A 576,716-nucleotide genomic window follows, 5' to 3' on the forward strand; every position below is an offset into this window, starting at 1 on the left:
GCCGGCCTGGTGTCCCGATGCCATCTCCTTGGACTCCTGTCGACTCATTTTGTAGAGCCATTAGCCCTTCCCACCCGGCCGTAAACAAATGTCGCTTTAGGGGCAAGATTGATGGTGGCCATGTAGTAAAGCTGGCCAGGCGGGACAGCAGCCGATTCTGTGTGAGCGGTTCTTCAGCCGGGCAGGGAGCTGTGGGGGGGGGGTCGGGGAGAAAAGGGACCAAGAGACTGTCAGAGTGTTCACCCCAGGAGTTGTGCGAGCAGCGCAGCAGAGGGCCCGAGGCTCCAGGCGGCACGGCCTGCCTGACTCAGGCAGCGGCCACCGCGAAAGAGCCGCTGAAGTGTGCCAGGGGCCTAAACGCCAGTTTCAAACCCCCCGCTCTTCTGAAAGCTCCTATTTCAATTTAGAAGGAGGCCCAGAGGTTCCTGGCAAAGAGCTTTTCAGTAACGGCACTTCGGTGGCACCTAAACACAGTCTTCCTCTGCTGTTTGGGCCCCGTATCGGCAGCTGGAACTGGGTGGCCTGCTGCCCCTTTGCTCCACGTCTCCATTTTTGAGTGTAAATCGATCATCTGCACTAAGTGCTAAGTGTCTCTGCCCTCCGCCCCCCTTTCTGTCCTCTCCTTCTCCCACCCTCTTCCTCCCAGGCCCCCGCAGAAGGCCTTGCGGCCGAAGCCCCTCTAGGACGTCCCCGCGCCAGCCTGCACCGCCTCCCGAGGGGCGCATGCCCACCGTGCACAGGGCCCGGGCCGGACGCGGCAGCCGGAGCGCGCACTCAGGCCCCAGACAGACCAGGACAGACCGGGCCACACGGAGCAGTCCGGGTGGGAAAGGGGCAATCCTTAATCCAAGGAATTCCAGCTCCAAAATCCATTCAGGAGAATGAAAGCCGCTTCTCCACGATGTTCTCCACGGGATTAGGAGTGGAAAATTGAGCAAAATGGACCATGTCCGCCTTATTGGAAACCAAAGTATGGTGTAGGGAGCATAAGGGCAACTGAGGACCTTTGCTGGGCCCTTTCCTGTCTTACCCTGGCTCCAGAGAAGCGCTCTGCTTTACGTTATTTTGTTGTTATTGACTTTTTCCCTCACTGATTTCACATTTGCAGCATGTCGAGCATATCAGAAGGGACGCTGTACAATCTGGGATTTGCTTGCCTTGAGGCCCGGGTGTCTTCAGACAGGAGAGAAGGGTGGAGCTCCCAGAGGAGATACAGGACAGGGGAGGCCGGTCCGGCGGTCCTGAGAGGGCCTGGCATTCATACCTGCTCAGGAGCGGTCGGCGGCGACCCTGCAGGATTCGGGGTGCTTCCCCAGGCTGCTCAGGAGCGGTCGCCGGCGACCCTGCAGGATGCGGGTGCTGCCCCAGGCCTCTCATTTCTCCACGTGGCACCTCCCTCTCTTCTACCAAAGAGCATCTTCTCCCTCTGGTCTGCCTTTGGGTTCCTCCAAGTCGCTGCCTGTCCCCTTCCCCTCGCCATCCCTCACGTCGCTCCCAGGAAGGACCCTGGGTGGGCTGCTCCTTTGCCCCCGAAGTCAACACAGCTTGGTGCTACTTGGGTGGCCTGGGAGTGCCGTTTGCGAACCCAGGGAGTGAGCAGTGGGCAGGCGGCCAAAGCCAGGCGGTGGGGCGTCTCCAGTGACCTGGGTGGTGGGACCCCGGCGTGGCCTAGGAGCAGAGGAGGACCTCTCCAGGGGCTCCACCAGGACTCAGGAGTGGAGGTTGGGGAACGAAGGGGTTCGTTGTAGGGCTTTGGGGATGAGTTAGATCAGAGATGAGAGAGGGAGAGAGAGAGGAGACAGACACCTTCCCTCCTCCATTACCTTCCCCAGGGAAGAGGCAGGAAAACCAGCACATTTAGCGCCATTAACTCTTAAGGCCTCTGCATTTCCTTCAGTATAAAAGCAGGTCATTGGGCCCGGAGGCTGTGCTGGGTCTCCTTAATGGCTACAGATGTGCAAACCAGACAGGAGAGGGGACCATGTGCTTAGGCGGCAGCGATCGGATTCTTAAAAATCTGCGAGTGGAGGAAAAATGAGAACTCTGTCCTCTGAGTTGAGCGAGCTCGGCGTCCCCCGCGGCGCACCGGGTCCCTGACACCGCGGAGGCCACACCGGAGCCCGGTGCGCAGCGCCTGGGTCCAGGCCCGGTTGGAGCCGCCCCCGGGGACTTCCGTGCGGTCCCGAAGAGGATTTTTATCATTGTCACCCCGCAGGACACATGGGGACAGCGGCCGGGCCTCGCTGCTCGCCGATCGGGTCCCGGCGAGAGGAGGCGGAGGGGCCGTCGGGGAGAACACGGGAGGCCCCACCGCGGCTCCCACGGCCCGGGCTGACTGGGTGCCAGACATTCCCGGAGGGACCTCGGCCCCGGGGCCCCGCGGGGGCTTCCTGCGCGGAGCCTCGGGAAGTGCCAGGCAGTGGTTTCCAGTGTTTAGTGACCGAGAACCAACCCAACGCAGCTCGGCTTTGCGGGCCGGTCCCCGGGTGGGTCGATGGAGCCGGGGCCGCGGGGCCCCGTCGGGGAGAAGCGGCGCGACAGGAAGGCCTCGCCGGATGGCCCTTGCCTGGAGGCTTCTCGCCATTTAAAGCCAAACTCCGGCCACGGTCCTGCCCCCTTCCAAATAGACACTTCCGCGCCCGGGCCGCCGCTCCAGCTCCAGTCGGGTCTCACGGCCGGCCCGGGCCCAGCGCCTCCCGTCGGAGCGGCCGTCGCCAGAACCCCTTCTGCAGCCGCCTCCCCCGGTTCACCCACCCTCCTGTTGGGAGTCAGGCCTTCTGAGCGCTGTCTCCTCGCGTGCCCTGGGCGCACCTGGGAGGCGCCTGGGAGAGGCCGGGGCTGAGCCGTGTGGGACTTTCTGCTTCTTAACGGCAGCTCTCTGTCAAGTCTTAGACCGCGCTCGGGCTCAGGGCGCTGGGACACGTGCGCGGGGTCCCGCTGCCAGGGCTGGGGGAGGGGCGCGCGGCCGGCGCATGCGCGCGCTTGGTCTCCCTACGGTCCTTGTCCTGGGATCCGGGCCCCTCGGTGCGGCCGCGGCTCGGAGGCGGTGGGTGGCGGAGCCCGGGGCCCTGCATACGCGTCGGGGCTCCTCCTAGCAGTGGCTTCCGCGCCGGGAGCCCCAGTCCCCGAATCTAGAGATCAAAGGGGGCGTCCGCTGCGTGCGACCCCTGACCCTGGAGGCAGGGCGGGAACCAGGGTCTGGGGTCAGGCCGCGGTCGTCGGCCTCCCAGCTGGGACGCTCCAGCGGAGGAAAAGGGTGAGGGTGGGTGGTGCTCGGAACGGGGCCTGCGGATGGCCTCCTGCGGCCGGTGGGACAACCCGTCGCGGGCCTCGGGTGTGGGGCAGCGGTGGCCTCGCGGGCCGCGACCCGAAATGGCTGGAGAGGCACTCGCGGGCTAATCGCGGTGGCACAGCCCCCGGGTGTGCGCGGGCGGCCTGGCCTCGGGACAGCGGCGCCAGACCCTGGGGAAGGGGACACTGAACGGTGCGGTAGGGCCCAGAGCGGCTGTGTGGCCCGGCTGTCGCTGCTGTGCGTGAAAAATTAAAGCTCGCCATTTTTGGAGAGGTGTGGGGTGGCATGTTGGGACATGGAGAAGTTTGAAAGAGCCGTGTCCCCCCCCCCCCCACACACACACGATTTTTCGGTAAATCTCCCGGCTCCTCCACCCCCATCCCCCCAACGCCATCCACGGACCCGCCCGGCTGCGGGTTGTGAAAAACAGACGACTTGTGAACTTGGACTTACTGGCATACATCTTAAAACTGCGAATGCCCGGCTGGGATTCCCAGTACACACAGGTGCCCGGGGTGCTTTGAGGCTCATTTTCTTGGGGCTTCAGAAGTTTTTTGTAAACAGTGTATCTATGGCTATTTTGAAGCGAAATTTTGAGGTGTTGCCTCCTGCGATGAGCTTTAGTAACGAAGGTCTCATTCCCCAGCAGCCGACCAACCAACCAACCGGCGTTTCTGTGCATTTTGGGGGTTGGTGTTGGTACAGGCGATTAAGGGAGACTGAGAGGAACCTGCAGCAGTGTCTGTACTGGCTTCCTGGCGCAGTCACAGACCTGGAATCCAGTTTCCGAAGGCGCCGTCTTGCGTGGAGGTTAACCTCAAAGCACTTTGGCCCTTCCCTCAAAGGTCGGCAGCCTGTGCTGCCCATGTTCGCCCCTGCGAGCTGTAGAGGTGTGTCAGGTTTTCAGGGCTGGGCCCCAGTCTCGCGTCCAACAGAGGCAGCACACAGCCCACTGCCGCCCGCCAGGCAGGTGTGACACAGGCTGCGGCCCCTGCTGCCCAGGTACCCACGAGCCATGCTGCTCACGTAGGGCACGGGCGTGGGGCCTCACTGCTTTGCTCTCATATTTGAGTGTAAAGTTTCACTTTCTTAGCTTTTACTTAAAAAAAAATCAAGGTGGAAGATATTTTATCACATCTAAAATGAACAAAGCTGGCAGAGCAGGGAAAAAGGGCAAAATAAGTTCGCTGAAATTGAAGTGAGATTTGAGGTAGAAGAAACACTTTAGTAAGAATTGTCTTCAAGGATGGCCAAATGAAATTCACAGCCCAGAAAGCAAGCAGAGAAATAAGCAAATCTGTTCTCTTTTCCTCCTTTTCAGCACACACACAGGGAGGCCAGGAAGCCAAATTACCCCTCACCCCACCATCGGAGGTGCAGGAATAGAGAAGGCTGCAACCAAAAATACTTCTTGTGTCCTTCAGACCCGCTGCTCCAGGCCATTCTGAGAATAATTTAACACCAAGGCACCACTGGAGCCCCATTAACCCCCTGCCTGGACCCTCTCCAGTCCTCACTGAGGAGCCTTTGGGTGGCAAGCCACGGAGCACCGGAGCCCGGGTGTGGGACGAAGTTGGGGGCTCAGGGGGGTCAGAGGAAGAGGAGGAGGGGTGCCTTCCATCGGGTCAGGGCTAAGGGGAATGTGAGTGTGTTTATTTGTGAGCCTTGTGTGTTTGTGACGGCGGGCTTGCGTTGTGTCTCCAAGTGTCTGTGAGTGACGCTGTGTAAGATGGCATGCTTGTAGGTGTGTATTTGTATTTGTAAGTGTTTGCATGTATGTGAATCTGTGTGTGATTGTGTGTATGTGTGTGTGTGCCCACCAGCCCCCAGCCCTGGAGGCCCCGCCTTCCAGGGACCATCTGTTTCCAATTAGCAGCATCACCATTGGGAGAAGGCCTGTCCTGGGGCAGCTCCTGAGCCCCGGGTGGGCCAGCTCAGGCCCCCAGTTCTGCTCCATCGGAGCCCAGGCCGCCCCGGCCAGCGTGCTTGCACAGCAACTGGGGCAGCCACACACAGAGCCCTCTTTCCTGCCACCGGCCGCTGGAGCCTGGGTCCCCCCAGACCACAGACCTGCCCGCGAAGACGGTCAGAAATAGTTCAGCTGCACTCGCACAGGCATGTGCAAAGGCTGGAATTCCATTCGCTGTGGAGTTCTATTTTATTTTCCTTGGAGGGGGAGTGAGGGGGAGAGGAGTCCTGACCTAATTTGTTCTGGGGCGAAATATGGCATTTCACGCAGAGGTTTCCACCTGCACACAAACCCTTGCCTAATGCTGGTGGATTCCACACGCGTGTGTCCACCTGCCTGAACCTGCACAGATACGCCCTACACGGCTCGGGAGCACGCGCGGTTAAAGCCAGGCCCCCAAATGCTGCTCTCAATGAAACTGGATTTCTAATTAACCTGATGTAGTTCATGTGCACGCTATCTAGCATATATTAGGCACTTAATATAAACTGGTTGAACGACTAAATCAAAATTAGATTTAAAAAGTGATCTACTACTGAGAAGAGGTTGGAAATAAGTAGTGTGTGTAAGATTCTAGACCACAAGCAAAGGCATGGGCTCAGAGACCTCTGGGTGACCCAGGGGCCTGGCATGGAATGTTCCAGCAATATTTGCCCTCCTTCAAGTTTCTTCTTCTAACCACCTCTCCCTGTTTCTCAAGCCTTCTTTTGAGATGGTGGGAGCCCTCTGGGTTCTAATTATAGTCGCAGAGACCAGAGCTGGTGTGAACGCCGCCTTTCTGCAGGACCTGGGCTTCCAGATCGGCTGCATAGAGCGGCTTACCGTGACCAGGTGGGGAAAGCAAGGTCCGGGGCAGAGCCTCGGGAGGACGCGCCGGCCAGGCCGGGCTCAGGCCGGGCCGCAGCTCTCTCAGAAGGAAGCTATTTCGCTCCAGGCAGGGATTGGGGTATTTTGGTTCTGGGGTCCTTATAGAGCTGCTTTTGTAACTTGGAGACAATATGCACGAGGACTGTGTTGATGCAGGTTAAGAAAGGATATTTTTAATAAGAAAAGAAAAAAACCACCTGAAAGCCCCACAATTTCAGTTGTCCAGCGACATAATTTCAAGTCAAGTGAGTATGTGATTAAAACGTCTTGATTACCAAAACGGGTCAGAGGAGGCCTGGACAAAAGTCGAGTGGGCGCCTCCGGAGCCCATCCCGGCTGCTGCAAACTTCGGCGGCCCGGACGCGGGCGCGGGCACCGCTGGGCGCTCAGGCGTTGGGGTTGGTACTCATGAGCTCCACGTCGGCGTCCACCATCTCCCTCACCAGCTCCTGCGGGGAGGACGCGAGCGCTGGTGAGACGGGAGCGTCTGGTCCCCTCCCGGGGCGCCCCCTCCACCGCGGCGCCTGCAGCGGCCGGCGCCCCCTCCCCGGCCCTCCTCGCCCCCCTCCCCGGGGCGCTTCCCCACCGCGTCCCCTCCCCGGCCCGGCCCGGAGCGGCCGGGAGACGCACTCACATCAAAGGCGACCCGGGGCTTCCAGCTGAGCTTCTGCTTGGCTTTGGTGCAGTCTCCCTGCAGAAAGTCCTGCGGGCGGGGACGGAGCACACGGGCGGGCGGTCGGCGGCGGGGAACAGGCTCCCGGGTCCCCCGCGGCCCCGCGAGGGCGGCGTCTCGGGACGCGACGCTGGGCCCGGGGTCCCTGCCCACCGCCGCCACCGCGTCCCGCCGGCCTCAGTGACCTTCTTTTCCGCCTCGTGTTGTCAGGGACGCCGCCCCGAGAGCCGTGTCGGATTCGCGCTCGTCTCACGGGAGCGGAGAGGGGGATGCGCCCTCCGCCCCTCCCCTGCGGTGCGCCCCCCACCCCGCTCCCATCCTCCCCCCCCCCGTCTCTCCCCCTCCCCTCCCGGGCGCCCCTCTCTCGCTCCAGCGCAGCCCCGCGCCCTGCACACCCACGCGCGCGAGAAGAGGCGCGTCTCTCCGAGCTGCCCCTCCTTGCCGACCAGGCGCTGGCAGCCCTCGGCTGTCTGCTTCGTCCGTTCTCTCCCTTCCTCAGAAATGCTGATCTGGACCCCGTCACCCCACCCCCCGCGAAGGAGCGGCCCCCGCACTCGCACTCGGGGCTCCTCTGCCCCCGCAGCCCCTGCCCCGCCGGCCGCCCGGCTCCGACGGCGGGGCCCATGTGCTCTCACTCGTGAGTTTCTCATCCCAGCTGACAGGACCTTATCAAAATATAAAAACACATAAAAAAGGACGAGATGACTCAAGTAGTAGCCGCTAGGCCTCCCAGCGCAGGGAGGGAGCTGCAAACCGCCAAGGCCTCCCGGTTTCCCTCCATTGAAGAGACTTCCTGGGAAGGAAACCAGAAGAGCGTCAAGTATTGCCGCATCCCAGCCCTGCTGCTAGAACAGGTCCTGAGGACGCACGGATGCGAGCAAGAGGGATGAGAATTTCAAGACGATTCCAAACAGAAAGGGAGACGCGAAGGAGGAAGGAAAGAAAGAAGAGAAAGGAAAGCAAAAGACTTTGAAATAGACCACGTTGGGGCTAAGATGAACAGTTAGCCCCTCCAGATGCAAACGTGTTCCTCCAGCGGTACACGAGACAGGAGCCCTCAAACGGAGGCCAGTGAAGGCTGCCTGGACACAGGCAGGACCCTGCACACCACACATACCCCAGGAAGACGCTGTCTCAGCCCCACGGAATATTGAGAACAGCCTAAAAACCACGGCAACGAGGAAAGTAACACACTCAAGCTGTAACTGAAGGCTTCTGCCCCACGTCCTCCCCAGGCTCCCGGAAGGTGGACTGAGGTGGCAAGGGCGCAGGGGCGGGCAGGACCCGCTCTGCCCACCCGGCCCCGGCCCAGCCCCCGGCTCACGTCCGCTAAGGCGTCTGGATCCACTTCTGCACCGTTTGCCTGAAATCTGCTCCAACACGGCCCATCCAGCTGCTCTCCTCCACCACCCAGCCTCACATTTTAGGCTGGAGTAAATCAAGTTCCCAAAGGCACTGCGTTTCGCTGAAGGGCTGGCTTCCTCTCCAGCATTAATAATAGTCAAACAAGTTACTTCTGCTGGCCTTAGAAATCCACATGCAGAGTCTTCAGGAAAAGTAAGATGCAAATATTACTAATTAGCAGTTGAACACAGTGCTACATGGAGCTGGAAATACAAGTGGAAAAACAAATGAATTTAGTTCTCTCTCCTTTCCCTAAATAAACTTGTGCAGACTTCAAGGATACCTCTGTTCAACTCTGAGAGTCACACAAAGATATGCATTCTTTTTCCCCAGAGGGAGCTGTGAAACGTGGCACGAGGAAGCAACAGGGCCCCTCAGTTCCACAGCGGTCACGGTCACGGTCACGGCTGGAAGGAGCAGGGCCGCTGTTCCTTTCCCACACCTGCCGTGAGGTCACCGGTTCTGCAGAGGGTGTGAGCCGGGCTCTAAACTCCTGGTTAGCAGAACCCGAAGAACCGGTGCCGTTTCAAATGGCCTCAGCAGGCTTGGAAAGGGTGCTTTGCATTGTAACTTGGTTTCCTGTATTTTTCTACAAGCAGTTCTTAATCTAAAAACAAGTAGGGAACTATAATTAAGGAAGAAGAAAAATGGCTTTCAAAAGCTCAGAAACAGACGTTGCTACTGTGCAAGGATTTCACTGAAACCAGAGATGCACCAGTGAAACTTCCCAGTGAAGTTCTGAGCACAACTCCTATATTCCAGCTGAGCAGCTACCTTTCACCTTCTACCGAGGCTCTGTCTCCCTCAAATTTGATTACACCGAGAGATCTTGTGAAGGAAAAGGATGAGGTTCCATTAAAACGAAACGGTGGCTCTGGACGCCAGCTGCTCCAACCTGACATCCAGCCCAGCCCCTGGGCTTGTGCCCCGATCCACGTGTAGGAAAGATGAAGGACGTCCCAGCTTGTTTTACCCTTAACCCCTCCCGAAGGGCTTTCGTATTTCTCCCCAGTGTGTCCTTTAGGGAAACGGTTTGGGATGCAGCAGTGGAGGTGCACGTGGCTGGCCTGCGGGGGAAGGAGGCCAGGAGCTGTGCTTCCTGTCACTCTTCACAAACCCTCTCCACTAGGGTGTGATCAGCTCCAAGGACGGGCGAGGAAGACGTTCATCTGTTTTGTTTTTTTCTTCTCTTCTGACCGTTCAGTTCCTTCTTTATTTATAGGCTTAAAGCCTCGGTATGACAACAGGGGCCAAAGCTGAATGAAAGTGATGATTTTATGTACAGTTTCCCAAACGCACGTCGTGCACTGGGTGGTCTAGACCTTTCCTTTAAAAGAGAGACGAGAAAGCCCTGGGGCAAATATGAAGCATTTCTACGTGAAGGTGACGTTTCCCAGAGATGACTGGCTCCTGGTGTCCTCCCCGTTTCCACAGGTGTTCCTTAGGTGAGTTTCACCCTGTGATTTATTCTTGTCAGATTCGATTAGGGTTAGCTGAGCATTTTACAGCAGCAAAGCAGCACGAGCAGGGAAGGCGTGTGTGTCCAGACGCCCTGGCCCTTCATGGTCCGAGGGCTCCAGGGCGCCTGCGGACTCGGGTGGCCTTTAGGGCTTTGCCCAGCCAGGAGCCCTGAAGCCCGGGTGCCGGAGGTCAGGGTGGCAACCCCCGCAGGTAGGAAGGCGTGTTTTGCTGCAGTAATTTTTCCGGCTTTCCCGGCTTCTGTTCTTGTTATAGTGAAGTGATAAAGGGCCAGACCCGGTCCTGGAAAAGTCATTAGGCCAGTTCCTGCGCCCACAGTAGTTAACGCAAAACCCAGGGAAGCAGGGCCCATGCTGTGTCACCGTCTTACACGCTCACTACAGTCTTCTGGGCGCCGTTTCATCCTCATCAGGATAACAGCACACCTTTAACACACCGGCTTGGATCTCCTCCCCTCCCCCAATCTTACTTGCCTTTGGTCATTACTTAGCACATTAAATTCCCTTGATACTCAGCCACTTTCCTGAGAATCACTGTGGTGAAGCTGTCAAGCAGAGTCTATCATATTTCTTTTCAAAATTCATCGTCTCATTTCTTTTTCTCACTCTTTCACTGAGGTTACATTAGGAAATATTTAATTTTTTTTTTTTTTTTTTTTTTTTTGCCACGCAGCACGGCTTACAGAACCTTAGTTCCCTGACCAGGGATTGAACCCTCACCCTCGGCAATGAAAGTGCGGAGTCCTAACCACTGGACCGCCAGAGAATTCCCAGGAAAATGTTCATACTAATATTAACATTAATATTAATTTCAAGTGATGTGTACGTCTCGCAAAGGGCACCTGTTTAGGTGGAGAAACATTCTGGGAGCGTGAGCTCTTTTGGCAGGATGTTGTCACATTTCTAAGGTGCAGATCCTGAAGGATCTGGACTCGAGTGACGTCAGTAAGGAGAAGGGCACAGACACCAGGACGACAGAAGCCCTGCTTGATTCAAGGATTTAAGGCTCGGACTGTGAGCGCTGCTGCATGTTCATCGCTTTCCTCCCACTTTTCTTAAAAAAGCCAAATTGAGGAATAGCTGAGCTTCCAAGGGAATAAAAGAATGCCAGTGAATTTGGTTCCTGATGTCACTTGATGCTAATGCCTTCCTCTTGGGGGAAATGCTCCTTTTTAGAAAGACGAAACTGCTAACAACAGCAACACAGTCGATGGGAAAACCTGTAAAGCTGCACGACCGTCCCAGTCACGGGTGGGGATGCGCGGCTGACGGTCGGTAAGAACGGGAAAACACAAAGTCTGGATGTTCCCCCAGAAAGTCTGCAGTAGAGTCTGTCTCTGTCGGGCAGGTTAAACTCTTCATGTTCACATTGATGTCCTTTGACTGAAACCTTCCCAAAGAGGCCGCGAGCCCAGAGCAGTGCGCACCGCGGCAGCCTGAGTCAGGGCGCCCGGCACGGCCCCTCCCCTCGCCTGTGCACATCAGCACCAGGGAAGCTGAAGCCCGGCCTCTCGTCTAATGACAGGGGCGATAAGAGACAAGAAGAAAACGGCCGTCTGGTCTGCTCAGGAAGCGGCCTCAGAGGGGCTGTCTGTCAGCGGGGCTGCCGTCGGGGAGAACAATGCTGGGCTCTCCCTCGGGGAAATGCAGTCCGTCAGCACCGGCTCCACTGGCAGAGGGACCAGAGTAAGCAGCCCGTGCCAGGGGGCCGGGGTGCGGGCGCCTCTGCCAGTGGCCTCGCAGGTGAGCCTCGGGACGTGCTGTCCTGACCCCAGGGGGGTGGAGGTGCCCGAAGGGATCTCCAGGACGCTTCCCCGCCCCCGCCCCCGTCCCCACTGATCCCATGTTTCTGGGCTGGGGACCACTCATTTCCAACTGGTAGAACTTGTCATGTGGAACCAGCTGCTACTAAGAGCTACCAAACCAAGGGGGGAGAAACAATCCGCCTCTGGGCGTGCCCCAGACACGGATGAAGTCTGTCCGGCACAGCAGAGCTTTCTGAAAAAGGGAACGAGAACACTGTCTTCCTTAGGTGTCCACTTGGAAATCTGTAAATAAAGCCTGTGGTGGTTAAAAAAAAAAGGATTCACTTTATAAAGGGAGAACCCAATTAACGGCATTTACAGTGCAGCCTACATAGAGATGCATCTTTTTTCATTTGTATTTCGAAAATATGATTAGCAGAAAAGGACAAACGTAGTTAGGGAAAAGGGAAGAAATACAGACACACAATTATACAGGGAAATACAGGATGAAACACACCAAGTTCCTTTTAAGTAGAGCTTTAAAAATATCCTGGGAAAAGTCCTTTCAGGCAGACGTGCTCAGGAGGAGCGGAGATGAAGACGGCGCTCCCGCGTGGAGCGGGCACGTGCCCCACACCCAGCCCGGCTTCTGTCCCTGGCCGTCAGCCCCAGGCTCCCGTCCCCGTTCCCGGGACAGAGAAGCAGGCCCCGGGGGCGCCCCAGCCTCTGTACCGGCCAGCCCCTGGGCCTCCGGGGCCTGTCCGGCTCACCCAGGCTCAGCCTGAGTGGACTGGGCGGAGGAAGGTGTTTCTCGAAGCTGCCCAGGAGGTCTGGGGGCTGTGGAAGCACAGGTGGGTGCGTCATGGGTTGCGCTAAATAAAGTAAGCCAATAAGGTCTGGGGGTGCAGCCTCGCAGCACACGTACTTCCGAGGTTCCACCTTCCTGCATCTGGCCTGCATCTACAGCAACCGCAGCGCTCACTTCTCTGTTAGCGTCATTCCTTGATCTGCGGTGCTCATGGGAGCATCGGCCCAGGGGAAGCTCGATTAAGTCCTGTCACTGGAGCCTCCGGATTCTGATTCCTTCCCTGATGGTCACTCTGACCGGCTGATGCGGGGCTGACTTGCAGTGGCAATGCAGAGCCGGTTAATGAAAGGGAGATAAGATTGTTGGTGACCTCAGCATCCCAGGCTTCAAAGCCAGCACCATCTTCATCGGAAATTACTGCTTACTGTTAATAACTGGACCTAGGGTGTAAATATGACCCAGGCTAGTAGGAGGTGACACAAACCCCGCGGAAAGCAGATAAAGCTCCTTTAAGTGGACCGATTAAAGAGGGTTGTCACACAGCTGGCTGGTGGCCCTCTGGAGCACAAGGCCGGGCCGCTCTTCCTTTGCCACTTAGTACTTTCTACCCTCCAAGCACTGCACATACGTCAGCTCATGAAACCTCCAGACAATCAAAATGCAACTCAAGAGATCCTGTAACTGCTTCAGGTGGCCTCTTTCCTAGGGATGAAAGCACCTGCAAAGCACCTGCGAAGCACCTGTGGGGCGAAGGCGCGGCTCCGTGTTCACTCACCTATAGCCTGACGCCCCCTCACCCGGGGGGGCCGACTCAGGCCACCCGTGACCGCCACACGCACAAGGGGAAGGCGATTTCCTTTCTAGCTGTTAGATTACTCGGCCCCTTAGAAATCTGCCCGCACCCTCACCCCCGCCTTTGAACATTAGTACTAAAGAGTATTGTAAGTAATGTGGATGCTTCTACGACACGGATGGGATATTTTTTCCTTCGGGATTTTTCTCAGCTTGTATAGTACATCAGGTTACTCAAACTTAAGAAACCTCACTTCAATAATCAATCCATCCATCCATCCATCCAACCATCTTTCCTCCCTCCCTTCCTTTTCCCCAACCAAAGCAGAAATGACGTGACGGTCATTCAAACATACATTCCCTCAGTAACAACTTTTTTTTTTTTTTTTGCGGTACGCGGGCCTCTCACTGCTGTGGCCTCTCCCGTTGCGGAGCGCAGGCTCCGGACGTGCAGGCTCAGCGGCCATGGCTCACGGGCCCAGCCGCTCCGCGGCATGTGGGATCTTCCCGGACCGGGGCACGAACCCGTGTCCCCTGCATCGGCAGGCGGATTCCCAACCACTGCGCAACCAGGGAAGCCCCCTCAGTAACTTCTTAAGGCGTGCTAAGGCTGACCAGGCCACTGACAGCATCCAATTTCTTGCTTTTTGGTTGTTTCTCTGGGGAGTTTCGTATTTGAGGAAAAATTAAGACGACTGCTATGACGTTTGTTAGTAAGGTTTTTGAGAGACGTGGGGAAAGATGAGTATGAAGACGGATCTTTAGGTTTCCTACACTTCTATTTGTCCATTCATTTGGTTTCCTGTCAGTAGCGGGTTTACCAGGCTGTGGCGTAGCTCCACTGCCCGGTCACCGGGTGTGTTTGCTTTTCCATCTCTGTAAGAGAGACAGAATCCCATTCCCGAACACGGCTATAGAGATACTTAAATCAAGCCACTTGACGAACGTCACAAAGCCATCTAGTGGCCGCGCGCTGGACCAGAAGCCAGCACTCACAACGCCCAGTAGGACAAGCCCTCCCCAGAAAGCACTGTAACAACAAGCTTTGTGGACATTCATTTGAGTGGCAAAGAGGCCTCTGACGAATGAAGACTAAACCAAGTGGAAACATCAACGCATTCCAGCGCTGGGTGACAAGACGGGCAGAGCAGAGGGACACCTATGGTCCAGCGTGCGTCCCTCCAGCAGAGGGACACCTATGGTCCAGCACCTATGGTCTAGACCCGGTAAGCTAACTGAAGGTGGGGGAAACGAGATTGTTGGTTACAAGCAAAAGGGGTCGACAGGGAAGGTGCTGCAGGACCCTGGGGGGGGGGGGGCTTACACGGAGGGTGTGTCCGGTGCGTGAGGGTGTGCATTTGTCGAAGCGGGTTCAGATCTGCGCGTTTCACCACACACATTGTATCTCAATAACAGAAGCTCCTTAGACGCTGACAGCACAGACACCACTGGGAGACCTGGCTTCATCTGTGGCTCAAGCACTGAGCTGTGTGGCCTTGGGGGAGTTCTCGGTGCTTCTGAGCCTCAGGTGTTAAATCTGTGAAGTGGGGAAACACGGCCCTCCAGGCAAGCCTGCCGTGAGGATTCACGGTTACACGTGGAAAGCAGCCGCCACCATTTCTAGTTCATCGTGACAACAGGCTGGCTAGTGTTGCTTTTACCACCAAGGGGGAGGGAAAGCAATTCTCTTCATATCTTATAGTAACATCAAGGATGAAAATGTAATCTTCTGAAGTGGGTCGTCTTACAGTTTTCCTTTTACAGGTATGTCGCTTTTACCTTGCACCCTAACCTAACTTCTGTTTCTAGATCATCATTTTTTGAATAATGGTAACAGACTTGGTATTCTGTTTTTCCGCAATTACTGTAATCATTTCACATGCTCTTGACTGTTGTCAAAGCTTTACAGCCTTAGGCGCTGGGGAAGCAGCCCTGGACTAGACAAGGCCTTGTCATGAGCTTCTGTTTCAGCAGGAGGGACAGTGCAGAGGACAGGAGACGTGAACAAGCCCGCCTCAGCCACAGGGAGCTCAGGGCAGAAAGCTGACGGACAGGGAGCTTGAAAAACAGGGCCAGGCCCACCGTGAAGCGGTGACGTTTATTTGACGGATGAGAAAAAGCGTCCCGTGAAGCTTTGGGGTGGCAGGGTCTTTCAGGGATGGAGGGAAGGCCACTGAGTCTGGACAGGGTGACAAGGTGGTTGGAGCCCAGAGGAGCTTGGCGATCACACTGGCCCGCGGGGTAATTCCCATCACGAGACCCAGGACCTTCGCAGCAGAGCCATGTTGTCACACCTTAATTCTGTAGTCACTGATGGTCCCTTAGAGCACCTGCAGCCCGTGGGCCACAGCTATAAACTGGCCACCTCAGCCTGATGTAGTTTGAAAGTCTGATTTTTCTGACGCCAATGTAATTTTTGAAAGCAAGTGTGGGATTGACTTCTAGCTCCGTGTTTTACAAGGGTGGGTGAGTTATTTTTGCCCGGAATGCTCCAACTCTCACACACAATCCCCTTCCCTCCTAAAGATCTGCCACTTCGTTGTGCTTGGGTCACTCAGCCTGGAAACATCTGGCCGCTCTTGAAGGGATGAGGTCTGGGCACCCGCCCTTGAGAGGCAGGACCGTGCCCAGCGGGCCTGCAGGACACAGTGCCCACGGGGCCTCCCGGGGCGGAGGGCAGGGCCTGTTGCTGCACCAGCGCCTGCTGTGTGTGCAAGGAAGGGCTGACCCTCTTCTGGTGCAGCAAGAACACCGCGGACCTCCTGAGGGCTGCCTGCCCTTCGTCTCCTCCTGCAAGAGTGGGTCCCTGCCGGTGTTGGGCGCAGCTCGAGCTCCCCTGCGGCCACAGCCCCTCTTCTGCCCCATAAGGTCTCGAGAGGGTGGGACACAGCACCTAAACCTGCTTGAGTTTAATTTTTTTTTTTTTTTTTACGAAATCCTGTGTGTGCGTGTGTGTGCGTGCGTGTGTGTGCGTGCATGTGTGTGCGTGTGTGTGTGTGCGTACGTGTGCGTGTGTGTGTGACATCTGCCGAGAAAGAACCTGCTTTACTTTTAAGATTTGTGGACCTTATCAGCCCGACTGAGTCCAGAGTCTGGCTTTGCGTGGAGCCCCGCAAGGCTTTGAGCACGGGCTCGGCTGGGTGTCTCCGACCTCACTGTGGCCGCCGAGCGGGGTGAGAGCGGCTGGAGACCAGGGGAGGCCAGGGGATGGTGGCCACGCAGGTGGCGGGGAACGGTGGCGGCCGGGACCAGGCGTAGCGGTGAGGACGCAGGAAGCGGGGCCCACTTTGGAGGAGGCAGAGGACTGGCCAGGGGACAGAGCTGTGGGAGAGCATTCACGGAGAACGCCGGGACCGGTGCCCCAGTGAGAACCTCTTCGCGGCGTGCGGAGACCCGCGGGAACTGAGCGCTGCCAGCAAAGTGCGAGAGCCCCATTTTATCGCGACCCCTCGGCCGCGAGACGTTGTCCTCTTTTCAGGGAAACCTCTCGTGTTCATGATTATGAGACAGAGACCCTTCCAAAGGATTCCTTCTGTAGAATCACCTGCGGTCTCCTCTGTCATTCCGTGGACACTCTGTCTTGTTTTGAATCTTGATTTGATGCCAAGCCTCTCAGTGGAGGAAGTCTGGCGAAGCCCGTGTGGGAGGGAGGCCCCTCAGCTCCATCCACGCCCCCACAGCGGGCAGCCTGGCCGTGCCTGACCGAGCAGGGAAAGGGTTAAGCCAGCCGCGTCCACGGTGTCCTGCCGACACGACCCCTTCAGCCTGCGGCCGCTGCACAAGAAAGCACAGGGCCCTTTCACATGACATCAGAAAGGCCTGATTTATCGCCAGCCACCAAACAACTAGACAATCATAACATCCTTTCAGGAAGATGCAGTGGAAAATAATCAGGCTGACCTGATGGAAGCTTTGGAGGGGCTCCAAGTGCGACGGGCCGCCCAGCAGCCCTTGACAGGTGCTGCGCTTGTAGCCAGAGCGGCCGACGTCATGGAGGCTGGGGTCCGAGCTGTGCGCTGCCCATGACCGAGCGTGGCTTTCATGTCCACAGATACAACAAGAGCTTGGGTCACGCTCTGCCAACTCGGCTGAGATAACAGTCCAGTGCGTGTGAAAGTCTTCTGGAAATGACAGCTGTGCGCAGACACGAGGAGTCACTGGTCACAGAACTGTAGGCACCGCCCCGCGTCACGTGACCCCCACCGGCTCCTTCCCAGGACGCTGCCCTTCATTCCGTGTCATGTTTGCAGACTGTGTGCCCGTCTAAGATGCGTCTTCATCCTTAACAAACCAGGGGCCAAGAGACGACGCAGAGGAGACACTGGAAGCGCCCCGGGAAGTGCAGGGCTGGCCGCCTCCTGCCACCAGGAGTTGGTCCCAGGGACGTCGCGCCTCCGAGCGGTGCCTCGCGCTCAGTCATTGGATGAAAACACCGGGCAGGAGCGCGGCTCCCCCGACGGGCATGACGCGTCTGCGGACAAACACCGGAAAGGGGCGGAGGCCGACGAGAGCCTCAGGTGGTTCCAGGACGGCGGCCGCAGCGATTCCACACGGCCCACTGGCACCAACAGGGGCCCACCTCGGCCAGGAGACGCCAACTCTGAAGGCCCCGGGCCTCTGGGGTGAGGGGGAACCCACAAGGCCAGTCTGGGGAGGAAGCTGGGCCGGAGCGCAGCCCTGGACTCGGTTCAGAGCGACGCTCACTTGGTTTTGCTGCTTCCCCTCAGGTGTGCAGCGCCGACTCTTTGCAGGGTCACAGGCGCACTGAGCAGATGCCCAGAGAAGGAGGCTGGGGCTCTGTGCGGCCCCGCGAGGGGAGAGGCCCCGGGCGAGAGGTGCTCAGCCCGGCCCCAACCTGTCAGCCTGCAGAGGAGCCTCTGGGCACCTGGGGCCGCCCTGGCCCGACGGCCACCCACCCCGGCCCGAGCCCCCAGGGCCTGCGGCGAATAGGGATGCCGTGGAGGTGGACGGGGCAAAGGAAGGCCAGCCAAAGCCGGCCCTGCGCCCGGTTCTGGGACCGGAGCCCCCCTCTGTGAAGGAGGCGGTGGTGGGACAGGAGTCTCAAGGCCCCGTCCGAGCCCCTGCTCACGCCCCAGGGACGGCCGGCGCCCACCCGGTACTACGGGCCACCCTGCACCTCCTCGCTGCAGCTCTCCCTGTGAACGGTGGCCTCGGCGGAGCGCCGAGCTCTGCCCTGGAGTGGAGCCGCGCGAGGGGCAGGGGATGTGGCGTGAGGGCAGCGGCCCGGCCCCCGGCCCGGTGAGCTCCACGCAGGGGCCGCGCGCGCGGGCTGACCGCGCTGGGGCGGGAACCGGGCTCCAGACGGCCCCCAGGAGAGCACCCTGGACGCCAGGGAGCCCGTCCGGCACAGCTGGCTCGGCCCGGCGCCAGCTGCCCCGACTGCAGCGCGGGTACTCGGGGACCGCGTCGCGCCCGGCCGCTGCGGCCACACGTGGGCATTTACCCCAGGGCCCCCGCGCCCCCCTCCCGGAGCCCCCATCCACCACAGCACGACCTCTCGGGCTCAGCCTAGCAGAGTCCCGTTCCGCAGACCAGGAGACAGGCTTGGTCACAAAGTTAGTGGGTGGGGGTCGGGGGCGAGCTTCCGACTCTGACTGCTTTGCTCCCCAACCCTTGATCGCAACCCTCAATCGAGTGAAAGTCCCACGGGGTCAGGAACGGGATCTCGGCCACAGGCGGGACCGCGCAGCGCATGGCGGGGGCTTCCCGGACACGGGCCTCCCCACCCCGAGGTCTCCTGCGTGGCTCTGCGTTTCTCCGTCGGGGTCCCTGCAGCCAACCCGAAGTCTGTAAGGACTCTACCGTCCGCCCCCGGGGCGTGAGCGCCCAGACAGCCAGCACGCAGCAGGCACTCAGCAAGGATCTGTTTCATGGGTCAGGAATGCTTACAGCCAAGGTCAGTACTTTCCCCCATTTCCCCCAAGAAACACACCTGCCCCCCTCCCCACTGCGTTGTCACGATCACCCCTGCCGCCCCCGGGTTAAGGTCATGGCAACTGTGACTGCCTCTTCCGCCCACACGTTTCTTCCCCAAACCTCTCCCAGAACTTCGAGCTGAGCTCGGGTCCTCCTTTCTCAGCCCTCAGGCCACGCGCACTTGTGTGACGACTGCCCTCCAGGGACCCGCCCCACTCCAGGGCCTCCTCTCCCTGGGGTGCTGCCCCTCCCCCCAGCCGGAAATCTCCGTTGTTTGCCAAGCCATTCCTTCTCTGAAGGCCCGGCTCTCCACGTGGACCTGCCCCGACACCTGTCCCCCAAGGACACACACCCTCCCAGAGCCCCATCCAAAGTGCTGCATCCTGGGAGCACAGGGGTTGGGCACCTGTCGCGCCCCCCAGGGAAAGGAACTCTGTCTCGTCTCTTCCGACCCGATCACAGCCCGGTACGGGTGCTGCTCACAGCGGCTGCGCAGGACAGAGGCGCTGAGTGACTGGGCTCCGTGTTTTAAGCTCTCGCCCCGTTTGATGCGAACGGGCCTGGAGCTCCGTAATGTGGGCGATGCTTTAGCGTAGCCTCTCTTTTCAGGATTTCCCTGGACTGCTCTTTAGAAGCGAACGTAAGCAGTGTGGTTATTCCGGGGAGAAGAGGATCGGGGGAGCTGATTTAGGTGGAATTCCACGTCTCTGACGTGTCTGCACATTTCAGCGTCCACCCCGACCGGAAGAAAACCTTCCTCTGCAATGCGGTGCTTCTGAGTCGCTTACGTATTTCAAGCTGCCTACGGAGTGGCGTTCAGCAACGTGGGAGGTTCCGTGGGTTATTTTATGTCACTGTTGAGGGCTGCTCCATGATGTAGGGCTTACGTTCACAGCTGGCAACACAATGTTACTGATTTTATACGGCCAAAGCCTAGAACAAGCATCCGTGTGGCTAAACCCGTATTCCTTGCTATTCCAGCGAAGAGCAGCTTTGAACACATGCTACGCGTTTACAGTTGAATTCTCCTCTCTTCCTTTATCGCCTCCTAATGAAAAGGCAGAGTTGGTTTGCACGGAGAATCGTCAGGTCTTTCAGTTTCGCAATACCTTAATTCATGGGTAGTCGAGCTAATCACCACTCCCAAATGATGAAACATCGAAACCATGAACAAGTTGACACGAAAGCGTTTTCGTAAAATAGCTGCATTTTACGTGTCTACGCGTAGAGATACTGTGGAAACTGCTGGCTGTTGCCTGTGTGTTGAATTTTCCTGCTGGCCCTGATGGAGACCTTGCTGATAAAGGACCTGAAATATGAACAGTCTTCTCAGAGCTCTTCTCTGAATTTACTGCTCTAAATTTCCAGCTATGAGGGCTGTAAAGGCAACACTCTGCAAAATCAGAAATAAAGATGTCATACGCTTAATTTTAAGGCATCCTCTTAAGATGCAGAAATGTAGATACAATTCTTATTTTGCTTCAGTGTTGACTTATAATACTGTCTACGAAATACATTCATATGCCAGGTTTCAGGTTTTGCCACAGGGCTGAGCCTCCCGGTGTGGGAGGTGTGCACCCTTCAACCCTTGGGGTCCTGACCCGGAGTGGGCCTGTGACGGCCCCTCAGGAGTAGGTGTAGGAGGAAAGGCGTCTGCTGCTCCGTGGGGCTTGCACCGTCGTATGACTCACCTCAGCCCAGGTCCCAAGGATGCATCGTTGGCTTCTTAACAGACGGGAGAACTCAGTCTCGGAGGTCAGTTCAGGGGTCAGAATAGCTGATAATTCTGTCTCTAAATTTAACAATTACGCCCCCAACATGGAACCTGGTGGGACGCTGTGCACGCAGCCCCCCATGGAACATGGTCAATAACACTTTTCAGTTTTCCTAATAACACAGCCCTTCAGCTACGATTCCCAGAGGAATGAAATCCTGTCACTGCACCTTGTAACACGAAAGCGCGTTGCACAAGGTGCAGATGCAACCAACCCAGAAGTTCCTGCCTCAGTGACCACATTTCCCTGGTGCGCGGCCAAAGGGCATCTCTTCCTTTGGCCTCATCCCTGCCCGGTCTCAGACAAAGGCCACTTACCCGGGTGATTCTCCCCAACCACCTCTTCTTGAAAACTTTACCGCATCCTTCTCTATAAAGACATTTTCACGTTGTTTCAAAGATACCCCTTAGATACCATGGTTCTAACGGCCCTTTAAGAAAATAGTTCTAACGTGTCTTGTTTCTTTGCACGGGTGACTAACTTTCATAAGAGTTTTCCAAGCTCATCTTTCAGAGAGACCTAAAGCACAGAATGGCCTTTCCGGCCTGTCTCCTGGCCCGTGACCCTGACCCTCACCTTATGGAAAGGGCCCTGCTGTCTGGACCCTTCCCCGCCCCCTGCCCAGCAACGGCTCCCGTGGCCCCAGCGTCCACGGGGCTGCAGGGCAGCTCTGAGGCTGCAGCCTCTGCCCCACGGGCCGGCTCACTCTGCGGACACTGGTGTCACCCACATCGGGACCACACTCGCAGCACCGAGGGCGCTAACCGTGGCCGTGGCCCCTCACCCAGCACAGGCACGAAGGCCGGACCCCACTCTGGCTCCTCAGGTCTCCTCTGCGGCACTCAAGCGTCCCGCCCGTGCCGAGGACACCACCAGCGACACACGCTCGTCTCTCTGTAAACGGAAGAGGCTCCTTGAGGCGCTGGCCCTCCCGAGCGTCCGCCCAGTGGCGCCCAGGACACGGGCGACGTGACCCCGGCATCGTGACCAGGCGGAGCCAGGAATACTCAGGGGACTCTGGCCACTTTCTGTTGCATCTTAATTACCAAGTAGGATAAAATGTACATCCAGAGGGGAAAAGCCCTCAACTCATTGTCTCTTGACTGTTTTAAAGAACCGCGAGTCTTGTTACACTGGAAAAAAAAAAAAGGAACGCAGAACGGAACAGAAAAATGCCCCACGGCTGTGCCGTGCCCTCAGGGGCAGGCCCAGCTGCACCGCCTGGGCAGGGCCAGGTCAGCAGGCGGGGCTGGGAGCCACTTGCCTGGGCCCCTCGTGGATGCAATCCAGGCTTGGCCCGGCAGGGCACGGTCCCCTCAGAGCGGCATCTGAACACTTCTGGCCGTGCTGGTTTCCACCACCTTTCACAGCGCTCACGCCCCTAGATCTGGCCAGGCAGGGAGCCTGCCCCAGCACGTAGGCAGCGGCCCACACTCACCCCTGGCCTGGTCCCGCCACGTCTGAGCTCACACCTGTCCTGCAGGTCAGGGCGCTCGGTGACAGGTTCAGGAGGCCGGGCTGACGGAGGCCCCTGAGCACCGCGCGCCACCCTCACACCCACGCGGCCCCGGGGGGCGCTTCCAGTCCTTGCAGTGGAGGGACCAAAAAGGGAAAGAGATGTTCTCCTGAGATTCTCCGGGAGCTCAGTTCCTGGTTCCTGGGTCACCAAGGCTCTAACTAGGCCGTGTGCGAGGACCGACCTGGGCACCTGGGGCCACAGACTACGGCACACTGGGGTCTCACCCGAGGCCACCCATCCCCCATCTCTGACCTTGCAGAGCATGGACACAGACGTGGACCCTTAGTCAGGGTCACACGGGCGTGACTGTCAGCGTCCACATTTCCGGGGACTGGTTTTTAGCGGGCAGCCCTGCTCTGCCTCACGAAGCCGGGGCTGCAGGGGGCACTGAGTGAGATACGGTGTCAGGAAGTCTGCAGACCTGGCCGCCTGGTAACGACAGTGTCCATCCTTCTCCCCATCCTCCACACGTCACTGCACAAATGCCCTTCCTCCCAAGCACACATCAGTGAGACCCCGGGCTCTACCACCTCACGCTCACCTGCTGTCCTCCGCATGGGACTTGTTACGTTCTCCTTGCTGACGGCGTCCCAGAGCCCAGAAACATCTGTCAGCTCAGACACCATTGAGGACCTCCTTCCATCCACATTCCACTGCTTGTCCTTGCCCTGCATGTTGGATGTGCACAGGCTCTCTCTCACACACACACACACACACACACACACACACACACACGTGCGTGCATGTGCTGCCCTGGCCTTTTCCCCACACTTGGCCAGGTCACTGGTTCCGGCTAAGCATCCCCTCGACCTCTCGGGCTTGTGTGTCTTACCCTGCAGCCTTCCAGTCCATCTCTGGTCATCCAGGTCACAAACCCACTGAGTTCTTGGCTCCCCTGCCTCTCCTGTGCCTTCAGGTGGGTCTCCCGGGGGCCCTAGTGCTAGTCAGATGTGGTTTCCTCCTCTGACGCTCAAGGCATCACCCTGATGCCCTCAACTGGGGTCAGTTCTCATCTCTGTTCTGACTCATTCATATAATTTGTTTATCATTCAGGTTGGACTGTAGTCCACTCTAGGAAAAAAGATTAATTTTTCCTTTTCTCCATGATCAAAGATGGTGCTGTTTTTACAACGGGACTTCAAAAACAAGTGCAGGAATTCTGTGGTGGCACAGTAGTTAAGAATCCACCTGCCAATGCGGGGACACAGGTTCAAGCCCTGGTCTGGGAAGATCCCACATGCCGCGGAGCAACTAAGCCCGTGACTCAACACAACTACTGAACCTGAGCTCTAGAGCTCACGAGCCACAACTACTGAGCCCACGAGCCACAACACTGAAGCCCATGTGCCTGGAGCCTGTGCTCAACAAGAGAAGCCACCGCAATGAGAAGCCCGCGCACCGCAATGAAGACTAGCCCCCCCGCCACAACTAGAGAAAGCCCGCGCGCAGCAACGAAGACCCAACGCAGCCAAAAAAAATAAATAAATAAAAATTTAAAATATATTAAAAAAAAAACAAGTGCAAAATATACACATATATGGAAAGACATCCCATGTTCATGGATTGGAAGAGTTAATGTGCTAAGAGGACAATGCTACCCAAAGTCATCTACACACCCAGTGCAATCCCTATTAAAACTCCAGTAGATTTTTTTTTTCTTTGCAGAAATAAGAATCCATCTTAAAATTCATATGAAATCTCAAGGACCTGGGAATAGACGACAGAATCTTAAAAAAGAAAAAGTTGGAAAAAGTTTGAAATCACTTCCTGATTTCAAAACCTATTACTAAAGCTATGATAGTCAAAGCTGTGTGTTTCTGGCATAAAGACAGATGAATAAACCAATGGGATAGAACACAGATCCCAGAAATAAACCCTTGTATACATGGTCAAAAGATAAAATTGCTAGAAGAAAACATGAGGGAAAAGTTTTATGACATTGGATCTGGCAATAATTTCTTGATATGTCACCAGAAACACAAGCAATAAAATTAATAATAGATAAACTGGACTACATCAAAAACTAAAACTTCTGTATACCAAAGGACACATGAACAGGGTGAAAATACAACCTACTGAATGGGAGAAAATATGTGAAAACGATATATCTGATAAGGGATTAATATCCAGAATAAAGAACTCCCAAAACTTAATATCAACAAAACAAACATCCTGACTGAAAAATGGACAAAGGACTTGAATAGACGTTTCTTCAAAGAAGACATAAAAATAGGCAATAAGCAAAGGAAAAGATGCTCAACATTGCTAACAAATATGGAAACACAGATCAAAACCACAACAAGATACCACTTCACACCCATTCGGATGGTTACTTTAAAAAAAATAAACAGCAAACGACAAGAGTTGGCGAGGATGTGGGGAAACTGGAACCCTTGCACCCTGTGGGTGGCAACGTAAAACGGTGCAGTCAGTAAGGAGAACAGTATGGAGACTCCTTGAAAAACACAGAATTAATATATGATCCAGCAACTCTACTTCTGGGTACCTATCCAAAAGAATTGAAAGCCAGGTCTTGAACAGACATTTGGACACCCATGTTCTCAGCAGCATTATTCATAATAGGCAAAAGGTGGAAGCAACCCAAGTGTCCATCGACAGAGGATGGATGAACAAAACATGGTCCATACACAAAAGGAAAAATATTACATGCTCCCACCCACATGAGGTCCCTCAGGGAATCAGATTCATAGAGACAGAAAGTAGGAGGGTGGGCCCAGGGACTGGGGGAGGGGAGTGAGGAATTATTGTTTGATGGAGACAGGGTTTCGGTTTCGAGACAGTGAAGAGTTCTAGAGAGGATGGAGGGATGGTTGTACAACACTGTGAATGTAGTTAACGCCACTGACCTGCACGCTTGGAAATGGTTAACGCGGCCAATTTAATGTATATTTTACCACAATAAAAAACTCCATGAGAACTCAACTTGAAAATAAATACATCACTTCTATCCTGAACCACTAACTCTCCTTTACCTTTGGAAAGGTGCCACACCAGAGCCAGTTCTCTAGGTGGTATCTGAGCCTTAATTTCTGTGTGCTTAGCATCCAGTACGGTGCTGTTTACACCACAAGACTCAATACACTGGATTTAGAGAAAGCAGCAGGGATGAATACAAGGATTGCGCTTATTCTTTCAGATTTCTAAAGCTGTGACTCATCCAACTATTTCATGTTCAACTGACATATACAGGTCTCCTTTTCTCTTTTTTTTTTGTGTGTTATGCGGGCCTCTCACTGTTGTGGCCTCTCCCGTTGCGGAGCACAGGCTCCGGACGCGCAGGCTCAGTGGCCAGGGCTCACGGGCCCAGCCGCTCCGCGGTGCGTGGGATCTTCCCGGACCGGGGCACAAACCCACGTCCCCTGCATCGGCAGGCGGACTCTCAACCACTGCGCCACCAGGGAAGCCCTATAAGTATCCTTTTTAAGTGAAGAATTTTCCCATTTAAGTAAAATATTTACATTATTATTATTATTTAAGGTTGAAAGCCCTTAACATTTTAAATACAAAACTAGACAGAAGAGTAAAATGATATCCGTTTATATGGCCCGAGAGCTTTCTATCTGGCCATGTGTATAAGGTCTCGGTGAACTACAATTCTGGAGTCAGGGTCACATTTTCATGTCCAGCCACGGGTTCCCTGGTGAGGGAGCAATCTGTCCAATCACGGTCACAGCCACCAGGGCGGTTAGGAGTCTGTGCTGAGGCTCCTCAGGAGAAACAGGTATGGGGGTGCCGTGGAGGGACCATGTGACGGGGCACAGCACGTGCCTCCCTGAAGCCACACTGACATTCTGCACCAGGCCCATCACAGAGAAGGCTCTGGTTTCCGTGGGTGTGAGCATCTTCGATCTATGAGAGCCTCGGGTCACCCACCATGGGACTGCGGGAGACTGAATGTTTAAAAATGCAGAATTCATTCTTTCCTCCAATGGCAGCTGCCGTCATGTAAAGGTGGACAGGCTGGCATGGCCTCCCCCGCCATGGAGCGTGTGACAGCTGTCCCAGCCTGTGTGGACTTCCTGCATCACTGGTCCTCCTCAACCCCGTGTCAGACTTCCCGTTTGCCATGGTGAACTTGGGCCAGCTGAACACACCTCGGATAGTGTGTGTTTCTCCAGAAAAGCAGAGGACAGAGGGGTGACGAGGGGCACATCTGGCAGAAGAAAGGGGGGGTGAGAGAGACCAGTGGGAATCACCCCTTGGTAAGAGTTGCCGGCGGGGGGCGTGCAGAGGCTGGCCACGGACTCCTCCTGTTCTGGTTCTTGGCCACCAGCTGCCTGAGTTCCACCCACCTGTTGGTTTGGTCTGTGAGATGCAGGCAACACGACATCACAGAAGATGACGGCAAATCTAAAACCAAGAGCCGGCTGTGAAGTCTTTTTAAAACAGACACAACCACAAAAGACACAAAAGACGCACGTTCACGCGCAGTGCCCGCAGCTCTCAGCTGCCCGAGACACAGGTGTGAGGGGCACATCCTCTCCAGGCGGGTCCCAGGGGTTTGTGTGTGCTCAGCGCTGGTCACACCACATGGCCCCCTTTCTCCCATGCCGACCCTGAGCTACGGCCCGAGGAGACTGCAAGCCCAGCAGGCAGTTTTCAGTCGGCACCTGCAGCATCACCACACCAGAGGAGCAGGCGACCCCAACAGTACCCCGGCTTCTGGAAAAGTGCCCGGAGCACTGGGACGGCCAGCGCTCAGCACAGACCTCGTCAACATCCTTTAAACCTGTAAATCCACTGGGGGCTGTATCCTTAGACCCGAGTGGCCTGCACAGCGGGGGCTATTAGAACTGCTTGTCGCCAGGGAGCGACAGCCAGGAGGCCGGGAGGGTCCAATAATCTGCGAGGACCGTCATCAGGCACTTACACAGGTGCGCAGCTTCGCATCTTCAAAGTGCCGCACGAGCGTTCATTACTGAAGTTCACGACACCCTGCGGCGTGGGTCAGTGTTATCTCCACTGGACGTACAGGAGGAAACAGAACGGCTGACTGGCCACCCGGGGGCCACACGATAAGCCGGGAGTGGGTCTGGGACGTAAAGCAGAGGCACCTGATGCAAACGGCACAGGTGTGCTGGTGGCGCGGTCAGCGGCTCACCGCGCCTGGGCCCCTGCCGCCGGGCCGGGGGGATGTGCAGAGACGCGTCCCCTCCGCCCCCGGGGCCCGTGGCTGCAGCGGACGCTGACCAGCCAGGCGAGCCCCAGGCCGTCTGTCCTGTCGGGCCCTGGCCCGCTCCTCGGGGGACGCTGTTCTTTCATCACCCCCAACCCAGGACACTGGGTAAGAGTGACCGCGAAGCCAGCACGTGCTTGGCGCTCCAGCCGGTCCGGCTGCAGGGGCGGGGGAAGGATGGCCCCTGCCGCGCGTCCCTCACCGCCTGGGAAGTGGCCTGGCGTCCGGCTAGAGGCAGGTGGCCGGGGGAGCTGGGGTCACACCTACAGGCCGGGCGGTGGAGGGAGGAGAGACAGAGATGGAGGACACGAGGAAGGCCCAGGGCCATCAGAACTGCAGCCATACCCACGCTGGGGAAACGGAGGAGACGACGGCCGGGAACCAGTGACACGCGGGGGCTCGGGGCGCGGCGGGCGGCGAGAGGCCGGGGCCTGGGGGCTGCGGAAGGAGAGCAGAGCCGGGCTGCAGCCGTTCGGGGAGCACCTGGTGGGGAAGGGCTTCAGCTGAGCCCGTCACTCCCGGGAGGCCCAGGCGCAGGCTCTGTCCCGGGGAAGAGGGGCCGGGCCGGGAGAGGGAGGGCCTGGCCCTCGGGGATGCTGGTGGCATGTTCTCAGGCCACTTGCGGGAGGATTGGAAGATAAACATTCGCGTGGATCACAAATGTCACCTCCACAGCTAATGTTAACTTAGGTGCTGTCATGAAACCCAGGAAAATGCCTCGATTTAAGAAAAGATGAATTGACAAAAATAAAAAGGGAGTTCCCTGGCAGCCCAGTGGCTGGGACTCCGCGCTTTCACTGTGGGCCCCGGGTTCAGCCCCTGGTTGGGAACGAAGATCCTGCAAGCCTCTCGGGGCAGCAAAAAAAAAGAGGAACTGAAAGAAATCATCCCAGTATTTCCCCCGTTGACTGATGACAATGCAAGTTTGGGGATTACTCCCGACGAGCGTTTTGTGCCCTGAGCTGGCAAGATGAGGGGGGCTGCCAGCCGGGGGGAACGACGCTTGTTGAACAACTGACTGGTAACGAGGATTCAGAAGCACACCTTTCAGAGTTTACGAATCCTCGGGAGGGGATGGACAGAATGCGGGTGTAGATTTGCATCTGTTTATTTTACGACATCGTAAGAGGCACCACCGTGTCCCTTCATATGACGTTTCCTTCTAGGCCATGCTTTGGGGAGGTGTAGAACCTAAAGTAACATTTTTTATGCCACAGAACCCACTGCTCAGAGGTGGTTTTCAAGGCCAGATGGTAGCCTTTCTGGAGCGTGCCCTGGCGGGGGAGAGCGAGGGAAGCCCACGTGGGTGCCTCTGCAATCTGCTGGGAAGCCTGGGGAGCGAGGGGCTCGGGCGTGGAGGCATGCAGGTGGGGCACGGGGAAGCAGGGCGTCGGCCCAGAAACGGCGGCCCTTTAGGAACCCAGCCCGGTCTAAACTGGGGACCCCTCCTAGCACCCCGTCCTGTTTTGCCGCACCTGAAGCCCTCAGAGCTTCCTGGGGCAGCAGGAAGGCAAGCTGCTCTCTCTGCAGCCACACGGCCCCGCAGTCTGTCCAGCAGCCAGACGACGCCTCTGGGCGCGGTGGTTGCTGGGGCCCCTCCCCGTGGGAACCACCGGGAGCCCTCGGCTCCGACGACGGCCTGCAGGGCCGGAGGGGACCGCCGTGGCCTTGTCCCCACTCCCCCTGCGCCAGGCCACCAGCCCCCCGCTGCTCCCTCAGCTGGCCAAGCACACACCTGCCTCGGGGCCTGGGCCCCTGGGACGCCCTTCCTCCGAAGGTCACTTCCGCCACGGCCCGCGCAGACCCTCACTACTGCAGAGGCCTCCCGGCCGTATCTCCCACTTTATCCCTCACAGCACACGTGTCCCTGCCTGTCCTCCCTCAGGACGCAAGCGCCCCCGGGCCTAGGGCAGAGCTGCGCACACTGCCAGCACCCAGAGAGGATGTGGGGGATAAACGCTCAGTATCCGCACGTACCGCCTGGTATAGCTTCGCTGACAATAATAAGGCTAAATGCTGCTTAAACAAAAAAAAGGAACCCAGTGCAGTTTTTACTTTGGTGATTCTATCAAATTAACTCTGAAATGTTACCCATTCTTACTCCAAAAAAACAACTTTGGATCTTAACAATTTGTTTTTAAGATCAAGAATTTGCTCTTTGCTACTTGAATCTTCTATCAACCTTTGGTCAAAACCAAGAGAGCCTGGGCCGGCCTGTTGGCCACAGAGATTTCTGAGCCCTGTGTGCACCTCCTTTCTTCCCAGGCACCCCCCAAGCTCCCCCTGCCACCCTTCACTCACACAGAGCCTGGGGTCTTCTCCCCACTGGAAAGGGGTCATCTCCCCTGAGAAGAGCCTTAGATGAACAAGCGTCTCCTCCTCCCTAGGAGGCTCCATCCACCGCGTCTGGCCCAACCTCTGCATTTACGACCCGAACCGTCAGTGGTCGACAGTGATCCTCGCTTGAGTCTGCGCAGAAGGGCCAGAGGGGATGTGACGTGCGGCTCGTCCGGTGCTGAAGGTCTGAGCCTCACGTAGCTACTCCCCGGTCAGCTGCAGGCCTGGCCTAACTGTTAGGAGAACGTTGCTAATGTTTAGTGTGTAAGCATAATATTTAATTTGAAAAATCCGAGTGTAGCGTTAAAAAGGCTGCATGTACGGGTAGAGATGTCTTTACCTCACTGATATGGAAGGTATAGGGCAGTAAAAACACTTAGAAACTGAAGTTAAAATAGTCCTAACTTTAGCACTGACATTTCACTCCAGTGGGGTTCACCAGAATCGCTTACCCACGACACACGTGCTGCATAAATACATGTCTGTCCACGGACAGCTGGCGTTCCACGTCTGTAACTCGCAGAGTCCGTGGTTGGGACTTTACCTTTTCCCACGGTGTTCAAAGGTGGCTTATGCGTTTAAGGACGCACAGCGTATAATCACGATTACTTTAAAGGGTTTCAACTCCATGTGCAGCAGAAGTAATGGGCCAGCGTAGGAATTGAGGATGATAATGACAATTAATATAAAAGGGAAAGGGCCGCAGACCCTGGGCTTTTAGGGCAAGTGGAGAAAGGCTTATCTTAGGCTCACTTTACACACTTTCCCCCATTTTTCTTCTCGGGTCAGAAGGAGTCCCTGATGGGGATGATACGGGACAGTTTGCTGCTGTCCTGGGGTCCTGCCTGGTCTTCCTCTTTCCCTGGGACCAGAGCAGAGGGCCTCCTGTCCTCTCCTGGCCTTTGTGGATGGTCACTGGGTTGAGATGGGGCAGAGGGAAGCGACAGGTGATGAAGGGGGCGGAGTCTGTACCTGTGCCTGCCCCACCTGACGGCCGCCACCTGAGAAAAACAGAACTTTTGTACATGTAATCATGTCTTAAGTGTGATGAGGAAGTGTGCTGTCTGAAGAAGACCCCACTGAGCTAAAATAAGCTCATAAATGCCATCCTTATCCAGCTGTTTGGCATGTCTGGGTTTGTTATACCAAGTTGAGTTAGGTAATGGGTAGAACATTTCCTTCTGGGGAGCCTGTTTCGAATTTCAGTGACCTAGAGGATCTAAACTTGACCCCGTCACAATAACAGGTGTCGGCCAAATGGACCACAGACAGGGGTGACAGAGACCCTTCCATTCAGGCGGGCTTGGGTCCATGTGGATCCCTTCTGACCTCGTAGGATGCGGGGGTGACGATGGGGCAGGTAAGGGGGTTGGCACCTGCCCCACATGATGGCTGAAGAAACAAAGGCTCTGGGAGCCCGCGAAGGCCAGGCAGCTGAGAGGTCCTGGAACTGGGAGCCTCCACGCCTGCACCTCCTCCCGCAGCCCCTGTGTTTTGTGCTGTGCCGCTGCTGGGCTCCTCCCCTGTTGGTCCTGAGGCTGCGCCAAGACCAAGAACACTGTCCACAATTGTGGAGAAACAGGGCGCAAGTGAAGTGTCAGAGACCCGCCCCTTCTCCCGCTCTTCGGCCTGACTGCACTGGGAGGGGACCACCCGCCATCACTTACCTGAGTGTGGTCTACCCACCTGTCGAGGTTGAAAAGAGGTTCTTGCAAATTTAAGAAGTTATACAGACACTCAGAGACCCAAAGGCTAAGTGAAGAGGACTTTAAAAGACCCCGAGCGGCACGAGTTTATCCCCACACCACCAGCTTTTCCTGTGGGGCCGGGACCGCTGAGCAGCACAGAATGCCAGGACCCTGGGGCTGGGGTCCCATCTGAGTTGGACCCTCGCCGGAGGAGCGACCCCTCTAGCGTCTACAGCTCCCCGAGGTCACAGTGTCCTGGTACCTCGGCGCGAAGTGAGCTCCCTGGATGACGGTGGAATCAGGAACGAAGCTCACCTCTGACACCAGGAGCCTGGCCGGCGCACCGCCGTTCAGGGAGCACCCGGTGGCGAAGAGCTTCAGCTGAGCCCGTCGCCCACGGGGTCCAGCAGGTCAGAGCCCAGCCGGACGGGGATGCACCAGAGCCCGGGCGCGGCTGTGCCCGAAGGGGCCCTGCCCTTGGCTCGGCAAGGATGCTGGCCGTGGGGGGGGGGGTGGTCGGCGGCATGTGGGGGCAGAGCAGAGGAAGCTAGTCTGCTCCACAGACTCTGCTAGGTGGCCCGACCCAGAGCGCTCGCCTGCCACTCTGCCTAATCTATCTGGAACCATAATTCAAGAATGAGATTGCCCTGGGTTTTCTCCTCCCACCATTAAATTCCATTCAATCATAAGAGGCAAAATGCAGTCACGCTCAAGAGCCAGATGTTATCACTACAGACCTTCCTTTATAAACCGCCGTGAAACCTGAGCGCTTGACGAGCCCAGCTAAGCAGCTGCCCCTCTGACCCGACTGCATCACACTGGCCCCATCAATTCAGGCTTCAGCGTAAACACCGCTTCCCAGGGCCCCTCGAGAAGCTGGCGAGAAGCAGCTGACAGAGCCTAGACACTTTTTAACAGCAATCTTGTCCTACAACACCAAGGGGATTTGCCGGGCGTCTGGGGCTTTATAAAACCATATGAACATGCTGAAAGAATTAAAACCCTTTAAAGATGAAAAATTGATGGTGACAGTCCTTTCTGAAGACCAGTGGGTGTGACTGGGTAGGAGAGTTGTTCTGACACACTTTTGTAGTTTTCCGAGTGACACACTTGTATTACTTTTTTCTTCTTAGATATTTCCTCTAAGGTGGCCATTTCAATAAAAAATGACAAAATGCGTCCCAATATCAGTAGCTTGGACAGTTTAAGAGGATCGAACACACTCACTGTCCTGCTCAGGTTTCTCCTGATGAAGGCTGGGGTCCTCTCCCCATTCAGACCCCGAGGAAATGTTCCCGAATCTCCCCGACTCCGCTCGAGGCTGATGCTCTAGGGAAGCCGGGTCCCTGTGTGAGCCCCAGACAAACGAGGCAGTGACCACGACCCTGTCATCTATTTACTAACGTTACAAATGGACGAAACTTGGATTTCTGTAAGATGCAAGAATATGTTTATGATTCGTAAGTAAATATGCTTCCATGCAAGGTTATTTCAAAAGAGAAGACAACCTTGGAAACAGCTCATTTCTTTTCCACTTTGTATAAAAACAGGACTTCGTCACTTTGTGGCTTAACTTCCAAATAAGGAGACACTGTCACTGTTTGTTCAAATGCTAAAGTAGTATGTTGGTAAGCAAATAAATGCATGATTATAGGATTTCTAAGCCCTAATAGAGTACTTTGAAAATTATGTTATCAAAAAGATTGAACAACATCTTTAAAATCGTAAATTGGAAAAAAGAAATAGGCAGAAAATGTGAATATTTTCAGAGACGGGGGGGGGAAGAAAAGGGAACACAACGTCAGAACAGAGCATTTTCCACTAAGGTAGAAAATTACTGTCGACCTAGAAATAGGTGTTTGGAACATACGCTGCTTTTCACAACACATCACCTGAGGTTTGCCAAATCACAAGCACGGGGGTGTCTCTCAGGACAACAAAGCCAGAGAGGTAACAGGGGTTCTCACGCTGAACTTCACGTGCACCGGGATTAGCGACGGAGCACACGCGTGTCCACCTCTGTGAAGGAGACACTCCTCCTGAAAGCCCAGCGCCGAGGCCTAAGGAAACGTCCGGCGTGGAGGGTGGGCTGGCAGCTGCCCGAGCCTCTCCAGGGCGGCCCGCTCATCTCAGTGTCACCTTAGCGTCACCTCGGAGACGGCGGCCCAGGCCCTGCAGGCTCCAGGGGTCTGGTCCCGTGCTTGCCAGGCGCGGGCTCTCTCTGGGACAGAGTCTATGATCTTTAATGCTCTTCCCATCTTTCCCATCAGCATTTGTTTCGAGAGAAAAACGACTCTGTGAGTAGTACCTTAATAATAATACTTGAGGGACCTTCTGTCCCTTAAGTAAAAGGAAACAACGTGCGTCGTGTGTTTCGCTGTTTAAATGACCTCAACGAGCTCAGGAAGCCTCCGCACAGAAGGTCCGCCAGGGCCGTCACAGCCTGTCCAGCGACGGCAGGTGGTCGCCAGGAGGCTGGCCCCCGGGAGGCCCGGGGGCTCCTCAGGAGTGCCCGCCCAGCACTACACAGCCTCTTCAGACCCACCAAGCCCCCGGAGGATCACACGTCCACCCATTGGGGTCAGAGGTGCTGGGAGAGGGAGCGCAAGGCTGTCGTGAGGCCCAGAGGCAAGAAGCAGGCTCTGCGTTCAGCTCCCAGGATCACACTTTCCTCGCTTCGATTTGGAAAAGCTATTTCAGAAAGAAGGGCTTCCGTGGGCTCTTCCCACCCGAACTGGGGCTTTGGGAAACTTGCCGGTAGTCACAGGGACCTTTCCCCCCACTTCACGTAACACACACTGGAAGGCGGGATTTGTCAGTTTTCGAGGCATCACGGCTGGTAACTGATGGGGTGTTTCCCTTAGTTAACGAGCAGGTCAGTCATCTAAACGGAGCTGGTTTATCCAGAAAGAGAAAAAGTACATCGATATGAAACGCCAGAACGCTCTCCGAGTCGGTTTTATAATGCAAAGGACGTTTACAACGAGGAAAGCTAAGCAGACACAGGCTCTGGAAACATAATCTCCCACGTAACAACAGCTCAGTAGCAGTGCGGAGATCAGCATCTCCTGGCGTCTTCTGTCTTCAGCTGTATTTTTAGTTTTCACTCTGCATTCCATGGTTCCAAAAGCCGAAGTCATCTGCAGGTCAAACCATGGCCTGGGGCGAGTACCTCACACTCCTTAACAAAATGCATCTTCGTTCTGAAACAGAGAACTCCTGCTCGGAGGCTGGATTCAAGGAGCCACGCCTCTTACAGGCTCTCCGCCTCCCCTCCTCGGTGCCGGCGCTGGCGGCATGCTCTGCTCCGCTCGCCCTTCACGGTGTAGCCGCAGGGCTTTGCGAAATTCTAGACGACGAAGCTCATTTCCATGCTGCTCACCTCCCAGCAAGCGCGGGCCTCCGGGAGGCTGGAGTGCACACACAGGGCAAAGATCTGATGGCCGCACCCTGCAAACCACAGGCCGTGCTGTCACCAAAGCCCTGAACTGACCCCTTCCCAGCCCCCCAGGCCCTGTGGAGAGGCCAGGCCTGGCAGGGGCTCCCCCAGTCCTGCAGGAGAGGTGGCCACGCCGGTGCCTTGCGGGAGGCTACCCGGCCTCCGCGCCCGGTTCAGAGGAAGCCCAGCCGAAGGCAGCCTTCACGCCCACGGCTCTTCAGTGAAGCAACAGGGTGACCAGGAGGGATCAGGCCGAGGTCACCGCCAACAGCCCAAGCTCCCCGGAAGGCGGCTACGGGTGCTGGGCTCACAGTCACAGATGTAAGCCACTGAGAAGGTAAACAGAAACTCAGGATGAAGGGCATCGTCCCGATGATTTCAGAGGCGAGCCTTTCATGCCTTCCCACATACGTACAGATTAAAACTAGGCAAAATCACACATCCAGCACCAGCACACACTTCCTCTTTGTATTTCTTTTTGAAAATAAATTTATTTATTTACTTTTGGCTGCGTTGGGTCTTTGTTGTGGTGCGTGGGCTTCTCATTGCGGTGGCTTCTCTTGTTGTGGAGCACGGGCTCTAGGCACGAGGGCTTCAGTAGTTGTGGCTCGCGGGCTCTAGAGCGCAGGCTCAGTAGTTGTGGCGCGTGGGCTTAGTTGCTCCATGGCTCGTGGGATCTTCCCGGACTAGGGCTCGAACACGTGTCCCCTGCATTGGCAGGCAGATTCTTAACCACTGCGCCACCAGGGAAGCCCCCCTCTTTGTATTTCTCCAAAAGAGTGTTCTGTCCTGGGTTAGCCGACGCCCAGTCCCACCCAGTACCATCACACCCGGGTCTGGCTTCAGGAACGACGGGTGTCAGAGGTGCTGGCCCTCTGAAGCCATTGCTGTGTTACGTTTTCCGACGTGATAAAGCCGTGTGGTGCCCACGTGACACTGAATGGATGGGACAGCAGACGGGAAGGGCAGGGACTGGACAGGCCTGGGGACGGTGGGGGGAGGGGGCAGGGGTGGGGTCCCAGAGCACCGATGGGGGCCTGGGCATGTGTGCACGTCTGTGTGCCTGTGTGGGTCCACGCGTATGCACACGCGCAGACATAAAGAGACCTAGAGTTTTGCGGGATTCTTTCAGTAGGGAGATAATTCTCAGGAATGAACGTCTCTCTGAAATGGCCAGTTTCATGTCTAGTCTTCTCTGTCACTATTTCAGTCTTTAAGATTGACGTAAAATTAGACATTTCCCAACGACTGGTCTCCTCAGTCAGCAAAATCAGACGGGGAAAGAGAATTCAGAGATTGGTCTCGAGGGTCCCGGGACACAGCGGATGCAAAGGTTGCACCTGAGTGCAGAGAGAGGACCTATCTGGCCACCAGACCGAGCATCTCCCAGAGGGACCAGGCCCCTCACCGGGCGCGGAACGGTGGCTGGATTTCTTCACGGTCTCCACCCTGTCTCACGCACGTTCTTCGGCCCCACCTCCCATCCTGCCGGTGGGAAGCCGGGGGTCTCGGGCTGGCGTCCCACCTGGGCGTGTCGGGAAGGCAGCCGGGTGCTGGCTCTGCAGCCCCCACGCCCGGCCGGACACCTCAGCGGGATTCGGAACGCACCACCCCGTCCCTAATTCCCCTGCTTTAAACACAGCATGACACAGACCGTTGATCAGCCCACAGCAGCTGGCAGAGGATCAGGCAGGCCCAGGGTGGCGTGCGCTTTGGCAAGAACAGATGAGGTTTGGGATTCGGAGGGCCTCTCCGGTTTCAGGCCATGGCCAGCATCCTGGCATCGACGCTGGCCAGGCGTTTGGGCTGCTCCCCTTGGGGGGCGCACAGCTCCACAGCTCCCGAGACGGCAGGGCGGGTGCCAGGGCTGCGCCGGGTCCCCTCTCCCCGCCCCACCGCCTTCTCGGGTCGATAAGGATCCACGTTTCTTCCTCTGACTTCTCTTCAGCTGGGTGTCCAAGGGCCTTCCTTAAAGCAGGCTTTCTCTTTTTAGAGCCGTCTTATCTTCACAGGAAAATGACGCAGGAGGTAGAGGGAGCTCCCGTGAGCCCCACTCCCCAGGCCCTGTGCAACCCATCCCGCTAACATGAGATCAGAGCAGCATCCTTGCGGCAACAAATGGACCAAACCGACACACTGACTCAAGTCCACTTGACACTGGGGCCCACTCTGTTGTACCACGTTCTGGGTTCTGACAAAATGTCACACGTGCACCATCACAGGACTGTACAGAACAGTTCTGCTGCCTTGAAAACAACCTGTACTCCACCTGTTATAACCCCCTCTCTTCCCTTTAATCCCTGGGAACCACGGATCTTTTCACCGTCTCTGTAGTTTTTGCCTCTTCTAGGATGTCGTATAGTTGGAATGGTTCAGTGCGTAGCCTTTTCAGATTGGCTTCTTTCACTGCACATTATGCATTTAAGCTTCCTCCTTAATGGTGACTTGTGGCTTGAGAGCTCATTTCTTCTTGGCGCTAAATAATATTCCGTTGTCTGGGGGCCATGGTTTATCCACTCCCCTACTGGAGGGCGTCTTGCTTCCAGTTTTCGATGATGATTAATACATTTGCTAAGAACAGTCACATGCAGCTTTTATGTGGACCAAAGGTAAACACCTAGCAGTGGGACTGCTGGATTCTACGCTAAGATGATGTTTAGCTTTCTAAGAAGCTGCAAACATTCCTCCGAAGTGGCTGCACCACTTTGCTTTCCCAGCAGCAATGAAGGAGGGACCCTGTTGCTCCACATTCCTGTCAGCATTCGGTGTTCTGGGTTTTCAGTATTCTAACAGGTGTGCAGTGGTGCCTCATTATGGCTTTAACTTCCCTAATGACATAAGACATGGAGCATCTTTCCATGTGCTTACTGGCCATCTGTGTATCTTCTTTGGTAAGGTGTCTGTTTAGACCTTTTAACCATTTTTAAATTGGGTTGTTCATTTTCTTATTGTTGAATTTTCAGAGTTCTTTGTACATTTTGGATACCAGTCTTTTATCAGATATGAGTTTTGCAAACATTCTTCTCAAAGCTTGTGGCTTCTTTTTTCCTTCACAGTGTCTTTCACAAAGCAGAAGTTTTTAATCCTAATGATGTCTCACTTATGAACTGTTTTTCTCATGGGCTGTGCTTTTGGTGTTTTAACTAAAAACTCCAAAGTCACTAGATAATCTAGACTTTCTCCTATATTATCTTCCAAAAGTTTCTTAGTTTTCCATTTTCCATTTAGGTCTATGATCCGTTTTGACCTAATTTTTGTGAAAGGTGTAAGGTCTGTGTCTAGATTCTTTTTTTTTTTTTTTGCATGTGGACATCCAGTCGTTTCCATACCATTTGCTGAAAAGACTGTCCTTTCTCCACTGAAACGCCTTTGCTCCTTTGTCAAGGACTATCTGACCGTGTGTGGGAGGGTCTGTTCCACGGGGCTATTTGTTCTTTTGCTGACATCATGCTGTCTTGATCACTGAAGCAGTGGCAGCTCTCTGACTTTGTTCTTCTTCAGTGTCGTGGTAGCTTTTCTGGGGGCTTTGCCTTTCAATATAAACTTCAGAATCACTTTGTCAACATCCACAAATACATCCTATAATATTTTCCTTCTTTATGAAGAACTTGTTCTAACTTCAGTTTTTTACAAGGTAAGTCTACTGGTGATAAATTTCTTTAATTTCTATTTGTTTGAGAAAGTCTTTATTTCTCCTTTGCTTTTGAAGAATAATTTCACTACACACAAAATTCTGGGTTTTTTTTTTTTTTTCTTTCAACCCTTTAAAAATTTCACTTCACTCTCTTACTGCTTGTATGGTTGCCAAAGAGAAGTCTGATATAATTCTTATCCTTGTTCCTGTAGAGATATGGTGGGTCTTTTCCCTCTGGCTTCTTTCAAGACGTTTTCGTTGTCTTTTACTTTCTGTACTTTGAATATGACACACCCAACCATAAATGTTTTGGTATTTATTTTGCTTGGAGTTCTCTGAGCTTCCTGGATCAGTGGTTTGGTGTCTATCATTAATTGTGGAAACTTCTCAGCCATTTTTACTTCAAATATTTCTTCTATTCTTTTCTCTCTTCCTTCTCATCCTGGTATTTCCATGATGTGTATGTGACACCTTTTGTAATTGTCCCACAATTCTTAGATATTCTGTTCCAGTCTTTCTCATTCTTCTTTCTCGTTCTTTTCAGTTTTGGAAGTTTCTATTGACATACCTTCAGGCTCACTGATTCTTCCCTCAGGCGTGTCTAGTCTACTGATGAGCCCATCAAAGGCAATCTTCATTTCTGTTACAGAGTTTTTGATTTCTAGCATTTCCTTTTGATTCTTTCTTAGAATTCCCACCTCTCTGCTTGCATTACCCATCTGTTTTTGCATGGTGTCCACTTTTTCCATTAGAGCCCTTGGCATGTTAATCATAGCTATTTTAACTTAAAGTCTGGTAATTCCCAAATCTCTTCCATATCTGAGACTGGTCTGATGCTTGCTTTGTCTCTTCAGACTGTGTTTTTCACCTGTTAGCTCGTCTTGTAGCTGAAAGCTGGGCTTGATATATTGGATAAAAGGAACTAAGGTAAAAGGGTCTTCAGTGCGAGGTCTTGTGTTTACCTGGCTAGGAGAGAGGCTGTGTTCATTGTCTGATGTGGCTGTAGGTGCCAGAGGCCAAAATGTCCTCCAGGGTCCCTGTGCTTTTGTTTCCCCGCTTCTCTTTGGGTTTCCTGGGAGACTCCTTCTTAAATAGGGTCTGAACCTTGCAGTTTCCTGTGTAATTACACAGGAGGCTGCTGATGTGGTGTAAGTGTGAGAGAAGGGAAATACTGCATAATCCTACGATTACTTCTCCTTCTGTTTCTGGGTCTGTGTCCCTGGCTGTGACCTTCACAGCTGCTTCTCAGTTTTCTGCTCCATCTTCAGGGAGACGAGGGGGCTCAAGGGGATGGAGCTTTGCTTCCCCCACATCCGTCAGGCCTGGGGACAGAGCTTCCCTGGAGGGAAGGGACCGGAGGGCTCTGGACACATTCCAGACTGGTTACTTTCCTCATCCCCCAGCAAAGGCGTGGGGTGACTTCTCTCCTCCTTCACCCCAGGAACCAGCAGGGCTCCTGGAGATAGAAGTCATGGATGCGGGGCCCTGAATGCTGGGCCCTAAGAGTTTTGACCTCTCAAGAGTCCATGCTCAGCCTCTAGCAACCAGCCAATCACCCTCTGTGCGTGAGGCCAGCCCAGTGGGAGGTTCTACTCGTGCCAGCTCTGCATTCACCTCTCTCTGCAGTCTGGGGGCAGCGTTTTGCCCTCAGTGCTCTGACGGGTCTAAGAGGAGCTGGGGACTTTCAGCTGGTTCAGCTTGTTTTCTTCTTGTGAGGACACGTGTACACGTCGGAGGGAAACCAGAAGTGAGTTCAATGGACTTTCATTTTTCTCCCCAACTAAATGCAACTCAGATCAAACATGGGAAGGTAACACATAAGGCAGGGACAGTGGTAAAAACCAGACAGGGAGAACATTTTAACTGAAGACTCATTCAGAGGTGAGAAGATTAAAATAGATTTTATAATTATTTTCCCACATGACATATTTATAAATTCCGGTAAGGAGGGATTTCCCTGTGCCAAGATATATTTCCAGGCATTTCTTTTGGTTATTTAAACTTATCATAAAACATCACTTAAAATATTTTCATTTACACAAGCAGTGGAACACAGCCCAGTCGCCGTGTCACTAAACACTACGAGGGTTTCATTATTTGTTTAAAACAAGAATCCACTGCAGCCCTTTCTAACACCTGGAACATGGCGGCCAAGTAACACATTCTCTTAGTGAGAGCTGTTTACCACCCTAGACAAAACTGCTTTCCGAAAGATGTGCACAGCCCCAAGGTGTGCATGCACGCACACGCGCACACTCACTGCACGCTGGCGGGGCTCTCATGTCCGGAGCAGCCGGGCCTCTGTCCTGACGCCAGGACACGTGCATCTCAGAGGAGCCGCGCCGGAGCGAAGCACCCCTTCGCACTGGGTCCAAACCCGCAGGTGAGAGCCTGGGACGCCCTCCTCCACGGACGCTCACGGACCACTCCCAGCCATGGGTGGGTGGGAAAGAACTTTAAAGCATAAATAGAGCTCCAGACAATGCCTATATCACCTTAGAGGTGACAATAGCATGAAATAATTTAGGTCAGCTGACGCAAGAGCCGGGAGGCTGAACCCTGACACCGACGGTCACCAGGTCAGGCCAGGGTGCCCTCGGTATGCCTGCTGGTCTGTTCAGGTTTGCTCTTTGCTCCCCAGAGCAAATGGGCCTTGCTGATATGGGCCCTACAGGGCGTTTAAGGCCCATGAATGGCCCTCGGGGTAATGACGGACCCTATAGATGGACCCCCGTCTGCACGGGCCGTGCTCTCCAGGCCTGCAGGGCACCCGGGGGTGAGTCTGGCCGTTGCGTGTTGCTACAGTTCACTGTGTCCCATATTATGATAACGCACAGAGTGTTTTATTGCAGTCAAATAATATCTTGAGCTCTCACAACAGCAAACTGCAGGAACTTCAAAGGGATTCCAGTCCAACTGGAACCATCACTACAAAACAAATTTTAGCTTTATTGTTAGCCAGACCGCAAAGGGGCAGAGATGGCGCCAAAGTAAATGCTCTTGAAATCTCCTCTATATATTATCTTTGAACAATTAATTGGTCTCCTGGAGACAAGGGGAGAGAAAGGAAAGAAAACAAAGTAAAAGATTGACAATGGAATATATTGTTCTTGGATGTGTGGCGTGGCTAAACCGTAGTCGTGATGTACAAATACCTGTTGAACTGATCATTCACTTCAGCTAGTCTGTAACCGCACGCATGAGGCCGGTGCCGTGCACTGAGACCAGACTCACTTTGCAGTTTACACCTTCGGCGGGTTGCAGAGCAGAGGTCCTCCTGCCTATGAGACCCTAGTGTCCCTCACACGGGCTGTCCATCAGCCCACTGTCACCGTCCCCAGGTCACCGGAGGTGACCTTCGCTCATGAAGCGCTTCTCTTGGCGAATTCCCAACCTGTGGGCCCTCCCGAAGCCTCCACAGTGACAAGACGTGGCTCTGGGCGGCCGGCTGTGTGGGCAGGACAGGAAGGCACTGAGCTGCAGTGACCACACGGGGGCCTGGCCCGTATCAGGACTGAAGCGTTGGGGATCCCAACCCCAGATACTGGAGTCCCTTGGTCTGCAATAGGCGTCGTCTTCTTAAACCTTCTGTCTTCCGAGGTGCTGTATAGCCCGAGGCTGGGCAGATGCCAGCTCTGACTGTGACCGTGGCTCTGTTTCTTCCACTGGGAACGGCGCCTGTCTTCTGCCCCTATGTCCCCCGCCCCCCAGGAGCTGAGCTGGAACGAAATGTCACCTTGATAAGGTCCGCTGAGGTCGTCACATTAAAGGCACAGTGAATTCCAGGGGCAACGCCAGAGCCGCCGGAAGCACCGAATAGTCGCCCACAAGCGGCCTGTCTCGGGGAGCTCCTGTCCCCAGACTACGGAACTCGGGCTGCAAGGACGTCTGCTGCGGGGAGCCCAGGCACGCTTGTCACTCTGGCACCGATACAAGCGACCTGAAAGGCTGCTTCTCATGACAATCGCCCTGGGTGAGGTTTCCTGGAGAAAAGTCCCGCAAGTGCGCTGGACACCACTGAACGCTTGGTCTGTTCAATCTGACAGTTCACACTCACTGCTGCCTCCTGAGGGGGGCAGGGGGTTGAAAAGGAGAGAAGCAAAACACACACAGACACACACACGCACACACACACGGACACATACACATGCACACACGCAAACACACATGCACACACACATCCTGGGGAGGTGACGGGCCCAGGGCATGTGTCAACGCCGGCAGGAATGTGCGCGCGCTTGCCTCATGGCCGTGTCCTGCCACCCGGACAGGCCAGCACTTGTTGCAAAGTGACAAGGCTTCTGCTTGACAGACACGCATGACGGCACACTGCAGGGTCTGTCACGTTGTTGGAAGAATCCCTCAGTCTGCAGGCAGCTGTGTCGGAGCACGCAGGGCTCTGACGGGGCTGGGAGAAAGCAGCCCTGTGCGTGCGGAATCGAGGCTCCCAGGTCCCCACTCAGGACCAAGGCTATGGCTCTGAGGATGGCGGGAGGTGGCCTGTCCGGCTGGCAGGGCTTCCTGCAGCCCCGGGGAGCAGCCAGGCCCACCCACCTTCTTGGTCTTCCTGGACGTCTCAGTAAAGGGCTGAAGTTGAGTGAAGAATGCTACGCATCTGATTTTCCAGAACCCATTCAGCATATTCACGTGGAAATGTCTTCTTCTGATTTTAATGGAAAGATTGTGGGATTTAAACTTGGAAGAGCCGGCTCCACATCCTGGACCCTCACGTACAAGGGCCCAGCCTTCACTATTTGGTATGGGCTTCTGACAGTTCTGGGCTTATGAAATGTTCTCTTCTAAAACTGAGATGCTTTCTAAACACAGACAATTCACCTTCCCAAGCACGCGCAGTTGTGAGAAATTTGATGGGATTCATTTATTTATTTGCTAATTTATTCTAAGACAAATATAAAGAAAAGAGAAAAAGGAGTCGATGTCCAGAAAGCTCTTGGCGCACTTTGCAACGTTACCCACTTAGGAAAACACCAGCACTGTTTCAGGGCCCAGCAAGGTCTCCTCCCCTGTCCTCAAGGACGGGGGAAGCATATGAAAATGTCATGATAAGCTGGCTTTGGCGAATAAAAGCTTTAGACATGAGAGGTGTTTTCATCTCACCTGTGCTTTCCCTAAATCTGTTTTAATTAAAAAGTTCCTTTGCATATAGTCCAATTTGTATTCACGACCCAGTAGATGAAGTCCTAGGCTCTTGGCTTTTGGCCATATTTCTGTCCTAAAATCGCCTAGATTAGCAACACAAGTTCTTCTAGCTTTAGGAACAGTACCGTTAAGAACAGCTTCAGCAGACCTGGTTCCGTGTAAATGGAGTCCACCATCTCTTAGCTACATGCCTCACACGAGGCACGCGATCTCATCACGCCTCAGTTTCCTCATTTGTAAAATGAGAATAGTAACCATAACCCCTCATTTATAGTGTCGTTGAGGAGTGACTGAAACAACATACGAACGGCAGGGTGTGGAGCAACTGGAACTCTCGGACACCCTGCTGGGAAGGCAAAAGGGCAGAGCACCCTCGGAAAACAGTTCAGCAGTGTCTTCAAAAGCTAAAAATACACTTCCCATGTGAGCCAGCAACCCCACTCACGAGTATTTACCCGACAGAAATAAACATGTGTCCACACAGACCTTGTACGTGAGCGTCTGTGGCAGCAACATTCACATCTGTCCCAAAGGAAACATCCTGGTGACCTTCAGCTGCTGATGTGCCCACAGGACGGGGTGCGACCCAGTGACACACGGACCACAGACACGGAGAACGTGGTGGATCTCGGCCGCTGTCGAGTGAAAGAAGCCAAACACAAGACTCCAAATGAAAGACTCCCTTTCTATGACATTCAGAAAAGAAAAGGCTGCAAAGGGGCAGGAGAGAACCAGCTCTCCGGGGTGACAGAAACGCTCTTGGCGAAGGTGACACAGCTATGTCTGTCGCCAAAACTCATCGAATTGGAACTGAGAGAGAGTGATTTTTACTTCTAATGAAGTGCACCTCATTACAGCTGGGCGGAGGGCAAGTGTGGTACCTGGCCCCAAGCAAACTGTTATGTCTCCCCCTTTAGCTGTCACTTAGAATCACAACCCTGTCCTAGCTCTGCTAACGCTGCCGGGCACCCAAGCCACGCTGCCCTGACCTCAGGCTAAAGTGCTGCTTCTCCCCTTCAAGTCCTTCTGACACAAGAGTGCCCCTCTTTTACTGCTTACCTCCCCGCCCCCCGCCGAAAGGCAGTGAGATTTTAAATAGCACGCGGGAGTGCCAAGTGTTATTACTCTTGTTTTCAACTAGTACCGCGGCGCTGCAGGAGCACCCATGGCCTGCCGAGGTTCAATCGCGGATGCAGACCGTGGGTACGGGGACCGCGAAGATGGGGACGGACTCGTTATGCTCGATTCCGACTGCACAGGGGCTCGGCGCCCTTAGCCCCGGTGTTGTTCAAGGGTCAACTGTATAAAGATAGTACAGTTCTTTGTTTGCTAAGTGACTAGTAATAAAGTAAAAAAAAAAAACAAAAAAAAAAAAACGCCAGAAACCTATTTAATCTTAAAAAGTAGTTAAAAGGCCAGTGACACTATATCCCTCCCCTCTCCTTATGTTCACAGAGCACACAGATGCGCGCGTTTCCATGCTCAGGAGACAGGCTCCCTCCCCAGGGCCTCGGTCCTCCGCCAGTGGGACTCTCCCCAGTGCCTGGAGTGGGGCAGGTGCCGACACCTGCGTCCAACAGGAGGAACCAACCAAAGAAGGTGGAGAGCAGCAGAGGGCACACAAGTGGGGATCTGAGGCTCAGGGTGAAGAAAAATTGCGGTTGTTTCACTCAACATTTCTTGGGGTTACTAATTAATAATTTTTTTCTTTTTTTTTTTTTTGCAGTACACGGGCCTCTCACTGTTGTGGCCTCTCCCGCTGCGAAGCACAGGCTCCGGACGCGCAGGCTCAGCGGCCATGGCTCACGGGCCCAGCCGCTCCGCGGCATGTGGGATCTTCCCGGACCGGGGCACGAACCCGTGTCCCCTGCATCGGCAGGCGGACTCTCCGCCCCTGCGCCAGCAGGGAAGCCCATCAATAGCATTTTGTAGCGTCACATGCCAACGCCTTCTTTTGTAATTTCTCTTTCCCGCTCTGTGTGATGGAGCCATAGGCAGAGGGCAGAGTCAGGCTCTGAGACAAAGCACTGGCTGCACCCTGGGCATGCGGGCTGGTCAGTGGCGGCGGGAGGGGCCTGGTGGCAGAATGGGGGCCTGTCACTCTCATCCCAAGCCCGTCCTGGCTGGGGCCATGGCTCGCGGGGGGCAGCCGAGCCCAGCGACCTCGGGCCCCACGCTCTGAAACCTGAGATGAGGCCGTTCCTCCCTGCACAGCAGTGCGGAGCGTTCGGTGGGTGTTATGACTTGCCTGGTTCCCAGAGAAGGAGGAATCCTGCCAAATATCTGTAATCTATGCTGCTGTATGCAGTCAGGGAAGCCACACCCAGAAGCCAGTGCATGGCTGCAGAATGAAAGCGTTCCTGCTTGGAGGCCAGATGGAAACGTGGGTCCGGGGGAGGGAGCTGGGGAGCCTGGGCCTTGGTTCTCTGCGCGACGTCTTCTCCTTAGGCTCTAGTAGACGTGCACCTTCCTCCAGCCTCTCTGAATAATCACTGTATTCTTCTCTGTGAGTGTGGTCACTGCAGACGATATTTGCATCTCTTCAAAGCATCTAGGTAGATAGGTCCTGATTCATTTGTATTTATGTCAAGAGCCAAAATGGACGGCACTTATCTGCGAATACGGTCTTCTCTCTTCCTCTGAGTAAAGCACTTGGTGGCGTTTTCTAAGGCAGCGCTGGGTGAGCGCTGGGAGCTATGATCAGGGCCAGCCCTGGGCTGGGCTCCTCTGCATTTCAGCTGGCTTCACTATCCAGAAGGGTCAAAACCACTCACCATCTGAGGCGTCAGTCAGATGAGGACTAAACACGTGAATGGATCACATCCCAGGACGCAAGATAGATTTTTTAATGAGTCTTTTCTTAAGTTAGTAAAGCTGAAATTTATTTTTTTATAGTCAGATAATAGCTACCAGCAGCGCCATCTGTCGAAACACTGCAAAGCTCCATTTCCTCTGTCCCACTGAATATCTACTTTAAGTAAAGAATGAGAAAAATGTTTGGGATCAAGGGTGGAAATGGAAGTTTATGGGGTTTAGTCCATTTAGTCCCCAGTTTCAGGCAAAATCACAACTACGATTACTTCCGAGACGAGAGGAAAAGGCTGCATGGAAAGCCCTCACCTCACCAGCACCCTCCCTGCCTGCTTGAGGACATGGTCCCTCCCACCAGGGACAATCACAGGCTCAGGCCTCGCCCCCAGGCCTGCTCGGCTGGGGACGGCGGGAACGGGCAGACATGGTCTCTCGCTTCTGAGGACGACTGGGTGTCAGGGCTGGAGTGGCCCAGGCACCCACCCTGCAGGAAAGGGGACAGGGCCCGGGCTCCACGGCTGGACCTTGCCCAAGGTCAGACAGGCGGTGAGTATCAAGGTCACGACCGACCGGAATTCGGGCCCCAGGTGTTCTGAGTTTCAGCCCACACCTCCTTGCGTTGCGCTGCAGGCCTGTCCTTCCACGGTGAGCAGGGGCTGGAATCAATTCATCTGTCCGCCAGGCAGTCCAGGGGCAGCTGGGTCAGGTGCTGGCCAGGCGCTTGGGAGACAGAGGCAGTGGACGGGGCCGCAGTGAGGGCTGCTGCTTAGTCGAGGTTCCTGGGACAGAGCGACATGGACACGGGGACCGAGGGCGGGAGGGAGCCAGTCCCACTCTCCAGCCCCCTGGTGGCCTGGTCTGTGCGTCCCTGGGGCCTAGCTCAGTGAGGCGGGAGAGGGCAGATCACGGGGCGCCTTGGGGGCTATGGGCGGACTCAGGGCTCCCTTCTGAGCAGGTGGAGCCCCGGGGAGGGCTCGCCTCCTATCAAGTGTCACCTGGCTGTTGTCCTGAGATGAGCTGGAGTGGAGTGCCTGAGGGTGCCGCAGGGGTCCTGGCAGAGAGCACGCGCTCGGCAGGAGGAGATGTGGGGCCGATCCTGGGCGCATGCGTCCAAGGAAAAGAGAGTGAAGCCTTTGCTGATGGAGGAGAAGTGGGTGCGAGAGAAAGAGAGGCTCCAGCACAAACAACCATGTTTGCACACACCCACCACGTGTCAGCCGTACTACACCTCACTTCAGAGGTGTGCACAGATTTTGGGGGTAGTGTTTTTTCCAACTTCGGGTATCCACCCAAGGAACATGAATTTATTAAAAAAACTCAGCTCTCCATATACACACATGACGGGGCGTCATGATAGGACTTCGACAAGCTGTCACTTGCCCTGGAGGCCACCTACAGCCAACGCTGGAGAGCCCGTATTTTCACAGTTGCTGCGGTTAGATGACTTTCTTGCTCTGAGGGCTGCATGGAGAAACGAGGCTCCCTCATCAGCGCCAGGGGCCGTCACAGGCTGAGCAGCTCACGCCAGATACGCGTCTGGAACCACTGAGGACACCCAGGAGGAAAGGCTGGCGTGGCCCGCGTGTCACCTGGGCTGGGCTGGCTGCAAACACGGACAGGTGTGCCCCACGTCCCGCTCTCACGGGGCTGTGCCCTCCGCCCAGCCACTGCACACACGAGCGAGAGCCCGTAAAACCACCCAAGTGCAGGCCTCTGACACGACCCTGCGATGAGCTCTGGAAAGCTCTCACTGTGATGAGAAAGTGATTTCTACTGTCTGAAGGAACTGTCTCTTGACTAACATCACCCAGCAGTGGAGCAATCAGGGACGTGCCCCCTGAGTCATAGCTGGCGTGGAACGGAAGGGAAGTATGACTGAAAAACTACACCCACCACTCTGAATCAGAGACGTTAGCATCTTGTGATACGGACACTGGGTATTGGGAGTAAACATGTTTCTGGCAACCTGGGCAGGTGAACCTGTAAGTCCCGCATCCGGCCCAGCACCGCCGACATGCAAACTCCTTCCTTCTCCTCTTCTATTCCATCCCCAGGGTTTCTGTCCCTTGTGCCTTTCCACTGCCTACAAGCTACAGGAACACGGGATCTGTACGCTCCAGTGTCCTGCCGCTAGGGGCTTCCTAAATACCTTCTGAAAAAACTAATACAGTTAAATTAGAGCCAGGATCTCCTTAAGTCAGGTGGACCTTACCTGGCCTAATGAATGAATACTCAAGGCTGCAAACTGCACAGAGAGCAGAGGGAAAATGGGCAGGAATGAACAGAACAAGACCAGTGAGAAGACGGCTTTTGTTAAGCAGAGTGAAACAGCTGCACGTTTACATATACAAGCGTTTCTTCTACAGGAATCTCCTTGAAGCCTCCTGTTGCTCACGCAGGCCTTGGTTCAAAATGTTCCTGGGGCGTCTACCGGGCAGGTCAGGGGACCCGATTTACGTGCTTTGCTTTAACAACTTTCTGAGGCTGGTAATTCACATGCACAGAGACCTGCATCCCTATCTCTGTCCCACGTGTGTCCCGTGTCCTGTAACACGCCCTCCTTGTCCCTGGTTTGTGCTATATGATCATGAGGCCCCTCTGTGCTGTTTTCTCCGTTTCTTGCGCTTGGGGTTTGCTGAGCTTTTGGGATCTGTGTGTTTATAGTTTTCATGAAATTTGGAAAAATTTTATCCATCATCTCTTCACGCACCTCTTCTGTTCTCCCCTCTTTGCCGGGTCCCCGACTACGTGTACATTTGGGGACTTGAAGTTGTCCCACGGAACTGACACTCTGTTCATTTTCTGGAAAATTCTTTTTTGTGTGTCTCATCTCACATGGTCTCCAGGGGCACTGAGCTCTTCCTTCACAGTGCAGTCGACCCTTTATTCCATCCGATGTAATTTTCGCGTTGGACACGGCAGATTTCATCTCTACGAGTCCGTCTTCTTTATATCTTCCCTCTAACTTTTTTGACGTATGGAACAGTGTTCTAAAAATGGGCTTAATGCCCCCTGCTGCTAATTTCAACATCTGGGTCAGTCAAGGTTGGTTCTGATAGATTCTTTTCCTCTTCATTATGGGACATACTTTCCTGCTTCTTTGCAAACCTGGTGATTTTTGGTTGGATTCCATCCATTGTGAAATTCACCTTGCTGAGGCAGTTAATATTTCTGCATTGTTACAAATACTCTTGAACTTTATTCTGGGACACAGTTAACTTACCTGGAAACAGGGTGGTCGGTCCTTTCGGATCTTCCTTTTAAGATCTGTTAGGCAGGTCTGGAGCAGCGCCCAAGGCAGGGCCAACAAACCCCCACTACAGAGGCAAGACCGTCGGACACTCCGGCCAACAACTGTGGATAGTGCCCTATTCCAGCCCAGCTGGAGGCAGCAGCCTCTGTGCCTGGCCCCATGTCAACGCCTGGTGCGCCAACCCTTTTGGGTGGTTCTTCCCAGCCTTGGGTCGTTTCCTCACACGCGTGTGCTGGTCAGTTCTCCCCTGCACACGCCGGGGGCCGTCTGCGCAGCTCTGTCCTGAGTCCTCCTGCCGGCCGGCCTCCCTGAGTTCTTCTCTCTGTCCTCGAGACCCAGGGAGTCCGCTGGCCTCTACCGACCCTGTCCCATTGCTGTGTCTTGGAAGCCCTCGCAGGGCAGTGAGCCGGGCACCTAAGGGGCCCACTTTACTTGTTTCCCGCTCCTCGGGGCAGTGTCCTTGCTGCCTGACGTCCGGTGCCCCGAGAACCATTTTCCCATGTTTTGTGTTTTTGTTTTGCTTGTTCTGGACAGGAGGGAGAGTCTGGTCCCTGTTGCCCCATCTGGTCCGGATGTGGGCACCCCCAGGCCTAGTTTTCTTACCACTTGGCATGGCCACCAGCTGGACAAGGGTGGCTCTGGATGGCTTTAGACCGCTTCAGAGGAAATCACATAAAGTTGCGGTGGGTGAGGTCTGTCAGCAGCAAGCAGAGCCACGGCTGGCTTCCCGCTCATCATTAACTGAGCAGCTACTACGTGCCCCGCAAGCGGGCTGTGTTTACGTCCACGGTCTCAATTTAATCTTTGTAACAACTTTACACAGTAAATACTATGGTTCCCCTTTTAAGTATAAAGAAACCGAGACTCGCCCGACGCAATGTAGCTGGTTAGCGGACGGGGGAGAGCTGAAAGCCAGCTCGTCTGAAGCCCAAGCCTGTGCTCTACTCACTGCTCTCCCAAATGTACTAACAAGAAGGCCACGGGCCACCAGAAATGTCCGGGAACAAGGACGGGATCATGAAAATAAGTAAGTGTGTGTGACGGCCTGAAAATGCAGAATGACAACAGTTACCCTGTTTCACTGATTCTAAGGGGTCGCTGGCTGTAAGAGGCACCATTACATCCCCGAGAAAGAAAAAACCTGCCCATTAAACTATGACGTAGTGTTTTAAATGTTCAAATTAAATTTTAAATGTTAAAAAAATCATTTTAAGATTGTTAAAATTTTAACAAAAAATTAAATTTAAATAAAATTGAAAGATTTAATGTTCTTTAGGGTCATATACAGTCATCTGGATCTCAATATTAGAGTTGTTAAAGTTTTACAAAATGCGTGTTAAAATCACTTAGTTAGTGCAGTGTCAGTTACTGGTACCTACCACCTGCCATTGCTGCATTGACCCAGCACTAAGGGGGCGGCCTTACAGTCTGCACTGTGAGGAAACTGAGGCTCAGAGAGGTCAGTGGCACGTCCAAGGTCACACAGCTGGTAAACGGCGGTGCTGGGTTTTGTTATTTCTACCTGATATGCTTGTCTGAAATAAATCCATCTTACTACATTATGTGTTTTCCTGCTGGCACGTCAGCCCTGTGTACGTGTGCATGGGTGTGTCGGCACACAGGTGTCCCCAGGGGGCCGAGGGAGGGAGCCAGGGTCAGTGAGCGTGGGCAAGGTGAAATGTCTCATCCGCCCACAACCCAGTGAGTGAGCAACTCTGCCACAGATGTTACATACACTCAGAAAAAGCCTGAAGATTATTTACTGTGGCAGTAAACCAGCTTTTAAATTAGAACATACATCCGTTCAAATGAAAAACATCTATTGCCTCTGTAGATTCCCACTTAGTTTGAGTGTGTTAAAGACACACAAGGTGTGCTTGGGGAGCACAAGTGTTGAAGCTGCTGGGTTAGAGGACGCCCCTTTAACCATCTTGCAGGGAGGGTCCACTCCAGGGCACCACTTCTTTTGGTTCCCTTGTTACTTCTGTCCATAGAAAGATTCACACTTCTTTCTATGAATAAATTAAAAAACCCCAAACTGGACTTCCCTGGTGGCACAGTGGTTAAGAATCCACCTGCCAATGCAGGGGACACGGGTTCGAGCCCTGGTCTGGGAAGATCCCACATGCCGTGGAGCAACTAAGCCCGTGCGCCACAACTACTGAGCCTGTGCTCTAGAGCCTGCGCGCCACAACTACCGAGCCTGCGCTCTAGAGCCCGCGCTCTAGAGCCCGCGAGCCACAACTGCTGAGCCCACGTGCCACAACTACTGAAGCCCGCGCGCCTAGAGTCCATGCTCCGCAACAAGAGAAGCCACCGCAATGAGAAGCCTGCGCACTGCAACGAAGAGTAGCCCCCGCTCACTGCAACTAGAGAAAGCCCGTGCGCAGCAAAGAAGACCCAACACAGCCATAAACAAATAAATTTATTTAAAAAAACCCAAAACCCCCAAACTTTCCTGAAGGTAAAAGTGAGGAGTCGGTCACTCACTGTGAAGGACAGCGGTAGCGACCACGAAGCCTCCAGAGACTGCCAGTCCCTGGGAGAAGAGCAGGAAGGTGGGCTGCTGTGTGGCAGCCTCGCTTCTGCTACGGGCTACGACTTCCACAGGGAGTTACCCCCGACACCAACGGATCTCTGCACCTCGCGCAAAAATGCTGAAGGTTTTGAAATAGAACAGAACAGAACTCCCTTTGGGACCTCACATCAGTAATATTCTCCCCCAAATCACAGATGTGTTAATGCAGAAACTGCTAAAATCCCGGCCCAGCAGTGGGATGTTTTTAATACGAACGTCTCAATTATGTTTCCTATTTCAGAAGAATAAGAGGCTGAGCTTTGCAGGCAGGTATCACTCAAGTCCCAAGAGCCCCTGCTTCTCCCATGCGGCCCAGAAACATAGGGTAGCGCGTGCACAGCCCTTCCTCTGGAAGGACGTACCGGAGCCACTCTGGATGCGTCTGGGAAGCCGAGTCAATGTCCGAGGCGGCTAGGTCCCTCCAGTCTCCCCAGAATGTCCCCTGTTTCAGCATTACAAGAACCCCCTCAGTTCTGCACCAACTAGGATGGCTAGTCACCCTATCAATCAGACTCAACTAGGAATAAAACAGAAAACCTAAAACCAACTTCTTCTAAGTTATTCCCAAACACAAAACAGTGCAACAACCGGGACCTCTGAGCGCTGCACTCTAGCCAGTGGTTCTCAAAGTGTGGTCCCCAGACGAACTGCACCAGTCGCACCTACGAACATGTTAGAGAAACAAGGGTGGAGACCCCAGGCCGGAGCTGGTGCGTCACACTTTGGGGACGAGGCCCAGGAATCTGGGTTTAACAAGCCCTCTGTGTGCTTCTGATGTGCCGGCAAGTTTGAGGACCTCGGTCTAGACGGTGCGTAGGCGGCAGACGAGACGCCAAGTAAGACGGAAACGGGAAATCTCCCCAGAGAGAGCTCCTCTCTCGTAAGTTATCACTTACGTCCACTTCTGAGGACGCAAGGTGACCCCCCGTCTCCAAAAAGTAACACACTGAGAAGAAGGGCGTCTTCAGGGGCAGTTCACGTGTGTCACACCTTCCATGGCCACATGTGAAGCCTATTTACGCTCGGAAAAGGAAAGGGTGCAGGAGGGAGGCTCCTCCCGGGCCCAGTGCACCAGAGCCCAGCTCCCCCTCCCCGGCTGGTGCTCCGGGCATGGCTCCAGTCACGGCAGCCTCCCGGGACCTCAGAGCCCTGGCCGGCGCCTGGACCTAGGAAACCGCGTCCTGTAGCTCTGCGTCTGCGTGCGCGCGCGCACACACGTACGGGCACTGCAGGGTCTGCACCGGACACGCGTGTGCAGTCACTGGAGCAGGTGGGCAACCCCTGGGCAGTCAGAACTCAGATCGCCTCGTGCAAACTCGCTTCCCCAAGATGCCCCCCGCCTGTGCATGCGTCAGGAGGGGCCCCTCCCTGCAAGCACGTTCAGCAGACGCTCTCTGCGGTTTCCAGAAAGAGCTGAGTATTTTGTGGTGGCTTCTTTTACCTCTGGGACCTGGCTCATTAGAAAAGTGCACAAACTCACCAACCTCCTGATGGTCGGGAGGTGAGCAGACTCAGGACTGCTGCTCTGAGGCCAGCGGACAGCTCCAGATGGACGAGGAGGTGCCACCAGCGCGCACGCGCGGCGCCGGAAGGGAGGGGCTGCACTCCAGGCCCGCGACACGTGGGCGTGGCCTGGGGATGCGGGGAGGGGCCCCGGTTTCCTCCGCCGCAGGGGTGCCTATTTCCTCAGGAAGAGCTGGAGAGGTTACTCCTCAGGATGGTGAAAGCTGTCTTGTCACCTGGCCAAAGGGAAATTCCAAGAGCCACTGGGAATCGCGGGCACACACCCATCACAGCTGCGGACACGGAGGGTGACGACTCCCAACCTCCATTTTCACACAAAACCGCGTGTGCAGCTCAGCGGCAGGGCCTTTAAAACCGTTAATCCCATGTGCTCCCCAGGCTCCACCAACTCTAACTTCATCTCCACGTGTTACTAGAAAGCACACACCCAGGCTGTGTTGGTGAGAGAAGGATGGACACCTCCATCGAGGAATCAGCCGGGGAAGAAACGAACAGGAGACTGTGTATCAGGCTGGAAAAACGAGCTCGGGAGTTTATGTTTTAAGAATGGAAAGAAAAATAAAGGAAATGGGAGCAGGGGAAAGGACAGGACACCAGAGGCATGGGGTGAAAGGACCCAGGGAGGGCCCGGGGCAGCCGGGAGGGTCTCCGGGAAGGGCTGGAGCTGGGAGGTGGGCTGGAGAGGCCGCAGAACAACCCCCCCAGAGGCTGGGCTCCACGCAGCCCGCGGGCCCCCTCAGGGCTCCGGGGCGCGGGGCCGGCTGCTCCCGGAGCCCTCAGACGGCGTCCCCGCCGTTTCCAGCTTCTGGAGCCGCCCGCGTTCCCGGGTTGCTGGCCCTTCCTCACATCACGGGGACCCACCGCCTCCCTCTTCAGGTCCCTCGTGATGACAGTTGGGGCCCACCTGGAGGTCCAGGGGCACCTCCTGTCTCACAACCCTGAATTCGATCACCTTCAAAGTGCCTTTGCTGCCACAGGTCCCAGGACTGGTACAGGGATGTGTTCAGGAGACCCCATTCTGTCTGCTACACAGACTGGGGGCAACGCAGCTTCAGCACAGGGTCCTCTGCTGATGGGAAACCAACCCAAAGTTAGATCCTTCTGCGTGCTTTTCTACAAGGGAGGCCATCAAATGTATAAACTTCCCCCGAGACTGGATCTCCTGGTTTATCTATTTTGTCCATCTCTTCAAGACTCTTCCTTGGGAAGCTAGCGTTTAATTTGAAGTACTTCGTATTTGACAATGTGGCAGAAGTTTCACCATGTACAGAAGTGCAGGAAAGAGAGTCTTTCTTTAAGGGAACGTCTTCATGCTCCTACTGATTTATCTGAATATGACATTTCTTTCATTATGTAAGAAAACTTCTCACTTTTATTCTCAACTACTTTTTATTCTGAATTTAATTGCTCTGTTTGCTGGAAAAAATCAGCAATCCTTTCATTTCTTTTTCATATATTCCGAAAAGTCATCAGAAGAAAATTGAAAACTAAAAATTGGATGTTCAGAGCAAACGGAGCTCCCAGTGTCACTAACAGCTCCAGGGTTGGCAGGGGTAGGGGGCATGGAGGGGGGAGTCTGGAGCAAGCGTCATAAGCTACCAATTATTAGTTTGTGCCTCGGAGCGGGTGCAGGTCTACAATCGTCTGGCTCCTGCGCACCCTGAACAGAGTCAGAAGCTGCACAGGAAGGGCCCTGCGGCACATTTTTAATTCTCGTGTGTGGCTAGGAAAGGCTGAGTTAAAGACACCCTGTATCAGGGGCACTGATTCAAGGAGGAAGCCTGCAGCACCACAGGACAGCAGCAGCTCTGCTCGGTGCTCTGCACATCCGGGCTCCTCTGTGTGACGAACACTTGGCATGGCAGGCAGAGGTGCTGGCGGGAAACTCGCCGCGGCCCCTCCTGTCCACCTGTGGTCACTGGACTCCAGGCACCTACGTGTCCTGGACACAAAACTCCATCCCAGCCCTGTCTGAAATCTGAGACCATTTCTGTACTTTAAAAGATGACTGAGACGCAGTGACAGGAGGCAAGGAGAGGGGTCGGCCTCACCTTCTCCTGTCCAGAAGTCTGAACAGCCAAGTACACGCCAGGAAAACCAGCCGCGGCCCTGCACAGGTAGGGCGCACGCGGGAGGGGCCCGGGGGTGCCTGCCTCGGGAAACTCCGTGGCACCGACGGGGCAGCAACTGCGACACCCGTCCCCACGCTCACTGTCCCCTTCCTTGTCCCCCCACTCCCCCCTCTCCCCATCCTGGAGAGCAGGTCCATCGTTCTATCCAAAAGGGTGAACTGTGCCACGCTCCGGGTTAGAATTACCCAACGCACCCAGTTCTTCACATAGATTGTGTCTGTTATTCAAAAGCACAGGTGACCCTCCTTTCGTTTTGAATGTCTCGGCGTTTTCGTCCCACGGAGGATGACGTACACGGGAGGGCAGACCCGTCCTCTAGCCTCTCAGGCCCAAACAGCACTGCTGGCTGCAGCGTCCCCCGGCACTGAGGTGACTTCCAAACCTAAAGACAGGCTTGTGCAACTTAAGGAGAAATATTCAGATTTAGGAGAAATGAATCGTATGTCATTTTCTCATACGTTCTTTGTGATGAAAAAACTAAAAATAGAATAATTTATTCCATTCTATTTTCTTACATTAGGCCATCAAAGCTAAGGGGCTGGGCAGAAGTCTTCTCATTTTAAAATTATATATAAATACTAATTATAAGTAACGAATAAGTTTATTGATAAATAAATGTCTTCCTTTCCATATCGCTATAAATGTTTCTTCCTTTTCTGTAAGCTTAAAGTAAATTCCTCAAAGTGAATTACTTTCGCTTGCTGATGACGGGCGTGACAAATAACTGTATTTGCGGCAAAATGTGTTCCGATTCAAAGAGAAACAGCTCTTCCAAAGCGGCTAAAAGCTGATTCCCAACATAGGAGCTTGCCTTTTCGTGGGATGTGATGTTATGCGACCTCAGGTGTCCAGACGCTGAGATGGGGCGTGACAGGCCCTTCTTCCTGGACACGGCTCTCTGGGCGTCACGGGAACCGGACCCCACATGGGACCGGGGAGATTCTGGAGAAAGCTGCCACGGTCCGCGTGGTCACAGCCGTTTCTCAGCAGTGACCGACACAAGCCCAGATTCTGTCCACCAGAGGAGGCCGGCCTGACTCTCAGACAGCCGAGCGCCGGGGCCTCCCCACGGGCAGTGCTGTTGGGTCGGGTCTGCTCCGGAACTTGGTTTTCAGATCCACGTTAAGGAGTCGAAGTATCACAGCTCTCTCCTCCTTTTCTTCACCTTTGACACAGGCTTCTTGTACAAATGCGTTTAAGCCCACGGTCATCCCACACGAGAGATGGGTTTCTGGATGTCGCTGCGCCTGACTTCCTAAGGCCCCGTCGACCGCACTGATCACCTGTCATTCGTCTGCCACGGTGACAGGACTCGGCAGACACGACCGCAAGACCAAACACGGCTCTCGACTCTAACAAGGGGACACATTTGCCAAGGGGACAAGTTCAGCTCTGACACCCAGGCTTCCCACCCCTCGTTCCCACTGGAGGCCCCGTGGGAACACTGGCCTCTCTCCTCTGAGGTCTGTGGCAATCGTGCTCCTTTTTTCCCAGTTTCGGGTGAAGAATGCCCATCAGCGAACACTGGGGGAAGCCCCCCTGCAGGCCGACCATCAGAGCACAGCCGAGGTCAGCCTCTGGGCTGCACGAGCCTGGGACTTCCACCCGCTGCTCTCTCACCTGTGTGGCTGTGACCATCCTGCTTGTACATTTTTCAGTACTGCTTTTTCCACTCGGCATTTCAGCTCAAACTTTTTCCTTGGTTATTCCACGGTCTGGAGGAAGGCAGCCTTCAACGGCTCCATTGCGTTGTGGCCACTTGAAGCTTTGTGCACTATGATTCTGCATGATTGGACACTGGGGTCCACAGTCTCTGAACCCTGAGAACGTAACGTTAGAGGCAAACGCTCAGGTCCGCAGCTCAGGGAGGGCGAGAAGGCATTCAGCATCTCTTACTAGTTCCTGGCTCATAACCTTCCAAAGTCTCTTGCTGTCAACTGAACTGGGCATGGAAACATTTATAACTGGTGGTTTGTGGATAAGAGAGTAGTATTTTAGCAGTTAAGTGAATCTCAAGTTTCAGTACCTCTCAAATGTTGTTTACCCAAAATTTCAATATTATTATTGGTTGGGAAGAGAAGGAATTAAAAGTACATCCCCATGTGCCACCAGAACCACATGTCTGCTAGCCATGCTTTTACGTGACTTGAAGAAAGCAAAGCCCAGTCATAAGGTTTCGAGGCCAAAACAAGGGCTGAACAGACTGTGATCTTAAAAAGCACCTGTCTTCCTGCCCACCTGCTCCGTCAAGGATTCTGGGCCTCAAAAGCGGGAGAAGATGCTCGAGGACACGTAGCCGAGGGGAGTCAGGAGCGGACAGCTTCCTGGGGCCTCTCTTCCCGGCCTCACAGGAGGCACCGCACGCCGGCCACGCAAGGCTGCCTCTGTCCTTCCCCACTGCCCACTCGGAGCGCCCGGATCGGGGACTCAGAACGTGCACCTCCACCGAGAAACAACTCTACCTGCAGTCACGAGGTGTGGCTAAAGTATTTTGATTCGCATTTTAGATGTGTAACTGGGAAAACAGGCTTTGCTTGGTCACGGCTGGTCCCCCATATCACTTAAAACCTGCTTTCGGGGAGGAAAATCCGTTACTGCACTGAGGACATCGTAAGACAGGCCGCGCCCTCCCTACTCACACAGGTGAATAAACTTCTTAAACATTTCCTGGAATCAGGAAACGTATAAGCAATTGAAGTGAGAATAAACAAATCCATTCTCACCCGCTTTCAATGGCGCAGTGAGGAACTGTGCAGAAGCACCGAGGGGGAGGCCCGGTGCTCACCCGTCAGGCCTGCAGGCCACGGCCATGAGCCACTGGCCCACCAGGCCTGCACGCGTGGGAACAGAGGCGGCATCTCGTGAGCCTCCGGGCCGGGAAGCCTGTAGCTGCAGATGCCGGGTGTTCCCAGCGAGAGTCCAGGCTGCTCAGAGAAGGAAAGGCCGGTGAGAGGGGGAGTCTGAGCAGGGGGCCTGCAGTGGGGACCCCTGTGGTCCAAACAGTGACAGGGCGCAGGGTGGGCAGAGCCGAAGTGAAGTGTGGCATTAACAGCGAGGCAGCTTAGGTGTAAAGACCGTTCTCCATGGGGAGGAAGCCCCATGGCATCCGATAAGGGCGATAAAGTGGCTCCGACTGTGGGAAAAGCAGGCTTGGTTTTCCCTCAAACTATGCCTGCTGTAAACTCCGCTAGAATACTCCTTTTCAATTAAATCCAGTAACTACTCTAAGAATCCCGAGGGCACGCTGAAGAAGGACCGGACGGCCAGGTGGGCCCGTGGGGCCTTGAGAACATGCCTGGAGCCCAGGGAAGAGCCCGGGTGCCCGAGAAAGCAAGAGGCCACGACACTTTCCTCCTCCTGGGCTGCATCTCACAGCTGGGAGGACCAGCAGGTCTGCTCAGAAAGACTTGTCTACAAGGAAACTACAACGTGGGCCAGCCCCTCCCAGAAAGGACAGGTGACAGGGTGGGCGACGCGCTCCAGCAGGGCGACCCCTGGGCGGCCCGTACGCGGCTCACAGGCTCAGCCCTGCAGCGGATGGTTGGGTCTGTGTCCTCTGATCCCGCCCCCCCCCACCCGCCCCCATAAGCTGCCCTCGCAGAGGCTTGAGATGCTGCTTCCATCAGAGGAAGAGGGAGAAGGAGGGACTGATCAGGAATCTGTGCTGTAACCAGGCTTTAGAGCTGGGACAGAGGGTTTGGAGTCTGGGGGGAAGGAAAAGGTAGCTCCTCTCAGCGGAAGTGGTCTTTCGCTGAAAGCTGCCCAGCTCGACGGGGGCCAGGCCCTCCAGAGTGACAGGGCACATCACACAACAGCTTCCGGCTCCACCATGGAATTATCCCTGGAAATAGTCAGGAAACTTACCTGCGTACATAAAACGATAACCTAAAACCCATACAAGCTCGCAAGGTCAATGACTTCCGATCTTAAAAGATCGTTTTTATGTTGCCTGAGTCTCCAGAGTCTGGGCCCGTGGCCAGCGGCAGGTAGCCCAGGACCCACCGCCTGTCAACGCGTCCCTGCAGCGGCCGGGCTCTCACCTCCTCGCCTTCAAGTCGACTTTGTCTCTAAACCCTGCGGATACCCCGCCCCTCCCGCAAGGCAGGGAGACATCTGCGTGCACAGGCCTGACAAGCTGGTCCACATCACGCCTGAGACCACAGCAGACACATCACCAACCTGGGAGAGGCAGTCCATCAAACTGATGGATCCAATCCCTGAGGCGGCGAGCTGACGCTTGAATTTCTCCTCTGCACCTATCTGTGGGGTTCCCTTCCAATCCCTGAAGCGGCGAGCTGACGCCTGAGCTCCTCCTCTGCGTCTATCTGTGGGGTTCCCTTGCTCAGCCATCAGACGCTCCATGGCCACGTGCTCTGCACCCTGCACGGAATCCACGGGTCGTGGTCCCACAGACCTTCAGCCACCAGAGAGCTGAGCATCCACCACAAAGCATCCAGAACGCACGACGGCACAGACACGGCCCACGCTGACCCGCAGCTTCTGAAGAGGGGTCGGAAGGCCAAGGCCATCTGGGCACAGAACCTTGACTTTCAAACTTCCACTGTCAATTTAACTTTAACTGGTAAATGATCTTTTGAAGTTGCCGAGTTCAGCGTGTGGGTCCTACGAATCTCCTCCCTGGGGGGTGAGAGCTCTCCGTGGCCTGTGGGGTAGGGAAAGCCGTCTCGCTTTTCCAAAGCGCCCCCTGAATTTGTGGGGGGCTTAGCTACAGATGCGTGAGGGGCCGGCTACACATCATCAGTTTGTACAAAGTTCTAATCACTCAAAATGGGCGTTCGGAAAATAAAACCCCATAAAGAATACCGGAGCCAGGCGAACACTTGGGAGCAGAGAGGAAAGGGCAGACTGGGCCGTTCAGTTTGACTTTCTCAGCATGAAGACTGGAAAGGATCGATGCTTCCCTAAAAGTACATTAAAAAAATGATGGATTCGAGCATTTTTCCCCTGGGGAGGATCAGCTTCCATGTGCTTCTCCACGAGGCTGAAACCAAAAGTGGGCATGAAGGACACAGCCTCCGAGTGCAGACCAGGCACGCGGCTGCCCCGTCCCTGCAGGTCCAGAGCCCCCAGACCACTCGCAGCTGCTCTGAGATGAGCCCTCGCAGACAGTTAACTTCTGAGCAGCCTTCTGGAGACCACAGGGCACCCGGCCTGAGCCCTGCAGGCCAGGCGGCCCCCAGCGCGCACGCCTGCCACTCTTGCCTGAGCACAGACCTCACTGTTACGTGGTCTCCGGCCACTTCTCTAAGGACACACGGACACTCGCACACCCACGACGGCGCTGACCTTTATCCCGAAAGGAGCGCATCGCTGGGAAGTAAGTGGAGAAAACCACTCGGCCACTGCTTGCACTGAACCCGCCCCACACACAGCCTGCACGCTTGGGGGCATTCCTCGCAATTTTCACAAATTCAGTCCACCTCGCTTATCTCTGTGCATTGGGTCTGTCTTCACCCGAGACTTTGGCACCAACGCACCCCGGTCTCCACCCCTTAGGTGCCTTGGGGAAGTTGGAAAGTTCTTCAGCGGGACTCTGTGCAGTGTGCCGGCTGCACAGGACCAGCTGGGTGGAGGGGTTGCTAACAGGGCTTCACATACGCCATCGTGAGTGTCCAGGGTGATGGGATGTGCCAGCCGGCAGGCCTCCGTCACCCACAGCAGGTGCCCTGCAAACCTGCGCCTGTCCCTCCCCCACCTGAGTGCCGGCGGACACCTGACATGTGTCCTCTGCTTTAACTTCCAGGGCCGTGACCGACACCCAGAAACGGACTCTAGGACCGAGACAGGCACCTCCAAGAGGGGAGCGGCTCGGGGCTTCCGGCGGACGCAGGGGTTGCTGACTGACTAACGCAGGCAGGTGAATCCAGAGTCCGGTCTGAGGAGTTTCCTTTGATAAAAATTGCAGCACTTTACACTAATATGGTATCTTTGACCGTGAGATCTCGAGCTGCTTCACACACGCTAACTTCCCTTCCCGGTACTTTTGTGTAGTTTAGCACAGTCACCCTTCATTCAGAAGACGGGGAAACGGATGCCGAGTCAGGGGAACATGAAGATGAAGCCAAAGGCGCCACTTTCGAACGCCACCTTCTATCTTCACGCCTACGTACCCGACCCCAGTGTTCCCCCTCGCTGTTTCCTTTTGATGAATAAACTAAAACCACTGCCGGTGGTTTACGTGAACAATACCTGCGAAAACCACACCCTGACCTACTGTCTACGTGATGGTCAGGGCACAAAATGTCACACAGACAGAAGATGCTGGAGAAATAATGATGTCGTTGACTCACGTTTAAAATAAATACACACTTTTGAGCCTGGGATACAGGCCATAAAGCATAAGGGTATCAGAAATAAAGTCCAGCTGCCTGGAAAAAGTATAAAGATGAGGAAGGAAGACAGAAAAGAGGCTGAATTACTTAGAAATACAGAGCAACGTCACGGAAAGTGCAGACAAGGAAAGGGGAGCATTTCTGTAGGCCGTGGATGGTTCGCTTTGGATTTCAGCAGAGGTTGGGGACAGAACAACCTAAACGTTACTTAGCCAGGGTCCGGGAGGGCAGGCGAGGAGCGGGGCACCTGAGTCAGGAAGACTGACGTCAACCTAAGCAGGTGTGCAAAGCTGTCCCTGCTGAAGAAAGCCGAAAGCCACGGCCGTGGGGTCTGCATCTGCCCCAGAGCGATGCAGCTGTGAACACAGACTACGTAGGACCCAGACTCGGACGTGAGGCAGCTGGACGGGAAAAATGTGACCTCGGCGGACGCTGTCACTGGACAGGCAAAGGCTTTGTTTCATGTTTAACCAGACAAACACGATGTCAGGAGGGAAGTGCTGGCCTTTTGGTAAATATGTTAAAGAAACCAAGAGCTAGCCCCGTGGCCTTGGCCACCGCTGTCCTGATGGGACAAGCCGTCCTGGTTTCGCCCCAGTGGGTGCTGAGCTGTCCTCACTCCCTCGGGGCTGGGGTGTAGTCGCCCAGCACCACGCAGTGACCGGGCCAGGTTCTCGCTGCCCACCCCAGGGCTGCTTGTTTCTGTCCCCACCCCTGGCTGCTTGGCCGCCCTGAGCAGCCGGGGGAAGAGATGATGCCAAGGGAGCAGCAGCCACCCGACCTGTAGGGCAGCTGGGAGGGGCTGGTGCACGGAAAGAGTATGTCATATTCACCAACCCGAGGACGGACCACATCCATGGGCATGCACGCCACATCTACGGGCCCCAGAACAGGCCCCACATCCACAGGCGTGCACACCACGTCCACGGGCCCCAGAACGGGCCCCACGTCCACGGGCGTGCACGCCACGTCCACGGATGAGCCAGACTGTGAAAACGGCTCCTCTCTCACCTCAGCGGGCGGCACTCGGCACAAGGACCTCATAGGAAAATCACAACTGTTCTGACCCACATTCTCTCTCTTTTGTTTTTCCTATTGATCTGATCCACAAGCCGTTAGAATTCTGATTTCTTCACACTGTCACTGTAAGTTAACATTTTTAGCAAGAGAGCCACCCTCAGTCAGGTCAGTCCTGTTCATCTGGGAAATGTAAGAGTAATAAAAACTGTATTTGGGATACCTGTGTTGGACAGCATATCCAAAGCCCACTTCAATACACTTGACTGAAATTTTCACCAAAATAGCTGTGCAAAGAGGAAGACACTGCAAGCCTAAGCTTCCAAAGCTGAAACTAACTGGAATATTTCTCTTCAGCATCTTAACATGCCTTAGAGAAACCTCAACATATTCCCCCAAGTTCAACTGTGGCTTTAGAGGGTCACAGTTGCCTCATTTCCTCTGCTGACCTATTTTCCAAAAATAATAGAAACAATCTGAATTTAAAAGGTACCGTGCCTTTCTAATATCACTCTGCATAGAATTAACTTCATTCTCAACAAAAATCCCTGAGAAACAGGGAGACACTTCATTATACAGTTGCAGAATATGTAAAAAAAATGAATAAAAGCGTATTTAGATGAGTCTTCCTGGAACGGCTGCTAAGGACCCATGCTTATGAGATGAACAAGTCCCCGTCTTAGGAGACAAGGGTCCTGCCCCGTTCCCGACATGGCCCGTGAATCACAACAGCTGCGAGCTGTTTAGGAGTCAGTCTCCACCAAGAACCTTGTTTAACTAACTTAACGGAACTGGTTAGGGGGACGCCTCAGAATGTGACCAGTCAGTGGTCAGAAGGCACCTGTCAAAGGACAGGTGGGTGATCTCAGAGGCAGAGGGACTCTGTAGGGCTTAAGGATGACTCCTGGTTGGTTGTGTGACTCACAACAGCAAGAGCAGGAAGGAAGGAAAAGAGGTCAAAATGCAGGAAGAAGAAGAGAGTGAGAAGAGAGGGGAGGAGGGCCGAGCGCTGCCCAGGCAGCGGAGGACGCACCGCGCGGGAGCCTGGGAGGGGCCCTGGCGCCAGCATCCCCATGGGGCCGGCGTCTCCCCGGGAGACCATGTGGTCCCTGCACCGCGTCTCCGCGGTGCCACTGCTTCACTCCCAACCCAGAACGCTCCCTGGGTCTCTTTTTAAGCACAAATCTCCCTCAGATCCCACTGTTGTCGTGCCCTCGCCTGGTGCTGCCTCAGACGGATGTGCGGCTGGACCTTGTCTGCGGCGGCCCAGGCGCACGTTCACGGTGTTTTTCGAGGGCGTGTCTGAAGCTTTAAGCTGACAGTTAACTAGAATCTTCCAACTCTTGCTCCTCCTCAAGGTGATAATAATGTGTTTTCCACACAGCAAGAGACACTGGTCCAGCAACGGGTCGAAGTGATTAATCCAGTATTCTCTTCCAGCAGAGCCCTCTGCACGAGGAGCACAGCTCTGTCAGCGCCGCGAAACTCAGTTCAGCTTCCAACCTCTGCAACCGTAAGATGACGCCTTTGTGCAGTTTTCAGCCACTCTGTGATCGTTTGTTGCAGCAGCGATGGGAAACCAACACAGGTTTTCGGCTGTAAAAGTGATGCCCAGCTGCCTCTGAGAAGCAAGCGCAGAGACGGGTTTTCGCGGGAAGATTCCTGCCGGGGGAGGACGGTGAGGGGGCAGGGAGGTGCCGAGGGCGGCTGGTCTCCGGCCCGTCAGCGGTACCGAAGTTCCGGGGTTGCCCCGGAACGTGCTGGACCCCGGGGCCTGGGACAGCCTCTGGGAACAGACGTCCGCAGGACCTGAGGGGAAGCCCACCTCCTCACCTTCACCAGGACTGTCCGCTCCACCGTGTAGCATCAAGCAGAGCCGGCCGCGCTAAGAGCAAACGACCTTTCCTGCCCGACGCCGTCGGGGCCAAAACCAAAGACATACTGAAAACCACGAAAACATCAGGACCTGAAGAGCTCGAAGGAGGCTGGCAGACATCTTCTGAAAACCAATGACGTCACAGGCCTGTACGATGCTGCTGACGGCGACAATTACAATGATGACAGCAATAAAAGCCGCTTATACTCGGACGAGCCTCCATCCTTACGAACCAAAACGCTTCGCACCCCGCCTTCCGGGGCACGTCAGTTTGGAATTAGGTCTCTGCTTATCCCTGAAATGCAGTTTGCCTCAACGGAGGTAGGAATCACCTTCCAGCTCATGTCAACTCTCTGGCATCAGCCCTTGAAACCTCTGAGGAGCCTCGAAGGCAGGGGCTCACGATGGAAGGTGGGGAACACTTCAGTCCGGCCCCGAGGCTCTTGGACACAAATGCTTAATATGTGAATTCTTAACCAGTGTTCTCAGCCCGAGTTTCTGAGACTGACTTCCCGCACCCAAACCTGCCTGGCCGGGGACCAGTTCCTGCTCCAGACGCCCCGCCCCGAACGCCCCTCTCAGGGCCTCAACTCACCTCACGTACACGTAGCCCCAAACCCAACCGCCTTCCTCCGCACCAGGCCACCAGCGCCCCGAGGCCCTGAGGTCCCTGCCCCGCGAAGGGAGTCCTGTGCCCGGGTCCCGCCACCTGTGCGTCACCATCCGATCTGGCCCCTGACCCTGTGCTCTCCATCTCTGCAGCGTCCCGGCGCCCGTCACTGTTCTTCTGGCCGCCACCACCGGGTCCAGTGAGCGCCCCACTGTTCCTGCCTCGGCCCAGCCTGCGGCTGCCGAGCTGTCCCCTCACCTGGGGGAGACTCGCTGCCGGCTGAGGGCCTTCCCTCCCCCACCTGCTACGAGGACTCACTTCCACAGTCGGAATTCAATAAGCATTCCTTCTGAATTAAACCTCTAAGGCCTCAACCCTATAGGGATACTCTATATGTGCTGATACACCTTCTGAGAAGCTGAAGGTAAATAAGAATTATATTTTAAATGTATGTGATGAATGCACTAAAGGATTCCTGTAACGAATCCTAGAAACTGCAGAATCTTTTAGTGCCTGGGCACTGGCCCGTTTCTTGCTTTGGGACCGCATTACAAAATGCACGAACCAGATCTGGCTATGAAGTACAGCGCCTGCTCTGAACAGCGGCTGAGTGGAGCTGGGTGTTCGCCAGCAGGCCGAGCACATCAGGTGTGATTGTGCAGGAGGCCAAGCAGAGCTGCCGAGTTAGGGAGCAAGGCCATCAGCTGCGGGGAGCAGCTCGGAGGCTCCGACCACGGCAGTCAAGCGAGCGCTCAACTGTGCCAGCAGGTGTGACGGTGAGTGAAGAGACCGGTCTGCCCTGAGCCAGGGGTGTGGAAGCGAAGCCAGAGGAGGCCTCGAGGGAAGAGAAAGGCCGGTGCAGACAGACAGGGATGGAGCTCTGGGGGACCCAGAAGAGCTAGGGTCCACACGTGAACGCTGTGCTAGGAAAAACACTCAGACTTGCTAAGGGATTATGAGCCGAAGAAGTGGAAGAAGGACACACAGATAGTGTTATCTGTGGAATCTCCATGAAAAGGCTTCTGAATCACAGTTATTTCAGGAGATAATTACGGCTGGATAGAACGGAAACAGCACTGCTGATTTAAGAAACAAACAAACAGCAAATAGGGATTCCTGAAATTCTGGAGCACAGACGCCAGTGGCCGGAGATGAGAGTGAAGAGGGAGTGAAGGGGGAGTGGCTCCTGTGAGCGACCAGAGCCCTGCAGGTAGCAGCTGAGCTGGGGAACAGACTGCCCTTCCTCAAGAAAGGAGCTGCAGAGGCCACAGCACATTTCCAAGACGCTGGGATTTACGTTGTAGAGGTCAAGAGGTCATTGCTATGATTACAAATGAGGGTAGTCATGACCCGCTCAGCTTTTTTGGAACAAAGGTACAGATTTTACAGGAATTCCCGATTGGTACAAGGAATGAAAGCATCTGCATTAAGGCTACCAGGGAGATTTTTGGATGCAAACAAAAAGAATTAAAAAAATTTTTTTTTTAATAGAAGGGAAGGTATATAGTTACGTATATTCACCGAGGTATTTAAGTCTTTAATAGCATCATTCTAACCTGGATCTAATCATAAACCTTCAAGGAAAAACAGGAGGAAGTCGGGGGCATCATGGTCGGGACACAATTGTTCTTTCACTAGCCATAAACGCTCTTGAGGGGCCAGGAGCCGAGGGAAGAGCCCAGGCTTTAGGAGGAATGTCACCCACCCTGGGGGCTCTGCGCGGCGTCCTGTGAAGCACGGAGGCCACACTGTGGAATAGCTGAGACTCAACTGCAGAGACTGAAACTACAGTTCTCTCGGTTAAGTTCAAGGAAGGAAAAGGGCAGGAAAGGCCAGAGTGATTAAGGAGGGATGGAAAGGTTAGTATGAGGAACCGAAGAGGGAGGCTTACAACACATGAACAGTGACGCAGAGATAGAAACTATTTGTAAAATACGAGCAGTAAGAAGTTCAGAGAATAACTACAAAAGAGGAAGCATTGTGACAGCATTCCACGCCGTTGCGCTCGGGCAGTTATAAAAGCAGAGAACGCTGGGCCTGCACGTTGACGCTTACAGAATAAGGAGCCTGGCCTCTCCTCTTCCAGGTCCTGGAGCAGAGAGAGGGGCTCGCCCTTCACTGCTGTGTCTGCCCCCTCTCCGCCTGGCCCCCACCATCCAGACGGGGAACAAAGGAAAGCAGGGGCGTAGGGGTGGGATTAGAGCACTGGAGGGATGTGGACGGGAGAGATGGGTGCTTCTGGCAGAGCCGGAGGAGACAGGTCGCGGGCAAGGGAGGGCCCCGTTTCCTGCTAAGGGCAAGGACGTGTGCGAGTGGCTGAGAACAGCTAGGGGGGAAGAAGGGACCGTTTCAAGACCCCCAGTGTCCAGGGATGGCGCTGGGCGAAGCTCTAACTGGTATTTATACAAGTCCTCTGCTGACAGATCAGATTCCTGAGGTCTGGAAAGTGTTACCCAGCATTATTCTAAACAGGGCTATGAGATAGAACAAGCAATTACGGGCCATTTAACTTAACATCATTTACAGAAAAATATTAGGAGAAGTTTGCAGAGGGGACAACTCAGTGAGCATATGGTAATTTGATTAGAAACAGGCCACATGTTTTTACTGAAGGAAGGTGTTGCTTTAGCTAGCTTGTTGGCCTTCTTTGAAGTTACTGCTTTCCCAGCTCTAGATTTTAACTCAGGAATTTTTTCTAGTATCTATAAAGAATGCGAGTAAACATTAAGTATCCAAGCAAAGAGAGCAAAAACCAATCACAGCTGAGGACATCAGAAATACAGTGGCAAGAAAAGCGAACGTCAGAGGCAAATAATACAGCAAGGAAAAACTCAGCTCCATCACCCAGTAGAGTTTAAATCAAGACATGTTTCGTGGAAAATAGGTGATTTCAACTTCGGTCTGTTAATGTGTTTCCCATGCCATTTCCTAAAATGCTCTGCAGAAAAAAGGCAATTGTTTTGTTTGTTTCACTGAAAAGAAAAAACTCTTAGCTTTTTTTTTTTTTTAAGTGAACTGAACATTTGGTGTCATTAAAATTTGCCACATTAGGATGAATACTTCCTAATACAACCTTTGTGCATTTTCCGAGTTAAAAATTCTCAAACAAAAAGAAGACATCTTCGTTATTATTTTAAATTAAGTAATAGGTCAATGTTAATTTTCTCCTATTTACATGACAATTCCATACCACTGAATAGCTATTGAATCTTCAGAAAGAGGGTCAGAAAGGATAAAAATCAAGATAAAACAAGAATTTAAAAAATCAGAGTACCTATTAGCGTTTGCTAGAAGCCCTGATTATACCACGTTATTGACTTTTTAGTGGTTAATACGTACACTTCACCAGTGACGTCCTACTTTTCAAAAGGCACTCGACTCGAGTAACTGACCTATTCCTCTCTACACTCTCCACGACGGCCGGATCGGTCTGTCTCGTCCATGCTGAATTCTTAGGATCTAACACAGGGTTTGGTAAACATCTGTTGAACGAATGAATAACTAACAATAACAGCATTAATACTGGTATTTTACCATGTGCCGGACACGGCTCTAATGAGCACTTGTGTAAGTGACTCTCTTAATTCTCCAGCAAGTCTTTGAAAGAAGTTCGACTATGAATCCCATCTTTAAAGACAGCCAAACAGAGGCACTGAGAAGTAGCACGCCTGAGTTCACACATCTGGTAACTCAGGCCGTCTGGCCTTAAGCCCAACCCCGCTTCTTCCCCGCACACAAATGCACAATGCCACAGCTCTGCGTACACGTACAGGCAGAGGAAACGCCAGAGGGCACAGAGGTACAGGACCCAAGTATTCGTGTTGCCATCACCAATGCTGGGATTCAGGGGCTATGGGAAATGTAAAGTCCAATTTCCAGGATGAAGCTTCCCACAGCAGTAAAACTCCTCAACATGCAAGGGAAGCCCAGAGGTGTCCAGAGCGGGAACCAGAGAACAGGACTCCGCTCAGCTCAACTGGACACCAGAGTCCTAAGCTCAGAACAAAACCTTTCAGGACTTTCCACTCTGGAGCAGAAGCAGGACCAAAGATTTTGTGGTGACAAAATCAACGAGGGAGAGGTTTTCAGCTGGGAGGTCTGCTCTGTACAGAATCACTGGCGGCCTCTTCGGGGTCAGTGCTGGCCTGGGCTGCATAAACAGCCTGCCTTGCTTGGTCTGAATCTCACTCAGAAAACAATGTAAATCTTTATCTCCCTTTAGTCTTGCTTTAGGATACCGGTGTTCTATGACCTGCTTCTTCCCCCCAATTTTCTTTACGGCATTTTTTTCTTTCGATCATTCTGGCCCCACTGGGCTCTGAGAAGATCTAGTTTATGCGTTCGTCTCCGGGGTGTCCTAGGTGCTGAAGACACAGGATGAAAGCCGATCAGGAGAACAAGCTTTTCTAGAAAGCGAGGAAGGATGAGAGGGAGGCTGTGGTACCTGGAAGATGGACTTGACCTCAGAAAAGGGAAGGACACAGCGGGACACGGAGAATTACACGTCTCCCCACATCGAGTGCCTCTCAGGCCTCGCGCCAGCGACGCCCTGGGTGTGTTGTTTACGGCACAGACCCAAGCGCAAGCTCGCAGGCGGGCTCCAGTTCTCACCCCCTTTCACCTGGAGGAACACTGTCACCCCCGAGGCAACTCCACGTACGGCTGTCGAGCCGATCCAAGTTCTGGGAAAACTGCTGTGCTGAAGAACGAGGTGAAAAGTTTAGCCTCACCGCACAAGAAGGCTTGCCCGACAGAGCCTGTGCTGAGTGCAGTGGACAAAATCCAAGACCAGAGGCAGTAAAGGGGATCCGGGTGGTGGGGAGAGCTAGAGGGGTGAGAGGAGAGCCTAGGAAATAGGAGGGCACCCTCACGTTCAAACGCCTTTTGTGCAAACAGAGTTGCAGAACAGGTACGACAGGGACACTGGCCAGAACAAAAGGACGGACGTGGAGCCTCGGCAGGAAAGAGGGTCCACAGGGACTTCAAGAACCGTCTTGTGAGCCCAAGGGTCCTTATCAACCCCACACGGTGCCCAAGTAAGGTTGACAGACAAGCTGTTCTTAACGACTTCCTAGCTTTGGAAACGAGAAGGGCCACGGTGAAGTTGTTACAGGGGTTGAGGGTTGGCTCCGTCCGTTTTCCACTCTGAGATGACAGTTTTCATTCGCGAGCACGGAAAGAAAGCTGTCTGTTTATGTCCCAGAAAAACGAGAGCCCGTGGCCCATCTCTGGGCCCGGTGGGAGGCTCCACAGCCGGGTCTCCTTGCTGTGTCAGCAGGAGCACGCTGGTGTCCCCTCCCTGGGACCAGCACATCCTCTGCTGGCCACACCCAGCCCCATCAGCACGGGCACCATTGTTCACTGTGTGTCAAAGACCGGCCCCGCCCGGGCCAGGACAATGCGACTGCACAGCCCCAGTCGCCAAGCACTGCTGATTTCCTTTCCTTTTTGTTCGCTCCTGTGTGTACGAGTGCATGAAATGAAGTGTTTTCTTTTGTTTGAAACAAGACAGTTTGAAGGGTGATTACCGGTGACAGGTTCACTTTCGATCTTTCTTCACCGTGCCTTTCCTGATCTCGGAAAGTTGTAGAACAGATAGGAATTTGGTTCAAACACAGGTAAAACAGGTTCCAGGACTCTACTTTCACGGTTAATATACATTTCGTCCGGGAACCACCACGTCTGAACATTTCTCTCTGAAGCTGCTGCTTTCTATCACCCTTAGGTACCTTTAAAACATTGAGTTTTGTCACCACAGTGAACGTGGTCCACATTTAAGTGACAACACCAAGCTAGAAGTTCTTATAAATCTAGGAAAGGAGCATGTTATGCTCAAACAACCTGTAGGTCATTTCTTAATACAGGAACTTCTTTTTATTTTTTTGTATTTTAAAATTTCGTATTTGATAAAGTATTATTACAGATTGGGAGGGTATGAAACATTAGTAATTAGTGGCTAGTCATGTTTTTAAAAATACTAAAGTAAACGTCAGGTGGAGAAAGAACCATCAATAGAATTGAAAGACAAATGGCAAATTACGGGGTGAGGGTTAGAGAAACGCTTATGTAAACGAGGGGGATTCTTTCACCCATAAAATGAATAGACAATGTGTGTTCAGTCATTCAGTAAAAGTTTGAATCTATTCAGGAACTTCTGTATTCAGAAATTTATGCGTTTATCCACCCATCCACCAATAATCATTAAGCACTGAGTTTTTCATCTAAGATAGTAAAAAAAAGTCCTTCTCCTCAAAGACTTTGGAGGAACTCTTTGGAGAAAAACACGTGAACAAATGAGTAGAGTAAATTATAACAGGTGTTATAATATAGTTACGTATAGCATATAAGGCATCAACAGGTACAAAGGAGAAAGCAGTGAGTTCAGTGGTGGTAGCATATCGGCCAGAAAAGGGTTCACAGCCAGGACGGTGCTTGAGCTGCGGCTTCAAAAGCGCGCAGGGCTCACCACCACTCGGGTCTGTGCGCGTGCAGGTGAGTGCACGTGTGTGCATGTGTGAGTGCGCGCGAGTGTGTGTGTGAGTACATGTGAGAGTGTGCATGTGAGTGTATGTGAGCATGTGTGAGTGCACATGAGTGTGTTTATGTGGGTGTGTGTGAGTGCGTGCGTGTGTGTGTACATGAGCGTGTGCACCGGGATCTCCAGACCCTGAGGGCCACGGGGGGCCTTGGAAGGCAGACGTCCTGCAGGTACCGGGGCTCAGCCATCCATCAGGCCACTACCTTGCTGGGATCCACCTTTGATCTGAGCCTCCATTTCTGAAACCAGCTCTTTCCCTGGGTGTGTGTTACCCTGTTTTCCTTTACACAGCAATGCATTTTGTGGCGAGAGTAACACCCCAAATGCAATTCCCTGGGCTCTGGTTTGGGGAGCGCGCACTGAGGGACGACAGAGAGCCCAGGGCAGAGCTGGGAAGCCTGGCTGCAGCAACCAGTTAATATTTTCCCAGCCAGTGGCCGGGTGTGGCCCTGCCGCCAGGGCCGAGACACTTACCACTTCAGTTGGTCGGTAGTACTTGAGATCCACGGTCACGTGAACTTTGCCGGTCTCTTTGCACCTGCCCACTTCATTTTCATTCTCTCCTTCCCACCTGGAAAGGAGAAAAAGAGTTGATCAGTCCCAACCTGCTTGGGAGCATCAGACCAGGCTGCCGGGCAGCGCGGCTTCTCCCTGGAGGAGCCAGAAGCTCATCTACTCAGGAAACACAGGCAGGTGCTTAACCGTGTTATGAGGGCAACGGCGGTTCTAAAGCCTTTCCAGATCTATGTCAAAAGGGCAGGCCTTTTCCTTCCTCTTTAAGGAAGATCATGGTATGTTCAGAAGTGAGACCCCAGAAATGAACAGATTAGCCACAACGAGGAACTGGGCAACTTTCAGGATTTCAAGGATTCTGTACCTCTTTAGACTATTCTTGCTAAAGTCAATTATTATGAATTCATCTCTCCTGTCTCTCCTTTCCTTATTCTTTTTTATTTCTGTAGTTTTAGGAGTATTTATTGTAAACTGAATGCATTCCATTTTAGAATAAGTTTCATACCCTAATTAGCCACTCATTTCATCCCCGTATTCCATATAAGTGCCCTTGCTGTACCCAGGCAGCAGTTGGCCCCACTGATAGAGCCCGGACGATTAAACCTCCAAAAAGTGCGTAATGAATCGGTTGATTCCCTGCTAAGCGACGGTCTTTCAGCATCTCTTCTTTCTCTGATTCAGCTACGATGGTATTTGGACAAGTGTTCTTCCTTAAACACCCACAGTCGACAACAGTTCAGGATCCCAATGGCAGCCCCCTCTTCTCATAAGCTGAGGGGCAAGTTCACAAGTTTCAAGACCAGCTTCTTGCCGGAGTTCCATTTCATGTTCTCACTTTTACAGAAATGAAGCCACTGGCTAGAGCTGACCTCTGGATTTCTACGAACTAATATCCAAAGAACAAAACATACTACATAATTTGACTTGTTTCTACAAATGGAACTTTTCGGCAAAGAAAGAAAAGAAGTTACCAAGTAATGTCTGACTTCAATGCTTATCCTCAGACCTAGTTTGCTTTATCAGCTGGTGATGAATCCTGTGACAGGACAATTCTGTCACAGTGGAGATCAAAGGAAAGAATAGAGCATTAAGTTGGTTACTTGACTGTGTGAATTACAGGTGCCATTGAAGATGGCCATTAAATGTTGACTGTGGTTGTATTTTGGACATAGATTGGGTATCAGAGACTTCAACTGGCCTCACAAGCTTTCTCTCTGATCACCCCCTCAAATGTTCTATCCTCAATTTACTTTTTCATAGCATAAGGGTAATATTTCATCGTGGGAGGAATAATCAGTTCATGAGTATGCTGGATTTGCCAACGTACTAAAGGCAAATATGAAAAACATTCCACAACACAGAGAGAATTATAGCTCAATATGTTGAACAATAAAAAAAATGTACGACTGGCATTTTCCATGACTTTTATATTAATGACTCAAAAAAGGGTGTTTGGTAATTTACTAATTTGGTTTAATTTCTTTCCCTTGCCTAGACTTATTTGGCAGGATCAGAGCTAAGTTTCTGGAACACTCACCTGGATACGGTAGGTGGATGCTTTAGAGTATGCCGACTAAAACTGCTGTAAAATGGGAAAAGCTGAGGGGCTGGTGAGCCCTGTCGTCTCTGATAGATGAAGACCAAACCTTGGCCAATATCCACAGTAAGGGAGAATATTTGGTAAAGTCATGATTTAAAAAAATTACCTAATTCTAAAGTTGTTTTAGCGGAACCTCTCTCGGGTGACGCTTTCATCAACAGTAAATGAAAGGATATTTGTTTCTCAGGAGTGCGTTTTAGTTTTATTTCTGTTCACGTTTCACACTCACGAAGAGAAACAAGCTCTGCACACGCCTTCCTGATGGCATCTGCACGGAGCCAGAGGGTCCAGAGCACGTTTTGCTGTTTCTTCCAGCTGTGGCTCGGCACGTAATCTGCGATGGTCAGGCTGACGTGGGGACACAGACACGCGTGACACCGCCCGTCGTGGTGGTGAATCCGAACAGAGGCCACAAGCTGGAGGAATGGTGATTCAGACCCACGTATTTACAATGAATCCTTCTGAAACCACACACGTAGCCACATACATATTTAAGTCGACGAGGCCTCGGGAAAGGCGTCCCCTGACCGTGGTCACGTGTGGCCCAGGGAACTTGGCAAAGCTGGCCACGTCTCCAGAGCAGGGGCTGTGAACTGTTTCTGTGAAGAGCATCACACAAGAGGCTCTGTCACGTGTTCTTCCTCATTCCCTTCCTCCTTCTTCTCTTCCTCATTATCTTCTTTCTTTAAAATTTTTAACTACCCTTTAAAACAGTAAAAACATCCTTAGAGGACAGTAAAAAACGAGCCTTGGCTGGGGTCTGGCCTGCAGACCGTAGTTGCCCCCCTGCATCAGGGGATGAGTAACTGACACATCCTCACCCTTGACCCCAGGAAAGCATCCGGTTCCGGTCCACACCGGCAGGCTGATGGCCAGCTCAGCGGGACCTTCCCCGACCGCTATGGACTCTCCTGGGCTGCCCTGCAGCCTTGGGCCAACACTGGCATTTGTAACAGCAGCTGAAGTGGGAAAAGACGGGGAAGAACCTGCACATTAGAAGTGAGCTGACACCACGCAGGCACCTGCAGGGCGGCTGCCCACATGCAGGCCTCTCTGCCTCTGCCTGGTGCTGCTAGGTAGCTTCCACGTGTCCACGGCCACGGCCGTCTCTCAGGGCATGGCGTTGCCCTACGATGAATCTGGCTGTGCTGAACAGCCACCTGTCACCAAGGGAAGGACGCAGAGCAGAACCACTTTCTAACCTGCACTAGGTCTGCAAGAGGGCAATAAGCAAAAGTTTCGGCCAAGGACCAGAAAGCATTGTCACAACCACACACAGAACACTTGTGTTAACTTGTCCTAACAGGTGACGTTATGACTCAAGCAGAGCTGCAATGTTCATGAAATGACAGTGGCCTGACAGGGGTAGGGGATTCGGCTAATTAACAGGAGTTACTAGCCACTAATTTAGATCAGCAGCTCACTGAGCAGGGATCCTGTATAATCCAAATTTGAAAATAAAACGGTTGGCTCCTAATGAGCATTAAGCAGCAATAGAAAGCACTGAAGAATCCAGCACAGTAAGTCAAGATGAGGCGCTGTTAACCTCTCCCCAACAAGGAATCCCTCCAGGGAGCAGAGCAAACCAAGCGGGCAGCCGAAGGCAAGTCGGGGACATCACAGAAGCGCGCAGGGATTACTTTAAGGACCAAGACTTGACTAGGGTGCACATGTGGAGACAGGAGGTCACCAGCAGCCACGATTTACTGGTGAAGGGCATGGGGCGCCCTGGGAGTGTCAGCAGGTCCTGGGCGAGGACGGTGTTTGCACACACTTCTGTTCCTTCCCCGGAACCCCTGCAAAAACGAACATGCTGACAAGGGCTGAACAACAGGAGAGACGAGAAGACCCAAGTTCTGGGAGCTGGAGAGGAGACGGACGAGTGTTAAAGGACTGGGCAGAGGCCCCAAAAAACAGACCTGCAAGCTGGCAGCGGGGAAGCTGAGCATGGGCCCACTTGGCCCCGGGGAAGCCCAGATACTCCGGACAGGGGGTTGATTAAACTCCCCCGGAAGCAGCCCGATGTCCAATCCCCTCCCAGGGTTGGCATCACAGGGCAATGGCCTCACCCTCCGTCCTGAAGAAGGTGGCAGGATTGAAGGCCATTGGGCCCTGTGAGCGTGCGGCCACCACAGGGAGAAGAGGAAAGGTAAGTGGATTGTACGCAGAACGCCCAGCATCCTTTGCCCTGAGGGGGTGCTGGGGTCAGGCTGGTCCCCTTCCAGGGAGGAGGCTAGGAACTCTCCTCTGGGCTCAGATTCTCCAACTAAACGGCCTCCAGAGCCCCCAGAGCCCCCAGGCTCTATGTCCTCAAAAACCCCAATGAGCTTTTTAGGCCCCCACTTGTAAACATGAGCAGAAAACCGAGGATTACCAGACACACGTGAGGAAAACCACACATGCGAAGACAGAAATCACAGCAGACAAACTGAAAAGCAGCAACTTGGAGGAAACAGAACATACAGGGAAGGTCATTAAAAACAGAACACAACAACAAAAGACTCACACACATCACTGCTACTATCTTCAGAGAGACAAGGAAAGATATCAAAGAAACAAAAATAAGATACTACATAAAAAAGGACAACTTGAAAAAAAAGATTTAGAAATTGAAAAAATTCAGAAATCAAGAATTCAAGAGAAGATTTTGAAGACAGAAAAGTAGGGCAAAAAGATGTAGATATGAAAAAGGAAGATAAGGAAATCAGAAGATGGCCTCAAGAGGTCAGTATAATAGGATTTCCAGGAAGAGAGTAAAGAAAATAATTATCTTAACATATATAGAGAAAATTGATCAGAGCAGATGAACACGCATTTCCAGACTGAAAGCGTCCCACAGAGCACGCAGATACCACCTCACGGAGTTTCAGAACACGGGGACGAGGAGGAGGTCCCCGGGAGCTCAAGGGGATGGGAGCGGCCCAGAGTGGCCCCTGGGCTGCCATGGCAACACTCAAAGTAAAGGCAATGGAGCAACGCCTCCAAGGTTCTGAAGGAAAGTTATTTCCAACCAAGAAATGTACATTGGCCACCTTGTTAATTGAGGGCAGGATAGAGATATTTTCAGATAAGCTTGGTCAAAAACTATTTGCTTCCCATGCACCATTCTCAGGAAACTAATTACGGTTTGGCTTCACCAAACCACAGAATTTTAAAAAGATGTCAGAAAATAGGGGATGACTCTACCATCCAGCGGTCCAGGTGGGATCAGGTCGGAAGGATCTAGAGGGGGGCTGCGGGGGACGTGCCCGAGGGTAAGCCTCCGGCCTGAGCACCTTCAGGGCAGACTGAGGGGAAGTGAGTGACAAACACATGGAGAGTGAAGCAAACGGAGAAAGACAATTGTTAGGTCTATGGTAAGCAAGGGACATCTGCTCAGAAAGGAAGAAGGAAGTGTTGTTTCCCGGAGTGAACGCGTTGGTCAGTCCTGACGACGTAACACGGGAGGACAGCTCTGAGGTGGGGGGGAGACACGGGGTCACAAGGGACACAGCTCTCCTTTGGAATAAGAGGCGCCAGGAGAGAAGCCTCAAGGGGGAAGATCGAGGACCAGCAATCAAAGCACGTTGTTTAGTCACATGGATGCAAATGCCAGAGTGATGGGCTGAATGATACAGTGAACAGGACTTCCACAGAGACGCCAGAAAACCACGGGAGCAGAGCAGACCTGGAGGTGACCCAAGACGAGGTACCAGCGCGGGAGCGCACGCGTCTCTCGCGTCGCTGAAGGGCCGCAGGATGGCCAAAGAGTGGGCGGACCAGCTGGGAAAATGGGGGTGCAGGGCGGGAGGTCGCTGGGGGTGGGACACCGCCTACAGATGCTCAGACGTCACATGATGTGCCGGAGTAACTGGAAACGGACAAACAGCAACGAAGGAGAAAACCACCGTGAACGTGAGCTTCACGAACAGCGGGCCGACCGGCGAGGCCCCGGCCCCCTGGACGCGGAGCTGCGGACGCTTGCGGGGCCTCGGAAGAGCGGCTCCGATGGAGTGAAGGGCGGGGATGGAAGGGGGGCAGCCGACCGGGCACCTTCTGGAGGGAGGGGGGCCCTTCTTCAAGACTGGAGGACCTGGGGCCGGCAAGATGCTGACGGTGGAGCTGACGGCGGCGGACGGAGGGACGACGGGTTTCTGGAGAAGGCTGGCGGCTGAGGCCCAGGCCCGGGCGGGGGGGCACCTGCTCAGGGGCAGGAGGAGGGGGGGCTCCAGGGCCGCTGGTTTAATCACCAACCTGCTCTCGCTCCTGAAGGGCAGCACCAGGGAGGGGGGGCGTGGGCGCGTGGGCGCGTGGCGGGGCGCGGGCTCTGGGCGGGGGTTGGGTGCGTGCAGGGAGGGGGCTGTGGGCCGGGGGCGCGAGCGCTGACCCTGTGCGGGTCTGAAACGCAGACTGCAGGTCTCCAGGCGCTCAGTGTCCCACTTCGCTTCCTTTACTAAGGATCATCGTTACTAAACAAGCGGCTCCAGCTGTTAGGCCGAATGAATGAATAACCAATTACAGCAAAAGGTGAAATTTAAATCCCTGTTCCCGCGGTTCCAGAAGACGCTGTTCCCGTGACTCGCTGGAGGGCAGGCTTCCACACCAGGACCCCTCCTCGCGCGGTCCACCGATGCGGCACAGTCTGCGCCTTCATCGGGAAGCCGTCTGGGGGCTGAGCGGGTGGCAGAAGGCCACACGGGAAGGGCTCCACCCCACGCGGTCGAAGAGAGCAGACTGCGTCCTCTGACAAGGACACTGCTTCCCTATGGGGCCCCTCCCAAACGTGGCTTCAGCAAGAGTTGTCGATTGGTCAACATTTCCTCTGCTTCCTTCTTTTTCACCAGTATCACTGGAAACTACTAAATAGAGAAGTTCTCCTTTCAAACTGTCCTCTCTCACGCTTTATCTGTAGGAAATCCGACGGGTGTGATTAACTCGGTGCACACAGTCTTGTGGCGTCGAGCCTAATGAGGCCTAATGAGACTGGCTCAAGAGATCAAATGAAAGACCAGAGAGCACGGTCCTCAGCTGTGCAGCGACAGCGGCTTCTAAGTCAGCCTCCGCGTTCCTGCGCAGCCTTTACGCGGCTCTTATCTGCCTATTTGTATTTATTTTAACTCAGCTGGGGTGTCCTATCCGCCCCGAAGGAATGTGGGTGGAGTTTCTCCTGCTTTACAGCGTGAAGCAAACTGTACGGTGGCCTGACCGGGGGCCCGCGGTGGGGAGGTGGCGATTTCGGGACCAGAGCCCCACTCTGTCTGAGCCCCATCACAGTTCAGGGCTGTCTGACCCCTGCACCTCCCACAAATCCTCAGCTAGTGCCTAAAAGTGCCAGGCGCTGAGCTGAGCCAGGTGCTGAGGACGGGGGCCTCTGTCCTTAAAGGGCTCGAGGCCTGGCGGCCTCACAGGATGCATGTGAATGGCAGTAGAAGGCAGACAGGGGCTGGCAGAGGACCAGGTGGGCACCTGGCAGGGTGGTGGCCTCAGGGAGGCCTCCAAGCTGACACCCGATGGGTGTGCGGGCGGTAGGTGTGCGTGTCTCTCGCTGCGCCCGAGGTGGCCAGGCTGTCCCAGCCCAGCTTTCGGCCTGCCCACTGCCCACAGCCAGGTTACTAATGCTCCTCTGCGCCTGTTCTCATGCCTTTCCGCCCACTTGGAAGGCTCTCCCTCCCCTGAGCTCCCAGCCACAGCTCCCGCCTGGGCCCACTTAACTCCACCTTCCTGCCGACATCACCCCAAGCCTCCATCACAGGGCTGTTCTTTCAGAACTGATGTGATAAATTTGCACAATACCGTCATCTATTTGTATACATTTGTACATAATGAGTTCCTATTATCACCTAATTAGAACCTACACTTCTCAAGGGCAAGGAAGTGTCTTGGTTCTCTTAGACGATTTTGGCTCTGGGAAAAAAAGAGAAAGAAACTGTGCAGAGAGCACGTTTATGGAGCGTCTGCTCTGCCTTCAGTACAACGGCCCCGTTCCATTAGGTAACTTACAGAGGCAGCAGTTGTTCTCAGGATCTAATGGATCCTTAGTTAAAGAACTTAACTGACCTGCTACCCAGTGAATTGCATCAACCGTACATGAAATGGAACAAGGGTTGCCCCAGCCTCCAAGACACAAATAGCATCAGGGCTCACATCAGACCTACACACGCTGCTACACAAAAACCTGTCGCTTGAATTAAAGTTCACATCCCTTTAGGCTGTTATACTTTGGGTTTTTTTTTAATGGATTAAAACCCCAAGTATCTTAGAAGTTCATCAATATAACATGATAGTAGGGGGACTTCCCTGGTGGCACAGTGGTTAAGAACCCACCTGCCAATGCAGGGGACACGGGTTCGAGCCTTGTTCCGGGAAGATCCCACATGCCGCGGAGCAACTAAGCCCATGAGCCATGACTACTGAGCCTGCGCTCTAGAGCCCACGAGCCACAACTACTGAGCCTGCGAGCCACAACTACTGAGCCCACAAGCCACAATACTGAAGCCCGCGCGCCTAGAGCCCGTGCTCCACAACAAGAGAAGCCACCACAATGAGAGGCCCGTGTACCGCAACGAAGAGCAGCCCCTGCTCGCCACAACTAGGGAAAGCCTGCGCACAGCAACGAAGACCCAACACAGCCAAAAGTAAATAACTAAATACACAAACAAATAAATAAATTTATTTTTAAGAAATGATAGTAGGGTTTAGACTTCCCAGTGGTGGGAGAGATTCTGTCTCAGAGGTGAGTGGAAGCTGGTAGGGAGAGTCCAGTCTCTACGCAGACATTTCTGAAGGCCTGGGTCTGGTCAGAGCATCTCCACCAAGTTCTCACGGTGCTGACACCCAGCTTCTCAAGAGAACTGATTCTCCCAGCTCCATGGAAGATGCAAGTGATATTTCTACCCCTCCGTGTCAGAGGTTCCACTCAACTTGCTTAGACAGTATGGGCATTAGACAAGCAGTAAGCAAGCTGTCAGGTGGGGCTGCAGCTCCGGGGGCTCAGAGCGGGTGAGTCTGAAGAGACGCGGCCAAGGATAGCGCACCTGAACACGCGTAAACGCACAGAACCTTCCCGGAGGAAAACACGCAGAGCCACGGGGACGTTCCTTCTCCCAACTCCCGCCCAGCCCAGGCGGAGCTGCAAAGCACGTCCTGGGGAAACTCTGTTCGTCAAAAACGACTGACCAGAAGGATGTGCTTTTGTCCAAAAGCAACTGGACACAGTCAAGGCTCAGCACGTTCTCCAGGATGGCCTCACAGCAGACATGCCAGCCACGGGACACGGGCTCACACCCGGGGCCTCGACACCCAGCCACGGGACACGGGCTCATGACCTCATGACCAGGGAATAGACAGCCAGCCACGGGACACGGGCTCAGGCCCAGGGCATAGACACCCAACCATGGGACACGGGCTCACACCCAGACACAACCCCCCGTCCTTACGGTCCCCTCCGGGCATCCTCCAGGCCCAAGGGCCAGAAATCCCACCCACCAGGAAACAATCCCCAATTAGGGGAAGAATGTGCACAAACACAAAATGCTTGTTATCTCAGCCAGGAGGCGTTTAGAAATGAGTTTCTTTTTCAACATATAATAATGTTTGCCCTTGTTGTTTTGACTGAAAATGTAGATACGATACCACAAACTATGATAAATATTTCCATTGGCTAAACATCTCCCCAGCAGCAGACGGTGGTTCTCACATGGTTGCAGGCTATTTCTACAACTCTCTTCTCAAAATTTAACAAGATTAATGACAGAAAATTAGTCGAGACAAGTGTTGGCCTGCTTGGTTTATGCATCACTTCAACTATAGGAGAAAAGCACTTCCTTTTCACATTACTTAGCGATAAGTTGATGGGAAAGTGAAAAGCAAAGCCTCACACTGACAACAACCCTGACAACACAAACGCCTCCAAAAACACACACGCATACACACACAGATACACACACACAGATACACACACACACGTACACATACACACATGTACACAAACACACACACGTACACATAGATACACACACGCATACACACATACACATACACACATATACACATACACACAGATACACATACACACACATACATACACACATACACATATAGATACACATACACACATATACACACACACACACGTACACATAGATACACACACACAGACACACACACCGCGATGTTCTGGGAAGAAAATATGTGTTGTCACAAGGGTGCCTTCTCAATGTAAACAACCAAATGGGAACTTTGTTGCCAAACGTGACCCTAAATTGTACCAGGACCGCATGCGGTGCTGACCTGCTCCCCTGAGTATCTTCTACCGACCCAAAGTCACATGCATGTGCTGTCTTCCAACAAACTGAAAGCAAAAATTCACTCCGTGACGTCAGAAACTTCAAGAGCGACATTCGTGCCAAGTCTGAATGTGAAGATGGCAACCCATTTCCCAAGTCTTTTCAGTGAAAATTTCAACAGACATTTTCAAAACCAGTAGAAGAAATGGAAGGTGACAGCAGACTGGAAACAGCTAAAGTGAGACTCTTCCAGATGCTGGCTGGTGCGCCCTGTGACAGGAAAGCCACACGATAGGAGGCTCCAGAGACCATCCAGGAGCTCAGAGAAAATACCTACAGCCTTCCTCTGAGCTCACAAAGCAGGGCAGGCAGGAGCTCCCAGAGGGCAGAGGCCTCCCGTCCTACCCGACAGCGCTGCGGTCGCCGGCCCTGTGCACGTGCAGGTCCTCCCCAGGCCTCTCTGGCTCCCTGGGGTAGGAAGACGGTGGAGCCCCTTCAACTGTCACCACCCTGGGAGCATGGGCCCTGCTACCCCGACATGGGGGACTTAGGGCGACCAGGGCCCTTCCAGGGAGGACGCAGTGCACAGGCTGGCTATGGACACCCACTGGGTCTCAGTGATCAGGACTGAGGACCCCAGACTGCAGACCCCGAAGGACGGGGAGGGGGATTTGCTTCCAGTGACAGAGCGGAGGCCCGAACTGCACGGAGGGAAAATTATTCTGGAAGGATCCTCCCATCTCACTTTTTCATCACAACCTGGGCTCTCGAACACTCAAAAGCCAGGCCTTGGCTGCTCCTGTCTCTGTGTCCTGGTCGGGCTTCCTTCCACGGGCTCACCAGACCTCAGCCCAGCTCGGTAAGTTGTTTGCTTCTGACACACAACCGTCATGCCACGAAGAAAGGATACACGCGAACAAGATGGAAAATGTGGTATGAAGCTTAGACCTGGACCACCCCCCCCTTAGCAGGTGGCCGCCGAGGGTACGGGGGGACATGCGTCACGGTGCCTCCAGTGCTGGGATGAAGCTGAAGCGGGCACGGCCACAGCACCCTTCTGGGCTCGCACTAAACGATCATTCGAGCTACGTGAACATGCTTTTGTCGGCCTAGCCCACTTCTCACCTTTCTTCTAGAAGTAACATCCCGAGTGGGTGGAGGACCCGCCCACCCCCCCCACCCCCCCCACCCCCCCCACCCCCCCCACCCCGGCTCAAATCGCGGAATTCTGTGGGGTCGCCGAGCACAGAGGTCTCTTCCCCCAATGACAGGACCAGACCCAGGAGAAGCCTGGCCACACCGTGGCCTCAGTGTCTGCAGGTGGTCATGGGCCCAGCCGAACCGGCCAGGGTCCTTCGTGTCCCCCAGGCTACGCCAAGGTCGGTTGTCGTCCCTTAAAGACAAAAGAACTCTGACTACTAGAAATGCTCATTCACTTCTCTCCCCTTCCTAATGCAGACACTTTGATTATGTTTACACGGCTTCGTTTTATTAGCATGGATACCTCACACATCAAAAAAATAAGAATTTATATATATCATCCCTCACAACTTTTGGAGCTTAAGAGAATAACAAAATGTCATGCTTTATTCCTTAAGAAAACACAAACAAAACGTGTACTTATTTTCAGAAAATAAGATGTGAAATTGCCTCTACTATAGAGTGAAGGGTACTCATTCCCCTTCCCCTGTAGTCTTCATTCTAATAAAAATGTTGGGGGATTATTTAAAAGCAACATGAATTCTATATACAAAGATATTTATCTATATAAAAAAGATATTAAAAAAGAACTCAATCCCGACACAAGAAATCCACAATACATTTGTAAATCCACAAAAGAATATGAATAATTTTCTTGAAACATGAAATATCTTCTTAAAAATGAAATAAAGGGCATAGAGGTATTCTAGATGGCTAAATTGCCTTGCAAAGATTATTTTATATCCTCCTGGTTTTTGTTTTTACTTAATGTGCCAACTCCCAGCATTGCATTTAAAATGAAAATGCCTCCGTGTTTGCCTTCCTATTCTTTATCTTCTCTAATGAATATAATTAGTCTCCTTCACAATGTTTTTATGCAAAACAAATTTATAAGTCAGGTAGTTAAGTAAAGGAAGAAAATGCAGGTAAATGAAACATGACCCAGAAGGTGATTCTAATGGAAATCTTGCTCCTCGCGTTGCAATTTGGAAGCAAAATCACCTAAAGGCTACTACAAGCAAGGACGTTGGTCTTGGGTTTACGGACTTCCACCTTCTCTTGGGACTTAAGCATCGAATGTTTTAACATGCCACGTATTACAGGAAAGCATGTGAAATGTTTCCCAAACGATGAGCTCTTGGACCTTCTCCAATCTCCAGCGCTAGTTTTGACAGACTGCTATTATAATTTTTGAAGTAAACGAACTACTGTATAAATTAAGTTGTTGGAAGAACTTGACTCCTGCGGAACTGGTGGGACTGAGTCGCCATCGATTCTGGGATGACCCACGTGCTCCTGAGGCTCAGAGGGGACTGACGTCATTGAAGCCTGGGCTCTCACCTCATATGAGAGACCGGGGCTCCAGACACCCTAGCTGTGCACCTTGGAGATCCCCAACGTCTCCTGGTCGATCTCTTTCAGACCGCAGGGAAGAAGAACGGGAGGTACTCCTCCAGCTTTTCAGACCTCTACATCTCCCCGAGAGCATTCCCGGAGTCACTGATGGCAGGAGTGGGGCGTCCAGAGAACTCTTTTTATCTCAGTTTATCAGATGATAAATTAGGTCCAATTTCTATTAAATTCAACTAGCATTTAAGCAATTCCTGGAGGCGTGAGGGCAGAAGGAAAGAGGAGGGAAGGAACTAAATCAGCCGCGGGTGCTCACTGGATGACAGTTCTCATGGGAAAACCTGGAAATTTTAGGATTTTTCATTTTCCAGCAATCTGCCCCTACTCCCTTCCTGCATGACACACACACACACACACACACACACACACACACACACACACATCCTAAAATCAAACTCTCAACTTCTAAAATTTCGTTTTCCATTATTGATTCATGTAAATGTTGATTCATTTAGCAAATGTCTGCCACTGTGCTGGGCAGAACGCAAGGTTCAGAAAGGACCCAAAGCAGATTCTGCCTTAAGGAGAGAACTGTCCAGTCCACCACGGAGGGCAAAGTCACAGGTGACTACGATCAAGGTCCAAAGGGGGAAGGGCTTGGGCGTGTGACTGTCAGGCTCATTTGGAACTTGAGGTCCTGTGACTGTCCCAGGCTTTGCTACTCAGAGTGCGGTCCAGGCACCAGCAGCCCCTGCATCACTGGGTATCCTGTTAGAAATTCGGAGCCTCAGGCCCCGCCCAGACCTACTGATTCCAAATCTGCATTTTAACAAGATCCCCAAGTGATTCCCAGCACCTCAGCGTTTGAGAACTTCTGCTCAGCAGGAGACAGACGCAGCCAAAAGGCGTCGTAATTCTGACAAAACTGCGGATTACTTCCCGGAGAGGAGGAGAGGTCTCTATGCAACCAGAGCAGGGCACTTAGGCCGTTCCTCCCTCAACTACCTCTCTGCTAAGCGTCTCCCTTACATTCCTTCTGGGCACATAAGCACGAGGTGCTGGTGTGACTTTACGTTTTTGGGTCCCCAAACATACACGATCAGTTGCCCAATCTTATACTGTTTTCACATTTCATTTGTCCCTTGTATTCACTGTTGACAAATGTCATTTTCCATCAATTACCCATTTCATCATTAACAGCAAACGCACAGAGCTTCCGATGCACCAGCCCTGCGTTAGGCGCTTCACGAATGTTAACCCATTTAACCTTCACCCCAACCCTGCGTGGCAGGGACCCTTATTATCCCCCTTTTACAGATGAGAAAATGGAGGCGCTGAGGGTAACTAACTCCCCGGGAAAGCTGCAGAGCTGGGATTCAAACCCAGGGAATGTGGCACTGCGGCTGTGCTTTTATACTTCACACGATATTATGCCACACTGTGTGCAGAGAAGGACGTGACCGCGTCATGAAAGAGAGAAATTAAATCAGCATCCTTGGGGAAAGAGGTGTGTGCCCCGAAGGCCTAGAGGCTCAATACTATCCTTGGCCTTCCAGGCTCTGCTCCATCTCAGTGTGTTTTCTTTGCTCCTTTCTGCCTGGTGTCTGACTGTGCAGAAACCGTTCCCAAGAAGGACTCGCCGGCCCTGTCAAAAGTCACAGCTGCAACGGGGACGGCGGGGACGGGACCCGGGAGCAGCCGCGACTACCCTGCTTGTCCTCCAGCTGAGATCGGTATGCGGCTCATGGGGCCCGGAGAAGATCCAGGGGAAGGAAATTGGAAAAAAAACAAACAACAGAACATGACTTGCAGACAGCATTCATAAAGCCATCATGATTTCATTATCTGGCCCTGAGAAGGAATTCTGCATTTTCAGACACACTGTGAGGGACATGCAATGTAAGCATTCTGTTCCCACAGCCCAGCGACGCAGGTACGGGGCACGCAGGTGGGAGGTGCCACCAACGGAAGACTCAGACGAGAGGGGCGAAGCAAGACCTTTAGTCTGTCTGGGACCTGAGCACCTCACGCCCGTGTCTCTTTCTGGAAGAATTCAGGAAAAGGGTTCAATTTCACCCAAATTTTATATAGCACTTGAAGGCCATGTTTACTAGACCACCAAAAGCTTGACTTGCGGTTTAGCCTGTCATCTGAAACAAAATGAAGGTCACTGCCTGAAATGTGCAGTAGATTTTAGTGAAACTGACTCCAGGGCTTTATTGCGCCTTCCCTTCGGATGGAGACGTGGGAAGAGGGGAGGGCTCAGACCCGCCAGGAAGCTGCTACTCAGTTTTGAAGGACAGAACAACACTCCCAGCAGGTACTCCACACAACTCTGTTGTTTGTGTAGGATTCTAATATAAAGTAAGCTTGGAAAGTGCTGGGTTAAACAAAGTTAAACAGATTCCTTACTGGTGATTCTCTAAGAGGGGTTAAAATATTCAATATTCTCCAAATGAACTAGACATGGAATGCCTTTCTAAGACATTTCCTTTTTAAAGAATTCTCAGTTTGTGAAAGACTGTGCTAGGTATTAAAAAAAAAAAAAAAGGGTATTAGCCCATGGGACTACCTACGGACAGAAGGACAGAAGGATGACCTGGTGACTGAAAACGACACATGGTCTCCAAAGTGGGAGAATGACCAAGTTTCATGCATTTATCAAAACAGAGTCTTGTTTGGGAAGTCATTTGTAAGACTACCCCTAACTTCAAAAAACTGTAAGTTGATTTCTTACTACAAAAGCATGTCAGTTCATTATAGAACATTCGGATATAGAGAAATGTAGTCAGTAGAACACTAAAGGTCACACATGATTCTGCCATGTAGAAATTGCCATTTTAAAAATTTTGTGTGTTTTCTTCTAATTTTTTGTAGGCGTATTTTTAGGGACTTTAGATCAGCCAACAGATCCTGTTTTTTTTCACTTAATATTGTCATAATCATACTTCATGTTATTCAAATTCCTCTTCAGCATTATTTTTAATAGCTGAATGAAAACAGTTGATCAAACTCACTTGAATATCCTTGATGATGGGCACCTAAGTTCTTTTTTGATTCCTTTTATTGAAAAATCAACTATATTGAGGTATAATTTACAAACAAAATGTGTCACAAGTGCATAATTTGATGAGTGAAAGATGCATGCACTCATGCAGACACCACTGCGATCCAGATATCAGACATCCCCCCCACCCCCGCCACAGATTCCCTCTCCTTCTCCCAGTCGCTCTCCCGTCACGCTCAGATTCCTATCAGCACCACTCACCCTTTCCTAGAGCATCACATGCGCGGAATTACGCAGTCCGTGCTCTTCCTCCAAGTGTGCCAGGTGTCACCCTTTCCATGAGTGAGCAGTATTCCTCGTGCGGACACATCGTCTGCCAGCTGATTAGACACTGGGGGAGCTAAGGCTTTGTTAGAACTAAAGCTGTTATGCATATTCACGGATAAGTCTCTATGTGGACACACATCTTCATTTTTTTGGTAAATGTCTAGGAAAATCACTGGTCACATAGTAAATATAGGCTTGGTTTTATAAGAAAGCCAAAGTGTTTTCTGAACTATTCATACTTCCATTAATAATGCATGAGCGCTCCAGTTGTCCCAGCATCCTCAGGAATACTTGGCTCTGTTGACTTTTTCCATCGTGCCATTCCAAAGGGAGTGCAGTGGGATCACACTGTTGTTTTTTTTTACATCTTTATTAGAGTATAATTGCTTTACAGTGGTGTGTCAGTTTCTGCTTTATAACAAAGTGAATCAGTTATACATATACATATGTCCCCATATCCCCTCCCTCTTGCGTCTCCCTCCCACCCTCCCTATTCCGCCCCTCTAGGTGGTCACAGAGCACCGAGCTGATCTCCCTGTGCTATGCGGCTGCTTCCCACCATCACACTGTCCTTTTAACGTGCATTTCCTGGATGATGATCACACTGAGCATCTTTTCACGTGCTAAGTGGCCATTTGTGGAATTTCTTGTGTGAAGTATCTGTTCAGACATCTGGCCCATTTTTAAAATTGAATTATTTGTCTTCTTTCTTTTGAGTTACGGGAGATCTTTGTATGTTCTAGATATAAGTCCTTTGTCAGATGCAAATATTACATTCATTTTCTCCCAGACCAGTGTTTGCCTTTTCCTTTTCTTAGTGGTCACTTTCAAAGAATAGAGGTTTTTAATCATGACATTCATTTTGTCACTTTTTTCTTTTATGGTTCTTGCTTTTGGTGTCCTAAGAAATCCTTGCCTTTGCCCCCAATTGATCTAAATATTTAAGGCAAACACACACAAAACAAAAAAGCCATAGAGAATGATAAACTGAACTACAAGAAAATGTAAAACTTTGGTATTTGCAAGGCACTGTTAAGAAACTGAAAAGGCAAGTCATGGGCTGAGAGAGTATATCTGCAAAACATAAAAACTCTCGGGGCTTCCCTGGTGGCATAGCGGTTGAGAGTCTGCCTGCCAATGCAGGGGACACGGGTTCATGCCCCGGTCCAGGAAGATCCCACATGCCGTGGAGCAGCTGGGCCTGTAAGCCATGGCCGCTGAGCCTGCGCGTCCAGAGCCTGTGCTCTGCAACGGGAGAGGCCACAACAGTGAGAGGCCCGCGTACCGAAAAAAAAAAAAAACAAAAAACAAACAAACAAAAAAAACTCTCATAACTCAGGAACAGAAAACCACCTCAGATGTTTTTCCCTGCCCCAAGGTTTCAAAGCTTTTCTCCCATGTCTTCATCTAACAGTTTTCGATTTCCACTCTTGCATTTATACCTCTGCTCCATTTCAACTAATTTTGTGTGCGGTTTGACTCTTGGGCTGAGATTCACTTTTTTACCCCATATGGTTATTCCTGATTCCAGCACCATTTGTTGTAAAGACTATCCTTCTCCAATTAATTACCTTGACAAGTTTGTAAAAATTCAATTGTCTGTATAAGTGTGTGTCTATTTCTGGGCTTTATATTCTGTTCCCTGGATCTATAAATCTGTCCTTATGTCAATATCGTGCAGATTAAGCATTAAAAGAAATCTTAAAATCAGAGAGTAAGTGTTCTCCGGCTTTGATCTTCTTTTTCAAAATCATTCTAGATCCTTTTTAGAATCAGCCTGTCAATTTCTACCAAAAAAAAAAAAAGCTTGTGATTTTGTTCAGGAATGCACTGAACCTACAGATTAACTTGAAGAGAACTGGCACCCCATCAAGTCCTCCAATCCAAGAACATGGTGTATCTCTCCATTTATTTAGGACTTTTGTGATTTCTCTCATCTATGTCTTTTAGATTGTGGTGTACAGATCTTTTGTGTATTTTATTAAGTTCATCTCTATTTCATTTTTCTGATTCTATTTTAAGTGGTAATGTGCTTTTTTACAAATTTCAATTTCCAGCTGTTCCATGGCAGTACATAGAAATACAATTGACTTCTATATATAGACCTCGTATCATGTGACGTTGCTAAATGCACTTGTTAGTTTTAGTAGCTTTTTGGGTAGATTACTTAGGTTTTCTATGTACTATATCATGCTATCTGTGAATAAGACAGATATACATCTTCCTTTCATTTCTTTTTGTTTTTTTCTTTTGGCTAGGATCCAGGACAATGTTGAAAAGTTGGATAAAAGCAGATATCCTTGCCCTGAGCCTCATTTTTAGGAGAAAATTATTCAGTCTCTCAACATTAAGTATAATGTTAACTGTTGGTTTTTCTCAGAGGCCATTTATCAGCGTGAGGAAATTTCCTTCTATTCCTCGTGTGTTGAAAGTTTTATTTTATTTTATTTTATTTTTTAATAATAGTTGTTAAATTTTGTCAAATGCCTTTTTCTGCCTCTGTTGAAAAAAATCATATGGCTTCTCTTTTGTTTTCTTAATATGGTGAATTACATTGATTTTCAAATGTTAAACCAAGCTTGCATTTCTAGAATACATCCCACTTGGTCATGGAGTACCAACTTTTTATATATTGATAGATTCAATTTGCTAATATTTTGTTAGTCCTTTTATGTTTCTTTGCTCTCATGGAATACTAGTCAGTATCTTTCTTTTCATGTAACATTTTTATTTTTAGCATCAGGGTAATGCTGGCCTCATCAATGAGTTGGGAAGTGTTCTCTCTTCTGAGTGTGTACAGAAGGGGTATTACCTTCTTCCTTTCACAGACACAGAGCTACGAAGATTTATACATATTTTGAAGTCACTTTTGGCAATTTGTGTCTTTCATGAAAGTTGCCCATTTCCTCTAATTTGAAAAAGTCGTTGGCAGAAAGCTCTTCATAATATTTTCTTACTATTCTGTTCATGTCTGGAGGATCAGCAGTGATGTTCACTCTTATATTTCTACTACATATCATTTGTGTCTTCTCTTTTTTTCCTGGATAGAGGTTTATCCAGGTTTTGGTTGCACTGATTCTCTCCACTGTTTTTCTGTTTTCTACTTCATTGATCTCTGTTTTTATCTTTATTATTTCCTTCTTTCTGTTTGCACTGGGGTTAATTTGTTCTTCTTTGTCTAGCTTCTTAAGATGGAAGCTTGGATAACTGGTTTGGGCTCTTTCTTCTTTTTTAATGTTAGTATTCAAAGCCACAAATTTCTCTTCAAGCATTGCTTTGGCAGTATCCCACATATTTTGATATGCTGTTTTCATTTTCATTTAATTCAAAATATATTCTAATTTCCCTTGTGATTTCTTTTTAAACCTGTGAGTTATTTAGAAGTGTGTTGGGTGGTAAGCTCTAGAAATGTCAATTAGGTCAAGTAAGTTTACTATGTTGTTCAGGTCTTCTGTATCCACAGGTATTTTCTGTCTACTCGTTCTGTCAGTTACAAAGAAAGGAGTGTTGAAGTACACAAGCATAAAGTTCATTTGTCTTTTTTTCCTATCAGTTCTGTCACTATTTTGAAGTATCTATAACTGGGTGTAGATACGTTAAAAAGTATTATGTGTTCATGAAGAATCAACCCCTTTAAAATTATGAAATGACTCTTTATTCCTTCTAATTAAATGAAGTCTATTTTGTCCCATATAAATATAGCCACTCCAGTTTCCTTATGGTTAGTGTTTGGACGTTTTATTTTTTCATCTTTTTACTTTTAAACTATCTATGTGTTTATATATAAAGTGTGTCTCTTGTAGACAGCATATTGCTTTTTTTTTTAATCAAGTCCAACTATATCACCCTTTTAATTAGAGTATTTAGAGCACTTAGAATGGATATAATTATCAATATAGTTATGACTTGTTTTCTATCTGTCCCACCTGTTATTTGTTCACACTCCCCCTTCTCCCACTTTCTTTTAGGTGAGTATTTTTTAGGATTGCATTTTGACTCCACTATTGGCTTATGGCTACTTTTCATTTTGTTTTGTTTTAGTAGTTTCTCTAGAGTGTGCAGTACATACTTTAACTAATTGCAGTCTGTCTTCAAATAATATCACACCAATTCCCATCTGGTGTAAGAATCTTTGCAGTAATGATGCATTGCTTCCATCCTGTCCCCACTCTCTGTGCTACTGTTGTTATACAATTTATTTACATATGTAGTAGAAACCTCATAATGTATTTTCATTATTTTTACTTTCAACAGTCAATTACCTTCAAAGAAATTTTAAAACGAGGGGAAAACGTTTATATTTTCCCACATTTTGGCTATTTCTCTTGCGATTCATTCTTCCGTAGAGATTCAAGCTTCAAACTAGCATCGTTTTCCTTCCGCCTAAATGACTGCTGGCGATGAACCATCTCAGCCTTTGTTTGTCTGGAAAGTCTTTAATTCACCTCCATTTCTGGGATGGTTTCCTCAGGTACAGAACTCAAGGTTCAGGTTGCTTCCCGCAGTTTAAAGGCGTTGCTCCAGGGTCTTCTTGCCTTGCGTAGTTTCTGGCAACAAAACTTTCCTATATTTGTTCCTCTGCAAATAATTCTATTTTTTATCTGGCTGCTTTAAATTTTTTCTCTTTAGCATTTATTTTCAGTAATTTGAGAAATTTTTGGCTGTTACTTAATTCTTTTCCTGTGCCCTCCCCGCTTTTTCCCTGATACTCTGATTACACATATATTAGATTGCCTGATTTTCTCTCACAGGTTAATCAAATCAAACTCTGTTCCTCTTTTTTTTTTCCTCCAGTCTTTTTCTTCCTGTGCTTCATCTTGGGTCCTTTCTAGTATTATGTCTCTAAGTTTACTAGTTTTTCTTCTGTAGTATCTAATCTATTCTCAATGCCAACAGCGATACTTAATTTTTCATCTCTAAAAGTTCCATTTGGCTCTTTAAAAAACAAATATATTTCCTTATCTCTCCTCACTATACTCATGTTTTTTTTAAAATACTTGACATAGTTATAACAGCTATTTTACCTTCTTTATGCACTCATACCATCATCTTTTTTATTCCTCAGTCTGCTTTTATTGATGGATTTTCCCCTTGGTTTTTGGTCACATTTTCCTGCTTCATGACAGTCCTACTAATTTTTGGTTGAATGCTGAACATTAAAAACTAAGGAAACGATCCCGTTTACCATTGCAACAAAAAGAATAAAATACCTAGGAATAAACCTGCCTAAGGAGGCAAAAGACCTGTATGCAGAAAACTGTAAGAAAGTGATGAAAGAAATCAAAGGTGACACAACAGATGGAGAGATATACCATGTTCTTGGATTGTAAGAATCAATATTGTGAAAATGACAAAACTACCCAAAGCAATCTACAGATTCAATGCAATCTATCAAATTACCAAAGGCATTTTTCACAGAACTGGAACAAAAAATTTTACAATTTGTATGGAAACACAAAATACCTTGAATAGTAAAAGCAATCTTGAAAAGAAAAATGGAGCTGGAGGAATCAGGCTCCCCAACTTCAAACTACACTACAAAGCTACAGTAATCAAGACAGTGTGGTACTGACACAAAAAGAGAAATACAGATCAATGGAACAGGATAGAAAGCCCAGAGATAAGGTGACCATATGTGCCTGGGTTTATCTTTGACAAAGGAGGCAAGAATATACAATGGAGAACAGACAGCCTCTTCAATAAGTGGTGCTGGGAAAACTGGACAGCTACATGTAAAAGAATGAAATTAGAACACTCCCTAACATCATATACAAAAATAAACTCAAAATGGATTAAAGACTTAAATGTAAGGCGAGTCACTATCAAACTTTTAGAGGAAAACATAGGCAGAACACTCTTTGACATAAGTCACAGCAAAGCCTTTTTTGACCCACCGCCTAGAGTAATGAGAATAAAAACAAAAATAAACGATGGGAGCTAATTAAATTTAAAAGCTTTTGCACAGCAAAGTAAACCATAAACAAGAAGAAAAGACAACCCTCAGAATAGGAGAAAATATTTGCCAATGAAGCAACTGACAAAGGATTAATCTCCAAAATATACAAACAGCTCACGCAGCTCAATATCAAAAAAACAAACCATGCAATCAAAACATGGGCAGAAGACATAAATAGACATTTCTCCAAAGAAGACATACAGATGGCCAACAAACAGATGAAAAGACTCAACATCACTAATTATTAGAGAAATGCAAATCAAAACTACAATGAGGTATCACCTCACACCAGTCAGAATGACCATCATCAAAAAAATCCACAAACAGGACTTCCATGGTGGCGCAGTGGTTAAGAACCTGCCTGCCAATGCAGGGGACACGGGTTCAAGCCCTGGTCCGGGAAGATCCCACATGCTGTGGAGCAACTAAGTCCGTGCACCACAACTACTGAGCCTGCGCTCTAGAGCCCGTGAGCCATAACTACCGAGCCCGTATGCCACAATTACTGAAGCCCATGTGCCTAGAGCCTGTGCTCTGCAACAAGAGAAGCCACCGCAATGAGAAGCCCATGCACTGAAACGAAGAGTAGCCCCTGCTCACCACAACTAGAGAAAGCCCACGTGCAGCAGCGAAGACCCAGTGCAGCCAAAAATAAATAAATAAAAAACAAATAAATAAATAAATTCAGTTAAAAAAGTCCACAAACAAATGCTGGAGAGGGTGTGGAGAAAAGGGAACCCTCACGCATTGTTGGTGGCAATGTAAATTGATACAGCTGCTATGGAGAACAGTATGGAGGTTCCTTAAAAAACTAAAGATAGAACTACCATATGACCCAGCAATCCCACTACTGGGCATATACACTGAGAAAACCATGATTCAAAAAGAGTCATGTACCACAGTGTTCACTGCAGCTCTGTTTACAATAGCCAGGACATGGAAGCAACCTAAGTGTCCATCGACAGAGGATGGATAAAGAAGATGTGGCACATATATACAGTGGAATATTACTCAGCCATAAAAAGGAATGAAATTGGGTCATTTGTAGAGATGTGGATGGACCTAGAGACCGTCGTACAGAGTGAAGTAAGTCAGAAAGAGAAAAAGAAATACTGTATGTTAATGCAGGGGTCCCTAACCCCTGGGCTGTGGACTGCTACCAGTCTGTGGCCTGTCAGGAACTGGGCTGCGCAGCAGGAGGTGAGCGGTGGGCGAGCGAGCCAAGCTTCATCTGTAATTACAGCCGCTTCCCATCGCCCGCATTATGGCCTCAACCATCCCCCCCTCCCCCTGTGGAAAAACTGTCTTCCACAAAACCGGTCCCTGGTGCCAAAAAGGTCAGGGACTGCTGTATTGACACATATATGTGGAATCTGAAAAAACTGGTACAGACAATCTTACCTACAAAGCAGAAACGGAGACACAGACGTAGAGAACAAACGTATGGATATCAATGGGGAAGGGTGGGGTTAGGATGAACTGGAAGATTGGGATTGACAGATATACACTATTGATACTCTGTATAAAAGAGATAACTAATGAGAACCTGCCGTATAGCACAGGGTACTCTACTCAATGCTCTGTGGTGACCTAAAGGAGAAGGAAATCCAAAGAAAAGGGGACATATGTATACGTATGGCTGACGCACTTTGCTGCACAGCAGAAACTAACACAACATTGTAAAGCAACTCATACGCCAATAAAAATCAAAAGAAAAAGAAACGTTATGCTTTTGAGTCTAGATTTTACTGTATTCCTTTGAAGAACACTGGGCTTTGCAATGGTCGAAGGCTAAGTTATTTGTATCCAGTTTGATCCCTTTGAAGTTTGTGTTTAAGCTTTGTTAGCCTGGGTCTAGAGCAGCCTTTACTCTGGGAATCAGTCCCATCACTGAGGCATAGCTCTTCTGGAATCTTGCTTCATCCCCTGAGTGAGGATGGTCACTGGGTGAGAACGAGGTCTCTCCATTACAGCTGAAGCTCATGTGCCTCCCAAGCCTGGGAACGCTCTAAGAAACCTTCAATTCCACCTCCCAGGCAGTTCCTCATCCAAGCTCGTGGAATGTCTTCTTAATATTCAGCGAGGACTCAGTGGGATCCTTATGCACGCTTTGGGAACTCTTTTTCTTTGCGGATCACCATGCCACGGGCTCCTCATCGCACGGCCCCACAACATCCAGGTGCCTCAGACTCTGAATTCTGCCCTCCACCTCCTCGGCTCTCAGCAAACGGCTGTTCTCTGTTGAAGTTCCTCTTCCACGCTCCCTGGTGGAGACCATGTCCCCAGGAAACCCGGGTGATTGCAGGGCTCATCTCATCCGCTCCTTTTCTACCAGGGATCACGGTCCTGCACTGCCCGTCGCCCGAACGGTGTTTTATGTATTTCATATAGTTTCCTAGTTTTTCAAGATAGAAGGTTTACTCTGATTTCTGTTATTCCATCATAGCTAGAAATAGAAGTCCCTTCTTATATTTTAAAAGTGAATCTTGGAAAAATGTTTGAAAGATCTTCAAAGAGTTAAACACAGAATTACCGTACGACCCAGAAATTCCACTCCTAAGTTCATAAGCCAAAGAACTGAAAGCAGGGAGGGACTGAAACAGATATTTGTATACGCGTGTTCACAGCAGCAGCATTCACAACAGCCCAAAGGTGGGGGCCGCCCAGGGGTTAACAGATGATGGACAAGCAACACGTGGTCCATCCACACAATGGAATATTACTCAGCCTTAAACAGGAGTGAAGTGCTGACACAGGATGGAACCCGAGGACATCAGGCTCAGCGAGATAAGCCAGTCACAGAGGGACAGATACTGTGTGATTCCATTGATATGAGGTCCCTGGAGTCATCACACTCAGAGACAGAGAGTAGAATGGTGGCTGCCAGGGGCTGGGGGAGGGGGAGGGGAGTTAGGGTTTAATGGGAGCAGAGTTTCAGTTTGGGGAGAAGAAAGAGTTCTGTGGACGGATGGCGGTGATGGTTGCCCAACACTGTGAATATACGTAGTGCCACTGAACTGTATGCCTGAAAATTATTAAAATGGTAAATTTTATGTTACGTATATTTTATCTCAATAATACGATCACCAAAAAAGAACCTTCCATCTGTAGTGAAGGATTTCCCCCCAATCTTTCAAATATTCCAATGAAAATCTGACTTCAAAATTTGTGTAATGCAACAAGTAGCTGCAGCGCGTGGATCGCGTGGTATACAGTGGAGCACTGACCCAGCTGCAAGACTCGGGTGAGGCCTGCAGGTGAGACGGTGCTCACTCAGCAGCGCCACTTCCTGACCCTGACGGCTGCGCTGCATTCATGTTCGACAATGTCTCTGTTTATAGGAAACACACACAGAAGTCAGGGGGACGGGGCCTACTCTCAATGGTTCAGAGAAAAGAATTATGCTGGTCATGTATTTGAAACTTTTCTGTAAGTTTCTATGGTTTCAAAAACTTAAAATATAAATTCAAAGTACTGAAAAAAGTTTGTGTAACTTTTATGTTATCACATTGATCTGTTAAGAGCAATTAGCAACAGTAAAATCCTAGTAAACTGAGTATAAACCATGATACAAAATTTAAAGTTAAAAAAGTAAACACCTTAAAAACATATTTAAAAATTAAGAAGAGAAAAGAAATTTTTAAAAAACTGAGTTTAGATGGTGACAAACATCTGACTCTCACTATAACTGGGACCGAGTCCCTGCTTCATGCTTTACAAGAGCAAAGAGGGAAAAAGACAAAATGCAGGCAGAACAGCGAGCACACGTCTGACAAACGTCCATCAGTCATACTCACACGATGGTTTTTCCGATGTGCAGAAACGACTTCTCTACGAATTCCCGGACGCTGTGGACCTCCCCCGTGGCTATGACAAAGTCCTCGGGTTCATCGTTCTGTAGCATCAGCCACATGGCCTAGAAAGAGAGGCAGAGCCACGTGAAAGCTGGACCCAGCTGCCCCTCGGGAACTATCACGTCACCAACGCACATCACGGACAGGGACAGTGCTAACAGGTAAACCAAGGCACGCAAAAGCTCTCAGGAGTTTATATCTGAGCACACGTTGATTCCAAAGGTGTTCAGGAGGCTCCCCACGCAGGGACAGGGGGGCAAGGCTTTTACAGAGTAGAAGTGAAGCGAAACAGAGCAAAGCAATTATTTGATTATCTGGGAAGCCGGGTGAGCTACTGGTGAAGTTTCACTTCCTCGGATTCCGGTGTGGTGACCCTGGCTACCAAGGGCTAACAGCCTCCTTGTTTAGATGCTTTAACCTGTGTAGACAGACGGTGACGATGAGTCTAGTCCACTATCCTAACCGCGGCAGTCGTGGTTCTCAAACTCTAACGTGAGACAGAATCATCTGGGGACCTCTGGGTACATCCCAGGTGCACAGGCCGGGCAGCTGTTGCAGCACCTCTGTCTGCAGCAGGACCTTGGACTACAGTTCACACGTAGGAGATGCTGAAGAGCGTCTGCACTGAATAACCTTTTCAAAGGATATTTAAGAATCATGGAAGGAAGGCAAGAAAACATCATTTAAGGACAGGTGTTTATCCTCCAAAGTAGGACCAAATATCTTAACAGTGAAGTTGGAAATTTACCACTGCGGTGACACGGTAAAGCAAAATATTCAACAATCCTTAATGGAAAAACAATCACATAACGAACAGCACTTTTAACAAGTTATCTGGCAGTGAAGACGTCTGCGCGGAGTTAAGGTTTCAGTAGCTGTGTTTGAAGGTCAGGGGCTCGGTGGGCGCATCTCACAGACAGGCTTTTTCAAGGAGAGCCAGAAGTCTAGCTGCAGGTGAAAGACCCAGAACAGGGCTCCCAACTCAGCTCAGACGGCTCTCTCCGTAGCAGCCGGGCCCAGAGGTTCTATAGCTTGCAGCCACGCACTGATTTTAAAGGTTTGTTTACACAGACAGAAGATGAAGATTTTACAAAATTAAGTATAGCTGGTATCTGACAGCAGTCTCTTTAGGAAAAAAATCTAAGACAAAAAAAACCAAAAAACAACTCAATGCGATAACCTATAATGAAAAGGAATCTGAAAAAGAATATACATATGTATATACACATATATATGTATAACTGGATCACTTTGCTGTACATCTAAAACACATTATAAATCAACTATACTTCAACAAAAAATTTTTTAAAAAATCAATTTTTTTCATCACTCACACCCACTTTTCCAAATAAAATAGGTGAAAGCAATAGTCACCTCATTAGAACACAGAGTCCCCAATATTATGTGCATTGAACTCTTGTTGTAACATCTGTAGAAAACTATTGGTTGGTGTCTCCCCAGCTGCTGTGGGATAAGCTGAAAACTAGGTTTCTGAGATCAATGGAGCCGCTTATTTTCTTTTAGAAAACACAGTCAGCAAAGTTTTTGCTGATTTAGTTTAAGTAAAGTTCAATTCTTCTTTATTCATTTCAATTTATGGCAGCCTTCTAAAAAATAGAAACGCGCACATTTCTCCTGTACTCGAAGTTTTTTCTTGTGACTATTTCGGTCTATTTCCAGATTGTTTTAAATTGTATTTTTGTCCTGCAGAAGACAAGGCTTTCGGCAATTTCACACGCCTTGGAGAGGCGGCCCCCGGGTGGGACGCTGGAAGCAGACGCAGGTCAGGGACGTGCTGAGAAGCATCAGACGGAATCGTCCTGGCAGGAGAGGGGTTTGTTCACATTCATGAAAGATCTGCAGTTTTGTTTTGCACTGAGAGATTATAGTTGATGAATTTATTTATAACACTTTAAAAATTTTACATGAATTATATTAATAATAAAGCTTGGTCAGTTCTAAAAAGGCACAAAATGCAAGCTGTCCTCTTCATCGGGATGGTGCGTGCGGCCCCGAGGGTCAGACCCTGGGCCAGCGCCCTTGGCTGTTCAGCTCCTCGAAGGTGCCCTGGTCGTGGGCACCAGCAGAGGTGAGAGGTCCCTCTTGGTGTCCGCGTCTTGCAGGTGTCCACCCAGCCTGGAATACCCTCCTCCTCGGCCTGGGAACCCTCCATCCTGGGCCCTGGCATGGCCTGTGTCTCTCCAGGTTTCCCTGGGACGATGGCATAGCACACTGGCTATACTGGCCCGAGCTGCCCTTTGGGCACCTCCCCAACTAAGCTGACCCTCTCACGTGCTGTGTGCACGCACACACACACACACACACACACACACACACAGACGCACACACACAGACGCACGTTTTGGCTTTCTTCAAAATGCTTCCAAAGTTTTTAGGAAAAGTTAAATTATGCTTCTGGCTAGAATTTCTATCTGAACGTTTTTCTGAGGGATTAGTGTATGTGCTTAAGGGTGTTTTACTTGACTTTCCGTTCTAAAAATAACATTTCAAGTAGGTCTTTCAGGACTGCTCAGCTTATTTTATTTCTTTTAAACACTATGTTGGGCTGGAATGGTTTTGAAAAAATCATATTTTTAATCATGTGAAAGAAAGCAAGGGCTGCTAAAAATAAAGGGAGAAAAGACGATGACTGGTTGCGGGTGGATTACTTGAGACACCGGCACCAGCTCCCTGGTGCTCGTTCCATCCCCACCGGGAATCCGGGCACACAGGAGGCCCTCACTTTCACCACAGCTGAGTGCCAAGAATCTGCCCTTTTCTTTTCCAGCCGACCATCCGTGGCCTTTGACCTACCAATTTCTAGGCATTTCCTTTAAAGTTCATCCTGTCCCAGACTCCAGCCTGGGAATGGGCGGGAAAGGATGTACAGCTCCAGATTTATTTGTTATTACTGAATAGTTTACTGGTTTTAAAACGCAGAGGGAAAGGCTTTGTTTGAATTTCCACTGAGCATAATGAATCGTCTCTGACTGGTAAATGAAGGCCGGTGACACTCCAGACCAGATGAACAAGTTGGTGCTCTGCGGTGATCGTGGGTTAGGAATTTGCCACCGAGCCGGGGCCGCGCGGCCCGTCGCGATGCCCAGTCGTGTCCAGCACAGAGGCCCCTGTGTGGGAAGCGCCCCGGCCTGCACGTCCTCACGCAGCTGCACACGCTGATCTGGTCCATTTCTTCCCTGATGGATGGCACGGCCGAGGCGAAGGTTCACCTCTCCTCACCTTCCTGTTCACATGCGGGCCATGTGACCCACGACTCGGCCGGCCACCCCGTGCTCACGTCCCTACCCAGCTCCGGCTTCCGGTGCAGAAACGCTCCTGAGGTGACAGGTTTCAGGCGTCTGCACTCTGGGCCCGTCCCTCCCGGAATGAGGGGCCCCATAAGGATACGACTGACTTCCCCACCTCCTCACACACTTAATTACCTCTGCCCTGCCCTGATCACCAGTGCAAACGGAAACATCGCCTGCTTTTTATGTTTTAATCCATCCCACAGGGAGGAGTGCACCAAGGCTTGGGATTCTTCAACATCAAAATGTCTCCTGATGGCAAATGAACAGCGCAGTTCTCCAACCACGTCCCATATTCATCTTGCTTTTAAGGCATATAAAGTCCAGGGGGAACCCGACTCCACGTCACTGACGCTTGAAGGCCAAGTCTAGGTGGTTATAAGCATCCGCTCCATTTGGATACGTGCTCTCTTGTAACTATACAGCGAATCTATCTGTTTTACAAACCTAGTTTAGAGAAGTCAAAATAAAACTTTAAAAAATCCCCCCACCCCCGCCAAAAAAAAAAAATACTCCTCTCCCACACCTGCTCTTCGGCCGTACAGGTCACGACGTGGAAGTCACGGTGGAGGGGCCTCCTCCTTCCTGGACCCAGGAGCTTGCAGTGGCTCCCAGCGGGACCAGTGGTGGAGAACAGCCAAAGGGCATCACCACAGCCGACCAGCTAGCCTTGATTCCACGCGTGCCTTTCGGGCTGGGATGTGTGTTTGTCTTGAAAACCTGGATTCGACAATTGCTTCCACCTTGCCATTAACCTCCGGCTCAGTATCCAAGCCACGGACACTTATTAACTGAGCTGTCATCCATGAATAACGAGATTTGTTAATCAAGGTTATGTTTAACTATGTTCATCTGACTGCTGCCTTCTCAGTCCTGTGCTTTTGTGCTTTACGGGCTACTGTCATAAAAATAATCTAAACATATACACGTACATAAATATATATATACATATATGTAAATATATGTATAAAATAGGGGAGAAATTCTATGAAATGATTCTAATAAAAATCAGAGGCATGTGAACAAATGGAGATTAAAATTCCCCATAAAGGATTCTAAGTGTGGAACCGTTCACATACGTTTTCTTTCAGCTCTGTTCAGTAGCTGCTTTCATCATGATAGCCTGGTGTTTTCAGTTTGAATCAGGACTTCAAGGAGTCCCGGGCTAGGCTGGGTCCTATGCTTTGTGGGATGCACACAGTTCGGGTTAGCCCGGGGGGAGTACCCCTTACTCTGACATAGTTGGGAAACAGGTACTAAATGACTAACAAACACAACTGTATTGAGAAAATCATCTAGCATAAAATCAAAACCTCAGTCTATTAATTTCTTCATGGGTAAAAATACTGTTGTTTGTGGATTCCTTTGATTAAGGGTCTTTTAGACATTTGAAAAGTACAAAGTTACTGGACAGGAAAAAAACCATTAGGTGATACATTTTTAAAAACACCAAAAATAATAAAACAAATTTAGAAGGCTATCTAGCTCTTGCTATTAACATATCATTCAACATCGATACCAATGCACTGAAAGAGGCCAGACCAACACTTGCACTGCCCTGCCCTTCTGTTCCAGCCAGGTCCACCGAGCTACGAAGTCCGAGGCTGGGGGTCACAACATACAGCCTGAAAGCTCTAGTCCTCTGGGAATCACTCTGACCCAGTTTTCTGGAGCACCATCTGCTCTCTCTGTATGCAGAGTCAGGTAGCGTAGTTATTTATTGATCTCTGAGTACATTTTATCTCTTCCATGCTTCCACGCACTCCTTTTCTTTTCCAGGCACACCAATTATGCATGTGTTGGATCTCTTTTCTTCTGTGTTCAGGTCTGTTACTTGCTGCCCCATCATACTTATCCTTGTTCTCTTCCATATTATTATTATTATTATTATATTATTATTATTATTATTATTTATGTGATGTCCTCCTGCTTGTTCACCTGTTTCTAATAACACTTATTTAAAGGTTTCTTGCTAATGTGACTTCAACCTCTGGAATGATTTTCTCTCTCTTGTCCGTGCCTTTACTGACTACTTCTCGCTTAACTCCTTCATTTATTTCCTTTAAGTCCAGGGTCTGCAAACGTTTTCTGAAAGGGCCAGAGAGTAAACACTTTAGGCTTTCGAGCCACACGCTGTAACACAGCCGCTCAGCTCTGCCGCTGGAGCACAAGGCGGCCACACACAACACAGGAAGAGGTGGGTGCGGCCGTGCTATTTACACAACCCGTGACTGGCCCACGGGCTCTAATCTGCCCTCCTCGGCTTCTGGCAAATGGAACCAAACTGCGCTGCCTGTAAGCTTCTTTGAATCCGTGGTATTTGCCTTTGCTGCTACTCCTTATGGCCCGTATGTGCTTTTGGTCTGTCTCGTTTTGGTCCTTGTCCCCCCTTGCAGCCCCCTCCCCAGGCCCACTCAGCTTTCCCATTACTCTTCCTGTTTGAACAAGGCTGCATACTTGCTGTGGAACCGTGTGAGGAGAAGGAAAGTGCAGGGCGGGCCTGCAGCCCCACTTTAAAGTCCTCCCAAAACCCTCTCTCCAAAATCAGGGCACTCTCTGCCCCGGGACACGGCTGCCCTCACTTCCCGGCGCTGATCTGCTGAGTGTGGGCCCCAAGCAGCCCAACCCCGGTCAGTCTGCACTGCCCCTCAGCCAGGAGGCCAGGCCCCGACATGAACCCGGGTCCCTCCCGTCGTCCTGCAGGAAAGGCTGGGCATCGATAGAGACATTGTCCAGCCCTACGGAACGTCATTGTGTGGGACTTTTAGGACTGGGAATTAATTGGAGCGAATTCTACAGCCAGACATGTATGCCCAGCACAACGTGCCCTGAGTGAGCACATGAAGCATGGTATGTACCCAAGGTTATGGGACCACGTAAACAACGTAGGAAAGAACCATAAGAGAAAACGCACATACAGACAAAGGCTGCTGCTTAATCAGCCATCCCGAAACTCTGGCTTAAGCCTTTTTACTGCTCAGGACCCTGAGTTCAGAATCCGGGAGGGCGGCTCCTCCCTGCTTCCCGGGCTGCCGGCCGAGATGGCCTCCCGCACAGGCCTGGGTCCTCCGTGCTGGACCGCCCCCCAGCCCTCCTCCTTGTGTCCTGTCCCCGCAGCCTCTCACCCAGCCTGGCCCAGCTACCTAGAAAACAGAATCTGCAAGGCCTCCTAAAGCCTCGGGAGGCCCCGCCGTGCCCCTCCATGGACTACTGTGGCAGGCACAGCCCGAATCCAGACAAAGGGGAACGCCCCCCCACCCCCACCCCCGCCATGAGAAAAGCAGTAAAGTCACACTGTGACAGGGCGTTTAGGATGGGCGGGCAGTCCGGTGATGACTGTAATTTCAGCTGTTTCAATACAGCAATGAAATCCTTATGTTTGCCTTTCACATAAGCATTGTTGCCTCTGCTGTAGTGTCCCTGCACAGCTCTGCCTACCTTGCACCGTGCAGTGATGGTCAGGTTGACACTAGCTCAGGGACTCACACCTGGCATACGGGCCCCGACACCATGACTGTCACAACGCACTTCCCAGAAGTGCTGTTTCCTGGAGCCCAGCCGCCTACCCCTTCCAGGTGCTTCCAATACCTGCTCCCACTCACATGCCCGGCGAGCCACCCAGACTTCGCTCCTGGCTCAGCTGCACAGCAGGAAGTGACTCCACGCCCACGGCCGGCCACCTGCCCGCCACTCCCGGCTCGTGGCTCCCGGCCCAGGGCTGCCTCAACTCACCCTTGGGAAGCAGCTCTGACTTCGCTGTGACCTTCCCCTCAAAGCCGTCCTGAGCACCCAGTTCTGCCTCTCGTCTGACTCTGACCGGAGGCGCCCAGCTTCTGGGCTGGTCCTGGGCTCCCTTGAGTGACAGGCCCGAGCCTCGCCACGGACCTCTGGGTTCCAGTACTGACAGCCATCGTTACCGGTAACTAACCCTGATAAACACATCACATTATGTGCATTAAGGGAAACGCAGCGGGACTTTACAAGCTAAGGTTCCCTACAACGGTGCTGCCCCACAGAAATGCAACGCAAGCCACATGTATAACTTAACATTTTCTATCGGCCACGTTAACAAAGGAAAAGGAACGGGCAGAGCTAATTCTAATGCTTTATAAGCCAGTGTATGCAGTGCATCGTCGTTTCGATAGAGAATATTATCAAGGTATTTTACGCTGTTTTCCTATGCACTGAGCCTTGGAAGCCCCGTGCACGTTCTGTGTTCGCAGCACATCTCAGCTCCCCTGGGCACCCCTTGTATGCCCACGAACGTAGGAGGCTGGCAGGCACTCATGGGGCAGCCGGGCCACGGAGCCGCCCCGCAGAGGGAGAAGGGGCCCCCTCTCGTGTGTGTGCTGCCCTCACGCCGCCGCTCAACCTGCAGGGCTTCGTGGGGGCGGCCTGCTCACCCCGGGACACAGCTGGCGGATCATCCTCTCCCCTCCCTCCTTCCTCGTCTCCACCACCTGACTTTTCCTGCAGTGACTACATCGGTGATGCCAACTAGAAGACAGACCTTGAGAAGTGGGCTAACTAGCTCCCAGTTTATGACCGTCTGACTTTTGAATGCCTGTCTCATTCGTGTACCAATGGGCAGTGACACCACACCCCTGCCTCCCAGTGGGAACAGTGGGGAGCAAAGACCCAGAGAGACACTTACGGGCACGAGGACAGCCGGTGCTCAGGGAGCAGGCAGGGGTGCTGGAGTCTGTGTGCATCAGAGCCTCCTGGGAGCTTAACACACAGATCGCCGGCCTCCTCCAGCCCCAGCGAGGCCGACTCAGTAGGCCTGGGGGAGGCCTGACAATCTGCACTTCTAGCAGGTTCCAGGGCAAAGCTGATGCTGCTGGTCTGGGGACCACACCGAGAACCAGCGCGTGCCGTGGTCCTCAGACCTGGAGTCAGACCACCCGGGTTAAACCTCGGCTCCAGGAGTCACTGCATGACTTCTGGAAAGTTCCTAATCTTCCAGGGCCTCAGAAAAATGAGAATAATGGCACCAACCTCGTAGGGTCGCTTTTAGGATGAAATTAGCTAATATATGAACAGTGCCTGGAACAGTGCCTGGAACAGAGTAAGCGCTCAAGGACTATTATTTATCATGATGATGATGACGGTGGCTACGCAGCTGGAGAGGGTTCCTGGCACCTGGGAGAACCTAGTTCATCTCCAGGACCAAAGTCCTGTGTCCATACATGGCATGCAGAGTGAAAGGGTGGAGTGAATTTAATCCCCATTCTGTTCACAGCCACAGACTTTCATAGTTGGAAAGGACCTCAGAGATGCTGTCTTTCAATTCAACTCATAAAAAGGCGGGGAAGCAGCTGAAACCAGAGAGGTTATGTGATCTGGCTGAAGTCACACAGCTAGTTTGGCCGCAGGTGGGACGAGAGCCTCAATCCCCTGCTTCGTTTTCTTTTCACTGCATTACACTCCCATGCATTTTCCTGTGGAAATTCTGCTATTCTAAATGGTCGTTAGGAACAGCTGCGTGGACTTGTGCGGACCAGCCCGGGGACCGGACCTGTCGGTCAGCAAGTATTTACGGAAGCCTGCAAAGTGCCAGGCACTGGAGGATGCCGGGTGGGGGCAGACACGGGGGATGCAGAGCCTGGCTTAGGGCATCCACGCTTTACGCATGAAAAAGGCTCTAAGAGCCCAGCATTTGACTTAAGGGGGAACTTCTGAGACATGAACTCCAGCGAGCCTCCAGGAGACATCAGGCCTGGGAGCTCCGGACAACCTCCGTCCCAAGCAGGCCCCCCCCCACCCCCACCCCCGGCTTGAGCTGGAGGCGTGAGGCCAGAGCTACGCTCAGCCAGGGGCCCGTCCCAGTGCCTCCCCCACTCCCAGTCCCATATCAACGGTGGACACAGACATATTCTGGGCCAATCGGGGTCTCAAAAAAGCCTGTGATCAGAGGCCCAGAGACTGAATGCGCAGGATGGCACTGGGCACCGGAGATGCCTGACTCCGGAGTGGGGGTCAGCGCCCTGCTGAGGCCGGGGGGGAGGCCTGAGGCAGAAGGAGCACCTCAGAGCCCAGGGCAGGACGCCTGCTGGGCGAGAAGCAGGGAGGGCAGGACCCCAGGCATGGGGGGAGCGAGGGGCAGGCGTCCGGAGCACGGCAAGCGACTCCACCGCCCCGGCCTGGGACGTGCCCCAGCGCCCCCTGGGATGACTCCTTTTCCACCTGAATTTCTTCGAGCTGGTTTCTGCTCCCCGTGCCACGAGCTCGGAGGAAGATAGCTGGGGACCAGTCCCTGCATGGGGCGGGGGGCAGCCATGCATCAGTGCCGAGAAGGCAGGTCCAAGGGGTAAGGCAGCACCCGGGCCCCAGAATCCTCAGGGAGGAGGGAGGAACGCCACGTCCCCGAGCCACCGGGACCAAGGGGTGACCGCTGACCGCTGGCAGGAGCGGGCAGGCGGCGGGCACACCTCGCGGCGGGAGGGCTCTGAGAACCCTCATCCGTCTGCTCCTAGACCCACGAGCGCGGCGCCTGCCCGTCCAGCATCCCTGAGGACCTCGGCCCGGCACACGCAGCATCCTTGTCACCGGCGAGCTGGTGCCCATTCAACACATTCATTGAAACTCATTTCAAATGTGTTTCACCACAGCATCCTGATTCACAGAAATCAGGATTTCAATTTAAGAGTCACTCTACCCTCCATACTCTTAAAACTACGCTTGGATAGATTTAGACTTAATCATTCTGCCTTTAATTTCTGGTTGCTAAATACAAGAACACCCCAACAGAAACACCATGTAAGCTTTGACCTTCTGGGAGGTTAAGCTGCTCTTTTTAACCTGGTCTTGCCCATGACTGTAATGTTTCTGTTATCATAATTATTTCCTAGATGCTGACTCAGTAGTGTCCTTGATTGAGAGAGATGGGAAGGGAAGCTAGTTCTATTTAAGAAAAACATTTCTTGTAGCAGTAATATTTGAGCCTAGTGACACGGGAGGAGAGAAATTCCACTACATATAAAAAACCCAGTAATTTACAGACTACATCCCCTCCACACTGCTGAAAATTAAACCAAAAGCTCCTTTATGTTCTTCAAATTAAAAAAAAAAATCAAGAGAGCTCCTAAAAGTTTGATTATTTTAAAAACACATAGATAGTGACAGATTTTTTTTTTGAGTCTTTATAACTTTAGATGAAATTTAGAAAATCAGGCCTTTGATAAATTGAATTAATATTTTCAAAATAGTTAACATAACAAGTCTTTAAATATTCTAAAGTGGCCCCCCACCCCAAAAAAGAAAATAAAAACCAAACAAAAACTTGAGAGAAGCTTAACTCAAATTGCTAGACTATGGAGAATAAACCTGTATTTTTTGGTGACTAGAATTTTCTGTAGTCTGACAGTACCAATGACTGCTCAAGTCCCATGATTAAGAATAAAAAGCTGTCTAATCCCGTGAAGAACCAGAAGCGGTTCTCCCGGCAAACGCTGACGGTCAAGGGCTGAGGGGCATCTTTTCTGTTAACACAACACAACATTCTCACACGCATCTCATATGAACGGACAATGTCTTCACTGTCCTCCTGAACACTAATTCGGGGTTGTATTTTTCTGCTGTGTCAACGAGTGTCAAAATATTGTTCTTCCAATACATGAAAGTATCTGCGTGGAGCTTTATGACTGATCTTGAGATGTTAGCCAGAGGCAGAATAAAACAGAGCCGCTCCAGTTGGGAAATCTCCCTGCGACGAAAAGCAAGAGTCTTTAACATATTCTGCCTTTCTGCCAATTTTTTTTTTTCCAACTGCACAATGGTTTATTTACCCCGCAATTGGTGAAATTAAAAGTAATATCGGACACAACAAAACTATATTTCAACAGTAAGACCCAAAGGATTCCATTTCCCTGAAAATGAAACAGAAAGTTTTCAAGGAGGAAGACAGAAACTCCAAGAGGAAATTCTAAGAGCCTGACATGAATTAATATACAAACCATATCAACCGATTACAGGAAAGCCAAGAAACACTGTGCATCTCAACTATGAACGGAGAGACTTTTTCTAAGTCATGCATCTCTGCATCATCTCATCCTTAGATGTGCAGTGGCCTACCACTATCTGCATTTATCCCAGTTATTAAGAAAAGCAGGGCCACCACATTTTCTGTCTCTCCAGAATTGAAGAGCCCACAGCCAGGCATCTGATGGGTTTTCAATTCTGTTCTTTCCCTCCTTCCTACTAACTAACGGGCCACGGTGGTTCTGACGGAAAAGACACCGTGTCCTCTCACAGAGGCGCTGGTCCGGCTGATGGGTTACTCACTATGAAACTGAGGGATGGGCCCAGCTGCTGCCCGGGCAGAGCAGTCCCAGAGCTCGGTGCCAGGACAGGCCCAGCGAAGGCCACACTTGCACCACAGAAACCAGACCAGCCTTTTGAGTCAAGTGTCGGCTTGCAGACAAGTAACTACATCAGCTCTGAAACAACCACCACAATGTTCTCATTGATCACGAAGGCTCGTGACGCAAGGCTTGGCAGGGAGGGGATCTGCACTGGTTCCCTCGGCCCAACTTTCCGAGAAGCAGGGCGCTTGGGGTGGTGTTTACGGAAGACAGATGTTTCTCCGTGATTGACGCGAACCTTCCCGGGAAGGTGTGCAACGTGCCGGGTCTTCGGGATGAACTGAGTCTGCTGGACGTCCATGTATGTGCTAGCGTTTCCACTGCACTGCACTTACCAAGGGTAAAGGGTGCTTGGAAAGCTGGCGGCTGATAACATCTCAAAGCTAAATGTGAAGTGATCTGCTGGAGTTTTTCCTTTTCTGTGAGACACTAGGTAATGCTGATAATTTTGTTTTTAAATCAATGTTGTTGATTTAAGAACAGTTACTGAACATTTGCTCCAAAAATCATAAATCAAGAGGCTAGTAATTTTCAGGCAGGAACATGTGTGCAGGCAGAATATTTAGTGTCCTTTTACTGCTCTTGAAAATAAGCCAGTGTGACGATCACACTTTCTGCTCAATCCACACCGAATCTCCAGTTCCCATTTTTACGAAATTCCTTCTAAAATCACAGAGGGACAGATAAAGGGGACACACAGGGAGGTGCTGCTGGACCAAAGCCACCGGGCCGACCCCAGACCAGACAGCGGATAAGGAGCCCTTCCCACCCGGCCCTCCACTGTCAGCCAGAGCGAAGCCTCGTAAGAAGAATGAAGAAGAACAAATTCAATTCAGGGTCCAGTGAAAGGATCACACGAGTGGGCTGAAGCATCAGTGAACAAAGTCTCCAAGGAAGTCGGCTCTCCCCAGACACGGAGAGAAATCCCGTGCCCCCCACCACGGGTGGCCCCACAGGACTGGTGGGCGGGGCATGAGCCCGGGGCTGCCCCACTGCCCCTACCCCCGGCGCCTGTGCCTCTGCATGCCTGACTCCAGGACACAGAGGGCGGAAAGACAAGAGAGCTCATGCCTCTCGTGGAAGCTCTGGGCTGGGAACAGCCTGGCAGCCCAGCCGGGATGGCGCAGGGCCACCTCCCAGGCGACCAGAACGAGCATCTCAGTCCCACGAGTCACCTTGGTCTCTGACTCCGTGTTAGGTCAGGACCTCTGAGAAAAGAGATGGGTTTGGGGCGCTTGCCTCTAAGAGCGAGCGGTGTCCCCCAGTTGGGGAAACCACGTCACCTGCTGGGCCCCTGACCTGCTTTAGCAGAGACGCCCCTCTTGGCGGCCCGTCCGGAGGGTCCAGGGGGAGCAGGGACAGCACCCAGCTGATGCCAACTCGTCCTGCTGCTAGAAGTGGAGGCTGAGGACGAAGGAGCACAGGAAAAAGAGTGAAAACACTGACCCTGTTCCCAGCAGCACTGGGCGCTGGCAGGCGAGGGACCTTTCTGTGATCCGCTGTCACCTTTTTACAAGGTGGGGCAACTCCATAAGCTGAGCCTGTGGTGTGAGGCCCACACACCCAGCGCCCCCAGACAGCAGGGCCACAAGGCCTCGCACAGTGATGCGTCTTCCCAAGCCAAGTGTTCTATAGGAAAATGGGCCATCAAGGACAGTCTCAAGGTTACGTAGTGAAAAGAACGCGGACAGAAGCCCTCGGGCTCTGGGCCTATCACGCCAGGCAAGTCACTTACTTCACGTTTGGTTTTCTCGCGCGCCACGGGGTTTAGGGATCCTATCAGCGCATCTCTTGAAAGCGCTTTGTGATCTACAAAACGTTACTGCTATTACAAGGGATAATATCATCAGCGAAAACGCCTGGCTAATGCTGAGGAGATCACAGATCCATCACGATCACCGAGATACAACGTGATGATTCCACAGCCCGTTATCACTCTTAACACGAAAACACAGCATTTTTCAGAGCACTAATTCTTTTAAAAAAATGTGTTTTAGAATGGAAATCTGCAATTTCAACATTTCCATCCTTAAGAATTTCTGATTCCTTGCCCAAAGCAGGTCGGCTATATGCAAGTTTTGAAAGAGTATAAAAATCCTGGTAGGGATTTCCCTGGTGGCACAGTAGTTAAGAATCCGCCTGACAATGCAGGGGACAAGGGTTCAAGCCCTGGTCCAGGAAGATCCCACATGCCGCGGAGCAACTAAGCCCGTGCGCCACAACTACTGAGCCTGTGTGCCACAACTACTGAGCCTGCACTCTAGAGCCCGTGCTCCGCAACGAGAAGCCACCGCAACGAGAAGCCCGTGCACCGTAACGAAGAGTAGCCCCCTCTCACTGCAACTAGAGAAAGCCCATGTGCTATGAAGACCCAACGCAGCCCAAAATAAATAAATAAAATAAAACATTTTTTTAAATCCTGGTAATTTATATATTTGTCTTATGAGTGCGTTTCCGCTATTTCAGGAAAATAAATCCGTGCTATACAGGTAGATATTTCAGGGGAGCTTGAACTCATTTCTCCTAGATAGTTAGCTTCATTCACTATTGTTCGCGTTCCTTGGTGTTATACTGTTCCCAAATAGTCAACAGTTGTTGACAGAAAAACAGATGTTTTTCCAACATTTCTCAAGGAAGTAGAAAAGCCCATAAATAGAGCCTGAACTGAGGCGTGAGCAGAAGATTTCAACTAATGAAATCTTGAAACAAACAAACAAACCTTTTAAAACAAATCAGTTAACTGGAGAGTGTGCTGTTGGGGACCGGATTCCAACGTAAGTATAACAAGAAGTCTAATGCCATCTTTCATTCAACAGCATTGTCCTAATTATCTTGGTCTACATGTCTCCAAACTTTACTGTTTATTTCGGCGTAAGGAGCTCCCGCCTCCACCACCTCTCCTCCTGGGGGGCGGAGGTGTCACCAGGGTGGGAACAGAACCCATGGACAGGCAGCAGGAAGGCAGGGCTCTGAGAAACCCCTCCAACCAGAGACGAGGGCCCTGGACAGTGTGCCAGAGAGGGGGTCAAGGTGGGGGCCCAAGAAATGTTCATCGGCCATAGTTCTCATGAAAATAATCAGAAGGATTTCCCTAACGTTTCTTATAAAGCACATTAATTTCACCATCTTATTTTACGGATGGAGAAACTGAGAAGGGCTGGGGAATGACCTTCCAAAGGTCGTGGCTGCACAACAAGGAACAGAAGGCAGATTTCCTGACCCTGGGGCCGGTTTCCACCCGGTCCACCCCGTCTGCATGAAACGGCAGGAGCTGAGGCTTGATAAGCGGCTGCCTGAAGACACCCCCTGTACCAGCCTCTCCAGCCCCGTGACTGCACCCCCCAGGCACACGCCGGCCTAGGACACCGCCAGCACGCAAGGGGCTCGCGCAGTCACGTCCCAGGCTCAACGTGGGGCCCTCCTCCTTTCCCAGTTTCCAGCCTGAATGTCAAGGGGTCCTCCGAGATGCCCCCAGGGTCTCCTCTCTCCGGATGTCCAGCGCACACGTCCTCCGTCACAGCGGTCAGACCGGCCCACAGACTCGCTGCGCTTTATGAAGATGATGGAGATGGAGGCGGGGTGATTATCTGAAGGACCCTTGTCTTTACAAAGGGAACCTCTACACAGAACCTGAGGGTCTGTGACACACAGCCCCTCTGAGGGCAGCAACATGTTTGATTCCATGATTAATTCTGTTTGACAGAGACACTAGGTTAAGTTAGGAAACCTAAGCTACTATGTCTTGAATCATTGGAAACTGAAAAGTGGCAAAGATCACAGAACTTTCGAGAGTTGGGAAATTTGTTTCAGGTTTTGGAGGTAAGGAAACTGGGCTCCATCGAGACGTTCCAGACGGCGAGAGGCAGGCCTGGCGCTGGGGCCCGCGTCCACCTCCCAGGCCAGCCGCCTTTCCAGGCTGCCATGAGGAGACAAAGGGCCCTGAGAGTCACAGTGTAGGTCAATGAAGAAATGAGTGTAATATTTAAGTATCTGCTCTTACACAAAAAGCAGGAAGGACTTTCCGGTGAGCAAGGTACTTTACTTTGAAAAGTGATTTCTCTTTTTTAACACAGCACTGGAGAAAGAGTCCAAGACAGCTTCACAACTCCAGTGCCTTCAGGGGCCCCGGCTGGGTTCACCCCTGGTGGCTTGCAGAGGACATTCCCTTGCAGAAGGGTCTGTGAGCACTTGCGGGCAGAAGACGGTCCCCGTACGGGGATGTGGAAGGAGCCTCGCCGGGTCTTCTGGTTATATCAGAGAAGTCATACATCTGAAATGCTGAAAGCTGAGAGTTTTGTTTAAAAAAAAAAAAAAAAAACTCTCAAATTTTAACTGTTAGCTAAAAAAGAAAAGAAAATTTTAAATATTGCCTGGACTAAACAAAGCATAGCCGTGGCCCAGCTCTGATGCAGGCGGTAAGGACCCCAGTAGGAGGATCTGTTCTTGAGGGTCCCACTCGGGTGTCGGGTCGAGCAGGACCTTCAGACTCTCCTCACGTGGCCGCTGCCAGGCACGCCGAACTTCACTCACTTCACAGGAAAACAAGGGACGAGACAGGAAATGTGGCTTCTCGGTTTGTTTACAGTATAGGATACTCTCCTTTCCCACTTCTTCTGAAATCCTTCATATAGGAAACGTAAACCACAGAGAGGATATAATTTTAAAACCAGAAAGATATTTTCCAACGCCCCCTTGCCCCAAATTTCATTAAATGCACAAGAGAAAACATCCTTTGCACGATAGCTAATATCATCACAAAGTAATTAGTCGCAGAGGTCCTACAAAAAACCCACCACCTACCACCCTTCAATTTCGGTCACCGAAAATCAGGGAGTTCGTTATTTGGGGACTAGGAATACCAATTCACCTAATTTAAATTGGCGGCTAGGAAAGAAGAAAAATAGACAAGCCAAATCGGGCCCTGCTTCCCCGGGCTCTTCCCGCCTTCGTGGACGTACTTCAGACGGCAAACGACAAAGACGGACAGTCCTGTCCTGGGCCTCCCCCGGCCCCCGGACTGGCCTTCCCGTGCAGCCAGACAGGCTGACAGAGATGTCAGGCAAGTGCTGAAAGGGGACTCGAGCATCTGGCGGCGAGTCTGGAGCAAGTTTCGCTGCAAACTCTCTGGGGGCTGCCGCACTCCAGTTTCTCAGGAATGCTTCATGCCCCTCGTCCCTCTCGGAGAGGTCAGGGAAGCCTGTGACACCCCCGAGGGCACGGCCGGACTAAATTAGCATGAGATAACTTGGACTCTCTTCCAAACATGAAAATACAAGGGACGGAATTTCATTAAAAGCAGAAGACGACATGATCCAAGTTAATCCCGGCTCTAAGCTGCTGTAGAAACCGGTGTTTACGTTCCACGCTCCTCCCTGGGGCAGAGGTCACCGGCCACCACGCCGGCCACGCCAAGTGTCCAACGTGACCTCGGCCGATGGAACCTTCGTTTCACAATGATGCTAAAAAGTGGGTTTGGGGGCGTTAAAATGAGTATTCAGCCTATTTACGTGTGACTCTATGAAGCGGTAAGATCCCGAGGTCAAAAATAAACATTTCAGTACTTCAACCTTTCAATATCTTTTAAATCAGGAAACAGGAAACTTTAATAGGTAACATGAGCCATTAACCATATGTAAGTGTGTAAACATGGGAATATCTAGTGTCAATTTAGTAAGGCATATAATGTCAGAGACGTGCTTTCTATTATATCTACAAATATTTGAAAGAACACATTGTAAATATTTAGAATGATGGTATAATTAATGAGATATGTGCAAAAAGTGCAAGGATCACACTTCATCATTTGCTGCTAAAAAATTTAATTGGAAGGACAGCTCTTAAAAAAGTATCCATGCATCAGTGTATCCTGTCAATAGTATGTGACCAAAAAGTAGTAAAAAATTCAAACCTGGCTGCTTATTTTGGGGCCCTTCTACGTCAGCCAAGGAAGGGCAATGTTTGCTAATTCTTTGATGAATAAATGATTCTCATTAGCTACTATACCATAACGTAAGGTATTTGCTTTGACTTAAAAACACTTCTGCTTCTTTCAAATAGTCATAATTTGTGAAAACTGGCACTTTATTATCAACTATTATTCCTCTGCTGACATTTTGCAGACTAAAAGTTATGCTGCGCACTTCTAAACATTTTTGTGCACTTTTAGACATTTTTCACTTCGCACTCCTTCTGACATTACTTGACTTTATTGTAGAAGATGAGAGGTGTACAAGGATAAGCCCTGGATGAGGGACAGTGGCTTACTTTGTCCGATTCTACTACATGTTACGGCAAAGTACTCAGTGATAAAAATTATACTTTACATTAGCTTATGTACTGGTGTGAGTACGTCCTAGGAGAGTCCTCTGTTTTGACGTTGTGATTCTTTGTAACCTGCCCCCAATGACTTCACGACAGATGCTAACAGGACACACACAACAGTTACAGAGGCAGAGAGGAAGCAGCCAGTGTGGCAGCAGGTGGGGGTGTCACTTGTGAGAAAATAACACTCCTGGATGTAAAAGTTGGGTTGAGAAACTCTCTCCAAGCTGGAGGACACAAAATACTTTAACCTGTGAAGGAGGAGCTGTATTCAGACTGAAGTAGGAACAAACAGCACAGGGAACACAGTGATGGACCAAAGGACGCGCTAATTCCCTGCGGTTTTTCGCCCATCATGGGCCTTTTCAAGATGCCTGGTGGGGCTCAGCGAAATCCGCAGCCCCAGGACTGAGCTGTGATTTAGGAATCGGAAGACTGAAACCCAAGTGTCAAGCTCATTCGTTTTAAGCTCTAACAAACCAAATTTGATTAGCTCAGACCTGAAATGTTGATATCCTTCAGGTAACCGAGTTTGAGCCTAACTTTCTAAACGATTTCTACCTTCTGTTAAGAAGGCCAGATAAAAGCTTAAGATGTGGGGCTGTTTAATTTTTGAAGGCAGTGATTATTAACTTGATCGGGGTCATGAACCCCACCGAGGAGCTGATGAAAACTGAGGTGGACGCCTTCTCCCCTGAAAAGGACACACGCGTGAGCCTGCACATGGCATGCTTTGCCCAAGGTTTTAAGGGATCCACAGACGTCCTGAAAGGCTGTCTCTGGACACTGGGTTAGACATGTCTGATTCACGGAGGTAACACTGACATCCTCACTCGTCTCCCGCGCGCTCGTGCTTCTGTGCAGGCCCCGTTTGCGGAAGGCCAACTTAAGGCCTGCGCTAAAAGCCGAGCGGGACGCCAGGAAAGACAGGGCGCAGCCCCTGCAGCGGAGGCTCTGGTGCAAAGCGAAGCAGACCCAGGTGAGACCGCCCCGCTGTCAGCACGGCCACCCACAGCTCTCCCAGGACCGCAGCCTGCTTGTCTGGGGCTCGAGCCCTCAGACCGTGACCCCACTTCTGAGACAGAGACAATGGAGTGGACAGCGCTTTCTTTGTAAACGGCAAACACTGTACAAATGTTAGCTGTTCGTTTTATGAAGTCAAACTTGCCTTCCTGTTTTGAGAGGCAGCCACTGGGCAGGAAAGCACAAATTATTCCAGGAAAGTGAAAGTGCGGAGAAGACAATTAACCATAAGAAGCGTCCGTAATGGTCTTAATGAGAGGAGAGGGTCATTTAGCCAACAGCACCCAGTCAACGGTTTTGAAAAGTTTTTTAAATGATGATCCTTTAAAAAATAAAGCTGCCGGGCTTCCCTGGTGGCGCAGTGGTTGAGAGTCCGCCTGCCGATGCAGGGGACACGGGTTCGTGCCCCGGTCCGGGAAGATCCCACATGCCGCTGAGCGGCTGGGCCCGTGAGCCATGGCTGCTGAGCCTGCGCGTCCGGAGCCTGTGCTCCGCAACGGGAGAGGCCACAGCAGCGAGAGGCCCGCGTACCGCAAAAATAAATAAATAAATAAATAAAGCTGTCAAGATAATAGGAAGAAGTGCTGGCTAGAGCCTGTAGCATAGGCTTTTTTGACTTACTTAATGCATTCCTTATTGGTTCACAAGATACATAAATAAAATACACTGAAATTAAATAAATATACTAAATAAAAGGTTTATAAGATAGTTACTTTTGAAACTCACTGATTTCTTATACCTTACGCGCCAAAACACCTGCCCTCCCCTGGGACGCAAACACTCTATGCTTTTGGAGCTAAGATACCTAAGCTTGAAAATACGATTGCTCTAGAGCCCGTCACAGCTGCAAGACAGTCAGACCCCATATCCCACGGAGGACGGCGCCTCTTTCTCCCAACTTAGGATGGAGACACGGTAAGGAGAGCCTGGACATTGGACAGACCCGGGCTAGAATCCCAGCTCTGCTACCCAATGCCTGGGATCATGGGCAAGTCACTTCAACTGTAAAATGAGGGTAACAAGGCCTCTTTTGTAGGCTTTAAACAAATAAATGAGAAAATGAGTATAAAGTGCCTATAACAATGGCTGGCACAAAGGAGTAGGTCACTAAAATGGTAGCTGTCGTTAATTCGCACTAATGATGCCATTCACTAAGTAAATGAGGTGCGAATGTGCCCCAGTTACAGCACTACGTGCTTTGTAAACACCCTCACAATCTGTCACCTGATCCTCACGGTAAACCTGGAGTTAACCAGCGCGCACTACGGTTTCCCTTTCACCCACGAGAGCACAGGATGGAAGATGTTGACTGATTCGCCAGGCTTACAGTGGCAGACACGAAGTGGTCCAGTAGAGACTGTCCATCCTACAGCACCTGGTGTGTCCAGCCAGCAGGGCATCCTGTGTCACCAGCATCCACTGGTCCAGCACAAGCTATTAACACTGTAGATATTCAAGAAAGGAAAAAGAGAAGCGTTGTCTGGGGGGTGTGAACACATAATCAGGAGGCAACCAGTCTCAAGAGAAACTGGAGAGTGTAGGAAAGAAACGGGTGATAGGGTAAAGCCTGTGGTCCTCCTGAGGGTGGGTCACACGGACCAGAAGAGTGACGTCTGTGAAAACAGCACGACAGTGTGTCGAGGACACACAGTCCTTGGTAATCTCCAGCATCCCAGCTATTTTCAGTTACCGCTACAAAGAAAATGCAGTGGAAAATGACAACAAAGCAAAGACCACAACCAAAACCCATGCTCTTTTTTTTTTTTTTACTCCTGAGGGCGGGGCAAGGAAGGACTAGGCTAAGGAAAGAGTGAAACCTGTTCTTCACAAGTGGGAAGCACTTAGTGTATGCAGAGCAGTTCCGGTGGACACAACTGCCCCAGTCCTTTCGTTCCACCTCCAGCAAGAAAACAAGGCCTCCAAGTTGAACTTCTGACTCTGCGTGTCAATAAGAGAAGACGCCTTTCCAATATGAAGAGGTCTTCAAAGAATTTCAGTGCACGAGTATTGGGACTGCATCCTCCGAGGCAAACACTTTACAGATTACATTTAGCTCTTAAATGAAAGCGGCTCGAGCACAGACTCAGAGGACAGAGGCCTCACTGGGTGCAGGAGAACCTGCCAGCACGTGCACGGTCGCCCAGGCTGACTTCCCGAAGGACCGTCCCTCACTGGGACTTGTTTACAGCAACTTTGAATAGGGTGGTGACTGAGGGGAGAGGCTGATGGGGGAGAGTCGGCCGGGGATTATTATGCTGCCAGAGAGCAAACCGAAAAGGCAAAGACGCAAAGATCCTTCATTTCTTCTCAACTTCTCTGCAGGGGGCAGCTTGTTAGCAACTGGTTTCCGGAAGGAGGCTTTCCTGGAAACATTACCCCTATGTTCTGTTGGATATTCCTCCTGTTTAAGCTGGGATGTATGTTTCAGAGCAAAATATAAGGTAAAGAGGTCACACAGGGACGCTTGGATCATCACCACCTGGGGCTTCTTGGTGAATGGCAGTGACTGCAAGCACCTATCTGCAAGCGTGAGGCTCACGGGCAGGGTTAAAGAAGATGGCGGAGAGGATTTCGGCTGTCTCTCTGGGTGATGGAGAAATGCAGGGGAAGTTCAAGGGGAAAAACAGAGCATGGACTTGATAGTTTACATAGTCAGGGCAGTTAGAAAACACTGAGGGTCCACTCTTTCAGCTTCAAGATAAGTATCCTGTTGGAGAGAAAATCTAAGTTATTTGGGTTAACCAAGGACTTTCTCAACACTTACGGTGGTCCTTGGAAAGTAGTAGCGTCTACTGAACTAATAATTCCTCAGATGGAACGCTGTGCTTTTAACGAATGATGAAGACAGGCCTGTCCGCGGCTCAGAATGGTTAGGGCTCCGCTGAGTCAGACGTGGGACGTCAAATACCAGCTGGCGCTAAACCATCTCACAAAAGGGTTCCGGGTGCCTCAGGACCACACAGGTGAAGACGGGGCCGCCGCCTGGCTGAGTGTGTGACCGCAGAGGCAAGTCTGAGTTACCTGACGTGACAGTTTCACGGCTTCGCAGGCAGGAGGCAAGCACCGCTCTCAGGGGTGGCCAGCCGTGGACGGGGAACTTGTGGTCAGCAGGTGACGCTGCTGGGGGCTGGCCCAGGTCTCAGCTCCTGATGTCTGATGTGTGAATTCTAAGTGGCCAATTCCTCTTGAGAGAGTGTGGGAAAGAAACTCCATTGAGGTAGTCACAGATTGTTCCAAACATGTCAAGATTTTAGTCTCCTTGGAATGGATTCAGAAGATTTTAACGTGTAAGGGTGCAGCTTGTTCTTATGAAATATCAAACCCATTAATAGCTTATCTGTATCTTACAGTTCAAATGTTTATGATTAGGTCAAAAGTTCAAACCACTCTACTACATGACGCGTGTCTGAAAAATGGGAACTAGGCTGTGTTTTCGAATAGTAGCTTCGATTTAAAGCACAGAAATGCCCACTGTTCAAAAATCAACATCAGAATGACGTAAAAATAAATGAAAGGAAATCTTGAAAGAAGAAAGTCACGGCCATTGTTGTTTCTTGCAGAATTCCCAAGGGGCACTGGATGTATCGGAGGCAAGGCCTTATAAATGCATGAATCAAAAATGTAAGAATTGCACTTCCCTATCTCTCTCTGAGCTGCACTGTGAACACAGACATGGCTGCGGAATAAAGGACAGCGTATCATCTGGTGTGCAGAGATAGGCCGCCTCCTAACCGCCTTGTGCCTCACACTCCGATGTCACAGCGTGCACCTCCCTGTCTCGGGGAAATCGCATCCTTGCTGTACAGCATCTGTCACGAGGGCTTTCTGGGTACGGGGAGGATACAGAGTAATGAGTTGATGTGAGATACGGGGTAGATCCCACGAGCCAGACAGGCAGGCTCGCAGATGAATTATGAGGCCGATTCCTTCACAGCTGCAGAGAGTTTTCAGATTTTGTAAAACAAAACATGATGCAATCTCTCACTAGGCTATTAAAGTGGATTAGGGCCCATCGGCATCCCCACATGATGACTGTGTGTAAATGTGCAGACACAGAAAAACACGGGCATAAAAACACACACTCTGTCCTTCTGTCTCACCAAAAATCTAGGAAAGATGTCTCAAACTACGGCTCACATTGAAAACATATGTGCAGCAAGTTACAGTTCAGAAGAGCCTGGTAACTCACGTCAGGGTAGAAACCACTTGACCCAAACTAAGAAAAGAAAAGCTTCCGAAGTTTTCCTTTGTATAAAGGAAGCACATTTTCCTATTTAACTATTGTAGTTATATCTTTACCAGCCACTCTGACTGAATCACAGACGTACAGAATTTTAGAGCCGCACAAGACCCTCGACGGCCTTCAACGACGGAAAGGGAACCAAGTTTCAGAGTTGAAGTTAGAGCCGCGAGTCAGAGACAAAGTCAGGACTTACTAAGGAGGGATATCCGGAAGCCGGCAGGCGCCTGCCCATCCCTGGAGGCGGGAGCAGGGCCCTGGGGACGTCCACTCAGTGGCCTCTTGCCTTTGGCTTCTTTCCCAGGACACGTCCTGTGGAGACAGCTACTTAATTAAAACCCATAACACCTAATGTGATTATGAAAATAATAAGACAACTCAGGGACCCAAGCCTTCAAGAGACGAGGGGGAGAGTCTGCTCGCAGGCGGTGGGCGGGGGAGGGGTGTGCGGGCAGCCTTGGGAGGACCCCAGGGCCACGTTGGCGTCTGCATCTTCTCCTGTCACACAGGGGCCTCCTGCCCACCCAAGTTCACCTCTGGAGACCCTGGCAGGGCCGAGACTGTGTAAGTGTTGACAACGCAACACGAGAGTGACAGCACGACCTGGCCCTCTCCTGCCACCGCTAGATACCATCCTAACGCCTACGCGAATCAAAGCATCTATGAGCGCAGTGCCCACGCTGGACGGGAGGGACTCGAACCCGCCACGCTCCAAAGCCTCCTCCGTCTCCTGGCCCGCAGTCCCCAGACACACCCTTCTTTGAGGCCTGCAGCTACAGAGCCATTCACGGGCCAGCCCAACGCCCTGCCGGGAACCCAGGGACAGGAGAAGGGGGGCCTGGTCAGTAGTCTCCCTGTGGCCCAGGTCTCCTTCCTGTAGAAACGTGTGTCACTCTTCTCCAGGATACAGAGATGCTCTGATGCTTGTTTCTAAGTGTCGGGTATTTTTTTCTTCAAATTTTCTCAATTTTCTAAAGTGGATGTTTACTCTTTTCTGTCTTTACAGTAAAATAGAAGAGGGGACCTGGGAGACTGGAGCGGGGTTTACAGTGGTCTTACTGCACGATGCAGCGTGTGTTTCGCCACCTCCCTTGCCAGGCGTGTCAGGCCTTTGCGCTGCCACCGTCCTGGAACCACAGGGGCAGCCAGGAAAGCAAACAGCTGCACTCAGAGGCCAGAAGCTCCATCAGTCTGTGAACTGACAACCAGGCACAATCTGGACTTGGCCACACAGCACGTTCAAGAAGATACAGTCACGGAGGGCAGTGAAGAGCACCGTTTCTCTATTTCCCCTGAGTTTTAAAGTCACGGGGCAGCCACTGCCCTTCTTTAAGCCAATTTTGTTAAAACAGGTAAATTCCCATGGAAACCTGAGGCGCTCCTGCAGGTACGGGGGCCGAACACCCCACAAGGCGCTGAGCAGTCTCAGGTCCTGACGCTCCCGTGTGACCTGTGGCCACGGCATCACCTGGGAGTCACCTGGCTCTCAGGCTCCAGCTCAGACCCATGATCACAGGCTGCATTGACCCAAATCCCCAGAGTGCCTCTCTAGCTCTTTTCTACCTGGGCACTCAACGCCCACCTCCCCCCAGCCGCCACCCTGGAGCCCGTCATGACGGGAAACCGTCCAGGAGAGGGTGAGGACAGGCACTCTGCTCCGTCAGGGCTCCCGGGCTCGGGGGTTGCGGCTCGAGCTCATCAGCTGAGGAAGCAGCAACACCGAGCACGTGCAGGTGGCCACTGGCAGGTGCCAGACAACCACCAGTGTGAAGACAGCGGTTGAGACACAGGATCTGGTCACCCTCACCCAGGACGGCCTGACGACAGCAAAGCCCAGCACTGGTGAGCCCCCAGCAGGTGCCGGGCCCCGTGCGGTCCACAGCCGTCCCGGCCCGCACGGTGCTCTGCTCCTCTCTGACGGCAGGAGCGAGGTTGGACGCGCCCCTGTACCAGCACCGCACGACTCCCGAGGGCCCTGGGCGTCCGCCCGCGCTCCGCCCACCACTCCACACTGCCTCCTATGGCGCGGCGCATTCCTGTGGCGCAGAACGCTTTAGAAGCATCCCGATGCAGCAGTTCTAGGAAGAAAATCATCTGCGTGCTTTTCTAGTTTCTGTTATTTCTGTATTTCTTTGTGATGTAGTTCCAGACTTCCTGCTGAAGGCGGAGTCGCCTTGTTTGGGGAAATTTACACACACACACACACACACACACACCCCTACATACACACACACACACACACACCCCTACACACACACACACACATGCACACACACCTACACACACACACACATGCACACGTGCACACACACACATATGCACACGCACAAATACACACAGTAGCAACTCCACGTGGGAGACCTTCCTTCAGCAGCGGGTGTTACACCATCAGTCTTAGGGATTTTCTAAGATCGCAATAACATGAATATTTCTAGGAAAGGGGCACGTACAGCAAGTATGTGCTCCCTAAATGCAGTGGAAGCTCCAGCAGCCCTGTGGAGGGGCAGGACTGGAGCTGAATGAGGCGTTCCCTGGGTGAAGGTCACAGTGTAGCACATTCTCTCTTTTGGGGGGGCAGGGGCCGGTGGCACGGACAGCAAGAAGGTATAAAATGCCTTCCTCACTTAAAACACAAACTGGTCTCTTCAGGCAGCTCACCGTGAATAACGAACCAGGGAATTAAAAGCTTTAAACCTGTTAAAGAAGCAATATTAAGTTTGGTATAAATATAGCTGAAATAATCCAGACAGTTTTATGATCTTACACCCCAAATAAAGGTGAAATGCTGAATTCTTTCCCTGGAAATAGAGGTAAACACAGCTAACAGATGGAAGAGCTGAATGGAAATTTCAATAAAGAAGGCCACAAAGAAGCATTTGTAAGCTCGGGGGCGCACGCTTTAAAAAAAGCAGCTGAAAAATGGAACTTTGTTTTATTTTGATAGAGTGCCAACACAGTACTGCATTCCTTAAAGAGCGAATAAAGGCTTGAGTTAGGCTGGCCTTCTCAACACCTCTCGAAAGCCCCCCTGGGTCTCATTTTGCTGGGATGACTATTTACATGGCAGGTAAGGGAATAATTTTGCTGGATTCAGTTACACCCGGGCCTCTGTGACCCCCGGGTCAGAAGAGCAGAGGCAGAAGTGACAACGCAGATAATTGCCTGTTTAGGGTGATGGAGCAGTGACTGAAGCCCAGATTATAACACCTGAAAGATAAATGATCTGGCGTGAGGTGCAGGGGGGCAGAGGCGAGGGGCCGGGCAGCGCAGTGCCCAGTGGCTGGACTCTGGATTCCGTGGGGAGGGGCACGTTTCCTGATCTGGAACTCACTCCAGCCTGACCGTTCCAGCATCTCAAATAGGTTAGTTTGTAAAACATGCCATAAAACAGAAACTCAGCCCAACGTCCCAAACTGCAGGATTAGAGTAACATTAGTTAACGTGGCCCTCCATTAATTTTCACCGTAACCTCTGGAGGCCAAGACCTGCCCCAGATCCATTATTTTTGTCTGTCACTGGAGGGAACTTTCCCTTCCTGCCAGCCAGGAAAAAGCCTGCTGACGTCCGCAGTTCAGACCTCAGCGCGCGGACCGCGGCCTGACCGCTGTGGGCCAGGCCTGCACCAGCTCCTCCGACAGGACTTGGCACCGTAGATTTTCTCTATTTTTTTTTTTTTTCCTCTAAGGCAGAAAAATGCCTGGAAATGTTTTCCAAGCCCGACAGCCCCTGCCCTCCCGGTTCAGGTTGCTATTGCCGCGCCTGCCCCTTCCTTCTCGAGGGGTTGCGGAGGCCGCCCAGGCTACTCCCTGGACCAGGCCTGGCCACCCCGCTCACAGGCCGGGCCAGCCCTTCTCCGGCCGGTCTCCCCGGTGGCCACCGCCGGGAGCCTTTCTGCCCTGGTCCCACGATGCCACCTGACGGGAAACTTCAGGATGGGTGTCTCCTGTCCAGGGCTCCCCTCCGACCCGGGGCCCCACTCCTCAGCCCCGGGGACTGTCTCCTGACCAATGGACCCGTGCTCCAGAGCTGGACAGCTACCTCTAGGTGAATCCACGTGTCTGGTGGGCTAGGGCCTGGGACTCTCCCCAGACCTTCTCCCTCCAAATCCCTCCAAAATCGACCGAAGAGCCATGAGCGACTTGAGAAGATTATGACTTGGAAGGAAACTTGGTGACCCAGGCCACAATTTTCCAGGAGAGACGGTGCACTCGACGCTCGCCATGGGGGCACCGTGCGATGACGTGCACCGTCTTGTGAAGAGTGTCCTGTGATCCGTCTCCTGAGGACCCTTCCCTCCGAAGGGCCCCACTAGCCACACACAGACCCCCGCCCCTGCGGGACAGCTGGCGATGGGCTCTGAGGAGGGCGCGCTGAACACACCCCTCCACTTGCAGCCGACCGCTGACGTGGGGGAAAAGAGACATTCTCGGAACCGCACCTGAGGATAGAAGGCTTTGTTTTCTAAGCCATCACTTCCGACCCTCTGGGAAAGTGTGACACTGGGCGAATCCCTTCCTTCTCTGAGGCCCGGTTTCCTCGTCTGTCACATGAGGATGAGACGTGGGGTAGCACAGGGGTCTCATTAGGATTCAATGTCAGTACTCAGCCTGGCGGGACACACAGACTAGATCCCAACACCTGCTGCTCGTCGAATAGCTTCCACGGCGGGAAAGGTGGCCCCGCGGCTCCCTGGGGATGGTCGGCACTGGCCGGGCACGCGGCGCTCGAAGGCCTGTGCCCCTCTGCCTCCGAGCTCCTGTGACACTCAGCCCACCCACCTCCACCAGGCACCGGGAGCCTGATCCGTCACACAGACCGTCCTGCTTTCCTTCCTGTTCCCCAGTCTGTGGGCCGGGGGCCTCTCCACCCGCCTGCTTGGCAAGAGGGGGCACTGCTGGATGCCAGACCCAGGGAGTGGGCAGCCTCCCACCCCAGGAAGCTCTGCCCACTTCCTCTTCCGCGAGGATCAACACGCTCACCACCTCTCCCGGACACACGTCGCCCGTGTGTCACAACAGCTCCAGTGTGTGAGGGACGTCAGACCCAGAGAAGGACGTGCCTTTTCTTTCTGCCTTATTCTACACCAAGGGGACTTTCCTTTTAACTGGGGCGGCTGGAGTGCACCCCGAGATTTACAAGTCCAAGTCCACGCAGAGGCCGGACGTGGTACGGACGTGATGATGCAGCATCTTTTTTTTTATGTATAAATTTAATACCATGATATGAAGCAACCAAGATTTTTCTTCTTCTTCTTTCAGATCTCATTACGCACACAACTGGAGTCTGAAGAATTACCTGTGGGAAGTGGGTTTTTCTCTGAATGCTGCACTTGGACAAACCTGCCCTGTGCCGTCAGATCTCTGAGTCTATAAGCATGGACCCAGACCGGGAGGCCCCCGCTTCGTGAAGGTGGCACAGGACACCTTGCTGGTCGGAGTACGCTCTTGGCTGTGCTTAGGGGACGCCCCTCACAAAGGACTCCGCCTGCCAGGTCCCTCTGCCGGCGTCCAAGCCAGCTCCGCCCCTGCTGTTAGTGGCCCTGGCCCTCTGCTGTCCCCTGTCCCCCTCATCCCAGCCCAGGTCATCCCGTGTGAGACCCGGCTGCACCGTCGGTTCGGGGAACACAGCGTGCTGTGGACGTCCTCTGGAATGGACCCTGCTGGCCCTAACTGCCTTTCCTTTCAACTTAGCCCTGAAAGATGAGTCACTGGCTTCCAATACTCTTAATGGTTTATGGAGCCTTTTACAATTTTATAGTATTGTAGGAATAATAATTTAGGAGTAGCATGATCCTCTCAAACCAGCAATTTTTTTTTTTTTTTTTTGGCAAAAGTTGATTTTCAGAGAATCCCAGCTGTCCTGAAATACTGATGAGCAGGGTAGAAGGGGCCAACTTCAAACACGATCCCGTCCCCACCCCTTGCCGCCAAGGTCAACAGGCTGCACAGCACAGGCTGTTGTACTTGGATCAGAAGTCCCCAGAGCTGGAGGCCTGAAATGCAGCCGATTTTATTACAAGCAAAATTAATTCAATGGAATTCTATTGAAACTGCATGGGAGGGAAGGGAGTTTGGCCTGGTGTAGTCCAGACTCACAGAATTTGGTCCAACTCTCTAATTTATTTCCTTACTCCAGTCTAGCCCCAAAGAAATTTCTAGCAACAGACGTAGTTACATGTATTCAAACAGCAAGAAGGAAAAACAAAACACCCAAACCGAAGTCTGTTCTAAGGGTCACTGTTCCTCCACGCACAGAACCAGACTCAATCACCTCCAACTGAAGCTTCATTAACCTGAGTAAGGTCGACGAGATAACTTCTTCATCTCACTGGAGGTCACAAAATGCTCCCAAGCCTTAGTCTTCTAATGATCTCTTTCAAAGTCTTTCTTAGGACCAATAAAAATCTGAATCTAAAGCAAATGGGACTGTCATGAAACGCCAGCACGGTGCCGCCCACAGGAGGAAGTGCCTCGTGGCCAGATGCCTGACTCTCAAAGCTCCTGATTTTAACTCAGTCTTGGCGAAGAGAAGTATTAGGAATTGCTAGGAAGTCAGGAATACGGGCAGAATTGCCCTGTCGATCAAAATGAAATAAAATATTTACAAGACAATGTCGCTAAATGCTTACATCGTGCCAGGCGCCACGGACGCCCACCCGCTTGCCTGATTCCCAGAACCCTGTGGCCTGCCCCTCAGAAAGCCGAGGTCAGAGAGGTGACGAGGCTGGGTCACGCGGCTCAGTCTCCCCGACGGCCCCTCCTACTGGGAGGCTGGCCCGAGGCCAGACAGGCGCAGCCTCCCCAGACCCTGATGTTTTAAGTGGGGCCCGTGTGTGTCCCGAGGGCGAAGGGTGCCTCTCTCCCCACGCACCCCTGGGCTTGACTCCACTACACGCTGAGGTCAGGAACCACGCGTCTGAAATGACCCAGGAGAAGGGCACAAAATGAACACAAAATCCGAAGCCAGGTGTGAAATGGGAACAAGACGCGTGTTGCATAAAGCTAACGTGTCCTCCTTCCTTACAAAGCACCACGATGTTTCACGCTGGTGACGGCAACCCTGCTGGAAAATGCACAGCTTCGGCATCTTAAGAGGCAGCAGCTGTGTTACTACCGAAGATACGCAAAAGACACAGATGTGAAAACATCAGTACGAGTGACGTGACAGTGCAGCTCACTCATTCGTATTACTGAGCTTCAAACACACACACTAAAAGGACACCAGGCTCTTGGTACTTAGTGGCAGAAAAGATGTTAACATGTTAAGGTTAGCTTGCGTGACTTACAAAGTCCTGCCCCTTCCCCCTGGGTCTCTGGCCAGCCCTGGATTTGTGCTAGTCAGGTAGCTGGTCAGGCTGGATGGGCCAGTCTTTAAAAAACAAAAACCAAAAACACTTCTCAACCTTAGTCAGGGCCCTGACACCAGGAAAATATTCAGAGGTTCAATCAGCTGTGATAAAAGTTATATCTTGCATGCTGCAGGTGGGCTAGTTGTGATTTTGCCAATTTAAAAAAATTCTAAGCATAATGATATGAAACAGAGACCAGAAAAGTTCATTTGTAAGTTTTCACAAACCTCCTCCCCGTCCCGGGCCTGAGGATGTCCAGCATCTGTTTGACTTCAGGGCTGTCTGGTCCTGGAAGGAATACTGGCTACAGGAGATGGAGAGGCTGGGACAGAAGCAAAGGTGGGGGGCCAGAGGTGGTGGAAGTTTAGAGCAGAGTCTGGGGCCAAGAGGACGGAGACGTCAGAGGCCTTTGGGCAGAGGGGTACGAGGCACTTCCGGACGCACGGCTTCGCGTCATGTGACTGGTACCCTCTGCCACCTCTTCTAGAGGCTGCAGAGAAGAATAAAGCAACTTTTCAGTGCTTCTGTGGGGTTGGATTTTTCCTTCTTTTGGATGTAACTGACCATAGGGCAGCCTAGTTTCCTCCACATTACACGCAAAACAAACTGATTTCATTCTCCGGTCCATCACAGATATGGCTTTCAGATCTGAAAAACAGATCACGGCAACACGCAGATTAAAATGGTGCAACTCTATTTTAAACATCACTGCTCAGAAAACACGCAGAAAGAAAAAGACAGTTTTCCAGAGTAGTTTTTCTATAGACGTAATCTGTGTTACAGCATAAATTGTTTTTCTAATAAAGCATAAACAATGACTTTTTAGTGTAACAAGGCAAGGATAAAAAGGTGCCCCAAGAGTACCCCAAAGTCCTAAGAAGCTGACCCATTACCTTCTAGCAGAGACTTACGTTAGCCAAGCACGATTAGGAATGTAATTCACGAAGTCCTTTGGCCATAACAAATCCAGATGGTTTATAGTTGAAAAACAGGATTAGAAACATGTTTTTATTTGTACTCAATAAATCTTCAGCATGAAGTATAAAAGAATAAAAAAGCTATATATAGATGGATGCTATATATAGATGGTGGGTTAAGAAAAATTCTAACAAGTAGCAAGAAAAATTGTTTTATCCGATGAAAGTCATGATGCTATACAGTATACAATTGTAACAGGCTGCATCATTAGGCCTCATTTCCTGGAACGGAGTAATTTAACCATGACCATGGCAACTGAATGCCATGGTGGTATTTGGTAGACCTTTCTTATTTCTGAAGGACAGCACAGAAAAACTATACTATACTCAGAAACGCTTCATTTGAAGTTTTAACAATGTGGATAACACCTCATTCTGGAGACATCAATTTCTCAGAGAATGGCAGAGTACTACTGTAGGGACAGGGCCTGCGATGGGTCCGGAAGACCAGGCCACAGTGCCCAGTGATGGCTCCAGGGCCCGGGCTCAGGGGATGTACTGTAGACAAACGTGTGGTTGCAGTGTCTCAGGACAGCCCTGTGCGCCAAAGCAGCACACTGTCACCTCAAAGGTCCCCAAAAGCTTCTAGTAGCCGCAGTAAAAACAGAAGCAGGTGAAATGAACTTTAATAATATATTACTTAATCTAATACATCCAAAGTATTATTATCTTGACTTGTAATGTATATAAACAATTGTTGAGATATTTTACGTTCTGTTTTGTGCTCTTGGAAATCTCGCGTCCAGTTCACATCTACACCCACCTCGGGTCAGACCAGCCCTGCTCTGGGGGCTCAGCAGCCTCGGGTGGCGGGCGGCCGCAGCCCTGGAGGACAAAGTCCAGCACAGAAGAATCCCCTCTCATCCCTGCATTGATTCAGGGACCAAGACCCTTCCACCCCGCGGATCCTTCCATCCCAAGGGGCTCAGAGACCTTTGCTTCCAGTTGGCAGACAGGAAAGCCCGGAAGTGATGGGTCATTCTGCTCTGAAACAGGCTCCAGCCTCCTGGACGCACAGGGCACCCAGAGATGTCGTTTCGGCCCAAGCAGCCACCTCCGGGCAACAACTCAAGGAAGGACCTCAGATCTGCAGAAAGCTGGCAGGGTCTCCGCCCGCATTGTTTTCTCACAGACAAAGCAAACCCCGTGTTCCCAACATTCCAGGACTGACTGGGGTCACCAGAGAGGAGACAAAGCACTCCTTGGTTTGGGGTCAGCGGCCGGGCGTGAGTGGCTGCAAAGCCAGCACCTTCCCTGCTGGCAGGCGGCCACAGGCTCCCAGCCTGATGGCCCTGGACGCGTCCCGAGCGAGGTATGAACCCCAGCTGAGCTCCACGCGGCCGCTGTGTCTGACCTAGGCCTCCGGTGGATGTATGGTCACTGGCTGAGTAACACGGGCCCCCAAATCTTAGTGGCCTAAACCCGCCACCTCTTATGCTCATGAGTTCTCTGGGTCAGCCATGCGGACAGAGCTGCTGTCTGGGGCCTGCGCTAGACGACGCCCAGGCTGGGGCTGGACTCTGTGTCCAGGGCAGGTGCTGATTCATCCCTGCGAGCACTCAGGCCAACTCAGGCTTCCTCCTCGGCGGACAGCTGGACCCCAGGGACAAGCAGGTCAGCTGGGACCTGTGTTCCATCTCAGCCACTCTGCTCACCGAGCTCTCACGAAGCCCAGCTGGCTGGCGGGGAGGGTCTGGGGCAGCAAGCACGGCCCTGACCTGCCACCCGGGTGACCTGCTCAGCACTCTGAGCTCCAGAAGGGCTGCTGTCTGCTCAAGACCCAGTCACTCCCACCAAGAGGTAACAACTCCCTTTTGTAAAACACGTTCCTAGAAATAAAGCCCGGAAGGGTGCCGATGAAGGCGGTGAAGGGGCCCAGCAGAGACGGTTCTCAGCCAGGACGCTGAAATATCCGATAAAGAGGGAGATGTTAACACGACAGTGGTCAAGGGGTAAATGCACCCAAACGAGCCACAATTTCAGTGTGACGTTACAGTGTGTCCCAGAGGTCGGTCTAAGGATGTTCAAGGTCGCACTCTGTACCCCACACAGGAGGGTATTTTAATAACTCCACAGAAATGGTAAAATAGCGAAGCATCAGTACAGTTCAGCTCAGTTCACCAAAGTTCGTTAAATCAGAGCCCTCAACGAGGTTGGTAAGTACGATGCAGAAAGAGGGAAGTGGCGAGCACTTGGCCAAGAAGCGGGGTGAGGAGCAAGCGTGTGGGAAGGGGGGTCGGCTGGGGGAGGGGGGGCAGGGCTGGGCTCCAGGCCGGACTCTCAAGACAGCAGAGTCCAGAGGCTGAGGCTTCGGGGCAGGAGGTGAGCTCGGCACCCCAGGCTCGGGGTCCACGCACCAGGCTTCAGGCTACACAGCGAGCCCAGCCCTCGCTGGCAGGTGGGTGCACGAGGGCCCAGGTGCTGCCCACAGCCTGAGCCCGGGGGCCGAGAGCCCTCAGGGCAGTGCCACCCACCCTCCCAGGGGACTGGCTTTTGCTGTGAGTGCAGCAGGTCTGGCGCCTCCCAAACAAGCCAGCTGGAAATGACATGACTACAATTAAGGGAATCTGCCTGTAATTTGTGGCATTTTCGTCATTCCGAAAATCAGAATTCCTTCAGAAAGAAAGAACAAAAGAATGACTACCAATTACTCAAAAAAGAAGAAAAAAAAAGAAGAAAGAAAGAAATTGAGTAAATTGCGTGTCATGTAGGGTGACCAACTACAGGTGCCCTGAGATGTCACCAGCTCAGGGACCCACAGCCGTGGGCCCCAGCAAACACAATCCTGCAGTCGCTCAGGACTCTCCAAACTCATTTGTGTCAAAACAAAAGTTTCCCACTTAATAAAACGCAAGGCTGACAGCCTCAAGCATTTACGGCATGTTTCTCTGGGTACGCCTTAATCTCCCCCTTGGCTAAGTTGCCATCATATAAATCAGGCCCTTAAGTTATCATTGTTATAGTAGCAATAAAAATAATAATAAAAGTACTGTGAGGTCAGCAAATGTCAAGAACAGTCAGAAAACTGAGAGAGACATAAAACAAAGTACAAAAGACTACAGCTAGAATTCGAAAACGCAGGTGCCGTACCTCAAGCGCGCTCCAGCAGGAGGTGGCGGCCACTGCTGCTTTACTTAATGAGCCGCCACATAAACCCCAGCTGCTAACCATGTGATAAGCCCATCTCTGCGCACAACGGGCCCCATTCTCCCTCCGCGCTCAGGCCTGGCTGCCGCTAATGGGAATTTCACTTCCAATAAGGGGAAAAACAGAACTCGACATGTTCTTTGGATTTACGGTTTGGTTTTGTTTTTTTAATCTAAACATTAATTGGCTTAACTCTGTCTTGTACAACAAAATTAACATGTGAAGTCTCTAGGCCCGAATATATAAAAAAGGCAGGAGAGGAGGCCTCAGATGCCTGAAACACTTTTAATGTGGAGAAGGTAGAAAGATTTTCCTGAGTTACCAAAGAGAGAACTTCGACTCTAAGGTAGCAATAAAGCGTAAGTCCACTTCACAAGTTTGGAATATTTTCTGCAGGACACGCACTTCTGTAGACCTGGTGACTGAGGTTTCGGTGCTCATGCACTGCTGTAAAAGCGGGGTGTGCCCAGGGCCCCTGGGGAGTCCGGCCTGGCCGCGCTCGCCTGTGACCTTGGCGGGTCCTTACACTCTCCCAGGCTCAGCTGCCCAGATGTCAAACTGGAATATTAATGCCCAGAGGTTAGAACGGGCAACAAGAGAAGGCTGGGCCAGCCGGCCCAACACAGGCACAGAGGAACCATGAGTCACGAGGCAGGGGCCAGGTGGCCACCAGGGCCATGGTCCGGGGGAGGGGAGGCACACAGGTGCAGCGCGTGTCACTGTGGACACCCCCGGCCCTTCAAGGTCTTCACAACCAAAAAGCAGGGCGGGGGCGGGAGCACAGAAATGGGTTCCTTCCTGGGGCTTTTTTGTGGGTTCCTGAGAGGTGTGGGTCAGTTCATTCACAGACACGGGGTCAGCAGAAACGCCTAGAAAATCTGATGGACACGGTAGGAGAAGAAAGGCCGTTTCTGACACTCATCAGCAATGGCGAGGCCGGACAGCAGGGCTGCAGGGGACGGTACCACTTCTTCAGGGAGGGGGATTCCACAGACCCCTCCTCTCAGGCCACACGTCAGGGGTCTGGAAGCCCCACTTGGCTCCAAGCCTCCTGATGCAACTCAGCATCTGTATTTCAGGTCAAATCACGTTCAAAAACCATCTGCCTGGTTTAATTCCTGCCACATCCCTGGATTCTCTTTGCCTCCCTCCCCAGTCTGTCAGTGCAACGATATGACGTCATCCTGACACCACCCACCCGACTGCCCTCCCCTCGACACCAGCCACAGTGTGGGATCCCTCGGCCACTGTAATCCTGGCCAACCAGCTGCAAATTCAGGGGTTCCCATAACCCTCTCAGGTTTGATACTTCATTAGGATGACTCACAAAACTCAGGACAGCACCACAGTACGTGAAGGACACAAACCCGGACCAGGCAGGTGGGGGGACACATCAGGGGCCCCGGGAGGGTTCAAACAGGAAGCTTCCATGCCCTCAGGACACAAAAGCCTTCCGCACACGTGTACAGTCACCAACCAGGCATCTCCACTGAGCCTTGGTACCCAGAGTCATGACTAGGGGTTCGTTACGCACTTGATTAACTGAATTCTTGGCAGTGTGGTTGAACTTGATCCCTAGCCCCCTCCTCCCTGGAGGCCAGGATGTGGGCTGCCCTTGTGTGGCTCAGAGCTCCAGCTCTCTAACCCGGCGGGTGGCCAGCCCCACCCTACTAGCTAGTAGCCCACCACGAATAACCAAGATGCCCCTGCACTGAGGAAATTCCAAGGCTTTAGAGCCTGGGTTCCAGCAGTGAGGGACCAAGGGCAGCCAAATTCGCTATTACACAAGAGTCAAGTGTGACCGGGTAACACAATGTCCTTAATACAACTGCTGTCGGTCGCGCAGCTAAACCGTGCTTGCATGTGAGGGCGGCGCCCAGTCTCCCTGCCGTTCACATAGCAGCACGCTGTACACTTACGAGCTCCTACAATGAAAGGGACTCTTGATTCACTCTGATACCTTTTATTATTTTTCCCCTTCTTGTGTCCATAAAGATACATTGTTTTGTCCCTAAATACATGACATTGCATTTACTGCTGTTGAAGTTCTTACTGTTTTTCATGAAATGTCCCCCCCCCACTCTTTCCATGAACAACCTTACCAATCCTATTACTTGGTGACAAATCCAGACATAAACTGCATCACGACAGCACAACAGCTCAGGAATAACCTCTCAGGGCTTAGGGGATGTCAGACAAGCCCCTTCGTCAAGGAGATGAACCATCGATTAATAATAACAGTAAGAGCCCCCACTCACGGTGTCCTCAGTGTGTCAGGCACAGCCTGGCAACAACCCATGGGGTGGAGACGCCGGTTTCCTCTGTTGCACGAATGCGGGAATCGAGATTTAGAGAGATTCCGTGACTGGTCCAAACTCATGAGCAAAGAGGTGGAAGTGGGTTTTAAACTCAGTTGTTTGACACAAGCATCCAACTCTTAACTGCCATTGACTTATTTACCTGTTTTAATGGAGACAAGGCAAATTATCCATGAAATTTCCAAAGTTTTCAAAATATCAAGGTTTTCAGTAGTTATAGTTAGAACTGAAATTAGATTTGAGTTTTCTTCTATATCTGAATATAACCAGGAACACGTACATGGTTTTAAACAAATGTCAATTCGCTGACAACCGTCCTGATGCTTGGGGATTAAGCGTGAGGAAGGCTGTTTGCTCACACCTGCTGGCTCCCTCACCTCTAGTGGTTGCTGAATAACGTCCCCAAAGATGTCCACGCCCCGATCCCCTACCCTGTGAGCATGTGACCTGACACAGCTCAAGTGATGCAGATGTGCATAACGGTCCTGAGGAGGGGAGGCTGTGCTGGTTACCTGGGCAACCAGTGTGAGCGCCAGGTCCTCATAGGAAGCAGCGGGATCAGAGAAGGCACAGGATGCAGTGATGTGAGGTGACGTGGCAAAGGGGCACAAGGAATGCGGGGGCCTCCAGGAGCTGGAAAGGCAGGGCACAGCGCCTCCCAGAGCCCCCAGGAGGAACACTGCTCGGCGGGCTCCTTGATTTTAGCCTGTGAGACCCATCCAGACGCTTGACCTGAACTATCAGGTAAGTTTGTGCTTGTCTTAGTCTGCTTGGGCTGCCACGACAAAATAACGCAGACTCGGTGTTAAACAACAGACAGTGATTTTCGTACAGGTCTAGAGGCTAGAAGTCTGAGGTCAGAGCATGTTCAGCTCCTGGCCTGCAGACAGCCACCTTCTCACTTCTCATACTAACCCCATCATGAGGGGACCACCTCATGACCTTCTCTAAATCCAATTATCTCCCAAAGGCGCCACCTCTAAACGTCACTTTGCTGGCTGGGGGGGTGGGTCACAGTCCCGTCCAGAGCAGTGCCATTCTGAGCCCTGAAGTCTGGTAATTTTTATCAACAGCTGCAAGAAACTAATATACTTCTTTCCCTGATGAATGATACTGACATCTTACGGTACTAACTACAGTTAATAATACTGTATTGTCTATTTGAAAGTTAAGAGAGATCTTAAAAATTCTCATCGCAAGAAAAAAACTGTAACTATGTGTCATGATGGTCGCTAACTAGACTTAGTGTAATCATTCTGCAGTATATGCAAATATCCCATCATTATGTTGTACACCTGAAACGAATACAATGTTACATGTCGATCACATCGCAATTCAAAGCAAGAACAATGAAAGTCTTACTTCCTGTTTCTAGAACGCAGGGTGCAGTGGTATAGTTAGTAAAGATGAAAACTGAGTATGTTTTTTAACTTTAATGCTGTGTACGTCATATAATCAAATTATATTTATTTTAAAATTAGTTTTTAAACTAACCAAAATATTACATGTAGATAATATAAGAAATTAAAAAGTGCTAAAAGACTTATAATAAAAAACAGTGCCCTTGTTCCCTGCTCCTCCCAACTTGTCAGGCTCTAGGGCCCTTTTCAACACTTGTAACCATTTGGTAAATGATGTGTTTTATTCTTTTATCGCCTGATGAATCCATTTTAGGCCTTAACTATTGCCTAGTTTAGTAATAGGGGATGTTTAGTACATTTACACACTTGTTTACCCTAATTTCCATCTATAATTACTTCTCAATTTTTGGTTAAGTCTATATTCATAGTAGCCATTATTAATTTCTAAATGAATTTTTCACTTCTGAATCAACTGGTGGATCGTGATTTCAGTTTCTTAACAATCCCTTCCCTCCCTCTACCAGACTTAATAACTGCTGGGGTTTTTCATTTGATTAGTTTTCCTTATATATCTGAGTTCTCTCACACCCTTCAACTCTCTGTAAAAATGTAATTCTCCACACCCTCAAACCTGTCAGAGTACTTACTGGTCCCTTTTCATTTTCCTCCTGGAGACGCACCTCCTGAAACCTCCACCTTCAATCACTGACTGTTTGCTCTCGACCTTCCTCTGCTGTCACCCTGAGAACGTCCTTCTCCTCTCTTTGTGTTGCATCCCCTACCTCCTGAATCCTATGCCTTCCTCTTTCTTGGTTTACCCCCTTGTTTTGGTAGAGAATGTTCTCCAGTAGCTTTCTCAGGGCAGTACGTGGAAGATAATTTCTTTTAAAATGATGCATGTTTGAAAATGTCTATAATATTTTGTATAGGTTTAGAATTCCAGATTAAAAATCATTTCCACAATTTAGAAGGCATTGCTCCCTTGGCTTCTCATTTCTGTGCTGGAACATAATTCAGTGGCACATTTTCTCCTGCTTTCACTCTGGATCATTTGTAAGAAACCTGTTTGTGCTCCTAGAAATTTTAGGATCTCCTCTTTAATCCCAATGTTGAAATTTCACAGTAATGGTCTTTGGTGTGGGTCTTTGTTCATTCACTGAGCTGGACACTCATAAAGCTTTTGCAATTTCAAGATTCATATGCTTCAGTTCTGGGAAATTTTCTTCAAATAGTCCTCTGATAATTTCCCTCTACTCCCATAATGAAATTCTTATTAGAGGGTTTCACTTCTCAGTGCCTTCTCTAGTGCTCGTGTATTTCATCTTCAGGTGGCTCCAGGGCTAAGTTCTTGATCCCCTTTCCCTGTCTACAATTACCCACCAACAGTGATCTTTTCCAGACTCAACAAATGACTTCCTAAGGTTTCCTCGGGGGGGCGGGGCACATTTTCCGGGGTCATTTTAAATTCCCTGACGTCCCACGGTTCAATGGTAGTCTCAGAACCCATGATAACATGACTTTGCATTTGGGATGCACTTCTCTACTCTAGAACAGTTTTAGGAATTTATGAGGCTGTCCCAGGTGTATGGATATGGGTTAAGGAGAGCCTAAGAGTTCCAGCTGCCTTCAGAACAGTTACAAGAAATTCAGATACACATAAATTACTATGCTCCTTTAAAGTAGGTCTGAATCAGCATGGGCAATTATGAATGACCTCTTCCCAGAAGTTCATGAAATGAAAACTTGATGTATGCCCTTAAGACGTCCCAGAACTTGGAGTCTGCTCTTGTGTTAACAAGTGAATGGAGGCAAGTCCAGGAGACCTGGCTACTCCTGAACTAACCTAGGTGAAGGCTGCAGATGCGTCACATGCACAGGTGATAGACGGAGAATATCGTGAAGGCAGCTCATCTCACTTTAAAATGCCAAAGGGAGTTCAAAGACCCCTGGGGGATAATTACTATCCTTTCCCTTCCCGCTCTGCAGTTACACCGTCACCTGGAACTCTGGGTCTCTCATTCGGCTTAGTGTTCCTAAATGCACACAAACTCTCTGCCTCAAGTCTCAGCACTTCTCCCAGATACTCCAGACTTAAAAGAACAGAAAATGTGACAGTTCAGGGCCACAGATGAAGAAACGTCTGTACCCAGCGTGAGGTATAACATGCTCGGGTCTGGCAGGACGAGGGATCCCCAAGGACAGCAGGAGTGAGATGATGGAAAGTGCTTGACTGCCTATGTGGGAGTGACCTTGTTTTAAATGGACAGGAGGTGGAAACGGACCCTTCGAAATAAAGGGTGGGCAAGTGAACGGTTATCCCAGGTGGACATGTTTTAATGGGAAGGAAAATGAAAGAAAACAACAAAACCAACAAAATACGGCATTTAGATCTTTATGAGAAATTTATCGACACCTTTTGAAGTGAATTTACAAAGCCACTTTTTCAATACCATAACCAACACCTAGTGAGTTCTTTCTTCTTTTACGATAAACCCATGGAGATTCCCACAGTTCAATAATTACATTCCAAATCCTTTTTCTTCATATTTATTTCAACTCTACCTCGAACACTTCTCCACCTAAGATATTCCCTAAAATATCAGCTCACTGAGACAAAACTTGGGAAAGTGCAACATCGTGTAAACTGCTGGGGTCGTGCGACACCCTGTAAACCGCTGAGGTCGTGCGACACCGTGTAAACCGCTGAGGCCGTGCGACGCCGTGCAAACCGCTGAGGCCGTGCGACGCCGTGTAAACCGCTGAGGCCGTGCGACGCCGTGTAAACCGCTGAGGCCGTGCGGCGCCGTGCAAACCGCTGAGGCCGTGCGGCGCCGTGCAAACCGCTGAGGCCGTGTGGCGCCGTGCAAACCGCTGAGGCCGTGCGAGCACAGGGGGAACAGACACCCAGCTATCGCAAAACTCACGGAGACGGAATCGTGGTGTTTTGTGGAGGCACACTGTGCGACGTGAGCGCTCGGAGCCTGCTGGTTGAAAGCCTGGGGGCAGCTGTGGTGCCGAGGGCAGAAGCAGAGTCAGCTGCTGGGAGCACGGCAGCCCCGGCAGAGTGTGGCCTCGGCCTGGCCTCAGAAAGAACAGGGTCGATACGCTGTCTGAAGATGATGGAATGAGTGATGTCGCCTTCCAAAGTCTATCACCTCTGAATACTAATAGTGGTGCCCAAATCACTTTATAGATTGATCAAAAGCTACATGTATGTAGTGAAAGGACCCTCGTATGTGCAGATACTGGACATACCTGTTATTCTCACCCCAAGGACATAAAATTCATTTGGAACCTCTGAAAAGGAGAGAGACATGTCCTATTCCAGACTAAATGTAGTTAGATGTTAATAATATCCTAAATGTTCTAAATGAATGCATTTTTATATGCTGCTGAAGACTCCGAGGTAGTGACTTCTTTGTTTTTTAGGGAACTCTCAGTTACACCGAAAACCCGTGGGCTCCAAGTTACACAAATGCACACAATGCTGGTCTCACTGCTTTCATGACTGTGTGGAATCTACCCTTCCAAATGGCCCAATCTCTTTCTTCTGTATTTATCTTTTAAGTCAGCTATTAGAGAGAGGATCTGTATTTCCTCACTGGAGAACAGTTAATAACTGCAGAAAACTTTCAGCCTTAAAAATAATAACCATGAAGTAACAAATGGGAAAATTACTAGGAACCAAGCCTTGAATTCAAATAAGAGTTGAAGATGATTACATGCAGACGTGAAGTCCACGTGGACTCCTTCAAGAACAGAATGAGCCTTGCAATACAAGGACCCTGTAAACAGATGTTCATCCACGTTAACAGTCGCTCACAGTGTATTACACCCAACTGAAACAGCTCTTTGCTCTAAAGATATGTAGGACACACTTGCAATGTGACCCTAAAGAAACACTCAGATGAGTGTTGATAATTCATCATAAGTACATCACGTGCATTTACGGTGGCCAGTGAAGCCAGGACAGGAGGAAGCCAGGGCCCGGCCAGGTCCCTTCTTTCCACCAGAAGTTAGCAGGAAGTCTACAGGCGAAGAGAAAGTGTAACCAGTGCTGTGACCTCAGGTGGGAGGTGTTCTTCCAGTGCAAGCACAGGGTGTGTGCGCACGTCTCCTAGAGAGGGCTCGGCGGCCGTGCATGGGGGGCCCCTGCCACGTGGGGGCGGGAAGTCCACCCAGCCTCAAAACTTCTCCCTGAGGCTTACAGAGAACTGGGGTCCCTGGTCATTTTATCTCAAGTATAACATTTGTTATTTTTCATTAAGATAGTGCCCCAAAAAAGAGGACGAAAAAATGAGGATGGTCCAGGTTAGAAACTATACTTTTTTTTTTATCATGTGTATTTTGAATCACTTGGGGTGCTTTAAAAAAGTACAAATTCTCAAGCCTGACTTCTACAGATTGCAATTAGGTAAGCTGGTGAGGGGCCTGGGAGCTTCTAATTTTATGAAGCTCCCTGAGTGCCCTTAACGATCAAGCCATGTTTAGGATTTCAGATTTGATGCTATTTTGGAAGGTTTCCTTGGGATACTAACTTCTCAAATCATAACATTCAAATTTCATGTAAATCTGGAATACTGAACTATGTGTATTTGCTCTTTCAGCAACATAAAAACCCACCGATCTGCATCCTCATTTCAATTAAAGATAACAAACACAAAATATTAATTTGCTGCATTTTCCATCCAAACACTTACTTTGTTTTAGTAGCAAAAAACTCGAGGAAGCAGAGAGTAAGGCTTTCCCTTCCTTGGCACTGAGTGAAACTCTCATTCCTCAAACCACAGTGATTTTCACTCATGTGATATGTTTGCAGGGGTCCTTTTCCCATTCACTAATAAGAAGTCGGGGAAATGTTATTTCACTTTCGATGAGAAATGTTTACTCAAAAGGCTCAAGAAAGCAGGAAGAATGGTGTCACTATACCCACATCAAATGGTCTAAGATTTTAAATCTTAGAGCTGACAGGATAAAAGTACAGGTGGACCTGGTAAAAAGAATCCTCTCACATCTCTCTTTAGTTTAGGTAATGGATGTCGTAATAGACTTGTTTCTATCTATGCGACTTTCTATCAGATTCTTTTGCGATGTTCCGATTTGGGTGATGACGCAAAGCAGGCTGGCAAGTACCTGTCAACACCATCACCACCACCGTCGTCATCAGAGTTGCCAACATCTAAACATATTCACAGTCTGGAGAACTGTAGGTACACTGTGTTTAACCCCCCGCTGGAGTCCTATGAGGTAAGTACTATCACGACGTTCACTTCACAACTGGAGATACTGCAGCACAAAGGAGCTGAGACGGTCCCAGGAAGTGGCAGAGCCAGGATCTGAACCCAGGGCTCTGGCTCCCGTGCTGATGCCCTGACACCACGTGTGCATCGTGGACACGGCTCCCGTGGACCACAAGGAAAGCTGTGCCCCAAGCCTCCGTGTGATGAGGACAGGCTTGGTCACGTGTCAGACCCCTGCTCTTTGATGACAGGCAGGGCACTCTAGCTTTGTTCCAACTCTGTTTCTGACTCATTGCGGGGTATTAACGCTATGAATGTCACAGAGTTATTTCCTGGTTTTACACACATTCAGCAGCACTCCTGGAAAACGCCCTCTTGCAATTCTTTTACAAAGAAGTCAAAGGACATGAGGTTTTCACACTTTCCCAGTTTTGGTTTCGATCCATTTGTACCAGCTTCAGAAGAACACTCATCCTGTAATTCTAGAAATTTCAACTGTGGCTGTATACGGAAGGGGCCAATCATGCCCAAATTCTGATTTGAGTTTACTTCTAATTATACAGCCATCAGGCACACACACACACACACACACGCCTTAAGAAAAAAATTTTAAGGTTTTAGAAGCTATTATTGAAAAATGCAACCCCACACCACTGTGTTATCATTTTCAAATAAGTGACTGTAATGGGCAACTCTGAAAGAAACCAGATTTTTAAGGATGTATTAAGTCAACTTTCCTGTACTCAGTTCTTCTCAGGAAAGAGCAGAACCTGTAGAACCACTGGGCCTTGTGCAAGTCCATGTGGGAGATTCTGGAACGACGCCGGCTTTCTGGAAGCTGCTCTGTGCGGGAGGAGCGGGGCTGGGGGAGCGCGAGTCTCCTTCTGATCAGAAGGGCCTCAGGCTCTCCCCGCAGCCAAGCAGCCCATTGATTCCCCAGGAGCAAGCAGCCCTCCTGGCGGGTACGTGTCTGGGAGCCGTCCAAGCGCCGGTCCCCGAGACGCCAAACAGAGCCAACACTCTGAGCCCCAGCGCCCGCCTTGCCATCAGGTCCCCTTTCTGGTCGGGCCCTGCACTGCTTAGAGAGTAAGAGCTGGCCCTGCTGACACCCACGATGGGGTGTGAGCTGCAGGCCGCAACACAGACCTGCTGGCTTGAAGACAGGCTCCTGGCTCTTGGGAAGCAGTCTCAGGAATCCAGCGAGGCAGCAGCTGGACGTAAACAGCTCAGAAAGCCCCGATCTGACTTCTGTCCCATGGATGGTGTGCTGGACCTAGTGAGCACTTCCCAAGCCAGTAAAGAGGCATTTCAATCACCACTGCTTATTTTTATTTTTTTACTTTTATTTTTTTCTTTGCGGTATGTGGGCCCCTCACTGTTGTGGCCTCTCCCGCTGCGGAGCACAGGCTCTGGACGTGCAGGCTTAGCGGCCATGGCTCACGGGCCCAGCCGCTCTGCGGCATGTGGGATCCTCCCGGACCGGGGCACGAACCCGTGTCCCCTGCATCGGCAGGCGGACTCTCAACCACTGCGCCACCAGGGAAGCCCCCCACTGCCTATTTTTAAATATGAACTTTCAAAACCTTTACTCCCAACAATTCCTAGGACATTGTTTAGTTCAAAGATGAGCAAGGGAAGGAGCCTGGAGCCAGAGGACGAGGGAGAGGGAGAGGGGAGGGGAGGGGAGGGGAGGGGAGGGGAGGGGGAGGGGAGGCGGAAGGGGAGGGGAGGGGAGGGGAGGGGGAAGGGGAGGGGAGGGGAGGGAGGGGAAGGGGAGGGGAGGGAGGGGAGGGGAGGGGAGGGGGAGGGGAGGGGAGGGGGGGGAGGGAGGGGAGGGAGAGGGGAGGGGAGGGAGAGGGGAGGGAGGGGAGGGGAGGGGGAGGGGAGGGAGGGGAGGGAGAGGGGAGGGGAGGGAGAGGGGAGGGAGGGGAGGGGAGGGAGGGAGAGGGGAGGGAGGGGAGGGGAAGGGGGAGGGAGAGGGGAAGGGAGGGGAGGGGGAGACGGAGTGGGGGAGGAGGGGGAGACGGAGTGGGAAACAGAGAGTGGGGAGGGAGGGGTACCCCTCACCGGGTCCAGGCCCAGAGCCTCCTGGCAGGAGAGTCGAGTCGCTTCCTTCTTGCCCTCAATGTTCAGATAATAAAACAGAGGTTCCCTTTCAAGTGCTGAGTTTCCCAGGATTTAATCCCCAGTGATGACAGTGTGTGGCCCTGTTGTTCGGGTCAGACTGCACGTGCTGACCAGACCCTGAGCTCCAGCCGGGCAGGGTCTTCACCCAGGATGGGCCTTGACGCGTGACTCCAAGGTGCTTACACTAAGCTCCTTCCCTCCAGTTTTCATTTTCAAATCTGAGAACTCTGATGGGTGTATTTTTAAACAGGAAAACAATAATCAACATATACCCTTATTTTAAGTCTGAAGGTCTTCATTATTGTCCAAGGGGGCAAAGGCAGGCAGGAAAAGAAGACCCTGGCTCTCCTTCCTTCCTTGGTCACGTTCCAGAGCAGAGGGGTGTCACGGAGCCTCACATGGAGAGGAAAAGAACGCAAAGGGGGTCAAGAGAAATGGGGGCACGGGAGACTGGAAAAGGCAAGTCTCGAATATGTGTGTGTGCTCTTCATTTAATGCTGTTAGTGTCATTAATGCACGACATATCTGAAACGGCTGACTTCAGAGTGACATCCCACTAAACTAGACAAACCGTCTGGGGGCTCCCTCCTGAACAGAGAAGACAGCTCACCCCCTGCTGCACACACCTCCCACATGCTTACGTCAGAGAAAGAGTGATTTAACGAACTCTCCAAGGGTTAAAGCTAGTAGGTCATTCACACCTTGGTGTCCCTTTTTCTTTAATAATTAAAATCACTACTATTCAGGGCTTGTCTTTGGGAAGTAATTAAAATCACTACTATTCAGAGCAGGAGGTGGGGATGCATCACCTGCTCAGGGCCAGCCTTGGCCTCTCCCTGTGGCCGCCTGCCTGCCCTCCACCCACCCTGACCGGGCTGCTGGACGACGCCCACATGGGGCCGCCGTCTGAAAACCATTCATGCTGAACACACCAGGTTTTCAAAGTAAAGAAGGTCCAGCTCACGTATATGTGGTACAGGGGGCTAAAAAGGCTTCAGATTCCCAGAGCCTTGCGTGTGAATCCCAGCAGCTCCACACACCAGGTGTACGGATGCTGGTGGTGAATTCCTCACAGGCGCTAAGCTTCTGTGCGCTCATCTGTAAAAGCGGATGATAACACAGCCCGTCTCGGGAGGGCCACTGCGAGGCTTCGAGCAGGCGACACCACGATGGGCGGGCTGGTGCGCTGACGGGCCTGCTCACACCCCCCTCATCACAGGACCGCCCGGCAAGCACCGGCCCCGGGACACGGCTGCCGCGAGGCATGCACTTCTGCACCTGCATGCACAGGGGCGGCTTGAGCCTCCAGGAACAGTCACCAGAAGATGTGGAAGCACCAGAGCAAACCTCCAGGTATTACTTCTGCAGGACAGAGCTCTGGGATTCCTGAAAGGGGCTGTCCAGTTCAGGGCTGTGGGTGCCACAGATTGTGGCCACGGGCAGCCACCTCATCCCTGCTTGGAGGCCAGTCCACTTCCAGGCACTCTTTGGGACACTCAACCCTGAACCTGGGACCCAGCAATCAGCACAGCCTGCCTGAGGCCAGAGTTCTCTGTATAATGCCCCCATTCTTGGAGACCATGTTGGGATGACCTTTCAGGAAGGGAGAAATACACTTTCTGGGAGGACGCTAAGCCCAGTGGCCTTGGTGGGGGATGCAGGTATGCATTTCTAGTTTGCTGCTTCGAGTTTGAAAAATGCAAGCCATGCTATTTATACGAACAAGAATGTTCCCTTGTTGGAGAACACGACATTCCTGGATTACTGCTGTTCAAGCCGCCAGCCCTGGTAGCTATTCAGTAGATAAGTAATTAGTAACAGTTCTGTTGGACCACGAACATCAGAGATTCATTCCCTTTGAATAGAACCTTAACACAGCAGTAAAGGTTTATAGCTACATAAAGCTGTCCAGCTGGAGTGGACGCAACCCGCAACATTTTCCATGCAAACCCACACCCACGATGTGTTTATTCCCCACCCCACCTTGCTCCCGTGGCAGAGGCAGGGAGAACGAAACAGATGTTTGCACGAGAATTTTCCCAGGCTCAATTCAAGAAGCTGAACCAGTGCACCCACCGAGCGGATGGGGCGGCCCACTCTCCCCCAGAACGATGGTTTAGGGACCCAGGGAGCCTCAGAGAGACCTTTAAAGCTGGGATGCTACCCGTCTGCGACACTAACACTGACCGTCACCAGCTTTCAAGAAGGGACAGGGCAGAGCGATCATATTTTTAACTCGTTGACGTTTTCAGTGTGTTTATATATGTCTCGGAGAAAATACCTCACCCAAGGACGCTACCCATCCCCACAAATAAACGACACTGGATGCTATCGGGCTGAAACAGGCACTGACCTTAAAGAGCAATGTCGCAGTCACTGATAGTAACAAACTTTGAATTTGGATATTTAAGCAAACTCTGTTAAACAAAGACCCATATTCGCTTCAATAGAAAAACTGAGACGCAGTAGCACATAAGGAAAGTGAAAACAAAAATGCTGCAACCGTTTCAGTTGATTATTACAACGTAAAACAAGATCTACTCCCTAAGATATTTTAACAAAGTAGCACAAGTCCTCACTGAGAGTTTGCAGGATACATATGCTAAGATCATCTCAGTGCACATACACATGCCAGTCTCCAGTTAGCCTGGGGGCCTTGTACACAGTCCGCACTCAATCCCTGTGACTTGACCTGAACTGGAGGATGAGACAGAATTCTGTGAGATTCAAAAGAAGAAAGAAGGTTTCTACAAAGCCAGCATTTTCTAAAATAGGCATATCTCAAACTAATAGGCAGGAAGCGTATTTAAAAAAATGTTTTTGCTTTAGGTCTGAAAGATTTTCCTTTCCAACTATAAAACAGCTGAAATCCTGTATCCTCAGCCCAACGTAATTTCACGCCTAATTTATGGAAATGGAAAACCAAAGGACTCTGGGAGGGCGAGGACAGGCAGGAGGGACGGATGGTGTGACATGAGCGGGAGGGCAAGGGGTGGGCTGGGGACGACCCTTGCAGGGGCAGGCACAGTGAGGGTCCGGCAGAAACACGTGTTAGGAGGGGAACGGGGGCTCGGCTGAATGAACTCACTGTTACCCTTTTCCCCTCCCCTAAGTCTTCTTTTCCCCGATACTGTCTGAATTTGAAACATCTAATTGAATCCGCGGAGGGCCAGTGTTCCTTTTATTTCCTGTCTGTGCTGAAGCAGTCGCCTGTTTCAATTACGACTTTCCCCGCTCCTCTGTCTTCCGTGCTCCAGCTGGCTCAAGTGCACTTCCTTGGAAGGTAAAATGCACTAACTGTGCTGATCACAGACTGATAGCCTGAGAGCCACAATATTTAATAGCTGCACTGATAAGTAGGTTTAAAAAAATCCATTTTTGAGCCTAAACAAAAGGATATTATGTAGCTGTGTGTTCAATTACGGTCCAGTTAAATTCTTGCTCCCATTAGGTGGAACTTCACGCCGGCAGCCGACATAATTCAGTGTTAAAGCAAATGTCACCAGCACTGTAGGCTTGAGAAATGCTCCCTCCTGCCTCTCCGTTAGTGCTGCTGACTTGGGACCAGCTCGGTGCAATTATTTCAGAGAACAGCACTGTGGGACTGATAGGCCTTCTTGCAAAACCTCGGCTGGCTAAAAATAGGACTGTTTTGTAGTCGAGATGGCAAAAAAACATCTCTGGGCTGTAAACACCACTCAATGTATTTCTTCTCTGCCTTATGAAACCACATTTTTTTTCCCTTCTGTTTTCCGTCCCCCCTTACTCACAGTGGAGTTTAATTACAGTTTAATCTCTTTCAGGGAGCAGTCCTGGGGCCCTTACTGTTCAACCACAGTATTATCAAGGCCACAGCTACCATTTATGGCAGAAGGTAGAGGCTCCCCTTAGAAAACCCCCGATTCCCCCACCCCCCGAATACATACATACATACATACATACATAAATACGTAAATAAACACGCAGTGACTTTACTACCGACTCACACTGCACGTTTTTATGAGGCCCTAGAGATGCCAGCCCAATAATTAAAGAAATACCTGCGAGGCGCAGATCAACACTCACCCTGTTCAACTCTGCTGGGTCAATAAATCTGAAGGAAAACTTTTAAGTTAACAAGACTGTTTGGGCCTCCAGTTGCCGAAGTGTTGGGTTACACTGAGGGGAAATGAGAGGGGGGAGAGAGGGGGCGAGGTTCTCGGGAGAGAGCCAGCTCTGCACCCCGAGGTGCAGGCAACGCGGTGGGAACTCCACTGTAAGGCCAGGATGCACACGGTCGGACTTGATTTTTGCTGCTTGAAGCTCACAGGTGTCTGATTTTGCGTGCATATCTTGAGAGAGTTGCTGCAATGCCAGGGCTCCCAGAAAAGAAAAGGATACTGACATGACCATTCACCAGGAGAAGAAAGCCGACGACAAGATAAAGCCAGGACTCAAGGGGGAGATGGAACGGTCACCAGCACTTGGTTTCCTTTGCTGTCTTCGTTCTGTAACTGCCTTATGGCCAGTGGACTGATCAGCTCATTTTCTCTGAGGAAGCAGGAACAATGAGAGCCTTTTATTCAGCTCACAGAGCAAAGCTGGCTACCTGGAGGGTTTGCTTTCGCGCATGAGCGTGGCTCTAATGGAAGCCTTTCCAACCTCACGTCCTTCTCTCCAGTCTTTTAAATCGCACCCAGCGGGGCCACGGAGTCCTCTGGGGCTGCACCCAGACCCCCTCAACCATCCCAGAGGCTGGTCCCCAAAACAGCAACCGTGCCTCGGCCACCTGCATTACTGGGGCCATTCTGCTTTTCTGTCACTTCAGGGATTTGGGGTAAAAGGCGCTGCTTTGTGCTAACCCTGCCAGTGAATCGGAACTTCAGGGCCAGCTGGTCCCCTCAGCTGATCACACCACCCTGAGTCACTAGCTCCCCCACTACCAGAGGACAGCTATGTCTCTTATTTATCACGAACTGTATACACTTTCACTGGAAATTATAGAAGGTCAAAATGTGCTAAAGTAAAACACAAAGCCAATACACAGAAAGTTCTAGAAACTTACTAGAGATTCACTTCTAAGCCTTATCAATGCACATTTTTACATGACGGTAATGTGTTTATTCTATTTCGTGCTTCCCCCAAGCTCTTTACTATCATACGCTCACTTCCATTGGCAGCTGAAATGCATTGCTCTTGATAGTTTCTAGGCTAAGGTCATCTCTGCAAATTCAAAGGCAGAGAACTCCAGGACCTCAGTGGAATATTTTTCCAAGTGCTTCAACAAAATTAAAACTTTTGTTTGAGAAAAAAATGGTCGCCAAGTATCCTGCAGCCAACGTTCTAAAGAAGTTGAGTGGCTTTCTATTCCAAAGAGAAATTAAAACAGGCATCTTACTGTCTGTATTAGATTATCAACTTTCCGCCTTTTTTATCTTATTTTAGGAACTGATGGGTCCCTTTCCTGTCACATAGAACTTATAGCTCCATCTTTACATTCTTAGATTTCCATAAGGTAGCTTATTGGTTTAGCCCTTTAAGATGGTTCAATGTCATGCTGTTTGATTTTATGAAGTACTGATATAGGAAGTGGTCTGAAATGTATGCTTTATCTTTCTTTTTTCTGTCATGTTCAATATGCACTTAAGTATTCTAAGATATACTGTTTGTTTTCTAAGTAGGGGGAGCATGTATTATTAAACATATGTTCCTGTGCATTGAAAGGGTACACATCCATGCCATTTTGTAAGGCTGTATGGTGGTGTGCTGTAGGGCTCTGATGTAGCCCATAAGCATTCCAGAGCCGCAGTTCTCAAAGTGTGATCCAGGGTCCCTGGAGGTCCCTGCCTGAGACCCTGTAACTCGGTCTCCAGGGCAAAATTATTTTCTAATAACACGAGGAGGTGTGTCTTTGCCATTACCCTTCTCTCGTGAGTGTGCAGGGGTCCTCCAGAGGCCACCTGAGTTGTGACACTGCAAGACTGTCAGAGCAGATTAGAGAATCCAACTGGCTTCTATTCATCCAGGCATTAATGAGATTTTTTTCAAATGTGAAATAATGCTACTCTTCTTACTAATATTTTGTTTTTAAAAACAGTTATTCTTCATAAAATATTTCTACCATGTTATTTTTTTAAAGAATTAATAAATATCTCTTAAATATCACTGTTTTATTTTCTAATATGGTAAATATTGGTAGATACAAGCCACAAAAGCAAAAGTAGCTTGAGATCCTCAATAATTTTTAGGAGGGTGTTAAGGGGAGGGGATGGGGCTCTGAGATGAAAACGGTTCGCAGAACTCTGGTCCAGGGCACTCAGGCGGCTTCCAGTTTGGGGCTCCTCTACTGCACGGTTTCAGTTTATATGAAAATGTGGGTATTTGTAATTGTGATCTGTGTGTGAAAATGTACCTAGATGACCAACTTTGTTCCAAGTCCAAATTAGCCCCTTACTTTGGAGGAAGCATAAGCCATTCAAACATCAGCGTTAGGGCCTGGAGGAGAGCGATCCCCACGAGTACAACAGGCCTTAGCGTTTGCTCATTGGGCTTACTTAAAGTACTGAATACCACACTAACAGTTCTTATAAACTGAGATCTTAGTTTGGATTCAAGAAGCGGATTCTCTTGGATCAGCGCTCATACTGTCAAAGCAATTCAAGTCATTAAAAGTCTCTGAATGCGGGCACGGGCGCCCCATCCATTGTCAAAGGAAACTGTGTGGGCACCACCGTCGTCAGAGACCCTGGTCTGTGGGCCCATTTGTAACTTAAATAGGGCTGTGGAAACACCTTTTCAACTTGATCCATTTTGGATTTTGGTACAAAAGCCTTCTGTTATTACAGCCATTAGTATGTGTCAGTGACATATAATGGATTTGAATTTGCCCAGGTTAGAATTTAGGATTCTTCCATTTCAAAACAGGAAAAAGGCTCTGTTGATATTTTCACACACTAATACCTATAATCGAAACCTAAGGTTTTATTTAAGCAATAGTTATCTTTCAAAAATAGGAGCATAACAGATACAAATTCACAGATCAGCTCATGTTTCCCTCAGAGCTGAAAGCCACAGTTCACTCGGCGTGTCTGTCACTGTGCGGCCGTCAGGCCTCTTCAAGTGCTGACATGTCCAGTCCTAATGACAAATGTCATCTGCATACATGGTCTCCACTTAGACCCGAGAATCTCAGTATTGGGGGGCGGGGGCAGAGGTAGTCTGCGTGCTTTGGAAAAGCACGTTCAGCATTTCAGCTGTGTGTGGTTTTTGGTTTTTTTTTTTTAGTTATAATATTTATTTTTATAATTCAAAGAACAGATTAGAGAAAGTGAGATTTATTGACAGGGATCTTGTACTTACAATGACAGATTTTTACTCTCTTATAAAATCCCTTCCTTGCTTCAATCTAAACCGAAGGGTAGAACCATGGACTGTAAACCCCACCAGAGCAGGAACATGTGTGTGTTTCATGCTGTTTGGGCAAATGACCATAATGTGAACCCAGTTAAAATTCACTGGAATAATTATGGATGAAAGAATGAATTTCAAAAACTGAAATATTGTTCTAATTTTTAACAAAGATACCAAAACAATTCAATGGGGGAAAAGGAAGGTGTTTTCAAGAAAGCTCTAGAACAACTGGGTATCGCCCAGAAAAGGATGCATCTCCACCCCTGCCTCACACCACACACAAAAGCAGCTGTAGGTGGATCACAGATCTTGAGATAAAAGCTAACACTACAAAGCTCCCTGAAGAAACATGACCACAGAGACGAGCAGATTCTGGAGGAAGACACAGTAACACTAACCTTGAAGGGAAAATGATAAACCAAACCTGACGACGATCAAAGACTGCACATCAGAGGAAACCACAAAGAAAGTGAAAAGGCAACAGAGACCGGGAGAAAATACTCCCATTGCACACGGCTGACGGAGGACTTGATTCTACACAATATAAAGAACTCCGACAAATTAGCGCAGGAAAGCCAGGAGCCCGAGCATTTTCAGACTGAGCGCACCATCATCTGCCCAGGGAAGCAGAGTCAGAGCAGCCAGCAGGGAGGAGGCCTGGGCTCATCCAAGCAGCCCTGCTACCTGGCCCCCCACAGGAGTGGTGCACAGTTGGTAAAGGAAATGGCAAGAGGCTTCCAGTTTAACCAGGGAGGCAGAAAAGTGAGTGGGAAATTATAACGGAGCGCGAGACGGCGCAGTGAGAACCTCGAGGGGGCGTGCCTGAGCACAAGGGCAGCCCTCAAGGTCACATCCCTGGTTTCACCTCCTTCCAGTCTTATCTGCATTAGTGCCCCTTCCACATACACACTTGGGTCTCACTTGCCCATCTCTGTTCTATGCAGAGATACATAGCAACGACCACGGCGAGGTTCTAGTTAATTCTGTGTAGAATGGACAGGTAGGCGTAACGCCCAGAACTTACTTTCAAATGGAAGGAACGTTCTTGGAATTTTCTTGTTGATCAGTATTTGGAGTTTGGCTTTTGAAACAAGTTCTTGAGAGTGTTTCATGCTGTTAAGTAGTAACTGAGTTTCTCTAGCCCTGGAATTTGTCAGACACACACATATAACAATTGCAACAAAGGAAGCACATTTCCAGCTTAAAAAGAAAACAACAAAAAGTAAGTCCTGCCTGATGTAGCAATTCTGAAAAAGATCCGTTTCCTCTGTTGAGAATTTCAAGATCACCTTTTCCTCCAAACATATTAAAAGGTGAGGACGGTTGGAATTAAATCGAAGTCAACATTACAAAATACTACTGATATAAATGGAGACTTGAAAAAAAAGAAATCCTAAGCTCTCACTGACACCACTTGCACTAGCATATGCTGTGCGTGTGTGTGTGTGTGTGTGTGTCTGTGTCTGTGTGTGTGGTGTGCACGCATATACAGACCTACCTACCTCTGTGTCCACTTCTGTATCCCTCCCTCGGATATACGTAATTAAGTTGAAGGTCCTTGTCTTTTTCTTTTTCAAAGATGATTTTACATCAGTTATTTTCCATGAACACATCTGGTGTTTCTTTAAAGCCTGAATTTACTAATGAAAGAAGGATTTGTGCTTTTTCAACATAAATCCATTTTATTTTCTCCAGGCTCTTCCTTCTCTACTCAAAGCTGATGACTTCTTAAACCAAAATGGTTGGTCAGAATCCAATCAAGAATATAAAGGCAACTGAACAAATAAAACCATGAAGTAAGTGTAAAATATTAGTGTCCAGACATCCAAGATGTATGCGGCTACTATGAAACTTCCACAGCTGTACCGGCCTGGAGCCCATGTGGTCCCCCAGATTTAACAGGACCCATTACCAGTAAGAGTTTTATTTGCTTAATAAATTACATTCTAAAGCACAATAGCCTAGGTTCATAGCTGTAAAATTGCCGAATATTGTCAATGACCACTCTCTGGTCATAAATAACAAAATAATCTATGACTCATTGGATTTTTGATTCCCAGGGCAATTCTTTCTCACCATTACTCAAAAATGTAAAAAAGTGCCTCTACGTGGCATTTTATGGAGGTTATAAATTACTCAGAGGAGACGACACAGGACAGATTTGTTGGCCAAGTAACAGGAACCAGCCAACCGAGTGTGTAAATTAAAGAGCCAGTGACAAAGAAGAGGGCTAGTGAAAGCATTCTGCAATCTAGGAATAGATGAGGATTAACTACGAAAAGAGAGGAGGGGGTGGAAGGACAGGGGTGCACAAACCCTCCCGGAGCAGTTACGCGACCGCTAGGGGCGACGTATGAAAATGGTCGGACCGTGGCCTCAAAGAACAAAGCTCAGTTACCCTGAAATACAGTTTATGTTCACAGCCTTAGGGTGGACACTGACATCTAACAGGTGCCACAGAGATAAATCTGGGATGGTTATTTTTTTTTAACTAATATCAATGTTCAAACTGATTCAGTTGATTAATAGTTCTTCCATTTATTCAAAGAACAGATACTGAGCAGGTGCTGTGTGCCCACCCTGAGGCCAGGGGCTGGGGCGCGGACAGCAATCAGGCACAGCCCTGCCGTCCTGGAGGCTGGGATGCGGGGCGGCCCTGGCCTGGGATGGTACAGTCTGAAGGCTCCTAAGCTGACCCAGCCGGGGTGGGAAGGCCAGCTCAGGGGCGGCTGTGCTCGGAGGACCGGTGAGAGGACAGCGGGGAGGCAGGATGGAGACAGTTTTCGGGCAGATGGACCAGAGTAAATAAAGGCGGCCTGGAGAGCCTGGTCTGTCCCGGGAACAGACAGGGAGATGAGGGGGAGGGAAGGGGGGCCATCGCAGGGGTCTCCTCGGCCCAAGGGGGTGAGGACAAGGTCACACCGGCTTTAGGAAGGTTACCTGCCTTCAGCGCCGTGGCTCAGGGCATCTGATGCTGAGGACCAGTCAAGCGTGTTTCAACAGAACCATCTTGGAAACTAAAAATTTACCTTGGTGGTGGCAGTTAATTATGAAAACTAGAACAGACCTGGCTGCCTTCTTTTCACACGCACTGAACACGTGAGGGCCCGGCGCTTTGCCTGGGAATCGGCGGTGGCGGCCGCAGCAGGGTGCCTCGGGCGGCGCTGAGATGGGCTGCCCTGTGCCGGGCTCACCGGCCCCTCCTCTCTTCGTGGGGCTCTTTCTCCTCGTTGTTCTCAGGACAACTGGCAATGGCTTAGGACGGTTCTGACAACGGGAAGTAGAATCTTGTTGATTAGTCTGTCCCACGCAACGAGGACAGAGTCTAAAAGCTTCTTTTAGTCTCTTATGACTTAGAGGGACTGCTGTGCTGGGTAAATTCTCAGGCCCACCGAGGCTGAAAGGATGAAATAATCCTTTAAAAACTTCCACCTTGTCCGTGGAAATATGTCCTGTTTCATAGGAGTCAACCAAGAACCGAGTCCTGAGGCTTTTCTGGGATTCGCTGTGCAGCGACGAAGTTTGAACTGCTCTGAACAGACATTTGGACCAACAAGTGATGCACGTTTACTAGCAGCTAAGTTTCATTCGTCTTCATGTCCCGACAACTCCCACTGGTATTCTGCACTTGGTAGGTGATTAAATGCATCTCGCATAAATGAAAGAATGCGTGCTGCTTTTAATTATTAGTAGACGATTACATTTTACTATATCTTCAACATATAAAATTTTATATGTATGATCACTACCAGTATTTTGATTGTACACAGTTTTTTTTTAAACTAGAGACCTCCATAATGCTTTGGGGGACTTAATGGCAAAGGAGGTATCTTGCCTCTTGCATGGGAACAGCCACAGGCATGACCTCTGTGCCTTGCTGAAGGGTGCAATACTGCCCATCCCCCATCGCCCGTGGACAGCAGGAACTCCACCTGCGATAACAGTGACTGCTGGTTTGTAGCCCCACTTTGCTCTCCACCGTTCTCCGAATAAGTTGGATGGTCCGTTTTCTTTCTTTTTTTTCCGTCCACCTATTTCCACTTTAAGAGTTTGCAGAAGAACAGTTTAAGACCACTCAGTGGCTGTTCCTACCGCTCAGCGGCCTGAGCAGTGGCAGCTGCAGACCAGTCTTCAGTGGCAGGCTGAGCACTGCAGTCTTCAGCGGGGAACCGCTGAACAGGCACAGGGGCACCTGCACACCTTCGCACCAGTCCGCCACCTCCGGCTGAGCAGCAGGGAACTCAGGAGGTGGCGTGGTCCATCCACCCTGAAATTCCTCCTTGGCCACAGCCTTCTCAGCTGCCGCCTACTCGTCCTTTTCAATCTCTTCAGGGTCTCTGCAGAAGTAGAGGTCAGGCATGACCTCCCAGGGGTGTTCACGGGAGATGGTGCCACGCATGCGCAGAACTTCCCGGGCGAGGCATCCACCACATCAGACCCCCTGAGTGAGCTCCCCTGTTGTTGCATGGGATGGCAATGTCCACCCATCACAGAGGAGAGAGTGTGTCGCACAGAGCAACGGCAGGCAGGTTAGCATAAGAGGCCTCTGTGAGAGGCAGGTGGGCAGCCCTGGGCTCAGTAGCCACTGGAAGACTTGGCTCCCGGAAGGCGGCCTGGATCTGGTTAGTGAAGGTCCCAGGAGTGAAGCGGCCAGAGACAGAAGCGGCTCCAGTGGCAGCAGCAAACTTCAGCCCAGCTCGCTGGCCAGTGTTCCTGGAGGATACGACGCTGACATCAGCTGGGTTTTCAATGGCAACCATGGCACGAGCTGCCAACAGAAGCTTCTCCCAGGTTCTCTTCAGATTTATGATGTAGATGCCATCACTTCTGTAGATGTGCTGCTCCATTTGCAAGTCAAGGCTGGTGCCAACTAAGTGGGTTCCTGCTGCAAGGAATTTGAGGACATCCTCCTCCTTCATTTGCAGGACATCAAGGGCTCCGGACATTGTGAGAGCTTCCCTTTAAGTTACGATGGGAATCCAGAACAACGCCGTATGGACCCCTGCCTGACTGGCGCGGAAAGAAGCTTGATGGTCCTTTAAAGCAAGGACTATGTTCACATAATCCTCTTTCAACACCTAACACACATCCACTGAGATTAAGTCCCTAATTTTAAAATGCTTTGCATCCATAATTTTAGAATTAGAAGCTCTGGTGTTCATTCATCTTATTCATCTAACTAATGTTTACTGAGCACCTACTATGCTCCTGGTACAGCGCTGGATATATAAAAATAACGACACCTTCTTACTGTCACGGAAATCACAGTCGAGGAGGAGAAGAGAATTAGGGTTAAGATATGGGAAATGCTAAAATACAGCTCTATACACAATGCCACAGAAGCACAGTGGAGGGAGGAGCTGTTCTGAATGGGACGAAAGCTGGGCTGGAGCAACGCTTACAGAGGTCAGATCTCAGATGAGGACCTAGTAAGATGCAGGGAGCTCACAGCCCAAGAGAGGCTGTGTAGCCTGGGCCAGGTGACGGGAAGAGCAGGGTCACAGGCCTGGCCGCGCAGGGTGGGCTGCGGGATGCCTGGCTCTCCCGGCCACTCATGTGAAGAGCTCATGAAAGGGAGGCTGAAGGCAGCAAACGGGGACCAGGTGAATCTTACTGAGGACTTTAGACTTTCGGTAGCTCAGGTTGCGTTGAGAGACGCAGAGAGAACCAGAGGTCCCCAGTGGAGCAGCTGTAGAATCTTCCAAGAAATTCAGGAGGAGGATGTGAGGGAGGCAAAGAAGAAAGGGAAGGGAAGGGTGAGAGGGAAAGGAGGATGAGGAGTGAGGGGAGGACACAGAGGGGAAGGAAGGGGGAGAGGGAGGGGGAGGGGAGAGGGAGGGGGAGGGGAGAGGGAGGAGGAGGGGAGAGGGAGGAGGAGGGGAGAGGGAGGGGGAGGGGAGAGGGAGGGGGAGGGGAGAGGGAGGGGGAGGGGAGAGGGAGGGGAGGGGAGAGGGAGGGGGAGGGGAGAGGGAGGGAGGGGAGAGGGAGGGAGGGGAGAGGGAGGGAGGGGAGAGGGAGGGGAGGGGAGAGGGAGGGAGGGGGAGGGGCGGGCGGGGCGGGGCGGGGAGGGGCGGGGAGGGGAGGGGCGGGGAGGGGAATGAAATTATTTTAGGAACAACTATTCCTAAGTCATTCCCATTTTCATCTGATTTACGAAAAAGAAGGAATTCTTCTGGGCTTCCTTTTTCATCTGAAAACTCTACATGATGTCCCAGGAGACAGGGAGAATCATAAAATCCCTGAAGAGGTGCCTTGGGAGTAATTGGTTCTAGATAGCTAATGACGGATGGCTGAGAAAACAGAGAAAGCGCCAGAGCTCTTAATAAGAGCATCTTTCCAAGGATTACGACATCCCCATGAGACCCTTAAGAGCTTCAAGTGTAAGAGAAAAAGCAATTCACTGGCCTTCCTTTAGAAAAGAAGTCTCTACTAACTTACACTCTTCAAATATGATTTAAAGCAAAAACTTCTTAAAAATGTTTCTTAGCACAGTCAACTAAACATAGAATTGTCCCATCCTGGTGTTCTCTAGGTGGAAAGTGAAATATTGGGGGAAAGTCGCAGAATGAACTCCATTCATTGTTTAATACAATTAGTAATACTTGGTTTCGTATAAAGAAACGTAGGGACTGGATTATAAATCACACCTGCTTCTTGAGAGCACACTTTGAAAATCTGGCATCACAAACGTGGTGCATTGGTGCAGCTCCTGGCTCCGCGGCGACCTGAAGCCTGTCCCCCTTCTCGTGTTTCCATTTTCATGTCAGCAGATCTCACCTGTTGATAAGAACTAATACTGACCACAGAATTTTAAACCCAATCAGAATATCAGTTCCGGGGTAAGAGTCTGACTAAATCTACCTTGGCTGCCAAGAGTTTCCAGCTCCCCAGGCCGGGAGGTTTCATTCCCTTCCTCACAGAGACAGGAATCTTCTCACAAAGGAGAAGCACCCACTTCCAAAGGACCATGGCTAGAAGGGCTTTTTCTTCCTTCTAAAAGAAGAGTAACTTTTGGGACCAGAAAGACTGTCAGAACTTTATGACAAGTCTTGCAATGTTTTCAACATTAAGACCCAAGATAAGGGTACCCGGGAAAAAAAAGTGCAGCTGCCTTTGGAACATTCAGGGACCACCCAGGCTGCTCTCTCAAAGTCTGTCCATGTGCCACAGGGCTATTATGAAGACTTAAATGGTGTAAGACTCAACAATATAAAAGCTACTTAATGTCTATAGTTTTAAAGAACTCTCAAGTGGAAGATGAGCAGATTTAATTTGAAGGTATTTAATGTTTTTACCAAAAAATCTGTGTGTGTGTGTGTGTGTGTGTATTTCAAAGCTCACATATTGAAACAGTTCTGCTTTATAATTATAAATTCTAAATTTCATTATACAGAACCAATTAAACAACTGGCATTTATTTTATGATTTTGTAAAATTTCTTGACATTTCAGTTTCTGGATATTTCAGTTTCCAATGAAAAATGATAGGATGAACAGTTCATCCTATTTATTTTGTTTATTTTAAATCAAATGTGAAAAAGCGAGTCACATTTGGGGACAATAGGACACATTCAATAAAACATCATAAATTCTAAGACCAAACATACGTGATCATGCTACGAAATAACCGTCTGTAAGACGAAATGAATTCTGCTGTGGGTTAGACCCCCCAAGTGCGTACTACGTCTCTTTCAACATAAAAAGCTGGGACTTGCTCTGTCTTGAAATGCTTTAGGGTCATTTGAGACACTTTTCCCCAGTGCATACACTGCCCGCAGCAGCAAAGCCATTCATCCAGTTGAACATTTCCACAATCCACCCCAGGTCTGAGGCAAGTTCAGAGCGTCAGTCCACCCCATAAATAACATGTTTAACCCACCAAGTGACCATGTGCAAATATATACAGAAAAAGTGATACTTCCACAAAGTAAACATTAGGTAACTATTTTTGGAAAAAAAAGTTATGGTGGAAAATCTCAGTGCCTTTGTTTTTGCTATTAAATTCTCAAAGGAGGCTACTTGTGGTCTGCACTTACTGATCACACATGAAAAGGTACCTGGACAGAGGTGGCAGCCCTGCCCATGGGCTCAAAAGGAGACATTCACTCCACTTGATGAGTAACACCATGGAATAATCCATTTCTTGGAAAACGAGGAGAAAATTAGCCTGAATTTTTGTTTGTTTTTCTCCTTTGTGGTGACTCACACGCTTTGAACCCCACTTTATTAAAAAGAGTCAGTTGCTCAGGTGAGATTTAAAAATATAAACCCCCTCCCATTCGTACGAGGCAAGGAGCAAGCCTTTCGATCCCTTCCTTCCTTCCTTTCCTCCTTTCGATCCCTTCCTTCCTTCCTTTCCTCCTTTCGATCCCTTCCTTCCTTCCTTTCCTCCTTTCGATCCCTTCCTTCCTTCCTTTCCTCCTTCCTTTCCCCTTCCTTCCTTTCCTCCTTCCTTCCTTCCTTTTTCCTTCCTTCTTTCTTCCCCCTTTCTTTCTTTTCCTTCTTTCTTTCTTTCCTTTTCTTTCTTCCTTCCTTCCTTTCCTCCTTCCTTTCCCCTTTCTTTCTTTCCTCCTTCCTTCCTTCCTTTTTCCTTCCTTCTTTCTTCCCCCTTTCTTTCTTTTCCTTCTTTCTTTCTTTCCTTTTCTTTCTTCCTTTCTTTCTTTCCTCCTTCCTTTCCCCTTTCTTTCTTTCCTCCTTCCTTCCTTCCTTTTTCCTTCCTTCTTTCTTCCCCCTTTCTTTCTTTTCCTTCTTTCTTTCTTTCCTTTTCTTTCTTCCTTCCTTCCTTTCCTCCTTCCTTTCCCCTTTCTTTCTTTCCTCCTTCCTTCCTTCCTTTTTCCTTCCTTCTTTCTTCCCCCTTTCTTTCTTTTCCTTCTTTCTTTCTTTCCTTTTCTTTCTTCCTTCCTTCCTTTCCTCCTTCCTTTCCCCTTTCTTTCTTTCCTCCTTCCTTCCTTCCTTTTTCCTTCCTCCTTTCTTCCCCCTTTCTTTCTTTTCCTTCTTTCTTTTTTTCCTTTTCTTTCTTCCTTTCTTTCTTTCCTCCTTCCTTTCCCCTTTCTTTCTTTCCTCCTTCCTTCCTTCCTTTTTCCTTCCTTCTTTCTTCCCCCTTTCTTTCCCTTCTTTCTTTCCTTTTCTTTCTTCCTTCCTTTCTTTCCTCCTTCCTTTCCCCTTTCTTTCTTTCCTCCTTCCTTCCTTCCTTTTTCCTTCCTTCTTTCTTCTCCCTTTCTTTCTTTTCCTTCTTTCTTTCTTTCCTTTTCTTTCTTTCTTTCTTTCTTTCCTTCCTTCCTTCTTTCTTTCCTCCCTTCCTCCCTTCCTCCCTTCTCTCCTTCTTTCTTCCTTTCCTTTTTTCTTTCTAATGAAAAGGAACAGGAGCAGTAAAAGGCCAGGATGAGTGTGCAGATAACTTCCTATTTAATTATTCAGCTCTTTGGATGGCCCCGTATTCTGATGTCCTCTCTCATTTTTATTCTTGCAAATTTCACTCACGAGAAAACCCAGACTGGTAGAATATTGCAAAGCAGAGAGAAAAAGGAAGCACTTCAATTGGTAAAAGCAGTCTGTGTATGACACAATACGTTTCTGATCTCTGATACGTGGTGTCTGCTAGTAGCACCGCTGTCTGCAAAGGAGAAGTCGCTGAGCAGAGGGCCTGCTGTCCCACGGGTACGGGCGCTGAGCTGAGCGGAGGCCTGGCCTCCATATGACTCTGACCCTGACCTGACCGGTGAGGTGGCCGGGCAGGGCCGGCACTGGCAGAGAAGTAATCACTTACTCCCTGACCCTAACCCATCCCATAGTTCCGAGCACCTACTGTGTGCTCAGCTATGTTCTCGGCGGCATTTACGGGAATTCTGCCACACATACTAGCAGCTTTAATCATCTCCACTCATCGCTACCATCTTAACAGAAATGGTATTTTTATGACGTCCTTCTAGACGAGGAAAGTGAGGTCCAAAGAGCTTATTTAGCTGTCCTAAATCACATCAACTAAGGACCAGGCTAGGGCTGCGTCCCAGTGCTGTCTCATTTCAAAGCTCAGGAACTCCTGATGGCAATATTACAGGGATTCCACAAAGTACCACTGTTAGATTTATTCAGGTACATTAACCCTCTTCCAAAATACAGGTATCTGGGACTTCTCTGGTGGTGCAGTGGTTAAGAATCCACCAGCCAATGCAGGGGACACGGGTTCAAGCCCTGCTCCGGGAAGATCCCACATGCCACAGAGCAACTAAGCCCGTGCGCCACAACTACTGAGCCTGCGCTCTAGAGCCTGCGAGCCACAACTACTGAGCCCACGTGCCACAACTCTGAGCCCGTGCACCTAGAGCCCGTGCTCCACAACAAGAGAAGCCACTGCAATGAAGAGTAGCCTCTGCTCGCCGCAACTAGAGAAAGCCTGTGCGCAGCAACGAAGACCCAACGCAGTCAAAAAAAATTAATTAATTAATTAAAAAAATAAAAGACCTCCCTCCCGAAAATACAGGTATCCATAGAGGGAAGATGTCAGACTGCTATTGGTAATTCAAAACATTTGGCCGTGTTTTCTATTTTTTTATAACTTTAAAAGTAATACATTCTCATTGTAACAAATCAAAGAACACAGAAGTACATAAAGACTTTCTCCACCTCTTTCAAACAAAGTTGAATTCAACCCACTGACCAAGTCCCAATTTGGCATTTTTCTTTTCATACTGTTTTCTCTGCTCATGCTAACTGCAGCAAATAGATACACACAGACACTTTTCTTTTTTTTAAGTTGCGGAAGCTTTTCTTTTTGTCTTTTGACCACAGGACGCTGCTTCCATGGGAGTTTCAATGGAGGAGTGGCAACAGGCTCTCGGGAGAGCAGGGAAACTGCCCGAGGAAAGCAGGTCTGGTAAGATTATCAGAGTTACCATGTCATTAAGAAAACATCCTTCTCCTTCCTTCTGGAGCAGGATCTAGAAAGCCAGTCACTAATGAATTAGCCATGACCGCACTTAGGAGCAGCGGCAGGGCTATATACACGCTGGTGTCCACACACACCTATGTCATCCACTGCTGCCCTGCACACACACACACACACACACACACACACACCACACACACACACGATGCTGCTGACGGCCTGCGACCTGCAACATGCCTTCCTGTTCCAGCACCAATGGGTCTGCATTTTCTTTCAACTTGGCAAGGTTAAAAAACAGACTCGTCATAAGTGTGTAATGTCTTGAACCAAAATAGACTTCCTTAATGATTTGTTTTCTCCAATTTCACCACAAAATGTAATGCAGCCAACAAAAGAACTATTCTTCCCTGCGTATAATAACATGTTATTCAACAATCATGTAAGAGAGCCTATACGTGAGACTGCCAAGGGTCTGAAATGGAGTTTCTAACTGCAATGTTTGCGAAGAAACCTTTTTTTTTATTTTTCAAGTTTCACTCCAAGGCTTTGAGTGAAGTGATATAAATATCTAGGAATATACAGTTTTGCTTTACTACTGTAACGTGTTTACAGAAGTAGTTACGGCTTACTTTGTAACACGGGCCACTGAAAACATCAACCATAAAAACATATACAAATACAAACGAGTTCTCAGCAGGTCATTTACTCTGTAGCAGAACCAAGCCCATTAACTGCTTCTGTCCCTGTGAGGGCAAACGGCTCCCCGTGAGGCCGCCTCGGGAGCACCGCTCGGCTTTCTGGGGAGCTCACAGCAGGCCATTCGCTGGGCGAAGAGAAGGGGGCGGGGAAAGGCCTGCTGGAGCCTAAAGGAGGTTATAATAAAATGAAGTCATGAGCTTCTTCCTTTTTTAAGGAGAATGCAAAAGAAAGAAAAATTATAATGCCGTAAAGAGCTAAGAAAAAGGGGAAAAAGTGAAATCACTTTATTAAGTTTCCTGAAATATACAGTTGGTCTTAAAATATGCCTCCTAGTCACTAGCCCAACAGAAAACTACAGAAGACGGGAAAACGTAAAATCCCCATCCGAATGCATGTTGCAAATTCATGGTATAAATATGACAATGGATGACAATATTACCAGAAATGTTCCGGATCTATTACATTCCTGGGCAACTTAACTGAGTATATGAAAATGTATTAGCCAAGAGAAAGTAGAGCTAATGAATTTAAAAACTAGAATATGAAAGACAGATTATTGTAATGACTTAACTTTGAAATGACTCCAACTTAGGGTTTCTCGAAGTGAAAGTTTTCTCCCAAGTGAGAGAAGAAATGCTACCTGGGTGGTGGTGGTGGAAACAGGACAAGTACACACATGCATACACACACACATATACCAACAGACACACACAGGTACACATACACACATATACACATACATATATACACACACATATACCCACACACACACACACACACACACACATATACACACATATACCCATAGACACACATAGATACACACACATATACACATACATACATACACGCACACATATACCCAGACACACAGATACACGCACACACATATATACATACACACACACACACATATAACCACAGACACACACACATGCACACACATATACACATACATATATACACACATATACCCATAGACACACACAGATACACACCCATACACACACATATATATACCCACATATATAAACACATGCATACACTCTATACACACATATACACACACAGATATACTCACACATATAAACACATGCACACACACTCTATACACACATATGCATGTGCACACGCACACATACATACATATATACATACACACATACCAACAGACACACACACATATACCCACATATACAAACACATGCATACACACACTCTATACACACATATACAACGCAATACACACATGAACACACACACACACACACATATACCAATAGACACACAGATACACACACATATACACACATAGATATACCCACATGAACACATGCACACACTCTATACACACATATGCACATGCACATATACACATGCACACACATATACCAAGACACACATAGATACACACACATAGATACACCCACATATAAGCGCACATGCATACCCACACTCTAGACACATACATATACACATGCATAGACACACATATACACACACACATATATAAACATGCATATACACACACGCGCACAATATACACATGCATATAGACAAATGTATACACACATATACCTACACACGTATTGTATATATACATGTAATACACAGGTGTATATGCACACATATGCCCGCACACCTATATATACACACACATTCACATCACGTATGTAGCACACACATATACATAAACACTAGATTATAAAAATCAGTGCACTCTGCATTTTAGATTTCGGTGGGGAGCCTGGGTTTAAATCCCAGATCTACTGTGTGCCCCCCTTGTGATCCTGGGTAAGCCATTTCACCCTCCTTTGCCTCAGACTAAGGAGAGCACCACTCACCTACAGGGCTACTGAGACATAAAAAGTTAACACAGGCAAGGCCCAGGTGTCCTACCTCATCCGTAGCAGGTGCTGACGCTAGTAAACTCAAGAGAGAGCTAAACTCAATGGGCTTCAGCATTTCTTGTGGAAACTACTGGCTGTAACTTGTCACATCAGGAAAGCTTCATGGAAGAGGCCTGTTCCTTGAAGGATACTTCTTTCTAGCCGCTTAAAAATCGGCATGTTGGGTCAGGTTTCTCCACCAAGACAAGAAGATGACAGGCAGAAGCTGCGGGGGTCATGCTAACCTCACTGCTCCCTTGATCATGAAAACATACAATAAAGTAATATGGTGCATGCAGGCAACCTTCATGCTAAGCAGAAGCTACTCCTGCAATTTAGAGTGTTTCCCTTGGCGACCTGCACAACAATAACTACGTACATCAGACAAAAACTTCCGTCTGGTACTAATATAAAAGCCCTCTGACAATATAAGCATTATTTAACGAAACTGTGCATTTCCTAATCTGTTGTTATCGTTTATAAGCTATCTATCTTGACTCAGCAGTAGTGAAATGAGACTCACATGCTTGAAAACATATTTAGCACAAATTTTAAGTGGGGAGAAAGAACTCAGGGTGATATTTGCTATTCATGCATTACTGAAAGATGTATGAACTTTATTATGAAAAAACAGAAGGTGGATAAAGAATCCCTTGGTAATAAAAATGTACACATAAAAAGTATTGGATATCAAAATCCAATGAAAAATTTTCCCCCTTTGGCAGTCAAACAAAACTTCCAGGAAAATAGTTTAACCTCCCTTCACAAAGTTCAAATGTAGCTATTGGTTATTAACTTGCTAATGTAAGAGATAATATTTTGGTACAGATATCTGACCAATAATTGCTTCTATGCCCTATAAAGTTTAGAATTTTTTTTGCATTAAATATATTTAATATGCAATTATTATAACAGTCCAACAGCTATTTACTGTACCTAATTCTATTCAGATGTATTATAATCTCCTAGAATTCTGCATATTTAAATTTTAATGTAAACCATTCACCTAGAGGGATAAGAGGTGCTCGTTATTATTTATTTTTAAGAGAGAAGAATGTTTTAAAGAAGCGGAAAACACGTATACATTGAAGAATAGGTTCATTTAGTTTCTAAAATTCTGACAAGCACTGTAATTGACACGATGCTCTGTAACATAAAGTCTCAGCTTTAAAAAACTATCACGCATGCGCCTAAATTCATCTTTTACAGATTCCAAGTATCAAGGAGGATTTCATGCCTGTAAGCCTGAAGAACACTCTGGCTGGTCACTAAGCTGCTCGGCACACGTGGATGAGGGCCTCAGCTGGGGACCTGGCCCTGGGATCCTACCTCAGACCCCATGGTCATTAAGCTGCTTTGTGATTTCAGTGAAGTCCCAGAGCCTTAGGTTCCAAATAGGAATTTACCAAAACAGTCATGGAAAGTACTGGCAGAATGGTCCTCCTGTGTCTTCTGGTACGTGGGCTCTGCACATGGACACACATATTACACCCAATTACAGCATCCCAGAGTGAGGGGGAGTCTAGAGAGAGGCAATTACTACAGCAAACGAGACAGGAAACATCCTCTTTCATCGCTCAAGGAAACAGAAATTGTTCCTTGTCTCCCAGCAAACATGGGAAAACTCTCTAGCATTTCAGCAGTTAGTGGGTCTCCCCGGAGGTGTGGAGAAGAAGTCCACGTTAAATCCTGCTGAGCTGGCAGCCCTCAGGGCTCCTTCTTAGCAGGGCTGCCAGGAGCCGCTGCTGGGGGACGGGCCAGGGACAGGATGGGACAGTGGCCGGGGGCGGGCCCTTCCCGGAGCGTGCCCGGCAAGGGCAGGATGGGTGGGGGAGAACGGGGGGCGGGGGGGGGGGGGGAGACTGACGTTTCTTTGGTAATAAAAATGCAATTTATATAAACTATAGGAGACTTGGTGGGAAAGTAAAAGAGGTAATTGTTCGCATTCCAAACGTTTTAATATATAAACTGTGTAACCATCACTCATGAGTAGCGCAGCTGCTAACAATTTCTTTTTTTTTTTTTTTTCCCCCAGGATAGAATTCATGCTGAAGCCAAGAGATGTTTCTCTAGTGAATGATATTTTGAAACTCGGGTCAAAACAGAACTGTGACATAATAAATTTTTAAGAAGTCAGGAAAGCTTGTAGTCTGAAATGTGAAGGAAGCCCCAGTTTTTACCCCAATTAGGAAGGACCTTGTCTGTTTCAGCGCCCAGGACAGCCCGGGCTCAGTCCGGAGGGAGGGGCTGCTCCCTGCACACATCTGTTTCCAGCGTGAGGCTGGTATGCAAACTATTGTCCATTGGAAGTGTGTGGGGTAACGTCTGCCAGGGTTAAAGGCTGGGTCAATCTGATCAAGAAGCTAAAATTAGCTTCTGTGTGTTTTCCTGAAAAGAAAAAAAAATACTGTAAAGCTCTTTGTTTTCGTCAAGGGCTGTTCTCAGATTTCAGTTTCTGGTGTGTAAACTACCAGGAAACAGACGGCTCTGACAAGTGACTTCTTGTTTGCTGCCTTATGCGTTATGAAACCGCGTACCTGAGCTGAAGGACGCTTGCAAAAAGTAAGCCTTCCGACCCAATTCACATTTTCCCATTTAAAAGTATTAGTGTTATGAAATTATTCAGAGTGAACGCATTTGGAAATTCAAAACCAGAACTATATTTTAAAATATGTGATGGTTTGGCAAAGCCCAAACATATTAAGAAACTCATCATTCTGAGAAGTATTGGGGTGAGTCCTAGGTCACAGATTACTGGTAGTCTTGACAGGCTCTGATTATTTTCATAGGAAGTGAGTTCCTTAAGACAAAAAAGAGGGGGAAACATTCACATCAGAACTCCACGCCAGTAATAAGTGGACAAACTCAAAGAGCAGAAGGGAATCATAGAGACAAAACAGGCAGTCATGAGATAATTCAGGACAAATATCAATATGCTTTCAGGCTGAATAGTTAATGTTCACATACACGGGAGACAGGAAAAAAGGAGAAAGAATTCTTGGTTACGTTTCAGACTCTGTGATCAAGGCAGAAACAAACCCAAAGCAGAAGCACGTCTGAGATTTATTTACGCCCTCAGAGATCTGCTTTTTCTTATAATGGGTAAGTCAGATTACAATGATCTATTTTTGCTTCAGCAAAATACCTCTTTAATATTTTAACTACTTAAATATTATTAATTAAAAATAATACAATGAAATGTGATTTTAAAAAGAGCTATAATGTAACAAGCATTTTTGGGTGTATGTGTTTTACTACAGTTAAATACTTTCCTGTTAAAGCGACGTCTGAGAGAAGACATAAACAGCTTTTCCCCCAAACACAAATGTTATAAAAAATACCTCAACCAACATGAAAATACTGTGTGTTTGGGTCATTTGCACACAGGATTTCCTTTTTCCGAAACATCCTCCCAACTTCAGTGGCTCTTTCAATTCAGAGCTCATTAAAAGGATTTGGATCGCAAACCAGAACTATGTAAAACATTTGGCAAAACTCACTTATATATAAAATTTACTTATTTGTAAAATATATATAAAATTACCTAATTTTTATATTTAAATGCCCTCTAGAACTCTACGTAGAATGACAGGTACCCACTAAATGTTTTATTATTTTTCTTGGGTCACAAATTACTGGGGAAAACACCCATTATACATTTTGACATTAATAAAATTCTATATCATCCCTATTTTCTCAGTACCCACACTTCAGTCTAAAATCAACCCTCTTTTCACCGTTCTTTTTTTTAAACGGGAATCGTAATATTAAACTGTATACAATAGCTGTCTGTCGATCCATCAAACCTTGAAGTTTCTGAATAAGCCTTCCTAACTGTATCATCTTAAGCATAGCTGATGCCACCTGGTCTTCAGGGTCCCTAAGTCGTCTCGGGGCCTCGCTTCCCGTCTGCTCCACCCCCTGGGGATTCCCCTCCCTCCCCCCCCACCCCGCCCCCAGATTTGGCATCTCCTTAAGATGACCTGATCTTCCTTCCTTTCCTTTTCCATATACTGCTTTTCAGGAAACTCATCACAGATATGGCTTCAGACAGCCCTGTTTTAGCACAGGTGCGTGGATGGCCATCGGGGGTGCGGTAGCCTCCGTGATCAGGTTAGGATGTATGATACAGCGACCCCACGCTGAGGCAAACCCAAGCGCCGCTTCCACGCCAGCACGGCCATGCCCAGCAGCATCACCAGCGCCTCAAACCCAAGCCCACCTGGTCACCTGCCGTCTCCTGGAAAGCTGCTTCTCCTACGTGCCTCACGCGCTGATGATGCTACCAAACCCCGCGCCTCTGAGACCCCCTCCTTCGAAAGGTGTCATAGCTGCCCATCCAAGGCGGCCTGTCGCACGAGCCCGGGGGCTGCCGCCCCATCCTCTTCCACTCAAAGGCAGCAACATGCAGGAGGCCCCGGGGCTGCGCCCGCGGCCGAGAGAACCCAGGTACCCGCCTGTGCGGCGCCCACGGCATCTTTCCGAGTCACTCCTGCCCCTGTCAGGCCCAGCCCAGCACGGGCTCCCCGGTACCCGTGTTCAGTAGCTGAACGCGCCACCTGACAGCCTCGTTCTCAAGTGGGGATGAGTTCAACAGCCAGGATGTGAGGATTAAATGGAATAACGTACGTCACACGCCTGGTACATTGTAATGCTCAGTCTTTGCAGCTATTGTGTGAACATCCTCGCACTGACGTAGTGCTTCTGTTCTCCTCCACCTTCCGCCTTGACCTCTGGGGCTGTGCATTTGCTGCCTTCCCACCTCCTGAACGAGATTTCAGAAGGAGGGGGCAGTCATTATTGCATTAAGTCACTTCCAGCACCTAGCACAGTGCCTTACACATCCTAGGTGTTTACTAAATACTTGGTCTTTCTGAAGTCACTTTTTCTTGGGCCAGAAATTACGGAGGTGGAGGAGGGAGGGAGGGGAACCACACAGGGCTTTTTTAAACTTGTTTTAAACATCTAAATCCTTTACAGTAAGTCCCCTACATATGAACAAGTTCCATTCCAAGAGCACGTTCGTTAAGTCCAATTTGTTCGTAAGTCCAACAAAGTTAGCCTAGGTGCCCAACTAACAGAACTGGCTATATGGTACCGTGCTATAATAGGCTTATAATACCTTTCACACAAATAATATGTACATAAAAAACAAACACAAAAACTTAAAAAAGCATTTAAAATCTTACAGTACAGCACCTTGAAAAGTACACCAGTACAGTACAACAGCTGGCGTCCAGGGGCTGGCACGCACGTTTGCATCTTTGAAAGTTCGCAACTAACTGGAAGGTTCGTATGTAGGGGACGTACTGGGCTTGCAAAGAAATCAATCCCCTGTAGGAGTCAGTTGCATTCAGGCTGCACTGGGGCACAGTGCCTGAGGACGCAAGACCCACAGCTAAGAACGTTCCCGACGAAGTTTAACGTACAGAGTGTCCTTCAAAATATCAGACTCCGTGAGACTGTAGCAGACACAGCAAACCTAAACATGTCACAAAACATAACTTTAAAAAATGTACTAGACCAAATGTATTACAAAACTTAAGGTTCGCAAAATAGCAGACAAATAAATTAAAAGTTGCCTTAATTAAGCTGTGTTGAATAAGTACAGCCAGTCTAGTTTGGAGAACTAGTTCAAATATCTGTAGTCAGAGGACTGTGGGGTATTTCTCAGTAGAAAGCCTCAGGGGTCTGATGTATACATAGATACAACATTTGAATCAGCAAATTGTTTTTGTACAAGTGGAGGCTCCTAAAATTATGTTAAATGCTTAGAAGTTTGGTGTAGGTAGCATCATTTTCACTTTGCTTAAACTGTTAATATGCTAAGCAAATCCTTTCTACAGGTATTGTAAAGGTATAGTTATGAATCCAAATTAATGAGGCAAGTTAAAATAACCTGACTTTAATTCAACACACCTGGTTACTTTTCAATTCTGAAATCTTATCAAGAATGACCTAAGCCCCCTTATAAGCTTCAAATTGCTACCTGAAATTATTTCACATTAGTAACCCTTGAACAGCGCTGGAGTTAGGGGCACTGTGCAGTCAGAAATGCACGTATAACTTTACAGTTGGCCCTCTGTACCCACAGGTACTTTGTACAGGCGGTTCCTCGTCTGCGGATTCAATCATCCTTGGATGGGGTAGCACTGTAGTATTTACTAAGAAATCCTTACAATAAGTGGCCGTGTGGTTCAAGGGTCAATTGCATGTATAAAATGAAGAATTTGTACAGTGATTATTTCTTATAATTTAACAAATAGCTACTGAATACACATTAACTTCAAGGCACTACATCATATGTTTGGAAAAGAGTCCTAAGGCAGAATCTCTGACTTCAGCAATCTGTAAATCAGTTTTATTAAAAGATAAGGATTTGTTCCATTGCTTCAACCCCCACTGGCTGAAATGGCTTCCAGGGGAGCCAAAGGAACTGCCTCTGTAGTTTCTGATATTCAGAGACAACCACATGTTCAGGAACTGAGAAAGCCACTGTGCTTGCTCAGGCTAAGACACAGGCTCAGGAAAGACCTGAGAAGACCTTAATCTTTTTCACCTTAGGATGATCCCTGGCACAGACGCACCCAACAACAATAAAAACGAAACAAAACAAAAGCAAACCCTGGGAAGCAGGAGAATCTGATTTCCAGAGTTAACTTTTATCCAATTCGAATGTCAAGTTTTCGACCACAAAAAAGAAATAGGAAAGTATGACCTGCTCAAAGGAATAAAATAAATCCAGAGAAAACATACCTGAGGAGGCTTAGACTTTGGACTTACTAAACAACTGTACAAAAACCATGTTCAAAGGGCTACACAACAAAGTCAGGAAAATGACAGAGGATCGATAAAGAGACAGAAATTATAAGAAGGAACTATAAAGAAATTTGGGAGCTGAGAAGTAAATAAAATGAAAAATACAATAAAAGGGTTCAAAAGCAGATTCGGGCAAGCAGAAGAATCAGCAAACTTGAAGATAAGGAATGTGAAATTATTGAGTCTAAGGAACAGAAAGGAAAAAAATGAAGAAAAGTGAACAGGGCCTAAGGGACAAGTGGGACAACATTAAGCAGATCAACATACACACTGTGCAAGTTCCAGGAGGAGCAGAGCGAGGAAAGGGCAGAGAGAGTACTTGAAGAACTGACGGCTGACAACGTCCAAATGTGATAAAAGACAGGATTCTACAAATCAAAGAAGCTAGACAAACAAGTGGGAAAAACCCAAAGAGATCTACACTAAGACCATGTAATCAAACTGTCAAAAAATTAAGACAAAGAGAGAATCTTTGAGAGATAAATTAGCTTAGGATTAATATATACACACTACTATATATAAAACAGGTAAACAACAGTACCTGCTGTACAGCACAGGGAACCATATTCAGTATCTTGTAATAATCTGCAATGGAAAAGAACCTGAAAAGGAGTGTATATATATGTGTGTGATTTTATATTTTTTTTATATATATATATATACACACACACACACATCACTTTGCTGTACACTTGAAACTAACACAACATTGTAAATTAACTATACTTCAATTTAAAAAATTGAACAGATGAAAATAGCAATACAATTGCAAATTATTAAAATCTATCAGCTTTCAAATCATTAAAAAGAGAGAGAGAGAGAAAAAAAAAAAAAGAGAAAAAAAAAAAGAGAAAAAAAAAAAAAAAAAAAAAAAAAAAAGAGAGAGAGAGAGTCTTGAAAGCAGCCAGAGAGAAGAATCTCATCAGACACAGGGGGTCCTCAAAGAAGATGTCAGCCAATTTCCCAACAGAAATCTTAGAGGCCAGAAGAGCCACTGGTTGATACATTCAAAGTGCTGAAAGAAAAACACTGTCAAATGAGAATTCTATATCCAGCAAAACTGTCCTTCAAAAATGAGGAAGAAATTAAGACTCCCCAGATAAAAGCTAAGAAGGTAAAGGAAGCTAGACAGTAACTCAAAGCCATATGAAGGCATGATGAGCCCCAGTAAAGGTGGCCACGGAGACGTTACAAAGCTAGTGTTACCGTAATTTTGCCTGGTAACTCTGCCTTTCATTTTCTACATTATTTAAAAGGCAAGTGTATGAAAAACTACTTAGTAATCTATGGTACTGGGCACACAGAGTATAAAGATGTAATCCGTGACATCAATAACAGCAAGAGCTGTAGTAAAGTTAAGTTGGTATACGTTCAATCAGATTATTGTAACTTCAGGATTTTAAGTGTAATCCACATGGTAACTACGAAGAGAGTATCTATAGAATGTACACAAAAGGCATGAGAAGGGAAAAGGCGAGGATCTGGCTCCAGTTCTGCCATTTACTAACCACGCAGCCCTCGGCTGCCCACTTAACCTTTTGGAATCTTAGTTTCGTTATTTATAATTAGGGCTAATACCACGTGCCCTGACTATTTCAGAGTCAGAGTGAGGAACAAATGATCTAATATAAGTAAAACACTTGAGTAAACAAACTTTCCATAAAGAATCTGGGTGACTGATGAGAACATACACTTTATGTGAACTGACACTGTCCTGCCTGAACCTGCATTTCTGACGTCTATAATGTCTATGGTCCTGTCCCCACACTGTCTTTATATATAAAAGAGGATGATGTGGGCCCCTGGCCATTTTCCGCTCCATCTACAAATAACACTATTTCATGAGTGGAAGGATATTCTCATGTTCTAATTAGTAATGACACATCAATTTTTAGTTATGTGGACCTCATGGTAGTAGCTCGGGAATCTCCACATACCATTTGAATGTACATCTCAAAAGAAGATAAAGTATTAATTCACCTCCTTGGTCCAGCCTTTGGCGCAGCTGTGTAATAATGAGGTACCCCATCAGAAGGACCACTTTCGACCAAGGAGTTACATACCTCCAGTGGGATGCAATTAGTTCTTAGACGACCCACAAGAAATTGGTTACCATTAATACCACTAAAGTTTACATATGATTAAAAACCCAAACCTGAACATATTCGGGGCCACCCACACACACGGATACAGTCTCTTGAGCCCAGGAGGAAGCAGATGCCCCCTAACCTTGCCTGTAGGGGTGCCCTTCCTGAGATGCCTTTAGAGATCTACACAGGACCCCACATCACAACCACCAGGTGAATAAAGGGGCCAAATGACTGACAGCCTCCAGTATAATGAAAACAGCTGCAAGTGAGTCAGGGATCTGCAGCAAAATTAAAGACATTTTAGCGAAACCAACGTAATGATACAAATAACTAAGCTTTTTTTCTCTCTTCCAGATGAGTACCAAACACCAAGGTCCCGGGTAGGAGAGATGGGGACCAAAACCTCCAGCGCAGGTGAGCACTGCTTTCAGCACATCTAACAACAGACGCCATGCTCTCCTTCTGTCCACTCGTACCTGCGAGTTCTCACCATCAAGGCAGGAACATCTGTTCCCGTTCCACCCTCACAAATGAGTCACCCGTGGTTTGTCACAGCGTCACCCTAAACACTGGCAGCCATACATCCAGCTTGCATCGTAACAGCCGTGCGGACAGCGGTGCTCTGTGCAGAGCCAGGGATGTGCCCTGAGTACGCCTCCTCCGCTAAGTCTCCAGGGCGGCACATGAGGCCTGAGCCTCTCAAGACGAGCCGTGCTAGCATTAAGGCCGAAGGGAGTATCATGCCTGGAGTTTGCTTCCGAATAAGACGGGCTGAGAGCAGGGGGTCAGAGTACAGAGCCCGACTTGACAAACGGTGGCGGCTGGCTGAGGGGTACTTATGTCATACTGCCTAATGTTACACGTTTAAAATTGTCTCAGATGAAAAGTTTTAAAAAGTGAATTCTCTTTTAGTCTGGTACATATTTGGACCACGGCTGTCTCAGCTTTCTGTTTTTCCAACAGGTTTTATTTAGAAAGTCATAACCCTTATATCCTCCGTCGTCTTACTCCTTTTATCTGTTGTTTGAAGGATTCTTCTTACAACCGACCGAGTCTGTTCTCGTCTGTACCGGTCACGGCTAAGACCAGGCCTCTCTCCACTGGATGCCTGTGTTGGGTCTACCGCTTACTGAATCACAGTTTCTCTCTGGGGCTCTCTCTCATCTCACAGGAGTTGCAGGAGAGGGATGTCTCAGAATGGACCTCAGTCTTACTAATGATGGACACCGTGTCTGGGTAAGAAAGCCTCGATTAGGAAGAATTGTCCTCAGAGTTCTGAAGGTCTCGCTCATCTCTGCTTCAGTGCCCGCTGTTGCTGACAGGACATCCAATGTGACTGATTCTCGTTAGGTTGTGGGTGTCCCGTATTTATTTCTCTAGAAGCGTCTTAGATCTTCTCTTCATTCTTGGTCTTCTGGAACTTGACAACAGTGAGTGTGTGTGACAGTCCTTCTTCCTGGTCATCCTTCTACGGGCCTCTCAACCCAAAGCCTCCTTAAAGTTCTGGGAACTTTTCTCTATTGACGTTTGCTCGGAAGCTGGACCTCCCAGAATCATCCCTCAGGCCTTTGGCTTGTTTTCCCATATTTTCTGTTTCTTCATCTTTTTGTATTATACCCTGGAATAGTTTTAGTTTTCTCTACCCACCTTTTATTGAAAACATTCTTCTAGCAATTGTATTTTTAATACCCAAGCCCTCTCTCGTCCTCTGATTGCTGCTTTTTTTGTAGATTCAGTCTCATTTTGCGAAGGTGGCGTCTTCCTGAGTCTCTGTGGCTACTAAGTGGAAATGAAGAAAGGGGAAAGCCAGAAGTTAGGTCTGTAAATGAAGCCGGGCCTACTGACTGGTGAACTCTTCCTCGAGGGGAGTCAGCTATTCTACTGAGGGTCCCCAAAGACCAGAAACAAGGCTTAGGGAACCCAGACTACCTCAGCTGTGCTGGTTCTGCCCAGAGAGCTTGTTCAGGTCCCGTAGAGAAAAGTGTTCTGGTTTTACAGGGCACAGGCAGGCACGCCCAGGCGTTGCACATATGGACCCTCAGTTAATTCCCAGGCCCGTCAGTGTCTGAGACGCGTGTCCACTCTACCGCAGAGGCTCCCCGGTTGCTGGGCAGACAGGCTACCCCCACGGTCTTCGAGGCCCTTGATCCTCGACCTGTGGTCCTCAGATCAGCACCGTCTGTGTCACCTGTGCACCTTGTCAGAAATGCAGACTCTCAGCCCCACCTGAGAGCAGGCGCAGGACAGAGCTCAGAGGACACACGCAGGTCAGAGTCCAGAAGTGCTGTTTAAACCGCAGTCTCTTCCATTCCACTTGGTTCTCGGTCTGGTCTGCATTCCGAAATCAGGTCAAACCCCTCATCTGCTCTTCCTTTTGCTGTTACAAGTATGTAAATCTTTCCTCCTTTTACCATCTTTCCAATGGGGCCTAAGCTGGTGGCAGAAACAAGCCCACACGTTCACCTCACTTTCAGAAATGTAATAAATTTGTGAAAACTAACGTGTTGCAGGGTTTTGCTGGAGCTGAGTGAAGACGGGGTGCGTAACACAGAAACTCCTTAGAGGGTACTTTTTATCTGCAGCATTTTGCCCCTAGGGTTGAAGTGATGACCTTTTCGTCCTGAAGGACACGCAAATGCTACCAGGCCTGTGCACAGAAGACCAGCACCACCTGCCAGGCCTCACTGGCTGCAGGGGATGGAGACCTTGGGGTGGGAAAGGAAGGCAGTGAGGGGGCCCAAGACCCGCTGCCCTTAAAGCCAGCTGGCCACGCGGACGTCAGCTTGACTGTGAACACCCAGTAGGAAGCCTAACAAAGGGGCTCTGCGGAGAAAGGGCACTTACAACCCCGCTAAGGCCAAGTTCACCTTTCATTTCTCCCTTTAAGCTGCATTTACTTGAATGTGGGTCGAAGCAGGCGTGGCCGCGTGAAGCCCGCGGTGCCCCTTGCTGAGCTGGGCCCCCGCGGCCACTGCCAAGTCCCACGTTCACCCGCAGGATGCGTGGCCACTCGAGGAAGGAAGTCTTGGGTTCCTGAAGACCAGCAGCCCCAAGTGAAGCACTGTCGGCCCTGGGCCTCTGCTCACCCACACGAAGGGTGGACAACTGCCGGCCCGCTGGCCCTCTGTCCAGCTCGGCCGCACTGCAGCCCGCGGAGGCCCCCTTCTCTGCAGCTGGCGCCCTGAGGGGCAGGGGTGGCAGGGAGCTTCAGGCACCTTAATCAGCGGGGCAGTCGGCCCAGGGTCGCCTCCCTCGGGCTTCCTGGCCCGAACTGCACGTGTCAGCGACCCCAGAGAAGGGGAGACCCCGGATCCCACCGCAGGCATCAGGCCTCCTCCGCCTTCGCAAGGAAAGCTCATCTCGGGGGTGTCAGGATAAAACACGACGAGCGCCAGGGAACCCCGCCTCACGGCACAGTGAGAGGGGGGACGCCATCGTAGGGACTCTATAAGGCGAAACCTGCATCCCGAAGGCCGCGCTGAAACCACTTGCTTTGTGAGTCTCTTCCTCTCCCTCTCCTCGCCTTCCTGAGGGAACGTAACGCAATGTAATTCAACGTAAATTACTTGAGAGAGAAATGTTTAGGCTCATGACAAATCTGGGCCGAAAGCAAACTTCACACCCCACACATATTTTGGATGACCTCGTTCTGGCAGCAAAAGGAGAAAACTGTAACCAAGGTTGTTTACAGTTTTCAGATGCAAGGGCAGTGGGCTGAAGACTCTTCATTATTCAAGAGTAAGGTCATTTATGGAGGCAGAAGTTAGCACCAGCCCAAGTTGCTCATTAAATAAACAGAGTGAATTAAGAGGTAGTTGCTTAGCTTTTCTGTATTCCTAGTCAACGCGCACGTGGGAAATACGCTCTCCTTCAAATCATCCTGTGTCCATTGCTGCAGAACCCCAGTAATCCTGCCGGTCAGAAAGCAGAGACCTGTGCATACACGCACGATGGGAGCATCAGGCCGGGCTTAGGTTTCAGAGAAAATTTATTACAAATTTAAAGACATTATTAAGGGTTAATATTTTAAAATCTAGTAGTTAAAGTTGAAAAGGGAAAAGTTACTGATTTGCAGGTTAAAATGTTTGGCATGCTTTGAAATGCAACCAACTGCTACCTAATTTCATCACATAGCAAGAAAATGAAAGATACTGAATAAGGTTTCATTAGGCGTCCACTGAAGGTTTAAAAACATGTAAACCTAAGGTTTAAAAGGTTTAAAAACCTAAAAGAGAGTCCATTTAAAATGTCTGCGTTTGTGGGAAAAAATTGGGTGATTTCAAGACACTAATTTCCATCAGCAGAAGGGCCAGGACCCAGGGTGCTGCACTGCCCCGAGCGGTGGGTGTCCAGGGCACCACCATCTGTCCCCTGCCCATGGCCCAGTTGGAACCCATCTCTTCCTGGAGCGTGACATCTGTGTGGATAGTCAGTGACTCCCTCTTTCGTTAAGCACTAAAATACAACAAACCCTTTACGCACAGGGCTTTTGGGAGATTTGGTTTAGACACTGGCCTGCATTCCGTTTTTAATACGCTTGTAATTTGAATACAAGATTCCACTACCCCTACAGAGAATGACTGAAAGGCAACTTCCTGTTAAGCTGTCTCATCCGCAGTAATCCCAGAATGACTCATTTATTTTTGGCAGATACCGCATTCCTACGGTGAGGATCTCAGGCTTAACGAGGCGTATCCCGAGCTGCCCTCGTCCAGCCCTGACCCTCCCCAACCCGTCCCCACCTCCCCCAAGCGGGCAGCCATGGGGACATTCTCCTGCCCTCACCTGCCTGATCAACACTACACTGTGCACGCCGCTATGACCTTGCTCTTTCATCTGAACACATCTTAAGAGGTGTTGTCACTTCGTGGAGACCGTTCTTATTCTCTGCTACAGCTGCAAGCCAACCACACTGTAGATTTATCGTAATTCGTTTAACTGTTTTAAGTTAGGTATTAATTAGTTCTCTACGGATGGGCCTAGGCTTCCCCGCACGCCCGCTCCTTAAAAGACAACTGTTTTTGGATTTTAAAATCTTGCCTTGATGCTTTTCCACGGCTCTAACGAGGTGTAGCGGATCACTTGAGTCATTTTTTGGTCCTCGAGTTTGATCCAAAATCAACGTCTGTCGTCTATCTATTGTCAACAATGCTGTGTTCTATTTTTAATTTTTATATTTTCAGCATGCATTTACTGAACATCTACTACTCTACGTCTAGCCCTTGGTATCCACTAGGTATCAAGTGGGGGGGGGGTGAGGGTGAGAGGAGGTGATTTTAAAACATCACCAGAGGGCTTCCCTGGTGGCACAGTGGTGGAGAGTCCGCCTGCCGATGCAGGGGACACGGGTTCGTGCCCCGGTCCGGGAAGATCCCACATGCCGCGGAGCGGCTGGGCCCATCAGCCATGGCCGCTGAGCCTGCGCGTCCGGAGCCTGTGCTCCACAACGGGAGAGGCCACAGCAGTGAGAGGCCCGCGTACCGCAAAAAAAAAAAAAAAAAACCCAACAACATCACCAGTGTGCCTTAGGGGCTTATAATGCCGTTACTGAGACAAGCCACAGAGACAGCTGAGAAAGGGCACAAAGCAGTGTATGCCCAGGTGTCAGAAGAGCAGTTGCGTGAGCTTAGATGCTTCTATAGGTGAGTCAGTAAAAGAACCTTTTAAATTATTTAAGATAGCAGGTGTTTCAGCCAGAAATATCTGCGTTCCCATGTAGACTCTGTCACTAGACTGCATGGCCCAGGGCAGCTGCTCCGAGCCTGTTTCTTTGCCTACACGGAGAGGTCTTCCTCCTGCTTCATGGGACGGCTAAGAAGGGTGAACGAGACCACGCACGTCAGAGCCCCAGAGATGATGCCCCGGGCGGGGTGGGGGGAGGACAGAGCCCTTCCTGGCCTCTGGCAGAAGGACGGCCTACTGCCCAGAAGGAGAGAGGAGGTGGTGATCCGGGGGTGAGCAGGCAGAGCCCAGAACTGGTGCCGGGTCGGGGAGACTCTGGCAGAGAAGGTCTCCTTGGGGACGGGACGCTTGGAGCCAGCCTGGTGGACAGCACACGGGGACAGGCCTGTCTGAGTCCAGAGCAGCGGCAGAGGGAAACTGTGGAGGGGAATTACGGTTGCGTCCTCTGGGGGAGGCGGAGTGGGGTTGTTATGTCAAACTCTGGGAATCTTTACCCTGCTTTACAGAAAATTACGTGAAACATAGGTGAAATCAAAGGAGATATGTTCCTATGAAATAATCATAGGTTTGATGAATCAACTATTTGATAAGTTCTTAGACTCTTTGTATTTCTAATTCAAATAGTAAGTGCAGGTAAATATTAACTGAATCATTAATTGTATTAAGCCGTGAATAAAATTACACGTAGCAGGTGCTTTTTGATTACAATTCCCTTCTTTTTTTTGGCCACGCCGTACGGCATGTGGGATCTTAGTTCTCTGACCAGGGATCAAACCCGTGCCCCCTGTACTGGAAGCACCGAGTCTTAACCACTGGACTGCCAGGGAAGACACAACAATTCTTAAAGATACCAATTTGGTAAGAGTAAAAAATAACTGTCAATTTAATGTTCCAGAGGGTCACTAGGGATTTTTTTTTCATTTGCTTTATTTTTTTGTACATATCTCTTGATTCCCTAGTGTCTTATCACCTCTAACAGATGCACATCTCTTTTCCAAGTGGTTCTGTCGTATCACTGAAAGAAGAACGCCTAACCCTGGGCTCAGATTTTGACATATGAAATCCAGCAGGGACCAGACTGAAGGCTCACAGATCGGTGAGTGTAAGTAACCACAACTCCACCAACTTCACAACGGTTACACTGTTTCACTAAACTCAGAGGGGCATCTGCATTGCTGCTTCCAATTTGCATTTATCGGTAGATGTCTGTCAGTATTTTCTATGATGCTACTCAGTAAAGACAGTTTGTTTCACTGAATCTGAAAGCATTTGAAGAGCGCTGCTGGGTATTTCATGATGAAGTAGCTAATGGCCTGCGTTAGTAAAATAAAACTTACTATTTCAGTTTTCAGGAAAATACTCTTAATATGAAAAGAACCTATAAAAGGGAGATCGGTAAAAGTGGTCAGTACAGAGGTCACGTTAACCTGTGTCTCCTTGAGAATTTTGTGAAGTTCTGCCTCTTCTTATAAAATTCTGTGGATGCTTGCAAATCCCTTTCTTCTGCAGCCAAGGGCTCATTCAGCAGAGAGGACACCTGAATTACATAAATCTCATGACAAAGTTACATTTCTGTGCAGAGCGAGGCCTGTCAGGAAAAAGGTAATGAAGAAGAATAGCTGAGACGGAGGGATTTAATGATATCCAGCTGCTACTCTATGTTGCTTGCTGATAAGACTTTGTTTTAAGTTTACAATAGAGAAAGTTTGGGAAAAGGCTAAAACTTCATCTACAGGAAGTGCAGGTCTTTATATTTCGCTTGTTCAATTTCCCCTAACCCTTGCAGTTATGTTCATACAAGGTTTAATTTTCAGAATGTTCAAATGTGTCACCCAAGGCTTTACAAATAAAATTTAAATTGCATCTAAAAGTGTAGAATACTGCACCTTAGGGAAAAGACACTTAACCTATCTGGGCTCACCACATGTTCAGATGATAAGATAAACCTGAGAAAGCACAGATTGTTAAATGTTTACTACAATTGTCCGTCACGATTGTGCTGATTTTTCTGCACTTACACAAGGGCAGGGGGTGGGTGAAGAGGGATTGCTCTTTCCCAAGGTGGGGGGGGGGATGCAGCCATTTCTTCATAACATAGAGTAAGTTACCATACAATTTGACAAATGCAAACTCTGAAGAATGTTAAAACCTAAGCCAACTGCACTATACTGAGGATTCAAATTCCAACACGATGTGACAACCTGGCTTCCTGATCTGTTATCACGAGTGCCGACCGGTGTGCTGGTCACCCGGCTCCTGAAGCCTGAACTTTCTCTGAGCAGGAATGCATTAGGATGAACCCTCGCCTGGTAATGGAAGTTAGCAGGAAAATTCTCTGTGGGAGCAGAGCAATTACGACTCTCCAAAGAAAGAGCTTCGTATCTTAAGTGTGAGTGCTACCCTCCTGGATTTACTGCTGCAGGAGCCGCAGAGGGGAAGGAAGGCGGGATGTTCTTTTAGGCTAATGAGACCTTCCTGCCTGCCGGGAGTTCCTTCCCCAGCGGGTGGGAGGGGCGGTGGGAAGAGCGGGCTCTGGGCGCTTTCCCACAGGTCTGGACAGGATCTCCTGCCCGGGTCCAGCGCTGAGAGGAAGCCGTGCGTGGAGGGCACCCGGGGACCAGCCCCCAGGGCGGAGCAGAAGGGAGGAGGAGAGACCCCACAAAGAACAGCACTGCTGTTTTTTAAAGGGCAAAGGTACCCGAAGGTCAGCAGCAGGTACCTGTCTGGAGGCATTTGATGCTATTGGGGCAAACCTCCCACGAGCTGAACTCCCAGGAATGCTCCATCCTTGCAGGAAGCCTCCAGATACAGGAAAAGCTAATAAAATGAAAAGGGAGGGGCTCTGCTTTCCTTCCCGAACTCAGCTCCCACAACGTCCGTCTCACATTACCGATTTGCAAACTAATTACTTCGAGCCAGACATATTAAAAAATTTCCCTTTACAACTAAGTGAACACAGGGAGAGTCAAAATAGAGAACTTGGCTGCAGACTGAGATAGGGCTCTGAATTTAAAAGTCTAATTAAGGCGAATCCTGTTTGCCATGTAGTTCTCTCAAACACTAGCATTATTGAAATTACTCCTAACGACTTAATTGATTTAAGCAATACCTCACAAAAAGATTAGGGAGTAATTAGTTCAGCCTGCAGAAGCTGGAGTATTAAGACTAATGAGGTTTTCTGTAACGGGTTTGGCTATTTTTTTCTACATAAATTTATCTCTGTGAAATTTTGGGTTAGACAATTTTACTTTAAACAGACATATGAATGTCAGTCAATATCGAAAACAGCTAAATGGAATGATTTCTCGAGTAGCATTAAGGGGAGTGTGGGCAGTGGAGGGCTTCCTTTTCTTTCCCTTTGAGCTCCCTTTTGAAAGGAGAAAGGGAATGGCCATACTCTGTGACTCATCCGTCGGAGTAGCATTCCAAGTGTGACTTACTTAATATAGCCTATAAATCACCCACGGCAGAAATAATCTCAAGATCTGCATGTCAACAAAGCTATGAAAATATTACAATCGCTCGTTTGCTTAGTGCTCAAACGGCCTATCTCATCTCAAGGTAAACAGCTTTTTCCTGAGGTGAGGCATCTAAAATAGTGTCCAAATTACCTGCCCATCGAAGAATGCTGCACTTAGGTAACATATCGTATCATCTAAGTACCACAAGTGTGTGACTAGGAGAGAGACGATTACACCCTAGCTGACAGTTTTCTGCTTTCAATTTGCTGTCCTAGTTTGTAAATCAAAGCCCTCTCATTTCATAGTTGGCCATGACACTCGCTGGTAACTATTAATCGCAGAAGAAAAATTTCAGCTCAGGAAAAAATAGCGAGCGTGTTCTCTGACTACATTTGTTTCAGGGATTTGCTCTGCAGCAGTCACAGGGCATTCGTTTTTAAACAAAAAGTGAGTCGGGGACCCAGATGGATATGCCTTTTGGTAACACTTCCGACTCACAGGACTCTGCTCCGTGCGGTGATCTGTAACTGTAAGCACGCATCCTCTGATGACTACTGCGTACAAAACTGTAAACCATCTGAGATTACTAGCGTGATCCCTAACCTCTGTAAGGTGGTAATCCAGCATTGGTTGTTAGCTGTCAAATTTATTTCCCTTTGGTGAAATACACCCTGGATTTAATTAGCAGTCATTCTTGATACTTTATGGAGCTGAGCCCAAGTGCTGTGGCTTTGACATTTAACCCCTGACCCTTAAATATTTACCAGCTTTTAAACTGGTTGTGTACAATTATCCCTTCAAGTATATCTCAGATCCATCATCCTGCCCACTCCAGTCAATTCCAAGTCGGATGTGCTGTTCCAAATGATGCTGTGATTTCACCCTGAAACTGGAAACGAAACCCCGCTGCTCCACCACGAGCCCTGCCAGGCGCGGCGGAAAGCTCTCCTGCTAGAAGCTTCCCACAGAAGAGCGGATGGGCTCCCGCTACCAGTCCCACCACAACTGGGACCAGCGGGCAGCAGGCTGAGGGGCCGGGGGCCGCCCTGGGCCCCGAGCCTGGGTGAGGATGTTTGAGAACCGTTCACCTTTAGCTCACAGTCAGGAAGGGAATACTCTGGGAACCACTTCCGTTTGTTCGTTTGTTTGAAATCAACATTACGGAGGCATGATGTGGGAAGTGTGTGTTTTAAACCCCTCCCAAGTTTCCGGGGCAGCAGCTGCCTGGACGGAGGCCCTGTGCGGCAGGGGCCCCGCGCTTTCCCTGCCCTCCTGTGAGATGCCCGCAGCATCCCATACACGAAACAAGCATGCTTCAGAGGCTAGGATTTTAGAAACACAGGTTGATCCCAAAGACCGGGGAAGAAAAGGCCCTCAGCGGGCAACAGCAAGTGTCATAAGACAGACGCATGCTCTTGTACCGTGACATCTCAAGACCTCGCTGCCGGAAGGCGCACCCAGGCAGGCCCCGCAAGAAGGACGAGCTCGCCGGCTCTCCCTGCCCCGGCCGAGCCCAGCTCACAGCAGGTTCTCAGTTCTCTCCTGATTGGGCAGGAAACACACAACAGCAGCTTCGCGCAGGCGAGCACGCCGACCAGAGATGCCAACGAGGTCTGCGCGAGTATTCAGTAGAAAGAATGCTGCTGGGAGTGAGAGTCAGAGCCGGAAAAACAGGGGCTCGAGGTGGGAGCCCCCAACCCCACGCCCCCCTGAGCCAGAGGAGTGGGCACAGCTCGGGGGGCCCCGCATGCTGAGTCTAAGTTAGGGCCGGACGCTGGGTTCTCGCCACTTTAAGAAACCAACGTCTGGGCCACCTCCACAGAGGGCTCTGCGTGGAGACCACCAGTGCTGCAGCGTCCAGCCCATGGCGGGCTGGGGGCGGACCAGGCATGTGACAGCCCTAGTGTGCGGTCATCAGGGCGGGGGGATGCCTCGGTGACACGCTGGTGCTCACGGGCCGGGCAGCCACCTCCGTGGGCGGGGGGGGCTCACTGCTGCAGGATCAAGCCCCACCGGACTCATCGCCCAAACTAACATAAACACGCGGCCTGGGATTTAAGCGTCACGCGGCTCCGCATCTCCCCGAGGCCACACGTGGATGACGGCACACAGCGTTCCAGGCGTCAGACACTGAACAAGCTCTACATTTTCAATTCTCTGGAATTTTCCCCAAGTTTTGTTAACTAGTGTTTCAGCGATGCAAGAAGATCCTAAGTAGGAAAAGAAGCAGGCCGGTAAGTCTCGAGCACTCATCCATCCTCAAGGAGCACCGCAGAGCGGGGCCCCTCTCCGCCAGCCCAGCCTTCAGAACGCCCCCCGCCCCGGGCACTCCTTGTCCGCACTTAGTTCAAAGGTGAACTCCATGCGGGGAGGAGGTTGACGCACCATATTTCAGTCATTGGTAAGAAACAGGACACTGGAAAATCGGAGGTTTCCTTCCAAACACTCGCTGCAAAATGAAATGTACATGGAACCCAACAATTCACAAGGAGCTGATACCCACGCAGCTGAGGCTTTTGAAATGAATGACTCCTTCTAAAGACCCACGTCACAGCTTATTAGAAGTCACCAAATCTTTTTTAAAAGAGTCACTTTTTTGCATCCTCAAACAAGTAAAATTGTTCATTTAAAATATTTTGGAAAATTGGGAAGGGGGAAGCTGTTAATATTAGAATGAGGAAGAGAACAAATGAAAACTTAGTATTTTGCACACACGTCACTGCTTTTGTTGCAATGTCAGTGCCACAGAAGTGTGTGTGTGTGTGTGTGTGTGTGTGTGTGTGTGTGTGAGAGAGAGAGAGAGAGAGAGAGAGAGAGAGAGAGAGAGAGAGAGAGAGAGAGAGAGAGAGAGACGCACATTGTGAGGAGCGACGCTGACGCAGGGTCCAGAGGCTGGAGGGCCCAGGGCTTGCCCCGTCTGCTCTCTCCTCATTCCCCACTGTCCAGGAAGCCCTGCAGCCCTACCTCCGAAGGATCCTCTAAGGTCACTTCCTCCCCGTCCTCCCCACGTGGTCCTGGTCCAGAGCCCTCCTCGGGTCTGGTCGGGACACCCCTGAAGTTCCGAGTGGCCGTGACACCACGCCCTCCTCCTGGGGCCAACCCATTACGCTCATCCTCTGCGCTCACGCACGTCGGGTTCCCTCCACGAGATCCTGCTATTTCAGACTTCAGAACTTTCTGTACAAGCCATTCCCTCTACTTAAAATCTCCTCTGTAACTTCTAACTCTACTTTTTTTTTCCAGGACTCAGCACAAAGGTCCTCTCCTCCAGGAAGTCTTCCATGGTGTGATTTCCTACCTGCTCTCCTCCTGAGCGAAGCCCAGTACACACTGAGTGGTCACCGCACCCTTGAGCCTCAGGGAGGCTGACCGACCACAGCACTCGTCTGGGACAGTCAGAGCTGTCCCCTCGCCAGACCAGCAAGGGGTCCAGGAGGGGCCGGCCTGTGGCTCTACCCGTGGGACCTCCAGGAAAGCTGTGGGAGTCATTGCTCTTTTCCTGATGGAGGAGAAGCAGCCTGACTGCTCTTGGCAGCTGGTCTACAGCCTCTCGAGGACTGGCCTGGGGGGGCGTGTGGACACGGGGACAGCAGAGAGGGGCAGCTGGGCCCTGGACGCCGCTGGAGCAGCCGGGTGAAGCCCGCCCACCTCTGGATGTCAGGTCATCTGCGACAACATATTTTTTTTATAGTTAAGGCCAATTTGATTCAAACTATCTGTTACCTGAAGATAAAAATACCCTAATTTGGGGACGGGGGAGGGAGGGAGGACATAAGCTGCCTGACGGGCCTTGCCTTCCAAGGCTGCCTTGAGACAGAGGCTCAGATTGTGTATTTGTCGTAAGAAAGTACCCAGGCTCTGCATGGCTGGGCTCTGCCTGGTGGTAGCCATGGGCGGCGCAGATTATGAGCCACATGCCACTGTGACAGCACCGCTGCCCACACCCAAGTGGGTGGCCCTCTGAGCGGCAGGGGCTGTGGCCTCGGGCAGGCAGGTCCCTTCACGCCCTGGGCAGGCCGTGGCCCCATGGGGCAGAGGAGACGAATACCGGCCCTCCTGGGTCTCCCGACTCCTGGGTTAGAAGCAAAGAGCCCACATCAACGTACGGTGAAAATCGCAATGACCAGGACCCTCTGTCACAGGACCAGGCTGTGGAGCCAGCAAGCACGGGCCTCCCACGGGCCCCCTGAAGACAGGGGGTGGGACGGGGCGCCAGGGTCACAACCGTCTGAGGCGCTGGCTGGCGGTGATGCCAGCTTCCTGTCCAGACTCGCTCACGCAGCAGCGTCCTCACCCTCACCGTCAAGGCCATCTCAGCAGGGACCGTGGCTGCAGGGGCACCCACCGCGGCTGGGCAGCGAGGCCACCGCTGGTGGGCCCAGAGCTGGGGTCCGCATGCAAGTTCCTCTCTAAACCTTGTATGTCTCCACGTGTGGTGTGTGGCCAAAATAAAAGGTCAAAAGAAAACAAGTGCAGCAGAACGAGCTGTTCTCTAGCCAGAGGCCGAGGCGGCGGTGCTGAGCGGATGCTGCATTTGGCGCGCCGCCACGGGCCTCGAGACGCTTCACGCTACGGCAGACCGCCCCGAGCGGCTTCTGCCCGCTTCAGGACTCAACATGAAATTCTTGCCATACCACACTTTCTGCATTTACCTTGAATTTTAAACTCAAAAATACTCGGCATACTTTTTAATGTTTAGTTTAAATTTCCCCAGATCGCTGACAGATAAGCTTCATTATCAGAGGCAATCCTTCAAAACTTTGCACCAAGAAATAGAACGACCTACACCTTCTCTTATTTATTTATTTATTTTTCCTGGAGGGAACTGAAAAAATCAGATTTCAGTAGCATTGTTTTGTTTGTTTGTTTGTTTTGTTTAGAATATTTTGGCTGGCAATTATGGCAAAGACAATGAATGTACAAGCTGTCCCAACTGTGTCTATCCAGCAAATTTTAGTAGCATTACTACACGAAAGTACATTTCAAAATAACTTTTGGCCGAAGACCAAACACATACTTTTTTTTATAAGGAGGCTAACTTCTCTCTTAGATAATTTCATGCAAGTAAAAGACCTTAATAACAGAATTACTAAGTTATTTGTAATCTTAAGGTGACATTTCTTAATATGAACTGATGATGATTAACTTACGTGGCCTCTTTAAACAAAACGGAAAGTGGGCCTCAGAAGAGAACTTTGGGCTGCATTGTCCTAGTCAGTAAATGCTGCTAAACCTCGACGCTTAAATCACATTTTCCTAGAACCTTCCTCACGTTCCAACTGAGCACGAAATGAGACTCTGGTTATCGATGAAAGTGGGAACACTTGAAGTGATGGCAGACAAATAGTTTTCACATCGCGCGGCATTTTACATCTGAGATGGGGTCATCTGTCAGTGCCACCATCTGACTCTGATGACCTCGCTGTACCTCACAGACAGACCTCGGTTCACCATGCCTGGCTTTACTGCAGTTCACAGATACTGTGTTTTTTACAAATTGAAGGTCCGTGGCAACCCTGCATTGTCGGATAATGGTTAGCACTTTTTAGCAATAAAGTGTGCTTTAATTAAGGTCTGTACATTTTTTGGATGTAATGCCAATGCACGTGTGATAGACTACAGGGTCGTGTAAACTTCACATGTCCTGATAACCCAAAATAGCCCCCACATTCAAGATGGTATTTATGCTTTTAGTGGAAAAAAGTGTGTCAGGAATCCCTCGGCAGCACTTCCTGATGATGAACACAGATGCACACACATACACACGCAGCACGTGTACACGTGTAAACACAGGTCTCACAGAAAAGGCACACTGATTACAGCAGAATGACACACCAGTCCATAACCTTATTTATTAGCCAGCCGCTTCACTGCTCACAGATACTGAGTGGATATTCTAAGTGAGACCTTCTCCAGTGGCTCCTGGCGATGCTGGTCTGTTCACAGGGCGCCCTTCGAAGTCCTCACGGGATATTCGTGCAGGACGCACTGCGGGCAGGCGTGAAGCCCAGGCCTGCCGGTGAGCCCGGGAAGGCGCTCCCCGGGCCCCCTGGATAATATGAAGAGGGGAGGGGAAGGAGGGACCTAGAAACCACGGCTTCTAATGGCTTTTTCTCTCTCAAATTCTCAAAACCAAGAAAAGGAAACACAACTACTCCAACATAAAGTGAACCATAATTTAAAAAAATAATAATAATGAAGTTTCTCTCCAGAGAGAGTAGGAAAGATGGGAAAACTGAGTCTGGAAGGAGAAACAGAGTCTGGAAGGCACGGGACACAGAGCAGGAAGGCTGTCTCACACCTCCTGACATCCTGAATTACAAACCTCGATTTCCTCCACTGAACTCCTGAACTTGTAATCTGTATTCTGGAAAACTCGGGCCAGGCAGAGCAAGACGTGAAGGCTGCAGAGGTGACCAGAGCCGAGGTGGCCCAGCTGTGGAGCACAGCCCAGGGGGGCGTCTGGACAGGTCTCTAAATTCAGTATTTACAACCTCTATTTTTTAGGAGGTAGCAGCCCTTGCTGTGATCCAAGAAGGCAGAAAGTCTGGCAAAAGAAATGATTACGGCGGAAGAGACTCTTGGGGAAGAAAAGCAGCTGACATCATTCCTGACTCTTCAGATGTGTTTAAGAAGCATCACTGGGTGCCTTTCATTGGAGAGGGGAAAATGTTCCAAAGAATCTAGAAGATGGCTAGAAGGATGACAGCGGCAGCAGGACACTCCCCCTCGGCCAGTGCGGGAGACTGAAACAGAGACGCCTGTCCAGGCTGTCTTGTGGTTGAAGTCCCACGCGTGCACATGGCTCTCGCACCTAGGTCCAGACGCACCCCTGGTTCTCTGCCCCGTCTCCCAGCCCTGAGCAATCTCTCCGCCCTGAACTAACCAGCGCTCCGATCCCAGCTTTCCCTCTGCTGAATGTGCATCAACCCACGCTTCTGCCCCATCGCAGCATCACACGCCCCCGGAGGGAGGGCTACAGCCCTGGAGTCGGCTGGATTCCTTTCCTCCCCCCTGCCCCGATGTTAATCAGTTGGTAGACTGTACGTATCTGCCCGGGCAGCATCTCTGTCAGCCAGGGCTGGAGTTCCGATTTGTGCTGGCCTGAGCCGTTACAGACAGTAAGACAGACGTGGCCCCTGACTTGAGAGTTTACAGTCGAAGGGGAGCTAAGCCCTGTGGGCAGAGGGAAGTGCACAAGATACACGGCAGCGAAGTTCAGGGTACTGGGGGAGTCCACGGCCAGGGCATCGAGCCAGGCGTTGGGAGCTGGGGAGGGTTCTGGGGAAGGGACATTGAAACGGACACTCGGAGGATGCGAAGTGAAGGCGGCAGGAGGTCCCGGCACTGCTGTTGCTTACTCTGCCTGAAATCCACCTCAAATCCCAGCCCCTCCAATCCGCCCGGCTCCCCACTGCCGATGGAACGAAGCGCAGACCCCTCAGCTTTGCCTTTGGATTCTCCACGGCCCGGCACCAAGCCATCTTCCCTGAAGCAGGCACCCCAGCACGTGCGCCCCGGTCACAGTCCAGCTCCCAGCCTCTGGACCTGTGCCTGCGTCCCCTCCACCCAGAATCCCGGGCCTCCAGATGCAACGAAGCTTTCGATGTCCAGCGCCAGAGGCACCCTCCCCATGAAACGTCCGGGGGCCCCTGAGCTACCCAGCCCAGGCCAGGCCCTCCCTGCCCTCAAAGCAGAAGCGCTTGACATTTGCTACTTTCTGCCTTGGGTCACTAAACGCGCTTTCCTTCCCGAGTGCCAGCCGTGTGCCTACCAGAGGAGGAAAGACAGCGAGTTCCCTCTGGGAGGCTGTGCTTGGGCCAGCCTCTGAGACACCAGGGAGGGGACGTCTACAGGGCAGGCTGTCCCGGGCCGGGAGCAGGGAGAGGGCTGCACTGGAGACAACTGCGGACTGAGAGTGCACGTGGCCGCAGGGCCGGGAGCCAAGGAGTCACCGGGCAGGGCGGGCAGAGCACCAACCCTCCGGCTGGAGAGTCCCTTGTGGGGGGCTGTCCTGAGCACAGGTGCTGGGAGTACCGTGCCCAGCCACAACAATCCAGACTGTCCCCAGACATTGTGACATGTCCCCTGCGGGGGGCACAGCCACCACCGCCCGAGAGCCACTGGCCTAGACCTGTGAGCACAGGTCCCAAGTATGTTTCTTTCTTCCCGTGATTTAGTCACTCGCTGATTAAATTAACTGTAAAGCAAGCACTTGGTGAGCGGCTGTGACGTATAAGGCACTCATGCCAGCACTGGAGGCTGTGCCACATGCTGAACACCTCTTTACAGAATATCTGGAAAAAGGCTACATTTCAGGGGGAAACCCGGTAACAGCTGTTCATAAAGGGACACGAGCACTGGAAGCACACAGATCAGAGGCTCCGCATTCAGGCGCCCACAGGCTACACGCACAGCGAGGGGCCCGACGTGTCTGCCCACCTTCCCTGAAGCAGACAACGCAGGTGAAGACGCACATGACGCTGTTGTTTCCTGTCCTCGCCAGATGCAGAAGTGCTCGCTGACTTGCGAATAAGCGCGCAACGTGAAGCCTTCTGATTCGTAACTTGTGAACACACGGTAAACGTCCTCAGCTGCCATGGAGTGAGACAGTTTTGTCACTGAAAAAACAAATCCTAGAATTGCTGTGGCTGCAGCTTTTCCCTGAATTTGACTTTCTTAAACCCTTGTTATAACCTCCTCACTCTAAAGAGACTAAATGGTAAGAAGGACCCTGTTACGCCCCAAGCCAGCACTCCAGATGGACGCTCTTCACGGTGGTGCCTAAAACAGCAACACTGTCGGAACGACGACGGCAGAGCTGTGCAGTCCCTTCTCTCTAACAAAGAACTTTTCAAAATCCTTTTCATGGAGCCAGAATGGCTCAGAAAAAGTAGGTGTTCTTTGCAAAATGTGAGGTTTACTTTTCACAATAAGGAAGTTAGGCCGTAAACAGCTTTTGTACCTGAAGACACATGTACGTAAAATTCCATTTGTTTCCCTGTAAACGGTCCTTCTGTTCCCATGGAGGACACCAGACACATCCTACTTCTTCCTAATTCTCCCCATTCACACACACGTAGGCTCCTGGGCCTTCCGCTCCAAATAAAGGCACAAACTGGCAGCAAACAGATGGCAAACCTCTGAACAGTTTCTTCCTCGTGCCAGGCTGCTCTCAGATGTAAATACATTCCCAGACTGTGTTAAAAATGGGGCCCTTTCTGGTTCCGATTCGGTTTCTGTCACCCAAGTTCTGTTCCCGAGAAAGTCCTTGCTGTGGACACGGGCATGGAGGCCCCTCCACAGGGACGCAGTGAAGCCTCATCCAGGGCCCTGAGCTACGCCTGTTGCCTGGTCGGTTTTCAGTGAACCGACAACGCCGGCCTGTTTATCGGAACTGCAACCGGGCTGGCCTCCGCGGGGTGGGCCAGGCTCGCAACAACCCTGAATGCACCTGTTAATTTTGCCTCTGGGTAAACAGTTGAAAACTCCTCAGCTATTTCCTCAAATTGGGTGGAAACAAAGAAACATGAGATTAAAAAAAAATGTCTAGATTAGGGAATTGGAGATGCATTAATTTAAAAAGGGAACAGGGTCAAACTAGGGGCTGGGAGGCTAATAAGTACAGAGCACACAGCAGGGTAAGAGTTCACTTAATTTACCCCGAGATCTATTCCAGACGCGGCCAATGAGAGATTATTGGATCCAGACCTGCGACTGCTTCCTAAGGCCAACCTCACTTAAGTGTCACCGCCTGCCCATCAGAAATATTGCTAGTACCCCAACCTGTTCACAGGAGGGGGGCTTACTCAGCTGGCAGCCCCCTAACTTTTGTTCTCTGTGCTGCTCCCCCTAATTCCCTCCTCTGCTGTGGGAATCGGGCAGAACAGCTGCCATGCAAACCGCAGGACACCCAAGTTGATCCTACTCAATGAGATTTTTAGTGCTTTATTACACGGAAAGCCAACCCCAAGGATAACAGACTACAGACAACAGCAAACGCTCTATCAGGCCGGCGGTATGCGGTTGAGGGCTGCCCATCAATCAAGCGCGCTTTCTTACACATCAGATTTAGAAAGAAGGAGAAGAGGATGGAGCCTAAGACAGTTTAGTTAAGATGTTCAGAATGCATGTGTTTGCTCCAAACCAGAGGGGAGAGCTGAGGGACCAGCTGTAATTAAGACTGTCTTCTAACCTTTTAATTATTATTAATGTGGACACTTACAAGACTGAGAAAATGTATATATTTTACTGCAAAAGGAAGTCAGTTCTAGGTGTTTGCTGATGTCACTTAAATATTTAAGTGCATTTGGTGAGCAATGATATATACTATACTCACATTCAAGGGGTTTACTGGAAATAACAGACTTTGTTAAGGATAGGAGCTTCAGGGCAGGAATGCGCTTCTTGCCTGTGCAATCTCGACTGTCTGAAAACACACAGCTGTGCGGCAGGACACAGGCACCTCATGGGAAAGGCTTTTTTGGGGCCGTGATCCAGGCAAACCAGTAAGGAAGTGATCACCAACACTAAACCACCGGGAGCTTTCCCTCACCGGGTGTTTACACCACTAAACACCACGTTAAAAAAAATAAGAATGAAAAACAAGAAACGCTGGACTGGAGAACTACCCACAGAACATGAAATAAATGCTCTAATGGGGCTTCCCTGGTGGCGTAGCGGCTGAGAGCCCGCCTGCCGATGCAGGGGTCACGAGTTCGTGCCCCGGTCTGGGAACAACCCACATGCCGCGGAGCGGCTGGGCCTGTGAGCCATGGCTGCTGAGCCTGTGCGTCCGGAGCCTGTGCTCCGCAACAGGAGAGGCCACAACAGTGAGAGGCCCACGTACCGCAAAAAAAGAAAAAAAAAAAAAGTGCTCTAATGAAAATCCGAGGTGACTGGACTGTCTGTAATGCGAGCATCTCCCAACCTCACACCCCTCTTCTGTTTCTTATTCAGAACAATCACCTTTTATTTGCAAAGATGCACTCTTTCAAATAAGAAAAAAGTGGCAGGCCACTGGCAGACACCGCCGAGCAGTGGCCACACGCGTGCGCGGTCCCCGCCCGTGTGTGTCTGAAACTGACCACCACGCTGGGTCCTGGCCCCGCGGGCAGCGGACAGGAAGGAGGCCGTGCAGGGCCCCTGCCTGTACCACACGGGGCCCCTGGGACCACTGCTCTCCCATGATTGTCCCTCCAACCACTGGGTCGCAGTGGCAGCAGCTGATGAAGACTCAGGGCACCTGCTCGCCCTGGGATCAAGCCAGGGACCACGCATGCAGGGGGTGTGCCCAGAACTGAACGTCAAATGACAGGTTCGATTTGCTGGTGCTTCCTTTGGGTCAAATCTTCCAAGTACATTTTCTATAACAAGGAAAGATTTTGCCTAATGAGTTGACTCAGAAATGAAGTCAAGACGTCCATTCTAGACGCAGAGATACATCTGCTGCTTCGTGCTGCACAGCAGTGTTTCACTATTTATCTTCCACAAGCCTGACCCTTCCTGAAAGGATGCTTTTCCTCGTCATTCACGCTTTGATGATTTTGCACTTGATCTTTCCCATTCTCACTTTTTCCTCTGGACTTCCATTGCTAACAACCCTCGCCTACTTTTCTTTTTTTTTTTTAAACATCTTTATTGGAGTATAATTGCTTTACAATGGTGTGTTAGTTTCTGCTTTATAACACAGTGAATCAGTTATACATATACATATGTTCCCATATCTCTTCCCTCTTCCGTCTCCCTCCCTCCCACCCTCCCTATCCCACCCCTCCAGGCGGTCACAGAGCACCGAGCTGATCTCCCTGTGCCATGCGGCTGCTTCCCACTAGCTATCTATTTTACGTTTGGTAGTGTATATATGTCCATGCCTCTCTCCCGCTTTGTCACAGCTTACCCTTCCCGCTCCCCGTATCCTCAAGTCCATTCTCTAGTAGGTCTGTGTCTTTATTTCCGTCTTACCCCTAGGTTCTTCATGACCTTTTGTTTTTTTTTTTTCTTTTTCTTAGATTCCATATGTATGTGTTAGCGAAAGAGAAAAATATCGACTACTTTTCTGTTCCTGGGGGTGGCAGAAGGAGGCAGGTCTGCTCACCACTTAGTGTCCTCACTTCTGTCCTTGTCGGAAGAGGGGAAATGCAGGCGGGCCGTGACAGAGTTTCTTCCACTTCCTTTCTTTCCTCCTCACCAAGTGCACACAGGAAACTTCTGAAAACGGCCCGAGACACGCAACACTGCCACATGGAGCACAAAGCATCGGGCCTTTCGGTAAAAGGTTGTCTCAAGGTTACACGGGAGATAACAGGGCGTGTGTGTGCACACGCGGACAGCCATGGACGTGGGGCTGGACAAGCTGTCCAGATCTGCACAGAGCAGGAGGCTGCCAGGACACCAACATGTGGAGTAATGAGTTCACTAAAGAGACACTCATAATTGGGCAATCGTTCCGGCAGTTCAAGGCTCGGTTAAGATGGCCTGGGAGAGGTAACCGCTTACTGTGGGTGGTGAAACACGCAAATCCTACATGGATCAGACCGAGTTATTCATTTTAGAAATCCCCTGAGTCGAATGAATGAGTCATGCACGTAAGGTGTATTTTGTGTTTTATTTCCTCCACTCCGATACCAGTGCCAAATCCCCCCACTCCCCTGCCCCACCCCGGCCTCTAGCACCGTTCGGAGGCAGACAATGCCACCACTGTTTCCAGAACACAGACATGGTCAAGAGTGGAATAACATCATGATGCCCCGGGGGACAGGGCAGCTGAGGCTGTGTCAGCATTTCCATTATAAAAATCTCTTTTCAAGGACTAATAGCTCAGTTGTAAAAATTCACACCCACACCCAGGTAAAATTTGTTAGCAGAAACTAATCCGTTCTGTAAAACGGGAAAATGTACGCGTTCAAAAAGTCATACTTTGAACGCACACCAATTTCTCCTACACAGACATGGGGCAAGAGGCCTCGGGGAAAGGTGAGTCCCCGTCTGTGGTGGGGGGCGTGGCCTCGGGCAACGACAGGCACCTCGGTGGCTTCATTTTACCGAAATCAAGGGCAAAGAGACCACATGCTGAATTGGGATTTCAGTTTTCAAAACTCAGATTTTGTCCTTGTCAAAACCAAGAGACAGTAAGACTCATGACCACCTTCTCTCCTCCGACACCATCCATCCTTATACAACAGTGGTTCTCAGCCACTGGGGGGAGGTTCTCCCCCAGGGGGCCATGGCCTCGTCTGGGATGCCTGTGGTTGACACCCCAGCTGGGGTTGCGCTACCGGGGCCGAAGCCGGGGGGCTGCTCCCAGGGTCCCGGACGGCAGGGGTGGCGAGGTCGGGACTGCTGGTTAGTTACCCGGAGCCCCGCAGGCCGCCCCCCACCCCGGGGGAGACCCGCACGAGGCAGGCCTTGCGCACAGACCCTCTCCCTGGGGCCTGAAAGGGTCGTGTGTGTTTTCTTTATGCATCTACTGGAAAGGAGGCACGTCAACATCCCACATCCACTATTCGGCCTCTTCCCCTGGTCATACTTTCCTGCTAAGGGTGACTTTTTCTAAAGCACAGAGACAACCAGAAAAAAGAAAGAAAAGGAAGATGAGAAATAAGTGGCCCTGTGCGAGGCCCCGATGCCTCTTTTCTGTTTGCATTAGAGGGAGGCGGCCGCGCTGCGGGGCCACAGCGTGTAATCTGGGCTCACAGGCACCAAAAACCTTCCGCTCGCCTTGTTCATCCATGACGAACGCATCGCCAATGCCCGCATTTTATCTCCTATCCATCAATCATCTCCACACCGCGGGTCAGAGAAGACACGAGGGGCTGTGTGTGCCCTGATGACCCGCGATGGGAAACGGGCGAGGAAGGTACAGACGAGACTCTAAGAACAAGGTCCCAGGCCCGACCTCAGCACGAGCGTCAGCGTATTCTCCAGGTGCCACCTGTTTGCTAAAGCCATCAAAGTAACGTATTCTGGTCATTCAAACGTCAAGTCCGTTTCTTCCTTATTTCTCCCATCGAAAGAGAACAAGGGCAAGAGGCGGAAGGTAGAGTCCCATCGAGAGGAGAGACACAGCCCTGCAGAGTGTGGTCGCCCCAAGCTCGGGGACGGCCGACAGCACCCCGCAAAATGCCACTGCCCGGAGAGGGTGTGCCCTTCCTCATCGGCTGTCTTGGTAGCTGTCACAGGGGCGAGGCAGATGACGTCTAACAGCAGAGGAGAAAGAACGCAAGGATAGCACGTTAAGCAAAGTAGTCAACTGGACGAAGCAATGAAAGTCTTACTTTTGTTACCAAAATATAGCATATGAGCAACTAGTAGAGTGACAGGGAAATAATATTCACCAGGTAAAAGTATACATAAAACTCAACCTTCCAGAATTTGAAACATTTCCAATGGAATTTAAAGTTACTCTGCCAACAAATTATAGGCATCGTATCATATCCTTTCTCTCCACTGCTACTACTGTTACTGCTACAACACACACACACACCCCCCACACGTGTATAAAGAGGCATATATGCACTTTCTGGGGAGATTCTGGCATTGTGAGGTTGGATTTATAAACGTTCATATACACTGTGTGTCTGTGTATCCATCTCTCAACCCCCAAACCTCCCACAAGAGTCCCACATCCTCCGGAATCCGAAGGGCCGCGCAATGAACACTCACCAAGGTGCAGGCGGAGGAGAGGCAAACCTCCCTATGGGTGCACAGGCAGCCTCGAGGGGCAGGTCCTGCATTTCGGGGTGTGGCCAGCGAGGGCAAATGTGTTAGCTGTTGGAGGTGACAGTGATAACAATGGTGTCTGAGTGTTTAAAATGCCTCAACCGTTTTCATCTCCTGATTCTGGTGAGTAAAGTCACTGAACATGAGAACCGTCTCTGTACTAAGCCTGGCCCTGGCGCTTCCTCACAGAAAGCTGTGCTCTAACCCACCTGCGGGCACGGGCTGCATCCACTCCTAGTTACAACTCGGGACCTACACTCTCTCCCTTTACTTCCTTAAGTCAGAGAAGTCCTCCTGGCCCTGAAAACATCCCTGGCTACCGTATGGTGCCAGACTTCCCCACCGATTAGACAGGCGCTCTCCCCGCGGCTGGGAGCTAACGTGCTTCCACTCTTCGCGTTTCACAGTCCGCGGCTGCACAGACTCCCTCGCTGGGATGCGGACACCCCAGCTTTGCTCAGGATAGGTGACACTAGCAGCTGCCCATCTGGACAAAACGCAACAGAGCAGAGTGAGCCCCTTACCCCAATGGGGTTCAACACGCAGGGCCGCTCCGCCCGGGCTGCAACGTGCAGCTTCAAGAGGCAGACTCAGAGGGGCCCCCGTTCTGCTGTGTGCTTCTGACACCTCGGCCCTGGGACCAACCACTCTACTGCCAACAGGGCCTCGGGGAAGTGACCACTCATTCCCTAAGTCTGTCTTGAGCTGAAGGACAGCAGTTCGTCAATGCGATGGAGCGAGAGCGCAAAAATATTAAAGACCACTCGCGAGCTTCTAATCACGCTCAGAGTCTAAGGAATCAAACAGATGAAGCCGGTCCCAGGATGCAGACAGCTGCACCACACACTAAGGGAACGAACAGGCCCCTCCACAGGGCAACACACGCACCCAGCGGTGAATCCAACCTCTGCAGACACAGCCGAGGCTTCACCAAGTGACGAAGCAAGAGGAGGGCCAGGCCTTAGACGGACGGAGGGAACCGCCCCAGGACGTTCACTGCGGGGAACCGGGCGGGGCCTTGCTGCTGGCCCCTCTCAGGAGATGGCCAGCCGTCAGGAGCACAGGGCTCCTGGAGTTCCTCTCAGGAGATAAGGCCTGTGGACACATGGGGGCCGTAGGTCTGGGGCAGCTCACGCTGACCCGGGCTGGAGAGGGATGTCCGGTCCACGATCTCAGCTCCTTACACTTTGGAAACTGCAGTTCGGCTCCAGCTAAGGGCTGGTTGATGCAGGGTCACCGTAGGGCTCATTTGGAAAGTGTTCCTAAACTTCCTTTTATCAGGAATGGCCTCTTAAAATGGAACATACACTGGCCTCCCGTTTGTGGGCCTGAGAGCCACCAGCAGAATGCAGATGCCCAAAGCCTGAGAAGAGGGGCGGCCCTGTCTGTTTGGCATCATCAGAAAGATAATGAAATGCATCTGTATTATTCTTTACGTTTTGTAGCAGGACTGATCCATGGACCGTCTGCAGACTTGGGTTTGTTTACGAATTAAGTTGAAATATTCTGACAGTCTAGCAGTTGCCACTGTTAGAAATTGCATTTCCGTGATTATAAGCAAAGGACACCAAGGTCGGCGTCCTGGAAAATTCACCAGATTGATTTTAGGATAAATTCTGCCATGTCCACCCCCAGCCTGCATTACACGTATGAACACGTGTCTCACTGTATCAGAGCCCCGTGTGTATTACGTTCATGAAGATCTACGCCCTTGACGTACGAGAAAAGTCACAGAGCTGAGAGCCGGGAGCCTTACGTCTCATTAGTCTGTGACTCCAAACATCTCAGCACATTGAATAAAACATATAAAATCAGACTAAAAGGATCCATAATGTTAAATCTTCAAACAAGAATGAAGCCTGGAGAAAACTGCTTAGACGTTCCCCCTCATTTCTTGCAAAGTAAGCTCATATTTAAGTTCAGATGGACCGGGTTAACAATGACTATTTTTACTGTTAAAATGCCCCAGGGAAGTTATAAACGCACCAAATATGCTATTAACCTTCCTTTATATTGTGTGCAGCTGTATGGCTTTGTACCAGGGACCAAACTTCCCAACCAGGCCAGCAACGTGAAAGAGGCTTTTTTTCCAAAACCTTTCGATAACAATGCTTTGCTTGTCACTGGATTTCCATTTCTTTTTTCCTACTACTTCACACTACTATTCGGTTTGGGTTTTCCTTATTGCAATTACTTTTTGCTGAGGAGTGCATTATGCATTACCGAACAGGAGTAAAAACAGGCGAAGAAATGTCACGAACAGAGGTGAGTAAATTCAGATGTTTATTTCTGATGCCCAGAGTCAACACTTTCTTAACTCTCAAAATCCTTCTCCCTGACCAGTTTAAAGAGGCGTTTTTAAACGTTTCTGTAGGGCCTTCCTCAGCTTCAGTAATATTAGGGATGGTCAATCGATCTTATGAGAATTCAACAAAGATGATGATGTTTAGTCTCTTTTTCTTACTGTCTACATGGGAGGCTAAAATCTCTTCAGCTTCTAAAAGGGAATTTTAATGGCTTTCGATCGTTTACGAGCGCTGGCAGGCTCCATTAAAGGAGAAGTGTCAGCCACATTTCTGGGCCTTTCTCTTTTCACAGGACTGAGATGGAAGCAGAGGCCCTGAGGTCGGCTTCTCAGGTCTGAGGGGACACGCCCTGTCCTCTGTCCTACTGTTTACACTTTATGAACTTTGTACTCAGACCTGCACAAAATGACGATTCAGCCGAGGCCCTCACAGCTGTTACCTGCCCAGTGTACTGTCGCACGATTTCTTTTTGACATCCAACCACAGCACCTACGCAGGAGACAAACAGTGGACACGGCAGAAGTCCCACTAGGACCCTCGTGCCGTGTCTGCTCTGCTGACGGAAGTGCTTTCCTCAAATGCTGCCGCTCACAGAAAGGCCGTCGACAAAGTAATCACTGAGATGGTTCTCATGAGAGAGACGAGAACAAAAACTTCCTCAGGCAGAAGGTGAGACTAGGCTAAACTGCAGGGCCCTGGGTGAGACTTCAACACAAAAAGTCAGCTCCATTTGGTGTAAAGTTGCGAACTTTTAGCGGTACCGGCCACCAAGAGCGCAGTGAGACAAGTGTAACTGCCTTAACGAGTCCCCTCCTCCTGAGACTGGAGTCCAACCTCTGCCCCTCCTCATGGGGCTGAACTTCCCATCTGGCTTCTGCTTTTGCTTTATGAGTCAGGAAAACGACACGAAAGCCCTTGCTTCTGAGCGATCTGTCCAGAGGCCCCAGGCCGTGGATGGGCGGCTGAAGGGTCTGGGGTCGGGCAGCCCCGCCCTCAATGGCACGGACGGACGGCTCGTAAGCCCAGCGCCCTCTGAGGTTCCCTGTGCACAGTCGGGGGCCGCACAGATGAGGCCACAGCCCTTGTGACAGTCACATTCAAATCGTGACACTTGACTGCATCCAAAGAACAATATCATAATTTACTTATTAAATGCCTTCAAATATATTCATCCTTATTTTAAGAAAACGGTACTAAGTCCAAACTTGACGAAACTAGAGAATCTTGCTTAATGATCGGACTAGAACAGAAGCCGACAACACACACTGCCCTTCTCCTCACTGGTCTTCCAGACCTCAGATTCTAGTGAGGAAGACAGACTAAGCAAATAACCAGTTACAACCTCACAAAACATCTACATCATAATTTGTTTTTTAAAAAAAAGGAAGAGATGATATCCTGTAATGACCTATAGTGGAAAAGAATCTAAAAAAGTATATATAACTGAATCGCTTTTCTGTACACCTGAAACACAACACTAAATTAACCATACTTCAATTTTTTAAAAAAAGATAATCAATGAGGAAAAAAAGGAAGGGAGAAATTCAAAATAAATCAATGACCTGACTTTAACAATACATATTTTTAAATACTGGGAGTACACAAATTAGATATTCAGTTAAAACATTATGATAAATTCTGTAATTTCTTTCAGTTTAAAGAAGTTGCTTCGTATAATGGGCTACTGCTCAACAATAAAAAATACACAACAACTGGGGTGAATCTCAGACGCATATGCTAAGTGAAAGAAGCCAGACTTTCAAATGCTACTGCTGTCGAATTACATTTATATGTTACTCTGTAAAAGGGGGAACTATGGGGTAGAACACTCCGTGACTCCGAGGGGTGAGACATGGGAGGAGAAGAGGAAGCTGTGGGGTAGGGGCAATTTGCTGAGGGATGGGCTGTCCCTCATAAATCTTGACTATGGTGGAGGTTACAGGACTACACGCAGTTACAAAACCCGCAGAACTACAGACCAAAAAGGATGAACTTCACAGTGTGTAAGTTACACCTCAGTAAACCTGACTCAACACCAAACAGCTGATATTTTTCACTAAAATACGGAGAGTTGCCCCAAATCAGACGAAAAGAGTCTTAAGAGCGTATGTTGCCGCCATGAAAGGGAGCCGGGTCCACAGGTTTGGGTTTTTAGGAACTTGGTTCAGAAGGTAAAGGCATGCGTTTAGAAGCTTCAATAAGTCAAGTTCTCCAACTCACTGAGTCGCATACGACCAAATGCTGATGCGAGGGAGGTAAGAATCCCAGCATTCCCGCTCCCCCCGGGGTCAACCAGCCGTTTCCCCTGGTGCCGCCCACATCTGCTCCACCAGTTCTGGCCAGCGGGCAGCATCTGGGCCAGGGCTCACCATCCTGTCGGGGCAGGAAACACCAGGCCTCTCCATTCAAGAGCGTAATTTACAGAATCCAGCTCTGTCTTTCCTCTGTCTTCCAGTTAGTTAGTGGCCTGCTTCTGAGCCAGGTGCCCGGAGTAAAGCCTGACGGGTCAGCCGCAGGCACGATGCTCACAGGATGGAGGGCTCTCAGGATGCGAAGGACAGAAAGCTAGACCAACAGCTCCCAAGTTCTGGGCTGACAACGTTCATTCCATATGGACAGGTGCACAGTCTAAGTGGGGAAGACGATGGGATGCGGTTAAAGACCACAGTCTGCACCATGAACCGACAGCACGGGGAACCCAAGGGTTCTAGAACCAGGAGGTTAGCGCGAGGCTGCTGTCTGCCCTGCACCTGAGTTAGCCATCGCCAGCGTTAACAGCTCTGGTCATTAACGGTCTGCCTTACGTGAAGTCAAAATCTTTCTTGGAAAATGTTATTTTGACCTTTGGAACAATATAGATGATTTCTATTCCCTCTACTAAATAACAGCCTCTCAAGTGTGAAAACGAAGCTTTCAAGTTTACACTTTAGGCCAAAGCATATACTGAAGTAGTTTCTAAGAAGTATTTACAATTGCCAACTAAACGACGTTAATTCCTTGACCGCAGTCACCAGAAGCGTCATTCTCTATCCACCATTCTCTGGTGGCCAGCAAGTCAGCCTTGGGTCATCCAGAAGCCCTAGGAGTTGAAAGGTCGCATAATCTCAAAAGGCAGATGCCAGAGGCTCTGAATGTTACACCAGCAATGGCTGGGGGGGTGGGGGGATGGCGGGCAGGGGCACTCCAGCTTCGGACACTGGGGGCACAGCCAGGGGTTAGTTCTACCCCAGAGCCAGTGGGGTAAGCAGCTCGGTCCTGCCTTCCAGAGGGAAATCAGGGGAGCCTGGCTCCTGTGACAAGAGCGGCCTCCAGGGCTGGATGCCAGCGCTACACAGCCTGATCCAATTCCCCTGATTTCAGGGCATGAAGCAGCAATGTCAGCGGCTAAAGGTCATCTCTGCAATCTCTCCCCTCCAAAAGTGAAAGACCAAGAGGCACCCACAGGTCACAGAGAAGCTGGCCAACTGGCTGGCCTGCTGTCACAGCCCTGTCCTGCGGCAGATGCACTTCCTTCCCCGACCACAGCGAGTCCTTACGAAGGACTTAGGAGTCCCACAGCGGGGCTTACGAACACGCCTGGTCCCGTTCAACTTTTCTTCTGAGAAAGTTCGTGTAGATTACAAAGACAAAATATAATTTATCTCTTTCAGACCTAAATTTAGTTAAAATTCAAACTGAAGAGCAGATATTATTGACTATGTTTAAGAACAGAGACATTCCACAAACCTTAAAATAATAAAAGAGCCTCAGAGAGGACATTTGCTTCAACCCCTTTCCCAACCATTGAAGTTTTAGTTACTTTAAACCTTGGAGTATTTGACTAGGATTTACAGAAAATAACTCGAACAGGAAGGGAGATGATGATGAAAGAACAGATATTTCTGCACTAGAACTCCTCATTCTTCACAAACCAGACCAATAAAAATAATGTTTTGTTTGATGAGTTAAGCTCATTTATTTATTTTAGAGGCTGTGGGTGATCCCTCGGTATTGAAAGAGAAATAAAAACTATTTTGTTTAATATTTCAAACTGAAAGAGTGGTTCTCCCTTTACATGAACATACCTTGGACAGGAGAGACGGGAAAAGACAAGGGCTCCTGCTGGCACAGCATCGGGCGGCCAGGGAACAGCATCGCCAGAGCCTGTCAACAACACTCACCAGCGCATCAGGTGCTGGGACAGCACAGCGAGCTACTGGAAAGACTTGGCTGCATATTTCAAATGTGTCGCTCAGCAAAGTTCCTTGCGTTAGCTAGAAGAAGGCGAGCAAGTACTAACAGCTTTCATAAAAAGAGCCTATGATTTATACATCCCCACATCTTGCTATAGCTCATGCTGATCTGTCTTTGCCAAAGAATCTTCCCCAGTTGCACCCAGCAAGCCTCAGATTAACTTGAAAACATCTAACTTCTTATTCATGTAGTATTTTCCTCGGTAAGAAGTTGTGGATTTATTATTTGGTACTGTTGGAAGATATTCTTCTTCAGGTTAAAATAATGGGCATAACTGAAAAGCTGGTGGAGAAGAGAAACGATTTCTATGCACGTGATGATCATAACACTGTTAAGAAGTCTTTCCAAGCAGCACTCTCTCCTCCAAACATAAAGTCCGCATCAGCTTACACCAAACGCTGAGCAAGCATCACTAAATTAGAGAAGTTAAATATTGAAGTTATACATAATTTATTAGAAGTAGCAACTGCTCAGAAGCTAAACTAAGTAATTATTCTACTTTTTAACATGTAAGGAAGGATGCTTATATTTTCACTCCACAGAACAGGAAGAAAACTTTCTCAGGGAATGTGACTTTAGACATTAAATTCAAAAGCGTCTGCCTTTGTTGCCTCAGTGGCCTTTGTCACCTGTGACTGGGGGAGTTGGCAAAGCCACCGAGAGGGAGAGGGATTTATCAACGAGCTGCAGCCGGGGGTCACACTCACAACCGCTAGTTTCTCGGAACACATGGGAAAACTCGCCACAGGAAAAACTCTAGCAAGTCAAGAAGAAAATGTTTTAGGATTTCAGCTTAGAGGGTATATTTTTCCTATTTGTTTTAGTACATTTTTGTGTGTAGGATGAGTGGACTGGAAACAGCACCCACAAACGCTTGGCTGTAAACCCTGAAGTGTTATGTAATGTGTCCACATAGTAATTCCTCATATCACACTTCCAAACACAGGAAAACGTGTGTGTGTGTGTGTATGTGTGCGTCTTCCAATATAATAGGGGCGGGAGGGGAAGTCTCCTGGTGATTTTATTCAACAACTCTAAATTTACATGAAGTATCTGGGTAGCTTTTTTTTAAAAGAACTTTTGTGTAGCATGAGAACGGGCTATTTTATACTAGTGATTTAAAGATTCTGACACCTCCTAGAAGCTTTTAAAACATCATATACATTAAAATCCCTCCTAAGTAAAGATTTAGACGTGCTCTCCTTTGCTTCAGCTCATGCAGTGAGGACACCTGCATGTGTACGTCTAAACAGCACAGAAGGTGGACAGTGTATAAATCCCTCTACCTTTGGCATTATTGTGAAGCACACACTTATCAATAAAACGCAAACATGTCACATGCATGTGACTCCCTTCATATCTGTGTTTGTAAGAACTTCACAAATCACCAACCTGTAAAGTTAGGAAAAAATAAAAAACAAGCTGGGTAACATATTTTCTAGTGTGTAGCCTTAAAAAGACATTAACCAATTTCAAACAAATCAGCCAATAAACCAACACGAAAAAAGTGGTCATTTTCAACTGATAAGATTAAATCATCTATGAGAGGCAGGTCATAACATTTTATTTATGAAAAAAATTTTAAGTCACTTTTTACAAAAATAAGGAATATGTTCCCTAGTTTATTATCAGTTCAAAAACAATCGGAAGAAGATGAAACATGTAGATTTGCGTTACTTATACAACGTTTCTTATTCGTTGGTCTTTTACTGCATAGGAATGGCACCTCGATTAATCTTTCAAAGCAGGGATTCCGGAAGCTATAGTTAACCTCTGTATTAGAAAAAAAAGACAGGAATTTCAATGCAATGTATCTAAATAATGTAGTTCCTAACAGCATTTTTAAACACAGAAGTATAAATTTAAAGAACCGTGACAAAGGAAAAACGATGAATTAATAAAATAGCATTCCACTCTTATTTTCTAAGATTAGAAATAGTAAATTATTTATTTTTACTACAATTAAGAACATTTTAATGATCAGACAACTGGGCAAAGCTATGAGGTAGTGGGTCAGTCTATGGCGACATGGATTTTTCTTTTTACACAGTGGACGTGAGCGTGTAGCAGGGGGTGGGAACAACCCTACAATCCCCATTCCCGGTCTTCATCCATTTAGGAGTGTTTACTACATGTGGCAAAGGTAGATTTGCTGGTGATGAACTCGGGATAAAATGGAAAAAATGTGAACCTTGACCTTCTTAACACCACTTAAAAATCAGAACCAGGCCCCTCCATACACCACCCCACGGCCTTCAGCTCGACACACTGGAAACCTGACCCCTCGTCCAGGCAGAAAGGATGCTTGTCAAACTCCAGCTAAGCGGCAACCCCGCGGCGTCCCCCACTCTGCTGCCTCGCCCCCGCCACCAGAAGACAGAGAGATTCTTCTAAAGAAAGCCCAATTTCATATGGATTCTAGAGTTTACAACACTGTCTGACGTAAGAACTATTTTTGCCTTGTTTTCAAAGTTCATTTGCAAAACATATCACGGAGGATATAAATCTGGACTCAACAAGAAAGAACGTTTACATTTTTATTGCTGGAGCATAGAAACTCCACCATCTGTGTTCACTGGGTCCCTCTTCATGCGTTATCATCTAAACCCACCGAAGTACCCTAACTTCATCGCCCCCCTTCAGACGTCAATTGCTTTCTGTAAGAAATGTTTCTCAACTACGTTTCTTTATAACCTTTCTTCCCTGTTTTGCCCTTGATTATAGAAACTTTTATTTTACATCTCCTCTCTCACTTCTTAAACCTGGTAGATTTGCAACAGCCGAAAGAGCAGTAGCAGAGGGGACAACAATTCTGTAAAATGCAGCACATGCACAACTGATCTGTGTTTATTTCCAAGAGAAACAGAGATGCCCGAAAATGCCTGTTGTCCTCTATTTTTCCAAACTCGAAAACCTGAAACTAGGCAAAAATGAGGTGAAATTTCGCAACCAATTGAGCTAAGGTGATAAAATCCATGGGGAAAGAGGAGGAGAAGGAGATTAAATGACATTAAAAAATATCCAAGTCTTCATTTGATTAACTTTAATCTAATTAGAAAAAGTCACTGCTCGGTTCCCAACCAAACAAGGAGGCCTCAGAAGGTTTATGTAAAAAGGAAAAAAAACAAGGTTAGAGCAGCAAAAATAATGCTGAATTAAAGCACTCGGAGGCCGACGGCTTTGAACCTGGGCTCCACCAGCCCTGTAGCCGGCGAGGCCGTCTGCAGAGGCCCGGCTCCTGCTAACAGAGCCCCCATTGTTTCCAGAGGCAGTGAGAAAAATGCTGCTTTATATCTGCTCACACCACAGCCCCAAGAAAGGCGGCCGAGGGTGCGCAATCCCCGGGAAGGAGAAAAATGCGGGGTTACACACAGCCCCTCCCCCCTCCCCGCCATCCCCACTCACACAGAAAAACACACCTTTCTGCTAGAAACTAGCTGAGCTCCACCCCTGGCACGCAGGCTGCGGCAAAGGATGTTACGGTGGCGCGTGATGTATACCTGGCCATTTCTGATTCATGTGGCATTGGGCATTTCTCTGCCCTCTACCCACCGCCCCTCCGCCTGCACCTCAGCTCACGCCTCGGCCGGTGCGGCCTGGCAGCCCGGAGAAGAGCCCGCACCTGGGGGGGTGCGGTGCTTCCACACCTGTTCAGAATGTCTGTGCAGTAGTTAACGATGAACGCTTACTCCAGACCAGACAAACAGTAGACAGTGCATGTGTGGATATGCATATATGAATGGGCAATGTGGCCGGGAACAAAGGGTTTACTGTGTGAGCTGAATCAGTGCAGGGGACACGCTTTAAAAAAGCTGGAGCTTCACAGAGTTTACATTACAGACGGGAAAAGAGGCCTAAAAATGTTAAGTGCTTGGAGCTACTGCGGGCCGTGCAGAAGGCGGGTCGTCGGGCGCGAGCAGGACCCAGTTTTCAGTGAAGGGCAGGCCTCAGCCACCAGACCAGCAAGTCCACGGCCACTTGGACTGGCCTCTTGAAGTTCAACGACAAAACCTGCCGAGATCACAGCGAGGAACACACCTGAGAGCTTTTTAAAATCGTTCTCTATAATATACGGGTTTTATTCCTAACTTTGGAAAAGGCAGAGCTGGGAGGTGTCTGGTTGGGAGCTGGGGCCGCAGGCTGGGGACTCAGGCGGCCGCTCTGCTGCCCTGGCAGGACAGCCTGCTCGGGTCCTTTCCAGAAAGACAAACCACCCAGCACAGCAAACTCACAGGATGATAACAGAAATGCATTTTTTGGTTTATACTACATTAATAGTTTTGGTAACTTTCGAATTAGCACCACCCCCCAAAAAAGCAGTTAACAAAGCATCCGTGTTGTCCTTCAGTTTCTGCAAAACTCTGCTTCAGACAAGTCGCATGGATACATTCAGCCACGTTTCTCAATTTACTTACAATAATTTTACAGAATCTGTGTGTTTCCTTCTATGATTTTAATTCGGGTGAATTCTCTAATACATGGAAAAATGACTTTGAACTCAAAAGCATAAATTGTAACAATTTTTAAGTTGAAATATCCACACACTGCATTTTTAAAGGGCATGCTAATATAGTCAAAATAAGGGACACTTTAAAACAGTGGTTAAATCAGCATCATAAAATAAGCCTTACAAGTTTTCTACAAAGTTTTTTTCCTCTCTGAAATGTTAATGAAGACATATCTTATTTATACTATTATAGGGTAATACAAGCGATTAGGCACGAGTCTTAAGAGGTAACAGTAAGGTTACGTCTGACAGATTTGATAGTGTTTGTGGGCAAATACAGACAGAAATAATTTTGACAAATCTAGAATCCATCCATCTGGATTTTACAACACAACTCTGTGCACTCAGACCACCAGAACACTTTACATCCTAAGGTCCACTCAGCCTAAAAACGGAAAACTCAAAGCCTTCCCTAATTATTACACGAGAAGGTCTCCACCACAAAGATCCTTAGAAACAAGTGGACACGCATCTTAGATACAGATCAAGGTATAAGAGGAAATTTCCCTTTACTGCTTGAGTAACTTTGAATTATTCATAAGTATGAGTCAAAGATGTTTAATAAAAATAAGTCAGTAAATCAAAAGAAAATTCTGAGAAAACAAACCAGAATAAAAGTTAAAGTTGGTGAGAGGTGAAACTAAAAGAAAACCCACGTTCAGGAGCCCTGACAAGGGAAGGCAGAATGTCTGCAGGTGGAAGAGACATCCTGTTATTTCATAGGTGTCTTCTCCCCAGGGAGGCCACTCTAGGAGTGCCGGGTCCCAAGAGTTCACCTTATCTCCCAATAGCTGTTCTGCAATCAGGAGCTGTTCACCCATAAATGTACTCACCAGTCTATGCTAGGTGGGTAACCAGGTCACCTGGGAAACACTTTCCTGTGTTGATGGGGTGAGTATACAGATGAGCAGGGGGGCAAGTGGGGATCTGGACTGAAAGCACTTAGTGTCATAAACTGAGTGCATTCCCATCACGAGACCGCCTCAACCCCAGGGGACAAGAACGATGGAAGGAAATTGAGAACACGGCTTTGCAGAGCACCGAGGTGGGCATTTTTACATCCCTTCCTTCATTTAATAGTTTGAAAGGCTCTTTGAGTTAAAGAACTTTACAGATGATGAAATTCATCTCGGAGGTGTCACACGGGACAGAGCTGGGGGCCATTCCTGAACCTCTGACTTCAGTTGAGGGCTCTTTCCGGACCCTCTGCTACCAAGGTTGCAAGCAGATGTTGAGTAGCTGTAGAATGTACAGGAATATATGGCATAGACTGTGTATCCAGGTACTTAATATCCAGGAAAGTAGCTCTGTAACCAGAATCTTAGAAAGCAGTAATTGTGTATTACTGGAAATCAGGAGTACAAAGGTACAAACCTCGAGTTATATAAGTAAGCACTGGGATGTGATGCGCAGCACAGTGACCACAGGCAACAGGGCTGGGTGGCACATCGGAAAGCTGCTAAGAGGGTAGATCCCAGAAGTCTTCACCACAGGGAAAGAAAACCTTTTCTCGGGATCTAGGTGAAATGACGGATGCTAACTTTCTGTGGTGATCATCTCACACGGATGTTGTGATCAAGTCATTGCACTGCACACTTTAAACTCATACACGGCTGTGTGTCAAGGACATCTCAATAAAACTGGGGAAAAAGAGGGATCGAGAGTAGATTCCGTATGAATATTTAAAATTTAAAATGTTCGTTTAAAATTAATTACTCATAATTCACACGCGCTGTCCTTCTAAAAGTGATTTAAGGACACCTTGTAACGTGAATACCCACAACTGAAACAATAACATGAGAAGGAGATATTGAGAAAGGGAGCTGACACCACGTCGTGACAGCAGTACGGACGTCGGGCCCCTCTCGGTCCCCAGCAGATGGGCAGCTGCCGCCAGGAGGGGCCCCGGGCGGCGCGGTTCCCAGGATGCTCTGCTCTGGCATGGGCACAACCAGGAATGCTTTCAAGGGTGCCTCTGTAGATGCTCACGTGTTCCCTCGGTTTCTGTCCTTTGTGTTTTAAGGGCACCCTTAGAGAAGGCAAAGGCCCCCAGGGATCAGCCCAGCGCAGGCACACGTGATTCAGGCGCGCACTCCCTGGCCAGCTAACCCGAGGCTGCAAAGAAGAGCCGGGCAGGGGTCTTTCTTTCTGCAGCAATGATTTCAGACTCTCTCTGCTCTTGGCAGAGGCTGGAGGGCTGCGCAGATCTCGCAGGTGGGGTACGTGGGTGTCCTGAACTGGCCACCCAGGCCCCGGCCACGGCCATTAGGTGTTTACCCAGGAATGTCTCTGACATTGTTAGGAACTGAAAATCCCAGGACCATCTTACTAGCAGGGGAAGAAAGTGGATGGAAATGTTTACAGGCAGAAAAGAAAGCACTGAGGGTCCGCAAGAAGAGCCCACAGAACCCACAACCAGGAGCGCCGTTCAGGAAAGAGGCAATTCTGTCCCGGGGCATTGGGTGGGCTCTCTCCCCGTCACTCTGGAGGACGCTTGGTAAGGACAGGAGCGGTCGCCCCCAAACACGGCCCGGCCCTCCTCCTGGGGGCGACTGTCATAAGCCCGGTAGGCTGGCTCCTTGGGACGTTCCCCCCGACCCCAGAAAGGTGACCCTAACAGGGCGGGGGGCTGCAGGCGGAGGGGGTCTCTGACCATGCCTGCCGCCCCAGAGGGAGGGGCCACCCTCTCACCGTAGGAGGAGCAGGTCACACGGTGCCTGTGCCCTGGGCAGAGCGGGGACAAGGCTGTGTGACAGGCGGCTTCTGCCCACGGGCCACTCGGGCACCTGCGCTGACATCTCCAGCTCAAGGGCGTAAGTGGAGGAATCGGTGCTGGTTTCTCCCAGTCGCTCCTGCTCTGGTGCCGGGTGACAACCGTGGGACTGCTGTAACCGGCTTTAGGAAGAAGTGTGCTTTGTGGTCCCTGCTGTGTCGCTGGACCGTGAGGAAGCCAGGACATGCCTCCCACTGCCTCCGAGCGGGAAGCTCAAAGAAGGGCGCATCGTTCAGCTCGGACTTTCAGGCCCATCGTGCCCTTGACTCGCAGAAGGACAACACGTGCCCATCAATCCGCAGCTCCACTCTCTCTCCCCTCCCCCAAACAGCCCCCCACGCGTGTTCAGAGCACGGCTGTACCACTCCAGGCCAAACCATCACCGAGGCTCCTGCCCGTGAGGTGGAAGCCTCGGATGGGCCGGGTGCGCCCCACCCCAGCACATTTGGTCTTTTCAGAGAAGGAAGCACGCTGCAGCGCTGGCCACCCGGGAGACAAATAAATACTCTTCTGTCCACATACTCCTCTTAATAGAACGCTTACTGTCGCTACACCCAAGACGCACCTATGAAGCTTAAAAAGTCATTTAGGAGCAGCACACAAAACACACTATTAGTTAAATGAAGCCATGTGATTAGTTTTATTTTTCTTGATATCACTTCTCATAGACGGCAGACGTGATAAAGTTGACTGAGTAACTAATTTCTGTAAGCAAAGAAATGTGCACGGGCCCTGGGGCTGAGTGCCACCTGCCCCAGGCGCTGGGTGCACGGCATCCCCCGGCCACAGACGAAACACATCCAGGCTTGGGTGGCTTCCCCTCGTGTCCTCCAAACTGAACACAGCCATCCGCGCCCCAGCCCTACCGCCCACCGCCGCCCACCCCCTGCACGCTCAGACGTTATCGTTATCTAACGACGCTGTGAGCATCCAGACGAGAGGCCCCAGTGCCGTGGGCTGAGAAAGGGCCGGCCGGGCGCAGGCGGGAAGCCCTCCAGCTGGGGCCTGCTCGTGACTCTTGGCCTCACTGTTTGAGACTTTCTGGCATTTTTATTGCCTGTTGTCTCAGTGATAATGTGCAAGCATAGAGATATATTAAAACCCTAAGTAAATACATTCAAAGAGAGAGAAAGAATAGGCCATTCGAGAAAACAGCATGAGAACATTAATTCCGAAGCAGCACGTACAGAGAACGCAGTATTTTAATTTTTCAAATTGCCATAAAAGTGTTAGTTGAGGCCATTATTATTTCAGTTGAGTGCTTCGGGGAGCACAGATAAATAAATAAATTATAAATGACATTCCATGAAATGAAAAGCTGAAGGCAAGCCCTGGTGAGCCGGACTTCTCCTGTCCCTTTTTGTTCCGGAAATACTTCGTGAAATTGTGAAAGCACTAATCTACAAAAGAAAAGCGTAACTACCTTCACTTCAGATTTATCTGTTCCATGCTAATACAATAAAATTGCTGTATGAAGCTGCCATTGCTAATAATAAGGAGAGACAATTATGATGTATTCTTGTAAGGATTTTTTAAAAAGTTACAAACAGCTCAATTCTTTCCTTATAAGTCTCATAATACTTTCTGCATGAACATAGTCCAGACTAAGATTAACCTCATGGGACTTCCCTGGTGGCGCAGTGGTTAAGAACCTGCCTGCCAATGCAGGGGACACGGGTTCGAGCCCTGGTCCAGGAAGATCCCACATGCCACGGAGCAACTAAGCCCGTGCGCCACAACTACTGAGCCTGTGCTCTAGAGCCCGCGAGCCACAACTACTGAAGTCCGTGCACCTAGAGCCTGTGCTCTGCAACAAGAGAAGCCCCCGCTCGCCGCAACTAGAGAAAGCCCGTGTGCAGCAACAAAGATCCAACACAGACAAAAATAAAATACAAACAAATAGATAAATTTTAAGGGAAAAAAAAGATTAACATGGCAAGAAAGTTGCCCTTTTTTCTTTTTCTTTTCTTTTTTCTGAATGTGAACAAATACACGATATTGATCTTAAAGCCAAGGAGCCCAGAGGTGCTGGGACATTGTGCTTCTGGTGACGTGGGAGCATCTCTGGGCTCCAGACTGTTTCCCGGGCAAATGAAGCATGAACTCCGAGTGCGAGCAAAGCATGCGCCCTCCTACGACTGGACGGTGAGGTTCCCAGATCCCTTTTTACAAATGAATCTCTCCCTGGCCCACGCACTATCTCCTGCCCTTACCGTCCTCTGTCTTTACCCGCGGACAGACCTCCACGCCCACAGCAGCAACGTGGCTCGAACGCAGTGCTGAGGGGACAGAGGACGCCCACCAGGCTAGCAGCAGCGACAGCTTCCTTCCCACAAGGGGCTCAGACGATACTTTAACTGTAGTAACTCGATCCATATTAAAGGTAACAATTGAACACTTACTATTTCTATTCTCTTGCCTGTGACTTGCACGATGTGTGATACATATGCCTAATAAGCAAGAAAAATGATGATTAATGCTTCACGGAAAAGCTGAAGTAGAAATGAACACATTTGTTTGTAACTAGACTCTTCTAAATTCTTTTCCCCAGCTGCTCTGTCAGAACTTACTCTCTTTGCAGGGAAAAGATAGCCCTTTGGATGAAACAGCCCCCATTTGCTAGCTACGTGTGACAACATCCAAAAGGGGTACAATATATCACCCAAACAGCTCACAAACCGGCTGGTCACATTATTTATTACGAGCCACACATGTGACAAATTATTTAGCTCAGTTGATCCTAATATGTCAAAGAGCAAGCAATTAGCCAGCGCAGTCAGAGGGCTGTTTGTGGAATTTATGGAAGCGCTCAAGCGGCCCGGCACTTCAAAGCCCCATTAAGGGGAACCTTTTAATGACTCACTGGAGATGACAAGCATTACACAGCACATATGGCAGCCGAGAAGCTGGCGGCCGATTCTGTTACACTGGCCTCCGCGGCCTCCCCTCCCCAGCTGTTTACGTGTCTTCAGCGAGGGCTGGGCTGCGTCAGCATCTCGGTGCTGGTGCCGCAGACCCGGGCTCTGGGAACCGCTGGAACCCCACACTTTTCTGGGTCTGGGCGAGTTATTCCACAGACGAGGAAAGACAGAAAACTCAGACAGCCAGGGGCAGCCCGGGGACGTCCGACGAGCGGCCCTTCCCGCTCTGTCCCTGTACTTTATAGAGGCAACGTGACAGTGAGAACCCCCCTTCCAGGCTGTCGGGAGGGCAAGGGGGTGCTATGGGGACGAGGAGGGTCTCGCGGTGAGCCCCAGGGATGCCGGGTGAGCGCACGTGCCACCGGCGTCGTGCACTTGCACCTCCTCCCAGCACTTGCCCTTCAGGCGGCTGTCACTCGGGCCGGGGGCATGGCCGCCCCGCTCTGGGGAGAAGGGAATCTGGGGCAACGGCTCTGAGCGCAGGGCCACGGTGTCTCTGGAGACGGGCACACGGGTTTCGAGCCTCGGCATCCGGCGGCACCGGGGCAGAAGGAGAGAGAGAGACCCGGCCTGAGACGCCTGCCCGGCGGGTGAGAGGCCCGAACCCGAGCGCTTGCGTGTTTGTAAGTGATGACGACCCCGGCTCTTTATCAGGGGTGTCGGGTGCCTCGGCAAGGCCAGCTGGGTGGGTGGGAGGAGCTGGTGACAGCAGCCAACCAACCCCCACCCAGGCCCCTCGCGGGGAGGGAGAGGCGAGTGTCCAGCCACACCGGGGGGCCCACCCCTGCCCACCCCTCACCTCCTGCATGAAACCCCCAGCGGCAGCGCTTCCGGGTCCCCCAGGGCCACAGCAGCACAGCTTGTGAGAGGTGGCAGCCCAAGAGGGGACCGCCGTCTTTCACAGGGCTCGTCCCGCGATGTCCCCCGGGGACAGCACTGCCGCCCAGCCTCCGGGCCGCCAGTGCCAGCAGTCACTCTGTTCCTGACTCGAGTGTTTCACTCTGGCCTGATGGAATTTCAAATTTATTACCTTGCTTATATGCAAAAGCTGATGGAAGAAACGTGAAATTTGAGAGGTGACACAGAAAGACGCGGACGTTTCTTCCACAGTGTGGTTGAAATGCTGACCCTCCCTCCCAGTGCACCTTCTATCCAAGTGCTGACAGAACTGGGGACCACGGGCAGCCTCTCAATTATACTGTTTTGAACAACTAAGTACCATGGCAGGGTGGCAGGGCGAGAGGGAAGACACACTCGTTTGAAATAACATCAATCAGTCCCAGTTTCCACGATTCAAGGGGCCACGTGAAAGAATCTGTTTAAAAAAGAGGTAAAAAAATGAGCTGTAATTATTGTGAGCATGACCTCACAATTCTAAGTGTTCGATGTCAATGCAGACGTAGAATTCTATCCCTTTAGAAAGCTAGACTTTTGGGTGGGGAGCACCCACGGCCTGTCCACGCCATGAAGGAAGCAGCAGCACGTTCTCCCACCAGGGGCCGAGGTCCCTTGGGATGGATGTCCCCTAGTGGGACCGGCAGTGGATTCAGAGCCCTGGGCGGAGTGAGGGACTCTGGGAAAACGACAACTCGAAAAGATGCCAAAGACGCGTTTGAGGATATTAGATAAAATTGTTTCATAAAATGCAAAAAGAAAAATTCCAATATTTCGAAGTATCCTTATGTTATTTAAAATATGAATATGTACTTAATTTAGCAAATTAAATATTTATTTAGTCACTTAACCATTTTGTCCACATTCCTTAAGGTTTAAATATTCGGTTGGCTCAGAGTATTTTTTGTTTCTTCCCTTTGGAAAATATGGGACGGCCTCATATTTGAGGTTACCTATTCCTGGGCATGTGTAATTCAAAATAAAAAGAATACAAAACTGTAAAATACCGTAAGAATATGCAAAAAAGTTCTATTCCAAAAAAACTCTTTCAAATGAATGAATTTGAACTAATGTAAAAGAACATCAATCTTGATGTTTGTGATTCAGATTTTATAGACAATATTCGAATAACTTTTATTTAACCAAATATATTTTATTTTCAATCTTTTTTCCATTTACATACTACATAAATACGTAACACACACACAAAAACTGGAAAAGTATGTGCCAACACAATCTCTGTTAGGATTAAAAAGATTTTTTTAAGTATATAAATGCTAAAAGATACATTATAGAAATATTTTAGTCATTTAATTAACACACACATGCACACAAAATAAAACCCATGGCACTCTATTATCATCTCAAAACTGTTAAACACCAGAATTACACAGGTAGATTAGAAATCAGAAGAGATTTTAAGACTATGGAATCTTGACAACTAAAGTCACTAAAGTACTGTATATCAAGACGTTCTCAATGGGTTTTTTTATCTTGGAGTATTGCCAAATATTTTCACAATTTCTATTTGCCAAAGTAAACTTGACAAAGTAAAATGTGCTCAGAATAAGAATTAAGATTGTTCATCTCATGTTTTAAAATATGCAGGAAAAATGATTTTGCGTGCACGTGTGTGTTAATTAAATGACTAAAATATTTTTATAATGTATCCTGGATTGCATCTTCATTAAACAAAAAGATAATTCAGGGCTTCCCTGGTGGCGCAGTGGTTGAGAGTCCGCCTGCCGATGCGGGGGACACGGGTTCGTGCCCCGGTCCGGGAGGATCCCACGTGCCGCAGAGCGGCTGGGCCCGTGAGCCATGGCCGCTGAGCCTGCGCGTCCGGAGCCCGTGCTCCGCGACGGGAGAGGCCACAGCAGTGAGAGGCCCGCGTACCACAAAAAAAAAAAAAAAAAAGATAATTCAGTGTTGGTAACACTAGAAATATGACCTGCGTTTGGGGTTATGCTGAGGAGCTGAAGGTGATGAGAAAAGAAAAGGCTTTGAAGTGAAACGTAAAAGAGATCATTTATTGATTTATATAATCCTTAATCTTTAAGCAAAGGATGTAATCCTCATGATGCAATAAACAGACTCCGAAAATAAATGTGAAGATTCGTTAAGGAAACAAAGCTCTGCCCAGGTTCCTGGGAGGCTGTGGGGTGAGGCTGGAGAAGGTGGAAGGGCTGGGAGCAGAAGACCCAGGTTCATGGGGGGCTTTCAGGCAATTCCTGAACTTCTGTGATGTGACACTCCCTCACCTAACAGGGGACAACCATACTACCCAGTGCCATCGTGAGCACTGATTAAATGAGGTGACGTTTTCTGAAAACTCTGACACACGACACAAACGTTTGTTATTAATACGGACATTTGTTTGTTTCTGCAATGAACTTTTACCTAGAATATACCATGAAATAAAACTCTCCCTTTCCGTCCTGATTTATAGTGAAAAATAAGATAATTAATTCTCCTACGTACAGCGCTCTCTGATCACCTTTACCCTTTCCCTTGGCGGGCAAGCCAGGAAGAGTGACCTTGCAGGAAAAACTTCCTCGGGTAACAGTTATGGCTAAACTGCCCAAGTAAAACCACTTGCCTCTATGACTCGGTATCAGTGTCCCCGTCCTTCTGGGGACAAGAGAAGAGAGTTTCTCACAGGTTGATGGACAGCAGTCCCCGCAGGGTCACCTCAGAGATGCTGTGCTGCTGGAACTGTCACTTCCAACCCCCAAGGTCACAGAACGTTCCTGAAGTCTCAGGGTCAGACCCACAGGAGAGTGGTCTCAGTTTGCTGCGGATGACCAGGTGGCCAGCAGAACCACTGACGGAAAAGGTTAAGGGGCCTCAGTGGGGAAGGGATGGCAGGCACACGCTCTCACCAAGCGGCTGCACCCTCTTCACACCTGGGACACTCTACATAAGAGCAATCCAGACACGGCCAACGTGGCCACTGAAAAACACCGGGAGAGATTTAAAGACCATCCTGCAAGGTGCACTGTTTCCTTGGCCACCTGGCCCGGCAGCCTTTTACCATGTGCATCTCAGGAGGTAGGGGTAGAGGAATGTCACATTGTTTGAGGGATGCTTCCTTTGGGGAGTAAATTTATACAACTTATGAGATCTAGAAGCAAAATGCTCTTTAAGGCAAGCACCCAGGATTCAGAGGTCAGCCACACCTGTCTGCATTCTCCAGCTCACCTGAGCATGTGACTGGCTATGTCCTGGTCCAGCGGTGATGCGTAACTGCACAGAGAAATATCATCTCTTGAGAAAGCCCTCCAGTCACCTATGCAAACCAACCTGCGTTAGTTAATACCTCAGGGACCTCCTTCCATTGTTACAACCACGGGTGTTCTAAGGGATGATGCGATGTGTTTACCCTCAAAATTGTAACCCGCGACCCCTGGGGAGCCCCTGGCTCTCCAGGTGTGCTCTGGAGCGTGTCCACATAGATGGCTGACTCGCAGTCCCATGGGTCTAGGCTCTAACATTTCCACTGGTCACGTTTACAGAAGGGTGACAAGCGTGGAATGAACAATGCCCATCAATGTACATGTCAATGCTCTGGACAGGTATTATTTAATCCCTAGAAATAGGGACTGAAGTATAAATGAACCCAGTGTACTTTCTGCAGAATCCAGTGGAGAACCAGGTCGATGATTAGATATTTGGAAAACAGCACTTAAAAATAAAACTTAAAAGACTCCAATAAAAGGGTACTTTCCCAAGAGAAATGCACTCAAGAGAGCAAATGGTGGAAAGCAGGGTTTGAGGCAGCCCTCGCTTTTCTGCATTTTCCTGGGCCAGAGCGACCATCATGCCCCCCGTCAGGTATGGGGACTGACTTCAGTGAGCCTGCTGCTCTGGTACAGAGTGGACCTGCTGAAGTCAGAGGCTGTGTCGCATTCACTGCGTCATCGGTCCCCAGTGCAAAACTGGTAAGTCGCAATAAATGCCAGTATTCAAAAAATATTCCCGGTATAAACTATTATTAAAAACTGTGAACAAGTAAAGAACGAGCCCAAAGAATTCACGGATTATTTCTAAAATTCAGTTATGAACATGGAAAAGAAAATAGTTTACTGGTGATTTTCTATTTAAACAGATAGTGGGTGCGAAACACAGAAAAATATTTAGACTTAGGTGAGAAGGACAACCTGGCTGCAAGAGGAACAGTCTCGAAAGTGCACCCAGGCAGCGGCAGAGCCGCTCAGAGCCCTCAGAAATCTTTGAGATGCAACTCTGGATGGTGTGGGTGTTGGCCGGCTAAGGGAGCCAGCTGGCTGCGTGAGTAAACACAAGGTGGCCTCCAAGTCGTGAGCTGGCGCAGGCATCTCATGGGAAGTAGAGGCTATCCTTGAAGAGAGAAAGGCGTTCTCATTTCCTGGCACATTACCCCAGTCTTTATATTGAGATAATAACAGGCAAGTTCTTCTCACTATAGATTTTCTGTCCTTTTTACTTCTCTGTGTTTAAGCAGCAGAAAATCTAGTACTGGAAGGTAAACATCCTGACAGATGATCCACTAACTACCAGGTCACGGGCAGGACAGACGCCTCTGTGGGTTGGTCTGGAAATGCACTGTGGTTCTAAGACATCTCTTAAAAGACATCTCACCACCTTCAGGTAGTGAGTTCTGATCTGGACACAGTGCAGGAGACCCGAGAGGGTCCCGAGGGGTGGCGGGTCCCTCCCGGCCTGGGCAGCTCAGCCTTTCCAGGTGACAACCCTGCCGACCGCAGCTCTGGACTGGAGGGGCTCGGGGGCACTGCTCATTTTGCTTCAAGAACAGATGACCTTGTTCTCCCCATCTGTGGTGTACAGAGCACCCTGGCGAACAGGAGGAGAGAGACCGTGGATTGCTTTTACTCTTCAGCAAGCAACCGGTGTGTTATTTGCTCGTTTGTGAAGAGTGGTGAGTGATGCCGTGTGTTCTAAGCGGAGGTGGTCACAGGCAGGAAGGCAGAGCGAGACAGCGAGAGGGGAGGGAAGGAATACTTGGCACAAGTATTTTACTGTTATAAGAAGGCCTTCAGAACGGTACCGGGCTAAAGTGCGACTTGCTACCCCCGTTCTACCCAGCCCTGTAAATGCGCTGTTTGGATCCTAGCCATTCAGTGAACGTGCAAGCGGCTGCTGGAGTTGCTGTCTCTGCCAGGAGAGTCAGAAAGTGTGCACTTACGCAGCATCTGTCAACGCAAAGGCAGAAGCAATACGATTGGCTCAGCATTCTCCCAATTCCAACCCAATTCCAGTAACATATGCAGAGGATCACGAGAAGCAAAGATAACTTCCGGCGGCAGAAACGAAGCCCCACGTCCAGCTGTAAATCTCAACCACTGCCCGCCCAGGGCTAGGCCTCTGCATGTCTTCTGGTGAACACTGAAATCAGCAGTTAAATCTACACCCTGATTAGACAGCATTAGGTATTCAGTAGAAAAATTAAACTAGAAATAAGGATATGATAGTAGAAATCAAGGATAAAGAAACGAAAAAAAGAACATCCTGTTACCTTGAAACTTTTAGATGAACCAAAGGTAAAGTAATTCCTGAGGTATATCCTTTAGATGGAAAAAGAAGACATTTTAGAAAAGAATATTCTTCTGTTCTCCGTAAAGAAGACATCCATCTATTAAAAAAACAGGCAGGAGAAAAAGAAGGCATAAAGGAAGCAAAGCGACCAAAGAGGGTGGAAAACAGAAGGCTTTTCCTGCAGAAATGGAACCTGCGACACAAGTGATCTACCTGGACGTACATCCAAAACATGGAGGATATGAATAAGGAGATGAAACAATGAAGGAAAGCTACATTATGTACATTATATATTTATATTATATATTTATTTTTACATATTATATATATTGTATATATATATATAAAATGCCCCCCACGACACTGTAACCAATTTGCAGCCAAGCCCTTGGGCTTGACAATCAAACTTGTAAGACCAAACTTTTTAAAAAAATCATTAAGCAATTTAAAAAAAAACAAACAACTGAGATTAGAAATGAAGTTGGCTTCCTTTCTAGGAAAAGAGAAGGCTGAATACAGGTTTAAGGAAAGTGACTTTGTAGCACACCATCATCAGTCTTTCCCAGGTGGCCTTCCCAGGCAATACTGACGAAGTCGGCAGAAGCGGATCTGAAGAAACGACATGCTCTTAGAACCGCAAAGATGTGATTAAAAAGGAGCCGCGTAAATGAGACGAATTTATCTACCCCACAACGCCTGCTCTGTTTTTCACTAAACCACCCGTCTCTCATCTCAGTGTTTCAGCAGGACTGCTCCAACTCTCATCCCAGAAATCCTACTGAGTTTACTGGAAATAACGGGATTCAGATCACTCAAATGACGAAGAGCACCTGCTTTCCTGGAAGATGCACAACGGGAGGAAGCAGGAGACATCACTCAAGACGCGGTGCGAGGAGCAGCCGTCAGAGCAGCTCAGGCAGAGTCACAAGAGGAAGGAGTCAGCGCAGCTTCAGAGGAGCACAGAGCGAGCAGGGATGCCAAATCGTGCAGCTACAGAGAAAGTTAATAGACTCTTTTCCCAGATAAGGTCCTATGTCAAGGAATCTTCATCCACAAAAGGTAGTCAAACTGACTACTTCCGAACGCACATAGAAGTAGGTTTCTTTGTGGTAAGTATTTCATCTTTAGAACTTCTTTTCTAAATCAACCAAGGAAGGCACTGGCTTAAAAACATGGTGTGGCATTTCCGAACTGGAACATCCAGTTTACTGCTGTCTAAATTAAGCATCTTTACCAGGCAGCAGGGCTCTGAGAATTCTTTGCAGCCCTTGGTCCCGCAGAACTGGAGACAGAGAAAATTCATGCCCAGGGCTCTCAGTGGGGCTGACCAAAGGGCTATTTAATTGGCTTTTCAAATGAAGATAAAATATTACTTAGAAATAGAAATATTGGTTATAGTTAACATCACCATTTAGTTAAGCACGCGTGAGGATGTACGTGTGCATATGTGTGCATGCGAGCACACACACATGCCAAGACACACGACAGGTTGGAATGAAATAAACCAGCCTGTGATCTGAAGTGCTCTTAGGATAGGAGGACCAGTTGGCCCCAAAATTCCCTATTTTGCAATTAACTTAGGGTCACTTAAAAAGAAGAGGGAGAAATAATGAAGAAACTCTACATGTAGACTTAGGAGGGTAAAAAAAACCCCTCTAAAATTAACCTTAACACCATTAGCAACAGCCAGCACGTGACCTATAGTCACAGAAAGTCCGCGACCAAGAGACTCCTGACACTTTCTGTTGCTGATTCTTACAAGCACCAGCATGGCTACAGGTGGGACCTTTCAGTTCTCTGGCTCTTGAACTCACTACGTGATGATGTCCAAGCATGGACTTACAAGGGTGCGGCCACATGACGTAATAGAAGAGAATTCCTGGCTCTCTAGTTACAAACCCTTGGGCTCAGCTCCAGTTTTTCCACCTGTAAAACAGAGCTACTGAGGCCTATCGTGCGTTTACTTCGTGAGGATGAGAGCAAGAGGGTGTGTCGTTTAGCCTCTGGTCAGAGCAGCTCCGGAAGTGGGGCTGCCTAGAGAAAAGGACCACTCACCTGATGTATGGCATGAAAAATAAATACAAACTTTAGACTTTATTTCTTAAAAATTAATTTTATAGCATTAATCACAACTGTCCACTGATCTATTTTTTTATGTACTGATCAATGGATATTAAAAGTTACTAATAAAAATGAAAATTAAACACAAATTAAATACGTTAAAGACTATTTTAAAAAAGATCTTTCCACGTATATTACAAAACAGATTTTGATATTTAGAAGGGCCCTCAGATATAGCATATCTCTATTCTAAAACCCTGTATTGCTGAAAAAAATTTATGTGAATCTATGACTTGCAGAGATACACACAGATTAAAGAGCAGATATGGGACTCAAGTCGGCACCCCTGGCACCTGGATACCTTCCTTCTACCTGAATATCTACTGATTATTCTGTATGTTAAGCTGAGTGATTTAAAAGTTTCATTATTAAAACATTAACTTTTAAATTTTAATGTTAATTTAAATATAAAATATACCAAAAAGGAACTCATGTTTAATGTTTCCTTATTATAAGAATACATACAAATACACTGTTACATGTTTATTTAATCAAATCTAAGTATTCTTTCATTATTACAAAATTTATTACCTAGTTCTAGTTCATTTAGAATTGAGGGGTGGAACACAGCCACCTAAGTAATATTTAGCATGTAATTTTCCACTGGCCAAGACTTTGCTCTAATGGAATTATAATTAGAGCCAGAGCCAGAACTTAAGGAGAAGGGGCACAATCAACCCACATGTGGGGGCAACGACCCGACAAGGGGTCGCTGTCCTTCGACCCCTTGTATCTCACCTTTCTCACCCACGGTCCTAAGCACCCAGTCAAACATCCATGTGACAAACAGATCAATTCAACCATTCGTTCAACTTATACATTTAAGGGCTTTATGAGAATTATCCAAAGACCAAAAACACTGCCGCTGAAGGAAAGCACAAGCTAGAAGGGCGATTCCCATATAACTCGAATCATCCCAGTGAATAAAAAGCACAAATCCCAGAGTTCTGGGGAGGAAAGGATGCAGGTTCAACTACAGAAAGCCTACAGACAAGACTGATGGTCAGTTATGTCTTCACCAAAGTGGCACTTTTTGCCAACGAGACTCTTGGCAGCCCTCAGGGGCTCAGCTAGCACGACTGACCAAATATGGTGGGGAATGTGAAAACACCGCCGATATTAGCATTTATTTTTGAGGCTAACATAATGCAGTCCACAGGCTTGCCATCGGAGCCTGCAGCCACTAAGCGATAAGTGAGGCAGTGGAATTCAGATAATCCGTTGGTTCACACCAGTGTCACGCTCACTGGGAAATGCTGCCAGTCCCCTCTGGCCCTAAGGGTACCTCGCTTGCTTTTTAGGGGCATAACTCACAGGCACTGTATTAAAAAGGGAGTTAAATTATGAGAGCGCCAGTTAGCAATGATTTACTCATTAAAAAGTGCATTAAGCTCGCGCCCTGAGCCCCTCGACCTTGCAGCTGATCGCTCCTAAATGGCTTGAATAGAAGTGAGTTATTCACCTCCTGGCAGGGGCCCAAGATTTATCTATTTAAGCCACAGAGTTCTATCATTTATCTGTAAGCTCCCTGCTCGATGTTAAATTTTGAAACGCTGTTTTAATTATAGGAGGAAACTACGCTGAAACAAGTGAAAAGAAATATAGAACTCTGATAAAACAGGAAATATTTAAGCAATCTGGCACCTCTCTCCTGAGAAGTTAAAAGGATGCTTCAAATAATTTATGGATTTAAGGGGATAACGCCCTTGTTATAAAGGAACAGGGGCAGAAGGCCCGGACGTCTCAGGGGCACTTGACCCAGAAACGTCCTATTGGACTTCTGATTCTGGAAAAGAGCAGAACTCTGTAATTTATTAGAAAAGTCTGCACGGAAATTAATTTACAGCCTCGTTATCTCCATGCTACAGAGATAAATATAATTATTTCTCGTTTTGAAGTTAAAAAAGAAAAGCTATCTGAGAATAAGTGGATTCCCCCACTCATCCTCTTTCTGCGTGTTTATCTTCAGCATATATCAAATTAATGTGTCTGCGATCCAAGTAAAGAAGTCAAGTGTTTAATCTGAACTTCATGTCACTTTCTCAGACCAGGGAAAAGCAGGAGAGGTGGGAGAAGATGTCTAACCTGACACTGGCTGGAGACTACAAAGGCACAGGGACACAGCAGTGATTTCAGGGTGCTGAGAACGCCCCATATTTTTGGTTTATAAAAACTGCTGTGGAAAAGCACCAAGTGACATCATGGTTGTTCCTTGGCCGCTGAGGTGCCCTAGGTGTCAAAGGAGGGTCCACCTCCGCGGACTGCCCAGTCTGCGGGCCGCCCACCTCCCTCCAGCGTTTCCGTCCTTTCTACCTCCTGTGTGACTGCCCACCTGCCATCCCCACAGGACACAGCCCTTCGGTCTGGAGGATGAAGGCTGCAGACTTTTTTTTTACACCAGTTGGCTGGCAGGCCAGCCTGGGGCGCAGCACAGCCATCCAGCCTCAGGCAGAGGCCAGCTTTGCCCTTTCCTCATGTTCTACACCCCCAAACAGAGAAGACTTCTGAACTCACTGGCTGCCCTGATGAATCAGGGTGTGCGTGGTCCTCAGGCCGCTTTGAGGACTGCTGTCTGCAGAAATGCCAAGGACGGGGGGCCAAAGGGACTGAGCTGGGAATCACAGCACGCTCTGCAAAGTGAATGTTTCTGTAACTTACAAAAAACTTCCTGCTTGGTCATTTGTCTGAGAAAAGAAGAAAAGTTATGATATTTCTCCTCCCCTCCTCCTAAAAGGTAAAAGCAATGCCAAGAATGTCCTCTAAAAATATAACATTAATTTCCAACTTCAAGAACTTAGCATACTGCCATCAAGTTCAATCTCCATCAGAAATCCATTAGGGTCTATACTTTTAGGACCTATCAAATCCTTCTTTCTCAGTTGTGTAATTCTGTTGGAATTTTACTGTAACAAGCACTAAAATATCAATGGGAAAAGGATAATGACCAGAAATGGCGCAGATTTTATTCTGTGATAAATCAGATAACTTCACCACATCTCAGAGAACGAAAGGGGAACATAATTGCAAGCGGGCTTCACACTATTAGGACACTGCATTCACGGCAGCCTGCAGACCCGACAGCGACTTGGTTAACAGCCTCCTAGATGAGAGAATGCCCGTTAGGGGGACCTGCGAGGGCACCTTCCTCTGACCCGGGGGTTCTGCAGTGAACAATGGCTACCTGACATCGTGTTTTATCTACTTCACTTCAATTAATTATACTTTTTAAAAATCAGGAACAAAAACAATATTTATTTTATTACATTCATCTACACCAAGGACTGAGGGTGAAAACGACTGACGTTTGCACGTCCGAGGTGGCACTGTTTGGTTATTGTAGTAAGAGATTAGATCTGACTCTTAGGAGATGGTAAACTTACCCCAGCAGCTTCAGGCTGTAAGTTGCATAAACGATTAAACCAGCAGAGGTCCTTCTTATTGGTTAGCTCTCATTAACGACTGGAGAAAATGTTTCTTATTTTCTTCTGTTTGTTCTTAGAATTTTACTCTGAGTGGTGGTGTTAGCAGTGGCCGCTGCTGCCACTTTAAATTACTGACCACTTCCGCCATGCCAGGCTCTGCACACACACCCATTTTCGCATTTATTCATCATAACAAGCACGTGAGATTAGTAACTCTGTTATACCCATCCCACAGATGAGAAAACAGAGGCACAGAGAGGGCAAGGAACTTGCCCTAAATTGGAACCCATGACAGTCTGTTCTAGGGCTTTATTCTTTACCAATTATTTAGCAGCTATATTTTCAATAATACTTTAAAAATAATCCTAACAGAAACCTTGCAAGTAGACATTATTACCATTTTGGAGCAGGGACCACATACTTGGGGAGGTTTACCAAGCTGTGCCACTTCTACAAATCCTTTTCACTTGTCCTCCCTCCACACCTCAGTGACACTGTCCCAAGGCAAGTGCTCACTACCGTGGGCCTCAGGACAGCTGAGCGGTGTCACCTCCAACCCAGCAGCCTGACCTTTCCAAGTGCAAGCGACCATCCCTCTGAAGGTCAAAGCGAGGCATCCAACGTATGGGGCGGGGAACAAACGGGGCCTGTGAATGGCTGTGTCGTCCACTCATATCCTTGGCCTGTCTCTCAACGTCCAGAAAAGATTATGCTAATTTGGAAAAATGTTAGCGGTAGTCCTGGATGATTAGAAAACTTCTGATTATTTTAAAGAAATGGTCAACTTTGCAGAAATATTTGAGCTCCTAATTTAGGCAGACAGGCTAATTGTTTTCCATTTTGTTGAGAGTATAACTGACAAAAGTTATATATATTTAAGGCACACACTTGATGTTTCGGTGTATGTAAACACTGTGAAATCACCCCAGAACCAAAGCGGATTAACATCCCGTCACCTCACAGGTAACCTTCCTCTTTCTCCTTTCACTGTGACACCACTGAAGATCTACCTTCTTTGCAAGCTTCACGTACGTGGTACAGTATGAACGATGGTCCCCACACTTTCCATTAGGGCTCCAGAACTGCTGATTCTTAAAACCGGGCTACCACTCCCTCACTGCTGGGTCACAACAGGGGTGAGTGGCTGGTACAGCAGTGGTACCACGCACGGCGGCAGGATCACCTGGGAAGTTGTTTAAAAATGCATTCTTGGGACCCACTCAGACTTGCTGTGTGAGAGACTCGGGGGGGCAGGGCCCCCAAGTCTGTGCTTTAACGACAGCTTGCAGCTTCCAAGCCATCCTCTTGCAGCCAGAAGGCTGAGAACCTTTGAGCGAGGACAGCAGAGAGGAGGAGCCTGAACCTGGGAAACGGTGCGGGTGTTAGAGGTTACGTGATGGCGCCAGTATCTCGTCTAGATGCTGAAACCACCCGTGAAACCAAAGAGCTCCAGAGGCAACTGACTATCAACGTGCAATAGTTACATCTAAGTGGTACAGCTACATATATAGATTGTTATGGGCGATGTTTAACTTCTGAAGGTGTTAGGCTTTTGAAATTATTCAAAGTCCAGTGTTCTCTGCAGGAAAAACTATGAATACTAAACGCGCTTATTCTGACCTCACCAATGCCACACAGCAGGGGCAACAGGGCAGAGCTTAAGCAGCACCTACTATTAAGCTACGCTCATATTTAAATGCGGTATTTCTTTTCTTTGGGAGAGACTGAAGTTTACACCCACAGAGAAAAGCAACGACACACACACTGTTTCACAGAAGTGGTCCCTCCCCGGCCTCTGACAGCAGCCTGCCTTCCGAACCCAGAGTCTGCCTGTGTGCGTTTCGATCACATATCTTTTACCAAAGCCCACAGTAAATCCACTCTTAATTAACCTTTTAACACCCCGTATGAATTACTTACGAATAACTTTTGGATCTAACAGACAGAGCCACAGTGAGCAGGTGGCTTAAGTTCAACGGCGTTTGGGACAGGGCAGTGTTAGTCTTGCACCGCGCGTGTAAACGTGGGCATCCACCGCACGCCTCGGCCCGCTCTGCTGAGACCTGGGGCTCGCTCGCAGCCGCACGGGCGTCCCCACCGCAGGCCACGCCCGGGCAACACACGTGACTGTGCCCCGCGCTGAGCCTCCTGCTGGCACGGCTGCTAGGCCCCTCGCCTTGTTTACACCAGAGCTGCACTTAGACCCAAGCCAAAGAGAGGAGGCTGGGGAGAGAGACACGAGTGCAATGCCAGACCCTGACTTTCACCACCCCCCATCCTACCCCAGTGCAAGAAGGGGGACCCGGACTGGGAGGTGCTCCTGGAGAGGCCAGAGCGTCGGGGCGAGTGTGGCAGAGGCCCCTCGTCACCCCTCCCGCCGGTCCCAGCCCCGCTTCCCAGTTCAGTTGCCATTTTGGGCCCCCCTCACAAATTGAACCCTGTTTTCCAAATTGGCTGGAGAAACGTTTTTGCCATGCTGAAATCATTTCCAGAGCTATATCGGGAAACCTGAGGCAGCCGGGCAGCCGGACAGCTGGCCTGTGAATGAGGTGCATTGAGGCGAAATTGGATTCACGTGAAGGGCCGTTTACGCGGAGGGGGTGGAGGTGGACGGAGAGGAATCGATGAATATAAGAAATTCAATTAGCTCAAGCAGCCCTTTAGAAAACATACTGGAGAATATGTGACCTGCCGTGAACCTCGTACAAACCTGAGACCTCTGGGTCTCGAGCGGGGAAGCTGGGTGGGGAGCCCTGGGCAAGGAAGGGGCTCCCCAGCCTGGGAGGCTGCGGAGAGTCAGGGTCGGGGGGTTCATGAAAGCCAGCCTGCAGCAGGAGATGAGGGGTCAGCCTAGCGAAGAAAACCATTCATTAACCCATCATGGAACACCTGACACAAAAAGAAACATGGCTTTTCATCTTAGCTATCACGGTTTTCTTCAGTGAAATGAAATTAGGACCTATCGTGTTCTTGAAAACTTATTGATCGATTTTTGAGCCTAATGCTTTAATTGACTGCAATAATATTTTGCTCACACTTCTAATCTGATCTTCCTGCCCCGCCAAGAAAAGCCATGGGGACTCCCCGGGAAGAACGACCCCAGTCACAAGTCAAGGGTTTTACAGACGTTTACTCCTGTCCTGTGAAAATCGCCTGCTGTGGAAAACTGGCCCTTCCTTAACCAATCATCTAATTTTAATATCAAAACATTTAATAATATTAAAACATTAATAGAAGGGAATATATGACATTTCTTAAATACTGCTTAGTGCTTTCTTTACAGTTTCAAAGTGCAAACACGTATTTATCTCATTTTCACCTGCATCTTTCTTATTGTATACAAAGTAAGATGTTACAATCTACTGTTTTGTTTCCACAAAACAATCTAGTAAAATTGTTCCTATCTAGTAAGGGAATAAACATATACCAGATACTACAGGCTACTTTGCTGAAAGCTTTAGAGAGAAACAGTATGGGAATGAAAAAAACCACGTTTTTAAGAATCACGTTTTTAGGGGCTTCCCTGGTGGCGCAGTGATTAAGACTCCACCTGCCAATGCAGGGGACACGGGTTCGAGCCCTGGTCCGGGAAAATCCCACATGCCGCGGAGCAGCTAAGCCCGTGCGCCACAACTACTGAGCCTGCGCTCTAGAGCCCGTGAGCCACAACTACTGAAGCCCGCACGCCTAGAGCCCGTGCTCCGCAGCAAGAGAAGCCACCACAATGAGAAGCCGGCGCACCGCAATGAAGAGTAGCCCCTGCTCGCTGCAAATAGAGAAAAGCCCACACACAGCAACAAAGACCCAACACAGCCAAAAATAAATAAATGAAATAAATTTTAAAATAAAAAAAATAAATAAAAATCACATTTTTATGTGAAAGATTTTGAGCTCCACGGAGTTTGGGGATGACGTCTTACACTCTTCCCAAATACGCTCCCAGTGCCCACTGATACTGGGGTTGTGGCAATCGGTATTTGAAATATATTTGCTGGGAGGGCTATGGGAGTTTACTTATTAACAATCACAAAACATTTAAAAAATCACATCCCCTCGGTATCTTCCAAACGAAAGACATTGCTTTCTCTCCATCAGCCTCCGTAGTTGAGAAACAGATTCAGCGTCTTCCAGAAGTCATTTGAAGGCGGCACGCTGCGAAGGTGCTCTAAGGCCAGGGAGGCCCCAGGGCCCGTACAGCGGTTTCTGGGGGTTTCAGCCCAGGGGCTGCGAGTGCAGGAGTGTCGTCGGAGGGCAGTGCCTGGCCAAGCCTGCCTTCTATCTGCGCACAGAACTCCGGCCTCTGGAAAGAGGAGCTGTCTCTCCAGTCACTGCGTTGTTTTGCCTTTTTGAGAAGTCTGTTACTTAGCATGGATGGGGTTTTTGGCTCTAGACAAAATATTTATGCCGTATCTAGTATACCTTAAAGGAAGGAATTAACATTAACATGCAAAGTGTTGACAGTAGTTGACTTTTTGAAAAAAGCACGTATAGAAGAAAGGTGATTTAGCGAAGAAATCTTTCTCTTTGACTTGCCTGCTTTATGCTTAGAATGTTCACAAAAACTGTAGGCATTACATGTAATACATTCACTTGAAAACAGCATCTGACTTGAATGCACTTGACTTCAGCCTTCCTGATCCACGTCGAAAATCGCAGCCTATCCAGGCTAAAGGGGAACTGTACTCAGAATACGATGAGGGAACGTGCTCTGCTTGTTAAAGAATAAAATAAAGTAAAACCAGTATCAGCGTTAAAAGCGGAAATCTTAGGAAAAAGCAATTTCTAAACACTCCAACATAGATGGAAAGCTGCTTGAATCATGTACCATGTACCTGTATTACTGATTAAATGACTTTTTATAAAAGAAGTGACTATGTATGTGGGGGACTTTTAACTAGTGCGACTTATCAAAATCACTCATCTAAAAAAAATTATATATAACCAAACCTCCTTTATGGTCCCAATTTTGCATCTTTAATGCTTACCTTCTGATGAGCATTACAGAAATGTAAATTTTCAGGAATTCATTGGGAGGTGCCTTAAGGTTGCTAGAATGAGGCTGCCTTTCCCATCATGTGATTGTAGAGTGAGAATTTAGCTGCATTTTTTTCTGCGGGACAAAAACGGCACATGTTACGAAAAACTAAACAAAAGGCAGATTGCTAGTAGATGGCATGACTGCAGGAGACAAAGGTTCAGGAGGTCACCTGAGTTCCAGCTCCAGCTTTAACGCCCCAGCGCCAGCGAAGAAGCGGAGAGCGTCTGCACTGCTCCAGGAGCAGGGCTGCAGCCACCGCCATCCACAGGGCGCGAAGCCTGCAGCACGGGGCCTGGTGTGCTGCGCACAAATGAGTGTCTGTGGCAGGTCTGCTGGAGTCTCCTCTCAGGGCCATGAGCCCCTCCTTTCCAAAGAGGGATGGCTTCTGCCAACTACCCCACTGCCAAGCAATTCCTATGCCATGATGCTTTCTTTTCTTAGGCAATTAGATGTTTTTACATCAGAATGGGGTGCTCTCAATTTCGTGAACTTCTGACACATCATACGAGGCAAAGGATGTGTGCTTGCAAAACGTGTATAAATCAAAAAGGTATTGCTTTATGCTTTTACTGCACTGGGAGAGCTCACGATTTCAAAGCACCCTGTGGGGTGTCCTTCTGTGAAATGAACTTCAACTCCCGATGCTTTCGATGTCCTAATTTTTATAAATTATGTTGCTGTGATTTTTCTTCACTCTCACCCAAGACACAGTTTTAAGTCTATACAAATAATTCACATAGCCTAAAAGGAAAGATTTTTTTTGAAGTTTTCATTCAAATGTGAATAGACAGTGCTGTCAAGTGCCAACCTCCAGCTTCTTGATGAAAAAGGGCTGGCGAACTAGTGGGGCCCAAGCTCACCGCTACCAGAGCTGGACGGGGACCACGGGCAGGACAGCTGTTCTCCATCTAATCCTCAGTGAGTCCCAGACAGCCTTTCTCCGGAAAGCAACCCCTTCATACCTGAGCATATCTGACACTGTGTGCGGGGCGGACCCGAGCCAGGCGGGGGCCCTCTGCCTCCCTTCCTGCTTGGGGCCCACAGCCAGCCCTGCCCCACGAGGAGAGCCTCGCAGCCTGCCCTCTTGCTTCCAGGCACAAGAAGACTTCGAGAGGAAAGAAACCTTCTGAATTAAACTGCTCATGTTTCAAAAAAATTCAAGGCGTGAGATGGTTTAGAAACGACCCAGTTCAGTCTCTGTGTGGACGCCATCACCTCCCTCCCCAAGGAGCTCAGCCACGGTCAGCGTCAAGGAGGGAAGGAGGCAGCGGATGGCCGCTGCCCGGGGCTCGAGCAGCAGCGGCGGCTGAGCGGGTGCGGGATGTGAGCAGGAGCTCTTTCCTCCCTGGGAGCCCCTCTCCTGGCTCTCCCCTGTCTGTGATGCTTACTGGTCACGCGGGTTCACAGCAGCCGGGGCGCAGGGCCCCCAGGAGCCCTGAGGGAGAAGGCATCCTTGAGACGGGCGGACGGGGAAGTGGGCACAACGGCCTCACCCAAGCAGAGCAGAGCGGCTGCCCTCCACCTCCTGGGGCCGCTGCACGTGGGACCCCCTGCCGGGCCCCGGGCCCTGCGGGTCCCAAGGTCAGGTGCTCCTCGAGGACAGCCTGGAGCAGCGTGCCAGCCTGGGAGCTCTGGGGATCCGGAACGATACCATAACCAGAAGCTGCACTTTCCTCTCAGTGACAACACACACGCAGGTCAAGGGCGTGAATGTGCCCTTCGTCCCTCAGTGGAAGTTCGTTTAGAATCGGACCACGTTAGGTCAGTTAAGTACACGGGGTGCGCCCCGTTGATATGGGCAGGCAGTTCGCACATCAGCAGGCCTTTGTCCTCTGTGGGCCCCATTCTCTCTCTTTCACTACACATCTGGGAAGGGCCTGATCCAGAGAGCAGCCAGGAGGCGGGCCGCACCCCAGGAGCTGGGCTGGAGGGATGGGGTGCGAAGCTGGGGCCCGGGCCAGCCACCCTGCCCCCACCTGCCCCCCACCTGCCCATCCACTCTGAGGCCCAGCTCCCTGCCCTGTGCATGGGGCAGGACAACAGTGTCCTCCCTCCTCATCCGGAGGGTGCTGGCTTGTCTGTTCCTTCAGTAAACGTGGACCAGGCGTAAACACGCGCTGGTGCCACGCCAGGTCCGAGGGGCCAGTGACAATCACTCACGAGCCTGGAAGAAAGACGGCGGCCCCTACTCAAGGTAGATGAAGTATAGGACACAAGGCAGCCTGCAAACGGATTCTCAGACCGGGGATGGGGGCAGCCTCGTGGAGCTGCGTGGAAGGTGAGGATGTTGGAAGCGTCGCATCGCGCCAGCCGCCCTCTGAATAACTCACGCTGCCCGTGATGGGCCAGGAGGTGGGTCGGGGCCGGGGGTTTAGGAGTAAGCGGGGCCTCAGAGCACAGAGCAGGAGGAAGATGAGCACAGATCACGCAGCAGGCGGACCGCAACCGAGACAGACGCCACGAAGGAAGGGACAGACGGAGATGACGGCCGTCAAGGTGCCTCGTCAGCTATCGCAACCTTCATCCATGCCGGTCTCTGCTGAGAAGACTGAAGCGGAGGTCGGGGAATAAACCAGGAGGCTTCCTTTGCCCCCCGCCCCATCCATCCAGCCTGTGGAGCTGGTGAGACGTCTACCGGAAAGAACACGTACAGTGTCGGATTCAAATGTTACCGGTGCTACTGCTTTTCTGAATGCTTTGATCTAATATTTATGAACTAGTATACTTAACAATATCTAACTTCGTCACTAAGAGGAAATTTAAAACCATGGTTCCCGTGAATCAGGGTTACGTGGAGAGAGAGAAAGGGAGCAGTGGCTGCAATTCTCCATGCGGCAAAGAGGGGTAAAGGTGACCTGAGAGGTCTGTATAGAACTGGCTCCGCCGGAGAGAGAAGACCTTCACTAAGAAAGCCCAGTACGAAGGCTGCAAGGAAGCAAGAGGAAAACCCCTTGGGCCATTCCAGGAAATGATGGAAAAAAGCAGAAGTTTTACTAAGTTTACTGTAAAAAAATATTAAGTTTCAAAGCCAAAGAACAACCTCCTAAGGCTGCAGAAGAACGTCAGCTCAGACTGTTTTGTAAACATGACGTCATCTTAATAGAAGACACATTGGCGGGGCTCTGGCAGCAAAGACGCTGGCCGAAGAGAACACCGTCACCTGTGACGGGATGCCACAGGCTCCCACACCGTCTGGGCTAACGTTTAAGGTGTGAGCCACTTGCTTTCCACACGGGACGGGGGGCTTCGGGAGGGGGGACCCCCACCCCCGGGCAGGCGGTTCCCAAGCAGATGCGGTGGGTACCCGCTCACCCGAGCCAGGCGATGCCTGCAGCACACGTGGCTTTACAAGCAACACTGCCGGCCGCCTTAGACGCGACACAGCAGAGACCCCCCCCTGCCCATCTTTTTATAACTAGGCCCTTGAATTTAAGAGCTAAGCATTACTGTCGTTAAAAATACGTTCAGAAGGAACCCACGCTGGTAAGTGGGTTCAGAGACTTAAAGATAGTTTATGCTGAAGTATCCTACACAGATAGAAAGGACACACGTTATAAGCCCACGGATAAATGTGCTTTCAGAAACTAATCACGAAGTTTTATGATCACCTTTTACCAAGCTTTAAAATAACGTGACAATATGGGACAACAGTGGAAAGACAAAACCGTAGCCAAGGGGGCTAACAGCTCTGGCCGGAGGACACAGGATACGTCGCTGACTTCTGGTTTTCATTTCCACGTCTAATCAAAGCAGACAATTTCTAAGTGAACCTTCGAGTCTAAAATGTTATACATTGAAAACAGAGGCTGCCTAACTTGCAAACAGTGCTTCTGGTTGCCATCACTCCCAGAGCGTTTCAGACAACTCGCTCACGCCAAGCTGCTGAACTAATAATGTGCTCCTCCTATCCGGGGGAGACGGGCCATGCTGTGGCTTTTTCTTCCTTCCTTGGCCATTTCCCCAACACGGTTAACTAGCAAGGAATCAAAATCAGAGCGCGGCCGAGGGCAAGCAGGCCCTGGGAGCTGACACAGTTTCCAGGTGAGCTGGAGGCCCCTGGGCCTCAGCTCCCAGCTCCGGCCCCAGGCCCAGGGGGCGGGCAGGCCTGGAGCCCACCCACTGCCCAGCACCTGGGCTGCACCACCTGGGCTGCAGACAGCCTGTGTTAAATAAGGTACACTGTGGAACAGAATTCTGATTTTTGACCACGGCAAGTTCTTAGTGCATCTATTCTGAATTTTAATAGTGTTAATACCTGGGCTCGGTAATGAGATGTCCTTGCTGGCACTGGTGGTGTGACTGTAATGGTGCATATGCTCCCACCTCGCAAAACTACACAGGGTTTTGTTACATTAGCTGTTTGCCTCAATACAATTAGAAATACAGAAGGAAAAATACATAATGAATGAGATTATTCTAGGAGCCAGGCTACCTAATTTGGGGAATTGCAGTAACTCTTTCAGATCAGTTGAAGATCATAGATTACTGTTTCCAAAAACTACGTCATCCAAACAGAAAGCGTTGCTGCATCTTCCCCAAACACTCTGTGTACCGGGAGAACCTGTGTTCTTCCCTCAGGGGGGGGCATCTTCAACAAACACTCTGGGTACCGGGAGAGTCTGTGCTCTTCCCTCGGGGGGGGCATCGTCCCCAAACACTTTGTGTACCGGGAGAACCTGTGCTCTTCCCTCGGGGGGGGGCATCTTCCCCAAACACTTTGTGTACCGGGAGAATCTGTGCTCTTCCCTCGGGGGGGGCATTTTCAGATAGTAGTTTTTGAAGGGCTGTCAAGAAACGTGCTGTGGCCTCTGGTATGTGTGGCAACCACATATTAAGTGTCCCTGAAAAGACATATGCCCGCCCCCTTCTATTCCATCATCACCACATACCACGTGCTTGTCACTTAGACACTGCAGAAACCAAAGGAAGCACACCATTCTCACCCTCAAGGAATTCGAATCTGCCTAGATGGACAGACACACAAACAAATAAGTAACAAATCACTGCCACAGAGGCTTAGACAGGAGAAGGCCTACTGTGGGCAGGAAGACTACCGCCCAAAGGTAAAAGGGTACATACAGCTTTATACAAAGGTGAAAATACTCCAAATTGAAACATAAAAGAACAGCCTATGGACTGGAAGATCTGGAGGGAGGCTCCTTTACGATGTCCCGCGCTGTGTCGTATACAATTGCCAAGTGACTCAGAGTTCCAGAAGCTACGATTAGTCTGCATGCTGAGTGTTGAGGATGTGAGAGTATTTAAGACGGCCAAAAGGGAAGGTTTATTTCTCCAAATTTCCTGACTCTTAAAACCCAGTTTTCACTCTACAGGCACTGACTGGGGCCTTTCAACCTTGCGCAGAGCTAGTGAAATTTACATGCAGGACCAGAAGCAATGGTAAACATGAAAGTTCCTCACGGACTAAGAAGCAAGAAAGCACGAAATGGCAGTCCTTCCGAAAATGTCAATTATCTGGACCAATGGAAATGTCAGTTTGCAGTAAACTATTTTTTCCCAGATAACTGACTAAAATAAGCCAAGGGTCCTTGAGGAAAGCCTTAGAAAACCAAGTATCATGCAGCTAGAGACATAATAACCCCAAATGACCTACCAGCCCCCAATAACCTCAACAGAAATTCAGGGCTTGATCATCGGGAAAATAGTTGAAATTGTTATTTCTGAGAAATTGCACAGGTATGTTTAAAAAAAGTCTATTTAAATGGCTACTTCAGCCACAATAATCAGATTATAGAATAAAAATACTAAGAAGCCATATATGACCACTTATAATGTGTCTATTAAAAATTCATTAGATTAAAAAATATCTTTACAATTGGATATGGTTGTATATTTAAATACCTGGGTCAAATAACAGATATAAAAACATGCAGATCATTTCAGTTGAAATCACAACGTTTCTCTGGAATTTGTTTAACATATATGCCATTTCATTATTTAAGTTCATAGGAAACAAGATGTTCAGTCCAGAAAGTAAACATCAATAGGGTAATGTGAGAAAATCCAGCATTCTGGGAAAAGCTGAACTTTCCATTGATAAAAACTTAATGTTAACATAAAGATATGCTATAAAACCAGCAAGGTCTCCTCATCACAAAGGGCCTCATTTCTTCCTGTGAAAGTATTTATTAGAGACTGTACGGCCATCGGGAGGGTCACTGTTTTGTTTATGAAGTTCTAAATAGCTAATTTTCAGATATTCAGTAAGGAAAGCGAACACATTACCACAGGAAAGAACGTTAATTATTATTAGTCTTTGATGGTGTCTTTTTTCCCAACTTCAGAATCAAATTTCTACAGTGGTTAATATTAAGTTTAAAGTCATACAAAAACATGGCCACGATGCATGGTTTTACCTTACAAGCTACTCCTTGTTTTCTGTTTCCAATGCACTATTTTGTTTGTACACATGGAGAACTGGTTCATGCCACACGTTCCCTCTCATGCAGATTTGCTCAGTGGGGATTTAATCTAGCACCCTTTTCTGTACGGTTCCATGGAGTTGTGCAGGAACGAAGGGAGGGCTGGGAGCAACTTCTAACCCAAAAGCCCCTTCCGGCGAGTCCAGCTCTCTGTGAGCACAAACATCTCGGACGTGCTTATCCCACAGTTTCTTTGGTCTAAAACATTTACAAGGGCAGTGCGAACCAGGCACTGATGTCACTACAATTTTTTTTTTTTAACATTGAAAGCACCTTTACTCGTTCCATTTTCTTTTGTCTTCCTCAATTAAAATACAGCTTCTGAGCTATTGCATTTCCCTTCCATTTAAAGCCTGTACACACAGAGCCTGACACGGAGAGAATGTGCTCCTTGTTGGAAAGCTTGTTCTGTTTCCTCCAAACCAGATAAAGTCCACTCAGATGTGCTGATGGGCACCTCCCCCTTCCGTGCCCTCCCAACCTCGGATGCCTTTCCCGTCCTCCTCCAGCGTGTTCTTGGGTGGGCAGAAACCTGGGGAGACGCAGCCACCAGGCAGCTCACTGCTCTCCTGAAGCACATCTGGGCTTTATATCAGGCCTTTAATTAATCCTCAGTGAAAGCCAAGCTATGACATTTTGACTGGGCAGGCTCCAGTTCTGGACAGGCCTTGATTTATTGCGACTGAGTCTCCACCAACTTTGATTTATTTCAGCTTTGGGGAGGAGGGCAAGCTCAGAACAGAAAAGCGCTGTTGAGTGTAGAACACGTGACATGAGGACAGGACCTCCAGACTTCCGAGGGCCGCAGGACAAACGGTGCAGAAGAGAACAGCCTCTGAGAAAGCCATTTTCAAAAAATCTAAGATTCAAATAACATGAAGTTGTACAAAACGAAACAATCTTGGATGAGAGAAAAGGGCTCCTGAAACAGCTGGCTGCTGGCGGCAGCGCAGGGAGCCCAGGCCTTATCTCTGGGAAGAGGGGGACTCCCCGCAGGCTGCCTTGGCTGGGGAGCCAGCCGGCCTGGCCCTCCCTCGCTCCCACCTGCGGGAGAAGCCCCGGGATGACACCCCTGGTCAGCTTTTGGCTGATGGATTTCCCACGCTGATTTCCCACGCTGATTTTTTTCAGGCAGACAGAGTAAGTCAAAGAAGGCGTAGTCATCTGATGAAACAAAGACAAAGGAGTCAGCAATTTTAACGAATAAATTTGTATCTGTCCTGGGAAGGCCTCTCCTGGCTAAGGCCTCGACACTCTGCTGTGGGCACGGCCCACACACCAGGACGGTGACCCAACTGCCAAATAAGGGTGTGCAGATGCCAGCCACGGCCCCGGGTGGAGCCTCTGACTGCTGGGGGCTCTGCTCCCTCCCTGGAGGGTGACAGCCCCGGAGCTCGTCCTGGCCCACGTCACACGGAATGGGCAGCTAACAAAGGAAAGTGTCAGAAACCCATCAGAGGCAAATCTACGCTCCCCGAGGGGGACGACGGTAGGAAACCGGGTTGGAAGCAGAGGAAAGGGGACAAGGGCACGAGAGGTTAGCAGGCCCGCACGTGCCCCGCCCTCAGCGTCCGGGGCGGCGTCTCCACGCTCCCCGGGCAAGTTGCTTGGCCAAACTGCACACCGTTGCTTCATCGGCCAAACGGGGATGAGACGCTTATTCTGCAGGGCTGCAGTCCAGCTCTCCCCACGTCTTACCTGGGCCCCCCGGTGCTGAAGACGCAGGTGCGGCGCTGCCGGACACGGGACGCAGGAGGACAGGAGCTCACCTGCGCACCTGCCCACAGCACCGGCACACGGCTCTGGGTGTGAGTGGTGGGAAGGGCCCGCCGGGGTGTCTGGGCGCCCGAGGGCAGGAGCGGGAACCCTGCGTCTGCGCATGCGCCTCCGCCACCCTCACCGGGCATGGAAAGCACGCATCGCCCTGTCCCCGCTGCACGCCTGGAGATGCTGCTCCCGGAGACACAGCGCTCTTCACTCGGAACCCCTGGTGACTGACACTGCAACAATGGGTGCGCACAGCCACAGCGCTGGGGCTGGACTCGGGGTGAAGCTGATGGACAGCGCTGTGCGGCGAGCAGCACGCGTGGGAGGAGGGTCCTCTGGGTGCCCGGGCGCTGGGAAGTCCGCGAATCCCTCAGAGTCCTAGGTACGATTTAGGCCAAACCAGAACCCAAACTGCTGTCAGTTAAACAGCCAGAGATGCCTTTGTTTTGTCATTGAAGCCTATTCTAATTTTTACGACTTTAAAAAAGAAATCTAAAGTCAAAGTTATCTGAATACACCTGTTCACTGCTCTTGAAATCTAAGCCTTCACATCTCTATGATATTCTAGTTTCTCGGAGATTCTGGGGAAGCTGGGGATTGTGGAGTCCAGCTGAGCAATGCTGCACATCCTCCAGGCCCACAAGCTGCAGCCGCCGGGGATGCGCGTCCTGGGTGTACACAACCCGGGTGCACACGTCCTGGCTGTACACACCCCAGGTATACACGTCCCGGGTGTACACCACCCGCGTGAGCACATCCCAGGTGTACATGTCCTGGGTGTACATGACCCGGGTACACACGTCCCAGGTGCACATGTCCCAGGTGGGCATGAGCCAGTGTACATGTCCTGGCTGTACACGACATGGGTATACACATCCTGGGTGTACATGTCCCAGGTATACACGTCCCAGCTGTGCACAACCTGGGTGCACACGACCTGGGTATACACGTCCCGGGTGTAGACGTCCTGGGTATACACATCCCAGGTATACACGACCCGGGTGTAGACGTCCTGGGTGTACATGACCCGGGTATACACATCCTGGGTGTGCACGTCCCAGGGTTCCTGCCCCCTACCCCCCCCCACCAGTGCTGGGGAGCAGGGGACTCGGCCCTCCGGCAGCCGCCTCCTAATCTCAGCAGGCCCGTGGCCTCCGGGGGTCCAAGGCTCCCTGAAGTGTGGCCACAAGGCCCCTGTCACTCGTCACCCGTGTGCCCAGCCCCACGCGGGCGGGGACCAGCAAGCACCTGAGGTGGGGCTCACGCATACTCACTGCGGCCACACCTGGGGGAGCAGGCAGGGCGGGGCGCAGCGACCCTCGGCCTGAACCAGACATGGGGGCTTGGACGCACAGAAAAGCTGTCAGGAGTCCTCCCTGCCCCCGTCACTTATGAGCAGGAAGATGAGGCTGGGTTGCTCCATCCGCGGGTCTGGGCCACGAGCCCACCCAGCAGCATCTCCTGGTGTGCACGTGGTTTCTCTCGGGTTTGACCATGGGCTTCTGGGGAAGATGCTGCACGCAACTGCATTAACTTTAACTGCCCCCCCCAAGCACCCAGACGGCCTAAAGCTCCATATGACTGGGGGGTGTGGGGAGATGGCAAGCCAAGGGCCACACGGTCCCACATACCAGTTTTCCAAAGCTGAATTTTAGGAGAATTTAACAAAGAAACAAATCTGGCAAAAGCGATATATTGTGACCTATGAATAGACAGAACTTTCTAAAAACTTTTAAAAGTTTTAAGAAACCAAAAACTGTGGATAAACAACAAGGTCCTACTGTATAGCACAGGGAACTATATTCGATATCCTGTGATAAACCATAACAGAAAAGAATATGAAAAAGAATATATATATGTATAACTGAGTCACTTTGCTGTACAGCAGAAATTAACACAACATTGTAAATCAACTATACTTCAATAAACTAAACTTAAAAAGAAAGAAATCAAAGACTGAATACATACTTTGGGCCACATAGTGGTGAAATAAGGGAAGTAAAACAAACTCTCCTAGGAATGGTCTACTTTAAAGGGGGCTTTTAACTAAACCAGAAGAACACTTTTCTTACAGGACGTGGAGTCTTTATTTTCCCAGATGAACAGGCCAGTCATCTCACAGAGCAAATGTCCACGACTTGCTCCCGTGTACAAAGCAGGGCAGTCACAGGACGAACGTGAAAGCCACCCTCCCCCGTGAGCCAGCGTGGCCTTGGGGGGGGGTGTACACTTACAAAAACACAAACAAAATTTTAAATCAACATGGAGTTATAAATAATATGTTGTATGCCTGTATATTAGAGACACCACCCATCAATAAGAGGACAATACCGTTTTTTATACATTCCTTTTCTTATATTTTTCACTTACAAGTTCCATCTAAGGTTTCTCTTCGCCAAGTAGTTGATGAGTTGACCAGTTTTGTTCTGATTTTCTTTTGGTAAAAAATATTTATTGGAATGAAGAGTTTTCTGTGAGATACATGTAATTTGAGTTATGACATCAACTTCAATAAAGACTGTGTCATTCTGATATCACCACCCAGCTGACACGACTACCCAGAAAGCAGCAAGGGTCCTGGAAGGGGACCCTTCTGTTCAGCCGCGTCTCCTGCTTCCTGACCCGCTGCTTCGGGTCACCACTCTGACGCTCCCATAAGCACCTGGCAAAGCATGAGGTGTCTGCCCCTCGGTTCTGAGGCTGCAGGAGGGGCCACGGAGAAGGTGGGCTTTGCGGTGGCTATTTGCTCACACGTGGTTGGGCGTGCACTGGAATGAGCTGCAGTATCCTGCCTCTTCATATTTTTAAATAACTAAAATTGAGAGCGGAAATCCCAGAATCAGGAGTCTTGGGGTAAAATCCCAGATTTGCCCCCAGACTCCTGGCTGACCCTAAAGGCAAGCCATTTTCGCCCCAGGGGAGTTAAAACATCCACATCTCTGTAATTAGGAAAACTATACCAACTTCTTCCAAAAAAAGGTTTGAGATCCTTACCGAAAAAGATGCTGTGTAAATGGAAAGAATGACATGGACTCACTGAAAACCTAGGCTGTTAGTCACACCAGTAAAGCTACAAGTGTTTGATTTACGTGTACTGCTGCCCCTAAGAACAAAGAGAGCACACCATGAGCTTACGACGATCCTTTTAAACAGACGTTTGGAGCTTGTAACTAGCAAAGTTTGGCAGTCCTCAGAGCCATACAGAAAGGTGCAGCTAAAACGTTCTCCAACGTTAAATGGATCCTTACTGTGAAGTTAAAGCACTTGTAAAGTAAAGTAAGTTAGCCCAGAATTCCACCTGACAGCTGGGATTCCTCCTCCCTCTGAATTACCTGTCTGAAAGAACAGAGTCACAGTGAATCTGTCTGGCCTAAATCAAAGACCCAAAGATATATGCTCCTTTCTTACAGTTAATCCTGTGTCAACAACTACATCCTTTCTAAGGTCCTTTAGGTAAAAAACTCCGGGATTCTCTGGATTGCAAAAGGATCTGCTCTAAGGCTTGAGCTGCCTTCCTTGTTACCGGCGCCCTTGGTGTCACGGCCATTCTTGCGCGGCTGCTGCCCCCAAGAAGGTTGAAGTCATGCACTTGTGGCCTTGCCGGTGCTGGGAAAAGACTGGAAAGAGAATCCTGTGCCTGCCCCCTCTTGCAGCAGGGACAGCCTGGCCGTGGCCCCATCTGCTCCTCAGTGGGACAAGGACAGGCCACCAACTGTCAAGTCACACGATTACCACAGAGAAAAAGTACAAACTGCTCATCCCAAACGACGGCCTTCTACGAGCATCCAGGTTTTCTTTTCTCATGGATGCCCTTCTTCAGGCTTCCACACACGTAAGAGCTGGTTTTAAAATATGCAGCTCTGCATGAGAAGGCAGACTCGAAACCCACGAATCTACAGAGCCCCGGTGCAGCGCTCGCCACGGCAGGTCAGCTCGCGGTGCGACCTCAATGTGGCCAACCTGTAAAGTGTGAGGTATATACCGGGTTGTGAAGACTGAGTACAGAAGACGATAAAGAGTGTAAAGTGTCTTGGTAACACTGTGCAGTTTTAACACACTTAAATGGTATATTGGATATAATGGGTTAGATACACTATTAAAATTAATTTCCCCTGTTTCTTTTTACGTCCTCAAATGTGGCTGCTAGAAAATTTTAAATTATATAAGATTAAATGGCTTGCACGTGTGGCTTGAATTATTATTATGATCCAATTATTTCTATTGGAGAGTCACACGCTATATCATCTCTTACCCTGGTATGGAAACAGAAATAAATGTTAGCTTAAATTAGTCTAGACTAACTCAGGAAAATTGAAAAAAAAAAAAAAAAGCTGACACTGGGCTGCATGAATCGTTTGTTTCATTTAGGGGTTTCACAATGTCAAAACACCAAAGCATACTCTGCACCATTGAAAACAATATGAATTTTATGCTAGATGGTAATTAGACTTTTATGGAAACAGTGCTTATTCTCAGATTCTGAACCTTACAGCGCATACGGCTCTAGCCCCTCACTGTGAGGATGAGAAAGGCAAGACTTGGAGTGACAGAGTGAGTGTTTCAGGCTCCACAGTTCGAGGTAGCAGCACAAGGCTGAGGACGCAAGACCGGGCGGCGGGGCTGCTCTTGACAGCACACGACCCTTCTGAGTCAGGCCACACAGGCCGAGAAAACGCCAGGGAGAGACCCACAAGATTTCACGCTCCATTTAGAGATAAGTTCCACACGCACCTATTTTATTTTACTAAAACAGCTCATGAGGTTACTGCCCTCTACGAAATATGATAGAATATTTCTCAGAAAAATTGAGTTTTAGCTTTAAAAAAATTGCTATGGAAAAATTGGTACTGTGTTTTTAAGGAAAATCACTGATAACTCTGAAGAAAGGGCAACTGATTAATTTTACCACAAAAAAGCTCACTGCAGGGGCTTCCCTGGTGGCGCAGCGGTTGAGAGTCCGCCTGCCTATGCAGGGGATGCGGGTTCGTGCCCCGGTCCGCGAGGATCCCACATGCTGCGGAGCGGCTGGGCCCGTGAGCCATGGCCGCTGAGCCTGCGTGCCCGGAGCCTGTGCTCCACAATGGGACAGGCCACAGCAGTGAGAGGCCCGCGTACCGCAAAAAAAAAAAAAAAAAAAAGCTCACTACATGAACCAGTACCTAGAATTGTTCCACATTTATGACTGTCGTGGTGACTGATCCCTGTGTGAAGATGCTCTGCCTTATTTATTCATCCCAGTGACAGAAGCACCTCCTTCAAGGTGGTCCAGTGCACGACGTGTTCCCTGAGCCTGGGCTCTGCAGGTGGGTACAGTGAAGGTCTAGTTCACGTCTAACACAGAGAAAACAGCAGTGCACATCACATATTTGATCTGGGTAATAGACGGGCCGTCCAAGAGTAACGTTTCTAAAAGTCATAAGCTTTCCCTACATACAGATTTGACTAACCAGAGCTGGGAAGCCGTCTCCAGGGACATGCTAATGTCTCCCAAGGAAAGCCCATCAGAAAGTTCAGCTGCCCTGTCTTTGGACCATTAACACTGTATGTGGAGTGAGGCTGCATCCCTGAACACCGACCGTGGAAAAGTAATTCTTCTCAAATGAAAACTGGCATGTTAAGTGTACCCTCTGGGTTCGGGGCATGTTTCCCATACCCAAATAAAATTTTAAGCACAAAGAGACAGAAATGCTCTCTCCTGCTGCTAACTGTTTTATTTAGTCATCTGTCAAATAAGGGAAAATGGCAAAAAAAAAAAACCCCAAACCTTTATATTTTCATTTCCTTGTGCCTGTTCTTTCCACCATTTAAAAAAAAACCGTGGAGCTCGTCAAAAGAACAAGCCATCGTCAGGAGAGGGACGCGCCTTCCCCGTCGCACTGGCTCATTTTCCAGGGAACAGAGTTACCACAGACAAAGGACGATGCCGCACATGTACAGTAACAGCAGTAACCACTCTGACTCGCGACATAAGGTGACCCATTAAAAGATTTAAATGTTCCTCATTAACTTTTATCGGCCTCAATTTTTAACTTTTCTCCTCCTCTTGAAATTAAAAATGAGCATTCCCCCCACCTGTGTGCCCCTTCAGGTGGCGCATTCAGGCTCAGCGAGGTCTGGGGCAAACACCACAAACAACGAACTCCCTGGGCGGAGTTTCCTTGAATGTCTCCAAACCCTTCCTAAAAAGTGCTAAGTCTGAGGCTACATGGTTTAAACTGAGGGGAAGGATCAGAGATTTCACAGTCCTATTCTTCCAGGGTTTATCACTCCTAATCACTAAAAAGAAGCAACGAAAATTGAGTCCTTTCTACGTGCTAGGCATTATGTTAAGCACTTTAAATTTATCTTATGTAGTAAAATTTGTGAAAAGTAGTGCCCACCCCTTAATAAACATGATACCCACAAAGAAAGAGAAAAAGATGCCCTGAGGGTGTTCCTCTCTCCACAGCTTGTGTATCTGAGCTGCACTGTGATACTGGCGGGGGTGGGAGGGGGGCAGAGCGAGGGATGAACAAAACCTTTTGATTTGTTTCTAGAAACAATGATGTTATGTTAAAAAGTAGCATTTCAGAAAATGAAAAGTAAGTGCACATTTGGTCAGAACATTTTCGAAATATAGGAATGTTACAAAAAAAATACAGAATTTCACCTCCATGTGCACATTCACCTGTGGAAATATATTCGATGCCAGGTGATCTCTGCCTGCACTGAAAGAAATCACCTTTAATAAGCAGATTTACCTTCTCTCCTGTCACACAAAATAGGAACTGAGTAGAGAGACTCCTTCAGTTATAAAACTCACTGTTATTATTTATTGTTAATTTGATTATTGTTGCTACATGATCCTTTTTGAAAACTGGTTAATATATATCCTATAGCTCATATGTAGATATGAACAAAAAACGGAATATTTTTCAGCCACAAAAGGAAGGAAATCTTTCCATTTGCAGCGACGTGGATGGACTTGAAGGGCATTATCCTAAGTGAATAAATCAGACAAAGAAAGACAAATACTGTCTGACCTCACTCCTATGAGAGAAACCTAAGAAATACAGCAAGCAGAAAACGGAGCTCATCAAAACAGAGCACAGGTTGGTGGCTGCCGGTGTGGGGGAGGAGTCGTAGTAAAAGGCGAGCGAAGGGGGAGAAGGGGGTCAAAAGGCACAACCGTCCAGTTCCGGGGATGTGACGCACCGCAGGGTGACTACAGTTAACAGCACTGTGTTGCATACTTGAAAGCTGCTAAGAGTAGAGCTTAAAAGTTCTCATCATAAGAAAAAAAATTGTAACTATACAAGGTGACAGGTGTTACCTAGACTTATCGTGGTGATCATTTTGCAAGATATACAAGTATCAAATCTTTATGCTGTACATCTGAAACTAATGCAATGTTACACGCCAACCAGATCTCAATGGAAAAAAAAACTATTGTTAGCTGACCCTAATTTAAGAAAACTTGTATTGCTGCAAACATGTCGATTCCATCCACAGTCACCTCAGGTGGCTGGCAGGCAAACTTGGTAGCCCACTATCTACAAGAAATTGTAGAAGCAAGTTTTCCTCCTCAAAGAACACAATGGTGTAATTCTTTTTAAAAGACTATATTTCAGTTACAGAGAAAACTACTACTACTATGTCAAAAATGACAATAACATGCCTTTTGTCACCTTGCAAACTTTAGACTTGAAAGCAGCCTCTAGTGCAACTTTCCCATCACCCCAGCTGAGTTCCGAGGCCACCAGTGTAGCAGCAGCGCTCAGAGACTGCAGGGCCGGCTGGCTACAGCGCGCACGCGGCTGCTCAGGGACAGGAGCCCCAGCCAGCTGGTTCCGCTGAGGGACGCCCCATTTCTTTATAAAATCCAGAAAAGCAGGGACGGGCGAACACAGAAGTGCAGGTACGGCAAGACGGAGAGCTCACAGGAGATTCACTTGAGTACAAGCACGGCTCCGCATGGTGTCCCATCGACACCAACACGGGGTGGCAGGGAGCACGAGAGAGGGCAAACGACACAGGAGGTGCAGGCCGAGATCCGCACGGTCGCCTGACGGCCGCGAGCTGCCAGCAGCTCTTCACAGGCAGTGCTACAGGGTGAGAAGCCAATCGCACGCGATCTGTGTTGGACTGAGCACCCACGAGCTGCCATCAAACAAAACCGGGAGCCTGTTAAGCCAAGGCTGAAGAGGCCACACACGCTCTGCACCCCGACTGCTCGCTGTCTACTTTACACCACTGTCACGACCACACGAAGCCCACGTGGGGCGGCACCGGACACAGGTCCTGGGAGGGGGTGAGACCGCGCCGGACGCGGGTCAGGGGCCGGGCGGGCCAAGAGCCTCGTGCCCGGGGCCAGTGCAGAGCCAGGCCCCCTGCGACACCACGTGGGGCGGGCAGGTACCCCCTGCAGCGTCCCCTCCCACCTTCGACCAGAGAGAGAGTCTTTGCGAGTGAAAACCTGGCCCTACGAGCCCCTTCCCTTGCAGAGCAGAACGGCCACAGGCCAGGGCTCACCGTAAGTCCGCGGCCTTCTCTTCTTCCCAGCCAGGGCACAGGCCACGGGGGTGGCCACTGCTGCTGCCGCCGTGGGTCACGGGAGACGCAAGGGTCGCAGCGTGGACTCCAGGCCGTGAGGAGAGAGGAGCCCCCGCAGGCCCCCGTCACTTGCGGCTGAGTGTGGCTCCTAAGTGACAGGGAAGCACCCGGGGGACCGTCTCCGCGTGAATGGCTAAGGCGTCACGCAGCACTCTCGCTGGCTACGTGATCCGCTGGAAGCCACAGCGGAAAGACCACGGGGGCCTGCAGCCGTGTTGAGACTGAACTGTTTCAAGTCAGTGAACGTCTCTGAGGAATGAAGGGCTTCACCTGCCAGAGGAAGGGGCTGCATCAGTTGCTTCTAAACTAGATGGACCAACGAGGCTGCTCTGGTCTGAGTCCATCCCGTTTCGGTGCCCCTGCTTCAGGTGCTCTGAAGGCTCCGTGCGTTGCAAGCAAGGGTGAGCGTGGAGGCCAGACGTGGAGGATGCGTGCGTGTGCGTGCGTGTGAAGGCGGCCCAGCCAGCCCGGTGAAGGCCCCTGCAGGGGCCAGGTGAGGTTCAGCCCCCGACCCGACGGGCGCAGGCGCGGCAGCCTCAGGTGGGACAGGACCTCGAGTGCCGCACTCCAGTCACCAGCCTTGGCTCCGCAGTGGAGACGCTGCTGCTGGCCGTAAGGAGAAGGACGATGGTCTCTGTGCTTCAGAGGCAGCCGGCCGGCAGCAGAGCCGACATGGGAGCCCGTCCAAGCCGGCACAAGGCAGGCTCTCAGCCCTCGGGTGCTGGTCAGAGACAAACTGAGCTATTCTCTCTCCAAGGCTTATTTTGGAGGAAGAAGGATAATAGCGTCTATCTCACGAGACTGCTGTGAAAGTCAGCTTCTAAAAAGTGTCAAGTAGTTTATACATTCAGTACTCAGTAAGGTCTTAAACTTGGAAATAAAGGCTAAACATGTATTTGAATGAACAGCATTTCAGATTCAGAGAAAGGTCTTTTCTTTAAAACAACAACTGACACATAGAGCAGGTTAAAAATAAAGGGCCGTCCAGGAGATTCTGGTTTCCCAGTTATTCCCACACAGGCTGGCCGCTCCTCCAACCCACTACGGAGATGGGAAATGAGCTGCAGACACCGTCCTTTCACCTGCTGAACGCGAGCTCACGTGATTATCATGGTTTCCTTGAATGGCAGCCCTTCCCGATCAGATCAGGAGGCTTTAGCTACTGCAGGAAGGAGGGGAGGCCGGCAGCCACCTCTTGGCGGGAGAAGGCGGTTCACGCGTGCCCAGCGCGGTCAAGCGCCAGCCGGGACCCTGGAGGCTCCCGCTGCTGCAAGAGGCCTTGGGGCGCAGAGCCAGGGCTTCCCACTCCAGATGCTGGTGACCCATCAGAGACGCTCTCGGCGGGGGTTTAGATCCCCGCCACCTGAGAGAAGGGGAAGGGCGGGGCCCAGAGGGGGAGGGAGGGAAGGAGGGGAGGGCCAGAGCCCTGCAAGCCAGGAAGGACCCGACAGGAATGTCACCTAAGCCTCCGCAGCCTCTTCGAGCCCACGAGCCTCCTGAGGTCCCACACCGGGACCTCGTTAGGGCTCATTTCAGCAGGTGACTCACTTGGCTCAGCCGTTCCCTGATGCTTTGGTTTCCCAGAGCCTCAGGCAGACAGTTCACGACAATGAGGCTTTCAGCCGCCGCTGACAGCAGGCGGTGGAATTCAAGCCACCTAGGTCCTTTCTTCCAACTTCTCACTTCAGGTTTTTTGAAGATAAGGATCAAATGAAATGATTTCTGTTAAACCTGTATTTCCTGTACAGAGTTGATACCTTCTCCAAATTACATGATTGTACAACTACTAAACTAATACTCACTGCAGCGGAAGTCTCCGCTCAGAACGTGGAGCTATAGCCTTTTAACCCGGGGTCCTCAGATATTGCAGCTTCTTCCTAACCCAGTTCCTCGGAACTGGGCTCCATCTCACAGGGCAGGGGAGGCCCTAAAGCCAGCGGCACAAATGCTGGTTTATCCCTAATTCCTGGTGAGGGTCAACGCTGGAGGCCAGTGAAAACAATAGCTGTCACATCTCACAAGAAGGACTAAATGTACCAAGAAGCCGCCCTGAAACGCAGTGCGGGTCACAGTCAGGGGCCTGGCTGGAACCTGCCGTTGGAAGGCCAGGGCACCTCCCTTCAAAGCCAGCCTTTTTCCTGTAAAAAATGCAAATAGTAATTCCTGCTCTCCTAACCGTGGGCTGACATCTGTCAGGAGAATCAAATCCAAAGATGTAAGTGATAAAGCACTACACAAACACAAGAGGATAACCTTCAGAGCTTTAAAAAAAAAAAGGTCCAGTGAAAGCGCTTTGTATTTTGTTTGCAAACTTGAAATTTAAGATCCAGTGAAAATCAGCAAGTAATTCTTGACCCAAAGGAGGCACTATAAGAAAAAGCATATGAAACCATGAAGCCTGGGATTCTGATCTCTGCGCCTGCGCAGGTGAGCAGGACGGAGGTGCCACTGCCACGCCCGGGGGGAGTGTGGGGACTGTGTGGACCTGCCAGGAATGCAACCTGCCTCCCAGGCTCCGCCCAGGCAACCCTCACCCGGCAGCGGGGCTGCCGCACTCCACGCACAGGTGAGCCAGCAGCTGAGGGCAGACCTGGACACCTGCATCCGTGCTCTGAACATGGGGAGGAAAGGACGTGGCACTCGGAGAACATAAAGATCCCGCAGGACCATCCTCCTTCCTTCACAGAGATCTTCCACAGCTACTGTTAAAAAACTCTGCCTACGAATCTTTAAGTCAACTTTTACATGTATTTAAAAACAAAGATGGATCATTAGAAAGTGAGCTGCTACTGATGAGTGTGTGAGTGTGTGTGAGTGTGTGTGTGTGTGTGTGTGTGTGTGTGTGTGTGTGTGTGTGTGTGTGTGTCTGGGGGTCGGGGGAGGGGAAGGAATGGAGAGAGAAAGTTTCCAAAACAACAGAATCTGTGATGGAAATCTTGCTCTATCAAGAAGAATCCTGCATCAGATGACACTCTTGAAAACTGAGAGGAAACACAGTGAGAGGCTCAAAGATGAAGAGGCTTCTGGAGGAGCAGATGTCAACACTATCAGTCACACAAAGGGCGCCTGACCTTGTCAACTAATGTACTTCTGCGATTTCTAAATTTCGTCGTCAGTCAGAGCCAATGTATCATTCTTTCTTTCTATGTTTTCCATCTGCTCAGATATCCTTCTTTGAAAAACAGGAATAAAAATAAATAAATAAATAAAAATAGGAATAAAGTCTAATAATAGTAGAATCTAGAGATCATCGGGAAACTTACCACAGAATGAGAACGTCTGAGCGCTGCTCAGCGTCCCTTCACGGCAGCACGCAACAAGAGAGAAAACTGCTTGGACACATCTCGCTGGAATCAAGTCAATCCAACAACTAAAACCTAAATGTGGTAAGAGCATATTCACATTTGCTCAAGAGTGGAAAATGTCTTATGCTAAGTATAGGAAACAATATGTTAATAGTAAGGGGAATAAGACACATCTCATATTTTCTATAAATTCGTTTTCATAAATTTTATAAAGAGCTGATCACATAGGGAGATTCCACTCATTTCAAGTATTTATGGGGCATCTGTTCTGTACCAGGCAGGTTGCGAGGCACAATTAGAAGAGGAACAAAATCCAGTCGTGCCTTCAAGCAGCTGAGAGGGACAGACACAAGATAACCAACCACATCCTTTCCTATGTTTGTGGAGGAGTGATTTTATTCTCCGAGATTTCAGATCTTAGATTCTGCAGGAAGTAATGAACAATGATTTAAGCTCGACCATTTTCTTTAGAATATGAGAAGATACAGCAAAAGTGATCTCAAATATTTTACATAGCTCACAGATAGCGGGGGACTGCAGAGTAATTTCGTCTCTTTCTTTAGGATCTTTACTAATAATTTCCAAATGAGGCTTCCGTCAACAGCGCAGACTGTTTCACAGATGGTTTCTCAGTTTTGCCTTCAGATAATTCTGCTTCTGTAAAACTTCACCTGTGAATTATTTGGGTTTCGTGGAAGCCCCATCCATGATCTTCTTTGCTAAAATGAGAGGGGATCTTCACTCAACAGCCCCCAGGTTCATCCACTCGGGCATATTGAGATTGCAGGCAGAACACAACCATGGCCTCTAGAACGACTCGAAAGGCTACGTGGGAAAACCCTTTGGAAATTTGGTCCCAAGAGATGGTGGCTTTTGAAGATTCTTTACAATAAGGCATCAAGAACATGGAACAAAGTCAATATCCTGTTTTGAAGCTATTTAGTCAAGGTGTCAAACACCTCATTCCTGCACAGTATCTATTCCAAACAAGAGCCCAGAGCATTGCCTTCTCCTGCAAATCATCACTAAGCGTAGGTGACGTCATACTTTGAGAGGCAATTACATCCATATCACATGAGGAGTCTTGTCACTACAATTAAAGAGCCAGTTTTCATTGTGGGAGGAAGCAGACAGGAAGCGGGCGCCAGCAGGGACAGGAGGGAGGGCGGAGGGGCAGAGAAAGGACAGGGCCAGGCAGTGAGGAGGGGACGGCAGCCGAGGGACCCTTGCCAGGCACTTGAGACAAGAGTGAATGAGTCCCACCATTTACACGGTTATGTTCAGGAACTGACCCGTGACTTTCTTGGGTACGAGTGGTTGCTTGGTGGCCTGCAGGGTATGCTGACACAGCATCGGGGAGGGGGGTGACCTGGAGGGGGGGCCAGGATGCTGCTCATTGCAGCTAACTGCTGCCCCTGAAAAGGTGAGTGGCGTCTACACACCAGGCGCTGTGTCTTCTGAGAGGGCAGCCCACCACCCTACACTCGCTTCTTCCTCTCTCCACACAGACACACACACACACCTTTGCCAAGAACCACTTTTCTAATTTAAAGTCAGATGCTCAATTCTACCTTTTTAAAACACACGGAAAATCTGATCTCACAATGCACCCACCTCCATGTTTCTAACTTATCTGTGGATGAAAACTTGAGGCATATCCATCCTAGAAGCTTCATTTGTTAACACAACGAAGTAAACAGGGCCTGCAGTTTATAGGGTGTGGGGCATGGCTGCTTCCGTGGTGTCATCCCCAACCCGTGAAGACCTGGCCATGGAAATACGGCAACTACGACTTCCTGCACGTCTGCTGGGTGGGGTCTGACTGGAGAACAGGATCAGGTACCGTTGACTCTTAGAGATGCAAACCCAAGAGGAAATCAAACTCCTCTCCTGAGTGTGAAGAAGAGATGTCCCAACAAGCAAGCTTCCCCTTACACAGAATCTCAGGAAGTTTAAATGCATCCTTTCCTTCCAGATCTGTGTGAATTAATACCAGGTGCAAAATGCCAGCAGCAGCCTGCACGAGGAGGAGAGGGGGCCTGAGACACAGCAGTCACCTCCCCAGCTCTGTCACCAGGCTCCCGTCCCCGCCAGAGGCCCCCTGCTCCCCCCAGATCTCTGTCACCTGCTGAGACCAAAGCTGTCCTGAAGGTCAACTCACTTGGCGGCCAAGGAACAGGGAGGGTGGGCGGTTCCCAGCTCATTTCCCCAAACACACCCTGTGCATCTGGGCCTCATGCATCCAGCCAGTGGGAGGGGTTCAGGGAGAGCCGACAGCCAGCTCAGTGGCTCTGAACTGCCAGATACTCCTCCTGCCCTGGGACCACAAGTGGCAGAAAGAGAAAAGGACAGAAGGTAATTTTCTGTCTCTCCGGGAAACAGAAAGTCACCCGGATCCCACTGTTGCCCTCACTTCAGCCTAAGTCAGGGGTATGGCTCGGGCATCAGGCCCGGGCCGGGGACCAGGCGGCCTTCACCTCCGTGGTCACCTTGGCTTTGAGCAATCACGTCCCCTCAGCTCCCTCGTCTGTAAGAGGAGGACGGACTCACCCTGTCTGGGGGCTTGTGCACATTATAGAAGACGATGGATATGAAGTTTCTGGCATGTAATACATGCCTAACATTTGGCAATTATTCTTTTTTTTTTTTTTTTTTTTTTGCGATACGTGGGCCTCTCACCGTTGCGGCCTCTCCCGTTGCGGAGCACAGGCTCCGGACGTGCAGGCCCAGCGGCCACGGCTCACGGGCCCAGCCGCTCCGCGGCACGTGGGATCCTCCCGGACCGGGGCACAAACCCGCATCCCCTGCATGGCAGGCAGACTCTCAATCACTGCGCCACCAGGGAAGCCCGGCAATTATTCTTATTTTTATTTCTGAAAGTAGCTTTTTATTACTAATCTGGGCTCCCTGACCAAAAAGAAAACAATTAAAGGAATATATTAAAATTCAGATGAACCTCAAAACTTCTCCCCTGATAATGTGAAAGTCCCCGGATTGCCTCTAGGCCAGGTTTCTCTTCGGGAGCATCTGTCCTGTCAGCCGTGGGCAGCAGAACCTCATGATATGTTTAAATGGCTTTTTGCAGAGTCCTGGAAAGAGCTCAGACTCGGGTCTCTTGATTACCTGTGTATCCCAAGAGCAAAGGACCATCCCGTAGGTGGAAAAGCTTAAGGACTCTTGTGGCCTAGCCCTTAACAATAACTTATCTCTCAATCTTTTCTGGCTAATTCTATCAAGGTGCAACCACAGTGGGACCTCTTTAGCCAAACGGCTACTGTTCATTTTATTTAAGCTCAGGGCACCATTTCCCAACTCCGCACTGCTAGACGTTAATGCCCACTTTTCACTAGAAGCGGGGCAAGGTAAGATGTGTTTGGAAAACCCTCTACTACTCCCAGCAGGCCTAGTGCAGGCTCACATATGCTAAGTTCTGAGAAGGTGGTCTTATAGTAAAGAAATCTGCTGACCTTTATGCAGTATAGCACTGTCTTGTCAGGAGGGTTTGGCTTTGGGCAGGGTCATTTGTAGCAGCTAGAACCACGGCCATGGGAGATAGTCCACAGAGGTGCTGAAGGAACAATGTTCCAGGCACTGCTGGTGCACTGCCGGTGCACTGCCGGTGCACTGCCAGTGCACTGCTGCTGCAATGCTGGTGCAATGCTAGTGCACTGCTGCTACAATGCTGCTGCACTGCTGGTGTACTGCTGGTGCACTACTGCTGCAATGCTGGTGCAATGCTGCTACAATGCTGCTGCACTGCTGGTGCAATGCTGCACTGCTGGTGCAATGCTCCTGCAATGCTGGCTGCCTGAGCTCACCCGACGTGGCACACAGCGCCGCGTGCTCTCATGAATACGAGCTGATGCTCCGAGTTCATGATGGGAGTCAGGCGTGAGAACAGGTTGCGGTCAGGGCACAGAAATATTTAAGAAGATGAAGATATTTTAAAAGTTTGGATTGTCAACTGACCTTATCCCATAAGAAATGCATATTTTTGAAAACCTGTGTTTGTGTAAGTTGTGTATTTATAGCCCCGAGCCATTAGCCCTACAGCAATTTTTAAATAGTCATTTTTTTCTCGAAACACAACAATAACTGCAGATGTTAATTACAGCACCTGGGTGGTGGGTATATGTCTGTTCACTGTAAAATTAATGCAACAATTCTGCATCTTTAACAATGTTTCTAATAAAATAATATAAAAGATGTAACTGCACATGACTTGTTTATTCTAAAGCGCCATGTAATTTAATATAGTTTTTATATTCTTCATTTCAAGTTGAAATACCTCTTACCCACTCAAATAATTTTTAAATCATTTTGATCTAGGAAACAAGACTAAGAACAGAAGTTAGTGAATCTGAATCAGCAACAGGAAATGGGTTTGTATAAATTGTTGGAAAAATGTTTACAGGGAAGAGATAGATTCTCATCAGGGATGTATAGCACGTTAATGCTGATTTTTAACAGGATGGCTATTATGCCCTTTTCACAGATGGATAAATGGATGTATAAAACCTTGTTAAGGGCTTCCCTGGTGGCACAGTGGTTGGGAGTCCGCCTGCCGATGCAGGGGACACGGGTTCGTGCCCCGGTCCGGGAAGATCCCACATGCCGCGGAGCGGCTGGGCCCGTGAGCCATGGCTGCTGAGCCTGCGCGTCCGGAGCCTGTGCTCCGCGACGGGAGAGGCCACAACAGTGAGAGGCCCGCGTACCGCAAAAAAAAAAAAACCTTGTTAAGACTTAGGCTCACTGACCCAGCTGGGATCACCTACACCCAGTCTGGCAAAGGCTCTCTACTCTTCATCATTAAAATTCATCCATAAATAAGAACGTATTAGTCACTTAACCTAAAGATATACGAATACAACATGTTTACGTATAAATGAGAGGGATTATATAATTAAAGCGTATGTAAATGAGATGCTATTATGACTTGTTTGATCTGTGCTGGCCAAGGCTTCTTTACTCTAAAGCTGATTATAGCGCCAGGATGCAGATGTGTTTTAAACAAACAATGCTTCTCATTTTTCATTCTTAGCCTTGTTGATTTTAATTTTGGCCACACCTACTTTTAGTCATAAGTCTGTGAGGTAACCTCATTTTAATATATTTAGAAATGCAAAGGATGGTAATGTTTCTTGCAATGGAGATAGCGAACTATGGATTCTTATTTAATGATGACACATTTTTAGAAATCATGAAATGTCGACTTCTTTCAGAACCCGTAAGTGAGCAAATGCTTTTTAGAGCATCAACATGTGTTACTGTCGGAGCCAAGGGAATCCTTAATACGCAAAACCCACCTGTATTGTGGAACAAATCAGGTGTTGAACGCCAGCGAGAATGACTTAACTTTGTATGTGTGTTTGTGAAATCTGAAAATGTGACACTTGCTGAAAAGGCAGAACCTCTTAACCCTCACATCTTACTCTCCTGGAGATCTTGGCTCCTGCGGCTGCTGTACTGACACATCTCGGCAAGGAATCTTCAAAATGACATCATTTGAGAAGACCTTTTTGAAGTCTTTGAGCCACAGTGTTTCTGAAATATTTTCCTGTTAAACAAATACAAACGTGGGCCCTTTGTGCCAGGGTTGCGCGACACCCAGGAGCAGCGCCACCCTCGGCATCTGGGGACGAGATGACAGCACGGTCCTTCCCGCAGACCCACTGAGCTCACGAAAAGTGGTCTTGTTACTTATGTGTTTATGTAACAGTCTCATGCCTTTTTGTTGAATTTTTCTGGCCTGTTTTCAAAATGTCATGTATCTTTTTCCCTGATTGAAAAAGTTTATACATACTCATTTCAATATATGGAAAATACCAAAGTATACAGAAGAAAATAAACATAACCAAAAATAAGTATTACTAACATTTTGATATACTGTTTCTCACACTATCAAAATCTATTTCTGAGTTCCAATAACAAACTTCTTTTGTACCCCAGTGCAAAAATATAAAATAAAATAGAATGAAATTTCATCTATTTGGTTCCCGAAACTGAAGAACAAGACTTTGGATGACGAAGGATACGCACAGAGCCTTCTGTGCGGCTCTAAGTAAATGCAGAAGCTCAAAGGTTACATGCCAAAATGCTATTCTTGAGAAAATAATGCACTTATTTTTACAAAACTTGCCTCATATTTTTAAGAAGGTAAGACCATATAGGTCAGACAAAAGGAAGTTTCAGCTTCTCTTGTTAACACCTCCTTTCTCCCACTTTCTTATTACTTCTGAAAGTATGGTCTTACATATTTTTAACGAATGTTCTTAAAATATATCCAAGGGCGACTATCATAAAATGCTTCCTTGTATTTACAGTTTAGAAGAACACATTTAAATGATCTAAATGTTACGTTGTTCAAAATTTTTAATCAGAAGTTTTTGTCTGTAATATAAATCAGAATTAGGTGTTTAAGTATGCAACATTTTTAATTGTTACACACAAAAATAACAACACTCTGAAGCTGACCTCTGGGTTAGCAAGTGAACTGCTTGTTTGCTTAGGAAACCAGATCCGGTTTCCCAGAGAGGCATCATTGAGGACAGAAATAGTCTCCCGAGTACAGGAAATCTGTAAGCACCTAAACAAGGACCAGCAGACTCCGGGACAAACACAATGTCACCAACGTGCTCCCTCACGTCTGGCCACAGAATCACCACGGATATCTAAAAGCATACTAATGCCGGCAAGGTAAGAGGTAATAATTTTTTTAAAGAAAAATCATACTACTTATATATGTAACATACGTAACCCAAACCAAAACTTAATAGCACATAAATCCCAAGACTGAAAGTCTGAATTTCCCTCTAACTACACCCGTTGTTCTGCAATAGCGTTATTACTAGCATCTCTCTCTTTGCTCTTTGTTTAATGGACACAATCACGGGTGTGAGTCACAGGCTACCAAGCGCACGGGGTAATAACCAGAGTCTGAACCAATCGCTCTGTAAGAACAGCACTCTGGGAGTGATTAGTAGAATAATGTAAATCTGAAGGTCTTAGATTATACAAATTGAAATCAGGCAGTATTTCTTGCAGGTCTGAGGACTAGTTCTGTTATAACAAGATGATCTCACAGTTAGTTACGTGCGTCTTGGGCAGGGATGAGGGAGTGGCACAAGGAAGACGCTTTAGAAAGGAAGGAACACCATTTACTTTTTACCCATCATCCAGACCACTGACCGGCACCTTCATTTTGAATGATTAAAAGAAGGGTCGTGAGAGGTCTCCCCCTTCCAGGGGGGTGCGGGACGGCCTGCACACACCGCTGACCATCCAGCCGGGAGGGGGCACAGCGTGAGCTTCAACACATCTGCATTAGCACCAGCGTACCTGCCGCCACCTCCAGGAGAGCTCTCCCCGAGGCCTGGCGTCCGGATGCCAGCAGATACAGGCACTTAAAGACCAAAACGCGAGGGTCCCTACCTCCACGTAGTCCTTGGCGTGGCCCCAATCTCGTTTGGCGTCCAGATTCCCCAAGCTGAAGCATTCCAGTTGTCCAAGGTAAATCTTAGCTACTGACCGGCTAATTTTTCGAGTAACAAAATTAGCTCCTAAAAGAGACAAAAGATGCATTATCAGTCGAGTGCATTTGACATTTAACAGTTTGGTGAACCAAACACAATCTCAGCCTCTGGGCATTTCTTTCATTCTTTTCCCCCCTTTAAAATAATAACAAAAGAAAAGAAAACGAAAAAGACCATTAACTGTCATTCAGACAAGTTAAGGAGCTCTCACTCTGAGTGTCACATCAGCTCCACCGCCGTAACAAACCTTTGTCTTTGGGGGACGCCTTGGCATTCCGCATTCGCTGCTGTAACGTGCGATCCAGGCGCCCAGCCAGAGAAAAGCTCTCGGAATGCCAGTTTTTAAACAGAAAATTCAACAGGGTTGGACGAAGGGAAATGCCAGAATCAGACCACCCTGATTTTTTCAAGAACATAAACATCATATATTCCTATTAATAAAACTATTTTGGGGTTCACGGGGAGAGAGAGAGGAGAGCAACTTAGCTCCCAGGGTGTAAGTAAAGAAAACGAAGAAGAAATGCGTAAGTGGCGATCACCCTTATTTAGAAACCTGCACAGCCATCCAGTGCTAAGTCGTAAGTTTCTAGACCATCTGTACTTACTACAGTGCCACCTTCTAATTTCATCCAAGTGTCATCTGCAGAATAGGATTCCTGAATTCTGTATAAATATTTTGGTATGATTGGATGAAAGGTGTCATAAACTAAAGGAGTGAAATTGTTTTAAAGTTCTCTGGTCTTTAATGAAAGCTTCTGTCCACTTTTAAAAGATCACAAAGAAGGACAAAATTAAAAGGCACTTCTGAGATAAGTTTATCTCTACCCCTGTATCTAGGTCAGGTTATCACAAAGCACCAGGTAATGTCAAAATCTCAAGATAATTAACAAGCACATGAGCTAGTCAATACTGGCTTCAAACAGTTTAGCCACATTACCATCATAATTTACCACACAGCAATAACTTCAGCTTTGTTCCTTTGCATAAGAAACAGAGAGGTGAATGTGATGAGAAAGCTTGGGCTTCTGGAGAAACTGGCACAGAGATAAGGTGAATTTTCTAAATAAGTTTTCTCAGTTTTGGCAAGAAGATAGCCCCGTACAAGTTCAAACACGTACTAGGCTCACTTACTACACAAACTCAGTAGACACATTTCAATGCCCTATCGTTAAAAATGACGATAAGGCTTCCATGGAAATCCAAGTTTCCAGTTTCTCTTAGCAGCTGAGAGAGCACTCGAGGAAGTCCAGTTCCAAATTTGCAGGGCAGCTCATAAAACACAAGCGCTCCTTCAAAACAGAGCCTTTGAAAATGAAGTATTTGCCAGGCACAATCCTTCTCAATCTATTACCAACTAGCAACTTTTTATTTTCTATTAATTTAAATTTATAATTAAATTTAGACTTGATGCCTATCTTTGTACTTTAACGTCAGGACTATACCATCATGCCAGAATTTCCTAGATACATGTGTGATGCCGAGTCATCAGATGAAGCTCCCAATGCCAACCAGCTCAGAGTATTCTATCTGCCAGTATAGTAATGCTTAGGGGCGTGGTGGAAGCACTGACGTCGTTCCAACCTCCACTCCCGCCTGCTGTTTACTCCCCCAACCAGCACTAAGTGAGCACCAAGCAGCAAGCCCGGAGCAGAGGCAGCAGGGGGTGAAGAGGAGGCCCCCCTGCTAAAGGAGCCCAGAGAGGGGGAGATGGACAGGGCAATCCCTGCTGCCAGAAGTGAGATGGCAGGTCTGCAGGGACGAAAAGAGTCAGGGCCCCGTACACGATGCCGCAGTGACCACAACCCCACCCCTCGGATGAGCAACCCACGAGCTAAGAATTATTACCCGCATTTCGTAGATGATGAAGCTGAGATTCAGAGAAGCTGTGCAGACTGGCCCTTCTAACCCAGTTGTCCAACTCGGTCTGTGTGGCTGCAAAGCCCAGGCTCTCACCTCCCAGCACTTGGAATGGCACGCTAGGGGGTATGGAGCCTTCCTTCTCTGGATTCAAAATGATCTTGGATACCTAGTCAGTTACTTGAAATTTCTAGTTCTTAGAACTTAATTTTAATGTTTTTATTTATAGCAGCTTGATTGAGATATAATTCACATTCCATACAATTCATCCATTTAAAGTGTACAATTCCATGGCTTTTAGTACATCCACAGACTGTGCAGCCAGCCCAGCAATCAATTTTAGAACATTCTCATCACCCCCGAGAGAAACCCGTACCCCTCAGCGATCATCCCGCCCCATCTTCCCCAGCCCCCTGGCCCTGGGCAAGCAGTCATTTATTTTTTCGTCACTAAAGATTTGCCTATTCTGAACACGTCACATACGTGGAATCGTATAGTATGTGGTCTTTTGTGACTGGCTTCTTTCACTCAGCCTACCGTTTTCCAAGTTCCTCTGTGTTACGTGAATCAATCCCTCCTTCCTTCTCCATGGTTGGATACTATCCCATTACGTGGATACAGCACATTTCATTTATCCATTCATCAGTAAATGGACATTTGGGTTGTTTCCATTTCTGGCTATTGTGAATACTGCCGCAGTGAACACGGATGCACAAGTTTCTGTGTGGGGATTATGTTTTAATTTCTCTTGGGTAGACACCTACAGATGCAATCACTGGGTCAACAGGGCAGCTCTACAATTAACCTATTAAGGAACTGCCAGACTGCTCTTCACGGCAGATGCAGCAGGTTAGAGCCCCGCCAGCCGTGGACTGGCTCTCATTTGCCCACACCCTTCCCGACAGTCGTTATACTTCCACCTTTTTGATGACAGTCACCCTTATGGGTACTAAGTGGTATCTCATTGTGGTTTTGATTTGCATTTCTCTGATGACTAATGACTTTAACCCTCTACGTTCTCATGTACTTATGGGTCACTGGTATATCTTCTTTGGAGAGATGTCTACTTGGATTCTTCGTCCAATTTTTAAAGTGTGTTACTTGTCTTCTTAATACTGAATTGTAAGAGTTCTTCATACGTTCTGGATCCAAGTCCTTTACCAGATATATGATTTACAAACATTTTCTCTCATTGTATAGGTTATATTTTCATTTTCTTGATGGTGTCCTTTGACACACAGAAGTTTTTTTTAGTTATTATGAAGTTCAAGTTGCCTATTTTTTTTTTTTTTGGTTGTATGAGCTTTTGGTGTCATATCCAAAAGGGCTTTGCCTAGCCCAAGGAAGGTCTTGAAGAGTTTCTCCTATATTTTTTAATGAATTGTATCGATTTTGTTCTTACCTGTAGGTATCTGACCCAAGTTTAGTTAATTTGTGTGTGTGGTTAAGATGAAAGGGCCCAACTTCATTCACTTGCATGTGGATATAGGGCTGTCCTGGCGCTATGCGTTTGCTGAAAAGGTGATTCTTTCTCCTATTTGAGTTGCCTTATACCTTTTGTCGAAAAGCAATTAACCATAGACACATGGCTTTATTTCTGACCTTCAGTCCTATTGCAATGGCCGGAACACCTATGTTTAGGACAGTGCCACACCTTGATTGCTATAGGTCTCTGGTAAGGGTTCAAATCAAGAAGTGTGAGTCTTCCAACTGTGTTCTTTCTTCAGACTGTTTTAGCTATCCTCAGTCTCTTGAATTTCCATACGAATTTTAGCATCAGCTTGTTAATTTCTGCAAAAAAGCAACCCGGGATTTTGTAGGGATGATGCTGGGTCTGTAGTTCAGTGCGGGAGCACTGCCCGTCTCAGCAACACTTCGTCTTCCAGCTCATCAGCACACGGGGCCTTTCCAGTGACCTGCGTCTTCCCAAACTGCTTTCAGCAAAAATGCTCAGTAGTTTCTAGGGAATACGTTTTGCGCTGCTTCTGTTAAATTTGTTCCTTAAGTACTTTATTCCCTCTGATGTCATTATAACTGGAACCTTCCTTAATTTCATTTTCAGATTCATTTTTAACATTATTACTGCCACCATATGCTTCATTCATTCCTGGGAGAGGCTTCAAGTGATTTTTTTTCTCAATTTGTTCTCTTCGTTTTCACTCCTTACCACACAAGACTGCTGTTTTTGTAGAGAACTATAAGCAATGATGACACAGGAGGGCTGAGGCCTCAGCAGTCACTCTGTGCAGCCAGCAGCCTGACCCGAGCTGTCTCCCTCACTTTCCCGCCTGTGCTGCCGTCACCAACCCACCAGCAGTGCAGGAGGCGTCCCTCCGCAGACTAGGTCACCTGAGTGGTTTTGCTGTTACAGCACACTCCAATTATGGAACTCCCAAAATGATGTACATAGATACTTGATCTCTAAGAGCCTTGCACTACAAGACCATGGCTACGAAGAAGACCGAGAAATGGAAAGTCAGCCTAGCGAACCGACCGACGGCTGCTGGTCACTGGCTCTGCTACACAAACCATGTAACAGTCTCTGCACACCACAGGACAGGAACACCTGCCAGGCCAAGTCACAGGGACACCCAAGCAGAGGTCAGGGTGCTGCGGACCACGAATCACTACAGACACAGACGGAATTAGTATCATCACGTCCTTGTTTGTAAAACAAGGATAATAACAGTACTTACCATGTAGGTTTGATGTTTAACTGAGAAAATCTAGGTAATGTGATTAGCAAGTTCCCAATAAATGTTACCTATTATTACAATTATTACATTACAATGTGAATGGTACCTGTAATTAAGCCTCAATGAAAAGTTCAGATTTCTTAGTTCTTTTATGACTAAGTCTCTTAATTCTCTGATTTTGAACATCTGAGATTGAAAACAGATCTAAATAAACAGCCAGAGGCAGGCGTGTGGACTTACTTACACACCCAAAGCACTAATAAACATTTCTAACCTCATAGTAGGTTACTTTCTCAAGGTAAACTCATTAACCAAGGAAAATAGAATATCCATATAAATGCATACTAATAAGAAAGAGACCTGGGCTTCCCTGGTGGCACAGTGGTTAAGAATCTGCCTGCCAATGCAGGGGACACAGGTTCGAGCCCTGGTCTGGGAAGATCCCACATGCCACGGAGCAACTAAGCCCGTGCGCCACAACTACTGAGCCTGCACTCTAGAGCCCGCGAGCCACAACCACTGAATCCTGTGCACCTAGAGCCCGTGCTCTGCAGCAACAGAAGCTACCGCAATGAGAAGCCCGCACACCGCAACGAAGAGTAGCCCCCGCTCGCCGCAACTAGAGGAAGCCCGCGCACAGCAATGAAGACCCAACACAGCCAAAAATAAATAAAATAAAATAAATATATATAAAAAAAGAGACCAATTAAAACTGGTTTTAGCCCAAATATTGGCTCTAAGATTGAGATCATGAGTTTTGCTAGTGTTGACAGAATGAAAAATACAGAACTTCTGTTTTGGCAATACAGCAAACAAGAAAAACTGCCACATTAAAAAACACCAAACTACGCTGGATAAAATACTATCATTATTTACTTAAATTCAAAGCTGAGTCTCCAAGATTGCCCAAGTCATGGTGGGCCCAGAGCGGTCAGGGCTGGTAGCAGGGTGGGAACGCCATCTGAGGACCTGGAAACAGCTTCATCTTTCATTTCCAATCTGAGGCAAAGGGTGAGTGCTTTCAGGCAGATTATGGAAGTAGGGTTACATGCCCTGTGAGTTATTTTTAATTCTGCTACTTGTATCAGTGCTGTGACCTTAAATGTCCTAACGTCTCAGTTGTCTTATCTATAAAATGGGATAATAATCGATACTAAGGATCAAATGAGACACTAAATTAAAAGGCTGTAGAACACTGTATCTATCAGTCATAAATGCTTATTGTCTTGGATATTTTTACTGTGATGAATCTTTTAAAATAGCAAAGCTTTTTTCTCACGCATCCCTCTTTATGTGACATTCTCCACGGTTAACCCAAGGCTGGGGAAAGGTGAGAAGAGCTACACCAGACAGTCAAAAGGACCCAGGTAATACTCATCCCTATCATTCAAAATAGGATTCTGGAACAAGACAGCAAGTGTGAAAGCAAGGCTTCATGGGAAAGTAATTTTCTAGATAACTTTAGTGTAGCAGACAACAGTGCGGTCATAGCCCAAAGTCCCTCCCATGCGTGATGCCCTCAGGCTCTGAGGGGCAGGACCAGGCCCGCGTCCAGGCGGGAAGGATGGGAGGGGCGGCTCCAGGGCTGTGGGGAAGGACAGCAGAGGCAGGAGAGTCTCCAGGTGAATGTAGCCTCTGGGCTGCGATACCAAGCAGAGCAGATTGAGGACATGGCCGAGGAGAAGTCTGTGCCACGCGTCCTGTGGAGTCTGGGGAGCCCTCCGAGGAGGCCACTGGGCCTGACCAGCCTGGGGGGGCTGCACCAGGGACACTAACGAGATGAGCAGGGGTGAAGGCCCTCCGCCCTCACCGCTGAGCCCAGGCGAGGTGGACGTCAGACCACCCGGAGGGGACCACGAGTCGGACGACGCAGTGGGCCTACAGTCCAGAGCCAGACACGGGCAGAGCAAGGAGCCCAGGAAAGAGAAGGCCCTGGACCGATGGGCGGCAGACACAGGAAGGGCCCGGCAGAGGCCACGCCACCTGCTTGGCCACGAGGCGAGGAAGCAGCTGAGACCAGCAGGCCTGAGGGCAGAGAGCTGCACCCGGGCCTGAGGACACCAGGGGCCCCCCCGTCAACACGAGGTCCAACCGGCCACATCCGCGTCCCACACACCCGGACGCCACCTCCCAGAGCCCCAGGGGAGGACGGCAGGCCAGAAAACCTGGCTTCGGAGTCACACTAGGGTAAACAGAGAATTAGAGAAAGTGTAAATTTAACAGTGACCGCATTAACCTCCTCTGGCTGCCATAACAAATTACAAAAACCAGGTGGCTTCCGTAATTTCTCAGTCTGCGGGCCGTAAGCCTGAGATTCCGCGGGGCCACGTTCCCTCTGGGCCATCCAGGGAGGAAGCCTTTCTCTGCCTTCTGTGTTGGGGCTCCTGGTCCCCCTGGGCTGTGGCTGCATCCCTGCATCTGCACACCACCTCCTCTTCCAGGGTCTGTGTCGTCGCCTCTTCTGTTTCTTATAAGGACACCTGTCATGTAACCGAGCTGGACCCCATGGGGCCCTCCCGGGACACACGCCCCCCGCACATGCTCTGCTGCAGCTCCTCTCTGAAGTACCCAGATCATAGTATCTCAGGCATATTTCCTGAGGTTTTCAGATGCTAAAACCACCACCAAGTGGAAGAAATTAACTACTTGCTGATCCTGAGCACAGAGCCCAGACCAGGCGGCTCCTAAGGGTGGATCACCATCAACCAGTCAGAGAATCGTGCCCAAGCTGATCACACGTGCTGGACGCCCCTCCCTCATCTGTCGTTTAAGCATGCTGGAGTCCTCGGGGAGCTCGGAGTTCTCTGGGCCCAAGCCACTTGCTCTCCTCGCTTGGCCCTGCAATAAACCTTTCCCTGCTCCAGACTCCGACGTTTCGGTGTGTTCGGCCTCACTGTGTGTCGGGCACAGGAACTTCATTCGGTGACAGTCACTGGATTTAGGATCCACCCGTGCACTCCAGGATGATCTTTGTCTCCAGATCCCTCACTTGATCACATCTGCAAAGACCTTTTTCTATATAAGGCCACATTCCCAAGTTCTGTGAATTAGGATGTGGGCATATCTTTTGGGGGCCACCACTCCACCTGTTGTAAGAATCAAGGATTAGAACATTTGAAAAAATATGATGAAACGTGAATCAGGCATTGTTAGATTATTTTTTTAATATAATTTTATTTATTTATTTTTGGCTGCGTTGGGTCTTTGCTGCTGTGCGCGGGCTTTCTCTAGTTGTGGCGAGCGGGGGCTACTCTTCGTTGCGGTGCACGGGCTTCTCATTGCGGTGGCTTCTCTTGTTGCGGAACACGGGCTCTAGACACACGGGCTTCGGTAGTTGTGGCGCGTGGGCTCAGTAGTGTGGCTCGCAGGCTCTAGAGCGTGGGCTCAGTAGTTGTGGCGCACGGGCTTAGGTGCTCCGCGGCACGTGGGATCTTCCTGGACCAGGATTCGAACCCATGTCCCCTGCATTGGCAGGCGGATTCTTAACCACTGTGCCACCAGGGAAGTCCCAGATTATTTTAATGTCATCTTAAGGGTAATTATATATCTTTCATGAGCAAAACTGTCAAACAGAGTCTCTAGCTGTAATAGATTAAAGGTGATAAAATAAGTTTCCTCTCAGTTTTAACTCTGCTCGTTCACTTCGGTTACTTTCAATAGCTCCCCGATCTCTTTTTTTTTCACAGAATACACATTTATTTATAATTTTGGACTGGAAATGCTGTGCATATTCCCATATTTACCAATTTCCTTTCTCAACCTACCTTTTTGAATCTTTCTTCTGACATAATTTCCTTTCTTCTTAAAACTCATTCTTTAGAAGTTCCTTTAAAGCAGAGAAATTGGCTTGATTTTGAAAGATAGTTTTGATAATTAGACAATGCCAGGTTGAAAATTATTTTCTCTTAGCATTTGAAGGTACTAATACACTACCTTCTGGGTTCCATTTTTTTGCTCCGGATAACAGTGTGGCCAGTGTAACTGTCATTCACCTTTTTTCCTCTCGTGAGATTAAAGACGCTTCTTTGTCTTTTGCATCCTGGAGTTTCAGGTCCATGTATCTAGATGTGGTTTTCTGCTTGGTGTACACGTGTTCCTGTATCTGTGCGGTACACGTACCTCTTCACATACCGCCTCTTCTTTGCTCTAGTTTCTTCTTTCTATTTCCTCCTGGGAAAGAACGTTAGACCTTCCCACTTTACCTGCCAGTCTGTTAATTTCTTTTTTTTATAATTTCCCTCTCTTCGTCTTCTCTGCAATACACTGGGTAACTTCCTTAGATCCATCTAATTTTCTTTTAGTAGCCTAATATTTAAGTCATGCATAAAATTCTTTATTTCAATAACTTTTCATATGTGAAGTTCTCTCTGCTTCTCTTTGCCTATTTTTTATATTCTGTTGTTGCTTATTTCTTTTTTATGATTTTTCATTTTATTTATTTAAACATATCCTAGTAATTTTATCTTCTAATTTGATAATTCTAATACTTAAAGTTCTTAGGGGACTGATTTCTTGTTTTATCTGCTGACTTTGAGTGATGGTGACACTGCGAGTTCGAGGTTAGTAATCTCAGTCTGCTGGAAACCAGGGGACACGTCTGAGAAGGACAGTCTCCTCCCGAGAGGGTCTGGCTTGATTCTGGTGGGGACACAGAGACACTGCCACTGACTACAGTCCCAAGGTAACACGTTCTGCTCTCCACTTCCACACCAAGGCCCCAAGCTGAACCTCCCAACTAGAGAGGCTGGGCGGCCAAGAGGCCTATTCGAGTCACCACTTCCCACTAAGCCAACAGAACTGTGCAGCGCTTTGGCGTCCGTAGTGGTCCCCGCCTACCAGTGGGCAGGGCTGCCCGGAAGACAAAGACAGACCTAAAGAAATAAAGAAACTTGTTTCCTCTGCACATCTGGATACAATGTGAACAACTGTGCCACCCTGGACATATTTATTTTTATTTTCATGTTAGACATTCAGAAAAATTTGATTTTTACGTTTTCTTTTCTACGGAGTACATCTGTACAATGAATGCATGTATATAAAAATATACGTAAAAACCTGAAATTTGTCTCACTGTTTTGCTCACACTATTTCTCTGACTCAAATACAACTATTTGTAATGATTTTTTTCACACACCAGGCAAACTATACTTATGAAATTCTGACCCACAAGATCACCCTGTTTTTGTGGACCCTCCCCCCTGGGCCTCACCTCTCCTGAGGCCCGATGACTAGGACCCACTGCGAAGCCAGGCAGCGGGACACACAGGCTCAGAGGAGCCAGAGCCAGGTCCTAATACCCTGGCTTTGTTCCCAAGTCTAATCCTCTTCATGTGCATGTGGATATATACACATGTTCCTTTTCTGTTAAACTTTCTACTCTAATATCACAAAACACCCACATAATTTCCCTAAGTCAAATACCTTCTAAAACAAAAATTGAAGGAAAAGGAGAACTGACAAATTTTACAAAACATATACCTTAAATTACCAGCATTAAACTTTAAGATGTGAATAGTAGCACACTTACTAAAATTAAAGAATTAGGTCATCTGTTAAAACACAATCTCTGCCACAATGTTATCACTTTAACAAACTTTTTTTTTTTTTTAATAATACAAAATTCAACACTGGACAGTGGCACAAAGGGCAGAAATGCCAAGGGAGACCCAGTGAGCCCCCCGGGGAAACCTCTTCTGCTCGTCCCATTAGACAAAGTGACTTCTTTTCAGACGTGTGTTTCACGCTGGCCCTGCAGTCACACTGTCCAACTCCTAAGAGGAAAAGAAGCGCTGAGTGTGGGGTGACTTTAGTCGGGACGTGTGCCCATGCGTGCACGCGGCTGTGTGTGAGCACACACGCAAACGTGTGTAACACTATCCCTTCAGCACCAGACAGCATGTAAAGTGACCGCAATTCCTCTAATAAAACTTCTATTCCACTGCCCAGCACTTCATCCAAAAGCTTTCGATTTAAAGATTTTTTGGAATTAGATAAAGTACAAAGATAGTTTGGACGATCTTCACTGGCAAACAGAAATCATTCCAATGTACCCTGAACCCCGCACGACCTCCGCCTGGGGCCCCGGGTCCCACCCCGCAGCGACCTCGGCCGCCCCGCTGGGCAGTGCCTGGGCCGGGGCTTGGTGCAGATGGGGTGGGGAAAGAAGAGACACGGGGAAGGTCACGGCTGACGGCGCAGACCGTGGAGATCAGAGGACCTGCACCGCGCCTGCTGCTATGCCCTGCCAAAAGCAACAGCGTTTAACTGCAGGTACTCAGGCCCCACCAGGAGCGCCTGCGGAGAACCCGGGCTGACAAGAGGCCCATTCATGACGCGAGCTACCACTTCCCGGCAACTAGTCATAAATACGGGTTTAGAGAGGGAGGTTCAAGCTCCTTTGCTGTTTGCATCAAATGCTCGTTGCCTTTCCCGGGGGAGCTGGACCATTCCAGGCCCTACATCCTCACTCCAGGGCTGGTCCTGGCTCGGCACTCGGCACTGGGCTGCAGGGTGCCCCCCTGTCCTGGGTGCAGCTTCGACGGCCCGGGGCCAGGGGCTCCCCCGACCCACTGCGACACCCAAACGTGTCTGCAGGCTCCACAACTTCCCCAGGAGAACACAAAGTGTCCCCACTGAGAGCCTCCGCCTCACTCAAACCAACCCTGACAGAGACAAACTCCCACCAAATTACAACAGGTTTCTGTGTAGCACTGACCTTGCCACAGAAACACTGTCTCTCTATTCAGGTGATGTGCTGAGCAAACCATCAGGGAAGGAAGGAACAAAACACTGAGCTCCGGATGAGACTGGGCCAAGGGGACGCCAGGTCCAGCCTTGGGAGGGCGAGGGGAGAGCACACATTTGGGACCCAGTTATGACATTTCAAGTCCCAAGGCCAAGGCTGGATGAGACCCAGAGAGGGAGGTGGGCAAGAGGACAGACATGTCCAAGAACCAAACCTACTGACGGCATGTAAAGGGGCTGGGGAGAAGGAGGAAGTGGTGGTGACGGAAAAGGAGAGAGCGGCGGGGCTGAAGCAGCAGGAAGGCCAGGAGGCGGGGAGGCCGGGAGGCTGGGAGGCCCAGAGACCAGCAGGGATATGGCTGAGGGAGAGAAGGAGGCGAGCCGGAGAACTGGCAGCAGCTCCGCAGCAGAAGGGACAAGGGACGGCCCCCCCACGCCCCAAGTCCCCCGCCCTCCAGGCCCGGGGGCTGGTCACTCAGGCCCCGGATGCCCTCACTGCCCGCAGCCCCACTGGTGCACGCTGGCCCCAGCCCTGGACCTGCAGGTCCACATCGGGCCTCCAGTCACCCCAGGGGACACACCCTGACCTCTGCTGACCTGACTTCTGGGTGTCACTGCCTGGCGACCAGCTCGCCACCCACTGGCAGCCCTTCCTCATTCACCCTCCAGCCGATGGCTCAGGTCCCATGATTCTGCTTCCCTGACTTTCCTAAATGACCACTCCCCACCCCGACACAGTCGAGCCTCTGGCAGCCCATGCCTGGGGGCAACCTAACACGCTGGCACCCCCAGCAGGCACCCCCAAAGCTCCAGTGCCCTAGCTGCAGGGCCCCAGCGAGGTGACAGGGAGTGCCTTCCCCAGACCCTCACAAGGTGGGGGGCAGTGAGACCGAGGCTGCTGTGTCCTCAGTTCTGGCTGCAGAGAAGAAAGGAGTTTGAAAAGGTAAATTCAAGACAGACAGACAGAGGGAGGCACCTGCAGGGTCAGAGTCTCAGCTTCAGCGGCCCTGGCCACACACGCCCTGGCTGTTCCCACGCGTGGGTACCACGCACCGTCTGTTTTAGTTTTGCTGAAGGTTAGTGGGAGTTTTGCCGTTTCTAAACCCAGATTCCCACAGATGCACAGGTCCCAGTTCAGGGACGGATTCCTCTGGGGAGGGCGGTGACTGCCGTGGCCGCCGGATGCTCTGTGCGCTCTGAGTCTCTCTTCCCTCTAATCTGCTCTGAAATTTACAGAGCAGAGACGGAGAGATGAGGGACATGGTGCAGGAGGGTCAGACTTTCTGTCCCCAGCGAACACATTCCACTCACACAGGGCAGAGCACGCCTGGGAATAACACAGACACATGTATATCATCCTCTGAAATCAACTCTTTTTTATAGAAATGATTTATTAACATTAAAAAACGACTTATCCCACATTGTCTGGGTCACGTTTGGGCCGCACCTCAGAACTGAGACATGGCGCTGCATCGGAAATGACAGCGCTTCTCCCTGACGATGCTCGGACGGACACCGCGTGGATTCAGTTCCTTCTTCAGCCTCCATCTCGACTCAGAACAGTCCTGATGCCTGAGAAGCAGAGCAGGGCCACTTCACAGAAATTCCATGTTCAAAGTAACTTTAAAGAAACAGTATCGGCTTATAGCCATTCCAGTGGAAAGACTGCAAAGTAAGAAAATCTTCCAAAGGCCTTGCTTCAAATTCTTCATCTGATAGAAAACGGGGACGAGACAAAGGTCTACGAAAGGCGGCAGCTGTGTCTCCTTCCACAATCAGCTCACTTGCTCTCCTGTTCCTCTCCTGTCACAGAAAAGGAAGCAAACGCGCTACCCGAAAGCAGAGGAGCGCAATGGTACCTCTCCACTGCAGGCGAGGCTGCCAAGCGGAGGGTGACCAGCCCTGAGGTCAGGGAGCCCTGACCTCCCTCCACACCTGAGGACGTGGGTCCCTCCACTCCTAAAAGCAATTTCACGTTCATAACCATCAGTCTTAATTACTCAGCAGCAATTCAGCTGTGTCTACCAAGGTCTCCTGTCTACCTGTTAGAGGCGCGTATACGTGTCACTTTTTCTCATACAGTGTATCGGCTCATTACAGTGCTGGGCACAGTAGATGATATTCATTTTTAAAAGAATTTTCAGTTCCTGTCTTGTATTTATTTCCGATAAGGAAACCCTTTGTTTGCAGGTTAGGAAACACTCCTCAGTGTTCAGCACTTCAGATGAAACGTCCCTCACAATCTTCTGCGAGCACTGGCCTGAGGCCGTCCCCAGGGCCACAGATCAGCACTGAGGCTCCAGCCCTATTCACTTGGTCTTCCTCCAACAGGATTCCTCAGTGCGCCTCTGAGAAACTCCTTCCTCTTCCTTACAAAGAGGTTTGCTGCTTCTGTACAAATTCATTGTTGGGATTTTAAGAGGCACCTGGGGCCAGGCAGAGACGTTTCCTGTGAACTTCACTGTGGCCTCTTCAGCTTCTTGTGGGCACTGGGGTTTCCCCTATTCCACCGATAAAATTATGCTGAACACCTACCTTCCTCATGGCCAGGAAGTGTTTCTTTGCGATCAGGCTGTATTTTCACTTCCTTAATTGCATCCCATTATGGGCTACTTATCCTCACGTACATCCTGCTTTGGTGCCTTTTAAGAAACCTGAAACTTACTAGACATTTAGAAAGTTGTATTGTAACGATATACCTATTCTAGCAGAAATAAGCCTTCTTTAACATCAACAACTCTGCTCACTCCGGGGATGTTTAAGTGACCCATCGCTAGGGTCCACCAAGACCAGGAATGTCTGTGTAACAACAGCTGGAAGTGTACATTCAACCAGGGATGTAGGAAGATGGCAAAGGGTCTGTTGAGAGGTTGAGCCCAAACTGTAAATTACTGAAGGTACGCAGAGGACTGAATGCCCCAGGGGTCCATCAGCCGGTACTACCAAGGTGAGAGAAGCATTCAAGGCCAAATTCTGCTGACCCAGTGGGAAATGCTGAATATTCTCAAACCCACCTGCCTGAAGTTCTCACCCTCCTGGCATTAAACCACTCGAAGGAGGAACCACAGTCACGGCCCCCTGCACAAGAGCTTGGCTGGCCACGGGGCCCCTGACCCAAGAGTCCACGGCCCTGAGGCTCCAGGAGCAACACGTCCTCCCCCGGGCTGTGCTCCCCACGCACGTGGGAGAGAGGCCCCCTTCCCAATTCAAGGTCTCAGTATGTAATTGGATACCCAAAGGACTGTTCTTTGCGTCCTTGCGTCCTGAGTCTCACAAATTTCTTAATTTTTTAAGAAAACGAAGCCAGTGCTGGCCTCACCCCTCCTCTATCAGACCAGTTGTGTCTCAGCTACAGGAGCTGCCAATCCCACTCTGGATCTGGGCTCAGGCTAAGCTTACACGCACATCCGTGTGTGTGCAAGTGTCTAACCAACTAGAAAGGATGCTCAGCGGTCCTGGCAAAACCTCCAGTGTCCCTCACCCCAGCACACCACGACCGCAACCTGAGGGGCTGAGTTGTTCCCGTGGACTCTCTCTACCGCGCCCCTGACAGGCGTGTCTGTCCCCAGCTTGTCACGATGCTTTAGGACCTGCTTGTGCCCTGGCCGGAAGCAGCCTTCAAGCATGGAGTCGTCGTCAGCTGGATTGCAGAGCTCCACTGAGTTTATCGTGGCTCTTCTCCCATCCTCCTCTTCTTTCTTTACGAGCAGTATTTTCTACAGAAGAAGTTTTCTTCTACAAAGGATGACCACAGAAGAGTAACATGGGTTTAAATCCTTTCTCTAGGAGAATCTTTTCTGCTCAGAGTTTAGTCTCTAACTGAGCTCTGGGAATTAAACACAGACAACAAGTGCAGAACACTGTTCTTACCAACACCTGGTGCCTAGTGCTCGGGGGGCTCCTTCACCCCATCTTGTCTACCTGAGTCCCCAGTTACCAAGCTCTGGAAGCTTAGCTTCTTCAACTTGTTCAGGAAAGACAAGTCACCGATCCCTCTATGACTTTTCCCCTTTATCATTCCTATCATGATTATCACATTTTATTAGCTTTTAAATATTTATTTATTCATTTGGTTGCACTGGGTCTTAGTTGCCACAGGCGGGCTCCCCAGTTGTGGCTTACGTGTGGGATCTAGTTCCCTGACCAGGGATCGAACCCGGGAGCGAGGAGTCTTAACCACTGCGCCGCCAGGGAAGTCCCTATTATCACATTTTAAGTTGTGAGGTGGCCACAGGTGGACCCCCTTTCTCCAGATGCAACCTCAGCAGTGGTGGTGACAGTAGGATGTACTAATTACCCTGCGTACATTATTTCCTTTAATGCTCACAGCTCCCTAAGTGAAGACCGTTATCACCCCATTTCACAAATGAGAAAAGCAACCCGAGGCTCAGAGAGATGAAGAAACTTACCAAAGTCCCTCACTTAGTCAGTGGAGGGGGCTGGCTCCACGTCAAGACTCCCGTGTCCCCTAAAAGTGGGAACAAAACCCCGTAATAAACAGGGAAAAGAAAGCTTTGGCTCAAACTAAATTTGGGGGAAAACGCCCTTTTGATAAAACTTGTAATTTATCTTATAATTAATAAAATTTAAATGAAAATTGTACTTGTGGGTTTTTTCTTAGTATCACCAAAAAGTAAAGCAGGTTTCTTTTCCGGTTTGTAATTTCTTTGACAAAACATTTTGCACTTCACAGGACCATTAATAAAAATATGTGAATCAGGGCTTCCCTGGTGGCGCAGTGGTTGAGAGTCCGCCTGCCAATGCAGGGGACGCGGGTTCGTGCCCCGGTCCGGGAAGATCCCACATGCCGCGGAGCGGCTGCGCCTGTGAGCCATGACCGCTGAGCCTGCGCGTCCGGAGCCTGTGCTCCGCGACGGGAGAGGCCACAGCAGTGAGAGGCCCGTGTACCGCAAAAAAAAAAAAAAAAAAAAAAAAAAAAAATATGTGAATCAGTTTTAAAAATACTTGGAGGTTTCATTAATTTTCTCAAGGGTCTCTCCCAGGCCTTTGGTGATTATCCATAACCTTCCATACTCATCATCATCTTTTTCCGGCTTCGCTAATTCAAACGTTCGCTGGCTCAACTGCCAGAATCTCACTTGCAAATGCTCTTCCCGTGGTTCCAGCAGTTCTCCAGCAGCACGTACAGCTCTTCTCCCTGCAGTTCAGGGGTGTCTCAGCGACTGCTCTAAGCAAACATCATGACATTCTCAGTGTTCGGTTCAAGCGCACCTCTCGCGGACAGGCCCCGCTGGGTGCACGTCTCAGGCCACACCCCCCAGAATCCCACTTGGAGGGCTGCTCCGGCAGAGCCCGGCACCTCGGCCTCTAGGACTCAGCCCTGCCACTACAGGAAGAGGGAAGAAGAGGGGGGGACAAAGAAACACGAATGTTCTCAACCCACCAGGAACTGTGCTCATCCTTTTCACACCTGCTCCCCTGCTTCTGCTTCACAAGGACCCCACAGGTAAGTAGCGTATACTGTTGTCTCACTGATCCTCACGACACTCCCGTGAGGTAGACATCGTCATCAACACAGAAGAGGACTGAGGGCTGCCGAAGTCCTGTGGCCAAGCTGCCTCAGCCCAGGCCTGGCTCTGCGAAGCCTGAGGCACTCTTAGCCCCCGTGGACACTGCCTGCCTATATGTGAGAGTCCTGCTACGTGAGACCAGACAGTTGTCAGCTTGGTTTCAAATGTAAATGCCAAAGAAACTGCAAAACATTAAAAAAATCAATATAACAATCCCAGAAGCCTCGTCTCAGCCGGTGGGAAAGGACTTCACTTTATTTAGTGGTAAAAACCGCCTCAGTTAAACCCAATATTGCTTCAAGAGTCTTTCACGTTTAAGCAATTACACCTCCTCTCTCTGCAGAGAATAACAGAGGCAGACAGCTCTGTGATCTCCAAGTGTCACCGTCCACAAAAGTGACAGCGAACCAGATGATGTCACTTCGTGCCCAACCAGAGGCCACCTCGACCTTGGTGGGTCCAAGGTGAGTGGCCAGTGATCTAACCATGAAACTCAGACAAAATGGTTCTGCGTCAAGCCTGCAGTGCTCTGCTGAGCTCTCACGTGAGATTACTCATGCCCTGATTTCACAATGGGTGGCTAAATTGTTTCCAATAAATGAAGGCTATAATGCTTACCTAAAAACCACAAAGCACCTTTAATAGACAGAAATACAAATAAAACGTCGGGCTGTTTGATACTGGTTTGCGTGTTTCTTGATATTTCTATAGCACCACGATTTAAATTTGCTAGCCAGACTGACAAATAGTCATGTTTTTGTTTTTTTTGTGGTACGCGGGCCTCTCACTGCTGTGGCCTCTCCCGTTGCGGAGCACAGGCTCCGGACGCGCAGGCTCAGCGGCCATGGCTCACGGGCCCAGCCACTCCGCGGCATGTGGGATCTTCCCGGACCGGGGCACGAACCCGTGTCCCCTGCATCGGCAGGCGGACTCTCAACCACTGCGCCACCAGGGAAGCCCCTTAAGTCATGTTTTAAAAGATTATTTTATTTACAAACAGACATACATACACATACAGAAAGAGGAGTGCTTTCTGCCCACAGGGTTAAATAAAAGCAAGTTCCAGCCACTTAGTTTATATCATGCATTCTATTGTCCCCTAAAGCCCTAAAATACTGTGAATTTGAATAATTTTAAAGGAAAATTCTCATACAGTGAACCTGTCACAGTAACACTACTATATTCCCATGTATGCACTGAGAGATGATCTCGAATACATTTTAATGGTTGTCTTATACCATCGCCAGGACATGGAATCTAGGGTTTATTCCCAAAGGAAAGCTTTGTCCCTGTCATAATTTATAACAAAAGATAAAAACGCTCATTTATTTTGGAGGTGGAGGGAGGGTCATGGACCCAACCTGACGTGGGTCTGTGGACCAGTGGGTCACTATAAAGTGAGAATTCAGCCCCAGATGGTTAGAAGAGCCCTGAAAAAACAACTCTGTTCTCTGGGCTTCCCTGACTTGGGTCTGATCTGCAGTTACCAGAAGACCTAAGGCCTAAATGGTTTCACATGGAGCTATTTAAATCAGATTTCTCTCCCCCTGTGTTTAGGTAGTGTTTGCTAAAGGTCTAGGAAGGATTTACTGCAAAGTAAAAGTGATACATAAAGAAAAAGAAGATCCTGGTCTTAGAGAGGACATTCGTCTAGATTTGATGGAGCGAGCAGGGCTTGTCACCTTCAGCACGACTGACACTCGGGCTGTGGGATGTTTAGGAGCATCCCTGCCCCTGCAAGATGCTGGTGACAACCAAAAAAGTCTTCACATATTATCACATGTCCTCCGGGGGCAGGTCATGTTCTCCCCACCTCACCCCACCCCCAGTTGAGAACCTCTAACCTGGAGTATTAATCTTATCTTTACAGCAATGAATAAAGGACAATCTTTAGAAAAATAAAGGGGAAAATTACCCAAAATTTTATTATGACTTAGGTAGTTAATTTTTACAGGAATTACAGTTTTAAAAAATCTAAAGATTAACTTATGATAATAAATATAGTTAGACATTTTAAGAAGCAAAATACTTGGCGGTTTAAAAAAAAAAAAAGCTCAAGTCTAAAACTTAAAACCACAAGTTCATGAACCTTTAAAATGCCAGATTCTCCCAGTCAGGTGAATACTGTGTTTAGACTGCTATATATGATTTCTTATGAAGCCCATATTTACAGGAATGTGCTACAGAGTCTAAAAATGGCTTGATACCTAAACAGTAGCAGTACACCATCCATTTGTGGGAGTCTTAAACTGTTAATTACGGATATATTTAAAGTACTTTATCACTTTTCACTGCCACGATTTTAATGTATTTTGTATTAGCTCTGATTTTTCTCCTGGCCAACTCTTGGTGATACTCAAGATGAGTTTTTTGCTTCATATCACATTTGTATTTTAATCTCATAAAACTAATGCTGTACTGTGATTATTTCTGCTAAACATCTGAAAGGCACATTGCATTCAGCCAGATGAACTCATGGCTTTTACCAAAGACACGAGCCGTCGCTTCATTCCATAGCGAAGCCCCAGCTCTGCTCCAGCGCCAACTCCAAAACGTGTCCACGTGCTTTTTCTAGACACGAGCAATGTTTGTGTCATTCCTCCCATCCCCATGACTATGTCTAGCCTCAGTGCTGACAGCTGTTAGTGCTGTACCTTGGACAACTCATTCTCATGCTGCTTCAGCTTCTTCACTGATGAGACAAATGGGATGGAAAGATCTCTAAATTCCTTTCTAGCTCATAAATTCTGAGGGTATTTGGGGAGAACACATACAGGTGGATGGCCACTGTTTTTTCCCTAAAAGCTCTTTCAAAGAAAGGATATCATCTCATGGGCTAATATATATTTTTAAATTAAAAAATTTAAAAAACTAGAAGTATGTGTGAATTTCCATATGCACATAAAGAAATGTGTAAGTTATACAAGTTTGTCAAAGTATTTCTAGAAGTACCTTTAGAGTATTAAAAATGCAACAAAACAGCTCATGGGTACAATGGCTTTCCTAATAGGCTTGCTTTTAATGTTCCAATTTGTAGCATAATCTCAGATTTTCTTATGATAAGCAATGTATTTGAAAAGAAGCTACTTTCTTTACGTGAGCTATTTTCAAGTAATTTTAAAATTTCTCAGTATTTTTTACATAGTTTAATTTATATAGTTAACAACTTTGTGACATCAGTCTTATTAACTGATTAGCTTTTCAAAGAAACAGCAATAAAAGCAAAAAGATTTTTGCATATGACGTTTTCCTCACAGAAAAAAATGTAACAGTTCTAGACAATACATACAGCCTTTATCTCCTAAATAGAGAATATATAAATCTGTATTTTCAGCAGAAAGGTGGCACCACTGCCACATCTGTGGCTAACAGAATGCTACACGTATTTATGTACATGTAGATGTAGAAATACGTAAGTTAAACAGATAAAGAAGTTCAAGTTTGGAGAAACAAAAGGAGAAGAAAAAGTTTTTCAGATACATGTCCAGTTCTGCACAATTTATCCGTGAAATAAAGCAACTATTCTCCTAATTTAAACAGAACATGTTTTTATTTTGACAAGTTGAGTGCTTATGAATAAAAGCACCATGTTCATGTCTGTGAATATCATCATATAATACATAGTGGTAGTTATTCACAGAACACATGATGATACAGACATTTTCATGCCTTTATGGACATATAATTCTAGAATTTAAACTATCATTCACTGTTAATTTGCAGTAAATGTTACTCAAGTGACTACACTTTCTAAAAAGCAAACCTAAAGCATGAGCACATGAACCAACCAGCCGTCACCGAAAGAATGGGCAGAGATGGCAGAGGGAAACGGGCCCCGTCCCCGGATCATGGCTTTCTTCACTAGATCAGTGATTCCCCACTGTCAGTTCTGTGCCAACCACAGGTGACCCTGACTATCTTCAGAGCTACCATGAACTTCTCATCACATAACGAAGTAAGCAACCTTAAAGAGAACCACCGAGGACTGCAAAGGAGAAGAGACACACACTGCGGGCGAAGCCTGGTGACAGCGCGTCCTGAAGGGAGGACTGCTGGGTCCCGCTCAGCTGCCAGGTCACCTGGGTGCCCCCTTGGTACTTCGGCAAAGCACAGGGGAACCCCCAACTGACAACACACTTCAGGAGTTCTGCTACGGGTGGGTTAACTTCTGACTCAATGTGACTTTAATGTTTATTGGAAATCTTTCTATCAGACTATCTTGCGGCCTCGGGAGAAACCCATACTAAACCCACGTGAACCGTTTCTTGCTGTTGAAGATCTAACTATTCCCCTGGGGGGAGGGGGCAGCAGACGTTTTCTTAGAGGGCAGACAGTCAACATTTGGGGCTTTGCAGGACCCAGGCCTCCACTGTGGAAGCAGCCACGGATACTGTGTAACACCTGGACGTTACCGGGCTCCAAGGACACTTCACCTACAAAAATAACCAGGTGGGCTGGACTGGGCCCACCAGCCAGTTTGCCAAGCTCTGGTCTAGAATATCTCTGTATTAAAAAATACTTCTTCCATACCTTTTAAAGTCAGGAATTCTCATGAAATGTTATTCATGCAGTCAAAATGGGCCTTGCCAATTGTTTTTTGTTAGAGAAAAAGCACACGTCCCAAAAAAGTAGCATCCGTTTGGGCTCTACTTAATCGGGCGTTTGTGATGATGTCCCTTAGACGAGACCGAGGTTTACCACTGCAGCAACTAGAAAAAAGTGCTCCCCGAGATAACAGGGTGGAAGGACTGAGGTGCAGACAAATGCTCAACCTACTTAAGAAAATAAACTCACTCAAAGTACTAGAGCAATCACAGGCGTACAAGCTAGCGGCAATTAAAAGTGAATTCTGGGTATTTACTAAAGTATATCAGACAGAATCTTTACTTCAAAACAGTTTGCTACCAACTACTATGTATAAAACAAATAAGCTAGAAGAATATATTGCACAGCACAGGGAATATAGCCAATATTTTATAATAACTACAATGGAGTATTACCTTTAAAAACTGTGAATCACTGTGGTGTACACCTGAAACCTATATAATATTTACTGAATGCTTATTAGCAGGTAGGCACTGTTTTAGACGCTGCTGACTTAAGAACGTAATGTAGTCGCTACCATGAAGAAATTCTCAGTCTGGCAAAGAACCTCCTTAAAAAATAACAATTAACTGTGACAAAACAACAATACTACTATCAGATTAATTTAATATGAAAATTAATTTTCAAGTTTCAAGAAATGCTCTAAGTATTAACTATTAGATATCAGATAAGTATCACATCAGTTTCACATATACTCTATTTTAATTATTTTCCATTATTCGAGTATATAAATGAAATAAAGAATGAGATATCATTGGTTTAGATATATAATAAAACAAAACAAAGTGGTGTGTGCTACAGGTCATGTTTTTAAGAAACATTCAGCCCTAGACGCAGAACATTATGTATGGAACTACCTACTGTCACGGAGGCGGACACCTATTATGTTTGACTAGGAGACGCTTGCGCCACTTCTGAAGGGAAGTCAACAGTGGGCCTGAGGATGGGGCTGGGAGTCGGTGTGAGGGAGGGAACTCTTTTCTCCTTATACCCTCCTGTACTGTTCACTTTTCTTTAAAATAAAAAAAAGAAGCATTACTTTCAGTTTTGATTTGCATTCCTTTAATAATTAACAATGTTGAGCATCTTTTCATGTGCCTGTTGGCCATCTGTATGTCTTCTTTGGAGAAATGTCTACTTAGATTTTCTGCCCATTTTTTGACTGGGTTGTTTGCTTTTTGCTATTGAGCCGTATGAGCTGTTTGTATATTTTGGAGATTAATCCCTTGTCAGCTGCATCATTTGCAAATATTTTCTCCCATCCTGTACCTTGTCTTTTCATTTTGTTTATGGTTTCCTTTGCTGTACAAAAGCTTTTAAGTTTAATTAGGTCCCATTTGATATCACCTCACACCAGTCAGAATGGCTACCATCAAAAAGCCTACAAATAATAAATGCTGGAGAGGGTGTGGAGAAAAAAAAGGGAACCCGCCTGCACTGTTGGTGGGAATGTAAATTGGTGCAGCCACTATGGAGAACAGTATGGAGGTTCCTTAAAAAAGTAAAAGTAGAACTACCATATGATCCTAGAATCCCACTCCTGGGCATATATCCAGACAAAACTATGATTCAAAAAGATACATGCGTCCCAATGTTCATTGCAGCACTATTTACAACAGCCAAGACATGGAAGCAACCTAAATGTCCATTGACAGATGAATGGATAAAGAAGATGTGGTACCTATATATACAATGGAATATTACTGGGCCATAAAAAAGAAAGAAAGAATGCCATTTGCAGCAACATGGACGGACCTAGAGATTATCATACTAAGTGCAGTAAGTCAGGCAAAGACAAATATCATATGATACCAGTTATACGTGGAATCTAAAAAAAATGATACATATGAACGTACTTACAGAACAGAAACAGACTTACAGACATAGAAAACAAACTTATGGTTACCAAAGGGGAAAGGTGGGAGGGGAGGAATAAATTAGGAATTTGGGATTGACATACACCCTACTATACATAAAATGGATAAACAACAAGGACCTACTGTACAGCACAGGGAATTGTACTCAATATTTTGTAATAACCTATATGGGAAAGGAGTCTGAAAATTTTATATATATCTATATCTGAATCACTTTGCTGTACACCTGAAACTAACACCTGAATCAACCATACTTCAATAAAAAAATTAATTTTTAAAAAGAAATATTACTTTTAAAATAAATTTTTTAAAAAAGTGATTAATATCAACAAAGCGAAAAAAGTTCTCATTAGGAGATATGCAAATAGAAGATGGGGGGTTACATTTAAATTTGTCTCCTTCTTCTACAACTAAATGTTTTTCCCTATCCTAACCTCACCCGAAACAATTGAGCTGTATTTCTTTTTTGCCAGTGGAAAAGCTGATGGGGGAAGCACAGAAACCCAGACAAAATGCACCAACACGTCTGCGACTGAGGAGGCCTGACGGTCGATCCCCAACACTGCCGCCCAGACTGGAGGCAAGGAGAGCTGAGGCCTTCCTTCTCCTCCCCTCTAGTCAGGACATCCAGAACCATGGAGCTGAGTGAAAGAAACATTCCTGGCTGCCCGGTCACTCACTTTCCTTTCCAACAACAGCTTCCACAGCCCATCGTGGGAATTTTTAACCTATGCAATTATGAAATAATGTATTGCCACTAAACACACCTGTATAAATGTCACTTTAATCTTTCCTCATGACTTGCTGGTTTAATTACGTGGCTACACAGTCACATAAAATTTCATTGACGAAGTTATACGCATTACTAATTGTTGGGCATGAAACAACTTACGACGTTGGATTTCTCATTCATTCTCAAGCTAAAAGGCTAAATGATAGTGAAATTTAATAAAACTTCTTAGAATTAGATTATACAGGTAACTTTTACTTTGTAGAGCGCACATGTTTAGTAAAGATTTCTCATGCTTCAGTAAGTCAGAAGTAATGAAAGGAGTACACATTTTCTTACTTAAAACCTAATATCTGCAGCAGGAGAGCTGGCATGTTGCTAATAGTCTCAATGACAACCACGAAAAGGAAACAAGCCAATGCAAACAAATATGATTTTCTGAAAAAAAAAAAACCCAATAACGATTCTAAATATAAGAAGTGATTTTAAACGTATCTTAAGACACACTCTAGAAGCACAGAAACTTCTGGATGTCTGTTTAAATGGAATGTAAAATAAGAATACTGAATATCCAATGGATTCAAAGTAAAAACAGAAAGACGCCACAGGTAGAGCCTTCATGAGTGACAGTGACTTGGGGAACAAGCCCTGGCCCCTGCTCAGCTCCTTGCATCCCAAGGACACTTCCTGACACTCGGGTTAAAACTCACTTGATGCGACCTACCAAAGGAAATGGTAAAATTGGGACACTGCTCGGCACCACGTTGAATAAAAACTCTAACAAAGTTAATAGGTGATTAGGGTTGGGTTTACATTTCCTCATTTACCACTTCTGACATTCACATAGTTAAAAACAGATGTGAAACATTCCCAGTCTGTACAGCACACGTGCAGAACACACACACACACACACACACGTGTGACGTTCCTGCCGTGGAGCCTGACACTCTCTTCCCATCAGTACCTATACCAACCTCTCCTGGGGCTCTCATGATTGAAGAGGATGCCATTCACTGCAAACAGATTATACGCCTCCCGGAAGTTCACCACAATCCAATAGGCATAGAGCTTTGCTGCCCCTGTTGGAATAATTTTTTAAAAGCAAATAAAAGACAGTGATTGTTATAAAAGACAGTGTCTTACTATAAAAGACAACCATTTTCACTTAAACAAGTAACAACGTGCAGTATTTACAATATGTAATGTATCAACATAGAGAAAAAAATGATTCAAAAGCCAAAGACAAAATAAAGGTTTCTTTGCCAGTTAACCACGTGACAAGGAAATACTTAAGAATTTCGTCCTTCTGTAATAATCACAGTTCGTTCCTTCACAATCTAATTCACTCAACTGTAGTGTGTGCAGTATATCAAACTGACCTTTCTTAAGTCTGATCCCCTTTTTCTTAGTTTTAAAGAATTAAGAAGTGAAAAATACGGGCGCTTAATATTCTAGCAGCTTTCAATTTTTATCATTTTTGTTTGTTTAAGGGTTTGAGCTCAGGGAGAATTTCATCAGGGAAATGGAATCAAAAACACCAGGCCGTACCACTTCAGCACAACCTCAACAGTTCAGTAAAAAGAATCTTGCTGGACCTAATTTTCCTTTTAAAGCGGCCCATCTGGAAGGGTGAAGCAGTGCAGCAGGTTTCACCCTGGAGGAGACGGCAGCAAGAACCTGCGATGATGTTATAAGCAAGAAACTAACACACCATTGTAAAGCAATTATACTCCAATAAAGGTGTTAAAAAGAAAAAGAAAAAAAGACCCAACACAGCCAAAAATAAATAAATAAATTTATATATAAAAAAAAACCTGCGGTGAGCACAACACAAAGATGTCTGACCAGCAAGTCCGGCCCCGTTAGGTTGCTTCAACGTTGCTCTCACACCACGTGACCTCAGCCACGAGACAGGAACAGCGTCCAGGCGGAAGCACCCCAGGAGCACAGAGAACCGAGCCCGTGCGCATCCTCACCGTATGGCGAGCGCGGGTAGAAAGGAGTGGTCTCTTTCTGCGGTATTTCCTGCACTTTCCCGTAAAGCTCGCTTGTTGAGGCTTGGTAGAACTTCACAGAGTTGATAAGGCCACAGGTCTTCACTGCATCCAGAAGCCGTAAGGTGCCGACCCCATCGACGTCCGCAGTATATTCAGCCAAGTCAAAAGAAATCTGGAGAGAGCAGGGGAAGACGGGACCACGTGAACGGGCGCCAGCGACAAAGGCGCAGGGGAAGACGGGACCACGTGAACGGGTGCCAGCGACAAAGGCGCAGGGGAACACGGGACCACGTGAACGGGCGCCAGCGACAAAGGCGCAGGGGAAGACGGGACCACGTGAACGGGCGCCAGCGACAAAGGCGCAGGGGAACACGGGACCACGTGAACGGGCGCCAGCGACAAAGGCGCAGGGGAACACGGGACCACGTGAACGGGCGCCAGCGACAAAGGCGCAGGGGAACACGGGACCACGTGAACGGGCACCAGCGACAAAGGCGCTTCAGGGGGGACAGACCGCAACTTCTCCTACTGTGAAACATTATGCTTGTGAGGAAATATTATTCTCTCGCAGCAGAATCAGAATATGGATGTCATCTGCTTCTAACATCAAGTGGCTGCAAAATACCTTAAGAACTAGGTACTAATGACCTACGGTAACATGAGGAACACTTTGGCCACGTACATCACCTCCTAACTCCAGGCTGAAGTCCCCAGGGCCGTGCTTTTCAAAGTGCACACCTCTGCTCCTCAGAATGACCTGGGTGTTCCTGAAAAATTCTGGTGGAACCAATCTCTTGGGGAGCCTAGGAAACCCACATTTTTAATGAGTCCCAGTTGACTTTTATGCACAGGTAAGTTTGAGAACATGTGATGAGAACACAGTTGATTTTAAAAAGAATTGTTTTATTTTCTATTTTTAATTAAGCTACAAGATTGACTTTTTAGTATACTATATACATGACATATCTTTTAATTATAAAACACTGAATACAGAAAGATGCCAATGCATATTGAGTTGACTGACTTTTAAGAAGAGTGTGTTAAGGAATAATTCAGTGTCTTGCAGTTCTCGAATGTTTTCTTTAAAAATGAATGTGACTGATGTGCTTTTTTCTTAAATCATTTCTAAGCACAATAAACAAACAAACCGAATATTCAAATCTCCTAAACTAATAACGCTGAAATTCTCCGTCTCTGGTTTATTCACAGGCCAGATACAGCTGGACACGCGGCCATACTCCCCATCGTCTGCTGAGGCCTCAGCTTCCCCTGGAAGCCCCTCTCTGGGCCGAGTGTCCCCCGATTCCTTCTGCCGCCTTGTCCCTGGCTCAGGGCATTCAGGGAACTTCCGGGCCTGCCCGTCAGGGACCTGACTCAGGTCACAGACTCACCCCTGTTCTCTAGGTCAGTAAAGCTCACAGGCAACCATGAGACAAAACAGAAAAAAAGTATGTTTCACCCACAATCTTTCAAAGCCAAGAAAGCAAGATTTGGGGCTATTTTACTCTTTTTACGTAACAGTTTATTGCAATGAAATTTACATACCATAAATTCACCCTTTAAAGTTTACAACTCAGTGGTTTTCAGTATATTCACAGCATTCTACAATCATCACCACCATCTAATTCCAGAACGTCTTCCTCATCCCCAAAAGAAACTCTGTACCGATCGGCGCTCATTTCCCATCCGTCCATCCCCAGCCTGACAGCTACTGACCTCCTTTCTGTCTCTGTGCATCTGCCTGTTCTGGACGTTTCATCTAAAGGGGGTCACATCTCATACGCGGCCGTTAGTGACTGGCTTCTTTCACACATCATATTTTCATTTCTCTTGGATCTATACCTAGAGTCGTGTGTGTACCATTTCGAGGACCTGCCATACTGTTTCCCAAACTGTCTGCACCATTTCACAGTCTCCCCTGCAGTGATAAGGGCTCCAGTTTCTCCACGCCCACCTGTACCTCTCGCGGTCTGGCTTTTTGATTATGGACGTCCTAGTGGGTGTGAAGTGGTATGTCATTGTGGTTTTTTTCTTTCATTAAGATATAATTAACATACAACATTATATTAATTTCAGGTGTACAACATAATGACTTGATATACGTATATATCGCAAAATAATCACCGTGATAAGTCTAGTTAATATCCATCACCACAGTTACAAAAATTCTTTTTTTCTGATGAGAACCGTTAGACTCTATTTTCTTAGTAACTTTCAAATATACAATACAGTATTGTTAACTCTAGTCACCATGCTGCTCTTACATCCTCACTACTTATTTATTGCATGACTAGACGTTTGTACCTTTTGACCCCCTTCACCCATTTTGCCCACTCCCCAGTTCTAGTTAATTTTTATATATGATATGTTTGCATATGGATGTCCAGTTGTCTCAGCAACATTTGCTGAAAAGGCTATTCTTTCCCCAACAAATAGTCTTGGTACTGGGCCATCTTGTTCTCAGGAAAAGCTGTGGCCCAGGTTGAGGGGACAGCGCCCTGAGCAGGCCTCAGGCGACGGGGTATCGGGGCTCTGGGACCACCTGCTGAGACCACCCTCCCCCCAGCTCACTCCAACCACTCAAATGCTCCCCCTGGATGCAGTGTTCTCGTGGTATAACGCCACAGACAAACACTTATAGGACACTTCACAATTCAAAAGTGCTTTTTTTTGGAGCTTTGCAATTCTAGGAGAAAAAAAGAGCAGGCCCTGAGGTTCAAAGAAACTGACTTGATAAAGTCACACAAACGTGGGGAGCAGCAGGGCTGAGGTGCGGACAGGCGAGGCGCTCGCTGGGGAAGCGGGGCACGGCCATCCCGGGGGGCGGACTCTGCCGGGGTCTCATGACAACCTCGGACACTCGGACAAGACAGAGAAATGCACGTGTGTGCAAGCGTGCACCCACGCGCACACACACGCATGCACACACACACACGCGGTGTGGCCTACAGCTTCCAGGGGCTCACGGGCTGCAGGTGAAGCCCCGCTGCACCAGGAGCTCCTTTCTCACACTAGGAGCCTGTCAAGCCAGGACCTAAATATTTTTACATATAAATTCATACCCAGTAATATTGTTCATCCTTTGGATGGGATCACCCAAGTCTGAACAGCAAAGAGAACATTGGTTTTTTTCTTTCTTCGGCTATTTCTTCATGTGTATACACACTATCTAAACAGCTACATGAAGAGACGGCTAGTGGTGCATATGCTGCATAGATCCTGTGTTATGTGCACGCTGACCCTCAATCACTGCAACACAGATTAAGAAGCCTTTGCACACCTTAAAAGCTTTTACATATGCTAGGGAACCCAGTTTAGATAATTCATAGGTTCTTCTTCAAAGAACATAAATCATGGAAAAGAATGAAAAGCACTTAGGCTGAAAAAAGTAACTGAGGCAGGAGCATGGGGTGGGGTGTGGCTCCACGTACACAGATTTTAGGAAACTCCACCACGACTTAAGCGCACGCTTGGTATTTAAAGTGTTGGGGAGTAGGATTGGCTGATCAAATCCAACTGTCCACAAAGTGTTTACAATACAGAGTAACAAATTAAGTGGCTTCCTTTAAAAGGAAAACATGAGAATAGTACTTTCAGCTTCATAAACCACTAAGAGTTACAAGTGTCATATTCTGAAAGACATCAAAGCATCAGGGGTCTGGAAAGTCACATACAGCCCGTGGGCCAAACGTGGCTCTGTCCTGTTTTTGTCCTAAAGGCGTCTAGGAATACAGACACACTCATTGGTTGATGTGTTTTCTATGACTGCTTTCACACTGTAACAGCAGTGAAAATATTTACTATCTGGCCCTTTACAGAAAAAGCTTTCTGACCCCTGAAATGAACCACAGTTACATTCCGAGCCAAGACTGAGTAGTTTTCAAAATTGTTATCATTATTTTCCACGTTTTCTCAAAACTACAGGATGGCTCTGGAGTGTATTTCCAGCCCGACACAGCCCACCCCTTCAGAGGCCTGAGGACTCGGACAACAGCAGACACTGACCTCACCCAGCAGGGAGAACAAAAAACGGACGGATCAAAACACCCAAGCCTACAAGTACCGTCCCGCCCTCCCCTTGTAGCAACATTTTCTGGCGTGGCTTCGGAACCCCGCATCCTCCTAGCTCTCCCCCCACTCGTGGGGGCAGCTTCCCGGGCTCTTGTGCCACCCGGCCACCCCCTCTCCAGCCCCGGGCTCAGCACTGCTTCTCTCCCCTCCCCCACCAGCTGTCCCAAATCAAACTCCTGTGCGCAGGCCTGCCCGGCCCTGAGCAGAGGCCTCATGTCTCGTCCCATCTGAGGACATCATCTCACACTCACCTGACCTGAACGGAATTCTTGATGCTGCCCCCAAAGCGCTCTTCGCTTGTCCCCTCTCCCTCTGCTGAAATGGCACGTACTCCCCTGATGCTCCCAATGGACCCCTAGGGAGCCTGGACGACTCCTCCGCCCTCAGGGTTCACGGGCCCTAAGCCTGTCTGCCCACTTCCCTGCCGGCCCCCTTTCACAGGAAGCACCCCAGGAGCCCCAGCAAGTTCAACTGCAGCCCCTCCCCGCCGACTGCGGCCTCAGCCTTGGACTCGCGGCCCCTCCGTGTGCAGCGCCGGTCCGTCTCTGCCCCCCCATCTCTGTGCAAACGCCCCCCCTTCACAGGGGCCTGCCCTGCCTTCCTGTCTACCTAAAAGGCCCAAAGCCCCTCATCTCCGTTTATCCAGCCTTCACGCTGATCTGATTACTTACTCACCATCTCCTCCATTAAAACGAAGCTCCCGAGAGCGGGGATGCGCTCTAGTCCTACAGGAACCCCCCGTGCCTGAAACACAGCTTGTCCAGTATTTGCTGGATGAGTGAAGACAGCATGGTAGCTACTGAGATTTAAATGTCAAACACACAAATATCAAAATAAAACTACAAAAACGAGTAGAAAAAAATGGGCTATCAGAATGATAGAAGAAGGTTGATAATTTAATCGTACTGAAATAGGTAAAATTTCAAGGAGCAAGGTAAGTGAAATTCTATGTAAACTTCAAAACTTTAGCATAACAAATATGACGAAGGCTTAACGGTTCCACCACATGGCGATGTACAATTCAGAGCAAAGGAGACCATCTTAGGCCGCAGCTGGGAAACGGGTGTGGAGGAAGCAGGTTGGTGATATAACCAAAGACCTGGTCGCCGACACATTCGCCCGCCAGGTGCTGTCAGAGCAGTCACAGAGCTTCCAAGAACCAGGGCATCTGAAGCCACGGGAAAACAGTAAATTTAAGTTCAAATATAAAGCAGATTGCCCTTATCGACATTCAGAGATACACACAGATATCCCCAGAATTATTCTCATTCAGAGAGAAGTGGTAAATCACAGCCTTTCCTGAAACAACGACAACAGCGATTTAGGAACGGTCCCCCGAGGGCTGTGGGGACCCAGATGCAGGAACTGAAGGTCTGCCCTGCACTTCCGCACAGCCTGCAGACTGGAACGTAAATTCTGGAAGTGTTTTCACTGTAGCAGGCTGCGGTCCCGGCAGGCCTGGCTCAGAGCGCGAGGCCTCACACCAAAGGAAGCAAAGAACAATGATGATTCCACCGTTCGGAGCAGACGGCCCGCTTCACCCCTCCCTGAGGGGGTCTCCCCAGGGCAGTCGCCTTGTGACCCTCAAGTCGTCAACTGCCTGGAAGCGCCCCAGCACAGGAGCCTTGCTTGCTTGTGTGTGTGTGTCTGTCTGTTCTGTTCTCCTACCAGTGAGAAGCCTGCCCGTCTCACAGAAGGTGCTCCAGAAACAGAACCTGAACGAACGTGACAGCCCGAGCCCTGAAGTGTGGACACGTAATTTCTCAATGACCCTATCATACAGTTAATAATGCAGTGGAGCTCACATAGGCAGCAAATTTGAGTTTTAAAACCCCAACGAAGGAGCCCCAGTTTCCTGACTAGAGATGTCACCTCAGAAAAAGAGAAGATCGTTGCTGCAGAAGAACTGTATGTGGGAAAAGACACGCCCCAGAGGCCAGGGCGCCCCTGCAGCATCTGACTCCCAGAAGCACGGGAGCTGGAGATGCTGGGGCCGCACAGGCAGCCGCGCCAGTCGCTGCTCCTCGGGGCTTGGACTCTGCAAGTTAAAGTTATTAATCAAGGATGACAACAATCAAACATCCCTTTCCACGTGAATCAGGCTCTCAGCGCGCAGCCGCCCTCCGGAGCCGCCGGTTCCTTAGCAGCTGGGTGAGACACAGAACTGTGTTAGCGGAAGGGCAGTCAGGGCAAGGCAGGCGCGGCCCGGAGGGACCCCGAGGGCTTCCCCGAGGGGCCTGGGGAGGGCGCATCCCCGTCCAGGGCAGCCCCCGGAGCAGCAGGGCACCGTGCCCTGAGTAGCAGCAGGGGGGCTCCCCTGCCTGCCGGGAACAGGTCAGAAAGGGGAGTGAAGGGGCCACAAGGCGACAGCACAGGGACTGAGGGCCGGGGGACAGAACCCTAGAGGAGAGACGAGCAGGACAGAGGAAAGAAGGGCTCGGGGAGGCGGCGGCCCACGTGAGCAGGTGAAGATGGGGGCGTCCTCATGGGGGCAGCACGAGCCATAGGACAGACAGTGCCCTCTGCCCACGCCGGGAGGTCAAGGGCCTCCAGTTCAGACGGAGGAAAGGGACGGAAACAGAAGGAACTGATCAGTAAACAGCAGGAGAGGCCATTCTGGAGGAGGCCCTGGATGCGGTCTGCAGCGTGTTCAGCAGGCGGAACAGAACAGAGGAAGGGCATCACTTCAACCGGCCTCCTCCCTGGGGACTCACACCCAGCCTCAGCTCTCTGTGCCTCCAGCCCCGCCAAGGCCCAGCGCAGAACCTTTCATTCCCGACATTCGTAAGCCCAATTTTATGATTTTTCCTTGTTTTACCACAATTATATTTTTTGTTCAAAAACATTTATAATGATAATTTGAAACATCTAACAATCGTCAGGTTATTAGTCCACCGGAGTGATGAATTCTAGCCAGACTAAACGAAGGACACATCTCTGTGAGCCTTCCTATGCCCAGCGTAATTTCATACGTAGTTTCCGTAAGTTTCTGAAATACTTCAAGGTGACTAACAACTCCCACGGTGAATCGGAACGTTCACCGTGTTTGGACAAGACACCACCCCAGACTCCTGAAGACTCTGACCTGGTGAGAGCCATCCGTCCACGGCCCACGCGGGGCCAGGGCTCTCTACTCTCACCCGACTGCTCAGCACACGGCAGGACGTGAGACTTTTGTGGAACAGACGTGGGGCACGTTTCTTCACAAGTTTACTTCTTATCCATTAAGACAAACTGAAATGTTGGTTAATCCGTCTCCCCAGTCTCAGGGTTGCCTAAAGCGCAGCTTCCTTTAGAGCAGGATTCTGCCCTGAGGCCCACACCGTACTGCTTCCCAAACCTGCCAGCTCCTCCGTCCACTGACATGGAAAGGACGGTGTCAAGGACAGTCCTTCAATTTGAGAATCTTCACTGCTGCCAATGTTGGGCTCTCCCCCCACTTCAGTGATCCAGTTCCTTGCCACTTGCTGTAACCTCCAAGAACCTCTGATCCCATTCTTGCTTTCTCAATGAAGATAGGCTATAACTCAAGAACAAAGATTACAATTAAACTAAACCCCTGGTTTCACAGAAAATCGTAACTTACAAATACTGTGACTCCACCTATCACAAATGAGCCACATCAGACATCTTTTCCTGCCCACTTTATAGAGGCTTATCAGCTGGTGAAAAACAAAAACCTGCCATGATTTTCACATGGGACGAGGGCACCGAGAGTAACGATCTAGTTTTTCTAGAGATTCCTTACAGGCAAGCAGAAGTAAGAAGCAAGCCTGCCTGTGAAATTAATCACACTGGGACAGTTGGCCAAGGGTCCACAGGGTCCCTGGATAGAACTGAAGGGGGCAAGGGGGTTGGGGTGAGAAACCAGACACCTTCATTTTCACTAAAGTCTACCTGAGGTTTAGAACCTCCTTCAGGTTTGAGTGCAGGCAACGATCCCCAGAGTAACAGCACCAGGTGGCACTCCCGCTGTCTGTCACGGGGGCAGGATTGCTGGGGGCCTCTCAGTGTCACTCTGCCCATTGCTGCTTTGGAGGCTCGGGGGTTATCGGACCCACCTCAGGCTTTGCTCTACCACTGTGCCACATTGTCACATCGCTGGATCACAAGCCTGGCTTTTAAATACTGTGACGTGAACATATGAATCGAGTCAGTTTCCTCTGTAATCTTCAGTGTTATGCTTTGTGTTACAATACTTGTAACGAACTTATCCTGAGAATATCCACAGGCTTCCTCAGATTGCGGAAGTCGACAGCCTAAGCAAGGGCAAGGGTGTCTCTATTGGTGGGGGTGACAGATTCCAGTATTTCAGAACGTGCTTCGAGAAGAAAAGCCCCCAGTCTCGCTCACAACCCCCCCCCCCCATTAACAAGCTCCCTTTGCCATGTCGGGGGCTGATGCACAAAACGTCAAGGCACACGGTTACCTCTTCGATTATTCTATGGTCTGAATCATCGATAGATTCCTGACCTCCAAGACTAAGAACCAAAACCACATAAGTACGCTAAAGCATTCATGTGACACCAGAGTTGGACGTACAATCAAAAAGTGAATAACCAAACTAGCTTTGAGCCCTAGTTTATAATGTTTACAACTTTAATCTTCTGAATTATTTTGATCACGCATACAGGAAATGATCTAACTGCCCTGAAGCCCACTGCTGGCTAGGGCACAGGAGTGGATAGAGGGATTATCTAAATCAGGGGGACTTAGCCAACAGCCTTAAAACGTTTAACTAAGGGATTAAAACTATTTGTTAAGGATAATCCAGAGATGACTACAGGATTTAATTTTCGTTGCACACTACCACTCAGGCGATGGGGATTTGGGGAGCCCTCAGTACCGACAAAGCCTGAGCAGTTACCCAGGTTGTGCACAGGAGGACGGAAGCCGTGTGCACTATTACTATAAAGCATCACTGCTGTCTTCCGACTACTGTCCCTACAGTTGGAGCGGCCACTGTTATAACACTGAAGTAGGAATTCAGCACTGACCTTTGCATCTAAATAGCTAATCATTCTTTAGTCCACAGACAATCAGAACAGCAACAACAACAAAACAATGGGAACGCCCTGAAATGGTTCAGAGGGTCTGGAAAGCTACAACGTGCACAGGTGCAGTAATACAGGTCGCCGTTCTCGGCGGGAAGAGAATCTCGTTAAGACGAAGCAGAGCGAGAACTTCTGGCAGGGAAGCAGCTCAGGGAGCTGTACCCCACGGAGACGGTCGTGTCCGAGTGTCTGTCAGTCGTCACAGCTTAAGAGTGGCCACGACAACAGCCTGTCACGTGGAACAAACTGTTTTCTGTCCTTTTTGCCTCCATTTCTCTTGACCTACTTTTTCTTCCAAAAATAGCATATAGTGTATTAATTTTAGAAGGAATAATACAGAAAAACTATCTAAGCCACGGGGGGGGGGGGCGGAGAGGGAGGGGCAGGAAATGTACAAAAGGCTTGTTTCACTAAGTAACGGAACCAAGCAGAACCCTGCAGGGCCCCCAGGTACGAAACGAAGCTGTTAATGATTAGGACAACAGACTCACAGACTCACTCGGATGCACAGTCCTGAGCTGTCTGACAGACACTGTAACTGCCGCCAGAGAGACAAGCTAAGTGCATGATGACCAGACTGTAGCCATGACATAAACTGCTCCATCTTGAGCAGAACTGAGTCCATGGCCAGCACAATTCCAACAAGTGGCCTCGAGAGAATGGGGTTAACACTCGTGCTCATAATAGCCTATATCTCTGTGGGCATCAAAATAATTGTAGCTTGCTCTGTGCGGGCAACTAAAATTGTCAGCAAAGAGATGCTACGGACCCATGTCGTCATCTCCCACTCTGAGAACACGGCACCTATGTCAGCAAGAAGCAGCTACGGAAGACGCACTTCGCCCCTAATCGTGTAGAAATGGAATGATGTCTGACAGTGGGGAAATGAAAGCAGCTCTTTTGCCCCTTTCCTGTTTGCCCATTTCTGTTTCCCTCTAACCCTGAAAGAACCTAAGTGGCCTGTTGATTCTCTTCCTAGATTAAAAGAAGAACAAAGAATTAAGCAGTTCAAGAATGACGAGCTCTGTACTCCAGCAGTCCCCTTAGCAACTCTGCAGGCAGATCACTCCGGCAAAATAACATCTGAAGAGGGTCAGGGTCTGCACACCATGGAGAAGGATGCAGAACCCAGCCTCCTGCCTCGACGATTCACTGAGATTCTTCCCTTTAAAAACCGCCAAGGCTGAGCAGAATCTTCAGAGCTGGCCTTGGGACCCGAGTCCACCTTCTCTCTCTCCTTCTCTGCCGGTTCTCCTGATGAAAGCGCCTTTCCTTTCTACTGACACTTGCCTCTGGACTTATTGGCTTTTGAGCAGCGAGCAGCTGAGCCTGAGTTCGATAACAGTAACATCTCGCAAGAGACCTAGATGTTCTGTTGAAAATATTTCGCTGACAGCCCTGGAAAGAAGACCCCGAAGCTCAAGACAAACAAGAACCGTACAGCAAACTGGCAGCCAAAGCAGGGAAAACAGCGGGAACGGTGCGTTCATCAAACTAGAACAATTTAAAATAATGTCCAAGAAAGAACAAAGGGTCCAAGGACAAGGATCCAAAGTCAATGAGAACTGCAGCGGGGTTTAGAGAAGGCTGCTGGGGGAACCAGGCGGCAGGGGCCTGGGAAGGAGACAGTGGGAGGCTGCCCTCTGCTTGCTGGGCAGGACAAGGGCATTCCATTCCCAAACCGCTCTTTGAAGCAGGTGGGTGGAACAGTGGTAAATACCAAGCTGCCCTCTGTCTCAGAGAAAAACTGAAATGCAGACAAGTCACCGAGACCGACGGGCAAGCATGATACTGTAGAAGTCTACTCACTCTGATGAAGATGCCAGCAGATCCATAACAAGGTAACTGCCAGTCCCCCTGGAGGGGAACTCAAACGAGGGTTGTCACCTTCATGGTGAAAAATCTAGCAAAGGGTACAGTAATGAGCAGAAGCCACGAGCGGCTGAAGATGGGGCAGGGCAGAAGACACAGCTGGCCCTGCGAGAGTGGATATTGCCTCGTCACTTCTGCAGAATTCCTTAAGAGCTAAATAAGCACACGGGCAAGGAAGAGTAAGGAGGAAATCAAACCGTGGATATGATTCACCTAGATTGTCAAAGGCCTTGACACATGCCTTTAACAAAGTAATTACAATAACTCCGCCGGTGGGAGAAAAATTCCATCTCATCTGCCAACAGGGGCTCCCCGTCCCTTCCCAGCAGCCCCACCCCAGCAGATTGAGGACTTACAGACGGAAAACTAAAGTAGGAACGAAACATATAAGCTGAGAGAGCAAATACAAAAAGCAGATCCCGTCCGTGGCTAGTTTAGGGACTCTTTATTTAATGTTTGGAAAACAATCTGGGAGAGGAGGTAGACTACGAAAATCTCCCAACGTTCATTGTCTTTCCAAAAAGTGAAAGTCACATTAGAAATAGTTAATTGTAAGATCTCACGGAGTTGCCGAAAAGGCTGGAAAAATGGCAAGACCCTTCAAGTTGGACCAGGGAGATAGTGCATTTAAGACAGGAGAGAAAAAGACAGAGTGGCAGGAGCCACATCCTCAGAGTTCCAAGTATTTTCCGAAGATCTCGGGCGTTGGTTTGATGCTGAGAAACCAAGAAAACGTGGAGTCTCCCCCCAAAGAGCAGAGAAACAGAACAGAAAGCAGTGTCCCACCGCCCATGCACGGGGGGGCGCCGTGAAGTCCTGATCATCATGCTTTAAGAACATCCTCTAGGATGCAGAGAGTTCTAGAGAATCTAAAGAGAGCCTAGGGCACAAGGAAGACGCTCAAGGAAACAGCGCAGCTATCGCGTGCAGAGAGGGTTAAAAAGAGTGCGACTTCTTCGGCTGTGAACTCTAAGCCAGGAAGTGGGTAGAGTGACTCAGGCTTTGTGAAATAATAAAGGATATGAAAAGAAAGATCATAAACCAGGCCATTAGGAGTCCAGAGACCTGACTGAGGCACACCCTTCGCTGCAGTCTGATTAAGCACTAAATTAACAAAACAGACGTCTGTCTTCAACTGAGTGGTGTCCGAAAAGCAATTTGCTTAATATGCTCCCTCTGGAGCATTTCATGCTCTTGAGAAGCAGATTATGCATAAAAGAAACTGTGAATTTCAGAGGCAGGGACTAACCCCATCCTGTTCTCCACCGTGCGCCTGGCCCGGTGCCTGGCACACGGTGCTATTTCTTGAGGGAACGAATAAAAAAGAGCAGTGTTTCAGTATCACGGAACCTGGACATCTCCTCAGAGAGGATGGTGACTCCGAAACCGCTCCTTCCTCTCCAGGCGCTTTTTCCTAAATCCCGTGTGTTAGTCCTACACAGGGTCCATTCCCACAACAACAAAATGATGTGAAAACCTGATGTAAACGTAAGATTAAGGCAATTCAGCAAGATGTACTTAAGTAGTCTCTAACAGGAAAACATCATTAACAATAGCATTACTGTTATTAGTGTTTTTAGTATGTGTTTAGTGGTATTAAATACTATTTTTAAAGTAGTATTCTTCTATAATAAAAAAGTGTATAAGAAGATATTAGTCACATAGTTTCAAAATGTGAAAAAAATGCTGTGTTTTCATGGTTTTTTTCCACATTGAAACTGCTGTGTCGTACAAATTTTAGATTTTACAGGAAAACAAAGGTCACGTTGGACAGGATATATGTCTTATTTTCTTTTGAATATTGTCCAATTTGATACCTGCTGCACTGCAGGTCAGTATCTGTTCCCCTGAGGTCTGTGAGCTGATGTGAGCAAGTAGGTACACGAGGATGGGGGGGAGGGGGGACGACGGCTGCACCTGCGTACTGCACGTCAGGGAAACAGACACGTGAAACCAAGAGGAAACTGATTTCAGAGTAAAGGGGGGAAATAATCTGAATCCAAGTCAGAGTTTAGTGGGGGGAAGAAAGAACTAGAACTTGTGAGTCCTCAGAAGTAGAAAAATACTAACTTGTTATGACAGAAATTGCCTTGGGTAAGGAAAAGATGCTTATGGATGTGTGACAGATAAATGAGAAACGAGAAGAAAGTGACACAGGAAGTTACTGATAATAATTAAAATGCGAGGGCTCTACTCCTTATTTTGTCAGTAACCAACAAATGTGTCTCTCTAGGCCTCAGTTTCTTTCTCCTGAATAAAGTCCTTCCAGCCCTCACTCTTCTGTGCGTTTGCGGGCACCACACATGTTTCTAACAAACATCCATTTGACTGACTTGAGGATCAGTGGAAACAAGGGAAACAAAGGCTCAATCTTCATTCCAAACAGCCAGTGAGCAACGTAACCAGAGGTGCCGTCAGTAAAGAGGGCTGGCCTGGAAGGTGAAGGACGTCCAGGCATCACTGGACATCCTGCCCAGTACACTGAAGCTGCTCCTGGCGACCCCGGGGTCCTCTGTGAATCCACCCCCCTCAACGCCGGGTCTCTCGTGACCTTTACACAGAGGCACTATTCTCCAAACAGGTCTCCTAGCCTCCTATCTGGCCTTTCTAAACTCCACCCTCCATCCTACTGGAACTATCTTCCCGAAACATAATACCTAATCAGGTCACATTCTCCTAAAAGTATAATGGCTGCCCACAGCTTTCAGATGAAGTTCAAACACCTTAGCTTAAATAATCAAAAACAATTATTTACTCATCCCTTCAGGAAATACCACTGAATACTCGTCATGTGCCTTCAACACAGTAAAACGTGTGACCATATTTTAAGGCCACAACCCCCATCCATGCCACTCTAAGCAGAGCAACGAGGAAATTTAAAGGAAGAAACTTTCAAATACATAGCTGTGTAGTCCTAACTCAACACGGAAGCTACTGAAACACAAAGGCGTAGGTGAGGCTCAGCTGTGGACCTGCCGGAGATCAAGGCTGGAACCAGGCAGGGGTGGATTTCAGCTCTCGTGAGCAACAGGGCTAACAGCACCGACAGAGCCATAGTTGCTGTTTAAGACCAAGGACTGGGGCATAATTATGCAGCCCATGAGAGGAAGATGAAAAAAGCTGCTTCTGCCAGCCTGAAACTATAAATTTTTGTTTGTTTTAATAGAAGGCTAAGTTGTCTAAAATGAGAGGCACACAGCAGCAGACACATCTTCATAGGAGGATCTGCCAGATAGGTTTGCCACTGACAGGACAAATTTGATTTCCGGTGCCAGAGCTAGATGGAAACTCTGAGCCACAATATGGTTCTGGACTGGAATATTTTAGAGGCTGGGTGGTGGCAACCACAAAGTCATTAACAACAACTGGTAAAGGTAGAAGGGGAGGGGAGGTTCCTATTTAATAGGAGCCTGCAAATCAAATTTTTAAAAAAGAACATTAATGTTAAAGAGAGAACCAATGAGATCTACAATTCAAGAAAGAATTTACTCCAGAGGAAATGAAAATAATACCTCCCTCTGAAAATGACCTTAAAATACTTCCCCCTTTAATATCTCTTTAAAGTTGACTTTCAAATATATCTCAAAGAGACCAAGAAAAAAATAACATCAGCTAAAAACAAGAAATAATTTTTGCAAAAAGGCAAAATGAAACAAGAACAGAGTTGGAAAAAAACCTCAAAATTCTGCAAATAAAACAGTGAAGTCCAAACTATGAAGATTGAAGACAGGCCCAAGTCTTTAGAAAATACACCTAGAAACATCACAGCCAGAGTAGATGCCAAAAGAACGGGTACATTTTGTGCAGACTCGGGTCTTCCTTCAGTCCTCAGCATCTAGCACAGTGTCAGGAATGTAGCCGGAAAACACACAGATTCAGTGAAAAGAGGGAGAGAGGCAGGGAAGGGTGACGGGCAAGGAAACAAGGGAGAGCTGGACTCCGAAACCAGGGTCTTCAAGAGCCCAAAGGTGGCACGAGTTTGCCGGTCATGAAGCTGCCTCGGAGGAAGGAGGGCGGGTCAGCTCGGGGCCGCCTGGGGTCGCGGGGGCGGGTCATTGTTCTGAGCGGGACCACTTTGCTTCTGGACGCACGAAGCTTAGGCATATTTACGACGGTCGGCAAAGTGGGCGACCCAGAAAACTAGTGAGTGCCAATAATTTCAAGTTTCAGCATTTCTGTTATTCAAAAGAACATCCCTTTCCTTTAAGATTTATCACAGTAAGACAAGGTCTTAAATCACAGGCAATCTGTAAATGGTGTTCTTTGTGTTCTTAAAAACGTCTGAGAAAGTAACCTTCCCTGGGAGTTCTCTAAAGTGAAATGAGATGTTGGTACCTGCTCTACCTCCCTGAAATGATGGCTGCTCTAGAGACTAGCTACCCGAGAAGCGCAAGTACCATCTGGGCAGGTCTAACGTAAGCAGAGGTGCCTCCCTCCATGCCGGAGAGCGCAGCGCTGGGCCGCTTCTAAACTGCCCGCCCTCAGCTGTCCAGAGCGCCCATCTGTGAAAAGCTCCAGCAATCTCCCCCACGAAACCTAGTCTTTCACCACCTTAAAGAGAGCAGAAAACACATTAAGACTTAAATAACACAGAAAGGTGCATCAAGTTCCTAAGGATAAGGTGCCGCACGATCACAAAGGTTTATTAACAGCCCATCTGCAGACTTCTACACGAAGGTGGAATTTACATAAAGGAAAACTGCAACATGAAAATGACACGAGGGGTGAAGGAGTGGGCTCCTGAGACCCTGCGAAGCACAGCGATTCTAACCCCCGGCACGAAACTTGAATCTAGCATTAGTTTTACTTATCTCTCCATTCACGGCTATTAATTTAGTGATCTGGGGAGCTGTCAGGGATATTCAGTAAAAGCAATTTATCTTTCGGGATAATCTCCAAACCACTCTCCAAAAATGTTCAGCTTTAAACGACACGGAATTTGAGAGTGAGGGCCTGGGTGGTGATGGAAGGTGAGAATAAGCAAAGAAGCAACAGGCCACGCTTTTTCAGTGGCAACGCTGGAAGCACCCCTCTCTCTGCTTCACGTGACAGAAGCACCATAAGCCAACAGCTGAGCCCAAAACAGTCCTGCTGTTGGAAACAACGCCCGCCCTCCGTGGTGGAGACACGCAGGGCCCTGGGTGGCTGCCTACGCAGCCCAGACCCGGCCGTGCCAGAAGCTTCATGCTACTCGAGAGGCAGGAAGGGAGCTTGGGAAACGGCCAGGGAGCCCGAGTGGGAAGGCGTGAGAAGACAGCCCATCCAGCTCCCTCATTCGTGTCAAGGGGAAAGAAGGCTGAGACGAAATGTGGGAAGGGAAGTTTTCAAACCTTTTCCAACTGTTTTCTGTTCTTTTCTATTTATATACATCCATGTAAAATACACTCAAAGTTTAAAACCCACCGAAACTTGTAGTGTCTCTTTGACATGCAAGTGTCTCTCATTTTACTTTACTTTCACTTTTTGCTTCAGATACACTGAGTCGTAATATTTGCAAAACTGGCATCTGATTGACCTTAAGTACTCTTAGTTTTTATTCAATAAACATTTACAGAGCAACTTCAAGACCCTGGCATGTTCTAGGCACCAAGCAAAGATCCTTGCCCTCGTGGGGCTTACCTTCCAGCGGTGGGAGAAGAGGACAATGTAAAGAAGGAGAATCTAGGGTAAGTCCAAGGAGGTGAGCGGTATGGAGGGGAAAAGAGCAGGGAGTGGAGATGGGGAATGTCGGCGAGGCTTCCCTGAGCAAAGGAGTAAACACAGGAACAGAAACAGAGCAGCCGCAGAAGCTCAGCTGCACGAAACCCTCAGGAATAGCAAGTGTCCGGGACCGGCCGTGGGCCGGGCACCCGCCCAGTGCCTTTCCAGTACTCGGTCATTTAAGCATCGTGACAAGTCTATGAGTCAGAAACTACCGTTATATCTATTTTACATCTGGAAAAAATGAGGCTCAGTGCAGTTAAGGAGGCTGCCTAGGTCACAGTCGGTAAGTAGCAGAGATGGGCTTCACACCAGGGAAAAAGTAATAATACACGGGCAGCAACCGAACCACCACCACCACACCTCACCACGCACTCCTTTGCATCAGTATTCTCTATACCCACAAGCTAGACACAGAGCTGGCGATCTGACTTTTCTGTGCAATTTAATACCAAGACGATGCTTCATTTTTTCTAAACACAGGCTGGCTGTGATTTAACTCAGGTTGCCTATGAGAGTATATTTTTAGGTCGTTTTCCGTGATCCAGAATCTATGTTCCCATAGATGCACTACTGTAAACAGCGACTTGGTTTTCACACAGGCCTATTTGATTCAGAAGGCAGCTAAATAATACACAAATTCAATTTTAAAAAGGAGGAGTAATTCTTACTTAGTGTTTCGGTCTTCCCATGAGGGAAATGATACACTATATTCCATAACTTGTAGCTTATAATTTTCACAAAGCATCAAGAAGGCAAACCGAAAATAACTCTTGAACAAGCATGGAGAGCACATTACCAGGCCCTGGCACGGGGCAGAGTCTGGGAACAGAAAGATGAATGAGGCACAGTCGCTGTCATCAGGGAGCCCACAGTGTCTCAGGACACAGACGCGCAAGGACATCTTTAATGTCAGTCAGCGCTTCGGCAGGTGGTGACAGCATGCAAGAGGGAGGCAGCGAAGAAACAGGCCCGAGGAGCCCGGATGAGCCAGGGCAGAGGGCCAGTCCTCGCTGGACAGATGGGGAGGGCACAGAGGGGAAACCAAGGCTCAAAGGCACAGGAGGACTTCCGCTTAAAGAAGAAATCACCAAAGCAACGTAAAATTAAGAAAACTATCCCCTGCAGTCCTAGAACACAGAGAAGGGTTCATCTGACAAAGGAAAACGAAAGAAGTTTTGAGCGCCATAAAGCACGTATGATCAGATCGATCAGGCAAAAAGAATCAGTGCTGAGTTACTAGTAACACGACACAGACGGAAGCCACAGCCTTAGACGAAATCCCTCACAGTCCCAAGGAACCTGTAAGCCCATAAGAGCAGCCACCTGGCTGTAAGACACGGTCCGGAGGAGACGGGCCACAGAAGCTGCCACAGTGATGCCCCCAGGCTTCTCCTGGAGAGGACAACCCACCCTGCGATGGGGGGGCCACGGACAGCTCAGAGTGGGAGATGCGGAAGCCCCCGCCTCGCCGAGATTCTGAGGGACAAGGTGGCCCACCCCAGCCCCGGGTCCCATCAACAGGGAGAGCACAGCAGGGAGAAGCTGGGGACAAGGGGCTCCACCAGAACCCCCAAACACAGAGCGGCCAAAGCGTTCACTGCTGCCCCGGCTGGGGGAGGACAGGAAAAAAGGCAACTCCCACCCCCATCAACATCCCCACAGGGACCTCCACACCTGGTTCACGAAAGATTGTGCACCTGGGGAGACGCAAGTGGGGGCACATCAGTGCTCTCCCGCCACTGCCCCGACTGTGCCGGGGCGGACACTGCTCCCTGCTCAGCAGAGCTCTCAGACACACAGGGGTGGGTCCCAGGACTCGCCGGTGACTTGTGACACACCACACCCATGTCTTCACTGCTGCTCCGAGCAGCCGGTCCATGGCACAGGGCACAGGGCACAGGGCGCGGAGGCCACGCTCTGCTCTGACCCTCCCCCAACCCAGCTCCTCTGCCTGGAGAGCAGAGCCCTGCCTGAGGCAGGGACACCCCTCCCGGGCCTGCTCAACTGCCTATAGTACGTATCGTTCCTGCTTGAAAGTAATTTCATAGAATGCAGTCACGTGCCCACACCTAGCTACAAAGGGAGCTGGAAATGTAATTATTATAGAAGCCATGCACTCAGATAAAAATTCAGAACTCTAGCCCCAAGAAGGAGAGAACAGAAGCTGGATGACAACCAAGCGCCTCTGCCGTACCCCTCAAACAGACTTCCAGCCAAGGAACAAGATGCCAGTCTTCCCTGGAGCTCCACCGAGTTTCCCGGCAATTCCTGCGACGCCGCTCACCCCGAGCCAGGAAGGAGGAGAGACAGTCACAGCGCCCCAGGAAGCTGGCGTTCACACCCGATGCTCTCCCCGCTTCCTGCTCTGTCTGCTCTGAAGGCTGGGGAGAGGCAGTTAAGGGGTAGAGGGAAGAAGTGCTGGGAGAGAGCAAAGCTGGTCCTGAGGCTGCTTCCTAAACCCTGAGGAAGGAACGGGGAGAAGCTGTTGATTCTCTAAGAATGGGAGGCCGTGTCGCACCAGGATCTCTGCTTCAGGCACAAGCACCCGTTGTGCAGAAGGAGAGAGAACATGACCCCCTCCGCATCCTGGGTGGGGTGGGGGGTCTTCCTGTTAGGGGCTGTGGCTTCTGGTCTGTTCCCAGACAGCACACCTGGAGAGGAAGGCCCCCTTTTGGCCTGAGACCCCCCGGAGTTTATCCCCACTGACCATTTGGTGGTCAGAGGCCCCCTGAGAGAGCAAAGAGACCCACAACCGCTGAGGGGGGCTCTCCAACCACCAACGCTGATTGGCTCACACCTGCCTTCATAAAAAGACGGGTGATGGAGCATCACAGACACTGCAGGAGGGTCGGAATCCACACCAGGAGGGAGGGGAGCAGCTGGGCGGGGCCAGGGAAAGGCCCTTCATCAGCACGTTCAGGGAGGTCTGAGGATGCGTCACCTCCGAAGCAGGACAAGATCTCTATGAAAAAATAGAGAACAGCTAAGGACCAAGAAAGAGCACAGGAAATTAAAAACACAGCTGCTAAGATGCTCAGTGGAGAGAAAACCAAATTGCTGATTTAAACACCAACTCAGTAATCTTCCCGAACGTACAGAAAGATGATGAGAACACAGGAGAAACGTAACCGTGACGGCGAGGGGCTCCTACAGTCACGAGGCTGAGAAGGAAAGAGCAGGAATCAGGCCCACGGAAACGTCCCTGAGGATCACGGCCCTGAGTGCCGACCGCAGACACCCAGACCCTGGGGGGTTTCTAAACGTGAAAACAAAGAGAAAGTCGCCACGAGCCCCCCAGTAAGAGTAAGGGAGGGAAGGGAAGGAGAAAATCCAAGGGGTGGGGAGGGAAAGACAATTCTAAATGCTAAAAGCAGTAGAGCAATAAGGGTACAAAGCCGAGGGAAAGGACTATGACCCCAGAGCTGAAACAAGATGAAATATTAAATGTGAAGACAAAAGAAAACCATTTTTTTTAATATAAGACTTGGAAAGCACCCCAACGCATTCTTCTCGGGCAAAATATCATTTGAGGAAGTACTTCAAAAATAATCATAGTAAATAATTCAAGCAATGGGCAGCAAACTATGAAGATAATAAATCTTAATTAGCCCAAACCCTGTTTAATAATGCAGTTGTGGAATTAACTGTAATAGTTCAGAAAGATAGTAAAATAAAAAAAGATATAATAAAAGAATCTGACCTAGTATTTAAAATATAGATTACTTCTAAAAACCTAGGATTCAAGTAGGAAAGAGGAGATAAGCAAAAAGCATGCACAAGATTTCCTTTTATCCTTGGCAAGGATGCGGTGAGATGCAGATACTATTAAATTCTTGGAATTCATAGTTTCAAATATTCTTATGAGAAACAACCAGCCAAGCAGAGTTGGAATGCAGAACTCCAAAACAGCTGGGGGTGGACTATATAGCTTAAATAAAATTAGATAAATAAGAGACATCAGAAACAGAAGCAAAGAAAGAAAGAGAAAGCATAACAAGTTCTTTTAAAAAACAAAACAAAAACATACAATACAACGGCAGGGATTAGGACAAATTAGGACAAATAAATCAATAATCAAAATAGATGTGAATGCCTTGAATCTTCCTATTGACACTCAAAAGTTCTTTGAGCATTTTAAAAAATTAGATACTATTTTCAAGACACCTACTCAAAACATGAAGCAGAAAGATTGAAAACTAGGGATAAACAAATGCTAATAAAAATAAAGTAAAAGCGGTAATACTAACATCAAATAAAGTGTAATTCCAGAAAAAAGCATGAATCAGGAGAAGGATATTTTGTACGGTTTTTTAAAGTAGGCTATGAAAAGAGAAAACATTGTCAACACAAAGCAACATGCTAGTTTCCAAATATATAAAGTGAAAATAATTAGGAATGCACAGAATTAGACAATACAATTGTATTGGGGGATTTCTATATGTCCTAGAATTTGAAAGATGAACTAGTCAAAATTAATAAATGAAGGGAGCTGGGGAGGGAGGGAGAGAGGGAGGAGGGAGTGGAGAAGTGGGAGAGCCAGGCGACCAGGACAGGACACAGGGTGTCACTGGGAAGATGGAGAGCACAGCGCCCTGGGGTGGGCTGAGAGGCTAGGGGCTTGGGAGGCTGGCCGGGACCAGATGAAACAGCCCGGGTGTCAGGAGCGGCGGGGCGGGTCTTTCCTAGCAGAGGGGAGGCGTGGAGGTCTCTGCTGGGTGCACTTGACTCCCTAGGTGCACGGGGAACGGCTGCAAGAGGGAGGGGACCCAGGGGACTCCAGGAAGGGGCACTGCCCGGCTCTACGTCTGCTTGCACAGCAACAGAGGACTCTCCAGGCCTCCAGGAACTGCGGCTGTGGGGCTGGAGCAGGGACGCCTGCTGAGCCAGCAGCGCCAGGAGCATGCATGTCACTCGTCTTAAAGCCCCGCCAGGCCACCGCAAAGACACAGGGGTCTAGTGAAAGGACACAACAGGGTTAGGAGGGAAAACCAGTGGTGCTTTTTGTATATACACGCGGAAACGAAATGCTTCCCGATGTGCGTGAACGATTTAATATTTTGGTATAGATATTTTATGAGCAGGACAGTGCATTCGTAAGTGTTTAAACCTGTTATTAAATCCTGTAATGTGTGTGTCTCTCTCTGAGGTCCACCTGCCCCTCATCTCTGCTTGCCCCCAGCCTCACTCACTCAAGATCCCTCAGAGGCTCCCCAGAGCTGCTGAACGCACTTCAAGGAACTTCTGAAAGCCTTCCGTCCTCAGTCTCTGACTGGACTTTTCCACCTATTTCCTGCCACCGCGCCTGCGTATGCCCATGACCATCACTACAGGCCCCTTTTACGGCCCACACACCAGAAGACTGTCAGTCTTTTTCTCCCTTGAAGCAGCATCTCCTCTCCGGTCTGTATTAGTCATAGCTCTCATCACAGGAACAGCCGTATAAGGAGCTACAGCTCAAAGCCGGGGCTGCAGTCGTCAGCTCCTAACACAGAGCAGCAGGTGAGCGCCCGGTACCCGCTGGGACCACAAACACCTCTCGCTGACCCAGCACGACAGTCGAGTCCACAGCACCTTTCATGCAGGAGGCTCCCGCAGGTCAGAGAATTGAAGGACTCACCCGAGATCACAGCATCAATAAGCCGGCGTGACAGGATCCAAACTTAAATCGCACGCCACCACGTGCTTCTGTGGGACCCAGAAATCCAGAACGGTGAAATTACACATAGGATAGGGAAAGCTGACGTTCGACACAGTCGTTCGGTCGGAAAGTACCAGAAACAGAAGAGGAGGGAGGAATCACCTGGCCTGCCTTCGGTAAGAATCCCCCTCTGCCTGCAGTTCCTCTGGGTAATTTCCCATCCCCCGGCCCCTCTGCTCCTTGACTCCACATCCCACTGTCCTTCTTGGACTTGCAGTTTCTCTCCAATTGCAATCCCCCTATTGCTGGTCTTGAATAGTCTTCCTTACATTGTAACAAGGGTTGGAATTAATTTTTTCTTCAACAATGTTTCATACTAAGAACGTGAATTCAATGAAGTAAGAGTTCAACGATAAGGCGATGAAACAAAATCCATGTGTTTAACAGGTTTTATCGTGAGTCTCCTCCGCTCCCGTCGCCGCTCCAGGCGTGGGGACCCTGCAGTGAACGGAACGTATGAGGTCCTGGCCCTCGTGGAGCTTGGATTCAGGTGAGAGGGGTGGACAGAGCACATTCAGTGTGTCGGGCAGTCACAATAACAGACGATGCTTCACAGAACAGCACGCTGACCACAGCCAGGCATCATTCTGCAAGCTTTGCTGTGTGAACTCAGCTGCTCCCTGTGAAGACTCTATGAAGGAGGCAGTTACAGCCCTGAGTTACATACGAGGCAGCTGGCACAGAGAGGTTGAGCTATTTGCCCCGCGTCCCAGCACGCTGATGAACCGCAGAGCCAGGGGTCAAGCTCGGGCGCTGTGGCTCCGAGACTGTGCTCTGCACAGCACAACTCTGACCTGCAAGGCCAGGAGGACACAGTGACCAGGGAGGCCTGCGAGGTGGCATCTCTGGAACGCAGACCTCAAAGCCATGAGAAAACGGGTCACATGAGGATCTGGAGGGGACAGAAGCACCAAGGCTTTCGCGAGTCGCAGTCACAGCGGAGAAGTTAACGTGGACGAATGAACACGGAGGGACATGACGGAAACCAGGTGCACGCGGCAGGGGCCAGTGCGGTCACAGAAGAAGGTCGCCCCTCCCAATTTTGCTAGATAACACTACCACTTGACATAGTTTACACTGACATTCTTTTCTGTACCCATATTCACACAGCTGGTCACTTTTTTTTAAAACCAGCAGCTTTATTAAAATGAAATCCGCATTCATAATCTGAGATATAATTCACAATTCTGCGTTGTAAGTGATTCCACGGCTTTTAGCATATTCTCAGGTATGCGCGACTACTGCCAGCGTCCATTTTAGGACATTCTAGCGATCTCCAAAGAAACCCGGACCCACTATCAGCCCCTCCCTAAAACCACTCTCCCCACCTTAAACAACCACGAATCCATTTCACGTCGCTATTGCCTATTTCGGATATTTCACGGAAATGTGGTCTTTTGTGATTTGCATCCTTTACTCAGCGTAATGTTTACAAGGTTCATCCACGTTACTTAACTGTCAGTACTTCATCATCCCATTTTACGGCCAAATAATATTCCACTGTATGTGTAAATCACATTTTGTTTATCCATTCACCAGCTGGAAATACTTGGATTGATTCCACCTTTTGGCAACTGTAAGTGATGCTGCCGTCAACATTCTTGCACAAGGTTTTGTGTGGACATATGTTTTCACTTCTCTTGCGTTGACACGTAGGAGTGGAACTGCTGGAGGGTATGCTTACCCACTGGAGGAGGGGCAGACTCTCTCCAACGTGGCCACGCCATTTTACGTCCCATCCGTGCTGTGTCAGGGCTCCAGCTTCCAATTTCTGCACCAACACTCATCGTTATCGGGCTTCTGGACTGCAGACATCCTAACACGCATACAGTGGCATCTCACTGTGGTTTTGATTTTCATTTCCCTGATGACTAATGATGCGGAGCGTCTTCTCATGTGCTTATGGGCCATTTGTATATCTTTCTTGCCCATTTTTAAACTGGGTTATCTGTGTTTTATTATTGAGTTCTAGGAGTTTTTCTATTTTCTAGATATATATTCCATATCAGATACACGATCTGCAAATATTTCCTCCGATTATGTGAGTTTCTGTTCACTTTCTTGAAGGCATCCTTTGAAGCACAAATTTTTTAATTCTGATGAAGTCCAATTTACCTATTTTTTCTTTCGCTAATTGTGCTTTTGGTGTCAGACCTAAATATCCATTGACAAATTCAAGGTTATGAAGGTTTACTCCTATGTTTTCTTCTAAGAGTTTTATAGTTTTTGCTTTTACATTTAGGTATTTGAAATTGATAAGCTGATTCTAAAACTTGTATGAAGTTACAAAGGATCCAGAAAAGTTAAAACAATCTTGAAAAAGAACAAAGTTGGAGGATTCACACTTCCCAAATTCTAAGCTTACAAGCAACAGTAACCAAGAAAATGCTGTATTGGCGTAAGGATAGACATATAAATCAATGGACTGAAATTCAGAGCCCAGAAATAAACACAGGGGTCTATGATCAACTAACTTTCAACAGGGATACCAAGATCGTTCAAAGGGGGAAAGAACAGTCTTTTCAACAAATGATGCTGAGACGACTAGATAACCACATGCACAAGAATGAAGTCGGACCCTTATCTCACACCACATACAAAACAAGTTAAAATGGATCAAAGACCTAAATGTAGCAGCCTTAGTTTTATAGTTAAATTGATTCATTCTTTACCACTGATTTATCTTACTATGGTTTCACCATTCCAATATTCTGTTTTGATTCATCAATTTGTTGGTCAAACTGTATTCTCAAGTGGTTTTCCAAGGAGTGCCTAGGTGCTATATAACCCATCTTCTGTTTAAAATTTGTTTTTAAAAGTTTGTCTAAAAAATCATCTTAAAGGGAAAACTGGATTTACGAACTATAAACAAAAGTTAGGTATAAGTTGGTGACAAACATTATGGAGATAAGGCAGGACGGATGAGGGATATACTTAAGAGATTGAATTTTAAATGGAAACATACTGTCAAAAAGTTGTTCCCACTTCAGTGTTTTTCATAATCTTTCTTTCTTTCACCTCAGAGGGTTCTTTTGGAGCTAATATTGAGTAAAATGAAAAAGCATTAATCTGAAGATTAACAGTTCTTTCAATGTCACTATTAGTTATCCCTTAAACTGAAAATACCTTGTTATGAAATCCTACCCTCTACTAAGATGAGGGACTTAAATGTTGAAGACAGTTTGAGGCCGTACAGCTCTGTTTCATAATAGGTTCAAAGAACCTCAGAAACAGACATCAGAGACTTATGACCCCAACATCTACATGAGGACAATTTTTAGATGCTCTAGCAGAAATCACAAGTATGACACGTAAAGAACACACCTGGATTCAACAGCTACGTGGTGAGTGCCTGGCACCTTCAAAGCACTGTCCCTAACAGGGAATCCAAACTCAATGGAGTATTCCTGTCTTCACAGATTAGATGATATTTTGAAATAATGCCAGAAAAATCTATTAATCTTGCCTGGTTAGGGAAAAGCTCTTGATGTGCAGGTTATTTTGAAAAGATGGAATTTTTTTGGAACATGCTTTCTAACTAAAAAAAGTCATGAAAAAAATAAGAATACATCTTAACATGCAGGGTCTCTGTCTGAATATGTAGAATCCTGGCTAACATAAGACCATCTTCTACAACAGTTTGATAAAGTGCATGCTTCCTAAGCTAACATACTAGTAAAGGAGTATCAGAATGAAAATCAGAGCCCATCCATGGGATGACTGACCGCTTAGCCATAATTCATCTCTGCAAAGAGAAAGCCACGATGCCAAGGTTGTTGTTCTCAGATGGTGATGATACCATTTATTTCTGTGGCTGCATCAGGACCCCACAGGGGTTTTAAGTATTATCTTATTAATATCCCTTACATCTCTTTGAGGTAAGGAGAGAACACATATTATTTCAATTCTGCAAATTGGGAAAATATAAATAAAATACTTTACTTAAAATTCCAAAGAGCCCAAGCACCGTCAAGCTAAGTGACCAGCAAGCATTCTGCTCCCCAAGCCATAAATTTAGAAAGCGCTTGTCATTTATACCCCGCCTGTTCTCCAAAGAATCTGCAACAACAATTAAAACAAAAATTTCCAAGTGGCAACAGCAGCAAATTCCAAGGGCACTTCTTAGAGTAAGACTGGCCAGGAATGAGGAGCTACAACAGGAACTACCATTTTCCTCAATTATAATAGTCCAGTCAAATTGGAATACAATAGAATTCAGCACGTTCTTGAATTTTGAAGCCTGCCTTGCAATACGAAGGGATAAAATCATCTCAGGACTAAACTGACACCTTGCAAAGGTAAGAGAAATCACAGCCCCGGATTAGGGCCAGAGCCATTATTTTAAGCTGCAATTGCACCCAAATCCTGTTTACTATGACTCCCTTTCCAATGCTATGTTTGCCCAAGATTATTTTGCCCTAAATTTCTGGTAAAGATCTAATGTAGGTATCTGTATTTTGACAATGAGACATCTATAGCATATGTGAAATTAAGACCTGATGATACATTCATGGGATGCCCTGTACTATATACCATGTAATTCAATCTCCTATGGTTACAAGTCAGCTTGGGACAAAAAGGCCCTTCTTCTCTAAAGAGCGCAAAGCATTCAGAAGTCACTGAAATAAAAATTCACCTGGGTGTACAATCTCTACATTTTAAATTATTTATTAGCCCTTTTTAGAGAACGATGCCAAAAGGCTACAGGGCAAACTTTAGAGAACAACAATTTAAAAAGGATTTATTAGTCGTACCACACCTACTGCCAAAAGGGGCAGAAGTACATTTAAAGCAGCAAAATTCCCAAAGCACTTTTTCTGGGTACAGGGTTCAGCGGGAAGCGGGAGCAAAAGGGAGGCCACGGAGAAGCCACTTTTCGTTCTCCCTTTGTTACAACTTCAGAACAACTCAAAACCTGTCATTTAGCAATTTACTATAATATTAACTAATTTAAAAAATTAAAGTTTTTTTCATCTTAAGTCCTTCCGAATGAAAAAGATACGCTGGGGGGTTCCGACAGCCTATGCGCTGCTAGGCACAGAGGACTTGATACAAAGACCCCACCCTCTGGGGTTGGTCGGATATTGTCATTGACTGAGGCTTTCTGAACTATCACTGGCCTCACAGCTGCTACTGAAGCTCTAGACTTCTGGTACTGTGAGTCAGGATACAGGAAAAGAACTCCTGAACACTCCATCCACTTACATTTCTTACAGCTGTACGGGGAGAGGTCAGGACTAATGGAAATAAAGGCTGTGGGATAAAATACCAAAGAATACAAAGACACCCTGATTTTCAGCAAGTTTTAAATGGGTTTCTGGTGTTTGGATTTAATACTGCTCTTTAGAAAATTATTTGAGCTAATGTTTGACATTAGCTGCTGAAAACTGTCTATAAAACACAGCAACTAGAATTAAACTAATAAAATCTTACCCAGTATCAATCCATAGATTTAATCACTAGATAAGGGTGATTTGCAATGAGTATAGATAGTTTATAAGTGAGAGCCTCTAAAGGACTTAAGAAGTACTTACGGGTACTTATAAACAAAGTCCTGCTTTAAGTAGTTTGAACATTCTTGCTAAAATCTTGTTTGCACTACTAGTTTGCTTAGTGGAACCTTTTTTCAGAGACTGTTACGGTGCGTTTTAATAAGCCTGTGTCTGGAATTGCTCAAATCCTGACTCAATGGGGCCTGGATTAATAAGGTTTTAAATTACCTCAAAACACAAGGCCTTGTGCAAGATGTTAAGTATCACTAGGATTCAGGAGGTTCAAGCGTATGGTCCAGCTTCAGGGCAGGAAAACTGTCAGTCAGTCCTCCAGGGACAATTCACCCATAGAAGACAACTGCCCTCCATGATTTCGACTCCAAAAAGGAATCACGTGCCTTGAGTGGACAGACATGGGGTTCACACCCTAAATCAGCTGGCATCTTAACATGTGAACTCAAGTGTAACAGCTTTCATTTCTGTCAGCTTATTGCCCATCAGAAATTGGGGGGAGAATGAGGAAGCCTCAATCCCACAGCCCATTCCTCAACTCAGTCTATCAGGACAAACGCCTCACCTTCTTGATCTTCCATTAATGCATTTACAACCCAACCATCTGTCTTCTCCATTCCAAACCCAGAGTGTTCAAACTCATGGAAAAAATCACAGAGACAGACAAATCGGCCCACATATGGCTTCCAAACTCATGGGATCCCTACCACTCAGCAAGCCTTTGGAATGCATATCCCTCAATGACACTGTTCCATGTGCCTTAAAATACACTCCTTTCCTTGGTTTCCAAACACTATCAACTCCTAATTCTTCTACTTCTCTCATCACTCTTCACCAGGCCCTTGTCACCCAGGACACCCTTGAATCTCAGCGTTCCCAAAGACCAGCTTTAATCCCCACAGAACTCGCTCCATCGGACTGAAACACTAATCACCTCTAAATCCTCATCTCTAACTCGATCTTCTGAGCTCCAGAAAAGCACGTCCAGCTGCCACTAGAACAGCTTTGCCTGGACACCACCCCCCCTCCCCAGCACCTTCGCCCAGGTGCACCAACAGAAATGCAGAAATCATCCAATCCTTTGGTTTCGGGGTGAAGGAGAAGAACTGGGTTCTGAATCTTTGTTCACAGCAGTTCATTTTTAACAACTGCCTCAAAATAGCTTTTTATTTATTAATAGGTAAACCTAAAAATGAATATTTCACATATTGTTTTTGTTCTGTCTTATGTATATTCTCTATATTAACCAAAAACACACTTTACAGCATCAATCTACTAAGTCTGCCCACCAATTACTTTTCATCACCTTTTCCATTCTGTAACCAAAAAGCTAGCAAAGTATTTAACTTCCCCCCAAATAAATCAATCATCACAAAATTACTTTACATCAATTTGACCTTTAAATTCATTTACACGAATCCAAAGTGCATGAAGTTTTCAATCACAGTGTTCAAAGCAGTTAGGGGAGCAATTTCCAAGGCATATTGCACTTATTTTGCCCTCAAATGTAGAAGTGTTCTGAGTAATATACTTAGTGTAAGCTCTAAGTAAGAGGAGATACCAGTCTGCTGTAATGTAATCTCCTGTCTTATAATTTTTCCTAGAGGTAGATAAAAAGTGACAGAAAAGAGAGTTTCATGTAGAGTAGTCTTTGTACTCTTTAAAATATAATAGAAAATAATGAATTACTTTAAAAACACCCAGACTGATGTGAGCAAGTTTTGATGGGGTGGAATCACTGTGTGAAAGCCTCATCCTTCGACAGCTTCAAGTATGAAATTCGGTGTCTCCGATTCCCTCAGCGGAGCACTCATCCCAGGAAACCACACCCTCAAGGTTTCTTTTTATTTTTTGTGGCAAATAAAAAGCATGCAGCTCACTGAAGGAACACCGGACCAAAAGCAAATGATACCATTGTATAATGCACCATGAGCTTTCCCCTAATTTAAAAAAAATGATATTCTTTTACAATTCTAAGCATATGCACCTCCAGAGAACATTATCTTCCTGGTTATTTATAATGAAAAATTCTATGAGAAATTCACCCTTTAGGTTAATTAATGTCCTCTTGCTACTTCTCATTTTTTCGTTCACATTCTCTTGAATGTGAGATTATATAGCTTAGTACTCTGTTTCCTCACTATGTTCTCAAATTTACTCGGTTTTCTCATAAAAGGGCCTAAACTTTTCATTTCTTGGTGTTTGAAGTTTAAAGCCATCTGCACTGTTGAAAACATCCTCTAGCTCTTCAAAGTTAAGTTGATGACATTTTAGAGGAAAAAATTGTTCAAATAACTGTAGGATTCTCAGGAAAGCAGTTAATTCAGCTGTGCCAATGGGTATATTCTCATTTCTTGTGTACCTGGTTACAAAAATCTTTTCTGGTTCGTCTGTAAATGAAATATCAAAACTTAAATGCTTATTACTATGTTTGATAAAGAAAGTATACTGTGGCTTCATTTTATTATTTTGTTTAATTTCAGAATATTTTAAAAATTATAATTTCTACCCCATTTACTTCTGAAATACAAACTCCAACATTTGGAATTCACACTCTATTTACATCTAAAAATGCTTTAGAAATAAAAGGTAATAACTAAATTAGAAGCCACATCATCCTTCCTCATTGTTTGATTAAGAGGATGTACATCAGCTCTCCATCAGGCAGAAACATTTTCTTGGCACTAAATCTCAGAGGAAGACTATTTTCAACATCGTTTTTACTGAATACAAAAGATTCTTATTGCTTTTTCTATTCATTCTTGATTAAATATTAAAAGTACAGTTTGCTTTGTAACTATTTACACCCATACTTCTCACACTTGCTTATGACACGGTCCTTCTTCAACGCCTGTGGGGTCGATACATTATGGGATGGACGCAAACGCGCTCCTCCCGGCCGCCTCTGTCAAACAACGCTCAGCTCAACTACTCCTGACAAGAGCTCTGTAACTAACAGTTCACTTCTGAGCTTGCGGATAAGTGAACGACATACTCGTATTCTACACTGCTGGACAAAAAGAGAAGCATATCTTACAGATACTGGACTAAAAATTAAGAAACTTAGCTTACTTCTTCCTCAAGGCACATCTGTAGGCCATGATATTAGAAAAAAGGCTAAAATATTTTAGATCTTGAATGAGTCGTAGACCAACTAGTGTTTCCTGCTCTTCCCATGACCCCTGCCAAAGTCCCCCCGCTCCCCAAACGGTCTCAGGATGTGCTCCAAGGCAGACACACCGAGTCCCTCTGTCCATGGCGCTCAGCTTAGCTGGGCAGACACCCTCACAGGCCACTCATTTTCTGGTTCGTGTGTCAGCTCCTGCTTTCTATCTCATCTGCTTCACCAGAAAAACAAGCTGCTGGATTGGTAACTGAGTTTATAAAAATGAAAACAGGAAACGAGGTGAAAGTGCTGGCTTACTATTTTTCTCTTAATTTTTTAAAATGTATCTATTTATTTGTTTTTGGCTGCGTTGGGTCCTCTTTGCTCCGCGCAGGCTTTCTCTAGTTGCGGCGAGCGGGGGCTACTCTTCATTGCGGTGCGCAGGCTTCTCATTGCGGTGGCTTCTCTTGTTGCGGACCACGGGCTCTAGGCGCGTGGGCTTCAGTAGCTGTGGCTTGCAGGCTCAGTAGTTGTGGCGCACAGGCTTAGTTGCTCCGCGGCATGTGGGATCTTCCCGGACCAGGGCTTGAACCCATTTCCCCTGCCTTGGCAGGCGGATTCTTAACCACTGTACCACCAGGGAAGCCCCAGAAGTGCTGGCTTACTATTCTTATCTTATATTCAGTATTTCATTTAATCTTTGTAACAATCCAAAGAAATGGGTATTATTTTCTAATTTAATGAATAAGTTTGTATCTAGTTCCACTTCTTGATGGACCCTGTCACATTTGAGAACACATTTTGGGTCCTCTGTTCCCAGACAAATTCCCCACGTGGACGTTCAAACACGCTGAAGGCTCTCCACTCTGTAACTGCTGACACTCATGCAATGAAACCATGGATGAGAAGCGGCCGGCCCACCTCTCCACAGGGAAAAAATGCTCCTTAGGTGGCTTCATGTGTACACGCCTCCCACGTCCTATACTAAGACCCATGAAAGTAGGAACTTGAGGGGTGGGGAGTATTATCTTTAGATTTGCAATGAGATGTAGGAACCAGTGGTTTGGAAGACTGTACTTCAGAGATCGTAGGACCCATAGCTAACTGCTGGCAAAGCCAGAATAGGATCCAAGACTCCCAACTTGAAGCCCTGGACACTTTCCACAAGGCCACAGAGACAAGGTTTTTATTTTTTTTATTATTATTATTTTATTAGTTATTTCTGAGATATACATTTTAAAGTAAGAACTAGAATTGTGACCTACAACATTATACCAGAACATAAAAGATTTTTAGAAATTTCATGTAATGTCTGAAACACTTACATTAACATATTTCCATACAAATAACCCAAAGAAAGTTTAGTATTAGTTGTTTTTTGTTTGTTTGTTTGTCTTTTTATACTGCAGGTTCTTATTAGTCATCAATTTTATACACATCAGTGTCTACATGTCAATCCCAATCACCCAATTCAGCACACCACCATCCCCACTCCACCGCGGTTTTCCCCCCTCGGTGTCCATATGTTTCTTCTCTACATCTGTGTCTCAACTTCTGCCCTGCAAACCGGTTCATCTGTACCACTTTTCTAGGTTCCACATACATGCGATAATACACGATATTTGTTTTCCTCTTTCTGACTTACTTCACTCTGTATGACAGTCTTTAGATCCATCCACGTCTCAAGAAATTTCATTTGGTAAAGTTGCAGGATACAAAATTAATGCACAATTTCATTCTTTTTTATGGCTGAGTAATACTCCATTGTATATATGTACATCTTTTGGGGGGGGGCAGAAAGCAAACGAAGAGATTTATTAAAGCATCAATTTCCAGAGGTAAATTGATTTTACATATATAGTGAGTTTTTCACACTTTTCATATATATGATAGTCTAGTAGAATATTCTCTATGGTATTTCCACATCATACATTTAGAAAATATTTTTTGGGGGAAAAACTTTTATATATATATATATATATATATATATATATATATATATATATATTTTGAACATCTTTATTGGAGTATAATTGCTTTACAATGGTGTGTTAGTTTCTGCTTTATAACAAAGTGAATCAGTTATACATATACATATGTTCCCATATCTCTTCCCTCTTGCGTCTCCCTCCCTCCCACCCTCCCTATCCCACCCCTCTAGGTGGTCATAAACCACCGAGCTGATCTCCCTGTGCTATGCGGCTGCTTCCCACTAGCTATCTATTATACGTGTGGTAGTGTATATATGTCCATGCCACTCTCTCACTTTGTCCCAGCTTACCCTTCCCCCTCCCCATATCCTCAAGTCCATTCTCTAGTAGGTCTGTGTCTTTATTCCCGTCTTACCCCTAGGTTCTTCATGACTTTTTTTTTCTTAGATTCCATATATATGTGTTAGCATACGGTATCTGTCTTTCTCTTTCTGACTTACTTCACTCTGTATGACAGACTCTAGGTCCATCCACCTCACTACAAATAACTCAATTTCGTTTCTTATTATGGCTGAATAATATTCCACTGTATATATGTGCCACATCTTCTTTATCCATTCGTCTGTCGATAGGCATTTAGGTTGCTTCCATGACCTGCCTATTGTAAATAGTGCTGCAATGAACATTGGGGTGCATATGTCTCTTTGAATTATGGTTTTCTCTGGGTATATGCCCAGCAGTGGGATTGCTGGATCATATGGTAATTCTATTTTTAGTTTTTTAAGGAACCTCCATACTGTTCTCCATAGTGGCTGTATCAATCTACATTCTCACCAACAGTGCAAGAGGGTTCCCTTTTCTCCACACCCTCTCCAGCATTTGTTGTTTGTAGATTTTCTGATGATGCCCATTCTAACTGGTGTGAGGTGATACCTCATTGTAGTCTTGATTTGCATTTCTCTAATAATTAGTGATGTTGAGCAGCTTTTCATGTGCTTCTTGGCCATCTGTATATCTTCTTTGGAGAAATGTCTATTTAAGTCTTCTGCCCATTTTTGGATTGGGTTGTTTGTTTCTTTAATATTGAGCTGCATGAGCTGTTTATATATTTTGGAGATTAATCCTTAGTCCGTTGATTCGTTTGCAAATATTTTCTCCCATTCTGAGGGTTGTCTTTTCATCTTGTTTATGGTTTCCTTTGCTGTGCAAAAGCTTTGAAGTTTCATTAGGTCCCATTTGTTTATTTTTGTTTTTATTTCCATTACTCTAGGAGGTGGATCAAAAAAGATCTTGCTGTGATCTATGTCAAAGAGTGTTCTGCCTAGGTTTTCCTCTAAGAGTTTTATAGTGTCCGGTCTTACATTTAGGTCTCGAATCCATTTTGAGTTTATTTTTGTGTATGGTGTTAGGGAGTGTTCCAATTTCATTCTTTTACATATAGCTGTCCAGTTTTCGCAGCACCACTTACTGAAGAGACTGTCTTTTCTCCATTGTATATCTTTGCCTCCTCTGTCATAGTTTAGTTGACCATAGGTGCATAGGTTTATCTCTGGGCTTTCTATCTTGTTCCATTGATCTATGTTTCTGTTTTTGTGCCAGTACCATATTGTCTTGATTACTGTAGCTTTGTAGTATAGTCTGAAGTCAGGGAGTCTGATTCCTCCAGCTCCTTTTTTTTCCCTCAAGACTGCTTTGGCTATTCGGGGTCTTTTGTGTCTCCATACAAATTTTAAGATGATTTGTTCTAGTTCCGTAAGAAATGCCAGTGGTAGTTTGATAGGGATTGCCTTGAATCTGTAGATTGCTTTGGGTAGTATAGTCATTTTCACAGTATTGATTCTTCCAATCCAAGAACATGGTATATCTCTCCATCTGCTGGTATCATCTTTAATTTCTTTCATCAGTGTCTTATAGTTTTCTGCACACAGGTCTTTTGTCTCCCTAGGTAGGTTTTTTCCTAGGTATTTTATTCTTTTTGTTGCAATGGTAAATGGGAGTGTTTCCCTAATTTCTCTTTCAGATTTGTCATCATTAGTGTATAGGAATGCAAGAGGTTTCTGTGCATTAATTTTGTATCCTGCAACTTTACCAAATTCATTGATTAGCCCTAGTAGTTTTCTGGTGGCATTTTTAGGATTCTCTATGTATAGGGTCATGTCATCTGCAAACAGTGACAGTTTTACTTCTTCTTTTCCAATTTGTATTCCTTTTATTTCTTTTTCTTCTCTGATTGCCGTGGCTAGGACTTCCAAAACTATGTTGAATAATAGTGTTGAGAGTGGACATCCTTGTCTCGTTGCTGATCTTAGAGGAAATGCTTTCAGTTTTTCACCATTGAGAATGATGTTTGCTGTGGGTTTGTCGTATATGGTCTTTATTATGTTGAGGTAGGTTCCCTCTATGCCCACTTTCTGGAGAGTTTTTATCATAAATGGGTATTGAATTTTGTCAAAAGCTTTTTCTGCATGTATTGAGATGATCATATGGTTTTTCTTCTTCAATTTGTTAATATGGTATATCACATTGATTGATTTGCATACATTGAAGAATCCTTGCAGAGACAAGGTTTTTAAAAGGCAGGGAACCTGTTCCACGAACGCGTTAGGTCTGAGCCCAGGGAAACCTTTCAGCCACGTCTGTATCATTCGTTTTAAACAGAACTCCCAGAGCCTGTTACGCTGACAGCTAAGAGAGCTCATTAATCACCTAAAAGCTGGGGTATGGGTAAACATACAAGTTGAATAATAGATGGCATTTTTCCCCCCTCAGGTGTCTGGTTTTCCACCTTTAACTTTTTTATAGAATTTGTTTTTAAAAAACTATTTCATTCTGTTTTCCATAGTGATTTTAACATCATCTCTGCTACAAAAACCTGCAGCTCTAGAAAATATATCATGGATATATATATATATATACACATATATATATCAGATATATAGATATCTAGGTAGATGATAGATAGATAGATAATCATGGAGGCATATAAATACAGAACATCACAATTTAACACAAGAAGTTAATCAACAGACTCCAAGGACAAATAAGATACAGGAAAAAGTCTGTGTTACCTCAGTGGGGTTTTCAAAATGTCCTGAATGATTTTAAGAAACATACTGAAGGTATATTCATTCTATTAAGAGATGAGGTGAAGGTAAATATATGTATTAATCAAGGCCTGAAGTAGAAGAAAATCATGAGCAGGACATTTCAAATCGGAATAATTACTGGCCCACATCCAAGTAAGTGACATCACACAGACTTCAAATAGAAAGATGGGTGTCTGCCACTGAGTATGGGAAGTTTTGTCTCTTGAAGTAACAACATGACAAAAGTTATTTTTCTATCTTTCATATTTCAAGAAAAGGAGACAACTCACAACTATGGAAGGTTCAGGGGAATTTTTGGCTCTAATTTTCCAAAAGGATTTTGAATTTTTGTCTTCTTGAAAAAAGAATAATCAATGAAGGAAATAGGCCCCATAATGGGGCAGAAAGGCAGAAGAAAAAGAAACTCTACCCAAAGCCTCTCCTCTTTTAGTAGAAGTGTCAACTCTGAACCAAGTAAAGGGACCCTAAAGAAAGAAAGAAAGCAGTGGAGAGAAGAAAGGTAGGAGAGGAGGGAAAAACCAAAAATATAATAAAAGGGATTTTATAAGAACCATAAATTAAGCCTGAAAGCCTTGGATTTTATTCAAAGGACACTGAAGTTCTTGTAAAAGGCACTGACACATTCAAAGCAGCAGACGCAGGTCAACATGGGACAAAGCAGTTCTAAGAGAAGGAGAAATCCAGCAGTGAAAATTCAATCTGTACCAAAAAGTCAAAGATGAAAAAGATGAAAACTGTTGAAGAAAAGATACTACAAATGGAAAGAGAAAATAAATATTAAAATATGATCAAAGTTACTAATCTCAATTAGGAATAGAAAATGAAGAAAGCTGTCTTCATATCTTAATCAGCAAAATTCCACAAAGAATCAAAAAATATGTTACGCTACTCATCAAAAGACATCATTTAAGATGAACACAGACTCAATGGCCAAAGGAAAAATATTAAATGGTCTAATATACATGTAGTTAAAATACAGGCAAATATCTCTAGATACGATAGCTGAAATCATCATAATTTAATGAAGAACCATAATTTGAAAGCTTCAGATCCAAGAAACCTGATGAACCCCAAGAAGGATAAACACTTACAAAACCACAAAACTTAGGACACACTATAATGAAATTACTGTAAACTAGTGATACAGAGAAAATGTTAAAAGCAGAAGAAAAAAGATCTACCAGGAAACAAAGACAAAAATGACTGGAGATTACTTGTCAGACGATATAAAACAGAGTACAAAGGAAGGAAGATTTTAAAAGGGTTGAAAGTTACTGGAATTCTATGCCCAATAAAAGTAACTGTCAAAAAAGAAGGTGGAATAAAGCATTTGTTTCAGAAAAAACAGTAGCTGAGAAAATTTATTGAGAGCAGACAGGTACTTCATAAAATGTAACTGGAAGTTCTTCAAGTTGAACAAAAACTATATCAAATGGAAATTTGCATCTATGCAAAGAAGTGAAGAATGTCAAAAATAATAAAGATACGGGTAAATAAGACTTTTTTACTCTTTTAAAAATTTCTTTAAAGTTGTTTAAACCAAAAATAACAATATATTGTAAAGTTAAAAAGATATGTCAAAAGAAAATCTATGAAAATAACTACAGCACAAAAACCAGAATGAGAAAATGGAAGTACACTGTTGTCAGCTTCTTACATTACATGGGAAGTGGTCTAATACTACCTAAGTGTACAGGTAGAGAATGCTAAGAAAAAAGCACTAGAGCACTCACTAAAAAATTTAAACAGGGCTTCCCTGGTGGCGCAGTGGTTGAGAGTCCGCCTGCCGATGCAGGCGACAGGGGTTCGTGCCCTGGTCTGGGAAGAGACCACATGCCGCGGACCGGCTGGGCCCGTGAGCCATGGCCGCTGAGCCTGCGCGTCCAGAGCCTGTGCTCCGCAATGGCAGTGAGAGGCCCACGTACCGCAAAAAAAAAAAAGAAAAAAAAATTTAAACAAAGATGTACAGTACAGACAAATATGATGGAAAGTTGATTGTTTAAATGTTTTAAGATGCCCAATTCAACCCAAATAAAGCAAAAAAAGATAAGGCCAAGAACACGTGACAAATAAAAAACAAAAGATTAAACTATAGCACTCACAGCTCACCATAAAGATATACAGATGGCAAATAAGCACATGAAAAGATGCTCCACATGTTATCAAGGAAATGCAAATTACAAGGAGATACCGCCACGGGCCTATAGAATGACCCAAACTACAACACCGACAACACCAAATGCTGGTGAAGATGTGAAGTGACTGGAATTCTCATTCACTGCTGGTGGTGTAGTAATATCAGAGATAAAATACAGAGTACTAAGCAGCAAGACTTAGAAACTAAACTAATAGAGAAATTTTAATTTTTAATAATTTCTCAGTTCTACTCTTTAAATTAGGTTTGCTGGAATGCTTCCAATATTTTAAAATTTATTTTTAGGGAGGCAGAGTTTTAGCTTAACTTCATAAAAACATTAAAATAACTATAGATAACATTTTGCAATGCCTTAATAATCATGAGAAAATACTACAATGAACTCAGATGTATACATTTTTTAAAAAATCAAAATCATCAGAGAACCCCATAATGGGAAACACTTAAAAAAACTGAAATTCAATGAGAGGAATCACTAATACTTAATGTAAGTGAAGAAGAGCAACTGTTTTAATAGCTACAATAAATGCCTGAAAAGAAAATGTGCACAATTAGGATGATAACAGAACCACCTGAAAATAACACATCTACTTGCATAGGAAGACATCTGCTTAAACCACAAACAGATTCATCTTCCTTAAATCAGAGACGGAATGTTACTTTAAAAAATGTAAAGCTTGAAACTGTGCTTATCTACAATGCATGTCTGGACAAACACAACGAACGTAGAAGGTTCTTAAAAATCATTTTCCTCTGAATGTCTTCAGCTCCTGTGCCCCCAGTTGAGACGGTCGGTCTTGTGCTTCCTCTCTGGCCTGCCGTCGCTGGTGCGTTTGGCTTTAATCAGGTGCAGGGCAGGAACTCCACACCCTGCTGCCTCTCTCTGATTAGGAGGGGTCAAATTCTACAAACTGGCGGCTTCTGCTTTTAGTGACTCTATTTGATGAATCATTTGCTTTTAAGTATTCGAAAAGGGCATCAGTGAAGCAGTAGCCCCCCCTTGTTGCTATTTTCTGGTCTATTTATAACCAAACACTCCAAGGAGCCCAATGCTCACCCTATTTACCTACTAAACCTAGAATTTAGGAAGAAGAACGGATAAACTGCCTAACATTGAAATAACAGTAGTGATCAAAGCTGAGGTGCTTGTTGTAGAGGTCTTAGGACCATAGAAATATTAAATTAGCACACTAAGAGGTGTGCTTAGTGTGCCCTTTTCTAACAACCAAGACAGATAAAGTGAGTACTTAAAGGCTGAGCACAGAAACTCAAGGATTCAATCTCTAGAAACAGTAAATACAGAATTAAAAGACATAAAAAGAGAAAAAGAGCCAAAAATTCATACAATAAGCAAAATATTTATGACTCAGCCTCCAGATCTTGTCTGAATGGATTCCTAAAGCTCTCGTCCAGGTATAGGATGTTCCAGGTACTAGCATCTTAGAGTGGCAGGGCTTAGCGGTCACATCCACTGACGACCAAGTTCCAAACAAGCTCCCATCCCACACACGCATGGCGACAGCTCCCCACCAGGCCACGCACGCACAGCCCGCTCTCTCCAGCGCCAGCCAGCCTGCAAGGTGACACTAAGGACACATGTACCCCCAGCGGGGAAGGTGGCAAGGAGCCAGGCTTCCTCAGCTGTACTGCTTTGATTCCGAGGTTACTACAAAAGGGCAGAGTCTCATTAACACTCAGCCAATTGTCTCTCAACGTCATTAAAATGCTAACGCAGCAGTCCCGACATCAAATGGCCTTGGTGTTATCCTATGAAGCCAAAGGATGAGAAAAGCTGGACTTGAGGACCAAGGAATGCTTTCCACTGAAACCTGAGTTTCATATCTATTTTAAGACCGACAGGCTCCCTACATCTAGCAAGGCAACAGAGCATGGAATAGCACATACGACACACGTGAGTTACACCAAAACCAGGAAGATGCAGTGCCGAAGAGATGGGGAACAGGGTGCAAAGAAACCAGAGTGGAGCAAAAACCTTTTTTAATTTCTTGGGGTGAGGCGGGGGTCTGAAGAAGAACAGAACCAGCAGACGAGCTGGAGTACGAAGGGAAAAGCTTCAGGGCATGAAGTGTAAATGGGTGGATGTTTGACACGTGCATAGAAAGAGCAGCTCCTGATTGCTAACCGGCAGCAACTCATGTTCTGAAATCCAAGGGATGATTTGGTAGCATTCTTCTGGTATCTCTTTACATCTGTGAGGTTCGTGAGGTAAAAAGAAGTATGGTGAGGCTACACATTATTCAAAATACCACAGAGATTCCATCATTTTTTAAAGTTAAACTTTAAAAGGAGGGCGGAAATCACAAATGAAATCACTTGTTAAATCTTCTAGTAATTATGCAGATTACAAAAATGAAAATCACCACCACATTTAACACAGTACGATACTGAGCTTCTTAGAAACACAGTGTGTGTTATTATGTATATGCCACAGGTGCACAAAACACTTTAGACTGCAATGTGCATCTCTGAATGTCACTGTCTATTTGACTATACGTGAGGACAGCATTCCTAAGAAAGATAAGGTTTTGCTTTACATATATGTAAGTAATTTGGAAATCAGTCAATTAGAGCATCCCAGGCAAACAATTTTGAAGCTTTAGAACACACTAAGAAAACCCCCCTAAAACTCTAATCAGCTTTCCTTCTGAAGAATAATAAAACTATTCAGTTACTTGTCTTTTAAGAAACTGGGTGTTCTCAACACATAATTAAGAATTTTTTAAATTATTTATAATTGACTTCTATAATTCATTTCCTTAAATACACAGCTCCTGGGCCTCCTTAGCAAGCCATGTGAGGCAATATCGAGGTAGGTCCCAGAATCTAGGTGAATGACTGGCAAACTATTCCCAGAGGCGTTTCAGGCATTTTTCAGAGAGCCGACTTGGATTTCATTTTAAATTATTTTGAGAACTATACTCACGTAAATTACACTAACATTTAAAATAGTGGCAACTACCTCCATATGTATTCTATGCTGTCAAGTTAAACTCATTTTTATCTAGACTTTAGCATAAAGCTTCTCCTGTCCTATTTACATGCACTTGAAACACTTTTAAGTGTGTCATTAATTAGGAAGGTTACAAGCTACAAAAGGACAGGACATATGTCGCTTCCTCATAATAATTATCTGTGGGATGAACAAACTGTTCTGTGCTACAATTTTCGGAATTCAAAACATAAAAACTTGGTTGGGGGACTTCCCTGGTGGTCCAGAGGCAAAGAATCCGCCTTACAATGCAGGGAATGCGGGTTCGATCACTGGTCAGAGAACTAAGGTCCCACAGGCCGTGGGGCAACTAAGCCCGCGCGCCTCAACGAGAGAGCCCGTGTACCGCAAACTGCAGGGCCCACGTGCTCTGGAACCCATGCACCACAAGAAGCCCGAGCAGACCGCGCGCTGTAATGAAAAGATCCTGCATGCCTCAGCAAGGATCCCGTGTGCCACAACTAAGGCCCAACACAGCCAAAAAAAAATAAGGTAAATAAATAAATAAAATATTTTTACAAAACAACTTGGTTGCAACTGGGAAACCTGAGGAGCGGGCCGCACAGACGTGAAGCCCCTCCCCAGGGAGCCTTCCACAGCCCGGGTCCCACAGACCCCCCACAGAAAGCAAGGATGCAATAGCCAGCAGAGTCTTCACTCCAAGAATGAAAAATAAGAGAATGTGAAAGACTCTAAAATAAGTGTATCTGAAATATTCAAAGAGATAAAAGAAGTAAAGCCACAAAGTAAGAAGAGGTGGATTTGAATAAAGCACTAAACAGAAGGTCCATACAGTTGGTTAAACGATAACAAAAGGCATCAATGGACAGGCTGAAGAGTACACGAAACTGTTCAAAAACCAGCCGAACTACCATTCAAGAATACAGGCAAAATTAAGATATTTTCAGACAAAGGTAGAGCGTTTGTAACTCACACACCTTCACTGAACACCGCTGAAGGACCTACCTAAACAAGAAGGAACTTAGACTCAAAGGGCAGGAGCATATGGAGGGGGTGAGAGTCAGTAAGTTAACGTAAACATACAGATAAGTCAAAACAATTACCAGCTACATTGAAAAAGAACAGAATAATAAAAATGACTAATTGGAAAGATATGCAAACAGGGTAGAATTAAATTACTGGACAGCAGTCCATGGCCCTGAGAAGCAGCAGATCAATTAGTGTTCTGAGTAGGCAGTGAGAATTAGGATTTGGATTCAGAGTTTATAAAGTATGTGTGTTAAAATTAAGCATAACAGCAAAAAGGATACAAATTGAAAGTATAACTTCTGAAGCAGTAGCTGAGGAAAAAGAAATTTTAAAAAAATCGAAGTAACCAAAGGCAAGAAAGAAGAAAAAAAGAGAGACAAAGAAAAAGTAGAAAACACACACTAATCAGATGGAAATAAGCACCTATATATCAGCTGTAAGAATAAATGTAAACACTTTAAATTCTCTATAAAAGGGATAAACAATATAACTGAAGTTACAAAAAAGGAATGCCTAATTCTCTTTTATAAGTATATACTAAAGCAAAAAGGACAATGAATGGTTGAAAATATAAGGAATAGAAAAAGAAATTCCAGGCAAGTACTTACAAAAAGAAAGTTGATTCAGTAATATGAATGCTATTTTGCTTTAACTCATAGCATTAACAAGAATAATGAGGCATACTACAGATGGGTAAAACCTTCCCCCCAAAAGGTGTGATAATCATAAACAAGGAAAAACAGATAAACCCACAATGACAGCGACAGATATTAATATTGATACTTTGTGGGATTGCATCTTCAATGTAATCATTCAGAAAAAAAAAAGACTAAAATAAATGAGCTTAACATTAAATGGAATAAGAAACAGAACAAAGTACCCGAAGAAAGCAGACAATACTAAAATTGAATTTTTTGTTTTTCTTTGGAAAAGAAATCTAATTTCTTTCCATTTGTATCCACATGTTGCTAAACCTATAAACTAAGGTCTAACATAAAAAGATACTGAAAGAATTCAAAACTTAAACGATTAGCTAAAATCTGATGAGGGTGTGTGTGTGTGTGTGTGTGTGTGTGTGTGTGTGTGTGTGTGTGTGTGTGTGTGTGTGTGTGTGTGTGTGTGTGTGTGTGTGTGTGTGTGTGTGTGATAAATATTTAATAAATACCTACTAAATGGCCAGGATAAAAATGGCCATTTAGTGAGCTTAGAGCCTATTGATATAAATATTTACAATTCTTAATGTGGGCATGTGCACGTACACACACACACAAATGAAAATGTCTTTCCTTTTGAACTTGAAAAACTTTTCAAATCAAGCATTTGTTGACTTCATACATGCTGTTATTAGCCAAGTAAATTCAACTCACATGCTGCATGAATAAAGACTATGCCAGCTCAAAAGAAAGTACTTTCTACCTTGTAGCTTAATCTTTGGGTCTATAAATGAACGAATGATCATTCAGAATGAATGAGGATGCTCTTCACGTAGCTAGTTGCCAGGTCAAGATGTTCCTTGGAATTCTGAACACATGTTTCAAGCTGAAGTCAGTATTTGGAAAATGAAAACAAATGGGCAAGTTCTTTCTCAACGCTAACTAACCTACCTAGGAAATAATGCTTGCTTGACTGAATAATCAACTCCGTAAAGAAGATTCACTACTCACATGGTAACTTATCAAGTCTCCCTCACTCGGAGATGTTATTGTTTAAAAGAAGATAAAAAAGGTTTTTTGCTAGATGGCCCTTAGAGTTTTTGACATGACAAAACAAATTTTAAAATTAATTTTAAGATTGCTTAGCACATTTTGCTCACATGCACAAGTTTTACTGTTATATTTTTAATGTAAAAGTTTAACACTCAGAACAATCACTGTAGTTCAAGTAGCACCACTTGGCTGCCAAATAAAAACAGTGCTCCACAGGCAGAGGGCGGTCAAAGGGCCACCACCTGGTCCTGGGCCACAGACCCCCTGGGCTCTCTGGCCATGTGGTTGTCTTTATGTCAGGGTGCGGAAAACCTCCCAGCTTCTCTCAAGTCAAAGTCAGGAGGCTCCGCCCGGGCCCCCGCGCACACGCCTTCACTCCGTGGTCACCGGCTCCATTTGTCACCCTGCTGATCGCGGGCATGGCCTGTCCAGCCTGATGCAAACATCTTCTGTATGCAACGTGGGTTAAAGGAAGTGGCACACAGGACAATAAGGACTTTCCAAACACAAAGGCATGCAAAAAGACCTTTGCAATTTATACATGAAACATAAAAAGATTTAATATTAATACACAACCATTTTTCTTGGCAAATGAGAAAACGCTATTCAAAACCAGCATCAAAACCATCTGGAGTTGTCGTTTTTATTTTCTACATCGCTGGCTACAGGTGCAACCTTGTTGAGAAGGTCAGTTTTGTCCTTTGTATGATCTGCGCACGTTCTCAGCAGGACGTTTAATCTCGGCATTAACATTTCCTAAACTGCTCGCAACCGCTCTCAGGATTTCCTGGGAATTCTTCCCCAGAGCTGGTTTTGATGATGCCGATGGGGCCTGCAAAGGGGACTCACGGAGCCCGCTGCGGGTGGGTGAGGCGTGGACAACGGGCCCCCAGATCCACGGGGATGCTGGTGCGCAGCGACCAAGTCTAAAGTAACTACTCTACCAAATGAACGTTATAGCTTCGTTAGTTTACTCAGCGTTGCCTATGGAAGAGCTCTGTACTGATTCTGAGATGTTATCAAGAAACAGGAAATGAGTCAAAAATGTTTTTCCAAAGAAGGATATGGATCATATAAGAAATAAGACAATAATAAGGTCAAAGAAAAACAGGACGAAAATAAAAATCCCAGAAACTATGAAATACATATTAATATGCATATAAGCAAAAATATTATGGTAAACTAGGAGCTGAAACCAGAGAATGACAGTATCAAACAAGAACATTTAGTCTAAAATGGCTTCAGGAAGACGCAGTCCCTCTCGGTCCTTTTGAAGCTGGGTGTTCTGACCTGACCCAGAGAAGAGCACGGCCACGGGCATGGCTGAGGCATGGGTGGCAAGTGTGGTCGAGAAGGCCACCCGGGACTGTCTGGGAGGACACAAAGGCGGCCAACACGAGAAGCGGAGCAGGCAGACGTCTCTGACACCCAGGGCCACCCCCTGTTCCCTTTCCTTTGATTTCCGGTTTGCTCAGAAGGGGGTTTCAGTGATTTTCCTTAAGGTGGGCGATTGAGAAAGGTGGTTTTTATTTGAATGTATCAGATATGCAGACATAGAGGGGGGAATTCTTATAAGAAAAAATAAGTGCAGGAGAAAAGTGTTAGGGTCTGGAATAAGAACAGGAGTGATCAACATCGTGATAAGTATATTTCGCGTATTAGTAAGACCCAACAACAGAACTCACTGAAGTCTGCATAGCAAATAAGAGACAGGATTCTTCCAGAAACAATGTAAGGAAATCAGAGGACAGCAGACTGCATTATAGTTATTGGACGAAAAGGTAAATGGCATGTCATAATACAGGCTTAACAAGAAGTCATAAATTTATGTTTCATAAAGTTTATGAAAAGTTCTTTTATTAAAAACAGATCATAAATGAAAAGTGAAAACATTAGGAAATTATGTGCATAATCAAATTGGCTTTCTATACTTTTGATACAATTAACACATTTATTACCACATCACAGTCCTTTCCTTCTGCACTGTTAGACTAAAAAAAATTATAGCGTCTATAGTTCTTTGAACAAAGGTTTAAAAAAACTTTAGAATAGTTAAAGGAAAACAAAAAATTCTTGGCAAAAGAACAGCCTTAAAGATAGCAACTATAAAAGGGTCTAATGAATGGTCTTATGTATAAAAAGCCCTCTCACCTATTTAATAAGGTCTGCTGTGGATCTCTATTTTAGCTCCCCTTAACAAATATCTTTTAGTGTAAAAAGAATACTTTCTTCAAGCAGAGTTTCATTCTGTTTAGTGTAACTAGTAAGGGTAAGTTTGCTCAGCATGACATGCATATAAACACCCTTATGAGTGCGCAGACAAGAAGATAATTTAATTGAAGTTAAATATGTTTCAAGTTTCTCTCAGTGGAGAAAAGGTACACATATTTTTAAATCCTAAGTCATTTACCCTCTGCAATTATCTCATCCCCCAGAACTCCAAAATCAATTTGACTGGACTTTCATTTCTGCTTTATAATAGGAAAAAATGACACATTTCCAAATTTAATTAACCAAAACAAAGATTCCTAGGACACCCCATGTAATTCTGAGTGGACTAAACAATACATCTTAGCTGCTCAGGACAAAAGGTCATTTGGAAGGGATGTGCCTTTAAGGGTTTACAAAGGCTTGGTCTTCAGTCCTGTAATAAAAGAGGAAGCACATCTCAGTAAAGGAAGGATGCCCACTTTAAATAAGGAAATGGGTTTGCAGGATGCACACAGGCTGCTTTCTATTAATGATAAGGACAGTCTACAGAAAGAGCTCAGCCTGCTGTAACTTTCATGTAGGACGCCTGCAGAGAACGCCTAACGTAAACAGAATGACAAGTAAAGTGTCCACTAGCCATTTTATTAAATGATTTATGCGTTCATAATAAAGGCTAGTAAATACTGACGACTATATTCCTTTTAAGACCTGTAATTACTGGTGTGATGATTGTATGCCAGGATCAACACCAATAATGTCTGGGGAGAGAAGCATACTTTAGAGGTTTATGAGGATAATTATACAAGATAGATGGCTTTGCTATGTGACTTTTTTTTAAACCGGGGGAATGAGGAGGTGGAGATTTCTTAAGACCTTTACCATAACTTAAAAAAAATGTTATATTGTATTGTATATGTTTAAGGAATGTGAAGCATTATGTTAAAGTTTGATCTGCTTCAAGACAGAAAATAAATCCAAGCAACATCCTAACAAATACTCATTTAAATTTAAGTTTGGCCATCACTTTTTGGCTTCTTCAATCTCTCTCCGTCTGTCTCCCCTCTGCCCTTTGTCTCACACACACACCCTAATCAGATGTTTTTCAACTACAATAAAATAATTTACAACCTTATTTAATGACTCAGCTGATGACGGTCCAATTGTCGACTTGCCCTGCCTCTGACCCCTCATCTTCCTTCTCACCATTGGGTGTGCAAAAGCAGATAAATTACTGACCCAGCAAAAACCCATTACAATTGTCCAGGGCACTGGGGCGTCCAAGAATTGCCCCGATGACGAAGGAAGACCAGGTTACAAACTGCACCTATGGTCCAGCCCAACGGCTGCACACAGTGCCAGGAAGCATGTGCTCATTCTACAGGACCGTGTCAACCATCCGTTCTACTCTGAACTATTCCTGATTGCGTTCTGGCAGGATCGGGGCTGACCCGCTGCTGGATCACACGACAGGCTGAATAAGTGTATATGCGTGGGGTTCCACGTGGCACCCCCAAAGAGAAAAAGTGTATCTGCAATAAGGTCATCTAGAATTTTGACATCAAAATATTTCAAAGAAATATTTCAAAGAAGCTACTTTAAGCATGAATATAAATTTTGTGTCATCTTGAATTACATATCGGAGTGTGGAAAAGGCAGCATGAAATACTATTTTCCATGCTCTGGGTTCCTTCAGGATTTCAATCTGGTCCTGAGCAAACCTCTATTGTAAAAGAGATGACATGCATTTCATCTGTTGAGCTGTTTCTCCCCATGAGATGAGCACCTTAAGGACAGTCCAGACAGTGGACAGGGCGAAGGAGGAGGGAAAGGGGGTGCCCACACAGCGACTCCCCACAGCAGGTCCCGCACTGCAGGCCCCGGCTCCCAGTCACTGCTGGTCACTGTCTCTTTCCTCCACAAGAGCCGATGCCTTCTGTCTGGACTTTTTAAAAGGTGATTTCAAAATAGAAAGTGAACACGAATACATGTGTGCCCACATTTTCTTAGGGTACTTCCAGGGGTGGTGCACGCGCCTGCCTGCAGCAAAGCTGTGAGCTGTGAAGCCAGGGAGAAGAGGACTCAGACAAACTTTAATTTGGTGTCTGTAAAGCACCTGAAGGATATTTTTTGCTCTTTTTATTTCAGCATCTGAGAATTTGCAGGGAGAGGAAACACAGCTTCAAATGTTGCCTCACTCTCTATTTTACATGGACCCGGTTCCATATATAACATGCTTATAAAATGCTTTCTTATCTAAAAGTTCCCCAAGGGTTTGCAGCAAGCAGAGTTTGTACAACAGACTTGACCACAGCAAGTCTGAAAGGCTCTAGTACTCTCCAGGGGTCAAGGACATGTGTACAGAGAAGAATTTTTAAGACTCACTATAACAGTTCCCTTGGAACTATTACTTTCTGGTGGGGAAAGTAATAGATATTTTTAAAACTTAGAGCACTTGCCGAAATATGTACTGGCTCCAAACAAGGCCGTGTGCACTGGACAAACAGTAAAACGTTGTAAAGTGCTTCACTAAATTAGTGGGCACACTGCAGGCCAACACACATTGCTTGGAAACCATGATGTGTAGCCCATGTTTCACTAAAATGTGAAGTGTGTATTATCCTCGGGACTCAATACCAACAATAGCAAGGCTTCTCCCCAATTCCTTTATTATAAACAAAAGCAATTATTACCGTGTCAAATCTCTCACACGTAAAAATGATCATATTACTCTCCACCGGGGTCACAAATGCCCACGGGGCGAGCACGTCACATCAGTGAACGAGGCAGGCCAGGTGCAGCTGCAGTGACCTTGTGCAGTGTTCCTCAGACTTGCACAGGCCTAAAGGAGTCACCTTGGTTGAGTGCAGGGGCTCTGGGCTGGCGCCCAAGACTCCCGGTTTCTAACAAGCTGCTAGAGAAGCAATGGCCTGGAGACCTCTTTGCCCTTCCTGCTACTTTGCCTCAGATGACAGTCTCCACACAGAAACGCAACCAGGCTCAGTGCTAACGGATTTCTCCAAAGGAGCCGGAAATCCATCCATTCAACAAGTACGGCAGCCTGGTCTGTGTTCCGGGTATTCCAGGCATGGAAGGTACAGCAGTGAGCAGACAGACAAGGATGTGTCAGGAGAGACACCCAACAAGATAAGCGAGTGCAATGTACAAGCCAGTGGCAAGTGCTGAGGAAGAAAAGAGTGAAAGAGGGGTAGAGTGTGTGTGTGTGTGTGTACAGTTTTAGATAGGGTGACCAGGGATGGTCTCACTGAGAACAGGGCACGTGAGACCCTTGAAGAAGATGCAGGAGAAGTTCTGAGGATCTCTGGGGAAAGAGCAAAGTCTAGCTGTGAAAACTGAGCTGGAGTGTCCAGGGTCTGTTAAACTGGGCCCGCATGGGCTCCAGGTGGCTGAGAGGCAGAGACCCGAGAAAAACAGGCATCTTAAACCCTAAAGCTTCTCTTCTGGTTTTAAATGTGAAAACTCTAGTTACGTATTTAGGAAATATGAGGCTCCTGGCCATCGCCTTCTGGCCTCTATAGTGGGAAGACTTTACAAATACAATTAACGTTTCAGTAAAATGCTTTATGAAAAAAATAATAAGCCGTTTTCCTCAGGGCCTCCTTTCTCCTTCAACCGTATTGAAAGTGTATAAGCCTACGATCAGAACTTTTTGAAAACGCATTCACACGAAGATCCATGAGGAACAAGGGCAGATGTGGGAGTCTCTCAATGATCAAAGAGTGGAATAAAATCCCAGCAGAAGCGAACACTCTGTTGGCCTTCATCTAGGAATCTGCTGCCTCTCATCTGTCAGCGGGAAGATATATACACGCTGTGAACCGCATTGCTGGTCGCGGTGCTGGGCCTACCCTGGACACACGCATCTATCCCCCGGTCTCTCTGTGACCAACGTCAAGTATCTGAGGGGAGAGTGGTCAGGTCAAGGATGCCTGCAGAGACAGTAAATCTAATTTGCCTTTTATCCTTCTGATACAGAATCCTGTGCAGCTGGGAATCTCAGTGTCAAGTGCACAGGCTTCTCTGGGACGTCTACAGAATTCATGTCTGTAATCTGGATACTGATCTCATTCTTGGTACTGCCTTACTTTGCTCCCTATATTTTCCCACTGTCCAGTTCCTTCCTTAGCAATATTAAGCTTATTTTCTCTTGGCATACTGTATGTATCATCACACTTGCCAATATTCCTGAAATGCTTTTCAAACTAAGTTCTGGAGTCCATTCATTCATTAAATATTTATTGAGTGACAGATATTATTAGATGCTCGGCATATACCAGAGAACAAAGATCCCTGCCCTTAGGGAGCTTACAAAAGTTATATATATATATACATATATATATATATATATATATATATATATATATATAGACAGAGAGAGAGAGAGAGAGAGAGAGAGAGAGAGAGGGACAGAGACAGAGACAGAGACAGAGAGAGACAGAGAGACAGAGAGAGAGAGACAAGACAAAAAGTAACTTGCTCACAAGGAGTCTGATTTAATCAACAACATAGTTAGTAGTAAGATCTCCACTCATTATTGTAAAACTGATAACTCACTGCTAGTTGAAATGCCTTCCACAAGGTCACAGTAAAAACACTGTCAACATTTGGAATATAACTCATCTTGACAGACACAAAATAGTTCCTCCTCACGATCTGCTATATAACTCACTGACTCCCAAGAAGAAGAGAGTACAAAGAAAAATTTTAAGAACAATTTGGGATTGTCCAAATCTCATTTAAAAAAAATCTTTAAGTCACAAAAATGAAAGTAAAATGAGTAAAACCCATGTAACGTGTGGTTAAACTAAGTTACTCGTATTCACTCAAAGGAAAGAATATATTAAATCTTGCAATCAGCTGAATGCATAATCACACAGGAAGAGAAAGACTGAGATCTTTGGAATTCCGGTCATTTCCTTTCCTGGATTATTTTAAATTGATATTTTCTTCATTTGTAATTTGAGCCAAACCATATGACCAGTGGAATAATAATTGCATAATCACTGAATCATTGATTCATTAATCAATGAATAACCACTGCTGATAGAAACCATAAACCCCATCACGCAGTTAATAGTAAAGAGCTCTGTGAAAAGTTCCCAAAGCACCATGTGATTCTGCTCTTGAATCGATAAACTAGAACAATATTTATGTTCCTCAAAAATTATCATATCATTTGGTGGGAGGTGGGAGGGAGGGTCTCCATTATTTTCGTCCAAGGAAACCTTTACAGACGTTCTGGAACAGACGGACATTGAAACAGGTCAAGTGCGGGGCACGTTCTTCATTTGTCACTGGCACTAATGTTGTCCTCTCTTCTTAAGCCTCCTTTAGAGCACATCCCAAGGACAAAGTGGCAATTGTTTGACTCCTAAGAAGAAATTTATTCCTTAAAAGGATGCTCTCATGATATAAAAGACTTCTGAAAATTTACTTTCTAAAGGAGTTAAATTTTCAAGGTTCCATACCGTGGCCTTTTGCTGCACCATTTTCCCTGCAACGTGCCTGGTACCTGGTGCCTTAGAGCAGGGGTCCCCAACCCCCGGGCTGCAGACCAGTATCCGGTGTGTGTCCTGTTAGGAACCGGGCCGCAGAGCATGAGGTGAGCAGAGGGCCAGCAAGCGAAGCTTCACCTGCCGCTCCCCCATCGCTCCCCGTCGCTCCCCATCACTCCCCGTCGCTCCCCATCGCTCCCCAATGCTCCCTGTTGCTCCCCAATGCTCCCTGTCGCTCCCCAATGCTCCCCGTCGCTCCCCAATGCTCCCTGTCGCTCCCCAATGCTCCCCATCACTCCCCAATGCTCCCCGTAGCTCCCCAATGCTCCCCATCGCTCCTCATCGCTCCCCAATGCTCCCCATCGCTCCCCAATGCTCCCCGTCGCTCCCCCTAGCTCCCCGTCGCTCCTCGTCGCTCCCCAATGCTCCCCACCACTCCCCAACGCTCCCCGTCGCTCCCCAATGTTCCCCGTCGCTCCCCATCATTCCCCGTCGCTCCCCAATGCTCCCTGTCGCTCCCCAATGCTCCCCGTCGCTCTCCAATGCTCCCCGTAGCTCCCCAATGCTCCCCATCGCTCCCCAATGCTCCCCGTCGCTCCCCATAGCTCCCCAATGCTCCCCATTGCTCCTCATCGCTCCTCGTCGCTCCCAAATGCTCCCCACCACTCCCCAACGCTCCCCGTTGCTCCCCAATGTTCCCCGTCGCTCCCCATCATTTCCCGTCGCTCCTCAATGCTCCCCGTCACTCCCCGTCGCTCCCCAATGCTCCCCGTCACTCGTCACTCCCCAATGCTCCCCGTCACTCCCCACCACTCCCCGTCGCTCCCCAATGCTCCCCGTTGCTCCCCGTCACTCCCCAATGCTCCCCGTCACTCCCCATAGCTCCCCGTTACTCCCCGTCACTCCCCATCAGTCCCCAATGCTCCCCGTCACTCCCCGTCGCTCCCCAATGCTCCCCGTCACTCGTCACTCCCCAATGCTCCCCGTCGCTCCCCAATGCTCCCCGTTGCTCCCCGTCACTCCCCAACGCTCCCCGTCACTCCCCGTCGCTCCCCAATGCTCCCCGTCACTCGTCACTCCCCAATGCTCCCCGTCACTCCCCGTCGCTCCCCAATGCTCCCCGTTGCTCCCCGTCACTCCCCAATGCTCCCCGTCGCTCCCCAATGCTCCCTGTCACTCCCCATCGCTCCCCAATGCTCCCCGTCACTCCCCATCAGTCCCCAATGCTCCCTGTCGCTCCCCGTCAATCCCAGTCGCTCCCCATCACTCCTCCTCGCTCCCCAATGCTCCCCATCGCTCGCCTGAACCATCCCCTATCCTCCGTCTGTGGGAAAACTGTCTTCCAGGAAACCGGTCCCTGGTGCCAAAAAGGCTGGGGACCGCTGCCTTAGAGCCTAAAGGCACGGAGCAGCAGCACCCGGCCCAGGCTGCCCGTCAGAATCACTGGGGGCTCGCATCAAAACGCAGCTTCCTGGGTTCAACTTCTAAGGAGTCTGTTTCAGTAGCTCTGAGGCTGAGGCCTAGCAATTGTATTTTTGACAAATGCCAGCATGTTCCTAACGCAGCTACTCATAAATAAATATTCTGGCGTCACCAGTCCTGAGCAGAGTATGCACCCCTTGAGAGGCAGATATAACGGTTTGCAGAGATATGAAAAAACATTTAAACTTTTACATCTATTTTTATCTCTTTCAATTTTTGAGTTGAATGATTTATAACATACAAATATATGGTACAGGATTAAGCATATACAACTTATAAACATATGTATCTGTGCAAATGCATGTATGTGTGTATATAGGGGATTCATGGTCAAAAATACCTTTCTGATCAAAAATGTGCACTGGTCTGTAACAGGGGTCAGCAGGCTTTCCTGTTAAAGGTCAGACAGTAAGCATGTTGAACTTTGTGGGCCACAGACAATCTCTATCGCATATTCTTTGTGTTCTTCTTTTACAACCTTTCAAAAATGCAAGGACTGCCAGCTACAAAAGACTGCATACTGTATGATATGATCCGTTTCTTTGAAACGTCCAGAGCAGGCAAATCTAGAGAGACAGCAGAGACGCTGGGAGTTGCCAGGGGTTTGAGGGGCTTGGGGAAAACGGAGAGTGACCCTAACAGGTACAGGGGTTCCTTCTGGGGTGACGACCACATTCTAAAACCGACGGTGGTGAGGGCCCCGCAACTCTGTGAATGGACTAAAACCACTGAACGTGCGCTTTAAACGGGTAAATGCACAGGAAGCGAATCCTCTCACTGAAGCTCTTAGAGGAAACGTTAACAGCTGCTCCCATCTTGGGGCTGCACCTGACCCCTAGGTTACAGTCTGCAACCACGTACCTAGAGCAGCAGTTCTCAAAGTGCCGCCTGGGGGCCCCTGCCCAAGCGAGGCGACCACCCTGAGGTCACGAGGAGCGGGGTGCAGGGCAAGGGCGGCAGAGGGGGAACAGAGGAGCCGCCCACCCGCCGCAGCAGCGCTGGGAATGGCTACAGCATCGCTGGTCTGGTTTTTCCAAACCTCCTACCACATGAGAAAAGTACACTTATGCAAGCGGTTCCCCAGGATTCCGTAACTTGCAGCTGAACAAAATTCTTTACGGGCTCAGCGTCCCATCATCCCGAATTCACTCCCAGAACACGGTCTGGTCCTGGCTGGCCTCACCGGGTCATTCGCCGTGGAGGGCAGGCCTCACTGTGGAACGGCAGAGGGCAGGTCCGCTGTTCTCCCTCCTGTGCTTCTGAGCCCGTGCTTTGATCTGAGTATCCCTTCTCCTCATCTTCTGAAGCTCAAAGCCCCCCCATCCTTCAAGGCCAACCCCACAAATGAGTCACCCTTCAACGTGTGTCTTCCCGTATTTCCCCAGGGATCACCCACTATTCTTTCCTCCCCAGTCTGTGCCTCCAGAGGCACTCAACACTTTCCCGTTTACCACCTACTCGTTGCACTCGACTTTCTTACTCATTTCTGTCCCGCCCGCCACATACTTATCACAGGACTTCGCACTGAATAAAAGCTCAACTTGTCAGTTATATCAATACTACTGGCCACAATGAAGTTCTTAAGGAGACAGAAAACACCAGAGGATAGAGCAGGAGTACTCGAAACCCCCTTCCACATGTGACCCCACGTCTTCGGCCCGTGGGGTCCGGGGGGCCTCAGGCTGTAATTTATCCCACTACTAACAGGGAAAAGACGGTGCTTTCCTTCCACCCAACTCAGCTTAATATGTGTATTTGTTACCTAATGAAAATCAACAAACCCTTAACTCCTTTTAAGGTCAATGAAGGAAGTCAGGGAGACTTAATTAGAGGGTGAAATAAAGCCCCTTTAGAGAGGATTTATGACCCTTCTGTGTACAGTATTTACGATAACGAGGTGCTGATAAATTAGGCTCTGCCTGGATAAAGATCTAAACACACCAGTGACACAGATTATGAAGCTGTCTTTTATAAACACACATTACATGAGTAAACCAGCTTATTGATTCCTTAATATGTTTGCTAACTGAAAACAAAATCATTGCTTTTCAGTGCCCTCCTGCGGAATGCCAGGTTGGCTAGCTATTGGTACTGAGAAATCCAAACGATGTCCAGTGTGGGCAGGCCTGTCTCAGGGATCCCTCAGCACTTCTACTGTCCTAGGCTTTGCCATCCAGACATTCCTGGCGTTACGCACGGCAGTATTTGTCTGTTCCAAATAAGCAGGGCTCCAGGCAAAATGCCAGGAGAGTTTTAAACAATAGAATCATATATGCTGATTAATGATAATTTTCTTCCGATAAACGTCAGGAAGTAAATATATACTGAGGGTTAGCAGTTTTCCCCATGAAGAGTGTTCTATGGGAAAACCAAACTGTAGGAAAACCTGCTTTGCGGGAAGGCTTGAGAGCCTTGGGGATGCCGCCATAGCGTACGAAACCTCCTAAGCCCTGTTCCCCCAAATGAACGCGGACACGGGCCACCCTGCGGCACCCTGAGCCACAGCACACTCTCAGCAGGAAGGCTGAAAATACATACTCACTACATGCCTCCGTCTCTACTTATGTTCTACCTGGAATTATTTTCTGGAGGCAGAAAGGAGGTAAAAACTTGAACTCAGGAGATAAAGGAACCCTCAGCAGCATCATGAGCATGGACATGATTTCTCTAATACGAGGCATCTCCGCCTACAGAGCACTCAGTGGGAAACAGTGCAATCACACCGTCTGGTGACAACACTTCGCAGGCTTGGAGCTCTCACAGCACCCCCGTGCCTGGCACACACCTTCTGAGTGCTGGCTTTTGTGAAAAGAAGAGGAGAGGGGAGGGGAAGGAGGGGAGGGAGGGGAGGGAGGGGAGGGAGGGGAGGGAGGGGAGGGAGGGGAGGGGAGGAGAGAAACAAAAATCCTAGCAGAGATTTACAAATGGTCCAAAAGGAAGGCAAAGCAGACTCATTTCCAGTCCGTGGAATCAAAGAGTTATATCATCCTGCAGTAACAAGAGCCTTCAAGTAAACATTCCCACTGAAACATTCTCCTCGCATCTCAGGCCCCTCAAGGGCCCACGCGCCGCGGGGGGTCTGCTCATCCTGGACTCCCAGGAACAAAGGGGCTGCATCCTGGCAGTGTTTCCAGAATGGGGTTGGGGGAAGGGCAGCAAAGGAAACTGACTGTTAAAGTCAGAGACCAAATGGGCCAGAGGCTGCATCCTGCGTCCAGAAGAAGCAAACCGAACATCTGTGACGGCCTCACCGTCCAACCACATTTTAAAGCCATTTCTGCAGACGAGGCTGCGACAGGAGAGCGCCTGGGGTCCCGAGCAGGAGAATCTGCCGTCTCGGGACCTGGCTCTGCTGCTCCCTAGTGTTTACCAACTTCCTGACCGCCAATATCCACAAGCTTCTAACCTGCACATCATTTCTCAAGTAGCCTGAAACGAAGACAGAAGGATAACGAGTGAACCAAGACAGGCGAGCGGGGGGCAGGGGGACAAGAAGCAGGAAGAGGGCAGAGAAGACAGTGCCACCGCAGTACAAAGCGGTCACAAAAGCCCACGCTCTACCCGCTCTCTGCCACAACCTACCTACAGTTTACCTGCCTCAGCCCCGTGCTTTCACAGTTAACCTTGAACCCTGAAACAGAGAAGGGGAAAGACCTGCTCACCAAAGAAGCCCTTAGGAAGCAGAGCCTGCAGCGGAGCTCGGCCACTCTCCCCGAAGCCTGCCCCTCCCCGCCCCTCCGGACGGGACACAAAGCGGGTTTTGTCCCCAGCCCGGCACTGGCGGGCAGCACGGGGCGCGCTTGTTGAAAAGCAGCTGTTGCTGACAGACTGGGAGCCTGGAAGCCAGAGCTAAGTGAAGTGGTTAACCCACATCCCCTCCCCAGCGATAAAGTGCTTTGATAAGCAAGCTACGAAGGCAGATGCTGGAAAGCCGGCCAGCACGGCCCCCGGGGTGAATGCAGGCCTGTCTGCTGGACCCTCGACGCTTCCCGAACTCAGCATCCACCCCTGGCCCCGACCCCCCTGTCCTCCCCGCTGGCAGCAAGGCCTAGTCTTTGATATGTCAGAGCAATATCCTGTTCGCACAGGGAAAACAGACATAAAAAATAAAAACCCTGCAAGGAAACACCTCTTCACGTAGCTTTTTCTCCAAAGTGTTATCCGAATTCAAACCCCTCCTAGAAGCACAGCATCAAAGCAAACGCTCTCCCAGAAATGCACTCATCCCATCAATGGCTGCTCAAAAACACAGGAACGTAAAATCTTCTCCAACTTTTATTAACAAAATGAAATGTGAAGTTAAATAGTGTGATCAACTTAGAGTCTCAGCTACTAAGCACCTCTGGCCACGGAGGTGCCACGTAAACACAGAGACCCGGGGAGCCTGGGCGCCACGCTGAGCTCAGAGAACCCCTGAGATGAGGTGAGGGCACGGCCCTCACCCAAGGGCGCAGGCTGGAATCCTGTGCGCATACTTCCTCTGCGTCAAATGGCTCCTCCACCAGAGTCAGAGGACTCGCTCATCACACTCCTCTCTCTCTCCACAGGAGAAAAAATACAGATGAGGGTGCGGCCTGGCCGCCAGGTCACAAGAAGGATGTAATCAAAGGCTCGGTAGTGATGCTGGTCCCGTGTGAGCATTTATCAACGTTAATTAGTATCAAGTCATGGGATATTGTCCATTTGGCTGAAATCCTTCTGAAGTAAGTATAATTTTATAAGCATGGTGTTTAGAGAGAGAGTCAACATTGAGTGTGTGAACACAGAGACCAGTTACTATTCAAAGTGCCCGTATTAGGAAACCCTGATACGATCTATTGGACTTAACTTATCTGCATCACAAAGGACAGCACTTCACAGCAAACACGTTAGCAAAGTTATCCCATAGTCGTTATTTATTTGTAAAGTAAAACATATCAGCTTTAGGAGCTGCAGAGGACACCGTGAGGTGGAACCAAAGGTGACAGAAGCATGTTTACTTGCAGAATCCGGGCTCTACGGCGGGAAGTGACAAATGCTCAAACGGGTACCGTACGACGTACAATGCACATAACTTAGATCCAAAAAGTGCATACACGTGTGTGCCTATACAAACGGAATTTCTCAACTGCAAAGCCTTCCAGAAAAGGTGGAAAAAAAAAGAGAAATAATAAGATAAAGCAGTTGAACAAAGCAGCCCTAGCCAACTCTTCTTCTGACACTTTCTTCATACTTGTCAGGGGAGGGAGATAAGGAAATTTGGGCAGTGATTACAATACCAAAAGTATCCCCCAAATCCATCGTATTCCTTATACTAATGGTGGTCTGAGGAGTCAGTTTCACACGCAAGCGAAAATATTTTTCTAGCGTGCGTACTCAGGGCTGCATGCGGCACAGAAGCATGCTCGTACACATGCAGGAACTACAAGAAACTCTATGTTGAGTACAAATTTCACTTTTTAGTTATGCTTGGATAAATTCCAGGCACTAAAAAATCAGAAGCAGCCTGAATATATACTAAAACCAATACCCAATTCACACACTAGATTATAGCCTCATTGTAATGGACATCTGATATAATCCACTAGAACACAAATCTTCTGGCAATTCTCTTTAGAGGATCTTGCATAGTTTGAGTTGTATTAAAATGTGAGCACAAAGCTCCTTGCAAACATAAACCACCAATCTAACTTCACAAAACAATGAACGGGAGGAATAGGGAAGAGGGCCTGACTGCTGGAGTCCCAGAGGGATCTTTGCCTTTGGAAAGAAAATTCAGCATAGAATTCCTCCAAAGGAGCAAGTTGTCTGGCATGATTATTTTTTAACTGAATTATATCCAAGTCATTCACAAAATTTTTAAGAATAAAATCACACGAAGTAAGATTATACATAGTGAATGTTTTTAAAATGCACTGTCACCCTGTAAAGACTATTCCACCTGGGTCCTCACGATGGGATACGCGGCCTCAGGGAACAGATCTCACAAAGCTTGCGTGTCCTCACACTCCTCCCTGCCCCAGCCCGTGTCGCGGGTACCACCTAGGGAGGACGCAGAGAAACGTCAGCCATCTACACGCAGAACGAGAGCTCACACCGAAAACCAACCATGCTGGCACCTTGATCTTGGATTTCCAGCCTTCAGAACTTTGAGAAAATAAATTTCTGTTGTTTAAGCCACCCAGACTATGGTATTTTGCTATGAGAGGCCAAGCTAAGTCAACTCCTAAAATTAGTTATTAATTCCAAGTTTTCTATAGATTCTTCTGGATTTTCCTCTGCCCACGATCATAATCATCTGCAGATAACAAGGGAGATTTCCTCCTTCCCAAACTTCTATTTTGATTGTTTGGTTTCTGATTTACTTATTGGCCTAACTGCACTGGATCTGCCCTCCATTAGAATGTCAAATAGACATGGCATTGAGGGCAGCCTTCCCATTCCCAATATCAGAAGGATCTTCATAATTAAGCGTAACATTCTTGGTACACTTTTTTTTTAGCTACACTGGCAAGGCAGACTAATGCCCCCGCCCCCCACCAAAAGACGTCCATGTCCTAAGACTAGGAACCTGTGACCATGTTATATGCTAGAGCAAAAGTTTTTGCACGTGTGATTTAAGTTCAGGATCTTAAAATGGGAAGAGGGTCCTGGATTAGCCAGGTGGGCCCAATATAAGCACCAAGGGCCCGTTTCAGGGAAAGAAGAGGCAGGGATCAGAGTCGGAGGAGATGTGATGACAGAGCAGAGGGTGGAGTGAGGCAGGGCCACAAGCCCAGGAACATGGGCGTCTCTGGAAGCTGGAAGACTAGAAGACAAATCCTCCCCTAGCGCCTCCAGAAGAAACACAGCCCTGATGACCCGTTGTGGACTTCTGACCTCCAGAACTATAAGATAATACATTTACTATTATTATTACTATTAATATTATTTTGTGATAATTTGTGACAGCAGCACTAGGAAACTAATACATACACTACAGCACATTTTAAAAGTTCCATTATTTCCAAATAATTTTCTGCTTCTGGTAAGAAAATACATAATTGTTTTCCATTACTTAATAATGTGATAAAATAGAGATTGATATTAAAATGTTAAACACTTAGATTCCGGGAATGAATCTCAACTGGCTAACAATGCATTATCCTTATTATACGTTGCTGGCTTTGGTTTGCAATTCTTTTGTTTACAAATTGTTGTATGAAAGTTCATAAGTGAGATTGCTCTGTAATGCTCCTTTCTCTTTATATTCTTGTTAACTTATACTATCAAAATTATACTGCTTGGGGCTTCCCTGGTGGTGCAGTGGTTGAGAGTCCGCCTGCCGATGCAGGGGACGCAGGTTCGTGCCCCGGTCCGGGAAGATCCCACATGCCGCGGAGTGGCTGGGCCCGTGAGCCACGGCCGCTGAGCCTGCGCGTCCGGAGCCTGTGCTCCGCGGTGGGAGAGGCCACAACAGTGAGAGGCCCGCGTACCGCAAAAAAAAAAAAAAAAAAAATTATACTGCTTCCTAAAATGAATTGGGGAGGATTGCTCTTTTTAAGTTGCCTGGAAGAGGCTGATGCCGTGTGACTTGACCTAAGTGTATATCGAGCCACATGATATAACACTCAGCTCAAGTGAGGTCATCATGTTGTTCAATTCTTCTGCATTCGTGTGTGTGTATATATATATATATATATATATATATATATATATATACATACATACATATATATATATATATATATATATATATATATATATATATATATGCCTGCTTTTAGCAGTTATAAGGAAAGTAGGCTAAAATCTCCTACTACGGTTACAACTTGTCTACTTCCCCGTTTATTTGGTCAACTCTGCTTCATATAGTTTGTCTTAGGTTGCTAAGTACAGACAAATTTACAATTGTTATCTCTTCTTGGGAACTGAAACTTTATCATTATAAAGGTAATATATCTATAACAGTGCTTTTGCCTTAAAGTCTCCTTTTTCTCTCGTATTTAAAAGACTTCCCCAAAGAAGTTATATCTAAGCTGGGAGTGAAAAAGATGAGAAGAAATCTATTAGGTAGAGGGGGAAAAAAAATTCCAGACAGCAATGGGAAGGTCCTAGAAGCAAGAGAAAATATGGCTCTTTCAAGGAACTGAAAATCTTTGGTTATCTAGAATCTGTTTGTAAGAACAACAGTCTCTGCCCTACACCCCTTCCTTGCTGGCTGCCGAAGTCCTAATTTTGTTCTGCTGTATAATTCACTCTGCTGTGTGGTCAGGAAACACATGGTCTGGCCTGAGAAGGTAAATCATGATTGCTGCAAACCAATTATGATCATTCTATTTCCCTGACCAAGGAGATACGAGGAAACACCAGGAAAAGGTTTTCCCCTCTAATAACACATTCATGGAAGGAAACGTGGATGTCTGGAGCTATAGCAACCCTTTTGTGACAATGAGGGGACTAGCCCTAGAACCAAGCTAATACGATAAGGCTGTCGGGCCAAAAAGATGGAAGGAGCTTCTGTCCACGTTGACACTACTGACCTGGCCCTGTGCCCAGACTTCCTGTTATGCAAGTTTAAAAACTTTTCATTGTTTAGGGGACTTTCAGTTGGGTTTTCTGCTCCTTGGAGCTAAAGCATCCTGTTATATCACCTCTTGATATTTTTATCCCCAGTTTTAAGTGACACAAGATTGCTGAAAAACAGTTAATTTCAAAATTGAATACCTTTGTAATAGAATATATTTTTTTCTTTTCCCCAAAACACTGATATACATATATATTCCATGATAGTCTAAAATATTCATAAATTTAATTTTTAAAACATTATCATAAAAAATGTTACCATTCTATAATCCTTAAAAATTAATGGTCTTAGGGATTCTATTTGAAAATAAAGTTTCCAGGTCTGGTCGTGATAAAGTGAAAATACAAAGAATTAAGAAATAATACATAAAAAGAATATAATTAAATTCCAGGAACACACATTCACACACAGATGCAGGCTAGCATGAGACATTTCATAAGCGTTTGGGCTCTACTGGACTTTTCTGTGATTTTCAACAAATTAGGAAATATTGATACAAAAACAAATTTAAATTTTTAAATTTTTCATGATAAGTTTTCACATCCTCATTTATACCTATTAACCTTTTAGAGCCGCCGGTTCAAATACTTGTATCAAAATAGTTTAAATTTGAGAAAATTATAGAAGAGAGAGGCACACGTTTCTAATCCAGTAACATACTTACTCAACAGACTAAAATTTCACAGCACACAATTTTAAGAAATAAGAGGTTAGGGCTTCCCTGGTGGCGCAGTGGTTGAGAGTCCGCCTGCCGATGCAGGGGACACGGGTTCGTGCCCCGGCCCAGGGAGATCCCTCATGCCGCGGAGCGGCTGGGCCCATGAGCCATGGCCGCTGGGCCTGCGCGTCCGGAGCCTGTGCTCCGCAACGGGAGAGGCCGCAACAGTGAGAGGCCCGCGTACCGCAAAAATAAAATAAAATAAAATAAGAGGTTAAATACACTGAGAAAATTAATTTTCAGCTTCAACGTGATCAAGCAAAAAAAAAAAAAATCTTGATTTTTGTATTATAACCACAGAATAACTCAAATTAAAATATTTCTATTGATGAATATACAAATAATCAGTTCATTTTTCTATAATTATACATGCAATTTACACAAGAGTGAATTACTTATATTTATGCCCTCCATCCATGGAATTACTTCAACAATCAAAGCTTTTACACTTGATCTGTAAAGACCAGCATCTTCTTATTTATTAGCAAATCAAATGTTTCCATATATTAAGAAAAATTTTTAATTTCTACAAGAAACACATCAAACCTGCTCATTTGGAATTCAGAATAAATTATACTCATGAAAGAAACCAAAGGGTCAAAAGAGTACATTCAGTTCTCATGGAAAATGAAACAAGAGCTGCAAACCTCCATTCTGACCTGTTGAAAAGCAGAAATGTCATTGTTCTTCCAATGCAGAATGTAACGTTACACGTCTCCATGATAAGAAACATTTGCAAATATTAAAAAGTAAGCAGTCCAGAAGAATCCTCTTACAAAGGAAGAAAAAAATGCCTAGTTTTTGAACTGTCTGCAGACAATAACTATAAACCTTGGACAACATCAACACAACACAACACAACAGCCAAGATATTCCAGAGCATCGAAGCACAGTATCTGGCGGGGAGCTGACCCTTAAATAAAGGAACGACTCCAAGTGACTTTCCTGCTTTTCATGAGTTTCAGCCTGAGGGCAGGCTCCCATTCGTACCAAGCAGAGGCAGCAAAACCTACAGAAAACCCACTGTTTTACTGGCTCGAAGAACCAAAGGACAGAGTTTAGGGCAATGACAGCTACTGGAAATGAGGCTGGCAGGGATGGGTAACCCCAGTAAAGATAGAGACAGAGAAGACGACGCACAATTCTGTGTGTAAACTCCGCCCAAATCTCTGGCTGACCTGTAAACCAGGATAAGACTAAATGAACTGTGCTTTGAGCCACTGCCCAAACTCAAAACACTGTTTGGAGCTTGAGTCATCCAAATCGATTTTTTTGCAAAAACAAAAAAACCCCAACATCATTAGGAGGAATGTACCAGAAAGCAGAAAGGAGAAACGGATGCATCTCAAAAGGTAAGATAATCAAGGAAGGTTGACGCTGAGATGGTCCTAGACGTTGGCATTAATAGCTGATCAGCATTAATAGCTGTAACCCTGACCAAGGACAGTTAGGAAAACACACTCAGGACAAATGAAGAGGAATCTCATCAGAGAGATAGAACTTATTAAAGAAAAAAAATTCTAGAACTAAGAAGCATCCTATTGAAATGAAATGAAATGGGCTTAGCACCAGATGGGTGATGACAAAGGAAAGAGTGGGTTAAGCTGACGATGTAGCAAAAGCACTACAGACCCTGAGGAGTGAAGTTACTGAACAAAATGAGAAGGACGTAAGGACCTGTAGGACAATATTAAAACAGCCCTGTTACTGGGCTCCCGGAGAGAAAGAAAAAAAAAGAGGCCAGAACAAATAAATTTCCCCATTAGGGTAAAAGTCATAAATTTACAGATTCATAAAGTTCAGCAAACAGCAAGCAGGATAAATAAGAAGCAAAGCACACCGAGGTGGACAGCCTAACTACCGAAAACTAGTGCAAAGAGAGACCTGCCTGCCTGTCAGCTGGCTCATTGTTTGGGACACGCCCAGGCTTCCTGCTGCTGGCACGTCTGGGTATGATCACTCTGGTATTTGCACTGCCCAGAGTCTTGCCTCAAGAATGTCAGAGTATTTTCTCTCTTCCTCACCCATCTCGTCCCTCAGCCTCATGGAGGGCTAAGCTGGTGAAGGACTGGGAACATGAACTTGGATTTCCCTCCGTTCATGTGCTTCTCACCACATCACCTAAAAGGAACTAACCAACTCTGAGCATGACACACAGATCTGTAGATTAAACATGAGGACAGTCAATTTAGCACAGGGATTAAGTTAATAGGCTGGGCTTTGGAGTGAAACGTGTTTGTTCTTAACTTTATGATTTTCTAGCTGCCTCAAAATCACCATCTAAAACAACCTTACGATTATTAATTACACTGTGGTGGAGATTAAACGCGTGGCTCCATCTCGCACGTAGAAAGTGCCCAGTAATTGTTCGAAATAATCATCATTGTCACAATGAAGTATAAACAAAAAACCAAAGTATTCCACTTCATTAAAACAAAACAGGAATCTAAAATAAGCCACAAATGAACCTATTTACAAAACAGAAACAGACTCACAGACATAGAGAACAGACTTGTGGTTGCCAAGGGGGAGGGGGTGGGGGAGGGATGGACTGGGAGTCGGGGTTGGTAGATGCAAACTATTACGAATAGAATGAATAAACAACAAGGTCCTACTGTAGAGCACAGGGAACTACAGTCAATATCTTGGGATGAACCATAATAGAAAAGTATATGAAAAAGGATGCATGTATGTGTATAACTGAGTCATTTTGCTGCACAGCAGAAATTAACACAACATTGTAAATCAACTATACTGCAATAAAGATAAATAAATAAAGCATTAAAAAATAAAATGCTAAAAAAACACAAAAAATAAATAAAACAAAAATTATTGCAACTTACTATTTGCATTCCATAACATAAATGAATCTAAGACACCATAAACTGCAAGATCACTCTATTTTAAGTTGCACACAGAAAGAAATAATCTTCCCAAGGGAACCAGAGCATTCAACTGCTTGTATGTCACCTCCCGATTGATTTCAGAGGTGGTAACAGGTGCATCTTAGGGTCAATGAAGTAAGGCATATGTACTATGTGTGTGCGTGTGTGTGTATATATATATATACACACACACGCACACACACCTTCTTTGTCCACCCATCTGTCAATGGCCACTTAGGTTGCTTCCATGTCCTGCTGCTATGGCCACTGAGGTGCGTGTACCTTTTCGAATTAGAGTTTTCTCCAAATATACACCCAGGAGCGGGGTTGCCTTTAAACTCTGAACAATACGACAGGGCTCAAGTCTGCACAGGCAGAATGCCAGGCTCTGACTGGTGTGCACGAGGCTCCATGTGGCAGGAAGACACAAGGTGGCATCTATTATTACAAACTCACACATGGGAGACCAGTGGCTTCCAACGCCGGCTGCCCTTTGGAGTCATTTCAGGTGCTTACAAAGCCAGGATGCCAGGAAGTAACCCCAGACTAACCAAGCCAGACTCTCCAGGGCTCAGGTCCGGGGACCTGCACTTCTGTCAGAGCCACACACAGGGACCACGAGGACACCCCACCTTCCCGCTGGAGACTTCATTTCCCACCAGCACCCTCCGTGACTCTCACCAGTCACCTGTGCCCAGGTAAGAAAGTGCTGACCGTAGGCCAGCCTAAAGCATTCTGATTTAATTCAACCTCACTAGATTTTTAAAATTAAAAGCGTATTCCACGTGCCTACGGGGATGCTGAGAACAGGCGCGTCGGTCTCTGCGTGAAGGCAGCATCGCCGCAGGACACGCACGTGCTGAGATGAGGCGCACGCAGCAGCCCCGGGGTCCTGGCCAAGCCCCCCCGAGACTGGGCGACGCCTTGCCAGGCCAGCGGTCTCCTTCCTGAGGACATTGCCTGTGTCTCAGGCACAGCACGCAGCACCTGCTGCTACCTGCTCTGTCTGCGTGTCTCCACCGACCTGGGAGCCCCTCCAGGGCAGGGCCCCGTGACGGAGCCCCGAAGCGTTGAACTGTATCTGTATTACCCAGTTTTCCCAAGAAACTGACAATTCCACTAATATCTACTCTCAAAACCACAGTTATCCTTCAAAACACAAATTAAATTACATTTTTTCCATTAAAACCTGCCTGTTCCTCTCAAAATAAAATGTCACCATAGTAATCCGCTACAGTAAAATCAAAGGCATCGGTGTGGGGAAACATGGGAAAATAATTCCCCACCTTCTTTTCTGTTTCACGTGCTAGGGGATCAACATCGGTGTCGAGAAACACCGTCCAGAGACCCTTTCTGTGGTAATAGAAATACTCTGTATCACTGCGTCCAACAGCCGTACGTGGGCCAGTGCATGGGAACTAAATGTTTAATTTCATTAATTTTAATTCATTACAATTTAAATGGAAGCAGTCGTCATAGACACCACACTGGGCAGCGCAGGCCGGCGGGGCGCCTCGGCACCCCAGCACCGGCGCTTCCTTCAGTCTCGTCCTACTCCATCTTTATATTAAGCCCTGAGATCAAGTATGTCAGTGACAGAAGGTGGAAAGAGAGGTTAATAAGCCAGGAGAAATAATGCCCCTAAAAAAGAGACACGGAAGCACCGGTACCAGGATATATCTATCACGTTTGATGAAAGTAAGTATTAGGCGACTAAAACACCAAACCAAAACCAGAGAAACAAAAACAAGAAGCTCATGAGGATGGGATGATGATGGTAGATTCACTGGTATACAAGCAGGAAAAAGAAAACAAAAGAGATTTTAATTAACTGAAACTCACCACGTCAACAGTATGACACTGACTTCTCCAAGAAGGGGAGAAGTCCCCTCCCCCCTCGAAAGGCTGGAGAGCTACATCTGGGTTAAGGATTAAGTCGGGGTCCATACCAAAGGCAGGGCTGGCCCCAACTGGAGCAGGTTTCACGGAGAAGGACCAGGAGGGCACTGGCTCGCTCAGGAAAGCTGTAGAAAAGGCCGTAAGTAACTAACTGGGAACAAAGATAGACCACAATATGTCTGGAAGAACAGTCAAGCAGAGGAGAAATGTCTTCTTTTCTTATTCCTGAGATAAAGGTTAAGGGCGGGCAGATTTATGACGAGCACAGGAAGAGCTTTGGAAGGGAGCTGTCTGGAGGCAGAAGGAGTATCTCGAAAGGCAACCGCCAGAGATATTCAGGAGCATCTCAACGCCACACCCAGTGTCACCGGAAAGGAATGGGGGAGGGGTGGTATCAGAGCAGGCTCACACATCCAGGGAGAGACCAACGCTCTCCAAAGGAAGGGGTCTGGCATTTTCCTAACGCTGTCATATGAGCCAAAGGTACACCTGGACATTCCAACCCTTGACCTGTTCTATCCATGAGAAGAATGGCCGTCACCGGTTTTAAAGTGGCTTTAAAGGTTCTTCGTCTCCCCGCTGGCAGTGGCCCCATTACACACGCCCTCCTGCCCCTGTTTCTTTACAAGACTGACAGAGAGCTACACGTGAAAACGCATACTTATTAGAACTATTACTTTCTCTGAATTTGAGAGAGGTTGAAAAGCTGATCATTAATATAATAAATATTACTATTATCATAGTTTTATTTGTAACTTCATTATCATCCCCTTTCTAGAAAATCATTCATTTATTTGTGAAAGCTTAGAAATGCACTTACTGTCCAAATCCTCTGGGGGGAAAAGCTGTATTTTATCCTTGAATACTTTTTAAGTTTATCAACCCCAAATATATAATAAACAATTCTGAGAGAACAAAGCTCAGAAGCACTGACCTGAAAATTTTCTAGAATAAAAAATATGAATTTTTTAAAAAGTGGAAATAGAACTGCTCCGTTTTCAGCACTAATATTAGAGTCTGTCTTTAGAATTTATAAAATAAGCTTTACAGTTGAAATGACAATAAATAATACAACCACATTTTCAAAACAAAAGAACCGAAGATGATATCAGCAAACCCGAGCCTCTCTCAGGTTCTCACTAGACCACGTTCCCAATTTCCTAAATTGCTCTCTACAGTCCACCAACCATAGAAGTGATTTTAGTGACATAAACACCCTCATTTCACAGAAGAAAAATTAACTGAGGTCACAGAATCACCCCCGGAACAAGGGTGGCCCTTGGGCCTCCCGCCCCCAGACCCCGACCTCCCTGCCCCTTGGCTGCCATCACGACCGCCTCACGTGTCACCCTCCACAAACACTGGGCAGGAGGTTTCCACGAGGATCAGCCTTCCCTTCAATTCCCAACAGGAAGCACGTCTTAAGTATTTTTATCTTATTTTCAGGTTCTTGATAAACGCAGGTGAAAAATGAACAGCAAAACAAAATGAAGCGAGTTTCTGAGTTCTGTGACTATTTAAAGCATCTTCATCAATTCATCCAAAAAGTACGGATCGGGCAGCTACAATGGGCCACCCCCACCCCAGGCTTCATCCTGGTACAAGCCGTCCTAGAAGGTGCCACAGGGACAAAATCTCTGCCTTCGTGGATCTTACACAGAGTGCGCTTGCTAACGGTAAGCGCTGTGGAGAGAAACAAAAGCAGAGAAGGGAGCTAGCACAGGGAACACGTCGCTGAGGAGGGACATCTGAGAACGACCCCAGAGAAGGAGGCAAGCCGCGAGGGCAGCTGAAGGGGAAGGGGCGGCAGGAAGGGCGCGGCCGCCAGCGCGGCTGCAGGAGGGACGGGGCAGCGAGCGGGAAGGGGCCGCAGCAGGCCCGCAGAGCCTGGGGGGCCGTTCCTGCTCGGACACGGCGCTCACCATGCAGCATTTACCCCTCGGCCCACAGGCCAGCACGGACGCCACAGTTATGGCATTCTGGAGACAGGACAACTTGTTCCTGTGGTCGGTGGTCTCCCCGAGTCCATCTTCGGTGTCTGGAGCTGTGACTCTGAAGAGTGAAAACGATGTCCTACAGGGGTCAGGGTTCCAGGCCTTAGGAGAACAAGCCCACACTACTGAGCCATCTCCGGAGGGCGCTCTTCACAGCCCAGGGCAACAGCAGGAGACAGGAGGACAGAGGAGGGACGCGTGCTGACTGACGTTCCAGCTCATTCGTCGTCCGGGACCTTCAGGGCACGTCAGAAGCTTCCAGCGCGGCTATGGCTACGAATGCTGACTTTCACACCGGGAACCCTTGGCCAGGGCGAGGCTAAGGGACTGGCGGCTGAATGAAATCGAGCACTCAGTGATGATCGCTCACTCAGTATTTTCTCGATCACAGTTATGCCTGGATCAGCACAAGAAACCCGTGAAAACACTGCCAGCAATATCCCCTGCAGCTGCCTGAGGCATTTTCACGACTGTAGTCGCCTCAAGCACAGGGTGCTCGCAGAAGTGTCCAGAGAGCCCAAAAGAAGCCTCTGCCTCGTGCACTGAAAGGGCAGGGGCGGCGGGGCGGGCGGGGGGCACCCTGAGCGCCTGCACGGTCATGGACAACAGTCACTCTCTGGGTGATTTTCTGCCTTCAATCAACATAATCTGTATATTAGGAAATCGCACAGAGCTATTCAAGTAGGTCCAATTCGAAAAGGCTACTATGACTACGCTGTCACTGCTCGGCTTTGCTGGGCTCGAACATTTGCTGCTTTTGGCAAAATGAGGAAGAAGGATTCCCAGCTTAGGATCCTGGGACCGGCGTGGAGATGCACAGAGATCCCAAGAAGAACTGTGTGAGTCATATCGTGAGTCTGCGTTAAAGTAAGAAAGAATATGCTTTTGCTTTACTGACTGCATACCTAAACCACGTTCAAAACTACGCGCCTGGTAAAATTTTAAGGCCAAACACTCTTCCTTCATGCATCTAGAAACTAAAAATCAAAGTACAGAAATAACCATTTTCTTTGTTAACAAGCCAGATCACCAAGTTTTAAATTGTAACGCACGAGTGTCATCTTCAGAACAAGTTCAGCGGATGAGTCTAAAACCTGTATTGAGAGACGAGTCCTGAAGGAAAGGATCAGCTGGGAACAAACAGACAGCAGTTTAAATTCCGGACACCGATGTCCTGGAGCAAATCAACAAGTTTTCTGAGCCCTCATTTTCTAACCCATAACACCAAGGCATGACTCGCCGCTCCTCACTTGTAGGGTAGGGATACCACACAAAGCCTCCGCCAGCCAACACATCATACTTATTACCACCAGTTTGCTTTAGGGTGTGTTTTTGTTTTTTGGTTTGTTTGTTTTGTTAATATTTTATTTATTTATTTACTTTGGCCGCACCACGCGGCATGCAGGATCTCAGCTCCCCGACCAGGGATGGCTCTTAACCACTGGACCGCCAGGGAAGTCCCTTTAGGGTCTGTTTTTGGTCAGGTCCTACAAACACAGCGTGTGCCCCCATGAGCCACGGACACAAGCTGTTACACAAGCCCAGGACCAAAGCATCAGGAGGACAGAGGTTCTGTTGATCACTGCTACCTTCCCCACACAGAGCACAGTGCATGGAACTTCAAATACTGAATACGTATCTTTTTTGATTAGCAGGAAAAAAGGAAGAGTATTTTAATAAACCTCAAAGTTGGGATCAGCCTTAACTTTTGCATCAATTCCTGCTCTAATAATAGACTCTGGCAGTTCTGACCGTAAAGACATCCAATAACCAATAAGGAAGATCTTTAATTTCTTAAAGAATTCATTTGTCGAAAGTGGTAGACATTTCTTGTAAATTTTTTCAATTTGCAAATAAATACATATCCATGCTTGAAACTTCAAAGGCCAAAAAGCACAAGTATTCACAACTATAAACACAAGGGGCTGGAAACTATGTAAAAACAAACAAAAAGAAACCATAATAAATGCTACGTATGATTCTACTACTACAAATAAAACCAAACTATAAAAACTACTGACACATAAACTGTTTAAGAAACCGATGACCCTACAGCTAAAACGTTCCTAGGGCTGTGGCTCTGGCAGGCATGTTCCAAATTCAGCAAAGGAGGCTGATGCCACAATGGCTGACAGGAACATGCGAGGCGAACGCAATCCCAAGGGAACAAAGCATGTGGAGCACAGCGTTTCAGCAGCCCTGAATAATACCCCACCTGTCGTTAGGTCAAACAGTTTGGCCCACCTCCATAACGAGACAAAAGTCACTTTTGTTGCAGTCGGGGAAGCTGTTTGAAGGTTGGAAGTACTATGAGTGATTTGAAAAGTACAGCAATAAATAAAACTTGTTCAGGCCCCTAACATTACTGGTCAAAAACAGCCATGAATTGACAGACGTTACTAGCTGAGCTACATGCCCGGGTGACAGACAAATTGAGTTGTTACATAAATAGGCGACCTACAAATAAAGACATCAAGAATGAATAATTAATGACAGACCGTGTGGAAAAGCTATCTCACAAATTCAGAACATCAACAAATGGCACCTAATGAAATGGTTTTCAAAATACAAAGAGGAGATCTCACATTTTCCGTCACCTGAAGAGTAGATCTTGTCATAAATTATGTTTTCACACATCAAACTGATGTTAAAAGGTAACTCAAGCTCAGGGAACTACTTCAGTATTCTACATTTTTAAAAGTCAAACTGTTATTAGTTAATAATCACAGTTGTATAAATGTAATTACTGTATTTTTTCAGTCCGTCAAAGTTGAGTCAAAGTATTTCGGAAAGGAGGAGAAAAAATACCAACGTCAAGAAAAGGTTTAAAAGAAACTTCAGGGAGGGGAGGCGAGGCTGACAGAGGTGTTCTGTCCACACGCTAAGTCTGTTTTCCTCTTTCCTGGGGTCCCAAGGCGCCTATTCCCACGCCTCCCAAACACTTCTCCTGGCCTCCTCACCCCTCCCCACTAAGGGACTCTGGTGGTCCGGCCCTGCTGCCTGCACTGCGGGGGCAGAGGGTTCTCGGCTGGGCAGAGCAGCTCGTGTGGGAAGACGGTGGCCTTGCCTCCCCAGCTTCCAGAAAGGGCAGGCTGATTTCACTTCGAGTAATGCTCTAGGAATTCCACAATATGCCACTTACAGAGTGCTATTTTTTATTTTTATTTTTTTGGAGGGGGAGTCCTTCTAAGCACTACACTTATATTCCTATAAACTTCACAGTAACCCTATGAAGTCAGTCCTGTTATTATCTCTGTGTTATAGATAAGGAAACAGGCAGAGAAAGATTAAATGACCTGTCCAAAATCACAAAGGCCAGAAAGGGGCAGAGGCAGGGCCCAGGCCCCGAGCTTCAGACCCCGCCCTCCGAGCCACTCTACCCTGCTGCCCTGAATCCCGCTTCTCTGAAACCCTAATTCGGAGCACATAAACGGCAAACCAAGTAAGAAAGTAAGACAAAAAAAACGAAACTGTGGTGTAAACCATTTTCTATTAAAAGTCTTACGATATTGATTTAATTACAGACTGACACTGAAGGGGGGCAGGACACGCCACCCCAAAATTCGCCACTTTGGCTTAAGGGTTATTTTGAGCCAAAGGTACCAGAGAAAGCGCGGGAGTAGGGAGGGTGTCCTGACCTCTCCTTTCATTTCTGAAAGCAGGAGAGAAACTCCCACGTGAAACACGCCCTCCCGACGCCTGGAAGCTCTCATCAGGAGACCAGGGTGGAGGCCAAGGAGCCTGGGAACACAACCCTCGGCATCCGCGTCTCTCCACGCGTTTCAGCTCCTTTTCCACAACTGCGCCTCTCTGTCCACCTGGTCTATGAACGCTGAGGCCTGGCACGTCTCTGGGTCTTTGTCATCCTACGAGGGCTCCCAGGACAGGTAAAAATCTGTACACTTTTCTCCTGCTCATCTGTCTTCTGTCAATTTAATTCCCAAGCCCAGCCAGAGACCCTAAGGGGGTAGAGGTAACGTTCTGCCTTCCCTACAGTGTAAATCTCATAACAAATAGATGACAGGAAAGCGAACCAAGTCAAAATAATACAATTATAAATTCATGAAAACTCCAGGCTCTTGGAGAGAAGATGGCTGTGGTGCCCTCAGCCCTGGGTTTCAGAGCAGCCAGGAAACCAACCAAGCAGACAGACAACTTTACATATTAGCTTCTGGATCCAAATAAGGAAGAAGCAATGTAACACCTGACATTCACAGTGATACACATGTCCATACCTAGGAGAGGAGAGGCATGATTTGAGAGCAGTTAAGCCGTTAATGTGTTAAAGACCAGAGAACTTAGCTCTTTTCAGGGTGGTGTAAAAATCTGAAAAGCTAAAAGGAGGTCAGGCCACACAAGTAGAGGAATACTTGCTGGATTAGGGGAGGCGTTTGCACGGCTGGGTCCTCAGAAACCATCCTGCCTGAGCAGAACAACGGGGTCACCCAGAGAAGCCTGGGGAGCTAGTGGGTAAGGAGATCCTGGGACACGGTGGCGACCAGACGAGGGAAGGGGATCTGTCCACACGAGAAAGGAAGAAAGACTTAAGTTAAAAGGAGAAAAGTTTTTCTCTGTCTCTCCATAATTAAGACTTATAAGTGTCTCATGCATGTCTCAACTTAATACATGCAAAAATTCTCAAAAATAAGAAGTAACTCACAATATCAAAGGCTGCTCACACAGTCGAAAGCCTGTAACTGGAAAAGTCTATCATATTGTAGATAAAAATACTCAAAACTTACCAACGTCCACCATATTCTAGGCACTGAAGAATCTTTGAGGATAGAAATGTATCTACTCAATTCACCTATAACAAGAAGCTCAAGAGGTTCTATTTTTTTAAATACGTAATTTATAACCTCACAATATGACATTTTAATTGCTACAGTCATGGTATAAACAATGTGTTACAGGTACTCAAAGCAAGACTCATATAGGGCGCTGGTGTGTTAGGATGTAGCTGGAGCCAGGTGCCCAAGATGCTGTGGAAGGTCCTTTCCCACCACATCACCTCTGAAGAGGAGACTATGGTGAGAGTGAAGCAACAGGTGGCAGACAAGTGTTCCCAGGCCACCACCTCACGCTTCTTCAAAATAAGATCAAGTCTTAGCCAATTAATCATGAAAGTTACGGGTTTCACTCTATTACCAACAATACAACCAGAGGCAGTCTTTTATACCTGACATAAGTTTGTTTGTTTTTTTAATAACAGAAATAATTTTATTTGTATTTTATGTTACTATCAGAATTGAATTTTATATATTATAATGTCACTAGCACTGAACCTAATATATTTTTATATCATATAAAACTTGCTGTACTTTTTTTTAACATCTTTATTGGAGTATAATTGCTTTACAATGGTGTGCTAGTTTCTGCTCTATAACAAAGTGAATCAGCTATACATATACATATGTTCCCATATCTCTTCCCTCTTGCATCTCCTTCCCTCCCACCCTCCCTATCCGACCCCTCTAGGCGGTCACAAAGCACCGAGCTGATCTCCCTGTGCTATGCGGTTGCTTCCCACTAGCTAGCTATCTTATGTTTGGTAGTGTATATATGTCCATGCCACTCTCTCACTGTGTCACAGCTTACCCTTCCCCCTCCCCATATCCTGACATAGGTTTTAATGTCATAAAACTAAGAGATTTTATAGAGAAATGGCAAGTAAAGAAAAAGTATTAATACATATTCTTACCCCTCCAAGCATCTTTAGTTTATTTCTAGTCATTTTTGCACAAGCATGTACCCTCATTGTAATGTGTCTACAAGTTTATCATCCTATTTTACAGAAAACTTAAGTCCAAAACGTTAATGATCGTGTCTGCACTCATGTGGGAGGGTGCCCCACCCTAGCCCTACGATGGCTCCACGGATGAGAAGAGCCGGCCACGCAGACCACCAGCTGGGTCCCAGGACAGGGCTGGGACTGATGCTGAGACCCCGGGGGGGAGAAGGCTGGTCCACTGTCCCATCCTCGTCCCCAGACACCCACCCAGGGCCAGCGTGAAGTCGCTGTCCTGGGAACAGACCACAGGGTCCTGCACTCCTGGGTACCCCAGCTGGGTACCGTTTTTACACCGTGAATCTCTGGCAACCTAGGAAGCCGATGGACGCTTTCTCAGAATAATGCATACACAGATACAAAGTAAAATATGTAAAATTACGAAGGAAACAAGTTATATATGATATAATAATATATGCCCTTTATTAGGACCTAGCAATTTGATGACAGAAGACACTAGCACTGAGGCTGGAAAGGTAATAAAATATACTAACCAAAACTACATTTTTCTATACGCTTATAGGCATTACTAATACTGAGGACCCTTTAAAAGAGGCTAACAAAGGGAAGGAAACGCCATGACAAGTCAGACGGCCTCAGAAGCCGCTCCGAGCGCACCCGTGGCCCCCAGCCCAGCGGCGTCCCTCGCTCCCAGCTCTGCTGGCTGGGCCCCTGGCCCCCACCCACTGCACGTCCTCCTCCTCCTCTGCCCCCTCCACTCACTCCCCTTCCCACTTCTGACACCCCATGTGCAGAGCACGCATCACAGATCCGTGCCTCATGGACATGGCTTGGCAGCCTCGGGACTGGCCCTCCAGTGCAAGCCAAGCACCACCTTCCCCTAAGATAAGAGATGCCCGCCCAGCAGAGGCCAAGTTCACTGTCTCTTCTCTAGCGCCTTCCTCTACCCTGGTCCACATACACAGCTGCTCTTCAGAATCTGCTTTTCCAGCAAGTGTACCCCAATATCCCCACATCCCAGGTGTTAACTGGGCCAAAACCAGAACTAAGAAAGCAAATCCTAAATCCCCATTCTAGCGCCTACACTAGCCAAATTAGAAACTTCTGAGACAGCGTGCTCAGAGCCTATGAGCTCTTTTGTTCCTGCATCTCTTTCTTACCCTGGTGAGTCAAACTTAACTAAGAAACCCTATTCCTTTAGCACAAGAGCAAGGGGTCAGGCCCAAGCAAGGCTCCTCATGATTCCTTTCCCTGAACCCATCTGCCCTGATAATGAATTTCCCCAAGGACAAAAACAATGCTGTGTTCTTTTATACACCCCACACAGCTGCCTCACACTTTATCAAAGGAGCTCAATAAATGTTGAATGAGCAAAAGAACAACAAAGTAAGTACAGGAGACTAAAGATGGCCTAGAGGCTGGATCTCCAAGCAAGAATAAGCATTCCATATTCCTTTACAACAAAACTGAAGACTAAAGAAGTGTGAAAAACAGATGGGATACTTTACTTAAAAGAAAGAGAGAAGGAACTAAAATTCTAAACCCTCAAACCCCAAACCCCCATCCAGCCACCTACGCTACCATGTTCAAAATTTCCAAGACAGCAGAATGGCAAGCAATACGGTCAAGACAGCACACCAGCCCCGACACGGTCCCGTTAGGCTACTTGTGCCCATGTTCTGACTTCTAATGTGACCGCGAGCGGGTCACACCACACACCCAGGCCTCAAGTTCTTAGCCACCAAATGCAAACACTACCATTAAGGCCTCAAAGGAAAAATGAGTAAAGACAATGGGAAAGGCTTCTGTCAATCTGTATAACACCTCTTCATTAATGCACAAATCCACACGTGGGCCAGAGGGCTCATGCCAGGCTGGGGGGGCGGGGAGGGGGGAAGGGCGGGGAGCAGGTATGTTTGGCCATGAATATGTCTTGCACGTTTCACTTTCCCTTTACACAAGAGGAAACACATGCCATAGGACAAAGCTGGTATTAATGTATTTGAAAAACAGCTTATTTTGTTTCTACAATTTAGATGCCCTAAAATGCTTAAGATCTGAAAGGAGGGGTAGGCCTCCTGTCCCCAACACCCAACACCGTGACTCCCCAAAGGTCCAAGGGCCGCTCTTCATGACACACGTGAAGAAAAGCAGGACATCTAGAAGGCTTTGGGATGTCCACCCTTTTCTTTTTTTAATAGAACTGGTCAAACGTGGAAGTACTTTTGCTCCAAAATAGGCTGGAATTTCCAATTCTCTCAAAGCCATTAGGCACAGGAACTGTAGATTTGGGGTTCACAGCAGTGGGGAGTGGACTGTGGGAGTCGGGCTTTGTTTCTGAGTGACCGATTTCTGCAAACTCAAGTTTAAGGGAAGATACTGGAAGTCATCCAAAATCAATCTCCTCTCAATTTCATTATTTCAGGACAAGCAGCAGAGCCTTCACACTGCACGGAACAAAATCAGTAAAAGCCAAGAACAACAGGCATCACTCTTTCAAGATCAACTCATCAGGACTCAGCAGAGGCAAACACAATGAAGGATCTGTGAGCTGCTAGAATAACAACATTTTCACTTTGTTATTCACTGGGCCCTAATCTGAACCCTATCTTCCTGTTCCAAATGCCATTTCAATATTTGAAATCTCTATAGCTGGTAAAATCACAAACACATCTGTGAATTTCTATCCCCCTAAATTAGATGAGTGTGTGACCTTTCTCTATCTGGGGTGCAGATATTCTGCATTAACATACTGTTTTCTTTTTGCATATATTCTTTGTATCCATCTGAGGCTCAATGACCCTTCCCTGGAAATATCAACTCTCGGTTTTGTTTTCAACATTGGAATGTTTAGATTAGACAGTCAGTGCACAGGGAAAACGAATACAGCTCCCACCTGCCACGACTCCTGTGAACGTATGCACAGGCCACCCCTGTGCTGACTGCGCCGGAGCATCTCGGGAGCAGCTCCGGGCTGGGGGGCACCTTTCCTAACCGTATCTGGTTGCTCTCCATCATCCTGCACCCTGGGGGAGTGGGGGCAGGGGACCCAGCTCCAGGGTGTGGAGAAGTCACTCAGCAGACACAAGGGAAAGGAGCACAGTTAGGCCTGCAGAGACGGCATTCTGCCTCAGACTCCAACCCAACAACAAAACACGCTCCCCTTCAGGAAATAAAGGATCGTAGAAATAATTACCCTGGGGACCCTGCAATTGCCCTCCCTTCCGAAACCCTTACTAGTAACTTACTCAAGACAACAGTGGACAAGACGTTCCTTCTGACCTTCCGGGTCCCACTTCCCGATGCCAACCTAGAACGTGCTTCGGGCTTTTTCATCACGATGGGACAACATCTTTTTTGGCTTTTATGCCATTCGTTTAGTGAGTTTTTAAAATGTGGTAAATTCCACACAGAATAGTAAGAAAAACTGCAGATGGGCTTTGGGGTCATCAGAGCTGAATTAGAATGCCACTTGCTGGGTATTTAATCTCTGGTAAGTTACAAGGTTGGACAATCTCACACTGCTGATCATTCAACTATTGGGGCTACACAATGGCAATTTCATATGACTCAACTACATAACTAACAGGCGCCTCAATTTTCAGTGAGACAGATAATATCGCCTACAGCGTAGGAGTGCGTCCAGCAGTCTCACAAAGAGCTATCTCAGCGCTTCCACTAAAGCTCTGTCTGTAAAGTACATTAGTAAACGTTGGGTGTCAGAGTCTCGGTGAGAAACCCATGTTTTATTTTTTAAACTTCTGAAGCAAGAAAAAACGATCCTGGTAAAGCCACGGCTCTGTGCAGAGACAACAAAACAAAACTCAGGACAGAGCGCTGTGCCTCAGCCCCGGCCACATGCGGAGTGGCTGCAAAGGGCCCTCCTGTGCGGCTCGGGAGGACGGCCCTGCCCCTTCCCTGGATGCCCAGACCCGGCGAAGGGCCAGACAGAGAGCCGCCGCAGGCCTGTCTGCCCACGTCCTCCTGCCCTGGGCCGTCCCAGCCTTCAGTCCTCTCCTCACCTAAGCCTTTGGATCTACCAACCAGTTCTGGGCTCACTCCTCCGACCCCGGCCGCCCTCGAGGGACAAAACGCTAGCATCTGCCTTTTACGGATAAGAGGAAGCACAATGCACAGGCGGCCCCGGCTCCACGCAGCCATGATGCCGCCCCACTGGCTCACGTGGGTCTCGGAAGGGCGCAGGTTTGCACTGGAGCCTCTCGTCTTCCCTAGGGTATCCGCCACGGACACGCAGGGCAGGGCGGTGCCCGCATTCCCATCTGCCCTCACGGGGTTCAGGAACGCCAGGACAGACGTGCTCCTCCCCTGCAGGAGGGGGATATTCGCAAGGTGGGCCCTGAGTCACAGCCCAGCCCCAAAGGGCCCGGCGGCCAGGAGGACATGCGAGCAGAACAGGGAGCAACCACGACCCCACGTCCAGCCCCCGCTCCCCAGTGCCACAAATTTCAGGGGGTTTAGCCACACAGGGAAACCGCCTCACTTTCTAACATGATTGACAACTATTTCTGCTGTTCACCCCACCTACGAAAATAATGACACGCACAGTGTGACATTCAAAAGGGAGACAAGAAGTAAGATCCAAAGACACACAGTGCAATCCGTATTCGCTCCGTGGCGCACACCCATCGCACACAGACGCACGCTTTCAAAGGACCCACTGCTCAAACCCAAAGCATTTGCCGTAAGTTTCCTTCACCCGCCCCTCCCTCAATGCGCCCCACCATCCGGGGAGGCGAGGCAGCGCGAGAGGCGAGGCCACAGCCTCTTCTCTTGTCTGGCCAATCTGCTACTGGAATCTGGAGTCCAGAGTTCTGACGGCGATGGGCCGGTGGCAGCGCCAGCAGCGGGCGCTGCTACAGGCGCGGTGGGTGCCTGGCCACCTGGCCCGACGAGGGCCAGAGCTGCTCACACAGTCCAAGGCACGGAGTCCCTACCACGTCCGTCCCCCCACGCTGTGGCGAGGTGACCGCTTGTCAGTGCCAAAAACCCGCTCACATTTTTGGTCAAAAGTTGTAAAATTGATTCCTAAAGTTCAGTTTTCAACCATGAAATTGGTAGGGCTAAGAGCGTCTCATCCAGTGTTTTCCAAACTGGAAGTGACGGTGGGGGGTCATGGAGTTAATGTAAAACACACAGAGAAGGACACACTGCACCTTGCGAGGACGTGTGTCGCTCTGCGTCACGTCTGTTTTCAACACACATATGCGTGCACACTCAACACGTGTGCAGTAGAATTCTTTACAGACGTATTTCTTACTCTGGGTTCCAGTGGGCAGAAAGTTTGAAAACACTGATCTAACGTAATAGCCTTATTTGACAGATAATAAAATTGAGTCTCAAATGGTTAAAAGACTTACCCACAATTACACAGCCCATTACAGGCAAGTACTCAACCCTAACTGTTCTACATAAGATGTCTTTTTTATTTTACTTTATTTTTTTAAATTAATTAATTTATTTACGCACCGGGTCTTAGTTGCAGCAGGTGTGCTCCTTAGTTGCAGCTCACCGGCTCTTTAGTTGTGACATATGAACTCTTAGTTGCGGCATGCATGTGGGATCTAGTTCTCTGACCAGGGATCGAACCCAGGCCCCCTGCATTGGGAGCGCAGAGTCTTAACCACTGCACCACCAGGGAAGTCCCAAGATGTCTTTTTTAAAAAACATCTCCGTTTTCTGTAATTCTTCAAGCCTCATAAAAAACCAGCATCTGTCTAAAACACAAAATGCAGGCATTCACAAAGTTTTCAGAGAACTGAGCAAAAACCATTGAAACAATTTTTCCAAATGACTTGGCAAATCTGGGCTCTAAGGGTAAAATCACACAGCAGTTAGAAACCAGACACTGGTTTTGAATCCATACGAGACGAGACACATTTAACACGGGCAGATCCCACACAATGCCAGGCACTTGACGAGCGCTAACGTCCTCCTCGGTCACACCTCTTTACTTTCCCATCACACAGCCTGAGCGTAGATGGGTCCAGATCACCAAGCCAACAGAAAACCTCCCAGGACATCTAAGCTAACTGCCCCAAAGCCGTGTTCTCATTAAATAATCAGCAATAACAATCAAAGCACTATTAGATAATCTCTAACTCTGCAAGTATTTGTGACAGCCCTAAGAAAACACAAAAACCATAGGACATCTTGAGTTACTCTAATGGGTTATAAAATTAAATTAAATGGGCATAACAACTGTTTAGGAAGTAAGAGCAAATCAGAAATACTCAATGTGAAATGTCACTTCACAGGATGAGCCGGCCACCTCTCTGACACTGTGGTTACTTTGAGGGAGCCGGGGCTGAAGGTCCCACTGATGCTCAGAAAGCATGTTTGCCTTGACTGACAGCAAGGTCTCCACTTTCTCATCCGACTTCGAGCTCTTGAGTATTCTTAAACGGGACCATAGTCTACCGGGCAAGCCCATCATCAAGTAATTTTAAAATTATCATGCATTTATCATCTGCTAGTGATTCCTGACAGATATACCCTCGTGGAGGTCTATTTTTACCAAAACATTCCAGTTACTTGGGGGGCAGGCATTCTCATGTCCCACATTAACAGAAATTATTTCAACTTGAAGAGAGAGAAACAACTAATGCTAAAATAAACAGTACTCAAGATTCAATAAATCATAAGTCAGTTACTCTAAATTATATGTCTCGAGGACAGTTCTGGGTAGAGGAAACCAAATTAAGAAATACTTTATCAAATGCCCTCTGGATGTGAAATACTCTGCTAGACTCTCTATTTTAGGTAAACGCAGGCAACCTACTTTTCCTGACTAAAGTCTCAGGCCATATGATAAAAGTTACTCTCGATCACATAACCGCAACCTCTCCCTTCATCCTTGTGGGTACTTTCCACACAAACCTACGTATTTCCAAGTACCTCTACCGGTGACATAGAGGTCCCTGCATTTCTGGGTCTGGAAGGTTTGAGGGAGGGAAAAGGTTTCCTAAATCACATAGACCATAATAAACCAGTGAACCAGGGGCAGTCCTGTACATAAACTGTTGGGAATGAACTGGTGGTCGAACACTGGAGAAGCTGCTTATTTGTTCAAGCAGCAGATGGAGACCCAATTTTCCAATCTCTAAAATTGCTACCAGACCCTAGATTAGTCAATTACCCTTCATTTCACAGCAAGTAGCTATAATAAAATAATCCAAATAAAATTCTTGAATTCAGCTTTCCAGAAGCAAGAGTGTTGGTTTACATACAGATTGAGCAAACCAGAGTGGCTATCCCCTTCATCAGAGACTTTCTAGTGCGACTGAAGCGAAAGAACCAGCCTTGCAATTAGTCACGTAAAACCATAACCAAATTCAGGAGTCAGTACAAAATCTAGCAACCCTATCATTTTTCAAGGTTTTACCAGTTTTTCCAGGCAAGCAGAGAAAGCCTAGGAAATATCCCAAACTAACATGTTCACACTTAGAAAAGTCTGCCTCTTCTACAATGTTTAACCACTGCCAGAGGACCCTTAGACTTACCAACAATATATTCTCTCTTCCTTAAAGAAAGCAAAATCTGTTTTTCTTGCCTTAGACAACTGCAGTCCCACTCCCATATCCGCATCTTCCTCACTTTCCCTTCTACCCATCCCCCCAGATATCCGTAACAGGGGTCACGCTATTTTCATTTTTCTCTCACTTTTCTTTTCCTTCACTGTAGAGCTCTTTAGCCTCACGAGTCAATCAAGCTTGTTTTCTCACCAAATCAAGTAAATAACTGAAGGATGATGTTCCTAATTCAAGATGAGATTATGATGCCTCCGCGCCTACATCCTCAGCAGTCGTATGCTCTTACTTCTAACCTCTCTCACTTTTTCCCAGGTCAATCTCATCAGAGGAACAAAGTCTACCATGAACCTTAGACATCTACACAAACACTCAAATCCAGGATCTGCCCTACCTAGCGGGGTGTGGTAGATACACCGGCTGAAAACACATCCTGTCCCAAAGGCAGGCTTCTCTTCTTGCTGAGTTGACAGCCGGAGGCCACCCCGCTGGCAGAGCCTAGAACCACCGGGGTCAGAGGGTCCACCCACCGAGTCTGTGTCTTGAGGCAGTAGCTCTTTCTGTCTGAGCACTGGCCTTCCTGCCTGGGGGGCAGAATCTATAAAAAGCAACCCGGCTTCCCTTTGCTCTTTTCATCCCTCTACTAGAAGCAACACAGTTCAAAGAAGCACCTAGTCTTGCACAAAGAAAATCGTGCCCCACGTAACTCGTTTCCCGTCACTCTGACACAATAGAGACACTTGACTAAGATGCAGACCTTCCAAAGCACAGGGGCAGGGCAGCGTCTCCACTGAGGTCTCCAGAAGTAACCAACCCAGAGAAGCGGGGTTGCTGGTCCTCCCCAGAGCTGCTCTCTGCAGCCCTCAGGGGCTGGGAAACTCCTTCCAGGAGCCCGTGAGGAGGGCCACCTCCCAGCACTGGCATACTTCTCACTTCCTATACTAGACGTTTTAGAGAAAGCTGTTGATAGACCGTATTCTGCCTGCACACATCAGTTCAGTGTGCTTTATTTCCCTCCGGGCCGCATGCTGGCCGAGAATCACGCGATGAAGAGGCAGCAGTGGGACTTCCAGGCCCTTCGTGGTCGAGATTATGAAAGAAGGGCTTTGACAACGAACGCTCGGGCTGACTGTAATAGTTCTCCTTTTAGGACGTTATTGTTGCCATGTGTTTGCTGCTGTCTGGAGCAATAAAAAAGCTCTGAAATATTTGTCTGTGTCCTTCATGGACTCAGGAGTTTCCATAAGAGAAATCACTTGGAAAATTACAATATTGCTCCAAATAAAATATTAACATAAAAAACCTGTTGAAATGTTGAGCTAAAATACTAAAGAATTATGACCACAGATGTAATTTATGAGGATCTAAGGGCCCCAGCCTCACAAAGGCTATTCCACCCCTGCGAGGCCACGTCTGGGACGGTTCCCCACACAACACAGACCTGCCAGCCACAGAGAACTGGTCTCGGGATCCCCGGATGCTCGGACAGAACAGATCAGGATGACAAGGGAGGGGCGCTCTGTGATTACACCCTGAACAAAAGCACATTTAACAACCAAGAGCAGCCTGCTTACACTTTTATCTATAGAAATTAAAATTATTTCTTTCTTCTGTATGAAAAATATAGGCACTTTTTCCTTCTTCACATCATCCTAACTGTAGATTGATCTCCTCCAGTCGAAGGATTTTGGCCCTGCAACTATAACAAGTTACCAGAAGTAATAATTACCTACAGGAGAGGAGGTTAGTGCAACATTGGTGAAATGAATCATCTTTCGGTAGCTGTGAGTTCTCTTCAAACTTAACCTTAGTGGAAACCTTCTCACTAAGAAAGTCTCCTACAGAAGACATTAACTTGCATTCAGACCCAGGATTTCATCTTTCAAACTGAAGGACAGATTACTGATCCTCAGTACCCGGAAACTGCAGGCGCTCACTAACTGCTGCGCATCAGCACTTAACCACGCGTTCCCCGAGTGGCACTGCCTCTCCTCTGGAACAGAAAACAAGCTCCACGTCTTGAACTTTTAATGATCCCAAGACCTATCACAGTTCAACTCTTTGTTCTAAAATATTATCAACATCAAAGAAGCTGTTATTTTTGCCAAAATTTTAGATTGAGTGAAGTCTCTATAATCAAGGTAGATTATCTATGTTGCCCAAGTTTTGTGTCCTAGGATTCTTGTTGGCATTTCTGTATATACTCTGTTGACATATTTTGTTTACACAAGTAAGGTCTTTGTTTTTCCTAACCCCATGAGAGCTGAAAAAGGAACTTTGGACGTAGCAACTAATTCAGTGTTTACCTGCTTTACTTGTCTGCGAAGTAATATAATCCATTCATACGCCGGAATGGAGAAAAGAGAGGGGGCTAAAAAGGTCAAAAGGAGAAATAGAAGCTATAATGAAGTGCTGTGACATGGAGTATTAATTTTACAGATGAAAATGCTATGGAAGAAAAAGTCCAAGTGTCTTGCCAAGGTTACAAGGCTAAATTAGTGATAGTAGCGGGCTCAGGAGTTAAGAACCCTGCAGTCGAGAGCAGAATGTGGAGGACACGGAAGTGTTTTGTTAATGCTTCCAGAAGTGAACTAAGTGACTCATTTGCAAAAAGCAAGTCTGGCTAGAAGTTAACTTTTCTGTAAAAATGGCAACAACAGGAATCTGCCTGCCTGCACCATAAGGTCTGCATAAAGATAAAGGGGGACAGATAATACATGGAAATGTCCTGCAAACCAAAGGGCACCAGTTGGGGTAGTGCTCCCCCCACCAACCTGCCCCTGCCTAACAGCTCAGGCCTTCTTGCAGCAAAGCCGTTACCTGCTTTCTCTTAGCCACCGATTCACTCGGCGAACGTTTATTGGATGACTGTATGCAGAAATCACTACATGAGGAGCCAGGGCCAACGGTAAAACAAAACAAAAGAATGCTCTCTTCAAAGAGCTTCTAGGGGACTTCCCTGGTGGCGCAGCGGATAAGACTCCGTGCTCCCAATGCAGGGGGCCTGGGTTCAATCCCTGGTCAGGGAATTAGATCCCGCACGCATGCCACAACTAAGAGTTTGCGTGCCGCAACTAAGAAGCCCACGTGCTGCAACTAAGGAGCCCACCTACCGCAACTAAGACCTGGTACAACCAAATAAATAAATAAATATTAAAAAGAAAAAAACAAAAACAAAGAGCTTCTAGGTTAGTCTGAGGAATAGTAGCCTAGGATGCCATGAACCATGGGAGTAAAAGGCTCTCAACCAGGCCCCAGTTCCCAAGACCTCAGCCACCTTCATACAAGGAAGGAAGGAAGGTCTAGCTGTAGCCAGACCACAGGGAACTCAGATGGAATTTTCATCCAGAAACTACTGAAGGATTGCAAAAAGGGACTTAATTAGCCTGAACCTGGTTTACTATTGAATTTGGGAAGAAAAAATGAAATTAAAGTCAACTAGAAGGCTCTAACAACAGACTGTTTGTGAGATGGTAAAGAAGAACCTGTCCAGAGCAACAGCACCAGGAGCAAAATGCTGACGCTCAGAGGGTGGTATCCAGTGAGAACCCTGAGCCAGGGCAGAAACGAGGAAGGGAGAGTGGGCAGCAGGGAAGAGAGAAGAGGAGGGGGAAAGGAGAAGCGTGTACAAAGCACAGACAGAAGAGAAGATGCAGGAAGAAGGTCTCAGTAGAAATTTCTTTTCCTTGAGTGCCTGGTTATTTTCCACTATGTGCTGCTCATTGCCTTCATAAAGTCATTTGTGAGGCTGACTTGTGTGACCTTCCTCCAGAGTGGAATTTTGCTAGCTTCTGTCAGAAACCTAAGGGTTCTAAAAACTTGTGAATGCCTAAAACTAAATCCTGGGCTTGCAGTTTTCTGGACGACCCAGGTGATGTGATTTTTGGATGACAATACACTCGAGGGCCTCCTTGGGGTTACACCTTCTCAGGAGTTTCCCTCCACTCAGCTCTGCTGAGACCAACGCAATTTTCCTGTGGAACCCTCTGGAGGTGGAACTAGGGTTTCCATCTAATTCATCCTAAGCCTAGCGATAGGCCCTTTGATTTCTGTCTCATCACATAAGACTGTCAAACTGAAGTTCCAGCTGGCCAAACAGACAAATGCTCTCAGGATTAAAACAGCCTGAACATGTGGCTTACCTCTCCTACTTTTCCGATAACTGCTTACAATCTTGTTCACTCTTCAATTATTTTAAGGAAATTTAAGATATTCTTTATCCTGTATTTTTAGTTGTTTTCAATAGAAGATTTAATCCAAATAGTCTAGCCTACATATCGCTGGATATAGAACAAAACAATGAATTCAAATCTCTATACACAGAAAGTACTGTAGTGAACTAAGAAAACATCTGGTCCAAAATCTCCTGGAAATAAGAAGGAAACAAGTATAATAAATTCCTATACTCAGAAAAAAAATAAATATTTACAAAACGGAGATTAACATAGTCACTTGATAGTTATAAACAAAATTATTTACCACTAAAAAACAAATTATTTTATTAGGCGAGCCACCAGCAAATAAAGAGAGAGAAAATACTCCTAACAATGTACATCCCAAATATCAAAACATCTCTTACATTTTCAATGCAGCATTCAACCTGAATAAACAATAGATTTTAAAAACTCGTAAGTTTATAAAATGACCTGTTTTACATTGCTTTCTAGGATTTCAATCACAAGCTAGAACAAAAAAATCAAAAATCCTTGTTTCTCTATCTTAATTATAGTGGCATAAAACCCAAAAGTTTTTGGAATAGCATTTTGATTTATACTGATACTAGTTCAAATTAAAACAAATATTTTAAAATATTTGAACTCTTACTATAATGTTTATAATGGCATAAAATAATTTGAACAACTCCTCCACAACCAAAGTGGAATATATACTTTAGAGTATCAAAGAAGGAGTTAGCTGAAGTTTCAAGGTCTCATCACTTATTAGTTCAAACTATCAGCCTAACAGAACTGAAAGGAAAAATGACACTATGTTCATTACGTGATTTAAGTATAAGGCACTGCCACGATAAACATTTGGACATTCCGAGCTTTCATAAAAGCACCCTCAGGTACAATATTAGCATTCATCCCTTTAGGGTGTACGACGTGAGCTGCCTCCGGGGGATTTGTCTCATTTCGTTCTCACCCTACTCTCCACTTGTGAGTTGCCAACTAAATTGCTTCTAGGTTCATAGTATAGGAGACTTCATCATGTTTAGCTGGAATTGCTTACTTTTGAAGTATGCTGATAGAGAGCCCAATGTGCTCTGAAATATCCTCACCAGATGTTTGGATGGATGGGAAACCAACACATATCAAAAGGTGACCCCCAAATACCACTAACTGTATAAATACATCCTCATACATTTAACAAGTTCCGCTGACCAAAACACATTAAAACACCTCAGGGGAACTGAACTTAATTCTTACATTTTTCCATTGCTAGGTATTCAAATTCTATTCAGTTTTCCTTTTTCGCTTTTTTTCCCCCCTTTCACGATCTCCATAAATGTCAAGTCATAATGAGCTACAAGTGCAGTTTAAATACATTTAATATGACTGGACAATGGGACAGTTGGATATCGTTAGCAAAATAGGCTTCACAATCTTGGTCTGAAAACTGGAAGTTTAGTCACTAGAACAAAGAAAATCGTAGACTTATTTGTTTCCACACCAGCCAGGCCAAACCTAGCACAGAATATTTAATTCCAAGCATTATACTTTAGGAACGATAAAGACAAATGGTAGATGCTGGACAGATGAGAATCAGGACAGTCCTGGGACCTTGACCCTGACAGGAAGAGTGGCTCCAGGAAGTGGGCTGTGGCCCCCAGGAGGGAAGGCTGGACCCAGCTGGGGGAGGGGTGTCCCCGCGGGAATAATCGCCCTTCCCAAATTAAGAGAGGAGAAGTGTGACAAAATAATTGGATTTGTTTTGCATGATTCCTAAGGAAAAAACCAGAAACAATGGATGTAAAACCAGCTACAGGGAGAGAGATTCTCAAATAGAACTGTCTGAGGATGAAACCACACTCTCGGGGTACATGTGTGCTTCTCACCGAGTCACCTGAGCACCCCGTGCAGTCAGCCTTGGCTTGCGCTGCTCTCTCAGAACCAGTGCCCTTCTTCTTTTTTTCTTTGCGATACGCAGGCCTCTCACTGCTGTGGCCTCTCCCGTTGTGGAGCACAGGCTCCAGACGCGCAGGCTCAGCGGCCATGGCTCACGGGCCCAGCCGCTCCGCGGCACGTGGGATCCTCCCGGACCGGGGCACGAACCCGTGTCCCCTGCATCGACAGGCGGACTCTCAACCACTGCGCCACCAGGGAAGACCCAGTGCCCTTCTTTGACCACCTGGCGGAATATGGCTTCAATCTTTCTAGCTCAAATGCGGGCCCCTTCTGCAGTTTCCCCTGACACCGCCCTTTCTTCCAAACCGCCATCATCTTTAGAATTAATCGTCCCTCATCCAAGATCACACACACTTTCCGTGTCCTTGTACAAAGGGATCACTCACACTGAAGTGTGGGAGCAGAGAGGGGGGCTCCATCATCATCTTTCTAGGGGGAGGCACCTGGGCAGGGCCTGGCACAGTTTTAGCGCCTGTCATGTTGTCGGCAATAAACGTGTTTTGAAATGCAGAGCAAACACCAGACGCAGACTCAGGCTAGACGCCTTTTTTTAAGACACTGAGAGTCTATAGTTGTAGGAGATGTAGAGACATGGTTCCAGCCTCTTCCCAGTGAACACAGAAGATGTTCTACCACTGATACCCCTATCAGTGACCACGGAAGAAAGAGATTCTACAAATGTTCCCTTAAAATGAAATAGACTCAGAACCTGGTGCATTCCTCTGGAGAGTAGAAACAAAAAGGTCACCAAGAACTCCGTAGGTAGAAGCTGTGAATTTTAGACATTCCAGAAAAAAGAACAACTTTTAATTTAATGGCAATATAAGTGATATTCTAAATGAAGCAGCATGTTTGATGGATAAGGAAAGATATTGGAAGGCTGTCGGGAAATACAGAGAGGTGTGTGTATTAAGCCAATCCTTATGATGATACAAATTTATAGAACAAAAGTTATTTATTATTCCACTTTCTGGGCTGTAGTTTGAACTTGCCCATTGAAACATGCCAAAACTATGAAAGTAGGGCAAGGCAGGAAATCTATAGTCTCACCACCAACTCTGTTTCCAATGTTACCAGTCTTTCCACATGTAACCAAATGGACTGAGAATTAAGTTCAAGCTTATTTAGCCTCTGCTGGCCCTGTCAGGCATTTAGAAATCTCTAATTTAAACAGAAAGTAGGTCTACAAGACCGCAAAACATTTTTTTGTATTTAAAAGACAAAAAAAAAAACCTTGAAAAAATACAAATAAAGACCAAAAACCTGGTTTTCGCATTATGTACTCTAGTTTTTGTAAAATAAGAAAGAAAAAATGATGAGAAAACAAAATCGTAGATTTGTCTTAAAACATAATGTCAACGGTGTTTCATCTGGTCAGGATAGATTCAACTAGTCCCCTAACGAGAAGGAGTAGTTAACGACTATAATAGTACCTATTAGAGATAGTCAGGGAAAAGATCCAAACACGTAAGAACAATGCATGAGAGAGCACTTTAATTATAATGTCCATATAAATGTAAAGTCATTCTGCATGATTCTTCAAATTGAAAGACACGTAAGATTACAGTCACTGAAATGCTGCTTATTATTTTAAAAAGAATTATTTTATAACATTTTCATTCTAAAAATGACACAAAATTGAATGCATATTATGAGTCCATGGAATTCAACAGACTAGAAAGAAAAACATTTAAAAAACACAGTAAAACATACGTTCCAGTGTTAAGATTTTAAATAATTTTTTTTTATTTTTCAAACTTTCTCTGATGTTGCTTTTGTAACTTAAAAACAAGATTTTATTAAAAAAAATTTTTAATGACCTGGTATAATGGGAAAAAAGTGCTTAAGGGAGAAGACATTTCTCAAGAAACAATCCTGTGCTAATTCCCAACGATCTTCTGGCCTAGATAAAGTTCTTCATGATACCTTGTCAACAGGATAATCAAAGACAGGCCCTTTGAGAAAATAGGGAGATTCTAAATTGTCTAACTGACCCTCCCAAGGGGGCTGAAGGCCAACACTGACGCTCATCTCTGGGGAACCTCCTGCTGGATGCACCAAGGGCTCTGCTCAAGTCTGTTCTGTTCAACATACACGTCAGGGAAGTGGACGCAGGCTTGAAAACACACTGAGTGCATTAGAAAGTGACAGAGCTAGAGACTGCAGCTATACTGAACACTGTATCACTGAATAAAGCTTTCAATTTGTTTAATCACTACAGACTGGAAAAATTTAACTTAGATCTATAAGATGGCAACTTAAATCTGAAGCCCTCCAAGAGGTCCAAATATTAAATTATAAAAGTAGGGCAAAAAAAAAAAAAAAAAGTAGGGCAGAGGGAGGGCTTCCCTGGTGGCGCAGTGGTTGGGAGTCCGCCTGCCGACGCGGGGGACGCGGGTTCGTGCCCCGGTCCGGGAGGATCCCACGTGCCGCGGAGCGGCTGGGCCCGTGAGCCATGGCCGCTGAGCCTGCGCGTCCGGAGCCTGTGCTCCGCAACGGGAGAGGCCACAACAGTGAGAGGCCCGTGTACCGCAAAAAAAAAAAAAAAAAAAAGTAGGGCAGGGGGAGACACAGTTAATGGGCCAAACATCTGAGAGAAACTTGGGCATTTTAATTGTCACTCAATAGCACAGTACAACGGCCAATAAAGCAAGTAAGAGTTTAGTCTGCACAGAAGAGAAGATGGTGGCCCTGGGGTGCCATCCGCTTTACTAAATCCACACCTTACAAGGGACATTAATGAAATTAGCACTCAGAGAAAACGGGGCAGATTTAAGGCTATATTCAACATTTTAAGCGTAAGTTATATAAGAAGAGGGGCAGACACCTCGGTGTAGTTTGGTGGTCTGGGCACAGCACGCACCAATGGCACAGAGGATGAAAGAAGCAGATTTGGGTTTAAGACAGTGACGTTTCTGACAAGCCTGCTGAAGACAATTGATCAGCTCAAGGCTGAGTGTCCAGACAGAAGCATACGGAGGAGCTCATACCAGTCAGGGAGGCGACAGCAAAGATTCCTGCACCACGCAAGAGACAAGAAGGACCACCTGTAAAATCCCATGATTCGTTAAGCCAGCTAAGGTACAGTACAGGCACAACTATGCCAACACTGAAGACAGATTTCTGCATGGAATTTTCTCATTAAAACTAAGACAATTGGTCATTTCCCCTGGTTTGGAATTCTGAAGCCGTGGACCAGCTGGCAATGCTCCCTCAAAGCACTGTACTCCAGCTTGACCAGCTTGACAAGGCCGCACGGACGGCCACACGTCGCACAGAGCACGCTTCACCCCGAGGTCCCTTCACCTCAGGCTGCACCTTTCAGGGGCCGCATCACACAGCCGCGGTGTCAGCGCCCTGACGCAAGCACACCTGGTCCTGGCCACGCTGCCACCCTCCGTCAGACAGTGTGTACCGCAGCGGGCATCACAGGTTCACCCAGCATGAAAACAAAAGTCATTGTACAAAGGAAAGAACTCAAATACCCAGCGGGCCACCAATTTGGCATCAACCTCAGCAGATACCGTCACAGGAAGAGTGTCTACAATTCCGTATTTCACTTCACTTAGATTTTGATATGTGCACAAGAGTAAAATACGACACAAACCTATGTCTCAATACATCTAAATGAACTTTTCAATAAGTAAAAAATAAAAGAATTTTAAGTGGTAGGAAAGAATTGTGTCATAGTTTTTAGTTAGAAAAGCTTAGCCTTTCCCAATGGTATGGTACATAAAATAAATGATAATGCCTCTGAAAGTCAGTGGTGTCTTGGATTCAATGAAATACAACGTGTTTCTAGCAAATTTGGTGTGGATTTTAGACTACATAGCCCTTTATTTTTACTCTATCTGTAACAGAATGGAATTCTAGCATTGTGGAGTTGGAAGGAATCTTGGCGGTCACTTGGTCTAACTCAATCTAGTATGTGAATCCTTTCAACAATATATAGTGGATGACAACTTCCAAAGAAGCTGAAAGATTCCCATCAATTGTGGAACCTATCAGAGAAAGCATGCAATCCACAAGAGGATTTCTCAAGCAAATCACATAAAGCACCCCCCAAAAAAGGTCTGACCTAAGAAAATTAAGATTTATGTTCAGTGAAGGACGCCACAAAGTTAGCACAGAAGTGACAAACTGGAATAATGTATTTGCAACATATTTAACTGATAAAAGATTTATAGGAATTCCTATAAATCAGCAATAAAAATGGTAGAAGAACTGAATGGACAAAGAATAGGAAAAGGCATTTCACAGAAAGGAACACCAGGATATCTAATGGCCACATAAAGAGTTCATCCCTGTTATCAATCAGAGATACAGCTATGACATTATATAACTGTCCTCTAATTTACAGGATAAAAGTATAGATTTTAGTATTTAGTAAAGTGGCACAGAAAGTCTATTAAAAAGAATCCCACATGAATCATTTTATAAAGTAAATTTTCATTTTATAGTTTAAAGTGGTAATCCTATTTGTTTTCTAAATTAAGGTTTATACACATCAGCTTGTTTTGAAGCAGCATAATACCTTTACAGAGAAATAAAGTATATTTTATGATTTCCAAATAAATATACAAATATATCTCGTTTCTTTTACTACTAGAATTTCCTTATGTTTTAGAAAACACAACAAACTGGTAAACTTGAGCACAGTTTAAGCACAACCCAGTAGGGGAAATATTCACTGTCTGTTTCACAAATAAAAATCTTAATGTTAACTGATGCAGTGCAAATCACTACATCAATGGTTTGCCATTTTAAGGAAAATGACAGGTTGGGTGACAGGTATTACTAGGTCAAATGCAATGCAAATCACTAAGGACAACATATGGTTAGTTCTAGAAAATATTTCAGTAGGCTCTCACGCTATGAAGGTCGCGTATTGCTCACTGCTTCCAGGACTAAGCAAAAGAAAGGGGGGAAAATCATTCTCACCAGCCTGGGAAAAGTAAAAACATCTTCGACCTGCGTCAAACAAGAGGGTTCCCAATTCAAACAGATGGATATCAGTTCTGAAGTACAGTTATGTCATGAAAATCCCCAGCAAGTCACATGATACTGCCAAAAACGCCAACACCCGCGCGTACTTTAGTTGTGTGTGTACACACATCCAGAGACCACTTCAGTTAGCGAGTGTAGGTTTCATATTTTAAAATGTCCATATATTTAAGAGTCAAAGAGTAAGTTTTTTGTCTTTTTCCAAAAAGACAGCTTCTGAAGAAAGACATATATTGTGTGTATACTGACGGGCAATATGAATCTCCTCCACAGGTTTCATCTTAATGTTACCACGCTGTGCACAATACACAGAAAATAATGCTATTTGAAAGGAAAAGGAAAAGGAAACATAAACTCTGCAAGTCTGCAAGCTGAAGGTACAAATGAGCGAAAGAACTGCAAGCACGTCCAGAAGCCCAGAGGCTGCCCCAGGCCATGGCATGTTGGAGTCTGGAGACTTTGTGTTTTCCTACTTTAGTATCGTATGTAAGTGGACACACAACTCCCCAGAGAATAACGTCTGGCCTATTGTTTCTGAGGGCGAGCAAAACAGATGGTTCTAGTCAAAGTGCTTCCCTAGCCCCCGCCTCACCCGCTATCTGCTGAGGGTGGTGGCGGCGGTGGCCGGAGGGGGATGGACGCTGCTGGGGAGGGAAGGGGGGTTTAAATCAAAACGGACAGGTAGAGCAGTGAGGGGTGGATGGAATGTAAATTATGTTTGGCTTTAGATATCAGAGTTTTAATGTTTTATTAGTAATAAATCCACCTTCTCCCCCCTTAAACTGCTGTCACAACATGTATTAGTGGCCCCTGACAAATGCTTGAAATCTCTGCCATCATTATTACACAGGAAAGGCTTTGAAAGAATTCCAAGCAATCCATCCATGTCGTACTTTGACAAAGCAAGTGAAAGGCAATGGGTAGAGAAGATTTAGCTCTGGAGAAGGAGTAAGAAAGCCTTAACTCTAGCCCTGGTTCTGCCCCTCAAAACCTAGCGGGCGGACCCAAGTCAAGGAGCTGAATTTCTTTGAGATTCAGTTATCTGGTACGTAAAATGAAGGAATTAGATCCTCCAGTTATATAAGAAAGTAGCCAGCGGTCTAGATGGCTAGGGTGGCGACAACAAAAGAACTGTCAAATAGATACAATGTTGCCAATAATTACACTCCATAATTAATTTTCAAGTATTTTCTAATTAGTGCCACAACTTGAAAAGAAAAAAAATCCTTCAACAAGCTACCAAAAGATGAGAAAACACTGTATAAAGCTGATTAAATATTTTCTTATGTTAGTAAAACCAAATAAGCTAGGATGACATCTTTTAAATTACACATAAGTTATTTTAATAATTGCTTTTCAAATAATGAAAATTTAGTCACAAAGAAAGTAATCTATTTAAAAATTTTAAAGCTTTTATTGCAGCTAGCAAAAGACAAGGAACAATCTAAGAATTCGTATGTAACTTATAACTTCAACTAGAAACAAATTCTTAAATACTTATAGTAATTGCACAGAAGAAAGGTGGGGAAAAGTATTTACATGATTATTTGAGTTATACTTACAGAAATCCCTGCACAAAACTTTTAAGATTTCCACAAGTCATAGAAGGAAAAGCTCAGAGTAATTATTTTAGGAATGACCTAATTGGGGTTAAAATATTAATAAGACAGATAATAAGCTTCAAAAACCAACCTAAAAACAAGTTTGCCACCTCGAACACATGAAACGTCACTAAATGGAAAAGGAATCTGGATGACTTAAAAATAATTGAACCTCTGCTAGTTATAATGTTGGAATCTTTCACTTGGGAATACAATAAATACAATCACAGCTAAGAAGAAAAGACGTGTTTTTGTTAGTATGAGCCATCTTTCTCTGACATTTATAAACCCTAGGAATAAATGACAGTTCCTTTTCAAATAAAATATGAACAACAACAAAAAAGTCTTGGAAATTAAAACATTTAATTTTGTTTTTTTCTGCCAGATGATGAATTCAGGCTGTGCTAGTAAAATTATAATGTTGGCTTTTAAAAATATATTTTCTAAGCTTTCACTTTTTGTTTTCTAAAATCATTGTCTATATTTAACCACGACATTTCTCATTATAAACTCGCACTTAGCGTATATTTAGTAGAGTTGCCAATACGGATGTGACAAACTCATTATCCCACAAATCAAACATCTAGTTTCTACTCTTCTGCATTACATTTTAAAAGGTAGAAGTCTACTCTAGATTAGGATTTCAAATATTTCTTGAGAAAACCATTTATACTAAAATCTGTCCACTGATTCTTCCCTAAAAGTATGGTTTTGAAAAGAGACTGAACTTTTCATCCTTAGCTTTTATTACACTTACGTTTACATTAGATAAGACATACAATTTACATTGATAAGCATAACACTACTGCAAAAAACAAATCATATCATCATTGAATTTTAGGGTGGAAGAGATCTCAGAGAGCAGCTGACCTAACCCTTCCTTCCCAAAGCCTCACCCCCCATTTTACAGATGTGGAAACTGAGGCCCAGAGAAGCTGCACGTTTCATTCATGAGTTTTGCTTTGCAAGACTAAAAAGGCTCTGGCTAGTCTAATTCCTTCTATTTCTTCTCATGAAGAAAAAATATCCTGTGCTAGTATTTAGAATGCTGTACATTTCAATATACTGATCACACACACAAGATCAATGAGGCTTAAATCATAAAATAATTATATAATTAAAACTGGGTTAAATAAATACATATCTATAAATTTTTCAATATAGTGAAATCCTTAGTTATCTTTTAGATTTATCACAAATTTCTAAGAGATAAACAACTCACAAATTTTCAGACATTAGCCACATTTAAATATGTGTTTTCTTAATGTCTTAATTGTTCCAACAGTCAATATTTTCATCATTATAGCGATGTTTCATGAACATATCTGTACACGCAACAAACTATCTTACTTAATTTTATGAAGCTCTGTTCATAAAGGTCTAAAACCACGATACAATTTAAGTAAAGTACAGACTATTCATAAGGGATCTGACAGGTGACAACACAACATATGTCTTTAGTTTAACACAGATGGAAGACTGCAAATAAGAAGTCAATAACAGCAACAAAATCTGCATGACCGAGAAATCATGATACTACAGAGCGCGTCAGGTCACAGAGCGAATATTAAACAAACAAACATGTGATTGGAACACTACACGAATGTCGTGTGCTAACACCTGGAATTAAGATCTACTGCAGTGGAGAAAATGAGGTGCCCCTGAAAGTAAAGGTAAGCATTAAATCTCTGCACTTCGTTGCTGTTTTACACGGAGAAGTGTAATTCTTATCTCATTAAAAATTCTCATTTGTATTAGTAATTGCAAGACAATGAGTAAGCTGAGTCAAAACTCTTTGTAAACTTATATTTTATTATTAAAGAAGACAAAATTAACCTGCAATGTTTCTATTAAATATTTCATGAGCATATGAGCTGACATTGAGTTTTTTTTTTAATGTGACACTGTTCGTGTCAAAATTTTACTGAAATGTTTTTACTGAAAGCGCTAAATGTAATTTATGCTATATTGTAAAGAACGAATTTTCACGGTTTGCAATTTAAAATCTTTGACCAGATAACTGCGAAACCAAGATATTTATGTTGTCAGTTAAAATACATCTTTTCCCAAATGATATATCTATAAATTCCTTCAGAATTAGGATGGCAGGACACATAGGAAAAAAAGAAAAAGAAAATTCAACGAAGCTTGTCAAAAGAGAAAACTTGAGAAAAAAATGACAAGCTAATATTTCACACTTTAGAGCCTTTTTAAACTGGGTTTTATGGACTAGTGTCTGGACCCTGTGCCAGTAAAGCTGCAGCACCAAGACTCATCAACATAGAAGATGCTCAGCTTGGAAGCAGGATCCTCAAGAGGAAACCGAGAGAATGCAGCAGGCAGAGAGACAGAGAGCTAGAGACACCAAATCCACGTGGAATCATTCCCCAAAGAATACAAGCGACCGGCAATACAATTACGAACGTAAGTAAGTGTTCAATCCAAAAATACAGATGCAACCTGTAAAAAAGAAAAAAGGAATTTTTAAAAGGATAAATTTGGGGCCAAAGTTGGACTTCAGGCATTTATAGGAAATTAACTAAATTTTCCACTGATTATTACTACTTCACGAAAAACAATGGTCACACGAGAAAGTAGGCTTTGGGGTCACAGTCCCTCCTGTCTAACATACAAATAATTTTAGAATATTTCCATATTTTAAAACATTTTTATCAAATTTTTTTAAAGCACAATTTGGGCATAGTTAGAATGAAAAGCTAAGAATTAAAAGAACAAATTTTTTGACAGTATAATCCTAAATAATAGAGTGTACTCTAATTTACTGATCAACTAGAATGCTACCTAACTAATTACATGGAAGGTAACACAATTAAAAAAAAGAAATACTCAAGAGAAGCATTACATAAGCTATCATTATATTATAGTACAAATTTTCAAATATCTAAGATTTTGTAAGATTCATTTTACAAATGTAAAGCCATCGCAAATCACAATTAGTTACAAGATGCCAATAAGATCTTGACAGACCTCTATGACTCGCATAAAATCTGTTTCTCAGGTTTAAAGTGCATCAAAAATTATTTATAAAGTGCATCCTTCCTAAAATCCATTTAAAAGGTTGTAAGCAAACTGAAAATGTTTTAATTATTCTACATTTAATTACTTATGTAAAATAGTCACAACATTTTATCAAGGAAAACTGATGTGCTGATGCTAACATGAAGAAAATCAGTAGATTAGTTTGAAAACAATGTCCTTCTGTGAAATTTGCCTACTCTAGACATGATTCTTTCAAATCAAGCAGTTGGAGGAAGTGGTGTTGCAATATTGTCCTTTTTTTTTGAAAAAGGTCACATAAATAATCTGCAACGTACTCTTCCACTAAGAAAAAGCGCATGGTCTAAATCTAATGATGACCAAAGAGGGACAAAAAGTATAAAAGAGAAAGTATACAGGCACCTGCAAAACATACTATGTTCTGGCTAAAAGTTGTTTTCAAACAGCACATGTCAACCTAAAACAAATGATATATATTTCATTCTAAATCTAAAACACATATAATTGATATTTTGATAATGCTGTATGAAGAAATTTATATATAATTGTCACTAATTCAAACAACATAGGCTTTGATTTTAAGAACTATATGATGGTGAAAGTTCATCTTATAAAATGCCGTTTAATTAATTAAATTGAAAGCTCACAAAATTATAAAATAATTACATGTTTAGGATCAAAGTCAAATTTGGATTATTTCAAACCTTTCTTAGTTCTTGTATTTACACAGCCCACACTACTAAAAAAATGAGAGTAACACAGACCTAGCTGTGCAGACAAACTGAGGTTAACGCAATAGCTTACTTAAACCAGAGAAACAGCACACGTGTAAGTATGTATCTTCTTTTCTACTGATCTGTGACAGGGCAGACCCACTCCATCACTAACAAGTAACCCACGGCAGCAGGGATATGTCTTCTGCCTCGTTAAGTGACACCGAGGCCCAGGGCAGCGGTGGGACTGGCCCTGGCAGCCCCGGCCCTTCCCGCAGTGCAGCAGCTACAGTCAAGTAAGCCTTTGTGAAGTCTGAGAAATAAATAATATTCGGTGTTATTTTTTGAACCCAGAAATGAGGTAAGGGGCTGTTAAGATATCAAATTTACTAAGAAAATAATTATGTGAGAAATAAGTTGCTGTCACAGGAGAGACTTGCCAGGCGCTACATCTGAGCAAGTGGTTAGACACACCTTTGGAATCAGTTTTGTGACACAGAGGCTGGTCTGCGGTACTAAAGCGCGTGAGAGCAGATCGGAAGAAGCCGAAGAGCAGGGGAGCGTCTTCCTGAACAGCCGCAGCATCACCTCGAGGAAGTAAGAAGCCTTAGGAGGCTCCCAAGGAGTAGATGCTGACCTGATCCTCCGGTTCAGGACACGCTACAAACTGCTCTTGTATAACCTGCTTCCATACCTCACGTTTCTAATAAACATGATTTTACTTTATTAGATCCTCATGCCTGTGCTCTCACCAAATCCAAACCTGAAACTTGAAAACTACCTTGGATATTTGCGGGCAGCCACAGAAGGGCCCTCAGAAGCAGACGCATATTAAATATTAATTATAATGACGACTGCCACCTTTTATGGTGATGATGTCATTATTTAGGAATGCTAATTAAGACATTAAATGACTTGCTAATTGCAAACGCATTCTGAAGGAATCTCTTTGTCCTTGTGCGTTGAATAGCAAATCCAGTGTGGGGACCAGACCATAACAGACCGCAGTTCTATTTTCTAAAATGCTGACATTTGAGCAAATGTTCCCATGGAATGTTTGCCTGCTTCGTGGACTGACATTTCCTCCTGGTAACTGGCTTAAGTGAGAAGGCGGCGTCCAGGCCAAGCCCCACAGCCTGCAGGCAGCGGGCCATCACTCGCCGCCGCAACTGTGTCCGGTTTCTCTTTTGCTTCCCCCTTGCCCCTCCGCCCCCCGGCCCTCTGTCGCCTCTGGATTTTGACACGCATATTATCTTAGCTGATTTCTATCATCTTACGGGACTGGGTGACATACCTTCAAAGATTAAGCTTTCCCACCTGGGATTTGTCCAGAAATTCAGTGTATTACAGCTTCTCACAGCCTTCTTCATTCTCCTACACCCTTGTGTTATCAACAGTGGCTTTCTTTCCTATTTTATGTTTAACTACAGGACACAGGCGGCCACGCTGATAGAAGTCGGTTTACACTGTCACTCATCTCTGTTCTAACTGCCAGGCTGACTTCCGCCGTCTGTAACGCTCTGCTGCCATCTATACGTAGAAAAGGGCACAACGCTCTTCCACCCCCCCCCACACCCCGAAACTCCCCCTGTTCCAAAAAGAATCCCGTCTCTGATGACAAGGGAAGCTTCAGGAGTAATTTGCTTCCCCACAAAAAAGCTTCCCTGGAAGCTTAGAAGGAATTTCTATTTATTTATCTGTGAAGCAACTTTCGGAAAAGTACTGAAGATGCATTATTTAACATAAACCAAAACCAACAGTCCATCATTGCTGTTGATAAATTTTAGCGAATATGGCCACTTCTACGGAGTTATGATTGAAAAAGAAGAGGCAACAAGAAGTTAAAGTTTTAAGTCACTTAAATAATTACAATAAAAATAATTTTGCAAAACTGCAATCTAAATATCTTGCCAAATATGATCAAATGATCACTTTCATAATATTTAATATAAAGTAAATGTAAAGAAACCAGATTAAAAAAAAATCTACTCACATTATGTAAACTACCAAAAACTCAAATACTGTGGTTTGATAATCACCTAGTCTCTGTCAAATGCCCAAATGCTGCCTTTCTAGGGAAGACAGAGAAACGTGTCAGAACCCTAGAGCCCTCAGCCTTCCCTGTGGTGCAGATTACGCTGAACCGTGCGGACAAATGTCAGCGTCAAAAAAGCACACAAACAAGAAAAACACTCCGGGGTGGGCCATACAGGAACCTTAAGCAAAACAAACCAAAACCACAGAAAACCTTTCCTCTTTCCTCTGCTAAAACCGCTGAAGAATAATTAATAATTAATCTACTTGGTAAAGGCAGAGATCGATATTTCCAACCTGGACTAATCAGGTGTGTCAACAGTCCTAGAGAACACTCCTTAAAGGTTTATTTTGTCAACACTACTAATTTCTAAAAGACTTTTTACTGTTAAAATAACTGGCACCAATGAGATGTACGGGGGTGGGAGGGGAAAGGACTCGGGAGAGGCTGTACCCTGATATAGCGAACAAAATGCAGAGTGCACCCTGGGTGCTCCCCTCCACCGACCCGCCATACACAGAAAGTTCAGGACTGCTATCAGTGCAACGCTTGCCACCCAGCAAACACCCTATTTTAATCATCGACACTATGACTGTATACAAGTTGAGCTCATCAATGAAAATTCAACATTTTCTAAGGAACTGTCAGTCCAAGTGATTCTAATGACAAACTTAACATAGTTTAACAAGCCAAACCAAGCCTTTATGCATATTTATTTATAAATAGAGCAAATTTAAATTCATCATGAATGATTTTTTAATTAACATCCCTAAACAACATATACTTCATGTGAATATTACTAGAAGGCTATCATAATGAAACCTACTAATCTTTGATGCTAGACATTTTTCAAAACTGGAAATCTAAATTAAATAAATCTTCATACAATTTACTATTTGCTGGCACTGATAAGGTATCCAATTAATGATTTACAGTAGAAATATATAAAAAAGATATTACCCATTAAATTTCTTTGAAATAGAAAAGGTTCCACTTTATCTTACTATATGTACCAACTTCAAGGATCCAACTTTAACAAAGAGAATTCTATAAATTCCATTTGTACTAAAAGGATAAAGTAGAAATCTTGTTTGATACCAAGCTCTATGTGAGGTTTTAAAGGAACAGTTAAGTTTAAATTCTTAGTTTTACTACTCTTCTTTTTGCGGGGAGGGGGACAGATCCATTATCTATGGTATTAAACTAGGTATTATTTATGTCTACATCTTAATTTATGCAAATTATGTACTCTAATCTAATGGGGAATCCAAAAGCAGTTCTCCACTCATCAATAAAAGTCCAAAACAAAATGTTTCACTCATAGTACCTTCACTGACTTACTACCGGTTTACTATTTGTGTTTATAGATACGTCTAGAAATTAATGTTAAGATAAACATGTACATTTAGCTATTTGCATTAATTTTGGTTTAATTGTGCAAAGCTAAAATAATACTTTGGATTTTATTTAGTAAACAAGTCACTATTGTAAGCGAATTAAGAGTACCAAACCCAACAAACACATCTTTGTGTGGTCCACTAATTATAAGAAAAATTCCAAACACTATTAGCTGTTATTAAAATCACAATACCACCTAGAGCTAATAAAACAGAACAATCTGTTTGAACAGGAGAGGAGAGCTTTCATAGTGTTCTCTCTCATATAAATTCTTAATGGAGTAGGAAGGACTTTTAAGTGGCTTTAAATTTGAATTCGACTGCTCAAATCTGTAACAGGCTTCCAAGGAGAATCTGAGCGGATGACACACAGGGACCCGCCCGCAGTGTGCCCGTCCGGCTCGACCCTCATGAATAGAAGATAAAGACGCTCAGTGTCTTCCTAAGAACCACAGGAACCCATCAGCCATGTTCACATTGGTGGGGTTCATGCACCACCAGCACAAAAATGAAATCGTAAAGTGAAAAGGGCTTTTTCTGTGTGCTGCAGCTTCACCTTGTAACAAACCAAAGAGGTTTGCAAATGTATTAAATATCACAGGGACTGAGCCGCACAGGTGACGAACAGGATCCATCAGAAAGGGATGAAGACTGGAGAACGAAGGCAGCAAAACACAACTTCACTGGAGCCCAGGGGTGCCCAGGCCACCGCTCTGCTCACCTGACCCTCCACCCCTGTCGAGCTCATCACTTTGCCAGAAACACACCCTGCATGTAGTCCATGTGGACGCCAGGCCTACCTGCAAACACACCGCAACCATCCTCGGGTTCTAACAGCCACACTCACTGCTCTTTACCAAGTAAAGCCCTCCTGCCCGGGAGGTACCTTCACAACTTCAATGTTAACAAGTTGGTAACACACTAGAGTGATTTTATGTTGCTCTAAGCACATGTGAGAATTATATACGAATATATAAAAATTAATTTTAGACCTCATAAAATACATAAGGCTGTATCAATTTACACATCTACCAAGCAAAACAAGTTATCTTCAGAGACCCAATATGGAGTTATATTTTGCGTATGCTAAAATGTGGACAAAAATGTATTTGCAGTATTAAAGCAGAAGCATTTATTTTTCAATCTTAGAAAATAGGTTAATTGACAGTAAACTGATTTGGCAATTTTTTGTTTGTTTGATTTAGTATACTAATAAGAACAAATGACTTTTTCTAGTTATCAGGCTACTGGTTCTTCCGATCCCATAGGAGCAAGTGTCGTTGGCCTCCCGTAGCCTTTAGGGAAACGCACACAGTGGCACAGCGCTCAATATAAGAGCCACGCATCGAATTGAACTACCGTGACCGAAAAGGCTGTGGTTATCCCTGAGGAGTCAGTCCTCTGGGTTTCGTTTTAGCATCGCTGACAGGCTACCATCACACCCTGCGGGGCTGGATTTGGGGGCCTTCCAGCTATGCAAACACTGGTCCTTTGGGTTCGTCCTAACCGGGTCCCTCCAGAAAGAAAACACAAAGCTCTTAACTCAGACCTCCTGCACTGTGGTCAGTGGCGGGAGTGACAAGAGAGGTGAGCCTGGGCCCACCAGGGTCCTGTGCTGCCTGCCCCGCTCTGCCCTGGTCTTCTCAGACCAGCCCTCTGACAGGTACAAGGCACTGTCTGACAAGGTCCCGTCTGGCCTCCCCCATCACCAAATGCAGGTTCCGGGCGGCACTCTGTGAAACAGGGGCTGGGCAGGCTCATCGACCTCTTCCACCTCAGAATTCTGTGGCCCATTTAGTAAAAAACAAGGGTCTGAAACATCGTTTTTCTCTTCCTAATATGCCATAACAAGTGAACATTTCAGCGGCAGGAACTACGGACATCTGAATGAGGAAGACATTCTTGCACAGAGTTCCCAGCAGCAGTGTGGCAAAGGGCAGGCCCCCCATGGGCAGCAGCAACGGTGCCCTGCAGCCACTCGCTGCCACCTTGGCCTCACGTCAGCCTCTGCGAGGAGCAGAGAGCACCTGGATCAGAGGGTAGAGCAGCCCACGTGCACCCCTGACCCCCGGCGGCACTGCCGCCCTTGAGCTGGACTGGCCCCCTTCCCAGGGGGGTGACTGCTGCGCACAGGACGGTAGGAGGGCCTTACTGAGGAGCTGACACCTGAGCACAGGCAGGGAGCAGTTAGAGACCAAGATCATGAATATCAAGGACAGAGCAGCACCATGGAAGCAAGGGCAGAGGCCCACAGGGAAGCATGTCTTGGGACCCGCAAGACGAGGTGCCCACCCGTTTCACAGGTGACGAATGGGGCCTGCAGGTGACGCGAGCTGAAGCCAGCAGCGCGGGGCCTGGGCTCTGGGCTGGGCCTGGGTCTGCGTCCTGGGCATCCTGACGTGGGAGGTCCTGCCTGTGCTCCAGTGCCCACGGACACCTCCTTCCCTCTGGCCCCAGGACACAGGCTTCTGCTCTGAAGCTCTTGCACACAGCACTTTGCACACGTGAGCTGCCGCATAGAGTGCAGGGGGCACGACGGGCTCCGGTGCAACCAGGTGGGAAGGGCTGGGCCTGGCCCAGCCTGAGGTCGCCCTGACAGCCCCTCCCCGACGGCGAGAACCATGCCCCTGGCCCCTCCTCACTGCCCTGCTCTTCTCACACTCCCTGCTGGCTGGCCAGGCTCCGAAATAAATACGTGGGGAGCAAGGCCCAGGAGAACAGCCCTCCATGCTGTCTGTGGGTCCCGACCCTCCTGCACCTGCACAGCAAAGCTACACTGGTGCTCCTGTTCTGTTCCAGAACTGGGTGAGTCAGGCACGAAGTACACGTCCCCCCAGGCACCTGCCCTGCCCCGTAACGCAGTCGTCCCAGTGTACCCCGTCACCCCCTGGTTAGAGCAGCCCCAGGAGGTGTGGGCTTCCTCCCCATAAATAGGAGACAAATGGCGGGGGGGCTAGGAGCAGCCAGGAAAAGGCCACTGGAGAGGGCACTTCTGTCTCAGGAGATTACACTGCACGGTCCCCTCCCCGGGGCCCGTTTCTCCCCCAGCTTCACCCCCTGCACTGGCTTCTCTGACTCCCGGATGCTGAGGCGCTGCCTGGCCACCCCGCCAGCCACTTGGCTCACAATCAGCTCCGCTTCCTGCCCTGCCTCCTGGGCTGGAAGCCCCACCAGGAAGACAATTAGACTCGGCCCCTCTGCTCCCAATACTCAGATCCGCTAGCCGGTCCCGCACAGCTGGACAAGGAAATCCTGCCCCGCACGCCGCCTGCCCCAGGTACCTTCTGGGCACGTAGGCCTCCTGGCTGTCGTGAGACAAAATCAAACAAATGACCCACAGAGAGTCGAAAAGGAGATAATGAAGATAATTCAAGAGTTAGAAAACAAATGACACGGAGGGAGTTATTCAGTTTCAATGACAGAAAGTCAAAGAAAGACTTAATAACGGTCTTGAACACTGAGAAGGGATTTGAAAATCGTTCTCAAAACTAAAAAAAGAAGAGCAAATGACTTTGTGTCTCCACAAAAGACACAAGGAAAAGAAAAAAGCTTCAGGAGAAACTTAGGTATGTGGGGAAAGTTCTTAAGGTGAGGACTATTTTACATGAGAATTATTGCCAATGGAGACCATCATTTTCTTCGATGGTCCTTAGAACAAGCTGCCGAATACGCGGGTCTGAGTTTTGATCCTGGATCGGCCGGTCGCCCGACATGTGACTCAGAGCAGCAGGTGGCTTCACTCATAAAATGAGAATCATATTAAATTATTTCTAAGGTTCCTTTTAGCTCTAACATTTCATGATTGCATCATTTTCATTTTTAAAAAATAATCAAGGCAATTCCAACATGACATTGTGAGACCAAAGGGTCATACTGGGCTAGATTTCCTGTAGGCAGATCTCGTCCAACAGCATGACTTCAAGAATGAAGTATGATTATCAAAGAAGCTGTGAGGAATGGTGGAAAACTCCAAAGTCATGACAGTAATGAATGCTGAACAGATAAGAAATTTCAGACAGAAATTAATGAAAAATATTATTTACACAGTAAAAATTTTAAAAGAACAATAAAGCAGGCTCCTAAAACATTTCCTCATCAAAATGGGCAGGACTATGTATACTGGATAATTTGTTCCTACTTGGGTGATGTCACCACGCTAGGTTTAACTACTTTTAATAACTAGTACATTTCAGTCGTCTCTCACTTTCTCCTACATAAGATCAAATCAGCCTCTCAATGACCTACACTTCATGAGTCATAATTTTTCTGTTTATGATTCAGAAAAATGTCTTCAGTCAGTATTTCCCAGACTGCTGTGGGTTTATTCCAAGAACCAATTTCATCTTCATTGGTTTCCTACAGGAAACCAGACCAACTTCCTATTATTTTATTTTCCTTACTTTTAGCATACCATAGCCCACATCAAATTAACTGGAAGTGAGAGTGATAGAAGGCTCTATTCTGCACAAAGAGAGGCCAACACAAACAATGCCCGGTCTAGAAGTCACGGATTCAAAATGAAATGCAACGTGCGCTAATATTAGAGCTTTCTTTCAAAAGAGCTCCAAACCAAATAAGAAGAGACACATTGTAATTAACTTCTTACAAACATTGCACTGTCAGAAAGAACTTTTGTTTAAAAAGTACTGTCTATGAATACAATAAATGCTACAAAGCTGATTAATACAGAGAAATTAATTATAAGGAACAAAATACGTGTTTTCCATCCTAACCCCCTCACAAGCTGCTGGGAGAACAGGTAGGCAGCTGAAGGCCAACACACAGAGCTGTGGAGAGGTGGGCAGGGGCACAGCTACGCCCCCCGAGCCAGCCGCAGTCTGCTGTCACCAGCTGTCCTTCCCAGCCAGCCCCTCCCCACACCCACTCTTTCCACCGCTAAGAACCCATCTGACATCAGGCCGCACAGGAAGAGGGGCATGGGACACGGGCTTTCCAAAGACACTCTGACGGTGGCTTGCACTCACGCTGCTCCTCAAGAACACTAGGAGTACCCGGGAAGTATGCGTTCTCACTGACTACACGCTGCTCGGAAAAAGAGTTCTGAATGTGGAGAATTCTGGTATAAACATGTATCAGATTCTTCTTAGATTCTTTCCACTCTCAGCTTTACAAGCTCACATAGTCATTAGCTGGCAAGGAATTTATACCAAATTCAAAAGCTGATGCATTGAAGGAAGAATGCATTTAAGGCGCATATTACACACAGATAAACAAGAAACCAGAAACATTAGCACAGCGGTTCTCAAACTGAAGCCCCCACACCAGGGTCAGCATCTCCTGGACACATCCTGGGAAAGGAAGACCTCATGAATCAGACAGGCTGCTGGGCAAGGCAGGACTTTCCCAGGAAAGAATCCACTCAATTTACAACCCTCCGTAACCCTTGACTTCTACGCCCCTCGCCTTCCGGATAATTCCTCCACCGCATCGCTAAAGTGCTCTCCCTAAAAGCCCCAAACCACCCCCACCCTAACCACAGAGGCCACGACGCCCGCCTGCTCGTCACTCCTGCGCACGCCTCTGAAGCCCTAGCGCGGCAGACACACCTCCTGCCTGAACCGCCTGGTCTCTAGGCTCCCTCACACAATTCCACCCTCCTGCCTCTTTGACCCCACCTCCCTGTCACCCATGACGCCCCTCGCAAACGCTCCCAGGCCCCAAGGCTCCAGCTTCATCCACTCCTCTGTTTTCATCTGCTGCCTTGGCTTCGGCCTCTCAAGAACTCCCAGGACTGAACTCCAAATCTCTCTCAAACCTCACAGCATACCTTCGATTGCCTTTGACCTGCATTACCTGAATGTCCTTCCAGTACCGCTGGTAGGACGAGTCCAAGAGGGAGCCTCTCACACGCACCCCCAACTCAGCAGTCCCTCCTCGGACACCTGCTTCTAGCACCGGGACCATCAGTCATCTGGCCCCAGTGCCCTGGAGCAGCGCTTCCCTTCCTCCCCAGCCCCGTATCTTGTCGGCAGAGGGTCAGCCCTACAGGCCTCCTGTTCCATCCTCCTCATGCCCACTTCGACTGCCACCACCTTCACCCAACAACTTCTTACTCTTCTGAAGCCCCACCTGTAGACTCACCTCTGAATCTATTTGTCTCCTGTTCAAAAACAAGACCAGGATGCCCACCCTCACCACTTTCATTCAACATAAGTCCCATAAGCCACAGCAATCAAAGAAGGAAAAGAAATAAAAGGAATCCGAATTGGAAATGAACAAGTAAAACAATCACTGTCTGCCAATGTCATGATGCTATACCTAGAAAATCCTAAAGATGCTACCAGAAAACTACCAGAGCTTGTCAATGAATTCAGTGAAGTTGCTGGATACAAAATTACTACACAGAAATCTGTTGCATTTCTGTACACGAACAATGAAAGATCAGAAAGAGAAATTAAGGAAACAATCCCATTTACTATCACACCAAAGAAATACCTAGGAATGAACCTACCTAAGGAGGCAAAAGACCTGTACTCTGAAAACTATATGATAGTGGTGAAAGAAACCGAAGACGACACAAACAAATGGAAAGATATACCATGTTCTTGGATTGGAAGAATCAATATTGTCCAAATGGCTAGACTATCCAAGGCAATCTACACATTCAATGCAGTCCCTAACAAATTACCAATGGCATTTTTCAAAGAACTGAAAAAAAATTTTTTTAATTTGTATGGAAACACAAAAGACCCCGAATAGCCACAGCAATCTTGAGAAACAAGAACAGAGCTGGAAGAATCTCATTGAGCAAAAGATGCTAAACATCACTAAATATTAGAGATGCAAACACCCGTCAGAATGGCCATCATCAAAAAGTCTACAAATAATAAACGCTGGAGAGGGTGTGGAGAAAAAGGAACCCTCCTACACTGTCATGGGAATGTAAACTGGTGCAGCCACTATGCAGAACAGTATGGAGGTTCCTTAAAAAACTAAAAAGAGGGTTATCACATGATCCAGCAATCCCACTCCTGGACATATAACCGGAAAAGACAAAAACTCTAATTTGAAAAGATACATGCAACCCCGATGTTCGCTGCAGCACTATTTGCAATAGTCAAGACATGGAATCAACCTAAGTGTCCATCGACAGATAAATGGATAATGAAGATGTGGTACATATATACAATGGAATATCACTTAGCCATAAAAGAGAGAAATAATGCCATCTGCAGCAACATGGATGGTCCTAGAGATTACCATATTAAGTGAAGATGGCCAAAGACAAATATCATATGATATCACTTACACGTGGAATCTAAAAAAATGATACAAATAAACTTATTTACAAAAAAATAGACTCACAGACACAGAAAACAAATGTATGGCTACGAAAGGGGATAGCAGGGCGGCAGGGGGAAAGATAAATTAGGAGTTAGGGATTAACATACACACACTACTATATATAAAATAGATAAACAGGAAGAAACTGCTGTATAGCACAGGGAACCATATGTCTTACAGTAACCTATAATGGAAAAGAATCTGAAAAAGAATATATATACAATTGAATCACTTTGCTATACACCTGAAACTAACACAACATTGTAAATTAACTACTTCACTTAAAAAAATGGCTAATTAAAAAAGAAACACGTAGAGACTGCCCAAACACAGCCCACCTCCCTAGCTGCCCACCTCCCATTTCTCCCACCAGACTTCTTGCTTAGGACCTAGGCAAGACCTAAGCAACCTAGGACGCTCATCATGTTGCAAACACATCCCAAGTCTTCTCTTTTCTGACTCTCAGCCTTGTATTGTCACCTCAATTTCAACTACCCGTTCCCACTAACGACGTCTGTAAGCTTCCACCCCAAACCTACTCCCTGACACCATGCACGATCTCGTGGGAGTGAAGTTCTCTCACCCCATCTCTAAAAACCCAAAGACATCAGCGCCAGCCTCTGTCACCCGTGGGAAAGGAGTCCCTCCACGACAGAGGTGGGTTTCACGCATCCCTGGGTCCTCCACTCCACCATGCACGCAAATATCGTTGAAGGGATAAATTATCTTATGAGCCAAAATTCATCTTCGATTAAGCACCATTTCTGCCAATTAACAGGCCTTTAGGCAAAGCTGGCATAACACAATAAAACCAGGTAAACTTCACATACAGAGCCACTCAGAAGGAATCGGCCCAACCTCCTGTGCATTCTGTACTCACCACCCTAGGGTAATAACCAGACACAGTCAGCACCACTTCATGTACGGAAAGCATATCAGACTTTTTGAACCACAGAACGATTTGGAAAAAGGAGAAGACTGACTCACTTAATACTAACACGTCAGGGCAAGGCCTTCTATACATAAATCTTTATAAAACTTCCTGCATCTTCCCACTATGCCGGTGTAGGACTTCTAGAGGCGATAACCTGTCTACCGTCACAAAGGAAACGTCTTAATCTAAAGGAAACTGAGTAACAGAGCACTCATTCCAAAGCATTCTATTTTGCCTGGAGATACCAAGAAGCAGTTAGATAAATTAAAACGTGGAAGATGACTAACTGCCTCAGCCCAGGATAAAGTCTCCACGCCTGGAGTGACAGTTACTGCTTCTCTACGTGAAAGGGGGGACGGCTGCTCAAGGCACGGCACGCAGGAAATACCCTTTCAGACGGAAAATACATCTAGAATCACTTCGAAAAATAGCCCTATTTTTCTAACCTAAAGCCCCTGACACCTTCCACAGCCCAAAGCTTAAGCCTGGATACAGAACAGAATCTTCGGAGATTAGGAAAGGAAAAAATTACCTTCCAAGACAGCAGAGACAGATAAGAAGTATCAGTATTGGCTGATCTGTCGCCATCCTCCAAAGTTACCATCTTAGAGTAAAATGTACTGTGAGGGTTCACGCTCAAATTTTAAATTTGGTATCAACTACAAGACTGAGCTTTCCACTTGCTTCTCTTACTATGTTCTACCTTTGGTTTCGTTTGATCTAGTTTATAATTTCTCCCTTAAACTAGCAGAGATATAAAACAGGCATATCGCTTCCATTCCACCCAAAGCTGGAGATGTGGAGAAATAGCCAATCACCTCAAATACTTTCTGCAGTAAGAGTGCTGAATTCGCTCATTAAACAGCAAAAAATGCTGCTAGATTTTCTGTTCCTTGTTTTTTGGTGGCAGGGGGCAGGGGCTGTTTTAACTTAGAGTCATTTGCTTTTATTTCTATGCTATCCTGATTGAGTAAGTACCTAAACAGAACTCATATCATCCCTGGCTTCAGTTCACTCACTAAGTTAGCACTATAACACAGCAACAAAAACTTGAATTAAGCAGATTGCCAGAACCCTGGGGACTGGCTTCTCAGGTTTACTGCGATTTGTTCTAGAAAGAAAAACCAAGGAGAGGTAGATGGACCCCCAGAGAATCTGTCTGAATAAAGGGAGAGAAATCAACATGAGCTGGGTCACACTGAGGCAAGAGGCTAAGAAGAGTCTTTCTTCCAATAGCTTTTACTGCTCACAAGAAAACGTTAATTCCATTAATTTTGACATGTTGGCACGCAAAAATACTATTTTCTCATCACTACCAAAAATTAATACTAAAATAGAAGTTTCATTGACTTAATTTTCCAACATTTGAACAAAACACTTCATTCACAATGTGAGTTGAAATGGCAGAAAATACATCCAAGTGAGGTTCGTGACTGTAAGATCAACCCCAAACAAATAAATACTTTTACTCTAATGTCGGCAGTAACATTTTACTACATTGTTCAATAACAGAAAATACACTTAAAAAAAATGTATTAGCATTTCCATAAGGACTCATTAATACCCAAACTAATACCAGGAATCAAACTCGAGGACCAGGATTAGTGGCTGCCGTACTGTGTGAAGAAGCAACGGACAAGGGTAAAATACAGAACTCAGGAACACAGCCAGAGGAACCACGATAAGGAAAACGGCTCACCTTGACGTGGCTCTGGGCCCCGAGGTTGTAGATCTCGGTCGGCTTCACTTCATTGATGATCTTCACGAGGCAGGTACTGTCGGTGAGGTCACCATAGTGCAGTTTCATGTCTTTAGGATTGAAACACATACCATTAGATAGAAGGAAACAACGTAGGCCCAATTTTTTAACACAGCAACACTGAAATGTATATCCTGAAAGTCTGAAAACCAGATTGGTTCTGGAGTAGCAGTCTGTAACTGTCATATATAAAGAAACTAAATAGTAGAAAGAGATTCCCATTTGTTGCTATGTCTATAAAGGATTTGTAAAAACTCAGATGAGCTTTTTAAAAAAACATAATATCATGACAGATGTTACACAATCAGCGTATCTTACGGCGCCCCGGTGGCTGTAAGACATGTCACATGAGATTCAGACAAAGAAAATCTGGGAATAATGCGTATACCCTCGAACGAAACATGTTAACACGTTGACAGTAGTGAAGACAGCTCTACTCAGATACTTGTATGTAGCGATTTTTCAGTCCTTCGTAAACATTAGTCCTTAAACCATCCATGACGTGCCTGACGTATACATAACTGATTAAAGGACAGCTAGCTTGTTCTGACCCCAGATCTAAGCAGATCCTCACGCTGACTTCACTAGTGTAAGAAGGCGACACAGGCAGATGGGCATCCTGCTAACTGGATACTTTCATTAATTTTACATAATACTGACCTACATCTAGGTCCAATGGCAGTACCATTCTACACTTTGCACAAAACGATGATAATTTTCACGGAGGATTCACTGACTGACCTAAATATTAAGGTGGAAAGTGTACTAGTAGGTCATCTTCCTGATGACATCACTACCTGCACAACTAGCCCAAACCTTCCAATGTTCAGGGCCCTGAGGTGAATACAAGCCACCTGGATCATCCCCGCTGGCGGGAAACACCCTGTGTCCTCGTCCCAGCTCTGTCTTTCGCGTGTTATGGAAGCTTGATAAAGTCACACCCTCTCTCTGCTTCCATCTGTAAAATGGTCTCATTCACAACCTCAGGAACTGCTGTCAAGGTCAAATGAGAAAGCACGGCAACTGTGTGATATACTCCCTGCAATTGTGTTACCAAAAATAACAAACGACTGCAAATACTGACAACCGCCTGTAAAGCAATTTAAATATATTTTTGACTGCCATCTGCTTTTGGACCTGTCTTCACCAATTATTTCCAAAATTAAATAAATGTACAAAGACTGCTTGACTTGATTAAATGAGACCAAACGTGAAGAGCAGAGGAGGGCTCTGAGTGTGGAGCTGATCTGACTCGAGGGCACAGGGACACCTGGAGACGGGTGATCAAAGGCTTGTCTGCTCTGGCCTCTCGAGCAGCCCCACCTGATGGTACCCTCGTGACGGCCTAACCGCGGTGACACCATGGCCCAGGGCAGCAGGCAGTGAAGGGTTTTCAAAGCGTGCAGATAGCATTCAATGCAGGTAACTCATGGGTAAATAACTGCAAGTTGATGGGCTTTGAGGAAAATGACATTTGAAAATACCTTATCATAATAGAGGAAGTTACACAGAAAGAGAGTTTAGAGAAAGAAAATGACTTACTTCCTTCAATATGAGCCTGGGGGTTCTTATACAGATGTTCAATTCGACCAGTATTGAATGAACTGGATCGCCGTACAATTCCATGGACCTGCATTTTTAACGTGTGGAAGGATAAGAATAAGTTATAAATATGCAGTGAGGATTCGTAAGCAACGTTATTCTGCTAATGTTTAGCTTCGTGAAAAATCATATAACTGTCATTTAAAGACCTTATTTTAAATAAGCAGGAGTTCTGCGGCTCACTCTCCCCCCACCCCGCCCCCGCCCACTGGCAGCTCCCTCCATCCCTCTCCAGTGTTTCTACTGCCAATCCCGACGAAAGTAATTAGATAATGACGTGACTTCACAGTGAGTGCTTAGTTGTAGATACTCAAATGTCTCCTTTTCCAAACACACACACACTTACGGTCCTACTGCTGACAAAAATATCTCTTCAATTTGAAACCGAAGACAGACCAGGCGAGGCCGTATCGGTCACACAGCCTGGACCGCTCTTCAACCCAGAGCACGAGGAGAGGGCTCTGATGCCTCCAGCCCTGCCCAGTGCCCTCCGAGCTTTGCATCTGGCACCGATTCTTTAAATAAATACGTATCTGGGTCCACAAGAGAATCAGGGAGCCATTGCTTTTATGCAGCTGTGTGGAAAAGCTAAGAAAGCTAAATAGCATAGGTTAGGGCCAAGACTTACGTCCTATGAGATTTAAGGCACGAAGGAAACTCAAATGAAGGGAGGATTTTTTTTTTTTAATTTTTATCTTTGACTTAACCATGACAAGTGTGAGGGAAAAAAGTCACTGGAACCAGAACACATACCTGCCCGATGCTGAAGAAAAGACTATTTGTGTCTGATACATTAGAGACATTGTTCAGGACCTGGTCTCACTCCCTTCTTTGTGCTGCCAGTGCTAATACCAGCTTATGTCACCGGCTGCCCACGTCCCCATGCTGCTGGTGGCAGTTTTAGTCCTTCTCTCATTTTAGAAGCGTTCCTTCTAAGGCTGGGTAGTTTCATTTGCAGCTGAATACACTTCCATATTTTAACTCAATCGTTTTCTGTCTATTTCGAACAAAAACTAATCCTTGGCATGACTCAAATATTCCAAGTGCAGGGGGGAAATTATAAGCACATAAGACTTTCTTTCAAATAGAAAGAAATGTCATCGTCACTTTACATGGCATACATGAGAAACTGACTTCTGCAAAGGATACAACACACCCACAATTAATAATTCTGTTGGTTAGATACTTTAGCCAAAGAGCTAAAACCACATTATTTTCCAAAAGAACTAAACCGAAGAAAATTTTGTAAACATGAAAATATTTTAAGACAGGAACATCACAAACTTGGTTGACATTTCGGGAGGCAAACAGTAAAATCTAGGAAACATTAAATCGCAATTTGGGTTTACGTATCCAGTACGTAATTTAGAAGTAGAGAGAATAATACTTACATTAAGCTTAGAATTAATTCAACTTCATGGTCTCCAGTTTTTCAAGTTGTTACTTATAAAGTTCAACTACTCTGTAAACTTAATAAACTTCGTTTAATAAAAACCAAGTTCACATATACACCTATACATATCAAAACTGGTGTTTGCCACCAAAGTTATTTCTGAAATACAGAGATCTCAGATGTAAGCTGAGCTTGATTTCCTTGAATAGAGAGGAATTCATATGTTCTAAAAACAGATAACTTAGCTTTGACAATGAAAAAATAATCATATGATTGAGTCTATTTTTTTCTCTTGATTGCTGGCTTCTGGATAAGTCACATATCCCAACAGCCCAGAACAAAGAGAAATGCTATATACATATACATTTTATATCAACATAAAGGACTGATAAAAATATTCAATGACATTGATGGATGCAGTATGAAAATCAGACGATTACCCAAAGTCACAGCAAATAAATAACATAGGACTTTACTGTCACACTTATAACCAAACACATTAAGCACTAGTTTTGGGTCTTTTTTTTAATTTCCCCTCACTCCCAAGTTTTGGTATGTGTATACAGGGAAAGAAAGACCTGCCAAATGCTTAATCCATGACAGCAAGTATTATTCTAAGAACTAATGAAAGCTGAGTCTGTCTACTTCTGACACAGGTGAAATACAAACTTTAAGACAAGCCAGAATGTGTGCAAGCTGGATGATCTGGTTAAGAATGTGAGATTAGCGGCTTTTGCTTTACGGAAGGGAGGTAGGCAGGATTTTTTGTTTGTTTTTATAAGGATTTTTGGAGAAAAAGAAACGAGTTAGGAAACCAAAGTGAAAAGATAAATGAGCTAAATTTGATTCCTGATAAAATTAATTAAAATCGTTATTAAATTATAGCAGTTCAAAAACAAAATTTCTGAAAAACTAAGGTGTTAAACAGAAGTGAGCATTTTTGACAAAAAAATTTCAAGTTCCATTTAACTAAGTGATGAAAAGGAAAATTTCAAGTTCTCACGATGTCAGAACAAAGTTGGTTTGACTTCAAAACCCAGAGTCAGATTAGGCAGCATAAAGGCACAGAAATGCTGACTGATGGATTGATTGATTGATTACAGCCAAGAAAACAGAAAATTATTACCACTGGATTTTAAATTCTTCAGTGTCTAGATTTCTCTTGGAGGCAAGGATGCCTCTCAGGGATGTTTAATGCAACCTGCTTCTGAAAAGTCTAGATGACATCGGTCACATCAGCACACACATGGCAGTGACCGTGCACAGACACTGTTCTCTGTGGACATTAAATCACTGAACCTTCACAACCACCTTCGTATCGTGACTCCCATCTTACAGGTGAGGACGCTACCTGAGACCACGCCACCAGCACGTGGTTCTGTTAAAGGTGGACGTAGCCCATCGTGACAACACTCAGTATGGTTTCAGAGCGAAAGCCACAAAAAGCTTTGACTTTTTTGCACCCAGGCTTCTATCAATAGGATTACCAACAACTCAGAAAAAAGGATCCACAGATCAAGAACGGAATCACAGGAACTCCAGTTCTAACAAACAGTCTCCCAGGGATGACTGCACAGTCCGTACACCCCATTTCTTTTCTGCTCTCCTGAGGCCCCCTGGTTACAGTTCCTCTCCTGGAAGGGAAACCCACGATTTACCTATTCTCTAATTTTACATTCTGATTTGCTGTGTTGTCATTGTTACCAAGTTAATTAATATAGATTTCTCACATATTCCCAGATACATTCTAGCTTTTAAAGGGTTTGACTTTGTCTTTCATTTTTCTGGTTTCTCTTTGTATTTTGCACAAAATAAGTACAAAAGTATATTGTTGGCTTATCTGCTAACAGTGATGCTAGGAAGGCACCTGAAACCAGAGGCACCTTCACAGGAAGCTTCACTCCTGTGTTCTTCCTCTTTCCCTGGCGACGGGAAGGAGCACGCGCAGAGCCGGGACCCGGGCAACGTCACACGCCCGCCCTTTCCTGATGCCAAGTAACAGACTGGACCGAGGGCCTCCTACAAAATCTGTGTCCCTCGGCCGGTCAGCACCAAGCACTGTGCCACCCGCCTGTCCTGTAAGACTAAGCTCCACAGGCCCACAGAGCTCCTCTGGACTGCTGTCCACGTGCGTCTCACCTGACCTTGGTGGCGACCTTGGGGACACGTGCACTCATCATCTAAGTCTCCGAGAGGCCGCGGAGCCAGCAAGTGGCGGGAAAGGATAAGGACGCAGTCCAGCAACCAGCTCAGGGGCTGCCTCGCCACCGCGAGCTGGATGGCCTCGCTCACCTCCCTGCTCCGAGCGGCCTGACACGGTACAAAGGAGAATTAACCCTCTGCATTTCAACAATGTGTAGAACTAAATCCATAGAGCCATAAAGATGGTTTTCTATAAACGCTGAGAATTCTTGGCTCTCCTCATCATGAGGTGATACCTACAGACATTCTATAAATAATGAACACATGTTAGATCCATTCTCTTTATCTTTATGCCCCCCCCCCATGTTTAATCTGGAGCAAAATTCAAGAAACCAGCAGCATTAAAAACTTTAAACCTTGAAAGGGTCTCCCTTCTCAGTGAGGAGTGGACCCGGGATGAAGCAATCCATCTTTTTTACGTTACATTGTTCATTCAGTACATGATCAGACGGGACCTCCCTGACGGTCCAGTGGTTAAGGCTCGTGCTCCCCATGCAGGGGGCAAGGGTCCGATCCCTGGTCAGGGAGCTAAGATCCCGCATGTCGCATGGCATGGCCAAAAGATGAAGTAGTCCTATGCCTTGACGTGGAATGACGTTCATAATATATCGTGAATTGGAAAAAAAAAAAAGAACATGATCAGATGCACGGATTTCAGAGGACACATTAGGTGACCAGGCCCCGCAGCTTCAGAAATCTAAGGTGTGTGGTCAGACGAGGTATTTAAGCATAACTAGTTAATCTATAACATATGAGACTCCCTTTCAAGGCATACACAAACATCTCCCTCTGCTTCGAGGTTAGCCAGGCTTTTCGTACCTTTACTTTGCTGCTTTGACTAACTGCACTACGTCACCTCCACGCACAGGCGTGTGTTCACCTTCGCTGCCCCATCGTTCGTCACTCCCCAACCAACCTGGCTCTGCTCCTCAACCTGCTTCCCTCCAGCTGACTGTCCACGGGGTCCACGCCCCCACCCCATCCCACCCCGTGCTCATCACGAAGGCTGACCTCACCCCTGCCGGCCAGGGAAGCCTGCCCCTTTCTTATGCAGGAAGATCTCAGCCTCAGGGTCAAGCCTGCCCTCAGAATCTGCAGCTCTTCCTCCTAGTGTTCATTTGTTCCCAGCGACACTTTGCTACCCCAAAGTGTGTTGTTTCCAGTTATTTCTGGTCCACAAAGACTAGATCCAAAATAATACGAGAGCTCAGGGAACCAAGGTACCCCAAATTAAGATACCTTAAGAAATGCTGTTCAGCTTCACCTTGGCATTCAAAGAGCTCATTGGAATCTCTAGTTGCAGTGGTTCTCACACCATAGGACCCGGGAAAGCAGCCACCGCGACAGCTGGGGGCCGTTAGAAAGGCCGGTCTAAGGCCCCGGACTCAGCCACCTCGTCTTCGGTGGGGCCCGGGCGGCTCTGAGGCTGAACGCTGGGAAGCCCTGACTCAGAAGGAGGTGCTCCCCCAGAATTGCTGACGTTGGCCCTCTGGGTTCAGATGTGGACAGGGGCGTCCCCTCTCATCTCACGGGAGGCAATTTTCTAACCCTGTTATTTATTTTGCTCGTGTTCTGGAGCAACCAGGGGCTGCTGATGGTAATTCTGGAATTTGTGCAATGCAGCCTCTTCGAAAAATGACTCTCACATCTACTTTGACCTAAACGCCAAAAGATAAAAGCCTGTGCTATCATCAGATCCCAGTTAATAAACTGACCCTCCAATTACCTCAATCTCTTAAAAGTGAAGACAGCAGCCTAGGAAAACTGAAGACAGGACAGATAAACACCCTCTCACGGCCCCCATTCCTACAAAACTCACACTCCCCTGTGCTCCAAGGAGGAATCACTTCCGGTCATGCCATGCAGCTCCGAACCTTCCACCTGTACTGCAGGGAGTATTTCCTTCTGCCCTCTCCTCTCTTGCCAATCACTGTTTCAATGACTCATCCCTCCCACGAACTGTGATTTGCCGAGTGGGCCTTCTATGGTCTTTATCAGAATCCAACCTGCTCTTACAGTTTCAGATGCCAGCGGAAGAAAACAGCCGAAGCGCAGCTGGCTGGCCTAGATTCTGATTTATTCCTGAGTCTCTGGTCCACTCAGGAGCATGACGACCCGTCTTCAGGGGTCCGGCGATTCCTGAACAGGCCGCCTACATGGAGCTCTGCCTCCTGGGCACGCCATCCTCCGGGCCCTCCCCAGGAACACTGACATCGCCATCTTGACGCCTGAGGAAGCTGACCGCCTACCGCGTCCAGACAGACCCCCGTCCCCATTCCTCCCGGGCGCCTCACACCTGCTCGCCGGCTCCCTCTCCCTTGGGGCCAGCCACATCCGCATCCGATGCCTCAGTGCCCCGCGTCCACTTCGGAAGTGCATCTCAGGACCCACCCAGCTTGAGCACTCCTGCTGACACACCGCCTCTCTCTTCCCGAGCTGCGGGGACTGTGGGGGGCTCAGGACGCACCAGCCAGGGCATGGTGTCTGGGCACACTGCATATTTTAAGCTGAACGAGTCTGCGAAAATGACAGAAGCGCGAAGGTCACCCTGACTTTCCCCTCACCCTTCTCCCCTGAAGCAGCCAGGTGGGAGGTGCCCTCCCCACACCTGGAGGAAAGGAGCATCTTCACGTCCCAAGACAAGGGGATGCTGGGAAGAATCCCACCCAACAGACCTGGCTGAGCCACGCCCAGTCCTACACTTACTGCAGACCCCTGGACCTCATTTCTCCACCACTGTCCCTCCTCACCTAACCTAACACACAAGTACTCGGGCTTACCCGCCTCTTCGGATCCTCATTTTCTCAGGAAGGCTCCCATGTCACAGAAAACTTACATTAAATACATCTGTATGCTTTCAGTTTAATTTTCAGACCCAGCCAGGGACCCTTAAGAGGGTCGAGGAAAATGTTCTCCTCCTCTACACTAAACTAACAAAGACAAATAAACAGGAGAAACTTCTGCTATTTTTTCAAACTCCGTCAGCTTAAAATATTCACGTGCCAAGGGGCCGTGTTTGGGGGTCAGATGTCCTGACCCATCACCATTACTCAGGTAGCTCCTTCTCTTGGCTCGCTCGGTACACAGCCAAATCACTCACCCCGCTCCAGCCACCAAACGACTCTTAGCCTGTTCCAACATGTGAAACAAGATAAGTACGTTTCTCTCACAAACCTTTCCTTTTAGAATTATTAAAGCATCAAGTTAGTCCAGCCTGAATAAATATCAGTCTTCACCTAAAACCAATACTTCTATTCTACACATAACTCTAAAATCCTCTGCTCTGCAGAATATGAATTGATTGCTCAATTATTATAGGAATCTATGTATATGAACATATGTGTACATGCCTATTTCCATAGTTACATTTGCCTTTTTTTGATATCATTACAAGATGTAGAAGTAGCCATTATTAGATAAAGGCACAGAAGGTCTAATCATATCTGCTATTAATCAAAGTCTAAAAGTCAAAGTTCACAGAAAAGATCATGCGTTACAGTAAGAAAACTAGGTTCCTGTCCTTCAAATCCTGTTGGTGCTTAAATGCCAAATTCCTTGCTATTGTTTTTGCATTTGTCCACGGTGCGCATTTTTTAAACAATGTACCTGCGACTGGAAAAAACATGGCGTCCAAAATTATTAAGGTAAACACCCCCCAAATCAGGCCAGAGAACATGTGCCACTGCGTAGGCTTCTGTCTTCTGAGGAGCACAGAGATTTCTAGAGATGTGCACATCCGGAAACAGTTCTTATAAAGTGTAAGATGTACAGGCTAAGATACATCCATTTAATATGTAAAACCCTTGTTTCTTTCAAGGAAAGCAGAAAACGTGTAAGGAGGAGGACGAGAAGGAGAAAAGGACGACGAGGGCAAGAGCAGCAAACGCAGAAGCTCCAGCTTGCACAAAGTTCTGGCTGCCGACTGGAAAGCAAGCACCTCCAAGTGTCAACTTTGCACGCAGCCTTGCCAGGGCAGCTTAGTTTTTACTGCTCTGTGCAATTTCCGAATTAAGTGACTTCGCCGTGAGTGGGACTTTTTTATGTAACACATGACATCATAAATTAACCCTAAGGACGGTACAGCGTTCAGCCCACCTGGTTGCTGGTTTAGCTGAGAACGCGGGAAGCGTGCAAAGCAGGGAAACAGCAAGAATGGGGGGCGGGGGGCTGCCAGCGCGCCAGCAGATAAACAGCACAATGAGCTGGCGCTGTGACCAGCCAAGAGGCACATTCTTCCCCTGATTTGGACTTGTTATCAGAGCTTCCGTGGAAACACACACAGAAGGACAGCAGAGAGGAAGCGGGAGGCCACGGTGTCCGCGGTATCCCGTCGGCCTGTGCCGGCTCATAGGGGACTCACCTCGTAGCCCTTCTCCAGCAGGAACTCGGCCAAGTAGGAGCCGTCCTGGAAGACAAGGAACATCAACAACGGTCAGACCCATCGTGGCCAAGACCAAGGGTTTTGAAAACAGCATTCAGAGGCTCTAGGAACTTAAATAAGGCTCATGGCAACCGACATGAAAATAATTCAGACAACATCCGACATAAACACGGAGTGGTGCTGTGCCGTCCACTAAGCCTCCCATAGACGGGCGTTCGTCTGTGCCCACAGGAGCGTGGGAAGGCGTTGGCATCACCACGTGCACAGGGAAAGAAACTGAAATCCAGGGACACATGGGGCAACAGGGAGAACAGGAAGCTTCAAAAGCTGATGGATCTGCTTTAGGTCTTGCCGCTTACTAGCCCTGTGAAACACGCAACACGTGTGCGGCCAAGCAGAAGGGCTTGGTGCTCCTGGGACATAAAACAGGAATCTATTTCTGGGGGTGCTGTACAGAAGGAGACGCTGGAGCAGGGATGAGACAGGAGCTGCGGGGCCTGGGGAGAAGGCAGGGCGAGTGCGGGGAGGAGGCTGAGAGCACAGCGGTGTTGACACCACTGGAAAGAGCTGCCACGGGGAGAGGAGGAGGTGTGGGCCCTCAGGGGAGGCCCTCCAGGCACTGGTGGCCTTGGCTTCGAGCCCAAGGGTCTGGAAAGTCACCTCAGAAAGGGTTTGGGGTTTGAAGGTGGGTTGGGGGCGGGCCGTAGACATGATGGCGTTGGTGTTAGCCCTGAATACACGTGCAAGCGCATGCGCACGTGGAGTTCAGTAAAAGCGAGGTGCTTACTTTTTATGAAATAATGGGAACTTCATTTGTACGCATCTTAAATCATGCAGTTAATCTCTACGTTAAGATGACGGTGTCTGACTAAACACAGAGATTCTCAGCTCATTTTTAAAAATTCTTTAAAAATGTCTAGGTGAGGGTGGAGGTTCTAGGTAAAATACCTCATGCTCCACTTTTAGGGAAAGAAAGTGTGAGAGCCATCTAATTAAACTGTTAAGAGGCCACAAGGCACAAAATCAGGGTTCTAGAGATACGGTAGAACATCACCAGCCCTGCTCAGAAAATGAGCTGGGTGGCTATTTCACAATCAATCCTGTAACTGCCCTTCTGCTTTCAGCCTGGGCAAGTCCCCTCTATCCCATCCAGACTTAACATAAAAACGAGAGGCTCCAACTACTGGAAACTTGTGTGCTCAAAACTGGTTGGGAATATTTGGATTTTCTTTGGTTTCCTCAGTTCGTAAAAGCTTAAAATATCCCTTTGAGCTCCAAACGTTCCTACCAGATATTCCGGGAAAAAGAAAAAGAAAGCAGGTTTTATTCCTATCATTGCCTGACTCAGAGCTGGAACTGGAGACACCCTATGGGTCCTGAAGATGAGAGGGCTGCCGCGAGGGCGCTTGCTGCGCTAACGCAGAAGTCACGCGTGAATCCAGGCAGGATGACAAGGCGAGGGCAACAAGGGATACATTTTGTGGTTCATTAAAACCCCCGTCAAATTTTCTTCTGACGTGTTGACATAACTATTCTGGTTTACAGACTCACGTGGAGAAGAAGAGAAATGGTCTGGCACACTCCTTTTCCTCTCAATCTCAGGATACATGCACAACTGTGTGGCTTTACACACCCAACATGCAAAGTAAGCCAGATAAGAGAGCTGAACAGTTCACACCCCGACAAGCCAGGTCAATCTACAGGACCATCAGAAACCTGAGGATAATCAATAGTCCTATAATTAATTCTGAAAACAGCTTAACAGAAAAAGCATTTACAACAATAATAATAATTTTACAGTAGGTCGGACAGCCCTAGAAAGTACACTTTGTTTTGCTCTTGGTGGTGGTGGTGTCATTTTGAAGCAGGCAACACTGCACTTTTCACAGTTTTACTTTTTCTCTTGGAATAAAAAGTTAAAATGCTCTGTGCTCCACCACGGTTGCCGAGAGTGTTTAAAAACAAGAAGGCAGAGGTGAGACCGTGGGGAGGGGCTGTGACTATTCAGAGGCTGATGTGAAACAGGCCTGCCCAGGGCTGAGCCCTGTCAATAGGTCTTGCTCTTCTCACCCAGGCCCTCCTCAAACTTTCCAGCCAGGCTGGAACATTCTGCCCCAGCAGTGGCACCTGCTTCCTCCTCACTTCCTTGCCAGGTCTCCCAAGTGATAGGGCCGGCCGCACAATGTGGGAACCGCGGCAGCGCGAGGCCCCTGGCCCCCCCGACCCCGGCCCCCAGACCCCTGCACCGAAGCCCCTCTAGGAGGACGGGCCGGTCGCACAGCACCTCCCCCAGATGGAAAACCACAACGTCACGGCAACTGAGAGCCACAGCCAACACGACATCTGACTCTCGACTCCTGGAACCCGAGGAGCTGACGGCCTAAATGTCCGACTCACGACGAACACAACTCATCTGGGACCGACTCCAGCCTGGGCTCAGGCCTCGTGACAGGGGACGCCTTCACTGGAGAGCCAGCACCCCAACCGGGACTCTTTTCAATTCGGTTTTGCACATGGTTATGAAGACAGTCTCCATTTCACATTAAACGTTGTACAGCTGGAAGTAAGCACCACAGCTTTAACATTTTCAAGACACAGAAATATTTTCTGTCTTATTCTTCCAGGAACTCACCGGGAAGGCAGGCAGCCCCTTGGCACGGGAATTAGGGAGGCCCGTGGAGGTTAGGGGCCCGCCTGGTGGCACCCACGAGAGGGGAAGCCAGGACTAGAACCCGGGGCTCCCATGACTGTGCCCTGGGAAACCACTTCCTCCACCTGGGGCCCACCAGCGCGTGTCAGAGCCCAACAAAGCAATAAAAAGACCATAACAGACTCATTTTAAAACCAAATTGATTTAGTCACTTTGCATGACAGGGTATCTTACAGATTAAACAGTCCTTCTAGTTTTAACCAAGTGACCCAAATGCAGAAGGTCCTGTAACTTTAGGACAGCCCAGAGCTCGGGGAGGAGGCAGGACACAGGGCCGGGGCCTTCTCCAGCCTCATGTGGGCACCGCTGCCTCTTGGAAGCGGTGTCTGGAGGTGGACTTGGGATGTAGGTTTCAGGCTGTCGAGCCAGGCGGCAGGGCCACTGCCAAGGGTCCCAAACGGGAGGATTCCGGCGTGCCTGGTGCCTGCAGCCCCCGTCCTTGTGCTTCACCTCTCATGTAATGTTCCAGATACACACCTATACAATTCACAGTAATTCCAGAAGCTGAATCCTATCTTGACTATAAGATAAAAATTACCTAAAATTTCACATCTATAAAAAGCTGAAGGGAGTGCAGAAAGTTTCCCCCTTCTCCCGAAGGCCACAGAAGGCTGAAACAGCCCTGACCGAGCCTCATACCCACCCATGTCCACACACGTATGGCCTCATACCCACCCATGTCCTCAAACGTATGGCCACCTACCTTCCTGCAGAGAGGAGAGAGCATTCCTCTTCTCTCTCCAAACATGGACTCACTGCTAGCCCACAGGACAAGTGAAAAGGACAGCTTCTCAGATGCAGCTTGAAAACCCGGCCCCTCTGAGCTGCGCCTAAATCAGACTATGTTTCTGCCGAAGCACCGTTGGGCAGCTTCTTTGAAGAGGGTAAGATAATGAGCAGTGCTGGGCTGAAGAGACCAGGCCTCTAGTAAAATGAATTCCCTTGTTTAGATCACCTCAAGCACTGGGAAGTACAATACCACCCCTGTAAGGAGAGAAAGCACTCGTCCACACTGCCTGCCACACGCTTTAAGTCTATGCGCCCTAATTACTCTAAAATAAGCATTTTCACCTAATTGCAATTACAATATCAAAGTAATCTGTACCTCCAATGAGAGAAGTACAGACACCTCAAAGATTAACAGAAGATGCTGCTTTGAATTAGAATGAAGACTTCAGATGGGAAGATTAGCCACCGCAGTGCCAAGATTCCAGAGGCAGAATGCACGGGAAAAGTATTTTCACCTGGCTCACACTTGTAGCACAAAGCACTGGATAAAATCTCTGTCACACTCACAGAACTCAAAAGACCACAGGGATTATTAATCCCACTGTCTCATTTTGCAGCTCAGGAAACTGAGACTAAAAACATTAAATGTTTAGTGTCCAGTCACACAGTTAGGAGGTAGCAGAATGTGGGAAAAAAAAAAAAAAGGAAAGAAAGTAAGAAAAGCGAAAACAGATCTCTCGGGCTTCCCTGGTGGCGCAGTGGTTGAGAGTCCGCCTGCCGATGCACGGGACACGGGTTCGTGCCCCGGTCCGGGAAGATCCCACATGCCGCGGAGCGGCTGGGCCCGTGAGCCATGGCCACTGAGCCTGCGCGTCCGGAGCCCGTGCTCCGCAATGGGAGAGGCCACAACAGTGAGAGGCCCGCATAACGCAAAAAAACAAACAAACAAAAAACCCCAGATCTCTCAGATCACAGAATTTTTAACTAAAAACTACTGTGAAAAGAGCTAAAATGAATAGACTGGACTCATGTGTACAGTTGCGAACCAGAGGGAAGAACGAGAACAGAGCCAGCAAGTGTCAGGAGAGGGAGCAGTAACTGGCTGGCTGGACACAAGGACGCCATCCATGTGCAAAACATATAAATAACCTCGCCTCCTGTAGTCTTTAAAGCTGAAGATTATTTCCCCATAAAAGTTGAGGTCGCCCCCAACCCCCAAGAACTGCCTTTCACTCCCTTTGATTTACCTCCCGGTAGAAGGAGTGATCAACAACCCCTGCATAGCAAAGACTGATGGATACTCCTTTCTAACCACCCCTTCCTGCAGACCCCCTGCTGGGGAAAGAGCCCCCAAGGAGGTGCTCAGCGGCTGCACACACACCTCACACGCGCACATGGCACATGGATAAGTGACACTGGCTCTGCTGCAAACCAGGACCTCCCAGGAAATTGTGATGAGCTGAAGCTTAAAGGCAACATTTTAGAAAGAGGCTGGATACCCCCCATCAGACTACACATTGCTCTACCATTGCCCTGATATCTTTCCCCAAAGTATTTTCAAAATGTTTCTAATGTTAATTTCAAATTAACATTCAATTTCAAAAGATTCTAATGTTAAGTCTTATGGCCAACTGTAAACTAAAAATAAAATATCATAGAGAGAAGAAATGAACTAAAAGGTTAATTTTAGAAAATATTTTTTTTCAGTTTGCTAGGTTAAAAAATGCTGGTTTTCTTTTCATTTTTTGATTAGTATAAAGACTGAAAAGGTTTTTGTGTTTATGACTGTGTATACTATTTCTTCTGGGAATTACTTATTCTTATCTTTTGTATTTCTTATACATTTTTCTAGTAGGCTGTATTTCTCCAATTGGTTTTTTCTTCTAAGCATCTAGAACATATATAAAATTGACTCATTTTTATCTCCTAAAAGCCACTCAGAAACTATTTGGAAACAGGTTAGCAGATTTTTAGTGGTAGAACTCCCGTGATAACCTGGTTTAAAATCCACGTTCCTTTCAAACTGCAAATGATTATTGTAAACTCTTAGTTTAATGAGCAAAGAAGAACGAAAACACCAAAACCTGAACTCCAGGGACATCTGTACAACCCAGCACTTGTAGCACCACCGACCTCATCACAGCAAAACACATTTCTGTGATTTAGGCAAGTGCTGTAAGAAAAGTGGGATTAGAGGGAAGAGCTGCTAATAAGGTATACAAAGATAATTTCTAATTACACTCTTAGAAGAAGGACAACACACACATTCCAACACCATCCCAGAGACGTTTAAAAACCCTCAAAAGTAAATCCTAAGGCATTCATCAAGCGCAGGCGCGTGTGCGGGTGTGCGTAACGCAGCTGCATCGAGCGTGAGCTAGCCTGGCCATCTCCACACGGACACAAGTGCCCCCAGGGAACGGCCTCCTGCCCACGTTCTCGCCTCTTTAAAACGGAAGCTCCTTCAGTTGGAACCCCTGTGCTTTTTCTCTCTCCCACTCTCCCTTTCTTGACACTCATGCTAAAATTTCTACCCTTCAGAGAGAAACAAGAGTCCTCACGTGACCTGGAATTACTACAAATGATGATGATAATAGTATTAAAAACAAGAGTAAGCACTTATTTAGTGCTCAGGCTATGTCAGCCACGCTCTCAGTGCTTTACGATCATTAACTTTTCAATCTTCACAGTAACCCTATGTAGTTAGCACTATTATCTCTATTTCACAAAAGAGCAAACTGAAGTGAACTGAGACCAAGTAACCTGCCCGATATCCCAGCTAGTAAACAGAGCAAGGATCTGCACCACATATATATTTCTAATGATTTATATGGCAATCTGCTCCGCTAATAGGATCAATCACTCCATAATGATGGGCCTACAGATGTTTTAACATAAAATTTGGTCTCTATAGAATTTATTAACAAAGCAAAGTGTCACAGATTAGTGAGTTTCAAACATCCCCTTGGCCATAGGTGTCAGGGAATAGAGGGCAGAAAGGAAGGAAGAGATTTAGCCCCTGCACTCTTGCTCTGAGAATATCTGGGAAGCCAGGCACTTCCTGGCCGAGATAGGCTTAGACTTCGACGCTGGTTTCACACGGATCAGCATACCCACATGTGGACAGGACGAGAAGAGCAGCCAGGTAACCCGCACAGCTAAGCAAAGTGCTCTGCTGCCAGGGAGCACCGGCAGATGCATGAGCCACGGACAGAGGCAGGGCTGGGGGAGAAAAGGAAAGCGAGGAACTACTTCCCCAGCACCTCGTCCACACTGGATGGCACGGCGCCCTGGGGAAATCCATCACCACCCTCGCGCATGAAATCAAGGTGGGAAAAACAGAGGAAATACAAGAAGCATATCCCTGTCAAAACCCTTTTAAAGATCTGCTAACTGACCAGTCCAGTGCTGCTGTGAATGACTCCTTTCAAGTTTAGAACAATATACTCACTGAAAGTTTGTATAACTCAGGGCTCCAAATACATTGATAAAGACTTGTTCAGATCTAGAGAGAAGTTAATAATAAATTACCAGTAAACTTCGTGCTTAAAATAATCTCTTTGTAGTAAATACACACATGAATTAAAACTGTCCAAAAATGGAAAATAGAGCTTCTCTTTCTTTTTCCCTTTCCCATTATCTCTCAAAGTGACAGTCCACACAATTAATTAAAGGCTGTTTCTTTGCAAAGTACATACTTGCATAGTTCTAATGGTCCAAATGATGCATAGAGGAAATGATTTTTTGCAGGTACTCTAAAACAGAGCTGCACTTTCTCCAGGGTTCAAGGCCATGCTTAATGAAAAACTTTAAACCTGGAAGAAAAAAATGCAGTACTGAAAAGAGAAGAAATATTAAATTTTAGTATTTACCTGATTTATTAGCATTTCCTTGTGCCTTTCTTTGTAGAGCTTGTGCCCTGGCTAATGGAGAAAGACAAAGCAAATGCTCTTTTGTTGACCGACTTTAAGAAGGTCCTAAGAATAACAAAAAGACACACAGATACTGATGACTGTATCTTTCTCCATTCTACTGCACATTCGGTTGTTACTTCAGTTCACTGTTGGTGACAAGTAGAGCCTAACTATTTGCAAATATTCTTGCTCTTTTTAACCCAATTTCTTTCAGGGATAGAAACAGTTAAGACCATTCCTATCACAGACACACGCCGTGACAGAAATGTCAGTTATGGGCACCCTGAGCCATTTCAGACCTGATCTGCAACAGTGGAGTCCCCACCAAGCTGGAGACATTGTAAATCACAGAAGAAAGATACAAAATGAGAGCTGTGATTTGTATAAGTTAAAGTCACTGAAAGACAGATGAAATTCAAGCATATGCACACAGGTATCCATGGAGAAGTCTGTAAGCATCTACCCAGAAAGCTGCGTATCATCAAACTAATAAAGCTGGCGCTCAGAGCAGGGGACAGGTAAAGAATGGAGTTTCTGCAGGCAGGTTCACCCGCAAAACACGATTCTGGGGCCCAGGGAATCGCGGTGTTTATTGTTGGGTTGTGCTGTGTTATGCACGAAGGTTCTGCCACTCAGAGAAGGTATCGAAAAACACTTTGGGGGAAAATCGCACATCAAAGAGCATGGGCCGCCACCTTGCTGACAGCAGCCTCTCCAGTCCCTGCCCCATAGGCCGCACAGCCTGGGCGCGTTCCCACCAGCTTAGCGCAGCACAGCGCCTATGACAGCGGAACTTCTGCAGGCTCACCCTTTTGGCTGTTTTCATCTCGTCATTGTGCCCTCTTTCACCAACAGCAATGGGGCTTAGCTCCTACTCAACCATGACCTTTTGTCTTCAAGGAGCTTCAAAGTTGTATTTTTTAATGTGCATGCAGTATAAGGACATGTCAACCATGTACTTCTTCAATCTCGACTTAACAGGACAGCAGGAAAACAGGATCCACACTCGACTCTACTGAAGACCAGAGTCTTGTAAGGGTGTTGACGGGTGGGGGTGGTCCTTCAGGTGAGAAATGATGTCCACGTCCATAGGGACTGTATAGTACTCCCCATCCTGGTCTCAGGAGCACCCAGCTCCAAATTCCCAACCTTGCCAGGGGCTCAGACTGAAAGCCCGGTGTCCCTAATTCTGTCCAACCAGATCCATCCACCTGTGGTCTAGGCTTGTAATACTGACAAGCCACACAGTGGTTTGCTTCTCAGCTATTCCCTCCCCTAATACGCATGACTTAGTCAGGATACTTGACTACGTTTGGTAGATCCGGATCATCCATTTAGAAAAACTGAGTATTTTTTTTTTCTATCAAAACACCAGGCTTAAAATTCAGGTAAGTTATCACCTTACACTACACCTTTTAGTAGATATAGCTAACGCAATCTTACTTACTGCACATATGTTCCTCAAAGTATTTATTATTTCTATCAAATGAATAACATCTTACATTTCTCTAATTCTTTATGGTTGCTAAGTTCTCTAAGATATTTCTCCCATTTATATCCCACAACGTCCTGGTAAGATAGCTGATATTATCCCCATTTTTCCAGATCAGATCACAGATTAGAAAGCTTAAATCCTTTACTCAAGGTCATAGAGCTAGTGAGAACTCGGCAGAAGATGAAACCAATTTGTCTAGTCCTAACTACAGTGTTATTTCCATATTACTTCTCCTTCAATCAAAATAAAAATGTTTCAATCAAAACAAGATACCACAGAAGTTTTTTAAAGCTTTTCAATTAACTAATAAATGTATATAAAAACTCATATAAAGTTTAGTAAAAAATTTTTTTTAAATAAGTATCATCAATTACTTTTGTAATAATCCATTATTAAGAATGATTGCGGGCTTCCCTGGTGGCGCAGTGGTTGAGAGTCCGCCTGCCGATGCAGGGGACGCGGGTTCGTGCCCCGGTCCGGGAGGATCCCACGTGCCGCGGAGCGGCTGGGCCCGTGAGCCATGGCCGCTGAGCCTGCGCGTCAGGAGCCTGTGCTCCGCAACGGGAGAGGCCACAAGAGTGAGAGGCCTGCGTACCGCAAAAAAAACAAAAACAAAAACAAAAAAACACTGCTCTTGATATATAGGATAGTTGTTAAAGAGAACAGAACCTAAGAGTTCTTACCACAAAGGAAAAAGAATTTTTTGTATGTATATGAAATGATGGATGTTCACTAAACTTACTCTGGCAATCATTTCACAGCATACGTGAGTCAAGCCATTCTGCCGCACACCTAAAACTTACACAGTGCTGTGTGCCAATTATCTCTCAATAAAACTGGAAAAAAATCAGATGTTTTGTAATCTTTTATCTCATAAAAGTCTGTTAGGTGCGGACACAATATGCACTATGATATGGTTTTTATAAACTAAGAAACACAAAAAACTACACAGCATAGTGTTTAGTAACTATTCGTGTATGATGACACTATACAGAAAAGCAAGAGAACACGCAAATGTCATGATGCTGGTCACCTCTGGACTTTGGCAGGTAGAACACTCAGAGAGCTTTCACCATGATTCTACCATTTTTTTAAGTTGGGGGTAGATTAACCCAAGTTTTCATTTTATCATTATGCTCCATAAATTACACAGATATCACATATTAATGTTCATATATCAAATATTTTCTAATTAAAAATAAAGTGCATGGCATGAAACAGGCCCTTAATAAATGGTGAAAATTATTCCTCAAAGTGGAAGGGATTAGAGCATGTCAACAGGCTGGGGAGGGGAGCCAAGGGAAGAGCTGGACGGACAGACAGACAGGAAGAGTAGCTGCCGCGACCGGGAAGGGAACGGGCTCAAGAGAAAAGGGAAAAGGCCTGGTCTGAGCAGGACGGACCAGGTCTCCCCAGAGCCGGGAGAAGGACGCGTGTAGATGGAGACAACTTGGCAGTGGGAAGAGAGGAGGCGGCATGTTTCAAGAACTGAAACGCAAGATTATTTGCTCAGGACCAGAAGCTCAAGACTGGCTAGGGAGCCTGAGCAAAGAGTCTGACTTAGAATATTTACCGTCAGGAAAGTGGAAGGAGACGCACCACGGAAGGTGACCACTGGGAACCCAAAGAGACTGAAGACTGTGAGTAAAAAGGGGACCATATATGTATTTGCGTTATTTTTTTTCATTTCGGCACAAGCACAGGTTAAAAAAAAGAATACTCCAAGACTGATGCAGGGTTGGGAGTTTGCAGAGACGTAAAAAAGAGAGACCAGGACCAAGGAGTTAAGAGTTCTATTCCAAGAATAATTCAAGTCCTTGGCCATTGGATGCAGACCTGGGGAGGGCAGAATGGAGCCCAGACAGGATGGTGACCAAGGAGAAAACGGAGCGTGTGGAGGCGCAGCCGCTGCCGAACCTCGAGAACAGTTACAGGAGGAAATGGTGCAGCTGAGCCCGGGGTGCCCAAGCTGCCCACGGGCAAGGAGGAAGGGTCCCCAGTGATTAGGTCGGAGGTGCCAGCATCTGTGCACACATCTCCGTGCCACCTCCCGCCACCCGGAGGTGCCCCCGGGCACACCACCTCTCTCCATAAAGCTCTCGGTGGCCACCGCCAATCCACAGGTGCCGTCACCTGGCCTGAAACTGGCCTTTAGTCGCTGCAGCAAGCACCAAGATATTCCCCCAACTTTTAATCCTGAGAAGTTCTAGATCTCCATGATAGTTGATGGAACACCGATAATCTTTCACCTAGATTCACCGGTTAAGAGTCTTTCACGTTTGCCTCGTCTCGCTCCGTGCTTATACACACCTGCACTCACTTTTGCTGTGGCTGTTACTGTCATTGGCTGGAGAACCATATGCAAGTAAGCTGCAGACATGATGATCCTTCACCCTTAGTGACGCTTCCTTGGCATGCAGTTTCTCAGGATCCGGAAATTCTCCTGTGACCTCAGTACCATTAATATAGTCAATTTTTAAGTTTCCCAACTTCCCTCAAAGTGTTTTAATAACTGCTTATTTTCTAATCCAAGACCCAGTCATGGTCTGTACATTGCATAAAATTGTTAAATGAGTAAATTTTACAGCTGTGGAAAAGCAGTGCTTCAGCGTCTGCAGTGGTGAGCAGGACCGACCGGAAGCCAGAGGAGCAGAAAAGGAGGGACAGAAAGCAGCAAACTCCCTTGGGAGTCCAGAAAAGGTGGGGGGAGCGTGAGTTCCCAAATGAGGGTGGTGATAATGAACATGCAAAAGATGGGCAAGGTCAGCAGTTACAGGGCAGAAGAAAGGAAGAGTCAAGTTAACTGGGAGAACGGTGCATATTGGGTGGGGTGGGGTGGGGTGGTGGGAAAAGATGATTTCGTTTTAGGCATTTTGAGTTTCAGGCAATAACAAAATATTCAAATGGACACATCCAGCAGGCAACCTATGGTTATGTAATACTGGAATTTAATTAAATTATATAATCTTTAATAGTCCTTGTAGCTCTTAAAGAGCTAGGATTCTATGACAGTATCAGAAAAAGCCAGGCTTCATGGCTCCTTCAGGTATTTGACTGTAAGTAACAACTTCTCCCGCTCTGGCATTCTTGCGCACTCAAATCTGCTGTTTAACCACCCCCCGCAAGAGGGGAAAAAACTGTCTTTACGATGTGGATGTCCAATTTTTTTTTCTTGCTTCTTCAACTAGACAGTAGGTTCCTACAAGGGAACCGAAGCTGCAGGACCAAAAGGCAAAAGCAAATAGGGTTCTATTTTGACTGACGCTTATCCAGTTCATTCTTAAATTTAGAATGCCTACATTCTTTTGATGTTAGTCAAAGACAGTATTTTGGAGCAAAAAGAAAAATACAACATCCAGAAAACTATTCAGTTTCGATGAAACCTAAAAAATGTTACCAGTTGGGCAAATTGCAAAAGTGATGCTCTGAAACAAATCACGAGGATAATTGAGACAGAAATCCTTAACTTCCGGCCCAGCAGACTCTGCTGAGTCCTGAAAACCAACCTCACACACACGTTCAAAGCCCTTCATTTCAGTGCTATGTGACACGGGCTGTTAGCCGAGATGCATGCATGAGATTCTGAACCTAAACTTTCCAGCAACTTACTCCAAGAGCATAGGATATTTTGATAATATTCCAAAGGGGGAGTAAAGACCTAGACTCAGATTGCTATAACTTTGAAGCCCTGGAATGAAATATCTCTCATCTGGCGTTAGGACACTGGAAACCTCTGCATCATTCTGGTTCCTGCTCTGGTGTCCCTATGTTTAGCAACGTAGCCCAGCCCTGGCCACATCTATGCATGCCACCACCACCTACCATGGAGAATAGCAACTGTCTCGCACGTTTCACAGAGATTCAGTTCTTAATGAGATGCTTACAAAGCAGATCATGCTACAGATCAGGACTTCTTCTAAGATTCTCAAAAAAATATAAAGATGTCTCCAAGCCTAGAAAAATGCTTTAGAGAAATTCCCCTGAGCATACTAGATAATTCAGCAGCTTAGAAACTAAAAGTAGTTAGATTTTATGCATAACGAAACAGATGTGTTGCTGACAAGATGTCTTAACAAAATATTTATATATTGACTCACGTTTAAAATATGCGAGGAGTATCCCTATTTAACAGACTCCTGTGTAGAAGCCTCTCTAACGGTGGCATATTAGACATTCTCAAAGCGGGGCACCCACACCCTAGAACTAAGCCCCCTGTTTCAGTCCAGTGTTTTGAAACACATTTTTACTATTCCTGGAAGCACTTTCACATTTTTTTCAGACGTTGAGTGAGCAACAGGGTAAATAACATTTCAAAAGCATTTTTAGGGCAGTAAAACCTTAAGTTCCCTGCTAAAGGGGCTGATCCAAAATAAATTAAATGCTGGTGTGACTCAGCCGAGTGTGGTCAGCTCTGATGCGTAGTGTGAAAACCTCCAGTTAATAGATCTATTCAGGGACTCAACACGCACTTGGGAGTCATAAACTGGACAGCCGAGCGTAAACACCAGCCTGGGCGCCTGCCCACATCTGAAGCATTGGCAGTGGAGAGCAGGGATCCTCAGGGACCTGCTGTCACCCTGTGCTGTGTCCTATCAGTTCTGTGAAAGCGGTGGAGTCGAGGGGGCGGGGCCTCATGAAAAACCCAAGGCCGAGGGTGTCCGAGGCTTGGAAACCAGGAAGGAGAGAGGAGAAGAAACTGCTCCTGTGGATTCTACTGGAAGTCCTCAGACGCAACCCAAAGGTACTGCTGGCTTGCTGGGCTCCCAAAGCACCATCAAAACAGTTATCAATCACAAATCAGACTTGGAGGGGGCCTCAGAGGTCAATTAAATCTAATTACTCCACCAGGGAGGAAACCAAGACCTTGACAATAAAAAATACAGAAAGATTAAAAAAAACAGAAACTGTTTTTTTGCTTGCCCAAGGTTGCCTCAGACAGCTTAAGGAGGTTACAGGTTTTATCTCAGAGTAATTAACTAACAGGGAAAAGGCAGACAATGATTTTTTTATTAATTGGGAAAGATCATTGAAGAGCCAGTAGTCAGGTTTGAAAAGACAATCAGTTCAGTGGATGCCACTAAAAGGGATGTAAGGACAACAAGATGGGCTACCTTCTGATCCATTAACCAGACTGCTACCGATACGGGGTCATTTATGTGTTTCCTTCTCTTTGGAAACCTAACAGGTGGACAACATAAAACTCTGACGAACAGGCATATTCGATGAACGTGCACGTAAGGATTATACAAGGTGTGTATCAAAGATCGGCTTTTCAGGCACTTGAATGCAGGTCCATTAAAAACAAATTTTAAATGTTCAGAGCAGAGTAGAGCAGCCGTCCCAACACAAGCAGCCCCAGAGCCGAAAACATTCCCACGCCAGTGCCCCTGAATCCAGTCTGTTTTATGGTCTTGCGTGGATTCAAGGAAACAGAACTACTATTTAAAAGTGCCTTGACAAAGAAGCCTTTAAGAAGCGTCAAAATAAGTTACTTTGAAGTGTTTTTCACCAACACGCCTCCAGCTCTCCCTTCTTTTCCTATTTGCTGTTCCACAGAACCCAACTGTGGCTATATTTAACTGACTTTACAAGCTGTGGGCAGACTGAGCTCAAGCACATCCCAACCCAAGCTGTGTGCATTCACTGAGCCCCAGGCTCTTCGGTTTAGGAGTTTTCTTTTTCTTTTTTCCTTCTTCTTTTTTTTTTTTTAAAGTGTCTTAAAAGTACCTTACATATCCTGGAAACAAGAAAAAATACTTAGAAGACCCTCCATGTCAGTTTGCTATGTAGGTTGGCCCTGAAATTTATTTTTCATCAATAACAACACGGTCTCAAGGCTAATACTGCCATGATACAGGATTCTTGGTTACAGTTTGTACTTTATTATTTCTGCTAGAAAATGCTCATTCCACCTAGGACATATTACTGGGGAAGAATCAACACTTGTCAATGATTTTCTTTCAGGGATAGGTATATAGAGGTTAACAGTATTAGGAACTGACTACAATGGCAACAAAATCAAAACTTCCTACAGAGGTGAAATAAATTCCTGACCTCACTGAGTGGGACCCATCTGGCTCTGAAGCCTGCTTCTGCCACTAACACAAAACTATCTCCCCGGAATTCTAGGGCATGGATTCCAACATCCAACTGGCTTTGTCGTTTATTATGTGGTCCTGTGGGAAAATCACTGCTTTGGGCTTTAGTTTTCTCATCTATAAATTAGAACTTGAACTCTAAAATAATCTCTGAAATTATTTCTACCTATAAGAAGCAATTGTTTCAGATTAATAATGCACAATAATTAAAACAAAATAACATTCAATAGACTGGATTTTTCTGCAAACTTTGATACTGGCCATATATTGACTTCTAATCACTCAATAAATTTAAAAGTATTATGGTTAGCTAATATTTCGAAGTGTATCAATACTTTTAATTGTTACGTGATACCAAATATAAGTTACCTCTTTTCATTCGACAAAAAATTATACAGACCACAGTTAAAGTTCACAGTCTCCAACTAGTTTGAATATTTAGCAATTTTGAATATAAATGATTGAACTGCTTTTACACTGGCAAATTTCCCTTAGAGATGCCTGAATTATTAGTGATATACTAGGATGTACCACAAAATGTATTTTTATGTTTTTTGTCTACAAGGTAAATTCGCCTAAAAATATTTAATCTTATTTTTAAGAGTAAATGAAGATTCTTAAATTCAAAGAATCTTAAATTAAAATTGAAGATTCCCCAAAGGGACGTATAATTTTCAAAAGTAATTGTGACATAAATATGAATGAGTCAGAGTGGATTCAGTAAAGGTTACAGCAAACGTGTGAGCCAGCCACTTGCTAGCTATATAATCCTGTGCCAGTAAGCTGCCTCATTTCCTTGAGACTATGAAACTAGGAAGAGAAATTCTTATAATCAGTATATGATAATGTACAAAAGCTTAGTGTAACCTCCGGCTCACAATAATATTCAGTATTATTACCCTTATTATTATTATTTATTAAGCACTGCTACCAACAAAATGCAGAGAAAACTGCTCTTGATCTCTAAAAAGGTATGTACAATATTATTAACCTAAAATTCAATTTTCCAAATTTCAACCTCTCTCACCCTTCAAGAGCTTTTTGACATTTATGTACTATTTTACTTTTTCTCTAGATCATTTTGCTTTGTCTTTAACGTCATTCTAAGCAAACGTCAACCATGAAAACACACGTTACAAATGGAGTAAATACTTCTTTCCTAAGATAAAATAATTATCTGATTATTAATCTAAAATGTACTCCTTAAAATATTTCATGTTATCTTGCCAACAGCATTCAGAAACACTGATCTCAACTGGCATTTGCTCATCTCTGCTGGTTTCCAAATTAAAGTTGCATCTTCTGGTACAAAGTCCACCATACTTACAGGCCATACACAAGCTGACAGGTCTATGTCAGAAACACAGGCATTTCTCTAATACGAAAATATTAATGTTGTGAACAAATACCTAAGTCCATATTTTTATCTCCTTATAATTTGGCTTTATTTCTTTATAAATAGTATTTAAATTTCCTTTATTAAACAGAAAACTAAATTCAAGAGTACCTTCCTTAAAAGGCTATTCATAAGCAAACTAAATTCACTCCAAGTATTTTATTGGTCAATTTGGAAAGTATTTAAAAGAATAAGAATTTCTTCCTGCTACTAGTGACTGCAATTAGATGAGAAAGAACTTAAAAATTATCATTTTACAGATCATGCAATTGTATACCTAAAAAACAAGAATCTATTCAATTGGCTGGTTACAAAATTATTCAAAATCAAGAGTCTTCCAATTTATAAACAATAAAGTTATACTGGAGGAAAATATCCTACCTATACTAACAAGAAAATTTGAATACCTAAAAATGGAGTTAACAAGATATTAACAGGAATCATATAAAGAAAACTTTAAACTCTTCAAAGATGTATAAATAGAGGTATTTAAAAATATTCAAGGACAATCTTTGTTCTTGGATTAGAAGATTCAACATTACAAAGATATACACTGCACCCCAATTAACCTTAAATTTGATTCAATGCCAGCTTATACGGTTTGGGACATAAAGTGGCAAAATTATATGCTAGAGGCAAATAAACATGCAAGAATAACCTGGAAATCCTGAAAAAGATTAGCAGGAGGGCTAGACTCCTGTTAGTCATGAAAATTATGTATTATGAAAACATAATAAAGGTGACAGCCGTCAGTGATGCAATCAAAACCTAGATTCAGTCCCAAACGCATACAAGGATGTAGTATAAGATACACGTAGCATATTTCAACCAATGGAGAAAAGATGGATTATTAAACAAATGATGCTGGGAAACAGCAGTATTTTAGGAAAAAAATAAAGTTACAGCCCTACCCCAGTCCTTACACTGATCTATATTTCAGGCACAACAAAGCTTAAAAACGAAATCATAAAAATACTAGAATGGATAAATGTATTTATAACCCTAGAGCAAGGAACATGTGAAGCAGGACACTATCCAGATCATGAAGGAAAAGACTGATGACTGACTACAGAAGAATTAAAAATTTCTTCAGGGCCAAAAAATACCAAATAGTTAAAAAGCAAATGAGAAAATGGAGGGGAAAATTTATCTTCAATATGATACAGAGAGCTAAAGTCCACATAGAAAAAGCATGTCTAAGAAGAAAAACAAATAGCTCAGTAGGAAAAAAAGACATAGCTATGAACAGGCAGTTAACAGAAAACATACATATAAATAGATAATACATGCATATGCAAAGATATTGACCCCTACTCAAAATGAAATACATATAAACCAAAACGAGATATCAACATCATACTTTTTACCCAGTTTTATACATGTATATGAACAAGAATGTTTAGTCCAGCAAGGGGCAGATTTCTATGTAGAATATGACATTTATGCAAATTTTCAAGGATGCGTACTGGTATATGCCTCAATATATTTCTGAAAAGATGTGCCTAACCCTGAGTTCTGAGGGGAGAAGAATGCACTGGGGATGGATGTGATGGCAGAGACTTTCGACAGTTTGATTTCTGCCTCATCCATACAATACTTCTGTACAAAAGGTAAGAAAAGTATTTATTAAGGCTGCTTTTATGTTCTCGTATGTAAGTGTTCTCTGTTCTTCCCAATGACACAGACAAATCCAAGTCATAATCACATTTACTAAAAATGCAAATAAAAAGATTTGATATTTCACGGTAGATTTTAGACACAAAAGTGGAAATTGAAACATACAGGATATTTAGTCTTTCCTCTTGAGATGCTGGCCCAGTCCACATTTCTCTGGACTTAAAAGGGAAATGGTTGTGAATACACACAATGATCCTATTTGGGAAATCTTTTACTTCTATTTCAGAAATTCTATTCAATATCAAAATGGCATATTAAATAAATTTTCTGTTCTGTTCAGATTTCTGTTAATGATTTTCATTAACTAACACACAAAAACAAGGCTTGAAAAGCACTCTTATACTCAAAATTAAATTAAGATACTAGGAAGTGGTTAGAATCTATAATTCTGATTTTGGCACATAAAATAGGAAAGAAAGTCAAGGACCGCAAGTATGTACCAACTCTTTTCCAACTCAAATTCAGTAAAAGACTTTTTTCCACCTAAACTTAGGCCACTCAACATCCATGTCACTTAAAACTTGTTCTTTCAACTAATTCTAAGTTTATAGTATTAGACAAATAGCATATCAATAAATGCATGCATTAACATGTAATTACATGAATGAAGAGGGTAAAAACTGAATTTTTCAAACTATTTATCACTAAGGACCTGAACTTCTGTCCATACCCAACCCTGAGTTGCATTTTATCTGGCTAAAGGCAAGTTCAATAAAAGCCTCTTATTGAGGAGATGCAAAAATAAAATTTTTTTTAATTCTCTTTAAAGTTTCGCTTCGACCAAACCAGGCAATTCCAAAGAGCACTGTAATAAGTTGAACCATATGAAATGTATTCAACAGTTTACCTACAGTTTTTTACCGACTTCATGTGGCTCAACCTCATAGTAAACCTTAAAGAGACTGATTATTTTAATCGATTCTCATAACATTTCTTTATTTTTTTTCAACTCATAAAGTATGTAACCATACTTCATTTTTTAAATACTTTCCCAAACAAGAGGTGAGGCTCTTCCTCAAGAGATGCTCATTCTCTGGTCCTCCCACGATACTGGCAGAAGTACTCCATAAATGCTGACAAAGAAACAAACTTCTTTAACTGAGGCTTTACGTGCCCAACGTGATATAATGCAGACGATTCAAATCATAGGGATATGTTATCACAATCATAGGGATATGTTATCACCCATTAAAAGTTTATGTATAACCAGGTTTATCTCTACTATTTCTTAGTAATTATACTTAACAGACAAAACACAAAAGGAGACGAGAAAGTACAAAAAACACGTTTTTTTTTCCTCTTAGTTTTGACAATTGAGAAATCAAAAACTTGGACAGGTTCCAAAAAGTAAGCAGATTCACAGACTGACTTGAGAGGTAATTACCCTCTGGGTGTATATCTTTTGTGGCCAAACCTTGTGACCAAATGCCCCAAATTGATTCTGGACATCTCTCACGTAAAAGGAAGCATTTCACTTCCTTACCACCAATAGATGACAGCTCAGCATTTCAGCCTAATTGCATCTGACCAACAGGAGAAGACTAGTGTGTCCCAAGCAGAAGATAAGAAGAACATAATTGCTTTAAATTTTTCAAATTCAGGCACCATGTGCACAGGAGTTTCTATTAATGGAGTACTTGGGAAACCCATATCCTGAAGAAAAATGAAGTGTGAGGAAGAGCCCTGATGCCAGTTTCCTCCTAAGCGACAGCTCCATCCAACGGCTCTCTCCCACAGTGGAGGGTGAGGATCTATTTCTGCTGAAAGGTGTTTTTGTGAAGATTTTACAAATGTGAGTTGAAACTGAGGTATACGAAACCAAATACAACAGACCAACCTACTTACAAAATCAAAGAGCTATAAAGAAAAAACCAATCACAAAAGAAAATTTAAAGTTTTTTGGCATTTATTAGAAGTGAGTATTAGGATTACTTCTTTTTAAGATTCAAGGAAGGTAAGATACTTACAAGTTGTTGCTAAATGTTAAGAAAAAGCTAAATAGATGGTATAGTGTTTTTTCTTTAAACCTTCTCAGTTGCTACTACTTTCTGCCAGAGGGCTTAGAAAATCAAATATATGGTTCAGTACCTTAAAAACTGCTTACCCCATAACACAACATATAGTTGTGTTACAACTCAGTTTTAAGGCAAAGTGTGAAAGATAAATACTAGGGGCAGAGAAATCACTCAAAATGAATTCTGAGGTAATTTATTTATATGTATGTTCCTATTACTGCAACCTGAAAAAATGTTCTTACTAATAAAATGGCATTGATCTTTTTTTACTAAGAAACTGTGATGAAGACTTCGAAGTCCTAGAAGACAGAGGGCCATGCCTCGCAGCGTTACCCCACGGCATATGCCCAATAAATAAATGATGAAATAAACATATGAACTAATACGAATTAGGCACACAACCAAAACTGGTCTTCACAATAAAATAAAAAGTCTTTAGTTTTTTAAAACATACTCTTAGAACATGTCTTTGATAACTATTAAAATAAGATTGTATTGATACTTTGGTTTTTTCTTAATCAAAAAATTTTAAGTTTCATAATGTGACCAGCAAAATAAATCACCTTCTTCTTATCCTAAAGTCAGGTAAGGAACAGAGAATATGATTCAAAACATCACTGTTAAAAAACAAAAAAGATAGATAGATTTAGGAGTAGATATTATTTTGTCTCTCTGCATGAGAGCTTTCTAATTTCTACACCGAATATGCTTCTGTCTTCCTTTCACACACCAAAGAGCAACCCATACTTTCTTCAATGTCCTATTAAAATGAGAAGAAAGCAAAAAGCACTCAGAGTTTTAAATAAGAGCCAAACGCCAGAGCTTTGCCCACGTTGCTAAACTTGCCAAAGAGAACATAAAACTGTCCCCGAATTGTTATTATTAAAGAAAAACACAGAACTAATTCAGATTTTTTCCCTACCTATGCACACAATAACCCTTTATTCCTTTGTATTTCAGAGGGATTTCGCTGTTGTGTAAAGTGCAGAAATGAGTGATGAACCACTAACAACTCTATCTGTAAGAGCAGTAGAGCACAGGTTGTCTTCAGAGCCTCAAGACGTTCCAGAGCAGAGCTTCTCAAACTTTACTGTGCATCCAAATAATATGACATCTTGTTCAAAAGCCAGTTCTGATCCCACGGGGCTGGGCGGGGCCGAGACTCTGCACAGCTGTGAACCAGCCTTCGGGCAGCAAGGTTCTGGAGAGAACTCCCCTAAGACAAAGTGCTCAGGGGCGCAAGCATGTTTACGTTCTTTGCCTTCTTTCTGAACAAGGACACTATGGTATGGTCATTTCTGTGGTGGAATGGGAGCTGCCAGTCTCAGGTTCGTTTCAAGTGAGCCAAGAAACAAGCACGTGGTCAAACTCCACGTCTCAGCCCACTGACCGAGGACTGCTGAGCCGGTGCCCTAGATACTAAAGATCACCCGTCCCACGGCGAATCTCAGCACACAAACGCTGGCTCGACCGAAGGCGCCAGCGCTCATCTTGTCATGTGAGCAAATCTTTTTGCGGCCAAAAGGAAATCTACAGACTGAGGACAGACTTGCCAAAGAAATTAGGGCTTCAGTAATTAGGAAACCACAAGCCACTACGCATCTTGCTTCAGTCAGAGATGAACGGGAACGCTTGCAAAAGTATTTCACCACTAGCCTGCTTTGTGAAAGAGAGCCACAGGGGGAAAAAAAAAAAGGAATTTTTAAATTCCTCTATTACCCAATACAATTATGTGTTTCAGCCTAAACCAATGCTGGCACCGATCGGCAGGATCCCTTCGTTCGGCAAGGGTAAAATGAGAAGCAGAACAAACAGACCGCCTGTGCTGGCCTGGCCCTGTGTATCTAGGAGAGACATCTCTGTTTGGAAATGCACATTGAAACCTGCCTGCCTCATACAGTTCTGATTCACTATTGTCTCTAAAATGATCACTGAAACGAAAACAAACCCCAGCCCCCAAACCACATCCACGCCTCCGTCCTCCTGAAGGCACCTTCTTTCAAGCTCAGCTCCCACAGTGGCCTCTTCATCACCTTGCTGGTTCTAAATCCTTTTTTCCCTTCATAGTACTAGGAATGTTAAAAAACAGACAAGAAACATACATGACTTAGATGGAAACAGAAACCAAAAGGCTGTCTCAGTTCACATTCAAATAACTCGTGAGAGGGAGCCTTAATTTATACGAAGAAAACATTTTCTAGGGTCTGGTGAGAACAGAACACAAAAGCGAAGCACAAATGTCCTTGTGACAATTGTTTGGGTTTTTTTCTTCCCCTGAAAAATGAAGAAGAAATATGAAGCAAAATTTCCAACCAACCTCAGATCCATACCACCTTGATAGCAAAATAAAATGGTGCTCCCCATGTGGTAATGCCTCAGAGGACCTCGACGCAGGAAACTGCAGCCTCGGGAAACATCCCAGATCACAGCTGGTCACGCTTTAGCAAAAATCCCCATTGGCCACCTGCTGACCATCTGACTGTACTAAGACCACTGCCCTGCCTTTCCTTCACTGGGAGGGGGAAAACGGCGAGGCTGAGGGCTTGGCAGGATCCCTTCCGATGACTCCCTAACCTTCCCTCAAACCAGTACATCCAGATTCGGTCACTGCGGCTCTCCCTTCTCCAACTGGCACAAATGGAGACGTCTTTCCCACAGTGTGTCCACCTTAATCAATTCCCTAGACTGCCCAGGGAGTGAGGTGGTCCTTCCCAAGTCCTTAGTTATTTATGACAAACCCAGCCACTTATATCAAGAATCTTCTAAGTTAACCCTACAGGAAAAGAAGTCATCGAAAACAAGAGTAGGGACAGAGAGAGGCTCAATAATTAAATGCTCTGGAAAAGCAATCACAAACAAAGGTACTTGGCCACATACTAAAATAAACTGATTGCACTTTCCCCTCAATATTTTAGAATTTTGACACTTTACAAAATACAACCAAAATCTCTCTACCATCTGTTAAGTTAAACAAAGCCCAACTTTGAGGATATATATATTAAATGTAGGCCAAAAAGTTATTTTTTAAAAGTCTTTGTAAGTAATATGTACAAACATGCAGTTTTACAGTCACAGCATATTAGCACCACACGTAGGAGCGTAAATGAACCAGGAGGCCAACAAACATGATTTAACCACAAATACAATTCAATCCTTTTAGAGTTAATAGGAGGCAACTATGATCTATTTAAGCCTAAAATTAACGTATTTTAAAAGACAAATGTAAATTTCTCTACCTATTAAAAAACAGGTAGTACTGTATTTTCTGAAAGATTTTTACAGTAGTTTTTATCCTTATAAATTGCAACTTATGCCACATACCACCTCTGAACTATGAGAAGGGTGAATTTTGGACAGTGACTCTTCACCAGGAGGAGAATGACGCCAGTGGCTGACACTGACAGCCGGCGTCCAGCTGCTGCTCGTGTGTCACCACAGTTTCCCTCCTTAACCTTCAGGAAGCCCTGAGGGTGACCACCATGATGACCCCACTTGATTTGCATGGAAACCATCTCGGATAGAAGGAGCCCAACTCCGGATTAACTAATTTAGGTATGTACTTTTAAATTAATTCTGTAAAGACAGCTCAGTTTACTAAGCCAACACAGATAACAAATATTCTAATAAGTGTCACTTCCCTAAATCTCTACTGTGATTCTTGCAAACACACTCCACACCTCTCTGAGACATTTTTAATAAACTTTGTCCAAAACATTATGCTAAGATAATTTTAGAGTACAGTCTCTAATTCTATGTATGAGTTTCACTCATCGACTGAAGCAAGCTATTTACACAGCGATGAACAACATGAGTGACAGCAGGTGTTCACAGAGCACCTACTGTGGCCACCAGCCTGAACGTTCCCAGCACTGGGACAGGATTTACCGACCGGGCAGAGGACAGGATCCAGGAAAGCTGCAGGGAGCTTCCACATGTTTCTTTGAGGATTTTGTTTCCATTTAGGTGTACTTGAGGATCTGGAAATTCAGTTTCAACATCATAACAAAGCTGTGCCGTGAAGTGCTGACCCAGAGGAGGCTGGGGAGACCCCGGGTCCCCCCCATGCCCTGTGGACAACTCTCTTGGACAAAACAAGATCTCACATCAGGCAAGTGAAAAAATGAAGGATCTCGACTGAGAAACCAAAGCACCCTTTTAAGCAGAGTTACCATTTCCCGAACTCTCCCTGAAACACAAATAAGGGTTTGGTTTCAAAGGACTTCCTGGCTGTGACTCAGGCTGCAAAAAAAGGCAGAATAAAAAGAAAGCCAAGACCTCAACCAAGCAAGTCACTAATGACAGGAGTCACTGTCAATAAACTTAAAAGCGAGATCTGCCACAGATAAGCTACAATACCGCTAATTCACTCAGGAAAGCAGAGCGCTGGCTCTGTGTGCGTGTTCTACACCACAATATATGCACCAAGAAAAATAATATACTGCCAAGGAACATCTTAATGACACAGGAAATTGTCTATGCCTGATAAGGTCACTGCTTTCAGAGGCAAAGCCTCTTGAGACTATACTGGCCCCAGAGCCACACCAGGATATATATTCTAGTGCTGATTTTAAAAAGAAAAAAGAAAAGCAGCCCATTTTCCAAAGATGGAAAGCACACCTGACAGTGTGGGCATCTGAGCTCTACTCATGGTTCTGCCTGCAGCTACGTGACCTTGAAATCTTGAGTAAGACACCGTGTAGAGGCCAAGTTTTGCTCTGGTGAAAAGGAACCGATCAGACAACTTTTTAGTGGTTCTCAAATTCTCCTCCCACGGAACACCAGTGTTCCACAAATTAAGACTGTGGTTTTCTGCAGCCAAAATCAAATAACAGACATCTGTTCACAAAGTTCTTTCCCATAATTTTTTTTCTTATACCTCTGGGGCTTAAAACTATGTGTCTTCCATGAGCAAGCAGAAACTGATTGCTTCACAGAAAAGAGTAAATTTGTTTTTATGTTTCTGTGTTAGAAGAGCTTTAAACTTCATACTTAAAATAGTCACATGTATTGCTAGTAAAATTATTCCTGGTACAACTGACAGAACCAAAGGTACTAGGTTTTCATGTTACACACACACACACACACAGAGCCCTTCCAGGTGCTTTGCGATGTGGCAAGCTTTGAGACCCACTGGATCAGTTACGTCTGAAACGTGGCCCTGGGCTGAGGAGGCAACGCACACGCCCCCCTCGCTTCCCAGGAGCACGGAACTCCGCCCTAGTGTCTGGGTTCTGGGTGGGGCCCCTGCAGTCTCACTCCATCCCTGCCACTCTGTGTGCCCAGGGCCACCTTCTCTACCACCCTACCTGCTCTGTGACCATCTAAGAAGAAAGATTAGATGAGCAACAGCCCGTCGACTGAGAAAACGCTCTTTCTCACGTGTCTCCAGCACTACAGCGCTGATGTGAAGCTGTCATGAGGAGAATTTGGGAAAGCCCTTAAGACGTCCAGTCAAGACTGATGTCATGCCTCGGAGGCTCGGGCGGTGATACTGAATGATGGTGATACTGATGTGTGGCTCACAGGACAACAAGAAACTCTCCCAACAATGAACAGGGACTAGAAAGACGCCAGGGGAAGGGTGTAAAGTCATGTATCTGCCTTCTCAGATGATACCTGAGAAAACATCCGATGCCTGACATTCCAGGGAGAAAAAGAATCACCAATGAAAAGTCAGAGGCCCAAACCAAGTCACGTCAGACAGGATTCTCAAGCATAGGACATGCAAGAACTGGACAGCCTGTGTCAGCCAGAGTGCTCCAGAGAAACGGAACCAGCTGGAGGGGTGTGTGAGTGTGTGTGTGTCTGTGTGAATGGAGAGATTTATTACAAGGAAACAGCTCATGTAATTAAGGAGGCTGAGAAGTTCCAAGGTGGGCAGCCCGAGAGCTGGAGGCCCAGGAGGGCCGATGGGTAGTTCCAGTCCAAAAGCCACTAGGCTTGAGACCCAGGAAGAGCCCACGCTTCAGGCTGAGTGTGAAGTTAGGAACAGCCTGCTGTCCCAGCTCAAGGCCACCTGACAGGAGGGGTTCCCTCTGGCTTGCAGGAGGGTCAGCCTTTTTGTTCTACTCAGTCCTTCCACTGATGGGACGGGACCCACCACGTTGGGGAGGGTCACCTGCTTTCCTCAGCCTACACGGTCCATGCTCACCTCATCCAGAAACACCCAGAATCACGTTTGACCAAATGTCGGAGCACCCTTGGTCCAGTCAAGTGGACACACAGGACTCACCATCACAAGTGCAGGCTTTGTGAAGATGGGGCCCATAGGCATCGCCTCTCCTTAAACCAGAATTCATCTCCTAATACAGATAATAATACAGTCACAATCCAGCCTAACGTGATACAACTGTCCTACGTGCAACTGAAAATGATCTAGCCTTTCCCCAGGAGAGGAGGTAAAGTACTTGAGTGACGTTCTCCTCCTTGATGTCCCATAACATAAATACTATGATATAAAACTAATAACCCTTAACTACTATGATATCAAGTCACCACATCTTAAGCTACAAGATAAGGGAATCAGAAAGGGAAGGAAAAACAGACAGACGATAGTAAGGAGAAAACGCTCATGACAGTTACAGCCCTTGTCCTGTGACTGGTCACAGGGCTGCAGCTGGCACTTATAACTATCCTCTCTCACTGCCCATCCGTATTCCTTTGTCTTCAACAAGCACCTCAGCCTGTCGTGGTTCTCCACCTGGTGGGGTGGCCCAAACCTTCGCTCCTGAAGGGTCTGGGACGTGAACAGTCCTGCCTGCGTGGCTCTGCTGTGGCTTCCCACTGGTTTCCACTCTTCCACTGCAGCGCAGCTGTCCAGCCCGGTGGTCAGGACCAATCACTCCGCCAACCCCGTGACTCCCTTCTTGGCCTGTTGACTCAGAGGCCTGAGGAGCCCAAAGTGGCCGGTGAGTCTTAACTTCAGTTCAGTGGGGTCACTGCTGTGTCTCCTGCTGGAAGCATCCCTCTCTCTGGAACTGAGACCTCTAGGCTGCAAAGCATAAGGTCACAGGAAGAGAAAAAAAAATTTTGCTGATGGGTCACCAGGGGTAACAGTGAGGGGTGCCACTGCCATTTCTACCCCTTGATTCCTGGACCCACGAATCCTCACCGTGGAATAAACAGCACCACAAGGTGGAGCAGATTCAGGGCAGACAGGGCGTCCTGGGGAAGCAAGCCCCAGCTCCGCAGGGGACAGCCGGCTCTGTGATCAAGCCTCGGACAGGCCATTCCACTGTTCTGTCAAGTCGGCTGCTCAGGAGGGTGGGGAGCATGGTGAGACCAGTGGCGTCCACGGGCCTGGCCACCGCGGCACCTCATGTGCTGTGAAGGGGCTGCCCTGAGCAGAAGCGATGCCGCAGGGAAAGCCGTGACAGGAGAGAGGAACTCTGTACGTCCATGGACAGCGGCGCGGGCTCGGAGGGAAGGCAACTCTGTATCCCGAGCAAGCGTCTAGTGCAGTAACTGCTGCCCTGCCACGAGGGAATTGGTCCAGAGCACTCACAGTGCCGCCAGGGAGCTGCCTGGTCACCGGGGGACGGTGCCGCATCAGGGGCCCAGTACGGTCCCTGCTGCCGGCAGGCCGGGCTCTCAGCCTTCGTGAGCACAGACCCACGTTGCTAGGCCCACACGTCTCCGCCATCCCTGCCACCACGGCCACTTCGCTCATGAGCCCGTCGGGCGAGGACAGGGTGGCTGGGAAAGAGGCTGACCAGGAGCCACAGGACGGATCACGTGTCCACCTGATCATGAAAATCCTCCTCTACTGAGATCACCCTTTGGTGGGCACTCAATGGACATAATACCTTCCTGGCTTTGCCCATTCAGAGAGGTCCATCCACATACCTCTTCCTCACACTGCCTTGTCACCAACTTTCCAATCATGTTCCTTCCAAGTCCCTGACCGTCAGGCCAAACCACTGGCCACAGAGGTAGGTCAGCACATAACTGCACACCTGGCCATTCTTCCTTCCAAGCACAGGGAACCGCCAGGCGCACAGCTCAAAGCTCTGCCAACCAGGAGGGATGCCTCTCATCACTGCCCCTCCCAGAAAGGGCCAGAGTGCCGCTCGACCCACCATCTGGTGGACTTACGGGCCCAAGTCTTCTCCTCTTCCATCATCTACCATCGGGGGCTCCTCATGAGGCCACAGACGGAAGATGGTGAGAGGAGCAGCGCAAGGAAGTGGACCGTGGGGACTCGGGCTCCTTCACGTGACTTCTCTGTGCCCCACAGGCCTGCTCGAGCCCACCTGCACATCCCACCTCCACCTGAGGACGGGGTGCTGTCGTGCACACCCAGCCTCGCGGCCGACGGAGCAGATAACAGCCGGCTCGGGCTGCACGGTTACCTGGTGGGCTGTGGTGAAGTGCTCAGCCTCGACTGAGGGCCAGGAGCAGACCAAGAGCTGCTTCGCGTGCTTCTCAAGAGGAGAGGAGTTTTCGGTGGGGCGTGGCGAGGCTCTGCTTGTCGGCGCCTGTGCTGCGACGCACCTGCAGTGTCCACCAACAGCTCCAAACTGCATCCCTACCCATCCCTGACACCTCATGGACGTGGCATCTGCTGGATCATATGCTGGATCATACGGCCCGACTGGCAGAGGAGCGTGCGGGGAAGCCTGGACCCTCTGCAGAGCCTTCTCCTGTTCTGGGCCCTGCTCAAAACCAGCAACTTTCTCGATCGCTCAGGAAATGGGCCAGAGTGACACACACAGATGAAGAATCCATTACCTCCAAAGTCCAAAGGGGCTGCTAGGTGTTGTGTCTCTGCTGTGGCTGTAAGAGGGGTCAGACGCAACAGCCTATCCTTCACCTTAGGAGGGTATCCTGACGTGCCCACGCCGCGGGACCCGAGGGATTTCACTGCGGTAGAGCCCTCCAAACTGTAGTCAGATTTCTCTCCCTCCCTGCGACGTGCAAACGTCTCACCACTGAAGTCCAGAGCACTGGACGGGCCCAGCAGCAGCTCATCCACGTAACAGACCAGCATGGTGTCTCGTGAAGGGAAGAGGGCTCAAGACCCCGGCCCACTGAGTTGCGCCCCGGGGCTGGAGAGCTGACACTCCCCCACAGCGGGACCGCGGCAGGGAGCCACAGGCCTTGGCCCAGCCGCACGCTGCTTCTGGCGGTCCTCACGGACAGGTGTAAAGGAAAAGTTCCTGCCGGGGTCAGGGCTGAATCGCAGGGAAGGCGCTTATGGGCTCACGCCCTGTGCAGCAGCTGCGACCAGCCCCACTCAGCTGAGCTCACAGTAACGCCCTGGTGCCCCCAAGACCCTGCGGCTCTCTCCGCACAGTCTGAGCAGGTGCGGTGAACGGGGACTGACCGGAGTCACCTCCCCTGGTAGAGGCGCGAACTTCCACGGTCCCCCCAGGAAGGTGGTGTCCTCTTGGGTCACCATTTTCCTCAGGAGAAGTGGTTCTACTAGTTTCCACTTGGCCTTTCCCACCATCACAGCCCTCACTCTGCAGCTCAGGGAACCAACATGGGGATTGTCTCAGCTGCTATGTCTATTCAATCAGGCATTCCAAAACGGGGGATATAACCCCAGGACGGGCTCAGGGATCCACTGGGCCCACCAGGAGGGGACCTAAGGTAAAATTCCATGATCGTTTGACCTCCGTAAGCCCCTACTCTGACCAGTGACATTTCGGGTCTCCTGGGGTTAGTGTCAGTTCAGGGCCAGGGTCTCCTGGAATTAGGATCAATTTAGAGCCTGAAAAATCCAACTATCTCCTTTTCCCCAATACGCAGTTACCCTAGTGAAAGGCCGCAGGTCCCTCTGGCAAAGTCTAGGGGAAAGACTAACGGCACCAATTTCGGGCAGAATGCTGGGGTCCTTCCTCGAGAGGAGCTGGCCTCCCCTTCGTTGGAGGGCTCTGGGTCCATAAACTGGCTCCAGTCTGCGACCTGATTGAGGGATGTGACACTGTTTTTAGGATTCAGGTCAGACTTCTGTCACATGACCTAGAACATTTCTGCTCACACAGTGGCAGCCGAGGCTGGGCAGGAAGGGTCCACGACAACAGACAGCTCCCCTCCCTGGGCACTGTTTCAAGCCTCGGCACTTTTCTAGAGTGCCTCTCCCATCTTTGTTTTTTCTGTGTTCTCCTCCTCTCCTCCTCCCATCCGTCCTCAGAAGAGCAGGTGTAGTGGCAATCCTGATGCTGCAGCTCTTCCCATGTCCCCTCTTCAGCCCTTGGGGCCTGTGCAAACAGCAGGGAGGGAAGAGGACGATCGGTTCTGCCCGCCACAGAAGGCCCACAGACCCAAACTACCTCCATGCCCGAGAGTGGCACCTGCACACATCAAGCCCTGAGGTTTGTGAGCAGAAGAAATAAAGGGAAGCAAAGGGTCACTCACTGCTAACAGAATGCGAGCCTCGGCACGCGGGGCCTAAGGTCTCATCACTCTAAATGTGAAAGAGCCAGCACCCTATGTTTGTTCATTGTTCAGAGAGAGGATTCTCTGTAGAGAAAGCCCCAACTATGCTTTCAGTTCATGTACCACAGACCGAGACCTCTACGATGCTTTCTCTTCTCTTTGCTATACTTCCTGAAGTTGAATGAATCAGTTACTTTCTTCAAATACTAGCCAGAACACATCAACTGCTTCTTTTAAAATAAACTCTCAAAATGGGGCAAAGTGGATGCCAAATAAGGACTCTGTTTCTAAATATAAATTTAACACAACCACTGCAGGCAAGATCAAAGTTATTAAAGGAACTCCCCTTCTGAATATTTAGAGAACAAAAATGTACTCTCAATTTCCATGGATTTCTAAGTCTTCATAGTCAACAACAGAACAAAAATAATAATTTATATTATAAATTCCATCTGAATATATTCAACTGACAAGACACAATGTAGAGATTAGGAACTATATCATGTGAATACTGAGAGTTTAAGTAGTAGATAGAGTGTTTGAAAAAGACACTGAGAGTCAAAGACAATTTGTGGATTTCATTTTAGATTCCACCATCAACTTTATAGGGGAAAAACTAAAAATCATTCACTTTCTTAACATCTGGGGTAACTTCAAACACAGGCAGCGTTACAGTCACCAGACATAAATCGGGGACAAGTTAGGAACTGCAAGGCACTCTGAGGAACTGAAGAGTAAACCACACTTCTATAAAGGTGGTTCCAGCCAAGGTCCAGCTGATAGAAAAGCGGCTTAAAAATCCTCACAAGAGGGGCTTCCCTAGTGGCGCAGTGGTTAAGAATCCGCCTGCCAATGCAGGGGACACAGGTTTGAGCCCTGGTTTGGGAAGATCCCACATGCCACAGAGCAACTAGGCCCGTGCGCCACAACTGCTGAGCCTGTCCTCTAGAGCCTGTGCTCTGCAACAAGAGAGGCCGCGATAGTGAGAGGCCCGCGCACCGCAATGAAGAGTGGCCCCCGCTTGCCGCAATTAGAGAAAGCCGTCGCACAGAAACGAAGACCCAACACGGCCATAAATAAATAAATAAATAAATTTACTAAAAAAAAAAACTATGCCTGCAGAATAGTTCACATTTTTCTAGATGAAGCTTCTCTTTTAAGGGTATGATCGTCCTACTTTTGTTTTATTTCATTTTCATCTCAAATACTGTTCACATGGTCAAAGAACAGTATAACAAATGGGAATAGAACTGAAAGGCACCCACTTTTTAAAGGCTCCAGAACATATTCAAAATACAGGAAACAGAAAAGACCTGCAGCTGGGGAGCAAGAACCCTGTGTGCATCCCGCCCATCCTTCCTTGCAGAACAGGGAAGAGTCTCTGCCCACCCAACCACACCACCCAGAGAACCCGATTCGTGGTCACAGTCACCTGGGACTGGCAATGGGAACTACAGCAGAATATAATCATTTCAAAGCCTCCCTCCCCACCGCTTAGGATTCTCATGGTTGGCCAGATTTGGAAACCTAATAAATCATTACATTTTTGCTTCTTGAAAAAGATGTTTTAGTTATTAACATTAGTTAACTTAAAAAGCACTAATTCAAAAAGAGAACAACATATCTTCAGCAGTGTAAGAATGGCAATACCTTTAAATACTCAATTTTATTATGAATTTCTTCTCTGAGTTACAAAAATAAGTTAAAATCAATTCCATAACAAAATATAGAAATGGCTCAACTGGATGTGTGCAAGCTAGGGAGCAAACTAGGCACAGTCTGTATTATACGTTACTCAATGAAATAGAAATGGACAACAAACTGAATAAAAGAAACATACAAGCAAAGATGGACTACAGCCAAAGAGCGGGTAAAGGAGTGGCACGTTTAAGGTGTGACTAGAATGTCATTAGCCTTTAAGAAGGCTCAGCCAGTTTAAGCAGTTTAAGAATAACAACAACATGGTTCCTGGGCTTGACAGAACTAAATCGGAGCATTACAGAACTCCAGGAGGAAATTCACTGCCAAGAATGTCTGCCACCTTGGCCTGGAGGAAGATCCGTCAGTTCCATGGCCCCCCAGATCTTCCTGAGGGAACCAAGGCGGGTCGAAAAGGAGGGCAGCCCAGCACCCTCAGGCTCCACGAAATACAGCGACAGCAGCTGCATCACTGCATCAAACTCGACCCCCCATCACACTCCCACCGCGACACCCAAGCCTCGAGGAGCAGAGCTGCTGAGAAACGAACCCGTTGTGTTTCAACACACACACACAAGAACAGGCACACGCCCTCTCAATCTGCCATAAATCGAGTATCCACTGGGTCTCTATTAACAATAACAGTCATGATTATTTCACATCCAACACTTACACGGCCCTTGAAACATTCTCTAAGCACTGTGTACTCATTAACTCGGAGGCCACGTGCACAAGCTGTATCGTCTCCACCTGATACGGCAGTGCTGTTTCTACCCCCACCTTACAGACGAGGAAACAGGGGCAACAACAAAGCAATGTTCCCACCAAGCCGCCCATGGACATAACCTCATCACACAGAAGTTCCTCAGAGTAAAGGTGCTCCGTTTGTCCTCAAGCAGCTGATGACATCAGACGTGGCCTCCAGGCAAAAGCTGACCCTGGCAACCTTTGACCCTGAGGTCCCAGGCTTCCCCATCTACACCCAGAGCTGATGGCCTCCCCACATCAGCCAACCAGGATCCCAAGTCCATTTCTGCTAATTAAAAAATAGTATCAGAACAGATTCTGCTTCACTGTATCTGCTGATGAATTACATATTAGCAGTGTTCTTAAACATGTTTTCCAAATTTTTTGTCTAAAAATTTTATCTCACTGTTCAAAGAATTTTAAGTGCTAGGAAGCTACAACAGGGCAATGCAACAATGTTTAAAAACACAGATTTTTGAAGTCAAAGGCTTGGGCTTTTACCAGCTGTGTGACTTCAGCTAAATCAGTTCATTTCTGCCCCTCATCTGTGAAGTGGGTACAAGTCCTCATGAAGTGGGGCACGAAGCTCCTAACAGCAGCTGGTGAACAAGCTAGTCTGGAGGGGACGATGGTGGGCGGGGAACAGACCAGCGAAGAAGTAGAGGATGTCTGCAGAAACCAAAGGGCAATGGGTCACCTCAGGACCAGGTGCAGAGACAGCCCAGATCTGCCAGTTCCGGGTGGGGAGAGGGGACCATAAGAGCCCCAACGGATTCAGGAGACGGGGGGCGGGGGGGGACAACATGACAATCTAAGGAGAGATCCTTCTCTCACTGCCCTCCTCAGAAGCCCACCCCTGCAAGCCCAGGGAATGAAGCGGGGGATTCGTCTAGAAGCGATGGATGAAGCCCCTCCCCCAGGGATGGCCCCTCCCACCAGGCTCCACACAGCCCTGAACACAGGCCAGGAGTGGGCGTCAGGCCAAAGGCCAGGCATGGACGGGACGCTCTGAAAAGCTGTGGCCATCGAGGCACACAGAGGAGCAGGAAAGCAACCTAAGCAGCTAGAGGGCCAAAGGAAGAGATCTCTGATTTCAGAAAGTTTGTGGGCAGGTGGCGGAAAGAACAAGAGGAAAGGGTACAAAATAAACGGAGCTGGACCCAGAAGGGCAGCTGTGGTAGGAAGAGGCACGTTTTCCTCTTCGGAGACTAAAGAGGGGAGGAACCATCCAAGCACAGTGAGGCTGTGAAGGGAGGAGGTGTGGGATGGGCTTGGTCTCAACAGAGCAGGAAAAGGACATTCTGCTAAAAGGGACGGGCCTGTGTGAAACCCAGAAAGATGAGGACAGCACAACAGACCTGGAGTGGAGGCTATGAAGACTAAAACAACTGGACAATGACAGAAGCACAGCTGGCGCTGTAAGTCCGGATTTAATAGAACTTCCCTGTGATTCCCCTTCCAATGTCTGAACATCCATATGCTGACTTTTCCCCATGAACAAGGATGTTCTGATGCCAAAACACACCCTTGGAAACACATTGCAAGGATACAAGATAATCCACACCATGACTAGGCACAGAAGAAGAGGGACGTGATCGTCAGAAGAGAGCAATTTGAAGTCTCTCGGCGTCCTTTCATTGAGTAGCTGCCTTGTGCCGGGCAAGGGAGGGTGTGGGGAGCTGTGCTCTCTTTGTGGGCATAACAATGAGTAACAATGTTGCTTGTCTGCAGGAGCACCACCAGTTAGCCCAAGAGGGGAGAATCAATGCAAACCACCACAGTGCACACAGAAAAGCATCACAACAGCAAAACATACAGACATATCCTAGAGCAATTCCAGCTTAACTGTAAGACAACTCCTTTATTTAAAAAAGGCAATCGGTCTTCATAATAAAAAATTTAAAAGTATCTTTAAAACTTGATTTCAAGAAATTGTAGTATCAATCCACAGGAGAACAAAAGGTTATTTAAAAAAAATCATTCTAAGGTTCTCCATTTTGAAATTTGGATTGACTGCCAAAGTCAGTAAGATGAATTAAATTCTCACTTAAAAATAGAAATGAAATTTCAGATGGTACACCCATCCAATTACACTACAGATGAAAAAAATCCTACACAGGAGTGGCACAATTTCTTGACAAGGGCCAATCATGAAATACAAGCTCTCTGCAGGTAGATTAACTAAGTAATTCTCAGTCTGTGGTCTGAAGGGCAGCACCTGGGCATGTGAGGACCGCTCAGGGGTACGGGCCTGAACCAACGATGGCCAGAGAATGGCCAAAGCTGGCCACCAGCACAGGCAGAGATGCCAGAGGCTAGGCAGCCACAAGGCATATTTCAAAATATCAAAGGCCCTCTCTTTCTGGGGGAAAAAAAAGAAAAAGAGGGTCAGGATCTCTCACCTTACAGAGCCCAAATCAAAGACACCTGGGTCCTTCCGCAGGGACTCTAAGGCTGCAGAGAGAGGTACACACCAGAACTAATCGGTTTTCTCGGCCAGAGTGGTAATCACAAATTTCATAATGAATCTTGATCTTTTTCATCATTTGAATTTACTAAGGAAAAACATGGGGGTGTAAGCAAACACAAATGGTTTGGAAAATAAAGTTTAGGAGCTAAAAGCGAGTATGAAAGTTGCGTTTTTCCTTTCCTTTTTCTCATTGCCTTGAGGAAAGGACCCTGTGTGAGGTCCAGCTGGAGGGCTGTCCACACACTACACTTCACCACTTGAGGAACCTGTTCCTTTGTGGGACGAGCTGAGACATAGCACATGCCGATTAAAATACAGAGCAGGATGCCACTCTGGAATAAATCACAGCTCACATGGACAAATCCTCCCAGTCATTCCACAGGATTTTTCTGAGAGTTTCCAAAATATTTCATAAACAAAAAGATTTCTTTCTCCGATGTTCCGAAGGCATGAGAACCAACTGGAGACTCCCAGAAGCCTCCCTCATGAGGTATGTCCTCTCCAAGTCATCTGTAGCAATATATGTAAGTCAGATCTATGAAATTCCACTTTTAAAAGGATTTATCAAAAGGTTCATAGGAGCAAGGAAGATAGCACTTCTCAATTCTCAATTCCCACCCACCCCTCTCTTCAATCTATGTCTCTCCGGCCCCTAAATGGCATCTGCATTCATCCAAATGATCAAACACACACTCAGGGTTCATCCCTGCCTCCCTGCTCTTCACTCCCCACATCCAATCCATCAGCAAACCCTATCGATCCAACTTCAAAACATCACACACATCAGTCTCTCCACCTCCCGGCCAAGACTCCTGTCCACTCCACCATCTCCTCCTGCCTGGACCACTGCACCAACCTCCTAACTGGCACCTTCTCTCCCACTCGTGAACCCTCATATCCAGGTGGCACCAGTGATCTTCTTCAAATACGAAGGAGATCACACCACTGTCTTGGTCAAGTACATTGGTCAGGAGCACAAGGCAAAACCAGGATTTGAATTCCAGTGTGACTCCAAGGCTTTTCCCAGGTTCTGAAAAGTGCTCATCAGTTAGCTCCTCAGTGAAGTCTGCAAGGATACATCCCAGCAAGGGAGGAAAGAATGACCGTCGAGCCATGTTACAGAACAGCCTTAAGTTTTTTAAGTTGATGTCAAGAATAACAATATCCTCCTGCAAAACATGACTGCTGCCAGCGCAGCAGACTGCACACCTCTGCATCAGCACGGCGCTCTCACGTCCACACACACCACCATGTGTTCCTGAAAATACTGCACTCTTGTGATCGCATATTCTTTATATTATACAATAGTCAAACATCTTGATCAAAATCACTACTTCTAAATGTGTGTCCATTCAGATATCAACTTGGGGGAGCCAACAACGTGGAGAAATTAAACTACACCTTCGACCGCTGTCTGGAGCCAACAATAATGATACTCTAACAGCCGTTTTATTCATTTCCACGACTGAACTGCCAAGATTTGTACCACGTCTCTCCTGCTAGCATCAGTCTACCCACCCTACATGCAAGTTCCTTCACCTATTTCCCAGATAAGTAATAAAGACACTCAGAATTTCTCCCAAGACAGAATCAATGCCTCGGCAGAAAACTCCAGCTGCCGCCCTAGGGCCATTTTTAGAGAACTGGGGCCAAGATGATGTTATAGCTATTAAACATATAACTCAGTTCCTTCAAATCTCATCAGCTTGTGATTAAACATGAAGTCCCACTCAGGTGTGGGCACACTGGCCCACGTGGCTCTAACCGGCAGGTCTGGGCCTGCAGCCTGAGGTCCAGGGGATCGCATGCGTGCTCACATTCTTGCCTCTCCTGTTCAACCAACTCCCCACCTCCCTCAGGCGCCTCACGTTGTTACCATTCCCATTTTACAGATGAGGAAGTGCAGAACTAGGGATATTTAGTAAATACCTGTCAAAAAGTGAATCAATTAACATACATTTGTTAAAATTTTATTCTGTTAAATACAGGATTATATCCTTAGCAATGATTCTCAAACTTGGCTTCAAATCACCAAAGCTGCCATTATTGAAGCCGCCAAACTGGCCGCGGAAATCAATAACCTTCACCGTGTAAAAACCAAGTGTGCATATAGACAAAAACATGCAGGGAAAGTAGGAAAATGAAACCTGCTCATTTCTAAGATTTACTGGGACTGCTGTGATGTTTTACCGTACGATGTTATTAAAATATTACTTGTACAGCAATTCAAAAATCACTCGTTTATGTTATTGCAATGGAGGCCTGGCCTATCCCTTAAAAATAGCAAAGGTACCAATTAATGGAATCTGGCATAAATATACCTATTTAGCTTAGCTGATTGCTAAAACAAGGCCCAGGGCACTGTTTAAAGATTTCCACTACAGCATCCCAATGTGTGAAACAAGTGAGATGGAGGGGATCTGTAACAAGCCCCTACAGTTACTTCTGCAGAAACAATGTGTTAGCTGGTCTTCCTAGAATAAATTAGACTTGCTACAAGAACTTCAACTCTGTATCTGGTGTCCCCTCCAGGTACCTTCAAGCATTTCGTCTAATACACACTGAAGACCACTGTCTAGTTGTGTTTACTAATTTAAAGAAAAAAAAATCTATTCTGTCAAGTAAGGACTGTATACCGCATAACCGCCTACACAGATTCACTTAACAAGATCTGAGTGATCAAGGTGCAGGACTGAAACTACTGGCAGATACATACTAAGACTCTCTAGGTGCTAGTGTTTTAACCCAAATGGGCACCTAAAAGAAGTTTTTACTTGAGTATTTGCCACATTTCAGAAATAAATATATGTACAAGGATAATTATTTATATATAATGTTATGAGTACGGTAAATTAGATACTTCCAAGTAAAAGTGAAGTCTACTGTTAAACATCAATGGTACTCTATGTTTAGAAACAATAAATGCTTTACAAACTTTGCCAGATCATTAAAATATCCTACACAATTCCTCCTCTTTGGTTTTACCACTCTTTATATCTTTCTTTACATCAGGTCTGCTTTTACTGATTTTGCAACGGCATCATTTAGGGCCCGAGCTATTCTTCATTCCAAGTCAAGTTCATAAAATAAACGGATGAGTAAGTTGGGCTGAGCCGGCCCTTTCTGTGCTGGCGCAGGAGAGGACGTGCCTCCAGCTGGTCAGGCGACTCGGGCCAAGGAGGGAACTGTACACGTCTTCAGATCCCGCTCCAGCGCCGCCCTGCTGGTCTGGAACAAAGTCACAGAGCCCAGCCGGATCTACAGCACGCTTGGGAAAGAAGTTCCGTTCTTTGATGCATCGCCCGACAAGCATTCCCAGTTCTCTGGATTTGATCCACCTGTGGCCCCATCAGTTGCAGTCACAGGCCTGACCCTCATCCCAGGAGACCTGAGCCGCTCCTTGGAAAGGTACCAAGCTCTTAGAAGAAATACAAAATGGAAGCACAAAAATGTCTTGCAGTGTTCCATGGAGAAAACACTCATATCACGAGAGATACACCGTTAAGTGCTTGCCATCCATCGACTCACCTCATTTTACCCACCCACAAGCCTACGAGGGAGGTACCAACACTATTCCTATTTTTTGGAAGAGAACACTGAGGTTTAAAATGAAATTAACGAAGCTCTGCCTAAGATGACATGCCAAGTAGTAAGACAGTAAAGATTAATACCCTGGGCTGTGACTTTACCTGCCTTTCTTTCACTGTAAGAGATCATATAAACTGGCATCACATTACAAGGGAACAGCGACGGTTTTCAAGTGGAAACTGCTTTATTTAAAGGGATGGTTTTTTGGGGTTTTTTGGTTTTTGTTTTTTTTGCAGTACGCGGCGCTCTCACTGCTGTGGCCTCTCCCGTTGTGGGGCACAGGCTCCGGACGCGCAGGCTCAGCGGCCGTGGCTCACGGGCCCAGCCGCTCCGCGGCATGTGGGATCTTCCCGGACCGGGGCACGAACCCGTGTCCCCTGCATCGGCAGGCGGACTCTCAACCACTGTGCCACCAGGGAAGCCCGGGATGGTTATTTTTAAATGCCTTCAATATGGTCAATTACTAAAGAGCAGAAAATTACGCATTTAAACCAGCACTCCTGTTTCAGCATCAATGAATTCAATTCTTGCCTCTAAGCCACTAGAAGGTAATAACACCCACAGGTCGTCTCCCCAGAAGCACAGAAGTCAAGGCTCCAGGCTCCCGCAGAGCTGTCAGCTCCGTAAGGACACCAGCAGTACTCACCCAGGCCCCTCGACAGCGGACAAGTTACCTGCCTACGACTCAGGCGGCCAGGAGGCCCCACTCTTGGCAGCAAGATGCCGGTTTTCACCGAGGAGGGAGGATTTAGAGTTAGGGAGTGATGGGGGCACAGGGGCTCCTGCACAAAACGGGACTATGGATTTGACTATTTTACCCAAATGCTCAGAATTCTCTCCTCAGACACAAAGTTCAATTTAGCTAAAACTCATCAGTGGTCAAACAGAAGTAATTTTAGCTTTTCCATATTTAATACTTTACTTCCAAAACCGGAGGTAAAGCTGCCTACAAAAATAGTATCAAGAGCTTTCTTTCAGTCTCCGCAGCTGCCTCACTGAAATGTCTGAAACGGAACAGTCACGTAATCAACCTCCTCCTTGGGCTCCCCAAACGCTCTCCTTTGATATGGACCGGGGTCACTGCTGAAGCAGGAAGAGGTAATAGGAGGTTTTCATTCTTATTCTTTGCAGCAATTGACACTTCCCAGGTAATCTCAACTTTAAAGAATCCAACAAATAGCTATTGCCTCTCGACAATGTTTAAGACTCTTTACCAAATGCTGCAGGGGTATCAAGATGAGCAAGTCTCGGTTCTCAAGGAGCTTAACGTGCAGAATAAGGGTAAGCTGATAACCCCTTAACTAACACACTGCGGAGGCTCAGAGGCAGACGAGGGCGCATCTGGGAAAGGAGGGACCAGGAGGCTGTCCTCAAGTACCTGACACTTGAGCTCCATCAGGACGGATGGCAATAGGGAGAGCAACAGGGAGAGCCCCCCGCCCCGGGAAGATACCCCACCAGCAACAGTGTGGGCGGTGAGGACGGTGAGGGAGGGTGAGAGAACAGCCCACTATCCACTGTGGCCAAACCTGTGATGACCCTGTGGAAGGGCTAGAATGCCAGGCCTGTGACTCAACTCACAGTATCAGCAACAACACGCCAAGAAAACAGACCTCAGACTTCTGTGACCTGGGGGAGAGTGACCCCAGGAAAACGAATGGCATGGCAAATCCCCGGTGAGGGCTAATGAAAACAGACAGGAACAGTGGTGCTGAGAAGGGACAAGGACAGATCAGAAAAAGGAAAGGGACAGAACATATGGTAATAAACTGGTCTGGGAAAAGGGAACAGAAAACCATTCAAAGGGAAGAGATGTTTTGAGCTTGAGTAAAAGGAAGACAAATCAAGATAATAACAGAACTAGGAGCTGGCGGGGCAGGAGGGGCGGTCGGGAGTGTAGATGTTTCTTCTTCCCGTGCTGGCTTCAAGGTTTAGGGAGAACAGCCCGTAGAGATGTCAAACGAACAACCATTAACACAGGCTAATGCGATCTCTGGAGCAGCCATTTTCCAATCCGTAATGGTGACTCCCCAAACTACATGATTCTATTGTCAGAAGCAACTGGGGAGCCTATTCCAAGCAAAGACCCTTGGGAGCTCCCTGGTGGCCTAGTGGTTAGGATTCTGGGCTTTCACTGCCATGGTCCCAGGCTCAATCCCTGGTCGGGGAACTGAGATTCCATAAGCAGCGTGGCACGGCCAGGGGCGGGGTGCAAGGGCGGGAAGCAAAGACCCCAGAGCCCACCCTGAGAAGCCCTAACTAGATGTGGACAAGGCCCGGGGACCTGTATTACTCAGAAGCCAAGAATGGGGTCCTTGCTCACTCTGCAGTTCATCACCTCCTGCCTCTGTGGTTCTGAGGATACTTCCAGAACATACTCACTTCGATGGCATGTGCAGAATGAGAAGCTCATCCACCTCTCCAAGGGCTGGAAACACACTTCCACATCTGAAACCATTACTTCTCGGTCTACACTGTGCTGGTCACTGGGATCGGCTTCGCTGTTCCACCACAGAACTGACGGTTTAGGGCTACAAGTACCAATTCCTGCAACTCAAAGGTCAATTCTACTCAAACGTTCTGTGACCAAGATATCTCGCGACTCCACGACTACTAGGCTGATGACAACATCCAGCAAGCCATCCTCTTTCTCCAGGATGGAGTTCGGTTATATTACGGGATGACCTGCACGATCAACATAAACCTTCCACAAACTTCAGTAACTTTAACATATATTTCAATAAACGTCTTTCTACTTCACACCCTCCCACTCCTACCTCTTCTCCTTTTCGCCTCAGTTTCAAGACAGAGGTGACATCACTAAGTCAAGAAGGCCCCCCAGCCAACTGAACATGAGACAGGAGGGAAGGGGGCAGGGCACAACCCTTAAAGAACGATGTAGCCGTTGAGGACACGACATAAACTGGTGAGAACTGATTAGGTCCAAGATGGCAGAAGATTCAGCTTCCACTAAACCTTGAGCCTTGTATGCTCACTGTAATACATCAGCTAAATGACACACCCACAGTTGCCATGTCAGTTCTGAGGCTGACCATCAAACACCAAAAAGTGGGCAGTGGTCCAGTTTGTGGAAATCCCCACCCCTTCTCCAAAACAGTTGGAATAATCTTCCCACTCATTAGCCTATGAAATTACTCAGCCTATAAACACTAACCACTCCATATTTCAGGGCCGCTCTCGCTTTCTGAGATGGCCCACGCTCTGCCCATGGAGTGTGTATCTCCCAAAATAAACCTGCTTTCCCACTTAGTTCCTGGGGTAGGGTCCCTTGCCTACCTGCTTGTGTCCCACACAGCGTCCTATAGTAATACATCTACTTCTTGCCTAGCACTTTGCCTCTCACTGAATTCTTTCTGTGCTGAGACATAAAGAACCTGAGCTTCAGTAAGTCTTGACGCCAGGTGAGTGATTTTAACTAAAAGACAGTGGGTTCAAGTCCCAGCTCGCAGGTTCGAGTCCCAGTCTGGGTTTTGGCTGGGTTCATGTCCCATGTGAGGTACAACTGGGTTCTAGTTCCATCTGAGGTGTATGGTTTCAAAAACATTCAACTTGCAACTTTTATGAAAAGCACAAAAGGCTTTTTCTTTTATTTTATATTTTATTTCTAAAGAAAATAATCAGGAAGGGAAAAAAAGACCAAGTGTGGGATGAAAACCTGATATTACAAACCATGGGAATTTTTTTTAGTGTTTGTAGTGAAAGAGCAAACACAGTATTAGAGTAGGCTTAGCCCCACCTACTGCCAGTTTTCTCTTGTTAAAAAAAAAAAATTAGTAAAAGACAATCTTTGACACACTCACTGCACTCTCTTTTTACAACAGTTCTGTCTTAATTCTTACAGTTATCTTATCTTACTATGCAGCTAATCTCATTATCCTCATTCCTACAAATGAGGAAGCCAACCCTTGGACAAGTTAAGTTTTGGTTCCAGGTCTCACTTCCTGCATGGGGCAGAGCTGGAATTCCCGCCCAGAGCTTCCTCAGGGCAGTGTCCTTGGCCACGGTCCTAAGGGCATGCCACAATCCAGAAGAGAACGTAAAGGTGGGAGGAAACCAGCTTACCTTGGATCCCACCTATGCCCAAGTTCCCTCACTTTCCCTTACATGGCATCCATTTGTGTTTTCCTGCAGAGACCGGGCTCCCTCAGGAAAGAGACAAGTGTCAACTCATCCCTGACGCAGCCCCCATCACTGCCTGCCACCAAGATGGCTGTTAACAGTGCTGTGAAGGAACGTGGCCAAGCAGTCTGCTAGGGCTTTACCACGGGCTCTCGTGGCCTGTGCGCCCACGGCCTAAAGGGGGCTCTGGAAATGAACAGAGGCACTCTGGCTGACACAATCACTGGGGTGCTGCTGGCACTCAGGGGGTGGAGACCAGGGATGCTAGAAGCACAGTGAAGGCTGCCCTGTGTCCCTCACAACTTTCAGAAGTCCTGCTGGATGTTCCTGTGCAGAAAAACAAGAATTGTTTATAATTATCTGAACGCAGAACCTAACTGGGTTTTTGCATAAGCACAAAGTATGTGCTACAAAGTATGTTAAGGAAAACTACAACTTTATGCCAAATTTAACCAAATTAGACCATTTCAAAAAAATGGTGACACCAACATCATGGCCACTAGTGCTTGCTGAGCTGCCACTACCACCCACAGATGTCGCAGTCTGCACCTGTGGCCGTCACATCGGGACTCCGCGCTAGGGGCAGGCGGCTGAGTGCCTCCTCATGTGTTCCCATGCAGCAGCGTCTCACATTTCTACGCTGAAACACAGATTCTCCTGACAGACTACTCACTTCCCTTTTTTTCTCTTGGTTATAGTAAAAACATTGTACAGACTTAAAAAAACATAATGTGTCGTTAAGATAGGTTATCTTATCCATGAATTTCATTTTAAGATTGTAAAGGCGTCAAATATACATGAAGTGGCCACACGAACCCCTGAAATAGTGGAAGCTTAGTGAGAGTGTTATTAAAAAAGGCACATAAACATTACCTGTCTTTCTCAATTCAGTGTGATGCAAGTCAAGCCAGGTGGTTCCCACACCACAGGAAGTCCTGACTCAATCTCAGCTCTGTCAGCAGTTTGGACGGTGTGCATGAGGTGAGGCACCCAGTGATCAATGCACTTTTGTATTCTACACACACCAGAGCTTAATTCTTAAATTCACTGTCATTTCTGAAGCAACGTACAAAATAAAACTAATTTAAAACAATTTTAAAGTAGGAGGAAATGGCATTAAAATACTCACAGTGGAAAATTTTCTTCTAACTTTATAAGGAAATATGAAAAATAAAGTTGGGGAAAATGCGCTTCACGATTCTTGAAGGTCAATTCCTTACGGAATATTTTTTAAACACATACACATAAAGTTGTTTACACCCAGTAAGTAAACATTGCATCTAAAAGTATTATAACACTAAATTATATCTTTAAGCACTTTCTACCAATTTTCACTTCCTTACTTTATCAACTTGCTTTATCATTACAACGAAAGATTCCATTTATCATCATGACAAGAGATTCCATTTTCATACCAAGCCACCAAAATAAATGAAAGATAAGTAGAATTAAAAAGTGCTACCCACACATACTTTTTCGTTGTTTTATTTTCCTAATCATGGGGGAGGGGCAAGACCCATACAACTTTGTCTACACTCTTCACACACAGCAATAGTTTTAAAAAGTCACATCAATTTCCTGGACAGAAATTAATACCTCAACAAAGACCCATTGTTGAAGACTCCTGGCTACCACATGGCTACCCGCGTACAGAAGCGGAAAATCAGCACAGTCGATGGAACATATATCAAGACCATCCGACACGGTAACCCTGCTCCTGACCAAGCACAGCAGAGCAATGTCCAATAAAGGCTGTTCTGTTAGTCACAACCACTCCTTAAACTTTAGGCTTTGGAATTGATCACTGGGTCATGAGGCCTCGCCTCACGCACACCATCCAAACTGCTGACAGAGCCTCTGCTCCACGAAAAAGGACAAGAAAACATTACGTTTATAATCTCAATGAAGACTTTGGTTTCCTTTCTGAGGTAGTTATACTCACAGGAAGTAACAAGAGTAAATAAAACCACGGCAGTTTTAAAACATGTTTATAAACATTTATTTCATCTTTTCTCCAGCAAAAGTTTTAACCAGAATTAGCAGAAAGGAAAAAAACCTGATTTGAATTTCACCTTCTTTTCCCTTTTCCTACTACGTAACAGAAGAGACTCTGTCCAAAAATGACTCTAATGACTCTGCCCAAAAATGCTGAAGCAAAAAGAAAAGGACCCACATAAATAGGAAACTGGACATTAAATTTTTGAATAGGTGTTTTATTTTCTAATATACCTTAAGCTTATCAGAACAAGAATCCTAATTCCAGGAAACCTGCGATTGAAAATCAAAACGAACCAAAATTAAGATGCTCTGTCGTGATCTGCTAAAAAAAAAAAAAGCAAGTATCCCAAGGGTTAATTTTACTTGAACTTTATTGCACGTATATTCCAAAAGAAAGCAAATATTTTGGCATTTTAATGCTTTTTGTCTAATGTTAGTGGGAAGCTACAGGGTGAATTCCTTCTCATGGAATAAAGTAGGTTTTTAAATTCTTCTTGGGAAATAATAAGTCCACAAAAATTATGTGTTGATTTTTTAGGTACTGTGTGTCTCTTCATTTTCCAAAGAACAGAAGCATAAAATAAAACAATATGAACCATGCTGACAGTATAAATTTCTGTATCTATTAATTTCATTTGTAACTATGGAAAGTATGTCAAAATAAACATATAAATTATCATAACATTCTAAAATGACAATTTGGGGGGACTTACTTCAGCCAAAATGGTAGCCAATGCCCAGGCTCTTATATAAACCTAAACACAGCACACAGGTCCAAACACCCGCAAATACTCGTCAGTGACACAATGTAAAAAGGCAATCTTCTGCGTTAACATTCTAAGGTTGTGTTAAAAAAAATCCATTCTCAGAATGGTTTTTATGAACTGGTCTCTCTGAAGTGAAAACAGCTGCGAAACAGCGTAATCATCACGGACTGAAAATGCAGATGCTACCAGACTTGAGCCACCTGGTGGCTCGCTCCCCTCACTGCACTGGGAAGCACCTGGTGCCTGTGCACACGCCCTTGAACTGCACTCGCCTTCTGTCTCACTGCTGGTGCCAAGACCAAAGAGAACTTACACTCACCAGAAGTCAGGAGCCCTCTCGGCCATCACTCCACCAAGAAGCACTTCATAAGAGGAACTGTCGCTAGGCATGGAGCCCACTGCGGAAAATTCACCATGGCAGGTCTCTGTCATTGTTTTCATGTCTTTTCAACAGTGATGCCTACACTGAGTGTTGAATCCAAAACAAATTCAGTCACTGCAGATCACAGAGGCCTGCCTGCGGTTTACTGACCTCTCGCCTGGGTCTGGGCAGCTCAGAACAGAGCAAACGTAACTCCTAACAGGACAGTCTTAACTGTCAGCAAGGCGGCAAGAAGTGCTCAGAGACATGGATAAAGAAACACAGAAAAAGTTAAAGAGGTAGAATCTGTCAATAAGAGGAAAGTTGCAGAATGTCAATCTTCATGTCCCTGCTTGACATTAAATTGCATCCACCAAAAGAATTCCCAAAGAGATCCTTAAGGTGCTCAAATTTTTATAAAAGCAACATGTTCATCTTAAAACGGAAAATCCTAGGAGCTAAAGGGCATCACAGCCACTGCTGCCACGGCCGATTGTACTGGGAGGGGCACTAGGCACCCCCTGTCAGAGCGCCCGGCACTCCTGACTCATCCCCACGGTTAAAGGCCACACAGCTCGCCCAGTGGAAACATGGAAGGGACAGAAGCTCTCCGAGGATGGCTCTGTTCACCGTCCTGCTCAGGTTCTTGGTGGAGGCTAGGCTGCTATAAAAAGACTAGCTTCCTGAGGAAGGTGGATAGTTTTGGGAAAAGAATTTGGCTGGAAGGCGGAGGCTCCTCCGCCAGCTGTTTCTCCAGCTCCTTGTGTGGTCCTGAGTAAGCTGCTAACCTCGAGCACGTCAATGGTCAGGTCTATAAAAGTGACCACACTTCCCGTCAAACGCCTGCCTGGTTCTGCATCGTCCGCCCTCACAGGGGAGCCCGCGGCTGAAGAGGTCTGACCTCGCTGTGAACACATCAACAAGGGAGGCTCAGGACATTGTCACAGGACGTCTTCCTCGGCGCAAATCAAAGGGTCTCATTTCCTTGGAAGGCTCTAACAAGATAAAATGGCTTTAATTTTCAAAGCTTCCCAAGTCTAGGCTGCCGTGAGACAAACAGCACTGTGAGTAACAAGGGCCCTGCGTCCCTAGGAGGCCGCAGCAAGGCGGGGTGACAGAGGGAAACACTCCTGAAGAAGCCAGCCTTCCTGAGCCTCTCCCAGTCTGCAGGGCCAAAGGGGAGATTCGAGTGCCAGCCCTTCAGTCACTCCTTTAAGAAATCACCACTAGGAAACGACAAAGGTGTCAGTGGGAGGATGTGAGCATTAGTCAGAAGGTCTGGGTTCAGATCCCAGCTCGGTCATTCCCGCCCCATGTGTGACAAGGAAGCAGTGCACGGCGCCCACGGCAGGTGAGCCTCTGCTGGCGGAAGGGACAGAGCAGGCAGGCCTTGACCGGGCGCCGGACGGCCATCTCCCTCGACCACGACCAGCAATCGGGCACGTGGACACACGCATACGCGTGTACAACTCCACGCGACCCCTAGGACTCCACGTCTCCTCAAGAAGGGGCCACCTTGTCAACAGCTGTCCCCTCACTGCCCGCCTCATAGCAGGAAAAAGTACTTGTTAGGAAATGAAATGTGTCCAAAATACTGAGAGGCTTTGCGGGTCCTGCTCTAAACTGATGTACTTTGTTTCTCCTTCAGTGACACAGCTTTCAATCTGTTTATTTTCCTTTTCCACAATGTGAAAGCACGCTAGGACTCTTCAATGACTGGGAGGTCCAAGGTTATATCAATAATTTTTAATCATGCCCCAGAGATCACTGGATTAGAAACAGAGAACGAGGGAACGGAGCAATGAAGAAAAGTAGAGCTGCAGACAGAACTGAGAAAGGGGAGTTTTGTTTTCCTGAGATGAGGTATTTTACAGAATCAGAAAGTTATGACTGTGAAGCTGGAAAAGGCGAGAAGTGTTGTAACTTCAACACCACATCAGATTTCTCACCCAGTTCGAGAAAAAACAAGCATTGTGCACGTCCTGGTGTCTGGAATACAGGCAGCAGAGATCACGGAGCCTAACCAGCAGAATTCTACTAGTTTACAAGGTGCCCCCAGCCTACCCCTAAGACCACTCTTCATCAGAATGGGAAGAAACAGAAGTCGACAATTCAGGTGAGGCAAACACCTGCCCCTGCTACCCCGGAGAGAGAACGTAGAGTCCTTATTCATAAAGCTGAGTCTCTAATTTCTAACAATCTATTCATTTGAAATGCAATTTCAATATTGGAAATATTCAAAAATGCAATTTTAAAATGCAATTTCCTATTTCATCATATAAAAGACTTCACAATCCTATATTGTTCCTTTTTTATTTGTCATAATGGTATAAATATTTAACCTAATTTACTTTGTGTTTTTAACTCTCTCTCTGCCTTTGACAGATAAAATTTTCTCTGACATTGGTGTGCCTGAATGTCTGATTTCAACTCAAATGTTTTTTTGACGATGTCGTACTTCTCTCTGTGCCCTTTAACTGGGAGGAGGGGGCTGGCTGCACGTTTGGGAAAGGAGTTGACTCATGAAAACCAGGTAAGGCGGAACAGTCCTGACGGCCCACAGGCTCAGAGACTAGACTGTGACCTGCATCCTGGCAAAGGACGGGAGGCCCAGAGGAGTGACTGAATTTAACACGGCACCAAGTTTGCTGTGGTTTATCTCGATAGAATACACTGCTTCTGACCTGAAATTCCTCTCAGGCCAACAAAGAGGAGCTGTGCCCTTGGCTCTGGACCACAAGGGACAGTGCTTGAAGCAGAGAAGGAAATACACAAGGTCCCAGATCATGGGCACAGGCCTGGAGAAGCAGTCCTGGTCTTTCCTACTCGACAGAGTCTACAGAAAGTCAGCCTGGGTCATTAGCAAAGGCCCTGGATGGGGGCTGTGCACCCCCTTTGCCTGGATTATTCTGCTGCCTTTTCATCTGAAAGGTTTCTAAGAACTTTTCTTGGTGTGTCTTGAATGGTTCATACTTGTTAGTTTTATAGGAATGTGTGTTCATAGGAAGCCTGTTAATCAAATTGCCAACATAAATTACTTTTCCCCATTTCTGAAGCCCTGTCCAATTAATAAAAGGCCGATGCTTATGTGCTCAAGTTATTTGAGGCCACCGGGGGGCTGGAGGGAGTTCCATTTATTGATTCAATGCAGTCTTTCCTGTCACTTTGAGGACATTTACTCAATTTTGAAATGAAAAATGATGGTAAAATTGGAAAAGAATATGTAAGAAAAGAGGTTTCTGAAAAACAATTCCCCAATTTAAAAATAATACAGGCTTCCCTGTCAGGCTTTGCTGCCAGCTGTTATTCAAACGTGTGCTCCTGCCAGCGCAAGGCGGCCACGGGGAGGCCGACACCAGCAGGAAACCAGGGCATTTATGATGGAGTTCCTGTTATTGACCTACTCGTAGACACAATGCCAAGTTTCTTAGACACAGTCCAGTAGTCCCACCATGGAAGCCTTGTGTGTGTACCGCTGTGACACTTAGGCTGCAATTTTTGTTTCATGTGTCAATATTTTTTTAAATGACTTTTAAAACGTCCCTCCAATATTTCCTGTAATGGTTAAGAGAAAGTGGTTGAGTCTAAAATGAATTCTCTGTGTTTTTTAAATAGTGTCTAACTGGTATACCAAAATAATGTATGTATTTAAGGTGGATCCCAATGTTTTCTTCCTCGATGGTACATTTTGATAGACAACGTTCAGTGGCCCTTTTAGGTGGAGGATGGAAGGCGGGGGGGAAGGCGGGGGAAACAACGTCACAGCAGTACAAGAAATGGTCACATAATTGTTTAGGAAAACTAATGCATTTTGAACAAATAAAAATTACCAGTAAGATAATATCAGCATGGTCCAAAATATAGCAGCATTTAATGTTTTTCGTACGAAGGGAGGTGGGGCAAGGGTTTGGTTTCACCTGAGGTGAGGCTGAGGTATCTCTGAACAACCTGACTTTCAAACGTCCTTACTTCGGTGACACGCATCCCTAAAGAAAGCTGTTTTGGGCAGTGACAAGACCAGTGCCTCGGGTTGCCTTTGCTTCAGTGGTGCCAAGTATACATCACGTATGAAGTTCCTATCTCCAGGCCACGGACGTTAAATAGTGTCTAACTATTGCAGAGGCCATTACCCCATCACCTTTGTTGGCCTGACGCAGGAGGGGTAATGTCTGTGCTGCCGGTGTGGGACCCAGTGAGAAAACCAGGGCTCATCACATCATCTGTCGTTACGTCACTGCGAACACGTGGCAAAGCACCTGGGTCCACTGCTTGGCCACAGCACTCCTCCTCGGGCCCGCCCCTCGTGCGTCAGGAGCCGTCTGTCGGCTCTCTCCTACACTTACTTCAAGGCCAAAGGCTAAGATAACCATTGTTTCCATAACAAAAATCAATCCACAGTATGTGTGTCCTGACAAAGTTTTTCCTAACACCGACATTTTTTATGTGAAAAGTTTTACAAAGGAAAATAGTAACGACTGATATGTACTGACCATTTACTATCTGACAGGTATTATTCTCAACACTTGAACATGCATTTTCTCACTTAATTCTCCAAGTAATCTCCAAGGTAGACAGATCTCCACTTTGCAAACGAGGAAGGTGAAGATCCAGCATAAGCTGGCCAGAGTCACACGGATAAGCGGCAGAGCTGATGCATCCAACACCGAGCAGCACGGTCTGTGGTCTAAAACGCTAGAGTCCTCATCCTCTGCTCAAGACACCATTAGTTGCATACAAAACTTCCTCATTGAAAAGGCCATCTCCTCAAGTCCAATCCTGTAGAAAACTCCATACATTCTGCCTCCAAAATACATTCCAAATCTGACCTCTTCTCACCATGCCTTCCCACCCGAGTCACAGTTTCCTTGTGTCCAGACCATCCTAAGGGCGTCCAGCTGATCTCCCTCCTCTCGCTGCTGCCCTCTACCGTCCACCCTCCACACAGCAGCCAGAAAGAGGCTTGTGGACTCAAATCAGCCGATAACACTCTTCTGGTTGACACCCTCTGTTTCCAGTTTCATGAGGATAAAACCCAAACACTCCGCCAAGTTCTAATAGGTCCTGAACGACGTGGTCTCTGGACACCTCAGCGGCCTCGCCAGGGAGCTCTGGCATCGGACCCTGAGCACCTGCTGCTTGCACCTCTCGCGATCTGCTCCCCCAGATCGCTACACGGCTGACTCCTTTTCATTGCTCTGTCCAAGCTCTGAGGGCCTTTTGTTTGTTTTGCAGGGCTTCTCCACATGTATGAGAGACAGAAGCGTTTTGATAATACCATCGATTTCCTTAATAGATATACTACCATGATGTGCTCTGTTTCATCATGCGTCAGTTTTCACAGATAGTTTTTTCCAAGCAATTTGTCCATTTTTCATTGAAATACTTCGATAGTAGAACAGACAACATAACAAAAAGCACAGACATCCAAATCTGAAATCAGACATCCCATTCAAAGTGCTGTTTCCTCTGCCCCCAGGTGGGCTGCAGTGGATGGCAAACGCCAGGGGTGCCCCTGGGGAGCACCAGAAGGCACCAGACGCCCACCTATACTTACCTCTTGCATGAACTCATGCATCTCTTTAAGGGGTCCTTTGTCAACTCCATAGTAAACAAGGGAAAACAACTTGAGCAGAACCCAAAGGGCTATTACATCCACTTCAGACCCAACCAGCCCACTGTCGCCCACCCAACCTCATATGCATATGCTACTTTGTCTGAGTGACAAGATGCAGATCATGAAGCAATGATTCTCAAACTTTCATCTGCATCTGAATCACTCATTAAAACGCAGATTGCTGGACCCCTCCCTCCAGAGTTCCATTCAGAAGGTCTAGTGTGTGGCCTGGAGATTTCAAACACATTCCCAGTTGATGCCACTGCTGCTAATCTGGGAGCATACTTTGAGAACCTCCGTGTAAAGATTTTCCAGGCATATTTGTTCAGGAACAGTGCAATTAATATTCCTTAATCTGAGAATTTCCTTACTTGCAATCTGGAATGGCTGCTTCCAGGGGCCATGAAGGTAGGATAAGCACATTGGTGAACCCCCAGAAATCTGCTCAGTGTGATGTTCACAATAATGCCACTGAGGTTGAGGATGACCATGAAAACCTAAGTTACTCAAAATTAGTTGCAGCTGCAAGTAAGTTAAAACCTGACACACGTCACATAAAAAGTCTGGCAGGAGTCAGTCCAGGGATGGAGTGGCTGCGGATTACTAGGTCAACAGTAATCGGGGACCTAGGCTCCTTCTACCTTTCTACTGTCGGAGCTCCAGACATCACAGCCACAAAGCAGGTAGCAGGGAAGAGGAAGGTGAAGGCTAGGGGGCACTTCTCCCAGCTCCTTTTAAGCAGCCCTTCCAGAAGCCCCACAAAGCATTTCCACTTACATTCCTTGGCCAGAATTCAGTACAGAGTCAGTGACTCTAAGGAAGCTGGAAAATGCCATCTTTTAACTAGGCACAGAGCGATCCAAACAACACAGGAAATGTGTTTGTAAGGAAGAAGAGAAGAATGGTAACCAACTAACTGGCTGTCTATGCCACAATGAAAACAAAACGCTGAGGTTACACAAAGTTTGGAACTGTAATCAAACTTAGAAGATTTGTATCAAATTGCCCATTAGCTTCTTTATCTACATTGCTCCTAGACGTCTTTTGTTCCTAGAAGATGCTCAATAAATATTTGTTGAAGGTATGAACACCATCCATGAGAGCAACTTACACACCACCATTAAATAAAAATAAACATGGTTCTCCTATTAGACCCCTCCTCCTCTTCCGCCATGGAAGGCCTTCCCATTTGAAGGTTATCCTGGGAAAACTGGGAATATGAACACTGCCAGAGCAATTTTCTTAAGGACTAAGGGGTTACACAAGTGAATTCCTCTGGGTCGGAAAAACTGAGATCATTTCTCTAAAATAGCATCTCGGGAGCCAAGAACTTAAGTGCATATATGTATCTATATATATCTATCTATATATAGAGATAGATAGATAGATATCTCCTTATCCCTCCCTCACCGCTTTGCGGGGCCTCAAGGAGGTCCTGCTCAGCCCACGCATCTTAAACGCTCACAGGGAACTGTCCACGTGGTTGTTCAAAACACTCAAACTGTGGACGAGCTCAGTGCCACTGAAATTCCCAAAGGGAAGTGAAAGCACTTTGGAAAATAACATGCCCAACATGTGGTAATTTGAGAGCCCACATTTTTGAAAGACCATTTTTTACCGTTTTCTTCAAGTAAAACTTGCACATTTTTGTTAAATAACTGAATTCTAAGGCCTGTGGAGTGGACTGTGTTAAGAAAGCTATGAAACCTCCATCTCAACACTGCTCACTACCACCATCCCTACTTAAGGAAATATAAGGATGCCTCGGGTTAAGGTGCTCTAACCTTCTCGGCGGCACAGATGCTCACCTGACCTGCAGCTCTGTCCAAGCACAGAGCAGGACCTGACTGAACAGACGCCAAGCTCAGCTCTAGACACCCCCTCCATCACGCAGAGATCGCCACCTCTTTGGGCTCTCCATCACCGTACCTGTTAACAAGGGTCCTGCCCCCAACAGTGCGGGCCCCTGAGTCAGTGTTCACCGGGCCATTGCAAAGAAAGAAGGATTTAAGATAAGGTCCGAGAAGCCCACAGCTCAACACCCAGGCTTCTTACAAAACCTCTACTCTTGAGGTTACTTCCTAACTACTCTGGTGTTAACTACCCTTTATTGTAAATGATGGCAATACTCAGTATTAGTACATGACAGGGTTTGTGTTTGTCTGTGTTATCTTAAATATCCCTAGGAGACAAAATAAGAGCACTGGTAGCCCCGTACGGGACCCAGAATTAACACACAGTGGAGGGTGGACACTGCTGAAGACTCCCTCCCGGCGGGTCCCTCAGTCAGGCTGGCTTCTGAGAGCCTCCCCTCTAGGGGTGCAGTCCCTGCACAACACGCACGTGTCCTCGGCCAAGGCCTCCTCTCCAACGGGCGGCCCAACACCCCCGTCTGCGACTTTGCGAGCGCCGGGTGAGAACAGTAAAAACCCCGGTCAAAGCCTGAAGCATGAACCAGCTTGAACACACACACGGCCGCAGAAACGAACCTGAGGAGGACTTCTACTGCTTATGTTCCTTAGACTTAGCATTATCAAACACACGCATTTACTAAAGCCTCTGAAAATCGGTAGGTGGTCCTAAAAAGGACAAAGTAGGATACGTTAATTCTTAAATTAAGGGGAAAATCTATCTTGGGGCTTTCAGCACGTGACTTATCACAATGGTTAACACGAGGCTTAAGACTGAGCTGATTACGTCTGAGCAAGGCGGCCTGGGCATGCGTAGAGGGACACAGTGCTGTGTACAGCACAGGTGAAAAGGACAGTAATTGTTCATTCCACACTCCAGAGAAACAAGGAGCATCACATAAACGGAGCTACTGAAGGTTGACCAGTTTCGATTTTTTATTCTAGTTAACGAGTGTGTTTAGAATAGCTCAGAAACACACCCATCTTCCACAGGTGGCATCGTGGGAACGTGAGGCCGGGGCCAGCCCAGCTCCCCTTCACACCCAGCTCAGCTGCTGGGCGAAGGCGTGAGTAAAATACGCGCACACGGTACCAAGAGCACCTGGCCCGCACACACGAGATGCATAACACACTTCAGCTGTTGCCACACAAAACTGCCCTGGCCGGGGTCTGCTCACCACCCAGGGTCCTAACGAACCCCCAGACGTGTTTATCCATCCCTCCCAGTGCAAGTCAGCCCCGGGAGGGAGCCAAGGGTGGGTCAGGAGTGCACATGAGGGTCAGCACTGACGCCGAGACATGAGAGGACGTCAGCTGGGGGCTTCCTCCCGGCAGCGGATTTCTTACTGCGAAGAGAGAAAGAGTCAGACAGAAAGCGGCAGGGCAGGGGGTCTCCTCCTAAGCCTTGGCCTCTGGACACGGTTCCTGGAGGTGCTTCAGCCACCCCGCACCCCTCAAATCACACGGGGCTCATCACTTTTGAAGCGTGTGATGACTTCCTAACAGCAGCCTTATCTGTTTACTTGTCTATAACGTCTGCCCTCCCGCCACGATCCCAGAAGCAGAGGAAAGCTGTTCGGGGGGTGCCTGTGTAAGGTCCTTTACATGAGTTCTTAACCACTGAGGCCGAGCCTCCCTCTGGCTGCTACCCCTGTTCTTAGCCCTGGGCCAGAGCCCGGAGGACGCTCACCAAGCACTTGTTGAAGAAGTAATTACCTTATTCCCGGGGAGAATATCTGACAAGTATCTGTTTTTCAAATAACATATGATTATTTTCAACGCGTTCTGATAGCATTTTCAATGATTCTTTCTCCTATAATCCCCAAACTTGCCTTTTAAGCTTTAGATAAGACCAGGACAGTAGTGCTATCTGTCCTACATGTTTAAGTAGGGCTTATGTCCAAAGATGCTCCTTTCTGGGGACTTACCTGGTGCCGCAGCGGGTAAGACTCCACGCTCCCAATGCAGGGGGCCCAGGTTCGATCCCTGGTCAGGGAACTAGATCTCACATGCATGCTGCAACTAAAAGTTCCCATGCCACAACTAAGGAGCAGGCGAGACGCAACTAAGGAGCACACCTGCCACAACTAAGGAGCCCACCTGCCATAACCAAGACCCGGCACAACAGAATAAATAAAAAAATAAAATAAACATTAAAAGAAAAAACCCAAAGATGCTCCTTTTTAGTGAAATTTATCCCTCAAAAAAGCAGTAGGCAATTTTTTTAAACTCCCAAAGGACCTGTAAGGCAAAAAAACAATAATTTTTTTCATGTTAGTATTATTAAAATCTTCTATGCTACAGGATCAGAAAACATTAGTGAAAATGAGTCCAGAAAACTACTACACAATTCTAAATTCCCATAAATATTTATTCCACTTGGAAACAAGACTTCTAATCTGTCAGGTAAGCCAAAATGGGAATTAAAATTAAGTACTCTTGTAAGATAATACATCAGCAACTTTCCCACCACTTTTCCCAGTTCAGTCACCTAAAATTTAATTAAACTTTCAACAACTGATAATTTAACCCATCCCTTCTGAATTATAGTTCATTCAATTAAATAAATATAGTAGAACTGTGTGGAGAATTTTATAGTACCTACTTGTTTTTCATTTAGAACCTGTGTTAAATTTCTCTGTAATTCAATTGATTAAAAAGTCAACTAGATGTGATATTTTGTGATGTGATAAAGAAAAGTTACACCACCTCTGACATGAACTTTTTTTAACATCTGGATTTAATTATAAAATAGCAATACCTCAACTAACTCCTTAAGTGGCCTGAACGTTATTTTCTACTTGGGAAAGTTAGAGTTCGAGAAGGTCTTTCTCAACGGCTTAAAGGGGCAAGCACACGAACATGTTAATGATTTAGAATTTCCCAAACTTAGACAAAACACTGCTTCAGCAGGAGCATTTGCAGGACTACAATTTCGAAGAATATGTATGACAGGAAAAGAAACGAAAAAATCAAAGACACAAAATTTCAAGAACATTACAACCATTTTTAGAACATAATTTTAGTTACAGGATACTCCTCATACAGTTAAAACTTAAACACACAAATTCTCTGAAAATGGCACAATCGCGAACTCAGGTTTCTATAAAATTCCTATAAAGAGTGTAACTGCTGGAGAAAACATCCTAGGTAGGCTGTGCAGTAGAAAGGGCCTGCTTACTCTTTTTCTTTTAGTTATCTTTTTCAGTATATGAAAGCTACATTAACTTTTTGAAAAATTAGAAACACTGAGTTTACTACTTGAGAGCGACCTTAAGATAATCTTACATTTGTGTGTAGCCCGACACAGACTCTGACCTCAGACTGTAGGGCACATTGTTATCTTCCTAAAAAGTAAAAAGAGCAGTTATTTTCTGAATAGGTAGTTCTGCTTTTTAAAAAAAAAAATCACTTTAAAATTTTAAAAAGAAAAGCACCATCTTTTCCTATCATTTCTTCTGTGTGCTCTTCTCCTTTTCACTTCTCTTCTCTAGGTTACTCCCTCTCCAGGTGACATAAGAACCTCAGGGTCACAGAAGTAAAAAAAAAATACTCCCCACTATACCTTATTTCCCAGTATTTTTTAACTCACTAAAGGGAGCACAGGCTCTCCCTGCAAATATCTGTTCACAGTATGTATTAGAAATCATAAAACCCTGATGCAAAGAAAAAGTTCAACAGTAGGGAGCAAATCTCTCTCAGGAAAAAGCCACTCTAGACACCGTGACTCAAGAGCGGCTCCACTCTTCTGCACGGAGGAGCCCCCTGATGTGCGGCCATCGGAGCGGCCCGAGGCAACCTCTGCAGCGCTGAGTCCTGATTCCCGAGGCTCCTCAATCTGTCAGGTACTAACGGGGGACCCGAGGCCCAGGAAGCTTTCTGCCTTCCATTTTCTTCATTCGTAGAACGAGAATAACAATACAGACCCACCTGTCTGGAAAAGCAGCTTTGGGAATTAAATGAGAGTCTGACGTGAACTCACTTTGAAAAGAGAGCAGATAAGATACAAATTTATTTTGTCATAAAGGTACAGGAAATAATTCTATTATTGGGGGGTGGGGGGCACAGGTAAACAACACAATGAAACCACGCAGGCCTGGAAGGGCAGAAGCACCACCAAACGAGCAGGCCTAGGGTGTAGCTGGTCGCAGTGCCACCAAGGAGGCCGTCGGAGGCCACCAGCCAGGGGCTGCGTCCCAGTGCACCCAGAGCCGCAGGAGCAGGCCCGTCCCGCGGGGACGCGGGAGGACAGGCAGCGAGGGGTTGCAGAGCCAGCCAGAGGAAGGGGTGGCAGGCCGGCTCGGGGAGATGCAGGCGGAGCCGCGGGGTGTGGGAGCTGCAGGCCCAGCTCGCAGCACGAGGCACTTGCGCCACCGCCGAGCCACCGGTGAGGGCAGCGGGACCCGCCCTCGAAGGCAGAGAAGGACAGAGCCACCACTACCCAGGGGCTTCTGGTCGAATGAAACATTCGGTACAACAACGTGGCCAACACGTATTCAGCCCCTATCACGTGCAAAGCACTGCACCAGCTGCCCGAGCAAGGGGAGCCAGGACGCTCCGGACACTGCGGACGTTCAACAAAATCAATGGTTCAGCAGCAGCAGCAGCAGAATAAACACAGTAAAGACTGTTCATTTTTTACTTAAAGACTTTCAAAATTAAAATAAACCTGCCCTTGAGCTCCTTGGAAAAATAACTGATTCCAGATTCGGAGCAGAAAAACACATGGATTGCCCTGTCCCCTTAGAGAGCAACGGAAGCCGAGACCACCAAGGCTGCACCAGAGGCTGCAGAGGCCGAATGCAAAGGCTCCCCAGGCCCCAGATGAGGCCACGGGAGCATCAGCAAGACACAGGGACTGGAATACACAGAGAATATTTAATTCCGTGAGTTCATAAAGATCCAAAAAGAAGTTGGTCATTAGAGAATGGTATGGAAGAACGCACTAAAAACTGATACAGAGAAAGAACTGATTATTTGTTTTGCCTTTCCTATATCTCAGGGTAACCAAATACTTGCAAGCTTCTCTTTTTAGAGGGATTTCAGCTAATCAGTGAAGAAGGAATTACAGAATCCAATTATCACCACTTCGCAACCGCTAATAAAATAATGGATCTTGATGATGACCCTCAATGGCTGCTGACACTACAAGAAAAACAAGACAGTACACGCCTCCTAACAGGAGTACACAAGACCAGGTGTGAGTTACTCTTGCCCTCACCCACCCCCAAACCAAGACTGAACTTGATCGAGCCTTTAACCCTAAACACCAAATCATAGGAAGTGCCAGGAATGAAAGAAAGAGCACCCCGGAATGAACCAGCCGAAGTCAAACGACGGAAACAGGACACAGAAAACAGCCTGGTATCTTCAACCAAGAGATGTGACAGAGAGACAGAGACAGACAGAGAGAGAGACACAGACAGTGAAAGACAGACACAGAGGCAGAGAGAGACAGAGACATTGAGAGAGAGAGACAGAGACAGAGGGGAGAAGGGAGAGAAGGATGGGGGGAAAAGCAACAAGGAGGCAAGAAGGGAGAGAAGGGAGGAAAGGAGGGAAGTGGTTTAAGGAGGAGATTCTAAGAGTTAAGAGACATCAGCACGGACCTTATTAGGACCCTGGGGCAAACAAACAAGTTACTAAAAACAATTATGAGACAACTGGGGACATCTGAATACCGACAAATATCTGATTATATTAATTATCATTAAGTTATTAAATACAATAATGTCAATATAGTTATTTTGTAAGAGGATCATTTACAGATAAATACTATACTTAAATACGGCTGTAATAATGTGCCCAGAATTTACTGTTAAAATTTTGGGAGGGGGGGTCATGGAAAAATATAGAGCTACACCTGAAATAAATTTTGCTGCAAGGTAATAATTGTTGTATCTAAGTGGCAGGTATGTAGAGGCCCATTCTGCTATGATTTCTACTCTAGTATATCTTTGAAAATTTCCTTAATGAAAAGTTTAAATTAACAAATAAAATTGCCTTAAATCATTTTCAGGATAAGGCAGAATATAAATGAAAACATTAAGTATTGTGGATTAAATTTTTTTAAAAAGAGGAAAATATATACCACTTTAAAGGACTCATATCATGAAATAATTTTAATTTCTAATTTTATAGTATTTAAGGTTCGGAAATATGCGCCTAAGGTTAAACTCTGTGAAGTGAGTAAGCGCCAATCTCATTTTGTAATTCCTAGATTTATGATAAATTAAATGCGAACATTTTTAGAGAAGCTTGCTCTCCATTGGCTCAAGTTCATAGGAAACCGACTGTGACTTAGAGGAAGACGCACGTGCTCCAGGAGCCCCGCAGGGCTGTGTGTGTGCGCGCGCGTGTGTGAGCGTATAAGTATACATGCGCACGCACTTACTGCACTCATGCTTTTCTGCGGAGAAAGATCCAGGCTATAGTCAAAACAGTCCGTAATCCAAGATGAGTTAATAAAAAGAAAACCCCAAAGAACCCTGCCTCACTTAGACGCGCTACTGCCAGTCTTCCTACGTGGGAGCGTTGTTTCCGAGGACGAACGGGGTCACTGAGGCCAGGCGCGCCCCTCCACATGGCACTGCACACGCGTTCGCAGGGCACACCTCAACCTCCCGCCAGCAGCTGCCCCTGCCTGGCGGGACCCCACCCACTCGGTCCTCCTCAAAGAACCTGAACTCGGCCTTCCCCTAATGGGGGCCTCCTCTCACCGCGCTCCTGGGCCCAAGCCCAGCATTTACCACCTGGCACTGTGCGCAGGGGCCCACGGGGCGCCCTGCCCCGCGCACCCCGACGGGGGCCCAGGGCCAGCCCAGGGAGGTGGGCTGCGGCTGCCGCTCCCAGGCCTCAGTGGCACCTGGGGGGCAGTTCAGCGGGAGGGAGGGCCGAGCACCTGAGCCGTTTCTCTAAGCCTGGGCTGTGACACCTCGGAATCCGCTTAAAACCTCCTGCGCCTCTCGGCGCCCACCGGCACCCCGCTGCCCCCGCCCTCTGCCTCCTTCCCACCCCGCTTCCGTTCCCACCAGCCACCCTAACCCATCGCTAAGAAGACTGCCCTTCCCCCTGGGCTTCCTCTTCTCTTCTCGCTGGAGGCTTCACTCCCCCTGCCTTACTCTCCTAAGTAAGGAGAGCTGGGGAGCTGTTACACGTGTTTTCCTGTAATACAGGCCTGCAGTATATTTTTAATATACTGTAATGTTGCTACAATACAATATTTATATAATAAAATGTAATAGCGCATGGTATATAATACAGTATTTTACTACTAGGAGAAGGTTTATATTTGTGGTTTGCTGTTTAATTTTAAAGGAGATATATAATTTCACCAACTTGCTTTTGAACTAAGTCTTTTACTGGGGTATAAGGTGGGAAAAAGGTCCCCCAACGCTTTGTTATACCCTATGTTTAAACAGTAAACATCAAACGATGCTTACAAATAAGTCATTTGTAAATGACTTATAAAGCGATGGTACCCTTGTGAGGATTAAAGATGCAAAGATCTTAGCACACAGGGCTTGGCACATGTAAGCCCTGGACATGTTTTTGCTGCTGTTCATAATCCCAGTACTACCTAGATTATAAGTAAAATGTCTCTTGATGTGAGTAGCTGAGTTCAGGGCATTTTGATACAAATAAGTGAGCTCCTTGAGGGCAAGGTGGCTCTTCCTCTTCTCTGACCTTCCCAGCCCCACCAGGACCCTGTGCACACAGCCTGTGGGAGGAACACAGCCTGCGGGGGCAACACTTGCAGGATGAACCCGAGCCGAAGCCCATCAAGAAACAACAGACCTTCTTTGAAAGAAGGAAAGACAAGATGGGCTTTGCTCCAGATGATAAAAAAAAGCCAGGCAACATTTTAATCAAGTTCATTTAGGCTCTGGAAGTATTCCATCTGTGTCTGAAAGACAAACTGACTGAAAACAGATGCTCTCTGGTTGCAAAGTTGGTGAGAGAGGGCTGGCACTGCTAACAGCCAGCGTTACATGACACGTGGCCCGTGGGTGTGCCCTGAGGTCACACCTTACCCCACAGCAGCGCCCTTCTCACTGGCACAGCAATCACCCCATCCCAAGCCTGATAAGTCATTTTCTCACTCACCCCTTTTTTAAAAACATCTGCAGAGTTGTAACGAAAACCTCAGAGAACAAGAGGAAAAGAAAGCTGAAGGGTTACAAAACATTCATCTGAATACCAAGATGCCCAGAACCCAGGCCCTGGAAATTGGGAGGTCAAAGGAAAGGGATAAAAAAACCAAACGAACCCCATCCTTCTGTGCCGCAGACCAACCAAAGTCCCCTCTCCTCCCAGATACAGAGGAAAACCAAAGAATGGGAACATCCGCCCCCAAGAAGTGCGAGACAAAGGCAAAGCAGCTAGATCAGAGTCTCGGGATGACCAAACGTTCGCGTTTACGCTGTTTCTCGAATTAAGAAGAGCCTGTCTCTGCCAGAAACTAAGGGACTCATTTTTGCAACATACTTTCACATCCCAGAATGGAAAGCAGGTGCTTACTCTATCCCCCTCAGAGAGCACAGGACATTAACATTACCTTAATTTTTATCCTTCCCATCTGATAACGCTTCAATAATCTTAAATATGTACGTCTGTAATTTTGGGTACTTAATATATTTTAATGTGTGTACATTTTAAAGTGTTTCAGATTATAACTGCCATACCACTTACTATAAACTATCCTATGGGCCAACAACCCTGCAATTAAGGGTTAATTATCTTCATTCGATAGATTAAGAAACCGAGGTCCCCAGAGGGGACCTGTTGCGGGTCTCAAAGTCTCAAAACCAGACCCAGAGCCTCCCAGGGGCCCCTCTAAGCTGGGTGAAGGCCCTGCCTCTACCCGGCTCTCGTTCGCGCAGCCCATTCTGGCCGGCCAGGCTGCTCTGTGTGAGTGGTGAATCATCACTAGCCCTCAGACTTTCCGGTTTGCATCCGGATCAGTGTGTTTGCTATAGACCAACACTGATGATCAATATCGCAGCAAAAAGGAAGCAGAAAAGCACCTGTAATTACACACTAAGCTAGGGATCAGAAGGGGATGATTGCAAAGCACTAACAGAGGAGAATAAGGAAATGCTTAAAGGGTGAAAGGAGAGGGGTGGATTCAGGCCAGTGCCAGCTTCCATCTGGACCAAGACCTGCAAACATCCTTAATGCCCCTTCCAGGGCTATTTAAATAAGAATCCACTACTTGCTTTCTCAACTCTCCTAAGGCACAATTACCACCCACAAAAGTCCTGCCCCTACAGCGCTGCCATTTGGGCAGGTGAACTCTGTCCCCATGATAAGCTGCTCCCACCCCAAGCCCTAAGGCCTCACCTGAAGAACTGGGGGGAAAGTGCGTGTGTGCAGGGGGAGCGGGTAGACGACTGTAAAAAAGAAAGAGATGGGGGGAAGGAGAAAACTATGAGGAAGGAGAGAGAAAATAAATAATCATGCAAGGGACCATTTCTAAAAGATGACACCCAGCCAGGCTAGCAGCCAAGATCTCCACCCTGTGCTCATCTGACTTTCCAACACTTTACCACGTCTCCATGAAACCAAGTTTCAAGAGGAGGAAATCCACTGAGAAACCCAGAGAGCCCTGCCCTCAGCCAGGTGGGACCCTCCACCGTCATCCTCCCAGGACGCGGAGCGATCCCAGGGCTCGCCCTGTTCTGCACACTCACCAACCACATGCTTGTCTTTTCTCGGACTGGCCTCGGGTGCAGAATCCTGCTTCTTGGGTAGAAATAACAGAAAACCTGTGAAGTGAGAGTCTCCTCTACAGAGAGGCCCAGGGTGCAGTCCACAAACTCTGTAAGTATACGTCAGAGCTACAGCACACCAGAGAGATCAGGACCACCACCAGCCAGATCTAAGAGTTAGATTTACATACAATAATTGTGCATAAGAATAAAAGTGCAACCAAATCCTGGCATTGCTATGTGTTATAATTAAATTGAAATATTAATAAATCAAGTTAATGAAGTGCTTTCGTAGAGTATACCATTAAAAAAAGTTAACTGAAAAACAGACCAAGAGCAACAGTCCCAAGAACAAAGGTATCAAAACCTCCCTACAGGATGAGCACTGATGGAACGTGAGTGTCTGAAATTGCAGTCTTCGACAAACATTACAGGAATTTTTCTTTAAAGTGTTTGCATTTAACATGTCAAAACTAATGAACTCTGATCCTATTTGCATTTATTCCCCTAAATTACATAATCTCACTCAAAATAGAAAACCAATACAAACAACATGTGAACCAAAATATACAAGCAGACGTCTGTGACGACTGTAACAGAGGCCAAGGAGGTGCCGCGTGGGTCATGTGATGTGATGAGGAATATTGAAGATGGAGTTTCCTCACCCTTGAAATCCAAGGTATGCTGCACAGCCTCCTACAGGCCCTCATACTCAATCCGTCCTTGCTAACTCCCACACATTCAGAAGCTTTCAGAACAATTCCAGAGCCACCGTAAGAGCCTACCCCACACTAGGCAGTAACATTTGCTGAAAGGCAGTGAAGCGAATCAGAAACACACAAAACAGTAAAAAATAATAATAATAATAATGCTGCCGATGATTGGTTCTGACTGGTATAATTATGGTGGTGGGTTTTTTTCCCCTAATACTTTATACCTTCTTAAACTTTCTAATTTTTCTATAGTAAGCCTGTATCACGACTTTTAAAAGTCGGGAAAGTGTTAAGGAAAAGAATAGCTTCATCTTCAAGTCACTACCGCAATCTGCTTTAATGGGCGGTTCTCTGCTCAAGCTCGCTCTTGAATCACTGGGATCATTTCTACAAACAGCCAAATGTAAGTCCCACCCGAAGCCCAGCAAACTGAATACGGAAGAGCCAAGACTTTTTCAAGCTCCCCACGTGACTCTACGTGCCACCAACGTCGAGAGCTGCTCACGCTTTATAGACAGTTCCTACTTCAGCCTGAAATCAAAGGTCAAAACACCAAAAAGAAAAACAGAGTATTCTTTTAGAATGAGCCCCAAATCTAGAGAAATCACTGATTCCAGTGAGAATGTCAGTAATTCCTAGAGAGTGAGCAGGAGAAAAGAAACCTCAGCAGGAACTGCCGAGATGCGTGCGGTGAGTGAGGTGACAGGTGAAACCCAGTGCAGATGAAGGACTGGGTGGACTGAAGGACTGGGTGAACAGGCCAGGGCTGTTTCCTTGGGATTCTAGAATAAAGGGCAGTTCTGCACGGGTGCACCTCGGGTCGCAGGGGTGTCTGGATCTCAGTGGCCACGCCAGCAAGTGAGGACAAGGTGGGGCCAGATCCCTCGGGGCTCAGCCACATGCACGGCTGCTCAGAGATCACCTACAGCTCCCCAAGCACAGGCTCGCACACCTGTTCCCACCTGCCCGGTTCTGGTGCCCACGCCATCTGTCCTACAGGGAAAGCCAGGCACCAGCCCACGAGCCCCTCTGCTCCCCAACTCGGGGCCCAGGCCACCTGGAGACTCCTCTGAAGAGCCTGGCAAGTGGCGAATTCCCCAAGTCCTTCCCAAGCCCAAGCGACGGTGGACGTCATCCACAATGGTCAACATCCTCCTCAAGTCCAGTTTCCATTATACCAGCTGGAAACTCCAAGCTAGGAAAGCAAAGGGAGGCGTCCAAATCCTCACTCCATACGTGTATTCACCCCTGTTCCGGAAAGCATATTTAAAGAGAAGAAAATCAGCCCATACAGGAGAAGTGGCCTGTGTGGTTCAAAAAGCCCAGCAGGAATGTCAGGTTTCCTGGACCCGACCCTAAGCCTCTACTAAGCGCAGTGCCCCATACAGAGGGTCTTCTAAGACCTCCAGCTGGGCTCCCAATCAATGGCCTTGTCTCCACGAAACAATTCCTTCTAAAACACACCCTTGTTTTTAGGAATTAAACCCAAAATTCCTATAATACCTGTCTGGCAATAGTAAAAACTTTTGGTTATGCTTAAATAGCTTAAAATCTATATGCTCAAACATTAGTAAAGATTAAAAGACAACTCAATGGAAAGAAAATACTGTATAAGCTGAAATAATCCAAAACTTCCTAAATTAGTCAAAATACCAAAATGGATGAGGGGGTGAAATGAAAAACCACTGCAGTCCACAAAACAGCTGAAAGAAAAAAAAAACAACAATAGAAACAGTTCAGTATTTGTTCTAACTTCTATGTCTCCTTTCCGAGGTTGATATTTAAATGCAGAAAAGCAAAACTCTCCGAAAAATCCATTGTCTTTATCACCTCTCCTCAAAAACAACCCCCCCCCCAAAATCTTCCTATTTTACCCTTGAGAAATTCACTTAATACCCGCTGCCCACATACCCGGGGGGTTGACCAACCTCACAAAACCAGGTCAAAACCACTCAGAAGCTCCCCAAACTTGATTTCAGTTTCAGGTTCCCAAGTTAAACTTGAAACAACACAGCAGTAATTTGCATATTCCTTCCAAGCACACTCAAAGGACAGCCCCAGGACCAGAGCTGTCAGGATGAACTGGGATCCTGGCTCTACGGGCTGCTGCTGGTCTTCTCTGGGAGGTGGGAGTCTGCCCAGAGCACCAAAGAACATGGCAAAAAATGAAATCTCAAACCACCAGCTCACTAATGCTCACCAGGCACCTTTCATGGGGCTCAGTATTTGGTGGGCACAGTATTCTACGGACAGTAACTCCACACTCTTTCCGACGCCCCTGGTTTCCAGTGTTCAGCCTGCTCTAGGGCATATAGTCATGGGAGGTATCTTACCCTGGGGTCCAGAAAACATGGTCACCGCAGGCCAGGAGACTTACATTTGAGTCCTGAGAATCAGACAAGTGAATAACTTTTTTTTAATAAAACAATTTTCAATGGTGTCCCAAACGTAGTCAATAGACCAAGGCCGATCCGTGACACATTGTAACCCATTCCTTTACAAAATGAGAAAAATGGACACACTAAGTAGGCCGCACAGCCACGAGCGTGTAATGTGGCGACGGCTCTTCATTCTGACGACACACCCTTGTTACATTTTGGTGGTACTGGTAGCAGATAGGAATTTGCTACTCTGAAGGCTCTTACTTTCAAGATAAAAGCTTGGCCACCGTGTATGATTCTCGAGTTTTTAACAGTCTGTGAAATCTGGGACCTGCTGATCTTCAGGACTCCTCCTCGCTCATCCCCCTAGACCCAAAACAGGGCCCGGCAAGAGCATCTTCTCCTCATTCCCAGCGGAATTCCGAAACATCAAACCGCAACACTGCTTCTCAGCACTTCTCACTGTGAAAGGCACTTACACCACGGGAATCGAATCACAACAGCCCCACTGGCTGTCCTGCTCGTGTACACTCTCGTGTGGATGACCACAGCATGCATTTACACTGCTCAAGCGGCTTGGACACTCTCTGAGCCGTTTCTGCACGTGCTATGCAAGGTCAGGGCTCAGACCCGTCACCCACTGCTGCAGAACCCTGTTACCACACACTCGGCAGCTTCAATCTCCCCACACTGACTAGCACACATTTTCTATGCATCTGGAGCCTGGCGTGCTTAGCCAGGTCATCTCTAGGTTACAAGCCAGGTGTCAAGTCTCATCCAACGCCTGAGTGGATCTAAGGGTTCACTCCATTTGTCGACGGAATTCAATCACGGTGGCTCTAGGACCAAAGGCCTTACCGTCCTGCTGGCTGTCACCCAGAGACCACCCTAGCTCCTAGGTGCCATCCACAGTTCCCTGCCAACAAGGCCACTTGCCTCCTCAAAGCCAACAACGGAGGAGTCTGTGGAGTTTTTATTTTTTTGTATTTTTGGTGTTGACTTGCAATATTATATTAGTTTCAGGTGTCCAACATAGTAATTTGATATTTTTACAGATTATACTCTAGACAAAGTTATTATAAAGTACTGGCTATATTCCCTGTGCTATACATTACATCCTTGTAACTTATTAATTTTATACCTAGTAGTCTGTACCTCTTAACCTCCTTCACCTATTCTGCCCCTACCCCCACCCCTCTCCCCTCTGATCACCACTAATCTGTTCTCCGTATCTGTGAGTCTGTCTCTGCTGTTTTCACTTACATGTGGAATCTAAAAAATAAGCAAACAAACAATTAAAACAGGAGAACTCTGTATTTATATAACAATAATGATGGTGATGATAGAACAGCTTTTTTATTAGGAACAAATTGGCATAAATTCAATTGGCTATTAAAGTGCCTACCACAGAGCTCGGTGTTAAATAAATATTTGTTGAAATGATCCATTAATGCTCCTCATTAGATGAGGTTCCTTGAAAACAGGGACAATGGGTGTTCTCCATAATACCAAAGGAAGGAATATATTGCTTACCAGCAGAAGGCATGCAAAAATATTTGCAGGATAACTTAAAATGTGCAAAGAATTCCAAGATGAAGGAAATGAATGAGGGCTGGAATGTGAAGGAAACTAGAATCTGAAGACAAATACATGTGAACAGGCCAAAGCAAGAGAGAATTCCCAGTAAGTGCAAAATGGGAACAAGCATATCATCTGCCTACCAGCCTCTCTTTGCTGCTGTAACAAATTTCCATAAATGTAACAAATGACCATAAACCACAGTGGCTTAAAACAGCCCCCGTTCCCTACCTCCCAATTCAGCAGATCGAAGTCTGAAATCTGCCTTGTCAGTCAGCCTCCGTTGCTTTCTGGAGGCTCCAGGGAGGATCCCATGGCCTCTCCCAGCTTTCGGAAACCACCCGTGCCGCTTGGCTGTGGCCCCTTCTGTCTACAAAGCCAGCCCTGGCCGGCTGAACCTTCCTCACAAGGCTGGCTTTTCTGACACCTCTGTCTCCCTCCTCCCCACTGAAGGACCTCCACGATGCCAGATCCCACAGGTAAGCCAGGATCATCTCTCATCTCAAGATCCTGATTTTAACCACATCTGCAAAGTCCCTTTTGCCACGAGAGGTAACACAGTCACAGGTTCCAGGGACGAGGATGTGGACACCTTGGGGTGGGAGCGTTACTCTGCCTGCATAGGCTGTTTACGAAACAGTAAAGAAAAACACCAGCCTGGAGTAAAACACTGGTGAGGGAATGCAGAAGAAAGCTAAATTGAATTAACCCTAGCAGACTGTGAGATCTGGAAGAAGGAACAAAAGCTCGGCATTACTGTGCTGACAGCCGCCAGCGCCGAGACTCAGGTCACTGCATCACTCTGGGTGCTGGTCATCCCTAAAATGAAACAACCCCTGCCCTGCCTGCATCCCAGAATACCATGTAGAACAATGGAAATGCTTTGAGAACTACAAATTAATACACAAATGTAAGATATTATGGCTAATATCACAGTGAAGCAAAGTCACACATCAGCAGTGTGGGATCGTAAACCACACTGCTTCATCCCAAAAGCCCTTTGATCTTGTTGAGCAGAGTCCTGAGGCTTGACTTACCTAGAAAAAAGCATTCCTTGAGTGCAAAAATCAGACTCTGCTTAACAAAATATTCACGTTGCTAGAATATATTCTTGCAATAACATCAAAACTCATAAAAATCTAAGATAATAAATATAAAGAAAGAAAGAAAGCGGGGAGAATTGAAGTATAACTGAAGTAACCTGGTTAACTTCAATCATGAAACTAAAGGGGAAAATGTTAGTTTTAATACCAGGAGGCAGGTACCACAGCACATTCCGGGCGGCGGGCAAGCAGAGCAGAATACAGGGCTTCCCCATCCACAGCTGCGTCCAGGCCTAGACGGGACACTGTGTGGCCGGGATCTCTCACCTGCATTTCAAGCTGACATTTTAAATGGCTTACAGGTTATTAGAACTTGAACGTCATGCTCTCACCTCACGCTCAAGAGGAACAGAACTGAATTCACTCCCTTCCCCAGAGCACTGCTGTTCCTTCCCAGGGACAGCATTTCTGGCCATGGTGATACCAGCCAGCCAGCCCAGCCAGCCTCCAAAATCAAAACAACCTCGGGATCTCCAACTCTTCCCTTCCTCCCCAGCCAGCCCCGTACCTAACTTATCACAAAGTCCCGTCGTCCCTTTGATTCTCTTTCCTTCTCCACAACCAATGTCGTCTGCATCTACATCCTTATAATCTACCAGGTCTTCCTGGCTCTCCTACTCAAATTCACTCTGTGCGCCTGCACCACGCTGCCCTCTCCTCTCACTCTCCCCCATGCTGGGGAACGTACCACACATAAGTCATGTATTATACGTGATAAATATAAGCACCAGAATTTCATAAGCAGCGTGTGTCAGGCACCACACTAGGCATTATTAAAATCATCCTATCTAATCTGCACATCACCTTGTGATGTGGGTATAATTAACTGCATTTTAAAGAAAAGGGAATTAGGGTTCAAGATTATTAAGTAACTCCCGGAAGGACGTTTTTTAAAGCAGGATTTGGGCCCAGGTTGCGGACTCACCCGAGGCTGGGCTCCATTCATGCCCCTGTTTATTTAATCAAACCCACACCCCTCAACCTGCTCTTCCAAGCCTCCCGGGACTTGCACGTCTGGACTTTGAATATACTATTTGCCATACTCCGTCCCCACGCCGCCCTCTGCAGGGAGCCCAGGCCCTCGCCGCCCTCCTCTCCCAATCTGACCATGCTTTGAGGCCAGCCCACGGAGCCTCCCAACTGCACTAGTCCCCACCACCCTCCTTTCCCTGCTACTAGCTGCAAAGCCACTCCTCCTTACACTGACGGCCACAGGCGCACCCTTACCTCAGCACCTACACGTCTGCTTCCTTCCCTACCTACTCTGAGTCCTGTACCATGTCTTACACTCTGCACTTTACACACTGGGGATACTACAGGGAACAAAACATTTAAAAGTATATGCTGGTTCAAATAATTGTACACCTAATATTCTAGTACAAAACAAAATTATCTGATTTTAACCTCTTATGTCTCTGTCTACAATACTGACTCAAAAATTAGTTATCAAACCCTAAAACAAATATCAATTGTCTGGCTGACACTAACTCACCATTAGTTACTATATTGGGAGTATTCTGTTAAACTCAAATTTGATCAGCCAAAAAGAAAAATTTGACCTGCCCCCTACGTTATGTCATCACACAATGACAGTTCATAAATGCTTCCTCACTTGGTCTATGATTCCCGGTGCATACATAAATATATCTGATCAAATAACTGGCAAGGTCTCCAAAAGGAATAAATGTTAAAGGCTGGAAATACAGCTTTTGAGATAGAAAAGTGAGAATGAAAATAGGAACATCCTTCACGAAATACTAGACTATGAGGATTTCTACATCAAAAAGAAGAAAAAAGGAGCATACAGGGGATCCTTCAGCAGCTCAGCTTCCTACAGAAAGGCCTCACGGCTAACCCTTTTAATACAATGGCATTCATAACCAGAAACTTCCAAGCTAAGTGATGCTCAGTAAATCTGCTGAATTAATGATACTATGCATCATTTTTATTTAAGGGAAGATCTCCTTGTGATTCAGTGACTCTCTTATTATTATCATAGCAATTAGTATGCTGTAAAATTACCTGTCAAATTACTTGTCCCCCCGGACTATCAGCTCCTCGAGAACAACATCATATCCATCTTGCTGGTGGCTACATGCCTAGCACCTAACTCAACCCAGAATAAATCTCAGCAGATATTTACTGAATGAATAGACCCTCCACTATTAAACACTAAGCTCAAAATACAGATTCTTATATTTTTTAATATTTCAATCCAAAAAATAAATAACAGGAATTTTAAATCCTTCCTCACCAAAACACCACTTCATTTGGTAAAACCTACCCGGGCAGACAGCTCAGAATTCCTGCTTTAACCTTATAAATTCTAGCAAAATACAACTCATATGTGAATTTCTTCCCAGTTTACACACTTAATTATAAATTCACTACAGTTAACAGTCACTGGTTTTACTTTTTTTTTAATTCTCCTATTGGCCTTAGCTTTGAAACTGATATTAAATGACTGCACTGCTTAAATACAAGACTTTTTTGCACACAATAAGCGATAATGAGTGTTCAATCCTAAAGTTATAGCACGCTCTACTCTGAACAGACTTTAGAGATCGCCAGGTGATCCCTTCGTATTATGGATTAAGAAAAAATTAAGGCTATACAATTAACTGGTGTTAAAACCCGGCCTCTGATTCTCAGGTCCACGCTCTTTCCTCAGTTAATCAATTAATTATGTGTAATGTAAAGACATAAAAAAAAGTTTCACCGCATAACAGTCTTTGACCAAAGCAGGACAGGACTGAAGACATCCTTCTCATTCCCAGTTATGCCAAACCTTTCCTCCTGGACTGCAAATCACAGTAAGGAGGATTAGAGTCCAGTCCACTGCCCACAATCCTCTCACACGGGAAGATAAGACCGGCCCCCAGATCTGCTTTGCACTGTAAGACACACCAGACGTCAAATCTGTTTATAGCCTGTGGCTGATTCCAAATCCCAGGGAACTTTCCGCCCTAGGCGATAGATGCCCCCCACGGAGCAAGGCTGACTTTGGTGCCCTCCACATTCAATGTCCTTTCCCTGTATTGGAGTACTCTCACTATCTGGTTAGCTCTGTGAAGAGAGGTCCATTCTAGTCATGGGGCAAACGCCCTATTCCATGGCAGACTTCTTTTCTATTCGGTAGGAATAACTCTTCCAACCTGGCAGCAAAGGTAAATACCCTGCCCAAATCGATGCAGCTCCTAAGTAGCTAAGCAGTAACTGAAACCCACACTGGCCAAGAAATCCAACTCCTCTTCCACTTGTCCCAAGACAGAGTCCCAGCATTTAGGGAGTTCACAAGATAAGTCATCAACGAATTAATTAACGGTGTGACCTAAATGACAGCAAAGAAAATAAAATAAGAGGCATATAACGGAGTGATAAGTACAGCCTTATTTTACTACTATAATCCACATCTTTCCACAACTGCAAAAACAAACAAAAAAAACTCGTGAATATGCTTTATTTTTCAAATTTGACACACCATCTATTTACCTCTCCTTAGAATTTATTTGTGAATTCTAGCAATAAATTTGATAGAAAATAAAATTACTGGGATTTACATTTCACCTCTGACTTTGCAAACAAGGACGGGAGTGACCTTTGGGCTACCTGTTTAACCTCTGCGTTCCTCAGGGGTGACAAGAAAACCGCCTCAAAGGAGGGCTCCCTTGCTCCAGAAAGGAAACAGGTATAAAGCCCGCTAAGCGGTGCCTGGCACAGAGTGAATGCTCAACACACCTTAATTACTGTCATCCACCCACCATCACTGCTATCATCACCACCCAGAACATGAGTGTCACAGGAGGCTCATTTTTGTCTGTTCTGTTCACTGTCCACTGTCGTATCCCCAGTGCCTGACACATCGTTGGCACTCAAACATCCGTCGACCGAATTAATCATGAGCACTAGTACTTCTATCACTAAGTACAGGACGATCTGCCCCCAAATGTAATTGCCTCCAAGAGAAAAGATTAATTAAGCAAAAAACAACAACAACAAAAAAAACACCAAATTGCTACTGGAAATTTTGGGGATATGAAATAGAGAACCACCCCTCAGCCCGAATGCAAGGCTTACTGAAAGAGAGGAGAGAGGAGGGTCCTCTCAAGTCAGGGAAGCATCTCTTCAGATTAAACTACCACCTGGAGAAAAGGCAAGTCCAAAGTATCCGTTAAGGGCACTCTGCAGGCCAAAAGATGTTCCAGCTTACATGACGGCGTCCAAGAGTCTAGAACAGGAGACTTCTTAGTCTCCTCAGGAATCTGGGCCTTGACAGCAAGGACAAAGCCCACTCTGCAGAGAGGAAAGAAGCACAGCAAGTGAACCCGGAGCTGTAACTCCAGTCCACATGCAGGTGGAGAAGGGCCCTCGCCCGCCTCCCTCCACCACCCGGAGACCTGGCTGTCCCTGTGCACGTTGGGCCGCGGGCAAGCTCTGCCGCCACAGGCTCCAACCAGACCGCCCTCACCCAAGCTGCAGCCCTGGCCCGCTTCTGAGGGCCCACGAAGTGGCTGCTGGCTCTTGACCCTCCACCGGGAGGTCTGTGGGCAGGGAAGCCACTCTGCTCCCCCATCTCCATTTCTTACCGTAAAACCCTCAGAGAACTGGGAAGAAGCCACCAGGGGTCTTCAGCAGGCTTCAGAGAGCAGCCCTCCACCCCCCTTCCCCCCCTCACCCCAGACTTCTCCTAGACACACAGGCTAGTAATGTTAATATGACCTAAACAGCATGGTAAAGCACTAATCAAAAAGCAGCCTTTAAAAACAACCTGCTTCTCAAGAGCAGTGAACTTGTACAGTTTGTCAACAATCTGGCCAACAGAGCTAGTCTGACTTGACACAGGAGAGAAGGTCCTGAGAAAAGACTGGTGCAAGAGGTTCTCAGGCAAGTCTGAAGTTCTCCAAATCTCAGTTTCCTTGCTCGGTATAGGGAGAACAGTAAAAATACCTACCACCCACAGTTAAATGAGATAATTTATATAAAATGCTGGGCACACTGCCTGGCCCACAGCAAGCATTCTATCAATGTCAGCAAATTTTTTCTGTGCCCTCCCCCCAGATAATTATCTACCAAGTGTCCAGAATCCTGGTTAAAGGCAAACATTTTGCCTCACTCCTTAAGCCTGATTCTTTACATGGAATCATAGCCAAATAATCCCAGTTTAGTGAAAACCTCTAGCAAAAGTTGAGGAAAGGCTGCTTCAAAGGACAGGCAAGTTGAGAACTCCACACCTCAGAGAAAGCCGTTCAAGATCACAAGGACAATTAGCAGTTCTTCTAGTTCATCTCAGCGATCAGGTGGTAACTAATAAAACTCGCCTCGATTTCAGCCCTGGAGTCCCGAAGCCCCACATGGAGACAGAAGCACTGGGCTTTTGCGCGTAATGGGGAGACAGGCCGTGCTCAAGAAGTCTGCAGGCTCCGGAGGCAACTCTAGCTCGGGACAGCATACGCCTCCAACGAAGTGAGTGTCCGAGTTCTCTAAGGAATGGCCGAACGTGAACCACCTTCTCTACTCCCTGTATTTTATTAATTTTCCTTCGTAAATTAAATACTAAAGACTCCTATTTAATTGCCTCTCAATCTTTTCGAACTGCAAATATTTTGTCAAAATAAGATGTTAAATGTTATAAAACAACATAAAGTCACCTTTTCCTTAAATACTGAAATAGATTTGATTGCTTTCCAGGTGTAATTTATTATTATTCAACTTTACAGAACACCATGCTCCACATTTCACTACCATAGACTCCTTCACCCCAATTTTTCTGGCTCAAAGCAGCCCCTCTGCCGTTGTCCGTGAAGGACAGTGTTGATCAGTCCTAGCCCCCGTGCTAACCGGCTGTGTGACCTGGGGAATCACACCTTCTCAGCCTCCCCTCCTCCTCCACACGATGATGGTTATTTAACTCCAGTACGAAGATCTCAACGCACACGACAACGGAATATTTTTTTTAATTCAATGGTTAACATGAGTACAAAAACGGTAGGAAATCTATCATACAAAACTGGATATGTTACTTTTTTCCCCTGAAATGGGTATTTTCTAAATCCTTTAAATCTGAAGTTACAACAGATCATTTTATCTCCTAAATTGCAACTATGTTGGGTATATACTGTCCAATTCCCGCACGGTCCCCTGAAATGCCTTGCTTCTACCCAACCAACAACTGCATTCTGTTCTCATTTCTACAGACTTCTACAACTTCCAGGCAACTTTTCTGCAAGATAATAAACATCAGCAAGTAAAGACTTAATTATGAAATATTTTGAGTACCTAACCTTTACCAGTTATGCTAGATATAGGGGATAAGTGATTAAGACACTTGTTTCCTAAACCCAAGGAGTCACAATCCTGTAAAGACAGAGCACTGTGCCATCACTCCCATCCCTCTCCCAGGCAGACATCACTAATCTATCATGGGCCTCTCCCTTGAACTGGACACAGCTTTGGCTCCGAGATTCCATGTAGCCATTACCAATGGCTATTTTAGTAGACTTCATCACATTTCACTAAATCTCCATCTACACAAATGATGATTCTGATGCCGATACTAGAATGCAGAAATTTGCGGGACACCAAATATGGATTAGAAAGTAAAACCAGAAGAAGTAATATCCCCGTCATCTATTATGATCCCATTGAAGCATTATTTAAAAGGGATAAGGAAAACTGTGGAAAGAATGGTACTTCCTGCCAATTCTCAATTACCATTTTCCAGCATCTTAAATTAATTCTTAAATGAAGAAGATAAAGCCTGTGAGAGCCACCTAAGTCTAGGGAATCTGGGTATCTGTTTTAAACATGCTCTCTTTAAAGGCTATGGTCGTCTGATGGCAGCCAGAACATGCTCAAAAGAAAATAATTAAATTAGTGAAAATAAAAAATAAGGCCATAAAAATAAAATTCTGAAACTAAATATTACGGCTTAAATAATCTGCCTGACAGCTCAAAGGGTCCATCTCTTTCCTCTACGCGAGACTTGGTAAAAATGTGTTGTCTGCCAACAGCAGACAAGTCAACTCCTCTTGACCAGGACTAACTTTCCAACCATTTAAAGATAAACGCTTTGCCTTCCATGTGTCATGGCGCAGAACTCTGGACTTGGTGTTTGCTTAGATGTCCGACCACATCTAAAGTGCTTCCTAAGGAAAACCTAGGCTACTTGCAGGTGTGGAGGACCTCAACGTGTCAGTTCTTCCATATTTAAAACACCAATATTAATTTCGTACCACGGACACCTGACAAGGTAATCTACAGTTCCAACTTGCCTATGCTCCTGGCAGAGACTAGCTTGACATTACAGATATCAGAAAGGGAAAAACCCACAAACGCTGACCATTCAGTTCTCTGAAGTCTCCACCTACCGAAAAATGTGCTCCCACAGTCCGTCGGGGTAACGAGAGCGTCCTGAGGAGATGACTCTATGGAGCTCATTGTGCATCATGTTGCTGTGTCCCCCTGAGAGTTCAGTACTAGCAAAGTTCCACGTGCCCACCCACTCTGCCTCGACGGTCAGGAAGCTCAAAGCTGAATTTCATGCCCACCTGGCAGCCGTCCTCAGTGCTGGGGACACTACCTCCATCTTTCTACAGCCTTCACTGCAGACTCCTATTTTTTTCATTCTTCTTAGGATGGTCCAACGCTGTGTTTTTTTATTGAAGCCACCTCAGAATCTTTTTGGAAATAAGCAAGGGGTACAAAATGTAATAAATTCTCTTTTCTCCCATTATTACTATGTTTGGTCCTCATGACCCCCCAAACTCTCCCCTCTCTACACTCCTGTACACGCTGTTCTCCCCAAACACAGCCCCTGCTGCTGCCAGCATTCAGTGAGGTTGGATGAACCAGGCATGTGGCCCCTAACGTATTTGTAAAGTACGGACTTTGACATGTGCATTAAGTCCCTCAAAAACTGTGAGATCCTGGAGGGCAGAGAGTACAGCTTACGTAGGCTCTGGCTCCCAGCAGCCACAAAGCAAGCCTTGCACCCTGCAGACACACAGTAGAGACAAGTTCTGTTCATGGGAAGAGTAAGTCAACATTTTGGAAGCCCACTAGGTGAAGCCACACGGGAGGTAGTAAGCTCAAAAGAAGGTTTCTACCCTAAAGGAGTTAACAAACCAAAGAACTAAGCTATGTAAACTACCTATGTAGCCAACATGGATTGCACATCTGTAAATACAAAGAATTGAAAATACAAAGCCTGGAATGATTGCATTTGGCTGAGGCTTTCAGCTAAGTTAAAAGGAGTGAGACTTGTGAGGGCATTCAGGCGCAAAATAACGACCCCACGGAGGTACAAGGCAGCAATATTCAGGGACCAGCAATAACATCTCCCTGGTGTAGCAAAGAGCAAGCATAATTAGACCATGAGGTGAGGCCTGGGGATGGCTGGCGGAGGGCCTTGAAGCGGCAATGCAGAGCACAGCCTGGTTTTCTTCGAGGTGATTTAATAAGGTAAAAAAACTCCGGGAATGATTCACAACTACTGTCAGGAAGAGACAGGAGGAAGAAAGCTGGAGTGACTGCTGGCAGTGAGCACTAGACATGCAAAGCAGACAGGCACCCTGGCCACCTGCACGCACTCTCAAGGGCGAACGTGGGACAACCCATGCAAGAGCCCATCTCAGCACAAAGGCCACGACAGCCCTAAGGGCCAGAGCAGCGGTTTCAACCTCACCTTGAATCTGAGACCTCTTCTTAGAGTAAAACAATCCCTCTCTCTCCCCTACTCCCTGTCTCTGTCTCTGTCTCTGTCTCTCTCTCTGTCTCTCTCTCTCTCACACACACACACAGGGCTGTAACTTAACGTGGGTGGCTTACCACAGGGGCAGTATAGCAAAATGGCTTAGAGCAACTCTTGGGTTCAGATCTCAGCCCTGACACTCATGAGGTGTGCGCCCTCAGGGAACATACTTAACCTTACTTACTAAGCCAGGTGTAAAATAGGGACAAAAACTGTACCTGCCTCTTACATAGGAATATATAAAATGTTCAGCAGAGTGAGTAGCTCAACAAGCTCTCACCCAACACGACTAAGAAACTGGACAGCAGGTATGGCTCTCCAGACCCTTTGCATTAACCTCACAGCACTCCGAGACCCACGGCGGGAGTCACTGTCCTGGGAGATAAATGCGAAGCAGAGCAGTAAACTCCACCAGCAGGGATTTACGTGGCAACCAGAGTTCAGCACTGTGCCAGGGACTGCAGAAGCCAGCACAACACCCAACAGATGAGGGGACAATGCACAGGGTGGGGTTGGAGGGAAGTGGGAGATACTGGTGCAGAGGTTAGAAGGAGCCTGACCCTCAAGCAGGGGTTTTAAGGTGGAAATGAAGTGGGAGCCAGAGCTGTCTGGCCACGGAGTAGCTCAGGAAGACGGCCTGGAGGAGGCCACTCAGCACCTACCCGACCACTGCACTCCGGCTCTAAATAAGGCTTCCCTTCTAACCTGCATGGATTCACGCTGCTGCCACTTCCGTAGGCATAAGCCATACCAACAGAGTTACACGAACAGCTTAACTAATTTCTCCATAATATTGAAAGTATGCAGGCCCTTGACTGACTTTGAAGGTTCTCTTACTCAGCCTCAGATCCCTGTCCCTCCCCGCCACCCCTCCCACCAGTTTTCAAACCGGGGTTTACTGTAATTACCTTAAACACAGCACGATGCATGAGTAACTAGGAAGTAATCAGGTATCCAGCAGTTACAACTGTCTAACGCCCTTTGACTGTACGCCTAGGCAGTTTCTACCTCTTTTCTCCTGCCAGAGAGTCTGACAGCAGTGTGAATCCCAACTGGACACTTCCTAGCGCTTTGACCGCGGGCTTCGGTTTCCCCATCTGTGAAGTGGAGAACATAAGAGCACCGCCTCAAAGAGCAGCTGGGAAAACTAAATGAGGTCCTATCAGCCAAGTGACGGCGCGTAATAAGCACAGCCTGCGTGCGCATCAGGTCACCTTTATTCACCCCATCACTTCCTGAGCACCGGGTGTCGGCATCGCCACCGCCCGGGGGGGACCCGAGAGGCCCGGCCCCGGCGCCTCCCGCCGCTCGTGGGCCGGGCTCCGGACACTCCTGAGGGTCTGCGGCAGGGAGGGGACCCGGCCCGAGCCCGGACCAGCCTGCCCCACGTCCAGGTGCGGCCGCGGTCTTGGAAGTTCCTGCGAGGTGGGCTTTTAACGTGTAAGAAAACACAAAACAGGAAAACATTTCCTGGTCTGTGACTGCACAGCACCGCTCCCTCTTACTTCCTCCGCGACCTGGGACCCGGGCGAGGGGATCGGGCAGCAAGGGAGCCCCGCACGCGGGCGCTGGCCTCCCCGCGGCCCGAGCTCCCGGCGCCCCCGCGGCCGTCCCACCGGCGCCCCGAGCGCACACGTGCCCGCGGCCCCTGCCCCCGCTCACCTGGCCCGTGATGCCCGTGATGAGCGCCACCTTCCTGGGCTTGCCAGTCTCGCCGTCCCCGGAGCCGCGGGCGCTGGGGCAGCGCGCCGCTGCCTGAGCCATGTCCGCGCGCGCTGAAGAGAGGCGCCGACCGACGGGGGTGTGCCGCAGGAGCCTCCTCGCCGGCTACAAGGACCAGCCCCGCGCCGCCCGCCGCCGCACTCTGACAGGGCCGCCTGGGAGGCCGGCGGGGCGGGCCGGGGGCGGGGCGCCGGACTGTGGCCTGGCGGGCGCAGCGTCAGCCGCATCACCGCGCGACGCACCGCCGCGCCGGCGGCAGGCCCCGCCCTCCCCGCCGACAGCCTCCCAGCCAGAGCAGGCCCCGCCCACTGCCGGCCGCGCGCGAGCCAGGCGGGGCGGGGCTTGTAGGCGGTGCCTGCGCCTGAAGGGCGGGGCGTCGGGCGCGCCTGCGCGGGCTTATCCAGATCCTCAGGAGAGGATGGGATGCCGGGTCTTTGCTCCAGGCATGCTGCTTGCAAGGGCTAGCAGTGGACGGGGCGGGCCGTCGGCGGCCTGACTTCACCATCTCACGCTGCACGTCCTCCCCTCCACCCTCCTGAATCTCCCAGGAATGGTCACACTATCCGAGGATGCTGGGAAGAAGTAGGGGCAGACCTTTCCCTTAGGAGAAAGCCCTGAATCCCGTCCGAATCTAGGGGTCACGGCCCCTGGGTCATCGGCTTTGATAAGTAATTCCTGGAAACCTGCTGCAATGCCCTTTGAGGAATCTGGTTCTCTGTTTCCTGAAGGGCACTAGCGTTACGAGGCCCCTGAATGGGGTCACGGATAGGGGCAATGACCGGCCTCACGCCTAACCTGCTTTCTGGATCTTCTCGCGTTTTTCTGAGGCTTGGAACCAGGCACGAGATTCCAAGTAACTCGATTCAAAATGCTGTAGCCAGAGGACTGGCAGAGCAAGACGAAAGTTTCTGACCCCAACCATGTGCAGCAGAAGGAAATGTTGAAAAGACTGCACAGGTCAGTAAACCTGGACATGCCGAATTTCAAAAAGTAATTCAGATGCAAGGTGGCGTCCTAGCTTGACGTCTGTCGAATTTGGCTTCCGTGTGGCAGCTGCACATAGGTCAGGGAGAGGAGAGGAGCTGACTCAGACGCTGGCAGGGTAGCAGGTGTGTGTACCTAAGCATTGGCCGGAACCAGGGAGGAGAGAGGAACTTCCTTGTCCCCACTGCTCTGCTTCTCTGCACTGTACATATTCCTCTCCCCAACAGATCAGCACAGACCAGCACTTGAAATGACAAACTGAGTGACTAGGAGGTGCCCAACCTAACCTGCAAGACCCTTACGGACTTGGGACTTCCCTGGCGGTCCAGCGGTCAAGACTCCGCGGTTCCACTGCAGGCGGGGGCGCGGGTTCAATCCCTGGTCGGGGAACTAGGATCCCGCATGCTGGCAGGGCCCATACAAAAAATGGGGGTGGGCGTGGGGGGAAAGACCCTTACACCCTTCAAATCCCAAAATAGAAGAGCTCAGGATTTCATTAAAAATCTCTCTGTCCCCTGAGCATGTCAGCAATATGCCTTAACTTTATGGATAGACTTGTCTCTGGATTCACTTGCCTCTCCCCTGTCCGTTCCATTCAGAGAATGACTAAAGGAAGGTCTGTTACTAGCCCCAGCAGAGGGCTGCATCACTGGTGAACAGAGAGGCCCTGAGGCAGAGGAGAGGAAACCCTCTCACTAGGGCAACTCGCTATAAGCAAGAAATGTCTTTGAAATCTACTAGATTCTATTAAAAACTTATGTTTGTTTTAATATAAATATGCTTTGAATTAATTTGCAGATAAATTATTTAACATTCCCCCAAATTGCTGAAAAAAATGGATCCTTAGGGAGGACGTGCCAAGTTTATCCGGCAGCCGAGACCTCCGATCACACTGCTGACCTGTCCTGGTAAGAAACATGACAGTGGAAGACCCATGGAAAGAAAAGCAATTATATTTTAGGGCCTGCAAATAAAATAATTGCAAAATATTGAGGGAAATGGTAGTTCAGAGATACAGTGGGAGGTTTAAAAAGAAGGAAATTTCTCTAGAAAAATTCTCTGAAGAAAGGTGATGAGACAGGAAGACAGGAGTACAGCCATTTTGGAAAAGGACCGGGGAATGGCCTTGAGTTAGTGGGCTTGACAGGCCCAGTAAAACAAAGCACCTAAAGGCTTGGCCTTCTGAGACAATAACCAGAGACCCACAGGAGTAGAAGATTATCTCTGTTCCACTGATGAATGTACATATTTTCCAAAGAATAAAAGCAGGACTGTAAAACCACCACCTAGCAGAACCACTGAACTGCCGGTTCCCTGGAAGATATAGATAAAGGCCCGACACACATTCCTAAGTTGTTTTTGCAGGAAGCAGACGAAAACTGCTGACTACAAGCATGTGGACCCCAGACCTATTGAAACCAGATGGTTGATGATGCTCGAAACTTCACCTTGACGCCAGCGAATCGGAGACCTGAGCACAGGCTCCTGCATCCCCTCCCTCACATGGCCTTTAAAACCCCTTCCCTGAAAGTCCTCGGGGAGCTGGCATTCTTTCATACCTTCTCCCTCGTGCACCAGCTCTCCTTCCAATAAAAAGCTTTGCTCGCCTAGGAGTCTTGTGGGAGCGACACTCATTTCTATCGTCTTGCTGTCCCTGAGAACAGTGGTAGCCTGAGAACTGGCCTGAGAACAGCGGTAGAGCAGTATATTGGTTTGCTGAGGCTGCCACAGATTGAGAGCTTGAACAACAGAATTTTGTTTCCTCACATTCTGGAGGTTGGAAGTCCAAGATCAGGTGTTAGCAGGGTTGGTTCCTTCTGCAGCCTCTCTCCTTGGATTAGGGGCGGCTACCTCCTGGTAACCAGTGTCAGAATTGAGTTACGCTGGGCCTTCCCTGGCGGTCCAGTGGTTAAGACACCACGCTTCCACTGCAGGGGGCGTGGGGTCAATCCCTGGCCAAAAAAAAAAATTGAGTTGCGTTGTTAGGACACACCCAGCTGATGTCGGAAGGTTGCTCCTTGGTGGTATGGGAAACCCTTCCCAAAACACGTTGGAATTGTGTCCAGAACCTTATATAACATGTCATCTAAGAATGGTGATTGCAATTTGTAAAAAGCGTTGCCAAGGTCACATAGCTAGTAGCTGGTTAGGGTAAAAACCATGATTGGCTCTTCCAACTCCATTCCGTATTCTATTTGGAAAAACTGAAGTCCTAAAGCCCACATTTCCCAGGTTGTGTTGCATCCAGAGTTTTGGAAATTGGGTTCCACCAGTCAGACTGTGACAGGTGGAAGGGAAACAGGCACCATCTTTCTCCTGCTGGTCACATAGTAGAAAAGTTTTCGGCAGCTAGGTTCCAAGTTTAGGTCTGTCACAAGTTGCATGAGTAGCGGAGCCGGTCAGGGTGGTGGCGGCAGCAGCTTCCTAAATTCTGGCTTGGAGCTCTGCGGGTGTGCCCTTGACGTCAGCAGCCCAGTGATAGCCCTCTAGCTTCTGTTCCTCCACTCCTTACAAAGTTTTTTTTTTTTTTTCTAAACCAAGGTTTTTATTGAAATCAGTGTAGATTAAAATGTATTTGTAAGAACTAATGCAGTGACATGCCATGTACCCTTTACGCAATTTCCCGCATGGTCACATGCTCAAAAACTACGGTGCAACGTCACAAGCAGGATATTGACATTGATACAATTTGCTGCTATGATGCAGATTTCCCCAGTTTTACCTGTACTCATTTGTACATACGTGTGTTTAGCTTTATGCCATTTTATCACATGTTCAGGTTCGTTTATCTACCACCAAGATCAAAATACAGAATATCTGGCAACACAAGGATGCCTCCTGCTGCCCTTTTACAGCCCCATCTCTCATCCCTGGGAACCACTAATCTGCCCTTTACTTCTCAAGTTTTGTCATTTCCAAAAGTATTATAAATGGACTCATACAGCTTGCAGTCTTTGGGAACTGGCTTTTCTCACTGAGCCTAAGTTTCCTGGGGGTCCATCCCAGTCGTGTGCATCAGCAGCCCATCCCTTTTTATTGTTGAGTAGCAATCCATGGTGTGGATGCCCCAGGTTTGTGCAGCCATTCACCCATTGAAGGGTATTTGGGCTGCTTCTAGTCTGGGTCTGCTACAGATAAAGCTGCTATGAACATTCATGTACAGGTTTTTGTGTGACTATAGTTTTCGCTTAGCCCAAGAGTGTAATTACTTGGCCATATAGTAATTGCATGATTAGTTGGAGTTTTTTGTTTGTTTGTTTGTTTTGTTTTAAACTTCCAAACTGTTTTCTTGCAAAGAGTTTGTTAACAGAATATCTTGCCTTAAATCCCTTTGTACGTGAATTGCCTTCGGTGGTTTCTGTGTCCCACTCTAAACTCTGTTGGACACAGCAGTACGGACCAGACAAACTCTAGACAGGTACCCTTAACCTCCATAGAAAGGCCAACGAAATGGTTGTGTGTGTGTGTGTGTGTGTGTGTGTGTGTGTGTGTGTGTGTGTAATTGAGAGAGAAGGGCTGTAGCAGGGAAAACATCCAGGGGGAAAGAAGAGACCATTTCCTTTTTATTTTCCCTCTATTTCAGGATTTAAACCAGTTTTCCAGTAAATAAAGCAGGATAGAAGTAGCGAATTTTTTTTTTTTTTTTTTTTTTTTTTGCAGTACGTGGGCCTCTCACTGCTGTGGCCTCTCCCCTTGCGGAGCACAGGCTCTGGACGCACAGGCTCGGTGGCCATGGCTCACGGGCCCAGCCGCTCCACGGCATGTGGGATCTTCCCAGACCGGGGCACGAACCCTCGTCCCCTGCACGGCAGGCCGACTCTCAACCACTGTGCCATCAGGGAAGCCCCGAAGTAGCGAATTTTTAAGTAAAATCTTATCAGCTCCAACTCCACTGGAGATGAGACAACTCAGACCTCTGTCTTCCACTGTGTTTCTCTTCAGAATAAAATTAACTTGTGTGAGTCTCCTGTCTTAGGATTTGTGGCAGAAGCAGCAGAGTTTTAGAAACAGGATTGGAAGGTTTGTGAGGACTTCCTGAAATCCGTCACCTCCACTTTGGGGTTTCCCACTGGACAAATGAAATCACAATATGGCAAGTTTTTTAGACCCTGATTTTAGAAAAGGGAAAATGTATCCCAAACAATCGAAGGCGTGTGCTTCTCACATCCTCACTCGTACAGTTTCCCATCAGATAGCGCTCTGTTTTCAGGCAAACGTGTATTAGAAGGATGCTCTCTGGGCCCTGTCATACACACTCTATCTCTAGTGGAGCATGTGTGCCTGACGTCACCTTGCCCCTACCTCCTTTGTTTTTAAAATTTCAGTTTTTAGTTGGACTAATAGTTTTCAAGCTAGAAGAGCTATCCACTGGGAAAGTTTTCCCCTCTGGTAATCTTAGTTTCCTAATTCACAAAAATCCCAGGGAGAACAGCCTCGGGGTCACTGCTGTGCCGTCTCGTTAGGATCTCCACTCAAGGCACACAACGCTGTTTTTCCGTTACTGGCATCAAACTCAGGGGGAAGGCATGTGAAGCTTTAAGTGTCCCTTGGCTCTGATTTTCAGCATTCTCCTCTCTGGATTTTGGAACGCATACGTGCTCACTCCCCCTTTGTGATATTTCCTAAAGCTGTGACCAATAAAAAGTGAATCTCCCATAACGCAAAACACTAGAGTAGGGGTAATACATCATTCTTTAAATTAGATGAGGTAATAAAACACCGTTGACCGCCTAGGGAAACCTTCCAGTTCCTGGCTACTGCTCTGACCCTTATAATATGTCAAAATTGCCTCAAGGTTAAGATACAGGTGTCATTTTTAATTGTAAGAATTCTAATTCCAGAAACCTTTACCCTTCTGTACTAACATGTTGAACACATTCAGGATGCTGTCATAAATTTCCAGTTTCTCCAGGCTGAGTCCACTTTGGCTTCCAATCTTCTCTGCAATACCTGTGTGCCCAGGAAGGTCTGGGCTAGGGGCCCAATGTGTGTAGGTAACAGAGGAACATTAGGATTATAAAGGCACGCACCACAAAGCCTATGCACTAGAGAATTTGCTAGACCTGCTGGGAGACATGGTAAGAATTTTGATGCTAATGAATTTTTTTAATGGCCCCTCTTCCCCCCCCCCCCCCCCCCCCCCGAGAAAGCTTCCTTTGACCTCTGGGAGGCACGTCTTAAGGAATCTTCTCTAGGACTAGAAATGAGGTAGGCTGGGACCTGGGCCCCTTTGCTGCAGGGCTGCAGAGCTTGCACCTGGACAGATGTCTCCTGGAGCAACAAAATACAACGAAACTACATGGGACTAAAAATCACTGCACGCATGCGCAGTGGGGGCAGATTATGGACAAAAAGCTACAAAAAGACCAAAACAACCCAGCTGCCACTTCTGAAGAGCTGAAGCAAAAACAGGGTACTGCACACGCCCCCTGCACTCAACACCACCAGAGGGGTGGGCACACCACCTAAGCCAAACCCCTGGACACACTCCTACCCTCCCCATATAAGGAACCAGCTCTCCTGCCCTCCAGGAGTGAGCGAGGGAACCCGTTACTTGTTCTCACTCCCCCCTGCTGTAGCAGGGGCCCCACTGAAGCCTTGCCTGAATTTCTTGTCTGGCCTCTAGTCAATTTCTATTGCTTGGGGAAGGCCAAGAACCCTGGTCGGTAACAGGAGGAGGGCTGAAGTGTACCTGGGCTCTGTCCTTGATTGTGTCCTAATCATTCATAAAAAGATTCACTTTTGGTGTGACGGTGGGTGGAGCCACCAAGTAATCCTCAGGGGCAGCTCTGCCGTAACACATCCCAAGTTCTTAAAGCTAACAGTAAGCCCCGAGAAAGCAAGCCGCCCCTCCAGGAACCTCACTGAAGAGCAGTGAGGATGGTGGGGACAGAAGCTTCAGCTGCCAGTGAGCAGCACAGAGAGCTGGGGCCTAATCAGAGGCGGTAGCGGTGCCGGCAGCATGGCTGGCAGGAGACGGTCATCCAGCAGACACTGAGGCTTGAGTCCCAACACGAGGACCTGTAGCAAGTGTTTAAGGAAAGCAGCACCTGTGTGAGTGTCAGTTATTCTGAACTCATCATGATAATTCCGTTCCCCTCGTCAGGGCAAGACTGACTCGTATCTGGGATGCAGCCCTGTGCCATGAGATGTGATGGTGAAGTTGTTCTGCTGTCGTGTCCCCGCCCCCCGTGGGAGACATCCTCCCCACTAGGCAGCATAGCAGAAAAGAACCTGGCAGCCCCAGAAGCACCTGAAGGGACACTAAGAACGTACCACCCTCTGGCACGCTGCCAGGGAAATGTGGGGCTTTGGGGCTCCCTGGTGGGGAATCTACCCCTGAAACCATCTTTCCTGAGGCCAGGCAGCCTGAGAAAACTAGTTTGTTGCTTTGTTTCCTTAGAATTTTTTTTTTTAACCCATCTCATCCTTAAATATTCTCCCCTTTTCTAAGCCTGGCTTCATGTTGGAAAACCAAGATTATATTTTAGCGGATTTATCCTGAATTATCAAAACCTGGCGCTGCCTCCGTCTGATCCACAGATTATTACTAAGCCAAAAGTCGGAGTCCAATGACCTTTTGGGGCAGCGTGTTAGTCTCATAGGGCTGTCTCACCAAAGTACCACAGACTCAGTAGAAGGAATTTAATCTCTCACAGTTCTGGAGCCTGAAAGTCTGGGACAAAGGTGTCAGCCGGCCTGTGTTCCCTCTGAGAGCTCTAGGAGAGGCTACTCCCTTGCTTCTTCCTGGCTCGTGGCGGTTACCAGCCGTCCTTGGGATCCTTTGGCTTGGAAGCACCTCGCTCCACCCTCGGCCTCCATCATCACGTTGGGTTAGGGCCCGCTTTACTCCATCTTGACCTCGTCTTAACTTGATTCCATCTGCAAAGACCTTATTTCCAAATAAGGTGACATTCCCAGGAGGCAGGGGTTAGGACTTGAACATATCTTTTTGGGGGACACAATTCAACCTGCAAAAGGCAATGTTGGTGAGTCTATTAAAAGGCTGATGTGATGGTGGAAAATCATCCTTCATTGGAAGATTTGAATGAACTCTTGGCCGCATGAAAGAGAAGAGTCAAAGGGCAGATTTAGGATGGCTGGATTTAAACAGCAAGGTGCTTGGATGACCAGGAAGGAGAATGTGAAAGGAGGCTGGGTAAACTTTTCTGAGGATATGGAATTCTCTTGGGTAGCCAGGGAAATCTTTGGGAGAGAATATTGTCTTCCATTTTTCCGGCACATAAACTTGACAGCCATAAGATGAAACCCTGCGTACGTTGTTTCATTATTTGTCACAGTTCTAATAGGAAGTAGCTCCGTTTTCTAGAAAAGGAAGTTGGAGCATAAAGAAGTCAATTGCTTCAAGTTTACTTAGTAAATAAATGGCGGGGCCAGGAATAAAATTCAGCTCTGTCTGATAGCAAAGTCCATGCTCTTTCCATTCACAAAAGTAATCTTGCATTAAGTCCACGGATAATTATCACATGCCTACCGTATGCCACGTACCGAACCAGAGGGTCCACACTGCCTTCCACAAAGGTAATCATTGTTTACATTTCCACTAACAGTGCCTAAAAGTACCTGATTGTCCAGCCCATTCACCAAACTGTGTATTCAATCTAGAATTCTTCAAAATCTGATGGTATAAGTGGTGTCTTGTTTTAATGTACATGTTTTTGATTATTAGTGAAGTTGACCATCTCTTCACATGGTTATTTTAGCATTTTAACTTATTTTTCTCTAACCCACTGTGTCATGCATTTTGACCCTTTTCTGTTGGATTGTGTCTTCCTACAGATTTGCTGAAGCTCTTTACGTATTGTATGTATCCAGTATGTATCCAACATGATGGATAGTAACACTGTTATTTTATATCTTACAAATATTACTCCCTTTAAGTTGCTTTTCATTTCCCTTTCTTTCTAGTACTTACTTAGAACGATATTCCCCACAGCAAGATTGTAGAACTGTTACCTATTTTTTTCTGTATTTTTATGTAAAATGTAGTAAAATATGTTTTTTTCTCAAATGATAGCCATTCTCTCAAAGCCATCTACTGATTATTCTACTTGTCTTCTTTGTATCTTAAATTACAGTTTACATATGAATCATACTGGAATCTCATTTGTTTCAATTGATTTAATTATCTATTCCTTTTTCAATACCAAACTCTTTTAATATACCTTTATTAAAAACATATTTGTTATATCATTTTCCTCTTTATGTCTTCTTTTTCAGAATTTCTTTTCTACTTCTGTATTTTTCTCTTCTTGAAAAATATCAGAATCATCTTGTCAAATTCTTTCCACTGGGATTTTTAGAGGGGAATAACATTAAACGTACAGGTTAATATAAAATAATTATGGGACTTCCCTGGTGGAGCAGTGGTTAAGACTCCACACTCCCAATGCAGGGAGCCCCGTCTTGATCCCTGGTATGGGAACTAGATCCCACATGCATGCCACAACTAAGAGTTTGCATGCCACAACTAAGGAGCTGGCAAGCCACAACTAAGGAGCCCGACTGCCGCAACTAAGACCCGACGCAACCAAATAAATAAATAAATAAACATTAAAAAAAATTATGTTTTTATAGAATTGTTTTCCACCCTTTAATTTAGGACTTTAAAGTTTTATAGTTTTTTGTCACGTAGCTCAAGCACTTTTCTTATTAGATTCATGCCAAGGTTAGCTGGTGTCTGAGAGTTGCTCGGTGGTGTGGAGACGCCCTCCACACGTTGGACACAGTGACCAGAACCCTTAGTTGGTGTCAGAGAAAAGGGGTTTGCTAGAGTGGCCCTGGCTCACACAAACACGTGGTTTGTTAAGAGAAAGGATAAAGGGTGAGGGATGAAGGACGTTTGACCCCTGGAATGGCTACCTGGTCACGCATGGTATGAAGCTGCCATCAGTTACTAATCCAGTGAGTAAGTGGGTTCCCTGAGCTCTGGGAACTGCTCTAGCAAATTAGTGAAACCCACAGAGAGAATCGTCAGTGTCCAATCTGTAGCCAGTCGGTCAGAAGCACAGGTAAAAACCTGCGTTTGTGCTTGGTGTCTGAAGCGGAGGGCAGTCTCGTGGGTCTGAGCCCCGACCTGTGGGATCTGATGCCGTCTCCAGGTGGATAGTGTCAGAGTTGAGTTGAATTGTAGGACACCCAGCTGCTCCTTGGTGGTGTGGGTACTTCCCCCCACAAACACACATTGGAATTGGGTCCAAAACCTTATAGTGTGTTATCTAAGAATGGTTAATGCAACTTGTAAAAAGCTGTTGCCTGTCTTTTTAAAAATCCCTGGAAAAAAATTTCACATAAAGGGCTAATTCACAGAGTTGCAAAGGGCATTGAGCATAAATAGAAGGAAAAGTTATAAAGCATTTACTCACAATAACACGCATTCCACTCTGCTATGCTGGGAATTCCATTTATATATGCAAAGTTTATATGAACTTCTTTGGGATACAGCAAAAACCTTTGATTGTATTTAGAAAAAAGAAGAAGAAAACACCATGAAATAGTAAAAAGGAAAGAGAGGATTCAAAGTGAATGGAAACTCTTGGCCAACTAAAAAATTTCACACACAGACACACCCCCCCAACTCTTTCTCTGCCTCCTGATGCAAAGCTCTAAGGCATGTAAACACTAGAAATTAGTGTTTCGTGCAAAAGCCTTCTCAGAGTATATAAAATCAGAACAGAGTTCTTAATGAATTAAGAAACTATTGAGGGAGCCCAGCACCTTTGCAGTTACTAGCTCCTCAAAAGCAGGACGGTGTATTTTATTTCTTTCAACCTGCCCAGAGCACATTGGAAAGATATTCAATAAATGCTAACTGAATTGAATCTTGATGAGAAGCAGACAACGCCGTTCTTCGAACTATTGGTTCTATTTTATGGGGCTAGCTTAAAAATTAATCCATGTAGATGGTGACATTAAGGTCAAGAATATTCTCCTTCCTCTTCCTCTCTCGATTTGTGATGCCTTCGCAGCTTATTGTATTCACTGTTCTTCCCTAAAATACAGAGACTGGTTATCCGAATTATCATAAAAAATTACAAACAAAATTGCAAAATTAAAAGTTTTAAAAAGTCATTTCATCAAGAGAAAACACTTTAGTGTTCTCTTCAAGTCCAATAAAGGGCTGTGAGAAAAATACTGAGCAGTTTTCTTTGCTAAGGTCCAAGAAAGACAAAAGGGACCTAAAGTGAAACTCAGCTTGAACATTTTACTTATTCAACCTTCATCAGAAAATATTTCTAAGTGCCGACTGCATACCAGGCAATGTGACAAGTAATTGTTCACACTGGGTTATCTGGGAAGTAGTATAATGTGAATCATTACAGATCTTAGATCTGCAGCAGCAAGATAGCTCTCTATCTTGGGGGGCTAACTGGAAAATAGCACATGGAAGTAAGTAAAACTCAAGGTGCCTCTGTCACTCTAACTCTCACTCCATGTTTATCATCAACCAAGAGGGAAAAATCTCAGACATTCTGACTTAGGAGGTGTTAACGGCTCACAGTCTGACAGGGTGAAACAAGCTTTGGGCACCGCTCTGTTACCTGAACTTCCAGGAATGAAATTAAGTGAAGTGAAACTAAGCATTAGTGAATAACTTAATTTGGTTCAGTGGATCAGCTATTACAGTTACTCCAAAATCATCATGAACCAAATGGTGAAATTTTTCTGTCACTTGGAAACCCGTGATGCACAAAACTAGATCAAGTGTGTTGCATTCTTCAGCAACACTGAAGTCTGGATGAAAGACATTGCTAGACCCACTGGCTTCCCTGAGGATCTCTAGATGTTTAGACTCTTTCAGAGCTGCCGTGTGGACCACCAGGGCAGACTTGGAGGACCATATTCTCAGGAATGAATCTAGGAGTTATACTAGGTAGGTGTAAATGGTTCCTTATCCTTTTTGCTACTCTGAATTTAATCTGGAATGACAGAATTAGGATCTAAAAGCAAACAGGCAAAATGGCATCCAAAGGTTGAACAGGGATTGAACCGAAAAAGGCCAGTTTGAAATGAGACTGGAGAAGAAAGCTGAAAATAGGCAGAGGTGGGCCTTATTCGCCCCTATAAGGAGCCAGACAGTTACTGACATTTTGGGAGGGACAGTTCATCATTAGGGCATTCAGGTTAGGGTTTTTAATGACAGTGTTAGGGATGAAGGCTGCAGGGGGCCCAATCAGCTTGTGGACCTTCTTCTGATTGGCTGGTGGAGGGGTAACAGGGTGATGTCTCAGGAATCTCAGTCATCAACCTCCTGGTTCCAACCAGTCTGAGGTCTAGATGCTCATGGTCAGCATGTGGTCTCCATCCTCCACCAGGTGGGAATGGTGGGAGGGTCTTAGTTTCTAAAGAACAACTCAAGATCTGCGTCAGATTATTATCTCTATCCCTTCAGGAGGCACTAGGGGTCCTGTGACGCTACTGTTCCATTCACTACTGGACTCTGCTCTTTGGAACTGCGGAACGCCTAGGATATGAAAGCCTTTCTTCTACAAGCAAGAAACAGGGGGACACAGAGGGGCATTTGTACCCAGGAAGGCCCCTCAGTGACCTGCTTGGTTTCAAGCCAAGTTCAATGTTCTCTTTAAAATTTTTAATCAGATTTCATTTGGGAATTTTAAACAGATTCAATATTTAACATTTTCCTGAATACTTATCATTTTATTTTTCTTTTAATCATCCAATGCAGAGAAAAAGCAGTGGTGTTTTCACCAGGTCCATCCGGATGCCGTCTCCTCGTCCCCTGCAGGTGACCCGTGTGTCGATGACTATGCTACTTTCCACGACCACCGACCGGGACGTGAAAGGGCTGAGGAGCACAGATTTCCTTTGGTTGTTAGATGGAAACTTGACTAAGCATTCCGCTCCCAACCCTTCCACAAGGCAGGCCCCAGCTCTACGCTGGAGATGCAACATGTGGATGTCTTCCGCTCATGTATTTTTCAAGGGTTGATGGTTATTTTTGCCTGCAGACCCTCTACCCCTGCCCTCCTGGTCACTTCCCATGTGACTGAGCTGCCTCACCCCAGGGCCCCTCCCTGGGACAGCCGGAAGCAATGGGGTTTTGTATGAACCTCACTGTGGACGGGATCCCTGCCTGACAGCTGCTGACCTGCTCTTCTTCCAGCCCTGAAAGCAAGGGCCCAGGTTTCCGAGAACCTGAAGCTGTTGGGAAAATTAACTCCTCTTTTCCATGGTGCACACATGCCCTTACTGTGCCAGGAGTGGTAAAAAACTAATTCCCCTAATTCTCCTCTTTGGCTAGGAATTTTCTCTTTCCTCTCCCACTGGGTCTCTGAAGGGAGGGGAGGTGGCAATGAATTTGCTTGTGTATTTATCACCAGTTGCAAGGCTGAACTCTGTGTAAAGAACCGTTCATCTGGCAGGATGACTACACGTTAGGATCACCTGGAGAGCTTTAAAAACTTACCGATGCCTGGGCCAAACCCCAGACAAATGGGACTGGAATCGCTGAGGGTGGAGTCCGGGCATCGGGAGATTTTAACAGCTCTCCTGGTGTTTCTAGTTTTCAGCCAAGGTTGAGATCCCCTGCTCTTAGCTCTACATTTGAAACTGGAAAATTAGTCTTTAGTTGGCAAGAACTAACTTAGAAAGATCTAAATTTTAATCTCCATATCAGTGGCGTAAGATTACACTTTAGAATCCTCGTCAAAAATGTTTAGAGAGGGGCTTCCCTGGTGGCGCAGTGGTTGAGAGTCCACCTGCCGATGCAGGGGACACGGGTTCGTGCCCTGGTCCAGGAGGATCCCACATGCTGCAGAGCAGCTGGGCCTGTGAGCCATGGCCGCTGGGCCTGCGTGTCCAGAGCCTGTGCTCTGCAACGGGAGAGGCCACAACAGTGAGAGGCCCGCGTACTGAAAAAAAAAAAAAAAAGTTTAGAGAATTCCCCTTCTTGAGCACCGTGTCTTTTTTTTTTAATTAGTTACTTAATTAATATTTATTTTTTGGCTGCGTTGGGTCTCCATTGCTGCATGCGGGCTTTCTCTAGTTGTGGCGAGCAGGGGCTACTCTTCGCTGCAGTGCGCGGGCTTCTCATTGTGGTGGCTTCTCTTGTTGCAGAGCACGGGCTCTAGGTGCACAGGCTTCAGTAGTTGCAGCTCGCGGGCTCTAGAGTGCAGGCTCAGTAGTTGTGGCACATGGGCTTAGTTACTCTGTGGCATGTGGGATCTTCCCGGACCAGGACTCAAACCCGTGTCCCCTGCATTGGCAGGAGGATTCATTAACCACTGCGCCACCAGGGAAGTCCTGACTGTGTCTTTTTCTTGTTTCTAAACCTTGTAGGGGATTTTTGCATGCCTCCCTTACCTTGCAGGCCTAGTCTTCTGAGACAGACACAAGGAGTATAACTAACCTAAGTTAATGCCAGGGCAGTGTCAGACGGGTAAAGACATTCCCTTTTTCAATTCATTCATTCCCTTTTCCAATTTCACTCATTCCCCTTTTCAAATTTGTTATCAGGTTATTCCACGAATATCAAATTACGTGCAAGGAAGTATTCTCATCTAGGGTGGGATAAAAAAGGTCCTTGGGACACTTCTGTGGTCTTCAAGGGTGTGCTTTTTGTGCAGCTTTCTACAACTAGCTGAGCCCACAGCAGTGTGTGATGGCTTGAGTGAGGTTCAACAGTCTTCTATTTTAGGAGTGGTGGAGTGAAGCCCAAACCAAGCTGGGGCCGCATGGCGGAGGGTCTGTGTTGAGAGCCCGCCCTTCACAGGCCATGGGGAAATTATGAAATGGGTGGGTGGTGTGGTAGCCTGACGACAAGGTGGTACTTCAGGAGATTATTTTAGCTTCTGGATGAGCAGTGAATTGTGACAGGAAAAAAGTAATTCTAGTTGAAGCAGGGATACTAATTAGAAGACTACTTGATAGTCGAGGTTGACATGAATTAATAATGGCCTGACAAAACTCATCTATGGTGCAGGAAAATCAGAACTGTGGTTGCTTTGGGGGGGAAACTGGGGAATGACTAGAAAGGGTATGAGGAAACTTTTGAGGGTGGTGGTAATATTCTACATATTGATAGGGATTGGGTTAAAAGGGTATACTCATTTGTAAAAATCAGTGAATGTACATATAAGGTTATCGCACAAGAAAAACTGTCAACAAATAGAGAAATGTAGTTAATGACACACACTATTTAGAGGAAGTGTGCTAATGTCTGTAATTTATTTTGAAATGTCTCAAAAAATAAGATGGATTGATGGATGGAAAGGTATGTAATAAAGCAAGTGTACAGTAACACGTTCACAGGAGAACCTAGATGGTGGGTATGGATGTTTGCTATAAAATTCTTTCAACTTTGCTATCTGTTCAACATTTTTCATAATAAAATGTGGGAGAAAAAAGGGTCTGAAGCAGAGAACGGGGGCCAGTGGTACTTTAGAATTTGACGTGACAAACTTGACGTCCCACGAGCTTAGTCAGGACACCAAGCAGGTAAACGCACGACTTACAGGAAGCACTTCCTGAGCCCAACCAAGTGCCCAGATGCGTGGTTAGTGTTTTACATAGTGTATTTCCCATAGTGTGTTTCTCATCCTCACAACAACTCATGTGGAAAAGAAGTCACCTTCATTTACAGGTGAGAAAACAAAAGCTCAGACTGGTTAGCAGCCAAAGGAACAGGGAAGCCAGGAGAAGTTGGAGGAGGAAGATGACACGTCTGAGAGGAAGGAAGGACATTAAGGGGGTTCTGTCACCAACCCTTTCCAGTCGGGTTCCAACAAGTTCCTCCTGCCCTGTGTCACTTGAGCCAATACAACGTGAGACAGAGACGCAGTCCGGCTCAGAACAAGCGGAAGCGCTGTTTTCTCAACAGAGAACCCACCTGGAGGTGCGGGCTCCGCCCTACAGCACGTGATCTGCCGCGACGGGGCGGGGCTGTTTTACAGCGTCTCGGCAGGGGGCGGGGCTCTCGCGGGGCGGGGCAGGTCTCTGCACACGGCCCGCCGCCGCCACCATCTTGAATCGCGGGGCCTCAGGCGGCGCTTCCGACCGCGGCCAGAGCTGAGGTGGGCGCTGCGCCCTTTTCCACCGGCACCCCGGGCCTGACGGGTGGGGGGGGCGAGGCCTCTGTACCGGCCCTCTGTGAGCCAGTGAAGCTGCACTGAGCACAGAGGAAAAGGAAAAAGCTTAGACTTTATTACCCACACTCTATTTTTATTTCCGGGGAACTGTTAATGGGCTTCGCTGGCGACAGAACTGTCTAGGAGGAAGTTGGACGTGTGTGGCTCTTGGTCCGGGAGAGGCTGGAGATGTGGGTTTGGCGATGGCACAGACTCAAGGCCTCCTGCCGCAGAGTCGAGAGCAGGGGGGCGAGTGACCTGTGAGGAGGGGCGGGGGAAGGAGGACGCCCGGGGCCGGCGGGGAGGACGGGAGGGCCCCCCCCCAGACCCGGAGGGAGCCCCCGCCCCATCCGAGCGCGGGGACGGATCCCGTGGGGCCGGGGGCTCCGGGTGGCGCTTTGTCCCCCGTCCCTCGTGACTCACCCCTGGGCGTTGTGACCTGCCTGCGCTTCAGCGCAGTGTCCCCTCATACTTCGGATTCGTTTTTCTTCTCTAGCTCCATTTCCCAGTAATTTGGGTTTCACCTGTTAGGACTCCCAAATGGACGCCAGGGATCTTCACTTAGTAACCCAGGGTAGTCACGTCCTCAGCCCCTATTCATGACTCTGTGACCGTCCCTGGGCTGCCTGCACACCTGCGTGATCCGGCCGTGGTGCCACCACTGCTGCAGTGTCATGGTCAGATTGCAGTGACACTGCCCATCGTTCAGCTGGTCGCAGGCAATTGTATTTTGACCACTGTCCTCTTGAATTCTGTTTCAGCCCCACACAATTTAAGGTCCAGAAGAAGTGGAGTATTGTCACAGCTGAGGAATGAGATTTGAAGATGGTGGTCAGCAGGCTGAGCTGATTCAGAGAAGTAAAGGGATAGAACTAAGGTAAGACCTTGGAAGATGGCCTTCATTTGTTGTCTGACTTACTAAGTGTAAGACCTTCTGATTTAAATGTCCACAAATGTTCTACTATCAATTTTTAACAGTCTATCAGAGAAACAAAGTATATACAAATGAAATTTTACATTAATTAATTTTAATTGAGGCATAATTGACATATCACATGGTATTAGTTTTAGGCCTACAATCTGATGATTTGGTCTGTGTATGTGTTGCAAGTTGATCATCACAGTAAGTGTAGTTAGCAGCTTTCACCACACATAGTTACATTTTTCTTGTGATGAAAACTGAACATATTTACACTCTTAGCAACTTTCAAAGAGACACTACAGTATTATTAACTACAGTCACCATGCTGTGCATCACATCCCCAGCACTTACTTATAACTGGAAGTTTGTACCTTTTGACCCCCTTCACTCATTTCGTCCATCCCCAGCCCCACCTCCAGCAGTCATCAATCTCTTCTCCATATCCTTGAGCTCAATTTTTTAAAAGTTGAAGTATTGTTGATTTATAATATTATATTAGTTTCAGGTATGCAGCATTGTGATTCAGTATTTTTACGGATTATACTCCATTAAAAGTTAATACAAAACAATGTCTGTAGTCCCCTGTGCTGTACAACATACCCTTGTTGCTTATCTAGTTTATAGATAGTAGTTTGTATCTCTTAGTCCCATATCCCTAATTTGCTCCTCCCCCTTCTCTCTCTCTTTGGAAAGCACTAGTTTGTTTTCTATGTCTGTGAGTCTGTTTCTGTTTTGCATATACATTCATTGGTATTATTTTTTAGATCCCACGTGTAAGTGACATCACACAGGAGTTGTCTCTGTCTGACTTATTTCATTAAGCATAATATTCTCTAGGTCCATTCATGTTGCTGCAAATGGCAGAATTTCATTCCTTTTTTTAATGGCTGAGTAGTATTTCATTGTATATATACCACGTCGTCTTTATCCATTCATCTGTTGATTGGCACTTGGGTTGCTTCCATATCTTGGCTATTGTAAATAGTGTTGTTATGAACATTGGGATGCATGTATCTTTTCGAATTAGTGGTTTCATTTATTCTGGATATACACCCAGAAGTGGAATTTCTTGATCATGTGGTGGTTATATTTTTAGTTTTTGGAGGAATCTCCATACTGTTTTACATAGTGGCTGTACCAGTTTGCACCCTCCAAGGCTGCTGGACCCTGCCCTGCCCCCTCTTGGGTTCAATTTTTAAAAAGATTTCACATATAAGTGAGATTATTCAGTATTTGTCTTTCTCTCTCTGATTTAATCTTAGCATAATGCCCTCAAGGTCCATCCATATTGTTACAAATTGCAGGATTTCCTTGGTTTTTTTATGGCTAAATAACATTTCATGGTGTGTGTGTATGTGTGTGTATGTATGTGTGTTCCACATTTTTTTATCCATTCATCTGTTGATGAACACAGGTTGTTTTCATGTGTTGTAAATAATGCTGCAGTGAATATGGGAGTGCAGATATCTTTTTTTTTTACATCTTTATTAGAGTATAATTGCTTTACAATGGTGTGTTAGTTTCTCCTTTATAACAAAGTGAATCAGTTATACATATACATATGTCCCCATATCTCTTCCCTCTTGTGTCTCCCTCCCTCCCACCCTCCCTATCCCACCCCTCTAGGTGGTCACAGAGCACCGAGCTGATCTCCCTGTGCTATGCGGCTGCTTCCCACTAGCTATCTATTTTATGTTTGGTACTGTATATATGTCCATGCCTCTCTCTCGCTTTGTCACAGCTTACCCTTCCCCCTCCCCATATCCTCAAGTCCATTCTCTAGTAGGTCTGTGTCTTTATTCCTGTCTTACCCTTAGGTTCTTCGTGACTTTTTTTTCTTAAATTCCATATATATGTGTTAGCATACGGTATCTGTCTTTCTCTCTCCGACCTACTTCACTCTGTATGACAGACTCTAGGTCTATCCACCTCATTACAAAGAGCTCAATTTCGTTTCTTTTTATGGCTGAGTAATATTCCATAGATTTCTTTTTGAGTTAGTGATTTTGTTTCTTTTGGATAAATACCCAGAAGTGCAAATCATATGGTAGTTCTGTTTTTAATTTTGGGGGGAACCTCCCTAATGTTTTCCACAGTGGCTGTACCCGTTTACATTCCCACCAGTGGTGCACAAGGGTTCCCTTTTCTCCACATTCTCACCAACACTTGTTATTTCTTGTATTTTTGATAATAGGTATGAGGTGATATCTCATTGTGGTTTTGATTTGCATTTCCCTGATGATCAGTGATAGTAAGCATCTTTTCATGTACCTGTTTGCTGCTTTTATATCTTGTATACAAATTATTTTAAAACAAATTATGTAATGAGAAGGAAATTATTAGAGGTTTCAAGAGTGTTGTTTCTATAAAGCAGTGAGGGCAATTGCCACATTTCAGTGGAGGAGGAAATACTGGATGATGAGGAAACTGAAGTAATTAATGTAGAGTTGGAGACCATTTCTCAGGGCTGAGAAGAGAAGTATTAGAGTTCAGGCCCCTACGGTCCCTCAGTTGGAACACCTGGAGGCTATGACTAGAGTGAGGGTTGACCTAGAAGTAGACTGAGCCTGTAGTGACCTCAGTTCCTATTTGGAACTGAGTATTCATTGCCCACTTTATTGACCAGCAAAGGAAAGAGTAAATCTTCCTTGAAGGAAGATAACATCTAGAACCTCTAAACATTTTTATAAATGATGTCCAACAGTCAATAAAAAATTACTAGGCATGGCATATCTTATGATTGAAAAACAAGAGAAGAAAAAAAGGACAATAAAAACAGTCCCAAGGAAACCCAGATATTAGAATTATTGGAAAAGGAATTTAAGATAGCTATGATTAATATATCAAGACACTGGAGAAAAAATGGAGGATTTGACCAGGAAATTTGAATTCATAAAAAGGAAGCAAATAAAAATACTAGACCTGAAAAATACAATAACTGCAATTAAGAATTCAATAAATGGGTTTAAAAGAAGATTAGCTACACAAGACCAAAATATTAGTAAAGTAGACGAAATATCAATACAAAATATGCAGACTGAAGTATAGTGAGTAAAAAGGGTGGATAATAGAGAAAAGAGTGTACATTGACCCTTGAACAACAGGGGGGTTAGCGATGCCACCTCCCGCACAGTTGAAAGTCTGTGTATAGCTTTATAGTTGGTCCTCCATGTCTGTGATTCCTGATTTGTGGATTCAGCCAACCCTGGATCATGTAGTACTGTAGTATTTATTGAAAAAATTTTCATGTAAGTGGACCTGCACAGTACAGACCCATGTTGTTCAGGGTCAACTGTATTATGTATTCTTGAAACTGAAGTACCCAAAAGAGAAAAGTACAAGATTGGGTCAGAAACAATATTTTAATAAATAATGTCTGCAAATTATCTGAAAATAATAAAAGACAACCAAGAAACCTTAGATTCAAGCCTAAAAACCCAAAGCAGGACAAATTTTTTTAAAGTACAACGACCACATTATAGTCAAACTATTCAACCCAAAGACCAAGTGAAAAAGCTTTAAAGCAGCTAAATAAAAAAGGCACTACACCTGCAAGGGCAACGGAAGACTAATAACTGACTTCTCAACGGAAATGACGCACGCCGAAAGGCTTGTGGAATAAGAGTTTAAAAGTGCTGAAGGAAGATAATTGCCAGTCTGGAACTCTACACTAAACAGAAATATTTTTCAAAAATGAAGGCAAATTTAAGGCATTTTCAGACAAACAAAACTGAAAATATTCATCACTAAAAGACATGCACTAAAAGAAATACTAAAGGAAATTCTGCAGAAAGAAGGAAAATGGTCCCATACAGAAGCATGGATGCACAGGACAGTAACTAAAGAAAATGAAAAAGGATAATATGAGGGAAAATATAAGTATTGACCATATAAAACAATAATTTAGTGCCTTATGAGGATTAAAATGTATGCACAATTAAAAGGACTGAAATAAATAAAGAGCAGAGATTTATAAAACAAAAACCAAATATCCAATAGAGAAAATAAGCAAAACAAAAAGTGTTTTATTTGAAAAGAATAATAAAATTGATAGAGCCTTCATGAAAAGAAGGCAAAGACACGGACTGCCAATATGAAGGGGAAAAAAATGAGACAACGCTGAAGTGCTACAGATATTGAAAAGATAATAGGGAATATAGTGAATAATTAGATGCTATTTAAAGTTTTGGCAAAGTTCAGAAATCCATAGGAAAACTTAGCTTACAAAAATGGACACAAGGAGAAATAAAAATTCATATATCTATTCTAAAATCTGAATCTTTAACTAAAAACTTCCACAGAAAAATCCCACCAGACTCAGTGGTTTCACTGGTGAATTCTTCTATTCATTTAATGAAGAAACAACAGCAGTCTTCTACAGATTGCCTCAGAGGGAAACTTCTCAACTCTTCTGTAAGGCCAGTATAATCTTAATTCCAGAACATACAAGAAAGGAAACTTATGAGCCAAATTCTAGAAAAAAATCCTTAAAAAACTTGCAAATAGACTAAAACAAGATAAACAAGTGGGGTTGTCAGGAATGCAAGGTTAGTTTACCACTTGAAAAATCAGTCAACGTAAAATTGCCACATTAACAAAGAAAAGGTGAAAGAAATATTCACTCAACAAGATGTTGTACTTATAAAATGCAAAAGACTTCACAGAAAAGCTATTAGAATTCATAAGTAAATTTAACAAGTTCATTAAATGAGGTCAACATACAAAAATGTATTTTTAATATTAGCAACAAACTAAAAGAAAACTGTAATTTAAGAGATGATGGTTTACAGTAACTTTAAAAAATCCAATCAGCTTATACAGAAATAGTCCACCCAGTTCTAATATATATGTATGAAAATGAGTGGGCCAGTATAGCAAAGGTTTTCTTTAAGAACACAGTTGGTGAATATTATTGCTACATATTAAGACTTAAAGTGATAGTAATTAAGACAGTATTGGTACAAGGATAGACAAATGGACTGATAGAACAGAATACAAAGTCCGGAAACAGACTACCCTGACTTATTATAAAGATGATACTTCAGTATAATGGTGTGGAGATGGTCTTTTCATAAATGCTGCTGTGTGGACTAGATACCCACAAGTGAAATAAATGTGTCTGGAACCCTTCTTCATGTCCTACACAAAAATCAATTCAGGAAAGACTGTAGGTCTAAATGTAAAAAGTTAAGGTAACAACGCTTCCCCCCTCCATATTTTACAGAGATCTAATTGACATACATCACTATGCGTTTCTGGTGTAAAGCATAAAGGTTTGACTTACACACATCATGAAATGATTTCCACAATAAACTTAGCTAACATCCATCATCTCAGGTAGACACAATAAGAAGAAATGGAAAAGAGAAAGAAAAAAATTGTTCTTGTATTGAGAACTCTTAGGATTTATTTTCTTAATTTTCATATGTAACGTACAGCAGTGTTAACTGTAGTCATCCTGTCGTATATTACGTCCCTAGTACACATCTATTTTTAAATTTTATTTATTTATTTATTTTTGGCTCTGTTGGGTCTTCGTTGCTGCGCGCGGGCTTTTTCTAGTTGAGGTGAGCGTGGGCTATTCTTCGCTGTGGTGTGCGGGCTTCTCATTGCGGTGGCTTTTCTTGTTGCGGAGCACGGGTTCTAGGTGCACGGGCTTCAGTAGTTGTGGCAGACGGGCTGTAGAGTGCAGGCTCAGTAGTGGTGCATGGGCTTAGTTGTTCCACGGCATGTGGGATCTTCCCAGACCAGGGATCGAACCCGTGTCCCCTGCATCGGCAGGAGGATTCTTAACCACTGCGCCACCAGGGAAGTCCCCACATCTATCTTATAACTCTGAGTTTGTACCTTTGACCATCTTACTCAGATTCCTTCTCTACCCCCACCCCATGGTTACCACAAATCTGATCACTTCTTCTGTGAGTTTTGTTTTGTTTGTTTGTTTTTTTAAGATTCCACATAAAAGTGAGATCATACAGTGTATGTCTTCGTCTGACTTAATTTCACTTAGCATAATGCTTCAGGGTCCATCCGTGTTGTCACAAATGGCAGGGTTTCCTTGGTTTTTTTTTTTAATGGCTGAATAATATTCCATTGCAAGTATTTCCACAGCTTCTTTATCCATTCATCCATTGATGGACACTGAGGTTGTTTCCATGTCTTGGTTATTGTAAATATGCTGCTATGAACATGGGGGTGCAGATATCTTCTCGAGTTAGTGTTTTTGTTTTCTAACAAAGCTTTTAGAAGAAAGCATAAGAGAATATCTTCATGACCCTGAATTTGGCAAAGACTTCATAAAAAGCACTAACCATAGTGGGAAAAAGTGATAAATTGGGCTTATTAAAATTAAGGGCTGCAGTTCTTCAAAAGATAAAACTATAAGGGTGAAAGGCCAGCCACAGACTTAAGGTAGATATTTGCAGAGTATGTACCTGGCAAAGGACTTGTAACCTATTAGAGATATTAAGATTCATAAAATCAATAGGGGAAAAACATGCAATGTAATAAGACGTCCAAATGGAAGCTGAGGGCAAAGCTGGCTCAGGAAGCTGTTGAAATAAATTTCTAGGCGGGAGATGGAGCCGCTTCTGCCTTGGGTGCCCCATCAACCATCTGAAACATAGTTAACTTTTGTGTTCCTTCCTCTTAACCAGAAACCAGGGTATCTAGTCAGCCAGTCCCCAAATGCCAAGCTGCCTCTAGGCCTTCTCACCCCAAACAGGGATACTGTGTGGCCCCAGCCAATCAGCTGTTTTCTGTTTGTTTCTTCTTTGATCTTTATTCCTTACCCTAGGAGAGGTTCTTGCCTTCTGCCCCATTTTGCAGTTCTCCTAGGCCTGCCAGGAAGTGACCTTCCTTACTTACCTGGTAAGGCGGCCAGGAACCCTGTAAGCAAGGCACCAGGCTGATGTTTCCAAGGGGCTTTAAGGGTTCCATAAAATCAACCTTAGTTCCTTAAAGCTGTCTGGTCATATCTGGGTCTATGCATGTCTCTCTCAAATATGACATACCAGTCAAAGCCTTGGTAATAGAACCAATGTTTCCAACTGGGTCCTGTTACAAGGAGAACAGATTCTTATTGACATATGCAAGTAACTATATTGATATGAAAATAAGAATCTCACTAAGAGTTTCCAAATTCTGGAGAAATCAGGTAGGGAGAAAAAGATAAAAGTTTTAATTCTGCTTACAAAGCTATAGATTACCAAATTGCTGTAAGTCATAGCTTAAGAAGAACAATTTCCTTATATCTGGAAAATAAAAGATTAAAGAACCAGCAATATTTCAGTACAAAAAAGTCATAAAAATGATAATCATCTTCATCAGTTCATTCAGTTCCATGTAACTAATTCTGGTTCTGCTTGAATCCAGTTTTTCTTTTATGTTCTGGAAATTCTTTTCTATAATGTTCCGGAAATCTTACCAGTTCAGTTTGATGATCTTAAAGTTATTAGAAACCTATATTCTGTAGTACTGGTCAGAGTCCTTTCCGTGAATCTCTCTGATGAAGCCCTTTTGCAGAAACACGTTTGCAAAAGCATCAAACAGTAACTGTACATAAGTGATAGAAGAGTTAAAAATGGCATGGTTAAAGATCTGATTAGAGTTCATTACAATTCAAATGATAAGGAAATTTGGTTATTCCTGTGACATACAACATTTTAAGATAAGTAGAATTATGACTGATAACATTATACGAGGACATCAGAATTTCAGGAATTTTATAGTTTCTAGAAAATTTATATTAAAAAAGGTCACCCTTATACTATGACCTAAGAAGGTTTATCATTATTTATTTTACAATACTTCCCATGTAATTCAATATACCAAGTAAGCTAGTTTAACATCTCTTCGCCTCCCCCCTCCTTTTTTTTTTTTTTTAATAAGGCGGGAGAACAAATTCCAAGGGCCTTCTGGAAATCTCAGATTAGTTCAAGGGCAAAAAGACTTCATTTAGAATTTGAATTTGGGGAATTTTATCAAAAATATCAAAAAGGTTTGCACACTTGACTCAATAGGATCACAGACTATTATGAAACAATAATTATCCATTTAACCAAACTGACAATACAAGATTTCAAAGGCAAATGCAGAAGGTTACCTAATTATGAGGAAAACCAATCAAAGACCTGATAAAGCACAGAAAATAATTTTGATAAGACACAAAATCTTTGTTTTCTAGGCAGATCACTTAAGAGGTAAAGAAAAACTTTTAATAATCTCTTATCAGGATCAGACCAATAATCTAAAAAAATTTTGTCCTTTTACAGAGAGAGAAACTAATTTTAATTTTGTACCACCTTACTTTTGATATTAAACTCATTTTTTAACTTAAATACATTAATTCCAATCTTAGCCAACTTGACCACACATAAAATTCCTATCCCAAAATTTCAAAAAATAAGCCTTCTGTAATTTTCTATGTCTATTTTCGTTTGTTCTTCATTTTCTTCCTTCTCATTCTGAAATAACTGGCTTTTAGGACAAAATCACTTTTATTTCCTCAACAAAAATGCGTCTCCATTCCTTACACATTTTCTTGCCAAAAGCACGTACCCTACTTTTCTTGCATACAGAGATATTTCCCTTATTGTTTCTAGTAGTTTTGATTACGTATATTAATTAGAATTTTTAACCCTTAGAAACCTTAATTTCTAGTGAAAACTAAGAAGTAAGCAATTGTGTACTGTCTGTTATACCAGCATTCTTTAGGTGGACAAATTTATAAATATATTTCATAATTTCTGGAAACATATGCCTTTTCATGCTGTGGGCTTTCAGTGTAGCACAAGACATGTTTACTAATAAACCCATATATCTTTAGTTTCTCTGTAATAAGACAAGAGTAGGTAATTAATGCTTCATTATTTTATCTTATTTGGAAGTGATCTAGATATTTAATTACTATTCATCATTTAATCTAAATTAGCAAAAATTCTAAGGTTTCAAATTACCAAAGAGATTTGGAAAACTATTTTTAAGTACACATACCGTAAAACATAATTACTATTAAAAACTTCACCTAAAAACTCTTAACCCCCTTACATTTATCTAAATTATTTGCTCCCAGCAGTTATGTTTAAACTACTCATGAAAACTTCATGAGACATTAGACAGAGTCAGCTATCATCCTAAGCTATTGTTCCTGCAGACAAATTTTTGCAACAGAAATAACGTGAACTTATTTGCCTAACAAACCCAGGTAGACTGTAAGTTGTTTATCTGCATTATATTGAATGCTGATAACTTTGAAAACATGTTTAATTAAACCAACAAACTTAAGCTAGCTTTTATTTACCAAAGATTATTAGGGTTAAGTTTTTTTTTTTTTTTTAATTTTATTTTTATTATTTTGGCTACGTTGGGTCTTTGTTGCTGTGTGTGGGCTTTCTCTAGTTGTGGCGAGCAGGGGCTACTCTTCGTTGCGGTGCGCAGGCTTCTCATTGCCGTGGCTTCTCTTGTTGTGGAGCACAGGCTCTAGGTGTGCAGGCTCAGTAGTTGTGGCTCGTGGGCTCTAGAGCGCAGGCTCACTAGTTGTAGCGCGCGGGCTTAGTTGCTCTGCGGCATGTGGGATCTTCCCAGAACAGGGCTCAAACCAGCGTCCCCTGCATTGGCAGGTGGATTCTTATCCACTGTGCCACCAGGGAAGTCCCTAGGGTTAAGTTTTTATATTTCTGAAAGTATTTGTAGGTTTGCAAGACAAAGACAGAGCCCCTGAATATTGGCCTCTAGCTGGCTGATCCATTTCCTAATTATTTGTGGGACGGCCTGGGAATTTGCTGGGGAGACGGGGCGGTTTTAAAGAAGAAGAATTTATGTTGGAATTTTATTTTAAGTCTGATTTCTGTTTTTTCATCTTGTTAAGGGAGTCCCTAAAGCTTGCATTATACTACCTTGTATCTACTTTTTATTTTGGTCTTTCCATAGGTGCCAATAAGACAGTTGTTTAGGATGAAAGCTCTGTAAGTTTTTTTGTTTTTTGTTTTTTTTTGCGGTACGCGGGCCTCTCACTGCTGTGGCCTCTCCCGTTGCGGAGCACAGGCTCTGGATGCGCAGGCTCAACGGCCATGGCTCACGGGCCCAGCTGCTCCGCGGCATGTGGGATTTTCCCGGACCGGGGCACGAACCCGTGTCCCCTGCATCGGCAGGCGGACTCTCAACCACTGCGCCACCAGGGAAGCCCTCAGTAAGTTTTTTTTTTCAAATATAGAAGTTTTTCCAATTCAAAGACCCATCACTTGGCCATTGACAAATAGGATTTATTCATCTCAGTAGTGACTCAAACCAATAAGCCTTTTTATGGCTTAACCAAAAATGAAAGAAGCATCTCACAAGAGAGTACAAAAGACACAGTCCCCACAAGATCTAGAGAGTCTGCTCCCAGAGTTAGCCTAAGAAAGCAAAGCCTTCGTTATCATGGCTGTAAGAACGGTGTAGTGAAAATGGTGTCTCTGGTCTCTCATGGGAACATGAGAGGCCTCCAGTCATCGCCCTCTAATCTGTGACAGTGGGCAGGTTCTACTCAAATGGGACTTTTCCAGCGCTAGCAAAACAATGAAAGTTGAGATGACAGAAGCCATTTATGGACCCCTTACAACAGACTCCCCTGAGAGCTGGCACAGCTGAACGAAGAAGGGTGCTTGTGACTTTGTGTCTTGGAATCCCAGTCTGTTTGAATGGCCACCAGATGCATCACAGTATGTACACTTTCTGGAATGGCAGAGGCCAGATTGAATATTCTCACTGGTCACAAAGCCAAGTTCTCAGGACATAGAATGACACAAACGGAACACCTCATCCCGTTTTTACGTAGGGGACCCACAGCAAAGTCTGTCTAAACAGACACCAGTCTGGGGAGAACCACGACCTCATCAGTGTGTGAGGCCATCTTGAACAACAGCCTCATGCCTGTGTTCTATGCCTGTGTTCTACTCCATGGTTTTCCTCCTTATGACAAATGACACAAAAGACAAAGACAAACGATTGCAGTTACCATCTTTGAGAGGAACAGTCAGTAGAAAACAAGATACTCAAAGCAAATCTTTACCAGAGTCACTATACCCAAGGAACTAATTTACACAAATATTTTCTCCTGCTGATCTAAATTCGGAAAAAGAAAAGGACTCTCACCACTCGCGATATTAACATACCGACCCTGCATGCAGAGATCTGGGAGACTGATGTGGTGAGAATTCTCTTCTGCCAGTGCTTGTCTGAGGTCCCTGGATCCCTCAGCTGCAGCAGCCCTGGGGTGAGCAGTGTCCAGCCACTGGAGTCTCCTGGCTTTCTTGCCCAAACTGAAGAGGAGGATGCCTTTTCCTTTCTTCTCTTCTGGGTTTCTTGGCTGGTCTAATAATTAAATTGATGTAAGATAGATTGACAGGAGGAAAACAAATGTAATTCCTACATACGGGAACTCATGGAAATATGAGACTCAAGTCAAAGCAGATTCAAAGCAGACCGCTTTCATGCCTTTTAGACAAAGAAACAATAACTTTGTGAAGAATTGACAAGTTTGGGCTTTGGGTAGTAAATTAGTGAAGAAGTAACAAGTTTTTTTAATACAGCCTTCTCGACTCTAAATTCTCTATCTCTGGCGATAAGGATGACTCACTGCCTCCTGGTACAGAGAGGGTACATTTCACAAGGGAGATTTATTTCGTACTTTCAGGGGACCAAGGAGGGTAAGAGTGTCCTTCATGCTTTGGCTGTTTCTAAAGTAACTTTAATTAAAAATAATCAATATACCAACGTGGCTTATTTTGGGGTGGCCTGCCTTGAGCCCCATCAAGTCCAAATGTTTTCACTTTAAAATAATCTTTATGCAAACTATGGGTGTCCAGTGGGTCCCACAGTAGGAAGTACGGCTTAGTCACATCTCAGGACCTACCAATTTGAGTTTTTAATAAGGAAAGAAAATGATTTTATTTAATGTCTCTCTAAAATGTAAAATAGGATATCTTTTCCACATATAGGTATAATACTCCATTCTTTATAAGCATACATTTTATTACTCTTTTGAAATTCAGATAAAAACATTTAACAGCTGGATAGCTCATCTCTGCCTGGAATGATGGGGTATGCGTCATAGAAGGCGTTGGAATGTCTTTTATATGATTCCTTGTAGCTGACCCATCATCCAGTTGTTGATGGTGGAGAATCAATACTAGATCAGGGACCAGATTTTCCTTAATAATCTAATCATCATCCTGTTTAAAAGTTTTGGTTTTACCCACCAGGGAGTGAGCTCTTGGAGATCTCCTCCAGACAGTTGTGAAGTTTGCGGCACTGAGCTGTATCAGTGTTTTACAAAAATTCTCTTCCTTGAGAACTAATCCTAATGTTTATGAGACAGCATATTGTCCTGGGGCATTTAAAAAATGTTGCTTTCAATTTTACTACTTTAAAAGATTTATCGAGTGCCACTGAACCAGAGACCTTTGGAAAGGTCTTATTACGAAAAAAGCCTCAGGGTTGAGTAAGCCTCTTCCAGGAACAAGAAAATTAAAGATGATGAGAATGCAGGAAAAAAGCACACGAGTGAATGTGTGAGCATCAGCCCTGTTTTATTTGTCTCAAGATGGTATCACTGAAACATCTTACTGACATCTGTGCAAAAATACCACGGATCTTTGGTCTTTGAAAATTCAATTTTAATATCTTCACTCCATTTTTAATGATGTTAGGGCTGTTTAGGAGTTCTTCTACCAACTTTAGATTGGTTTGAAGTGTTACGGCATAAGGCTTGCCATTTTCCATACCAGAAGTCACTTTATTTGAATACCAGTGTGTTTCTGCTCAAACACTGACAAAGATGATTGGGAAAAAAAGGGTGTGAAATCTTATTTTATTGCTACCAGAAAATATTAGCCATAAGGTGGAAATGTGAGAAACCTCCCACTTTGCAAGAGGAGTCCAGTGTATCAGGCCTCTTGGCTCCACTGAGATAGGTGATAGATAGTTAGGACTCTGTACCTAGTGCAGAGTTACTGTCTCTAGCTAGTTACTGTCATGTCAAGAGAGGCACACTGTTCTTCGTCCTTCCCTCTCCCTCCCGGCTAGAACGTGGACATCATGGCTAGAGGTCGAGCAGCCAGTGTGAGTGACAAGGAGGAAGCACTGTGCTGGGGACTGCAGAGCAACAAGGTGGGAGGAGTCTGGCTCCTGACGGTAATGGAGCCGCCAGCCCAGCCCAGGACAATGTGAGGGGGAAAGGCCAGGTGGCTCTTACCTTGAGGGAGACATTGAAGGGGATCAGAACAGGCCACCCCCAAATATGCTACTTAGGTAAAAGGATTATTTTGAACTGAAAACAATTGAGAAAAAGCAGACCCCGGGAAAGCTTTCTGCCCTCTCCCTGTCTGCTTAAAAGCAGGGTGTAAATTTCCCTTGTGGAGGTGCCTCCCCCCATACCAGGGGGGGAAAACAGTCTTTATCACAGGAGATAGAGGCCACACTGAGATGCATCTGCACAGACAAACCTTGCTGAATAACCCTTATTTTCCATTGGCTTCTCCCATACGTTTACCTTCTCAAATGTACTGCCCCTAAAAGCCCAAACTTTTCCTTCGTCTTACCATTTCTGTGCAATTTATCACCCTTTGTTAAAATAGTATATAAACCTCTGGGTCTGATCACCTCTTGGGATTTTCACTTCATTTTTTTGAGCCCCCCCCCCCCATATACACATAGAATAAATATCCAGCAGCCTTCCCGTGGGCTCTGTCGTTTGTGATGGTAGCATGTCCACTTGAGAAGTGCACCAGTTCCCTGGCAAGGTACTTCAGACAGGGAAGTTCACCCCTTCCCTCGGGTGGGATATGCAAGAGGGTCCAGTTTGACTCTATCCTGTAGGTACAGTTTCTGTTGTATCAGGAAGGGCTTGGTGGCCATGCTGTTTTCATGGCTTAAGGCACAATGGGAGGCTGGGTACGGAGGGCCATGGACTCTGGCCGTGAGGACCTGTACTTCCGCAGAAGCCCAGTATGAGGCAGCAGTCGGTCTCTGACGGTGTGGGGTGGGTGAGGGGATCAGTCTCTCGCGGTGGCAGCCCCTGCGGGCCTTATGGGCATTGTGAGCAGGGGCCCCAGAGGAGCTGCTAAGCCCTCCGCAGGCAGGGAGGCTTGGGGTGGGTGTGGCGCTAATGGGAGTGCTTGTTGTATTGCCGCTTGGATGGATTGCAGAGACTTTTGTTGCAGAAAGTCTCATTTGAGTCCGGCTGATTTGTGAGTAACAGCATAAATGGGCTTTAGATAAAGTTGTAAATGAGGAACATGTTGCCTGCAGAATCTAAAAAGACCTGAATGACATTGAGCTTTTTAAAATGTGTGCCTGGAGAGTCAATAGTTGTTTCTGACGGTGTCAGGGATGGAGTGACCCTCGACTTATCAAGTAATTTTCAGAATTTAACCAAGATGATGGGCCTTGTACTGTGTGTGGGGCAGTGGTCATGCCCTTCTTGTGAGCTCCTTTGTGAGTACTTGTATGTCCTGAATGAGTCTGTCAAATGAATCTCCTTGGAGGAAGAAGCCATCAGTGTGAGTTATAGCTCTGTTCTTGGAGAACACTGGATGTGGTTAAGATCTTGCTTGCAGAGATTCTGTGTTTTAAACTCTGCCCATGTCTCTGGCTGATCCCTGAATCTTGTATGTACATCATGTATATGTGGGACAGACTCCAAACAACTCCATCAGCAAAGACTAAAAGAGCTGGACTGAGATTTCAGCTGCTGCCTAGGTGACCAGTTTGCTCCAGGCTGCCCAGGACCCTCCCATTTCCAGGAACCCCTGTCAATTCCAGGCAGACTGGGGTGTGTGGTCACCCCAACTGCTTTCCCAAAGACTGGGTTTGCAGTTTGAATTCAGTGACATTAACTGCCTGCTAAAACAAACAACCAAACGGACAAACTTCAGGAAGAATATAATCAAATCCAGAGTCTCCACAACATAGCATTTACAATGTACAAAATTATTAGACAGGTGACGAAACAGTAAAATGTGACCCATTTTCAAGAGAAGGACAATCACTGGAGATGGATGAATCATTAAAGATGACCAAATTGTTGGAAACAACAGGCAAGGATTTTAACACATATATTAACCACACTCACGTAAAAGAAAATATGGGCATAATAATTGAAAAGATAGGAAATCTAGGAAGGGACCTAGAAACTGTAAGTAAGAACCAAACAGAAATTCTGTCTCGAAGACAGATCAAGAGAAAATTTTCCAATTTGAATAACATGGAGAAAAAAGGATTGAAAAAATAATGAATAATCTCATGGATCTTTGGTACAACACTAAGAGGTTACGTAACTGGAGTCCCAAAAGGAGGAGAGAGAAAATGAGGCAAAAAAAATATTCCTCAAGTTTGATGAATGAATGGGCAGATCATTGAGTGCTGCAGAACTACCGTGATATCAGAAAAAAAGGACCTGTTAAAGACCTGTATTTTTCCTGGTTGTTCTTGGCAGAGTTCTACCAATACTATACAAGGAAAACTTGATAGTTATTTAAAAATTATGGCAGTTGTGCCAACACATTATTTGTATATTCTCCAAACACATCATTCGCTCGAGTCCACAGTTCACTGACTTATATGTAGCTTATGCCATCATTGGTTTCAGTTTGTTTCAGTCAGTCCTTTAAAGAGTGGTACCTGTTCCAGATGGATCCATCCTATGGATTAGATCATTGTCTGCGCACCTGGAGAGGGAACATAGGCTAGAAGGCTGTCCTCCTGCAGTGCTGGTGCTAAAAAGAGCCTATTTTTGATCGAATGTGCCACCTGTATACACGCTCATTTGGTGCATGTGGATTACTGCTGTGGCCTCTCCCGTTGCGGAGCTCCGGACGCACAGGCTCAGCGGCCATGGCTCACGGGCCCAGCCGCTCCGCGTCATGCGGTATCTTTGCGGACCGGGGCACGAACCCGTGTCCCCTGCATCGGCAGGGTTAGGACTCTTAACCACTGCGCCACCAGGGAAGCCCTGCATCAGCTTTTTGAAAGTAGGAATTACGTCTATACTTTTGTAGTTCCTTACAGTGCTCTTGGACGTATACGTTTTTTTCTTTTAATTAACAAGAAAATGTTATTTAAAAGTTAGAAACTAAATCCCTTAAAATAAGCCTTTGCTCAGTTTAAAACTGGGTCCCAGTGTTTTGAAAGTTTGTCTTCTGTTGGCGAGCCCCATTCCTTTCAGCCAGATTGGGTGGATGTATCAGGAAACCACGAAGACTTTGGTGTATTCGAGCGTCAGAATTTGCACATGGCTGGTGACAGGCATTCTCGGGGGTGGTGTACCCATCAGTTTCCTAATGCTCTTTTCTCTTCTCTATGAGTGATGAGGGCTCCTCTGCTTTTTAGGACATTCTCCCTGAGCAGACACATCCTGCCGCCAGCTTCCTCTGCATTTCTCTTTCTGGAAGTAACTGAAGTTGTCATTCTCCTGGCTGCTCAGTATGCTTTGTAAACAGTTACTTGCTTCCTCCTCCTACCCATTCCCACCTCCTCTCCTCCAGGCGGTTTAAACTAGAATTGCTACCCTCAGTCCACGGAAGTAAAACAAGCCCAGGGTTTCCCCACGCCTGTGCCTCTGTGCCTTCAGGCACACCCTAAAGGGAGATCCTTTCCTTAAACAGCCACTTCCCTGTCTTTATTCTGGGGCACATTCGCTGTGATGAACCCTGTGGTCTGACAGAGGCTTCAGGCCTTGGGGGCGGGGGTCTGGATTTTCCCAAGTTTATTAACATTTCCAAGGACAATGGGTCAACTGCAAGAACCTTGGGGAGGGGGGTGGTCTCATAACCATGAGTCATGTTGTTCGTTTATTCATTTATTTAAAAAATGTTTACTAAGCTCCTACCAAAAGCCCAGCCTGTAGGTGTTGCCGGTAGGAACAGCGTGTGCTGGGACCTGGGACACGTGTAGCACAGCTTACAGGCCCGGTACAGCTCTAAGTGCTTCACATACGTTAGCTCAGCAAATAAGCTGGTCTTTGGTCCCAGGAAATAGTTGTATGGTGTGGTCAGGAGAAGGACAGAGTTGGTGCAGGCGACAGCCCTTCGGAAGGCTGACAGACCAGACTGACGCGGACACCCGAATTCGTCGTGAAAGGGTGAGAACCAACCTGATCAGGCGCCTGGGCGAGGGGGTGCCGCGGAGGCCCTGTCCACCAGGCTCTTGCTGGGGCCAAGGGACACCCGCCTTTGGCCCAGCCTGGATTCTGAGCACAAACAGTCTGAATGGAGGCACAGCACCGGTCCCCCAGCTTTCCCCGCCAGGCGGGGTGGCTGGTGCCTGAAAAGGCCCCCCGGTGACTGCGGGGACCCCTACAAGAGGGCGCAGCTTAGAGCCACCGTCTCTTGGGTGAACCCAGCCTGCATGTGAGGCTGCATGAGGCCGACACCCAGGAGGTGGGCAGGTCCACACTGAGCTCGTGGGGGCCTGGGACTGTGCATGGCTGCTCCCCTGGGGCAGCGCTGGCCGTAGGGCCCGCCTGCCAGCCAAGATGGGCCCAGGGCTTGACGTGCGCGGAAGGAGGGGGAAGACCAGCTTGCGGCTCGGGGGTGGGGGTGGGGTGGGCGGCGGCAGCCGCACCACCAGGGTCAGGGGCTGCGGTGACAGGCAGGAGGGTGCCAGGAGCCCCGGGAGATGCCGCAGGGCCCCTCAGGAAGCCCAGCTGCCAGTGTGGGATCCGAAGCAGGGCTATCTTCCGTGTAAATATTGTCAGATCACATGGGACGGTGCATCCATGAGGCGTTTCTGCAGCAAATAAGGTTTGTTTCAGACAACTCTGTTGCAAATGCCAAATGAATTTTAACCCAGATGGAGCAGAGGCAACCCAGGTTAGACCCATTCAGAGTCTCCTGGTCCCGTCCTCAAAAGAAAAGACAGCTTGAACTAAGGAAGCCTCGTGGCAGGAACGGTATGGTGGCCACAGAGGCTATGTGAGCCGTCAGGTGCCAGGCGGCCGGCCTCCTACCCACACACAGCTCTTCCTGGACCTTCCTGCACTCTTTTCCTTTTTTCACAGCTTAGGTCTGACCTGGCATTGGAAAATGCATTAGGCTTTGGTACTTTTTATAGGCTGTATAACAGTTGTACAATGTGAATAGAATGAAATAAATGCATGCAAAATAGAAAAAAAAAAAAAGGATCAAACCCATCCTGTCTTGGAGCCTCAGGCCCTTGAAGATTGGCTGAACTAGGCACCCAGGCTGTCCGCGGGTCCCCTGTGGCTCGCGGTGGGCCAGCAGCCCTCGGCACTGGCCCCACCGCAGGGAGGTGGCCCAGATGTCCATTGCCACGGGGGCCACGCCCCTGGGTTCTGGCTGTGCTCTTGTTTCAGGGCTGCTCCTCGGGGTGCTGCCGGCTGGACCACATTTTCCTCCCTTTGTCCCCAGAGTGCAGTGAGACTAGAGTTTCAGTGTGACACCTGCGAAGGACCTGATACAAGCTAAGACAGGGATTCATGCCTCACAGCACTGTTTTAGTCGTGAGAGGCACCTTGATGCAGCAAAGGAAAGAGTGCGTGATATTTAGATATTCAGACTTAGACATTTCTCCAGTATCCTCTTCTTCTCTTAAGAAGGAAGTCAGAGAACTTTGGCTTTTAGGCATGGGTCTGTGAACCCCAAATCCAGCTTGTGATTTGTTTTTATACAGCCCTAGAAACGAGGAAGGTTTTACATTTAAAAAAAATTAATTCATTAATTAATCTTTGGCTGCGTTGGGCCCTCTTTGCTGTGCGTGGGCTTTTCTCTAGTTGCGGTGAACGGGGGCTGCTCTTCGTTGCGGTGCGTGGGCTTCTCATTGCAGTGGCTTCTCTTGTTGCAGAGCATGGGCTCTAGGCGCGTGGGCTTCAGTAGTTGTGGCACACGGGCTCAGTAGTTGTGGCTCGTGGGCTCTAGAGCGCAGGCTCAGTAGCTGTGGTGCACAGGCTTAGTTGCTCCATGGCATGTGGGATCTTCCCAGACCAGGGCTCCAACCCGTGTCCCCTGCATTGGCAGGCAGATTCTTAAACCACTCTGTGCCACCGGGGAAGTCCAAGGTTTACATTTTTAAAAGGTTGTTAAAAACAAACAAACAAATGAACAACAAAGAAGAGTAGGTGACAGATACAATATGATCCTCAAAGCCTAAAATATTTACTATGTGGGCCTTTGGAGAAGTCTGCTGGCGACATCTTTTAGATAATGTTCCAAGAACCTTATTTAATTTGAATTAAACAGCCACACTGCTTCTGTAAATGTGTTCTAAAACCCAAATTCATGGTAAAATAAACTTGTTCCTCAAAAACAATGCTTTGATTTATGGAATTGTGTTTTTCTCTGGGTGAAATTTAAACTTGGCACTGCTTTTCATGACTGCCTAGCCTCTGGTTGGAGAGGAACTGCTACCCTGCATTTCCACTCTCAACTGACAAATATTTATCAAGAGGACACAATGATTAATAACGTTGAATTTTGCTTCAAGTCCTGAAACACACATTAGAAAAGCCTGACAGGTAAAGGGGTGCCACGTGAGTGCTGTGTGAGGGGCTTGGGAACACAGAAAAGGGGACGCTGACTTAGTATTCACTTAAAGGGCTGCACCCTCACTCCTGTATCCTGTGCCCTGTGGAGAGACGTTGTGGTTGTTTTTAGTCTTTCCTTTTTTCTCTCAAAACAGCGTTGCAGTGTGTAGCCTTGTACACAGCCCATTTCATCCACCTAAGACAAATTCCCAGGAGCGACATTGCTGAGTTGAAGGCTCTGGGCTGAGAGACTGAACACAGCAGCGGACAGCCACCAGAGCCCCGACCCGCAGTCTGCAGCCGCCAGCCTAAGAAGCAGGTCGTTACCCACGGTAACCAGTTCAGCAAACCTAGTCACTGTTTGTGGCAACCAGTCCAGGAAGCCAAACAGCAACCTCTGTGACAGTCGGCCAGAAATGGCCAGGACTTGATTAACAACCGACAGCTTCCCTGCCTTTTACCCGTTTCCAGCGTAGGACCAACCAGAGAAATCCGAATACGCACCCCTAACCAATCACATGGACACCCCTCTTCTAGTTCGCCTGCTGACGTCTTCCCCACGTCAGCAGCCTCCAGTCAGGGCACACCCGGAGCTTCCCTTTTTCCACTGTAAAGCTTTCCCGCTTCTCTTCCTGGCTTGGAGTCTCTGCCACACTTAAGTATGGGACTGAGTCCCCTGCTAAGGTGAGCTCTGAACAGATGGCTTTGCTTTTCTCATGTGGTGGTCTTTGTTCATTTCTGCAATTGTCGTGGAGGTCCCACCGAGCTATGGTCTGCACTGCCTGTTGTCGTGGACCCCAGGCTGCCGCCGGGTGTAGACCCCGGGCCTCTTGCACCCGCTCGCGCAGTGCAGGCTGATGGCTCAGCAGCAGGTCTAAACTCCACTCTGTCTGCATTGAGGTCCTTGACTGTTCATTCTCAGCCTGAAACCCAGACTTTATGATTGGTTCCCAATACGTTGGCATCCTTGGTGTAGTCAGGCTACTCTTTTTCATCCCTTGTTGCTGCTTTTTGCTTTACTGTTGTTTTGCATTGTGCTGTCCTAAGAAGGAGAATTGCAGGGTAGGACACAGGCTCCAGAAGCCTGTTGCTGAGCTGACCTCCAGATTTGTGCGTTTGCTGCGCTCACCGGACCTGCATTCGCTTGGACAGACATTGCTGTGGGTCATCAGTAAAACCGAGGAGGTTCCCTTTCTGTCTTGATTCTATGTCCTGAGAGCTTAGCTTCGAGAGGGGGGTGTTCCTGCTGTTTTACTGCCTTCTGGGCGCACAGGCTGTGGGGTCTCCATCTGGAGGCGGCTGACGGTCTGGGGGCCTGAGACATGGGGTGCACAAGCGTTATCTTCCCACTGACTGTTGCCAGCTCTCATGGCGTTGTCTCAGTCTAAATCCTCTTCTTATATGTACTGTCTTCAACCCTAATCCTTGTGCCTGAATCATCAGGGAAAACGCAAATCAAACACACAATGAGATGTAACCTCATACCTGCCAGATTGGCTATTATCATAAATACAAGAAATAGCAAGTCTTGGTGAGGGTGTGGAGAAAAGGGAGCCCTTGTGCACTGCTGGTGGGAATGTACACTGGTGCAGCCACTGTGGAGAACAGTCTGGAGGTTCCTTGAGAAATTAAAAGTAGAACAGCCATATGACCCAGCAGTTCCACTCCTGGGGTATATATCTGAAGAGAATGAAAACATTAACTGGAAAAGATAGATGCACTCTTGTGTTCATTGCAGCATTATTTACAATAGCCAAGACATGGAAATAACCTAAGTGTCCATTGATGGATGAATGGATAAAGCAATTATTTTATCCCTTCCTTCCCTCCTTCTTACGCACACACGTGCGCGCGCGCGCGCGCGCACACACACACACACACACACACACACACACACACACACAGTGGAATATTACTCAGCCATAAAAAAGAATGAAATTGTGCCATTTGCAGCAACATGGGTGGATCTTGAGGGCATTATGCTGAGTGAAATAAGTCAGATGGAGAAAGACAAACACTGTATGATTTCATTTATATGTGGGATCTGAAACCAAAAAACCCATAAAAAACCCCACCCACATTCATAGATACAGAGAACAGATTGGTAGTTGCCAGAGACGGGTTGAGGTGGGTGAAATGGGTGAAGGGGGTCAAAAGTTACAAATTCCAGTTATGAAATAAATAAATCATGGGCATGCGATATACAGCATGCTGATCATAGTTAATAATACTATATAATATATTTGAAAGTCACTAAGAGAGCAGATCTTGAAAGTTCTCATCACAAGAAAAAATGTTTTGTAACAGTGATTTATGACAAATGTTAATGAGACGTTTTGGTGGTCATTTTGCAGTGTATACAAATATCAGATCATTACGATGTACACCTGAAACTAATACAGTGTGATTTGCAGTTATATCTCAATAGCAACAACAACAACAAAAATCAGAAACGAAATTATAGGAGATTTTCAGTCTAGATTGGAATATCCCTTTGGACAGCATTTGGGAGTAAAAGCAGTGCTTTGATCTCATTTTGTCAATGGAGTTGAGGCTGAAATTGGAGACCTAATTTGAAAAGAGAAGTTAGAATGGAAACTAGCCCCTTCAGCTTTACTGCAAAACTGGCAGAACATTTTGAAAAGGGCTTTAGAACAAAAATGAGACAGAGTCCAAAGCAAAGTCCCAGTCCGGCGGAGCAAACAGCCAGTTGGTCCCAACCAACCACCTGCTGACAACAGTGCCTGCAGATCTCCTAAGCTGGGAAAAAGATCGTCCCATCTTATACACACCAACACACAAACAAACAAAAAAAGGAAGGCTAAGATAAATCCCTCATTGAGGCTGCTGTGAAGAAGGAAAAGGGCCCAATATCCTGCCATAAGTGTAGATGGTCATGCTGGTCGGTTGCTGGTAGATGCTCTTTCTACATCAAGCCACCTTTAGTCAGCCTCTTCCTGGGAGAAAACAGACCACACAGCTGGCAGGAATTTCAAATAACCGACTGTTTTCCCAGTCTCCCAGCTCTTAAGTATAACCCTTGGGCGCTGCGCTGAAAAACAGTCCTTTCTGCCCTGTGATCCCAACCCTGTAAATTTAAAAGAGAGAGACCTACTCTGCAAATGGATGTTAGTTTGGGATGTTAAATGCACTCCAGAGGGACTATTTCTTGAGGTCCCAGAGGACTTTTCTATTTTAATCACGCCGTGTGCTCCCTCCAGTATATCTGAAGTAGACAACAGATAGGGATCACAAGTAATGTCAGCTTGGGGTAAATTTGCTCCAGGATTTAATAGAACTTTGAACTGTTTGGTAAAAGGTGATAGATACGACTTTATTCTCCGTAATGGCTAGCATAGTATATGTATAGCATCCCAATAAAAATACTCCTATAGATATTTGACATCATTACATTCAGCTTAAAAGGAAAAACTTTGGGAGCCTAGTAGTCAGTTGAGAAAATGTCATAACCTTGCATTTTGAGAGACTGGTATTTCCATTAGACGATAGTTAAGGGAACAGCCTCGCCAGGGCTGCTTACAGCAAGGCTGGTATTCTCCTGTCCTGTGTGCTGTGGGCATGATGCCACATCCAGCACTTAAAGAGACACTTGGGTAATGCACTGGACCTGCCTGGCCTGGGGGCCCAGTACCCACTCGCCAGCCCACCGGCGGCTGCTTCAGAAGAGGGCAGGCATAGTGCTGTGCCCTGCACGTACTGTCGCTGACACACCGGGACCCAGGTTTACACAGAAAAGGTTGGTCTGTAAATGTTGGCAACTGATTTCACTGAAAAATCAACCAGTGTTGTGCAAGGAAAATAAAATGCAGGTGGGTGCTACCCAGCCCACAGCCGCGGTGTGTTGCTCTGTGCATGGGCCAGGGTACTTTCTAGGCTTCTTTTAAGGCTTTTGGAGACCATGGAAACCTTCCCGGGGCACTTTTCCTCCAGTGCCCTGTTGCAGGTGGGGCACCTTTGCTCTCATATTGTATCTGGTGAGCTGGTGCTGCGTCGATACCCTTGTGTCCATGTGCCAGTCCTGCCTCGCGCCCTTGCTCTGCGCCCTCCTTTCTTTCTCCCTCCCTCTCTGTCTCTCCTGCTCCACACGGGCTCTGTCACAGAACCAGGGGCGGGCACCTGGGAGATTCAGGCTCACTTCTTTAAGACCTTACAACCAAAGAAGAAAAAGCTCTTCCAAGCCGCCTACAGCTAAAAACAGTCCTGGGATGGGCTTTGATTGGCCTGGCCAACGTCTCGGGGCACTTCGGGGTCACTGTGATGACAGCCCGTCTAGGCCATGTGCTTGGAAATCACATTTCCGAGAAGAGGGGTGAGCTAGGCAGGGCACCCAGGGTAGTACATCCCCTGCAAGGGTCCTCTTCCCTGTGGAGGAGAAGAGGACCACCCTCTGGGGCCGGGGTCGGGATGGCTCCGTTCTGCCATCTACAAGCCAGTCTGCGCATTGCATTTGGCATTATGTTGCCATCTGTCTGCTTTCGTATTGGAAAAAGTCTTAGGGAGTATGATAAAATCCTGTTTCTTTCTGGAGAAGATGGGCACATGAGTGGGGAGCCTGAGTGGTGGTGAGGTTCTGGGTTAGAAGGTGCCATGACTCAGTAGAACAAAACCTGTCCTGGCCACCTGGAATCAAGATTTGTAGACTGTCTCGGTGGGGCGCGCGGGCAATCCACCTGGGCAGCCGGGAACCCCCTGAGAAAATGCCACTTTGTGATAAAAATGTATTTTATGGGTCACAATGTGTCCCGTAAAGTAGAAGCCTTAAATCTAAAAACAAAACTTGCTGATGTGAGTTGATTATAAGGAAGCAGTTTGATGTGTTTACATGTAAGGGTATGAGAGGCTTTTGTTGGTTTTACATGTTTAAGGGGTTGGTCTGTTGCTTGTGATAGGGAGCCCAGCTTTGGGATGCCTGGGCTCCTGTGAGGCTCCCTTTGATTCCCCCGAAGGTAGGGCCCAGTGACTTTCTGCCTGCGCCGGTCTGAGGCAGACGTGCTGCTGGTCTGTGCCACGATTCGGGAGCCTCAGACACAGTATGGCCAGTCCCCACCCAGAGGAGGCAGGATCCAGGCCCCTGGGCATCTGCGGGCTCCCCGAGAGCAAATTAACTGCCCCACAGCTCTCTGCGGTTTGCACCAGAACCAGCCTGGAATGGGGAGACGTGTGCCCTTAATCCCCATTTTTACTGGATCGCCGGGCAAGGCTAGTAGGCATTCAAATTAGCTTGTATTTCATGCTTATCTTGTGAGTCTAAGTAAAGACCCATTCAATGAAAGAAAGATAACTTGCTTTTAGCTCCACCCTTGGAACTATAAAGTTGGTTTTAAGCAGCCTAGGCAAAAGCCCAGTCAGTCTCTGGCCGTGTGACTTTGGGTAAGTCACGCAGGTGCTGTGGGCCACAGTTTACTCATATGCAGAACAAGGGGTTGGACTGCGCTCTATTGAAGGTCCCCTCCCAGCTCCAGTCAGGGCCCAGCACACAGCATACCCAGTCAGGTTTCTCTTCCTCATTTCTAAAAAGCAAGCTTCTGAGAATGTTTCTGACTATACTGTAAAGTCAAAGATAAAATAATTATTGAGTGAGTCTGTTATTTTATGCCATTCCTTTCCTACTAGCTAATCTACTTTGCGAAATATCCTGTGAGCTGGTGAAAGGGAAGAAAAAGAAACTGTGAACCCATAACTCACATTTCATTCTAAGTTAGTTCTACAGATTCGTTCATTAGTCCCTCAAATCTCCACGGAGGACAGACATGGACACCAGCTGCAGGAGAGCTCGCCTGCAAAGTTGGCAAGAAGGGGAATCTTCTCTTTAAAAGCCTACAGTGCTAATGATTTTTAACAAGTGTAAATTTTAAATTTAAATGAAAACTCACTAACACTGAGTGCTTTCTAACTAAGGCCTTTACTGAAAAGCATGTGCTGTGGTTGTTTATTTGCGGCTGTTTTCTCTCCGGCCTGCCCCTAGTCCAGCCCAACGTGGTCCCTCACCAAATCCAGCCCACTAGACAGCATCACGAGTGTTTTTTGGACCAAATTTTCTGATCTCAGGTCCAGGATTGTATTTCTTAATGATAATAATACAATATATATTCTGAAATATGAAATATGAGTATAACATTCTACTGTATAGCTTTAAACAGGAAAAAATTTAAAACAATATACAAGGCTAAAGTCTTTCTGAGAGTCTTTATGTACTTGGCTAGAAAAACCCACGCTAGAGTTTATTCTCTAGAAACATGTTGGCTAACTACGGGGCTATAGGCCCAGTCTGGCCTGCTGCTGGGTATTGTACTGCTCTTGAGTTAAGAATGGTTTTTATATTTTTAAATGGTTGTATAAAGTACCCACATGATATCCTCAGTTTTGGTTCTCAAAGCCTAAAGCATTTTCTGTCTGGCCCTTTAAGAAAAGTTTGCCAACCCCTGCCCTACTTGAAAAGGATAAATAACTCATCTGTGGTTTCAGCAGTGCCTACTGAAAGGAATGTGTAAAGTCTGGTAATAAAAAAAAGAGTGAGAAAATTTTATTTAGATGATGCACCAGTACGTATGTTTATAAATGGTCTTTGACGGTATTCATTTTATCTTGTTGATGTGATTCAGAGTCCTCCTGTCAGAGATTGTTCCACCCACAGATAAGTGATATCAAATAAAAATACAGTAAAAGAGAAGTCTGTCAGAAGATCCTGACCTGATAGTGGGTTTATAAACTAATCAGCAGGCTGCACTCTTGTAATGTTTGTAATTCCAAATACAAACTTGTTTTTGTCTCATGGGTATGTTGCTCTGTATGTTGATAGGAAAATTCCCCTGTTGTTCCAAAGCTCTGTCCTGGGCAAGGTAAACAGTGGTGCTTGTCTGGCTGTGAAACAGATAAAGTATCCCATCGGCTACTAGGACTTGGAAATGAAAGACGCCCCGTCTCTTGAATGCTCTACGACCGAGCCAAGAGAAATAGATGGATCATCAGGCTTTACAAAGGGAGTTCACAGTAGTCTCTGATAGGATGGAATAATATCTTTGAAAGTTTCAAAACAGAGATAAGATTAACTCATTTGTATTTCTTGGGAATTACTCTTTTGAAACAATGAGAAATTCCAGCCAGGTTCAGGCTGTTCTGGCAAACGGTCAATACCGCCACCTGCTGGCCTAATCTAGGAAGGCTGTTTGTGTCAGCACTTACAGAAACTGCGGTAAATGCAAAGCCCTATGATTTACAAATAATATTGTTTACAAAGGAAGGAGTCTGTCTTTCCTTCCCCTTGCCAGTGGATTTCACAGAAATGTACCTTTATGTGTGATTTTTTTTCTGTATGAGCTGATGTATATTGGCATCACACATAGCTACAAACCATTTTTTATATTCTTATGGACGTTACGGGAGTTATAAATCTTTGTGGTGCTAATAATCCCTCCTGTAAATACTTCTGGTTTCAGCCTTTTTTTTTGTCTTTTCATTTAAAAAATGTACCCAGAGTGAAGACGAATTAAGGAAAAGAAGGTGAAACTTACCTTAGCTAGTTGTATCTCATTCATTAAATGTTTTGTGGGAGGAAAGCTTAAAATTACTGGTTACAGTGAGGGTCTGTGGTTACTGACTCATTGTACTTTAAATCCATTCTTCGTTGATATAGAACACTATAATTTTAATGGAGTTACTTTGATTTGATCATTAAGGCCTTGACGTTTATATCCGTATATACCCTTTTGCTGCAAACCGTCACTTCTCAATAAATGTGCTGGGAACCGCACATTTGATTTTGGGAATTAATTTAATGAAACGTTTTGGCTACTACCTCTGTAATATGGCTGCTTTTGACATTACTTGTGTATTAGTTTTGAATAGAATGTTAGTGTGCAAACACTTTAAAACATAGAAGCTGCGTGGAAAAAACACATATAACCAGAATTTGTTCAGCTATAATGGGCCAAATTCTTTGAAAGTGGGGGCGAAGGGAAGGGTTGATGTAGGGAAATCTCCGTAAATGCATACATTTTGTATAGTTTATGATTTTAGATCACCTAAAATATCTAAATCTGCACAAAATGATAATACTACACTTAAATTTTCCATCATACGTAACTTGAAGACAGGGAAGTCTATTCCTAGGCAGGATTTTAGAATGCTAGCTAAAAACCGACAGCCTCCTTCCCCACACAAAAAAGCCTATTAGTTATAGATTTAGACTTTAAAATAACTTTTGTAATATTGGAAGTTGGGAATAGATAATTAAAGTGTGTCTGTATGAGCACACCAATCAAATATTTTGGTTAAAAGCAGATTCGTTCCGTATCCATGAGGCAACTTAAAATTCTAAGTAAGTTTTAAGATTCTTGGCGAATAGCCCAGGTTTCTTACTTAGTGGTTAGAGCCTAGTCAGAGAGCTTGGCGTGTGTACTTCTTTAGACATCAGTTCAAACTACTGCTCACTAAAAGGACAGTATGAGTCTTTGAACTGAGAGATTCCACAGCAACCACCTGATCCAACCCTTCTTTGGGGGAAACGGAGGTCCTGAATGGCTAGATTAGGTTGTCTGCACTATTAAAACACATTTCTTATTCTTTCGGCCGCGCCGTGTGACTTGTAGGATCTTAGTTCCCTGACCAGGGATTGAACCCGGGCCCTCAGCAGTGAAAGCTCAGAGTCTTAACCACTGGACCACCAGGGAATTCCCAAAACGTGTTTCTGAGTCGGGACTGGGATGTAGGTTTAAATAAGCAGTGGGTGTTTGGACTACTTGAATGAATGAAGTTGCGTAGCATAACTAAGCCATTCTTTTGGACTCTTGTTCACACATTAATTGGCCCACTTTGTTTCCATCATACTTTCAAAGTCTTTTGGGCCTTTATTTTTTATTTGTACGGTGTGTTGATGCATGAAATGCACAACATAAAAACCCAGTAGAGGGACTTCCCTGGTGGCACAGTGGTTAAGACTCTGCGCTCCCAGTGCAGGGGGCCCAGGTTCAATCCCTGGTCAGGGAACTAGATCCCACATGCCGCAACTAAGAGTTTGCATACCATAACTAAGGAGCCCGCATGCTGCAACTAAGATCCCCTGCAACTAACTAACTAACTAAATATTTTTAAAAAAGCAAAAACACCCAGTAGAGTCTATGTGATTTCACAATTTGGGTCTTACATTAGGAGGACGAGGTCACGATTAGACTTCAGGACTCCGAGCAGCCTTAGATCTGCTCATGGAGAGCAGGGAGGGGCGGTAAGTCGTGGCAGCTCTCACGTCCTCCTGCGCTCTGCACCACTCTCCATAGGCGGGGGTCCTGGGCGGTGAGCCTCCTGGTCGCTCACTCACTCGTTCACTCGCTCGCTCATTCATTCACTCATTCATTCGTACACTCATGTGTTCATTTGTTCACTCATTCACTCACTCACTCATTCAGTATGCTGTGTTTATTGAGAGCCTATTAAAGCAACACTTCTGTTAAATCATATATGGAAGGAGAAAACAGGAGAGATTAAAAAAAAGTGCGCTTGTATTTTTTCTAACTCTTGTTTTTCTTCTTGCGGGTATTTTTAATCCTTCTCCAAGCAGACCAGACTCTGAAGTTTCCTTGCTTTTTCCTTCTTTTCAGCACTGTTCCCCAGGGCTCCTTCTGCTTAGAAACAACATCATGTTTTATTAATAAGGACTCCTGAGACATCTAGTTTAGATGCATATTTAGAAAAGCAAATTTAGAAAAAGCTGGCATACTATATTTTTATATTAAATTAATATGGATTAGTCCCTGTATGACTGGCTGCATTTTTACCTCAGTCCTTTTAGGATAAGACAGCAAGTCTTTCTTCCTTCTCAAAAATATACTTTAATAATAAACATTAAGTTTTAATCCTCCAATTAGGGATCATAATTTGGCAGATTATCTATAGAGAAGTTTTTTTTTCCTTGTTTATCTGGGATCTTTAACTCACCTGCAGTTTTAGTCTGCAGTCTAGTCTACTTTGTTTAGTTTAGTCTACTTTGGTGTTCACGAGTATAAATTTAGTATGAGAAGTATCAACAGGATAAAATCATACAATATGAAGGTGTTGCTAATAGCAGTTGGAAAACCACAAAGTAAACTAATATAAATGCTTTCTTCTTAAACAATTTAGAAATCTGTTATTTCACAAAGTCAGAAATCAGGGGGGAGAGATTCCATTGTCATCAGCTCAGCATCACCATGAAAAGCTCAGGTTTGTTCCATCCGTCCCTGCTGGGATCTCTAGCTCATGGGACACAGAATGATACACATACCCACGCCCCAATCCCTGGAACCTGGGAATAATGCGAGTGACAGTTCATTACAGGAAAGAGCCTTATTTTTTTATTGTCAATGTTAGTCTGCATTTTTTAAGCAGATGAATTCATGGCTGGGTTACTCGCCATGGCCCACTGCAAATGCGGTGTTCATGTTAGAGCATAACAAGCTGCACACGTTACTGCCTACGAACCAAATGAACATGTGGCATTTAGCAGTCACATTACTTATTTGAAGATCAGGAAACGATTTAAACATTGTACCTCCTACCGTTAGATATTATGCATGTGTTTCACTGTTGTAGTTATGTTTTGGGAAACCGTCGTCGTGCAGTGCAAGTGTGACTGTTTTCCATTTTACAGACAATGGCAAACAGGCTGTTAGTGCTTTGGCACATAACGTGATTTTCAGGTACTAATTACTGATGTTAGGAGGGCAATTCTGGGATTCCCAAATCCTCCCCGTCTGCACCTGCACTGCCGCTGTTCCTGTCTAAGCCCGTACTCCTGCCTTGGCTGCCACGGTTGCTTCTACCTGGTATTTCTGCTTCTTCCACTCCTGCCTTCCCAGACAATTCTCCACAAAGCAAGGAGTGGCTTTAAAAACTGTGGTAAAAAAGACATAAGATTGATGATTTCATCATGTCTAAGTGGACAGTTGAGCAGCACGAAGCACATTCACATTACTGTGGAACCACCACCACTATCAGCTTCCAGCACTTGGCGGCAAGCCTACGACCGTGTTCCCCACGGCCCCGACCCTCCACTGTGGGACGTCTGGCCACTGCCTCGGCAAGGTGCCGAGTTAGCCGCACTGGACCCCAGGAGGTGTGAGGACCCCAGGAGGTGATGCATTTGCAGTTAATATTTAGGGGGATTGGCTGTCAATTACGTGTCATCTTTAAAGTATGCCATACGGATGAAGCGTATTTCCAGATTACCCACTAGACACGGGTTCATGACCAAGGCCGACTCTGAATGACAAGAGCCCAGTGTCACCAATGGTCCAGCTCTAGAAACAGTAGTGATGGAAACCACTTCGGACCCGTCAGAATGGCCGCATTAGAGGGCTGGATGACTCAGGCGTTGACAGGAATGTGGGGAGACAGGGTGTAGCTCACAGGCATGCACACTGGGCAGTCGTTCTGCCGAGCGGTTGGTTGCGCTGTGAGGCTGTGTGTGTGTCCTCTGACCCAGCAGTCCCCTCCTGAAGTTGTGCAACATGCTGCTTGCACAGCTGTGGGCCGTGCCCTGATTCCAGGCCACAGAGTGAGCAGCTGGGCCGTCCGGGAAGAGGGCCCCTCGCCTGCCAGGCGTCCAGAGACCCAGGCCTGTCCCAGCACCAGTGCCTGAAAGAGAAGAAATGAAGCCAGCGTGTTGCCAGGATTAGAAGGAAAGCGGTCACGCCACCAGCGAATCAGCTTGTCGTGGACCTGCGAAGGTCTGAAGCTGAGTGTCCTTGGGGAGGGAGGCCTCGGGAGAGGGTGCACGAGGGGGTCTGGGAGGACTGAGCCCTGAGAGCCACTGCCCGGCGTGTTGGGTGACAGGGACCGAGTGGGTTCACACAAGGAGTGTCGAGGCTGCAGGGTCCTGAGGACCCCCTGGCTCAGCAGTCGGCAGGGGCGGCAGGCAAGGGGCCAGCACTGGAGCAGTGTGGGGGGCGGTGAGGGCCGGGTGAGGCTGCTGCTGGAGGGCTTCCCCTTCCTCAGGAGGAGATTGCGGGAAAGCCTTCCAGGGTCCCCAGATGATCGAGGAAAGCGCACGTCACGATCGCGGAAGTCCTGCCGTTCTGGGGGTGGGATTCCAGCTCTGATGAAGTCAGCACATGCTCGAGGTGGCCAGCGGGGCTGCTCGCTGCCCTCCCCACACGCCCGCTCTCGTACTGGATTGCAGCTTTCTCAGGAGCAGAGCCCGACGTGTTTTCTGCTGTGTGTCTCCGTGGTTTGGTGCAGAATCTGGGGCACAGCTCTTCTCAGCAAGTGTGAGCAAAAGGGGCGAATCTGGGGACAGTTGGGGCTGCAGAGTCAGGTAGACCTTGTTGAGGCCAGAGAAAGGCAGGGGTGCAGGTGGAGTCCCAGACGCTGGGGGGCTCCCTGAAGATCCCCTTCTCTGTCTCTTTAACAGGAGGGCTTCCAGCTTAGCCAGACCGTCTGCTCAAACACCAGGTGAGGGTAGAGGCGCTGCTTCTAAACATGCGGCCTGAGGGAACAAAATGCGGGGCAGGTATTGATGCACAGGTGATGTTATCCTATAACGCGCCCACCATGCTTACTTTGTACAAACCTTGGAAGGCCACCCATCCCAAATGGCAGTTTTAACTCAGGTTTCATGCTGACCTATTCTGACCCATCCAACAACCAAGAAAGTTCTGGTTAGAAACTTGAATAATGGTTGGAAATGAAAAAACAAATTACCCACATTCCAAGGCTGCTGCACCTAGCAGGAATTTAATTCATGTTGACTGATCTATTTCCCTCGAATAGATACACTCTATTGTAATGCTTTGTACCTGACCATCCACAAAGAAAAGAGGGGTCATTTTTTTCTAAAATTGAAGGAGAAGACTATCGAAAATGTAAATGCCAAAGATATTTTTTTTTCTTTTCGTATTTAATTTCCACAAATCTTGACCTTTGCTAACAGAGAGTTCAGTTTTGGCTTCTCTGTGGTATTTGACAGATTCCAACTGAAATATAATCTTTAGCCACAATAAATGTTAGTCCCTGGAATGGAGACTCGTGGAATGGTTTAGTCCAACCCGTTAAGGTCAGTTTATCGGCTTTACAACAAACAAATGCAGACACACTTCCAGGACAGGCTCTGTTGAGTTTGCTCTGGTACCAAGCAGACCAAGGTCTCAACCATCTTTGAGAACGTGATCCTGTCCTTGGAGGGAGGTGCATTTTTGTGCATATTTTCCGGTGATAGTAATGCACATCTGTGGACATGAAAATATTACCAGATTAGATGTGAGATGGGCTTTTGAACACACATTCATAGTTTTATACACACGGATGGGGCAGCTCCTTCCACAATTCACTCTGCGTTGCCCACCTCTGCATCCAGGCACCTGGGGGAATGGCATCTCCTTATCTTGGCAGTTAGCCATGGCCACGTGACTGGCCTTGGTTAACAGGATGTGGTTGGTGCCTGATTTTCCAGCCTTTTCTTCTCCTGCCACAACTGTCATGGAAGCATTGTCAGGTTGGGTCCCTGAGTAACTGGGATGAGCAGAGTCACTCCCCTGACCTGCATTGGATAGGTGGGTGGGTCTTCAGTAAGGCATAAGCTGAGACATTTTGGTTGTCTGTTACTGCAGCATAACCAAGCTAGTCCCGACTGATACAGTAAACTACATATTTAGACACATAAAACTGCATACAGGGATGAGTATGCATACAGGTGTGCATTATAGGAATAATGGACACAGCAATGCACTCACCAAACTCTGTTTCCTTTCCTTCCTGGGCACAGAGATAGGCTACATTGGTCAGCTTCTCTTGCAGGTGTAAGAGTTCTTTCCAATGAAATGTAGGAAGAAGTGATATTAGCTATTTCTAGGCCTGGTCCATGGAACATCTCCCAGACAATTCCCTCCATGTTTTCTCTTTTCTGACATCCAGACAGGCCCCTGAGGCCCTGGGTAGTCGTAGTACCAGGATGGGTCCCTGAAGGCTGCAGAGAGCAGAGCCCTCATTGCCCCATGACCCATGGCAGGCTGTGATTTGATTAAAAAAAAAAAACAAACACTTTTGTTAAAGCCACTGAGATTTTGGAGTTAAAATTAGCAATAGTTGGATACTTACTTAAAATAAAAGGTACCTATTTCGACCTCAAACCAGCATCATGCTTCATGGGGAAATAGAAATATTCTCATTAAAGTTAGGAACAAGACAAGGATTTCCACATTTACCATTATTATTTAGCATTGTTCTGGTGGTACTAGCCAATGCAATTAGATAAGAGAAATAAATCATGGGTTTAGCTATACCAGATAAATTGTGGGACGCACTGACCCTAATACCTGCAAAGATTCAGTATTTGATAAAGGGAATCCATGAAGATTCAAACATCTAAATAAAACTGGATCCCTATCTCAAATATTAGCTCCATATAAATTCTAGATCTAACAAAGCTTTAAACGTAAAACAAATGAAACAATGAAAGTATTAAAGAGAGCACGGAAAAGATTTTAAAATAATCTTGGAGTGGGAAAGGTCTTTCTAGTTATGATACTCTTCCAGCCTCCACAGAGAAACCCCAGCCACCTCTCACGGGTGGCCTGGCTGGAAGCACGCATTGGGTGCCAGGGGACCCTGGAGGCATTTGTGTCTCCTCTTCCCTGAAGATGCTGTCCTGGTCCCCCCAGCTCTCCCGGAAGATGTGTGTGTGTCTGGAAGAGTAGCCTGGCACCAGCTGGGGCTTATGCCCTTTAAAATGGACTTTAAATGGATCTGCGTTTGTAAACCTCCTAACACTTGTTAGAGATAACAACACGATTTAGTGGTACAAAACCTCATCCAGATGACCCAAATGATATCCTGGGATGACCCTGAAATGGACGTACTGTAATCAGCGTGGCAGCGCCTGGGAATCGGCCCATGCTTGCTGCAGTACTGATGGGCCGACACGTTTTCACAGAGCCCTTGCCTTGCGAGCTGTGACCTGGGTGCAGAAGCTGAGGTCAGCGCCTGTGTGTGTATGCGTATGTGCATCCCTGTGTGTGTATCTGTGTGGGTGTTTGTGTCTGGGGGTGTGTGGGTATGTGTGTGGGGGTGTGGGTGTGTGTCTGTGTACATCCCCGTGTGTTAGGGGGTGATGGTGGGAAGTGCTCTTGTCTTACCGGAAACCACAAAGCTTTAGAAAAATGGTTCCCAGTCTGCTCTCTCTCTCCTTTTTCTGCCCTACCCACCCCCACCAAGAATTCTTGGACACAGTGAGAAATAATAATAATAATAACTACCATTGTTGAGTGCTCACTATGTACCTGGTGCAAATTGTCACAAGCCTCCCTCAGGGGATGAAGCAGCTGAGGCCTAGAGAGGTTAGGTCGCTCGTCCAGGATACAGCAGCTCAGGGACGGTGGCCGAGGGGCGGTGGGGGGCGGGATGCCGAGGTCCTTGCTCTCATCTGCTGAGAGCATGTGGCTCGAATGTTTCCCTGCCCTGCTGGGCTCCTTTGGGTTGTCCCTCTGGAGTTGGTGGGATGTGAGTGTGGGTGATACCTGCCACTTTGGGCACCCGATTCCCTGTTCCCCCTTCCCTCCGTGCCGGTGGCAGGGATGCTCCAGGCAGGCACTGCTCCATCAGCTGGGCCCAGAGGGCCTCAGGGCACAGCGAGACCGCTGGATGGACCGGAACAGACACACTGCAAGCACCTGAATTATCTCTGACGGAGGAGGCCCAGAGAGTCCAGGCTTGTTTTTTACCCTAGCAGAATGTGGTTCATTCTGACCCATCTAGGGCCCTCGGAACTTGAGTCTTACAAGATTTGGATCCCTAGAGAGCAAGGGAAGCGTGTCAAACGGTCAATTTTGGTACCGATTCCACCGGCCTGCGGTTACTTGTTGTGCGGCTGAGATGTGCTGGAGGGTTTCTGCTGATGACGCTGTGGTCCAGGGGCCCCCATTCCTGCACATCCTGGGGACGAGATGAGAGTGGGAGGTGCTTGGAGGTGGGCAGCTCCAGTCCATAATCTGATGTCTGTGTTGACTTTTGTCCTATTATGAAAAAGCGAAGTAGGATTTCTGGGATCCTTTATATGAGGTAAAATAAGGTCCAGATGGTTTCATTTGTCATTTCTTCCAAACATTTAAGAATGAAACGGTAATAATGTTACACAGACTTTTCCAGCACATAGGAAAAAGGGAATACTTTCTCTTTTTATGAGTCCAGTCTACCTTGAATATCAAAATCTGAAAAAGACATTACAAGAAAGGAAAATTACAAGATGCTAAATTTCCTAACAAAATTATTAGCAAATGAAATCCAGTGATGTATAAAAAGGATAATATCAATACATTGTGCCAAGTGTGCTTCATTCCAGGAAGTTAGCGTGGTTTCACATTTGGGACTCAATCAATATGTTCATCAGATTACTAGAGAAAAAAGGGGAGATCATATGACCGTGTTGATCGATGAAGAAAAAAACTGAATAAAATTCAACACTCCTTCATGATAAAAACTCCCAGCAAATTAGGAATAGGGAGAAACGTCCCTAACTGGATAAAAAATATTCACAAAAAGCCCCACTCAGCAGTGGAGCTGACAACTGTGGGGAGGCTGAGGGCTTAACCAACCAGACTTCGGACGCCCGCAGAAGCTTGTTTGCTCGACGTGCGAGTGCATGTGTGTATGCGTGTGCGTGCACACATGTGTCAGCTTCAGAGACTTTGTTACACTCTCTCCAAAGAGACCCACACCTGAGCGTTTTCTCACTTCCGTGTTGATTGAAACACTGTCTGAAAGGTTGAAACTAAAGGAACAAAACCAAACAGGCCAAAATGAAACCCGACATCCAGCAAAGACCCCTTCCTACTGAGGAGCTGCTGTGATGCGACACATGGGCCTTTGAGCGAGTCCTGCCTGGAGTCTGGCCTTTGACTCCTTGGTGCTGCTTTGTTACTGAGCTTCCCAGTCGATGAAGAGGGTGGACAGAACATCAGTTCCATCTAGGCCAGTGGTTCTCAGCCTTGAGAAATGTCCAGACAAACCTCTTTTAAAGGAAGAATTCGCACAGAATCCCTCAGTGTTTAAATAAATTATCTTTGTTTTAATACTTAAGCATATACAGTCATGAAACTATGTGGAAACTCCCTTTACTGATAAATTGTATGGGTACCTTACAGAATGTTATATTGCAAGTGTGCACTTACATTTATAATGATACATCTATTAATCAGTGCTCTAAGGGACTCTACCAAGTCACTGCTTTCAATGTGAACGTGGTGTTGACAATTAAGATTTAGTTTTTTTCCATTTTTAATTTGGTATCCTCATTTTATCCTCTTCCACAAAATGGTTCCATTCTCCCATCATTTCTCTCTACTCAAACCATTAGGAGGTTTTCCTTTAACTCTCTTTGCTTTCGTTTGCGTCAAAGCATCATTGAGATCAGGGTGGGCAAACCCAGCCCAAGCCCGGTTTTGTAGAGAACACCGTCTCGGGACCCAGACACGCCGTTTACTTAGGTATTGTCTCCGGCTGCCCCACACTCTCACCAAGCTGAGGAAATGTGACAGAATCCATAGGGCCTGGGAAGCCTGAAATATTCACTCTCTGGCCCTTTACAGAGAAAGCGTGCCCACCCCTGATTTGTATGATAAACCTGTTGTTTTAGCAGCACACTGAAATTAAGGCGATACATTTTGGCACTCACAGCCTCGTGAAGCCCAGTGCAGAAGTGGACGTTGTACTGAGGCAGCTCCCAGTTGTTGGGGGGCAGGCAGCCAAATAATTCAGAATGTGTTCAGATTGCTGTTTCGGGAGTGACTTCGAGCGCTCGTGCCACCAGGTGCTATAGCTCTGTAGCGCTGATGGTCACTTGGAGCAGTGTATCGGCTACGGCAGGCTCGTGGCTAACTTATCTGATTGCACATTAATGTTACGTTACAGTGTTTTCTTGGTGTAGGAGAAAAATGGACATTATTCCACAACATTTTATTGAAAACCTACTGGGAACCCAGAAATGAACGAGATACACTTGTTGACTCAAAGTTGTGTGGAGATGGAATTTAGGGTCTGCTTTATTTCAAGACAGGATTCAAATTCAAGGTGTCCCTAACCCCCCACGTCTGAACCATTTTGTGGGAGTCTTAAATCATCAGCCAATGCAAACGGCAGTGAATTCTCCTGATCTTCCGCAATCCGTGCTCCACTTAAAAGTACTTTGTTGGAGGAAAGTGGTCAAGAAAACAAGACTGGAGAAAAACAAATGCTTTTCCTTTTGTAGTTTTAAAAGAGGTACTTGGAACACAGCCTCCGAAAGCAGAGAGGGTGTGTATCCAGCCGGTACGTTCTTGCTGAGGGCTCTCCGTGTAACAGGCATTCTGCTGGGCGTGGAGAGACAGGTGTGCGTGGACAGGTGTGCTTCACCATCGGTAACTCCCAGCCTGGCAGGGACACCCGAGCACCACGGGACCCTGCAGTAGGGGACGTGGGGTTCAGCTGAGGCCTGTACTATGTGTGGGTGTGAGAGAGGCTTGGAGAACTGTAGGAATATTGCGGCATAGAGCCTGAGCCCAGGTATGTTAGTGGAAAATTTGAGGAATGAAAAAATGAAGACGTTTGCAGACATGTGGATCGTGTATCTCCAAGGTATTGCAAACTCTGCCTCTCAGCCTCCCCTTGCTTGGCCTGGGGTCCACGTCAAGATGTCCAGGCCTGTCCCTGAGATAGTTCACAGCTCGAGGTGGATCGACAGTCAGTTCTACCCTTTTTTCAGGAGGAAGTTACACTTTGCCACCCACCTAGTTTCCACATAATCTCAGAAGTAATAAAGCAGACAGACCAGTTTGTGTTTGCCAAAGTCTCTTATGCACTGAGCTTGTAATATATTGGCCTATTTCTCCTTCCCCCAAAGAAGGAAACTTTGCTCTCGTATTTCTTTCTGAGCGAGACAAATGCACAGACATATTCCATGGGAGCTTGAGCGCCTGAGTTCAAGTTCAAGAATGCTCCTTGGTGACACTTCCTCGCCCCTCCGCATCCAGGCCGATTAGACACAGATGCTCTCAGAGGGAGTGGGAGGGTATCTTGTTCTGCAGAAGGTTAATTGGGAGCGAATGTATCGTGGGAGAGATCTGTCTGGCGGACCTTACTGAGCGGCTGTGTGCATCCTTACCACCAACCACACACCCCTCTCTTTAGAGTGGTGTTTGCAGCCAGGTTCACTGAAAAACACCTCTTTGAATGAAGCAGGTGGTAGCGGCCCGCTTACCCGCTTGGTAAAACAGCCCTGAGCCGCCTGCTCTGCGTCACGGGCATGTCCTTCAGGGCCTGGCCTGGCTCCCTGCAACCTGCCGAGGCCTCTCAGGCAGGTCGTTTTGTACAGTTAGGCCTCGGTTTCTCATCCGAAAATGAGACGTTTGCACAGATGATCTCTAACTCCCTTCTTGCTGTAATGTTCTGTGAATGAGTCCGTTGAACATGTTTAAAATCCCTAGACAGATGGACACGGAGGTTGGAAGTTTGTTTAGTCAGCATTTTATGGGGAAACCAGCCTGATCACAAAGGCTCTGCATGGCTTGCTGCTGTCATTTATGCCCATCAGCTGTTGGTAATGATCATACTTTGATTCGGTTTTATTTGAAGGAAAACTGGGATTGAGGGACGGCTGTGAATTTGGGAGATGACAGATGACACCCCATGGTTGTCCCCCCCCACCAAGCTTTTATCTGAAAGATGACTGTTTCAGAACACCTGGCTTCTGTACCTGAGTACCGTGTTATTCCCATTAAGAACAAGAACATGAACAATTATATGAAAGTGTGCATTGGGGGAAGAGTCAATACATTTCCCAAGGGAATGGACGCACAAAGCCAGCTTTGAACCTGCACACCCAGGCCGACTGGCACAGCCCAGGCGAGAACGCTCGGGTGAGGGCAATGGCAGCGTGGAGCCGTGAACTCCCCTGTCCCCAGACACAGACAGGCTGTTGCCCCGAGGGCCAGGGTGGCTGGCGTGGGTCCCCCTCCTTGGCCCTCTCCTGGGCTTGTGTCTAAAGCACTTCTCTTTTCCCCTTTCCATCTTCTCTCCTTCCCTCCCTACCCTCCTTTCTTCCCCACTGCTTCCCCTTCTGTTCCAGGGCAGTAAACATGGGCAAATTAGAGAGAAGTAATAGCAACTGATGTCCTAGTTAAATATTTGGCAGTCACTGACAGAGCCAGCTTAGGGAAATGCAGGGGAATGCAGGGGAATGCAGGGAAATGCAGGGGAAATGCAGGGAAATGCAGGGAAATGCAGGGAAATGCACGGGACCAGGTGGCGGCTTTGAGCCGCTCTGTGCACTTTCTCCCTCTCCCGAGTGCGCGCCTGGTGTGGTCATCTCCCCCCGACTGTGTAGTGAGTGCGAAGCTCGGCCCTGGCCGTGACCGCGGGGGAGGCGTAAAGCCGAGTTACTGGCTTTTGTTTGGAGTAGGAATCCTTCCTGCTTGTGCCAGGAGCATCTGTCCCTTGTTAGACACACACACACACCACACACGTGCACATACATGGTCACACCCACAACCCAACACACGCCACACACATCCTCTACACATGTGTGCACACATGTACCGCCTACATGCGCACTCGCTTGTGTGAGCACACCCCCAGCTGGATGGGGAAATCAGGCCCATCCAGAGAGACACAGCCAGGAACGGGGCAGCCTGAATGGACGCGGATCTAATGAGCGAAGGCTCTTTGCTAATAAAGAGTTTCCCAAACTGCCTTTTCTACGTTCTCAAGCTTGATGAAATGATGCTTTCACAGTGATGAAAAGAGGGCATGTTTGCCAGAAATCTTTTGTTTAACTATTTGCTTGGTTTCAGTATCTCATGATTTTAAAACGAGGCACTGGCCCACTCCCCCACCCTAGTCCAGACACACTCTCATTGATGGTGGCTGGGGTGCAGTTGGACACACATGTTTCAGGGTTTGCAGCCATCCGGGAAGGGGATTCTTCTCCCCACCCGGCTGAGGAGGCCTTTCTTTTCAGCAGCGACTTCTCTCCTGGCCACACCAGTAAGGACCGAAGAAGCCCAAGTGAGAAACAGACACTGTCAACAACAGGCCAGTGAACAGTTCATTGAGGTGCCCGCCCGCCGCCAGGCCCAGACTGGGCAGTGTGTTTGAACAGTTGCCATGGCAACGACAGTTTATGAGCATGAGTCACTTTTCTGTTTTTAGGGAGCCTCGCTCTGCCCATCTCTTTTAGCACATTTCCACTGGCTGTGATCTGGCTGCCAAGTGCAATGTGGCAGCAAGTTACTTGAAAACATTTTACAAAAGGCCAGATTCCCCAGCCCTGGCTTACCTGTGGACCACATATACGGCTGTAATTGCAAACAGCTGCCTACCCACCATGGAACAGTAAGCGAGGTCATTTAAAAAATGTTAAAAATAGCAAGTCCTGGAGCAGCCAGTTCATTTGTTGATTCAGAAATGTTTGCCACCAAGAAGGGTGTTCTGAACGTATACCCCAGTTAACACTTCAAAGAAGGTTCACTCAGGCCTAGCTCGACGATTAACCTCAGCAATTAATAATAATAATATAAGAACAATAGCTCCCATTTGTGCAGTATTGACGGTGTGTACTGCTGCTCTAAGCGTCACACATGTACTAACTCGGTGACTCCTCGTCCCCCTGGGGGGTAAGTACTCTCCTGTTTCACGGAGGAGAATCTTTCTGAGAGAGTCGAGGTCTTCGTCCACACGATGGAGGCTCTGTTCTTTGTGCACAAGTCATCCTGGGAGACTAGAATCCTTCTATAAAGAGTGCGCTTGGCTAGTCTTGTGAGGGGCCCCGAAAACAGAAAGAAAGTGAGGAAAGAAGGGAGTGGGAGGGAGGGAAGGAAAGAAGGAAGGAAAAAGGAGGGGGGAGGAAGGAAGGGGGAAAAGGGAAGGTTTAAGGGCTGTTGAGCAGGGCTCCTTCTGTGGGACTTCTCAGAGCGGGAACTGTTGCTCAGAGGAGGCCAGCATCACACGTTTCCCAAACCTGACCTGAGACCCACTGTTTCCAGAGCTGGTCTTGTCGACCCTGTACTGGAGTTGTCCCTGAGGGCTTTAAACAATGCCCTCATGAGGCACCTTTCTTTTTTAAGTGCAGGTAATTCTAGGGGTTCTTAACATCTTTGAGGCATCTGGTTCCTTAAATATTTTCCTTCACAGCAGTAGGCACACGAGACACTCATGTAAGATTGCCCGTTCCTTCTTGCAGTCTCTATTGAACATTTACTATATGCTAAGAGATTTGGGGAAGATATAACTTAATAAAGTTATTGGTGTGTGGAGGTGCTGAAGAGTGGGCAAAGTTATAAAAATATATATATAAGGGCATTCCTAGATGTTAGTGGAATTTTGTAATCACAGGTGAACTAACCAGCAAAAACTAGAAAGCCTTGTCCACCTAAAACCGGTTGGTATCACCAAGACATGCAAAGGTTCATGTAAAACACTTTAAATGATCAGTGCTGAGAGTATCATTACCTGTTATAATAAGTTGATGGTGTTGATGATAACTAAAAAGAAATGGTAAATATAAATACATAATTTTATTTCCCCAGCCACACTTTGTGGTAGGACAGGTGGTGAGCTCATTTGACAAGTGACCTGTCACAAAGTTATTTACAATGAGAACCACTCAGGACAGAACCTGGGGTAAGTGAAAGATGCATTGGAAAATCAGTGTGCACAGTTTGTGTGTGTAGGAGACTTACAGCTTTCCCTGCTACATTTTTTCAGTGCCAAATCCTGTCTGTTGATGTATGATGTGTACCTCAATGAAGCCTCATGGGTACAAGGTGTCCAAGACCATTTAATCTCTTTGTTGGCATGCATCATGGCACTCACATCAATTTGACTGGTTTATTTGAGGTAATCATGTTCCATCTCAATCTGACTTTCTGCCCCAGGACATGTGTTGGGTATGGAAATTAGGAGTCAAAGCAGGAAGGTGTCACGGGGACTCAATCACAAGTCCCACAGAGCTCCCTGCAACAAACAGTAAGCTGCTTCAGGCAACTGAGTCGTAATTCTTATGAGTTGTGGGGCAAATGGATTGATGTGAATTTGCTTGTACATTAGAGCTATGAGAAGGTATGTCCATGGAGGAAATGAGGTGTCTATTCCCCACCTCTCCCCCTAGGTGAGCTGATGTGAAAAATAAATTTGTATTTAAATGTTTACAACTTAATGTTTATTCTGCAGTCTTTTCTTGCTCAACCTCATTAAAAAAAAGGGAAGAAGGATGAATGATTGTTACTCATTGGTTAACTTATGCAAAAATTAGCCACTTTACTAAAATCCAATGTGCAAATCAGGTAGAGAGGTGACTACTATAGTGGGAAGATCCCTTGTGACTTTACTGAATTCATTTATTAGTTCTAATGGTTTTTTGGTGGAGTCTTTAGGGTTTGCTGTATATAGTATCATGTCATCTGCAAATAGTAACAGTTTTACTTCTTCCTTTCCAATTTGAATGCCTTTTATTTCTTTTTCTTGCCTAATTGCTGCGGCTATGACTTCCAATACTGTGTTGAATAAAAGTAGTAAGAGTGTTCATCTTTGTCTTGTTCCTGATCTTAGAGGAAAAGCTTTTAGTTTTTCAACTGAGAGTGACATTAGCTCTGGGCTGGTCATATGTGGCCTTTATTATGTTGAGGCACGTGCCTTTCATGCACACTTGGTTGTTTTCGTTTCTTTTGGTCATAAATGGATGTTGAATTTTGTCAGATGCTTTTCTGTATCTATTGAGATGATCATGTGATTTTTAGCCTTCATTTTGTTAATGTGATGTATCACACTGATTGATTTGCAGGGTTTGAACCACCCTTGCATCTCTGGAATAAATATCACTTGATTGTGGTATATGTTTCTTTTTCTTTTTTTAAATAAATTTATTTATTTTTTTAAAACTTTTATTTATTTTTTTGGCTGAGTTGGGTCTTCATTGCTGCCTGCAGGCTTTCTCTAGTTGTAGTGAGTGGGGGCTAGGCTGCTCTTCATTGCGGTGTGCGGGCTTCTCATTGCGGTGGCTTCTCTTGTTGCGGAGCATGGGCTCTAGGGCACACGGGCTTCAGTAGTTGTGGTGCGAAGGCTCAGTAGTTGTGGCTTGTGGGCTCTAAAGTGCAGACTCAGTAGTTGTGGCGCACGGGCTTAGTTGTTCCGTGGCATGTGGGATCTTCCCGGACCAGGTATAGAACCTGTGTCCCCTGCATTGGCAGATGGATTCTTAACTGTTGTGCCGCCAGGGAAGTCCTGATTGTGGTATATGATTCTTTCAATGTATTTTTGCATGTATTGTTGCATTAGTTTGCTATTTTTTAAAAATATTTATTTATTTATTTTGGTTGCGCCAGGTTAGTTGTGGCGTGCAGGATCTTTTTTCATTGCGGCGTGTGGGCTTCTTAGTTGCGGCATGCATGTGGGATCTAGTTCCCCATCCAGGAATCGAACCCAGGCCCCCTGCATTGGGAGCACAAAGTCTTAGCCACCGAACCACGAGGGAAGTCCCAATTTGCTAATATTTTGTTGAAGAATTTGGCATCTATGTTCATCAAGGATATTGGCCTTAATTTTCTTTTTTTTGTGGCATCCTTGTCTAGTTTTGGTATCAGTGTGATGCTGGCCTCATAAAATGTGTTTGGAAGACTTTTGTCCTCTTCAGTTTTTTGAAGAGTTTGAGAAGCATGAGTGTTAACCTTTCTTTAAATGTTTGGTAGTATTCACACGTGAAGCCGTCTTATCCTGGGATTTAGTTTGTTGGGAGATGTTTGAGATTACTGATTCAATCTCCTTCCTAGTTATTTGTTTATTTAGATTTTCTATTTCTTTATAATTCAGTCTCGGAACATTGTATATTTCTAGGAATTTATCCATTTCTTCTACGTTGTCTAATTTGTTAGTGTATAATTGTTCAAAGTAGTCTTTTACGATCCTTTATATTCCTGTGGTATCAGTTGAAACTTCTCATTCATTTCTGAAGTTATTTGAGTCCTTTCTTTTTCTTACTCTAGCTAAGGGTTTGTCTATTTTGTTTATATAGTCAAAGAACAGCTGTTATTTTTTTGATTTTTCTGTTGTTGTTTTAGTTTCTATTTCATTTATTTCTTCTCTGATCTTTATTATTTCCTTCCTTCTACTAATTTTAGTATTCATTCTTTCTTTGTTTGTAATTCCTTTAGGTATAAATTAGATTATTTGGGATTTTTCTTGTTTCTTGAGGTAGGCCTGTAATGCTATGAACTTCCCTCTTAGAACCAGTTTTGCTGCCTCCCATAGATTTTGGTATGTTGTATTTCTGTTTCTATTTGTCTCTAGGTATTTATGATTTCTCCTGTGATGACCCGTGGGTTGTTCAAGAGCATGTTGTTTAACCTCCACGTTTTTGTGAAGGCGTCCCCTACCTGGGCTGCACGTTCTTTCCTGTTGGGGCAGGACCACAGCTGCTCCTGCAGGGCACTAGTTGGTGGGGCTATTTCTTTGATGGCTGTGAAGACTGCCCTCAACCACTGTACACCCTGGGGGTGGAGTGGGGTTGGTGCTTAGCTGGCCGTGAGGCTGAGGTGCAGGAGTGGGCGGGGCTCTCAGTGGGGCACACCCACAGGAGCTGGCAGATCAGAGGGAGGATTGCAAAATGGCGCTCACAGCGCGGGCGCTAGCAAGGCAGCCTGAGGTCACAGAGATGCATCCAGCCATGACTCAGTCCCTGGGGAGCATCCCAGCTGGTTGCGACCTCTCTGGCGGATGCTTCAAGAGTAGTAAGTGGGTCCCCTTCACTTACAGTCTGTGTGCTTTTCAGTCTGGTGTTTTGTGCTGGTTTTTAGGTTGAGTGTGTCTGCGTGTGGACCCTTCAGGAGTGGATTTTCTGTTGCCTGCAGCCTGATCGTCCTCCTGCTGGTTTTCAAAGCCAGGTGTTTGGGGGTTTGTCTCTCATGTGGAGGATCCGGGAGGTGGGGTGCCTGATGTGAAGCTCAAATCCCTGTCTCCTCAGGGAAAAAATTCGTACATTTGTGATCCCTCCCAATTGTGGATTGCCATGGGTGGGGTGTGGGTTTTTCCTTAGTGAGACCCTCTCTCTGCCTCTCCTGCCCATCCCCACGCTGTCCTCTACCTTTGTTATGGGTTCAGTTCATCTAGTTTTCAGGTTCCTTTCCAAGGAAATTATTTTGCACGTAGTTGTAGATTTGTTGTGTCAGGCGAGGAGGTGAGTGCAGGATTTTCCTACACTGCCGTCTTGAAGCTGTCTTTCATGCTTCTTAACTGGTTGTGCTGGAGTAAGGCAGGCAGGGTCCGCCAGGGAAGAGCTAGCTATGGCCAAAGGGAGGAAGGGGAGGCCCAGACAAGTGCCCAGGCAAGTAGAAAGAACCCCCTGTCTCTATGCATCTGCTTCTCCTGGCCAAGTGCCCTTCCTGCACTCTGGGTAATGTGCATACGTTCTGGCCATGCTCTGTTAAACTCAAATTATAGTATCTTGTTCCCCTCTGCAAACACAGAGCCGGTATGAATGGCTTTCCCAATAGCTTTAGTTGGTGGAAAGACTGAGCAACAGAACCCAGCCTGTGGCCAGTGAACCTTCAGCCCAAGCAAATCAAATAGATAAAGCCCAGATTTTGTCCACATGGCAAAAATACATGTGTATGTCTACAGAGGTGAAAGGTTGAGTGCGTTAAGGAATCAATAAGGACATGGCTGATGGAGTAAATAAGCTTCTAACACACACACACACACACACACGTCAAAAAAGTGGTGGCTGAATCTCCCAGGTGTGTGATTAATGTATGATGTACACATTGTGTTTGATTCAGGAAACAATGAATATGGAATGTGAAGGAGATGAATTAGGGGAGGAATATCATGATGATGTTTCTCTTCAAGTAAAAAAAAAATCCTAATTTCATTAAATTTTTCAACATCAACAATACCAAGTAATTATACAAATAGATATGTTTATTTAATTTTGGTAGAAAAAATTTCCCCAAATTGAAGCAGAAGTTGATATTAAACCTTTTGAAATTAATTAATTAATTTTATTTTTGGCTGCGTTGGGTCTTTGTTGCTGTGCACGGGCTTTCTCTAGTTGCGGCAAGTGGAGGGCTACTCTTTGTTGCAGTGTGAGGGCTTCTCATTGCGGTGGCCTCTCTTGTTGCAGAGCACAGGCTCTAGGCGCCCGGGCTTCAGGAGTTGTGGCTCGCAAGCTCTGGAGCACAGGCTCAGTAGTTGTGGCATGTGGGCTCAGTAGTTGTGGCGCACGGGCTTAGTTGCTCCGCAGCATGTGGGATCTTCCCGGACCAGGGCTCGAACCCGTGTCCCCTACATTGGCAGGTGGGTTCTTAACCACTGCACCACCAGGGAAGTCCCAAAATTTTTCCATTATGAGTTCATTCTTTGGACACTCTACAATTTCCAAAACCAAGATAAGAATGTTACTAAGGAAAGTGACCCAGTTGGATGGGTAAGTAGTCACCATCTAATTATTACTGATCCTTTCAAAAGGGACATTTAATCTTTAGATGATTATTTGAAATTTGACAGTCGACTCCTTACTGAAGTCATAGGCTCACTGCCTGCTCTTCCCTATTATTCTTTCTTTTAGAAATAAAACTATTTATTCTGAGAAGGACTACATTGTACTGAAATTAACCAGGCAGAAAGAACCCGAGAGTTACTGTATGTGATTAGAGCACAGACTATTGCTGTATACTAAAATGAGAAGTTTAAGATGTCTTTACTTATATGAATTAAGAAATAAGGGCTGTGTTGAATATTATAATGTAAATAGAAGACATTCTTGGAACATATCGTTTTAGGAATGCCTTGTTGCAGGCAAATGTCAACTGCCAGAAAAATGAAGATAGATTGAATGGTCCAGGAAGTGAGCCAGCACTGGGCTGATGAAGGGCAAAGCCAGCCACCCTAATTTGGTGTTGGCTTACTTCTCCCTAACCCTTCCCCCATCCTGGTGCCTCAGAGAGACATAATTTAACATGTGGCCAGTGTCCTATTTAAGTTCCTGGCTTCCTGAATTTTGTCCCCACCCCCAACAGAAACCATTATCCCAATTACTTCTGTCTTGCCTGACTAGTCAGGGGTAGGTAATTGAGGCTGCGTGTAAACCTTTCTCCCTTGCATCCCACTCAAACATTTATACACCCGACAGGGCAGCAACATCTCATTACACAGACTGGCACGTCAGGAAGCCAGGTATTGGTTGTCAAGACAGCCTTGCTTAGGAAGTGACCAGCAGTAAAGTCTGAATTATTGTTGGCAAAGTTTGCAAGACTTTCTGTTCCAGGAAGAGGGAGATGATGACCATGAAACTCGGAAAAATTGGTTTGGGGCAAATGATATGATACATGATACATTTTCCTGCTATGGAGAATGGTATGAACAGAAGAGGGAAAGGTAATCCAAATGGTCTTTGGTTAAGAATGTGTTAGTCTCTGAAAGTCTGCTAAGGTATGTGTTTAGGGTCTGAAATTCACAGGCGAGGGGCGGACGTTTCAATTTCTGTATTCATTTCAGGAATGTGAGTGAAAACAAAACTGCTTAGAAATTATCCTTGAGATTTTATGGTACGAGTGCTTACTATGCTGTGACATTTTATGGGAAGAAATTTTTGAAAAAAGATGAATGTGAACCTTAGAGAAAAGGAATCCTTAACTTCTTTGCCCAAAAAGAAGGATTTCTTTTCCTTTCTTTTTAACCAATTTGGTTAGAATTTTCTTTTAGTTTTGGCAGTTGGCGTTGTAAACTCTGGGTAAAGAGGTTTCTGTTTAAAATTTTAAAAAATTCCTCAGAGCAGTAATTTCACACCCATGTAGCCCACACTTGGGTTCACATCTGATTTTTCCAACCAGGACACTTACTTGGACCAGCTTTTTGGGGTCAGTTTTCTACAGTACATTAGGTTGGTTAGAATCCACCAAATGCTCTGCAAACATGGGTAATTGCTGCTTCATCCCTGGCTGCAAGATGCTGTCAACTTTAGGCTCCTGCAGGACTCTAATTGACAGGAAGTATGATTTACACATTTCTCAATGGATAAATTCTCTTTTCACCCATTAATCCCTGTTTTTTTTTTAATAAAAGCCTTTTTTTTACATGTATTTATATCATTCCTATTTGTGGGTTATGACAGATTCAGTATGGTTTCTGTTCATGACTGATTCTCAAAGAACTCAGCTGAGGGAGCGCCCGTCAGCCAAATGGACCATGTCCTCATCTGCTGTCATCTGAAAAGGGCAAGCACAGGTTCCACTTTCTGAAGCATGTAGGTCATTAGAGGTAATTTTGTTTTGTTTTTATTGGAGTAAAATTGCTTTACAGTGTTGTGTTAGTTTCTGCTGTACAACGAAGTGAATCAGCTATAGCTATACACATATCCCCTCCCTCTTGGACATCCCTCCCACCCCACCCCCACAACCCATCCCACCCATCTAGGACATCACAGAGCACCGAGCTGAGCTCCCTGTGCTACACAGCAGGTTCCCACTAGCTATCTGTTTTACACGTGGTAGTGTAGTTATGTCAGACCTAGTCTCCCAATACATCCCCTCCTCCCATTCCCCCGCTGTGTCCACATGTCCGTTTTCTACGTCTACCTCTCTATTCCTGCCCTACAAATAGGTTCATCTGTACCATTTTTCTAGATTCCACATACATGCGTTAATATATGATATTTGTTGTTCTCTTTCTGGCTTACTTCACTCTGTATGACAGTCTCTAGGTCCTCCACATCTCTACAAGTGACCCAATTTCATTCCTTTTTATGGCTGAATAATATTCCATTGTATATATGTACCACACCTTCTTTATCCATTCATCTATTGTTGGACATTTAGGTTGTTTCCATGTCCTGGCTATTGTGAGTAGTGCTGCAGTGAACATTGGGGTGCATGTGTCTTTTTGAATTATGGTCTTCTCTGGGTATGTTCCCAGTAGTGGGATTGCTGGGTCATATGGTAGTTCTATTTTTAGTTTTTTAAGGAACCTCCATACTGTTCTCCGTAGTGGCTGTATCAATTTACATTCCCACCAACAGTGCAAGAGGGTTCCCTTTTGTCCACACCCTCTCCAGCATTTATTGTTTGTAGATTTTTTGAGGATGGACATTCTGACCTGTATGAGGTGATACCTCATTGTAGTTTTGATTTGCATTTCTCCAATAATTAGTGATGGTGAGCATCTTTTCATGTGCCTCTTGGCCATCCGTGTGTCTTCTTTGGTGAAGTGTCTCTTTTGGTCTTCCGCCCATTTTTTAATTGGGTTGTTTTTTTTTTGATATTGAGCTGCATGAGCTGTTTGTGTATTTTGGAGATTAATCCTTTGTTGCTTCATTTGCAAATATTTTCTCCCATTCTGAGGGTTGTCTTTTCATCTTGTTTGTGGTTTACTTGTGGTGTGCAAAAGGTTTTAAGTTTAATTAGGTCCCGTTTGTTTATTTTGTTTTTATTTTCATTACTCTAGGAGATGGGTCAGAAAAGATCTTGCTGTGGTTTATATCAAAGAGTGGTTTTCCTATGTTTTCCTCTAAGAGTTTTATAGTGTCCAGTCTTAGATTTAGGTCTTTAATCCATTTTGAGTTTATTTTTGTATATGGTGTTAGGTAGTGTTCTAATTTCATTCTTTTACATGTAGCTGTCCAGTTTTCTCAGAACCACTTATTGAAGAGGCTGTCTTTTCTCCATTATATATTCTTACCTCATTCATCATAAATTAGGTGACCATATGTGTGTGGATTTATCTCTGGGCTTTCTATCCTGTACCATTGAGCTATATTTCTGGTTTTGTGCCAATACCTTACTATCTTGATTACTGTAGCTTTGTAGTATAGTTTGAAGTTGGGGAACCTGATTCCTCCAGCTTCAGTTTTCTTTCTCAAGATTGCTTTGGCTATTCGGGGTCTTTTGTGTTTCCAGATGAATTGTAAAATTTTTTGTTCTAATTCTGTGAAGAATGCCATTGGTAGTTTGATAGAGGTTGTACTGAATCTGTAGACTGCTTTGGATAGTAGAGTCATTTTCACAATATTGATTCTTCCAATCCAAGAACATGGTATATTTCTTCATCTGTTTCTGTCATCTTTGGTTTCTTTCATCAGTGTTTTAGTTTTCTGAGTACAAGTCTTTTGCCTCCTTGGGTAGGTTTATTCCTAGGTATTTTATTCTTTTTGTTGCGATGGTAAATGGGATTATTTGTTAATCTCTCTTTCTGATTTTTTGTTGTTAATGTATAGGAATGCCGGAGATTTCTGTGCATTAATTTTGTATCCTGCAACCTCACCAAATCCATTGATTAGTTCTAGTAGTTTTCTGGTGGCATCTTTAGGATTTTCTATATATAGTATCATGTCATCTGCAGACAGTGACAGTTTTACTTCTTCTTTTCCAATTTGTATTCCTTTTATTTCTTTTTCTTCTCTGATTGCTGTGGCTAGGACTTCCAGAACTATGCTGATTAAGAGTGGTGAGAGTGGACATCCTTGTCTTGTTCCTGATCTTAGTGGAAATGCTTTCAGTTTTTCACCATTGAGTATGATGTTTGCTGCGGGTTTGTCATAAATGGCCTTTATTATGTTGAGGTAGGTTCCCTCTGTGCCCATTTTCTGGAGAGTTTTTATAATAAATTGGTATTGAATTTTGTCAAAAGCCTTTTTTGCATCTATTGAGAAGATCATACGTTTTTTATTCCTTAATTTGTTAATATGGTATATCACATTGATTGATTTGCATATATTGAAGAATCCTTGAAGTCCTGGGATAAATCCCACTTGATCATGGTGTATGATCCTTTTAATGTGTTGTTGGATTCTGTTTGCTAGTATTTTGTTGAGAACTTTTGCATCTGTGTTCATCAGTGATATTGGTCTGTAATTTCCTTGTTTTGTGATATCTTTGTCTGGTTTTAGTATCAGGGTGATGGTGGCCTTGTAGAACGAATTTGGGAGTGTTCCTCCCTCTGTAATTTTTTGGAAGAGTTTGAGAAGGATGGGTGTTAGCTCCTCTCTAAATGTTTGATAGAATTCACCTGTGAAGTCTTCTGGTCCTGGACATCTGTTTGTTCAAGATTTTTAACTACAGTTTCAATTTCATTACTTGTGATAGGTCTGTTTGTATTTCTAATCCTTCCTGGTTCAGTCTTGGAAAATTGTACCTTTCCAGGAATTTGTCCATTTCTTTGTGGTTGTCCATTTTATTGGCATATAGTTGTTTGTAGTAGTCTCATAATCCTTTGTATTTCTGCTGTGTCAGTTGTGATTTCTCCTTTTTCACTTCTAGTTTTATTGATTTGCATTCTCTCCCTTTTTTTCTTGATGAATCTGGCTAAAGGTTTATCAATTTTGTTTATCTTCTCAAAGAACCAACTTTTAGTTTTATTTATCTTTGCTATTGTTTTCTTCATTTCTATTTCAATTATTTCTGCCCTGATCTTTATGATTTCTTTCCTTCTACTGACTTTGGGTTTTCTTTGTTCTTCTTTCTCTAGTTGCTTTAGGTATAATGTTACATTGTTTATTTGAGATTTTTCTTGTTTCTTGAGGTGAGATTGAATTGCTATAAACTTCCCTCTTAGAACTGCTTTTGCAGCATCCCATAGGTTTTGGGTCGTCATATTTTTGTTGTCATTCGTTTCTGTGTATTTTTTTATTTCTCCTTTCATTTCTTCAGTGATCTCTTGGTTATTTAGTTGCACATTGTTTAGCCTCCATGTATTTGTGTTTTTTACAGGTTTTTTCCTGTAATTGATTTCCAGTCTCATAGCATTGTGGTCAGAAAATATGCTTGATATGATTTCAATTTTCTTAAATTTTCCGAGCCTTGATTTGTGACCCAAGATGTGACCTCTCCTGGAGAATGTTCCATGGGCACTTGAGAGGAAAGTGTATTCTGCCACTTTTGGGTGGAATGTCCTATAAATATCAGTTAAATCTATCTGATCTATTATGTCATTTAAAACTTGTGTTTCCTTATTTAGTTTCTGTTTGGATGATCTGTCCATTAGTGTAAGTGGGGTGTTAAAGTCCCCCACTATTATTGTGTTACTGTTGATTTCCCCTTTTATGGTTGTTAGCATTTGCCGTATGTATTGAGGAGCTCCTGTGTTGGGGGCATGAATATTTATAATTGCTATATCTTCTTCTTGGATTGATCCCTTGATCATTATGTAGTGTCCTTCCTTATCTCTTGTAACAGTCTTTATTTTAAAGTCTATTTTATCTGATATGAGTATTGCTACTCATTGATTTCCATTTGCATGGAATATCTTTTTCCATCCCCTCACTTTCAGTCTGTATGTGTCCCTAGGTCTGAAGTGGGTCTCTTGTAGACAGCATATATATGGGTCTTGTTTCTGTATCCATTCAGCCAGTCTGTGTCTTTTGGTTGGAGCATTTAATTCATTTACATTCAAGGTTATTATCAATATGTATGTTCCTATTACCATTTTCTTAATTGTTTTGGGTTTGTTTTTGTGTTTTTTTTCTCTCTTGTGTTTTCTTCTCTTGTGTTTTCTTCTCTTGTGTTTCCCGCCTAAAGTTTCTTTAGCATTTGTTGTAAAGCTGGTTTGGTGTTGCTGAATTCTCTTAGCTTTTGCTTGTCTATAAAGCTTTTGATTTCTCTGTCGAGTCTGAATGAGAGCCTTGCTAGGTAGAGTAATCTTGGTTGTAGGTTTTTCTCTTTCATCACTTTAAGTATATCCTGCCACTCCCTTCTGGCCTGCAGAGTTTCTGCTGAAAAATCAGCTGATAACCTTATGGGGATTCCTTTGTATGTTATTTTTTGCTTTTCCCTTGCTGCTTTTAATATTTTTTCTTTGAATTTAATTTTTGTTAGTTTGATTAATACGTGTCTTGGTGTGTTTCTCCTAGGGTTTATCCTATATGCGACTCTCTATGCTTCCTGGACTTGGGTGACTATTTCCTTTCCCATGTTAGGAAGTTTTCCACTATAATCTCTTCAAATGTTTTCTCAGACCCTTTCTTTTTCTCTTCTTCTTCTGGGGACCCCTATAATTTGGATGTTGGTGAGTTTAGTGTTGTCCCAGAGGTCTCTGAGATTGTCTTCAATTCTTTTCATTCTTTTTTCTTTATTCTGTTCCTTGGCAGTTATTTTCACCTTTCTGTCTTCCAGCTCACTTATTCATTCTTCTGCCTCAGTTATTCTGTTATTGATTCCTTCTAGTGTATTTTTCATTTCATTTATTGGGTTGTTCATCTCTGTTTGTTCTTTAGTTCTTCTAGATCTTTGTTAAACATTTCTTGCATTTTCTCAATCTGTGCCTCCATTCTATTTCCAAGATTCTGGATCATCTTTACTATCATTCCTCTGAATTCTTTCTCAGGTAGGTTGCCTATTTCCTCTTCATTTACTTCGTCTTGTAGGTTTTTACTTTGCTCCTTCATCTGTGACATATTTGTTTGTTATCTCATTTTTTTTTTTTTTGATGGGTGGGATTGTGTTTCTCTCTTACTGGTTATTTGGCCTGAGGCTTCCAGCACTGGAGTTTGGTAGGCTGTTGGGTAGAGCTGGGTCTTGGTGCCGAGATGAGGACCTCCAGGAAACCTCACTTCGATGAATATTCCCTGGGGTCTGAGGTTCTCTGTTAGTCCAGTGGTTTGGACTCAGAGCTCCTGGAGCTTCAGCCCGACCCCTGGCTCATGAACCCAGATCCTGCAAGCCACATGGGACAGCAAAAAAAAAAAAAAAAAGCGAAACAGTGACAAAGTAAAAAATAAAATAAGATTAGAAAACTAACAGATATGTTAGAAAGAATAAAAAAATAAAAATGTAGATGAAACAACAACCAGAAGGTAAAACAGAACCACAATAGTAAAAAAAAGAGGAGGAACAACAACAAAAAAGCCATAAAAGGCCTTGGCTGTGGGGTGCAGGGCTTAGGCAGGGGCAGGGTCTAGGTGGTAGGCAAGGCCTATGCTTGGGATCCACAGGGCTGGCTGGAAAAGGCCCTGGGTGTGTGTGGGGCGGGACTTAGGCTCAACACATCAGGAGGGGCCCAGGAGTACCTCTGGCCTTGGAGGGCGGAGGACCAGGTCCAGGACCTCAGCAGGCTCACTGGACCCGAGTGGGAGGGGGAAACGCCCTCCTTGCCTCCTCTGATCCTCCGATCCGGAGGGCCCCTCCCTGTCTGCCTCTCCTCTTCTCCCCCTGCCTCCCTCCTATGCCCCTAGGACCCACGAGGCCTGGAAGGACCCTCGGAGGGCGGAGGACCTGGCCCAGGAGCCCAGCAGGCTTCCCGGGGCCCGATGGGGCAGGGGAAATGCTAGGCACACTCCCTGCTGATCTTCCGAGCCCCTGCGAGTCCCTCCAGGCGTGGGAACCTCTCCCTGCTCCCAGCCACCCCTCAGGGGTGCCGGTCTTGTCCGGCCTCCACTTCTCCCCCCTCACTTACCCCTATGTCCTACCCAGTTGCTTGGGGGGTCCTCCCATCTCCTTGGGCGTTGAGGTCCCCCACCAGCATCCAGCAGGTGCCCTAATTCTGGGGAGATGCAAACTCTGCATCTTCCCATGCCGCCATCTTGACTCCACCCCTCCATAGAGGTAATTTTGAAAAAAGAGATTCAGATAGAATAAAAACATTAATGAGAAGACAAAGAATGTCTCCTGCCATATCAGTAAACAAAGGTTGTTGAAACCATCAAGCCATCAGCCTCTGTAGCTGACCTGACAGTGTACCCTGAGGGAACTTGGGATGGAGGAAAACAGGATTCTGGCCATAGATAGTTAAGATGTGTATCTAAGGAATAATTTCAATGAGCCCAGGCTCTTGCATCTTCCCATAGATAGAAAAACACTAAAATCATTAACTTGAAATGCATGTTTTTTATGATTAGCAGTCATCTTTTGATGTTTGACTACATGTGTTTTTGTTGTTGTTTTTGTTTTTTTTCCCAGTAAAAACTCCTGTGTATCCTGGCTCCTCCCTTTCCTCTTTGGAGCAGTTCCTCAGGGCGATCTGAGAGGCTGTTTCCCGGGCTATAGTCCTCAGTAATGTCCCCGAATAAAACATAATTCTCAACTTTTAGGTTGTGTCTTCGGTTGACAACGGTCTCTCTACTTTTCTGTATGTTTGAACATTTTCACAATAAAAAGTCTAAAACTGGCCCTCAGAATCTGTGAATTCACCTACTTACTAACTACTCACTACTCAGTATATTCGTACCCCCCAGATCAGCACTCAGCAGGGCTTTCGTGGTCATTCCCAGAGCAGCAAAGAGTTGGAGCTGACTGACGCACGTGGTCCAGGCCAGGCTGGCGCTCCACGTCTTTGGTTCACCTCTCAGACCGTAAAGAAGTGTCCTTTCATGGGTCAATTTCGGGCCCAGTTTTTGCACTTTTGTCCTTTTTTGGTGTTTATGGTGGCCCCCGAGAGAGTGATGAAGCTGTCTGGTCCTCCTAAAGGCAAGAGGGCTGTGACGCCCCTCAAGGAGAAAATGCCTGTGCTGGGTGAACCTCATCCGGGCCTGAGTCACGGTGCTGTGGGCCATGAGCTCAGCGTTAATGAGTCAACAGTAGATACTAAGCAAGGGGTATCTGAACAGAAGCTCACATAAAACATGGTTCTGTGTTGGTCAGTTAACAAGAATGTTGTGACCAGAGGCTCATGGGAACCTAACCCTGTGTTTCCCCAGGAGCCCCAGTCAGTGTCACTAAGTCAGTGCACTGCAAATAAGGAGAATCAACTGTATTTATGTATAAATATCCCTCACATGCATCTAACTAGTACTGGGGACCGAGAGCTGGCCCAGGATGTCAGCTGTGGTGACCGGTTAGGCTGATGCTGGTCCTGCTGGTCCCGGCTCCTGTTTACTCGGTCCATTGTCCCCTGATTCTGTTCTCTAGGTTGCTATGTTATCCTCCATGTTCTTCAAATATTCTTCTTACTATAATTATTATGATCATCATCATCATCAGTATTATTTTCTTTTAGTTTTGGCAATTGGCTTGTGAATTCCCCGGTAAAGAAGCTCTGTTTAAATTATATTAAAGTAAAAGCTGGAAGGTGTATCCTCACTATCCCTCCCCAAGGTCTACACTGTCTATATGGTGAGGAAACACTGAGCTCTCCGTCACTGGTGAGATCTTATTCATCCCCCAGGCCTGACACAGCACCTGGCACCCAGTAGGTGCTCAGTTGGATGAATGGAGTACTAATTAAATGTGGAGTCATAACATGCATTAATTTAAAAATCTTACAAAATAGGTAGTGACTAATGTTTAATGTAGCAGCTGGGAAATGCTGCCCTCAGGGCAGAAGCTGTCTTGGATGTTTAGAGACTCAGGATTGGTTACAGAACCTGTAAAATGCAAAGAAAATTTACTATAAATGTCTATAAAACACACATATTTCTTGTGATAATAGAGTTTATGTATTTTATTGGCTTGGCAACTGACAGCAATAACTGCAAATAAACAACTGAGGGAAACTTTATTAGTTAGACACAGAATAATAAAATATTGCCCAGGGGACAGAAAAGCAAATTTAAATAATGATATTCTGGCTTGGGAATTATTTCACAATTAAGGTAACTTCTATCAAGAGGGCAATATTTTCCAGCTGTTCTTTGCAACCTTTAGCATTTACATTATACTTTTTATTTTTTTGAGTAATAGAAGCAATTAATTCTAAGTATTATAGTTTATTCTGCATTTGGACACCATGCTTCTCAAGAGCTGTTTTTTTTTTTTATCCAGGCAGTTGAACAGGATATAAATGTCATTTTAATAATAGGAACTGAAAATTTAATAATATGGTATTAAACTGTAAGTATAAGTGAATAATACCGGTCCTAGTTCACTTTATTTCCTACATAATCCTGGCCTATTAATGGAATTTCTATTCAAAGGGATGCTGTATTGCAAGATTTTTTTTTTTTTTAAGTAAAGAAGCTTCCAACAGAAACAAAGAAAAAAGGAAGATAAATGTTGAGATACGTATATGGATTGTTGGAGCTACTTATATGAACACTTACATGGATTAAATTTTCTTTGCCTGAAATACCCAGAACAAAACAGAGACGTAAAGGTGGTTTCCACTTGGAGCATTTTCTTAATTCTTCATGTAATTTGGTGTGTAAATATCTGTATATATCCAAGAATACATTGGAAAAATGAAAAAAGTATTTGCATAAAATGAAAGATAACATGGAACAGAAGTGAGCCAGACGTTAGATGGTGTCTAGAAACCAGAAGTGCTGCTGAGGGTTTGTGTTCCTAACTGGGCTGAGTGTCGCTCTCATGTTGCCAGAGAGATGTTATATGACGGCTGGAATTAAGTCTTTTAAAAACAATAACCAGAGTTTCTTTATGTTTTATTTTGGCACATCAAAGGAAATATGGCTAGGTTGTGGCAATAAAAAAACTCTATTAGCTATTTTATACGCTGAGTCAGAGAATTTTCACTGACATGAAAAACGAAAGTTATAGATTAAGAGAGATGTTTGATCAATTAAAATGAACAAATATATTTATTATACCCAGCTGCTGTGTATTTAAATCTTTTCTTGATAAAGACTTGTTTTTCTTTCTTTTAGCTTTTCCAGTCCATTTTACATTTCCCCCTTTCTTCTGGGCACGCTGCCTTACACCCATCCAATCACACTTCAGTCCACTTTCATTGACAGCCATGCGGCAAATTCCCACCCTGACCAATCTGGGATGCAGAGAAAATCTAAAGTTTTCTTTTGCTTGTTTGCATTTTGGAAGTGAAGCAGAAATAAACCCCAGTCTTCCTCTTCCACTGGCCCAAACAAATTACGTTTTTTTTAGTTCTTTCAGCAGTGAGGAATGGAAGATTAAAGAAATGGGCTACTCTTAAAAAACCTTTCTCCATAGACATTCCTTCTATGACAGCTGCATCCCTGGAACCCTGGTCTTGGGGCTGTGGACATGGTGACTCTTTCTCGGCTGAAAGATTTCAAGCAAGTACTTGCTCTGCACCCACCCATCAGGTTCCAGAAGCTCGCCTGCTCACAGGTGACAGGCTTTTGTGCAACTCAGCCTGTGGAAGGGCAAGGAGAAGTACATATGGTATTTTTATTACAGGACTGTCCTTCTTAAAACAGAGCCTGGGAGCCTGTGGTTTGAATTATAGAGTGTCTCAGGAGAGCTCCTGGCATCTGGTTTGACAATCATCCTTTTAAAAATGTAGTCTTTTGTGAGCTTGTGGCCCAAAATGACACGGTAAAACTGATGCTGGGGACTCACAGTTGTTTAAGTTGCAATAGTTATGCAACTAGAAGAAGAGGATAAATTAGATTGAACACTGGAGGAATTTAATAAAATGGAGCTTATTAATGGAAGCCCTAAATAATATCTATCTACATAGTGGGGGCTGAAATGACAGCCCCTCCAAAAGATATGTCCATGTCTTAATTCCCAGAACCTGTGAATGTGACCTTTTTGGAAAAAGGGTCTTTGCAGATGTGATCAAGTGAAGGATCTGGAGATGAGGTCATCTTGGATTATCTGGGTGGCCCGAACTCAAATGACAGGTGTCCTCATAGGAGACATACAGGAGGGAGACCCAGGGAGGAGAGGAGAGGCCGTGGGACCACAGAGGCAGAGGCTGCAGCGATGCAGCCGAAGCAAAGGTGCACTGGAGCCACGGGAAGCTGGAGGAGGCGGAGGACGGGCTCTCCCTGAGGGCCTCTGCAGGGGCGCGGTCCCGCTGAAACCGTGACCTCAGACTGCTGGCCTCCAGAACTGTGAGAGGCTACGCGTGTGGGGGAGACGGAGGATGCCCCCGAGTGAGCAGGAACCAAGGGCGACACAAGAAGCCAGCGGGGGCGACGCTTGCCCCGCTCAGGCCCAGGCCCAGCCCCCGAGTTCCTTCCTGTCGTGCATGCTGGGCCGAAGTCTCAGAGGCCTGCACATGTCTTTGAAGTGTCCCTCCGTGTCCTGACCTCACTCTCGAGGGTCACCCCTGATGCTCTCAGTGAAAATAAAGCACAGCTTCCGTGAAGTGTCCCCAAAAACTCCACAAAGAAGGAAGTGTCACTGAGCAGTAGATACCACTCCCAGGCAGAGGCCAGTCCTGGATGACCTCGCTGACTTTGGGGTGTCCCTGGGGGGAAGCAGCTTGCGCTTCCCCACAGAGTGTGTGGCAGGACTCATTCACCTGTGACCGTTACCCTGTCCTGAGGTTTCATCCTGGGGGAGAGTCTTCCTCCTGAAGGCTGATTTCTTACGGTGCAAAACTGGGCCGATCTGCTGAGGCCCAGGTGTTCCAGAAAAGACATCGCATATGTGAGATGGACACACGGGGCCTGAATTCGATTCCAAGTTAAGAGAGTTCATGGAAGAAAGTTTTGGACTTTAGAGTTTCTTAACTGTCACATGCACATTAGGGGACGGGACATTTTGTGGAAGGAAAGCTTGCTCCCTTCCTGCCTCTGCCCCCTCGGCACCCCTCCCTCTCCCGCTTGTGGGCGCCCCCTTTAGATGTAGAGGAGGGAGCATTATGTAGCACCTCACTCCTCAAAGACCTGCAGCACCCACACTACCTGGGAGCCGGTCAGAAATGCAGAGTCACAGGCCCCACCGGACCGATAAAATCCGAATCTGCGTTTCGACAAGATTCCCTGGGTGGCTGGAATGCACGGTCAGGTTTGGGATGTGCTGATACAGTGGTTAAGATGGGTTTTAAATCTGTGCCAAATACTGCGTGCCCAACAGTCGTGGCTCTGATTCTGATCACAAGTCCTGCAACATGTTAACTGTGTAACGGGCGAGTTACTCTGAGTCTCTGTGTCTTGGAATCCTCATTTGTAAAGCGTGCAGAGAAGTACCTATTCTATGGCATGTGGATGGGATCCTGTGGTGGAACAGACAGAAAGCTCTGGGTCACTGGGGCCGTGGAGACGGTAGTCAGCCCTTGCCCTCCCTCACCCTCCTGGCACCTGGGACCCAGGCCCGTGCTCTTAGCAGGAGGGAGGTGAGAGCTCTAGCCTGACTTTCCGGTGCTCAGGACGGGGGGCAACAATCGGCCCTCTCACTCATCTTGGCTTTCACCTGCCTCATCCGTGGGTGTTGAGATGGCAGTGAGGCCCCTGAACAGCACCCTGCTTTTTATTATTTCATTAGGGCTTTTATTAATGTCGTCATTTCTCTGCGGTTGAAAGAATTCATGAGTTTCCAATTTACAAATGCAACATATTTTAAAATTGCAGTTTTTAAAGGTTAAGTTGTAAGTTTCAGGCCCCTAGAACCAGTGTCCTCTGGAGGAAGAGCCGGTCCCTCCTGCCCTCGGTATCTGGGAATTAGGCCTTGGATGCCGCACAGACTGTGTCTAATAGTGGGTGGAGAAACATGCCCCCTGGGGCAAGGCAGGGATTGGAAAGACCATGGTCTGGTGCCGTGGGAGAGGCTGCACAAGGTGGGGAAGGCGGGGCACCATCCGCCCAGGACACGCCTTTGGCTCATCTATGAATCCCCTGTGGCTCATTTTATAGTCTGCAGAGTCTGTTTTGATGGGTCTCTTTGCCTGGAAGAGAATTTTCCATCTTCTCTGTTAAAATCTTCAGAGTCTTTGGCACATGACTTGACCCTCACGGTGGATGGATTGCTTTGTCACTAAGCCCTGAACACTTAGAGTACACAGGCATTTTCCCGATGTGCAGTCCTAACCCAGTCCCCTCCTGTCCACTTATTTCACTTATATTGAGGAAACTCAATAAAAATACATGGTGGATGGGCCATCAGTATTGCTTTAACAGTCAGGGCAGATGTGGGAAAGGGAAGCATGTCAAGAAATGTGAAGATGACAAGGTTTAACGAAGGATGGGGAAGTCGAGCGCAGGTGAATGCACTGGGTGATTTTTTTCATAACACTCTTCGTGTTTGGCTTGGAAGCAAAGAATTCTAAGGATACTCCATGAATTATTGTGGTGGCCACTAAATTTTTCATGGAAAAAACCGACTGTCCCAAATCTTGGATAACTGCCAGCAGTAACGCCAGAAAGGTCAAAATATGATGTTTCTGTGCTTTTGACCATCATGTTGGCTTTCTTCCAGCTGTAGATCTTGCTGACACTGCCCCACGGAGCCACCACTCAGTCAAGTGACAACTTCTTTTGCCATCGAGACCCATGAGCCGATGACTGTCAACCGGGGAATGTCCCCTACCTTCTCCCCAGCTCAGCCCATCATAACCGGTTATTACTGCATCTGTGCGCGACCATACGGATTGTGCGCTGGAGGGAGCCACGTCCCTGGATGCTGATGCTGTGGGAGCCTGAAGTAACTTTCCAGGTAATTCCATCCATAAAAAGCCTTTACTTGTCCCTGACTGATTGGAATCTTTCAAGTGAACCTGCCCTCTTTGGCCGAAATTGTATTGCAGTTGCCTCGGTTCTCTGCGCCTCTGGTCAGATATGAAAAGAGTCTTGCTGCTTCTTACACATGGGGCTGCGTACCGACACTCCGCAGTCCACCAGAAAGTCTCCCAGGGCTTAACCGGGGCTGCATGTATGTACTTGCGCGTAGGAACGCCACAGCCTCTGTTAGCAAACAGTCGTCCAGATTTGGGGCTTGAATTCACATCCAATCTCATACTTGTTTTTGTGGAGGGGAATCGCCTACTGATTTAGGGAGGATTGGGGGAAATGGTCATCGGGGAGCAGTAGTGCCAGTGGTTAAGTTACTGAGATGTACTGTGTGTTAAGTGTGTGAAGCAGTTTTCACTTAAACCATTTGGCAACCGAGGTCGACAGCATGGACATTTGAGAGTTTTAAGTTCCCGCCCAGGGTTTCTTGACTAGAAAGTGACACGGTCTGGATTCCAGTTGAAGTCCAGTGATGCGGAAGCTTCTGGTTGGTGTGTCTTACTAATAAGAGATGGGCAACACGTTTGTTACTAGTACCTATTGAGCTAGAAATACTCACGATAGAGTGCAGGTCCTGAGTACGGATTCCTTTCCACATTGGAAAGAAAGATGGTGGGAAACTGTCTTCCATGCTGATTCGACCCGCCCACCGGCCCCCAGAATTCCCACTCCTCTTGGTTCCCTGCTTGTTATCGTCTCTTTCCAGAAGAACACAAACTCCTCCTGGACCCGCATTGAAAATTCACAAACTTTCCACAAGTTTCAATAACTAGTTGTGGCTTTTTTTTTTAATACTCATGGGTAGCTGGGTCCTGGAGAGCTTTCAAAGCCCCCTGATTTTGCCAGCAGACTGAAGAAGGGAAACTCCAGTCGCTGGAGATGAAGGGGTGGCGGGAGGAAATGGCGTGTGACCAGGCGTGAGCTGTGTGTGTTGGCTTTGGATGACAGTTCTCTCTTGCTCCATGGGCCTTAATTGGCTGATAGAGCGATTGCCTTGGCCAAGGGTCCAATTAATACCCAACATTTGAGGGTTGGTTTTCCAACCCCAGTTGGATGAGTTTCTTGGCAAAAAAGGGTAACTGCTGTAAATTCAATTCACTTCCTTGACTCTGCACCCACTCTATAATGTAAGGGTATCACTGCGTCTGGTTAATGCCAGACAAGGATCTGGGAGCAGATGGGGAATTTGAATTTTCAAGTTTGAAAAAAAAAAAAAAGCATAAATGAGTGTGAATTTTATGCGGTTACCTTGATACTCCCTCCATCTTGTGGAAAGTATCCTAAGTCCCAGTGTCGGAAGGCAGGATTGCAGAAGTGAAACTGCTGAGCCTCGAGGCTCATGCTTGCTGAGAAGCTCTGATGAGTGGCCAGCTACGATTGGCTGTGGGTCCAGGGAAACCTGCACTGAGCTGGAAAACAGTACCTCTGCCCCTGGTGTGGGAGATGGTCTCAGATGGTCAATGCCGTGGTCACAGCCTGGAGGTGGCCGTTCACTCTAGAACAATGGCAGCAGCTCGCCCTGGGAGCTGCCGCTTCTTAAGCGCGTGCCCTCAAATCACTCGATGTGATTCATAAAGTTGGGGTGCGTAACACTGTCCTCTGTTGCAAGGTTGACATAATGAATACATGTGGAAGTTCGGGGACGTTCAGTCAGCGTGGGCTCCCTTCCCATCCGTCACCCGGGGCAGCTGGCGCAGGTCTGTCTTGACTCTTCAGGGGCCTGGATGCTTCCTGCTGTCTTGGGGAACCGCGATGGCATGATGCTTCGCTTCTAAATATCCGCCCCACGACAGCAAATCCCTAGGAAACCAAGCTTGGGAGGTGCTGTCGCTCCCCCGCCCGGTGTAGCATCCTAGCAGACAAGCTGTCTTGGCGCCGGAATTTCGGTGTTTTCACTCGCCCTGTGTCCTGCAGGCTGCGCACTCACTACTGCTTCTCTCTACAAGGCTTGGCCTGGAATTTTTTCCTTTTTCTCTTGTTTACCAGATGGAATGAAGCCTGTTTGTCAAAACTTCCTTCCCCTTGATTTACTTTGACCTGATTTTGAAAGCAGCAAGTCACTTTATTCAGGCTGCTGGAAAGAGCACTAAACCAGGTGTCGGGGTGCCTGGATTTCTGGAAGACATTCTTCTTCTCTCCAATGAGACATGTGATGCGTGAAGTAGGTGCCACTGGCAGGAAGCCCAGCCTTTGTCGCACACACGTGCTCACTCACGTCTGGGCCCCGAGCTTCCTACCTCCATCCGCAGGACCAGCTGCATCAGGGTCTGTCTGCTAATCACTCCTGTGTGTTACCCAGCCTACCCGGTTCCCCTGGTGCATCTGCTGTGGGTAATTCGGTAGTTGAAGACAGAAACTCCCAATTACAGGGAATCCACGAAGCACTGGAGTTTGTCAAATGGTCCAGCCCAGGTCTGTGTCATTTTGTTTTGAAAAGAAAGAAAACTCATTCAGGACTCCTTACCTTTATTCTTGACTTCTGAAATGATCACTGTGGACAGAAAGCAGGTTGTTCTTCAAGAGTTACCAGCAGACCTGGCCTGCCTGGGGACGGGCTCCCCCTGACGGCAAGGTGCTGTCAGTCTGCACCCGCCTCAGCGTCCTGGCCAGCGGTGGGCCCTCCCGTCTTTGCCTGCTTCTCCCTTCCTGGGCTCCTTCGCTGAGGCAAACTGTGCTCCCGGGGGAAGGAGCATTTTACTCTGCTTCCCAGATGTCGCTCTTTGGAAAATGGAGCCAAGGGGAATGAAAGGCATTTATTCATGTCTAGTACAAGGAAGTCTGCAGGTGATAACTCCAGGCAGGGCAGAGGTAGGTGGGCCCTCCAGGGTGGTGCTTGGGACCTTGGCGGAGGCCGACTCAGGGCTGGCCAGGGACCCTGCCTGGTGAGGGCCTCTGAGGTCAGCTCTGAGTTTGGGTTCTGGAGCGGCCATTTGTAGCATCTGTAAGGTTGCATTTTTCTCCGTGCCCTCCAGCTTCAGCAGTGTGTGAGGAAGTGCGATGTTCTAGATAGTCTTGTGGATGGTGTGTGGAGCAGGCCCCATCCCATCCTTCTAAAAGAACGGTCCAGGGCAGGCCCAGACTCTCCCCTGAGACCAGAGTGGTGGAGGCAGCAGAGTTCCCAGCAGACCAGGCATCGCTGGGGTCACTGCAGAACTTCTAAGACAAGCAGCCTGGAACCCAGTTCTCACAGATACGGTGATGAAATCCTACATCTGGAATCTCTGTGTGTGGCTAAGTAGAGTGTGGGCTAGTCTACCTGCAGCTTCTAGACTTCCTTGCTTAACTGTATACCATGGACGCCTTTCACCCTCAACCAATTTTCAATGAATGCTAGAGTGACCAACTGTCTCCGTCAGCTTGGGGCGAGGTGTCTTGGTGCCAGACTGTCGGCTAAACCGAGGGAGCTCTGGGTAAACCGGTGTGAATTAGTCACCCCGAGAATGTCGCCTTGTGCCAAGGCCTCTGTGCTGTGTGGCTGCATCTACTCTCTAAAACAGTGCTTTGAGGGGAATGTTCCCTCAGTTTCAGAGAATTTGTAAACAAGAGATGAAGTGAGTTTCCCAAGGCCACTTACCTAGGAAGTGACCGAGTCCAGATTTCATTAGGTTGCCTGGTTTAAATCCAGCGTATTAGTTATCTACTGCTGCAAACTTGCCAGCTTAAACCAACAATAAAGGGTTATTAATCCACAGTTTCCGCAAATCAGAAACTCAGGAGCATCACAGCAGGCGGTTCTGGCGCAGGGTCTCTCGTGAGTTTGGGGTCCAGGTGTCGCTGGGCCGGCAGCCTCTGGATGCTGGGCAGGGGGTGGAGGGTCTGCCTCCGGTGGCACCTCCCACGGCTGTTGTCAGGGAACCTCAGTCCCTCTCCACAAGGTCCTCACAACGTGGTGGCTGATTGCCTCGGAGGGAGTGATCCCAGAGAGCAAGGAGGAAGCCGTGGTGTTTTTATTATCCAGCCTTTGGAATCACGACCTGTCACTTCTGGAATATCCTGTTCCGTGTGGCAGGGACCATGCCGGTGAACAGCAGCAGGTGAGCACCCCTGGGGACCTCCTAGACCATCGGACTCAGTGTGTGTCTCACAGCCCATCTCGGGTATTTGAGAGGAGACTGTAGGATGAGACATGGAAAATGCGCACAGGTGAGACACACACACGTGAATATTCATTATATTGTAAATGCCGTTGTTCACATACTCAGATGAGTGTACTTTTAAGATAGTCACCATCTTGGTGGACTGTATATTTATCCTGATATTTATCTTAATACTTTCCTTTTGAATGTACTTATGGATGATTTCCCTAATTTTCTAAATTTTATAGTATGAACGCATGCATTACTTTTATACTTAGAAGAAAGTTTATTGTTAAAACCATTTTTTATGTGTACATGTTAACACCTATATGATGACCACAGCTTGGAATTCTTGGGACCTCATAGAAAGCAGTCTGTTGAGATGCTTCAGAAGGCAAACTATATACTGTTACTAGTAGACACAGTTATATGTAGAATTATGTATTCCATTATAAGTACAAATGCATTCCATTACCTGGAATTCAAATCAGGGGAAGACAGGGAGGTCAGGAAGCCAGGGATGCCAAGCACAAGATGCCGGGTCCAGAGAAATGGCAGATGCTTGGAGTGGGTTGTACCCAGGCTTAGCACGCGTCGTCGGGTGGTCCACGTTAATTTGAAGGAGCTGAAAAGCCACACTTTCTGAACCTTAGTTACCTCATTAGTAAAACAGAGGAAGACAGTGACCCTGTGCTTTCAACTCCACAGAGCTGTCGTAGAAAACAGAGATGAGAGACTGCATGTGACCATGCTGGGGAAGCCGGCGAGTCCCAGCCTGGAGGCAGGTGCCGGCTACGGTCACGTCTTAGGGCTGCATCTCTGGAGGTGCCCTGCGACTTCCCGCAGGCAGGGCTGCCATCCCAGCCATGTCCGACAGCTGCCCTGCAGCCCTGGGAGCCTTTCTCTGAGCCACACGTCTCGCCCCAGGAGGCAGAGCCTCGGCCACCGTGTTTCCCCGTGCCGCTGGCTGGCGGGCAGGCTGTGTGGTTGGAGACGGGCTACTGGCCGGGCTCTTAGGCCTGGGTGGGCGATCGGGTGGGCTGGGTGTGCACGAGGCCTGGTGCTGGTGTCCATAGGGCTGGCATCAGGCCACAGAGGCTCCTAAGGAAGCAGGCCCAGATGGTCCCCAAAGTGGTAAGGGGAACGTGCACGCAAACCCATAACACTGTTGCCACGTGCCTTGCCACACTACCAGGCCAAAGCCAGGAGGGGAGTTGGGTTTCATGGACAAATATTTCTTTTTCACTCCTTTTCTTATAAAACTATCCCCAACCTGTCCAAATTGTCTGGAAGCCATTCGTGTGTCAACAGCAGGCAGTTTTACGGGGATGGCGGGAGCACATTCCCTGCTTGGACTCTGGGCTCCGTGCGGAAAATGAGCTGCTGCTAATGAAGCCCAGCTGAGAGCCCCCGAGGCCTCCCTGAAAGTTTTATATTTCAGACCAGGCTTCTGCTCTGGTGCAAAGAGTGGGTGCAGGTAAATGGTTAACAGCCGATTCTCCAGAGGGGAAAAACCCGGAATCGTAGCATTTGCCAATTTCCATGGTGTAAGTATTCTCACCACGGCCAAGATCAAGGTACTGACACAGTATCAGTGATTGCAGAGTTGGTAAGAGACGCAGAGCACGTGTGAGCCCGCTCCAGGACACCACTGGGTCCAGATTTATGTGTCAGATGCACCCTTTACATCTTTACCTCGAGGCAAGACGAGCATCTCAAAACAGCATGTGCAGAACTGGACTAATGACCTCTCTGCCCCACACCCAGCTGGCTTTCTGCCAGGGTTTCCTCTCTGAGTGCGTGCACAGCACCACATGCAAGTCAGACCCCAGACATCACAAGTCACCCTTTACGTCTCCCTCCTTCCTCACCACCACATCCAAGCCATCACCAAGACCTGCTAATTTCACTTCCTAAATATTCACAATCTGATTACCTCCCCCCAGCCCCTGTCATCACTATTGATTGCCTGCATTATTGCAAAAGGCCAAGTGGTTTTCCTGTATCCACTCGTACCCACACATACACTCAACCCATTTCCTAGTATTGAGAGAGAGAGATCCCTGAAAAAATGCAAATCTGAGAACATTATTCCTTTGCTTAAAGCCTTCGATGACCTCCGATGGCTCAGGATAATAATCAGAATCCTTAGGGTGGCCTGAAGGGACAAGGGTCTCCTGCTGCCCCTTCAGCCTTAATCCCGTGCTGCTCTGGTCCTGTGCCCCTTGCTCCTGCCTTGGCCATGCTGCGTGTCCTTCAGGTCCTCAAACACACCAAGTCCTTTTCCGATTCAGATCTTTGTACAAAGTGTTCTCTCTGCCTGGAGTCACTTGGTCTGACCAACTCCCCATTCTTCAGTCTCAGCTAAAGTTTTTTAGAAAGGTCGTCTCAAACCTCCCTCTGCTTTTATCTTCCACAACGTCCTGCTCTTGGTTTGCTGTCCCATCAGCAGTGTAGGAAAGTCCTAGTTGCCTCATATCCAAGCCAACACTTGGTATTATCAAGCTTCAAGATTTTTGACAACCTGGTATAGTGGCATCTCGTTGTGATTTTAGTTTGCATTTCCTAGGTTACTAATAAATTTGGGCATTTAAAATGTTTATTGCCCATTTAAATTTTCTGTTGTGTGCAATGCCTGTTCAAGTTGGTAGCCCATTTTTCTATTGGGCTGTCTTATTCTTATTAATTATTAGTAGGAACACTTTACATATGATGGATACCAAAGTTTGTGAGTTACATGTATTGCTAGTATCTTCTTCCATTATTTGCCTTGTTTTCTCTTTTAAAGATGTCTTTTAACAAAAATAAATTTCAAAATTTAAGGTTATCAAGTGTTTTTTCTTTTAATTTCTAGTACTTTTTGTATTCTTTAGAATTTCTGCTTGTAAGGGCCTGTTGAGCTGAACTCTGTCAGGTTTTGTTCTTCTAAAGGTAAATTATTTTCTCTTCATTCTTGGAAAATTAATTTGACTAGGTATAGAATTTCAGGAGGATCATAATTTCCTTTCAGTATATTGAAAAAAAAAAGTCCACTCTTTTGTGGCTTTCATCATTGCTGGTAAGAAGTCAGCCTTCAATATAATTCCTTCCTTTTGAAGGTTTCTGACTCATATTTAAAATCTTTGTTTTTGATGTTCTTCAGTTTTGTTATGATGTATCTACTTTGGGATTTCCTTATTTATCCTGCAGGGAATTGACTGGGCTTCCTTAATCTGAGGGTTTGAGTCTTTCAACAAGTCTGGAAATTTCTCATTCATTCTCTCTCTTTTTTTTTTTTAATTGGACTATAATTGCTTTACAATGTTGCATTAGTTTCTGCTGTACAGCGAAGTGAATCAGCTGTATGAATACATATAACCCCTCGCTCTTGGACCTCCCTCTCACCCTCCCTAGCCCACCCATCTAGGTCGTCACAGAGCACCAAGCTGAGCTCCCTGTGCTGTATAGCAGGTTCCCACTAGCTATCTATTTTATACATGGTAATGTATTTATGTCAAACCTAATCTCCCAATTCATCCCACCCTCCTCTTCCCACCCCGTGTCCACACATCTGTTCTCTATGTCTGCATCTCTATTCCTGCCCTGGAAGTATGTTCATCTGTACTATTTTTCTAGATTCCACATATATGCGTTAATATACGATATTTGTTTTTCTCTTTCTGTCTTCACTCTGTATGACAGTCTCTAGGTCCATCCACGTCTCTGCAAATGGCACTATTTCGTTCCTTTTTTATGGCCGAGTAATATCCCATTGTGTATATGTACCACATCTTCTTTATCCGTTCGTCTGGTGTTGGACACTTAGGTTGTTTCCATGTCCTGGCTGTTGTAAATAGTGCTGCAATGACCATTGGGGTACATGTGTCCTTTTGAATTATGGTTTTCTCAGGGTCTATGCCCAGTAGTGGGATTGCTGGGTCATATGGTGGTTCTATTTTTAGTTTTTTAAGGAACTTCCATACTCTTCTCCATAGTGGCTGTATCAGTTTACATTCCCACCAACAGTGCAAGAGGGTTCCCTTTTGTCCACACCCTCTCCAGCATTTATCGTTTGTAGATTTTTTTGATGATGGCCATTCTGACTGGTGTGAGGTGATACCTCATTGTAGTTTTGATTTGCATTTCTCTAATAATTAGTGATGTTGAGCATCTTTTCATGTGCCTCTTGGCCATCTGTATGTCTTCCTTGGATAAATGTTTAGGTCTCTTTTGAATATTGCTTCTTCCCCATTTATATCCCTTATCTCCTACTAAACTCTAATTAAACATAAATTACAACGTTTCATTCTCTCTTACATCTCTTTGTGTCTCTGGGTTGCATTTTGAATACTTTCTTCATATCTACCTTCTGGTTTCATAGTTTTTTGTTTGGTTGTGCTTAATCTGCTGTTTAACTTGTCTAATGACTTTTGAAACTTAATTATTATTATAATTTTCATTTCTAAAAGTTCTACTTTAAATTTGATTCTGTTTATAAACATGCTTGGTCATTTTAAAAGCTCTAAAAGATTAAAAAAGTTATTAAAAGATTAAAATACTTATTTTTTATTTTTTGATAATTTGTATGTTTAAAATCTTTACCTGGGCTATTCTGGGTGGGTATATGTCTCTGTACCTATCTATGTATCTATCCACCTATTATCTATCTATCTACCTACCTATCTATCTCTACGACACAGAGATATGCCACCATATTCTTCTTCAAGGGAAGAGTTGATGCCCAGCTGTGTGGAGGCACGAGATCAGCAGGCAGCCTCCATCTGCAAAGTGCCGCCTCGCCTGTGCCATGCCCTGCCCACAGCAGCCTGGATCTGGAAGCTGCGTGAGGGTGTCAAGCCTGGTGCAGGATGACTCTGATGGACAGTATTCTCACTGGTGCTTTCTGCTGGGTTGACAGGGTTGTGTCGGAGCTACACTGAGTTCAACTTTCCTTCTGCTCAATCATGCTTTTTTTCCATCCCCTTCACAGTTACTGATCCTAAAAACATCTGTATTCCAAGTTCTGGCCTGGCGGCTGCTTTCAGAAAAACCCAATCCACAGTGTGTGCGGGTGTGTGAGTGTGAGTGTGAGTGCGTGTGTGTGTGTGCGCATGTGCGTAGCCGCGTGTGTGAGTGTGTGTGGATGTGGGTTTGCGTGTTCTGCTGCTGCTTACTCATGGCACCCTGTTTTCTTCCTGTTTATGCTCCTGAAACTATCTGTTGGAATTCTGTGAGAGGGATTGAGATTGGGCCTCTTTTGAGGATATAAGAGATTTCTGCTGTCGGTTGCCTGGGAGTATGACCGACTTGGGATGAGTGTGAGTTAAATTGTCTGTGTTTTTCCAAACCACAGACGTAGTGTGTGTCGTCTGCAAGCCCCTGTCAGCGGGAATGCGGTCATGGGTTCCCCAGACAGGCTCGCTCCTCACTCCCCGTCTCCGAACTGGGCCAGTTCCCACTGACCCGGATTCTGAGGCTGTGGACATTCTGGACCCCACCTGTATGTAGTGTTTTCCTGCCTTGGGTGGGCTGAAGCCTTCACTTCCTGTTTTTCCTGCCACCATGGAGCTCTCCAGTGGAAATGGAAGGTCACAGAGTTCAGTGCATAGACTCAGGGTGAAGGCTGGTTTGGGTCTTGCTTCCTTTCCAGTGTTTCACTTTGAAACTGGAAACTCATGGTTCCGGGCGTCAAAGTGAGACAGACTTCTCACTTTATTGCCAAATGCTGATTCATAAAATTGTTACTTTCTTTTGGTTCATATTTATCCAGACTTCCTTTATTTTTCTTTTTTTGAAAGGGGGCTGAGTCATTTAGGGCTTCTGGTCCTCCACACTGATGGACACAAATGTCTGGAGTTATGTTTAAGTAGACGTAGGATATGATCCATCCGTCTCCAGCCCCTCCCCTCCCTGGAGCCTGGGGGATGGGACTGAAAGTTCAAGCATCTCATCATGGTTGGGCCTTTCTGGAGAGCAGCCCCACCCTGCAGCCATCTGGGAGCCACCAGGATTGGCCTCCTTAGAACAAGTGATGCTCCTGCCACCCAGGAAGTGCCAAGGGATTTAGGAGCTCTGTGTCGGGATCTGGGGGATGGGCAGAGACCAGTATGTTCTCTTGTTTCTCATCCCGCTTTCCCTATCTCTACACAATCTCCCCGTTTTAAGACTCCCTCTCCTTGATTTAAGTTTTGATGGTTGTTTTCTCAGCTGCCTCCCAGCCCTCTGACCTGATTGAGCGTGTCTCTGTCTTCATCTTACTACATCTGCGGAACACTTCTCAGAGTTGGTTATTTCCGAGCAGGACAAAACTGTTCCAGGAAGCGATCATTCCTGCTGATTCCATCCTCACAGGTTAGCAATCTTAACATTCGGGGCACATCTCACTATAGCAGGTGCAAGGAAATGGAAGACTGAGTAAAGCACTCGCTGGTGACGCTACAGTAGTCATCAAACGTGCGTGGGCATCGATCACCCAGGACGCAAGCGGACTTGTGAGAACACAGATATGGGGCCGTGCTCTCAGAGTTTCTTGTTCAGTTGGTCTGGGACAGAGCCGGAGAATTTGAATTTCTCCCAACCTCCCAGGGACCACTCTTAGAGAACTGCCACGCCGATATGATGAGACAGGTGGTCACAAAGCTTCTCAGTAGTCAGCAGGTAGTGCTCAGCGTTAAGCAGTAAACTCAAAGTCAAGCTTAAAGCGAACTCTGTCCAAAGGAAGCCACTGTTTTGGGCTCCTCGATTTCTTTGAGGCACATTCTGCTCACTCGTTGCCATGTTGTGCATATTTAATCGTCTACACATGAAGGCAGACAGAGGAGGTGAGGGGATCTTGGACCCTAAAGGTGAGGAAAATGCCGTCAGAACTGTGCCTTCCCAGCCTCCTGTACACAAAGGAAGATGAAGAATGGC

At 46.9% G+C, this 576,716-nt stretch overlaps 1 protein-coding gene, 1 long non-coding RNA gene and 1 pseudogene across 3 annotated transcripts; all 3 read right to left on the reverse strand.

Moving 5' to 3' along the window:
- Positions 1 to 6,279: 6,279 nt before the first annotated feature.
- On the reverse strand, positions 6,280 to 487,099 carry GMDS (GDP-mannose 4,6-dehydratase). Of its 2 annotated transcripts, XM_060023745.1 has the most exons (11): positions 486,839 to 487,098; positions 407,212 to 407,256; positions 399,197 to 399,284; positions 397,595 to 397,704; positions 285,290 to 285,482; positions 284,288 to 284,392; positions 259,173 to 259,300; positions 98,421 to 98,539; positions 72,881 to 72,977; positions 6,763 to 6,831; positions 6,280 to 6,577 (listed from the first exon to the last, which is right to left on the reverse strand). In XM_060023745.1, exons 1-11 carry the CDS (start codon positions 486,938 to 486,940, stop codon positions 6,515 to 6,517), a joined length of 1,119 nt encoding a protein of 372 aa, XP_059879728.1. In that variant the 5' UTR covers positions 486,941 to 487,098; the 3' UTR covers positions 6,280 to 6,514. The 2 variants fall into 2 exon arrangements, with proteins under 2 accessions (XP_059879728.1, XP_059879729.1); XM_060023746.1 differs by lacking the exon at positions 407,212 to 407,256 and having other exon boundaries at positions 486,839 to 487,099.
- LOC132431836 (small ribosomal subunit protein uS2 pseudogene) lies at positions 155,705 to 156,585 on the reverse strand (annotated as a pseudogene).
- Positions 380,315 to 385,658, reverse strand: LOC132432882 (uncharacterized). Its single transcript, XR_009521024.1, has 3 exons — positions 385,519 to 385,658; positions 384,316 to 384,537; positions 380,315 to 382,953 (listed from the first exon to the last, which is right to left on the reverse strand). It is a non-coding gene; the product is annotated as an uncharacterized lncRNA (long non-coding RNA).
- Positions 487,100 to 576,716: the final 89,617 nt, after the last annotated feature.

This window comes from Delphinus delphis, chromosome 10, assembly GCF_949987515.2.
Source record: "Delphinus delphis chromosome 10, mDelDel1.2, whole genome shotgun sequence".
In the NCBI taxonomy this organism is placed as follows: Eukaryota; Metazoa; Chordata; class Mammalia; order Artiodactyla; family Delphinidae; genus Delphinus; species Delphinus delphis.

Coding starts and splice junctions, on each gene's coding strand:
- GMDS (XM_060023745.1), bottom strand. CDS start 486,940: ATGGCTCAGGCAGCGGCGCGCTGCCCCAGCGCCCGCGGCTCCGGGGAC. Junction 72,978..98,420: donor CACATCGGAAAAACCATCGT/GTGAGTATGACT, acceptor TCTCCTTTCCAG/GTGGGAAGGAGAGAATGAAA. Junction 6,578..6,762: donor AGCCCCGGGTCGCCTTTGAT/GTGAGTGCGTCT, acceptor TCCTCCCCGCAG/GAGCTGGTGAGGGAGATGGT.